We start from the raw sequence: 511,323 nt of genomic DNA on the forward strand, positions 1-511,323 counted from the left end.
GGCCTCATAGTTTAAACTACCCTCTGAAGAAGGCCATATAATTTATCAACATTTCAGACTGTAATTTATGAATTTAAACCTCTATTTAAAGCTGAATGGCCATTTATATGAAGCAAGCCTATGTTTTTATTTTCAGTACATTTCACAGTTCTTTATTACAGTAAAGCAACCCTCCTAATGGCTCAGAATAACAAAAAAGAAAATAAATTAAATCTATTTAAAGTTCCTTTGTTGTAATTAACATTATAATTAGCCTTTTAACAGAGGCCAGATCTATCGCCCCACGGTCCAGTCGTTCTGTGCCTCCAGTTTGTATATGCAATATTGGAACAATAAGACAGCATTCTGTCATAGATCAGTATGTGGCTATTAGGTGACTCATTTAATAAGCACTTTTGTTAATTATGGTAATAGCCTAATAATGCCCAGCAGGAATAATGGATAGATAAATGTTTAGTAGCACCAGTTAATGGCATAATAGAGGACCCAACCAATTATACACATCAGTGTGTGTTAAGCTGGCAGGTGTAAAGGCAGTCAAACACATGCAGATCTACATCCAAACCTTTGATTTGTGGGGTTTAATTAATCTAATAATCGTATCAAAGTCTCGAGGAACATGGATTTTGTTGTTCATGAAAACCAAAGGTCAATATCAGTCCACGCGCCTCAATGTGATGTTGATGTTTTTTTATTAGTAAGCTAAACAAATCGGACCGTGAACTTCATGAGGTATCCTTCTCGAATCTGGGGATTCGGTCACACGCTGTTCCGCCTAGTGCTCTGATGTCTATGTGCCGTCTGTTCTTTTGCCCTCACCAGTCTGATAATGACTCACAAATACGCCTACAACCTAAAACCAAGATGCAGTCATGTTTTTCAGTGGGAGAGCACTTGAAAAACAGGAAAATATGTTTCCTTGATTGATGTAGCAAGACAGAGAGGAGAAAGAAAGCCACAAAATGGACAAATATCTCAAAAATATGTCAAAAAAGTCATAAAAATTGTATCTGTTTGTAAGTAGACATAAATGACATATATCATTATTGAAGGAGTTGCATCTAATTTTGTGATTTCTTTAGAATTGAGAGTTTTCAGGTAAGAAATGGAGCATATGTATTTTGCATTTACCATATACAAGTTTGGGTCTTTTTTAAATTGTATTTTTTTATACATTTTACTACTTTCATTTAGCAATGACGAAGTTTCTACTCAACAAAGAATCCTGAAAAAAATATCACAAAATATTTTATAATTTACATATAAAATATCAAGTAGCACAGTTTCCTTGATGAGCATAACAGACGTCTTTCAAAAATATTGAAAAACCTAATTGACTCAAAACAGGAGAGAGTGTGTGTGTGTGTTTAAGGCCATCAGTATAAAAAATATATGTTTTTAAAAACAGATCCAGCCATGCAAAATATAATCAAAATCCTTTGTGTGTAAACTTGTGTATTTTCCATCATTAAAAAGTTTTAATAAATATATATCCTTTTTTTCTTTCATATTTTCACCACACACACAAGTTTTGAGAGAGAGAGAAAAAAAAAACATAACTAGTAATTAATTTTGAATAATTGTACCGCTTTATTTCCTGGTGTATAGTTTTGTTTTGTTTTTCTAATTAGACATGGCATATTTTTCTAAACAATTAATGAACACAGTCATTATGGTAGTTTACAAAATATATTAAATCAAAAACAATTTTCATTTAAAAACCTGTGTGCAGACATGATTTTCCAGTCAATTCGGTAGACTAAAAAAAGCTTTTTAATTTTACAGTCCCTTCGACTTGGATCACATGACCAGCTGAATAAAAAAACATATACATAAATAAACCCTCATATGTCATTATATACTTTAACTCCTGAAATATTTTGTATGGTGGGTTCTGTTTGGTTTCAATTTGGTCTCAGTCTTTTGGACCCGCCGTATACAGAAAGTGTGAATAAATGAATAACAGAAGAGTGGAATTTTTGGTGGAAGGGAAACGGCCCTGGCTGTTTTTACCTAACCAGGACAAAAAGAAGAAAAAGCTTCAGGGTAATGACATCACCAGTTTGGTAGTGCAGACGTTGAAGTGCCAGTGGGGAGGGGTTGAAACAGAGCTCGATTACTCCCAGACGCATAGCTGACCAAAGACCACCTGATTAGAAACAGCAACCCGCTGGCATGCACTATAGGAGCTAATCAGAGAAGTTTAAGGAACCTAAAAGGGAACACACGGCCGCATTTGTAGGTCAGGACCAGTGAGCCCCTCTGTGTGAGCTGTACAACATCAGTATAGCAGATATTATGAGTCCTGTGGGCCTGAACGTCAGAAAGAGACAGCGACCGTATGTTTTGCCATGATGAGAGACTTCTGAATATGAGTCACAATATAACCCTGTATAATAATAATATTTTAAGTATTTGTCATGATTTTAATTAGATTGGCCACATCCACAGGATCCTGGGGCTGTATACAGAAACAACCTCAGAATCCTATCCCATCTGTTTAGTAACCAACTTCACTGTTTATGTAAGTATCTGTAATATATCTCCGGGAATTGAAATCAGAAAGACATGGAAGAGGCATTTAAAAGAAATTTAACACAACAGTCACATAAAAGTTTTGTGACAAAACATGAATAGTCTCTCATTTTAAATAACTATGCCTCTTTATTCCCTTGTGTGTCGAATACATATATTTTTTGACTAATCAGATGTGATGGGAGGTCAAGTGTTCTTCCACAATGGTCCATCCATTTGATTTAGATTAAATCCACAAATTATATACAAATGTTTATCAAACAGATTACTAATTATGCATATAATCTCTGGAAATGCCCCATACATTTTGTGTATGATAACATGTTTATGAGTGACTCATACTTAAAAATAATATGAATCGTTTAAAACTTTTGTCTGTAATCGTACCGTAATTTTTGATGAAATCCAAGAGCTCTCTGACCCCTCCATAGACAGCAATTTAATTAACACTGTCAAGGCTCAGAAAGGCATTAAAGACATAGTTAAAGTAGTCCATGTGACTCTAACTTCAACCTTAATTTAAGGAAGCGATGAGAATACATTTTGTGCGCAAAAATATGAAATAAATAATTATTAAAAATAATACATTTAAATAACGACAATTTCTTCTGGTCTGTGTCAGTCTTCTTCTCAGTGTACATTGGTCAAATCCTTCATCAGCATTACATGCATGCGTTGTGGTGCTCATGTGAACCACATTGGCCAATGGTGAGCCGGCGTTCTGCTGTGGCTCTGGCGTAACTCAGAAGCGCTGCACTGTATTTACTACGTCAATAGCGTATAGTTAAATGACACAAACATGAAGAAATGGTTGAATAATTTCGTTATTTTTGTCAGTTTTTTGCGCACAAAAAGTTTTCTTGTTATTTCATTAAATTAAAATTAAAGCACTGGAGTCACATGGACTATTTTATTGATGTCTTTCCTACCTTGAAAGTGGTAATTAAATAAAGATCTCTCAGATTTCATAAAAAATATCTTAATTTGTATTCCAAAGTTGAAAGAAGGTCTTACAGGTTTGGAATGAAATGAGGAAGGGTAATTAATAACAAAATTGTTGAGTGAACTAGCCCTTTAAATTTTAAAGGTCCACTGAAATCAAAATGTAAGTTTTTTTAGCTTTTAGTATGACTGTGTTAGCGTTAAAGTTATGAATAAGCTGGTATGTTCCAAAATTATGACACAATTTGCATTTAGGAGATATAAGCATTCAAAATTTACAGTCTCCCACATCCGTTAAAACAAATCTCAGATGTTGGTGACATAATCGCAGACTTCACTTTCTCGTCAAATCTTCTGTCCAATCAAATGCTCTCTAGAATCTAAACCCCGCCCCCTACACTGCTGAAGCTGTGGCTGAAATCGGTCAGTTGTTAACACACATTGACTAATTTCTACATGGTGAAAGGCACATAGCACACTATATATGTGATAGGAAACGATTCAGTGTAAATATGCTTTCATTTGAGGCGAATAAAGTCTGTTTTCACTTTAGTTTCACGCACCGCAGCAGCGCACACACCACAACGGCTCTGGTCTAAATTTAGACTCCAGACACGAGAGCGCAGCTTGGATACAACAAACATATTGACCCATTTGAATTCTGAACAGAATGCTGCATTTCAAAGTGATATAGAGGAGATTATGATGGTAAACAGTGTTAGAGCAAACTGGCTTTACCAAACAGAGAAGGTCCACTCTTGCGCTCTAGTCAAACTGTATATTAACGAAACGCTATTGGCTGTTTCAAAATAGGGGAGGAGCTGCTAACAGCTGAAGCCATTTCAGGTAAAATTACGTCAAAACATTGAATAATGCGGCGCATTTCAATGGAATTCAGTGGGCCTTTACATCTACTTATCTAATTCAAATTCTGGAACTGAACTGAAATTTAAAAGGCATTCATATTTCAATTCTGAATGACACAAGGATGTCATAATAACAGTGCAACTGTTAATAAAGAAATAAAGTTAATAAAGAAATATGGTACAGTCTTTTTTGTCAACAGAATATTACAGATACTCCACAGCAGCATTCTTTCAACTGCTGAATCCTCCCATATGGTTTGCTTGCTGATCCGCCTATGTGTTTTAGTGTGTGTGATATATGTGTTTGAAAGCGTGCAGGTGATGTGCTGTGTCCCTGATTTGTGTTTCTGATGCATGTGTTTGTGATGTGGGAGTGTGTTGAATGTGTGTGTTAAAGGCTGGGTTATGACATTGACCAGCAGTGAGAACTGAGTGCAGGTATGTGCACTTCAACAGAAGCCAGAACGGACAACTACCAGAAAGATATATACTGAATATACACCTACAGGATTATTAGGAACACCATACTAACACTGTGTTTGACAAAGGTGCTGAAGCATTTATTAGAAATGTTGGCCCATATTGATAGGATAGCATCTTGCATTTGGAGATTTGTGGGATGCACATCCAGGGCACGAAGCTCCCGTTCCACCACATCCCAAAGATGCTCTATTGGGTTGAAATTTTAGTACAGTGAACTCATTGTCATGTTCAAGAAACCAGTTTGAAATGATCCGAGCTTTGTGCATTATCTTGCTGGAAGTAGCCATCAGAGGATGGTTATATGGTGGTCATAAAGGGATGGACATGGTCAGAAACAATGCTCAGGTATGCCGTGGCATTTAAACAATGCCCAGTTGGCACTAAAGAGCCTAACGTCTGCCAAGAAAACATCCCCCACACCATTACACCACCACCACCAGCCTGCACAGTGATAACAAGGCATGATGGATCAGTGTTCTCATTCTGTTTACGCCAAATTCTGACTCTTCCATCTGAATGTCTGAACAGAAATCGAGACTCATCAGAGCAGGCAACATTTTTCCAGTCTTCACCTGTCCAATTTTGGTGAGCTCGTGCAAATTGTAGCCTCTTTTTCCTATTTGTAGTGGAGATGAGTGGTACCCAGTGGGGTCTTCTGCTGTTGTACCCCATCCGCCTCAAGGTTGTGCATGTTGTGGTTCCACAAATGCTTTGCTGCATACCTAGGTTGTAACTAGTGGTTATTTCAGTCAAAGTTGCTCTTCTATCAGCTTGAATCAGTCGGCCCATTCTCCTCTGACCTCTAGCATCAACAAGGCATTTTTGCCCACACGACTGCCGCATACTAGTTTTTTTCTTCCCCCCCCTTTTCACACCAATCTTTGTAAACCCTAGAAATGGTTGTGCATGAAAATTCCAGTAACTGAGCAGATTGTGAAATACTCAGACCGGCCCATCTGGCACCAATAACTATGCCACACTCAGAATTGCTTAAATCACTTTTCTTCCCCATTCTGACATTCAGTTTGGAGTTCGGGAGATTGTCTTGACCAGGACCACACACCTAAATGCATTGAAGCAACTGCCATGTTATTGGTTGATTAGATAATTGCATTATTGAGAAATTGAACAGGTGTTCCTAATAATCCTTTAGGTGAGTGTATATATAAATGGGCCGACGAGTATTCCACAATTTGCTCAGTTACTGGGATTTTCACGCACAACCATTTCTAGGGTTTGCAAAGAATGGTGTGAAATGAAAAAAATCCAAATTGTGGCAGTCCTTTGGGACGAAAATGTCTTGTTTATGCTAGAGGTCAGAGGAGAATGGGCCGACTGATTCAAGCTGATAGAAGCGCAACTTTGACTGAAATAATGACTCGTTACAACTGAGGTATATATGAGGTATACTGTGGCAATAGTCAACAATAAATTATATGGGTCAAAATTATTTATTTTTTATTTTATGCCAAAAATCATTAGGATATTAAGTAATCATGTAAAGACCATGAAGACGTAGATGAAGACAAAGACAAAAAAAAATATTATTAGTAATAATTTTTGTTGCTGAGGAATTCCTTTACGCAGTTTTTCGCGTGCATATGATACGCACTTTATGCCGTGCATATGACACACTCTTGGGTAGGATTAGGGTGGGGGTGTGGGGGGTTCGTACATATAATACGCCATAAAGTGCGTCTCATATGCACGCAAAAAAACGCGTACCAAATGCACACCAAAACTCATTTTGGCGTATACATTCCATGAGATTGCACACTCGTACTATTTATACGCATTTTCGTGAAATCAGGCTCGCATTTTTATAACAATAACCTGCACAATTGCATAAAATGAAGTCTGCTGCATAAATTCTGACATTAACATATACATTTTTGCAACCGCAATTGATTTAGGAATGGGCTTAGTCAGCTGAATTTGAATAGAGTCTTGAATAGAGTAAAATAAGCCTGCAGTTGAGACAGCACATTCACTACAAAGACACAGTTTCACTGAATGAGAAGGTGGAGATTCACTTGAGATCCTTATTGGTTACATCACAGTGTGTCTCTCGGGGTACCCGGTAAAACACTCCATGTGACAGATATAGATATAGCTGGCTTTAGGAATCAGACACATTTATCAAGCCTAAGAAGACAGCAGCTCTGTAGCCGATGGGATCTGATGGGAGGGACGGCCTGCTCCGGCCTCAGCAGTAGCTGCTGTTGACAATTTTGTCACCTTCTGGAAGATGAATAGGTGAAAGGCTTTGAGGGATGAGGGGAGAAGAGACTGGGAACATGTGATCCCCAGTGGAGTTCTTGACAGTCCGTAATCTGCTCTTCACTAGGTCTGGCCGTCACCCTTCATCGTCTCAGATGGCGACTCCTGCCAAACTTTGTGTGAGAGCCCCGTCGTCTCTCTGTCTCTCTGTCTTCCCCTGGCTCTCTTTTTCTTCATCAACACATGACTTTCAGAATGAAATGTAACATGAGGAAGTTCAAGAAAGATGTAATGCTCCAACAAGAGGCTCATGCTGCGTTCAAGTCGTGCTGGGAAGTCATAATTTCAACCTTATGTGTGTAAGGGATTTTGGACTAAATAAAATGGGCTTGCTGGACAGTTTAATTATTATTATTTTTTTCAGACAATTGAAAAAAAATGTTTCTTTTATGGGCATAAGTTATTTTCAGCATTTACAGGGGTTAGCCGTCTACATACAAAATATAAAGTTTCCCAAAGAGTTATGACTTGATGGCACCAATCATGCGCACTTAACTTGTAAACGTGATCATTCTGACATGACTTTGAGCGCGGCATTAATGAAGATGACAGACAAGAAAACAGGTGCTCAAAGAAAGCCATCCATCACGGGCTGATTTTCAGAGTAACACAAAAGCTAGTTAGAGGTCACTTGAGGACTCATCAGGCATTAATTGGGCTGTACTTTATTGTGTTTTTGCAGGAAAAGACCCTTCTGTCCAATCAAAGTGTTGAAAAGGTCCTTCAGGATTTGAGTGTGATGGGAATGGCAGTGGCTCTCCAGAGGTCTGTAGGAAACTGGATGATGAGCGGAAAAATGCTGTCCTTTCTGCCCACTGTACACCTCACAAGTGCAACCAATTAGAGTAATTGAAAACAGGAGACATGTCCAATTAATAGTTTGTTCAGAGAAGGCAGAAATGGTGTAGAGTGGTTTGAGGCAGGTCGAAAGCAGGAAGAAAATTGGCAATTATTTACGTCTCACATGCCAACGCCATTATCTGCCCATTCACTCTCAACAGGGATTCCTGTAAATAAACAATGGAACAGGCAAAAAGCAAGGGGTGGCGGGTGAGTGGTGGAGGGCAGAGCAGGACCACTAGGAGAAAAAGGTACTCGTGATGGGAGGCACTGAACCAGAACTTTGCATAATACCCCTTTAGGCAAAAGCGGCAAACTGACAGGGGCATCTGAACTGCGGACATGCCTAACTAGCCAATGGAGCCATTAGGAAGGCCTGGTGCGGAGTTTTGCCTTCACATGTCAAATCATGCATGCTCGCTCATCTTTTCCTCACCAGACAACACATCAAAACCTTTCCCGTTCCATTCTCTCGACACCGCACACGGCAATTTATATTGATCACTCTGACATTCTGCTTGTGAGTGCGATCATTCGACGGTGTGGCAAGATTTGGGCAGCACTTACCGCTTCCAGAATATGGCAGGAGATGTGCCATAAGTAGTTTGCACGGTGGGGGGAGAGCATCTCCGCTACATTTGGCTCAGAACATTTTTTATCCGCGTGTCTTTATGTGTATTATGGGGTGGAGGGAATTAGCATATAAACTATTCGCTTGCTTGGTGATTTCTACTTTGGTGCAGTCAGCCAGAGCGTTCGACTGACCTTTAAAAACCTTACAAAAGTCAATCTACAAATGTCCAGAGTTAACTTTTTTGTTTGGGTGAATTCATTTTTTTAGGTCCAACACATATAAGCAGGGCAGCCATTAGCAAACATTGATCTCCTTCTATTATATACAAATTTTCAGACAACTGGGAATCTGGACCCTTTTTAGTAATTGTACAGCTACAAACTGCAGCGTATATGCACATGGTCCAGTTAATGAAGACCCTAGGCACCTCAGTAAAGGGCAGTTTGAGTCACAAACATTGATGAGTAATGGAGGGAAAAGCTTACAAAGTTCAAAATGCAGATATCTCATGAGACTTAGACATGCCACATGATTTAGATGTGCCCCATGAGATTTAGACAAAGAGTTTATATTTGTGATAAATATATAAGGACAGAATCAGATCGTAAATGCCATGTGACTAATATGAAGTCACTGTAAAATGACATCTTGACAGGCCTCAAGGTGATTGACTGATGGCATCATAACACTGTGAACCCTATCCCTTTATTTGTGATTATCCTGAGATGTGACTTGAAATGCAACAGTCAAACGTATGTCTAAAAAAAAACAGTCACTTGCTGTTTTCATCTACTATAATACTGTATAGGGAATAATGGACTATTGAAAATATTGAAATAACAAAATGTTCAGCAAAAATGTTAAAGACATATTATGCATTATTTTGGAGTCCTAATAAAAAAACAGGTGAAAATCCTGTCCTTTGACTTTTCAATTATTAATAAATTCCCAGTCAATAAATATATGTATATTATAAGGTTAAATATTTATAATATAACCATATAATATAATAATAATAGTTTTGAACATTTGGATAACTGGAATATTGTTTTGCACATTTAAAAAGTTTCTAGACAAAAACATTTCTACTTTATTTAGTATCTATAACTTTCACAGTTATTTATTTGCTAATTTATTTATGTTTTGTTTTTTTATTGAAAATTATAATAATTAATTCTAATAATTTAAAAATGTAAAAAAATATTGTTGTGAAGGTTTTTCATTAAAAAACACAATTTATACTTTTTTTTTTTTTTTTTTTTTTTACAAAATGAATGCAGTATTCACATTAAAATTACAGCAAAAGCATTTAAAATCCAACAAATGATGCCAGATTAGCACCGAGCCCTGCACATGGCATGCAGGAAAAGACTACTAAAAACGTGCGGAAGATTTAGCAAATCCAGGGAATTTCAAATAAAGATTCAATGAATCAGATTGATGAATTCAAACGTGGAAGAGAAGACAATGCTGAATAAAGTCGTAGTTTTTGTTATTTTTGGACCAAAATGTATTTTTGATGCTTCAAGAGATTCTAATTAACCAACTAATGTCACATATGGACATTTGATGATGTTTTTATTCCCTTTCTGGACATGGACAGTATAGTGTGCATACACTTAGATACGCTGTCGGACTAAATATAAAATATCTTAAACTCTGTTCAGAAGATGAACGGAGGTCTTACGGGTGTGGAACGACATTAGGGTGAGTCATTAATTACATAAATTTCATTTTTGGGTGAATTAATCCTTTAACTGTCTAACTGTTACAACTTAACTCAGGATGTGTTAGGACCTACCCCAGTAAGTGGAAAGAAATCAAAAGAATGTGGGTTTTAAAGTGTCTGAAATTAGTTTTATGAGTCTGTTTTGGTTGAGTGAATTCCATATTTGAAAGATTATCTTAATAGTTTTACTAACAATCTAGTTAGATTTCCTAAGCATAGGCAAACATATACTGTCAGACTATCGAGAGCTGAACTGCTACCCGGGATTGACCTTGGTTTGACCTCTGTGCTGTGGAGGTGGCAATTACTCAACACCTAATTTCGTGACAAATGTTTTAAAGATCTGGATTGAGATGAGATTTTGAGCGATCAGTTTGTTCTTATCTTCAGCAGCTAATGACATTCTGAAGATCATCATCATTTCCTCTGCAAAGCCTCAGTCTTCCCGAGAGGCAGCGTTAAATGAACCTCGCTCAGGCCAAATCAGCTTAACTTCCTCTCAGCATGATAACGATACCGTCTCTTGCCCCCGGGATGATTCTCTCGGTGGGTGAGTGATGACAAACACCCCCATCTCCATCACCCACCGCATCATCCCCAATCTTCCAGATAAACGAGGGTAACTAGAACGACGACTTGCATATCTCCATAAAAATAACAGAGGACGAGGAAGCCATTTCCCTTATTTGGCTTCAATGGTGGGGATACTTGACACTGTAGTTTGCCAAAGCTACAAGCTGCACATAATGTAAAGTATTTTGAAAAAGTAGTTAGCTCAAGGAGGTTTGATACCTCGAGGGAGTTATCCATTAGGGTAGCTTTCATAAAAGTTGTTGGCAACATTACAAGCTACTAAGAAAAAAAAATATATATATGCATAACTTTGGACTGGATTCATTGATTGATGAATCTAAATGAAGTGTTTACATGAATGCAAAATAAAGGGAGTGAGTTGATGTGCGCATTTATGTCACATACTTTAATCGGAATCGATTTTTTAGTAACTATGCAGAGTTTCCAGCTGTTTGCGCATAATAACAATTCTCCTACATCGGTTCTTTAATTGTTTTAAATACCAGACTTAATATTTATAAATTTCTGGTCATAATTTGGAGACGTTTTGCCGTGCTGCTTATATTTATCACGCAGTAAAAAATGACCCGCCACGTCCCAAAATTAGTCGTCTGTGGATGAGAATGTTGTCCTTTTCCACTTCACAGATTGAAAGGATAATTTAAGAATGACAGGACACTCATTTTTATGAAACTTTATTCAACAGGAATAACAGCTCGTTCCTCGTGCCATATGTCATTACTCTATTTTTACATCATTGCACATGCACAGTCCTTTCAGTTTTAGTTTTCAATCCGATCAAGTGTTTACATATCCTCATGATCGGATTAGAAAAGAAATAAACCATCCCATTCAATCTGATCAAAATTACATTTGGCTTGGCTCAATTGGCTTGTTTAAGGGGTTTACACGAGGGCTTTTCAGTCCGATTGAGCCGTCAATTCGATTACGAATGGATTATTTTGTTGCATGCAAATGTAACACAAAATAGATATCATTAGCTAATGATAAACTAAAGCTGCTTAACAAGAAAACATCTGTGATATAATCATAGGCAGAGAGTGAACTCCAGTGTAAGGCTAGGGAGATGCGCTTCCTAAAAATGTAAATAGACTTTCTTGAGAAGTTATATGTTACCACATGACCTACACATCCCAGCATAATCGCCCCTGCTAAATTATTTGTTATTAAATTTTCCACGTTCACTGTTAATGTGAACAGAAAAGCAAGTATAATGTATATGCGTGATTTAGCATGGCAGAAAAAGTGCTCTCTTTCTAATTTCTAAAAAGCTGTCACTTATCTTAGTTCAACGTTTTCTCACAAAGTTCCGTTATAATCAATGACACTGCATGCGCAATGAATCTTTTACATAATGTCTATACTTTGTTAAACTGAAAGGATTTGTGAACATGCAGAAATCTAAATCCACTCACCACTCAAAGCGCTGGAGAATTTGTTCAGTGTTAACATAAACACCTCTGATTGGCCATTGAATTCAAGAAATCAACATATATGTTTGTGATTGGCTACATTGCTCAAAGCTGCAAAACATGTTGTAAATAGAAACCTTCCAGGTTACACACTGGATCGTTTGACAAATGTGTACCATCCGTAATAAGCAGCTTTTTCCTAGTAATCAGAAGTAATCAGAAGCAGCAGCAGGCAGACTATATTGCACGCTAGTCTCAAATCTGAGGCCATGGGAAGGCTAAGCTTTGCACAGCATACTGTATATAATATAACAGATACACTCTATATTAAAACTAGAACCATATGTGTCTGGCACAAAACAATTAGGGTTCCAATTAATTAATCTTAAGTGGGGGGGCAGCATTATGCTTGAACAGATACATTTATACTCAATACAACTAGAAAACTAAATAACACTCACTCATTTTTTTATTTTTTGTAACTGGATTGAAAAAGTGGTAGCACTTAGCTTAATCTGTTAAAAAACAAAATAAGATGCCATGCAGAGAGAAGAATCAAAAGAATGAATATTTAGGATGACACTTAAAGGAACTTAACTTTCCAAACGTGCATACAAGGGGAAGAAATGAACAATTTGGACAAAAGGATTCATATAATGAATTAGAGGATATGGATTGACGTCACTTTCCCACCGGGAACACACTGCCTCAGCTGGACTGGCTGGCAAAAGAGCTGCTGCATGAATGGATTTAACAGGGGAAACGTGATTAAAACTAACAATTTAGGTTAAACTAAAGGTTAAACTTGATATAGTATTCCTTAAAACTTACCAAAGAGACAGAGCATGGATATTGACATGCAGCCAGAAATCGTGTTTCTATAATACATAAAGTAATACATAAAGTAAATTTGCCTGTTAATGGTTTAAATAAGGTAGGTCTAAATCCGAGTGATCACTTATATCCTTGATATATATGTCGTCCAGCAATAACACTTGTACGATTGGTGTCAGTGTTTATTTAAAAACATCCAATTAAGCAGAATATAAGATGGCAATAAATATTTAATTGATGAGCTGTCAATACAATATATAACATATGTATGTATAATATATGATTTGACCTCAAAATTCAACACATTGACATAAAATGATAACTGCAAATCCAGGAGTCCAGTTGCTTCTGTGAGTTGCAGCATTCTTCTGTAGCTTTCGGTAGTCTGCTGTGAAAATATACTTCATATTTGCTGCATCGACACAACAACCTCAATAAATCCATATCCGGCATGACGACTACGATCTTTCGAATAATCTTATGAATATCTATTTACTAATATGACTTAAGACCTGTAATGTTGCCAGATTTATAATCATACACTGTTTGTTTGTCGGCCAGAGGAGAACTGGCACCCCGACTGAGCCTGGTTTCTCCCAAGGTTTTTTTTTTTCTGGTCCTGAAGGATTTTTGGTTCTTTGCCACCATTGCCTTTGGCTTTTGGTTTGCTCAGTTGTGGACACATATCAACTATATATTACCTATCTACCCGCATTGACACTATATGATAACTGAAATTAGCTAGATAACATCACCAGTTTCACCAGATCGGTTATACAGCCAAATCAAATTCTGTTGCATTATCTTTCTGTTAACACTGTGAAGCTGCTTTGAAACTATTGGACTTGTAAAAAGTGCAATATAAATAAAGGTGATTTGATGTAATGTGATGTGATGTGATGTGATTTGATTAGATTTCGGTAACACTTTAGAATAATGGTCATTAGTTAACTTGTTAATTAAAATTGTCATTATTAAAATCTTGTTAACATTAGTTAAAGGAACACTCCACTTTTTTTGAAAATATGCTCATTTTCCAAGTCCCTTATAGAGTTACAGTTGAGTTTTACCTTTTTTGAATCCATTCAGCCGATCTCTGTATCTGGAGGTAGCACTTATAGCGTGGCATACATCATTGAATCGTATTAGTCCATTAGCATCTCTCAAAAATGACCAAAGACTTAATTTTTTCAAATATAATATTTTCCTATTTAAAACTTGCCTATTCTGTAGTTACATCATGTACAAAGACCAACAGAAAATTAAAAGTTTCAATTTTGATATCGATATAGATATAGGAACTGTTTTCAGATTCCAGCTTAAGAATCATGGATTCGATCGTACCATGGGTTCAGCAGCGCAGTGTTATTATGAAATATATACTGAAGACGAATATTATACACAAAGTTCCTACGCAGCAATGAAAAAATAGTTCCTAGCTATAACGGTAAAAAAATAGCAACTTTTCATTTTTCGTTATTATTACTTATTATTACTTATTATTATTATTTCATAGTTCGTCTTATTACTCTATGTAACTATATAAAAGTCTAGTTTTAAATAGGAAAAATATTGAAAGTCTTTGGTCATTTTTTTGAGCGCTGATTGTCTATTATGATTCAATGATGTATGCTAAGCTATGCTAAAAGTGCTACCGCCAGAAACAGAGATCGGCTGAATGATTTAAAGAATGGTAAAACTTAACTGATTAAACTCTAAGGGACTTGGAAATTAAACGTATTTTCAAAAAAAATGGAGTGTTCCTTTAATGCTCTGTGAACTAACATGAACAAATTATGAACAGCTTTATTTGTATTAACTAATGTTAACAAAGCTTAACTATTAGAGTTACACATGTACTTTTCATGGTTAGTTCATGTTAGTTAATACATTAACAAATGTTAATCATGAGCATTATTCTAAAGTGTTACCCAGCTTGTCAAATCTATTTGTAGTCAATCTCAAAGCTCTTTCCCAGTTTAAATGTGTTGTGTGTGTGTTTTCTGCTCCTTTCAGGCTGAAAACCAGTGCTGCCACTCAGTATTTTTGCTACTCAGCGGGCATAACACCAGCGATGACATCACGTGCATACCGTCTATTCAGACTTGAGGGATTAACTTCTTCACTAGAAGGAATTGAACTTCCCAATCAAAAAAGGACTTTTTTGAACAAACTGTCAGAATGAATCAGACTTTCCAACACTAAATATGAGAAACTGCTACAGGCACAAACAATGTGACATTAAAAACAGGAATGTAGCATGTGTTAGCTACACTGCTCCTCTTGGGGGAAAGAAGCTTGTTAAAAAGATACTCTATGAAAGCATCTAAGTTGAGCTACTGTCATGCTACTGAAAAATGTAGTTACTGGTGTCACTACTTTTAGTTAGCTACCCTCAATTCTATTGAGCACACTTCTGTTTTACTCTTTTTCTTTATTCCCATCTCTCACTTTCACCATCTCTCTCTTACTGATTGATGGGATGTGAGTTGTGGTATAACGCACTTGCTCAAAGTTCAGACAAGCTTAAAGATGTCAGTACCAGCAACCTTATGGATAAGCCATGGACACCTTCTCACTGTCTCTTCTGACAGCGTCAGTGAGAAGACGGACTGATGAGGAATGAGACCGGGAAGATGGATGCTGGGCAAGGAGAGCAGGAAGATGGATGAATGGGAAAGGTGCGAAAAAAAGATGGATAGATGTCTCAACTGTCAAACACGTTACCAGTCATGTGTGAGGGGCATCAGTCTTAACTGAGTCCAAGACTCCAAATTAAATCAATCGCAGCAGAGCATGATGCATCAATTCCTAATCATTCAAAACCACTTTGTTTTTCCAACTGCAAGTTCACGTTAAGAGAAAATGTGTGTGTGTGTTGGAGCTAGTAGTTAGCATGTGTACATTTTATTTATTTACTAATTTGGCAGAGACCTTGCATTGAAGGTGTAGCTACAATTTATTTCCTGCATTCGCTGGAATCATATCAATAGCCCCGTTTCCACCAAAATTACCCGGAACAATTTGTACCAGGAACTTTTTTTACAGAAACTTTTCTTCCCTCAGACCTGCTACTGTCTGCGTTTCCACCGCGATCTAAGGTACCGTGAAGATTAGGCAAATTAGTCCGGTGATGTAGGACTGCGCGACTGCTCCTCCAAGTCAGTGACGGACAGTAATCATTTTTGCGCGATACTATATCCACGTTTACAAGCACACTTTTTTTGTCATTCCGATTGAAAGATTTAGTGGACTGTTTACATGAGACATTATCTAAACCGATCTGGTGTTTACATGTGATTTCAATCGCAATCATTTTGTGACATGCAGTTTGTCTGCCGCATCAAAAATGTCAACGCTGTTTTCTCCAGCAGCTGGAATGTGTTAACTGTAGCCATAGCAACTCTTAATGGCCACCAGGACTAATACAGTATTATACAAGCTATTTATCTGTTGTAAAGTGTAATAATCATCTCAGAAAAAAATTTATTCTTCTGTCAGGCGCAGTTAAAGTAAAAACTGCCTGGGGCAATATACGCTGTGTGTATTGTATTATTCCAACATTATCTTCATAACTTACGAAATAAAAAGTTTACCCCTCAAAAAAATGAACTTTCCTCTCTTGTCAACATGAGCGCGGCGCGCGCTGTCACGTCATGTAAGGACACACTTAAAAGTAATCGGTCAGGTCGTTTACATGGTGAAAAATTAATAACGAGTATGGAAGAGATTCAAGCTGTGCTGCTTTTGCTGGTTTACTAAAGAGGTAATTAACAACGACAGAAAAGAGCACTAGCATATTCAGAAAGCTTGTAAAGCTAGATTTAAAATGGCAATGTAAATTATTATCAGCTATTACGGACATTGAACGTGAGATGGCTGAGATGAACGTGCGCCATCAGACAGAGAGCAAGACTGATATTTACTGAACGCAGAACGAACCTTGCAAAAAAAAAATGCCGGTTGAAATAAAATGCTGCGTGAACTAAACCAATCAGCATGTTCAGCATCCAAGTCCCGCCCTCGAAAGTTCCGGAACTTTGAAAAAGTACTACTTCGCGAGCAGGGCCGTTTGGAGGGGGAAATATTTACCCAGAATTTCATTTAGACCCTGGTTCCTGCGGTCTAAACACACCAAGTACCACCTCAAAGTTCCTGGTTCCTGGGTAAAGTTCCTGCAGTGGAAACGCGGCTATTGACTTTGGTGTTGCTACTAGTGCTATACTGTTTGAGCTGTCTGGGAGGTGTTTTTACACTTTGACCCTTGCTGCTAATGGGGGGATATAGCTTCTCATTTCTTGCGCTTACTTTTGTCTAGAGTGTTCATTAAAATGTCTAAAATAGAGTCATTGGGCCCTGTCACACACCTTGCGCACTGTGACACCATACGCAAACCAACTGTTTTTAGCTAGTTTCAGCCCAATGCAGTTATCATTTTCACATCCAGTGTCACATTGTTTAAATATGCTCAAAGGCACTCATGCCCACTCATGCTGGTCTGAAACTAAGGTGTGTTCAGGTGCATTGTTGGCACGTTGCTATTTTGAGGCAACTGAAATTGACTGCTCCATTGACCAACAAAAACCTGGTCAAAAGTCAATACGCAGTATTTTTGTGTTATTTAAAAGTGTAAATAGTTTAAAATTATTATTGTGTTTAAAATTAGTAACATTCAATTACTATTGAATGTGCGCCTATAGGCATTCTCCTTATTACAGACACAGGGACATGCAGCAGCACAGAAATGTTCAGTCTTTCCATTCGCAAATTCCGCCATGTAAATAACGATTCTGCCATGGTGCAAGCGCAACTGGCTATTAAAAGGTAATGAGAGATGAGACTCTGATTGGTTTATTGCACGTTACGCCCAAAACACACCCATGACTCATTAAGAGACTATGTACAACCCTTTTAGACAATGTGCCTGGCACTGACTGTTTTTTCCTGTCCTTAAACTAACAAAAGTAGATTTAGACACGTCATAAGTGCACCTGTGTCATGCACTTCTGACCACGCATTCCAATTGTTAAAATAGGGTCTTAAATGTGCAGCTGGTAAATTCTGGTACCTCTAGTGGCACCAAACTAAACTGCAACCAGTTACTTTCAGGAGCCTGACAAAGCAATATTGTGTAGGGCTGTAACGATACACCAAACCCACGATTCAGTTCGTATCACGATTTTTGACCCACGGTACAATACAAATCTCGATATGGGGGGGAAACAAAACAGTTCAAAAGATATTTTGAGGGAAAAAAATACTCAGTGTGTCTCCGGCATCTGCATGTTGGTTGTGTTGCCGGCCAGTTGGGGAAGCTTCTTGAAACACTTACGGCAAATTGTGTGGCTCTTGTCAACTACACGATTGCCATCCTTGTTCTCCACCGGGTAGCCGAAATGTTGCCATACTGCAGACTTAAAAATTGGACCTGGACAGGAAGGATCATTCTGGGAGTTGGAAGTGGTGTGTCGCGATTCTGCCTTCTCACATCGCGATATAGGTTCATGGACCTGCATATTGCGATTTCGATTTCATACCGCATATCGTTACAGCCCTAATATTGTGTCAATCAAAGGGGTATGATAGGCTCTGATCCAAATGGCACCATAAAGTGAATTGATTATTTTGTTTTTTGTAGTTCACACAGAATTCACTTTCATACCAAGCTGCTTTCTGTCAATCAACTCAACGAATCTGCATGACCAAAGCATGACTAAACCTGTTGCAAAATCTGCATGGGCATTTAAGCACCACTAATGCCAAACAATGTTAAAATGCCTTTAGAGTCTTCCTTTGAGGCCTATTTATTCCAATATTAAAAATGCAATTCATACAATTAAAGACTTGAAGACATCTCTCTACAGAGTAAATGTATGTAGCCTTTGTACATGCACATAAAGGATTATTTGGAACACATGTTCAATTTCTCATTAATGCAATTATATCAACCAATCACATGACAGTTGCTTCAATGCATTTAGGGGTGTGGTCCTGGTCAAGACAATTTCCTAACTCCAAACTGAATGTCAGGTGAATGTCAAAAAATGAATGTCAGAAATGGTGCCAGACAGGGCCGGTCTGAGTAAAATCAGTAAAAGTTACCAAAACAGCTGTCTGTTTTGCTAGTTAATTTTTCAATAGTGTCTGTAAATATTACTGACAAAAATATTCACATTGGTTTTTGTTTTCTTCATAAATTAATCTGACTTTTGAACGTATTGGATGAAAAAACGATTTAAGTGGCTCACTCATTTAAACAGTGAATTGCTGCCCCCTACTGGCGGTTTCAATACTTAATTTCTTTCTTTAAATAAGTTATCGTATCCACAACTTTCCTGCCAGTGTGACAAGTGTTCCTAATTCATCTAAGTTACAATCAGTTTACTATAGTCTGTTAAATTAATGATTATAATAGAATACGTTTTAAGGTTGTCACTGTTAAAAATATATATAGACGAGTAATATTGAGAAGTACATTGTAGATAATGCTGATCCTTTCTACTGGTTGATTATTCGTCGATCTATTGGTAATGCCTCAGGGCTTCTGTAGGGGGATTGCATGCGCGCGCTTCTCTTCCTCATTCAATACAGACGAGTGAAGGCGAGAGCTGCGTCATGTGTGTTTTCTAAACCTTCTCCCGTTACTTTTCCCCTTTTTAAGGTATTTACCAATCACAAAGCAATGTAGATAGTAACATATGTTTATAATACATTTCGTTATGGTATTATGGTTTTATATGGGTAAAATATACATTTTTGCATTGTTTAAAGAGTTTCGTGCTAACTGCAAAGATGTGTAACTATGCTAGCATTTGGAGACCTCGTGGCTCCATCTCGACATATATGAGTGTTTACTGTGTCATATGTGTTTAAGCTGGTTATTACTAAATACAAGTACACATATTTCTGCTGTAAAGTTATTTTGTATACGTTATCACTACAAGGGTGAATTCATGTGATGCTGAGATACTGAATACTGCTGGATGCTGTTAAAAGCACAGTAAATATTTTTGTCACTTGAGAAGTCATTTAAAAAAGGAGTATTAAAATGTATTTTGATAACTTTAAAACAATTAACATTGTATATGGTAATTAAGTTAAAAAGATAATTTAGAAAGCATTAAAAATGTGTTTGTGGTTGATGTTGAATGCTGAAATGTATGTTTTATTGTATACACTTTTCAAAAGTATTCAATACAGACGAGTGAAGGCGAGAGCTGCGTCATGTGTGTTTTCTAAACCTTCTCCCGTTACTTTTCCCCTTTTTAAGGGTACAACATTTGGAGGCACCGCTGGGATGTTTGGCTTGAGGATCACCCCTGAGCTGTAAGTGGAGCCCTTGCGTCAATCATCCCTTCAAACAACCCAGGTATCAGAGAAAAGAGTTCAGCAAGGGCAGTGGAAGTGGTCTTTAGACAAATCTGGCACCTTGTATCCTGAAGTGAGCAAAACTGACCACTAGGGTGTAGCAAAAAGCCATTAAGTCAGACTAACCATCATTTTACTGTCTGTGCCCTCTTATAAAATGGAGTCTGAGCTAGAGAAACTGCAACTGGAGATTAAAGGAGCGTTGTACAAACTGACTATCGAACAGCTGATTAAAGTATGCAATACACTGCAGATTTCAGGACCAGGGAAAGAACATGTAACTGGTAAAACTCGCAGTCAAGTGATTTCACATGTAATAAAGTATCTTGAACGGGAAGAATTAGCCAACCTAGAGGATGAGGGTATGTCAGACCTTCTCAGTGTACATGACATAATAGATCAAATCAATACGGCAACAGACGGAAGCGAATATGAAGTTTCCAGCCAAATTGAGTTACAGGAAAATCTACAGAAAGAGGTAAAGGCGCTAAGGCTTTCGTTGAAAGAAAAAGAGAACGCAATGTATGACCTAATGAAAACAAGCATGAACCCACCTGCCAGTTCCAGCAAGCCAGAGAAAAATATGGCCCCAGCATCCCCTAATGGCTCCATGTGGCGCAAAGATTTTAAGATATCTGGCCAGATAGGCGAGCCAGGGCAAAAAGATAAGCTAACGTTTTCTAGCCTGGCCAAACAAATTGAAACTGGGCTCAGCAAAGGCTATCCAGAGTCAGAGATCATTGATGCTGTAATCCGTGCTATCACACCAGGTCTGCAGTTACGAAGTTACCTTGAAGGGAAAGACAAATTAACACTACCTGCCCTCCGTAGAATCCTCAGGTGTCATTACCAGGAGAGAGGTGCCACAGAGCTATATAAACGACTCACTTCTGAGGTTCAAAACAGTAAAGAGACCCCTCAAAACTTCCTGCTCAGGGCAATGGATCTGAGACAAAAAATCCTGTTTGCTTCTCAGGAAGCTGATTCAAGTCTAAAATATGACCCAGTACTAGTCCAGAGTCTGTTTATGCATACAGTCCTAACTGGCCTCCAGAGCGATAATATTAAAGGTGACCTACAGCCCTACCTCCTCCAGACAGATACCTCAGATGAGCTGCTGTTGGAGAAATTGAACATTTCATGTGCCAATGAAAAAGAGAGGCAGGACAAAAAGAAACATGCTGCCCCATCACGTGTAACTAATGTGAATACTGTACAGTCAAGTGAAGTTCCGATGGAAAAGAAAACCGCCACCTCACAAAGTTCAGCTATACTTCCCCCCGATCTCCTCGCAGAAATCAAAGAAATGCGCTCTGACATGGTGCTATTAAAAGACTTGAAAGCTGAGATCTGTCAAATCAGGGAAACCATACAAAGACCCACCACTGCACCGCCACAGTGCCTCTCACCAAGCAGAGAACCAGCAATTGTGCCCTCCCCTTACCCAGTGTTTTCACCCTCACAATCCTTACCGTATAAAGCCGATTCAAATGACATGCCATTTTACCACCAGCAGTCACCAACAGCAGCGCAGGAATATCGACCAGCATTCAGCCCTGGGCGAATAAGAGAGACGGCCCAGTTCCAGCAGAGGTTTGCACCACAGAGGTTTTACCCAGCACGACGCCCTCAGCCAAGGTGTCTCTCATGTACTCAAGCAGGTGAGGAGTACTGTCAGCACTGCTTCAGGTGTGGAAGCAGTGAACACTTTAGAGCAGGTTGTAAAGCACAGAGACCAGTAGAGCCTGCTCGGAGAATCCCTTTAAACTAAGAGGGGTTGCTCCCATGGGACATGGAGCAACCAGTGATAGCGATAAGTCCCAGTTTTGTGCAGGCTGTAAGGAAGAGAAAGGATGGAGGGAATTAAAATGTTGTTCAGTTTGTAAAATCACCCTATACTGTTCAAAAGAATGTCAGGGAAACCATTGGCCCACACACAAAAGACTTTGTAAGCCATATACATGTTCAGGTATCAAGAAGCAGGGAACTCGGTCACAAGATAAAGTCAAGTGCAAGGAAAAGCGGGCTCCAGAGAAAATACCTACCGTAAGTGAGTTAGTGGGAAAGAAGTGTGTCATCTGGTGTTTCCTGCACAAAAAGAAGATCCAGGCACTTTGGGATACAGGTTCACAAGTTTGTGCTATCGATGAGGTATGGAAAAATAGCCATTTACCTGATGTTCCTCTCAGAGATGTATCAGAGCTAGTTGACCCTCTTGACCCTTTGCAAATCGAAGCAGCCAATGGAACAGAAATGCCGTATGTCGGATGGCTCGAAGTGTCCTTTAAACTTACTGCTGGTGACGATGAGCTGAGAATACCCATGCTAGTGTTAAAAGGCAAACAACAACAATGTCCTATTATTGGCTTCAATGTCATCGAACGTCTTGTCCTAGATAACCTACAAGATCAAAAAAAACGTGTGGATAATGACAACCTTGTGAAAGCAGTAAGGATGGCTTTTCCGTATCTCAAGAAAAACAAAGCCAAAGTCTTTATTAATGCAGTGAGTGTAGGACAGACATGTGACTATAATGTGAAGACAGCCAATGAGAGAATCAGTGTGCCTAAACGTACCTCCATCCAAATCGAGTGTCGAGTACAGGCCCCACTTTTCAAAGAGGATAAGACTCTTATCTTTGAGCCTGATGATAATCCACGTTGGCCTGAAGGACTAGAGTTTTGTGACACTCTTGTGTCAGTGAAGGCAGGGATGACCCCAAAATTTATTGTCACTGTGCAAAACCCTACAAGTCATGACATTATGCTGTCAGGAAGGACTGTTATTGGAACTGTACAGTCAGCCGGATCAGTGTATCCTGCCAACATATTTAAAAAAGACAATCTACCAACCGCCTCCATTCACCATGTCCAGGCTCAGGATTCTATTGGAAGTACCCCTGCCCAAGAACAATGGGAACCTCCTGTTGATTTGACTCACCTTAATGAACCCCAAAGGCAGACAGTCAGTCAGATGTTAAGAGAAGAGTCAGAATCATTCTCCAGGTCTGATAATGACATAGGCTGTGCAGAGAATCTTCAATTGGACATTTCACTAAAAGACAGTGAGCCAGTGTCAAGAACGTACCTCTCTGTTCCAAAACCTTTATATAGAGAGATGAAAGACTATTTACAGGACTTGATAGCACAAGGGTGGGTTGAAAAGTCGACCTCTTCTTACTCCTCTCCAGTTGTTTGTGTCAGAAAAAAAGATGGTACTATGCGCTTATGCATTGACTACAGGGAGCTCAACAAGAAAACCCATCCAGACCGCCACCCCATCCCCAGAGTGCAGGACATTATGGACACCCTGGGAGGAAACACCCTCTTTTCACTGTTGGACCAGGGTAAGGCATACTACCAGGGATTTATGGCAAAGGGAAGTAGACATTTAACAGCTTTTGTTACTCCATGGGGCCTATATGAGTGGGTTCGGATCCCATTTGGACTCATGAATGCACCTGCAGCATTCCAACGTTGCATGGAACAGTGCTTAGAAGGCTTAAGGGATGAAATTTGTGTGCCATATCTCGATGATGTTCTTGTGTTTAGCAGAACGTTTGAGGATCATGTCAGTGACGTCAGAAAAGTGCTGCAACGGCTGAGGGAGCATGGGATAAAACTGAAACCCAGAAAATGTGACCTGTTTAAGACAGAAGTGCGGTACCTTGGGAGAATTGTGTCTGCTGAGGGAAACAGAAAGGACCCTGCTGATACTGCTGCGGTAAGAGCCCTAAAAGATAAGCAACCAGGTACTGTTGGCGAGTTGAGAGCAATTTTAGGACTGTTGAGTTATTACCGGCAGTATATCAAGGATTTTTCACGTATTGCCAGCCCCTTGTATGACCTGCTCAAAGCACCTGTCGAGACTGAGACCCTGAAAAATAAAAAGGGAAAATGGCAAACAAAACGAAACAGTAGAGGAGTTCCATCCAACACGACAATTGAGTGGTCTGATGTGCATCAGGCCATTTTGGAACGGTTGATAGACTGTCTTATTCAGCCCCCTGTTCTAGGTTTCCCAGAATATTCCCAGCCATTCACCCTCCATACTGACGCTTCCAACCAGGGGCTAGGGGCGGTATTATATCAAAGACAGAATGGAAAACTACGTGTGATTGCTTATGGCTCCCGTACCCTGACTGCAGCAGAGAAGAATTATCATTTGCACTCAGGCAAGTTAGAGTTTCTAGCTCTAAAGTGGGCAATCACAGAGAAATTTCGCGACTACTTATACTATGCACCATTCTTCACTGTCTATAGTGACAATAATCCACTCACCTATGTGCTGTCCACTGCTAGACTGAATGCAACAGGCTGTCGCTGGGTAGCAGAGCTGGCCAAATTCCATTTCACAATAAAATACCGCCCTGGTAAAGAAAATATCGATGCAGATAGTTTGTCCAGGATGCCTTTGGATGAGGAGACGTTTATGAAAGAATGTTCAGAGGAAATGTCGTATGATGTGATTGGAACAGCGACACAAGCAGTGGAAAGTCAGGATGAGTCCAGCATATCTTGGTCCATGGGTATCTCAGCTGAATGTGAAACGCTAGCTACAGACAATTTACTCCGTCCCCTAACAGCAGGACAAGTTAAAAATGACCATAGGAATGACCCCACTGTGGGACCCGTGGTTCAGTTCAAATTGACAGGAGATAAACCATCAGGTCACGAACTAAGGCAGCTCAGCCGACAGATCACAAGCCTTCTTAGAGAGTGGGACAAACTGGACATGAACGAAGACGGGGTATTGTACAGGAAAACAGCAAGCAGGAAACAACTGGTGCTTCCAGAAAAATATAAAAGTACTGTGTTAAAGGAGCTTCACGATGAAATGGGCCACCAAGGTGTAGACAGGACTACGTCACTGATCAGAGATCGGTTTTACTGGCCCTATATGCAAAGAGAAATAGAAGATTATGTCACAAGGAAGTGTGCATGTCTTAAACACAAGAAGCCAAGCCGTGAGACCAGAGCCCCGATGACGAGCATTGTCACCACTCAACCATTCGAACTTGTCTCAGTAGATTTATTGCATCTTGACAAGTGTAAGGGTGGCTACGAATATATTCTTGTAATCATTGACCACTTTACACGTTTTGCCCAGGCATACGCCACAACTTCAAAATCAGGAAAAACGGCAGCAGACAAAATATTTAATGACTATACACTGAGATTTGGCTTCCCCACAAGAATACACCACGATCAAGGTGGTGAATTTGAAAATCAACTGTTCACACAACTGAAAAAGTACTGTGGAGTTGCTGGGTCAAGAACTACTCCCTACCACCCCCAGGGGAACGGACAAGTAGAGCGGTTTAACCGAACGCTACTGCAAATGTTAAAGACCCTCACAGAGAGACAAAAAAATAACTGGAAAGACTCCCTAAACAAACTGACCTTTGCATACAATTGTACTCGGAGTGAAGTGACAGGATGTTCCCCCTTTTACTTACTATACGGACGTTCCCCACGGTTGCCAGTCGACATGTTATTCAACTTAACCTCAGAACAAGGAAACTGTAATCACCATCACTACATGGAAAAGTGGAAGGCGGGCATGGAAGAAGCCTTTGAGATCACAAGAGAGAATGCTCACAAAGCTACGATTAGGAGTAAGAAACATTATGACAGTAAAACTAAAAGCTCAGTGTTACAACCTGGAGACCGTGTTTTAGTCAGGAACATGACACCTCGTGGGGGTACCGGAAAACTGAGGAACCATTGGGAGGATATTATCCACACAGTTGTGCGCCAAGTGAATCCAGATATTCCCGTTTATGAACTCAGACCTGAGAAAGGAAAAGGGAGATCAAGAGTTTTACATCGTAACCTTCTTCTCCCATGTGACCATCTGCCACTTGAAACGACACTGCAGCCACGAGCCAGGAAAAGGAATGTGGAGCAAATAGAGGAAGCAGAGCAGTCGGACGAAGAGGATGATGGAGATGAGTATTATCCAGTGTCACTTCAGCTGCAATCTGAGCTTTGCTCACCTGAGACAATGAACCCGGTGTGTAGTACACCTCCGAAGCTCGAATGCACACAGCCTGAGGAGAACATGCCACCTGAGCCAGATAGAGAACAAGGAACGACAAACCAAATGGGAACCTCACCGGAGAGAGAGGACAGTTTTGTTGAGGATATGTCTTTGGAGGAACCCGCCCCCTTGCTTGTTTCAAGTGGTGAGACGCTTCAGCGGCCCAGACGACAGCACAGACGGCCGAGAGTTTTCACGTATGATAAGCTTGGATCACCAACCTGCCAAAACATTAGGACATTACAAGGACAAAATTGGAGGGTTCCGTGGTCACACATCGTACAGCCACATCACTTCCAATACTTATGTTACTAAGCACATGAAAGATAGAAGCTAAAATGAGTAAATGCATACACATTACACATTCAAATGGACTGTTCAGTACAGAATACACATTCAAATGGACTGTTGAACATAAGGTGGACTGTGGTTACACCCTACACTCACATTCATATGACACTGTTGCAGTGAATCACACCACACTCGTGGACCCTTGTTAAAGGGGAGTGTAAGTTACTTGACCATGTTGCACAAACAGAACTGTTAACAAGGCAGTCATGTGCCTAAGTGGACATGAAATAAAGATCAAAACAGGGAACAAAGACATTCAACGATATTGGGTACTTACCTGTGCTTGAAGGAATGTATGAAAAGAGTTCCAGTCTGTAATATTGCACTATATAAGATACGATGTAGCATAAGTGTTGATCTGAAATAACTGTGCATTGTGTGTTGATTAATAGAGTATGGTTTAAACTTTTTCTATTTTTATTTTATTTGCACTAAAGGTCAAAAGGTTACATTCGGATGTTGGGGACAACATCTATTTTGAGGGGGAGTATGTGACAAGTGTTCCTAATTCATCGAAGTTACAATCAGTTTACTATAGTCTGTTAAATTAATGATTATAATAGAATACGTTTTAAGGTTGTCACTGTTAAAAATATATATAGACGAGTAATATTGAGAAGTACATTGTAGATAATGCTGATCCTTTCTACTGGTTGATTATTCGTCGATCTATTGGTAATGCCTCAGGGCTTCTGTAGGGGGATTGCATGCGCGCGCTTCTCTTCCTCATTCAATACAGACGAGTGAAGGCGAGAGCTGCGTCTTGTGTGTTTTCTAAACCTTCTCCCGTTACTTTTCCCCTTTTTAAGGTATTTACCAATCACAAAGCAATGTAGATAGTAACATATGTTTATAATACATTTCGTTATGGTATTATGGTTTTATATGGGTAAAATATACATTTTTGCATTGTTTAAAGAGTTTCGTGCTAACTGCAAAGATGTGTAACTATGCTAGCATTTGGAGACCTCGTGGCTCCATCTCGACATATATGAGTGTTTACTGTGTCATATGTGTTTAAGCTGGTTATTACTAAATACAAGTACACATATTTCTGCTGTAAAGTTATTTTGTATACGTTATCACTACAAGGGTGAATCCATGTGATGCTGAGATACTGAATACTGCTGGATGCTGTTAAAAGCACAGTTAATATTTTTGTCACTTGAGAAGTCATTTAAAAAAGGAGTATTAAAATGTATTTTGATAACTTTTAAACAATTAACATTGTATATGGTAATTAAGTTAAAAAGATAATTTAGAAAGCATTAAAAATGTGTTTGTGGTTGATGTTGAATGCTGAAATGTATGTTTTATTGTATACACTTTTCAAAAGTATTCAATACAGACGAGTGAAGGCGAGAGCTGCGTCATGTGTGTTTTCTAAACCTTCTCCCGTTACTTTTCCCCTTTTTAAGGGTACAACACCAGTCTTAGTGGGCGTCGCCATGACACTCGATATTTTCGGTTGACGGTATCTCAGTTCCGGTTTAGCACACATAACAGTTATGCTGCGTTCACACCAGACACGAGTGACACGAATAAATAGTGCTATTCGTGCGAAGTTAGACGCTTAAACATTTTGAATCCATTCGCTTCATTCACTACACAACAGACGCAAATTTGCGTTATAGGAGGGGCTTCTGCCAGGCAGCGGCAGTCGTCAGAAGGACTAGCCGAGTTAAGGCTGCTCTCGCCGGGGTTAATGAGCGCTGAGCGCCACTGAGCGCCTGGGTCTCACACCTCCGAAACCTTGCTTCCATAAACCATGCAACATAAACGGGCCCGTTTGACATGTTGCCTAGGACCCTACGCACTCCATTCAATGCCCAATGAGCTTCAAATAAACTCAAGAATTGTGATGTCGAAGTAATATTTGTATTTTAATATTTGTAATTGTTGAAATGTTCATGTCAGACATTGTCAGTAGACTTTTTTTTTAATCAACATGAAAATAGATGCATGAACTTCAATGAATTTAAGTGCATTGTAATAAAAATTAACATTTCATTGCTGTAAATGTAATTATTGAGTTTATATATTAGTTTAACCTATTTAAAATACTGCAGTAAAACTGTATAGTTCCCTATATCGAGGGAACTTCGCACTGCGTCGAAACGACGAATTGGGGATGCTCCCTAAGCATAACCGCATCTGAAGTATGAATGAAACCTGTCCAATCCTGATTGGTGCAACGTCATGACGTAGATGTGACGGCATCACCGGAAGCTATAAAGGGATGTCCGGCACATAGTAGCGTCAGTTATCGCTCTTCAGCATAACGCTCTGTGTATATTGTCCTGTCTATTTACTGTTGTACGTCTTTCTAGCAAAGTAAATTAAATATATATAGAGTACAAATGGCGACTAAGAGCACTGAGTTCAGGCGGTGTGTGCCTCCGTGTCCTCGATTTATGTCAGGCACGGACACACACTCGCTTTGTGTTCTATGTTTGGGTGTGCAGCATGCCACAGCGGCTCTCGAGGGAGCCGCTTGTGAGCATTGTGAGAAGCTCACACTCAAGGTGCTTCGCTCGCGGCTGGCCGTTTTTAATGACGGCGGTCAGCCCCGTGAACCCCGTGGTTCGGGACCCGCAGTCGCTGAGGCGGCTCGGCGTCTCAGATCATGGGGTTCACAACTGGATTTGTCAGCGGAGATTGAGACTGCCGAGGCACTTTCTCAATCATCCGCTGACAGTCCAGATGACCGTCCTCCCCGTGTGGAAGCCCGCGCTGCGGCTTCTTCCCCCGGGGTGGGCGGTCCGATGCTCGTGCTCTCTGGTTCTGAGGAGCCAGATGAGTTCGACATCGAGGCGGGGGATGAAGATATATTGTCGCCACTTCATCCACCCGTCAATGAGGAGTTAGTGGAGGTGTTGACCCGTGCTGTGGCCAAATTAAATATTGAATGGCCACAAGAGAGGCAGGAGATCCAGCCACCCAGCAGGCTGGATGACCGCTTTCTCTCTCGCCGGGCTCCAACACCTCGCCGGGGCTTACCATTTTTCCCGGACCTGCACAACGAGTTGAGCAGGTCCTGGAATAAGCCTTATTCAGCGCGTGTTTCCAACCCCCCGGTACTGGATTATTCTAACGTACTGGGGGCGCGCGAGGCTGGTTATGGGACGATGCCGCGGGTGGAAGATGCTCTCGCGAGCTATCTTTCGCCCGAATCGGCATCGTCCCTTAAAGCCCCGGGCATATATGGCGGCTGGGCGGGCTGGTAGTTCCCTGCATACATTATCTATTTTGCAGGCATACCAGGCCGACCTCCTCAAAGAGCTAGATGAGGGAGAGGGTCCCTCCCCTGAAGACATTTTAGAGCTCCGTAAAGCTGCTGACCTGTCTCTCCGCATCACCAAGGAGACGGCCCGTGCCATCGGCCGCTCCATGGCATCTATGGTGACTGTGGAGAGACACTTATGGTTGAATTTATCGGGGATGAAGGAGAGGGATAAAACCTTTCTCCTTGATGCCCCGATTTCGCCTTCTGGTCTGAGATTTCAGGAGGCGAAAAAACAGTCAGCAGCTTTTCGGCAGTTTCTCCCTCGTCGCTCTAAGGGGAAGGCTGCCCAAAGCGGGCAGCCTCAGCCGTCCACTAGCTCCTCGCACAGGCAGGTGCAGAAGGAGAGCGTCGCTTTTCGAGCCCCTCCTCCGGGAGCTTGGCAACAAAGGCGGCGCTCTCAACAACAGCAGCAGCAGCCTTCGAGGCCGAAGGGCGATCTGAGGAACGTCATTCTGGCTAAGAAGGCTGCTGCAAAAAGGTCCTAGCATCGGCTGGACCTTTAAGAGCGGTCCCCCCCGCGCGGACGCAACCGAGGTTGTTCTCCGCGCGGCGCTCGGGGGAAAACGATGTGGTAATCCCGCCGTCACTGACGCTTCGGGCCACATCGTTTTCCCTGGGACAGGTGCTGTCCCAGTCGCCTCAAAAAAGACCTGCGACGGAACAGCGCTTGTCCCCACACACCGAATATCGACTCCAGCTGCTCCCTGCCGGGGCTCCGCTTCAGGGGGCTGGGGACGAGATTCAAATAACACCCGAGGTCAGCCTCGAGAGGCTGATTCCCTTAGTAGATTATCTCGGCGCATGGAAATGCCTTCCGAATATATCAAAATGGGTCCTGCGTACTGTAGAGACAGGGTACAGACTGCAGTTCGATCACCCCCCTCCAAAGTTCAATGGGGTGACATGGACTGCAGTGGTGCCACAGCGGGTTCGGGTAATGGAACTAGAAGTAAAATCCTTGCTGGCGAGAGGAGCCATAGAAAAGGTTCCGATGTCGGAGAGGGATGCCGGGTTCTACAGCCGGTACTTTATAGTTCCAAAAAAGGATGGAGGGCTACGGCCGATTTTAGATCTGAGGTATCTGAACCGGTCTCTGAGGAGATTCAGGTTCAAAATGTTGACTATCTCTGCCATCGTGAGTCAGATCCAGCCCAAGGACTGGTTCGCCACGATAGATTTAAAAGACGCCTATTTCCATATATCCATCCTTCCATGCCACAGGAAGTTTCTGAGGTTCGCTTTTGGGGGCGAAGCATACCAATATCGTGTACTTCCGTTCGGTCTAGCTCTTTCCCCTCGCACGTTCACGAAGTGCATGGATGCAGCTCTGGCTCCATTGAGACTGCAGGGCATCCGTGTGCTGAATTATATCGACGACTGGCTAATCCTGGCGCAGTCGTACGAGATGGCAGTTCAACATCGAGATGTAGTTCTGTCACACATCCAGTGCTTGGGGTTGAGACTCAATTCGAAGAAGAGTGTGTTACAGCCGGCCCAGAAAACGAGTTTTCTGGGGGTAATATGGGACTCGGTTTCGATGCGGGCACATCTATCTCCCGCACGAATCGAGACCACTCTAGCGATAGTCTCAAAAATAAAGCTAGGCCAGAATATCACTGTAAAGCACTTTCAAAGAGTATTAGGGTACCTAGCGGCAGCATCCAATGTCATTCCCTTCGGCCTGTTACACATGAGGGCTTTACAGTGGTGGCTAAAGACCAGGGGGTTCTCCCCCAGGGGGAACCCTTTTCGTATGATCAGAGTTACGCGCAAATGCCTTCGGGCTCTAGTCATATGGAAGAAAGTCTGGTTTCTGTCCCAGGGACCAGTGCTGGGAGCATCGTGTTGCCGGAAGACCGTTTCAACAGATGCATCCCTCACTGGTTGGGGCGCGGTCATGGAAGGCCGCTTTGCGAGAGGTCCGTGGGAGGACCATCATTCCTCCTGGCACATAAACTGTCTGGAGATGATGGCGGTCTACAAAGCTCTGAGGAGTTTTTTCCCGGATCTCCGCGGACACCACGTTCTGGTCCGCTCAGACAATATGGCAGTCGTGGCGTATTTGAACCGCCAGGGGGGGTTGAGGTCGCGCCCTCTGTGCAGACTGGCGCATCTCATCCTCCTCTGGTCACAGGAGAAATTGTTATCACTCAGGGCTATGTACATCCCAGGGATACAAAATCAGGGGGCAGACATACTGTCGAGGCAGGGGCTGAGGCCCGGGGAGTGGCGGCTCCACCCAGAGGTGGTGGAGCAGATATGCGAAAGGTTCGGCCCAGTGGAAGTGGATCTCTTCGCGTCTCGAGAGACGTCCCACTGTCCGCTGTGGTTCTCCCTCACTCATCCAGCCCCATTGGGGCTGGACGCCATGGTACAGACGTGGCCGAGGCTGCGTCTGTATGCATTTCCCCCGATCGCTCTGCTCCCCGGGGTCCTGGAGAGAGTTCGGCAGCAGGGAGTCAGTCTTCTTTTGGTGGCTCCTCGTTGGCCGACTCGAGTATGGTTCTCAGACATCATAGCTCTGCTGGTGGGTCACCCGTGGCAGGTCCCTCTGAGGAGGGACCTTCTGTCACAGGCGGGGGGCACAATATTTCACCCCCGGCCAGAAATATGGAGCCTGTGGGTCTGGCCCCTGAGGGGGCCAGGTACCAGGAGGCGGGACTACCAGCAGACGTTATAGAGACCTTACTCAGCTCTAGGGCTCCATCAACTAGGAGATTGTACAGCCTCAAGTGGAATGTCTTCGTCACTTGGTGTAGAGAACGTGAGGTGGATCCAGTTAACTGCCCGGTGGCTTCAGTGCTGGAGTTCCTCCAAGATCGTTTCTCTGCAGGGCTTACCCCGTCTACACTCAAGGTGTACGTGGCTGCCATTGGGGCTTTCCACACTCCTCTGGGTGATGGGCAGTTGGGTAGGCACCAATTGGTTGTACGATTCCTCCGCGGGGCTAGGAGGATGAGGCCTGTAGTCAGGACCAGGGTTCCTTCCTGGGATCTGGCGGTGGTTCTCGAAGGACTGGCTGAGGCTCCCTTTGAGCCACTAGAAACAGTTGAACCTAAGTTTCTGACCCTTAAGGTAGCTTTCCTTTTGGCTATTACATCTCTGAGGAGAGTGGGGGATCTTCAGGCCTTGGCTATTACGCCGACTTGCCTGGAGTTTGCCCCCGGGGGAGTAAAAGCTATCCTGCACCCTAGACCGGGCTACGTGCCTAAGGTGCCTTCTAGTGTGGTCAGATCTTTAGTTCTACAGGCTTTCCATCCTCCGCCTCATGTGACGGCGGAAGAAGGGAGACTTTTTCTATTGTGCCCCGTCAGGGCTCTTAGAATATATATTGAGAGGTCAGCACAGTGGAGGAAATCTGAACAACTTTTAGTATGTTTTGGTCCGCCTAAGAAGGGGTTGCCTGCAGCTACTCCCACTATAAGTAACTGGATAGTGCAGGCGATTGCCTCGGCATATCAGGTGCGCGGTCTGCCTTCACCTATAGCCGTAAGGGCACATTCCACCAGGGGCATGGGCTCCTCGGTGGCTCTTCTTTCGGGCGTTCCAATGCAGGATATCTGTGAGGCGGCCGGTTGGGCCACTCAACATACTTTTATTCGATTTTACAGTCTTCACCTCCCTGCGACTCCCGGCGCCAGGGTGCTCCAGTCCTAATTGTGCCTGGGTTCCAGCTTCACATTAGGGCAGGCGTACCCTTGGTGTGGCATAGTGGGTACTCGTTCCCCAATTCGTCGTTTCGACGCAGTGCGAAGTTCCCTCGATATAGGGAACGTCTCGGGTTATGTATATAACCCTTGTTCCCTGAGAGGGAACGAGCACTGCGTCTCGTCGCCACACCGCGTATCGCCTGAGAGTGTTCTGCTTCATCGCGATAATTGACGCTACTATGCGCCGGACATCCCTTTATAGCTTCCGGTGATGCCGTCACATCTACGTCATGACGTTGCACCAATCAGGATTGGACAGGTTTCATTCATACTTCAGATGCGGTTATGCTTAGGGAGCATCCCCAATTCGTCGTTTCGACGCAGTGCTCGTTCCCTCTCAGGGAACAAGGGTTATATACATAACCCGAGACGTTTTTTGCAAGGGGTATGTTTATTGTTTTCAATAATTTACAGATTTAATGTGCAGCACGACCGCTCTAAAAGCCTAACGTTACTATCCAAATATAGACCTGCACTCCCGCGGGACCCAGCACAACCGAGCGCGGCGCGGGATAATATTTGAATGGTGAATGCGGGTGCGGGTGAACAAAATAAATAACTAGAAACAAATAAACCTTTATTTATAATAAAATAAAATTGATTTACAGGCGCACGGATGGTTGGTAACTCTTGCGTGGTTCATAGGAACAGCCAAGCCGGCCTACCACACTGTGGCAAAATGTCTGTGCCGCATAATTCAGGTTAATCGCTTAGTGCTACAGATATTAGTAAGTTCTTGTAAGATAGTCAGATCCATGCGACCATCTGGGACAGGTGATCATTTTGCCTGAAGCGTTTTTGTAAAAGTCTACTCCTGAGACCTGATAATACAACCAAGCGTTGAGCTGAGAACAGTATAGACTAACGTAAACCGGAAGTTCATTACCGGCTTGTTCTACGTTGCCATAGCGATCACGGGAAAGGTCAGAGTTCGGGAAAGTTGTGGATATAATCTCTTAACATGTTTTTATAACAGATTCGAGGTAAATATACCAGCAGGGTAGGAAAGTCAGCAGAGGGAGAGGAGCAGGTGATCAGGTAAAGAAAATCAGCAGATTTGTAAAAATCTACGCCCTTGCTCACACATTGGCCTTTATTGCCGATTAGTACAGAAACATAGCATAATGTACACATGTAACAACCATAATAGAAGAAAAAATATAACATTTAAAAGTAATTCAACCAGTTTGCTATCATTTTCCACCAGGTCATGAACTTCGGACTGGCCTCCTGTGTTTCACTCTGTCACAGAACGCTCAACTGCGCCTCCTCCTGGTTTCACCAGATCCCTCTCTTAACCTCATTATCTCTGTATCATTATCACCTGTGGACCCTCAGCTCACCTTTATATGGACTGTTATGTTCTTTGTTCAGTTGTGAAGTCTTGATTTACCTACACGCTGTCTCTAGCTTATTTCTTGTGTTTGCTCCTGTATTTTTGACTTGGACTTTGATATCCTTTTTGGACCTAAGCCGCCTGCCTCTGACCTATGCCTGTTTGACCTACGTTTCTTGGATTGCCCTTGTTTTCCTGTATTAATAAAATACTGCAGATGGATCCAAACGCCTCATTCTCTTCGTCACAGAAGACTTCACCACAACAGGGTCCAGCAGATTTCCTTCGCCTGGCCTCTGAGGTTTCCGCTCAAGCTAAGGTGATGACTACCCATCAACAACAGCTGGTGAAATTAACCTCTCTCACGGAGGAGCTTGTGAGATCTGTCCGAGCCCTCTCCTCTCCTGCGGCCGAGGATCAAGCTCCAAATCCCACCGCACCGGCTTCAGTTCCACCAGCCGTGAGTAACAGTTCCAACCACCCTAAATTATCCCTTCCCGAGAAATTTGATGGCTCACATTCTGCCTCTAAGGGATTTCTGTTGCAGTGCAGCTTGTATTTTGACCAGCAGACACAGTCCTACACCACGGATGCGAGCCGCGTTTCCTTCATATGTTCCCTACTCACCGGCCGGGCTCTGGAATGGACTACTGCACTCTGGTATGGAGGTCAGCTCTCCTTTCCCTCTTATAATGAGTTTCTAACCCAATTTAGAGAGGTGTTTGAACATTCTTCGGGAGGAAAGGATCCAGTAGAACTATTGCTCACGTTGCGTCAAGGAAACTCTACTGCAGCGGACTACACACTCTCGTTTCGGACCCTGGCAGCCCAGACTCGATGGGAGGAGGGACCTCTCAAACTTCTGTACCGCAAGGGATTGAACCCGGATCTCCAGGGAGAGCTGGCATGCCGCGACGACGGGAAATCCTTGAATCAACTAATGGAGTTCGCCATCCGCCTCGACAACTTGACTCGCTCCCGACGCACCCCTCTCAGACCCAGCTCGGTCGAGGGTGCTTTCCCCAATGCGGAGCCGGAGCCCATGCAGATTGGTTACACATGTCTCTCCATGGCGGAGCGAGAGAGGAGACGCCGTAATAATCTCTGTATGTATTGCGGAGAGGCGGGACATCTGAGAGCCACCTGCCCGGTCAACCCTGCGCTCAAGAATTCTCCTGCGGTGAGTTCCAAGTACACTTCTAGATTGTTTGAGGTGAATAGTTCTTTGAAGTTTAACGGACAAATTCTAAACGTAAAAGCTTTGATTGATTCTGGTGCTGCTGGAAACTTCATCGATCTTGCCTTCGCAAAAAATGTTTCTCTCCTCGCATGTGACTCTGGGGTAACTGTGGAAGCGCTCGATGGACGCCCCCTGGGGTCAGGAGAGGTGCAATACACAACGCAACCTCTCACGCTTAGTGTCGGGAGGCAGCATTCTGAAATCATCCAGTTATTCACGATTCACTCACCCATGCATCCTGTTATCTTGGGGCTCCCATGGCTGGAGAGACATAACCCCCAAATCTCCTGGTCTGAAGGGAGGATTTCCCGGTGGTCCACAGGCTGTCTGAGCCACTGCATGGTCGCTGTCCCAGGTACTGAACCCCACAGCGCTTCCCTCAAGGGAGTTGAGTTTTAGAAAATTCCCCCCTGAATATCATGACCTAGCTCTGGCTACCCTCTCCCGTTAGTTCCTGCAGCCCTGGAGATGCTCCGCACTGCCCGCTACTTCACCAAGCTGGACTTAAAGAACGCATACAACCTGATTCGCATACGGAGGGGTGATGAGTGGAAAACTGCGTTCTCTACTACATCTGGGCACTATGAATATCGGGTAATGCTGTTCGGCCTTTCCAATAGTCTGTCAGTTTTTCAAGCTTTTATAAATGAGGTTTTCCGGGACATGTTACAGCAGAAAGTGATTGTCTATATTGATGATATTCTGATTTTTTCTGATTCCCTCGAGGAGCATATCCAGGATGTCCGTGCGGTCCTCACGCGCCTGATTGAGAACCAGCTTTATGCCAAGCTCTCCAAGTGTGAGTTTCACCAGACACGTATCTCCTTCCTGGGCTACATCATCAGTGCGGAGGGCGTCCTGATGGATGACCGCAAAGTCAAAGCCGTGGTGAATTGGCCCCAACCGACCTCGGTGAAAGAGCTGCAACGTTTTTTGGGCTTCGCCAATTTTTACCGCAGATTTATCCGCAACTTCAGCAGCATTGTAGCGCCTCTCACCTCTCTGCTTCATGGAGGGGGAAAATATTTCAAGTGGACAGCGGATTGCACCGCGGCTTTTGCCCAGCTCAAGGAGAGATTCACTTCTGCTCCTATTCTCCGTCACCCGGACCCTGAGAGGGAGTTCATCGTGGAAGTGGATGCGTCTAACACAGGAGTGGGGGCTGTCCTGTCGCAGCGGTGTGGTAAACCTGCAAAAAGGTTCCCATGTGCCCTTTATTCTCGCAAGCTTACCTCTGCAGAACGCAACTATGATGTGGGGGATTGCGAATTGCTGGCCATGAAGACTGCCTTTGAGGAGTGGAGGCACTGGCTGGAGGGGGCTCATCAGCCTTTTACGGTACTCACTGATCACAGAAATCTAGAATATATTAGGTCAGCCAAGCGCCTTAACGCTCGTCAGGCTCGTTGGTCTCTATTTTTCTCCAGATTCGACTTTAAGATCATCTACAGGCCAGGCTCTCAGAACGGCAAAGCGGACGCTCTGTCCCGACAGTTTGACGGTCCTGGTGAGGAATCCGAGCCCGAACCTATTATTCCCACAACCCTTATCGTGGCCCCTGTGCAATGGGACATTATCACGGAGATTAACGCATCCCTTAATCGTCATCCCGCTCCGCCCGAATGTCCCGCTGGTCGGCTTTTTGTTCCGCCTGGGCTCCGCCACCGTGTGCTTCAATAGGTTCACTGCACTCCCAGCGCTGGTCATCCAGGTATTGCAGCCACCCTACAATTAGTTGCCAATCACTTTTGGTGGACTTCTATCCAGTCGGACATCATAAAGTTCATTCATCAATGCTCTGTCTGTAACACAGTGAAATCCTCTCATCTCAAACCAGCTGGACTATTACAACCTCTGCCAGTACCACAGCGTCCCTGGTCGCACATCGCAGTGGATTTTGTGACTGATCTCCCTCCGTCCCAGGGGTTTACCACCATCCTCTCCGTGGTGGATCGCTTCTCTAAGTCCTGCCGTTTTATACCCCTGACCGGTCTGCCCACGGCCTTACAGACAGCGGAGGCTCTTTTCAACCAGGTGTTCCGGCTCTTTGGTCTGCCCGAGGACATTGTCTCAGACCGTGGGTCTCAGTTTACCTCCCGTGTCTGGAGAGCATTGTGTGGCAAGCTCAATATCAATGTCAGTTTAACGTCTGTTTACCATCCCCAGGCCAACGGCCAGGTCAAACGTCTCAATCAGGATTTGATTCGTTTTCTGAGAACGTACTGCCATCAGAATCAGCAGGACTGGAGTCGCTTTCTGGCTCTGTCACAGAACGCTCAACTGCACCTCCTCCTGGTTTCACCAGATCCCTCTCTCCTGTGTATTAGGACTGCATGCTCCTATTAACCTCATTATCTCTGTATCCTTATCACCTGTGGACCCTCAGCTCACCTTTATATGGACTGCTATGTTCTTTGTTCAGTTGTGAAGTCTTGATTTACCTACACCTTGATTTACCTTGGATTGCCCTTGTTTTCGTGTATTAATAAAATACTGCAGATGGATCCGAACGCCTCAGTCTCTTCGTCACACACTCTTAGCCGAAAGATGCTGCAACGCCTGACTCCATAACCTGCCCATAAACAAACAGTGCAGAGTTCTGAGAACATTTTATCATCCAAATGAATAATATTCATTATCTTTAGAAATAAAGCATGGCACCAGGCGTTTCAATGACACACGCCACACTCGTTTGTGTGACTCACATTGCATTCCTGTGTTGTTTTGAATATGAATTAAAACAATTTAAAGCAATTAATGATTTTATGGATAATTTAAAACACAGAAAAATATTTACAGAGGATGCTGATAAATATGCGATAAATGCTCATATAAAGTAAAACATATGAAAAATGACAATGAACAATTCCATATATTGACATATCAATTTATCCCATATATTATATACTGTATGTTTATGTATAATAACATATTTTGACATATTTCTCATATATGAAATATCCTAATATGCTAGTATATAATAAAAACATAAATAAATGCACATATATTCACAGAATTTATAACAATTCCATATATTGTATACTATGTTCAAATTGTATGTGACAAATTACTGTCACTGACATGTCACTGATAAATGTCATAGAGTCTTAGTATAGATTTTATGTATAAAACAAAATAAATTTAAAATACAAAATATGTTTAATGTTACATATTGTCAGGTAAGGTAAGGGATGGAGGACTCAAGGAGGCATAGGTTAATGGGCTTTTTATTAGACTTCAAAAATAAACAAACAAAACAAACAGACATATCACAAAGCCCTTCGTGCTTGTAACTGGCTCACCTTAGTTTTTTTATACAACAAGAAAGCCTCATAAAAAGGGAAATTCACTTTTGAATTACAACTGTAAAAATATATATATAGGTGAACCATGTAAAAAAGCACAAAACCAAACTAGAATGAAATGCCAGGATCCAAACACACAACACAAATTCACACGGACAGAAGAGAATATTATCTCAGCAAACTCAAACCCACAAGACAATAGGAGTGTCAGAGCTGTCACCAAACCAAGAATAAAACCTTATCCAAGTAACAGATCTCTGACAAAATTTATATGAAAAATACATGTTCGTGTCTGTCTCATATTCTTTTGTATATATATATGAATTGCATAATTATACAATTATACGTTATTAGACATGCCTTCATATATTTCTTAGCCTACATATATTATAATACAAGTTATGAACATTTGCCACCAAAAATTAATAAGAGAATTCTATAAAAAAAATATTTATAATTCTAATAAACCTTTTTCAAATATAAATTATCACACTCTCACACACACACACACACACACACACACACACACACACACACACACACACACACACACACACACACACACACACACACACACACACACACACACAAACACACATATATATATATATATATATATATATATATATATATATATATATATATATATATATATATATATATATATATATAGTTTATATATATATGATCTTAACATACTGCATGGTACCATATATAAATTTATTTTATAAATATCTGTAATTTATGTAAGCATGCACAGGACGGAACAGGACGGAAGCAAATGCAATGCAAAAGGTAATGTTTATTGAACAGATACTCAAGAGTAATGAAAGATCGTGCACAATGCTTCTGCACAAAGGCAGTCGACCAGGAACACAGACAGCAGGAGAGCGTGACGCAGGGACTGAGACGGGAATCCTGAAGACAGCGTGATGGTGAAGGTGAGTCTGTGGTAAGATCGGCGAATAAAGAGTCCAGAGTCCAGTACACAGGAAACAGGGAACAGGGACACAACACGGGAGACTCAAACAATGATCTGACAACATGGAGAAGGAGAGAAGGCATTAGGCTTGTTTGAGATGCGCCTTGCGAGACTAGGCGGCTGCAGTGAGGGGAGGAGTGAAAAAAGTGCAGGCAAGCCGGACAGTTCTCTCTTCTCGTAGTGGATCAGACACCGAGATCAGTTGCGGATATCGCGGGATTCACACTCGTGCGCTTTGTTGCTGATAAACTGGATCCCAGCTAACAGGGATCGTTCTCAGAATGTTGGCTAACGTTCTCTCAAAGTTATCAAAAAACGTTCTTGCAGTAACGTTATTAGAACGTTGTGCCAACGTTATTTGCTATTGAGAAACGTTCTAAAAACATTAGCTATAAAACGTTAATCTTAGATTGTTAGTGGAACGTTTTAAAAACGTTACTACATTAAAAAAAGTATTAGTCATTACAAATTAGTCATACAGCTTTTTTTCTCAAACTTCAGATACATAATTTGTATATCCAGAGACAACTTAATGACACTTAAATGCTATTTTCGTGTATATATTTATTTTTTTTACAATCAGAAGAAAAATCTAGTAAACTAATTATGTATTAAATATAAATGTAATATAAATATAAAAGTCAATTGTAAAAGTGGTTTGAGCTTTTTTAGTACATTAAAGGAGAAAACGAGGAATATTTTATTTGATCATACTCCACACCCTTATAAGAACGTTATTTAACGTTTTTAGAACTTAATGGGAATGTTAGGGAAACGACGTTATAACCTAAAATTGTTAGCTGGGATGTAATTTAAGTTCTGTTGCTTTTATATGAAAATAAATATTATGAACAAGACACCAAAAGTTTTTGTTATTTATTTCCTTTCGAAAGGCCTGTTTATCAAGCATTTTTATTTTAATTACACACTTTTTTATATATTTTTATTAATATGACAACAATCACATAACCCACAGAGAGATCGCACTCTCCGAGAGTTTGAGAATATTCACACATAATTTATACACATTAAAACATGATATCAGAGTTTTAAAATCAAATATTTTAAAAAGCAACCTTGCATCACTGTTGTTTAAACCAATAAGCATTAAGCTGTGTCGTCAGTAAGCCGTTTCCCATCGTGCTTTTGCTCCGCGCAGTCGGTGGAGAGCAACTGCGCTCGACTGCAGAATCCGACACGTCCGCTTCGCCATCGCGAGAGATTTTTGACATACGTCAGCATGACATCAGAGCAAGGCGGACCGCCCTCGGACACATTTCTAACCGGCATGCATCTCGCACTGATCACCGGTGATCGGTTCTGCTTAGATTTTGCTCATCTCAAACAAGCCTATTAAGTAGGCTGATGATGATGAAGTGCAGCTGCCACTGATCAGGATAATGAGCAGCCACGCCCGCCAGAACAAACAACGTAACAAGACACACCCTCAACATACACCTAACCACACACATGAGACTAGAACCAAGGGGGTAATCTAGCACTCGGAAAGCGTTCAACCCATGGGGCGGCCATTGCTAACCAAGCCACCACCTGCTGTTAGCATCCCATTCACTCCCATTCATTTTTGAGTCATTTTGACAGTGAATAACTTTACATCTGAGGCGTTTAAAGACTCCATTTGTCCATTGTTTATTTATAAAGAAACACAACAATGCATAAAAGGCTCCATTACCTTGTATCTTACACTATCGCCCCGTAGAAGCTGTTTTTGCAAAAATAGGCTAACGATTAGCCTATTTCATAATCAACTTTCCAATAATGCATAGCCTATTTCATAACCAACTTTCATAACTATTTCATAACCTACTTCATAACCAACGCAACTCTGTCGCACAATTGAGAAATTACCATACAGACATGAGGAGACGCTCAGAAGCAATCTTTTACTGTCTATGAGGCAGTCGGGGGACGTGGAAACATAAAGTCCGATAAAATCAAGGGAGAAGAATGGGGAGAAGCCCATAGTGAGCCAAAAGCAACGAGACAAAACATTTAAACAACGTGATTCAGATTTCACTTTCCACAACTACTAGAAGACCTACAGCTGTCAGACAGGAGGCTCACGTCACATCTACGTCGTCAAGCTCAGTCTGAGCCTGCGCAGTTCGCTCAGCCATCAGGAAGTGAGTGCCTCTAAGTGACTTCATTTTCCGCCATTGAAGTCTATGGGAATGCTCTGTCTATTTCTTTTACTGTCTATGACTAGAACAAGACAGCGGATTTACCAACCGTGACAATGCATATATACAAATTTTACTATAGGTATTTTATATGTGGTATAGAACTAAATAAACCATATAAAATCCTATATAAGCATACTGAATGTTTGCATATATGTTATTTAAATAAATTATATATATATATATATATATATATATATATATATATATATATATATATACATATATATATATATATATATATATATATTTAGTATAAATATATACCCCCCCCTCCCCCCCCTTGTTGCACTTTGAGATTCTTCGGAATGAAAAGTGCATTATAAATAAAATCTATTATTATATATATATATATATATATATATATATATATATATATATATATATATATATATATATATATATATATATATATATATATATATATATATATATATATATATATATATACACCATGGTTGTTGGTGCCAGACGGGCCAGTCTGAGTATTTCACAATCTGCTCAGTTACTCAGTTTCACGCATAACCATTTAAAGGGTTTACAAAAAATGGTGTGAAAAGGGAAAAACATCCAGTAGGCGGCAGACCTGTGGGCGAAAATGCCTTGCTGATGCTAGAGGTCAGAGGAGAATGGGCCGACTGATTAAAGCTGATAGAAGAGCAACTTAAAAAATAACCACTCGTTGCAACCGAGGTAGGCTTGTGAAGCCACAACATGCAGAACTTTAAGGCGGATGGGCTACAACGGCAAAATTGGACAGTTGAAGACTGCCTGGTCTGATGAGTCTCGATTTCTGTGGAGACACTCAGATGGTAGAGTCAGAATTTGGCGTAAACAGAGTGAGAAAATGGATCCATCATGCCTTGTTACCACTGTGCGTGGTGTGTGGTGGTGGTGATGTAATGTTTGGCACACTTTATGCCCCTTAGTGCCAATTGGGCATTGTTTACATGCCACAACCTACCTGACCATTATTTCCTGACCATGCCCATCCCTTTATGACCACCATATACCCATCCTCTGATTGCTACTTCCAGCAGGATAATACACCATGTCACAAAGCTTGAATCATTTCAAATTGGTTATTTGAACATGACAATGAGTTCACTGTACTAAAATGGCCCTCACAGTCACCAGATCTCAACCCAATAGAGCATCTTTGGGATGTGGTGGAATGGGAGCTTCGTGCCCTGGATGTGCATCCCACAAATCTCAATTAACTGCAAGATGCCTATATCAAGATGGGCCAACATTTCTAAAGAAGGCTTTCAGCACCTTGTTGAATCAATGCCACATAAAATTAAGGCAGTTCTGAAGGCGAAAGGGGGTCAAACACAGTATTAGTATGGTGTTCCTAATAATCTTTTAGAGTGTAAATTAGACATATATTGTTTACATATATGGCATTAACATCCATTTAAATGATAAAGAGTCATCATGTAAATCGATATTTAATATGTGTATATAAAAGAATTCTTCAATGGGTATTTCATACATGTTATAAACCTGTATCTTCATATATCATAAGTGCATGTGTATTTCTTGCTTCTTGCTTGTTATCTGGGCAATCTACTTGATTTGATTCAGACTGCTTTTATAAATTCAATAAATCCAAGTAACTGTAAGCTTGAAATCTCCTACAAACATTTTCCATGCAAGTTTCCTGCATGACCGGCACACATGTTGAGTTTTCATCTGTCCCATGAGTCTCACAGTTCAACCTTTAGTCCTCATTTTCTGTAGGCCGGTCCTGCTTTGGTCTGGGTTGTGAGGCTAGCGTTCATGCAGTCCTCGAGCAAAGAGCACCAGAACAGCTAAAGGCAAATTCCAATATTTTTCCAGCAGGGGCTTCAATCCCCACTGAGAGTGTTGATGGCTCCGAAACACAACGAGGACAGGGGTGGGTATTGACGCAATCCCTCATTGAAAACATACGGCGAGCCAACAGGAGAACAGGGTCTGATAAACAGTCTGTCTGTGCACAAATCAATTAGAAGAGGCCATCTAAATGTCGGCACTGGGGTTCGTTCAAACACATGCACTCAAAGACACCCTCAAAAGGCATTACAAGAAAACATAGACACATCTCCATTGCTTTATTACATTTTCAAAACACAGGCGGCAACAGTAGGCATAGCGAAGGGCCTCCATGGGCTTATATGAATAACTTAGAGACCACCGACGGCTGCTCCTGATAGCTAGAAAACTCATGATGGCTTTTGAGTGAGAACTCCAGGGCGGGAAGTGATCGCCACATGCATCTTTGAACTGTTGTCTAACTGCTGGTGGCAGCACAGAGCTGTTGCAGTGCCGACGGCGAGAGGGGCAGAATTGCCTCAGTCTGGTGCCGCCATCAGATGCAGAGGAAGATGGAGATGTGCAGTTAAGAGCCTCGTTTAGCGAGGACACAGATGCTCCACCTGCCTCCCATTGTGAATATGTGTGTGTGATGTTTGAGAGAGATAGACTGGGAAGGGATTTTCACTTAGAGAAGCCTTAAGTGTTTTTTTAGGTTGTAAATAACTAAAAGTTGTGAAGCAACTAAATGCTAGCTTAATAAACTATTTTGTAGCTTTTCTAACAAATAACTAGCAACATGTTCTTACTGCCAACTCGTCACATATTGGTCAGGACCCATCTGCGTCATTTTTAACACACAGGGTGTGAAGCCTAGGGCTACACATTATATATATATATATATATATATATATATATATATATATATATATATATATATATATATATATATATATATATATATATATATATATATATATATATATATTAGGGCCGGGACTTTAACGCGTTAATTAAGATTAATTAATTATGGTACTTTAATGCATTAATTAAGATTAATTACGCAAAAAAAAAAAAAACATAATTTTAACCACACTTATTTTTGCACCGCGGAACGTTTTTCAAGTAATGAGTTTCGACGGACCGATTTTACTGGAACACCAACTACCATTCACGAGTCACGACAACAACAAACCATAGTGAACATGAACGAAGAAGCTGATGAGATCGCTTTGCTTGGCCCCATGGATGGGAAATTTTGTTTTTAAAAAAAAACGAAAGGATGGAAGCGTCGATAAGAGCATGGTTGTGTGCAAGCTATACAACAAGGAATTTGCGTATCACCGCAGCACATCGAGCCTCAAATATCACAAATATACTTTTGCTACACTTAATGGCAAACATTGCACTGGTCTGCTGGACTGAAATAAATAAACATTGATTAAGCTTATGTATTCAGTCATTATTCAATGGTATACTAAAAATCCATGTGAAAAATTACTTCTCATTGTTCTCAGGTCAAATATTTATATGCAATTAAAATGCGATTAATTTCGATTCATTAATTACAAAGCCTCTAATTAATTAGATTTTTTTTTTAATCGAGCACCGGCCCTAAATATATACAGGTCCTTCTCAAAAAAATAGCATATTGTGATAAAAGTTCATTATTTTCCATAATGTAATGATAAAAATTAAACTTTCATATATTTTAGATTCATTGCACACCAACTGAAATATTTCAGGTCTTTTATTGTTTTAATACTGATGATTTTGGCATACAGCTCATGAAAACCCAAAATTCCTATCTCAAAAAATTAGCATATCATGAAAAGGTTCTCTAAATGAGCTATTAACCTAATCATCTGAATCAACTAATTAACTCTAAACACCTGCAAAAGATTCCTGAGGCTTTTAAAAACTCCCAGCCTGGTTCATTCCTCAAAACCGCAATCATGGGTAAGACTGCCAACCTGACTGCTGTCCAGAAGGCCATCATTGACACCCTCAAGCGAGAGGGTAAGACACAGAAATACATTTCTGAACGAATAGGCTGTTCCCAGAGTGCTGCATCAAGACACCTCAGTGGGAAGTCTGTGGGAAGGAAAAAGTGAGGAAGATTGTGGAGAAGGACCGATTCCAGACCTTGGGGGACCTACGGAAGCAGTGGACTGAGTCTGGAGTAGAAACATCCAGAGCCACTGCGCACAGGCGTGTGCAGGAAATGGGCTACAGGTGCCGCATTCCCCAGGTCAAGCCACTTTTGAACCAGAAACAGTGGCAGAAGCGCCTGACCTGGGCTACAGAGAAGCAGCACTGGACTGTTGCTCGAATTTTGCGTTGTCATTCGGAAATCAAGGTGGTAGAGTCTGGAGGAAGACTGGGGAGAAGGAAATGCCAAAATGCCTGAAGATCAGTGTCAAGTACCCACAGTCAGTGATGGTCTGGGGTGCCATGCCAGCTGCTGGTGTTGGTCCACTGTGTTTTATCAAGGGCAGGGTCAATGCAGCTAGCTATCAGGAGATTTTGGAGTACTTCATGCTTCCATCTGCTGAAAAGCTTTATGGAGATGAAGATTTCGTTTTTCAGCATGACTTGGCACCTGCTCACAGTGCCAAAACCACTGGTAAATGGTTTACTGACCATGGTATTACTGTGCTCAATTGGCCTGCCAACTCTCCTGGCCTGAACCCCATAGAGAATCTGTGGGATATTGTGAAGAGAAAGTTGAGAGACGCAAGATCCAACACTCTGGATGAGCTTAAGGTCGCTATCGAAGCATCCTGGACCTCCATAACACCTCAGCAGTGCCACAGGCTGATCGCCTCCACGCCGCATTGAAGCAGTCATTTCTGCAAAAGGATTCCTGACTAAGTATTGAATACATAACTGAACATAATTATTTGAAGGTTGACTTTTTTTGTATTAAAAACACTTTTCTTTTATTGGTCGGATGAAATATGCTAATTTTTTTAGATGTATGCCAAAATCATCAGTATTAAAACAATAAAAGACCTGAAATATTTCAGCTGGTGTGCAATGAATATTGAAATATATCAAAGTTTAATATTTTTATCATTACATTATGGAAAATAATTAACTTTATCACAATCACAAACTTCCTGCAGTTCCAGTCTTGTGTGAGAAGTCTCTGACCCATGCGTGATCTTGTGTTGTTTACTTATCACATCTCACGTGTGTTTGGTTGTGAAACATAGTTTGCGCACCGGAGAGAGTTGTCAGTGATTCTTCCTATTGTAAAGTCATGCCGTGCGAAACCTCCTGTCGCCGATCCATCATGCAGTGTGAACACAGCAGTGACTGAATGATACCTCAGACAGTCATGAAGTGTGAAAAGAGCAGTGATCCGATGAGTTGTTTGAACATTGTGCAGTGTGAATGCATTGTCAATTTAATTATCTGCATTTGTAAAAATATTACAAACAACTTGTGAAGTCTTCTGAATCCATAAAACATTTTTATATGCGGAACAGAGTGTAACTTAAGGTTTTAAAAGCCTGCACTATGAACACATACACAAATATTTCTTTCAAAAGATTCACCTGAACTTTAGCATGACGCAATCCGTCAAAAGACACACGAGCGAGTGCCATTTCACAATCAAATGATCTGAGATTAATTACATATGGAAATGGTGATATTTGTGAATAAATAGTCTTGTCTTATCTGCCTTTTTGTGTTTTATATTATGTATTATAAAAAATAGTTAGATTTAGGGTTAGGGGTTGGGTTACGTGCTTAAACATTTCTAAATATTGTAAACAAAAACTAAAATAAATGTTAATAAAATTATGCTGGCTGATTAAAATTGAAAACCACGCACCACTAGATGTTCTAAATTGCCAAAAGTTTTGGGACGCCTGCCTTTACATTGTGAGTGAACTTTAATGCATCCCCTTCTTAATCTGTAGTGTTTTTAATATGTTTTTAAGATGGCCCACCCTTTCCATCTATAACAGCTTTGACTCTTCTGGGAAGGCTTTCCACCTATAAAACACATTTATTCGAAAGCTTGTGTAAAAAGATATGTTTTAAGGTTTCGTTTAAAAACATCAGTAGTCTGTGGGGCCCTCAGGTAGTCCGGGAGGGCATTCCACAGCCTCGGAGCAGCCGATGAACAGGCCCTACCACCCATGCTGCAAAGTTTTGTTCTCGGAACTTGGAGGGTGTTTGTGTTTGCCGAACGAAGGGTGCGTGAAGAAATCGGGCAGGTGAGAAGCTCCTGTAGGTAAAGGGGGGCATGTCCGTGAATACACTGATGGGTGAGGAGTGAAACTTTATATTCAATTCTCAACCGGACAGGTAGCCAGTGAAGAGATTTCAGGATGGGGGTGATATGTTCATGCTTGTGCACCCTCATCAGGATTCTGGCAGCGCTGTTTTGGATGAATTTTAGTCTCTGGATGCTTTTGCCAGAGATCCCGATGAGGAGTGCATTACAGTATTCCAGCCTGGAGGAGACAAAGGCATGGACGAGCTTCTCTGCATCAGCCAGGCTGAGAGTTGGACGGAGTTTGGCGATGTTCTTGAGGTGGAAGAACGAAATCTTGCTGAGGTGTTTGATGTGGGTGTCAAAGGTGAGGTGAGAATCCATTTTGACCCCTAAAATATTGACAGATGTGGAAAGGGTGATATTTTGGCCAGAGAAAGTAATGCTGGTGATGGTCGAAGAGCGAAGCTGATGTTGCGTACCAATTAAGATAGCATCAGTTTTGGAACAGTTTAACTGGAGGAAATTGAGGTTCATCCATGTCTCTATCTCCCCCAGGCAGGTGGTCAGTGTGGATGTTGGCAGGGGAGCAGAGGAATTAGAGGTTGTCCGTAGATAAAGCTGTGTGTCATCAGCATAACAATGGAATGATATACCATGTCTGCTAATGATTTTTCCAAGGGGAAGCATGTACATAGAGAACAGTGTGGGTCCCAGCACAGAGCCCTGACGAACACCGCATGTGACATTATGGGTGAGTGATTTGCCTTTTCCCAGGGCAACATACTCAGTTCTACCAGTCAGGTATGAAATAAACCAGTTGTGAACATTTTCTGAGAGTCCAATGTTGTATTTCAGGCGTTGTAAGAGAATGTTGTGGTCTACTGTATCAAAAGCAGCTGTTAGGTCTAGTAGGATGAGAGCTCCACACCAGATGGATGGATAGATCCATCCATCGATGGATCAGCACAGTATGCCTAAGAAGATTATACTAACCACTGGCACCAATGGTTAACATAAAAAACGTAATTGTTAGCACATAAAATAATGCTCATATTAAATTATGAGTTATGTCATCAGATAGCAGAAGCATTAACATTTTTTGTATCAGTACTTTGTAGAGTAACTAACTCAAAGAAAGTGATGGTTGGCATGGTTCAGTAAGCCTCGGTTACATTCGGCAATGCTTACACAGACAGTTAGCGCTCCCCTAAACTACTTTGTCAAAAGAGTAGTGGCCCCACTTTATATTAGGTGGCCTTAAGTACTATGTACTTAAATCAAAAAATAAGTACAGTGTACTTACTGTGTTCAAATTGCATTGCAAAACACCTTTGCTGATATTGAGGTGGGATACGGGTAGAGTTAGGGGCAGGTGTGGTGATATGGGTAAGTTTAAGGGTAGGGTTAGGTGTAAGGGTGGCAGTGGCTCAATGGTTCATGTAGGTTGTCTATAAACTGGTGGTTCGATCCCCAGTTCCACCTGACCAAGTGTCGAGGTGTCCATGAGCAGACATCGCCTTACATGGCAGACATCGCCGTCGGTGTATGAATGAGAGAGTGAATGGGTGAATATGAGGCAATATGTAATGCGCTTTAGATGGCCATAGGGTCTGTTAAAAGCGCTATATAAATGCAGTCCATTTACCATAAGGGAAGTGTCAACTGTGTAATAACAAATGTAATTACAGACATAATTACATGCAGGTATTTTTTTTAATGTAAGTACAATGTAAAAACATGTAGGTACATAATAAGTGCATTCATGGGCGTCGGAAGCAAATAAAAAGTGGGTGGGTCAGTAAGGCAAAATATGATAGGTGGGTAAATAGGTTTGCGGGGGTCTGGGGGTTGTCCCCCATAAAAAAAATGATTTTATAGATGTGATTTCCTGCATTATGGTGCGTTTTAGGCCATATCCCCCTATACCAAAAAAGACCTCAAACCAGTCAATACCATAGTCTAATAAAAAGGCTATATTCACTTAACTGCCATAGACATCAACAGTTTCACAGATAAATGATAATGAATAAGTTGCATGTTTTTTATGCTCCGTGTCCAGACAGAAAAAGTGCCGTTTACTAAACGATTGATTGGGCCAGACAAAATTACAGAAATCACTGAGTTATAAACCGGGGCTATAGAGTAGGGGTAAGACACATGGCATCAAGTTTTGACGCATATCGCGAGCATATGTTCGAATCCGCCTTTTGCCACACTCGCTTTCCCCATCCAATATCAGATCGGAAATGTATTTATTTTCAATAAAAAATAGATAATATTAGAAAAGGGTAAATAAACCGTTTAACATGTGTTTAATAATATGTTTCTTAATAAGTTTCTCGGTTAAGGGGTAGTCAATGTAAGCAGACGTGCTGAATTAGAGACGATAAAAGTGAGTGGGTCCAATATCATTGGTCTTAAAAAGTGGGTGGGTCTTGTCCCACCCACACACAATGGTTCCGACGCCCATGAGTGCATTGTATCAAATTATTAATTAAAATGTTAGTACATAGTACTTAAGGCCACCTAATATAAAGTGGGTCAGAGTAGTTTGATTGTAGTTTATCTTCTTTAACTTATGAGTAACCTGTAGTTTAGAATGCTTCATTACAAAGTAGTTTCACCAGCACTGATAACTTGTGAATTTATAGTATCGAACTGTTTATCTTATTTTTGTAAAATCTTCCTTAGTTGAACAGATTAGTTTGAGTTAAATCTAATGGTTCTGAACAGAATGAAGTTGATAGACAAAAGAAGACAACAAGTGCTTCAGACACAGCCGACTGATAATGAGCAACTGAGCATTACCTGAGTTACTGTCATTAAGAGCCTGCTGGGGGAGCTGCCTCTGGACGTCTAATTACACACACAGGATTGTGGTGTCACTCCTAAACTCCGCTGTCATCGGACACAGATGGGGTTTGATACCTTTAATTAGTGTGCGCAGCTCCCTACACAGCTCTCGGGTGCTAATCAGAGACAACAGCGTGCAGTACATCAACATATGACCCCACTGCGGTCACACTGCGCCCCTGCCGGGCCTCATATGGCAATGGAGACGCAGGGGAATAATCTATTAAATACTCGACAGGAAATCGAAAGAGATGAGAGGAGAGATGATGGCTTGAACTGTGACCAGAAGAGCATGAAGGGAAAATGAAGGCCCACAGCTCTCTCTCTCTAGAATGAAGAGATTAGAGATCTTAAAAAGCAGTAGGAGATGAGTGAGATGTTGGAATTGGCGAGAAGTGTGAGGCATCACTTACGAGTGTGTGAGCGTGAGTACATACTGTGCAAGTGTGTGCATGTTTGAGTGTGGGAGCCCTTATATAAAAGGCCACACTACAGGTGTGACTAGCAGAAATGCTAGAATTGACAATAATGTAAAATGTGGGCCTTGAATGCAATGTAAGTCGCTTTGGATAAAAGCGTCTGCCAAATGCATAAATGTAAATGTAAATGCGGCGTTGCATCTGACCAAAAGCAGTGCATGCCGTTTCGAAATTTTGTCCGACTTGAGACGCCATCAACACCACGTCACTGTGACGTATGCCGTCAAAGTACCACAAGAGCAATTTGAGGGGAGCCAGCTGGCTCATTCTACGCAGCTTCTCCAGAGCACCTACACGAGCTCCAATGACATCACAGCTGTTTCACAATATGCAGGATTCACCAAAGACAACGATCATGTGTGTATTGTGAAGGGATGTGGCTGAAGCATAAATCTGATTTGGAAAGGCATGGAAAATGAGTATCGCATTTTATAGAGCCCTTAACCTAAAGGGACATGGTTAGACTTGCTGCAGTAGTTAAATTGTTAAATTACTGTACATCAGATTTAAAGGTGTCATGAACTGGCCTTCTTAATTTTTTTATACTGTTAACTAAGATCAGCTAATGACATTTGTGCATTTTTACATTCAAATACATCCTGACTAATAAGTAATAAGCTATTTTCTACATTGGTTTTGAGGGCCTCTCCTGAACGCTCAGTTTTGATGGGCGTTCATCACTGGATACTTAGAAGTAAACGCCCATGACTAGGATTGGATAAGATTTGCATATTAAATGAGCTTCAGCTCTCCTGTCAGTTAGTTCACATGAGGGAGGGATTGTTTTGAAAGCGGCAACCAGAATGATTTTCTCGATCACAGGGCTCGTAAACGTCTTTATCAAATGAACACAATGATTTATTTCTCATCCACCCGCAATTGACTGGAATATTATTTTTGTGTAACTTGGCCCGCCTAATCTGTGGATATAAGCGCAAACTGCGCGCGCACACACACATGCACGCGTGTCTCCAGATCAAGAAAGGAATATTATTTCACTATTTGAGATTCACCGGCCTGCCGACAGGGTTACATTTTGGTAGCCCGTCTGAAAAAAACACATAGCCACATAAAAAAGTAGTAATGTTATGGTTTTCTTCACGGCAATAATGGGATTGGATTACAACTAGCAGCACTTTTTTTTTGTTTTTTAACATGGCTTAACTGACATTTATGACACATTTAGGAAGGAAACACGTTTAGACAAAGGTGACAGGACTCCTTAGCACTTTTGTTGTTTGAAAGTGAACTATAGATTATAATGATATTATCAACATCTTCAGCCAACTCCGATTTGTTTAGAACAGTCATCAGCTATAACAAGGTAAGCTAAGGGGAGGTTTTAAGTCTGCCGTGGCATGGCATTTGCATGTAATATTTGTGAGCAAGGGGTTTCCTTAAATGTACATTATATAGCCACATGTATTGTATTAGCAATGGCAGGACTCAGACATTGTGATTTCTCTTCGTGATATAGTTATCAGGACTCAGATTATTCTCTCCTACTTAGTTTCTTTTTGTTTAAAAAAAAATCACATTGTATCCGATCACGCAGAGCTAAGTGTTCGTTTCTGCGACACTATAGTAGCACCTAGCGGAATTTTTTTTAATGATGCGTGCCGCGCTCAAATATCACAGACACAGCTCGTACTATGGGGGCTTGAGAAGGCATCAACATGTAAAAGTGAACTATATTAAATGTTAATAGACAATAAAAGGTCCAACATATGAGGAATAACCTACTTTTTGCTCAGTTGTTATATGTTTCAATAGGGGTAATTTAAAGAGGTAATTAAGGGGTAATTCTAATTATTCCTGTGGCCTACCCTCACTATTAGAAGCCCACCCATCATGAACTTTGTGACCTTTTGCCACATTTCAAGCTTCAAACATAATGATATAAAACTGTAATTTTTTTGTGAATAATCAAAAACCAGTGGGACACAATCATGAAGGGGAATTCAATTTATTGGATTTTTAAAACTTTTTTAACAAATCAAAAACTGAAAAATTGGGCATGCAAAATTATTCGGCCCCTTTACTTTCAGTGCAGCAAACTCTCTCCAGAAGTTCAGTGAGGATCTCTGAATGATCCAATGTTGACCTAAATGACTAATGATGATAAATAGAATCCACCTGTGTGTAATCAAGTCTCCGTATAAATGCACCTGCACTCTGATAGTCTCAGAGGTCCGTTTAAAGTGCAGAGAGCATCATGAAGAACAAGGAACACACCAGGCAGGTCCGAGATACTGTTGTGAAGAAGTTTAAAACCGTATTTGGATACAAAAAGATTTCCCAAGCTTTAAACATCCCAAGGAGCACTGTGCAAGTGATAATATTGAAATGGAAGGAGTATCAGACCACTGCAAATCTACCAAGACCTGGCCGTCAATCTAAACTTTCAGCTCATACATGGAGAAGACTGATCAGAGATGCAGCCAAGAGGCCCATGATCACTCTGGATGAACTGCAGAGATCTACAGCTGAGGTGGGAGACTCTGTCTATAGGACAACAGTCAGTCGTATACTGTACAAATCTGGCCTTTATGGAAGAGTGGCAAGAAGGAAGCCATTTCTTAAAGATATCCATAAAAAGTGTTGTTTAAAGTTTTCCACAAGCCACCTGGGAGACACACCAAACATGTGGAAGAAGGTGCTCTGGTCAGATGAAACCAAAATTGCACTTTTTGGCAACAATGCAAAACGTTATGTTTGGCGTAAAAGCAAGACAGCTTATCACCCTGAACACACCATCCTCACTGTCAAACATGGTGGTGGCAGCATCATGGTTTGGGCCTGCTTTTCTTCAGCAGGGACAGGGAAGATGGTTAAAATTCTGGAAGAAAACCTGATGGAGTCTGCAAAAGACCTGAGACTGGGACAGAGATTTGTCTTCCAACAAGACAATGATCCAAAACATAAAGCAAAATCTACAACGGAATGGTTCAAAACTGCTGTTCACAAACGCTCTCCATCCAACCTCACTGAGCTCGAGCTGTTCTGCAAGGAGGAATGGGCAAAAATTTCAGTCTCTCGATGTGCAAAACTGATAGAGACTTACCCCAAGCGACTTACAGCTGTAATCGCAGCAAAAGGTTTCGCTACAAAGTATTAACTTAAGGGGGCCGAATAATTTTGCACGCCCAATTTTTCAGTTTTTGATTTGTTAAAAAAAGTTTGAAATATCCAATAAATTTCGTTCCACTTCATGATTGTGTCCCGCTTGATGTTGATTCTTCACAAAAATTACAGTTTTATATTTTTATGTTTGAAGCCTGAAATGTGGCTAAAGGTCGCAAAGTTCGGGGGGGGGGGGGGGGGGGGATACTTTCGCAAGGCACTGTAATTGTGAGAGAGCAAAAACGCACTGGAATATATATTTGTTCTCCCATTTACAGTGCTCGAGGTGGGCCTTTACACACTGGTATACAGTGCCATCACTTCTATATTTTAATCTTTAGAGTACCTTTACTTTTCTTGCATACCGCCAATTCTTGCATAATGTTGCCAGTAGAACTCATTTGAGAGTGAAATCTCAAGTGTGATATGATTTTCATATGCCAGCCAACAGTGGCAAATCCTGTCACAGGTAATTTAGGCAGCCGCATAGGAAGACAATATGCTGAGGGGCAGCATTGGGGCACCGGCCGCACACGCATCTGATGCACCAGATCAGCTCCTGCATCAGCTCACTCAGCTCACTCCTGCAGCTCCATGCAGACCAGCTCATCCAGTTGAACATGATGGTAGAGGACTGTCACAGAATCAAATCTTCACCTGAGATGTCCGATCCATTTATGCCAACTGGCACTTAAAGATGTGATCACTGAGCATAGCGCGGCCAATTTAATAATCAACAAAAAACTAGTCAAAACAGTTAGAAAAAGCACACTGAACACAGAGGAAATTGTCAAATTAGGTGTATGTCCCATAACTGCATGCGCAACCAGATCAGTCAGTTGCGGATGATCGAGTCGGCCCTGAAAATGTTTGAGAAGGACGTGCTGTGGCAAAACAGGCTGACATCGATCACAGATGATGGGACAAAATCACATGCAATGATGTTCTCATGCTTCAAGGCTTAGTGAGAGTACTCACACCATTTGCCAAACTAACAGATAGAACTGGGAAACCTGGGGATGATCGTGCCAGCTGTTGCAGAATGATGGCTAGCGTCTCCAGTCCACTGGAAAGAGCTGCATTTGCAGAAACTCTGAGAATTTTTCGAATCGTTATAAAAAAGGTTCTATGATGACACCCACGTTATTCTGGATGCATTGTTAGACCCACGCTTTAAGAACGAGAATGAGTGGCTTGCAAGATATGAAAAAGCAAGTAATTCACTAAACCACATTTGGAAATTAACCATGGTTTTATTATAGTAAAAGTGTAGTAACAATGGTAAACATCAATTACCATATTGGTAACACTTTATAATAACGTTCAGTTGTAAGTAATTTATAAGTGGTTAGTTAATGATGAACTAATCATTTACAAAACATTCATAAATGATTATCAAGTGATATGCTAACATTTTATGAATGTTTTGTAAAAGTTGATTAGTAAATGATTAACTAATGATTTATGAAACATGACTACGCATTCATACATGATTAATGAGTGATTTGTTAATTTTTTTTATTTATATTTAGTAGATTCAGTTTTATGTCATTTAGAATTGATTAGTTAATGATGAACTAATGATTTACAAAACATGACAATGCATTTCATAAATATTACTAAATTGTTACTTTTTTGTATATTTTGTAGATTCAGTTATAAATTATTTACAAGTTATTAGATAATGATAAACTAACCATTTACAAATCATGATTATACATTTATAAATGATTAAGTATAATATGCTAACAATTTGCAAATCTGTGGTGTTATCTTTTTTTTTTTAAACAGATCCTTAGTAAATGGTTATTAAGTTACTAGTTAATATATTATTAATAACACATTAATTGTATGTGTTAAGGAGGAAAATGAAAACATCCCCGCATAGCAAATGGTGTCATCCTCTTCTCCTCTCTAAGGTACGTGTGTCTCTAGGTTGGTGGCAGTGGGGCTCATTGGGTGCTCAGCACCCCTAAAGCTCTGACCCTAGAATCGCCCCTGGTAGACAACCTACATGAACCACTGAGCCACTGCCGCCCCAATGACGGACAGATGATCAACAGTAACGTAATCATGCACATCAAAGGGGCTTGGATTATATTTACTCGAATCCTAAACGGAGAGCTTGTTTGTATATGCATTCATAATTTCTCTCAAAGATGATGATCATGTTGGGTAAGTACTCTGTGTATCATTAAATTATTTTATTTTTTTACAACACCGGCTAAGATCGTTTATTCCAGCGCACGTGCAGACAGGGTTGCTAAGTTTTTACAACAAAATCCACCAACTACTAGCCCTAAACTTCTCGGGGGGTTCTGCGGGGGGAAAATGATGTTTGGGGGGTAAAATGTGTGTTATTTTGGCAAGATTGCCTGCTAAAATTCGCAGTCATGGGTCTATATATCACATAATAGTTGCTTCCTTCAACCCTTGGACATAGAAAACAACCGGAAAAAAACTCGGACATGGCAACACAATGCAGTTGCGCTCTGTCTGTTGACATTTGACAATGCGTTGCTTCGTTGCTCTGATTGGTTGTAGGTCTGTCCATTTGAGGTCTTTCCTGGTTCGGTGGAAACACGCCCCATAATAACAGCCCAATGGAGCAATATCAGACTCATATTCTGACTAGAATTGAGTATGACCATGTCAGGCTATCAATTTCCTTCAGAAAAAAGTAAATACATCCAGCAAAACCTGTGGGTGAGGAGGCTAAAGCGAGTGGACGTCACGTCGTCAAAAGTGGCGCTACAGAGAAGTATTCTCAAAACGGTCCATCTACAAAAGCTGTGTCTCATTTCAGAAGGCTGCGTCCTCCGGAGGTCGCATTCGAAGGGTGCATACGTCATAAGGCCGTCTCATTTCTAAAAATTGAGTAGGACACTCCAAATGCAACCTCCGAATGCGTCCTTCTTTCACGGGATTTCGGAGTGTGCATGAGGTGCAGCCTTCACGGCTGAGATAACCCACAATTCTTTGCGTCTCCGTTAACAACCGTCATATGTTTTTTTTATATTATATGAAAAAACGGCACCACCGCCAGATATGCATGCGAGCGTATGTGTGGTGTTTAAATTAAGTAGTTCAAGCTTTTTTTGTTGGTTTTTTTAAGCTCTATTACCTCAAACAGATAGTTGTGGTAAACAGGATTACAACTGTTAAGTGCATTTTAAACGTTTTGAACAGTACATTGCTGTCAAGACAAGAAACATTTCATAGTCATTTTCAAGTTATAAATAATTTTCATTCATATAACTGGCGTGAGAGCGCAACGAGGCTGATGTGTTGGCATAGCAACGTGATACTTCCTGCCTGTGTGTCCTACGAAGGACGTCTCGTTTAAGTCTGATTGAGGACACTCCGTATACTGCATCCTACACAGGACGTGTCCTCCGGAGAACGCAGCCTTCGAAATTTAACGGAATGAGACACAGCTAAAATCATAGAAGAACATCATTATCTTCAGCTGACCGATGATTAATGATTAACTTATTTCAAAATTTCCCTACAAGAAAGGTCAGGTCAGCTTTGACAGCATTGGCTGTCGTGTGTCTCGTGACCAATTGCGTCCTTACATCAGCTTTGATTGTAAAATGCCATTGGCTCTCATGTGTCATGTGACCGATTATGCTAAAGAGTCAGGAGTATTATTTGAATTATAAATATAAGAAATATGTGTTCATAAAGAGATCATCATTTCAATGATTAAAACATTAAGACGTATGACATCGTATGACTTCAGAAAACTTGGAATGCTACATGAGCTAATACTGTTCTACTGTTTTTGGTCAGTTTTTGCAATAAAAGCTTATTTATATATATAAAATCATGTCTAGTTTTACAAATGCAAAGAATTAAATGCGTCTTGAAGCGCTCAATCCGAGGGGCGGGATAAACTGTTGTCTTTCAAACTCCCTCTGCACGCAATAGGATAGAGCTCACACGATGTGATTGGCCCGACCAGAGTTTTGCGTTTACAGCTCAGAAGTGTACTGAGAGTTGCTAGACGACTCGTGGCAGATTACATTTGCTGCCGCTAGGGTGCGTCTAGATTTCTAGGCTAGTACACTTATCTACTCATGTTGTGTTTTTACTTGTGTAAACTATTCTAACTCCAACTTTCCAACTTGAATATTTTAAATAAAGATTGAATGAGTTACCAGAAGCTTATTGGTGGTGACACTGAAGTCATGTGTATGCTCATAGACTAACTTTTTTTGACACTGATATTATTTTCTGCAATTATCCAAAGGTTAATGGAGCAATCCTACTGGCCTTTTGTAGAGGGAGCCAGGTTGATGCCAACTTCTGTGTAATTCCCACAGCAGTCTGTTATTTTGCTGTAATTCAAATGTATTATTTTTCAAACTCAATCTGAGTAAAATATTTGGGGTAAAATATCCATATCAGTTACTCTTAACCTTTTCAGTTACAGATGCTTTAAATACAAATCCATAACCACCATAGACACTGATGTGATAACTACCACCCAATAATTAGATATGGCCACATGATCTTAACCTTTTTATGTAAAATAAAACACAATTTGTAAAGGCTAATTGACTTTAAAAAGATTTTTCAAAATGATATGTGTTAAATGATGGTAAAATAATAATAAAAACATTCATAAATCACAGGAGTCTTGTGACTCCCTGATAAATTCCCCAGCAACTTTTAAATTGGACTCTCAAAGTTGCCTTACCTCTATAAACATAAAAGTTTATGTTTTTATTGTAAACTCTGCATAAAAAGTGCAGCAAGCAATAATCTCTCAGCAAATAAGACTCAGTGGCCTATTTATACCTGTTATGACTCTAAAAAGATCTTCAAAAAAAAAAAAAAAAACAACAGCAGATTTTCATGCTGCCTTCTACAAGCCCAAATGACTTTTTCATGAGCCTAATAGGAAATTATGGGTTATTATATTCTGCCGCTTGACACCCTGATTATAAAATAGTGCAACACAAAGAACTGTAGGAGAGTGGGAGAGGAAAAAATGAGCCGGGAAGAATGTACCACTTTATTTTGAAAAGAATCACATTCTCTAATTCATTACTCTCCCAAGAAGCAATATACACCTCATTACACTAAAATGAACGGAAAAAATAATTTTCCCGCCTTACATTTGCTCATGACTGCGACCTAATCCTCAGGGCCTCGGGGTAACCTACACTACTCCCCCAACATCCACCCCCTGAAAAATCTCATCAGCCCTCATTTGCCTCTAATTCAGCTATCTGTTCAAGTTTAACCATCCATCTGCCCCTCTCAGCCGACAGTGGATAGGACTATAGTGAAATGTATACCATGTTTTACGAGATTTACAGCAACTACATTCATCACTAAGAAAGAAGTCTCAAGAGTTTCTTGAGTGTTCAAACATTAAGATAAAGACTGTTAACTAGAAAACAATTATGCGCCGAACAGCCCTTAAGAGCATCAATTCTCTACTTTTAAACATCACAAAAGTGCCTTTTCCCCATAAATTATGAAGTAACAACAGTCTCTGAAGTCCTGCAGGCCTTGCTGGAACAAATCATTATGTTAACACGTTAAAACAAAAGATATATGGCCATGCTGCTCCAAAAGAAGACTTTTTGGAACTGTTTTTTGGCACAGTTGTGAAATTCTCCACATTTACTAGCAGTCCAGCAAGAGATGACAGATTCATTGGCTTTCTGATGACTGATGGAGAACTTTTGTTATATATTAGTGTTTTGTTTTGTTTTTGTTCTTTATAGTTACCAAGGCTTTTGGATTTTAAAGTTGTGATTTTAAGGATTGTTCTGGCACTGTTTTCAAATGCAAATAATGAAAGAAAGAATGTGAGAGATAAGTTGATCACGTCAAAGCAATGGCAGTAGCAATGTCACAAGCAGAATTAATAATATTTGCCTTTTTATTTTACATATCTTTTTATTTTTTAGACAATTGAATTTGTTTTATTTAATTGCATACACTCGCAGAAAAAAGGTACATTGGTGTCAATGGGGCAGTACCCTAAGGTACAAAAGTAAAAAGGTACATCTTTGTACCTTACTAACCCCTAAATGGTACATATTAATACCTTAAAAGGTACATATCAGTACTTTAAAAGTGCATATTAGTACCTTAAAGCTACATAGTAGTACCTTTAAGGTACATATTAGTACCTTTTCAGTTTTGTACCTTAGGGTACCACCCCAGTGATAGCACTGTACCTTTTTTTCTGACAGTGTATGATAAGCATGGTGCTTGTTTTGTTAGCTTTATATTTTATTTTTAGTTTAATCCCTTAAGGCTTAAGCCCTGAAGGAATTTTTAGAGTTGTTGATATACAATATATTGCCAAAAGTATAACAGTACTTGCCTGACTGCATTGTGCCAAGTGTAAAGTTTGGTGAAGGGGGGGGGGTTATGGTGTGGGGTTGTTTTTCAGGGGTTGGGCTTGGCCCCTTAGTTCCAATGAAAGGAACTCTTGATGCTTCAGAATACCAAGACGTTTTGGACAATTTCATGCTCCAAACTATGTAGAAACTGTTTGGGGATGGCCCCTTCCTGTTCCAACAAGACTGCCTACCAGTGCACAAAGCAAGGTCCATAAAGACGTGGATTAGCGAGTATGGTGTGGAGGAACTTGACTGTCCTGCAGAGTCCTGAGCTCAACCCGATAGAACACCTTTTGGATGAATTAGAGTGGAGACTGCGAGCCAGGCCTTCTCGCCCAAAATCAGTGTCTGATCTCACAAATGCGCTTCAAGAAGAATGGTCAGACATTTCCATAAACACATTCCTAAACATGTTTAAAAAGTGTGGGGAGTTGTCCCGATTTTGAAAAAATTGTATAGGATGTTCCCTTTTGTCAAATCATACACAACCACATCACATCTATGAGTTTGATTATGCTGTAAGTGGCTGCAGCCATACAACATGTGCATAGTACACTGTCACACGCACACACACTTTCTCTCTCTCTCTCTCTTTGGTTGTTTCTGTTGAAAGGAATGGCTGCTATTCTCTGCTTTCCAACAAATAATTTGCACACAAATCATTTTTTCTTTTTTTTTTCCTATCCGAAGCTATAGCTGCAACAGTGAAAGCTCCAGCTCTGTTTATCACAAAAACCCACGCGATTGCATAGTCGCACACTGTACATGCTGTTCTGACGTGATTATCAAGTTAACTGACTCGTACCGTGTGCAATATATCAGAACCTCCCAAGTGTCCGAACTTGCACAGTGTATGCCTGCCTAAGAGACAGGATTTATTCTTATTCTCATACGGTACTCTGCAAAAGTCTTTTGACTCGGATCAATATAGTTCAGTAGAGTTCTCAATTTGTGCAGTTTCTATTGTCAAGAGTTGTGAATGGTCCCCTAATTCCGGACCGTATCATGTTTTTTTTCCTGAGCCGCTTTCTTTTTTGCGCAAAAATTACGTTGATCGCTACACCATGCCTAATATAAGTGTATTATTGCCAGTGGAATCGCAACCCAGATCAGGGTTTACAGTCCCAAATTGTCTGTAATGTACTGACCTGATCTATCCGCACTGTTCGAAGGAAACGAGCCATTGGGCATGCTATATTTTCAACCACCAACAATGATTTTAAGCCAGTTATTTAGATATTTTGCTGTAGTGTGATTTTATTTTAACTTCCAAAGATTCCTTTTGCTATTTATTGTAATAATAATAATAATAATAATAATAATAATAATAATAATAATAATAATAATAATAATAATAATTCATTACATTTATATAGCGCTTTTCTAGGCACTCAAAGCGCTTTACATAGAGGGGGGAATCTCCTCAACCTCCACCAATGTGCAGCACCCACCTGGATGATGCGACGGCAGCCATATTGCGCCAGAACGCTCACCACACACCAGCTGATTGGTGGAGAGGAGACCGAGTGATGAAGCCAATCAGGATATGGGGATTATTAGGAGACCATGATGGACAGAGGCCAGTGGGCAAATTTGGCCAGGATGCAGTTACACCCCTACTCTTTATCGAAGGACATCCTGGGATTTTTAATGACCACAGAGAGTCAGGACCTCGGTTTAACGTCTCATCCGAAGGACGGTGCTCATTGACAGTATAGTGTCCCCATCACTATACTGGGGCATTAGGACCCACACAGACCACAGGGTGAGCACCCCCTGCTGGCCTCACTAACACCTCTACCAGCAGCAACCTAGTTTTCCCAGTTGGTCTCCCATCCAGGTACTGACCAGGCTCAGCCCTGCTTAGCTTCAGTGGGAAACCAGTCTTGGGCTACAGGGTGATATGGCAATTTATTGTAATAATCCAGTGAGATTTGTGTATGCACTAGGCAGTATGCTCCAAAGAGAGATCTGCTCTCACCATTAGTGAGTATGTCTGGGATTACATTTAGAAAAAAACTGAAAAAACTAAGTCAAACTAATTCCAGAAGAACTGTGGCAACGTCTCAAAGATGTTTAAAGAAATCTGGAGTAGTGGAATACTCATAAGTACCTATAATAGTGGATTACTCAGTAAAAAAAAAAAAAAAAAAACATCCATGATATTTAATATTTTGGCTTACATCAACTATTTATGTAAAAAAATATCAAATAAATCAAAACTTTGAGCCGGCGAAGATTCAAAAAGTTTGTTGATTTGACAGGGAATGACCCCTCTTATTTCAGCAGATGGCAGAGCTCGACATTAAGAACTGCTGCATGGCCTGGGGCCAGTGTACACACAGTGTTAACACAACTGCCACTTGCCCGATTGTGCATTGCGAAAGTTTACAATTTGCACGTTTTTAAGCCGAGCCAATTTAAATATTCAAGCACAAGAAGAGAACTCATGTAAAGGAATTTACGCTGGTAACACTTTACAATACAGGTGCACTAATATGCATTAATTCATGCTTAACTAATGCACAGATAATCATGAGTTAATGTATTACTAATGGTGAACTAACCCATTTATTAATGATTACTGCATCAGCAACTAATGAAGATTCTACGTGATTAATAGATTAAGTAATCATTAAATTGTTATTAGTTAATGTGTCATAATGTGTTAATTCCTTAATAACATATTATATTTTCTAATAATGCAAATTGATGCGTTAATTACCACAAGGGGTCAAAGCCATGCATTTCAACTTCCAGTTGTCTGCTTTAATTAATCATTAGCTAATGATTTATAAAGGTGTCATTATGTTATGACTTTACTTCTTGGGGCAAATGACTATTATTCAAAATTAATCAATAAGCTGAATTACATCTTACTTAATCAATTGGTTAATAGTCCTGTGCTCCAACAAGTAAAGTCATAACATAATGACACCTTTATAAATCATTAGCTAAGGATTAATTAAAGCAGACAACTGGAAGTTGAAATGCATGGCTTTGACTTGTTGTGGTAATTAACATGTAATTACCACAACAAGTCAACACAGATCAAGTTACTGCCAGTTTTCACCACAGATTTACATCATAGACTCTAAAAAAAGATGGATGACACCTCTTCACTAGCTTCTATTGTAGAAAAGTGAAGCCACCAATGTCAGATCTAGCGCTGATTTGGGACCTGGGTCTGCGCAGTAGAGAACAAGAAGTAGATATCAAAACCCCGCCCACACTCCCCCAGTATACAGTTTACTGTAGAACAACTCATTATGTCAGTGTGAAATAAACAGTTATGGAAATGTAGAAATTAAATCTCAAACTCTAATCTCCTCCAGAAAATCCAGAATCCATCACAGCTGTCACACCCCTGTTTAATAACATCAAATAACTACCTAAAAATAAACTTATTTAAAAATAATAATAATGCTTGAACTTACATTAGCTTAAAAATACCTAAAATAAAATTATTTGAAGTGTAATTGAATTGTTCAGTTTGTTTCGCATCCCATTATACATGGAGGGGACGAGGTTTATGAGCTATACTGGGACCAGCCACCAGGGGGCAATCAAGACACTTTGGCTTCACTTTTCAGGATGTGTGCCGCATGCTTGATTTACAATGGCAGGCTTGACTTACATTTACAATTGTGAGACTCTGTAGAGCTGGAGAGGGCAGAGCTGGAGAGGGCAGGTGTCAGTGTTGCGTGCAGGCAGGAAGACGAAGACAGGTGAATACATTTCTGAATGTTTAATAACAGGTAATCCAAGAACACAATATATCATTGATATTAATATTGAGTTTATAGCGAGGTCTTGGGTGAATATTTTGGCTTTTGCTGACGGGCCGCAGCTGATATAATATATATAAGCTGTAAAATCACACTTGATTGTGAAAAAGAGAAGGGTCACAAACTTTACAGTCCACCATTTCCCACTGTCTAACCTGTGCGAATACATGATACTGCATAGCTTTTGTTCCGGAATCCATGAGAAACAGCAGCAGTCAATAGAGCCACAGAATAAAAGCAAATCTTCAATCACCTGCTTGAATTGTATTGTTGAATCTCTACTTCCTCTGAAGTGTCCGTCAACCTTATAGTGAACATGGTCCAATAGATGTGTGTGCAGAGGGAACGAGAGTGTGTGTGTGTGTGTGGGTGTTGGGGGGTGTTTAGTGAAGGATTATGCAAATGAAGTTTGAGAGAGAAAAAAATCCTGTCCAAAACTGACTCGGGCGGAACGCTTGCTCAGGCGGGGTGCTTGACTAGCATGTGTGACCGAGCCGCCAATGCCCACGCCTTCCCACAATCCAGCTTTGTTCACTGGGATGTCACCGTGAGGGCCTGTGGAGAGGAGGAAGAGCTAAAAAAGAAAAGAGAAGGAACAAAGCGTGGTAGATAACTAAGGAAAGATACTGGTCCATCTTTCCATCTCATTTCTATCATATTTACTGCAGCATAAAGTACACCCTCAACAGTTTGACTTACGATAGAGAACAGTGTCATGATTTCCTTTCCATTAACTTCTAAAGTTTACAATAAACTGGTGAAGCTACAATCCAACAATCAGAGGCAATTATTCAAAGGTCAATTGGTCAATTATCTAACCCCTCCGGGGGGAACATGTTTTATTTTTTTTCACAGCCTAAACCGTAGACTAGTGTTTAGAGTAGCATACTAATATACCGTTATTTTTATGAATAATAGTGGTCAGCTTAGAATGCATACTTCTAAATTGAAGATCATTATTATTGATGCAGTGTTTTTTTCTTCTTCTCCTTACTGCATTACGTTTAAAGTGCTCACATTATGCTATTTTAAATACTTTAAAAAAAAGGTCTTACTCTAAACCCTAAAAAAATTGGTTTCAGAAGGAGAAACATTAATTAAACAAATTAGTTCAGTTAAAGGTCCCGTTCTTCGCGTGTTTTCGAAGCTTTGATTATGTTTACAGTGTGCAATATAACATGAGTTCATGTTTCGCGTGTAAAAAAACACAGTATTTTTCACACAATTTACTTATCTGTACAGTGCTGTTTCCTCTGTCCTAAAAACGACCTGATGATTTCCTTCTTCTATGAAGTCCCTCCTTCAGAAACACATAACGAGTTCTGATTGGGCCAGCTCTTCCCGTGTTGTGATTGGACAGCAGCTTAGCACACTTTGCCCGGAAAGGCCCCGCCTCTTACCATAACGGGGAGATGCAAGTGCTGAATGCGTGCTCTTCTCCACGTGGGAGAGCAACAAGACCATGCCCTGTGTTCTTGTGGGCGGAGGGTTAGTCAACAAACGGTTCTAGTGACGTCATTACATCCCTGCACTTCCTGCTGTAGTCCAAACCAGCCGTTCGCTGAAGGCTTTGAAAGGGAACTTCTGTTAAATAAAATATCTCGCTTGGTATTGAACTTTGAGCTTTATAATTTTACAGGTATTATTTATGCTCTAACAGCAACATTTCAAACTAACTAAAGTTTGAAAGATGAAGAACGGGACCTTTAAATATCACTGTCACTCAGTAGGATTCAGATTACAAATGACTCGTATAGCTGGTTCAGAGTTGGTTCTTTCTTTTGGAAACTTTTAGATAACTTTTTTTTATTGTGCACTTTTTGTTTTGTATTTTTGAATGTCATTATTTAATTATTTTACCCAGAGAAATATTTTGGATTTTTAATGTCAACAGACATTACACAACTCAGTGCTTCACGTAGTTGATTAATCAAAACCAAATGTATCATTATCGTTTTAAATTGATCAAAAATTGTCAGATAACTATCGTGGCTGCTACATTATATCTATATACATATATTAGCAAAAGTTTTGGGATGCCTGCCTTTACATGCACATGAAATTTAATGAGATCTCATTCTTAATACGTGGGGTTTATATGGAGTTGGCCCACCCTTTCCAGCTATAACAGCTTTCCACAAGGTTGCTGGAAGGCTTTCCACAAGGTTGTGTTCATGTGGATTTTTGATCATTCTTCTAGAAGCGCATTTGTGAGGTCAGGCACTGAAGTTGGACGAGAAGGCCTGGCTAGTAGTCTCCGATCTAATTAATCTCAAAGGTGTTCTATCAGGTTGAGGTCAAGACTCAACAAAAAACTCACTCATCCATGTCTTTGTGGACTTTGCTTTGTACCAGGGTTGCCAACTTTTAAGTTCAGGTTGGAGTGAGATTTTTTGGGGGCCGGGGGCCGGGGGGGGGGGGGGGGGGATTGGGGGGGGATGCTTTTGATCTTCATTCAGTATCAGTTTATATCTAGTATATATACTGTACATAATAATATGTTTGTTTTGGCACTAGTTTAAAGATTTCTTGGGTCAAATTATATGTGCCATTCCTTAATATTCACTTGTGACTGCTTATATAAGTATCATTATTCATTAAAAAGATTAGGATGCAAGTTATTTAAGTTTTGAAATTTCACATTTAAAGAAATCTAGTGTTTGATCATCATATCTAAATATTTATTAGAATGCAAAGACTGCAATATATTTTTGAGCAACTAGATTAGATACATGTATATTTATTAAAGAGCCATAAGGCACCTAATGGCATTACAAATAAACATTAATATTTTTTAGCCGCAAAATTTGCCTCTTTGAATTGGAATTCTCTATTTTAATATTAATTACTACACTAATTGTAATATAAATTTTAGAAGAAATACAAATATTAGAAGAAAAATATTTTAAGTGGTCATTTATTGAAAATAATTGTTGCACAAATAGTATTTAGTACCAAAAGATCTCCTCAAAATATTCAATAAATATAATTTAATGAGTATGAGTGTGACCTATTAGTAAGGAATACCTGAGGGCTAAATACAAGAATAACATTAATGTTAACAATGTTGAATCTCTATCACTCTCCATAATAAAACGATCCTGTAAATATGGCTGACTTAATAATCAATAAACACTAACACTATGCTGTACTGTTTACCAAAACTTGCAGCAAACATCTATATGGTGAAACTGTTGTGTATCCGCTTAAGCCATTTAAATTCATTGGCAGAGCGCTAGAAGTATTGAGCGCTCATGGGCCACGTGACCAGCGCGCACCGCAGGGAGACGAGAGCCTGCAACTCCACTTTTCAACGCTGGCTTTAACATTATGCCACATTAGCGCCAAAACGCTATTTATTGTTTGAATTTCATTAAAACACATTAAAAAAATTAAAGCTTATAGCTTTGTTTAATATCAAAAGCAGGTTTGGCAATTTGGCGTGAGATTGAGTTGGGCGGAGTGAGAGCGTGAGACAGAGCCTGAAAGCGTGAGAATCACGCCAGATGCGTGAGAGTTGGCAACCCTGTTTGTACACTGGTGCGCAGTCATGTTGGAACAGAAAGGGACCATCCCCAAACTATTCCTACAAAGTTGGGAGCATGAAATTGTCCAAAATGTCTTGGTATGCTGAAGCATTAAGAGATCCTTTCACTGGAACTAAGGGCCCAATCCCTGAAAAACAACCCACACTATAATCCCCCTTCACTAAACTTTACACTTGGCACAATGCAATCAGGCCAGGACTGTTCTCAACCTAGACCTGTCCATTGGATTGCTGGAGAGAGAAGGGTGATTTGTCACTCTAGAGAACTCGTCTCCACTGCTCTAGAGTCCAGAGGCAGCATGTTATACACCACTGCATCCAATATGCTGACGCCGCTCTGTGTTTTTACATGGCCTACAACTTCATGGCTGAGTTGCTGCAGCTCCCATTTGCTTCCACTTTGTTATAATACCACCAACAGTTGACCGTAGAATATTTAGTAGTGAAGAAATTTCACGAATTGACTTTTTTCACAAATTGCACAGGTGGAAACCTATTACAGTATACCACACTTCAATTCAATGAGATCCTGAGAGCGAATCATTCTTTCACAAATGTTTATAGAAGCAGTCTGCCTAAGTGCTTGATGTTACAGCTTTGGCCATGGAAGTGATTGGAACAACTTTTAGCAACATAGAATATTTTTTGTTTTTGTTTGCGGTGACATGAAATAATAAAATAAAAAAATATATAAATATTTAATATATGTACTTTGAGTTTGTACTTACATGATACATATTACAATATTGCATAGGCTAGACTTTTTGTTTGTTTTTTGACAATAAAGAGGGATTGAAATTGCCCTATGTGGAATTGATGGTAGTTTTTATACATTTAAGTAGAAGCTGTCCCAAACTTGAGAACGGACAAGAGAAGAAGTTCCAATACGGACTTTTGAACTTTCTGGGTCAGGCCTCTTTGGTCAACAGGAGAGTGACCACAGACAGACTCACCATGAACACACCACAACCCTACCAGCAGAAACATTCTCAGCATCTCTCTGACCCACAGGTGAGAATGACAGATGCCGCTGGGCTCTTTAACTGATGTCAGTCAGCAGAAGAACACAATGCAAAAGCTACAGCTTCAGCTGAAAATTGTGTGAAACTTCCAGGGGGAATATTTTATGCTTGCTGTGCAGACAATGGACAAATGGCCGAGGAAAGCCAGAGTGACTCAGTGGGGAACCAGGAAAATCTCCACACCAGCCACCGGATTTCAGACAAAGAGGCACAAAAGGTAATTTTTTATCTGCCGAGCAGCATCTAAAAGGTATCAAGTGGGAGCTGCTTTTCACGGCTGAGAGCGCAGATGGAGTGCTGAATCAAGCTGGGATGATCATCAACAACACACCACTGCTCTTCTGCCTTTCAAACAGTCCAAGCATAGCTTTTCACTAAGTTGGATTTTCTCTTTTCTCTCTGTTTTTTTTTTACTGAATTAATCTCTCTTCTAGCATGCTTCTTAAAATTGGAATTCTATACAGAGCTTAGCTGCTATGTATCCAGTATTTCTTCCGTTTTTCCGTTGTTGCATTTTATCCAAATTCATGCTGTGGCGATCAATAGCATTTGTCATTTGTTCTCCTTGTTGGCTTGTCTCTCCACATTTTCAGGAGGTCAGTAAATTGGTCTCGTTTAGAGTCAACTGGAATCATCAAAAGCGAATCCCATCACAGGACAATGAACTGTTACAGCAGGAAAAATCTTTTGTTGTTCAAAGCTTGGAAAAAAACTTTTCACGACAGACCAAAAAAAATCATGAATGAAACACTTAAAGGAGTACTTTACCACTGGCAAAATTGGCTTTGTATAAAACATGTCTGCCTTTACAGTAGGTAGTTGGGACAGTTTTTGAAATCAGTGCTACCTGACCGGAGGAAACCAAGAAAAAGGCAATTCTCTTCCCTTTTGCCAAATAAGTCAGAAAACTTCAACACCCATAATGCACTGGGCATGTTGAAGGCCACTCTCACCAGTCTGCTATGGATATGCGTAACCAGAGACAAATACCTCCTTGCTTTAGTAGATTTAGTAAATACTTTAAATTAAAAATATATATATCATAGTTTAATTATAATAGTGTAGACTTGTATTGTTCCCAGTTGCAAGAATTCAAAGAGTAAATGTTACTTGGAGTGAGTTACTTTCGTTTTCCGGTGAATGATCCTGTTCTGTTAATAACCCTATGTCGATCCGTGGCCGTGGATAGAAATATAACAAGTATAATATTCTGCAGTTTTCACGTAAACCCTGAAATAAGTTAACATTGTTAATTTACATATATTCTGACATTGTAACAATAGATTGAAAATCGGTGAAGAATTTAATGAGATTTTTTTTTATTATGTTTTGACAATTTTACTGAAACAGGAAGTTTTGGAATATAGGTATAGTAGGTGTATGTATATATATATATATATATATATATATATATATATATATATATATATATATATATATATATATATATATATATATATATATATATATATATATATATATATATATATATATATATATATATATATATATATATATATATATATATATATATTTGAACAACCATAAAATGGTTAATCTCTTTAAAATAACCAGCAGGTTGCAGGAACAACCTTTGCTTGTGCCATTAGGGGGCGGGACATTTCTTATTCTAAAATCTCTGCAGTGAGGATGAGTCCTCACTATTTTTGCAGAAGAGACAGACTGTATTTTAAATTTTAAATGCATATCTGCTAAAAGTGAGTTTTATCAGCCTTTATTATTACACCATCAAATAGACGCTGCAAAACGTAAAGATTGTTTGGATTTTTATTTTATTTTTAATGTGATTGTTACAAAAAACATTTTTATTTATGCTGGATTTTTTCAATATTTTTTAAATATTAATGTTATTAAACATTATCAAAAAAAGTACTGTGCAGTACCAGTACAATTATTCATATTCTATTCATATACTATAGTATAAATGGTACTCCAAGGTAGGATGACTTCAAAAAATCCCATAGTGCTGACAGGTTAAATGTAAATTAAATTATGGTATTATGGAAATTATGGTATACCAATAAATTAGTGCTTTATGTTGTATTCAGAGTTTGATCAATCAAATCAAATGTTTTGTTTTTTTAGCTTTTAGACATGCTGAACCGAAGTTTCTATTCAAACTCAATACTTCATTGAGATTCTGAAATATGCAAGACTGTTGTTCACTAAACCGTGTTAATGTAAGCAGAAAATGACAACTCATCCACATGTTAATATAATATAATGATTATGTGTGTTTCGACCCCTTTTGACCTTGCTTGAAGAGCAATATTTCTGTGCTAATGGTTCATGGTCATATTCGGCTGAATTAGGGGAATATGAACCCTTTTCTGTTGTTTCAGCATAATTATCTTTATAATCTTAATCCTTTATGTCATTTAGCAGGTTAAATGGTTCATAAGGCAGGAATGAGGCAAAACTCAACTTGACAACAGCTGATCGTGTGTGTGTTTGTCCAGTATAAAAATCCTTATATATATGGAGAGTCCTGGTAAAATATGGAAACCCAACATATATGTATGACTCTCTCTCTCTCTCTCTCTCTCTCTCTCTCTCTCTCTCTCTCTCTCTCTCTCTCTCTCTCTCTCTCTCTCTCTGTGTGTATGTGTGTGTGGTGCTCTGTTATTAGATAGATAGATGGCGCCATCTGTTGACTGAAAATCAGATAAAGAAAGAAATGGAGTTGAGGAGAAAAGGATGTCTACCAAAACCACACAATTGGAATTAGAGTAATAAAAACTACAGAAATGACTATAAGTAGGCCTAATGGAAATGAAGCCCATCCATTGTTTTGGTCTTGGTTGAGCTGACGTGTAAAAGAAGTTCAAGCATTTTAAATTTCTGTTAACTATGTGCAACAAGAAATGTGTTATAGCCCACACAGACAGATGTTGTGCTAACTATGTTAAGAGTTTGGGAAATTTGATAAAGATATTGATAAAATTGTCCTAGCAATTGTAAAAGACTGTAATTTAGTACAGAGAGTGTTTAGTTACAAAGTACAATCTTTGGTGATAAAAAAAAAAATGAAATATACTTTTAATCCTAAAAGTATGAAAACTGTCATTTACAGACAACAAATTAACAAAGTTTACTTATGGTTTTCGCTGTCAGAATCAATACAGTTGGCTCGTTTGTCTTTCAACAAAAGTGTATTTACGATCTCTCCATTAGGCTACACGGTGCCTCCTTTACAAATGTATGCATTCTCCGCACGCAATGCATGACGCCATTAAAAATAAACCATCCAGTTGTTCCTGATGCTGGGACCTTACCTTCTGAAGTCTGTATAGATGCAAGAAAGCTTAAAAATTTAACTTTCACATATTTTAGATTCATTGCACACCAACTGAAATATTTCAGGTCTTTTATTGTTTTAATACTGATGATTTTGGCATACAGCTCATGAAAACCCAAAATTCCTATCTCAAAAAATTAGCATATTTCATCCGACCAATAAAAGAAAAGTGTTTTTAATACAAAAAAGTCAACCTTCAAATAATTATGTTCAGTTATGTACTCAATACTTGGTCGGGAATCCTTTTGTAGAAATTACTACTTCAATGCGGCGTGGCATGGAGGCTATCAGCCTGTGGCGCAGCTGAGGTGTTATGGAGGCCCAGCCCTTGATAAAACACAGTGGACCAACACCAGTAGCTGACGTGGCACTTCAGACCATCACTGACTGTGGGTACTTGACACTGGACTTCAGCTATTTTGGCATTTCCTTCTCCCCAGTCTTCGTACAGACCAAGCCTGCAGTCTCCCTCTCATTTACTGAAGCTTTCGCGCCTCGATCGCCCCCCGGTGACCGGTCCCAGTATAGCCGCCCCTCTGTGATTTCTAATGGACGCGAGGCAAACTAAATAATAAAATTACACTTCAAAAATATTCCCCCAAAGTTAGTTTATGTCACTGAAGGCAGTTATCATCACGATGATTTCATTTCAGGTGTTCGTTTTAAAATAAGTTTAGTTTGAGTTAGTTATTTGATGCTATAAAAACGGGGGGTGTGACGTCATGATTGACAGCTGAGACTGACGGCTTCTCTGAGTGAAGTTGTCACTGAGGCACTAACGGACTTTTTTCGAAATTTTTGGGAGCAGATTAGAGCTTTAGCTTTAATTTCTACATTTCCATAACTGTTTATTTCACACCAACATAATTAATTGTTCTGCATCTGCGAGAGAGTGGGCGGGCTTTTGATATCGCGGCTGTACTTCCTGCTCTACTTCCTGCGCTCTACTGCGCAACTCCCGTCCCGAAATCGCTACTGCGCAGACTCGGTCCCAAGATGTCCGCGCCGTGCAAGGCCGCCTGAAAGCTTCAAATATGGCAAGCAGAAACGGACGATGTCGAGTCGTCCATATTTTTTTACGGTCTATGGTACAGACTCTGGCACCTTGATTTCCGAATGACATGCAAAATTTAAGCAACAGTCCAGTGCTGCTTCTCTGTAGCCCAGGTCAGGCGCTTCTGCCGCTGTTTCTGGTTCAAAAGTGTCTTGACCTGGGGAATGCGGCACCTGTAGCCCATTTCCTGCACACGCCTGTGCACGGTGGCTCTGGATGTTTCAACTCCAGACTCAGTCCACTGTTTCCGCAGGTCCCCCAAGGTCTGGAATTGGTCCTTCTCCACAATCTTCCTCAGGGTCCGGTCACCTCTTCTCGTTGTGCAGCTTTTTTTGCCACACTTTTTCCTTCCCACAGATTTCCCACTGAGGTGCCTTGATACAACACTCTGGGAACAGCCTATTCGTTCAGAAATTTCTTTCTGTGTCTTACCCTCTCTCTTGAGGGTGTCAATGATGGCCTTCTGGACAGCAGTCGCGTCGGCAGTCTTACCCATGATTGCGGTTTTGAGGAATGAACCAGGCTGAGGGTTTTTAAAAGCCTCAGGAATCTTTTGCAGGTGTTTAGAGTTAGGCTAATTAGTTGATTCAGATGATTAGGTTAATAGCTCGTTTAGAGAACCTTTTCATGATATGCTAATTTTTTGAGATAGGAATTTTGGGTTTTCATGAGCTGTATGCCAAAATCATCAGTATTAAAACAATTAAAGACCTGAAATATTTCAGTTGGTGTGCAATGAATCTAAAATATATGAAAGTTTAATTTTTATCATTACATTATGGAAAATAATGAACTTTTATCACAATATGCTATTTTTTTATAGCATACGGGACCATAGCAAAAGGACCTGTAGTACGAGTGTGCAATCTCGTGGAATGTAGGCAATACGCCAAAACTCATTTTGGCGTGCATATGGTACGCGGTTTTTCGCGTGCATATGATACGCACTTTATGGCGTATTATACGTACGAACCCCTCACCCCACCACCCTAATCCTACCCAAGAGCGTGTCATACACTCTAAAAAAGGCTGGGTTAAAAACAACCCAAGTTAGGTTAAAAATGAACAAACCCAGAAACTGGGTTGTTTGAATGGGTCCATTCACTAGGTTCAAACAACCCAATATCTGGGTTTGTCCATATTCAACCCAACTTCGGTTGTTTTTAACCCGGCGTTTTTTAGAGTGTATGCATGCGAAAAACTGCGTACCATATGCACGCAAAAATGAGTTTTGGCGTATATATTCTATGAGATTTCACACTCTTTCACACGCATTACCATGAGATCATGTTGGAATTGCTGGTCAGAATTGCGTGATATAAAGTCAAATTGTGAGTTATAAAGTCAGAATTGTGAGTTATAGGGTGCTTTCACACCTGCCTCATTTAGTTCGGTTGAATTGCACTAGAGTTCGTTTTTCTCTTTGGTGCAGTTCGTTTGGTCAGGTGTGAAAGCAGCAATCACACTTGGGTGCGCACCAAAAGCGGACCAAACAAGGGTACCAAGACCTCCTTGAAAGAGGTGGTCTCGGTACGCTTTCAAACGAACTCTGGAGTGGTTCGTTTGTTGTGAGAAAGTGATCCGACCTCGAACAGAACCAACTGAAAAGTACTGATCATTTTTGGACTAAACCATCTGCCGTAGACAGCTGCGCTGACATTATGTGCATGACATTACGTGATAGATCGTTGGCAATATTAAGATTATAAACTCAACTCAAAGTGCGTGATTTAAAGTGTTATTGGGATCCAAATGAAGTGGTATAATTTCCACAAAGGGTTAAACAGAATAATCAAACGTGTAGTTAAACTATTATACAAATGGCCAAATAACCAATCGGCATTCTAATCTTAATTCGAGGTCCTGATAAAAGTAAATTGGAATTAAATTACTCTGCCCCACTGAAAAGACCAAACGGGAGTCAGAAGAACACTTGAAGAAACCTTCACCTGCTTATCGGAAGCCGTTGGGACAGTTGGTGGGCCTTACAAAATGTCAGAACTCTCAATTTTGACTTTAGGCCTATATCACACAATTCTGACTTGAATTCTGTAACTTGTAAATTGCATACTTTACATCACGTAATTCTGAGAATTGTAAGAAAAAAAGTCAGTTACCTGTTTTTTTTTTTTTTTTTTTTTGTGGTGGAAACAGCCTTCCATACTTTCGCACTATAAAAAAAAATTTAAAATAAAAACCTCAGACAACAGTATAAAAACAAAATAAAAAGCCAGTTCATGACACCTTTAATCAAAATCTGAAAAGTAATTTCCGGTATGGAAACAGTGTTCCTTCTAGGTTTGAAAATGCTTAAAGGGTTAGTTCACCCAAAAGTGAAAATTATGTCATTAATTACTTACCCTAATGTTGTTCTCACGCTCCTCTCTCACTACAGTGGTTCTACAATAATTTTATGAAGCGACTAGAGAAAATATGTAAAAAAAAAAATAAAAAAAAAAGACTTATATAGTGATGGGCCGATTTAAAAACAAAGTTTTGAACGGTTATAAATCAGCGTATTGATTCATGGTACGGATGATTCGGACCATTCGAATCTTTGTTTTGAAATCTTGTGATGATACATTAATGTCTTAAAACACAAATGATCAGTTTGTGTGAGAAACTGAATTGTATTTATGTAATTTTTTACTTCAAATACAACACTATGTGCATCATCCATCCCACGCCATCACTGCCTGCAAGTGAGGTCAAATTACACAATATGGCGTAGAGATATGCACAAGAGATCACTTCCGCCGTTTGTATCCCATTGAGATACGCCGTATCTTACATTTACATTTATGTTTTTGGCAGACGCTTTTATCCAAAGCGACATTGCATTCAAGGTACACATTTTACATTTTGACAATTCTTTACCTCACTTGTCGGAAGTTATGGTGCGGTCGCGGCTTTTGTATTCTTTTTGAGGTAAAAATTATATAAATACTGTTCGGTTTCTCACAAAAACCGATCGTTCCATGTCTTAAGACATCAATGTAACGCCACGAGCCTCAGGGTTTAATATGGATTCATATGTCTGTGTTTTTTACTCTCATAGTGGCTTTTATAGAAAACACCCCATTGGCATGCATTATATGAGTAACGGGAGTTAAAAATCTTCATTTGTGTTCTACTGAAGAAACAAAGACATCTTGGATGCACTAGGGGTAAGCAGATAAACATCACATTTTCATTTTTGAGTGAACTATCCCTTTAAGTCTGCTATGAGCGATAGATGGAGAGCAGGAAGCAGAAGTAAAACCCTGCCCTCTATTCCATATTCCGTTTCACTTGAAAATACACAGCACTGAAGACAACTCACTTGCTACTTCCGGTTCACTGGGACTTTTCACCCGACCTATTCTAAACCCTACCCACAGTGACATGGGCAAATCGGGTAACACCATTGAAAACGTCCTTCTGTAACGGTAATGTGGTACCACCCATTACTAACCTGCAGAGACCTTTACTTGGCCACAGTGTTGACATCATCCCTTCCTTAGTAAAAGTTGCTCTCTCCAGCTTTGTGAATCGGTTTTAAGAGAAAACTCATAACTAAGAACTTTACTACCATATAGGAGAACTCTTAGTGGTGAGATAAAATGTTTGGTGAATAGTTTGAAAAGTTTTAAAGGGGTTGTGCACAGATTATATTTAAAACTTCTATTTTAATCTTGCTACTTATGTTAGCAAGATTTTTACATCAAAAAAAAAAAAAAACATAGAAGTAATTTTCTCCTGTTTTTGACCCTCTCTCAAACACTATTTTGATAGATATGTCAAGCAAACAACCCACTGCTAGGTATTAGGAGTCATTTTGCATATTAAAATCCTTCTGAACATCTCCGCGCTTACATGCATACTTTTTTTTTAAATTTCAACAAGTTTTCTGAAGAAGAAAAATGAGAACCAGTGGAATTCAGCCATAAATGTTTGAGCCAGCTTCTGATTCGGAATCACAAATCGATACGCAAAGCACCTCAAATAGGCCTATCGCAGTCTGCAACAGTATGTTAATGAATCAGATCCACCAATGTCCAAAATGCACCATTTTTGGAGTTTATGATGAAGATTCAACCATATTATTGATTTGACTGAATTGAGCTGGACGATGAAATCGCTGTTTTCTGCAGAACTGCTTAATAGAATAACTATAAACATTAACTAATTTAATTGATGATATTTAACGGAAGAGAATCAACAGACTCTAATAAAAACATGTTTTTATATAAAAGCCAAAGTAAATCAAAAACTTGCAAATAGAGAAAATATAGAACAGATTTTAATTACAAAAAGGCCCAAAACACATCCAATCAAATGCAATTACAAAAAGGGGATGAATGAAAAGGCACCCTTCAGGAATCATTAGAATTATGTACATTAAATATTGATACAGTGATTCATGCATTTCAATTTGACAGTTTGGACAGCCTTGATAAGTCAGTACATTTATAACCATGCCATCAACGCCTGCATATACACCCTTAAAATGTCCAGTAGGTCATTTGAGAATGCTGTGGTTTGATCCATATACCTATAGACAAGCCGGTTTGCTGTTTCGATAGCACAGTCATTTGTCATCTTTACATATTTGCATAACTGTGTGGGTGTTATTTGGGGGAAAACACACTCCGGAATGCCTTTGGACGCAGAACTGGGCATAAAGCACATCTACGTTTGGAACCAAAACATTGTGGAAATGTTTAGTCCCTAAAAATATAACTCATTTTATTTATCAAACACACCTTGTAACGGTACAATGATAAAGTGGCGAGGGTGTTGTCATGGCATAAAATATCATGACTGGCTGTTTAGCTGTTTTAGTTTCTAAACCCTAAAAGTCAAAGTGCATCTCTTACATATGCTGGTATTTTGGCAAATCCATACACGTGAAATCTATGAATTGAAGACATTTCAGAATTTACATCTGAAATGAATACCCAGTATAGTCCCAGTGTAGAAAGGAAGGAAGAAAGGAAGGAAAGACATTTTTTTTTCTTTGAAAGAAAACATTAAAAAAAAACAGAATATCTAACATTATGATGGTACTCAAAAATTCAGTCCAAACAATATTCTCATAAATTAGCAAACAGTTAGACAGACTGTCAGTGTTTGTAAACGGAAAATGAGGGGAAGATTTTTTACAATATTAATTAACACGCATTGACTCAGTCAACAGATTCAAACCCCTACAAAATTATACACAAGTAACTTTGGCACAAAACAGTTCTGTAGAAGAAAGAAAGAAAAGCAGAAAAAAAGTATGACCTTCCAAGAAGATCTATTTGGTCATATCAGTCCAAAATGTAGCAATTTAGTTTAAAGCTACATCTTCCACTTAATTCTTGGAACAAAAGCATCCAAGCATCGTGACTAGGTCCTCTCATGGTTGTTGAAACTGACAACAAAATAATCCAGCAACCATTTTGGTGGAGATAATGGGATTGTCTTCATTACATTCTTTTTCTGGCAGTGTCAAACGTCCCCAGAGATTCATCTGTTAAAAGAAGCAGGACAGAAAAGCTGTTAAAAAGCAGGTCAGACAAGAAAATATCTGAAATATGGATTTCCAACATCACAGTCCAAAGTCTAAAGTTGAGCAGAGACTGAGTGATGCTTATGTCAATATTTGAGGGAGCTGGTAGAATAATTGAGTGTTTGACTACCTTCTCAAAGATTTGGCCTCATAAACAGTGTTATCGTCCTCATCGCTTTCCAGGTGGGCCATCTCCATTGTGTCGTCATAGTTTGAAATAAGCCCGTATTTCTTCCTCTGAACACCTTTTTTTTTCAGACTTGAACAAGAGCACAAAGAACCATTAAAGAACCATTAAATAACTCTCTCGATTATATATATATATATATATATATATATATATATATATATATATATATATATATATATATATATATATATATATATATATATATATATCCGTTCAAAAGTTTGGGATCGGTAAGCTTTTTTGATGTTTTTAAAAGAAAACTCTTCTGCTCAACAAGGCTACATTTATTTGATACAAAATACAATAAAAGCATAATATCGTGAAATATTATTACAATTTAAAAACTGTTATCTATTAGAATATATTTTAAAATGTTATTCCTGTGATTCAAAGCAGAATTTATCACCATCACTACTCCAGCCTTCAGTGTCACATGATCCTTCAGAAATCATTCTTATATGATGATTTGTACTCAAGAAGAATTTATGATTATGTTGATTTTTTTTTTTTTTTTTTTCAGGATTCTTTGATGAATGAAAAGTTCAAATGAACAGCACTGATTTGAAATATAATCTTTTCTAACCGCATAACTGTCTTTACTGTCAATTTTTTTACTTTATCAATTTAATGCATCCTTGCTGAATAAACAATATCTTTCCAAACTTTTGAACAGTAGTGCGTGTTCCAAAACATTTCAGAACAATTAATGTATTTTTTTTTTACTTTCTAATCATCTAAGAATACACATTTTTGTTTTCACCCTTAATAATAATGTTTCTTGAGTATCAAATCATCATATTAGAATGACTTCTGAAGGCTCTAGTGATGCTTAAAATTCAGCTTTGATCACAGGAATAAATTACATTTTTATAACATATTCAAATAGAAAATTATTTATATAACATTTTAATAATATTTCACAATATTACTGCCTTGTTTGTATTTTTAATCTAATGAATGCAGCCTTGGTAAGCATAAGAGACTTCTTTTAAAAACATTCCCAAAACTTTTCCCAAACTTTTGAACGGAAATGTATATTTGAGGTACGCTATATATTTTTTTTTGTTCAAAATTAAAATAATACATCATTATTACATCATCAATACTTCTTCCAAAACGCCTTTCTTCTCTTACTTTGATTCACTTTGGTAAGCCGATTATATTTTAGGCCAGGTGGGATGATTTACTCCTACATACATCACACTAGTTATATCAGTAAATAGAGAAAAGTACTTCAGGCTACTTTGACACGTATGGTGTGGTAGTGCCATAAGTTATTTGTTATAACAAGTGAGAAAGGTCAACATGGAGCACAGTAAATCAGACTAAATCACATATAAAATAAAATAAAAATAAAAAACAACAAATGCTAAACAGAGAAGAGAGTGCTGGCAAAATGAGAATGTAACAGACCTTGTAATAAAACGAGAATCAACATTGGCGTGGCTTTTTGGAGATGGTGAATATGGGGTAGATTTTAACAAGATTCGCTTGGAATCTTCTTGTAAGCGTACATCATTAACGATATTTCTCAAACATCCCTTTTATTTGTGTAAAACCATTTTAAATTAGGAATATCGTGTTAAAAAAGGAGTTCAGGTATTTGCGCTTATCTGTTTCCACTAAATCCAAACTTTAAAAAACAAAACAAAAAAACTATATTTAGCCAAGTTAATCTTGAGTCTCGAATTTAAATAAATAACAGAATGCAAATTTTATTACAATGAAAACATCTAAGTTAGTATATACAGTATGTCGACTGAACATACTGTCTTGATGGGGGTATTTTAATGCAATGCCTCATATGACATTTCCAGATTACTTACCGGACAGCTCTCACTAAGAAATACAGAACTCCGATGGCCGTGATCCCGATAAGAACATATAATGCCCGATTAATCATCGCGCCATTCAGATCGAATCCCATTTTGGTGTTAGTGGTTATGTTTTTCTCAGACCCTCCGGTACTGATGCTGGAAGTGTTCTTGGGTAACGTTACTGGTTGTTTAGTGGTACTGTGATCATGTCCATCGCTCGTGTCACCGGCGTAAGAAACAATCCAAAAAGTCAAAAGCAGAGGCAAATGTATTAAATATTTCATAGTAGCTCGAGTTCGTGGTTTTTAAAGGCAAGAGAAAATCCACAGACAAATATGAAGTTCGACTGAGTTCAGTTCCTCTTCCTGATTGAAGACGTGACGACAGCACATGTAGTGTTACGGTAAATCGCGTCCTAAGGGGAATCGACAACGAGACTGGGTTCCTTTCTTAGAAACCATTAAAACGTTTGTTTTACCACAGGGTTAAAACACTGATCTTTATAGTGAATTATATAGATCAGTGAGTTAAAATCATTTATAATGTTGTATTTTGCTGGAGACTGTGGTTATTGTGACAATGTTTGTTTCCTGAATCATCCGCAAATACGTCGATCCACGAGTCTGTGCATAACGCTACGCGAGGCGTTTTAGCAAGGGGCGTAGTATCATTTAAAGGAATAGTTCACCCAAAAATGAAAATTCTGTCATTATTTAGTCACTCTCAAGTTGTCTCAACCTGTATAAATGTCTTTGTTCTGTTTAACACACACACACACACACACACAAATTCATACAGGCTTGGAACAACTTGAGGGTGAGTAAATGGCAGAATTTTCTTTTTTGGGTGAACTATACTTTTTTTAATTACCCCATGGGCTTGCATGTGATTTAATAAAGTCACTTATAAAAGTATTTCAGCTTTCCATTATTTACTGAAACATGAATAGACGTCACACTGGGTTGAGTAAAGACATATTTATTGAAGGCAAAAAGTACAACTAGGAATGCCAATGAAGATGAATATAAAGACTGAAAACAGTGTAATCCTGATTTTAACCTTTTTATATTGAACTATACTTTTGCATGGTGATGATCCATAGCTGTAATCAAAATATACACGTTAAGAAATATAAAAACCCATAACTTTTAACATTGTGATACAAAAATAGTATTTACACCTCATCTGTCCACTTTAAGAAAAAGCACTTTATCTAAGGCAGATGTTGTAAATTGAGGGTTTTTAATGTTGTGCAAGGATGCATAATCAGGTTTAATCCAGCCTGTGAAGAATCAATGTTTTCACAAATGATAAAGTGATTCTTTTTTCAATATCCAAGGAGCATTTTCATTTTTTTTAAAGCGCCGCCTCCATTTCTTAAAAATTGGTCCCACACAAATTGTAAAACACATACCAAAGAAAAAAAGAAGAAAAAAAACGTAAACATACACAGAACCTAACGCTAAAATTAAAAATAGTAAGGTAAAATAACTTGATCCATTAAGAAACATTGCTGAGAATATAATATAAACAAAGAAGATAACATTTTCTGGTTTCAAGTGTCAAATTTAGGCCATCGTGAGAGCTTTCATAAAACATCTTTTGAAAGTTAATGCAGCTGAATGTCACCAGGATGGACTGCTGTGAGTCAACCAAGACATTTTCAAAAGGCACTTGTCAGATTTCAAAAGACCCAAACTCATTTTTTTTTGTCTGATATAAGCATTATGTGATGTGCACGATTCAGCAGATGTGCTGATTATCAGTAATGTCTGTCGCCCGTCCCAGTTCACTTGAACTGTTTCCATCAAACGGTACGGTTTCTAAAAAGAAGGGGGAAGTGTCAAGCTACTCTGAGAGGAGACGTTTGTACATGTCGTTTGTCGTGAGGCTAAAAGGTGTCAGGATGTCCCTTACGAAGGTACATGGAGAAAAGGCTTTGGTATAAAGCTGTAATGTACACACAGGTACATGAATACATAAAATACATGGGGCATTGAAGAACAGCTTAAATAATCTACTATAAATCACACAATAACATGAAGCCTGACACTGAACATCTACGCAAAACACAGGACAAACAGTAAACGGACAGCGGTTAATGATCCGCTGACCACAGCCAACATGCAATGGCCCACAGTATAAAAACAATACAAATCTTGACAACACTATGATTTAAACAAATGATTGCATTAACTTGGAGAAAAATGACTGTAAACATTCTATATGTCTAAAATACAGTATAAAAGCTAAAGCTAGAAGATATGATGAATACAAACCTACTGGGAGATACATAATGTAGAGGCGCAGAGTTTAAAGGGATACTTCACCGCTTTTTCATATTAAACTACGTTATTCCCTTAACTAAAACGAGTTGATACATACCTCTCGCGTCTCAGTGTGTGCACTTAATCGCTCTGACGCGCGGTGACGATCTGATAGCATTTAGCTTAGCCCACTATGCCCAGTTCATTCACTATGGTACCAAACAGAGATCAAGTTAGAAGCGACCAAACACCTCCCCGTTTTCCCTATTTAAATACGGTTACACGAATAGTTGAATGATCAAATATGATGACAAAAAATAAAACATGCCTCTTTTCTATGCAGATTAAAAAGGAGAACTATAATGTATGGCGGATTAGCACTTCTGAGAGTACTTCGACTCGGCGGAGTAAAAAGTCCCAGCTGAAACATCCTCCCTCACATCTCCCCCTCTCATTTCTGTCTATGGGGGGAGGGGGAGATATGACGCTACGTTTTATTTTATAACACCATACAAGGTCGTTCAACTATTCATCTAACTGTATTTAAATAGGGAAAATGTGGAGGTGTTTGGTCGCTTCTAACTTGATCTCTGTTTGGTACCATAGTGAATGAACTGGGCTTAGTGGGCTAAGCTAAATGTTATCAGATCGTCACCGCGCGTCAGAACGATTAAGTGCACGCACTCAGATGAGAGAGGTATGCATCAACTCATTTTAGTTAAGGGAATAACATAGTTTAATATGAAAAAGTGGGGAAGTATCCCTTTAAGGCCTACACCATCAGCCTGATGAAATTACCCACGTCTCATTGGAGAGTCAATGCCTGGCCCTGGGGGCACAAAATGGACTGTAAACCACAGATTTGCAAACATTAGTTGCAGATGTTTGACTGAGGTTCTAGAGATCTGAAGGCACAAATGGAATCAAAAGCCTGAAGTGGTTCATCTCTGCTTCTACAGAAATATTTTTTACAGACTAGACTGAAACTGATAGATGGAGTGATACATACAGTTAAAGAATTTTGGGCAAACTAATAATACACCGGTTCTAAAATCTGATTAAAATAAAAAGAACATTTGTAAACAACACAAAAAAATGCCTCAAATAAAATAATGGAATGATGGAAGTGAGCTTTGTGATTAAGACGCATTAAGGTTTAAAATGACTGGCCATTCCTGCCCATTCTAGTGAATATTTCTCTCAAATGGTGGACTTGGAGAAGGAAACCCTAAGATGGTGGTTTTCCCCGAGATCGTGGTTATGGAACTGGATAAGGGACTCGATTGCTTCCTCCACTGAACCCATCTGAATCAGAGCCATCTTGCGATCCTTCCTGAAAGTTGATGAATTTGTTAGTATTTCTTATGGACAGATTGTTGCTGCCAAATATAGCATTTAAACTCAAAATAATGAGGTTAACCAGTCACTAAATACAAAATTAAATTAAACTAATAATGCAAACTTTAATATTTTTTTATAGTGCATAAGGGTGATCAGTGTGTTTTAGGGATGCCACAAATCTCTATATAATATTGAACTGTTCGGTGCGGCATTCACAGTTCAATACGCACTTGTGAAATGCGTATTTTTCGGTTTTGCATTTAATTCATTAGTGTGCCTGTGAGTATGTGCGGTTATGAGCAAATATCCTATCATATGAACTAAAGTTAGGGGGTGTTTAGCCACGCTTGAAATGCTGCTGTCAGAGTTATACTCACGGAACATAGTTATTCACAATCACGAAAGTTAATTATTTGCATGCGTTTTAAAGCCTTGCCAGTTAAACGCCGAGAGTGCGCACTAAATGCCTGTCAAACACGCGATTACTGGACTAAGTAGTCTTACTGTGCTAATACATAAACATAGTCTGTTATGTCTAAAGTGAAAGTAAAATCTGTGTGTCTCTATATCGTACATGAGATGAAAGCAGGTCATGAACAATCGTCCTTAAAGGGACAGTTCACCTCTAAAAGTATGCTAATAAAACAAAAACAAAAGAGAAAACCACTCACTGCTCTTGAATAATAATTAAAAAACAGTAGCATTTAAACATTGTATATTTTATACTGAAGACAATGCAGTGTTTGGATTTTACATTTATTCATTCAATTTCATACGTAAATGCTGCTGTACAGCTTTGAGCTGCCACTGTAAATCTTTATATATATTTATTTTATATATTATACAATACACTAGGAATGTGTATGGGACATTCTGGGTAAAGGGACTTTTGGACTTTAAAGTAGAGTTCTAAGTTTAAGTATGTTTTTTCTTTTAAGTAAAATAAAGAAAGAGTATTGCAATAAAAAAATAAAAAACATTCTCCTTAACCTCTTTCTGTTCCTGTCGTCTAAGAATAGAATAGCAAAAAACAGAACTGAACCGAATACCGTGGTTAAAAACCGAGGTATGTATTAAACCGTGGACTAACTGTATTGTTGCATCCCTAGTGTGTTCATACGTTTTTTTTTTGTTTTTTTTTGCTTACTGTGTTCTATTTAAAAAACAAAAATATATGAAAATAATAAAAATGCAGAAATCACAATGGGAAATTAAACATATAGAAATAATATTACACAAAATAGAATGTTTGCCCAATAATAATATATTTGTAAAAGTTATGGCTGATGTCGGGCTTATATTTAATACAGAAGTAATAAAATAATAATTAGAAATAATAAAATAAATTCAAAGAGTACATTTTTTTTGTTCTAATCGAATTATGCACAAGCAAACATATTGTTAACACATTAGTTATTTATCAGTTGTAATTCTTTTTGCAGTATCAATCGATTTCCATTTATACAGCATGATAATGTCACAGCTGCAGACTTACTGAAAGAACTTGAAGTTCTTGACAAGAGAACCAGTGCTAGCAAAGAGCATCTTGAGGTCATCTTCAACAACAGCGGGTCTAAAACAAAGAAACAAAGTTACAGATGAGATCTGGGTTTTTAAATTCATATAAAAACAAGAAGCTGATGTGTATAAACTCACGGGATGTTAGACAGGTGTAGGGTAGATGATGGAGGAAAGATGTTGGAGTAGTTTTTTGAGCCTGGCTTTTTGAAGCGATGGAGAGGAGAGTTGCTGTAGTCTTTGGTGAGACCCTGGTCTTCATGTCCCTCCCGTGGCATCTGGACAGTTGTGTGTTTGGACAGTGTGATGCGCAGGGGCCTGCCATATAATTTCTGCCCGCTTAGATGGCTCATTGCTGAAATACAAAACAGCACATGAATGTCTACACTAAAATATATAAATATATATACAGAGGGTGTATCATTCTGCCCCCTAGTTCCCCATGACATATACTGTATACATATATCAGTACACTGTGAAAATGAATGTACAATTTCATCATGGAATACGCACAAATCTATTTCTGATTCAAAACTGAACTGTAAATTAAAAATGAATGTAATTTACTCACCCTCATGTTTTCGTTCAACTTTCGTTCATCTTCGGAACACAAATGAAGATATTTTTAATAAAATCTGAGAGATTTACCTCTCAACTGACATCCACGCATCTACCACTTTGACGTTTTAACACATTCATAAACTGATAGTAAGACTAATCCATAAGAATTGAGCGGTTTAGTCAATTCTCTGAAGAGACATGATCACTTTATCTGATGAATAAATTGAATTTAGGCTTTTATCCATGCATTTCATATGTTATATAAAACAATCATCGCACACATCAGTTATGGTAAATGGAAACTCAGGCATGTTTGCTTGACTAATGCAAGAACCAACGAGGACAGTGTTACGCAACACGTTTGAGCTTCCGCTAGAACTGATGAGATTTGTTCTCACACGACTCATGTTCGCTGATCATAGTTTAAATGTGTATAAAAGCCTAAATTCTATCTGTTTATTATACAAAGGGATCACGTCTTTTAAAAAAAAAATTTGGACAAAAAAAAAAATCAATTCATATGGATTAGTTTTAGAATCTCAGCTATTTGTAGCATCAAAGTAGTGGTCACATAGCTGTGTTCAGAAGATGAACAAAGTCTTTCGGGTTTGGAATAATATGAGGGTGAATAAATGATGACAAAATTCTCAATCTCACAACTTTTAAATGGCAGTGATGTATACACAAGGTTTGAAATCTGGCTACTAAGTTACTATCACCCAAAACAAAAAGATCACAGATAAACCAGATTATCATAGTTCCAGTTTGGATTTAAATGTATGTATTATAAAATCTGATTCTGAATCATTGTATCGCTTTCAGTTTTATGATGGTCAATCACTGTCTGCAGAAACAATTCAAATAAAATAGAACAAAAAACAAAATTCTCTGAGACTTCTCTAGAAATAAGGTTACCTGAATTTAAGAAATAACGATTCTAGGGTGCTTCTTTGCCCAAAAGTCTTGGACATGTGACATTTATGAGAACAGGATGGAAAAAGTGGCCTCTTAATTCTCTCCTATGGCTCCGGCAGAGCGATAACCGATCTCTCATATCAAGCAAATACCCATAAAATTTAAAAGAGTTTACCGAGCTGAGCCTGTGTCCCATCAGACATCTGTATGAGAGCGTTCTCCTTTTTGTTGAACATAATTTTTACTCTCAATACATCCCCATATACACCTACAAAGAGAGACAGGATGATGTTAGATACAAATATACAATTAGTTATGATCAGACACACCTCATCAAAACCAGCCTGAGCTATAAAACAACTTCAGTTTACAATCAAGATACTCCAATAAATCACACTATAACATGCTTTTTTTAAGGTACTAAAAAAATATTATAAAAATGTAGCAGGGCTTTGAGTGAAAAAGGACAATAGCTTTTTTTATAGAAGAAATCTTAATTAAGAAAAATATATGATTTAAGAGTAGAGTGGTGGATCTGCACATCTTAAGAAGACTGCAATGAGTGTTTAGGTTGTTTTACGATCTTCTGAGGAACAGATTAATCAGATCGATTGAGATAAGAATTGAAAGATAAAAAGTTGAGGGGGATGAAAATGCTTTCTAACCCAAAAAAAGAATGAACATATAAAACAACAGGAGTCTTGACTATTAAACCAAGTATTTTAAACAGTATTTCTCCAAAGACATGCAATAAAAAATAAAAAAGGTGGAACGAACAGTTTTCAAAAGCATGCAAAATTTATACAAGAAGCCAATTTGCTTTGTTACGTCATAAAAAGCGGCAGCCTCCCGTCCGCATTCAGAAGAAGTGCAGTTGTTTTGGGAAAGCTGCAGCTTTTCATGACGCGTCTCATCTCACCACACCAAATACTGCAGAAAACAAGCGAGGCACTCAAAGCATTGGGCCTCACAGATGTCTTGTGAGGAAATAAAGTCAAATTAAAAGAACAGAATAAACGAGTGACAAAAAAGATGCTAAAGGATGACATACCGAAGAGAATAAAGAGGCAGTGGGGCGTAACTCTCTTTAAAGGACAGCAGAGGGGGGCAGCGGAGGAGGAAGAGACAGGTAAAGATCGGAGGCAGAGTGGAGGTTCAACATATCCGAGGCAGCGAGGCAGTTCCACGGGAAATGGCAAAAAACGATGGTTGGATCATGAAGATGGTTAATGGATTGGGAGCGGAGAGAGGGGTGGGAGTGGGGGGATAGAAGAGAGAGAGAAATGTTTGTGTGTGTTTGAAGTCATGTTGGTGTGTGTGAATGTGGGATGATGTGGAATTGTTCGTACAGATCAGATAAGTAGAGAGACATATGGTGCGTGCAGCCAGATGGCAAATGAGAACGGGGTTTCAAAAACAACAAAAAAAGAGCAATGGGATGAGGGGAATGGGGAGGGAGAGAAATAGGAGAAAAAAAAGAGGTAAAAAAACAAGGTCAGTATACATAAAGAAATACAAATTATAGTGCTAAATTTAACAAAGAAACTTCACCAGCAAAACAAGCTCATTTGTAGCAATTACTGTAGAAATACTGTACTCTTTTTAATTGGATACATGTGTAAATGCACTTTCTAATGGTCTGTTTCACAAAACCGTACAAATTAATGAATAAAATGATACCAACTTCTGAACAGACCAACAGAAAATACAATTTCACAATTTTACTGTTGTATAATATTTGGAGGAGATGAGTGGAATATGAAGTAAAGCAGCAACATATTCAAATGGAAGCAACAAGGAGAATGAAGCTCAACTGAATGGCATTTTTTAAACACAAAACCTGAGGATGTTAGAAGAAGAAATGACAACGCATTGTAGAAGGCGTGAGAACACTTGAATGAATAAAGAGGCGGGGCTTCGGTTAATGGACACTAAAAAAGCAGGCTTTTGTGCACTGTACACTGTAATTACTGAGCAAAAACAGATCATAAACGCATTAAAAAATGAAAGAACATTTAGCAGTAGTAACAACACCAGTTTACAACATCCATTGTACAGCTAATATGAGCAAGGTTACGTACCATTGTTTTAACTGAAATAATTCAGATTTATGCCAATATTTGGGGTGTGACGGATACATATTGCGTTCACATGAGCGAGACAATTGTACTTTGTTTTTAAGAAATCATCAATAACAATATGACTGGAGAAAAAAATTTCTCAGTAAAAAGCAAAAATGCAGGTGCATTTTGAAATGTCTACTAACCCTCACTTCAGTTCTACTTTTGAAGAATGATTATCATATGTTGCACAATATAATGCAAGCACTGTAAAAGTTTGCCACAAACAACTCTGTTATGCTCATATCACAAGGCATTTCACTTCCTCGATAAATATTACCACCTTTTAATACAGCGAGATCTCGTCACACCCTTACAAAATAATATATATATATATATATATATATATATATATATATATATATATATATATATATATATTTTTAAATGCCTGTAATGCAATTGCTTTCATTTTATTTATACCAATATTTTCACATTAAAACAAACATTCAAAATCTGTTTTAAAAGAAAAGTTTCCAACTATATATGAATGAATGGATTGCTCATGAAATCATAAGTGAAGAGACTGCACCACCATATTAGTATTCCCCACTATTCCCTCACATCGGATTCAAAGTCATCTGATTTTAATGAGAAAACAATACCTAATCAGTCAGCGTTTTGAATCCTTAAGTCTCCCCGTACAGTCTTACAATGCAAACATCCTAAACATTTAAATTGCTATTTGTTTTAAGTCAGGAATTTCCCCTGCTTATTAAAAGTTACGTTCATTTTCATTGTGTATAGTAGTGAATGTCAGATCTAATGGATGAGACACCTCAACAGTTGTATTAAAAATACTTCTTTAGAAATTAAAACGGCACGATTCTGAATAAATTGAGAATCAAAATAATTTAGCTTTAAATAGCAAATCATGATTTTCCCATGATTCTGAACAGACTACTAAAACAAATAACATGTAATTTACATGAGGTTCTGCATGATGTTAATTGAAGCAGTCTATTTAAAATGTGTAATCAATCTAAAAAAAATTTTTTTAAAGGTTTAAATGAATGATTTAGTGACTCACTCATAAATGTTTCATAACTGGATGAATCAGTGTTTTTGAACGAAAAAAGGGTCTAAGGTCGTGTACGTGTTGCTATATTTATTATATATTTGAATAAATTTCTGACAATAATCCCAGATATGTTCATGCTTAATATTTCCTGTATAATTACATACATAAAGGTCAGGTACCTGTGCTGGCAATGAGTAGTAGACACCCATCTTAACGATTTCTATACATCACTTATCCTGCTCGAAAAGATCATAAACATTACAGATAACACCTAAAGTGACAAATAACTTGCATGCATATATCCAAAAAACGAATCCTATCATACTGCTGCATATCATGGGATTTTAGGCCTGTCGGTAGGGAATAGTAAGATGGCTGCTCGAACACTTCCAATGGCTTCACCGCCACACAATGAGCAATCTAGTCAAATATCAGATCAGTGGTTCCACCAGGTTTTTGCTGTAGTGCAAATTGTTTTGATTTAAATTAGTTATATGCATCTTATTATACATTACATCAAAATAACATTTGTTTTAAAAAAAAGACAGCAAACCAGGCCCTCTTCTTGTATCAATCATCATGTGCATAGCAGCTGCAAATAACTCATTATAAATATGGTGCCAACATGATTTGGCAACATTTTTTTTTTTTTGTGTGCAAACATTTACATTATGTTTTTAAATATATATATATATATATATATATATATATATATATATATATATATATATATATATATATATATATATATATATATATATATATATATATAATTTTTAAAGTGTGGTTTTGCAAGGGATACCCTTCTCATTCATATTGTATATATAATAATATATATATATATATATAATAATATATATATATATATATATATATATATATATATATATATATATATATATATATATATATATATATATATATATACACACACATATACATACATACATACATACATACACTTTCAACACTTTTTTTTTTACATTTATTTAAGGATCAAAAGTATGACAATACGAACATACAAAAAAAAACTAAAACCCCAGAGTTCTCGAAGACCTAACATTTAAATAGACATTTTGAGCACTTCCAGTTTCATGAGAAAGTAAGTAACTACTAACCTCTGGGTTCAGGTTGCTGACCAACATTACGCAGTGGCTGCCAGGGAGGGCGGGGAAGCCCAGTCTGCTTGCAGCTGCAGCGGCCGCTGCCGCTCCAGGAATGGCCAGTGAGGCAAGGGCTCCATGAACCCCAGGTATTGTCAAACCTGATCAAGACGGTCTCAGTTTACATTACACATCACAAGACATAAGAATTCAGAAAATATTAAAACAGAGACTCGTAAAAGATGCCCGTCGTACCTGCAGCCTGCTGGATAGCAAAAGCCGGAGGGAAGGCGTGTGCTCCTGCGTACGGTGAGGCAGAGATGATTCCGGGAGTAGCTGCAAAACCCAAAGACTTTTAGAATTTTTTACCAGAGGCAGAATGGGACTGTGGTTACGAAAAGAGTGTGCTGGGTGCAATTCGACACCCGTTTGTACCGAAAGCAGCCATAGGATGATGTTCAAGAGCAGGCTGGCTGTCCCCTGTGGGCAGGTCTGGACGAGTGTAGTCACGGCTCTTGTCGTTATTGTATTTGACATTTAAGCTGGTAAGCTTGGAGAAGCTAATGCGCAGGGTACAGCAGCCATTGTAGATGTTCTGGCCATCTAGAGCCTGAGGAAAGAGATATTTTAGCAAAAACTATGCAATATACATCATGCCAAAATCTAGACTTTCACATTCTTTCACAGTATGTGAGCTGGCATAAAGCTAAGTTTCAATAATGTAATTTCATAAGATGGCTGATAGATGGCACCCCTCACCAGCTTGGCATGTTGTGCTGTCAGCCCATCAGCGAACTGGAGTAGAGCTTGAAACTGGTTGTTTTTGGTGAATGTGATCACTTTCAGCACTGTGCCAAACTTGGAGAAGATCTGTCGAGGAACCAAATGCATTTAAGTATCTAACAATCACACCCGCCAACAGTTAAGTCAGAAAAGTAATAGAATTGCAGAGTACTAGACTACAAGAAATGTATACCTGGTGCAGGACATCTAAGGTCACGGTGTAGAATAGACTAGAGGAAGTGTATACCTGGTGCAGGACATCTAAGGTCACGGGGTAGAAAAGGTTTTCAACGATGACTCTCAGGACAGGGCTGGGGCCAGTCATACCGGATGGGTCAACAACACCTAGAGACATGCTACCTGTCTGGACAGCATTTACTGCCTGCAGTGCTGCCTGTGCCCTCTGTACATACCAAACAATAGCAAAGATTAAATTAGATTTCAATTAGGTTTGAAATAGATAAACGCAGTGTATCCATGTGGAGTTGTGCACCTTTTTATGTCTCAAAATGTATGAGTCAAATTTGAAAATGCTTATTCTGAACAAAATCAAGTATGGAGTAAATGCCATAAGCTACATTTCAGTTTACTTAAACAGAACAAAGCAAAAATTAAGCGATCCTCCAAATGAGCACTGATGGGCTACAGCTGTGGAATTCACTGCTAAAGGCCTTTAGCGGCATATAAACTGTTTAGAAAATGGGCAATGTGGAAAATGCAACACAAAAAACAAGATGCTTAAAAGACAGCAAACCAGGCCCTCTGCTTGTATCAATCATCATGTACATAGCAGCTGCAAATAACTCATTTGAAATGTATAAATGTTAAAATGATTAACTATGTAGAAAGGTGTAATTAAACTTCACAAACCACACATATGTTACACATGTGCTGGCAGGGGATGGATGCTGATAGAGAATTTGAAGCACATACCACTTGGTTTGGTGAGTTGTCTGTTTTCAGCTCTTTGTGGTTGGAGTACTGCATGAATATGGGATGATTTCTAATCACGGGTGTTACAGAGGAGTAGTAAGTAACCATCGTCTGGGCTGCTTCTTCGGTGTTCATTTCCAAAAAAGCCTGCACAAAAACACAGATCATGCTATTTCGTTTAAGCCCGAAAAAATGCTCAACGCAAGCACACAAATGGAAAACCTTTTAGCTAAACAAACTAATTTCACATACACTATGGTTACAACATTTTTATTTTATTTATGCGATATAAACCTTTAATGGAAAAGCTGTATTTTCAGCATCATTACTCCAGTCTTCCATCTCACATCATTCTAATATGCTGATTTGATGTTCAAGAAACATTTCTTATTATAAAACTTTCTAATATTTTTGTAGAAACTATGATATTTTATTTTTAGGGTTCTTTGATAAATAGAAAGTTCACAACAACAATTATTATTTGGAATACAAATCTTTATTAATATTATATATGGCTAAACTGTCACTTTTGATCAATAATGATGATTAATTTTTTTGGAAAAATCTGTCATAATGCAAGATTCTCAACAATATACTCAAACAATAATTTCTCAAACAATAAAAGAAAGACTTCAGTCTGACATTAGCATTGCTAAGATGAATGCTTAAGCAATACAAAAAGTCTTAAATACACAAATCTTGGGGAACCGAACTAATACGTAGAACTTATTTACTGCATGCGTTAAAAATTCAACATTTTTAGGAGAGGGAATGGTACCTGGTTCTTTCCCTTTAGCATAAGCAGATTGGTGACTTTGCCAAACGGAAGGCCAAGGGAGATGACTTCTGCTTCATTTATGTCATTGGGCAGCTTCCGGACATGTATAACTCTGGATGGGGCGGCGGGACTTCTGATTTCTCCTTTAAACTTCTTGCTGTCGTTGCCGTTGGCTACAGTAAGAGCAGATGATCAGGATGGATTACTGGGACAAAACTAACCACATTGGAGAAAGAAAGAAACATGAGCATATAGACTACCTGCAGAGCTCATGATATAGGGCCCACTGGTAACACAGGAGAACAGCTCGTCAGATCCTCTCTGAAAAAAAAAAGAAAAGCTCTAAATCAAACCGTGTAATTTTTAGAAGGTTTAGACAGTCAGTTCTGAGGTTTACAAACTTATAAACAGGAAACTTGAAGTATAGAGGAAAAACATAATGATAGATGAATCCAACCTTTAGCCTGAATGGCAACAAGAAGAAGTAAAGGAAAGAACGATAGTGGGATATCCAAATAAGGACAAGTTTACATCAGAAACTCAGAATGCAGGAAATGGGCAATGCTACATTCAGCCTTCTTGTGCAAACAGCACAGCCTTAAAGACGGGTGGGGTCAGAGATCAACCACAAGACATCCCCCACTAGAAATCTATGAAGGAAGAGCCCTGTAGGCCATGGGGAGAGGGGCGGTTTTACATCTCCAGGTCGTCAACCAAGAGGAATGAATGTCCAGTCTGAATTTTGCATATGCTCTTTCATACTTTCTTTTGTTAAGGAAGGACACGTGAACATTTCTAAAGACCATGACATTTATACAACGAAATACTGTGTATAGTATAAAACACCCCATTTTCAACATCAAATATCTGATTAACACAAGTAACAAATCACAGGTTTGCAAATAACTGCCTTTGGACAATTGAAAGCTAATGCTTGTTCTGACTATCCATTATATGAGTGCAGACATTTGAGCCAAAGATAGAAACAGTAGTTGGGTGAATTAAAGCAAACTATATTCTGATTGTCCAATCACAGCATATGATTAAAGAAATTGAAATTAATTCATATGATTAAAGAAATTGAAAAATACTAAACCCCATGCAACCACACAAGCCTGGCCGCCACATATTAAAATTCCACAGTCAAACGACTCAATGAGAACCACATGTAAACCAGAGGGGGGTGGCTACACAACATGCATCTGGTACGACACACCAAGCTAAAAAACAAATGTTTTAAGGGTTACTGAATATTTAAAAAAAAAAAAAAAACTAAGCTTTGCGCTTTTACAGAAACCTTGTTTAAAGATCCACTCAGTTGTCTGTTACCCCAAACTGTTGTTTTCTAGAAAAAACGATCAATGAACTGAAAGCATGGAACATTTTTGAGAATAAAGCACTAAATACTGTTAAAGTGACCTTTTGATTATTATTAGTGGAACTTCTAATCAACTCACTTCTGGTTTTGTATTAAGGAGTTTGTGTTGCTCGTGTAGCCGGTATGTTGTGAATATTGAAAGTGAATATTGTGAATTAATGCATTATTTCCCCATTTTTATATTTAGCTCACTTTTGTTGTCATCTAACACTCACATAAAATTGATCTTAAACACTAACACAGCTAAATGTAATCATTAGAAAATCTCAAAACACATTGCATATTGTTATTAAAAATATAAAATGTATGACATGCATGGGGTAAAAAAAAAAAAAAAAGACATCAAGGCCACAAAATAAGAATGTTCCCACAACTTCCCTTACATTTTTTTAAAGCATAGTGTGGGACAGTAGTATCTCTATGCATTTAAGCTAATTAAGCATGACAAACACAAACATTTGGTAGGTTTACTTTTTGCTGGGTGTGGCGTGATGAAATACTTGATTAAATAGATTAGGAGGTGTGAAGTACAGGGGGAGGGGCGAAGACTGCAACAATTCACAACAAAAAAAACGGGGCCGTTACCACGGCTCCGATTGTAATGCGCTCACCATGGAAACCTTGTGCCTGCGCTGCAGGTAACTGAAACCCATCCTAGAACTGAATACACAAGACCCATTATCTCCATACGCCCAGGTGTGTCTTCAAACTTGAGCTAACCATACAAGTTATGAGCACAGGTCCAGACCTAATTTTTCATGGATAGTGCAGTAATAGCAACCAGCGATCAGTAATTGTCCCTGTAAACAGTCAATACATGCATCACTGCACCTTTTGACAGATAAATACCTGGTTGTGCACCCTGACACTATAAATACAATGCCACAAATGCATTATTAGCAAGTAAAAACATGCTGAGAGTATCGTGGATTGTCAGATTGCTGTATTCAGCACCTGTGACCCACAAGCTTTCGGCTTGCATTCTTTACGAGATACCGAGAACAAGAAAGAGAGACTGATAGCATCAAGCGAACCCCCATGTGACCCATTAGCACCTCCCCCAACCATCTTCTCTCTGATCAGCACTGCTGAACAAACACAAGAGCTACATGTGTGTACTGAGTGATGAGGCAAACATATTTGCATTTGATGAATAGACTGCATTCATCTCGTCATATCAACAACCAATCTCTGAGGAATGTCTCTAAAGGTAGAAACCGCACTCAAACAATAAAATACTTGTCACCTGTGATCGCAAAGACATCTAAAGATCATCTAAACAACAAGAACATCCAATGACCAATTTAAAAAAATCAAATTACAACTGCTCATCTACTAATCTTAATGAATGTCTTTGACCTTATTGTGCATGCATTTTCAATGCATTTTAAATAATGAAACCATCTTGTGCTGATAAAAAAGGCAGTATGGGAATGATTTTTTTTTTTAATCAAATAATAATAATAATAATAATGTGTGACCCTGGACCACAAAACCAGTCATATGGGCCAGTCATAAATAAAATGTAGATTAATACATCACCTGAAAACTGAATAAATAAGCTTAAACTGTCAGAAAAAAAGGTACATTTCTGTCACTGGGGTGGTACCCTAAGGTACAAAACCGAAAAGGTATTAATATGTACCTTAAGGTTCTACTATGTACCTTTAAGGTACTAATTTGTACTCTTAAAGTACTGATATATACCTTTTAAGGTACTAATATGTACCATTTAGGGGTGAGTAAGGTACAAAGATGTACCTTTTCACTTTTGTACCTTAGGGTACCGCCCCAGTAACAGCACTGTACCTTTTTTTCTGAAAGTGTAGGATAGGACAATATTTGGCCGATACAGAACTATTTGAAAATCTGGAATCTAAATCTAAATATTTAATTGTATTTATTCTATAAATCCCCTTTTAAAGTTGTCCAAATAAAGTCCTTAGCAACGCATATTACTACTACTATTAAAAATAATGATAAATTTACAGTAGGAAATTTACAAAATATCTATATGGAACATGATATTTACTTAATATCCTAATGATTTTCGGCATAAAAGAAAAATCTATCATTTTGTCCCATACACTATATTGTTGTTGGCTATTGCCACAAATATACCTGTGCGACTTATGACTGGTTTAGTGGTCAAGGGTCACATATGGCCCTGTGTTCATGATGAATGTCATGTTTTTCCCTACATAATTTCCTACTGTTTATTTGATTTCACTCTGACATGCAGCACATGAATATGTTGTGACTGCAGTTTAATTTAGCCCAAATACAAGACGGAACGGCTTCCTGTCTTCCCAGTTGACATGAAATCAACATCGACCCTTTTTACCGCTTCTGTTTTTGCTTTTTTTAGTGAATTGTTAGTGCATGCTATTTTGCCTCTATTTTAATAGCTTTTATTAAAATGTAAATGTAACATGCTATTCCTCTAAAACAACTTTCCATGTTTTAGGCCACATTAATGCTAACCAACAGCAACCCCTATCCTATATTTTTTCTCATTAAATATCATGTTTAACTCAGAAATGTCACATTACAGAAGTAAAACATCTCCAAAATAGGCTCACATTGTATTTAACATGTAATTGAATCCATGACATAATGCAGAGGAATGTCCATTATAATTATTTTTAATCCTAAACTAGGAACCATCTCATATGAATTTCCCATCCCTTGTACCATAGTAATCCTCAGATAAACGCAGTGCCTGTAGGTTTCATGCTATAAGTTACTGCATGACCTCAAGCGTGTAAGTAACTAACCTAAATGAACCTCATGAATCAGCCTTTTGTTCCACATCCTGTAGGTCCCTCCTCACTAGCCACATACCACAGGAAATAATCTTTAATGAGAATGTGCGGGAGTGTTCTTGTTGCCTCATGAAGGCTGATAGAGGCAGCAAGTTTAAGATTTCTTAACTATGCATTTCACAACAGCCAAATAGTATGACATATGATCCAGAATTCATTTTTAAAGATAAATAATAACTCTAAGACTGAGTTCATAAAAAGTTGAGAAAGCGCAATGTGGAATGCCACAGTGCTTGTCCTAACACATTTTTGATTTGCTTTTAAATGATTCAACTTGTTGGCAGGACGATACATATCTAGACAGAATGATAGCACAAGGTGTGTAAGTAACAAAGGCCATGTGAATTCTCAATATAGAGAGTCATGGCACACAAAGAGTTAAAGGAAGTCAAGCCATTAAATAAAAAAAATATAGACTCCTATTGAATCAATCCAAGCTGTATAGCACATGTCATATACCGTAGTGACTATAGGACCAAAAGTAAGATTCTTACCTTTGTGCCAACTGCAATATCGTGAACAACGCTGTAAATTAAAACAGAAAAGGGGGGAAAGAAAATCAGAGCAGGAAACCAGAAACAAAATACATGAAATAAGAAAAGGAGAACAGAGGAACAATTCTGACCCCATGCATTTGACGAAAATAGTCCCAATGAAACAAAAGGTAAAGAACAGTACAGTAATGCCTAATATGTAATTTCATAATCGAGCCCATTTCTGGAAGACAAATTGAAATTGAAACCCTCAACCATAATATGAACTGTAATAATAATAATTCATATTTAATGGGGCTAATGATGAGTAATTAATTTGGTTCATGTTGGTCAGATGTTTTTCCCATTAAAGGAATAAGCAGATTGAGTATAGACTGCGTAATCTAGTTCTTTTCTTCCCACAGATCTCTCTTAGAGCAAGAAATATGAGTGGTATTTTGGGTCAGTCTATGGTTGAAGATTAACCCCCACATCCTGTTTCACACGAACTCATAGTAAATGCAATAACAGAATCTCTCCATTGGATCAGGTCTTCAAAAAAATTCCCCTATATCTACACAGCACAGCTTAAAAGCTTTTATGTTTGGAACAATGAATTGAAAAAGAAACTGACTGTGCCAAACAAATCCCGATACATTTTCCCCAAGAGGGAAAACCTTTATGCAAATGAGAGCTCAAACAAGGGGGCCCTGGGGACTGGGGTCATTTTTTCACAATACCTGGGGAGTGGTTTTAGTTTCTGTGTATCATCTTACATGTACAGTGTCTGTCTGGTTCACCCAGGTCTATAAAACAGACTCATTTGAGACCATTTACCATAGTAACCACAATTTCTACCACATAACAGTAATAGTTACCGCTATGTGGTATTAACAACCACTAAATGGAACTTAGTTTGATTTTTCACCAAAAAGTGTGAAATTAATTTTTATTTTATTTGTTTTTAATTTTGAACTAAGGAAGTTGAACTTTTCTATACACAGTTTTTTCTGTTTGTATTGGGTTTGTCCTTTTAACCCATGATTTGCATCACAACAGTCTAAATACATTTGAAGTGTCTTATTTTTGCACTGTTCTAGCAATAAACATTAAATTCAATTAGGGATACTCATTGAAAACAAGAATTTAAAATGGCAAAGAAACTACATTGTTTTGTGGAAACTATGTCAATCGTGGCTCATGTTGTAAGATAAACACAGTACACTGATAATTCTCTAATGAAACAACTAAATAAAATGCAATTTATAGGCGGTTAAAAAAAACACCAACTCAGAGCTATAAAATTTCAGATAGACTTACTCTAATTCTGCGTAACTTGATCCCATAGGGTACAATTCAGTCTCTAGGCGGCTGCACAAGGAAAAATATGTCAATGCCATCACACAATCGAATCAAAGCTCTTACTAATAGTTTTCATGTTAGAAAGACTTGTATAACTTGTAATGATTGCTTTCCTTAGTTATATCATACGTTTTAAAGAATGTTGTTCTTTATTTTATTGTTTTCCTTAAACTTTAATTACTAACAGTAGCCTATACGATGCAACAAGTCCTTTAGGTGGAAATCGTCCTAGTTTTGTAGAAAACAAAACTCTCGTTTATACAAATAAAACAGGCAAACCTGGGGGGTAAACTAAATGTGCCAAACAAAACAAAAAGCATCATACAGACGCCTGACGCACGAGAAAACTACGGGTTGTTGAATCGCAACTGGTGATGAAAGCGCTCGCGCTGTCCACTAAAACAAAAAAATATATATACACTAGAGTTGCTAAACGTAAGGTTTTACTAGCGCACTGCTTATCGCAAGGCAAGTAAAACTTATTTTTCATTCACAATAGCGTAGCATCACTTACCCGTCCATTGCACACCGAGGAACAGCAGCTCTGATCCGCAACTTTGTTGCTTGGCTGAGTTTTCTTAAAGCGCTACAAAATGGCGGAGTGCGTTGAGTGGAAGCCTCAGCGATGAGCTCGGTGATTGGCCGACCCTGGAAACCAGTGGGAGTATGAGACACGAGGAGGACTGTGATTGGATAAGACGAGTTGAAAGCAAAGGGCGGTTACAGTTGAGGAGGGAGAAATTGCGTGTCGTGCATCCTATTATTGTTCTGCGTTTTTGAAGGATGAACAAATCACTTATGAAACAAGTTTTATTGTGTCCAATAAACTGATTAACTTATTTTGTCAGTGTAATAGTAGCTTTACTAATTGAAATAGATGAATTGTGTATTTAATGATACCTACCAATTATATTAGCCTAACATAATAGAATAGGCTACACGTGTTCATTATTGTATACAGTTTTTTTTTTAAATATTTCTAAATAGCGGATGGTAGTCTAGACAATAAAAGAAGACTGAAAGCTAATATAACCGGTTGCATGAATATTTAAGTTTGCCATGGTAGCAGAGATCCATTATCTCTGATTAGGTATTTGATTACTGTTTCCACAAAAAGATGATGGTGAAATATATTTATTCTTATGCAAATGAAATCAATAAAGGTTTCAGCATCACCGATACTGGCCAAAGTAGACCTATGATAAAGGATCTAGTGCCTTTTAGATAAAATAACTGGTCTTTGGCCTTTTTTGTTGTTACATTCTTGTGATCAGAATCTTATTTAGTTGGATTGCTGTCAGTTAGATTTAAGCGCCTCAGATATCAAAGGCTCCATGATCTCCTTGATGTCCAAGAGCCTCTGCAGTGAGACTCTTGCGACCTACTGACTGAAAAGAGTCTTTACTGTCATTTAGTAACTCGGTTCACAGACCAACCTACATTACAACAAGCAAATACAAAAAAGCTTTTGTTTTGATCAAACCATTGAAGGAAATGTAAAAGTTCTACATCAAAGTCAAATTTATGCTATGTGATTTCATGTGGCATGTCTGATCTAAAACAACAGTTTCAATTTGAAATGGCAAATGGGTTTACAAGCTTTAAATGTCTTGGGACAAGAAGAGCTTTGGCATCAGGTATCATCATTAATAATTACCTGTTTGTCACACTCAGGAAATTACTTTTTCCCCTGCGCCGTAGGAGACACACCTGCTTAAAACTAAATAATAGATGGGGGGCCGCAACAGAAACTGAGACTCATTGTCTCCAAGGTAGCCAAATAAATTATCACATGATCTGGCCAGAGCAATCAGTTAGGACTTAAAACATGACAGTAATTTTACATTACAGTTGTGTGCACAAGAAAAACTTTATAAAGTTATTTATTTTTATAGAAACAGTTACGTGCTAACAGAAACATTGCACCACGTGGTTCACCCAAATTTTTTAATTCTATCATCATCAAGTTTTTCCAAACCTGTATGAATTTCTTTCTTGGGTGAATAAATTACATTTTCATTTTTGGGTGACCTATCCCTTTAAGTGTTACATATTTTAATTTCAGTGGTGTACAGGAAACACAAATTAAAGTTAGTTTATAGAAACACTATCAAAGTTATTTATATTTATATTGGTCCACATTGATGCAGTGTTTCTGTAAACATACGTTTACAACGTTTTCCTGTACACCACTGTAAACATGCAAATATAAATAAGTACAAAAGTTATTTAAATGTATATGTTTACATTTCAGGGGTGTAAAGGAAACATATAAAGTTATTTATAGGTTTACAGAAACATTGCATAAAAGTTATATTTTACATTTATATTTTTTCAGTAAAGATTAATAACTTTATACAGCTTTTCCTGTACACCACTACAAAAGTGTAAATAACTTTGACACTATGTTTCTGTTTTTTACATTTTTACATTAGTGATGTACAGGAAAAGCTTTACAAAAGTTTTTTTGTTTGTTTGTTTGTTTTGTCAGAAACATTAAATTATTTATATTTACATGCACATAGAAACATTGCATCAGAGTTTACATTTATCTACACAGATACATTAGTCCCTTGATATATCCCCCAACAGCATGTGTTCTGTCTAGTGTTTAATCCTATGCCCATGCTTGTAACAAAGGGCCGTTCTGATAGTTTATAAGGAGGCAAGCAACAGTGTATAACTGGTTGATGGTCCCAGTGATGGAGAGAGGGATGACTGTATCAAACAGCTTGTGTTGCTTCACCCTGCAGATGAGGCGTTCGATGTGAATCCTCAGCCGAGCAATGGACTGAGTCTCCCTTATCTCATTAGCTGGCAACTCTTCCTGATTTAACAGGCAAGCAGGTCTGTAAACTTTGCATGGTACACAGTCATCTACAAAAAGACCTTTGTTGACCATAACGGCCATTCCAGGTTTCAGGAGAGACACAATCCCAGACTTCTTCAGAAGTTCCTTGTCACTGACAGATCCTGCACACAAGGATGACACAAAAGTGACTGCCCCATGGGGTGCCATGCCAATTAACCCCTTGAAGGAGCAATGGGAGACGTCACCTTGATACAGGAGAGACGAGGGTGTTTGGCAACGCAGCTCTGTGCAGTCAATCACTACTCGTGTGTCTGGGTAGTCCTGGAATTCCGTTGGCATTTGAGCCTTGACCGCCTCCTCAGACATCCAGATGCGCACAGATCCAAGAATGGTGTACAGAAAATTGGCCCATATTGTAATTATTTGACTCACGGTGGACTGATGGATGTTGAATCTGTGGCCCAGATCCCTCTCTGCTAGCCCAACCGAGAGATGGACCATGAAGAGAAAAAACTCATCTATGGGCTGCAGGGACTGACACTGTTAAAATAGCAAAATTGGAGAAGTTTTTATAATGTGTTTACAGTATATAGAGAAAGTAACATTACTAACATTCCAATTTCTTTTTTTACCCCTTCCCGTCCCCCGCATAACACATGTATGTAATTTCATAATAAATTATAGACTATAAATTAGAATTATTTACAAATGCACTGTGTGATGCTCCGTCTTCGCTTTTTGTTGCAGCTGCCCTTGCTCTGGTCAAACGAACCATGTTGTGGGATGCAGGCTCTATCAGTCTCCAGAACGCCATCAAGTGGTTGTAAGTCGCAAACCTACATTTAGATGTGGGATATGTTTGTGATAATATACACCAACAAATGTAATGCACAACCTAGAGCTATAAATGAACTATAAATCCTTTTGAACTTATTAAAGAAAACTTGCATACACACTGAATGTAATGTTTTAAAATAATTGACTGTGGATGGATTTAATGGATTTAATATCAATTTAAACTATATTAACAAAATTGGAACTTAAGAGTGCTCTTTGACCCACTTAAATGGGACTTAAGTACATATTTCTGTCATATTTAAATTGAATTTACAGACAAGCCTTTATGGTAAACTAAATTTATATACATTAATGTAATTTCTATTGAAACCTGTGTCATGTATTTAAAAATATTTTAAATTGCACATTTATAATGAAGTAAAATATTATACTAACATATATTCAAGTGCTTTGGTGTTTTACTGTTTGTTAAGACATCGTAACAAAGTAAAGAAATTACAATTACAAAGTGCACTTTTTTTTTATTAGTGTACAAAAGTGTTTAAAGAAACATGTCCAGTGTTGGAAAAGCAATTAATTACTAGCCAGTGCACTTTTAATTCTTTCAAATAAATAATATAAAATTGCATACATTATTCTTGAATTGACTAGTAGTGAAGGAAAGAAGTTTACATTAAAAACATTTATTTTAACATTAGACTTTAAATTGTATTTAATGCAATTACATCAAAAGTAGCTGTAAATTATGGGGGGGGGGGGGGGGGTAAGATTAATCATTTACATTACTTTAAGTTATTACATTACAGTTATTAATTAATGCATTAAACCCAACCCAACACTGCAAGTGTACTGTTTTAACAGTGGCATATTTTTGTATTATTATTATTATTATATTATCTGCACAATTTTTTCCCTATTCCTTTATGATGTGAAGTACACAAATGCACATTACAACCAAACACTAATTTTTCACAAGGGAATAAAATCTACTTAAATGAACTTATCATGAAAATATGAAAGAAGAGTAGCCTATAGTTTTAGACAATGTTACAATGTGTAAATTCTATTGTTTGCGTTTTAGATCTTACCTAGTGTAAAACCTTATGTCATCATCAGATGCAGCAAATCGCCCCAAACAAAATCTGTGAAGGACAGACAACTCTGCCACCTGTCTCCTCAGGCACTCCACCTCCTTTCTGAGATCTTCGGTCTCTTCCTTAACCAGATCATCAAACTTTACTCGCGATGAGCAATAATCATGATCCGGGTGTGGGTAGTTCGTAGGGACCAGAACCAGATATTCTTTCAAATGAGAGGAAACTTTTCCTCTCTTCCATAATTTGGCGCGCTTTGGCTTTGGTGCTGAAGTGGAAGAGTCGTCCCTCGGGAACACCGTGGGTACAGCGCCCTTCTTCAGCAATCGGCGGGCCCCAGGAATCGATGGCTTGATCAAATCATCACTCTTGAAGTGAAGACTGCAGACTCTGGTATTAGGACTAACGTTTAAATCCTCACGCCCGACACCACGAATCCACTTTTGCCGTGTTTCGTCATCCAAAGGGAAACTATGGAAACTAATCACAGAATTAAACCTTGATGACATTTTACAGAACGGGACACAACAATATCGAGATGATACACCTTCACGCCGAAGGTATTTAAAGGTTTGTGAACTCATTACTAAAACGTTATATTTTAATATAATATACTAAACTTTTATGTTGATAATACGTATAATGTAATTGTATATAAATTTGTTTGTGATCGATAGCTAACTGAAATATGTCAGAAAGAGTTAACTACTGCCACAGTTTGCTCTTCTGAATACTATACCGGAAGCTCGTGTAGACCGTAGATGTAGACACTGAACATTTAGCGGAAACACGTAGTCAGTAGGAGTGTGGCAAGCTGTTTTAGCATTTAATGCCTATGGCTCTAGAAGTCGTAATTTAGTTTCGAGCATACAAAATTGTGAGTAGAAAAAATTATTTTATCTATCTATCTATCTATCTATCTATCTATCTATCTATCTATCTATCTATCTATCTATCTATCTATCTATCTATCTATCCATCCATCCATCCATCCATCCATCCATCCATCCATCCATCCATCCATCCATCCATCCATCCATCCATCCATCCATGTGAGATGATTGAGTGACTTTGATGACTGAACTAGTGAGATGATGATCGCCCAATGAGACGATCAAGTGGAAAAAAATGAAATTGTTTTATTTGGGAGTTTAAAGAGTGTGATTAAAGGCGCCCACAAAAACAAAATATGGACCCAAATTATGAGTACTGTTAATAGTGTGGGGGTTGAGAAGCGCACTCCAGCAGTTTAAATAGCTGTTTGGATGAGAAATTACCTATCACAATGCCTTATTTTACAACACATGTTTTGAAACAATTAGCATTTAATTTCTTATCATGGCACATGTATTTGGGTGTACGATAGTGATGATACCATTCATTCACATTAATAATTGCATGACAATTTGTAAGATTCTTTTTATTATTATTATTAATGGCGCTTATTGTTATTTAGAATAAGAATGGCGTTATTATTTATTTGATTAATTTTATTATTTAAAAGAAGAAGAATGTAATTTTTGTCTGAATTATTTTCAGTCCCAGTCCGTGCGCAGCTGCCGGGCCTGAAACGTCAGTTAAAGCGCACAGGCTCGCAACTGGAGGAATACATGCCTACAAATCAAATGCTTTGGTATAATCACACAAATTAAACATTGAAGTGGTGCACAAAAATAAACACTGAAGTTTATAATTACTATGATGTTGTTGTTGTTGTTTTTTTACATTGGGTCATAATATAGCATATCTTTGTCAGTGCATTTTGTGGTGTTAGAAATCGTTTTTCTGCACATTTTCGCACTAACTCAAACGTGCGTACACCACCTCCTGAGCTGGCGTAGGATTTGAGCGTGCCGTACGCCAACGTCCATATTGATAAATCTCAAAGTCACCGTGGGTTTGGATGTACGCAAGGTGTACGCTGGAAATTTAGTTTATGCACTTTTGATAAATGAGGGACATTGAGAGGGAGTTGGGAAGTTACAGTTTTTGATTCAATTTCAAGACCACATGAATAAAATAAAAAAAAATATAATGTGCACAGAATCTCAAATTAATTACAGATGTCTCTAATTATGTTTCTGACTTATCAAAATTAAAGGTGCCCTAGAATGAGTTGAAACAATATGTTAAATTCTTCTCTGACATCTACATATGAGAAAAGGTTATGTATGTGGCAGGGAATGTGGCTTATTTAAGGGCAAAATTTGTCCAGATACAGTTTTACAGGTCCATTTACAACCCTAGAAATTATCCCTAGGATGTAATGCTCTGTTTTTGCCTTATTTGGAAGAGTCATAAATATTAATGCTGAGCTCTGCTATGATTGGCTTATTTCGCTCACAGCACACATCAGTTCAGTTGTTCAGCGAAGCGGCTCGTGAGTCCTGATACAACACAGACCGACTGAATGACACTTTTTTTTTTTTAAATGCAGCTTACTTGTTTATTGGTGCTTTCAGATTATCCGCGCTGCTTGCCAGATTGTACATTTTTAGGTAAAACACAAATTACTAAAATCTGGCAACCTTTTTCCCCTCCGACCAAACCAAAACCAGTATACTATCCGGTGTTTTGGTTATACATGGTACTTGGAGTTTCCTATTGTTACTGTACTAGCATCTTGCATTATCTAGACAATGCTGTCTCTAAGAAACTTTCAATTTAATCAGAAATTGTTTAAACAATCAATAAGTGGACAAAATCACTACTTCCTGCTTGCAGGAAAATAGTTGTACTTTCAGTCCCGATGATTCAACTCCGTCAGTTCCGCCTGACAATGAACATGTTCGGACATATGTTGAGGGTGTATATATAAATGATCCCCATGCGATTGCGTCACATTTGCCGTTATGTTGAGAATCACTTATTTTTCCGTGGTGCTTTTCCTGCATGAGCTTTACATAAGAAGTTGGAGGCAATGGTGTTTGAGTCTCACAGTATGTGATGTCCATGTACTCAACTCTTATTATTTCACTATGGCAAAGTTAATTACATTTTTCATTCTAGGGCACCTTTAAATTGAGACTATTTCAAGGTCCCGTTCTTCACGTGTTTTCGAAGCTTTGATTATGTTTACAGTGTGCAATATAACATGAGTTCATGTTTCGCGTGTAAAAAAACACAGTATTTTTCACACAATTTACTTATCTGTACAGTGCTGTTTCCTCTGTCCTATAAACGGCCTGATGATTTCCTTGTTCTACGAAGTCCCTCCTTCAGAAACACGTAACGAGTTCTGATTGGGCCAGTGCTTCCCGTGTTGTGATTGGATAGCAGCTTAGCGCACTTTGCCCGGAAAGGTCCCGCCTCTTACCATAACGGGGAGATGTAGGCGCTGAATGCGCACTCTTCTCCACGTGGGAGAGCGACAAGACCATAGACAGTAAAAGAAATGGACACAGCGACCCCATTGACGTCAACGGCGAAAGAATGAAGTCAACCTAGGGGCACTCACTTCCTGATGGCTGAGCGAACTGCGCAGGCTCAGACTGAGCTTGACGACGTAGATGTGTACAGCTGTGAGCCTCCTGTCTGACAGCTGTAGGTCTTCTAGTAGTTGTGGAAAACGAAATCTGAATCACGTTGTTTAAATATTTTCTCCCGTTGCTTTTGGCTCACTATGGGCTTCTCCCCATTCTTCTCCTTTGACTTTATCAGACTAGTCTCCAGGACATGTCTCCACGTCCGCCCGACTGTCTCATAGACAGTAAAAGATTGCCTGCGAGCGTCTCCTCAGGTCTATACGGTAATTTCTCAACTGTGCGACAGGGTCGCGTTGGTTATGACGCAATCGTTAGCCTATTTTTACAAAAACAGCTTCTGCGGGGCGATAGTGTAAGATACAAGGTAATGGAGCCTTTTATACATTGGCGTGTTTCTTTAGAAATAAACAATGGACAAATGGAGTCTTTAAACGTCTCAGATGTAAAGTAATTCACTGTCAAAGTGACTCAAAAATGAATGGGAGTCAATGGGATGCTAACAGCAGGTGATGGCTTGGTTAGCAATGGCAGCCCCTAGGGGTGGAACGCTTTCCGAGCGCTAGATTACCCCCTTTGACAAGACCACGCCTCCTATTTTGTGTGTTCTTGTGGGCGGAGGGTTAGTCAACAAACGGTCCTAGTGACGTCATTCCTGACAGGAAGTGCAGAGGTGTTGTCCAAACCGGCCGTTCGCTGCTTTGAAAGGGAACTTCTGTTAAATAAAATATCTCGCTTGGCATTGAACTTTGAGCGTTATAATTTTACAGGTATTATTTATGCTCTAACAGCAACATTTCACACTAACTAATGTTTGAAAGATGGAATCACGAAGAAAGGGACCTTAAAATCCCTTTCAAATAAAATCAACGAACATGAATAAAATTAAGTCAAGTTTTATACTCTAATCCTGCTTGCCATAGTAGGTTGTGATTAGACGATTGGGTGACACCATGTGGCAGCTGTTAGACATTACAACTAAAACACATCTGAACTATTCATTCAGTTTATCCAGTTTAAAAAAAATCACTCTCACGCACACACACACACACACACTTTATTTTAGTATTAAAGTATTATTTTATAGTTTTCTAAATCGAGATAAATGCTATGTCAATTGGTATTGCATTACAAATATACTTTATTCACATGAAAATACCCAATATGTCTAGAAGAACGCAGATAAACCATATATTGTCACAATCTTATATTTATTGTTTTCATGTTTCACCAGCAGCGCTGAGTAGTTTAAATTGTAGTCGGTTACTTATTACAAATTTCATGAAAATAAATGTATTTAAAGCTAGTGGTTAGCAGTACCAATGAAGATCTGTTGCTGTCTGGATCTGAAACACATGAACTCTGTATTCATTCAGAGAAACTGAATAAAGTGAACTGCAGAAACACCTGCTCATGCTTTACAAAACTATATCCCTATAGCATGACTGAGCAGCCAACCAAGGAGAAATGAGATCTTTAAATTTATTGAGAATAACACGAAGCGAGACTACTTTTTGTATCAATATACACCATCTTTAATGCTGTTCTTTAACAATAAAATCATATTTCGTTAACAAGATAAATATCCAGTAGAAATATATGGTGCCCGTGCCCGTTAAATGGCTAGTTCACCCTAAAATCTAAATAAAGTTAATAATTTTCTTATCTTGGATATGTTCTAATGTCGAATGCCCTTATTTGTTTTCAGGACCACAAAAGGATAATTTTTTCAAAAATGTCGACTCTCATCTGACAACCGGAGATATGCAACTCAGTGAAGATACTTTTTTGGAAATTCTAGGCATTCAGGCGACAACAGAGTCTCATGAACGTGCATGTCACATAGCTTTGCAAAGAAAACTAAAGGCCAAGGTCAGGATTTTTGTAAAATAATACATCAAATTTTGTTTTTTGTTTTTTACCAAACACTATCGTATACCCTAGAACATGTAAGATATACAACGTGTTGCATGGTATCATTCTGCGATCCATATTTTTAAAAAAAAGGTTTGTGCTGGTCGCTATTCACTGCAATTATATGGATGCATGATTGGGATTTTTTTGTTTAAATTTCTCCTTTTGTGGTCAGAAAAATAAATAACTGCATAGTGCATTAGAACAACACCAGGGTGAGTAAATAATGACTTAATTTTAATTTTAGGGTAAACTATCCCTTTAAAGGGATAATTAACCCAAAAATTAAAATTAGCCCATGATTTACTTACCCTCAAGTCATTCTAGGTGTATATGACATTCTTCTTTCAGACTAATAAAATGGAAATTATATTTAAAAAGTCCTGGCTAATCCAAGCTTTTTAATAGCAGTTATTGTTGCTCTGTTTTTTAAAAATCAATAAAAAATGCATCTGTCCATGAAATGTGCTCCGCGTGGCTCTGGAGGGTTATCAAAGGCCTTCTGAAGCAAAACATTTTTGTGTAAGAAAAATATCCCCATTTGGAATATATCAGTATGTGTGTAAATGCATGAATATACACATTACATTTTTTGAATGGAATTAGTATAATAAATCAACTTTTTGATTGTATATTAATTATGACCAGCACCTGTAACTCCGATTTTATTTAATGGGAATGTAAAACTTTGGCAAGAGAACAAAAATGTTTTGTGAATTCCCAAGTCTCGGAAGGGAACACAAGAGTTTTGCAAGAGAATGCAAACGCAAAAGCATTGAAATATAATTTTATCATATATTTTCAATCACAATATCTTACACATTTTCATTTCCTTGGGCTCCATGTCGTCTGCCACTTAGATAACTGAAAAACAAAATAAGTAGCTGTTACTCTGAGGGTCTGAGAAGAAACCACCAAAAATATTTTGCTGTTGTTTTTTTTAATAGCAGATTTACCTACATGATTGGGATGGCACTAATGTAGCTAATGGCACAGGAGAGGAGGAAGCATAAGCCACTGAACCAGCTGAGAGTTAGTGGGTAAATGGAGGTGAAAAAGACATTAGACAAGAGGTCGCTCACTGCCAGAACCAGCTGGAGCAGCCCAAAGACTCGCCCTGCAAAGAGATACAGCAGAGGACTCTCATGAAAGATCAAATAATGGCAACATATGGTCAAATATATGGCTTGTACTTAAAGGAAGCAAATTCTAAGCAACTTCCACATACAGCCTGCTATAATTTGCTTCTCTGTCTTTAGTTTTTGTTTTCTGTGCAGTTGTGACTTTACCATATTGCTGAGGAGGCAGATTCTTAGACAGCATAGCTCGGAGAGTTGGCATGGGAACGCAGGCAAACATCATGATTCCTCTAGCTGTTTGAAACAACACATCTCAATGCAGAAACATACTAAAAACATAAAAGCTTTACAATGATGACTCTAAGCATTTTGTCTTAATACATGTATCAAAGAAGTATGTTTTGTATTTAAAATTGCGCCAAGTCTTTTTTATATATTGCACATTCATGTTGGACTTAGCCTATACCTAGTATCGTAGATGCAGCGTATCGCACAAGTTTCCAATGTTGTTTTGTGCATCAAATGCACTTTTTAATCAGTCATGGTTCATTTATTCCACAAGCAAACAGGTTTACAGGAATAAAGTCAGTTTTTTTTGGGGTTCAAAAAACTGCATGTTCACTCTTCTTTGTGTTTCACAGAGTCTATGTCAATGGTTGTCAACCTTATGTCACATAAGCAAATTTTCAGCAAAATTGTGTGGGCAAAAGGGGTCCAATGTCAAAAGTGTAATGATGCATGTAGGACAGCCCATACAGAAGTAACTATAAAAACCAATCAGCTTTCCAACTTGAACCTGTTGCTAAATCTGTGAGGAGGGTCCAGCTGCGGCTTGGGCGTTCCCGTCATGAAACAAGAAGGCCTCTTGGGCGTTTTTGGTAGCGTCTCATCAACCAATCACGATGAGTTTCGCAAGGCACACTGGGTGTGATGTAATTTCCCCTTCCATATGCATTTTTCCCCCCAAACCAGTTCAGTGGAATCCCACCCTGCAACCGATTCTAAACATTTCATTGGCCATGTCAATCACAATAACGATTGCCTACACCCTACCCTGATCCCTAAACCTGCTCAGCCAATGAAACCGGTTGCAGATTTTCCGCTGAACTGGTTTCGGGAAAAAATGATCTAGGGCAGAGCCATAGAGATTTGTCCTCAACTCATAGAAGATAATGGACATGTACTGCACAACCCCAACATACCATGGCACCTCCCTGAAATGATCGTGTTGTAATATCAGTAAATGAAACCTAGTCAAGCTGCTCGAAAGCTGGCTTAAGCATCTCGATGATAGCTGACGTCTGCCTATGCTTAAAGTTAGGACCGAGAAATAGACAACTCCTAGATGTAAATGTAAGCTTAAGATGCTTATTTTGAAACTTCTGTTTGAGAAAAACTAAATAGCGAATGTTGAACATATTAATCCGGATGTTGACAGAAGAGGTGAAGAAGAAGAAGGGAGCATTTCAGTCTGACGGTAACCAACAGAAACGGTAACCCCCACCAGCACGATAACGCCCATTTGTGGCCACAGTTGGATGATATTGAAATCTATGTGGGTAAATCTTTCATCTTGCAAAATTCACAATCACGTAGATTCCTACTGAAATGACTAGATTTCATCTGCAAAAATTTGCCAGGGCTTAGCCTAGAAATCTAGACGCACCCTAGCGGCAGCAAATTTAATCTGCCCGCAAGTGTCGTCTAGCAACTCTCAGTACCCATCTGAGCTGTATTTGCCTAACTCTTGCCGGGCCAATCATATCGTGTATAGAGTCGGTGGGCGGGGCCATAATGACGACGGCCGAGTTGCGTTTGCGTGCTTAGTTAACACAGAAACTGGCGAATGGCGGTCTTTCGAATCAGCTCTGACCGCGACTCTGTAAGACTTGGAGTTAAGCTTTTCTCTGAGAAAAGAACAAAGAACGGCACTGAAGTCATTTTTAAAAAGGGAAGATCTGTTCAGAGTTTTGCCGACTGGATATGGCGAATGTTTAATCTATCAACAAGCTCTGCTTCACCTTCGTTGCTCTGGTTGGTGTAGCGCTATCCTATCGCATGCAGAGGGAGTTTGAAAGACAACCGTTTATCCCGCCCCTCGGATTGAGCCCTGTCAATGGTGAGTTTCCAGACCAAACATCTTGATGTGGGTCTGGCTTGTCAGGCTAGCCAGGGCTCCCAATGTCCACAAAAACATTCAAATGTCACAATAAAAATTACAGCTATTACTGCACCTATTTCATTTATATCTGTACCTATCAATAGGGCCCATTGTCTGTTTGGTACAATTTTGAAAATATATACAGTATAGGTTGTGTTCAGCAAAAAAAGACATTATGCAGTTCTATACAGTAAATGATGAAAGACTTTTCTTTCTTTATTTTTGGTGAAATATCTCATTAAGATAAACTTACCCAGGAAGTAGATCCAGCTTTCTATTGCAAATGCCATGATTGCCATTCCTGTGCAGTTGGACACAATACCAAGAAGAGTGAGGGCTGTGTCCCCCAACACATTAAACAGAACCAGAACTCCTAAGAAGCTACTGAGGTACATGGCACTGGTGGCGGCCCTGCCATATCCTGCCCACACTGAGTTCCAGCTCAAAGGGGGCTTCAGTACATACAGCTGGAGCACATTTTCTGATCCGACCATGCCTAATATGAACAGCACCATGGCTGCCATCAGCATGCCTATGGAGACTCGATCCATCGTGTTCCCACTTTCGGATTCAGTCAGCAACGGTTCTCCTTCAGATAGGGAACATCTCAAATCAGAGAGGGCAAACACAGTGTACAGTAGTGCCACAACGCTGACCAGAATTGCTGTCAGGAGGAGAATTGATGGTGCCATCTGGTACAGATATCCAGACAGGAGACCTCCCACAACCCCTGCGACCCCAAAACAGAAGTCCACGATGTTGAGTTTAAGAGTGCGTTTGCCCTGCTCTGAACTCAGAGATGCCAGAGCAGCCACCCCGGCCCAGAACATTGGGCCGCCTCCACTCAAACCATGGAGCAAAGACCCCAAGTACAGAAACTCCAGAGGAACCTCACAGTACATGAAGATGACAAGCATAAACATGCCCAAAACTGAACCCATTTGAGAGGCCACCAGGAAGACTTTAGGCCCAAGACGGTCTGCCATGCGGCTCAGTGGTATAATGGACAACATGGCCGCCACAGAGGATAACACACTCTGGATAAGCAGAAAGCGTGAAGATAATGCCTGTGCTTGATCGCTGTCTCCATGTGTTGCCCTCAGCGAATGGTTGTACACAGTCTGTGTGAGGGCCATCTCGAAGAAGGATGTCCCCAGTTTATTGATGACCACCACTGGCTCCACTAAAGTCAGAATGGCCCCCATTTGATTGGTGGATTGTGAGCTTGAAGCTATGATGTTTAACCTTTAAGACAAAAGATAAGTCTGATACATATCAGTGATGTCAGTTTAAAAATGAACTATTTAATCACAATTTTTTTCTGTAATCATGATTCATCAAGATTTTTTGTCTCAAAATATTGCAGGTGAAATGAGCAATCATAGCAATTCAACAGTACAGTATAATTGAAAGCCATCATTGCATTATTATATTGCATAAATGCCAGGGTGTTCTGAATTATTATTAGGCAGTTGCTAGGGTGTTCTGAGCTGCGTTCTACACCACTTTTAGACACACACTCGCAAACTTCCCTAAGCTCTTCTTCCCCTCTGGGAGTTCCCGCCACCATTTTGAAGTGCGTTTCATTTTGGGAAGGGGACGAGGGAAGTTCATATGGACACACCCTAGGGATGTGGCGGACAGTTCGGTCTGGACTTGATCCATAGAGGAGTAATTATACCCGAACAGACACTGTTTGGGCCAATGAAATTATCAGGGCGGGCTTTAGACTATGATGGACAGATGATAAACAGTAATCATGCACGTCATCAAATGTCACGGAGAGCTTGTTTGTATATGCATTCACCTTCACTATTTCTCTCTGAAATTATGATCATGTTTGTAAGTACTCTGTGTATCCTTAAATTCTTTTTTTTACAACACCGGCAAAGATCATTTATTCCAGTGCGCGTGAAGACAGAGTTGCCATATTTTTCAACAAATCCCGCCAACTACTAGTCCCCAAAAAATGGCGTTTGGGGGTAAAATTTTGGCAAGATTGCCTGCTAAAATTTGCATTCTTGGGTCTATATATCACATAATTGAGGTCCCTTCAACCCGCGGACATGGAAAACTACCCTCAGGGAAAAAAACGCCGACTTGGCAACACAGTGCAGTTGAGTTCTGTTGACATTGGACAACAAACATTATGCATCGCTTCGTTGCTCTGATTGGTTATAGGTCTATCCAATTGAGGTCTTTCCTGGTTCGGTGGAAACACGCCCCATAATTACAGCCCAATGGAGCAGTTTCAGACTCATATTCTGACTAGAATGACCACATCAGGCTATATAAAGATCGCTAATGTGTCGTCATCATGACATATTCTCAGTGGTGAACGCAAAGCATTTTGGGAATTTGGGACTTCTATAAGAACGCAGCGTTCAAGATGCCGTCTACCTGCTGTGTTATAAACTTCAATAGTAATTCTCACGATAGAAATGGCATTAAGCTTAAGAGCGGGATATCCTTTTATCGTTTTCCAGTGTGGAAAAATAATAGTACAACTAAGCCATGTTTCAAAATGGTGACAAAAAGGCGCCGAATGGCATGGATAGCAGCAGTAGGCTAAGGAGGCCCAAGATTACCTTTGTAATAAAGTAATACAACCAATAAAACAATTGATTTTCTTTTTTTCATCTAAGTGTAACTTAAAAATAAAAAGATTAGAGCGTTTGAGGACAAGAAAACAAAACAATGCAATGATGAATGTCCAAAAGATGGCATTGACAACATTGTAGCCTACATTAAATGAGGTTGGACAAATGTTATTGATAGATCTCATGTTTAATTCTTGCATCTAAAAGCACAATATAGCGTTAGTGCCAAGATTTTTCACGTGAATAAATAATCTGCTGTCGTATTTTTTTCCTCATTAAAACCTAATATCATCACTTTGTACATTGAGCAGGGACTGTTTTTGTGCATTTTGTTTCCTGATTTCGCCAGAACAAATAGAAAATCTCCGCAACGGCGTTAAGCGATAGTTTAAAGTGCTCGTCTGTGTGAAGAATGCACAGTATGCAAGAGAAATCCGCGTCACTAGCTGATAACAGCGACAACGAGCACCAGATCGCCTCTTATTTAACAAACGAATAAATTATGCTCTTCTAGTTAACCAGATGCTTTGTTTGTATAAGTAGCTGCATTTTGTATGATTATAATCAGTTTTTCTCTCTAATTTTTTATTATTTTTATTCCAGAACACTAGCCTGCTATGCCAGACCCATAGACAGTAAAAGAAATGGACTGAGCGTCAACGGCGAAATAATGAAGTCAACCTAGGGGCACTCACTTCCTGATGGCTGAGCGAACTGCGCAGGCTCAGACTGAGCTTGACGACGTAGATGTGACGTGAGCCTCCTGTCTGACAGCTGTAGGTCTTCTAGTAGTTGTGGAAAGTGAAATCTGAATCACGTTGTTTAAATATTTTCTCCCGTTGCTTTTGGCTCACTATGGGCTTCTCCCCATTCTTCCCCCTTGACTTTATCAGACTTTATGTCTCCACGTCCCCCCGACTGCCTCATAGACAGTAAAAGATTGCTTCTGAGCGTCTCCTCAGGTCTATACGGTAATTTCTCAACTGTGCGACAAAGTCGCGTTGGTTATGACGTAATCGTTAGACTATTTTTACAAAAACAGCTTCTGCGGGGCGATAGTGTAAGATACAAGGTAATGGAGCCTTTTATGCATTGTCGTGTTTCTTTATAAATAAACAATGGACAAATCGAGTCTTTAAATGCCTCAGATGTAAAGTTATTCACTGTCAAAGTGACTCAAAAATGAATGGGAGTCAATGGGATGCTAACAGCAGGTGATGGCTTGGTTAGCAATGGCCGCCCCTAGGGGTGGAACGCTTTCCGAGCACTAGATTACCCCCTTGGCCAGACCACGTAAATGGGCCAAACATAACCATAATTCTTTGTTTTGATGACGTTGCCGCCCAATTGGTCACATGTCTTAGCGATATCTATACATAGCCTACCAAATATTCTCAAATCAATTTTTAGCTAGTAAAAGCCTCTTTTATGTAAATTTCCCTTCAGGTTGTAGTACAAATGCCTTTTTGCTGCACAATCTTTCCTGATTTTAGTAAACTTAAGGATAACTTTTATATGGTAAGTAATATTTTAAGATGAACAAGGTGTGTGTCTAATCTACAGAAACTAAAAAATAAATGCCTGTGACAAGAAAAATAAAGCCATCTGGAGAAATATTTACTTGTAAAAAAAAAAAAATCACTAACCCCTCTCCATAATATTAACGTTGCATGCAAATACATTTAAAGAGAACAGAACAATCTGAAGTAGGCCTATGATGTCTTCACATGGTCCAAGGTCCAAATCATTGTCTAGTTCAAAATTATAAATGTTGAAAAAAGAAAAAGTAATCTCACTGCTTATACACACAATAACACATTGTAGCCTACATATAAAGTAATGCAAAAATCTCATAAAACATATACTCACAGGATTTTATCCACTGGAAAAGGTTTTTAATTTACTTGAAAATGTGGAAAGCCCTGGTTTGCATTGAACTCACTTTAAAGCTGGATGGAAGCTGTGTGAAGTAAAAGTGATTTTAAAAGGAAACTTGTTGCTGCTTGTAAGTGCATCTATCATGAGATTCCCTCTATTTCGCCTCTGAGAGCATAAAAGCAAAGTGTGGTATCAATACACAAGGGTTTAGAGGTGGTTTTTATAAAGTCTTGTGGCTTTATTTAATCTGTTCTGCTGTTGTATAGACATATTTATGACAATGACTTACCAAACAATTAATCAGATTACATCTATAAAAATCTCGTGTTAATAGAGTTTATCCACCAGGGGGCACTGTAGTGCTATAGTCATACATGTGCTGACATTCAAAAAACAACAACAACAGAACACCAAATTTACCTTGAATTAATTTAACAGAAATATTGCACAGAGGTATTCATTAGAGGGACTGGAGCCTGAAACCATGTGAAGAAAAGGGCGTTTTTGCAGGTATGTCAGATCTTGAAAGTGCTTAATTTGTGGGATGAGAATATTAGTGAAACAAGTTTAGACACTCAGTTGCATTGCACTACTCTTTGCTTCTTATAAAGGTATACGTTGCTGGTTGTTAAACCTAACTTTCTTTTTTCACAATTACTAGGCTACTAGACAATTCCAACATTTTATTTGTCTTATGTATCCCGACAAATTAATAAGGCTCAAGTACACTTTCATAAACACCAAACATTCAGCTTAGCTCATATATATGTATAAAGTCAGTACAATTTTATGTAAAAAAAAGAAATGAAAAATACAGATTTCCCGAAAAGGTAATTGTAAAAATACCATACAATTCTTCTCTATTAGTTTAGTCTATTGTTTTTACTTTTGCTCTCTCTCAAAATTAAACTCTTTCACAGTACCACTGATTGGGAATCACTCTTCAGGCCCTTACATTCTACAAAACTGTAATAAATATTTTTGTCTAAATGAAATATCTCTACTAAAATCAAGCATTTTATTATATATATTTTATTATCATTATTGTTAACAGCACTAGAATACATCTAAGTTGATTTTGATATACCAGACTATTATTGAAACTGTCTAATATTAAAGTAGATTTTATATTATTTTCTCATATTACATTTACAATACTGCAAAAATCTTTTTGAATCTTTACAATTAAATAAAAAAAAGAATATTCTATTGTTATTTTACATCTTTTTCAGTAAAAAGCAACTAGCAACATTATTTCAAAACTGAGACCACTTTGTTAGATCAACAGGCTTGTGTGACTGTGCACTAATGAGTTCATGTCCAGGTCCAGATTTTTTGAGCCCTCCTCTTCATGTAGGAGCCCAACTCTGTGATTCTACTTCTCTTTGTTTTATTCCTCATATAAATAGCAAGCTGGCTTGTCGATTTAAGCACTGACGAAGGGCGTTGCATAATCTGCAGTACAGTTTGATCTTTTATTTAAATTTTGTATGTTTATTTTAATAAAAGTGAAGGATGATAGGTAAATGTTAGTGCTGGGCGGAGAAATAGAATGCTTTCATTCTTGAATTTGCTAGAGCTTCTCTGCAGAATTGCATGCATACAATTCACCCCAAGCAGGCAAGATGCTCTCCACACCTACGCTATTTCCACCACATGAGTCGATTCTAAACAGCCAGCAAAACTGTGAATGAGATGTCCATGTTTCTTCATGTTCACTGTCTTTATATGGAGAGGTGGAAGAAGTAGTGTCTGTAAGTGCAAATTGGTATTAAAACTTGTCCATTTAGTCATTCTTGTATGAAGATGATTTCAGGTGTGCATCCTGTTATGTCGGTGATGACACATTAGCTCTCCTGGTTGGCGTACATGCCCGCCTCCCACTGCAGGGCACGTTGATTTTTATGCCTTGTTACACGGGTGGCCTCTACGACCTGTGGAGAAACCACTGTTACACAACATGATCAAACTGGATTTGTTTCAGAATCTGACAGAGGGCAATAGAAAACCTTATCTCACCTCATTGTTTATGGCATCAACAGGTTGGATCCCAGCGTACTGAGAGACAATGAGGAAAGAAAAATGTATAAAGATAACTATTTAAATTGGTTCTTAGTTCACACTTGTAGTTGGGTTATTTTGGTTTGTTTGGTCCAGACCAAAAAACAAAGCATATAGTCCTGGTCCGCTTAGTGTTCACACTGGGCATTTTTAACAGTGACCCTAAAGTTACCAAACCAAAGGCAGAGGGAGACGGTCACAACCTGATTGGTCGGCTTTTATGACGTTTTTCACGATGGAGCTTACCGAACATTCAAAGCAATGCTGTATGCTGGAATTAAACATGAACATTTTATGCGTTTACATATGGTTACATTTTTACCAGCTGAGAACTCATGAGGAGCTCATAAAATGTTCAAAACAAAGCAGCAGCAGGATTTCCTCCATTGTATGCAGAAACGAAGATCTGCTGCAAAAGAGATGGCTGTTCCTCGTCTGTACCGACTAATGCAATATCATGATGAGAAGAACCAGGTATGCTCTTTGCTGTTTTTTTTTTTTAGCATTTTCAAAACATGCGTGTCGGACCAAATATTGATAAGGCACTTACCTCTTTGTTGCTCCAAGTTTGCCCTCTACTCATTTTGAATACACCGTTCTTTCGATCTCTCAGTGTCAAATCAGCTGACTTGTAGCGTCGCATCTTGTAACATTAAATTCTGTTTTTGGTTCGTTTACATGTCTTTGGTCCGTGTCGTGTTCATATATCAATCGAACCGCACCAGGGTTCGTTTGAAAGCAGACAGAGACCGATCTTTTTAACTGCACTAACCGAGCAATCCCACCAGGGTTCGCTTTAATCGAACCAAAAATGACAAGTGTGAACGCACCCTAAAGGTGTGTTCACACTTGTCATGTTTGGTTCGATTAAAACGAACCCTGGTGCGATTGCTCATTTCATTTGAACATATGTGAACACTGCCATCCGAACCCTGGTGCGCACCAAACAAGCGGATAGAGACCGCTAAAAAGATGGGTCTCGGTCCGCTTCCAAGCGATCTCTGGTGCGGTTCGATTGATATATGAACGCAACACAGACCAAAGACATGTAAACAAACCAAAAACCAGACGTAATGTCACAAGATGCGATGCATAGTCAGCTGATTTGACGACACGCCATATTGTGTATCCAGAATAAATGACGTTAACGTTAGAGGGCAAACGTAGAGCAATGAGGAAGAGCCTCATCAATATTTGGTCTGACGAGCATGTTTCGAAAATGCTAGAAAAAACGCACAAAAAGCATCCCTGGTTCTCATCAAAGGACCCGTGTTGCCCATTTGACGGTACAGACGACAGAACGGCCGTCTCTTTTGCATAAGAGACGCCCGTCTCTTTTCTGCATACAACGGAGGAAATCCTGGTGCTGTTTTGAATGTTTTGAATATTTTATGAGCTCTTCATGAGTTCTCAGCGGGTAAAAATAATGGCATATGTACACGCATAAAATGATCCAGCACACAGCATTGTCTTGAATGCCCAGTAAGCAAGCCTCTACAAGCCGACCAATCAGGTTGTGACCGTCTCCCTATGCCTTTGGTACTGTAACTTTATGTTCGCTGTTAAAAATGCCAGTGTGAATGCTAAGCGAACCAGGACTATATGTTTTGTTTTTTGGTCCGGACCAAACTAACCAAACTAACCGAACTACAAGTGTGAACTAAATGTACTATATTTTTCAAACGTGTATGACTTATTTTCATTTTTGGGTGAACTATCCCTTTAGGGGTGAATTATTTACGTAGGAGCTTTGTGATAACAAAATTTTTCCTGAAAGAAACATGTTAATGTGAAATTCAGCAGACTGAGTTAACTCACTGCACTTTCTTCCAGCTTCAGTTTGACTCGTCTATCCTCAAAGTCCTTTAGCAGTGTCTCAGTCAGACCTTTCTGAGAGAGAGGTGATGGCACATCGGCAAGTGTGGTCAAGGGCTTGATGGGGGTTACCCTGGACACAGTTGGGGACATAGGTTTTGGGCTTCCCCATGGCTGAGGTGTCATAATTGACATAGAGGGCAGCCTGGAACTGGGTCGTGATGTGGACAACTGTAGACTTTTATCTGGAGAGATAAAGAAAAACAAGCGATTATGATTATGATTCATTAATCTACTTAAACGAGTCATTCATTTCCCCATCCCCATTCATTTTCTCCAGATTTCTGTAAAAATGTTGAATACTGTTTCATGTTTTCCAGTGAGCAAATACATCTGAAAGTATGATATACATTTGTGTGTATATATATATATATATATATATATATATATATATATATATATATATATATATATATATATATATATATCATATAATCTGATACTCCTTCCATTTCAATATTATCGCTTGCACAATGGACCTCTGAGACTATCAGAGTGCAGGTGCATTTATACGGAGACTTGATTACACACAGGTGGATTCTATTTATCATCATTAGTCATTTAGGTCAACATTGGATCATTCAGAGATCCTCACTGAACTTCTGGAGAGAGTTTACTGCACTGAAAGTAAAGGGGCCGAATAATTTTGCACGCCCAATTTTTCAGTTTTTGATTTGTTAAAGGGATCCCATGGTGTTGAGACTTGTATGGCTTAATATAACATAAACAATGTCTCTTACTGAATTATGTAGTAGAAAACCCATGAAAGATCTACATTATTTAAAAAATCGATTTTATATTTGGACCATGAGCGGCGCCATTTTGTTTGCGTTCTAGGTTGATGACGTAGAGTGGTTGCACTCCTCAATCAGCTGGCGCTACCCGTAGCTATTTTTACCACAATGCAACTCGAAAATTGTTTCAGAGTTAAACAAAACCAATGAATTGCTTTGTAATTGTACTTAAAACACACTCAAACATACATGTGCACACAAACTCACCTACACAAGTCACAAACAGATCGGCGGGCGGGCACACACACCTGACAGACTGCGCTGTCTCAATCGAGATGTTGGGCTGCTCAGTCTCCACGACAGGGGCTGAATCTGAAATCGACCCCCTATACCCTGAAATAGGGCATTATTTGAAGGGACGGCCATTTGTAGTGTTGTCCGACATCATAGTGGATATGTTCGAGTGCAGTCATTCAGTCTCACGTTGCACCTCAATAACGAGTGTACAGCCGATTTACACACAACAGCTGTCCGACTTCACGCACCCAAACATACATGTGCACACAAACTCTCTCTCTCACAGACTCACACACACCCCAACAGATCGGGGCGAACACACACACACACACACACACCCCAACAGATCGGCGCGAACACACACACACCCCAACAGATCGGCGCGAACACACACACACACGCAGTGCGTGCACAAAACCCTCAATCCCTGTGTTGATATCATAGATAGACTGTTGATATGCAGTAGATTAACTGTAATGCCTAATGTATCCAGCAGAGGGAAATATCTAGGTAGGACGATGGGATAGGGTAACGTGAGGAGAGAGGCAGGATGTTTTGGTGATGATTCATGGGATTGGTTTGTGCATTAAAGTTTGAGCAAGCTCAGTGAATTAACCTCAATATTTAAACTTTCACTTTTAAGACACAAATAACATTCGCTACTTTTGTTCACTAATACAACTTGAAGGAGTGAATGAAGACGATCGAGTGCGTGAAGTTGGACAGCTGTTTGTAAATCGGCTGTACACATTGCGGCGAAACGTGAGACTGAATGACTGCACTGAAACATGTCCCTATGGTGTCGGACAACACTACAAATGGCCGTCCCTTCAAATAATGCTCTATTTCAAGGTATAGGGGGTCGATTTCAGATTCAGCCCCTGTCGTGGAGACTGAGCAGCCCAACATCTCGATTGAGACAGCGCAGTCTGTCAGGTGTGTGTGCCCGCTCGCCGATCTGTTTGTGACTTGTGTAGGTGAGTTTGTGTGCACATGTATGTTTGAGTGTGTTTTAAGTACAATTACAAAGCAATTCATTGGTTTTGTTTAACTCTGAAACAATTTTCGAGTTGCGTTGTGGTAAAAATAGCTACGGGTAACGCCAGCTGATTGAGGAGTGCAACCACGCAAACAAAATGGCGCTGCCCATGGTCCAAATATAAAATCGATTTTTTAAATAATGTAGATCTTTCATGGGTTTTCTACTACATATTTCAGTAAGAGACATTGTTTATGTTATATTAAGCCATACAAGTCTCAACACCAGGGGATCCCTTTAAAAAAGTTTGAAATATCCAATAAATTTTGTTCCACTTCATGATTGTGTCCCACTTGTTGTTGATTCTTCACAAAAAAATTACAGTTTTATATCTTTATGTTTGAATCCTAAAAGGTCGCAAATATATATATATATATATATATATATATATATATATATATATATATATATATATATATATATATATATATATATATATATATATATATATATATACATCTATATATATATAGATGTAATTTCATTATGGATACAGATTCTGTACTGATAAGTGTATCATAACCTCGGCCTGACATGGAAATGGAAAATTTACAAATGACTGGTGCAGTATTACTTGATTTTAGTGCAGCATTTGGTGTCATAGATCACAATCTACATATCGGTAAACTAAAATGCTGTGGATTTAGTCCAACTGCCATCCAGTTTATAGAGAGTTATCTCACAAGTGGGATGCTACAGGTTTATTTTAAGGGCAGCTGGGCTCACTCTAAGGTCTCTGCCTGGGGCCACTTTTATACGCCATCTTCACAAATGATTTACAATCAGTTTTGTATAAAGCAACTTTACAAATGTATGCTGATGTTACCACAGTGTATTATGCTGCAAAAACGTCTCGGGTTATAAATATAACCCATGTTCCCTGAGAGGGAACGAGACACTGCGTCATCGTAGATGACACATCGGGGAACGCCCTCGGCGTGACGCTGCTGAGTTCATATCAAAAAAGTCCAATCTTGATTGGTGTTGCGTAATGACGTAACGAGTGACGGCATACCCGGAGGTATAAAGGGACGCCGGCACAAGCAAACGCAGCTTACTGCTATGAAGCGGGCCGCTCTGTAGATAGGCGGGGCTACGAGACGCAGTGTCTCGTTCCCTCTCAGGGAACATGGGTTATATTTATAACCCGAGACGTTCCCTTTATCGAGGGAACTCGCACTGCGTCATCGTAGATGACACATCGGGGAACGAGTACCCACTAGTCCTCGCCTATCTTGCACCCCATGACATGAACCGGAGTGCATAATCAGGGGGCGAGCACCCTAGCGCCTGGCGTCGCAGGGAGGTGCAGACTATAATACCTAACGAAGGTATGCGGTGTGGCCCACCCAGCCGCCTCGCAAATCTCTTGCAAGGAAGCTCCGGAAAGGAGGGCTACCGAGGAGGCCATGCCCCTGGTAGAATGAGCCCTCACGGCTATAGGTGAAGGCAAGTTGCGCACCTGATAGGCCGTGGCTATTGCCTGGACAATCCAGTTACTAATTGTCTGTTTCGCTGCAGGCAGCCCTTTCCTAGGTGGACCAAAGCACACTAACAACTGGTCTGACTTCCTCCACTGGGCAGACCTCTCCAAATAAACCCTCAATGCCCGCACCGGGCAGAGGAGGTGAAGCCTGCCCTCATCTGCCGTCACATGAGGCGGGGGATGAAAAGCCTGGAGAACCACCGACCGTACCGCATTAGACGGTACCTTGGGGACGTATCCCGGGGTCGGCCGCAAGATAGCTTTCACGTTGCCTGGGGCAAACTCCAAGCAATTGGGAGTCACTGCCAATGCCTGAAGGTCCCCCACCCTCCTCAGAGAGGTGATGGCTAAGAGAAAAGCTACCTTCAGCGTGAGGTTCTTGGCCTCAGCCAACTCCAGCGGTTCGAAGGGGGCCTCAACCAACCCTTCGAGAACCACTGCCAGATCCCACGCAGGGATCCTAGAACGAGCCACAGGTCTCATCCTCCGCGCTCCTCGGAGGATCCGTACAACCAGATGGTGCCTCCCCAGAGGTCCTTCACCTAATGGTGCGTGGAAAGCTCCTATCGCTGCCACATACACCTTAAGTGTGGACGGGGTAAGCCCGGCGGAAAACCGATCTTGCAGAAACTCCAGTACTGAAGCCACAGCGCAGTTCACTGGGTCTACTTCACGGTCTCTACACCACATGGAGAACACTCTCCACTTCAAGTTGTACAGCTTCCTGGTGGAAGGAGCCCTGGAGCTGAGTATAGTCTCCACGACACCTGCTGACAGCCCTTCTTCTATGAGCTCTGCCCCCTCAGGGGCCAAGCCCATAGGTTCCATAACTCTGGCTGGGGGTGAAATATCGAGCCCCCCGCCTGCGTCAACAGATCCCTCCTCAGAGGAATCTGCCATGGAAGGTCGTCTAGCAGGTCCATAATGTCGGAGAACCATACCCTGGTCGGCCACCGGGGTGCTATCAGAAGCAGGCGAATGCCTTCCCGGCGAACCCGCTCCAGAACTCCCGGGAGCAGAGCAATCGGGGGAAATGCGTACAGACGCAGCCTCGGCCACGCCTGTGACATGGCATCCAGGCCCAACGGAGCCGGATGCCTGAGGGAGAACCAAAGTGGACAGTGGGTCGTCTCTCGAGACGCAAACAGATCCACTTCCATTCGGCCAAACCTCTCGCATATGGTCTCCACCACCTCTGGATGGAGACGCCATTCCCCGGGCCTCAGCCCCTGCCTTGACAGGATGTCTGCTCCCTGGTTCTGGTCCCCCGGGATATAAACTGCCCTGAGAGAAGACAGTTTCCCGTGGGACCACAGAAGGACCTAAAGCGCCAGTCTGTACAGAGGGCGCGATCTCAGACCTCCTTGATGATTTAGATACGATACCACGGCAGTGTTGTCGGATCGTATCAGGACATGGTGGCCGCGAAGGTCCTCGAGAAAACTCCTCAGAGCTTTCCAGACAGCCAGCATCTCTAGGCAGTTGATGTGCCATGAAGCATGCTGGGCTGTCCAAGGACCTCTCGCTCCTCGGCCTTCCATGACCGCGCCCCAACCAGTAAGGGATGCATCTGTTGAAACGGTTTTCCGGCAACACGATGCTCCCAATACTAGCCCCAGGGACAGAAACCAAGGTTTCTTCCATATAACCAGGGAACGAACGCATTTGCGCGTTACTCTGATCATACGGAAGGGATTCCCCTTCGGAGAAAACCCCTTGGTTCTCAGCCACCACTGTAGCGGTCTCATGTGGAGCAGGCCGAGCGGAATCACACTGGACGCTGCTGCCATGAGACCCACCAGTCTCTGGAACTGTTTGACAGTGATGCTGTGGCCCAACCTTATACTTGAGACCTCCGCCCGTATGGTCTCGATACGCGCGGGTGACATGTGTGCCCGCATCGTTACCGAGTCCCACACTATTCCCAGGAACGTAATTCTCTGGGAGGGCGTCAACGCGCTCTTTTTCGCGTTGAGTCTCAACCCCAGACACCTCATGTGTGCTAGAACAGCATCTCGATGCTGAACTGCCATATCGTACGACCTGGCCATGATCAACCAGTCGTCGATATAATTCAGTACCCGGATGCCCTGGAGTCTTAGCGGAGCCAGGGCTGCATCCATGCACTTTGTGAAGGTGCGAGGTGACAAGGCTAGGCCAAAGGGAAGGACCCGATATTGGAACGCTTCGCCCCCGAAAGCGAACCTCAGGAACTTCCTGTGACTGGGAAGGATGGAAATATGGAAGTAAGCGTCCTTTAGATCTATCGTGACGAACCAGTCCTCGAACTGGATCTGACTCACGATAACAGGAATGGTTAGCATCCTGAACCTGTATCTCCTCAGAGACCGATTCAGAAGCCTGAGATCTAATATTGGACGCAACCCCCCATCCTTCTTGGGGACTATGAAGTACCGGCTGTAGAACCCGACCTCCCTTTCTGGCGGGGGGACCCTTTCTATCGCCCCTTTTTCCAGCAGAGAGTGTACTTCCTGCCCCATTACCCCCACCTGCTCGGGACCGACCACTGTCCAGACTATCCCCCCAAATTTCGGGGGGGGAACTCTGAACTGCAGTCTGTATCCCCGTTCTACAGTGCGCAGGGCCCACACAGAGATATTCGGAAGACATGACCATGCGCCGAGATATTCTGATAAGGGGACCAGCCTCTCGCGGCTGGTCTGGGGTATCAACCGAACCTCTGCCTCGACCCCTTGAAGCGGATAACCGGCAGGGACTAATCGAGGCATATTTTCGGTGTGTGAACGCAGTCGCTGCTCTGCCGCAGATTTTATATGTGCTGGCCAGAGCCGCGCGCGAACATGGGGAAACGACGTGGTCCGGAGCCCTTTTGACTGCGAGAGCACAACATCGATTTCCCGAGAGCCTCGGGGGGAGAACGACCTCGGTCGCTCCGCCCCGTGGGGGACAGCTCTCAGCGGTCCTGCCGCAGCTAGGACCGCTTGGAAGCCTTCTTGGCCTGAATAACCTCCCTCAGGTCGGTCTTCGGCTTTGAAGACTTCCCGCGAGAGCGTCGCTTCTTCTGCCAAGCTCCCTCAGGAGGGGCACGAGAAGCGACGCTCTGCTTCTGCACCTCACGGTGCGAGGAGCCCTCTGCTGGCCGAGACTGCCCACTCGAGGCAGCCTTGCTGGAGGAGCCCCAGCGGCGAGGGATGAACTGGCTGAGAGCGGCAGCCTGCTTTTTCACCTCCTGAAACCTCTCGACGACGGTGCTCACAGCGCCGCCGAAAAGGCCAGAAGGCGAAACCGGGGAATCAAGGAGAAAGTGTCTGTCTCTCTCCCTGATCCCCGACAGGTTCAGCCAGAGATGCCTCTCCGCGCACACCAAACCCGCCATGGAGCGGCCGATGTCACGGGCCGCCTGTTTGGTGACACGAAGAGACAAATCCGCTGCCTTCCTCAGCTCAGTCACATCCTCCGGAGAGGGACCCTCGCCCTCATCGAGCTCCTTAAGCAAAGTCCGCTTGGTAGGCCTGCAGAACCGCAAGAGTGTGCAGGCACCCACCAGCGCAACCAGCCGCACTATATGCCCTCGCCACCAGCTTCGAAGTCTCTCGGCATGGTTTCGAGGGCAATGCCGGGGTCTTAAATGAAGCTGCTGTCTCGGGAGAGAGGTGGCCCGCGAGCGCCTCTTCTACCCTCGGCAGCGCAACATATCCCTTCTCAGACGCCCCCAGCACGTTAGCGAAGTCAAGTGCAGGGGGCGTAGTCAGGCGTGCTGAGAAGGGCTTCTCCCACGCCCTGCACAGCTCACTGTGCAGGTCGGGGAAAAACGGCAGACCCCGGCGTGGAGGCTGGGCTCGACGCTTGAAGAAGCGCTCGTCCAGCTTGCTTGGCGGCTGAACGTGCACTTCCTCTTGTGGCCAATCTAAGCTCAGCTTGGCCACAGCGCGAGTCAAGACTTCCACGAGCTCCTCCATAGCCTGCGAGTGGGGTGGCGACTGCCCCACTGCGCCTGCTTCGGTGCTCATCGTCAGCGATCCCTCGGAATCGGACAACATGAGCACCTGATCCTCCGCCTCGCGGGAAGAAGCCGCAGCGCGGGCTTCCACACGTGGCGGAAGATCCTCTGAATCGTCAGAGGAAGAGAGAGATGCCTCAACATTCCCTAATCCCGCTGACAGATCCAGCTGCGAGCCCCACGACCTGCGGCGCCGCTCTGCCTCGGCAACAGCGGGCCCAGAACCGCGAGGCTCGCGAGGCTGACCGGCCTCGTCAAAGACCGCCAGCCGCGAGCGCAGTACTCTCAGCGGCAGCTTATCACATTCGCCGCAAGCCGCTCCCTCGAGAGCGGCCTGGGCGTGCTGCACACCGAGACACTGCACACAGAGCTAGTGTGTGTCCGTGCCCGAAATAAAGCGCGGACAGGGAGGCACACACCGTCTGAACTGCTCGCTCGCCATTTCTAATGATATAATAAGCCCTACGGGACAAACAACACCAAATAGACAGACAGAACACAGAGCGCGACCGCTGAAAGCAGGAAGCTGCGTTTGCTTGTGCCGGCGTCCCTTTATACCTCCGGGTATGCCGTCACTCGTTACGTCATTACGCAACACCAATCAAGATTGGACTTTTTTGATATGAACTCAGCAGCGTCACGCCGAGGGCGTTCCCCGATGTGTCATCTACGATGACGCAGTGCGAGTTCCCTCGATAAAGGGAACTGTCAGTGAACTGGACAGCTGAGTTAAATAGGTTTTTTGATTGGATAAAACAAAATAAGTTGGTGTTGAACATCTCAAAAACCAAATCAGTTATCTTGGGATCGAGTCATAAACTGTCATCTACACTAAAGATGAGTCTGAACTTGTCTGGGGAACCTATAGATTAGGTAGATAAAGCAAAATTACTGGGCACAATAAAAGATGGGCAGAACATATTGATAGCATAGTGAAGGAGATGGGTTGTGGTATCTCTATGGTGAGGAAATGTCTGTCTTATGTCCCCTACACACATAGTGACTGGTGGCTAAATCTTCAATTTTATGTCACCTGGATTATTGTGCCCCTGTGTGGTCGTCTGCATCTAAAGGTCAAGAAAATATATTACAAACTGCCAAAAATAGAGCTGCTAGGTTAGTATTACATTGTCCCATCAGAACAAATACTATCAGTACGCACAGTCGACTCTCATGGTTAATGATGGAGAAAAGGCTGGTTTTCAATACAATTACATTTTACAGAAACACTGTCTTTTCTTTTCAACCCATTTTTATATATAACCAAATTGTTAGTTGTGATCAGGTTCATTCTCATTTGACTAGGTCGGCTGATGATAGCGAGATGATTTTAGCACGGCCAAAATCAAATGCTTTAAAGAGAACAGTTATTTATCGTGCCATCAATCATTGGAATAATTGCCCACTGAATATACGTAAAATGAATTGCAAAGGTACCATCTGACAATGCACTATTTTAAATTGTGAACAGGGAATAGACATACAGGTGCTGGTCATATAATTAGAATATCATCAAAAAGTTGATTTATTTTTACTAATTCCTTACAAAAAGTGAAACATGTACTTTATATTCATTCATTACACCCAGACTGATATATTTGCACTGCTACCCCTTTTCCACCAAGGCAGTGCTGGTGCTAGTTCGGAGCCAGAGCCTAGTTTAAAATAGGATCTTTGTCTTTCTACACCCAAAGCACCAGCTCCAAACCAGAAAAAGTGGTTCTTAAGTAGAAACAAAACATTGCTGGGCTAGAAGTAAGAACCACTTGCGTCAGCAGCTGGGAACGGGGTTACCGTGACCAACAAGACGAACACAAACTTGTGACCACCATTGTTTAAATAGCAACAAATCAAGCTAACAGCTTCTCGATTGTAATCTCCGTCTATACAAATCATGGTCAGCTGCACGAATGCGCTGGATTCGCGGTGTTTTAATGCCGATGTAGGATCATAAAGCCATGAGCCATTGTTGATGGAAGGCTTGTTCAAGATGCATCGCGCGTGCGCTGTGCAGCCCGATCACTGTATGACATCAAAGTACAGCGAGAGCAAACGACTCCTTATGCTTTTGAATCGCTCATGCAGTAATTTGATATCATACGCGGCTCGGTCTGCACAGTGTCGATGCATCTCAAACAAGTCTGTTGTGTTTGTTTTTCCCGTTACCGTGCTAACGTTGCTGAGAAAGATTAGACGTATACCGTGACGTGAGACCTTGCTCTGTAGTGGCTCTCTAGCCTGTGGAAAGCCAAAGTGATTCTTAAAGGCTCGTCAGTCGAACCAATTTAGAACTGACATAAGCAATGGCTCTGAACTAGCACCTGGTTAATTCTGTTGGAAAAAGGGTATCTGTACAGGTGCCAAGTCCTGTTGGAAAATTAAATCTGCATCTCCATAAAGTTGGGCGGCAGGAAGAAGCATGAAGTGCTCAAAAACTTCCTGGTATATGGCTGTGTTGACCTTGGACCTCAGAAAACACAGTGGAACAACACCAGCGGATTACATGGCACCCCAAACCATCACTGATTGTGGAAACTTTGCACTGGTCCTCAAGCAACATGGATTGTGTGCCTCTCCTCTCTTCCTCTAGCCTAGAAATCTAGACGCACCCTAGCGGCAGCAAATCTAATCTGCCCGCGAGTGTCGTCTACACTGTAAAAAATTATTTAGAAAAAAAGTTACCTGGTTACCTTAAAATTTTTAGTTTATTGAAATTAAAAATTTAATTAATACAATGTTAATACAATGAAATTTTTTTACGATTCGACAACCTTTATTAAAATATTATTAAAAAAATTTGTAAGCATATTGGGTATTTGTGTGTGTTTTATTTCTGATGACGCAGTGAAACATGCCAAATTATGTTTTTTTTCATGATTTATCAACATTTTTATGTGGTTCAGATGCAAAAATATTTTGAGTTTCTATTTATTAAACAAATGTCCTTCATTGTATCAACTCAAATTTTTAATTTCTATAAACTCAAAATTTTAAGGCAACCAGGTTACTTACTTTTTTAAGTTAAACCAACAAAAACCAACAACATTTTTTTACAGTCTAGCAACTCTCAATACCCATCTGAGCTGTAAACGCCAAGCTCTTGACGAGCCAATCACATCGTGTATAGAGCCGGTGGGCGGGGCTTAACATAATGACTCCAGAGTTGCGCTTGCTTGCTTCTAGTCAACACAGAAGCTGGCGAAAGGCGGTCATTCGAATCAGCTTTGACCGCGACTCTGGAAGACTTGGAGTTAAGCTTTTCTCTTATAAAAGAACAAAGAACGGCACTGAAGTCATTCTTAAGAAGGGAAGATGTGTTCGGAGTTTTGCCGACCGGATACGGCGAATGTTTAAAGGCCATCTTTCAATTTAATTTTATAACTAATTTTATACAGAATATTGTATGAAAATGTCAATTTAAAAAGACATACATAAGAATACATATGTTTTACAACACCCACGCGCAGAAATTAAGAAAAAAAGTGCCTGATCTAAGCTACGCTCCAAAAACCCGCCTTTTCCCAGAGAACGCGTCATATGACGCAACGACAGGCAAACATAGGCGCTGCAGCCCTGGCTCTCATTGTGGGTTTACGTAGTCTGAGAGGTGGAAAACAGAAAATAGAGATTTTCGTTATCGTAATTATAGTTATAGTAGGTTTGAGTCGTCACAATGGTGAATTCTGCTGCACAATGGTTAATCAATAAAAGATCGTTGTTACAATGACTGTATTTACATGAACAGCATATTCCCGTCCTAGCCGAAAGACTAACTGCTTTCATACACGTACTCCACAGTACATGTGAGCTCATTTACATTATGTCCATCGGAAATACTAAGAGGTGAGTAGTATAACAGCCGACTAAGCTCGGCATTCCAGCTGTCCGGTTATGTTGTTCAGATATACGGCCCAAACACTTGACATCTGCAGAAGCAGAACATGCGGAGCGGGCACCTAGGTCTAAAAGTAGTTAATGATTAAACATCAGCTAGCAATTTCTACAAAATTTCACAAAATAGATAGTCTATCCCTATCTGACCGTCACATATGTAAGCTATAGCCTACATCCTACAACATTCATTTAAAATCTGGGATCTAAATTGATTATTTTAAGACACATATTGCTGGCATAGATGGTGACAATCTACATGGATGCTTGAAAAACAACAAAGTCGACAACAATATTGCTAAATATGATTTATTAAAGATACTGCAATGTGATAAACATGGAGACAACGTTAGCCACAATTAGCTATAACCTTACCCTGTGGTCACTCACCAAAGCCCCTTTCACACTGCACATCGGACCCGCAATATTCCCGGAACATTGCCGGGTCGCCTTCTGTGTGAAAGCAACCACGTCGCAGAATTAATTACCGAATTGAACCCGGGTCGGGGACCTAGTAACATTGCGGGGTTCGACCCGGGACGAGCGCTGTGTGAACAAAAGCCAAAACTAATGCCGCAACGTGTACGTAGTTATCCCACAACTCTATCTCTCTCCTCTGTCCATTTACCCTTCCCCTTAACTCTCCCTGTCCCCCCTCTCGCCTAGGCGGCTCGTAATTATACGGCAATAGCCCATCGTAAGAGTTGACATTTACCCCAACTGCAACCTCTTCGCTGTCTGACTCCATTACAAAGAGACGATGTTTACCGGCCGTTGCGTCACTTCCGATCAGAGCGTTTTTCACAACGGAAGTAATTTTACTCACAATTTCTTTTAAAAAAGTTCAGTTTTAATGCACATTTATGATTAATTTCTTCACGCAAGTCGAGTTCCTATACTATTTATCTACACGTTCATTCACAGTGATCTTAAACTTGAAAGATGGGCTTTAAACTATCATCGAGCTCCGTTTCACCTTCGTTGCTCTGGTTGGTTGTAGCGCTATCCTATCGCGTGCAGAGGGAGTTTGAAAGACATCCGTTTATCCCGCCCTTCGGATTGAGTCCTGTCAATGGTGAGTTTCCAGACCAAACACCTTGATGTGGGTCTGGCTTGTCAGGCTACTCTTCCTCCAGACTGGGACCCTGATTTCCAAAGGAAATGCAAAATGTACTTTTATCAGAGAACATAACTTTGGACGACTCCTTTTTGTCTTTAGCCCAAGTGAGAGGCTTCTGATGCTGTCTGTTGTTCAAGAGTGGCTTGACACAAGGATTGCAACAGCTGAAACCCATGTCTTGCATGCAGCTCTGGAAAAATTAAGAGATCACTTAACATTGATTTCTCAATGTTAAGTGGTCTCTTAATTTTTTCCAGAGCTGTACGTCTGTGTGTAGTGGTTTTTGAAGCACTCACTCCAGCTGCAGTCCACTCTTTGTGAATCCCCCCCTACATTTTTGAATGGGTTTTGTTTCACAATCTTCTCCAGGGTGCAGTTATCCCTATTGCTTGTACACTTTTTTCTACCACATCTTTTCCTTCCCCTCGCCTCTCTATTAATGTGCTTGGAGAAAGAGCTCTGTGAACAGCCAGCCTCTTTTGCAATGACCTTTTGTGTCAATGGTTGTCTTTTGGACAACTGTCAAGTCAGCATTCTTCCCCATGATTGTGCAGCCTACAGAATTAGACAAAGAGACCATTTAAAATGCCTTTTTAGGTGTTTTGAGTTAATTAGCTGATTAGAGTGTGGCACCAGGTGTCTTCAATATTGAACCTTTTCACAATATTCTAATTTTCTGAGATACTGAATTTGGGATTCTCCTCAGTTGTCAGTTATAATCATTAAAATAAATAAATATTTGAAATATATCAGTATGTGTATAATGAATGAATATAATATACAAGTTTCACTTTTTGAATGGAATTAGTGTAATAAATCAACTTTTTGAGTATATTCTAATTATATGATCAGCATCTGTATACTGTATTTACTAAATGAATTTAATGTGATAATAATGTATTCTGAATAATTTATGATGTATATAATGATGTCTACAATGTTTTACTGCTTTTAGATTATCATTTTTGTGTGAATTTAAAAAAAAAATGTTGACCCCAGGAAGACTAGCTTGTCTCACTTTGGTGACAGCTAAAGGGGATCATTTAAACAATAAACATTAAATATTGTTTTATAAGTAGAGGACCAAGCACCAGCACAAATTATATTGGAAATCAAGACATAGTATGTATGCATTTGATTGTGTGCAAAACAGTCTTTAACTTGAAATGTGCATTTGCATCCATAAAGTAAATGATTAATCATTCTTCAGTGAAGCAGAATGCCATGTTATGTCCAAAGTTCAGAAACTAAGTTGGCAATTCTTTCTCATTCCTTAGTGCTGCTGACATCAATAAACATTTAACACATAAGTTAATCAGTTAGCGACAAACAAGAAAGGTATGAAATGCATTAGCCCAAAACATTGTACAGAATAATAAAACAATAGTGCCTATATGGAGTCACCCTTTGCCCATTTGCTATGTTTATGTTTGTCATGTATTGAGTGCAGTGAGACTGAACAGTTTTACCTGCCATGGATAATCCAGAGATAGAGGAAGTGTCCATACTCCAGGAATAAGGGTAACTATAATCAGTCTTCTTATCTGGAAGTACAGAATCCACTTTTGCCATCTCCCCATGTGGAGTTTGTGGTGAGAATACGCTTTCTTCACTATCATTTAATGGATACCTGGGTTCAGAGGAAGTAGACACTGGAGTCATGGGTGCTGAGGTAGGTACTGAGAAAGACTCTCTCAGCTCTTGGAGCTCTTGTTCTCGTCTGAGGTCCTTTTCAATTTCCTGGCGGATGCTATCTGGGGCATTCTGCATTTTGGGGCTCCAGTTGGTGCGCTCAAGGTGAGATCTTCTGGTAGGAGTGTACCAACTATTTTTTGGAGGATCAAGTGGGGACGGAATATTTGGAGAGTATGATCTGTTCTTTCCTAACATGCTGTGGTCATTTTCTGCAATCCAGGATGGCTCTTTTTGTTTGAGGTTATTGGTTTGTCTGTCAACACCATTTTCTTTATAAACACTTACTTTAGAATGGCTGTTTTCTTCAGAATATGGACTCATTTTATCTTGATTTCCAAAAGTGCTGCTGTCAGTGTTTCTCTGAAGCATAGATTCATCAGGATGTCGATGAGGACAGCATGGCGAAAGAACCTCCTCTGAGTCTGAGATGTCACCTTCATCTACTAGTACGGGTTGCTCTGTAGTCCACATGTCATTTCCAGAGACTGCTCTTTGTTCTACATCATTTGAGGGACTTTCTCTTAAACTTGTCCTCAAAGATGTGATAAGAATTTCATCAGCTTCTGACTCAAATGTCTTCTTGCCTTGTACTTGGTTCTCTCGAATATGGTGGCTTGAAACAGTCTGTGGGTTCTGTCGCTGTTTCTCAAGTTCAAGCTCTCTCTGAAAAAGGAAGCTCACTCTGTTTGTCTCTTTGGCTTTTGCAGCTTTGACCTGTGGAGTCGACAGGGTCAGAATAGGCTTTGTCCTAATCTCCACCATCTCCGAATTGTCTGTGCATAAGATACCCCTTGATCGCCGTAGACTCTCTTCACGTTGTTGGGCAATTCTGATTTCCCTTTGAATGGGAGTCTCATCTGCATTTGTCAAGCTACTTCCCATCTCTGAAATGGAAGGTTCATTCGAAATACTCCAATTACTGGTGTAGCCTTCACTTCGGTCACCCAGACCAGAGTCAATCTCACAGATGGCTCCACTCGGAACTCCATTTTCTGGATCCTCAGTTAGAGTTACAGTCTTTACTTCTGCCTCTTGTTGTGTTGCTAGTGGGATCAGATCCTCTATGCTGTTATCTATGCTTACTTGTTTTGGAGTGAAGATGTTGGCTGTTGAGGATAGAGATTGTCCTCGCAATTTGGGAGAGTAAGGAAGCTGGTGAAGACTTTGAAGAAATGGGTTCTGTTTTGATTTTTCCATCATTAGAAACTGCTTTCGTGCTGCATTGAAGTCAATTTGCTCATTGTCTATGGTGCCAGGCTCAACCCTGGCCTGTTCAGCCTTTGGACTTGCTGGTTTGTAGCGTAGACTAAACCCATCCAGGAGCCTTTGCGGTGTGTTAGTGAGATTCAGATTTTCTAAGGCACTCCACTGCTCTTTAAGAGCAGGGCTTTTCTTGGGTGCCTGATTCCGGATTATCTCAATTCGGTCTGGATTTTCCTCCTCTTCATTCACTGTGGAGGCATCCATGACAGTGTAAAGGTCATCTCCGTTAGTTTCTTCGAATAGCCTTCCAGGTCTCTTTTCCTCTGTGTATGTCTGCAGCTTAAAGGTGCTCTTCTCCTTCAAGGTATTCAGTTTGGCCTGTCTTTTTGAAGAAATCATGTAGACTTCATTCATCTCTGCTTCTGGGCTTGCTGGGTCATCTACGAAGGAATAGAACCCAACGTGCGAGCCTGTGCTGCTGGTGGTTTCAGGGCTGCTTGGGGTACTGGGTTTCCAGTCCTCACTGTCACTCCCATACTCGGACACAGACACTTGTCGAGCCTGGACCATCATGTCTGGGGTGCTTTTACCACTCCCAGATGACCCCATCACGGTGGGCTGCATGTCTGTCACTGTTATGTTTTCCAAACTGAACCTGAAAGAGTCGCCGTCCTGATTGCTACTCCACGTGTTCTCTAGAGACTGTGGTTGACTAGTAGGGCTCAATATGGAGCGTAAATCTGACTGTTCTAGCTTAGGGGTGAAAGGCTTTATTACCCAACGCTTTGGGTTGCTGGTCATGGGGACTGGTGGATGGTCTTGGACAGGCCTGGAAAGTAGAGGTCTCAGAGAAGGATGGGAATGTATCACAGACTGCTCCTCATTAAATGTGTTGACTGTCACAGTTGATGCCTGTCTCTGGGTAACAACAACAAAAAGAAAACAGATTTACTACTGGAGCGTATGCAGATATCAGATGTTTGACACATATCATGTGTAATGAAAAGTAAAAGTGAAAGTATCTCCAGATATGTAACATATAAGTTTCAAGATGTCTAAACTTAAAAAAAGTTTAACAAGTTGGGAATAATAAGTTAAAAACATTGACAATGTCAATTTAGAACTTTTTATCAATCATTACACATTCATAACAAACAGTCATTATAATTTTAAAAATATATGTAGAGGGAAACAGTACACTTTCATTACTGACTTATAAACCTATCCCTTTTGGAAATGTACCATAGTTCTTGCAGACTAGCCATGTTTTAACTGTGGTATTTTGTACAACTTAATTATAATTTATGTATATTGATGGCTAATTACAAGCTACCACCGTTTTCTTTGAAACTATGGTAACTATGGTAAACTTTAATAATTTTAGAAACTATAACTACAACTTACATAATTATAATACAATGCATTTCCACGAGTTACAACAAAATATTTTCTTAATATTGTAAAATTGGAAATTTTTAATAATTTAATCAGCTCACTATTCAGCTGAATACTTTTTTACAGTATACATGAACCCGTCTTCTGCTTTGAATTAAGACATCTGTCTGCATCTCTGTTGTAAGAATTAGAATTTTTGTCAGTGGGTTATTTAAAAGCTATTTGTTTCTAAATATTTTATGATTTTTAACCATTTAATAAAAAAAAATTAATAAACAAAGAAGAGAGAGAAAATATATTTTATAAAAAATAATTTCTGATGGTTTGGTCTAATTTAAGTTTAATTACTTTTCAGATTACAAAAGTATTTGAAAATGTAAAAAAAATCTTCAGATCATGATATAGGTTTAAAAAGCGGTCACTCACCTTGTGTTATTGAAGATTGTAATACTCTGTTTTTTAAAAAATAATGTATAATTTTGGGAAAAACATTCTCTGGTCTAAGAACTGCATCAAAACAATAGATAAGACTGTCTACTCCTTCGAACAAGCTTATGTAGTTGTAAGGGAGTTTTGCTTACTGCCAGTGGGTGCCCATGTGTGACATCGTGAACTGTGAACCGCTGATAAACTGATTTCTTGGAAACCGCTGCTCTGTCTATGCTGATTGGCTCAGACTGTTTGAGGGGTGTCCCAAAATGTACAGAAAATGAACTGTAGCTTTACAGAAGTATGTAGACCAAAACAAAGATCATGGGAGATAAAATATCACCTAATAAAACCTTATTTTTTAAAATGATTTATATATACCAGATCCAAATGCATTTTCATGATAGTGACACACATTGGAGCAACCACTGATAATAGAACAGCCGTGTTTTGATAGATGCTCAGTGGACTGTGGAATGGACTCAAAAAATTTTTTAAAGTAGGTGCAAAAACTGCTCTTTTAATTTCTTTCAGACAGACATGGTCAAAGTTCTCTATAAAAAAAATGACACATAACTATATTCAACCTGATCAACCTTTAGCATACAGTGAGAGTATAAAATGCATTTAAGATTTGTATTATTATGCAATACTGAGATAAATATTTTTGTCTTTCAAGAAAAACTGAATGCTTAGCTACAAAGTTCTAGCGCTCTATTATCCTCTGATTTGACATTTATATATCCCGTCTCTCTTATAAAGGATCTCACTCCTTTCAAATTTAAAAACATATTTAGCTATTAATTCTAACAAACAAGATATTTACAAAATGTTTTAGCCAAAGAATGACCAACACTTACCCTCCGACATCAGAAGTGGAGTCAGAGCCTGTAGTGTCACATGAAGAAGGCACTTCTGTCTTTACTGCGCTGACTTGACAAAGTTCAACTAATATCATATATGCATGCATAGACACACCCCATACCCAGACTGAAGGAGTGCAACAGACTGATAGATTGTGGAAGAAGGGGTTTTGAGGAAGAATAAGCACCTGGCAGATTAATATAAAAGTGTATGATACATCTGTACACATACATCAACCATCTGATGGTTAAAGTTAGAGATCTTTAATGGGCCTGAATAAATTCATAAACATCCTTGTTAACTACAATTACATGTATCCATATGGACTGTAGTAAGGATAACAACAACAGTGCAATTAAAATTAAGCTGAAGCTGTCATTAGAGCTGTGCAGTGAGCTGAGGTAAACTCCCTCGTGTCAGAGCAGATGGATGAGTGAAAAGTAAAGAGTATGACAGTCATATATTACATTCCAGAGTTTATGGCCAAGTAAAAGTATTTGTGTCATCCCCAGTAACTTTTTAACTAATCACATTTTAAAAAAGTATCTATGTTAGAGTGCTTTCACCTTCATGTACAAAAGTTTCTGCGGATTGAAATATACAAATCCTGACATCTAGTGGATGAGAACCATAGGAATTTTAACTGCAGCAGTATGGGACGGGTTGGCCAATTATCGTTTGATCTTAGAGGCCGTTTACATTACACCTTTTTCAACCAAAAACTTTTTTATGTTTTGTGGGGAAAATGCAAAGTTTTGAAAACAGGTGGCCATGCGTATATATGTTACATGTTCAGTCTATAGAGGGTATGCATGTGAAATCACCGTTGACTGGAGTGACTGCGGTTACGGTTATAATATTTAAACATAACTATGAAAGAAAATACATTTTTTAATGGCTAAAGTAGCTTAATAGTCTTCTCCTACTTTCCTGTCAACGCCGATAAAATGTTTGCACAACGAGGATGTTCATTTGGTGAATTTGAACTAGCCTCGAGTTGGTGCTACAGATAGTAATGCCACAATGTTAACAGTATTTGCAATGATATGCGTCTTCTGTTTATTCATTCTTGTCAAAGTTACCCCTTGAATTGACAACACCAACGCTAACAAACCAATCAATGTTAAGATGCAGCCCACATCAATGATGACGACAGGATGCAAGTGCTAACGCAGTGCCAAAACTAACCAAATGGATACAATGTATCAAAACACAAACTTTGGTTCGGACCTTGGTGCAGGTATGAAAACGCCCTTAAAATGCTAATGTGGGCTATTGCTAGCTAAAAGTTTGTAAACTAGCTAGTGCGGTATTATAATTCAGTTGTATAACATTAAAATATATGAAATTGAAGTAGGTTCCTGAATCATGCCTGAATCATGTCAGGTAGCCTCATAAAATTCTCTTTGAATCGACTTAATCAGGTCCCTTAAAATGTGTTCATGTTTAACTTAATTGATTCATGTGGGACCGATGTAAACTAGCCTGGATGCCAGCCAAACTTAGCCCCGCCCACAACATTTTTAGGTCGGGCAATTCGGTCTGGCATTGCTCCATAGAGGAGTAGTTATCTCCAAACAGAAACTGTTCGGACCAATGAAATCATCAGGGCAGGCTTTAGACGATGACGGACAGATGATAAACAGTAACGTAATCATGCACGTCATCAAAGGAGCTTGGATTATATTTGTTCGAATCCTAAACGGAGAGCTTGTTTGTATATGCATTCACCTTCATAATTTCTCTCAAAGATGATGATCATGTTGGGTAAGTACTCTGTGTATCAATAAATTATTTTATTTTTTTACAACACCGACAAAGATCATTTATTCCAGCACACGTGCAGACAGGGTTGGAAAGTTTTTACAACAAAATCCGCCAGCTACTAGCCCTAAACTTCTCAGGGGGTTCTGCGGGGGGAAAATGGTGTTTGGTGGGTAAAATGTGTGTTATTATGGCAAGGTTGCCAGCTAAAATTCACACTCATGGGTCTATATATCACATAATAGTCGCTTCAACCCTTGGACATAGAAAACCACCGCAGAAAAAAACGCTGACTTGGCAACATTTTCCAGTTGAGCTCTGTCTGTTGGCATTTGACAATGCGTCGCCTCGTTGCTCTGATTGGTTTGCCCCATTGGGCTGTAATTATGAGGCGTGTATCAACCGAACCAGGAAAGACATCAATTGGATAGACCTTTGTAGATGTAAACAATTAAATCATGTAAATCCTACACACTTTATTTTTTCAGTGTAGGATCCCCTCACTGCTCAAGTTTTTGTCCAGAGCTGAGTTCTGCGCACACACACAAATCCTAACAGTGTTGACATTATGTAAATAAGATATTCATTGTATAGTCAGCTTCAACAGAACTTTGTGAGATCATTGAATGAGTGACAGCTTTTAGTGATTATAAAGGGAGCACTCTTTGCACTACTGCTTCTAAGCAGTATAAAAAAATATTAATAGGCCTTTTATATAGGCTATTCAGAATTTGAATAAAACTTATGTTTTCCATTTTTGACAAGCAGCCACATACTTGTCACAGGCTTGTCCACGGACCCCATGGACATCGCTGTTCCGAGCTTGAGACGGACTTGATAATAGCATGGAATTTTTTTACTCAAACCACTGCCAGATGATGCTGCTTCTGCTTTTAGAGGGAAAAGCTGCCCATAACTGCTTGTCTAGGATATGTAATCCTCCGTAAGAATTCGTAGTAATAGCATATTGTTAGCGAAAAGGGGCTAGCAAAATATCCAGTATGTATCTGTATTTGCACTTGTCAAATGATTAAATCTAACCTGTTTTCGCTTCGGTGAGTAATGTAGCCAATCACAGACGTGTTTGTAGATATCTACAACGCAGTTGGCCAATCACAATCCTCTCACCATAGACAGTAAAAGAAATGGACAGAGCTATCCCATTGACTTCAACGGCCGAAAATGAGGCCAATTAGAGGCACTCACTTCCTGATGGCTGAGCGAACTGCACAGGCTCAGACTGAGCTTGACGACGTAGATGTGACATTAGCAAACTGTCTGACAGTTGTAGGTCTTCTAGTAGTTGTGGAAAGTGAAATCTGAATCACGTTGTTTAAATATTTTCTCCCGTTGCTTTTGGTTCACTTTCGGCTTCTCCCCATTCTTCTCCTTTGACTTTATCAGACTTTATGTTTCCACGTCCCCCCCGACTGCCTCATAGACAGTAAAAGATAGCTTCTGAGCGTCTCCTCCTGTCTATACGGTAATTTCTCAACTGTGCGACAGTGAGCGTTGGTTATGACACAATTGTTAGCCTATTTTTGCAAAAACAGCTTCTACGGGGCGATAGTGTCAGATACAAGGTAATGGAGCCTTTTAAGCCTTTTATTGTTGTTTCTTTATAAATAAACAATGGACAAATGCAGTCTTTAAATGCCTCAGATGTAAAGTTATTCACTGTCAAAGTGACTCAAAAATGAATGGGAGTCAATGGGATGCTAACAGCAGGTGATGGCTTGGTTAGCAATGGCCGCCCCTATGGGTGGAACGCTTTCCGAGCGCTAGATTACCCCCTTGCCTCTCACTGCTCGAGTGTTTGTCTAGGTGCTTAGTTAAGTTAACAAGCGCGTCTCTATAAGTGCATACATTGTGAAAATGAGAGATTAATTGTATACCAGCTTCACTGCGGAACTTTGTGAGATTGCGTTTATTGAATGAGTGACAGCTTTTAGTGATTATAAAGTATATTACTACCACATACACGCTTTAATACACTGACCCATCCGCATATACATGTGGGATTCACTCGAAAAATGTGATGACTAACAGTTATAAATATTATAAATGTCGAAATCAGGCTCATAAAAATGTCAGGAAAATTGGTTTATCGTTGATCTTTATTCAAAATCTGAAAATATGCTTTTGCTCTTGAATATCCTTAAAGGGTTAGTTCACCCAAAAATTAAAATTCTGTCATTAATTACTCACCCTCGTTTTGCTCTAACCCCCTATGGCCTTTGTTCATCTTCGGAATCCAAATTAAGATTGGTGAAATCCGAGAGAACGCTCAAGGTCCAGAAAGGTAGGAAAAACATGAGTTAAAACAGTCCATGTGACTACAATGGTTCAACCTTAATTTTCGAGAATACTTTTTGTGCGGAAAAATAAATAATCTAAATAAATAAAAATAATATCTTTACTCAACAATTTCTTCACCTCTTTGTCAGTCTCCTACGCTTTTAACGTAGTAAATATAGTGCAGCGTTTCCGAGTTGTGCCAGAGCTACGGCAAAACGCCGGCTTACCATTGGCCAATGCGGTTCACGTGAGCACCACGACGCATGCGTGTAATACTGATGCAGGAGCTGACCAACATAAACTGCGTAGGAGAATGACACAGCCATGAAGAAATTGTTGAATAAAGCCTTTATTTTTGTTTGTTTTTAAACACAAAACGTATTCTTGTCGCTTCATACTTCTCTAGACCTTGAAAGTGGTGATTAAATAGCTGCTTAAGTAGGGGAACTCACGGATTTCATCAAAAATATCTTCATTTGTGTTCTTAAGATGAACGAAGGTCTTACTAGCTTGTAACGACATGAGGGTGAGTGATTAATGCATTTTTGGGTGAACTAACCCTTTAACCACTCCCCTCCAACCGTCAGTTTGCTATGAGCGAGGAATGAGAGGAGGAAGTAAAACCCTGCCCTCTATTCAATATTCCTTTTCAGTCAGAAATGTGTCACAATAAGTAAAGTCTTTAAGCTAATTTAAAAAGTATAGTGTTACTTTTTAAACAGTAAGCTAATTTAAAAAGTATAGTGTTTATTTATATGCATTGAAAAATACAATATTTAAATCTAAAGAACAAGAATAAGACAAAGTTTAGGGAAATGTTTCTTTGCCTAACCACATTAAAAGGTATTCGATAAAATGTAAGTATACTGCACAAATATTTGTATTGACTTGTACATCAACAATGACAATTGTATTAGCTATTTAATAAAAGCATGTAAATACACTAGTATTGTACCACATTTATTTTATATACAGATGACTAAAATTCGATAAATGTATAAAACTTCATATATTTTGTAAAGCTGGTTAAGCGAGGCTCAAATTGTTGTAGAATAAATCTTTTTTTTTTAAAGCCCTTCTTGAAACATTATTTATTTGTACAACCTTACCTTAAAATCACGATCCAGGCTGTTACACAGCACCTGCCAGGGAGGCGTGTACCTGAACATGCTGCTCTGTGTGCGTCTGAGCTGGTGTTTGCTGCAGTGCTACTTGCTTATTAGAGTTTCACAGGAAAACTTTAGCATGCAGTTATCTCAACTCAGTCCTAATGAGTCCAGTCTGTGAAAGAAGTTGAGTTAATGAGAGAGGGGAAAGTGGAAGGAAGTGGAAAGTCCTATTCATATCCTACCAACAGTCACCATATCAAATGCTTACAAAATATTTTATGATATTTTTGTGCAAAATGAACAATTTGTTTGGTTTACTCTCAAAATAAGATATTCTTCCTCGCGCTCACCTCTGACTCACCTCATCTTTTGCAGTCCCATGTATACCGTAAGACCATTGTGTTTACTAGCGCTGAAAGATACAGTCAAAGCAGGGCCTGGCCTACGCCATCAGAACTTCTGCAGGTTTCAGTCTGGTTTGGATCGCATCAGTCACACTTGACACTGTCTAACACACTACCCATAAAACTTGTGTTTTGGCTCAATTGCTCTGGTAAAGCCCCTCCTCCAATATGGCTCTATGTGTTGTTTACCGTTCTCAGCCAGAACGAGAGGTATCATCTTAAGCGGAAATGCCCAAAATGTATGTGGGGTGACTTGGCCCATGGTCAAAGATTCAGTGCATGCATGCGTGTGTGTGTGTGTGTGCGTGTGTGAGTGTGCTGAGGGCAGGGATACCAGTCTGGAATGCTGCTATAATCAGCAACCTTAGAACAAAAGCTGAGAATACCCCTCTACTATCCAATAATGCGCCTCATAGTTGCTCTCTAGCCTAGTCATTTAGTCATTGACAAAGGCAGTGACAATGCCACAGTGGCTCTCAGATTAGTTCTGAAAGGCAGCAATGGCGTTCCTCAGGTCTCATTACTAGGCCTGCAAACAAGTTTGTATTTAATAAAACAAGACAATTCTTTCCTTGCTTATTTCCCTTACACCTTTGTTCTTCAAAAATCTATTTGTTTGTGTCAGATGTTGATTCAGTAACCTCACTCTGATGATTCGTCAGACTGATTCAAACTGGCAACTTATAAGAGGCATTCGTTCAGGAGTCAAATTACACTTGTCATACTGTACGTTTTCAATAAACCTGAAAGAATCGGCTCATAAGAGTCACATATTCTTGAGTTAGGCTACACTGAATGTTTTTGATTCACTAAAAAGAACCAGCTCATAAGAGTCACATGTTCTCGAATTAGACTACACTGGGCATGCTGAATGTTTTTGATTCACTAAAAAGAACCAGCTCATAAGAGCATTTTTTAAATCAGACTACACTGGGTATGCTCTATGTTTTTGTATTTACTAAAAAGAACCAACTCATGAGAGTCATTTGTTTGTGAATCAGACTACATTGGTCATTCTGTATGTTTTCGAATCAATAAGAAGAATCAATTCATATGAAACATGTGTTTGTGAATAATACTACACTGGTCATTCTGTATGTTTTCGATTCAATAAGAAGAATCAATTCATACGAATCATGTGTTTGTGATCAGACTACACTGGTCATTCTGTATGTTTTCGATTCAATAAGAAGAATCAATTCATACGAATCATGTGTGGTCATGCTGTTTGTTTTTAAATCACTAAAAAGAACTGACTCAGAGGAGTAATTTTAATTAGTTAAAATTTAATTAATTTTAATTTAATTAGACTATGCTGGTCATGCTGTATGTTGATTTTACATTTAATAACACCTTTCTTCAGCATGACATTTCTTGGCCATTATTTTGCTGTGAACTAGGGAAGAGCGGGGCACAACCTAACGCCTTTTGACTGTCTCAGTTTGTGTAAATCCACTTGGGGTTCAGCGTATTTTTTTCTCTCTCACATGTCTAGTACAATTATGTGGTTTTCTTTCATTAATACAGTGTATACTTTTTTTTCTTGATTTACCGTGAAATATTTGAAGTGAAATGTGACAACATGCCCCATAGGTAGGGTACATTGTAACATGTGAGGGGGTAATATCTTTTTAAAATGAAATAATGTCATTTTTTCATAATTAAAAATATACTAATTTTTAAGTTTGACAACAGACACATTGATAAATACAGCTATACAGCATAATTCAAAACATAATAATAATTAATAATTTCTGAACATTGATTCATTATTCACCCTTTTCTCATGGTTTCTCAAAAGAATTAATAAAAGTATAGAATATAATAACATTTATAATAGGGGCTCATTATAACGCAGTGTTACAACGCACCCCAAATGCAAAACTGGGATTTAATTCCGGCTCGTGTCTTCTGCTGTTAGATCAGCATTAAAGAACGATCTCAACTGTTAGATAACAGATATAAGATTACAATAATATCAGATTTGTCTTATTTAAAAAAATTAAAAAAAAACTGAGATGAAAAATAAACTTAAGAAATGTACATTTGCTATGGTTAAATAAATGTTCAGTGATATCTTCCAAATATTTTTTTTTAATTTTGGCGCAATTCTTTTTCTAAATTAGTACTAAACTAGTAAATACATTAAGTTTCGTCACCTTGGCATGCGTGGAAAGTGTTAAACCATGTGTTACAACTAACATGTGTTAGGTTGTGCCCGCGCTCCCCTATATTTGTATTGCATTGTATCCAGTACACACCGCAAACTCACATCGACAAGATTAATCTTTTTTTCTGTGATGTTGAAGATTCATCAAAACATGTACATAAAGATTTCTTAAAAGCATGTTGTACATTTGTTCCAGAGAAAACAAGACAGAGGCAGTGATTTCCGTAAAGCACGTCACATTTTAATGTCTCGTTCCAACTCTTTCTACAGTTCTTTCAGGTTGATTAGAAAGCAGACCTTCACAACACACAGACAACAGTGGCAGTAATAGCACACACACTCATTATCAGGAGAACCAATAAGAGAGGGCTGTTCAGACAGGTAAGAGAAATTCTCCGTCTGGGCCGCCCATTAGCTACTTCAGTACTCATTAGAAACAGGTTATATGTTTCTACATTGTCCTCTGTTCTATCATGCCTTTGAATTCAGCTTGACATCAAGGGTTAGGGGTTCAAGCACAGGGACATTATCTAACATGGAAATGGATATGCATATGTAGATATGAGTGATTTATGTACCTATAAAAGCATGCAACTATACAAAAGAGATACGCCAGGCCCGTGGCCAGACAACAAGGCATTCAGGGGTGAGGAACGCGTCGGAACTGGAATGTTAGTACTGACGGACAGTAAGGTGAGCGGTAAAAGTGTGAGGCAACCGTGAAACTCACAGTGACGGAAAGACTTTAAAGGAGGAGTCCCAGATGAGCATTGGGGGAAGAGCAGACTGGTTCTTGATCAGCTGAACCATGAATTATCATTAGATTCTGCTTTACGTCCAAAAACTGTGTACATGGAGAAGTGAAAATGTGCAAGTATGTAAACATGACGGAATTAGATAAACAGAAAGGGGTTTTTTTTTGCATTCACGCTGACCTCATTTGGCTCCTGGGCTTCTAAACACTCACATACACACAATTATTTCCACAAAGCTCATCCCAGCGATTCGGGCAGTTGAACCGATATTACAACTATGTCATTAAAATGGGAGATATGACACATTAACTGACGTAAATCATGAATACGACTGCAAAACGCACACAGACACACTTCATCTAGCACACATCTACCAGCTAGCAGGGCCATGTAATTTAATTCCTCTAAAATGAATTCATAATCTAATTAAATCGATGAAGCAAGTAATTTACAAAGTAAGGTACAAAACAGATTTAACATTCATGAACAAACCCTCCAACTATAATTTAAAGGTGCATTTAGTAGTTTGCCGCCAGTTTTTAAAAATGAGAAAATAAAGAGTCTAAATTGGTACACTCACATGAGATGAAGACTTCTTATAAAAGATGTTCATAAAAAGCATTTAAATAATGTATATATTGTATGCTAGTAATGTTGTTTGGTGATTTAGAGAGTGAAAGTCTGACACTAATTACAGTGCTTTAATGTTGAGAGAAACGAAATATGGTTCATAGTTCACATATCCCTCTAGCGATAATCCGTTGGAATTCAAAAAATATCCGTAGCCTAGGTTTGACTTGACAGGCCAGTTTCATACATGCTCCGAAATCACTGATTCTAAACAAAAGATTCGCAGAGGTTTTGAGGATTCATTTAGACTGGGTAAACCCAATCTGATCTGCCGGCGATTTGATTTCGCCCTACTGCTTCAGTGACACCTTTGCGGGAACCAATCACAGACTGGCTTATTCACCAGACACGCTATTTGTGGGTTTAACACGATGACAGATAGAGAAGTGATTGGCCGCTTCCCGTTGATCACAACTCTTGTGGTCTGATTGGTTGAAAAACTATAAAATTGTGTACAGAGTCATTTGAATTATGCTCATTTATCACCCCTCTTGTTGCGTAGAAAATACAGAGCAGAACCCCCAGACCAATGTCCAATCTTAAATTGAGCTTGGTCTGGTGATAGCCAGACAAGGCTTCATTAGCATTGTTTTTAAATTGCCCATCACTACTACATACATGGCAGAAGAAGCAGAAAAGAAGCCAGAAGACAAGACAAAAAAACGCAGCATACACAAGGTCAAATGTTTTTGGAAAGAGCAGTTATTTAGGAGTTGGTTCTTTTTTGTTGGGCAGGTAAGGAAATGCATTGCTTGCTAAAATGCACAATATTTGTTAAAACTTGACGATTGTGCAAAACCATGCCAAGATCTGAAGCAGTTGTGATAAAAGACTACTGAATGCACCTTTAATGTTACTAGCATTTTTTCTGATAGGGAAAACATGGAAATAAACCCCCTCAAAAAATAAATTAGCACCACATTAAACCATAATGCAGTCGATCAACATCTCTTTCACAAAAATGCAGGCTACTGAAGCATTTGGCATGATAGCTACTTTAAGGGCAATTCCAAAAATTTTTCCCCAACTTTGACCAGATCTTGTACTTTTTTTCTAAAAAAAATCCTCAACACTTGGTATGGTAGCCTATTAAACTTTTCCTGTCTCCTTGCCACACTTCCCGTAATTTCCTTGGAACAGCTAAGGAAGGGTGGATATTGTCCTTCCTGTCTTTCCCTTCTTGAACTGTTGTGATTATTGTATTAGTGAGAGAGCTTTGCTTATTCTGACACCAGTTTACACGCATGAGGGCTCTTGCATAGGATTGGCTGCAGCAGTTTGCTGATGTCACTTGTTGGAAATGAGCTGTCAATGGCCCTTCCTGAGGCCTAATGGCAGTGTAGACTGAAATACAATCAAAATACCATCCTGGACACAGCCGGATTGATACTTAAACACCTATTAATGTCAGAACAAGGGCGGGGCCTTTTTAATACTCAAAATATATATGAGCGATGCATGTCAAATGCAACAAATGATCCAACGCAAGTTTATAACACGCAGCAGTTTGAAAGTAACCAAGAAAACAGCTTACTCCCTACTCTTTATCTCTATTTCCAACAAATAGATAATATAATAATAATAGATAATATATCCCAAAGTGGGGATAATATATGACAACAAATGTTTTAGTTAGAACAAAGGAACGATTAAACATGCGTAAGCTCTTTGCTTGAAAAGTCTAAATGAGAACGACCACCAAACAAGCCTTACAGCAACACACCAGAGCTTACTGAGATATCCTCAGCTCACCTGTCCTACATTTCAATATGAAAGAGTGCAATCTACTGGACTCACAAGAGAACACGGAGACAACATAACAGGTTATCCGTTAAGGAGGGGAAAATGGTGCTGTATTTGTGTCCTCGTGAATGTGTGTGAGAGATAGCAAAGAAAAAAGAACAGGGATGCCCTGATAAAAGAAAACACTTTGAAATATTCAATCCTTTGAAGCAAACAGTAATTTGTAAAAATGTAGTCTCAGCGCAAAATACAATTACACATGCATTTACAGGAATGTTGGTTCAGTTGAGGTTAAGCTGCAACAACATTTGATTTACCACAAAATTGTTATAACTCGTCCCTATGTTTGTAAAAAATAATGTTTTGATATGCAAGTATTATGGAAGTCTATGGCAAAAGAGTGGAATAAATAATTAAGTCTAGCTACAAGACTACACACTACTGTTCAAACGTTTGGGGTCAGTTTGTTCTGCATTAAAGGTAGCCTGGATTCCAGCCGAACTCAGCCCCGCCCACAACTTTTGAGGACGGGCAGTTCGGTCTGGACTCGATCCATAGAGGAGTGATTATGCCCGAACAGAAACTGTTCAGACCAGTGAAATCATCAGGGCGGGCTTTAGACGATGATGGACAGATAAAAAAATAGTGTTTAGGGGGTAAACATTGTTATTTTGGCAAGGTTGCCTGCTAAAATTCGCATTCATGCGTCTATATATCACATAATAGTTATTTCAACAAGCGGACATGGAAAACAACCCGCGAAAAAAACGCGGACTTGGCAACACAGTGCAGTTGAGTTCTGTTGACATTTGACAACTAACATAATGCATCGCTTTGTTGCCCTGATTGGTTGTAGGTCTATCCAATTGAGGTCTTTCCTGGTTCGGTGGAAACACGCCCCATAATAACAGCCCAATGGAGCAGTTTCAGATTCTGACTAGAATTGAGTATGACCACATTAGGCTACATTAAAGGGATAGTTTCCCCAAAAATGAAAATGCTGTCATTAATTACACACCCTCATGTCATTTCGTATTAACCTGTAAGACCTTCGTTCATCTTCAGAACACAAATTAAGATATTTTGGATAAAATCCGAGAGCTCTCTGACACCCTCCATAGACAGCAATTTAATTAACACTTTCAAGGCCCAGAAAGGAATTAAAAACATCAGTTAAAATTGTCCACGTGACTCAAGGGGTTCAACCTTAATTTTATGAAGCGTCGAAAGAATACTTTTTGTGTGCAAAAACATAAAAAATGAACAACTTTATTCAACAATTTCTTCTCCTTCTCCAACTCAGTTTACGTTGACCAGCTTCTCTGTCAGAATCACACGCATGCGTCATGGTGCTCATGCGAACAGCATCGGCCAATGGTAAGCTGGCGTTCTGCCGTAGCTCTGGTGCAACTCGGAAACGCTGCACTGTATTTACTATGTTAAAAGCGTAGGAGAATGCACACAGAGCTGAAGAAATCCAAAGTCGTTATTTGTGTTTGTTTTTGCGCACAAAAAGTACCCTCGTTGCGTCATAAAACTTCAGTTGAACCACTGAAATCATATGGACCATTTTAACACGTGTTCAATAAATTGCTGTCTATGTAGGGGTCGGAGAGCTCTCGGATTTCATCAAAAATATCTTAATTTGTGTTCTGAAGATAAAAGTGAAATTTTATAATGTTGAAAATATTTCTAATAAATGCTGTTCTTTAGAACTTTCTATTCGTCAAAGAATAATGTGGGATACAAATGTATGGCCATTTCTACAACAACAACAAAAAATACACAACAGTTATTTAAAATGTAATATAACTGTTATACAATATCACTGTTTTTACTGTAATTTGGTGAACATAAGGGACTTTTAAAAAATCTTACCGACCCCAAACTTTTGAACGGTAGTGCATGTGCTCCTGTCATGACCATGTAAAGCCAGTAAGGATTTACAGAATGACTTAGACAACAGCTCAAGAAGCACATTTTTGTAGGGAAAATTTATGATTTTTTTTTTTAATACAAGCTTCCCATTTCTGTATCAATGTATATACTTCTTATCATAAACTAAGGGACGAGTCCAAACTTTTTTCCGTAGTAATCGAGAGCTTAACGTTTAACATTCCTTTAAAGCTCCTGTATAATGGTCAGTCCGTTGTTTTACAACAATCCTGTCATATCTAATAGCCTAATGTGCTCTGTCAATCCCCTGGTTTTGTTCCTAGTTCGAGAAAACCAGAACAAAATAATAATAATTGAAATACTTCCTTCTCACAGCTTCATCAGTAATAAATAAAGCGCAATGTACAATGTTGAAATCTTTGTCTTCAATGTTTTCTTTTGATGCGAAAGTGAAAATGCTTTGCAGTGTCACGCAACATATCATGCTTTGAAGAAAAGGGAACTCAAAATAAATATTTCTTCAACATAAATGATAACTTTATATATATTATGTGAGATATTTCATTCCTTCATATGGAAAGGTAGGACTAAATAGGATCTAAGGGGCTTGTTGGATACTGATTGGTTCAGTTCAGTAATCTGCAGACTTTTTTCATAGGAGCGCATACATGATTCATTTCAGCCATAATAAAACCAGTGGAAAAAAAACTATACGCATAAAATTTAAATGAGGTTAGAGAGTATCAAGGGGAAAGGATCAAGCAATATAGAAAATATAAATCAGGTAAAATCAATTAAAGAAACAACAGCTTCTATCAAAAGATAGTGAATGTTTATTCTTTGCCTTGCTATTGTTCTCTCTGTATGTTGTTGCATTTCGTCAGTAAAGTCCGTGTTTGGGAGGGTGTGTTTAGGCTCACATGATGGTGCAGCACTTGCAGGGTTGTTTCTCCTTGCCCTTGACCTCAGCAGCGCCCCCTTCTGGCTGTCCTGACTCTCCTGCCGCCTCTTCAGCCTTCGGTGGCTCTGCTGGGCTGCCATTAGAGGGTGCCTGCTCCTGCATGGTGTCACTGGTATTGGTCTTGGCATCTCCGTCCTCTATGACGACTACCTCAGCCTTCACAGTCGTGCTTTTTTCAAGCCCCAAAACCTTCTTTGTTTCATCCTCGTCCTCCACGCTCTGGTAACCCATGAAAACCATCGTAACTGGGTTCTCCGCACTGGCCCCGCCCACTTCTGTCAGAGGTGCTGTGGGTTTTGGTTCTACACCCGTGATCTCCATTATGGGGGTGGAGCCGGCTTCAGCTGGGACTACGTCTTTCTCAACCTTCTCCACTTTCTCTGCCTGCCCTCGCTCCAGACGCGGTGTAGTCTTGCCACTCTCACTCATGGTCACCTCATCAGCTTTGTGGAGGAGCTCCTCCACCTCTAAAGAGCTGAGCTGGTGAACGCCATTGGTTACTGAGCCGTCCACACTGCGCACTTCATGCACCACTAAAGAGAGAAAAATAAGACACTTTTCAGTGATACCCTGACTGACTGCCCTTCATCTCAAGATTGACATGACACCCCCTATAGAGCAATATCAACCTGAATGCTTGTGGGTCAATGGCAAATTTGAATGGCCTTTATCTTATTGGTTTCATACGGTTGCCTAATTGAATGTATTTTAATTTCAATAAAAAAAAATACATCTGGTGTAAATTTAAGTAAAAAGTACTAACAAGTTGCTTAGACCATGAATGTTTATAATTGTATGCAATCCTAAGTATTACTTTCCCCAAAAAATATTTTAAATTTTTTTTCTTTCACAAATATAATAAATTATTCATTCATAATTTATTATATTTGTGGAAAATAATATATATCTATATCTATATCATATATAATATATATATATATCATTTTTTATTTTTTTATTTTATGGGAGTACCATATAAAAATAGACAAAAATATGCTCAATATTGGATTCTAGAGTAAAGAAAGGCACAGCAAAGATCCAAAAAAAATAATAATAGTGGACTCACACACAGTTAAAAACATGTCAAAATATTATCTGTATTATTTAAAATGTATGTTTAAATAAATGGATCAATTCAAACAACAGGGAGTGTCATGTCACTTGCCATCTTTCAGATTATAATAAACAGCACTCATGCCTTACTTGACAATGCCTATATGAAGTTGTATAGCAAACGTGTAGCCAACATTGCAGCACATATGCCACATATTAACTAAGGTTTGCTGAAGTCAAGTTTTTACAAAGGAAGGATTTGTGTAATACTGTGAATTCAATTCAATTAAAAAATAAAATAAAAAATACTGCTAGAAAACCACTACTTATTATACCCATTGATAAACACATGGGAAGCATACTCTGCCCAGTTAGTGACTACAAACAGCATTGTCTTTAAAGAGACATTTTTTTAACCCAAAAATGAAAATGACCCTATGATTTACTCACCCTCAAGCCATCCTTGATGTATATGACATTCTTCTTTCAGACAAATACAATCTGAGTTATATAAAAAAATGTCCTGGCTCTTCCAAGCTTTATAATTCAAACTTTGAAGAGCAAAAAAGTGCATCCATCCATCCATTAAAAAAGTAATCCAGGTGGTTTAATTGAGGCCTTCTGAAGCAAATCGATGAGATTGTGTAAGACAAATATTCATATTTAACACATTATAAATAAGACTGAAAAAGCGTAACTGGTAAGACATCAGACGTAGCGTAAGCATTTTAAACTGCAAGCGGTGAAAACTTTCTTCGTAAGTTGAATACGGAAGGCGGTACGGCGGAAGCTAAATATTTTATTTTATAATGTGTTAAAGGTGCACTACGCAACTTTTCGATCCGCTAGAGGATAACACCAAGTTTGAGTGCCGCATCTTGGGACATTCACCTCACAGCCGGTGGAAAAGAATCGGGATAGGACTCTGGCAGAAATCATGTTGATGAATGCGGTTATTAACGTTTCTGTAGTATGAAGCAGAGCAGGAACGAGTGGTGAGGGAGCTGAGCAAAGCCACTGGAGCGATTGTTAATGAGATGAACAACACACGCCTCACGAGCAGCGGGACTTTTATTATGACGGGGGACAGTTGCCAGGCGCCGGCGCTATTTACGCTTTTCCAGTCAAGAGTATGAGGTAACATAACTCTGTGTATCATATTAGATACATTTTAGTGTGTTGAAAATTGTTATGACGTTACTCTGTGCGTTCGATCAGCGGCTGCTGTGACTGTCAAATAAAACCGGAAACCGAGGGTAACGCAGATATGAAGCAATTGACAGGCGACTGCCTTAGACGTCCAGGTTCCTTGGTTAAAATAGCAATTTTCTCATAATTTACAGATTGGGATATTGTAAGAACTCAACTGAAGAAAATATATAATACTGGCCTGGTGGTTTTTGGATATTTTACTGCAAAATTACTACACAGTGCACCTTAAAATAGACTTTTTTTTTTTCTTTAAACAAAAACCCATCGATTCGCTTCAGAAAGCATTTATTAACCCCGGAGCCATGTGAATTACTTTTATAATGAATGAATGCACTTTTTTTGGGCTGCCATTTACTGCCGTTATAAAGCTTGTAAGAGCCAGGGTATTTTTTTAATATAACCCTGATTGTATTTGTCTAAAAGAAAAATGTCATATACAACAATGATGGTTTGAGGGTGAGTCAATTATGGGATAATTAAAAGTTTTGGGTGAACTATGCCTTTAAAGATTGTGTGTCAGGTGCACTTCAATTGATAGAAGTGCATACTTGTCTGAGGGGATCAAACTGGGAAAGTGTGGCAAGCTGTAAAAAGAGCAGGAAGCAAGCAGTGCTACTGGTGTTAGCATTAGCAGCTAGCAGCATACAGTACAAACACATACAATATCAGAGAATGAAATGTTTTAATAATCCGTAAACCCTTATAGAATATATTTAATATGTGATTAATTTATAGTTTTATTATATAACACTACATTTTAAATAGGAAGTATATAAAGTCAGGCTGGAGGCTCATGGCTAAGCTTGGCAGCAACATGCCCAAAACTAGCAGTCAAGTTGCAGGGTTACCAAATCAGAGTGTAATGAATGACATGGTCTCTTGTTCTCTGCCAGGAAATAATGATAAGAGTCAACCAAAATCAGGCTTTTGTGGTAACCCTGCATCTAAAGCCATGCTCAGATTAAGTTACTCCTTTACGAGAAGTGACCAGCATTTGATGATAAATCCAGTGAGTTACTTTTAAAACTGAATTCATATGTTGACACTAACACCTCATGTTGTTTCAGACCCCTTTGACTCACTTTCTTTGGTGGAACCCAAAAGAAAAGTTTGGCAGAATGTCCAAGCTACTTGTTTCTATACAATGAAAGTATACAGAGGCCATCAAGTATGGAGGACCAACCCTGCATAAATTAAAAATAAATGAATGTATGAATACATAAATATATAAATAAATGAATAAATAAATAAATATACATATATGCAAATTAATAAACAGATAAATAAATGGGATATTAGGAACATAAATAACAGAATAACCGACTTGATAAAATAAATGTTTATTTTAATCAAATAAAATGTTGTTTTATCTTTCCCTTAATTTATTATTTTCTGCTTTTATAAAAATATATATTTTTAACTTCTATTTATTTGTTAATTAATTTTAACTTTTATTTTAACAAGTTGTTTATTCTGGTATTTATTTTTCTATTATCACATTTATTTATCTATTTATTAATTTTCATATGTGTATATTTATTTATTTATACATTTATTTACTTATTCATATATTTATTTTAAATTTCTGCAGGGTTGGTCCTCCATAAAAAAAATTGTTCATAAGACTCTTTATATTTTATCAGTTATATTTATCTTTTAAATGTTATCTTTTAAAACCACATGCTTTGTGTGAGGAGTAGATTTAAATTCACAACCCAGGCTTATTGTAAAAACATGCCTACGTTAGTTGTATTGTGGCATTCGGAATTGAAATGTGCGGTAAATGTCTCTAAAAGGTTAATGCTCCATATTTGAAAATGAACTCTACACCTAACCAATAGTCCTAATGAGATTAAAATGCATTTGCTTTAGCAACCACACTATTTAACCTTGCTGCTATGTCTTTGAGGTTTTTTCTCCTGACTCGTATCACAGGACTCATTCGCTTTGGACTGCAAATGCAGTGCTCTACTAGATGATACATCAGAAAAGCCATACATAAAGAGCTGGTTATGTGACTCACACGTCAAAATGTATTAGCTTACAGCATGCACTGGTTAGTGTTTGATGTCATAACATTATTGTGCAAGGAACTGTCTTTATTAATTATTATAATCTGCCCCTGTAGTCATAATTAGTTTGAAAAGGATTAAAAGTCTGTGTTTTATAGTCACTATTGTTGTATGTTTTATTCACTGATACTTGTTGCCATCCAAGCTCTTAAATGTCAAAAGTCTGGACATAAATGTGTGTTTATGGGAATATTTAACCATTCTTCGTGAAGCAAATTTGTGAGGTCAGGTGCTGATGTTGGACGAGAAGGCCTGGCTCGCAGTCTCCGCTCTAATTCATCCCAAATGTGTACTATCAGGTTGAGGTCAGGACTCTGTGCAGGCCAGCCAAGTTCCTCCACACCAGACTTGCTTTGTGCACTGGTGAGCAGTTATGTTGGAAAGGGAAGGTGCCATCCCCAAACTGTTTCCACAAAATTGGGAGCATGGAATTGTCCAGAATGTTTTGGTATACTGACGAATTAAGAGTAAATTATATTGGAACTAAGGAGTCAAGCCCAACACCTGAAAAACAACCCCACACCATAATCCCCCTCAACCAAACTTTACACTTGGCACAATGCAGTCCATTAAGTACCTTTCCCCTGGCAACAGCCAAACCCAGACTCATCCATCAGACTGCCAGAGAACACATCTCCGCTGCTCTAGAGTCCAGTAGTGCCGTGCGTTACAACACTGCATACAATGCTTTGCATTGCACTTGGATGCAGCTACTTGGCCATGGAAACCCATTCCATGAAGCTCTCTTTAGCTAATGAAAGTTGCAGACTACTGCAGATTGGATTTATTGCCCAGGTGCCAATCTATCATGGTATCACACTTGAATTCACTGAGCTCCTGAAAGCAACCCATTCTTTTACAAATGTTTAAAGTAGTCTGCATGCCTATTTGCTTGATTTTATACGTCTGTGCCAATGGACATGATTGGAACACCTGAATTCAATGATTTGGAGGGGTTTCCCAATACTTTTGGCAATATAGTGCATGTAAAAGTGAGAATAAAATATGAGAGCTACAGAATAAATAATGTAATATGGGTTTGGAACAACATGAGGGTGAGTAAATTATGATTTTTTTTGTGTTAACTGTTTGTGATTAAACGAAAACACCATAAACATCAGGTTTGGTCATATAAGATGAACTTCAGCTGATGTTCTAAATATATTTTCCATAATATGTTTTATGCAAACATGTACACTTCTCGTAAAGTAGGCATATCTAGCAAAGCCACGCACGCCCGCTCTATGGCCAGCCACCTTTCCGTTCATCCTCATAGACCTTGACCCCCTGCTGCGAGAGGTCTTTGGGGAGCAGTGTGTTAGTGGACAGGACTTTGGTCTCGCCCGTCACCAGGTCCTTCTCAACTGTGATCTCTACGGAGTACATCGCTGCAGTGCCAACGAAAGAACACATTACCATCCTGCAATGATGTGCTGTCAGACTCACATGAAGACATTTAACACACACACATACAGATACGCACACTTGCAAACAACCAGACAAACATGATGACTGTCTGTTGAGAACTATGAAAATGATGACAGACAGAGGTGTTGAAAGACAATATGTCTGATAGGCGCAACATGGTGCTGTTTGTCTTCTAATGTAATTTATGATAAGTTATCTTAATTAGATTACAAATGTGTGTGTGTGAATATATATATATATATATATATATATATATATATATATATATATATATATATATATATATATATATATATATATATATATATTATAGAGCCCATTCAATATATATATATATATATATATATATATATATATATATATATATATATATATATATATATATATATATGTATATATAAAATCAGATAATATAATTCCTGTTATAACCAATAATATTCAGATTGTTTTTAATACAATTTATGTATTTTGTATATATATATATATATATATATATATATATATATATATATATATATATTATAGAGCCCATTCAATATATATATATATATATATATATATATATATATGTATATATAAAATCAGATAATATAATTCCTGTTATAACCAATAATATTCAGATTGTTTTTAATACAATTTATGTATTTTGTATATATATATATATATATATATATATATATATATATATATGTGTATATATATATATATATATATATATATATATATATATATACATATATATAGCGTGTGTGTGTGTGTGTGTGTGTGTGAACTCCTTGCAGAATCTGTGAAAATGTGAATAATTTTAACAAAATAAGAGGGATCATACAAAATGCATGTTATTTTGTATTTTATACTGTCCTAAATAAGATGTTTTACATAAAAGATGTTTACATATAGTCCACAAGACAAAAAAACAAAAACAAAACTGAATTTATAAAAGTGCAAAGGTTATATACCCATGATTCTTAAAGGTGCCCTAGAATGAAAAATTTAATTAACCTTGCCATAGTGAAATAATAAGAGTTCAGTACATGGACACCACATACAGTGAGTCTCAAACGCCATTGCCTCCTACTTCTTATGTAAATCTTGTGCATGAAAAACACCACGGAAAAATAAGTGCTTCTCAACATAAACCCAACCGTGACGCAATCGTTGGTGATATGTACGCCACCAACATTTGCATCTGTCCGAACATGTTCATTGTCAGGCGGAACTGACGGGGCCGAATCATCGGGACTGCAGGTAAACAAGACACTCGAGGATAGCAAAAACGGCAGCTCTCATGACACACGTCATGTTCCAGGCTATGCAGGAGACGTGAGGACTTGATGTCAACAGTCAAGGTTCAGGTTTATTATAATCGGATACCACAATTTATTTCAAAATCATTCGTTTGTTCGGCCCATTTCAAGCAAGCTTCGCTCAGCGTCTTAAACTGAAGAAAAGGGCAACTGTATTCCTGCAAGCAGTAAGTAGTGATTTATTCACTTATTGACTGTTTAAACAATTTCTGATTAAATTGAAAGTTTCTTAGAGAGACCGCATTGTCTAGATGACGCAAGATGCTTACAGTAACAACAGGAAACATGAAGTACCCTACAGAACAAAATAGTGTGTCTAATAACAAAGGTTAAAATTATTTTGAATTACAAAATACAACCGTAGATACGTTGCTTAGATCGTTCACTTGATCCTTCTAGCAAACGTCACCTTTTCCACCATATAAGTTAAAACGACAGTCATTTGACAAGGCTATTAATTTTGTAAAAAATATAAGTTCAGGACAAACAAAGGATCTCAAGAACAACCATCACAAAACAGAAAAAACACCTTGGATCATCCAGGTATCTACAAAAATTAAGGGTACATAAACTTTTGAACAAGGCGTACATTTTTATTCACATTTTTTAAAATCATTTCTTTTTTTTCTTGTGGATGTTTTCTTGTAAACATCTTTTATGTAAAATATCTTAATCAGGACAGTACTATAATATACACTATGTAATCATTTGTTGTGTTTTTATTGTTTTTTTAGCTTAATTCTAAATATCTTAATGATAATTTACAGTTTTTGTACATAATCAAAACTTAACATTATATAATTAGAACTTGCACATTTCTTATTACCTTTTTTTTACAAGATCGTAACCTGTCTTATTTATGTATAATATATTTTATTATTTTATATAAACATATAACATTTAAAGATTAAAAAACAGATACATGTAGTTATTATTATATTATTATGTAATTTGTTGTATTTTTTTGTTTTGTTTTATTTTTTTTTGTAAGTCTGTCATGCAAAATTATAAAAGCCATGGCAACCTAATCCTTTATTATAGTAACTTCTGAAAATAACTTTCTATTAGATGTTATTCTTCTCACAGACAAACACACATGCAAACACACATCAACTGAGAGAAGAGAATCAGAAGACAAGATTAGATGAAATCAGCACAAGATTAGTATGTTTTTAAACAATGGCATAGGACAATATTTGTGAGTTTAAAAACCCACAAGAGCTTAATTTACTTTCTGTTTTGTGGTCTAGTCATATTTCAGTCCAAACTTTAAATGAAATGAACAAAGCTTTTTCTGGCAGGTCTTTCAAGAGTTAAAAAAAAAAACCTTTCAGCTTTTGCTCTGTAACTGACACTGAAAAGATGATTCAGCACAGAAGTTTTAACTATACTATTGGGGTGTGTATGTAAGTATTTAGGGCTTTTCCACAGTTCAGCAAAGGCACAGTTAAAGGTCTAAAAGCTTTGAGAACCACTGATCTACTGCAATGACCTTAAAAGGCTAATATGTCTAAAATTTTACTTTATGAGGTCTTTATCTCAGAATTAGAGAGGTAAAGAATAAAAACAGCAGGAAGAGTGTGTGATCTCTGCGTGAGCTATGGTTGGACCAACACTCACCTGCTCTCATCATGTCAGAGACACCTCCGGATTTCTCCAGACGAGGGCTGACGTGAACTTTGACCTCTAATTAGGGTCATGAATGAGGACAGAGAAGGACAGAGAATGATAAAAAGGTATAAGAAGCAAGAGTGTGGAACAGGAGGGAGATGGGAAGGAGTTTTAGACACAAGACTGACTGCAATGGCCTTTACCCCAGTGGATACATGACAAGATAACTCCAGAATGGTCTTTTGGCAGTGTAACTGTTAAATTGCTGTTTTTGAGATTTCAAAATGTGTGCAGAAAAAAAGGCTATCATTAAAGGTGTTTCTGGTGTCAGATGATGATGTTACCTTTTACAGAGTCTGTCACAACCTGAAAAAAGGAGAGAGAAGAAAGAAAAAGAGTTTGAAATGAAATATCCAAATACAGTCATCAGTCAAATTACTTTAATTTGAAGATAGGCTTTTCTGTTTACTACAATAGTATTTTATCATATTAGTGTTAAAAAAGTCTAAACCAGAAACATTCAGGTTAGTATCTATACTTGACTCTCCTCTTAAAAACAATTTCATGACTTCAGTATCATTAATTTGTGTCATTTCCATAATATTTTTCTAGTTCGTCTACCAAGGAGTCAATATCAATAAAGAGCAATCTATCGGGGAAATATGTAATGTGAAGAAAAAGAATCAAGCTAAATCCTGTATGATCTGTAAGCGGATTATTTTCAAGTCTTTTTAGGCATTTTCCAATCAAGCCGTAATTTACTCAAATAATATTTAATTGTGCATACACAATGCTAGCAGTCTGTCCCTATCTATTAATAATAATAATAATAATAGATATTATTAATAACGCACTTTTCATTCCGAAGAATCTCAATTAGGTGTAATAAGACAATAGTATGGAAGTTATGGAAGGTAATTGCAACTTTTTATCTCATAATTCAGACTTTTTTTCCTCAGAATTACGTGATATAAAGTCGCAAAAGTCAGAATAGGTAACGAGACGCTGCGTCACCGCTGTGGGAATGCTGCGTGATTGTGTCGTGAAGCACCTATGGAATCAGTCCAATGGACTAATGGAACGCCATAGGCAGGTGACGTCATCCACCAGGCAATAATAAACGCAAGCCGAAGCACTCTCCTCAAAGAGGAGCGTCTTCTCAGACACTCACAATGCTCACAACCAGCTTCCTCAAGAGCTACCTGAGCATGCTACACTCCCATTACATGCCACTTTTTGTATATGTTGTGAAAAACTCATGCCTAGTCTTAACTAAAGATCAAGTCTAAAAAAAAAACACCAAGTTTGACAGACAACGATTCACACAGAGCGCTTGCTGAAGACACAGAAGTTTGTGTTTGGTTCGGTGGAGGACGTCACCCGCCTCTGACATTTCGTCACTCCATTGGACTAGGGCTGGGATAAACGATTATTTTTTAAACGATTAATCTAGCGATTATTTTTCCGATGCATCGATTAATCTAACGATTAATTTTCCCTGTCCGATTCGGTTACGATTCGATTCGATTACCGATTATCTCCCCATTAATTGCCTAATAGCAATTTATACATGTTGATTTAATTATCTGAATGAAAAAACGAATTCCTTAACATTGCAATATATGTTTATTGCTCTTAAAATTCCAAAGTTAGACTATACAAGAGCAATGCATTCAATAAAACCTTGAAAACATAAAGTAGGCTACACACACACACACACACACACACACACACACACACACACACACACACACACACAAATAAATAAGTATTAACCTACAACAAAGAAACATATTATACGATTTTTCTATGTATGCAACTCAGCCTACAGGCTATGCCCATCGATTAAATATCAACAAGTTGGTTAATCAAATCCGGGGACACACTGCAAGCGTGAGCGTCTCGGCTGCGTGGCGTGTCCGTTTTTGTTTCGGCTCCCATGTAAACAGGTTGGAGTTTGCACACTGCCTGTGACGCGCGGAAAACGCGTGCATGCTGGAAATAGAAGAGCGCCTATTTTTCACGTGTGTTGGGAGCGTCTCCAGGCAAAATAGAATAGGAAAAGATGTTTATATATCATTTTGACACGAATACATATTATTAAATTACATTTTCATGTTTGAAAGTCTGTAGCTTTACATAAATGCAGATATAGGCCTAATTGTAATAATAAAAAACGTCAATTATCGATTTTGAAATATTGCAACTGTCAATACACAACGAAATATTCTGTAGCCTATTTTGCCGTCAAAACCATAGATATGTGGCTACTCCCGACGTTTTCTTTGCTGTATCAGTAGGCTATTTATGTTTAACATTAGGAATAGGGCTTCCCTCCGCATCAATAGCAGCAGCAGCGCCGCGTCAGACACGCTTCTAGTGTGCAAAGGCAGAGAAAACGTCACGCAGCCCCGTGGCTGAACCGCAACAGAAACGCCACGCGCATCCGCGGCATGACAGTGAAAAAAGTTACATGTAGAGTGCATTACGGGCGCCAATACTCCGTTTAAAACCGGAATAGTCCTGGGATGAAACTGCTCACTTAGAGGATGGATACCCTCGGTCACATCAGCGCGATTAGACATTGAACATTTTAAATTTAAAACAGCTTATTATGTAGGTAACGTAGCCAATGTGTCTGATGCTTTCACTTGATGCAAACGTTTGTTTTTGTGATTAAAATACATCAAATATTACCAAAACATCTGTCTTCCTGTTTGCAGAAATTTGTTTATGTAGCCGTGACAACAAAACGCGTGCGCGCATCCCTGTGATGCTCCGTGCGCAACGCGCGCCAACCCCATAGACTGTGGCCAACCCGCAAGCCTTGCACTTCTGAAAGTCTGAGGAGCCACTCGTGTTGCTACCATATATATACATAATAAATAATATACTTAATTACATAATATACTTTATTATGTACATCTATGGTTGCTACTACTCTCCGGCGCCGCCATCTTTATTTTGAGTCTGACGAATCGACGCGCATATTTTGCGTCGACGTATTTTTTGCGTCGACGTCATCGATGACGTCGACGCGTTGTCCCAGCCCTACATTGGACTGATTCCGTAGGTGCTTCAGGATGCAATCACGCAGAGGCGTTCCCACAGCGGTGACGCAGCACAAGTTTCCTTGAAAGGGAACAAGCTTCTATACAAAAGAGTCAATCATGTAATTCTATTTTTTTTTTTTACAATTCAAGCACAGAATTCGAGACGTGTAAATGATTCAGCTGTGAGAATTATTGGGCATTGTTAGGTAAATAAACTAGTCAATATGTTCTTCCCATAGTTTATTGTACACTCTAACTAGTAAAAACATTTCAGTTCAGTCAAAATGTTTTGAAAGCTCTGACTTCTTTCATTCTCTTTCATTTATAACAACCAAAATTGCAGCTGCCTCAACAGTTCAAGGGCCAGATTTACTAACAGTTTCCATCAGCGCAAACCATCTATAGGTGTTAAAGGACAACTCGAGCTTTGACAAGTCGAGCCACGAACGCTGTGCTAAGTGATGAACTGTGACTTGGAATCTCATTGTTTCCGGAAGAAAGCACTGAACCCAACAGAGAAAAATAAATAAATAAATAAAAAACAAAAAAACTTAACTCAACCAGCTTACTTAGCACAGCATTCGTGGTTCTACTCGTCAAACCTGTTTTCCAAGATGGCTCCTGTCTGTATACGTGTAATGCTCAGTACTGTCTATATAAAGTATCTTCTTATTAAACTGTTTGTACACTTACAAAGTTCTCAATGCTTCGGTTTGCATGTAAGGACCCTAATTATGCTACCGTGTTAGTGTGAGGATATTTTGAGCCTTAGAGGTATTAACTAGGGGTTTAATTTGACTTTTTCTGTGCCCCATATACTAGCGTTATAAGCTAATCTGTTTTAAGAGATAAAACTCTTTACATTCGATTTTCATGAAAACGCATCCCAGAGAACGATCTACTCGGTAACCATGTGTTAATTACCCCTAGGTTCATTTTTCACCGCAGTTGTCCTTTTAAAAAACTAATGTCAGAAATTACTAAAGACATTTAGTTAAAATTTTGCGCTGAAAAGGTGTGGACAGTGTATTTTTTTGAGGCTGACCTAATTGATATGATTTTGTAGGAGTTTTTTAGGAGTTTGCAAAATTTAATGCAAAATTTAATTGAGGAAAGTATAATCTAGCTGTGTCTGTGTTATTTTATTTGCATGTTGTCAGTAGATCATGCAAAGAACTTTCCAATCTCACTGGCGCTTTTGTGAAATTGCGCTCTCATGCTAATTTGCAATGTTTAGTACATAATTTGGCCTTGAACAACTCTAAGTTGTCGTTTCTTAATTACAGTAATTCCGGCAAACGTGAAGGCAGCAGTGTTCTGCTTTATCTGAACACTTCTTTGGAAATGTATTCAAATAAAAATTATTTGAATAACAACACACCGCAAACTGATGACACAACACATAAACTGTAAGCACTAGAGGTCAACATGCACTGCACAGTAACAAATGATGTTCTTTAGAGGATATTGACCACTACAGAAAAGTCCAATCAGAGAAAATAATTAATGTTGTAGCAGCATTGGTGCGGTTGCTATGGAATTGCCTCTGAATGCAGCAAATTAACGTTTCCAGTCAGTGCAAAAGTCAGTTGGTTCTAAATGTTTAGAGAATGCTGCTTGAGTGAGACAGATTACGCACTTTAAGCAGTGATGCCTTTAATCAAGATGGCCTTTGTGTAGCCAGACATGAGATGGTCCCCTATTGTGTGTCTTGCACTAAAGGCTTCAATAGAAGCATTGGTATCCCCTGCTGCTAACCCTGGGGGGAAGTTTATGGGTTAGAAAGAGCTGCTGGTCAGAACTCACCATTTTTTCTACTGTCATGGTGTTGACTTCCTGTACTGCGTCTGACAGGTTTTCTTTGGTGGATGTTGCAGACAAACCTGTCTCTAGCTCCTCCAGCTCTCTTTCCAGTCTGTGGTAGAGAGAGAGAGAGAGAGAGAGAGAGAGAGAGAGAGAGAGAGAGAGAGAGAGAGAGAGAGAGAGAGAGAGAGAGAGAGAGAGAGAGAGAGAGAGAGAGAGAGAGAGAGAGAGAGAATAGAGAAATAGAGACATAGAGAAAAAAGATGCTGGTTATTGTATATATTTTTTTTAAATTACACATCCACCTTAGTCCTTACATTCATCCTTCCCTTGGGTCATTTTGACCCGAAACTAAAAAAATGAATACAAATATATTTTTTAAATACTGCAACTAAAAAATATTGTATAATGTCTACATGTGTGAATCTGAATACATATTGAAGAGATAAACTCTATCTGACGGACCCCGCAGAAAAGCTAATTTTCTCTTTTAGAGCTATAAGGTCTAGTGGCAAGAGGCATGAAATATCATGTTTTATTTATTTTTTTCCCACAAGAGGTCGACAGAGACCCCCAAATTAACCCAATGTGAGATACACTATATTGCCAAAAGTATTGGGACACCCTTCCAAATCATTGAATTCAGGTGTTCCAATCACTTCCATGGCCAAGATGTATAAAATCAAGCAGTTAGGCATGCAGATGCTTCTACAAATATTAGTGAAAGAATGGGTTGCTCTCAGGAGCTCAGTGAATTCAAGTGTGATACCGTGATAGATTGTGGTGTGTGGGGTTGGCCCCTTAGTTATAGTGAAAGGAACTCTTAATGCTTCAGCATATTAAGACATTTTGGACAATTTCATGCTCCCAATTTTGTGGGAACAGTTTGGAGATGGCACCTTCCTGTTCCAACATTACACAAAGCAAGGTCAAAAATGACATGGATGTGCAAGTTTGGTGTGGAAGAACTTGACTGGCCTGCACAGAGTCCTGATCTCAACCCGATAGAACACCTTTGGGATGAATTAGAGCGGAGACTATGAGCCAGGTGTTCTCATCTAACATCAGTGCCTGACCTCACAAATGCGATTCGAGAAGAATGGTAAAAAATTCCCATAAACACACTCCTAAACCTTGTGGAAAGCCTTCCCAGAAGATTTGAAGCTGCAATAGCTGCAAAGGGTGGGCTAACTCCATAAACCCTACGGGATGTAATAAAAGTTTGTGTGCATGTGAAGGCAGGAGTCCAAAAACTTTTGTAAACATAGCATATTTTGAGCTGATGGTGGTTTTTGCTGGCCTGACAAGCCAGACCCACATCAAGATGTTTGGTCTGGAAACTCACCATAGACAGGGCTCAATCCGAGGGGCGGGATGAACGGTTGTCTTTCAAACTCCCTCTGCACGCGATAGGATAGCGCTACACCAACCAGAGCAACGAAGGTGAAGCAGAGCTCGTTGATAGATTAAACATTCGCCGTATCCGGTCGGCAAAACTCTGAACACATCTTCCCTTTTTAAGAATGACTTCAGTGCCGTTCTTTGTTCTTTTCTCAGAGAAAAGCTTAACTCCAAGTCTTCCAGAATCGCGGTCAAAGCTGATTTCTTTGTTTCTGTGTTTACTAGAAGCACGCAAACGCAACTCGGCCATCGTCATTATTGGCCCGCCCACCGACTCTATACACGATGTGATTGGCCCGGCAAGAGTTTGGCGATTACAGCTCAGAAGGGTATTGAGAGTTGCTAGACGACACTCGCCGGCAGATTAGATTTGCTGCCGCTAGGGTGTGTCTAGATTTCTAGGCTAGGTTTTTGCAAGTATAGGAGAGGTATTTTGAATTAAAGTTGAAGGAATGTGAAGAATGTATTTAAATTATATTATTTATTGATCAAATCTAGTAATCAAAAAATGGCATTAAAAATAGAACAAATATTGGGGGGGGGGGGGTTGACCCACGAGGGAAGGATTTGTTACACTATACAAGGGAGGGATGAAGGTTAACGTAAAAGCGGGCATGAGCATTTCTAACTTAAATGTGCAAGGCTTCCTCTGTCATGCAATTCCAGTTATTTTATCTGAACAAAAGTTTAGATAAAAACTGTTTATGCTGCTTGATATTGCAAACTGTGCTATTTGTTATCATTTCACACTGCTTGTTGTGCTTTTGTAATGCAAAAAAAATTTACTGTCTATTGTATCATTATTATTTTCTTTCTAGTTATTTACTTACAGCAGCTAAAGAATCAAAAGTCTTGCATATTCAGAGAAAATAGCTAACTTAAATACGCTTTCAGAATGGGAATGGGTTTATCTTTAGGAAAGGAAAAAACTTGTTTCTATAATTAATATTAAAATAATGAATTCATATAATATTATATATCTGCAGGAATTAAAATCTGTTCTCTTCATTATTTACACATTTTTAGGTTACCAGAATTTTTTTTTTTTTTTACAAAGTTAAAGGATTTGTAGCAATTAAAATCTGTTCCCACATATCTTGTTTTTTTAATGCAGCACCTATATGGGAGAGTCTTTCACACCAGGCCTTATTGGCTGTTAACTGGCATTATTCACTGGTTGGCATACCAGTTCTATGCCAGGAGCCCTTGCAGCCAAAGCAGATTTAATCAGGGAATGGAAATTCAGACTGACTGCTCTGCCAGCAGAAAGACCCATGCTACTTTTTCACTATTAGGAATTAAATTAAACAAATCAGGTGGTTTACCTAAGAATGGTCTCCTCAAGACCTCTGGTTTTGGCCTCGTCTTCCCTTAACTGTTTTGTGGTCTCGTCTTCCTCCGGTCCTGCCGAGGGCGCACCGTCCAGCAGCCATCTTTCCCTTAGTGCCTTTGACTACAAGAAAATACACATTTTCTGTAAGCAAGGAAGACTCAAATGGTCCTGCATTTGTCAAAATGTGCAATATACATTACAACAGAATATACTTGGAGAAACAGTGTATCCTATCCTATAATGCAATCCTTCAACCTTCTGTGAACCAATGTGACAAATGGCAGAAGCAATCATTGGTATTTTTTAAAATTATTATTATTATTATTCGATTAATCCAAATGTCATTTATACTTACAATTAGGTCAACAATAAACATGCCTAAGAATATAGCAAGATATTGCGCTTTTACTGGTTGTGGCAGAACACAGTCGCTGCATAAGCTTCCTTCGGATCATAATATTAAGAATGACCTGGGTGAACTTTATTTTAATGAAGTTCCAGCTCACGTGGGGAAGACATGTACATGTTCACTTCATTTCACTGCGGGATCATTCGTAAACAAATCTCAGGTGGCGCTGGATTTGTAGACATATTGAGATTAAAACACAACGCTGTTTCTTCTATATCGGATCCGATAGGAGGAATGGTGCAACACACTTATGTGAGTAAAACGGGTTTTATATGTAATAGTATTGCATTGTTATAGTTTGTTTTGCTTATGTGTACGTGTCTAACAGAAACATACCTCAGCTTTAGCATGCTGGACTCGTATGGTATGCATGTATGGGCCAGGGCTCGCAAAGCTAAACGTCCTGATTCTAAGGCTGATGAATCTCGTAATATTCCTTTCTTGTTCAAACGTCATAAGTTGACCTCAAACAACAGTATAAAAAATTAAAAATGCCAGTTTATGACACCTTTAAAAGACATGAACAAGTTCTTTGATAAACAACTATGACCTTTGATACATGTCCAGTCTTCATGCTGTATTATTGATTATTATTGAATAAGTAGGGTTTCACTAATAATAAATGCACATTTGCATAAAGCATGCATATTTGCCTATACCCCCATGTTGATTAGAGTATTAAAAACTTTATTTAAACTTAATTTAAGATACATTTACAACTGATAAAATGTGCAATTAAATTGCGATTAATCATGAGGTAAATCATGACAATCATGTAATTAATCACGATTAAATATTTTGGGCCCTATCTTGCACCCAGCACAATTAACTTTGTACACCGACGCATGTGTCATTCCTATTTTGCACCCGCACAAAGCGCGCTTTTCCCTCCACAGAAGCACGTTGCTAAACTAGTGAATGAACTTGCGCTCCCTGGGCGGTTCAGCGCAAAAAAGAAGGCGTGTTCCGGCGCAAACAATCCCAGGTGCTATTTTGCTGTTCCATTAAACAATTGCACCACTGACCAGAAAAAACCTAGTCTAAAGTCAGTGGCGCGTTGTGCGTTGTTCATTATGCTATTTTAAGGGCGCATGCTTGACCATAATGTATAGCGTGCACAATGCGCATACACTTTGCTCATGAAATCTACACAGATGCCCCATAACGAAACAAAAATATATTGCAGTATATTGGAAAATATCATGTAATATATTAGGCAATATATTCACATCTATGGGATTTAATATTTATATTCACCAATATATTGCAATATATGAAAGCGGCAATCATTTGTATATTTTGCAATATATTACAGGAATATATAATATGTATAATACCATCAATATATTATTCCATGTATTTACAATATATCATAATATATTTTGAAGTAATATATTGGTAAATATATTTTCCTTTCATAAGGGGCAACAGTTATTTTTGCAAACCATAAATTGTTACACTAAAAAAAATATTAACACATTGTGGTGTGCCACGAAGATGTGGAAAAAATAGGCATAAATCTATCTTACAAATTATTCAGGCTAATTGTAGTAGTAAGGATCAGACATGTATAAGGACATCTGACAAATTGGTTTGTCCGTCAAGAACCAGGAAAAAAAATCGACTGAAAAACTGAAAAAAAAAACTGTTTAACCGACGCCTGTTTAACCGACACTATTTTGGGTGGGTTTCTCCCATCCCCATACAACACAACTTCTCTGTCTTTCACTCCCTTACGAAAGGAAAATATATTTACCAATATATTACTTGAAATATATTTTAATATATTGTACATATATGGAATAATATATTGATGGTATTATAAACTACATTATATATTCATGTAATATATTGCAAAATATACAAATGATTGCCGCTTTCAATATATTGCAATATATTGAAAAATATAAAAATTAATTCCCATATATGTGAATATATTGCCTAATGTATTGCATGAAAGTTTCTAATATACTGCAATATATTTTTATTTCGTAAGGGCTGCTCTTACAAAAACGTGCGCCTGGTAAATACGCCATAATAATAGCAGTCCATAATGGAACTTGCGCACCTGCTTTTAAAGGGAATGTTGGATGCCACTCTGATTGGTTTATTCACGTTACGCCCAAACCACACCTATGAATAATGAAGCTACTTCAGACCAACCCATTTTAGATTTGCGCCGGACGCAAGAGCCATTTATCCCGCCGGGAAAATAGCAACAGCGCCGAGACCCGCCCACAAAGTTACTTGCGCTTCGCGCTTTGACACTTGCGTTTCAGATCACCAGTTAAAATAGGGCCCTTTGATCGATTGACAGCCCTAACAAAAAATATAAAGCAGCAAAAACAGTTTTCAAAATTGATAATAATAAGAAATGGAGTAATGGCCTCAAATTATTACTGTATAACAATGCAAACATAGATTTAGGGTAAAGATGGTTTTGCTATAATGGGGTTACAATGTTGCTACAATTGTTTCAACCAATACCGGTCTTGACTGGTTTACAGAAGAAATCAAAAACACACTTGGTAACAATAAAATGATAGTGACATATTTAGAAAATGATGAACATTATAGAGAATTTCCATGGAAAAGAAAAAGAAAAGAAAAGAAAAGAAAAGAAAAGAAAAGAAAAGAAAAGAAAAAAAAAGAAAAGAAAAGAAAAGAAAGAGAAAAGAAAAATATTGATGAAAGTGATTCATTGAACAATGATGATAGTGACACAAAAGAGTTTGAATTATCTTATTTCCACCCTTTGGAGATCTCCTATGAGCGAAGGGATCTTTACTAACCAAATAGTGCCGAGCGCTCGCGCTCAGAGCCTGAATTATTCAGATAATTGGCACTAAAATCTAAGTGTTGAGCTGGCACTAAGCTGCCCTGGCACCAAACAATGCAGACACTGCTCTGATTTACTCTCTGAAACTGATCTTACCCTGACTCTTAAAGCCTGATGGTTGCTTATTGGTAGCATTAAACTTTTGCCAATCACAAACTGCATATGATGTGCATGTGTAAAGGCCACCCATGTACCCATCCCATTTCCAGCAGCCATTAAAAGTCTGCAGCTGAGTACAGTTCTTTCAAAACTTCAGGATAGATTAATATATACTGGGTGGGGCAATAATGCAGTAATGCAAACATTTTACAGTAGCTCATGCAAAGACTCATCTGAGATTTTTGCTGATTTTAGTATACTGCAGTGCTAACATACTTTATGTTGATTAGTTATTTTATTGCAATATATGGATATTTGACAGGCAGTCAAAAAAGAAAAACAGAGAAAAGTTAAAGACTGAGCATTGTGGAAGTGTGTTGTATCATTTGGCAGCTGTCCAGCCCCTAAAGGGCTTTTGGCATTTACTGCAAAATGCACTGCAGGCCTCGGACATTCCTGCCTCAGCTGTTACTGATCAAACCTTTGAAGATGGCTGTCTTCCTTTTTGTCAAGTCACATAACATTCTTTATGTGCAATATATATTTTCATTTTCATAATAGTTTATGAATACCCGTTCTGTCTTGTCTAAACTACTTTCAGGACTAAATAATGTAGTTCAGATTTGTTGCCCTTTTTTTTACTGGATCTATAAAATTGCGCACTTTGATTTCCAGAATTTTTCATGAATTCATTAATTAAATGTTTTATAATGCATTTATTTGTTTTAAAAAATGTTTATATGAAATACATTTTTGTGAATATTATAACTATAACCATTTTATTTACACAAAGTTTTGTGATTTACAAAGAAAATATAAAATAAATATATATTTTTTGAACTTCACTTTTTTAATAAAAAAAAATCGTAAATATACTAGAAACAGCAAATGGAATAAAATACAAAAACTATTTCAATATCATTTTCATAAGTTGAAATGTATGGGTTAGGGTTCGATTTATATAAGTTTCTCAACGTCTTTTTAAAATTATCAACTCATTTAAAGTATTTTGAGTAACAGGTCATTAGTGAGCGTTATCTCTCTTTTATTCTGTACATGTTTAGTTTCTTTGTTTTCTTTCATCTCCTTTTTTCATTTTTGCTTCAACTGCCACCTCCCACTCCCCAGAGACCTACTGTGGGAGAGCGTACTGACCACACACACACACACACACACACACACACACGCACGCACACACACACACACACACACACACACACACACACACACACACACACACACACACACACACACACACACACACACACACACACACACACACGTCTTCACTGACACAATGCAATCAAAAATACAAAGGGCACCAGCTCCCATGTGCTTATAGTGGCTGAGCCATTGTTTTCATAGTAAAAGGGATCCAGATTTTTAGGCAACAGACTAAAACAAAGACTGTGTTAGCCTGTTAGAGTTCACAACGCTCGATCATGTGTCATGTGACCTGTGTTAACCCAACCTACTAATCAAATCACACCTAACTAATCCACATCCTGTTCTGATCGCCCCTGGGATGTCAGGCATCCTTTAATCAGTCTGGAGTAACCGATGAGCCAATCAAAACAGGGAAGCTTTGGAGCCAAAATACTGACAAAGAAGGAGTACGATACTTAATACACTTTAAACAGACACATAAGCTTTAGCATAAATTGGCCAGAGCCCTAAAACGGCATAGCTTCATACATCAATTGGTTCGAATTGTTCTGTATTCAGCCAGAACACTTTGGCCCCTATCTTAGATTGACAAATGCCTGCTCATATATCAGAGGCATGTGTTTTCAGGACTCTCAGAGGCCCCTCCATACTTTTGCGACCTGCGTCCCACTATTCACTGGCTATTCATCTCTCTCTCTTTCTCTCCCTTTGCATTTTGCTGACTCTGAATGGGAGCTCCATAGAAACTGCCAATGAGGAGAGTTTTTGGATCTTATCTCTGGCCAGCACAGCAAAGTCTCTCAGCCACAGCTGCTCTAAAGTTGTGAAGCCAGAAAAAAACAGCTAATTTCAACTTCCACAATATTTTCATTATAATTAAGGTGATTAAATACTCAAGTTAAATCTCAATTAATCATATATATTAGTATATGCAGCCTATAAATGAAGATAATGCAAAAACATGACATTAGTGTGGCAGAGGAAAGCATTAAAAGGATATTTCACCCAAACAATTTTGTTCCAAACCTGTATGAATTTCTACTATGGCAGTCTATGGAGTGGTGCAGGTATGACATCACTTTGTAGGCCAAAACACAGAAGCGAGTTAGCATTTTAGAACTTCCGGTTTCTTCGTTCCAAAGTCAATGGGTTTTTTGAATGGGTGTTTTGGTTAAATTGCTGAAATAATGTCTGTGGGGAACACAAGCTCAAAACATTACCCCACTCGTTATTTTTGTAGCTGTTATGTGTCTTGCAAATTGTGGTTGCTAACAAGTGGCTAAATGGGACTACAAAGGCAGTCGTCGACATTAAACGTAATCAGGATGAAAAGGTAAACTCAGACCACTTTTACGGCCTCATTATGCTTATAATTATGCTCTTATAAACTATTCTAACTCAAACTTTCTGTTTGTTTTGAGATAAAAAACTAAAAGAGTTGTCAGAAGCTTATGCCTGGCTCACACTACAGGAGTTTTAAAATCCTATCAGATTGTAAAATCTGGTTGCAGTACACACTTCAGGAGAATCTTTGCAGATTTTCTTAACTCAAATCTTTAACCTGCTCACACTACAAGATATGAAAATCGAGGAGCATCACACACTACAAAATATTATTAAGTTTACCGTGCCAGAGAAAGTGTGTCACGAGATCTACGCAGCAGATCGTAAGCGTGAAAACAAAATGGATCAGCCTACTACTGTAACATGACAACTTGCTGTATCAATAATGATCATTTGTTGTGGAAAAAAACAAAAGTGTAAGAATAAACCAGTGTGGATTAAAAAAAAATGGTTGGGGATCCATGGTTGGATTGTCAGTTCTTCAGCGAGAAATGGAGGTTCTTGTATTGACCTTATTCGATCAAGTCGTTCTGGCGCTCGTTGTGTGTGTGTGTTTGCAATGTATTTTCCCCTCGGGGCTTGCCGTATAGAGGTAGTGCATCCGCACTTATTGTACTGTAGTGTAGCGGGGTTTTCAGGCTAGTTATTACGCGTGTGCTTGAGAATAAAGTGAAGGAACGTTCAGATGACTGTGTCATTTATTGTTTTCTTATTTCTGAGTATTTTAGGCGAACCCAGCACAAATGCTAGGTCACACTAGTGTGCTAGAATGTTTACCGCTGCCTAGTTCAAAAGCAATCGTCACTGTTACAGTGTAGATTTGTGCTGTCAAATAAAAAACAAGAAATGCTGATATTCTCTCTCTCTCTCTCTCTCTCTCTCTCTCTCTCTCTCTCTCTCTCTCTCTCTCTCTCTCTCTCTCTCTCTCTCTCTCTCTCTCCTCTCTCTCTCTCTCTCTCTCTCTCTCTCTCTCTCTCGTCGCCATTTCGAAATGTCCGTCTCGTCGTAGACTTGTTTCCTATTGGCTATTGTGACAGTACTGACATTATTACAATCTTGCTCATCCCGATAAATATCAAACATGTGATATGATTTGCGTGAGAGCAGATCGGGAGGTGCAAGATTTGATCTGTGAACGCCTCACATTACCAGATAATCTGCGCCGAACATCGGAGCCGATCAAGTCCTGGAAAAAACAAATTTTCTCCGAGTCTCGAAAGGGGAACCATAGAAGTAGTATTAGTAGGATAGCATGCTATTCTCTCTCTATTCTAAACTACAGAATAAACTGAAATGGGGAAAAATAGACCTCCAACAGTTCACGATCTTGTACACCTGACCTGAAGGCCACAGAGACAATACACCATATATTTAGCAGAGTGAAGCATTTCCCTCTTCACACAAACAGGATGTCTCATCACCCCCTGTGGCAGATTCTCCTTCCTGTGTCTGACAGGGTGTTCTTGGCCCAGACTGCACCAAATCACAGTGGTCCAGTCAACACTGATATCATCAGACAATCTTACAATGCAACACTTTTGACCTTATAACCTGGTTCTTAGCCTGAAAAAGCATGAAGACACCTGGCATAGAAAATAATGGATACAAGGGGAATCAAAGACTATGGGAGTACATTTCTCTAGCGTATAAAAAACAACATCATTGTCAATGTTAAACCATAATTATGACATAAAAAATTTAGAAAAAAATTGATGAGATCAAAATTCCAAATTATTAGATTGTGGACTCAATGAGACGAAATGGTGTCAAAATCATAATTATGAAATTAATTCAGGTATGAAATTAAGTTGAGTGATTACAATATTACATTAAATTATGAGATTAAAATTCGAAATAAAAAGTAACTTTTGACAAAGTTATAATTCTCATAATCTAATCATTTTTTATGTCACTTTTTATATCATAGCTAACTAGGTCTTTTTTTTTTTTTTTTTTTTTTTTGGTATGTCCCCGGAAAGAGACATCAAACTTAAAATCTAAATCTGGGTTAGAATCATAAACTGTAGAAAAATATGGACATTGTGTCTGTGATGTCATCTGTAGGCAGGGGCGTAGCTAAGGAGAGAAAAGTTAGGATGATTCTAACTTTTTATAAAGTTCAAAAGTTTGAGAACAGTAAGAATTAAATGTTTTTGTAAGCATTGTTCTGCTCACCAAGGCTACATTTATTTGATCCAAAATACAGCAAACCAGTATTATTGTGTAATATTTTTTACAATGTTTTTTTTTTCTATTTGAATTCATTTAAAAAATATTTTATTGTGATCAAAGCTGAATTTATTCTCATTACTCCAGTCTCAAGAGTCACATTATTCTTCAGAAATCATTCTAATATTAGGATTTGATAAACAACAAACATTTATGCTTATTATCAGTGTTGAAAACTGTTTTCTCAGGATAATTTAATGAATAGAAAGTTCAAAAGAACAGCAAGAAAAGTAAGCTTTTTGCAACATTATAAATGTCTATACTGTCACTTGAACAATTTAATGCATCCTTGCTGAATAAATTATGTATTACTTTAAGTTCTTTATCAAAAAGAATAAATAAACAACAACTTTCTATTCATCAAATAATCCTAAAAAATGTTTTACACAACTGCTTTCAACATTCACAACAATCATTTCAATCAATTAATAATCAATAATCATCATAGTTCTAGTGCAGTGAATCCTCATATGAGAATGATTAGTTTAGGATCATGTGACACTGAAGACTGGAGTAATGATGATAAATTCAGCTTTGATCACAGGAATAAATCACACTTTACTATATATTCACATAAAAATAAGCTTTTTTTTGTATTTAAATGCAGCTTTGGTGAGCAGAAGAGACTTCTTTAAAAACATTCTAAAAAATCATACCGTTCACAAACTTCTTGTTTGTCTGACAACGATTTTGGATCACTATAAATTAAGGGTAGAACGACTTCCGATTGTTTACATTTATGTGATGAAAGTCGAGTCGGCGTCGACTAGTCGCTGATGAAGTCATTAATGAACAAATAAGCATTAACCTTGAGCTCGAACTCGGGTCTTCTTGTGCCCAGGACAGCTATGGCATGAGACACACCCCTGCCCATAAGGTTATTGGTCTTATATAACAGCTTCTGTATAATTTCTTTTGTCTTAAGGTCGTTCGATTTCTGCTCGTTCTAAATAAGATAGAGATAAAGCAGCACAATAAAGATTACATGTCTATGAATGCATTAGTGAGTGATTGCGTGTGAATTAATACCTGACAGTGTATCTACTAATAGGGAAGCTGTGAGTTTTAGTTATCAAGAAATATATGCTAGAACTTTTCAGTTTCTAAGCTATTTTATTGATAAATCACAGAACAGTGTTGATAATACATTCACCTGTCACTAAAGTGGCCATGCCCCTAATTATACAGGACTTATAGGCTTAATATAACTTAAACTAATGAGTTATTAAAAAAAACTACCCCACTCACAGTTGTCATGAAGGGCAAAATTAGCTCTATAGACTATAAACCAGGCTGCATACATATTTTTTTCTGCTGTAAAGTGGGGCATTTTAACATGGGGGGGGATACATATTTTATTCCCTTTTGGAGCCTGTCTCTAGTGGCCAGTCGATGAATTGCCATTTAAGTCACTTCCGTGTTGGCTCAAGAGAACGTGGGAGCTTGCCACTTGGTTAGAATGAGTGAAACAGTTTAGAAATATTAAATCCAACACGTTACCTTTCGAATGGAACTTCATGCTGCGTCATGACATTGACACTATGGGAAGGCTTCTGTGTGACCAGTATCTGAAGCATGTGTGAAAACATGACAAATCTTGATTGGCTGACGTGAGGTCAGGTGATGTAGCGTATCGTTCATCATATTGCTTTTCTCACTCTGTTTTAGACAGTATGGCCAGCAAAAATGCTATGTTAGGAAATGGCTTTGCCTCTAGGTGTCAGAGCTCATTCCACCTGGGGTGTAGCATCTTTCAAGGCACTATTCTAGGATGCGTCCTTGCAAGATGTTTGTGTTGCAGCCATTCCGCACACATTTATACGATTTTACAGACTGGACACGGATTCAAGTGGATCACAGGTCCTTCTGGGTTGATCCATTCTTTCTGCTTAACAAGTGTTGGGCAGGCATTTTCCATCAGTGTCAACGGCCGCATCGAGTTCTATTCAAAAGGAAGCATCTCAGGTTGCCATATGTGACCCTGTTCCTTGAGAAGGGAACTAGACGATGTGTTGTGCTGCCACACTTCAAGTATGCTTGAGTCATATTAAAGATTAGTTCAAAATGAACGACAAATCATTAAATCTGATAGACTGAAGGAAGCCGTCTTCCTTCAGTCTATTAGATTTAGTGATTTGTCGTTCATTTTGAACTAATCTTTAATATGACTAAGGAACGACAGGTTTTCTTAGAGAGTGATTTGTTCCTTTTGTGTTGACTGTGCATGCGCAACATCCCATATGTTCTGTACCAGAGGTGGACAGTAACTAAGTACATTTACTTGAGTACTGTACTTAAAGGGAGGGTGAAACAGTCAATCTCATGTCAATCTTTTGCGTGTTCTTGTGGGCGGAAGGTTCGTCAACAAACGGTTTTAGTTGCGTCATTACAGCAGGAAGTGCAGGGGTGTAGTCCAAACCGGCCGTTCGCTGTAGGCTTTGAAAGGGAACTTCTGTTAAATAAAATATCTCGCTTGGCATTGAACTTTGAGCTTTATAATTTTACAGGTATTATTTATGCTCTAACAGCAACATTACACACTAACTAAAGTTTGAAAGATGGAATCGCAAAGAATGGGACCTTTAAACAACAATGCAACAATAATAAAACAATGTGATTTAAATTGAAATAAAAAAGGAAATTTACTTTTGATACTTAAGTACTTTTAAAAACAAACACTTCTGTACTTTTACTTAAGTAAAAATCAGTTTTTAGAACTCTCACTTGAAACGGGGGAGTATTTGACCAGTAGTACTTTTACTTTTACTCAAGTAATACAGTTGTGTACTTTGTCCACCTCTGTTCTGTACAGGAAACAGAATTGATTAGTTCATCTTTCGAGTCCGGGTGACTGCATAGTCTTGCCTATATGGGTTGGGACTTGATGATCGAATGACTCGAAGACTCGGGAGAACTAATCTTTTCTGTTTCCGGAACGGACGCATGTATTATATGAGGCTGTCACGGCCCAGTTCAGATATGATGACAGAACTAACGGCTCGAACCAGAAGTCACGAGAGGTTTACTAATATTTCTAAAGAACAGTCGTGATTAAATGAGAAGTGACTAAAAAAAGAACGGGGATCGGGAAGCTAAGCAATTAATTAATAATTTCTCTCTCAAAGTTTGGACATGACTGCATTAGCTTATAGTTTATTTTTATTTTTCCAAAAGTACTAAATGCGTTTAAAAATGTAAAATGTAAAATTTCAATTAGAGTCTGCTTAAATGAACTAAATGAAAAATATTCATTCATTTTGCTGAACGAGATTCAAAGATCCGAGTCAGTAAAATGATCCGAACTTCCCACTACTAATTAGATTCTACATCGCCTGTCCTTTAGTCTCGTGTAGCCTAACCCTCAGACTGATGGCAGTCTGACTTACATTGGCTAAGGTCCGCCCACAGGCCGTCTGACATGTCCCAACCAATCACAGTTTTTTTTTGTTCCGCATCATGTTTAGGGGCGTGAAACTGTAAAGTCGATGACCCCACAACAGTGTGCATCTATGAATTATTCATCAAAGAATGTTGTGCAAGTTTCCTGTGAACAATGGAGCCACGAACTTCACATTAGGGCTGCTCCCAAATAGTCGACTAAACGTTAGTCGATATGAAGAGGGCTTGGTCGAATACATTTTCATTAGGTGGTTAGTCGGAAAAAAAATTATGCAATCAGGGGCTGTGCAGTCACGCCCGTTTCACACATACTCCGTCTGCAGTGCGTGTGCGTGTGCGGTGCGTATTTTTTTCCGTACCCGTTAACGGGTTACAGCTTTCAAACTGCACGCGGATGTGGTCCTGCAGCAGTGCGACGATCGTTTTCGTACCGAGTCTATTTTGTGATGCTGTTTTTGAATAGCCTATTGTAAGTTTCTAATTTAAAATGTTTGTGATTTTTGGCTATAACCTATGTTTAAATGTTTTGCCACTTGTGTGAGCTAAATCTAAAGTAGCCTACTAGGCTATATAAATATGAATTAATGAATTTAATAAAATGTTGTTTAAATGAAGGCTAGTATAGGCTACGTTATCCAGACTTCTATGAAAGAGTAAACAAGGAGAATTGCAATTCTGACGAGCCATGTTCAGTAACAACTTTTGGATTTTAAATAAAAAATAATGAATAAATGCTGTTTGTGGTATGCAACAGCGGATCAGTTGCGGACTACAAACGCAGCATATGTGAAAGCACAACAGGGCGTGCGGATCCTGTACCGCATACGCACCGCACGCACTGCAGACGGAGTATGACATGACATCAAAGCAACGAGAGATCAACGATACCTCGCGCCTCGCGCTATACCAAAGCGCACTTGTGGGAGAAATGTCTGGCTGATGCTAATAATTATGTCAGGAAAAAAGTCCAAAGTGTGGGATCATTTTGAAAAGTCGAAGGACGACCCTTCAAAGGCTGTTTGCAAACTCTGCAGGCAAACATTTGCCTATCACGCGTCAACATCGAATATGTCTTATCATTTAAAACATGTAAGTAGTAACGTTTCCTCTTTGTAGTGTTTCTGTTTGCTATCTGTTAGGCTATATACAAAAAACGAGTATTTTTATAACGGGTAGGGTAGGCTATACAAATAAATAAATACATATTATTTTTATTTATTCGTTTTTATAAAATGCAGAAGTTGTTTTTTATTCTGTAAGAAAAATTAGTCTGATGTTTGCAACTTGTTGTTTCAGTTCAAGACTCATTCGTCTTGATGGCAGTTTGCGGCTTTGCTCTGATATTTTTGATCTATATTAGTGTTCTTTAAATTATTTGTTCTGCATTTTGTCTTAAATATAGTTGTTCTAAACAATTTAATCAAAGACTTAGACTGTTGATTTGTTTGCCTCCTTCTTTTTTTTTTTATTCTAAGTTTTGCCGTTGTGCGATGTGCCATGTGCATTCATTAAATTATTCGTTTTTGTTAATTTTCCTTTTGAACAATATAAAAAGTATATAAATTTTCCACTGTATTTTTATACCAAACAGCGTTTTAGCTACAGTACTTGTTTTGTAGTAGGCCTAAGTTATAATACGTTTATTTAATTTATTTTAAAAAACAAATTTTAGTTTATTTTATTCAAAACTGTTTTTTGTTTTTGTTTTGTTTTTTGACATGTAACTGTTACAGTTTGCATTTTTAATAATAAATTATTAAAATGCACAGGCAGTCTGATTGCTGTTTTTATGTTATTTTTAGCCTATAACGTTCTGGCCACTGATTTTTGTGTCCCTAAGCGCTGTATACTTTAAACGCTTTACTATTCTGTTTTAAGCACTTCATTTTTATTTTGAATGCGCTAATATCATGCTTTAGCATTTTCTGTCATAAAGAAGTGTTAAACTTCAACTTGGACTATACCTTTCCTTGTATGTATACAAGTTTTTATAATAATATCATAAATGAATGATTATTCGACTAATCGCTAAAATGCAGGAGTGTTAGTCGACTAGGAATATCTTTAGTCGGGGGCAGCCCTACTTCACATACTTTTGAAAATCCAGCATTTAGTTGATCTGGTAAGCGCTCATTGTCACAGTTGTGAACACGACGGCGTTCTTCTTCCAAGAGGGAGTTTGGCATCACAACATTTGTTTTCAAGCGGAACGTTAAAGAACGCAACACATGCACGTCTCGCAGACATCCTGTAGAATTCAACCAATCAGATGATGACTTCAAAACTTCTGAAGTCCTTCCAGATAAGTGTGCCATATGCATCAGATGCTCAGCCTACTGGGTGTGACGTCTGAGGCTGAGACTACCTGTCCTCAGGTCAAGCCAATCAAGCCTTGTTTTCACTCCTACTTCAGACACAGGTCACGCAGAAGCGTTCTCATAGCATTACCAGCATGATTCTCTCATTCCATTCTTAGGAAACTGGTTTACATAACCTGACAATTTTTATAATTTTAAATTCAAGTTTTAGATAAATATAAACTTCAGTCATGACAAATATTTTGTTAGTGTCTTACCTTGAGGTGCTGAAGCTGCCGTCGGTCATCCTCTAGTTGTCTTTTCTTATTCTCAATTTCTGTCTGTCTTTTCCTCCTTTCCTGTGAATAACGAAATATCTGCTATTACGAGTAATACTGAGTTAACACACATCCAAGGCACTAACATGTTTTTGCACTGGTGTATTTTTGAAAAGCATTTTCTGTTCCACTCAGCGATTGCACTGTTCTTCAAAAGTTTTCTAACATTTGTTATGTGAAAATAGATTCCTTTTAGTGTGTAAGGTTGGCTAAAAAAGTAGGGGTGTCAACAATAATCGATTCGCATCGCGATGCGGGGCATGAACGATTCAGCATCGATGCTGCAAAGTGCCATAATCGATTATGTCACTGTTTATTTTCTGGCGGACGATAAAGTTGTGAAGTTTCAAATACTTCCGGTTCCAGGAGAATAACAACAACAACAAGGAAGATGGCTGAGGCGGAGGGAGATGACCGCGATAGACGGGTTATTAAAAACGCGCTAACGACCCGAGGTGTGTAGGATTGTTCGTGTATATATTTTGCACATTCATAAATTAATCTACAATGACGAAATACGGCGCAATTCCCCTTTATTCCACAAGGTGGCAATGTCCGATACCCAATAATGAAGTGACGTTTCACTCATAGTTACCTCTGACAGAAAACGAAACAATAATTATAATCTGCAAAACTTGAAATGACTCAGTGATTTACTTCAGAGAGCAAGTACTAAACACAATCATATGTTAGTGTCACTGTCTCTTGATGATGGATGTGGTCAAGAAGCTGTCAGTGAGCAAAATATTGATTTTGAAGACATTGAAAATGAGTTTGGAGAATATGCTGGAGATCGCGAATATGAGGCAGATGCTCAATATACTGGTAAACGAGCTCTGACGAGGTCATATGATGATGGTATTAAACATCTGCTCAAACTGATCCCTTACAAGCTCCAAAAGGTAACGAAATAGGTTTTATTTTATTCTTCTGTAGCTGTTACTCTAACAACAGGAGTTTTATATATTATCACGACAGGTAGAGGTCTATCCATGTTTAATATAGATCTGGGTCGCTAACGACCTGAATATGTAAGAATGTTTGGCTAAACAGTCATGCATTTAAGGGTTAATTGCATTTTATTTAATTTTATTTAATTACATTTTATTTTATTTAATAACTTTTATGTCAAAGATACAGGAGACACATAGCAGCCAATACAATCTGTTGTTTAATATCTGCTTGTATTGCCTCATGACTGATGAAAAATTAGCTTTGTGTGCAGTAGAATTTTGATGCATCACAATGCATCGTAGAATCGAATTGAATCGAATCGTTACCTAGTGAATCGTAATCGGATCGAATCGTGAAGGCAGTGCCAATGCACACCCCTATAAAAAAGTTTTTCTGAAGGATAACATTTTTTTGTTAAAACCTATAACATTGCTCTCAGACCAGAGCATGTGTTATAATGAGTGCTAACAATCTTCATATGTGAGAGAAAATGAGCTGAGAATGTGTTCATCAATCAGCGAGATCCCAGCCAGCAGGGAGGGCATATGTGTGATTGTGTGTGAAGTTTGCACATGTGTGTGAGGATTAAAAAAAGAGCAAGAAAAGATTACGAAACATTAAAAATGTAAAAAAGAAAAGAAAAAAGAATAAACAATAATTAAATAATTACGAATTTGATGTTATCATAATAAAATATACAGATTGAGTGGGATTCAAAACATGATTCCACCATAAAACAGACATAAATAAGACTGCTCTGATTCCAGTTTCAAGTACAGGGAAAGTCTAAATAGTTTTTTGCTTGTTTTTTTTCTTCATTTTTTTTTTATACAAGCAGTTGAATTATGCAGTTGTCAATTACTCAAATAATTGCTATCATAATTCTCAAAATAATCACCTTTAATTTTCATTTTTAAGACTTTTTTAAAATGCAAATAGTGCAACGCAATATGAGATCATTTCTATTGCTGGCTAAAAGCGCATTTGAGCTTATTTTTTCAACAACTTTAATAGATTAAATTAGTGCTTATATGGAATTACTGGAGTTGTTGTCTTCACCTCCACAGCCGATGTAAAGCAATTGATAGGGCTCATGTTCATTGGTAAGCTAATGTATTAATAACGTTATTATGCTATGAAGCAGGGGTGCGTTTCCCAAAAGCATCGTTAGCCAACTATGGTCGCAAGTTCCATCGTTATCAACATAGTTCAACCAGTCAGTGTTTCCCGAAAGCATCGCTCCAACGAACATTCGCAAACAGCATCGCAGTGTGGTTGCAACGACAGCTGTAGTTAGAAGCATCATTTCTTGTTTGCATGATATGTGGACTTAATAAGTCCTTATCTTGAGCAAAATAAGCAAGCTGACATTTAGTACAGTCTATATATTTTATTTTGAATACATACAAATTTAATTTATGTTTTTGAATCTCTTGACAAAGTCTCTTTGTCAAGAGATGCATATGTGCGAACGTACTCTAGTGCGTAAGAACGAGCCTATTTTAATCAGAAAGAATTAGTATAAAAATAAAAATTTGTCCTCAAGTGCTATGTCCATCATTTATAGCAAACAATCTAGCATGAATCTGATCTCAAAATAATTCATTAAAAGCAGTTATTACTCCACCAACAGTGTGACATCATTAACCAACGTGGTTGAACAACAGATTTTCGGCAATATGGTTTCCGGAAACAGTCGTGACTAGCTAGTTAATTTCTTCAACGATGCAACATACTATGGTAGTTCAGCAGTGAGTAACGTGGTTGTTCGGGAAATGCACCCCAGGGCGAGTCTAAATGCCTGCAACATTTTACGTTGCTGTTTTTATAATGCTTATATGCCGCAGTCAGCCGCTGCTGCTCCTCTTACTTTGTTGTTTAAGCATATTTTATGATAAAAGTCACAATTAACATCTTATATAATTCTATAAACTATAATACTGATATCCAACATTGTCGCTGTGTGATAAATTGAAATGAGCTGATAAAATCACTGTTTCTCCAGAACGACTGTACAGCCAAATCAAATTATGTTGCAATATTGTCCTGTTTAACATTGTAAAGCTGCTTTGAAACAATCGTCATTGTAAAAACGCAATATAAATAAAGTGGATTGATTGATTGATTGATTGATTGATTGATTGATTGATTGATATAGTTACTTTTACAGTTTTTCTCAGTCGCTTTGGTACATTTCTCAGATCAGAATTGAAATTCTCAAAACTACCTGTTCAATTCTCAATTCTCATTTGGTCACTTGTGCACATCAAAAAAGCAGTTTCTCATTTCTTTGAACAAGTTGCAAATGCTTTGGTACATCCATGCAAATGATTATGTACAATTCTCTGTTGTTTCCTACATTATCAGTTGCTTATGTGATGTTGATCAAAATGTATTATATTGGGTCTCTGTTGAATAGTCTCACCCCCCACAACATTTAGGCACAAGCTCATAGCATAAGTCTTTACATGCAAAATGGTTGAACAAATTATCATAATATGTCAAGCATATTTCTATACTTTGTATATTCCCATTAGACTTTTTTCTAAATCTGTCCTAAATTGGTAAATTACGCCCAGGTGAATCTTGACTTTCTCTAACGAAGGTGCTTCTCATGAAACATCAACTAGCAGATCTATATATATATTTCTAAAGCACTGCATGTACAGTTTTTCCTGTTCACATTTCTTCTTTAGGTTTTATGTGTGTGTGTGTGCTATTCAGTGCTGTCTTTTCATTTCTGTATCTCAATGACATGTTCTGTCAATAAAATACATTACAAACAGTAAGAGTGTAAATTTTAATCTTTTCCATTCTCTTGCAATTACACTCACACATACACTAAGATGTAACTTACAAAACATCCCTCCAGAGTAAACTGTTACATTGACAACATGACTAAACAATTTGAGTGTCCTATCCGTACACAATGACACTAGGACTTGTTATTCTGATGGCACTGACATGTTCATTGACACAGATATTTACTTTTGAGAGATGAACGAAGGATTTTGAGTAAGAGAGTGGCTTTTGCAGGTTATCCATAATGTTTTGCTATTTGTACAAATTGTTTTGAGAAATGCACTTACTGTTTTGCAAAATTGTGAGTTTGATTCGAGAAATAAACCAAAGCGACTGAGAAAAACTGTAACGTTCACCTCTGTTCATCTTCTCCAAACTGTAAGTAACATTTGTGCTAAAGTGCTAAATTACTACTCAAACGGGTCACAGGTCTGACAAATTAAAATTGTGGGGTAACACAGCACTGTTTTATAACAATCAAAACAATCATACAAAAAATATGTTTGAGTGTGTTTAAAGCTAACTTTTCTCTGTGAGTTCACTCGGTAGCTGCTATGAGACACTTGTTGCACAATACAGTAAGCCTAACATAGATCAATATTATAATATTAATAAAAGCTGTATGACTTGCGTTGCTAAATGTTATGCTGGAGAAAATGCTGTATTATTATTAATACAAATAAAGTTCTTTCTGATTATACCATGTTAGTCACTTGACAAAATAGTGTAGATGACTGTTACTCGCAGAAATTCAATGAAAAAAGAGATAAATAAAACTAACCGTGTTGATCTATAACAATGATTAGTTTTCTGTCAATAACAGTATCCAAATAATAACAGTATCCAAATGTCTTTAGTGTTTCCATGGTTTCTACAGTAAAACCAAAATTGAGGGGAACACGGATATGACATGGTTAAAATTAGGGATGCACCGAATCCAGATTTTTGAGGTTCGGCCGAATGCCGAATCCACTGGTTAATATTCTGCCGAATCCGAAACCGAATACCGAATCCAACTCCCATCCTCAGTCCATTACCACAGTAAACACATTAATGACATAAACAATGTCCACAGCAGTGTATTTTTACTTTCATTTTAATTTAAAAAAAGACATTATGCCAGGATGACTGTGCCGTATTGCTGTCTGTAGTCATTTATATCATCCCGGTGGATGAAAATACATTCAAACACATTCATATAAAGCATTTGTAATCAAAATTTAGTATAGTAATAATTATCATTGTCATCATCATCATCTTGGATACGTTTTTTAATTCATGTTTTGCAAAAGCACTCAATACAGCCACTGTCTTGCAAACACTGATGTTTTACACACATTAAATAAACTTACATAGACATAACATAAACTTACACAAATCCTTGGTTCACCCGTGCTCATATATTATCAGCATCAGTTTTCCGAGAGAAACAGCAGCCGTCCCACTCCGAGAGAAACAGTTCTGTTCAAGACGACGCTATCACGCATGCAGTATCTCAGCTCACCGGTTCAGTTCAGTGAACAGTTGGAGTTACAACATATACTTCACGATATTAGTTTATTTCTAGTCTGAGGGACTGTCACTCATGTCAGAAAGTGAGTAACTATAGTAACTTATGGGATCAGCGCTGATTTGAGACACGAGCCATTTGGAATGATTCAGTCCGATTTGGTAAACTGGTTCGACCGGATAACTAAAAAGATCCGGTTAAAAAGAACCGGAAGAATTAGACTTAGAAGAATTTGTTCGCAAACCGGACATCCAGCGGCTATTGTTTAGGGTTCTTGCCACCACGAGACAAATCGGCATTGCAAATTGAACATATAGCTCGACTTGAATTGCCTTCTTGTGACTGAAAGTACTGCCAAACAACACATTTTCTGTTCACAAGTTCCATTTTCACTTTCTCACAGCCTACTGCATTTGAACGGTCCACCTAGTAAACACGTTGCCATAATCAACCGCGGCGTCATGTTCGACCAGTATCGCGTAGTGCAAGCGGGTTCGGTGGAAAAAAATTCTAAGGTTCGGCAGAAACCGAACCCAGTCAAAAAGCCCAATATTTGGCTGAATCCGAACCCGAATCCTGGATTCGGTGCATCCCTAGTTAAAATAGCTGATTTCTCTGGATTAAAAAATTGTTGGAAACATTTGGGATAATGTAAGTACACAAGTCAACCAGATATATAACTTTGTTTTAGTGTTTTTTTAGATATTTTAATCCCAAACTCATACATATTGTGCCTTTAATGGCATTTTAGACACAGGCAGAACAACTGTTTTCAAGCCACATGTAAAAATCTCTGACCCAGTTTCAGATTTGTGAAATGGGATCAGTAGGTGGGTTTATTAGGACAGCCAGGGGAGCATGTTGTGTGAGAATCTGACTTACTGCAATAGCTTGGAGCCGCTCCTGCTGTGAGACTGATTCTGACATCCTGAAAGACAGAGAAAATATAGTAGGCTATTAGATACAACAATGGCTGCAAACAGAGGACAGATTTGCTTCCTGTTCTGGCATCTTGACAATCTTAGCTATTTTAGTGAATTCAGAAGAGTGTAAATTGACATAGTTGCTGCCTACACATATATTGTAGGCTATACATAAGATGATCATACCCACACAACAAGTAAAATGTTGTCATTAACATTGGGGAATTTTCCTAGAGCCCTCACTTAGAAGTGTTAATTAAGAATCATAATGGAAGCATACATTTTGTTATTGATAATTAAAAAAAATGACACATGAGCATTGCATAATAACCATTTGCAAAATTATAATAAATAACTCATATGTACTACCTGAGATATGCAGACAGACAGAGAGAGAGAGAGAGAGAGAGAGAGAGAGAGAGAGAGAGATAGATAGATAGATAGATAGATAGATAGATAGATAGATAGATAGATAGATAGATAGATAGATAGATAGATAGATAGATAGATAGATAGATAGATAGATAGATAGATAGATAGATAGATAGATAGATAGATAGATAGATAGATAGAAAAAAGTTTGAGAAACGATTCTGGAGCTTTCTGAGATTTGAGTCATGCTGAGTTTAATTGAGCAAGAGAAGAAAATATTCAGCTTTGGAGTGAAACTGCAAAAATTCCTTGTAAGGTTTGTGCAACTGATTCCAAGAAGAGCATGAAACGGCAGGGGAAAAAACAAAACGTGCTAACGTTGACCTCATGATCCTCATGAGGGAGCGATTGCTGTAGACAAATGGCAGTTTGAAGATCCACCTAACGTCAATGAAATCTGTTTTCCAATCAGGAACATTCTCATTCAACTCACTCCCTCATTTATTGTAAACACACACACACACATTTCCTTGTTCATTCACTAAGGGCCCAGCCCAAAAAGGTCTTCCAAACAGTAAGATGGACCCCTGCTGTCAGCCCCGTCTGCTGAAGGACACAGCTGTGGCTGCGGCTCCTGTGCCATCAGGGAAAAGAAGAATGCAAAGGTTGTTCTCCAATCCACCACATTCGCATTCCCATCCCCCCCGCACGAGTAAAACACAACACCTGTACAAACAGCCTGCCAGAGGACCTGAACGGATGACGGCAGCAAAGAGCGGAGTTACTGCATGATGCTGAACCTGCACGCCATACGCCAACACTAGGTGATTATTCAAACTTCCTTTTGGAAGGCAATATGTGTCACGTTACGTGTAGGATAGAAACTCTCAAAGACGTGGATGAACAGGAGACAGGAACTTTAATAATAAAACTCATAGACGAGAACTGAAAAACACTGAGGGCTAAATACACAGGGCAAATGATATAACTAACAAGACCCAGCAGATGATTGAAATAACTATTAGACAGACTACTAAGCGCAATGAAAACAACAGACAGAGCATACATGTAACAATATGACCATTAGGATGATAGTTTTTTTTAAACTGAATCTGTCATTTGCTTTTTCTCTCAACTATATTTGCTTTATAATATAGTGAATTTATATCTAAATCTTAGACTTCCTAACCATCATTATATGATCGGAAATAACATTTTCACGAAATAAGGACTAGTGGTGGGAAGTCCGATTCTTTTCTGCGAACCAGTGCATTCGCAGTTTATTTCAATGAACCGGTTAAAGAAATTATTCACCAATTAATTTACGCTATCACGCCATTTTATTCTGGAGAACCCCCTCGAGAAGCTATTGTTTTGGGCTAGTAGTTGGCGGGTTTTGTTGTAAACATACGCTGTTGTTGTTGTCTGCACACACACTGGAATAAACAATCTTTGCCAGTGTTTTTTTTATTTTATTTTTTACTTTCATTTCACTCCTTCATTCAAGTCGAGCATGCCGCTAGTTTTTGCATGCTCATATCAGCAGCTCATTGGTTTTTCGCAGAGATGTCAGAGTCTGAACTGTTTCCTCAGTTCAGTGTGCTGGTGATTCAAGAACTGTTGTAAGCATTAAGCGATTCTTGACTCGAGAGAGAACTGCTATCGGTGTACTGATGTTGACTCGAGAACTACTGCCATCCGATCACTGTTCTACTTCCAATGTTGTATTTGTTATACTTTATGTTGTACAGCAAAAGACATTGGAAACATACATTTTCCCCCTTTATGAAACCCTTGGCAGACAGTTCTCAGCATACGCCCAATAGACTGTTCTCAGTTCAGTGATGCTGGACTAATTGAAGCGCTGAATGATTTGGCAAAAATAGCATCATAGGATCATATATCCTGGTTATTGGCTTGTTTCGAGTCAGAGTGTCTGTTAGGCACATCCATAAGTGAGTTTTGATTGAATAACTTGTAGATCTGTGCTTACTCCATGAGCCATGAATTCTTTCAGATGGTTCAGTCAGATGGAGAAATATATGAAACAGTCAAATATATGCGCTGCATGTTTCAGAGTAAAGTATGGTGCTGTATTCTTACACGTGAGAAGCTCATTATCTGGTGTTTGCACTTTGCAGCATGTCAGAGCGGCTTGGTTTGCAGTAAATCCTGCTCCACACTATAACTATCTCTGCATGTGCTCTGAGTTTGGGTCGATTCAATGTGCATTTGGGAATGCAATAAGTCAACCATCTTGCCAAACTTGTAATGATAAGCATTTATCAACTAAATAAAAAATGTAGGGGATTTATATTTTATTATAATTATTATTTTTGTTGTTATTTTGTAGCCATATTAATATACTGTATGTTAACACAAATTTTGGCAAATTGTGCAGCCCTAAAATATTGGATGCCAGCCCCACCCACAACATTTGAGCTCGGGCAGTTCGGTCTGGACTTGATCCGTAGAGAAGTAATTATTGCCGAACAGAAACAGTTTGGACCAATGAAATTGTCAGGGCGGGCTTTTGACGATGATGGACAGATGATAAACAGCAACGTAATAATCCACGTCATCAAAGGCGCTTGGTTGAATTTGTTCAAATCCTAAACAGAGAACTACACAACTGTCTCAAAACTCTAGCCTAGCCTCTAGCCTAACTCTATGTTATGCGCTGTGCAAAGCAACTATTGAAACCTACTAATTCACTGGCTTGTCATGCTGCTGATATGATGTATTAGCAAACCTTATTTAGCATTACATATCGATAGAATAATTACTTGCATACTGCATGCAGTATTACTTGCATACTGTAGCGTTAGTTACCGTTATATTATCTTAAAGCTATTTAATACTTATGGAAATAGTCCAACGTCATATAGTTGCCAGATACGTAATGTTTTGAGGACCAAGTTTGTAGTCAAAGTGTGGGCAGGCCCCAGTCAATGTAAATCATATTGTTGATGTTTCGTCCGTACCGGTAAATGTGCCATAACTGTTTTTCCGCCGTCATCGGTCAACATTTTCTAAAAACTCCCTACTGCAGCTTTAAATCCCTCAACATACATAAGTCATATTCACGAAACTAACAAACACCCATATTTGATGAAGCCATGTGCACTGAAAGCAGACTAGTTGGTAATACTTTACTTTTCCATCATAAATAAACTCTAATTAACACATTAGTAAGTATTAGTAATAGTGATTAGTTGAAGGTGGTAGTACACTATTACTGCTATTTTTTTCACACACCTCCCAGAGGACTACTAAAAACTACTTTATACAGATTCATAATTAATATGATTAATGCATAATATATAATTAATTCTAAAAAGGGAAGGTCATAGTAACACACTATTAAAGGGGGGGTGAAATGCTGTTTCATGTATACTGATCTTTTTACACTGTTAAAGACTTGAAATCCCATACTAAACATGGACAAAGTTTCAAAAGTTAAGGTGGACGTTTGATGGGAGTATTTCTTTGTCAAAAATACTACTTCCGGTTAGTCATAAGTTTCGGCAAGTTTTTTGCGATCATGCGCCCCCTTTGACGTTAATGGGGGCGGAATTTCCTTGTATGGGCCTTACGGACAATTCTACCGGAAGAGCGTGAGAGAGAGAGGGAGAGAGCGAAAGCAACAGGCTACGCCCATCAAAGCGCTGGCTCGTAGGCTGCGCTGCACAGGTAATGTGCACAATTAACAATGACATCAAAAAGTGCGTTTTTGGTTGCCAGACCAAGACAGTCCTGCACAGATTCCCCAAAAACCCCGCGGTAAGGCAACAGTGGATGGAATTTGCTTTTCCGGATCAGCAACTGAGTTGCGCGAATGTTTATATCTGTTAGCTGCATTTCGGTGCCGACTGTTTCATAAACAAGGCCCAGCTTGACGCCGGATTTTCCAGATCGCCTAATGCTGAATGATGGAGCAGTCCCAACGATAAAGGTCCCAACGTTAGAACCGCGGGCGGTGAGTTAGACTGCTTCAAATGTCTGTGTTTTTGCCTATGCTCATCAAGTAGCCCAAACATGATCACGTATAGTTACTATATATATATATAGAAATTGATCAATGGAGCATGCGATGTGTAGTGCGTGTACATTTGTTTAGCTGGCCACTATATGTGTAACTTTATGTTTGTGTATTGTAAAAGCACTCCAAACAACAATACACAAAGAGTGGGGAAATATGTTGAACTAAATAAGCGCGCTTCTTCATTCAAATGCGCTACTATTCCGTGTCTTTCTATGTAAACACTAACTTAACCTGCCGTGCAAAACCAGTCCGCTTAATAACGTTACAATTGTCTACACAAACCACGCATAAACACACACACACACGTGCACAACTGCACTTCTCACATGTACACCTTCAAAGACAAAAATACGACGATATAATTCAAGTATAAATATGTAAATAACACAAGCCGCTAAGCATATTATATAGTTAGTGTATAACTTGTACCACATAGAGACGTCCTGCTCTAGTCATTTTTGCTGCTGCTCCTGTTCAACTGCAGCCTCTGGGTCTGATTCCGGATCATAGATGTATGGCTGTATCTGATTAAAAGCCATATTTTTTTTTTGAATAAAGTTTTTCCCGCTGTTAGGGATGACACAGCTTTACGACGCACTCAACACAATAGCAGCGCGCTGCTGCACACGTCATTATTTAGCTCCGCTCACACGACACGCCCCCACCCGCTCGGCTTTTTTCGGAAAGACTCGGAACAGCGCATCTTTCTTATATAATTATTAAAAAAATAAAGACTTTTCGGAGATATGCAGGATGCAATGCTACTCTATAGGTACTCAAGATTGACATGACACTGACTGAAACTGAGTGTTTCACCCCCCCTTTAATGACTCAAGTATTACCAAATTTATTACCAAAAAAATTGGATCAGTATTCTAAAGTGAGTGTTCTAAAACATGATATCTCTCTAGTAATGACTGGTGTCATTGTAGGCTTTTGAGTTTTTTGTAAGTTTTTGGATAGTAATGGCTTCTGACGGATTGTGTAACCCCTGAGTAATTAGTAATGGGTTACCATGATATTCTTTAGAATACTGATGCAAATTAGTAATTACTTTAGAAGGATGTAGAAACACTTCAGTCATTAGTCAAGTCAAATCACCTTATTTATATAGCGCTTTTACAATGACAATTGTTTCAAAGCACCTTCACAGTGTTAAACAAGGCAATATTGTAACACAATTTGATTTGGCTGTACATTCATTCTGGAGAAACAGTGATTTTATCAGCTTATTTTAATTGATCACATAGCAACAATGTGGGAAGATCAGTAATATAGTTGATTGATACAGTTAATTTAGTAATTAATTTTATTTGGATATTTAGTTCAAAAAGTAGATCGAAATTGTAGTGTCCCTGACTGAGCAAGCCAAGCCAAAGGCGACAGTGGCAAGGAACCAGAACTCCATCAGGGCAAAATGGAGACAAAAAAACCTTGGGAGAAACCAGGCTCAGTCGGGGGGCCAGTTCTCCTCTGGCGTATTACTATCCAAAACTATACAAAAAACTCAAAAGCTTACAATAACACCAGTCATTACTAGATAGTTATCATGTTTTTCACTTTATAATACTGATCCAAATAATTAGTCATTCCTTTTGAAGGATTTGGTACTACTTGAGTCATTACTAGTGGGTTACTATTCACTTTAGAAATAATTATATATTATGCATTACTCACATTAATTTTATTATGAATCTGTATATAGTAGTTCTTAGTAGTCCTCTGGGAGGTGTGAAAATAGAATAGTAGTTATTGGTTAGCTAATACACTGTAAAAAATGATTGTTGGTTTTTGTTGGTTTAACTTAAAAAAGTAAGTAACCTGGTTGCCTTAAAATTGAGTTTATTGAAATTAAAAATTTGAGTTGATACAATGAAGGACATTTGTTTAATAAATAGAGACTCAAAATATTAATGTATCTAAACCACATAAAAAATGTGATAAATCATGAAAATAGCACTATTTGGGATGTTTCACTGCGTAATCAGAAATAAAACACAAAATTACCCAATATGCTTACAAAATCTTGTAATAATATTTTAATAAAGTTTGTCGAATCTCAAAAAATGTTCATTGTATTAACACAAAAATTTAATTTCAATGAACTCAAAATTTTAAGGCAACCAGGTAACTTTTTTTCTAAATAATTTTTTACAGTGTAGTGAACTACCACATTCAACTGAGCACTATTACTTACTCATTTGTAAACTGGGGGTTCCTTGTTAGTTAACAGTAGTTATTAGAATGTTAATAGTGCATTATTAATTTGTTCCTGTATAGTTACAGCACAAAATAAATGCAAAAACAATGGCTGAATTCTGAATAGCATAATAACATTAATCTTCCTATATATGGCAAAAATAGTGAGAGTAGCATGCTAGTATGCTATTCCAATGACTGTTTTCAAGCAGGTTTTGCAAACTCCAAATCCAACTGACTAGCATAAGTTTTGTTTGAAAACGCATCTTTTCCCTCTCCAATTTGGCCTTCTGTCCACATGGAGATGGCGTTTTTATTAATGAAAACTGAGCTTTTTGAAAATGCTCCCCAAGTCTCAAATTCTAATTTAACCTAAAGTTGTACTATTGGGTTGAGGTCAGGACTCTTTGTAGGTCAGTCAATGCAGTCATGTTGGAGCAGGAAGGGGCCATCCCCAAACCGTTCCCATAAAGTTGGGAGCATGAAATTGACAAAAATGTCTAGAGCTCCTTTCACTGGAACTAAGGGGTCAAGCTCAACCCCTGAAAAAGAACGCCACGCCACAATCCCCCCTCAACCAAACCTTACACTTGGCACAATGCAGTAAGGCAAGCGCTCCTGGAAACCACCAAACCCAGACTCGTCCATCAGATTGCCAGACAGAGAAGTATGATTGATCACTCCAGAGAACACGTCTCCACTGTTCTAGATTCCTGTGTTGGCGTGCTTTACACCACTGTATCCAACGCATTGCATTGCACTTGGATGCACTGCTCAGTCATGGAAGCCCATTCCATGAAGCTCTCTACACACTGTTCTTGAACTAATCTGAAGGCCACAGATTAGTCAAGTTTAGTCAAACTCAAGTTTGAGTTGCAGCTACTGCGGAAAGTTGGCGACTTCTGCGCATTGTGCGACTCAGCACGTGTTTACCCCGCTCTGTGATTTCACTGTGATGCTCAAAGAAACAACGGCTGAATAAGGAATATCATATATACCAACAGAAGACAATAGTTGCTATGCTAATATGCTACTCTGAATTTAGCTAATGTTTACATATTTGAGTGGAATCAGTTTATAAATTATTTACAAATACAGATGTAGTCACCCATATTTGGGTAAGAAGCAGGATAGTAGCTTCACAAACAGAAAAAAATGTTTCATAAAAAGAAACCAATCCTTACTAATTAAGCTGAGTGCAAGTCTGCCACAATGCTGGGTTCAGGGTTAGTAGGTCAGTGTTGTCAGGCATAAAATTACATAATGTAGAACAGTAAGGACCTCACACTGAATTTGTTTCCTCTTTTTTTATCTGCATATTCTGTGTAGCAGAGACTCAGTCATCTGTAAAATGAGGGTCATGTGTCTGGCTAATTTTCCTCCCGTCACATGCTTATCTGCCACAGCTAGCACAAACAACAGCAGGATCTCAGAGCGGGTCCGGTCAGCACGCCCCATTCACCAGCTGATTAGATTTCGTTTACTAGCTTAACGCTTTAATAGCTGTCAACAGCACATCCAAGTTGTCTTGAAATGTTATGTAAGAGCCAGTGATGGGAAAACTACTAAAACTGCTACTTAGTTAGTCACACATTTCAAGTTACTAACAATAGATTATACAATTGACAGTACTTATCCATTTTAAATATATAATTTCACTTAAATTTAATTTAATTTAATTCAAGCATATGTTTTTGTAATTACTTTTAAATAACTAATGTGATTTTTAGTGGCTGTCAGTTCCCCTCAATAAGTATAGACTAAAGGTTTGGTGTTGGAGAAGTTTTTTTAGACACCAAGTTGTTTAGTTTATTATGGTATGGTTTATTATGGTTATTATTAGTTTATTATGGTATGAAAAATATAGTAAAAACAGTAATATTTAGTAATATTGTGACATAAAATGTATTTTATTCCTGTGATGGCAAAGCACCTTTTCAGCAGCCATTACTCGAGTCCTTCAGAAATCATTCTAATATGCTGATTTGGTGCTCAATAAACATTTCTTATTTTAAGCCATGTAAAAAAAAAAATAATGTGGGAACCGTCATACATTCTAATTAATGAGAGAACGTTTGATCAAGTTAATGTATCCTTGCTGAATAAAAATAATTTCTTTCAGAAATAATAAATCTCAAACTTTTGAACAATAGAGTAGGTCATCACTATGAACATGTTCCACTAAAGTTTGACAAGAAAGAAAGAAATATAAATAGGTACTCCAAATACTACAATTGTTGTATCATTTGATTAAAACAAACTTTTCGTAAAATGATTTGCTTGAAATGCTTAAATTTCTCGTAAAACATGCCACTTGGTTTAATAATTCAGGAATTAATGCAATGACATTTGTAAGTTTTTAAGTGTGGCTTATGATATACTTTTTTTAGGGCACTGCGTTTCAAAGGCTTTATCTCCGTGACCCTGGACAAACATTCAGCTGTCCTCGTTTCATGTGTAGATACATCCAAACATAGAGCATGACTCAATATGAACGATCAAGAATAACTTCAGTACCAGCTCTGTCTTAAATACACAGAGAATACAAACAACAGAACAAGGAACATGTGCGAGAGTACTTAAACACTATGGTAACAAACAATGAACTATAGAATTCAGGCAGAACAGTAACTGTGTTTACATGAACCCTTAGGCCCCATTTACACTGCATGGTTCAAGTGACCCAATTCCCGACAGAACGGATATGACATGAACATGTAAGCAGGGAAAAAACACATGAATTCCGATATCCTCAGATCGGATTCAGGCCTCACTCCTATGTGGCAATAAATCCGATATGATTTGGATACGTGCATTTGCATCAGCCATGTAAGTGGTCAAGTCGGATATTCCCCAGTAAATGTGAGTCGTACGTCACTGAAAAAGGAACGGAGGAGAATGACGTCAACCCAGGTGGACACGAACTGCGATCACATGACACTAATGGCGCGATGGAAGACGAGAGCAATGTTTTGGTGACCTGTGAAAAGCAAAACATTGAATTATCATTTCGTCTGCATTCATTGCATATTTGGATTGCATTGCATATTGCCGTTTTACTTCCTTTTTTTGTTTTGCCAGTGTATAGTGTAAATGCAAATATCGGATACGGATCGCTTTTAAAAGATGATGTAAGCTGGTCATCAAAAAAATCTGATATAGTCACCAAATCAGAATTGTGTATCAAGACCTGCAGTGTAAATGTGGCCTTATAATCCGATCGTAACCAGCCTAGTAGCACAATCGGAAAAAAAAAAGTCACATGTAACCATGCCGGTCAGAATGACTTGGGCAGATCTGATTAAAATTCAGCTCGGATTGGATGGGGTGGTTTATTCCTTTTGTAATCCGTACAAAAGGAATAAACCGAGAAAGCATGTTACCATCAGATCACAACCCGAAACTGAAAAAGAAATAGTGGAATGACATATGGCATGTGGAACGAGCTGTTCCAAAGCCACTACATGACAAGCCTGCAACCTTTAGCAAAAAACCACAGTGGCTAACACTGCGACTGCCAGCACGCAGGAAAGGATGGAAGTCAACGGAGAAGAGGCTTTCACCACACTAAATAAACCGCTTTCGTAAGGAAACAGCCTGTCATTAAAAGGGTTACTTCAGCGATTAGCATATGGCTTTGTATCAGTAGAAACCCTAGAGTATATTCAAATGATTGTGCTTCCCCCTGAGACAAGAGATTTATGCATTTTATTTCTGGAAAAAATTCCTCCCATGACGCAAATATCGTCAATTTGCGGCATCTGATGAATTGTTGGCCAGAGGCTAAAGACAACAGACAAGCGGAGGGAGCCATTTCCACATGTTTTCAACTCACGCGTGGGGGATGGGAGCTCACACTCACAGCTCAGCTCGCAGCTGCAGCCTCAGGCATTCATGTTTAAACAGTGCGGCCAGCAGAGCAAAGTAAGACTTCTCAAACTAATTCCTATGAAAGTTAAGCTTCCAAAGGCATGAACTGAAAACACGCCAGACTGAACATGCGCTGTGAATCTATGCCGCGGACACGTTTACCTCAGCTCTAATCACGAGCTCATTCATGACTGTCAATATATCTGACTCCTGCAGCGTTTTGGGCTGTGAGACTCTCTCAGCGGCTAAATCACATATTGAACAGACACGTTCAGTTTTTAATTGTAGTGCTCTTACGTTAAAATGAGTTTTGGCGTGCATATGGTAGGCAGTTTTTCACGTGCATATGATATGCACTATATGGCGTATTAAGGGAGGTAGCATTGCTGATACAATGTTATATCAGATGTAAAATATGTACAATAACAATTGCAGAAAAATTTGTATTAAGATGTCCGGAAATCAATTAAATAGTTAATTTATTAATATAGATCTTGTTTAATTATTGCATCTAAACATAGTGTTGTGCCAAGATTTTTCACGTGAATAAAGGCATATAGATTTGCACACTTTGCTTATAATCCCTGGTCTAGTCTGTTAAACTTGTTAGAAGTTCTCGTTTCTAATATGCCCTCGTAGCCTTTTTTTTTTTTTTTCTCATCAAAACCGAATATCATCAGTACATCAAGAGCAGGGACAGTTTTCGTACATTTTGTTTCGTGATCTGACCGGAACAAATAGAAAGTCTCTGCAACGGCGTTAAGCGTTATTAAAGCGCTCGTCTGTGTGGAGACTGTATGAGCCGCGGCAACGAGCGCCAGATTGCCTCTTATTTAACAAACGAACAAAATGATAGCCTACTCTTCTAGTTAACCAGAGATGTTTTGTTTGTATTAGGTTCATCCGTGAAGCAAGATGTTTTAAAAAAAGTGGTGGGGACATGTCCCACCCGTCCCACCCGTAAATTATGGTTGTCTTTCATCCCTATGAGACAAAAATACGTTTTCTGTCTTTTTTCAGTCTAGAAAGCAATAAATTAAAAAAAGATTTTACATTTCTACTACATTAATGACCCATACAGATTCATCTTCCCAGCGCTGAAGTACTCCTTTAATGAATCGACTGCTCATCTGCTAATCTTTAAAGGGATAGTTCACTTTAAAATGAAAATTCTGTCATCCTTTACTCACCCTCAAGTTGTTTCAAACCTGTATGAATTTCTTTCTTCAGCTGAACACAAGGGAAGATTTTTTGAAGAATGTCAGTAACCAAACAGTTAACTGGAGCCATTGACTTCCATAATAGGAAAAAAAATATTATGGAAGTCAATGGCTCCAGTTAACTGTTTGGTTACTGACATTCTTCAAAAAATCTTCCCTTGTTTTCAGCTGAAGAAAGAAATTAATTCTTAGGGTGAGTAAAGAATTTTCATTTTAAAGTGAACTTGTCATGTCTGCGACCTGATCTGTCTCATGTTGTCATGTCTCGTTGTTTTGTGTTGACAGTTCACCATGTGCGCTGCCGTCAGTGTGGTGTTTTCCCCACCCCCTTGTTATTCCATCAGCACTATCACGCACCGCTCTCACCTGTGATCAATCTGACTTCCTCTATTTAATCCTCTCGTGTTTGCTGTCTTGTGCCAGATTGTCTGTGTTTGTTTACCTTGCGATTCGGCCAGCCTTTCTCCTGTCCTGTCTTGGAATTTCTCGTGTTGTGTCCCGTTTTGAGGCTCCAGTGCCTGTTTGAGTTGCTTTTAGTTTTCTCTCTCCTCTCCTGCCGCCCCAGACTGCTCGCGCGCTGTTCCTGCCCGTTTGTCTGCCGCCCTCGGCTCTGGGCCGCCTCGCGTCAGGCCCGCGCTCCTCGCCCACCAGCTGTCTCTCTCGCTGCCGGACGCTTCGCCCCGCCCTCCCGGGCGCTCCGATCTACGCCGCGGGTTGCTTCTTCGGCCTTCCTGAAGACCGCACGGGACCGACCTGCCAGCGCCCCCTGCTGTTCTCCTTGATAATTTTTGTTCTACTGATCTGCCCAGTTGTGTGCAAGTACTGTTGTTAATAAATTAAGTTTTGTGTCTGCAACTGAATCTCGTCCTGATTCGTGACAGGACAATCTGGCCACAATGGATTCAGCAGACACCGACCCGGTTCGCACAGCGCTCGTCCAGCAAGGTGTCCTGTTAGGCCAGCAAGTTACCCAGCTTACCACCACTTCACGGGAGGTAGAGGTTCTGACTGCTGAGGTGGCCGATCTCAGTGCACGTGTTCTAGAGCTCCAGCAGGGAGTCGCGGGGGCTCAACCGCCCAACCTCCCTGTGCAACCCGCTCCTCACCATGAGCCCGAACCCCATGCCAACAGCCCACCACCTTACGACGGGGATCCTAACTCTTGTCGGGCTTTTTTGTCCCAATGCTCCCTAGTGTTCGCACTGCAGCCCCGCCGCTACGCCACTGAAGACTCCCGGGTGGCGTATGTCCTAACTTTGCTCACCAGTAAGGCTCGTGAGTGGGGTACAGCCGTCTGGGATGCTCAAGCACCCTTTTGCCGTTGTTTTAAAGACTTCCGTGAAGAAATGATCAAATTGTTCGATCGATCAGCAAGGGGTGATGAGGCAGCTTCCAAGCTGGTCCGGCTCTCGCAGGAGGGTCGTTCCGTCACTGACTACGCCATCCAGTTCCAAACCTTGGCGGCCTCCTGCGACTGGAATGAGGGTGCCCTGTGCTCCAGGTTTCTTGACGGACTGGATGAGAGCATCCAGGACGAGATCGCCACCCACGAGCTGCCCCGTGACATGGACTCTATGGTCGACCTGGCCCTTCGTATTGAGTCTCGACTCCTTCGTCGCCGCCAACGTCGGTCTGGTAACGCATTCTGGAGGTTGGGGGAGGGCTCCTTTTCTCAAGTCACCCCTGTCCAGTCTTCACCTCTCCTCGCAGACCCTGAACCCATGCAATTGGGCCGTCTCCGTCTAACACCTCAGGAGAAGCAGGATCGTCTGGCTAGAGGTTTATGCCTTTACTGTGGGAAGCCTGGGCATTTTGCTCTAAAGTGCCCTTTAAAAGCCAAAGCCCACCAGTGAATCGGGGACTCCTGGTGGGCGCATCTCCTTGTGTTAATACCCCTGGTTCTCGCACGCTGTTACCCGTCTCCATCCAGCATGAAGGCTTCTCCAGCTCCTGCCAGGCCCTCGTGGACTCTGGGGCTGAGGGCAATTTTCTGGACAGCACGGTTGCTAAGCAGTGGGGCATTCCAGCTATCCCCCTCTCCTTGCCCATTCCGGTGTGGTCGTTGGCGGGCCAGCTTATCTCCACCATTACCCACATCACTCCTCGTGTAAGTCTTATTGTCTCAGGCAATCACCGTGAGGGTATTGAGCTGTACCTACTGAATTCACCGGGTGCTCCTATCATTCTGGGGCATCCGTGGCTGGTGCAGCACAACCCTCACGTGGATTGGTCTGGGAATTCTGTGTTAGCCTGGAGTCAGTTTTGTCTAGCGTCTTGTCTGGGTCCTGCTTCTTGTCCTGGTTCTGTGTGTCCTGTTTCTCAGGTGGAGGCAGCAGATCTGACCGGAGTCCCGGCGGAGTACCGTGATCTTCATCGGGTCTTCAGCAGGTCCCGAGCCATGTCCCTACCGCCCCACCGGCCGTATGATTGTGCTATTGATCTCCTCCCAGGCACTTCTCCGCCCAAGGGTCGGTTATATTCCCTTTCTGGTCCTGAACGAGAGGCCATGGACAGGTATATTCAAGAATCTCTTAGTGCCGGCCTCATCCGCCCCTCTTCCTCGCCCGCCGGGGCAGGGTTCTTCTTCGTTGAGAAGAAAGATGGTTCTTTGCGGCCCTGCATTGACTACCGAGGGTTAAACGACATTACTGTCAAGAACAGGTACCCCCTACCGCTCATGTCGTCTGCTTTTGAGTTATTGCAGGGAGCTCGGGTCTTCACCAAGTTAGACCTCCGCAACGCATACCATCTGGTACGGATTCGTGAGGGGGATGAGTGGAAGACAGCGTTTAATACCCCTACGGGACATTTTGAATATTTAGTCCTACCTTTTGGTCTGACTAATGCTCCAGCTGTCTTCCAGGCCTTGGTCAATGATGTGCTGAGGGACATGGTAAATAAGTTTGTCTTTGCGTATCTGGATGACATCCTCATCTTTTCCCCTTCTCTACAGGTACACACTCAGCACGTTCGCAAGGTCCTTCAACGGCTGTTAGAGAACCAGCTCTTTGTAAAGGCGGAGAAGTGCGAGTTCCACTCCGAGTCAGTTACATTCCTGGGGTATGTCATCTCAGCGGATGGGATCAGGGCTGATCCCGCCAAGGTAAGGGCCGTAGCCGAGTGGCCAGTCCCCAACACCCGCAAGGCGCTGCAGCGGTTCCTGGGGTTCGCCAATTTTTATAGGCGCTTCATCAGGAACTTCAGTCAGGTAGCTGCACCCTTAACGGCTCTCACCTCCACCAAGGTACCGTTCAGATGGAATAGTCAGGCTCAGGAGTCCTTTGATGTCCTTAAGTCCCGTTTCATCTCTGCTCCTGTTCTCTCTATTCCAGATCCTGATTGACAATTCATTGTCGAGGTGGATGCCTCCGATGTTGGGGTAGGCGCGGTCCTGTCTCAGCGGTGCCCTAAGGATGGGAAGGTGCATCCCTGTGCCTTCTTCTCCCATCGGCTGAGCCCGGCTGAATGTAACTATGACATTGGAAACAGGGAACTGTTGGCAGTCAGGTTGGCCTTGGGTGAGTGGCGTCACTGGCTGGAGGGGTCGGCGCAGCCCTTCCTGGTCTGGACGGACCACAAGAACCTTGAGTACGTCCGTTCGGCCAGGAGGGTGAGTTCACGACAGGCTCGATGGGCACTCTTCTTTGGCCGTTTCAACTTTACCCTCTCGTACCGGCCGGGCTCCAAGAATGTCAAGCCTGATGCCCTCTCTCGTCTGTTCGAGGTTCCTGGGGAGGGGGCGCCGGCCGAGGCCATCCTTTCCAAGGGGGTGGTGGTCGGGTCTCTCTGCTGGGACATCGAGAGGCGAGTGGGGGAGGCCGGTAGAGGGGTAGAAGTGCCGGAGGAGTGTCCGGAGGGTCGGCTTTTTGTGCCGGTTGCGTTGCGCCCTGAAGTCCTCCGGTGGGGCCACGAATCCAGGTTAGTCTGTCATCCAGGAATTCGGAGATCACTGGCTGCCATCCGCCAGCGGTTTTGGTGGCCGTCCATGGCCCCGGATGTCAGGCAGTTTGTGTTGGCTTGCTCGACTTGTGCTCAGAACAAGAATTCTAACCGCCCGTCCGTTGGTCTGCTCCAACCCTTGCCCATTCCCTCTCGTCCCTGGTCACACCTGGCCCTTGACTTCGTCACTGGGCTGCCACCCTCGAGAGGCAACACCGTCATCTTGACGGTAGTGGATCGTTTTTCCAAAGCGGCCCACTTCATCCCCATGCCCAAGCTCCCCTCTGCCAAGGAAACTGCTCAGACTGTGATAGACCACGTGTTCCGGATTCATGGCCTTCCGGTTGATGTGGTTTCTGATAGGGGGCCACAGTTTGTTTTTCGGTTTTGGAAGGAATTCTGTCGACAGATCGGGGCCTCTACGAGTCTGTCCTCAGGCTTTCACCCCCAGACCAACGGGCAGTGCGAGCGAGCTAATCAGGATCTCGAGAGAGCTCTCCGCTGCCTGACCTCCCAGAATCCTAGTTCCTGGAGCCAACAGTTGTCGTGGGTGGAATATGCCCACAACTCCCTGCCTGTAGCGTCGACAGGTATGTCCCCATTTCTGTGTTCTATTGGTTACCAACCTCCTTTGTTTCCCTCACAGGAACCCGATGCTGCGGTCCCGTCCGCCTTGGCCTTCATCCAGCGTTGCCGCCGCACATGGAAGAGGGCTGAGGGGGTCCTGGCCCGGACTTCCAGACGGACCAAGGCAGCAGCCGATCGTCATCGGATTCCCTCACCTCGTTATGTGTGTGGTCAAAGAGTATGGCTATCTACCAAGGACCTGCCTCTCAGGGTTGCCTCTCGTAAATTGGCTCCCAGGTTCATTGGGCCATACCGCATCACCAAGGTTCTGAATCCGGTGGCGATTAGGCTCAAGCTTCCTCCTTCTCTTGGTCGGGTTCACCCTGTTTTCCATGTATCCAGGGTCAAGCCTGTGTTGAGGTCCCATCTTAATCCTGTTATTTCTTCCCCTGCCCCCCCTCCCCCTCGCTTAGTGGATGGCGCTCCTGTTTACACTGTCAGGAGACTGTTGGATGTCAGACGCCGGGGCAGGGGCTTCCAGTATCTTGTGGACTGGGAGGGCTACGGTCCGGAGGAGAGGAGCTGGGTTCCGGCTCGGGACATCTTGGACCAGACGTTGGTCAGGGACTTCCGTCGGCGACGAGGTGAGCCCCTCCCTGGGGCGCCTAGGGGCGCTCCTGGGGGGGGGGGGGTACTGTCATGTCTGCGACCTGATCTGTCTCATGTTGTCATGTCTCGTTGTTTTGTGTTGACAGTTCACCATGTGCGCTGCCGTCAGTGTGGTGTTTTCCCCACCCCCTTGTTATTCCATCAGCACTATCACGCACCGCTCTCACCTGTGATCAATCTGACTTCCCCTATTTAATCCTCTCGTGTTTGCTGTCTTGTGCCAGATTGTCTGTGTTTGTTTACCTTGCGATTCGGCCAGCCTTTCTCCTGTCCTGTCTTGGAATTTCTCGTGTTGTGTCCCGTTTTGAGGCTCCAGTGCCTGTTTGAGTTGCTTTTAGTTTTCTCTCTCCTCTCCTGCCGCCCCAGACTGCTCGCGCGCTGTTCCTGCCCGTTTGTCTGCCGCCCTCGGCTCTGGGCCGCCTCGCGTCAGGCCCGCGCTCCTCGCCCACCAGCTGTCTCTCTCGCTGCCGGACGCTTCGCCCCGCCCTCCCGGGCGCTCCGATCTACGCCGCGGGTTGCTTCTTCGGCCTTCCTGAAGACCGCACGGGACCGAGCTGCCAGCGCCCCCTGCTGTTCTCCTTGATAATTTTTGTTCTACTGATCTGCCCAGTTGTGTGCAAGTACTGTTGTTAATAAATTAAGTTTTGTGTCTGCAACTGAATCTCGTCCTGATTCGTGACAGAACTATACCTTTAACATGTTTTATGCTAAACAATACGTTTGTTGGAACGATATGTATATTTTAAAAAGGTTATTTTATAAGAGAAGGCAAAGAAGGGAATGTTGCGACAACTATGACTCATTTACGGCATTACCATAGTATTTTATATAATATTGAGCATATATTGCCTAAATAAAGTTGAAAATAACTACGTTTTCTTTCTTTGGCTTTCAGGTTTTACCAATTATGATAAGACTTGAGTGGTAATGACTATTATAACTGCTTGTATGCACATGACGTTGATATTATGCATTTTAATAAATAAAGAGAAAATGTATATATTGTATGTTGTTTAATGAAAATAAAAAAATATATTCTTAGTATTCTTTCAACTGGTGCCAGGTTAGTCTTGTTTTGTAATGATTTATGACTCTGCTGTGTGCCTAATAATGCTATAACACTTTTTAATACATGAAGGTAAAACAATACATACTATAATTAATGGATTAAATATGTATTAAAGGGTTATTTCACCAAAAAATTTAAATTCTGTCAATAATTACTTACCCTAATGTCGTTCGATACCCGTAAGACCTCCGTTCATCTTTGGAACACAAATTAAGATATTTTTGTTGAAGTCTGATGGCTCAGAAAGCTATGAATGTTATGAATCAGCGTATCGATTCATGATCATGAATCAATACGCTGATTCATAACTGTTCGAAACTTTGTTTTGAAATTCACCCATCACTATATAAGTCGTTATTTCGTTTTTTGCGCACAAAAACTATTTTTTTATGAACGCCACTTCATAAAATCATTGTAGAGACACTGTAGTGAGATGGGCTTTGTAATAACGTCTTTAGTGCCTATATGGGTATTGAGAGAGGAAATGACATTGGTGTCAATGAAGGCCTTTCTGAGCAATCAGATTTCAACAAAAATATCTTCATTTGTGTTCCGAAGATGAACGGAGGTCTTACGGGTCTCGAACGACATTAGGGTAAGAAATTAATGAGAGAATTTTCCTTTTTGGGTCCACTAAGCCTTTAAATTACAATTAAGTTTTTAGTGTTTTAGTGAAAGTTAGCCACACTTTCTCCAATGGTAAGAGATAAAGACCCTCTAATCTCCCTAAGACAATTTCTGGCTGTTCTTCCTGTTGAATAAAGTATCATAAATGATTGTCCTGTCATTCTACAATTATCTTTCCACTTGTCATCTGTGAACTAGAGCAGGAAAATGTCTCACTAGACCTTGTTTTAGTATTTGTATCCTCAGACACCTTGTTTTGAGCGCAGGAATGGCAGTTTTTACTGTTTGATCAATATAAGCAGCAAGGCATAATGGTTCATATGCTCGTCGTCGCCTAATTAGAATAGAATTCAAACAGAAAAATATAAAGTCTGCATTTTAAAATAAAGAATAGGTCAATGGTTAGTATGCAACAACAGCAGGAAACTCTCTATTCGTAATATACACTGTGCATGTCAAAAGATTAAATACGATCAGAAGCTTGTGAAATACAAATGAAATACAAATCACCCTGGTAACTTTATTTAGCGTTCAAGTTCAGGACATGGTTGTGACATCAGCTTTGGGAAAAAATGGAGGTTTCCAAATTGTTTGGACTGTCACTGATATAGTTTACTCATTATGAAAAGTAAATAAAAATACTAGCTTATAAATTCACAAATTATTTATGTTTTTGTAATGTTAAAGGAACTGTATGTAAGAAATGTATTTCAATTAATTATAAAATGGCCCTGATATGTCCTGATAGACATAAGGAAATCATGTTAATTTTAAATACTTCTTTCACTACTACTTCTTATCATCTAAAAGTTGTTGTTGAAGCCCTCGACTGATGTTGACATGTTGTGTTTTGGCCTGAAGCTCCACCCTCCGCCCTCCACCTATCTACCAATCACGAAGTCAGAAGTGTTTCGGCATCCGGGTTGCCAGATCTGCTCTAGTTACCACAGCTGCAGCTACAAACGTTCCTGCTGGATCCTGCAGCCTATCTGGCAACTTCGAGCCAGGGGGAGGGGGAGAGGGGATACACCGCTCTAATTTGAAAGTGATTGCAGTACCAGTTTTGGCCACAATCTTACATAAACTTCCTTTAAAAACCATGTACATTCACATGAAACTTCAGGCCAATAGTAACCTATAACCATGGTTGCCTCACATCTTCAAGATCACAAGACTAGCCACACACTAGTTTTTTTTTTCTGTAACCCCGCTATCCAGGACAGAATAAATTAATCTTGGTTGACGGTGAATAGCAAATTTTTTACATTTTTTATTTGCATTGGCAAGTTGATAGTGTGTTGCAGTTGCTGCATATGCATTGCTAAAACAGTGAAACAAAACACTTTCTGTAACAGGTTCTGATTGTCCACATCTGTATTTTATTCTTTTGGCCACAATAATATGATGATTCTGACAGTTATGCCATAAAAGGATATTTCTTCAGGTATTGTCTTAGATTAATCACATATTTCACAAATTAAGCTGCTTTTGACATGCACCACTTGTTCAAAAACAGTCAAAAGAGATGAAGGAATTCAAGGCATCTCTTTTACCCTAAAGAAATCACATCAGACATGCTAGAGAACTAAAACAGATGTTTTTCCACTCAATAAAGCAGCACCTCATCTCAACACAGTCTGAATACATTCTTCTAACAGTTTCAGAGGTCAGATCATTTCACGTCTCTCAACTGAGCTCAGGGATGTTTTGAGGTCGTGTGGATGAGCAAACGTCTTCCTGCAGTGAAAAAAGCACAAAGAGCAGCTTTGAGACCCCATGACTGTGGGGAGTGTCCCGCAAACAAACATTAAGAACTGTTCATGCCAGATTTTGATCAAAGCTCTAATTTGAGTTCTACTTGGAAAATAGATGAATGATCCTGATTTAATGTCTGTTCTCACCTCTAAATATAAATACCTCTATAAAACTGTGACTTTTAAACAAAATACTTATTATTAATATTTTGTATTATTCTTTACCATTTCATTTAATAGATTACAGATTAAGAAACTATATTGCTTTGTGTTATAATGTGCTTTTGTCATTTTCTATTTAGCTTTAATTTATTTGTATTTTATGTTTTTTATTAATTGTATTACTTCAACTTATTAGTTAGTTAGTTGCATTTATAATATTCATAATGTACATTTACATTTTTTAAATATTAAAAATAAAAGGATTCCTCTCTGGAGAAACATTCAATCTTTCTGCTTGCAAATTCTGTGATGGTGCAAACGCTTTTAAATGGAATAGGAGATGAGACGTTATGAGATGTTACGTTACTAGGTACAACCCTTCTGGACAGTTTTTTCCATCATTAAACTAGCAAAAGGGGATTCGGACATGCTCTAAGTGCACCTGTGTCATGTGCTTCAGACCATGCTCTCTGATCGCTAAAATAGGGCCCAAAACTTTTATAACTCATGGCATTTTGCTTTAATTTTTTTTATTTCTGTCACTTTTGGCTTTTTTTTAGGCAAAATATTACAGGGTTAAAAATGTAAGTACTCTCTCTCTCTCTCTCTCTCTCTCTCTCTCTCTCTCTCTCTCTCTCTCTCTCTCTCTCTCTATATATATATATATATATATATATATATATATATATATATATATATATATATATATTATATGATAATGATATTTGCTAGTTTATTCCATTATTAGTTAATTTTGTACTTAAATTTTTAACCCTGATATGTGGAACGAAATGTATTGAATATTTCAAACTTTTTTAACAAATCAAAAACTGAAAAATTGGGCGTGCAAAATGATTCGGCCCCCTTAAGTTATATTATACTTTATACTTTATTATACTTATACTTTGTAGTGAAACCTTTTGCTGCGATTACAGCTGTAAGTCGCTTGGGGTATGTCTCTATCAGTTTTGCACATCGAGAGACTGAAATTTTTGCCCATTCCTCCTTGCAGAACAGCTCGAGCTCAGTGAGGTTGGATGGAGAGCGTTTGTGAACAGCAGTTTTCAGTTCTTTCCACAGATTCTCGATTGGATTCAGGTCTGGACTTTGACTTGGCCATTCTAACACCTGGATATGTTTATTTTTGAACCATTCCATTGTAGATTTTGCTTTATGTTTTGGATCATTGTCTTGTTGGAAGACAAATCTCCGTCCCAGTCTCAGGTCTTTTGCAGACTCCATCAGGTTTTCTTCCATAATGGTCCTGTATTTGGCTCCATCCATCTTCCCGTCAATTTTAACCATCTTCCCTGTCCCTGCTGAAGAAAAGCAGGCCCAAACCATGATGCTGCCAGCACCATGTTTGACAGTGAGGATGGTGTGTTCAGGGTGATGAGCTGTGTTGCTTTTACACTAAACATAACGTTTTGCACTGTTGCCAAAAGTTCAATTTTGGTTTTATCTGACCAGAGCACCTTCTTCCACATGTTTGGTGTGTCTCCCAGGTGGCTTGTGGCAAACTTTAAATGACACTTTTTATGGATATCTTTAAGAAATGGCTTTCTTCTTACCACTCTTCCATAAAGGCCAGATTTGTACAGTGTACGACTGATTGTTGTCCTATGGACAGAGTCTCCCACCTCAGCTGTAGATCTCTGCAGTTCATCCAGAGTGATCATGGGCCTCTTGCCTGCATCTCTGATCAGTCTTCTCCATGTATGAGCTGAAAGTTTAGATTGACGGCCAGGTCTTGGTAGATTTGCAGTGGTCTGATACTTCTTCCATTTCGATATTATCGCTTGCACAGTGCTCCTTGGGATCTTTAAAGCTTGGGAAATCTTTTTGTATCCAAATCCAGCTTTAAACTTCTCCACAACAGTATCTCGGACCTGCCTGGTGTGTTCCTTGTTCTTCATGATGCTCTCTGTGCTTAAATTGACCTCTGAGACTATCAGAGTGCAGGTGCATTTATACGGAGACTTGATTACACACAGGTGGATTCTATTTATCATCATTAGCCATTTAGGTCAACATTGGATCATTCAGAGATCCTCACTGAACTTCTGGAGAGAGTTTGCTGCACTGAAAGTAAAGGGGCCAAATAATTTTGCACGCAAAATTTTTCAGTTTTTGATTTGTTAAAAAAGGTTGAAATATCCAATACATTTAATTCCACTTCATGATTGTGTCCCACTTGTTGTTGATTCTTCACAAAAAATTAGAGTTTTATATCTTTATGTTTGAAGGCTGAATTGTGGCAAAAGGTCGCAAAGTTTAAGGGGGCTGAATGCTTTCGAGAGATGCTGGATTGGACTGAGATCTGGGGAACTTGGGAGTCTTTGGAGCTTTCGGCGGTGGATAAGGGTCAGCATTGGCACTCAGCACAGTCACCCTATCAGAACCAGCATTAACTTCTTGAGCAATTTGAGCTACAGTAGCTTGTCTGTTTGATCAGACCACACGGGCCAGCCTTTACTCCCCACATCCATCAATGAGCCTTGGCCAACCATAACCCTGTTGCTGGTTCACCACTGTTCCTTCATTGGAGTACTTCTGATAGATACTGACAACTGTGGACCAGGAACATCCCACAGGAGCTGCAGTTTTGGAGATGCTCTGACCCAGTCATCTAGCCATCACAATTTGGCTCTTGTCAAACTTGCTCAAATCCTTATGGGCCTCTTGCCCATTTTTCCTGCTTTTAACGCATCAACTTTGAGGACAAAATGTTCACTTGCTGCTTAATATATCTCACCCACTAAATTGTGCCGTGATGAAGAGATAATCTATGTTATTCACTAGGGGTGTCAACAATAATCGATTCGGCGATGCATCGCGATGCGGGGCATGAACGATTCAGCATCGATGCGGCAAAGTGCCATAATCGATTATGTGCAATTCCCCTTTATTCCACAATGTGGCAATGTCTGATACCCAATGATGAAGTGACGGTTCACTCATAGTTACCTCTGACAGAAAACGAAACAATAATTATAATCTGCAAAACTTGAAATGGGTTAGTGATTTACTTTAGAGAGCAAGTACTAAACACAATCATATGTTAGTGTCACTGTCTCTTGATGATGGATGTGGTCAAGAAGCTGTCAGTGATCAAAATATTGATTTTGAAGACGTTGAAAATGAGTTTGGAGAATATGCTCGAGATCGCGAATATGACGCAGATGCTGAATCTACTGGTAAACTCTGACGAGGTCATATGATGATGGTATTAAACATCTGCTCAAACTGAATCCTTCCAAGCTCCAAAAGGTAACGAAATAGGTTTTATTTTATTCTTCTGTAGCTGTTACTCTAAAATCAGGAGTTTTATATTGTGGCAAGGGGGGCGTGGTTCAGCGAGGTCTGCAGCGGGAGAGAGGACCAGGGCTGGATTTTATGTTTAGTTTTGTTTATGTGTTTGTGGGCAGTCGTCCGTGAGGGGCTGACCACGTTTTATTGTGGGTGTGTTTGCGGGCAGTCGTCCGTGAGGGGCTGTCCGCGGTTTTACTTTCGTTTTGTTTATTTATTTTGAGTTAATAAATGTTTGAAACGTTCGCCGGTTCCCGCCTCCTTCCTTCCCATCTACGAAGTGTATTACATATATATTATCACGACAGGTAGAGGTCTATCCATGTTAAATATAGATCCGGGTCGCTAACTACCTGAATATGTAAGAATGTTTGGTGAAACAGTCATGCATTTAAGGGTTAATTGCATTTTATTTAATTTTATTTAATTACATTTTATTTTATTTAATAACTTTTATGTCAAAGATACAGGAGACACATAGCAGCCAATACAATCTGTTGTTTAATATCTGCTTGTATTGCCTCATGACTGATGAAAAATTTGCTTTGTGTGCAGTAGAATTTTGATGCATCACAATGCATCGTAGAATTGAATTGAATCGAATCATTACCTGGTGAATCGTAATCGAATCGAATCGTGAAGGCAGTGCCAATGCACACCCCTATTATTCACTCATACCTGTCTTTTATGCCTGATCAATGAATTCACGCACAAATGTTAAATCAACTGAAAAACAGTTCATGTCTTTAAAGGAACTGAATTGAAATTATTTTTGAATTTGGTGACTTCTAGACTGAGGAAAGACAGAAAATATATTTTTGTCTCATGGGGATGAAAGTCAACAATTCCCAGAATTCATTGCTTCGCTGCCCTGTGAGGCCACTCCCAAATCCATCGCTACTGAATTACTGGATCACTTTCCCACCGTATTCATTTTCATAAAATCAGTTCAGTTAAAGAACAAACACTACAATTAAAAACTGAACGCATCTGTTCAATGATTGAGCTGCTAAACGAGTGTCACAGCACAAACGCTGCAGGAGTCGTGATGAGAGCCGAGGTAATCGCGACCGCGGCATACATTTCACACCGCGTGTTCAGTCAGTTCATGCTTTTGGAAGCTTAAAGGGGGTACTTCAGCGCTGGGAAGAAGAATCTGTATTTAAACTGGGTCATTAATGTAGTAGAAATGTGAAATTATTTTTGAATTTGGTGCTTTCTAGACTGAGAAAAGACAGAAAATGTATATTTGTCTCATGGGGATGAAAGACTACAATTCCCAGAATGCTTCACTGCCCTGTGAGGCCATTCCCAAAGCCACCAACTTGATTACTGTGACTGAGTTGGAGAAGACACTACAGTTAAAAACTGAACGTGTCTGTTCAATATAATGAGTGAGTCACCGCGCGAGTATCACAGCACTGAGCACTAACTGCAGGAGTGAGATAAATGAGCTGAGCTCTTATGATGAGAGCTGAGGTAATCGCGACTACACTCGCGGCATACGTTCACAACACGAGTTTAGTCTGGCGTGTTTCAGTTCATGCCTTTGCAAGCTTAACTTTCATAGAATTTAATTTGAGAAGTTAAAAGACTTACATTGCTCACCATAGCTCCGTTTAAATGAGTGCCTGTAGTTGCGAGCTGAGCTCTGAGTGTGATCTCCCATCCCCCATGCGTGGGTTCAAAACATGCAGAAATGGCTCCCTCTGCTGGCTGTAGTCTTTAGCCTTTGGCCAAACATTCCTCCTATGATGCAAATATTGTCAATTTGCATCAAAGGAGGAATTTTTCCAGAAATAAAATGCATAAATCTCTTGTCTCAGGGGGATATGAGTGGGGAAAGCACAATAATTTGAATATACTCTAGGGTTTCTACTGATACAAAGCCATATGCTAATCGCTGAAGTAACACTTTAACTTTTATAGGAGTTAATTTGAAAAGTTGAAACACTCAATTTGCTCCGCATAGTGCGGGTAGAAAACATGCGGAAATAGCTCCCTCTGATGGCTGTAGTCTTTAGCCTCTGGCCAAAAAATGACGATATTTGCGTCATCGGACGTTTTTTTTTTTTTTGAAATAAAATGCATAAATCACGATCATTCAAATATACTCCAGGGTTTCCAATGATACAAAGCCATATGCTTATCGCTGAAGTAACCCTTTAAGTCAATCTGAATCCCAGTAGTAGAACTGTCTAAAGAATCCACCTAATGGGCCATGCTCCTATAATGACCCTACAAAACTAATAACCATAACTCAGTAAAACACTTAAATGTCAAGGCTAAGTACTTCAATGCCTAGAGATTATTGGTTTAACCTTTACTACTGCTGCTTGTGGAGGAGAGGATATGACTTTCCAGGCTTTCACGTGACATCATCTTTAAAATGCTAGGATCCTATAGTAACCCCACTAAACCGTTTTTTTGTGTACCGTGTACAAATGGTTTGAGATCATTCAATCTATTTGCATACTGTCTAAAGACTTTCAAAGAGAATTCAGCCAAGTATTGTACTACTCCAAGATAACTCTATGGGTGAGTATATTAGGTCGTGTTCACACTTGGCAAATTTGGTTTGATCAAAACGAACCCTGGTGTGATTTCTTTTTTTAGTGTGGATCATTTGAAAAAGTGTGAATGCTGCCCTCCAAACCCTGGTGCAGCTGAAAAGATAGGCCTCGGTCCACTTACAAAACAAACTCTGGTGTGGTTCGAATTAAATATCAACGTAACATGGACCAAACACACGTAAACAAACCAAAAATGGGACATGATGTCACAAGATGCGTCCCTAAAAAGGACAGAATGCTCACGCATGCTTAATTTTTTCTCGCCATAGTTGCAATGTTGCCCCTCACAGTTCAGTACAGACATCCGAGCATGTCTCCTCGCAGTAGACATTCGTTTGTGTGTGATTCCTTCTGCTCTTTTGAATCCTTCACACATTTTATATGTCAAAATACTATCATATCTAGGCCACACATACAACGAGCGCATTTAGCCCAGCACACAGCATTGTTTTGGATGTTTGGCAAGTTCCGTCATGCTTTAGGTTCTGTGTTAAAATGCCAATGTGAACGCTAAGCAGATCAGGACAAAAGGTTTTTGTTTTTTTGGACCAATTGAACAAACTACAACTGTGAACCCTTTTTCATTCAGCTAAGGCGTAATGGCACATCCTACAGATGTTCGATTAGATTGAGATCTGCGACATTTGGAGGCCAAGTCAACATCTCAAACTGATTATTGTGCTCCTTAAACCATTCCTGAACCATATTTGGTTTTGTAGCAGGGCGTATTATCCCCATCATCCACATAGAGGCCACAGCCACCAGGGAATACCGTTTCCATGAAAGGGTGTACATGGTCTGCAACAATGCTTAGGTATGGTATGTGTCAAAGTAACATCCACATGGATGGCAGGACCCAAGATTGTTCCCCTGGTAAGCGACACACACGCACCCGGCCATCTACTTAATGTAAAAGAGCCAGCCTTCGCTCTCCCCGTGCAACAATGACCATGACCCTGTCGTCGGTTAACCACTGTTCCTTCCTTGGACCACTTTTTAAAGATAGCGACCACTGCAGACCAGGAACACCCAAGATCTGCAGTTTTGGAGATGCTCTGACCCAGTCGTAAAGCCATCACAATTTGTCCCTTGTCAAACTCACTCAAATCTTTATGCTTGCCCATTTTCCCTGCTTCCAACACAAACTTTGATGGCAAAATGTTCACTTACTGCCTAATATATCTTAACCACTAACAGGTGCCGTGATGACAAGATAATCAATGATGGTCAAAATGTTATGCCTGATCGGTGTATATAGGAAAGGAAATATAATAGAAACCAACCTAGAAACCCTCCAGAACACATAAGCAACAACCTATCTGTAGCAACCAGAGATGCTCACAAGTTTCTGAGCTGGAGTCCAAGTCAAGTCTCAAGTCTCTGAGCTAGAGTCCAAGTCAAGTCTAAAGTCTCTGGGCCCGAGCCCAAGTCAAGTCTCAATAAAAATATTAAGTCGTTAATAGGGGTGTCCATGGTTAACCGATTAACAGATTAACCACTAGAGACCGCCAGAGCACTCCCAGACATTTGTAATATCCACAAGAAGTCATGACCAGTTTTCTAATATGAAGCGGTCAAAGAAAAGTTCAGCGTGGGAGCACTTTAAAATTGAGAGTGACGGGGCAATATGCAAGTATTGCAATGCAGTGCTTACCGTATTTTTCAGGCTATAAGTCGCTCCGGAGTATAAGTCGCATCAGTCCAAAAATGCGTCATGAAGAGGAAAATAACATATAGGCCTAAAAGTCACACTGGACTATAAATAATTAGCATTAATAATCGCATTAGGGCAGAAGCAGAGCGGGGGCCGCGCGTGCAGGCGTGCATCCGCTCATGCCCTCGCTGTGCATAACGGAGCAGAATAAAAAAGAAAGTTTGAAGTAAGAAACTTGTGAGGGACTAGAGAAAAGCAGAGGTTACTTTAACTGTAATGAAGAAAGAAAAAAAAGCTAATTGCGAACTGAAAGCAAGATGGCCAGAGCTGAAGGAACGAGTCCACAGATGCTTGAACTCTGGCGGGAGAGGCTCAGCCGCGCGAATCAAACGCTGTGTGAATCGTTCTCGGCTGCATATTTTACTACATGCAGTTTGTAATTTGCAGAATTTGATTTTCTATTTTCTTTATGGGGGCATTTTGTTTGTGTTCAGTCTTTCTAAGTTGTTGTCTTTAAGTTAATATTTCAGTTAAGAGTGTAACAGACTTTATTTGATCTCGCATAATGTATTCATTTGGTACGCACTGGCACTCGTTATGTATGTGTGCAATGTATTTTTCCCCTCGGGGCTTGCCGTAGATTGGAGCATGCGCACTTGTTTGGTACTGGAGTGTCGCAGGTTTTGGGGTTTTTCAGGTTGGTGATTTACATGTGTGACGGAGAATAAAGGAACAAATTCAGACAGCTGTCGTTTATTGTTTTTCTTATGACAAAGTATTTTAGGCGAACACTGCACGAACGCTCGGTCACAAGAGCTTTTTTTCTGTTTTCAGTTATTTTCTTTTTCAAGGGTAGGCTACAGGAGCAGTATAGAGCCCTCTCTCGCGGCTATATGTTTATTCTTGTATGAATTAAATTTGATATATAGGTCGCACCTCACTATAAGTCGCAGGACCAGCCAAACTATGAAAAAAGTGCGACTTAAAGTCCCATCTCAACAGCCAACACACGGGCATCATTAGAGAGGCGTTGCACTTGCTTTGCTCGTGAACTGGAGCGCATCTCATCCTTATTTAACGAAACTCAGCGTAGGCCTCACAAACATGAAATATATCTTAAGAAAGCTTGAAATGTCTTTTAACAATTTAAAACTAAAAGAAATAGGCTACTCTCTGATTATGTAATCCATGATGTGCATTTCTCACTACGGAGATGGCGGTCGTCAACTTAATAAACTAAAAATAATAACCCTGACGCACACTATGGTTAACCGAGTATTAACCGCTAAGGGCCTCGGTTAACGGTTGATGAAAAACTTGAAAACGTGCAGCCCTAGTCGTTAATAAAATTAGTGCTTTTAAAATGAATTTGCGTTAACGCATTCTTAGCGCGTTAATTTTGACTGCCCTACTAAAAATAAACATTGTCCACGAGTTCTGCAGCTCGAGTCCGAGTCGAGTCTTAAGTCTTTCGAGGACGAGTCTCAAGTCGAGTCTGTGGTAGTCACTGTGTGTGCGACTTAAGTCGCACTCGAGTCCGAGTCTCAAACTCGAGTCCCCATCTCTGGTAGCAACTGCATGGCAACATAGTTAAATGGTTTTGCCTCATTTTAACCATGACCATTCAATCATTTATTCGGTGGCAGAAACAAGCTTCCATAAGGCCTAATTTATATTGTGACCACAAATTGAGATTTTGTTAAGAACAAGATATTGTGGCCATGAACTAAAAATGTGTTCCCATCAATTATGCAATTATTATATATTAATTATTATGTTGGACAAATTTTTCATCTGTTTCAGTTAAATTGTGGACACTTTGCACATATCTGTTTCCTTGTTTTAATTTAGTCAAATCAAACATTGTACAAAATAAATAATAATAATAATTAATAGAACAGGGGAACAAATTAGTACAGTTTTAAGTTTCCCTGAAAACTGTATCACTTTGTCTACTATGTATCTTGTTCTACTATTTAAACAGGATTATGTTAAAAATGGAACACTATGGCAACTGCTTTCTAACCAGTATGTGATGGTATATTGCTGGAGTGAGGGGTTGAAACTGACGGAGATGCAGTTTCTTTCAGTTTTTGCTTCTGTTTGGTTAGATGTTGACTAAAAACATATTGGTTTTTCAGATTTTCTAATGCGGTGTTCTCTCCATATTATTCTTTGAAACTTTAGCCACTTCCTTCAATGCCCTGGATCCTTTACTAGAAACTCACTTACTCCCGCAAAATGTTTTAAACTAACGATTGAACTAAATAAAGGGAAAAAATTAGTACAAACTGGCCACAAATGAATTAGTCATGGGAACCCATGGTGTAGTGGAAATTTGTACCCAAATCGAGATCCCCCCTAGACTGGGTAAACCCAGCCTGATCTGCCGGCGACTTGATTTCGCCCTGCAATTCAGTCTGGAAATCTGTACATTAATTTCTACCGCTTCTGTTACACTTTTGCGGGAACCAATCACAGACTGGCTTATCCACTTGGCGTGCTAACACGATGACAGATAGAGAAATGATGGGTCATTGCCCGTTGATTACACCTTGTGTGGTCTGATTGGTTGAAGGACTATCCAATTGCATACAGAGTTATTTGAATAATGCCAGTTGATCACACCTCAGTAGAAAATACAGAGCAGACTCCCCAGACCGATGTTTTAAAATGTTTACATTTTAAATTGAGCTTGGTGAAAGCCAGACAAGTTCCCCCCCAATAATATATTTTTTTCCTTCATCTTCTCTTTTTTAAAATATCTTTAGGAAGTGTTAAAAAAAAACTGTACACTCTAAAAACTCAAATATATGTTGAACTAATTTTCTTACTTGTGCTTAGTTAAGAAGACATATTATATTAAGTCTGCAGAAATATATTTGCAAAACATTAAATTAATTGATATTTTCAAATCCAGTTAACATTTAGAATTGCAAATGTTGACTGGACTAAAAAACGCAAATCCAGTCAATATTTTATAAAAGTAGGCTATATGGCCAACACAATATTTTACACACAATATTTTACTATGGTAAATAGATTTTTGTTTGTGCTGTTGAAATGGGCTGTTAGAAACATTTGATAATAGCCTATATCAAATATCTATAATATTTGTGAAATTAGATGTATTTTCGATGTTTTGTTTATGATGGTATCTGCATTATGATGAGAAGATGGATCCTACAACACTTACATATTACATATTTAATATACATATATAATTAATGAACATATGTATTTAATTGTGGCATTTAACCTGCCTAATTTTAATGAATACGTAGCCTACATGTATTCGAATACGTAATGCTCGTTTGACCATGCGGAAGGATACACATCAAAGGACTTCGCGAGGTTCACCGAGAGGCAGCAGCAGCAATTTTGAGGGTGCAGTTCACGCATCAGGTAAGTGTTAATGATTAAATTACAGACAAATATGTTGAACATATTAGGCTTGTGTGGATATTTAACGTTAGAAGTGAAGTAAGAAGTAAGTTTGAAGTAAATCTATCTGAGGAAAATAGGAATTATTTAGGCCTAAGTGATGTCTACGTCAAGTTCACTCGTCACCGAATAAATTATTTGCGTCACATTAATGTGGCCTTTAACCATGTTTAAGTAATAATACATCATTTTCAACTATAATACTATATAATGTATTTTAGATTTAATCTCAGCGTGTTGTGTGCTATTTTTGTGTCAGACAAACTTTCTCTCATTAGCTAGAGGCCTAGGTGGTGATTTTTATCAATCAATCAACTTTATTTATACAGCGCTTTTACAATCACGATTGTGTCAAAGCAGCTTCACAGTGTCAAACAGGACAATATTGCAACAAAATTAGATTTGGCTGTACAGTCGTACTGGAGAAAACAGTGATGTTATCAGCTTATTTTAATTTATCATATAGCGACAATGTTGGCAGATCAGTATTATAGTTTATACAATTAAATAAAACCTAATTCATACATTTTTTGTATAATTAGTTGAATAACTTTAATCATAATTTTAGTGTCCCCAACTGAGCAAGCCAAGCCAAAGGCGACAGTGGCAAGGAACCAAAACTCCACCAGGGCATGATGGAGAAAAATAAACCTTGAGAGAAACCAGACTCAGTCGGGGTGCCAGTTCTCTTCTGGCCTATTAACACACCGTGTAAGATTATTATTCAGGCAACCTTACAGGTCAGAAATCATATTAGATCGGATTATTCAAAATTTCAGGGTATCACGCAAGAGACGGATTTATTTAGGATGGGGCGTCGATTACACAAGAGTATGAATACATGAAAGATCGGAATTTATAAGAGCAAATGTACTGAAACATGTCAAACGTGTAATGTAGGCCAAATAATGTACGCTATTTAGGCTTAAGTGGTTGTGTTGAACGTGATTTTTCGTGTTCCAGCTTTTGAAACTGTCCCGTAAAGTTAAGGGAACGACATAACCACGAATATGATAAAATGGCGCTCATTTCATCGTCCTCAAGTGGGACAAATTCTAAACAGCATAAGAGAAAGAAAGCCATGTATCTGCTCCAAGATTCAGCACCCAAGGATGATTTTCTGGAAAATGGACAGGGAAGCCAGGACAACATATTTCAACTTCCGATAACACCAGAGAAACAGCCCCTCTCACCGGACATGTCATTCCTCTCTCCAGCATCCCCGCATCTGAGCTTCTCAGAGAAAATGGAGGACTTGGTTCATGCTGGAATCAGACTATCACACTCGATCGCTATGAGCCCCCAAATATCGACCAAAAATCGTGGAGCCCCACAAACACCAAAGCCTGTGGGCCCAGCTCGTCCTCGCCCTCCTCCTGTGAGATTTCTTCGGTCACAACGTCAGGGCCCACACCCGCCTCCATCTGTTGTAGGTGAACCAAAAACAACTGATTCCAGCTCTCAGTGATGTGTTTTGGGTCCCCGCTATGATAACAGTAACTTTATCAAATGTTTACAAAACAAGGGGGAACCCAGTGTGCCTGCCTCTTTCTCTATCTCTGTTCTGTTACGTGAAAGAAAGTCTAAGGCCTTGTCAGGCCGTTTTACAAACCAATATAATCTGCTGCCTGTTACCTGTCAAACTAAGACTAATGTGGAGAAAAAAATTATTACTGTTAAGTTAGCGCTTTTAAACATCCGTTCACTTAAGAACAAATCATTTCTAGTCAATGACTTAATAACCACTAACAACCTAGATTTTCTGCTTCTAAATGAAACGTGGCTAGAAGAAAACTGTAGTGCAACAGTCCTCAATGAAGCAGCCCCTCCTAACTTTACTTTTATGAGTGTTTGCAGAGCAGTTAGGAGAGGTGGGGGTGTTGCTGCTCTTTTTAAAGATTTCTATCAATGTAAGCAAGTATCATTTGGTGACTATTTGTCTCTAGAATATCTGGGTATTGTGTTAAAAGGTTCTCCACGCATCCTGCTTATCATTATTTATAGGCCTCCGAAATACTCTGCAGGCTTCACTGAGGACTTTACAGAACTGTTATCAATAATTTCCTCAGAGTTTGACTGTTTTGCTATTGCTGGGGATTTTAACATTCACATAGACAATATTGAATCCAGTAAAACAAAAGAGCTCATGACTGTTCTTAACACTTTTGATTTGACACAGCATGTAAATGGACCCACACACAATCGTGGACACACCCTAGATTTACTTATCAGTAAGGGTCTAAACATTTCATCAATTGTTATTAAGGATGTGGCACTGTCTGATCATTTCTGTATTTTCTTTGATATATCAATCTCTCCTGCCATTGAAGCTAGATCTGTCTCTGTCAAAAAGAGATGCTTAAATGAGAACACTAATGTGCTGTTTATGAAGGCTTTATCTCTAACACCAAGCATATCTGCAGACTCTGTTGATTTTCTCCTTGACTCCTTTAACTCAAAAGTTAAGAGTGTAATTGATGATATTGCTCCTCTAAAAGTCAGGAAAAAGAGTACCAAACAAAAAGCACCTTGGACAAACTCAACAGCAGTTCAAATAATGAAAAGACAATGCAGAAAATCTGAACGCATGTGGCGGAAGACAAAACTTGTAGTCCATTATAACATCTATAAAGACACCCTTCATGCTTTCAATGTTGAACTAGGCAAAGCTAGACAGACCTTCTTCTCAAATATTATAAACAGAAACATAAACAACACGCGCACTCTTTTTGCTACTGTCGAGAGACTAACAAACCCCCCGAGTCAGACTCCTAGTGAAATGCTCTCAGACAGTAAGTGCACTGAGTTTGCTTCCTACTTCTCAGAGAAAATCAATAATATCAGAAAGGCGATCAGCACATCCTCTAGTTGCTCTGGGGTCAGTCAGATCATACCAAACCCTCGGAAAATTACCATGTCAGATTTCGACGCTATTGACTGCAAAATTTTAGAAGACACAGTACAGCATCTTAAAACATCAACCTGTGCCCTAGACACACTCCCCACTTCTTTCTTCAAAAGTGTGTTAAACTGTTTAGAAGCAGATCTCCTAGAAGTGGTAAACTCCTCACTTCTCTATGGGACTTTTCCAACCGCCCTTAAAACTGCAATAGTTAAGCCTCTTCTGAAAAAGAGAAATCTGGATAACTCCATACTGAGCAACTACAGACCAATCTCAAATCTCCCCTTCATAGGCAAAATCATTGAAAAAGTTGTTTTCAATCAGTTGAACAAATTCTTACGCTCAAATGGATACTTTGACAATTTTCAATCTGGTTTCCGTCCACATCACAGTACAGAGACAGCGCTCATAAAGATTATAAATGATATTCGCTTAAACACTGATACAGGCAAAACATCAATTCTGGTACAACTGGACCTCAGTGCTGCATTCGACACTGTTGACCACAACATACTTCTAGACAGGCTGGAAAACTGGGTTGGGCTTTCTGGAATGGTCCTCAAATGGTTCAGATCATACTTAGAAGGGAGAGGTTATTATGTGAGTATAGGAGACCATAAGTCTGAGTGGACATCCATGACATGCGGAGTCCCACAAGGGTCCATTCTTGCACCACTCCTGTTTAACCTGTATATGCTGCCACTGAGCCAAATAATGAAAAAGAACAATATTGCTTACCACAGCTATGCTGATGACACCCAGCTCTACTTAGCACTATCACCTAATGACTACAGCCCCATTGACTCCCTGTGCAAATGCATTGATGAAGTTAACAACTGGATGTGCCAAAACTATCTTCAGTTAAACAAAGACAAAACTGAAATCACTACATTTGGAAACAAAGATGAAATTCTCAAGGTGAACGCATATCTTGAGGCTAAAGGCCTGATAACAAAAAATCAAGTCAGGAATCTTGGAGTGATTTTACAGTCCGACCTGAGTTTCAGTAGTCATGTCAAAGCAATAACTAAATCAGCATACTATCATCTGAAAAATATTGCAAGGATTAGATGTTTTGTCTCCAGGCAAGACTTAGAGAAACTGGTTCATGCTTTCATCACCAGTAGGGTGGACTATTGTAATGGCCTTCTCACTGGCCTTCCTAAAAAGACCATTAGACAGCTGCAGCTCATACAGAACGCTGCTGCCAGGATTGTGAGCAGAACCAGAAAATATGACCATATCACACCAGTCCTCAGGTCTTTACACTGGCTTCCAGTTACATTTAGGATCGACTTTAAAGTACTATTACTTGTTTATAAATCACTCAATGAGCTAGGACCCCAATACATCGCAGATATGCTGATTAAATATAAACCCAACAGATCACTCAGATCAGCAGGATCAAGTCAGTTAGAAATACCAAGAGTTCACTCAAAGCAAGGAGAGTCTGCTTTTAGCTATTATGCTAGCCGCAGTTGGAACCAGCTTCCTGAACAGATCAGATTTGCTCCAACAGTAGCCACATTCAAATCCAGACTCAAAACACATCTGTTTAGCTGTGCATTTACTGAATGAGCTCTGAGCACTGTATGTCCGACTCATTGCACCCTATCTTATCTCTTTATTCTTTTTATAATTGTTTTAGTTTACCTTTGTTCTTATCTCTGGTTATTGTTTATTTTATATGTTCTTTTGAGTTGAATATGACGAGTGAAAACTGGGTTTGATGGAAAAAGTAAGTTTGACAATAAGGTTTGAGTATGTGTAAATCTGTGGAGGGTATGATGAGTGAGTAAGGGTTTTAACAAGAAGGTTTCTGAGTAAAAATCAGGGAATAGTGATTAAAATGGATGTTATGAACGTGTTTGAGAAAGAAATGAATGAGAGGTGTTCTAATTAAGATGGTACATGTATGTAGGCAGTAAACTGAAGAATGTTTATTTTTATATCAGACCATTATTGTGGATCTGACCATTTTATTTTATTTTATCTTATTTTTCTTATTTTTATTTTTATTTATTTATTTTTTTGTATTTTTTTTTTAATTACTATATCTTTACGACTGTTTTAACTATGCTTGTTTTTAATTCTTTATTCGTCCATATGGTATTCTTTTTTTTCTCATGCATTTGTTACCACTGTTTTAATTAATTTCTATGTAAAGCACTTTGAATTGCCATTGGGTATGAAATGTGCTATACAAATAAACTTGCCTTGCCATGTAGGCCTACGTTGCAATAGGCTATAGGGTAAAAAAAAAAACTTTAGTTTGCAACTTAAGTTTAGTAACACATAATAAATGCATCATATTGATAAAGTGTATAAAGAATATAATTTGATTTTTTGAAATTCATTTTTCCCTTTCTTTCTCCAACAGGGTGTGACCAAGATATCCATTGATGCTTTGTTGTTGCAAAGTTTCTCATCCAAGCCAGTCAGTTCTTCTTAAAGGGAGAGTTCACTCAAAATGAAAATTCCGTCAACTTACCCTCATGCTGATCACAAAAGAAGATATTTGTAAGAATGTTTGTAACCAAGCAGATAGAGCAACCATTCACTACCATAGTAGGGGAAAACATATTATGGTAGTGAACGGTTGCTCTATCTGCTTGGTTACAAACATTCTTACAAATATCTTATTTTGTGTTCAGGAGAACAAAGACAATTATACAGGATTTGAACAACATGAGGGCGAGTAAATGATGACAGAATTTTCATTTTTGGTGAACTATCCCTTTACCAGCTGAAACACTGACAAGAATGCTCCACTACTTTGTACTTTGACTGTGTGTGTAGTTTCAAAACTAAAGGTGCATTAAAGGCATTAAAGAAAAGTGACAAAGGCTTTGGTCCTTTTTTTATTATTTAAAGAAATTTGAAATTAATTCTTATGAAAATGTATTGTTTGTATGACAAATATTATAAATGCAGATGATACAATGTGTTTTCATTTGGTTTTTATCCTCGCTATAACATGTTGTAACTAACAATTAAAACCATTTAAAAATAAAACCCTTAATTAAAAAGTTTTAGTTCAATTAATTATAAAATCGGGTTGAGTAAACGTAAAGTTGAAGTCAAGTTTGAGCCAACTAAAAATTGTTAAATCAATTAACTTTAAAAAATAATTGAGCAAATGTACCTTTTAATGTTGAAGTCACATTTGAGCCAATTAAAAAATATTAATTCAGGTAACAATTTCTTGAACGAAAATGAGTGAACGTAAAAAAAATCTGTGGAACTAGTTACTAAATAATAATCAGTTGAAAGCACTTGAAATTTTTTACAAAATAATCTTGGAAGGGAAATTATGCAATGATTCTGTAGACACATGAACGTTCAGGCTGATATCCATATCTAGAGTTTCTGTACTGAAATCCACACTATTCTGTTCAGGGAAACAGACTCATCCCTATGGATTTACTCATGAACTGCTCAATGGATTAAATTATCTAATTTATATGACCTCGCCCAATATTATCAGTAAAGGGTGTTGGCCATGACAGATAAATGAGATAACAACAAGCTTCTCTCACATTGATAGTGAATAACAGAGCGAAGAGAATAACAAAATGGACAGGAAGTGAAGGACAGAGGACACATTGGTTTTAAATTATGGTGGGAAGGGTTTCCCACTTGCTTTAGTTCTTAGTACTCAGTTTTCACCCTTCTTTGAGGAAACCTGACCAAGCAGTTTCAGGCCCGTTCATTAGGGCTCAGCTCAGACACGGAGTCTGATGAATCCTTTGAAGCTTCCCAGCATTCCTCAGCACATGTGGCAGAAATCAGCACTTCATAAGCAAGAGGAAAGGATGACAGTGGTGAAATGGTGCACATGCTGAGTTTCAAAGCAACATCAACAGGAACTGAAGTGCCCATCAACCTTTTCATTGAAGCCTGAGATTAAAAATGCTCCATTTTGACTTTACACTTAAATGAACGGGAAATCGAGCAGCTTTATCATACATTTGAGATATTTATCTCAAATTTTGAGATGTTTATCTCAAATATCACCACAGCGGCACTGGTCCAAAAAAGGCAACATATAGTAGCCAACTTCCCAGGCTCAAATATTTGATTTCTTTTTTTTTTTTCTTTTTGTGGAAGAAAGATAAATATCAATAGCAATGAAAGCCAAATTATTAAATGTAATGGCTGTATATTATAAGTATAAGTAAGCCACTATTTTGTAGAGGGTGAATCAAATTGACAATTTCACACAAGATTTGCAATCAAATTACAGGGGGTTAAACATGACATTAAAAAGATGGCATCATCATTATTTTATTTTCACACAGAGATGGTAGGACTATTAGTAAAATTATGTTTACTCAACTCAAGCAATCTTTGTTGCATTATATGCCAACGGTGGCAATTAAAAAGTGGGAAAAAGCTCTTGTGTTTTTTGCCCCAAGTTTGTATGACTGTAACTCAAGAACTATTAAAGATATCTTAATATCCTTTAAGATTTATTTTGGTATCTTCATTTTAAAAAAAACTATATGGTTCAATCCCAGAGATATGAAGATATTATTGCTGCTTCAATAGTGAATTGGTAATTTTGTACACATTTTCACTGGCCAAGTTTTTTTTTTTTTTCCTTTATAGAGAAATATCCACAACAAATAAAGTTGAATCTAAAACAACACAACACAACTGCATAGAATATACCCATGCACCACAAATATACTTTTTTTTCCAAAGTTTGCATGCCTGTTAACTATAAAAGTGTTACATATATCTCATTAGGGTTAGATTTTTGTTCCTTAACAAACTTTTCTTTTGAAATCTTAATTTTCAAGGTTCATGGTTTAATCCCATAGACATAGGGATCTTAATGCAGTTCCATGTTCAATTTGTTGAATTGTGTCCATTTTCAAATGGTCAAAAAACAAATAAGGGTCCCTTTGCAGACAGCTGATACATATTGTGTTTAAAGAAAAATATCTGAAGAATAAATAATGTTAAAATGTATCTTGTTTCCCTCTATCAAAACAATTGCATACAACATGCCTCTCTGAGTGCCAAAAATCCACTGAAATGGTCAAGTTGAGCCACATTAACTTACTCTCAAAAGTATTTTATAAGAATCTTTATATAATTTAGTTTAAGGGATATTTGAACAAAGGAATTTTGTTTACATAAAGCTTCTGAAGCGCCCAAACTTTCAAATACACAGTTTTGTAACTACATGTACAATATTGACATCCCATGAACCAAATAGGGCCTAAAAAATCCAAAAGAAAAGTTTATAGGAACAAGAATCTAAAATTATATTATATCATATAAGATTATATTTAACGCTTCTTCAGTTACACACACACACAGACACACACACCAACACACACACACTCTCCAGAGCTCATTTACCTACCTCCGTCCCCAGCTCCTCCCCCCGTCAGTCAGGATTTTGTATTCTAATTCCCCTTGAATCAGACTAAGTTCCTGAACTATGTTGTACATTTTATAATAATTGAATTCAAAATTAATGATATCTGCAGTACATCATGTTGGTTCTGTTCTGTTTACCCTAAGGGGGTTATTGCTGCTCTCCCTGTTCTCATCCATGCTATTCTGCATGGATGTACAGCAAGTTTTTGCCCAGAACAGAACCATACCAGCAATCCAAACTATATGCTAATAGTCAATGAATCCTCTTTGACAATAGTGGTCCTGACAGAATTCTAGTGTCAGTGTTATTTGTTCTTTAGACATTCCTCTTTAAACAATACGTATCAGCTGCTTGAAAAGTTACCCATATTTGGTATTTAACCTCTAAAAATGTGTACAATGGACCAATTTACTCATGAAGCCATATTAAGAACTCCATATCTCTGGGATTTAACTAAAAAACAGTTTGTTAAAGGATTAGTTCACATCAAAATTTTACATATATTTAACTCACCCCCATCTAATCCAAGATGTCTTTTTTTCTTCAGTCAAAAAAAAAAAAAAAAGAAATTTGGAGGAAAACATTCCAGGATTTTTCTTTCCACCATTGACATCCATTGCAACAAAAATGTTGAAGGTCCAAATCAATGCAGTTTCAAAGCGCTTTGAATGGCTTCAGAGGCTCTGCACGATCCCAGACGAGGAATAGGGTCACAAAAATCACATTTTTGAGCTGTCACCTTTGGCATATAACACAGCAGCTAAAGTAAACAAATTTAACTAATAGACCTGCTCATCTCTGTGTAAAAAATTAAATTATGTTGCTGCCATCCCACTAAAGTAATTTTTAACTTAAACTCCATGTCCTAAACAGACACGATGCAACACGATTTTCAACCGCAAATCAGACTCGACCCGACATCAGTTAATCAAAAAATCACAACCAATCAGAAGAGCGTGTAGGCTGGCTCTATGCAAGCGCATTGAGTGCATTCACAAGAAAATTGATTAGTACAATATTGAATTCTTATACCGTACACAATTTTAGCATGATTAAAAATACACCATTTTTTTATCATAGAATACACTTGTTTGTTCACCTTGACAGTTTGAACAGTTGTTTTCTTTAATTTATTTTCAAGATCTGATGTGAATTATCCATTTTTGTTCTCAGTAAGGCTATGTCTACAAAAGTCATGAAAAATTATATTCAAACTCGCATAAAAATATTTGTTACATTAAACAAAGCAGGCTGCACTTGTCATACTTTGTATTTTGTTCCAGCCACAATGCCAAATAAATAAAAACAGTCAAATATTTATTTATTTTTTCTCACGTGTCGCATTTGGTTAGGGCACAGTGAAGGCTTATATACACTCACCTAAAGGATTATTAGGAACACTTGTTCAATTTCTCATTAATGCAATTATCTAATCAACCAATCACATGGCAGCTGCTTCAATGTATTTAGGGGTGTGGTCTTGGTCAAGACAATCTCCTGAACTCCAAACTGAATGTCAGAATGGGAAAGAAAGGTGATTTAAACAATTTTGAGCATTGCGTTGGTGCCAGACGGGCTGGTCTTAGTATTTCACAATCTGCTCAGTTACTGGGATTTTTACGCACAACCATTTCTAGGGTTTACAAAGAATGGTGTGAAAAGTGCAAAGCATCCAGCATGCGGCAGTCATGTGGGCAAAAATGCCGTGTTGATGCTAGAGGTCAGAGGAGAATGGGCCGACTGTTTTAAGCTGATAGAAGAGCAACTTTGACTGAAATAACCACTCGTTACAACCGAGGTATGCAGCAAAGCATTTGTGAAGCCACAACACGCACAACCTTGAGGCAGATGGGCTACAATAGCAGAAGACCCCACCGGGTACCACTCATCTCCACTACAAATAGGAAAAAGAGGCTACAATTTGCACAAGCGCACCAAAATTGTACAGTTGAAGACAGTTGAAAAATGTTGCCTGGTCTGATGAGTCTCGATTTCTGTTGAGACAGATGGTAGTCAGAATTTGGAGTAAACAGAATGACAACATGGATCCATCATGCCTTGTTACCACTGTGCAGGCTGGTGGTGGTGGTGTAATGGTGTGGGGGATGTTTTCTTGGCACACTTTTGGCCCCTTAGTGCCAGTTTGGCATCGTTTAAATCCCACGGCCTACCTGAGCATTCTTAGCCTGACAAGCCAGACCCACATCAAGATGTTTGGTCTGGAAACTCACCATTGACAGTGTTCAATCCGAGGGGCGGGATAAACGGTTGTCTTTCAAACTCCCTCTGCACGCGATAGGATAGCGCTACCACCAACCAGAGCAACGAAGGTGAAACAGAGCTTGTTGATAGATTAAACATTCGCCGTATCCGGTCAGCAAAACTCCGAACACATCTTCCCTTTTTAAAAATGACTTCAGTGCCGTTCTTTGTTCTTTTCTCAGAGAAAAGCTTAACTCAGAGTCTTCCAGAGTCGCGGTCAAAGCTGATTCGAAAGACCGCCGTTCGCTACATTCTTCTGTTTACTAGAAGCACGCAAACGCAACTCGGCCATCGTCATTATGGCCCCGCCCACCGACTCTATACACGATGTGATTGGCCCGGCAAGAGTTAGGCGAATACAGCTCAGAAGGGTATTGAGAGTTGCTAGACAACACTCGCGGGCAAATTAAATTTGCTGCCGCTAGGGTGCGTCTAGATTTCTAGGCTAGAGCATTCTTTATGGCCATGTTCATCCCTTTATGACCACCATATACCCAATCCTCTGATGGCTACTTTCAGCAGGATAATGCACCATGTCACAAAGCTTGAATCATTTCAAATTGGTTTCTTGAACATGACAATGACTTCACTGTACTAAAATGGCCCCCACAGTCACCAGATCTCAACCCAATAGAGCATCTTTGGGATGTGGTGGAACGGGAGCTTCGTGTCCTGGATGTGCATCCCACAAATCTCCATCAACTGCAAGATGCTATCCTATCAATATGGGCCAACATTTCTAAAGAAGGCTTTCAGCACCTTGTTGAATCAATGCCACATAGAATTAAGGCAGTTCTAAAGGCGAAAGGGGGTCAAACACAGTATTAGTATGGTGTTCCTAATAATCCTTTAGGTGAGTGTATATATTTATAATATATATATTTTTTGTCTTTCAGTATTTGCTCTGTTATTAAGTCTGTTGTTAAGTTCTTTTAGTTGATTTTGTCCAAATTTTGTTAAGATAATGTTATCATTTGGGAATGTCGTTGTTGTACAGCCAGAAGGGCTCATGCCAGGCCTAAGGTTTTTGTAAAACACTGCCACTGAAATATACAATCATGAAATGTAATATTTTGGCTTTCTTTTCATTTATGTATTCTTTCATCAGAAAAAAAAGATCAAAATCAACATTTTTAGCTGGGATCTCTGACTGAGTTGACACAGAATGACCCAATATTATTACCACCACATTTTTTCAGCTAAAAGCAGCTCATATCATATTTCAGGAAAGATATTTTCATTGTGCCAATAAAACAGCGCCTAATTTCATCCTCTCCTGAACGGAGTGGTCATTTATGGGGTTTCAGACAGACCCATGCGAGTCACTAATGGAGAGGCATGTGTCATCCGATATGGGTAGGGCCTTTCATTCAGATTCCTGGAGCAACTGTCAGCCCACCCCTCATTTCTCTCCCTCTCCCTCTGGTGTAGTACATTAGAGTAATTAAGTCTGCCGGCAGTTGTCTCTGCTCTTATAGCTAAAACCCCGGTCATGATGTATGTATCCTCTCAGTTTCACAGAGGGAAACAGGATTCTCAGTGCATGGATTATTAGGTTGTTTCACATATCAATACAGCTCACTGCATTCTTACAAAAATCAGTCAGTCAGAAATCGTTTGTGTACTGGTTATGTACCAATAAATCTCATCGTTTGACACGCTTGAAGTCAGCATGAAATGGAAATTACCCCTATCTATTTTCTGAAGGCATCTCATTGATCTCATTAAGGATCATTTATCCATGCATGTTTCATTTATAAAACATTTTAACTTTGCAATGTTTAAATCAAAATATCACAAGTCTTCCAGTGAAACGACAGAATACTTAATTCTCTAGTGAAATATGCCAGACTTTTGCAAGCTTGCTTTTAGATCTGCCTCTATTCAATCAACAACCGATGGATAAATATTTATTGTTTTAATTATCCGTTTTACTCAGATCACAATATGGAAGAAATTCTCTTTTCCCATTACATCATCACAACTATCATTAGTCTTTCTCAATGCGATGCATCCCACAAGCACTAACTTGCAAAGTTCAACCTAATATACAATGTACCGAAATGATGAAACAAACTACATTTGTATTGCTCAAAGAAAATATAAGCTCAGCAAAAGAAGTTAAAGTTCAGAGTAAGCAACAGAGAAATGCAGCAGCAGAAAAAAGACTCATCACAATTCAGTATGCAAATGAATGCAAAAAGAAGAACCAATCACAGTTTAGAATGCAAATTAGCAATAACCTAATCACTTTTTTGTTTTAATTGATCATTGCAAGCACTCTGAGACAGTCTACATTCTGAATGAAAGTGGAGTTGTGTGACTGATTATGTATGAGACTTTTAAAAAGTCTCTTCTGTGTTTTTCTCTTATAATATATCAACCTTATTTTGCCACGCAGAAGAAAGCTGTTTTCTATTAATGTGCAATACTTCTAATTCATTAGCTGGTATATGTTAATAACTAGAAGAAAAAGTGCAGTAAATGGTAAAACTGTTTGTATAAAAAGGGGTGTTTATGATTATTAGAATAAATTAAAATAACAGGAAAACAAATACCAGTTTGCACAATATCTAGCATCATGTACAAAAAACAACTGAAAAACCTCAAAGTGGGCTTTCTCTCACTAATCAAATATAAAATCTGGAGTGAAGTGATGCATTGAGTAGAGAGGAGATCTCTGTCAATCCATTCTATTCTTTGTTCCACACATTTTTCTGTGCCTTGCTTCTTTAAACGCAAGGCATACTGTTTTGGCTTCTTTTCAAACTATTTTCGTTGGCGGAGATGATATATTAAAAGAAACAAGCCGATTTCTGGGTTCTGGTGCATTCAAGTCCTTCAGGGAAGTTCGTATTTATGAGGTGGGAAGCCGTGTTTACGGTGTCAGGTGTGGTCAATGCTGCCTTTATGTGCTATCGGAATGATCATAAATACTGGTTTTCTTAGTTGGACATGAATGAGAAACAAGAACGATAAAACTTCTCAAGTCAAAATTTGAATGCAAATGTGATGAATCATAATCAAGACTTCATAAGTGGGAAGTAGGATTTCAGACAGCACTTGAAGGCAGCAAAAGATGGCAGATTCTATTAATTAACTACACAAAATCAAGATCTACATCAAGATTTTTTTAACTCTACTTCCAGAAAATAAAGAACAAAATGTGTATCAGGTCTTTTGCCTTTTTATGTTTTTAATTAATTTATAAAGCCATTGTTAATAAGCCACGAGTGTCGTCTAGCAACTCTCAATACACTTCTGAGCTGGAAAAAACAAACTCTGGTCAGGCCAGTGTTGAGTCCTGCAACGGGTCGGGTACCCGCATAAAAGTGGCTAAAACGGGTGGATTGTGACATTTATAAAATTAACGCGTGGAGATGCGGGCAGAAAATTAACTCAGTGCGGGCGGGTATTAGCGCGGATGAAAATTATGTGCAATTAGTTCTGTGGCGAGGTGGACCGGGAAATGATGGTGAATGAGCGTCACCTGCGAGCCACACCGGTCTCGAGTCCTCTGAGGGAGCTCGGAGGCATATAAGGACGAGCGACACCAATAAAGGACGAGAGATCACCAGACCAGGATTTGACGTTGAGTTGTGTTTACGTTTTATTATGTGTGTGTGTGGTAGTTGTCCGTGAGGGGCTGCGCACGTCACCTTCGTTTTGTTTGGTTAAAGTCTTTTAAATGTTCGCCGGTTCCCGCCTCCTTCTTCCCCCCTCGAACATACTGTATTACGATTTATATGTCCAAATTACCATTACACATACACACAACGACGATATGCCATTTGACCCATCACGTCACCACAGCTGCGACGGGGCAACTTTTGTTGATGCCTCTCGTAGCCCAGTTGGAGCGAGTGTTGCAGGAGTAGCAATGGATGAAGTAAAATTAAAGTTGGTGAGTGAAGTATATCTGTGCGTTCACACCGCCGGCGGCGAGAGCGTCAAGCTGGCCGGAAGTCATTCATTTTCAATGGGAGCCGGGCGGCGAGCTCCGGCGAGAGCGGCGCGGCTTGGACGATTTGGGCGTCGAGGAGAGTTGAAATCAGCTCAACTTTATGGTAATGAGCTATGACGCGGTTCGGCGGCAACAGGCGGCAACCAGTCAGAATGTAGAAGTGCTCCGCTTGAGAGAAATCCAGAGAACGCAGGCCTGTAAACTTTGGTTCCGACCACATTAGTTCCCAAGCAATTTGTAGGAGAGGTTGATCATTGCTGTGCGGGTTTCCCTATCATTTATGACAAGATCATTCATAGTGATGTGTAATTTGTTAAGAAGTCGCGCAACACTATTTTATAGGCGCTAGAACGCTCGTTGTTCAGCGGGTGTGCAATTAATTCTTACTTTTACATTTAAACGATTTCATGAAGTTAATTTATACCCTACTTGTGGTCAGTATATCCATCAACATGCTTGTTTGATTTGCGGCCTCTTTAAATACAGTTTAAAAAAAGAAAAAACATTCGATCTACGTCAGAGCGGCAGCACGTCCACGGAGCTTTCTACAGCGTCGTTGTCAGGGCAGCAAGAGCGAATTTTGACGCTCTCGCCGGCGGCGGTGTGAACGCACGGTATGAAATTGTTGACAACGAGTCTTTAAAGGCACTTTAGACTGTTTCATTAGCCCATTCATGATGCTGTTGATGTTGAGAGAGGTGCAAGATAAAAAATAAAGCATTTAAATTGAAATGATTTTAGCGTGTGTGATTTATCGCGGGCACGGGTCGGGTAACAGGCCAAATATTAACCGGTCTGGGCGGGTGCGGATTTAATTTTGATATTTTCACAGGTCGCGGATCGGATCTGGTGCAAAACCTTGCAGGTATATGGGCGGGGGCGGGTCTCCAAAAATGAACCCGTGCAGGACTCTGGTGGGTGGGGCCAGAGGGGGTAATCTAGCACTCAGAAAAAAATGTTAGGGGCGGACATTGCTAACCAAGCCATCACCTGCTGTTAGCATCCCATTGACTCCCATTCATTTTTGAGTCACTTTGACAGTGAATAACTTTACATCTGAGGCATTTAAAGACTCAGTTTGTCCATTGTTTATTTATAAAGAAACACGACAATGCATAAAAGGCTCCATTACCTTGTATCTGACACTATCGCCCCGTAGAAGCTGTTTTTGTAAAAATAGGCTAACGATTGCGTCATAACCAACGCGAATCTGTCGCACAATTGAGAAATTACCATATAGACATGAGGAGACGCTCGCAGGCAATCTTTTACTGTCTATGAGACAGTCGGGGGGACGTGGAGACATAAAGTCTGATAAAGTCTAAAGGGAGAAGAATGGGGAGAAGCCCATAGTGAGCCAAAAGCAACGAGACAAAACAACAACGTGATTCAGATTTCACTTTCCACAACTACTTGAAGACCTACAGCTGTCAGACAGGAGGCTCACGTCACATCTACGGCGTCAAGCTCAGTCTGAGCCTGCGGAGTTCGCTCAGCTATCAGGGAGTGAGTGCTTCTAATTGACTTCATTTTCTGCCATTGAAGTCTATGGGAACACTGTTTCCATTTCTTTTACTGTCTATGGTAAACACAGAAGCTGGCGAACGGCGGTCTTTTGAATCGGCTTTGGCCACAACTCTAGAAGACTTGGAGTTAAGCTTTTCTCAGAGAAAAGAACAAAGAACGGCACTGAAGGCATTCTTAAAAAAGGAAGATGTGTTCGGAGTTTTGCCGACCAGATTCGTTGCTCTAGTTGGTTGTAGCTCTATCCTATCACATGCAGAGGGAGTTTGAAAGACAACCGTTTATTCCGCCCCTCGGATTGAGCCCTCTCAATGGTGAGTTTCCAGACCAAACATCTTGATGTGGGTCTGGCTTGTTAAGCTATTATTAAGCCTAAATAAAAAGGCCTAATGTCACTAATAAATACATAAATATTGTTGTATTCATTTCTCACTGACACACCCACAACTCGAGGGATAGGTCACCCAAAAATAAACATGACCCCATATAATGTACTCACCCTCAAGCCATCAAGCTGTGCCCTCAAGCTAGGTGTGTTATATTAAAAAATATGCCTTGGCTCTTCCAAGCAGTAGGCTATAATGGCAGTGTCCAAAAAAGTGCATCCATCCGTTATAAAAGTAATTCACATGGCTCTGGAGGGTTAATAAAGGCCTTCTGAAGAGAATCGTTGGGCTTTCGTAAGAAAAACATCCATATAACACGTTATGAAGTAAAATATCTAGCTTCCGGTAAACCACCTTCCGTATTCAACTTACAAATCAAGTGTAGCGCATCTCGCAGTTCAAAAAGGTTATGCTAGGTCCGACGTCATCATTTTTGCAGTTATGCTTTCTTCGATTCAGAAGGCGGTCCGCCAAAAGCTAGATATTTTACCATATAACGTTGTTATATGTAATGTTAAATTGTATATTATTTTCTTAGAAAAACCCATCGCTTCACTTTAGAAGGCCTTTATCAACTACCATTAATGCTTGAAAGAGCCAGGACATATTTTAATAGAGCTCTAACTGTATTCGTCTAAAAGAAGAATATCATATAACGTTACATGGCTTGAGGGTGAGTAAATCATGGGGTAATTTTCATTTTTGGGTGCACTATCCTTTAACTCGTATTTAATGTTACGACTTTATGTGCGTTCAACTCGTAAATACGATATATTCTACGTGAACTGAACGAAATGATAAGTTACTCATATTGCTTGTGAACATGACTTATGTTGTCACAATCGTTAGCCAGATTAGTATAGCCTCGTGCCTTGCCGAATCACAGTAGTGGTTAAAATACAGTAGCCTACATGATACTCCACACAAACCCACATGTAAGATGAAAAACTAAAAACCTCAAAGATTAAAAAAGAGACATGCTGCTTCTAAATTAGCCATGTAAACAACTGCACTGAGTGTCAATGCGATGAAGGAGAAACCTATTTCTGTCAGCACGGGGGTTATAGAGCGCATGTGTGCTGGATGCTGCTCACCGCTGGATGTCATACCGTTATCCGCTCGCTGTACCGTACCTAGGCTATATTAACCACAGACAGCAAAATATACAACATAGCTCTTAAAATCAGCGTTTATAAAATAAAAAATACAGCCTTATTCAAAATATACCGTTTAATTGTGTCTTAGGTTGGCAACGCATGAAAGCAAATCTCTCCTATAGATTGCAGCAGAAGAAAAGAGCTTGGGATGTTTTGCAGGTGTGGCTCCGTTCACTCATTATAAGGGCCAGCGATACACTGGTCTGCCCACTAAATGAACAATAGTTGCTATACTCACTGCATAGTGTCCCAATGCGGTTTCCCTCAAATTTCAGGTTTATTCTCCCGTGTGTTTGTTTTTATCAGAGGCGCAGCACCATCAGTGTGTCAGTCCTGTGTCTTCTCCCTGTGTGTGAGCAGTGAGACCGGGAGCTGCTGCTGCTGGCGTCCCTCCCCTGATTCTGCCCCTCTCTGCCTTATGATCTGTCCACCGCTATCCAAAAAAAAAAAAAAAAAAAAAAAAAGACTCCACGTCCGTGTCAACGAGCTCTAAAGCTGAGAACTCGCTTTATGAACTCTATGAGTGTCTCCGGTTTCTCAGAGATCTGAATTTTGTATATGTGATCGTCTATAGATGTTTTATTTTAAAGGATATTTGGCCCAGTGTGATCATTTATTGAGGGATTTGTCGTCCCCTCATGGACTTAGAAGGTATTACAAGTCTATGTACATGTGCGTTGACATGTTGCAAATCATTTATTTATTTTAGTCATGAGATTCTGTAATTTATATAAAAACTTTCAACTTGGCATTCACTATTAAATATCTGTTCTGAATGATGAACAGATTTAAAAAATAAAAAAACTGTTTTTATTTATTTAATTTCTGCTATTTCTAGCTGCTAGATTTTTTGTAACCTACAGACACAATATAATTCCTGTTCCTGTAACCTCTTCATTGTCCATTAAAAAGTAAATTACAGTAACATAATCTAATGTGCACTTCTGTTACAAAATGATGGAAATGAAGATAATAATTTCCCATGCAATATTAACCTTTCAACCCCTTAATTAAACAAGGGTTGAACAGTTGTGTAAGTTCATATCCATAACTTTTCATAATTATTATTTGATGTATCCTTGAACCATTTGAAATGCACATAATTGATATGCAATAAATACAGGGAATATCTAAATGTGTATATGTAATACTATACATGCTATTATATTTAAGCTACATTTAATGCAGCTCAAAAACATGATCTTTTTTATAGATGTTATATCTTCTATTTATAAAATAAGTAAACATCTTTTTTAAATAATCAAATAATTTGTATGGTTATGTTTTATTTTATAAATTTGCAGTCGTTTTTATTATTTTTTTATTGCATCTTATTGCAGCTTTTTTTAATGTTATTTACAGATTATATTATACCAATAAATATTGACAGTCTGTGGTTTTCCTTCAGCTGGTTGTGTGTTTGGCACTAGCCTGTAGATGGAGTCCATGACCAGCTCTTTATGTACATATACTGCCATAGAAATGTTCCCATGGCCATGATACTCTATTATAGGAATTAATTCATTTGGAAATTGGTGATAAATCATTGAAGACATCAATGAAATATATAACTTCAAACCTCCAAAAAAGAGCAAACACTGTCAGAAATATTCATATAGTCGAATGCATAGGTGGCCACACTGAATCTCTTATGTTAAAAGCATTTAAATAACGTAGCTGTGACTTATTGAGCTTGTTTAACAAGTGGACATTTTTCTCGTGCAGCCAAAGCTAGCATTTTTGAAGAATCTCAGCCCACACAGCTCCACCCTGATGCTCCTGCAGCCAGTCCTCTTGCAGACTCCTCGGCAGCCTGCACACGGAGCCGCCTCACTGGCCTACCAGTTGCCGTGGTAACTTGACATGTCTCCATTTGCTCTGATCAATGGAAATGTTGCCGTCGCAGGGGATTGGAGCACTGCCAGCTCTCTCGGAGTGCAACGTAAATCCCTCTCTCCCTCTCAGAGACAGGGAAGACACAAAGGAAGAAATGGTGGAAGGGGAAGCGGTGGGGTGGTGGGGGAGGTGGGTGTGAAATGACATCTGGGTGGTGTCTTGTCCTCTGTGGTCAGGGTTAAATGATCACTCTTGAGGCTAATCATTTTTATTTGAGTGCACTGATTCTGTAATAACAAAACAATCATTTTGAGTGGCACTCCTGCGAGATAGAACAAGGTATTTTGCTCAAATGATCAGCCTTCCAGATTTTGCTGAGTCTAAATTTCTGTCAGGAGGGGAGGGGGTAGACATTGCCATCCGCGTGTTAGGAGGAGGATTTGATTTCAGCATGATGCTGTATGTCATGCCAAAACTTGAAGATTCGTGAGCAGTGTAGAGAAAACCCCCTTTTTAAAGTCAGATTAAAGGTATTTGTTTGTTCTCTAACATCTCTGTGAAACATGCCCATGGCGAAATTGAACGTGTCATGCTTAAAGGCACAATATGTAAGATTTTTGGATATAAAATATCCAAAAACCACTAGAACAATGTTATATATTTTGTGTACTTAATAGGAGTGTCCCCGACTAAGGATTTACACATAAATTGCTGAATCTTTCTATAGTCGACTGATAGTCAAATCATCTATGTGTGTGTGAATGGGTTGGGAGGGGAGTAGGAGGGTTAAACTATTTTTATTATCCTTTACACACTGCACATAGCAACAACTTTTAATAAAGCAACCAAAACTGCCTGCCAACTGACAGACGAACTGACAATGGCTTTCTTATTTAGGTTTAAATAAAAGGTATGTGGTGGATAAACATTCGCAAAATGTTTTCTCATAACATTTTAGAGCCGCAATCGAAATACAGAACATCACACAAATATATAAAAGAACATTTTGATAAATAAACCTAAAAAGAATACCTGCCTAGAGAGGAAAAGAACACTTTGAGTGCGTTTACATGCACGTTCTTAAATGTGTCATGAACTGGCTTTTTTTTTTTTTTTTGTTATACTGTTGTCTGAGGTCAACTAATGATGTTTGTGTGGTTTTTACATTCAAAAACACAATAACTAATGACTAATAGGCTATTTTCTACACTGGTTTTGAGGCTCTCTCCTGAACACGATGGGCGTGCCGCACTGGAGACTTGGAAGTAAACGCCCACGTCTAGGATTGGATAAGATTTGCATATTTAATGAGCTTCAGCTGCCCTGTCAGCTCACATGACGGAGTGGAGAGATTGTTGTAAAAGCAGCAACCAGAATTTTCTCCATCACAGGGCTCGTAAACGTCTTTATTAAACAAACACAATGATTTATTTCTCATACACCCGCGATTGATTGGACTATTATTTTTATATTACACATAGCCCGCACGATCGGTCGATATACTTTTTTTACGGTCTATGGTCGATGTAAGTGCGAACCACGCGCACACACACACGTGCGCGCCGCCCTTCAAATGTCAAGTCGAGAGAGACAACAGCACAGATCAAGAACGGAATATCATGAGATTGATCGGCCTGCCGGGCTTTGAGTCGAGCGTGCTAAAGTTATGTTTCTGTTAGACACGTACACATAAGCAAAACGATCTATAACAATTCCATACTCTTACATATAAAAACACGTTTTACTCAAATAAGTGTGCTGCACCATTTTTATCGGATCCAGTTTTTAAGTATAAAAAAAAAATAGTTAAAGAGACAAAGGCTATTAAAACAAAAACTCTTCTTAAGTGTAATTAAAGGTTTAGTTCACCCAAAAATGAAATTGATGTCGTTAATGACTCACCCTAATGTCATAATCAGTCAATGCCCACTTCACTGTCCATGTCCAGAAAGCTAATAAAAACATCATCAAAGTAGTCCATATGTGACATCAGTTGGTTGATTAGAGTCTCTTGAAGCATCGGAAATACATTTTGGTCCAAAAATATCAAAAACTACGATTTTATTCAGCATTGTCTTCTCCTCCATGTGCCTCCAAAAAGAATCAAACGGTTAATGAATCAGTGAATCGATCAAAGATTTGGGTCGCCAATGTCATAGATATCCATAATAAAGGCTAGATGTCTTATGGCGGAGTCACCATCGGCATCACCGGCGGCCATCTTGTCACAGGCAGGCTTTCTGTCGGGCTCTGTGGAACCTGATGTAAGATGAATGATCTGTACGAACATAAATACTCGTATCTCGCTGAAATCTTGAGGGATTTACAAATGGTTTGGTTTCTTACAAACGTTATTAACATGGCTACAAATCTGGATGCTTTAACACGTTGAAAATGCAGCTTTTCGTTTCGGTTAACGACTTAATCGTGCAGCTTGTGTATCACGGCTAACTTACGTGCACTTTATCGAGGCTGAGACCACAATCGAGCTGTTCTATTATATAGGTTTAATGACACCAATAACGATATTATGACAACCAATCTTTTGTCTAAAATAAACTTAGTTTGCATTTTTTTTTTTTTTTATTATAATAGTGATATTCTTATTATAAAAGTATATATATATATATATATATATATATATATATATATATATATATATATATATATATATATATATATATATATATATATATATTAGCTATAGCTAGCTCTGGAAAAAAATTCAGAGCTATATGTGTGTGTGCGTGTGCGTGTGCGTGTACGTGTGTTTGTGTGCGTGTGTGTGTGTGATATATAATTAATAAACTTCTCATGTTGCCATTTGGTACACAGTTTTAGTAGCCTATATATTGATTTAACATAAATACCTTTTTTTTATTGCACCTATCTGTTCTGTTCAATGTTACTTTCATATTGAAGTTCATGGTTATAATTATTCATAAGTATGTAGTGTCATAACTGCATCTCTGAAGTTTATAACAAACAAAACAGTTTGAAAATCGGTTGAAAATTGAGCAAGTTATGGCTATTTAAAAGTACACGCACCATTAAAGCACACTGTTACGAGTGAGCGAGCTGCCTGTGACAAGATGGCCGCCAGTTGCGGACGGCGACCTCCATTGGCCAACAGCGTGCACGAGACATCTAGCCTTTATTATGGATATCTATGGCCAATGTCACGTGATTTCAGCAGTTTGGCGCTTCAGAACTGCTAAAATCACTTGACATTGGTGACCCGAATCATTGATTCATTAACCGTTTAATTCTTTTTGGAGAAAAGCTTTTTTTAAGCCTTTTTCCTCACATGTAACCAATATATAGAAAGCGCGGAGACACTAGTTGGGTTAGAAAAATAACGAAATTATAGTTTGCTTGTTTTTTTAAGTAGAAAAACATATTCATGTAAAGAAATATATTAAAATAAAAAGTGTTTAAAAGTACACAACTCTTCTTAAGTGGAAGGAAACGTTTTCCCTCACATGCAACCTATATAAAAAGCACTGAGTAATTAGTTGGCTTAATAAAATAACTAAATAGTTTAAGTATACAAATATTTATGTAAATATATTAAAATAAAAAGTGCTTAAAAGTACACAACTCTTCTTAAGTGGGAGGAAGCTTTTTTTCCCCTCACGCGCAACCGATATATAGAAAGCACTGAGTCATTAGTTGGGTAAAATAACCTTGTGTGCAATATAGAATTTAAGTGCAGAAAAAACATTTTATTAAAACATATTATAAACATATTACTCATTCATTATGAGGTTTTTTAATGTAAAAACCACACAGACGTCATAAGTTGACCTCAGACAACAGTATAAAAAAAGCTCATCCATGAACATGTGGAGATGAACATGACCATGATTCCATGCTCATTCATGCCCTCATCAAGCTCTTTGTTATTGTTTAGAATAAGCAGCCTCTAGTGGCTAAACTTACATACTGTGCCTTTAACACACTGTTAAGTGAATGATTTCACCTTGGTGGCAAGTGCTATTTACACTAGCTCCACCCAACAATGCCTGGTTGGGCCACACAAGATTAAAAAAGGCACGCACATTTTAATGATTTCAGTGGTATAGTCAGTAAGCGCAATGCTTACGAAACTAGATTTTGACAGGATCGACCCGGGTTTGAATCTGCCTTTTGCCGAGCTTGCTTTTCTCCCTTTTCCTATCACAAATCACATCAGAAAGGCATTTACTTTAAATAAAAATGGAGAAAATGTTATAAAAGTGGAAATAAAGTGTATTAATAAATATATAATTTATTACACTATGTTATTATTGCAGTCTGTTAATGTACAATAATACTGAGGTGCAAATAGTATTTATCTGCCAAAATAAAGTATAAATGTAATAAATTATTAGCTCCAGGGACGTGCACAGGGGGGGGGGGGGGGGGGTTGCTCGGGTTGCCCGGGCAACTGCCCATATGCCCTTCTCGACTCAGAGGTGGAAAAAAACAAATTAAAAAATCGTACAATGGATGCAGAATTTCAAGCAGGCCTAGATACAAAAAAAACGCAAAGCCTCATTCAATTCCATATTCGGGTACCCGTCCGAAAGTGAAAGTCAAGCAATTGCTTGGGGCCCCGAGCTGGCCTGGGGCCTCAAGACATCGACAGGTTAAGAAAAAAAAGCAACGACAAACTGCTTGAGCGCCCCTTTGATAGTCAATGCAGTTAAGTGCAATGACACTGTTATCGGAATCCCCCTCAAGGGGGCCCTCTCAGTCGTCGCTGTCTGCAGCCACCCAACCACGCGATCTCTTCTGCCGGCAAAATACAAAACCTCCTCGGTGATCATGTAGCGGAATTATGCTTTAGGAAGCCAGAAAAGAAAAAAGAGAAAAAAACAAGATAGTGGTAAGTGATAAATTACACTATATAAAATAGCTCTATTTGTAAGAAAATTGTGTAATTTTGCAGCAGGTAGGCTAGCAAAAATATGTTTATGTTAGCTACCTGCATGACGGCAAATGCTGCTTGTAACGAACAGTTAGTGCAACTTTTTTTCGAACGGACGGAATATTAGCCTGACGAGCCAGACCCACATCAAGATGTTTGCCAGACACTTGTGGGCTGATTAAATTTGCTGCCGCTAGGGTGTGTCTAGATTTCTAACGGAATATGGTTACATACTGCAGTGGTTTTCAAACCTGTCCTGGAGGACCCCCAGCCCTGCACATTTTATATGTCTCCCATATTTGGCACACCCACTTCAGGTCTTGCAGTCTCTACTAATGAGCTCATGAGTTGAATCAGGTGTGTTAGATGAAGGTGACATACAAAATGTGCAGGGCTGGGGCCTGGGGGTCCTCCAGGACAGGTTTGAAAACCACTGACATACTGTGATAGACCTGACCTGGCCTGACCTGACCTGACAGACCTGACCTGGACTGCACATATCCAGTCTCAGGTGAAAAAGGCCAGGCAAAGACTGTACCACCTGCGCCAGCTGAGGAAATTCCGGGTCTCACCAGCTATCCTGAAAACTTTCTATTCAGGGGCGATAGAAAGTTTACTAACTCAGTGCATCACAGCGTGGTATGGTAACAGCACCAGTCACGACTGCAAAGCCCTGCAAAGAGTGGTGCGCTTGTCCGAGCGCATCTCAGGGTCAGCTCTCCCGTCTCTGCAGGACATCTACATCAAACGATGCAGAGGCAGAGCTACAAAAATCATCATGGACATTAATCACCCGGCCAACCCCCACTTCACCCGGCTGCCTTCTGGTAAGCGCTTCCGTAGCCTGATGGCCAAAACTGAGAGACTCAGGAGGAGTTTCTTCCCACAGGCCATCAGACTCCTGAACGCTGTCACTTAACTACATGTGACTTCACCTCACTTCAGTATTAACAAACTCACATACTGATATTGCACTGCACTTTATTCTTGTGTTCATGTCACTACTCATTATAATGCTGTTTGCACATTACACTCCTGCACTTCTGTTATCCACAGATTTATTTTTATAGTCTCCAGTTTACTTTATCTCACTTATTTTATTCCACATCTCTTATTTCTTTTACTTGATTTATTCATAATTCTACATATGTATATATATATAGCACCTTATCCTATTCCTATTTTATCCTATCCCTATTTTATAATTTATTGTGCTTTTTTTGTTAATTGTTATTTGCTGTCCATGGAGCGGACCTGTTTACATTTCACTGCCGGTTGTATTCTGTATAACTGTGTATGTGACAAATAAAACTCTTGAACTTGAACTTGAACTTGATATGTTTTCTAACGGGATAAGGAAGACGCAGATCTGTTCCAGAATAACTGTTTATCGTAGTTAATTACATAAAATTGCTATAGCTTTGTAATAGGTTTTGATGAAAGTGGCATAGCATGCTATACTAACTATTTTTTATGCTATGCATAAATATGGTAGTAACAGTTTATGCAAATATGATATTATTTTTATAAGTTACCAATGGATCTTGAACAGTTACTTTATTCTGTGTGGCAATTTTTACACTGTTGCATTTTGAAGTACAGTATCAGGACAACCCACATGTTTTACTGGTACTGTTTATTAACTATTTAACAAGGTATTATAGTCATCTGTTGCAACTTTATAATAACCATCCAGATAATGTTTATAGACAGTTTACAAACCAACTAGTAACCCTTAACAAAGTGTTAGGAATATTTGGTCTGTCTATCTATGTAATGTTTATAGATGTTTTAAAAATGGTTTCTTAAAGTTTTACAAAAAAAATTTTAATCATTACCCGTTTATCTGTAGAAAGTTAGCCATGTCCATTTTGCTTGGGGCCCCCAAATTCCTTCTAACCGCCCTGGCTGAGCCTGCATGAGCGGCACTAGAAGGAGATTGTCGCGGTTGTCGGGTGAGACTTAACGTTGTCGGAAAGGTATAACAAGCGGACGATCATAAACTGTTGATGGCACTCACCAAACCTATTTTGAGGGCTCACCAGTCAAGAACCTACAGTTCATAATGACCCGTTTTGCCAAGTTGAGTCATAAGCATGGAGAAGGTGTCCACTCCTCAAGGCTCTTCAAAAAGTGTGATAATTGGCCACATGAGTTGGTGCAATATCCCAGTAAAAGTGCTTTGCAAAATAAAAGCTTTATCATCATGAGCAGCCGAAGCACCTGGAGATCAAAGGACGGCTGTCTTCATTAAAGCTCTTGAAAATTTAATCAGCGTGAATTTAATCAGGGTGAGTAAACTAAATACCAGGAGGGGACGAGCGAATGCCATCACCCACTATTTCTTTGAGTTTACAGCAGATGATGCATTGCAATCTTCTTTTTTTTTTGTTTTTTGTTTTTTTTTACATATAAACGCACCAATAAGGCATAACATTATTACCTAATATTGTGTTAGTGTTGGTCCCCCTTTCTCTGCCAAAACTACCCTGAATCGTCAAGGCATGGAATCCACTAGACTCCTGAAGGTGTGCTGTGGTATCTGGCACCAAGATGTTAGCAGCAGATCCTTTAACTCATGTAAGTTGCAGACTTTTTTGTTTGTTCAGCACAGCCCCACAGATGATTGATTGAATTGAGATCTGGGGGATTTGGAGGCCAAGTCAACACCTCAAACTCGTTGTTGTGCTCCTCAAATCCTTCCTGAACCATGTTTGCTTTAACAGGGTGTATTTTCCTGCTGAAAGAGGCCCCAGCCACCAGAAAATACTGTTTCCATGAAAGGGTGTACATGGTCTGCAACAATTCTTAGGTAGGTGGTACATGTCAAATAAAGTCACCGAAGGTTCCCCTTCAGAACATTGCCCAAAGCATCACTCTATCGCCTAAATCCTGGTGTCATGCGTATTCTCCAGGTAAGTGATGCACCCGGCCATCCATGTGATTAAAAAGTGATTCATCAGACCAGGCCACCTTCTTTCATTGCTCCGTGGTACAGTTCTGATGCTCACATGCCTTAAAGCTACACTGTGTAACTTTTTTAGTTTATTCTTAGCTAAAATCACTTAGTTCTTTCAAAAATATATGTGCTCATTAATGTATATTTACTTCTTTCAAGTAATAATGCATTCTCGTAATTTTATAATATACCATTGAAAATACATACGTGTTGAGGGTTCGGATGGCGGTCACCATGTTGCTCCTCCATCTTGAAAGTACATTTGCCAAAGAAGGACATACCCGTAAATTCAAGCTTCGCTTTTCGCGTTTTTACACTCGATGGCACTGTGTCGAATGTGAAGAGGGGGATTGCTTGAGGCTGCTATATGATGACGGAGGATCACTCTTTAGCCCCTTTCACACTGCACGTCGGACCCGCAATATTCCCGGAACATTGCCGGGTCGCCTTCTGTGTGAAAGCAACCACGTCCCGGAATTGGTTACCGAATTCGACCCGGGTCGGGGACCTAGTAACATTGCGGGATATGTTTTAGAGTCGCCAAGGAAGAGGAAAAGAGAATTAAGACGGCAACGCAACGGGCAAATCAACAAGACAAAAGTAAATATTGGAGTGGCCTTTCCAAGATGGAAAGAGCTCATGAGGAGCAACGATTTTAAAAAGAACGCCGACGTTGCCTGCTTTCTTCTCGACAGGTAATATTAATTCAGCCTATTTGTGTATATTGGAAGTTTTATTGTTGCTTGGCTAATTATATAATGGTGTGCTGTGCATAACACTAGAACGACGTCTAGGATAGTTTTCCTCGCGTCAATGATGAAAAAGTATTGTTTACCTTATAACATAAATCCGTGTTCTATGACGGATAACATGAGATTAATATTTGAATTGCATTATAATTTGTTTGCCTTACGCTAGTGATGTCGTACAATATACAGAATAACGATAGCACTGATAAAAGTTACTTTACTAAGATTAGCTTGCATTCGTCTGGGAACCTGATAGCGGATGTTAGCAATGAACTGGTTAAAAATAACGAAAACGTAAAACTATTATTCATTTTACATAGATTAATTTGATCATAGATCATTTGGTAAATTAAATAACTGCAAATTATAATAGTTTTCAAAAATTACCTCATCACTTGAGTTGAAGCAACACTCACCGAAGAGGTCGAACTGGAAGCCGTGACTAAATCAGCCACCGTAGGAGTTGAAACGAAATCGAAATTGAGAGGAGCAGAAACTATTATTCACTGGATGGTCATATACCTTTTCACCACTAGATGGGGGAAAATATCACACAGTGTAGCTTTAATGAGCAGGGGTCAGCATGGACTGGTCTGCAGCTCTGCAGCCCCATACCCAACAAACTGCGATGCACTGTGTATTCTGACACCTTTCTGTCAGAACCAGAATTAACTTCTTGAGCAATTTGAGCTACAGTAGCTCGTCTGTTTGATCGGACAACACGGGCCAGCCCTCACTCCCTATGTGCATCATGACCCTGTCCTCGGTTCACCACTGTTCCTTCATTGGAACACTTTTGATCGATACTGACCACTACAGACCGGAAACTCCCCACAAAAGCTGCAGTTTTGGAGATGCTCTGACCCAGTTGTCTAGCCAACACAATTTGGCCCTTGTCATTCTCACTCAAATCTCTTCACTTGCCTATTTTTCCTGCTTCTAACACATCAACTTTGAGGACAAAATGTTCACTTGCTGCCTAATATATCTCACCCACTATCATGTGCCGTGACGAAGAGATAATCGGTGTTATTCACTTTACTTGTCATAATGTTATGCTCGATTTGTGTAAAAATTAAGAAATTGTATGTTGGTATGTATTTGTGTGGTTGAATTTATGAGTACTATTTATTTTTATTTGCTTTATTTGTTGGACTCCTGCATAATAATCCATGAGGTCAAGTTAGCTCCTGCCAACAGATGAAGAACAGGCTGATGAAATGATAACTATTTTGTGTACTAAATATTCAAAATCCACTAGTAAATCATTAAATAAGATTTTAGTAGAATAAAAAAAATTCCAACCCATCTCTAATCCATCAAATTTGAAAATTGAAAATGAATAAAGCAAAGTGACAACTTTCAACTGAATGACATTAACATTATTCCAGAAAGTCTTCTGCCTCGTTTTACTTTAGTCTTTTAAAAAATGATTACATCACATATCACATAATAAACCCAGCTGTTCAACTCGCAGCTGCAAATAAAGGAAACTTTGTCAGTGCTCAAAATCCATTTCAACCTTTCATCTTCCAAAACCATTCGGTGTAATCAAATGAATTGAATGTCTATGTGATTGTTAGCCCAGATACTCCCCTTGAAACAAACATAGTTCTTATTAAAATGATAAATTGCTCCGCACTGGAGGCCCCCACTGCTCAATCCGGTCACCATAGCAACAGCCAGAGCTCTGTTAGTGCTTTTGCAGACTTCACGATAGTTGCAGTGGATAGCGTGGGCATTGCTCGTGTTTGTAGAGCGTATATGTAGGCGTCAGAGTTGACTAGGAGGAAGAAACATACTTATTGATGCCAGGTGAAGCATCAGCTTTTTGAGAGGTTGCAGCATGAAACATTACATAAGCCTGTAATAATCATGTAAGTCTGTATGTCTGTGCCTAATGAACATTTTGGAATCAACTAAGAAACGATTTTCTAATCTAAGGCATCCACTTTACTTACAATTCAATTATTAATTGTTATACTTAACATTTATTCATTTTTGCAGACCACTTCTGCTGTCATTTTGAAATGTAGCAGTGAAATACTGACAAAAAAATGTTTTAGGTGGCTTGACGTTCATTTGGACTGAACGAATTCTAACTGTCGATGCGTCTATAAGAGAACATCCTTTCTCTGCAGTACTCACTCAGAGCACTGCATGGCAACAGTATAATTAAACCCCAGGTGTCTATGATGATGTCTAGGCATCACCGATGTTTTAAATGTTTCATCACTTTTATTTCTTGGTAAAATCACTATAATCATTACTCACAAACCCCTATTTTATTTTAAATGATGTTTTATTAAACAAGGTTTGGGAGGAGCATGATCAGAAAATTGACACGGAAGGTGAGTACGCAGCTAATCAACAAAGAGGTGTATATATGCAGCCATCTTACCTCCATTTTGTTAATAGTTTATCAGCATCCCTCCACCACCCCTTCTGTATATTTATTCATTTATTTATTTATTGGGGGGGGGGGGGGTGCTCTGGGTTCGGGACAAATTCCGAGCTCAAATTTCCCCCCCCAGGACAGCACACCAAATACACATTTAAATTTACTCTTTATAATTATATGTAAGTGTGAACTAGTAAAAAAAATCTGTTACAAAAAATGCACTTTGGACTGAATCTTATTTATTTAGTCATATTAGTCATTTTTAGGACTGGAGACTTGTGACATCCTGCATCTGAAAGTTTCATATTCAAACTCATTTTATATTTAGGAATGCTTGCACTGCTAGTGCTTTGGTCTAATATGCATTTAATAAGAACTTTAAAGTATGACCTCAGCAAGTCTTGCAAATGTTATAAATTGCTCTGGGCTATAAATGATCTCTGGTGGAGAGATTAAAAAATCCAGTTTTAATGAGAAAATCAAGCAGTTTAAAAATCATGTCCCAAATGCAAGCATGCCAAATTTGAAGCAAACTTAAAAGCACAGAATTTTGCAGATCTGGAGAGTATTTTATTGCTTCTCTTCTTTGCTTCAATCATTCTGCTTGGTAAAGGCTTATTAAGGATGAGATGACTCCATACTGTAAAAAAACAAAAACAAAACAACAACTTTATATTAGGTGGCCTTAAGTATGTACTTACATCAAAAAATAAGTGCAATGTACTTACTGTGTTCAAATTGTATTGCAAAACACCTTTGCTGATATTGAGGTGGGATACGGGTAGAGTTAGGGACAGGTGTGGTGGTGTGGGTCAGTTTAAGGGTAGGGTTAGGTGTAAGGGAAGTGCCATCTGTGTAATTACAAATGTAACTACAGAAATTAATTACAGACGTAATTACATGCAGGTATTTTTTTTAAATGTAAGTACAATGTAAAAACATGTATGTACACAATAAGTTCAATGTTTCAAATGATTAATTAAAATGTTATAGTACATAGTTAAGGCCACCTAATAAAAAGTGGGTCCGCTGCCGCTAGGGTGCGTCTAGATTTCTAGGCTATCCAGGATCAGTTTCAAGCAACTCGGCATAAATAAGATTAACAATATTTTCTTAAAAAATCTGTATTTTTGATCAAATAAATGCAGGCTTGATGAGCAGAAGAAACTTATTTCAAAAACATTACAGATAGTAATGTGTCCAAACTTTTGGTCTGTACTGGTATATACTGTATGTATATATATATATATATATATATATATATATATATATATACACACACACACACACACGCAGTCCACTCGTCTACATTCCTCAAGAGTTTTCAGCATCCGTCCACCACCCGACTCCTAGCTTCTTGGCTTGTTTCTACCACAGCCAGGAATACGGGGGGAGTACTCAGGGTTTGGGCCAAATGAGCCCTCTCCTCGGACAGCACGTCAAATACGAATACCATTTATACTATCTGACTTATTTGTAAGTGTGAACATGTGAAACTGCTTTATATATATATATATATATATATATATATATATATATATATATATATATATATATATATATATATATATATATAATTAACTATTATTAATTGAGGACATATGAGGACACAAATGTGTATAATGACATGGGTATGACATAGATATTACAAGGAGAGGGTGAAATATGAGGACATTGGCCATGTCCTCACTTTCCAAAAAGCTTATAAATCATACAAGATGAGTTTTTTTTTTTTTTTTAAGTAAAAATGCAGAATGTTTCCTGTGATGGGTAGGTTTAGGGGTAGGCAGTGTAAGGGGATAGAAAATACGGTTTGTATACAGTATAAAAACCATTGGGCCTATGGAATGTCCTCATTTGTCACAAAAACAAACATGTGCACTCTAAAAATGCTGGGTTAAAAACAACCCAAGTTGGGTTAAAAATGGACAAACCCAGAAATTGGGTTGTTTGAATGGGTCAATTCACTGGGTTCAAGCAACCCAATTTCTGGGTTTGTCCATTTTCAACCCAATTCGGGTTGTTTTTAGTTTTGAGTGTGTGTGTGTGTGTGCGTCTTGCTCTTGGCTGACATGTGGCATTGCTATGGCCTACTTGTGGCCCAGATCTTGCAAACAGAAGTGGTCCATGTGCCATCATTCCACGCCGCATGTGGGCCAGATCTGGGCCAACACAATGCTTCTATGGTATATACCAATCGGCATAGAATTGCTTACCAATCATGCAGATCATGGTCAAATGTCTACTGATTGGTTCAAAATCTAAATCTCCAGCACTAACCTGCTGTAGACCACCAGATTTACACTTTATAAATGAAAAAAGATATTTGCATTGCATTACAAATTACAATTTGCATACATTGTAATTTACTGCAGCTTGTTTATTGTTGTCATTTATGTTGTCTTTTTTTTCAGAAACTGCATAAACAGCATGAAGCATCCATCAAGGACAACCATCTACAGAGATCCAGGAGTAGCTCAGAGCACCGGAAAAAGAGAGCTGACACACACAGAATTCGACCTGCAGTGACAGCTGCACAATGTACATTATAACAGACTGGAATTCTTTACTGACAAGGCTTCACTTTCACCTTGACGACACTCACATAACATGCATCAAGTTCATCTAGAGGAGAACCTCTGGGAAATAGCATGACAAGGAGATCGCTAACTATTACAGATAAATCCCAGAGAGTTTGTAGAAATTATTTTTGTGATTTACACCAAAAAAAAAAAAAGTTTATTTTGGGGGAATATTTTTCATAATGATACATAAAATGTGGGACTTGCAGTAAATTCTTCATGTGGATGTGAATTTGTTGTCCAATTGCTTTTTCATTATAAGGTAAATTATGTATTTAAAAAAACAAAAAAAAAAGATAATACTTTCCTTATTGAGTCCAGGTCAGTCTAATACTCCTTTGGAATACCTCACAGACATACCAGTTCACTTGTCGTCACACAAAGAGATGACGTAATTCATAAGTGCTTATTCAAAGTGCTTCCATATTTCAGTGTTTTCCGTAGATTTGCACAAAGTCCAGAGCACAGTATCTGCAATTATAGTCAGATGTGGAATGAAGGACGTTACCCCTTTGCAAAGCAATTATCATTCATAAAAAGCCAACAAAACACTTTAACTCAGATTTCACCATGAGGGCTACAAGGCAATATTTTTTCATATCATTGTATCTCTACAACATACACTAAACAATCGTGCGTAAACACACATACAGATAAATTCAACTTGACATCTCAGTCACACGTTTATGTAAGTCAAGTATGAACAAAAAGAGCAGCAATTTAAATAAACCCGAACCTTATTTTACAATCTGCCTTGTAGGAATTTGAGAATAAAAAGATTATGTAAATACAATACAGCTGAGAGGAATTTTGATAATGTAGTTTGGTTTACCCTCAGAGGGCAAAACCGTTGTGCTCTTAAGTCGTCAGAAGCAGCATCTCCTGAAAGCTCTACTGACTCGAAGTGTAGTGATCCTGGTCATTCAGGTATTCCTCATAGAATCAAATCAATTATTTAAAACCAAAAGACCCAGAAAGTGTTAGCACATTGTCATTCTTTGAAATGCCTGCTGCTTTGCAGCTTTTTGTAGTAGTTTTCCTGTTCAGTGTGGTTCTGATTGCCCTCCCTGTCCAGCAAAACTAGAGGGGTCTTGCGGCGCAGGCTGCGACCTTCTGAGGTTTGACCCACAGGTGGGAGTTGAGGGGGAAGTGGTGGCTGGGGAGGCTGAGGGGGCTGGGGAGGCCCGTGGTCAGCCTCACTGGCAGAAGAACAAGGAGAGTTGCTCCTGACATGACGGTAATTGCGGGAACTCTCACGGTTGAGGTTTTTGAGCTCGTATGCCTCGGCCATGTTTCCATCACAAGATCCTCTCCACTCCCATGGGTTATTGGGATTGGAGGTCATACGAACTACAGGGTGGTGGGGGGCGTGAGCATCAACGGTGATGATGCCTGAACCGCTGTCACGTTCCGAGCGATTGGGTGATGATTCTGTGCCTGTGATGGATGAGGTACCAGAGGAGGAAGAAGTCTCAGAGGATTTTGCTGATCCAGACAAGAGTCCCTGTTGCTTTGACATAGCAATGACCTGCATGATCCGAGGCTGATTTCCTGCCTTGAGAACTGGAATATTAGCACCACTTTTCTCAGTGATGGACAGCCATTTGGCCCGAGTGCTGGCACTTTTAGGGGATACAGGTGGGGGGACTGAGGGCTGTCCAGGGGGACGAGGGGGCATCACTACTCTTGCACCTGCAGGTGGGTTAGCTGGTTTAGTAGTGTGTGGAACAGATGCATAATTTGAAGAATGGACGCTGTCCTCCTCTGTGGTTGTGTCGTCACCACCATCAGAGCCCAGCTCGCTGGTGTCCTCATCAGGCAAGCTGCCGCCTCGCATCTCCATTGACTTTTGCTTCCATTCAGATACTAATTGATGTGACCGCATGGGGTCCATCGGTACAGGAACAGGTACTGTCACCAGACGTCTCATTGGCTCCTCTGGAGCTGTAGCTCGGGGTAATGTGTTACTGAAAGTTACCATGGTCTCCTTACCCATTGGGCTGCGAGGCGCTAGTAGCTCAACGTCCACACTGGCCCTCTTTAAACTTCCCAGTGAGGTTTTCTCTCGCTGTACAGGCCGGTTAAGCCCATCTAGAGATGCTGGTGATGTGATTTCCTCATTGCTCTCAGAGGCGTGGCCTTTGTTATAGACAGAGTCATGACCTCGCTGGGCCAGAGCCCTCAAAGCATCCTTCTGCAGAGGAGGGGGTTGTGGGATGACAGTGTCCTCTGGAGATTTGAAGTTGGCAACAGCATGGAAAGCCTGCAATGAATCAGATTTTCAAGCTAAAAGTGGCTTAGTTATACAACAATGTACAATGAATGAATGAATGAATGAATGAATGACTGTCCACTCAAAGCACTTTACACTCATGTCATGGGTCTCTTCTCAACCACCACTAGTGTGCAGCATCCACTTGGATGACACGACAGCAGCCACAGTACAACGGTACCAGTGCACTCACCACACACCAGCGATAAGTGGAGAGGAGAGAGGGTGATAGAGCCAATTTAGTGGATGGGGATTATTAGGAGACCATGATTGATAAGGGCCAATGGTTGGAATTTTGGCCACAGAGAGTCATGACCTCGGTTTAACGTCTCATCCAAAGGACAGTGCTTGTTACAGTACAGTGTCCACATCACTAAACTGAGGTGTTAGGACCCACACAGACCACAGGGTGAGCACCTGCTGGCCTCAATAACACCCTGCTGGCCTCAATAACATCTCTACCTGGTTTTCCCAGATGATCTTCCATCCAGGTATAAACTAGGCTCAGCCCTGCTTAGCTTCAGCAGGAAACCTGAAGTCTTGGGCTACAGAGTGATATGGCTGCTGATGATATGGATAGAAAACTAATTAGCTACCTTCCTGAGAACTTCAGTTTCAATCTTGCCTCTACACTCCTGCCTGTTATTTTTAAGTAATCATGAACATCTTGATTATTTGATTCAGGTGTATTTGATTAGGTTTGGAGCTGAACTGAAGCTGAGCTGAATGGTAACTATCCACAAACCTTACCCCTGATACTGTTGAAGCTAGTGCTACAGCAGGGATTTTCAAACCATTACTCAAGACTACCCAGCACTGCACATTTTGGGTGTCAGCCTCATGTAAACTGGCTGAATTAACTCATCAGATGATTATTAAAGTAATCTATGATTTGATCTGTGTGTGTACAATAAGGGAAATATCCAAAATATGCAGTGTTGGGGAGACTTCAGGATCGAATCTAAATATATCTAAATAAAAAAATATCTAAAGCCCTATTCACACGGGACTAGTATTATCTGGGGACCTCTGGTGATTTGTAATAATTGCAGAGAATGTCTGCAGTCTTAATCCTGCAATCTTAATCTCAATCTTAATGTGCGAATCAGCCATGTCTGTAATTTGTAAAGTAAAAATTCCCCCGCAAATTACCTACCATATTTTGCTGTGAGGTCCAGTGATAATATTAGTCCCGTGTGTATCGGCATCTCTGTGATTTGGCCAGGATTAGGTGAATCGCATATAAAAATTTTGCAAGGTTTTTGTTTCCTGTGCGCATTTATCTTTCACAAAGAATGGAGGCTGCATTTATAATGCACACCATTATTCCCTTATGGATTATACTTTAACTTTAGAAGGACTACCAATTTGGGAGCAAATTGCTTGAATGGTATTTAATTAGCCTCGATGCCAGCCGAACTTAGCCCCGCCCACACATTTTTTAGGTCGGGCGGTTCGGTCTGGCCTCGATCCATAGAGGAGTAGTTATCTCCGAACGGAAACTGTTTGGACCAATGAAATCATCAGGGCGGGCTTTAGACGATGACGGACAGATGATAAACAGTAATGTAATCATGCACGTCATCAAAGGGGCTTGGATTATATTTGTTCGAATCCTAAACAGAGAGCTTGTTTGTATATGCATTCACCTTCACAATTTCTCTCAAAAATGATGATCATGTTGGGTAAGTACTCTGTGTATCATTAAATTATTTTATTTTTTTACAACACCGGCTAAGATCGTTTATTCCAGCAAGCGTGCAGACAGGGTTGCCAAGTTTTTACAACAAAACCCGCCAACTACAAGCCCTAACAATAGCTTCTCAATAGAGTACACCGGGAAAAAATGGTGTTTGGGGGGTAAAATGTGAGTCATTTTGGCAAGGTTGCCTGCTAAAATTCGCACTCATGGGTCTTTATATGTCACGCCCTCACAACCATCAGACACTGCCACACCCACTCGTTCCCCATCACCAGCATTCTGATCAGACCAGACCAAATGCGGAGCTCTTCGGACACAGGCGGGGACCGCACTGCAGACCACTTCACCACGCTGGTTCATGCTGTACGGTCCTCGCTGGTTCACGACACGCCCTCCTCCGCTACACAAGCTAGCGTATCCCAAAGGCCGCCTCTACCCTCTGTCCATCTCGGAACAGGATGCCATGGAGGAGTACGTGCACAAAGCGCTACAACAAGTGTTCATCCGTCCATCGACCTCCCCTGCCACTTCAAGCTTTTTCTTCATGGCCAAGAAGGACGGAGGCTTGCGGCCGTGTATCGACTACCGTCACCTTAATTCTCAGACTGTCAAGTTTAGTTATCCTCTTCCTCTGGTCCCATTCGCCCTAGAACAGCTCCATGGGGCCACCATCTTCTCCAAACTTGATCTCAGAAGTGCCTACAACCTCATTTGCATTCGCAAGGGAGACAAGTGGAAGACAGCCTTCATCACTCCTTCAGGTCACTATGAATATCGGGTGATGCCGTATGGGCTGTCCAACTCACCCTCCATCTTCCAAAATTACATGAGGTATTTCGTGAATTCTTAAACAAGTTCATCATCGTCTATATCGACGATATCCTCATCTATTCTAGTGACCTGAGGGAGCATGAAGAGCATGTCTGTCAAATCCTGCAGAAGCTCCGAGACCATCACCTTTATCTCAAGCTCGAGATGTGCGAGTTCCACGTCTCCACTGTCCAGTTTCTTGGGTACATCATAGACAACCATGAAGTCAAGATGGACCAGAGGAAGATGGACACCATTACCCATTGGCCTCAGCCCGCCACCATCAAAGAGCTGCAGCGCTTGCTGGGATTTGCCAACTTCTACCGCCACTTCATAAAGAATTACAGCCTGCTCAGCTCATCGCTGACCTCCCTGCTCCAGAACCGGCCCAAGTCTCTGTCCTGGACTCCATTGGCCACGGAGTCCTTCCACCAGTTGACCCTGAGCCAGAGCACCTTGAAACCATCCTCCCTCCAGCCATGGTTTTCAGCCCGATCCAGTGGGCGCTCCACGAGCAGATCCAACAGGAGAACGCCCAACAGCCTGCTCTGCCGGGAGGTCCAGAAGGGCGCCTCTATGTCCCGCCTCGTCATCGCCTGCCCCTTCTGGACTTGGCTATTTCGCCACTGTTAATGGTGGCCCACCATGCCTCGGGACGTCTCCCGATTCATCAAGGGCTGTTCAGTCTGCGCCATTGCCAACACCCCTAGAAGACTCCCGAGGGCAAGCTGGTCCCTCTTCCGATCCCTGAACGTCCCTGGAGTCATCTGGGAATCGACTTCATGACTGACTTGCCATCATTACAAGGATTCACCTGTATCCTAGTCGTTGTCGACCGATTTTCAAAATCCTGCAAACCTCCCCTTCAAAGGTTTGCCTACCGCGTTGGAAACCGCGGAGGCACTCTTCACCCAAGTCTTCCGACATTTTGGACTTCCGGAAGACATTGTTTCCGACCGAGGACCCCAATTCATCTCTAGAGTGTGGATCGCCTTCTTCCGTCTCCTAGAGGTATCCGCCAGCCTCTCATCAGGTTACCATCCTCAGACCACTGACCAGACTGAACTGAAGATCCAGGAGATCGGGAGATTGCTGAGGGTATGCTGCCATCAGAATCAGGAGAGCTGGAGCCAGTATCTGCCCTTGGCTGAATATGCCCAGAATTCACTCCAGCAGTCCACCACAGGGTCACCCCGTTCTAATGTGTCCTCGGCTACCAACCACCGCTCTTCCCCTGGACGGGTGAGCCCTCGGAGGTCCCAGCGGTGGATTACTGGTTCCGCCAGACCGAGAGGGTCTAGGACTCAGTGAACGTGCAACTCCAGCAGGCAGTCCGGAGACACAAGCATCACGCTGACTCCAAACGGGAACCCACGCCGCGGTACCAGCCAGGCCAGAAGCTCTGGCTTTTTACGAGGGACGTCCGTCTCCGGCTGCCTTGCCGTTAGCTGAGTACCCGATACATCGGACTGTTCACGGTAGACAGGCAGCTGAACGAAGTCACCTACTGCCTTCACCTTCCACCCACCTACAGAATATCACCATCATTTCATGGGTCTTTACTCAAGCCCTTCATTGAACCTGTCCCTTCTTCACCCACAGATCCTGGTGATGGTGCCATCCTCCTCCGCCTACCATCGACGAGGACCCATCAGTCTACCGGGTGAGAGCCATCCTCGACTCGCGGCGACGTGGTTCCCGGATAGAACACCTGGTAGATTGGGAAGACTATGGTCCTGAGGAGCGGAGCTGGAACGATGTGCTGGACCCTAATCTTCTCACTCAGTTTCACCAAGACCACCCTGACTGACCCGCTCCTCGGGGCCATGGTAGACCCCGTCGCCGCCCATCCCAGCCGTCAGGAGCCGCCCGTGGGGGAGGGGGTACTGTCACACCCTCACAACCATCAGACACTGCCACACCCACTCGTTCCCCATCACCGGCATTCTGATCACCTGTGCACCATCACCAGCAACACTACATAAGCACTCCTCACTTTCACACTCACTGTTTTGTTTGCACCGATCCCTTCATCAACTACCTGTCCTTCCTAGAAGCCCTCACCTGTACCATCTTCATCTTCATCATCGGCGTCATCTTCGTCTTCACCTTCATCATCGTCTTCACTTTCATCGTCCTTCGTCTGAGTGTCACCATCTATCTAAGTAACACCTGTGTCCGTTACCTCTGATAATAAACTTTTCACTTGCACTAATCCATCTGTGTCCTCGTCTGTGTCTGACAATATATCACATAATAGTCGCTTCAACCCGCGGACATAGAAAAGACTTGGCAACACAGTGCAGTTGAGCTCTGTTGACATTTGACAATGCATCGCTTCGTTGCTCTAATTGGTTGTAGGTCTTTCTAATTGAGGTCTTTCCTGGTTCGCTTGAAACACGCCACATAATCACAGCCCAATGGAGCAGTTTCTGACTATAATTGAGTATGACCACGTCAGGCTAGTGTTTAATATTAATATCAATACTATTCTTAATAAAAAACTTAACAACAGAACAGTACAATGACAAGCTCACCAAAATGCTCACATTTAGCTTTGAAACCGCTGTATATTGTCAGCTTCTCACTCGTGATAAATTAAATCTGACTCCTGCCGCTGGTCTGTGCTCAGTTCAGTTTTTAATTGTAGTATCTGTTCTCTAACTGAACAAAATTATTTGTAATACTATAAAACTATCAAAACGATATCGATACATATGACTGTTTATGATTTCATACAGCTATATCTATAATGAAAAAACAAGTCTTGACATCATATCCGGGTGATAAGTCAGTAAATTAGAGTAAAATCACAGGCTTTGCTTATCCTGTGCGAATGTGCCATGCAAAACTCAGATGTGGGGGAGTAATTTCTAAATCAAAGAGGTCCCTAGATAATACTAATTCCGTGCGAATAGGGCTTTAGGCGAATAGGGCGTATCAATACGTTCCTGGATCAATGTCTCCAAAAAAAGGTGTGCCTGTGTGGCTCAAACTTTAGAGTATTGCCGTCTTCACGTGCTATCGGAATTATTGTAAATACGAGGTAAAAATTGCACATGAACGCCCTCTGATGTCGTGTTTACCACTGGGAAGTTCATAAATAATTTTGATAACCAAGTTCCCGAGATGGGCGTGGCATAACCATTAAAAATGGTGGATGGGCGACGAATTACTGCTGTGACAGGTGTTTTATTAGTTTTTTTTCCACAACAGTTTCTTTGTCGTTTAAGTAGTTCATATTTACATAAATTAATAATTATTTGAAGCATATTGTATATTTTAAACACATCGAAAATCACATGTAGTTGACCATCATTCCAGAAAAGTGAGCAAGCTAACAATCTAGATAGTGTGGTAAAAGTAGCTATACAATAGGATGTAGGGCTGAAAACCATTAACATTTTAGTGTTTAAGCAGCCTTACCTTGTCTACATTATGCCTTTATTGTGAATGTGATTATAAACATTATGCTTTCGTGTTGTGCTGCTAGTGTTTGCCAGTGATTCTAGGATTTTCTGGGACCGAGAAATGACTGAAATGCTTATAGTGTTAAAATAAAATTTTCCCAAGACGCACAAAAGTATGAACCTGGCATCCTCCATTCTTTCCGACAACAAAGCACTTGAACACAACAAGCTCGTAATCACGACTTCTGAAGTGGAAAGTGGGAAACTTCCAATAGCAGGTGAAGGCAGCATATGGCACTAGCAACTCCTGAGTCAATTCTCCTTGTAGAATGCATAGCTTGAATCTAATGTAATGCAATGTAAGCTGCTTCCTTTTTTAGGATTAATACATGTCAAATGTAAACTGTCATAGCCCCAATCCTGAGGGAACAGGTAGTTTTCTGAATGCTTTTGAAGTCCTCAGGCTTTTATCCACAGGCTTTGCCCAACCCAAAACACTCAAATCTGATTAGTTGGTTGTAATGTTGCTCAGGAACCAACAAGGATTAGATGCAGGAACATATTCTATGTGGGTGAAACACATTAAGCTCATTAGCAACATGACATGACATAATATGGGGGATGGCTGTCCAAATACACTGCAAATATCAGTCATTGGAAAAACAATCACTCACCAGGTATGCAGCAATACCAGCGCCAATACAGAACCCAACATACACATCGATGGGGTGACTGCGGTACTGGGTAATCTGAGTGAGGCCCGTCAATGCAGCCGCAATGGCAAAGGCAAACACCAGAACAGGTTTGAGCAGCTTGGTGCTATCTGAGATTGTTGAGTTGAAGTACATCTAGAAGAGTAGAGAGCAGCAGAGGTCTCCAGCTGTCATGTGCAAATTAATAACAAGCTGCCTCACAGCTACTGACAGTCTGACAAGCGCAAGGTGGGAAGCAGTAACAACTTATCTCCACGTCTGTCGCTTGAAGTGGATCCTGCCAAGTACCTAGACATATGAAGTGCTTACTTATAATTAGACTTCCACTAGTCTAGTGAACATAATGCAACTGAGCATATTAAATCACACCTTGAATTTCTTACAAATTTGATCAGTGTTGAAATATATTACTTGTGTCAGTGCATGTGACATATCTTTTCCATGCACATCTAAATTATAATGCAATATTATGTTGGTTGTTTATTTCTATCTGCTGTACAATATCTTTAAACTGTACTAAATACTGTTTATTAATTTACAGCACTATCCTATTGTGTATATATATATATATATATATATATATATATATATATATATATATATATATATATATATATATATATATATATATATATATATATATATATTGTATTTACTGTAAACATTCAGTAAACACGGATTGACACTGTGTCGAAGAGACTTACTGAAATATAAACAGCAGCAAAGGAAGAGAGGGTTGCATGCTGGGAAGGGAAGGTTTTCCTGTCACAAAGGAAAGCAAACATCTAGAGTAAGTCTACACCAGATATGCAGCAGAAGTCAATGTCAAACATTTACATTTAAAAAAGGGAGTGAGTAGGAGTGCTCTACAGGAAGATAATCACAAAAGGGAGAAAGAAAAGGGTGATTGTACAAGGCTGAAGTTAATAAGTTAATCACATAATCAGATGTTATTCAGTAGCTAAACATTCAATTACCTGGCCGATAGAATAGCATGCTGATCCTGGCCAGAGCAAATGTCTTTGGTGATGTAAGGGTTCTTGTCACAGGATACACCTGGGACAGTATAATTGGGTTTGCACACTGTGAGAAAGAATGGTGTGTGGTAGCCAGTGGCTAGCTGGATGACATCAGTAACCAGTGCTGTTGCGCAAAGCCCAAACACATGAACACCTACAAGGAGAGACAGATCATGAGGAATGAAACATTGATGACTCATTTCATCAGTTTCATGTAACACTCTGTGCCTGACTCATGTTACATAATGTTCATCTGCATCATTTCTATTCATATTTCATACATTGCATTTGAAGAAAAAGCCAGAATTCTTATATTTCTAGTCATTTCTTTCATTAAAAATACTATCAATATAATTTTACAACAACTTTTTTCAATTTCCTGTGAAGCCACAAAATCCAGTTAAAAAGAATACATTTAATAAAATAAACATACAGTTTAAAGGGTCCTGCACACTGTGCGATTTTTCTAAATCCTTTTGCGAATGTTGCTTGTCAAACTGTATGAACATGATCCCCGATGTAAGCCATGTCACACTGTAAGATCTCGGTTGTCATTAATGTCCGACTGTACGATAGTCAAGGAGCGCTAAAAACGGACGCACGCAAGAAAACTCATCCGCTGTTTTATTTCATCAATGAATGATGCGTTCCGTGACAGTGAGCTGCATAAAACGCGGGACTGAAATGGTGGCTACAAAGAGATCTCTAGCTCTCGTTTTGGTCATAGTTTGTCTTTAAAAAACAAGATATTTGACGATCGTCGTAGGGGAATTCACACTGCAGGATTGTGCGCCAAATCTTTTGACACTGCCAGAAGTTCATCTGAGGTAAAATTTGATCGCAGTGGTCATTAATCGGCTGCCGGTGAACATGTCAAACTAATGATCAAATACTTCATATTTTAGCCTAGACTCAGAAGAATACTTTAGGATTTGCAAAAATTGTCTAAGATGTCCAAATCGTAGGCAAAATTGCACAGTGTGTACCCAGCTTGAGGCAACTAGAGGCCAGAATTATAAATCACAGTTCTCAGATTCAGCATAGTTTAGCATTAAACACCAATTTCCTTATGAAAAGATGGTAACATACCAACAAAACGAACGGTTCTCCGCAGGAAAGAGTTAAAATTACATCCACCAGCATTGATGCTTCCCTCAATCCCTGGACGGACCTTAAGTTTGGACTGCATACAATACAGCAGACCTTCACCCATCATGATCTGAACACAAAAAGAATGATATGATTGTCAATTTAAAATTTTTACTTTGGCTTATGTCAATTTTAGGATAATTAAATATGATACACTTATTTCAGAGAGAAATATAGATTAGACCTAAGGTTGTGTCGTTTCTCTGAGAAGCAAAATAATACATTTGATAGAAGGTAATGACAACTTTTTTTCTGTGGAACTATGTGCACCAGTTAGGGCACAAATGTTAGAAATATTTAAATACAATAAAATCTCACAGAGGCAGCAGGGCCAGCAAATGCCAGACTCAGGAGCATGAGCAGAGGGATGAGCTCATCGCCGCTGTCCACATAGGGCATGCTGAGTGAACGGTCATGGCAGCGGAATCCCACCTGCGCTGGCTGGAGCACATCCGTCAGTTCCAGGAAGTACAGCGAAACCATGGAGGACGCCACAATGGGGAGCTATTTTCTCAGGGGAGTGAGAATGTGTGTAATTACATGGTAATAACTAATTTATTACAATGTAATAAACCCAAGAGTCTTTTTCAATTTTAAAATGTACTAAATTGCTCTTTCACAAGTACAAACAGATATTAATAAAACACAAACATATCAGCATCAGAGCACAGTTTAATTACCGTGGCAGATGGCTGTTGAATGTCAACACAGAGTACTGTACTCCAGGGCTGACAGTGTGGTGAAGGGTATACACACTAACTCACTTAAACTGACTGCTATCATGCATTTTCAATTATGGCTTCAATAATAAATGAGGAAGTTCAGTTGTTTAGAGTGGGTAATGTAATTACCTGAGACATGAATTGCTCTATTGAAGTATTAAATAATACTTGTAATAAATTATGGCATATACCTCTACGAAATAGAAGCAGGGTAGCAGCGTCAAACTGTCTTTGGGTGGCTTCTTCTTGATTTTTTCACGTGCAGTCATCATGTTGGTGGTCTTCTGAAGTTTTTCTGTCAACACATTAGTTCCCAACCATGAAAAGACTTGACAAGTGCAGTTTATTTACTGCACATCACAGCCGCGAATCATGATTTGCTAATTGCTAATGCTAATCAGAAGGCGGTAGGAAATAACACATATTTATTCTAGAGAGCATTTGATTGGACAAAAATGTGGATACGCCCATGATTGTGACATGAGAAAGAAATTATTGAATAGCTGCTTAAATACATATAGCTGCTTAGATTTGAATATAAAGATAACATATAAAGCATATAAAGAAAACAGATATGGACTAACATAGACTAATATACCTTATGCACCAGAGAAACAAGCATGCAGCCATCTTTAGAATGTTATCTTTGAATTCACAGGTGTATAACATCAAGCACCTAGGCATGCAGCCTGCTTCTACAAACATTTGTGAAAGAATGGGTCAATAGCTACAGACCTCCAAACTTTGTGTGGCCTTCAGATTAGCTCAAGAACAGTGCATAGAGAGCTTCATGGAATGGGATTCCATTGCTGAGCAGCTGCATCCAAGCCTTACATCAAGTGCAATGCACTGTGGCAGTCCCATGGATGAATCTAGCTTTGGCAGCTGCCAGGAGAACGGTACTTGTCTGACTGCATTGTGCCAAGTGTATAGTTTGATGGAGGGGGGATTATGGTGTGTTTTTTTTTTCAGAGATTGGGCTTGATCCCTTAGTTCCAGTGAAGGGAACTCTTAATGCTTCAGCATATCAAGACATTTTGGATAATGTCATGCTCCTAACATTGTTGGAACAGTTTGAGAATGGCCCCTTCCTGTTACAACATGACTGCGCACCAGTGGACAAAAAAAGTTCATAACGACAACACGGATGAGCGAGTTTGGTATGGATTGAAGGAACTTGACTGGACTTGACAGGAACTTGACAGTCCTGACCTCAACTCGATAGAACACCTTTAGAGCCAGGCCTTCTCGTCCAACATCAGTGTCTGACCTCATGCTCTTGGTCAGAATTTCCCATAAACACTCCTAAACCTTGTGGAAAGCCATCCCAGAAAAGCTGATGCTGATATATCTGCAACATATGATAATATGATAATATGGGCCAACTCCATATCATCATATGGATTAAGAATGGAATGTCATTTAAGTTAATGTGCATGTAAAGGCAGGCGCCCCAAAACTTTTGGCTATATGGTGTAAGTCAGTAGACTGAAAAGATTTTAAAACCGGCAGACATAACACAACGAGCACAGTGCTGCAAAGGGGTGGGGCTAAATAAAGTCTATATAAACAGAAAAAAATATTTAAAATACATGTATACATTTAACTATATCTTAAAATACAGGTATAAATGTGTGAACCTTGGTTATATCCAGAGGAAAACACCCAATTTTTTTTTTTTTTTCTCATCTGACACAGAATGAAGCCCTCCTGAATAAATGGATAACAGACTGTGTGCCTGAGGGAAAAAAATTAAATAAACATCTTCTCTCAGAATATTCTCAAAAGAGCATAGTGAGCAAATGTTGATGTGGGCTATTGTTTGAGCAGCCATTGAGAGAATAGTGTTTTGCGCTCTTCGCCAACTCAACAGTGACTAAACAAGGCACTTGTCCTAAAGACACTCTCCCAACTCTCGAGTGGGAGTGAGCGAAGCTCTGCTGAAATTAGCAGGGAGCCTGTTTTCAAGAGCAGGAGCTCTGCTTATCTCGAAAAGCTGCATGTCTCACAGGCAAAAGATTTCTGAGTGTGTGTGGGACTTTAAGGAAGAATGCATAGGCTTTAAATTCTCTCCAAAAAGACTGTGTTTGTGCTCACACATACTCACAGTGAGAGGCTTTGACTGCGGAGAAAGTTAATTAAACTTGACTGGGTTTCTCACACAAATCTGTTCACTGTGAAAGTGGGGTTAAAGAGTGAGCTGTGCAACACTGCTACTTTTTGACCCTGGTTTGTCTGCAAGAATCTAAGCAAAATATATCCATGACACTGCAGAAAAATATATGGGTCGATGAAGATTTGGAGCAACGATAACCAGTCAAGGCGAAATCATTAACTATACACTTGAAGTGAAGAGACCCAGGCAAAATCAATAATGTAATCAGATAAGAATGAGGTAGATCAGTCTCACTAATGTCCACACATCATGAGAAAAGTCACTGATGATGATTTCAGTTAAACTGGAAATTTAGACTGACAGTTACCCTGTATCACCATGATTATTGTTCACAGAATAGGCATTCTATCTATCTATCTATCTATCTATCTATCTATCTATCTATCTATCTATCTATCTATCTATCTATCTATCTATCTATCTATCTATCTATCTATCTATCTATCTATCTGTCTGTCTGTCTGTCTGTCTGTCTGTCTGTCTGTCTGTCTGTCTATCTATCTATCTATCTATCTATCTATCTATCTATCTATCTAACACAGTCATTCATGTATATATTTAAGAAATATTTGCATACTGTATATTTACATAAATTATAATATATATTTAAATATATTTTTTTTAATGACTGTGATTAATCAATTTGACAGCATATATATATATATATGTGTGTGTGTGTGTGTGTGTGTGTGTGTGTGTGTGTGTGTGTGTGTGTGTGTGTGTGTGTGTGTGTGTGTGTGTGTGTAATCCTTACGTTATGGGGACAAAATGTCCCCACAAAGATGGCAATATCCAAAATCCTTGTCCTTGTGGGGACATTTTTAGGTCCCCATGAGGAAAACTACTTATAAATCACACAGAAGGAGTTTTTTTGAGAAAGTAAAAATGCAGAATGTTTCCTGTGATGTGTAGGTTTAGGGGCAGGGGCTGTGTAAGGGGATAGAAAATACGGTTTGTACAGTATGAAATCCATTACGCCTATGGAAAGTCCCCATTAACCATGGAAACACTACGTGTGTGTGTGTGTGTGTGTGTGTGTGTGTGTGTGTGTGTGTGTGTGTGTGTGTGTGTGTGTGTGTGTGTGTGTGTGTGTGTGTAGCCTACACTAAATACAGTGACATATTCACATTAAACAAGTATGCAAAATGACAGGAATATAATTGCTTACTATTAAATGATTGTCACGACTGCAGTATTGCAGTGAATTAAATTGCAAGAGTTTTTTGTTTTAATCAATCACTCAGGAATTTATCAGGTAGGTTCATTGATCAGGTGTCAGTGGAACTGAAACCTTGAGAGAATCGTTGCACATCAGTGTAATGAATGACCTGCAGTCGATATCAACATGCATACACGTTTACAAAATCATTTTGATTCATACTATAAAGTGAGACTGAGATTGTGGTTGTTATGTAAAACTAAAAATTCTGCCGAAGCCTACAGCAGCGTCACTGCGACAACAGTGATAATTTATCGAAATAATAGACTACTGCATCTCCCCTGGATGCGACGCGACCGTTCCCGGAACGCGTTTCCCCCCACATAGGCTAATTGTAAAGGCAGAGTTCTTGTCGCGTCGTGTCAGGAGTACATGTTGTTTATTCTGGCAGATCTGCTGCTGTTCGTCATGCAGGTAAAAATGTGAGGAAAAATCTCACCTTGACAGACGATTGCCTGAAGGAACGGGAATATCCTGAATGAAAAATTCCCAGCTTATTCCTTCTTCATGGGGTTCTACTGCGGCTTTCAGTTCATATTCCTCTTTCTGCTCACGTTTTCCACGGAGCGATCACGCAGCCGTGGACTCCTGTTAGGCTATATGCCTGCCTGCTGGAGCCAACCACAATATTCCTCAACTCACTGGAGCTGCTGTTAAGCAGACATGCAATTGGTCAGATATCCATTATCTGAGGGGCTTCAGTTGCAGAAGGACCCCAATATTATATAGACCTAACAATGATTTGTCATTTCTACATAAAGCTGCTTCAATTGATCTTAATATAAAATAGTTCCATCATCTGCAGTCATCAGGTGTGGAAGCATTCCTGAGCATCTTCTGAGTGTGAGATCTGTGGCGATGTCCTCCAGCAGTGTAACATGGTAGCTACTGCACAGGTGTTTAGATAACAGGGTGGGGGTGGTGTGGGTACCGGTTTATTGGACAACTTCAATAGTTTTTGATGAAAACACACATGAACACCCCTATATCATAATGTTTGCTGTAGTCTTACAAACAGTTTCCCTTCACGCCATGTTAGGTATCATCACTGAACAAACCAAATACAATTATCCATGCGGATGTGTTTTATAATTTTATAATTGAACAAATACGGAATGAAAAAATGTAGGACACAAATCTGTTGTATTGCATTTATTTATTTGCATCATAGTTTTCATGCTCATGCATTATAGAGGTCATTCAGTAAAACCCATGTGATTCAGTATTTATTATAGCAATATAATAATGTGATTATATTGAAACCCTTTCATGCATGAATTATGAAAAAAACATTATAGCCTATAGATTTTTTAAAGATTATTCTTATTACTTTAATATGATGCTAAAATTGAAATCCATGTTCATTTTTACAAAATTTGGCTTTATTTAAAAGTTATTTAAATGCCCACGTATGTGGACACCATGCAACCAAGCTGTAAAATGGGACATAAAGCGACAGATGACAGTATGGAAAATTGTGTTTTTATATATGTCGATATATATATATGTGTGTGTGTGTGTGTGTGTGTGTGTGTGTGTGTGTGTGTGTGTGTGTGTGTGTGTTGCACTGTTGCTTTTTTTGGTGCATAAAAACTACATGTTACTCAAAATCTTACTCATTTAAAATTTTAAATACTTTGATGATGTTTTTATTACCTTCTGGACATGGACAGCAAGTGATCATACACTTACATTCAAAGGACAGAAAGCCCTCGGACTTTAAAATATCTTAAACTGTGTTCCGAGGATGAACAGAGGTCTTACGGGTGTGGAACGACATTGGGGTGAGTCATTAATGAAAGAAATTTCATTTTTGGGTGAACTAACCCTTCAAGTAAAAGTACAGAAGTATTTGTATTTAAAAGTACTTAAGTATCAAAACTAAATTTGTTGCACTGTTGTTTAAATGCACATTATGCCATAATGGTTTAAGCCAGTCAGTGATGTTCCATAGTATACAACCACCCTTAACTAATTTCAATACTTGTATAAAAGTTACAAAGCTCTTTATAAAGCTGCTGTCCCTTTAACCCTGACTGCACAGATCCAATCGACTGATGCACATCCGATATTCTCCCAACTTTACTCTTCTCTTTCTCCCAGACGTTTACATTTTTAACATTTTATAAGACATGCATCAAGTGTTAGCTTAGAAATCTAGACGCACCCTAGCGGCAGCAAATTAAATTTGCCCGCAAGTGTCGTCTAGGAACTCTCAATACCCTTCTGAGCTGTATTCCTCAAAATCTGGACGGCCCAATAACATCGTGTATAGAGTCGGCGGGCGGGGCCATAATGACGACGGCCGAGTTGCGTTTGCGTGCTTCTAGTAAACACAGAAACTGGCGAACGGCGGCGGTCTTTCGAATCAGCTCTGACCGCGACTCTGGAAGCCTTGGAGTTAAGCTTTTCTCTGAGAAAAGAACGGCACTGAAGTCATTCTTAAAAAGGGAAAATGTGTTCGGAGTTTAGCCGACCGGATACGGCGAATGTTTAATCTGTCAGCGAGCTCTGTTTAACCTTTGTTGCTCTGGTTGGTTGTAGCGCTATCCTATCGCGTGCAGAGGGAGTTTGAAAGACAACCGTTTATCGGCCCCTCAGATTGAGCCCTGTCTATGGTGAGTTTCCAGACCAAACATCTTGATGTGGGTCTGACTTGTCAGGCTAATCAAGTGTACTAATCTTGAATTTTTTTAAAACTGAAACATACTTTCAAAGTATGGCTATGGGTGCACACACTGTGCCGAGGAACCATCTTCTTCCATTTTGCTATGAACTGATCAGTGTTCAAAAAAAGTTGGGGAACTTTACATTGACCCTATAAGAGTGATTGCTGTGGACAGGGCCGTGTTACCCTAATGGGCAACATGGGCTGCAGCCCAGGGCCCCGAACACCAGGGGGCCCCCGAGACGATTCTCTTTTGTGTTACCCTTTTTTTCTTTTTGGATCAAGGTAATTATGCGTACGCTGAGCACGCCCGTTGTCACACACCCGAATCGAGTCACAGCGGACACCAAGTACATCGTCACCTCAATATGTCCAACGAAAATGTAAGAAAATATGACAGTGGCAGGGGCGGATCTACCGGGGTTTCAACTGCCACCTTAAAACAAAGACCATTGCCACCCCAGCAGGCAGCTAGTGTATCCCAAACTCCCAATGCATTTATGCTGTTATATGTCCCAATGTTAACGGATTTCAGCTTTCTCACTGCACACGGTTGCGGTCCGGTCGTTTCTACACGAGTCTATTTTGTGCTGCACGTGCTGAATTAAAGTGATAGAACATTGTTCGCATTAAAATAAACATGCGTTGAAGTGAAAATCTGGTTATTTCGGCACAGATTCATGTAATTTAAAGTCTAATCTGTTTCAATGACTTTTTGCCTCGGGTAAAGCACGGAAAGAGACACATTTAGGTAAATAGGGAGACATAATGGAGAGCTCACGACCTTTCTTGAAGGTGGAGAAATAAAGTTCTTTATGACCTGCGGGATTTCTTAAAAGATTAAATTTTTTTTTTTTTTTTTTTTTTTTTTGTCTATTGTAAGTTTTAATGTAGCTAAAACGTTTTCGATTTTAACATAGGCCTAGTTAAAATATTTTGCAACTTACATGAGCAACTTAATATATAATAAATATAAAGTAAATATAAAGTGATTAATTGAATAAAACGTTTAAACGTGACATTTAAAGGGTGTATTGTAATGCTGACAATAATCTGTATTGTTTGTCATGCTTTGTAAATTAATATTGATATGAGCTTGTAATCACTTTAAGTTTCCAGTCAAGCTATCAGGGTCAAGGGGAAGAGTCAAGGGCCCCGCAAAGGCTCAACATGGCCCTGACTGTGGATTGTCTGTAACAACAACAACAAAACCTTTTAAAGAAGGATAAAATCTTCCACTGACTTTCAAAGCTGCAACAGAAACAACTTTCAATAGAAACGTAGTGGAGTAAAAAGTACAATATTTGTCTTTCAAATGTAGTGAAGTTAAAGTTTCACAAAACAAATACTACTCAAATAAAGTACAGATACTCAAAAAGTGTACTTATTTACTGTCCACCTCTGAGCACTATTGTAACTTTACTGTTATTTTTGATCAATTGAATGTCTTCTTGCTGCAGTCTTACTGACTGCAAATGTTATATCAAGAAATCCATACTTTTTTTTTTATGACCTTTGGGGCACCACTGTTTTTGAGATTTTTCTCTTGGCCTGCTTCCAGATGGTCTGAATATGAGGACAAATTCTGGTTGCACTGAGGAAAAAGTGTGAAGCCCCCATCAAGCTGCTCCACTGAAAGCCTGGAGAGATGCCCAATGGCCCGCTGGCCATGTCTCTGCTGAGCATCCCGTGCTGTGATGACCTCTTGAATCAGAGCCCAGAGCACAGTGCCTGGCTGAAACACTTTTCCTCTTGATTTCCCATTTATTCCTGTGGACAAATCCTCATACTGTCCCTACAGTTAAATGATCATTCTTATGGTCTGTTGTGGGCAGAATCAGTAGGGCATCTTTTGGATTTACTGATGTAACACATGCTAGTTTGTCAGTGAATAAGCATGACGGATATTAAACATGGCTGTGTTTATCAGGTTTAGCACCTCCCTATGGTTGTCTAACGACAGACAATTTTGTAATGGCATTTCTGAATTTTTTTTATATATTCATTAATACAAATAAGGCTTTTTATTTATTACAAAAATGTTTATTGCAAACTACATAAAACAGATGACATGATTCATATTTACAAAAGCAACAACAAAAGAAGACATTATTTACTCTCTCCAGCGGACATTGTTGCTGGGAGAAAGTCCTTTAGGACATGTTTTCAAGAAAATAAACACTGCTTTATTGTACAGATCTATACGTTGGTTTACAATTAGATCCATGCAGCTTTAACATTTCCAGACGGTATGGTCTTTATGTTAGTGTGGAGGGAATTCTTCTCCAGAGACCTCCACATAGACAATTCTTGATCCAGCGTTGCTCCCACTGTCTCATGGCATTGGTTTTATTTGGAGATTTCAGCATGGTGACACAGCCACACCTAAACAGACCAAGACAAGAGCTCATTGAGGAGTGGTGCTAAATATAGAGTTTGAGAAGGCAGAGTCAGCATCATGTGTAGATAAAGACTTGCATGATGACCCACAAAATACATATTTTTTGCTTCAATAGTAATTCAATTTAATGTCTTTATTAATCTATGACATAATACTTTTTAAAAGTCAGAAGTTCATATAAGTAATTGTAAGGTACACTAGTAACAATTGGCACTAGCGGTTAATAAACAGAACTTCATGCATCTTGTGGAAGAAAATTGTGGCTGAAGCGACTTCTCTTTGTTTATGTATAAAACATGTCACACAGACACCAAGCTAATTGGCAGTGGTTGAATATAAACAATAAACACATTATGCGTATCGTAGTGATTTAAGAAAAGACAAAACATGGTTTGGAAGATGGATTTATGATATACTCGTTCATTACATAATTTTTTTTAAAGTTACACAGTGTACCTTTAAAGTAAGATACATAGTATAAATATACTAAAGTTTAAAAATTTGGGGTCAGTAATATTTTGCTTTTTGAAACATACATAAAGTCAAATTGATTAATCAAATTACATAACGTGTGTATATATAGGTTTAGGAGTGTGCTTAGGGGAATTTTTGACCATTCTTCTAGAAGCGAATTTGTGAGGTCAGGCACTGATGTTGGACGAGAAGGCCTGGCTAGTAGTCTCCACTCTAATTCACCACAAAGATGTTCTATTGGGTTGAGGTCAGGACAGTCAAGTTTCTCCACAAACTCACTCATCCATGTCTTTATGGACTTTGCTTTGTACACTGGTGTGCAGTCATGTTGGAACATAAAGAGGCCATCCCCAAACTGTTCCCACAAAGTTGGTAGCATGAAATTGTCCAAAATGTCTTGGTATGCTGAAGCATTAAAAGTTCCTTTTACTGGAACTAAGGGGCCAAGCCCAACCCCTGAAAAACAACCCCACATTATAATCCCACCTTCACTAAACTTTACACTTAGCACAATGCAGCCAGGCAAGTACCTTTTCCTGGCAACCCCCAAACCTAGACTTGAAACCCATCCCATGAAGCTCTCTACACACTGTTCTTGAGCTAATCCCACAAAGTTTGGAGGTCTGTAACAATTGACTCTACATAAAGTTGCCGACTTCTGCGCACTGTGCGCCTCAGCATGCGCTGACCCTGCTCTGTGATATTACGTGGCCTGCCACTTTGTGGTGGAGTTGCTGTCATTCCCAGTTGCTTCCACTTTTTTATAATACCACTAACCGTTGACCACGGATACTATACTAAATATAGTAGTGTGGAAATTTCACAAAAGGTTTTATTACACAGGTGGCAATCACGGTCCCACACTTGAATCCCACACTGAGCTCCTGAGAGCGAATCATTCTTTCACAAATGTTTGTAGAAGCAGTCTGTATGCCTATGTGATTGGATTTATAAACCCGTGGTCATGGAAGTGATTGGAACAAATTTGGTCAGATGAATGCAATTATACGAATACAATAAATTAAATAATGTCCTGGGCTCTTTCAAGATTTATTATGGCAAAACATAACACTGGTCACGAATAAGAAGTCTAAAACAAGAATTTTTAGAGAGAAATGTCAGGGAATTCGATACAAGAGAAGCTTGAGTTTGTTGCCCAGTTTTTTTTACAACCGTGAGAGGGATAAAAGATTATACTACTCCTATATCGCGTCAGGGCGGGGTTACTGTTTTGGCATAAGTCAACATGTGTAGGCAGTCTGCAGGAAGCTAGTTATTTTAGTTTTTCAAGTTTTACAGTCTATTTTTCACCATGTAAACGACCTGTAGGGCTGTCAAAGTTGGTCAAAAATGACGTTCGAATATTCCCTCTAAAACAAACACGAATATTCGAACTATTCGAACATCTGGGCGCGCATTACGTCAATAACAAATTAATACAAAGAGCCATTAACTACTTGTATAGTTTGTCTATTTAAGTTTATTCATATTTGACAACGTATTACTACTTACACAAAAAACAAGTAGATTGTTATTATAAATTATATAATTATCATTATATATAAATTAACTAATGGCCAAGACCGCAGAGCGCAGACTGTTTTACCTCCTACCGACCAAAATCCAACGTACTTCCAGACATGGCTTTTTAGATTATGGAGTTAAAATCGCTTTCTCTGCCGCGGTCGAGTTGGGCTCTGCACTTTCTACCATCTTCCCTGCAAGACGCGTACACTTTCAGCAGTGACAGTGTGACTCCTGTCCTGTGACCTGTTCCTGAACCCCCATGTGCGCGCTCACTTGCAAAGCAGACAGCCACACCTCCACTACCGCAGCGGGGATTTTTTTTTTTTTTTAATTCGAATATTAATTTTCACCTTCGAAATTAGTTTTTTAAAAACTATTCGAATATATATTCGAATTTAGAATATTCGTTGACAGCCCTAACGACCTGACCGATTACTTTTAAGTGTGCGTCCTTACATGACGTGACAGCGTCATGTTGACAAGAGAGGAAAGTTCATTTTTCTGAGGGGTAAACTTTTAATTTCGTAAGTTATGAAGATAATGTTGGAATAATGACACAGCGTATATTGCCCCAGGCAGTTTTTACTTTAACTGCGCCTGACAGAAAAAAATTGAGATGATTATTACACTTTACAATAAGTACAAATAAATAGCTTATATAATACTGTATTAGTCTTGGTGGCCGTTAAGAGTTGCTATGGCTACAGTTAACACATTCCAGCTGCTGGAGAAAACAGCGTTCACATTTTTGATGTGCAGCAGACAAACTGCATGTCACAAAATGATTGCGATTGAAAGTCATCACATGTAAATGCCAGATCGGTTTAGATAACGTGCCATGTAAACAGTCCACTAAATCTTTCAATCGGTAAATGATTACTGTCCGTCACTGACTTGGAGGAGCAGTCGCATACAGTCCTACATCACCGGACTAATTTGCCTAATCTTCACGGAACTTTAGATCGCGGTGGAAACGCAGACAGTTGCAGGTCTGGGGGGAGAAAAGTTCCTGTAAAAAAAGTTCCTGGTACAAATTGTTCGGGGTTCGGTTGGTGGAAACGGGGCTTAACATTGTACTACCGTTCAAAAGTTTGGGGTCTATAAGAATGGGGGGGCTTAATAAAAATAATACATTTATTCAGCAAGGATGGATTAAATTGATCAAGTGACTGTATAGATATTTATAATGTTGCAAAAGCTTTATTTTTCAGATAAATGTTGTACTTTTGATCTTTCGATTCATTAAATAATCCTGAAAAAAAGTGTACAACTGTTTTCAACATTGATAATAATAATAAATGTTTCTTGAGCAGCAAATCGGAATATAAGAATGATTTCTGAAGGATCAAGTGACTCACTCTAAAGACTGGAGTAGTGATGATGAAAATTCAACTTTCAATCACAGGAATAAATTGCATTTCAAAATATATTCAAATAGAAAAAAGGTATTTTAAATGGTAAAAATATTTCACAGTAATACTGTTTTTGCTGCATTTTCAAATTTTTAATCCAGCCTTGGTGAGAAGAAACTTAATTAAAAACATTTTAAAGATCTTACCGTTCTCAAACTTTTGACTAGTAGTGTACATACTGTATACGTGTGTGTGTGTGTGTGTGTGTGTATGCGTATATTCCCTTTTTCCCCAAAAAATATATATTTTAAAGGCTTTATGAACTAATAGGTTGTAAAATTTTTACTTTAGGAATACTTTTAAAGTGATACCTAGTGCAAGCTTTACTGTCCTCAGTTGGAAAGATGCCCAAATGTAAACATCGCAGATGGTCCATCCTCTGAGATGCTGGAATTCTGAAACAACACCACCAAAACAGAAACCTCACAATTAAACCTTTTTATTAGACAATTATCCGTAAAACCAGTTCCTTAGAAATCAGACTTGGACTATAGCGCACAAGTAATTTGAACTACTTTTATGCTGCTGTTTATGGAGCTTGGCTGTCCAGTCTTTTATTAACTTTCATTATATTGAAAAAGAGGACAGGATATTCTTTACAAAAAAAAAAAGTGCATCGTTTGTGTTTCACAGAAGAAATAAAGTTATACAGATTTCGAACAACATGAGGCTGCGTAAGAAGCAATGAGATCTGTTTTGGTGAACTGTCCTTTTAAGAATCCCATAATCACTCACCTGAACACCTCCACCTGTGCGTTGACCCCAGGCAGGGTGTATGGTTTGCCAAACTGAAGTCTGAGCGGGTGTTTGCTCTGGATCTTAGTGATGACACCATCATTGATGGGGAGCCAGTCCATGCTGGGTACTAAGAGCTGACTGGGCAGCAGACAGCACTCATCAATCAACGTCTCATCAGGGTCCTGTGGGTGACTCTCATCTCGAGCTGCCAACCAAAAGAAAGCAGTTTATTTATTTTTTAAGATTTAACAGCTTTTTCACTGAACTGAGATGTTTGCCTAAAGAGCGACAGAGGGTCTAACTCACAGCAGAGCCAGAGTTTGGTGAGCAGGCGGAAGAGCAGAAACATGCTGTCCTGGTTGTCAGATGTGGCCGTGTAGATGGGCAAACAGCCTGGTTTCAGCAGGCCCCAAATACGTATCATCACCAGCATCTCTCTGAGCATGCCCAGCGATGCACCGTCCCGCAGGAACCCAAACCCTGGACGCACAAAAGAGCCCTAAAAAGATATTCAGGCATAAAGCATCATGTATAACTCACAATTGGCAAGAAAATTAGTCTTGGTAAAGGTCGTCCAGTTGTCACCTGGTTGGGTAGGTTGGCCAGCAGGTAAAGAACAAAATCTCCAACCCACTGAATGAGCTGCTGGAGAGACTGGAGGGGTGGTCCATCCAAAACAAATTCCTCTGTCTTAAGGTTGATCATCACCTTATCAATGTCTGAACACATTAACCGAACAGAAATCACCATTAGCGTCAAAACAACAACACAAGATGGAAATCTGGATGCTCTGAAGACCTGTCATGATTATGAATTTTGAATATGAATTATGGCAATGAAATGTCATAAAATAATTGCGATTAACAATTTTCTTCAATTTTGCTCATGTCACTTACAGTGTTCAAGTACTGTTGAAAAGATTATATTTGCACATGAATACCACCACAGTCCTAATTTTGAACTGGAAACCCAGAACTTTTTTAAATCTTGCTTCAAACAAAGTCACTTGACTGCACCTCATAATTACGCCTTCCCAACTCGTAAAATACAAACTTCCCTGATGGCCTGGAGCTCACTAGCCTGATGTGGTCATACTCAATTCTAGTCAGAATATGAGTCTGAAACTGCTCCATTGGGCTGTGATTATGGGGCATGTTTCAACCGAACCAGGAAAGATATCAATAGACCTACAACCAATCAGAGCAACGAAGCGACGCATTACGTCAGTTGTCAAATGTCTACAGAACTCAACTGCACTGTGTTGCCAAGTCCGTGTTTATTTTTCCGCGGGTTGAAGCGGCTATTATGTGATATATAGACCCATGAATGTGAATTTTAGCAGGCAACCTTGCCAAAATAACACACATTTTACCCCACAAACACAATTTTTTTGTCCGGAGAACCCCCATGAGAAGCTATTATTTAGGGCTAGTAGTTGCCGGGTTTTATTGTAAAAATTTGGCAACCCTGTCTGTGTGCTGGAATAAACGATCTTTGCCGGTTGAAAAAAAAAAAAAATTTAAGGATACACAGAGTACTTACCAACATGATCATCATTTCAGAAAGAAATAGTGAAGGGTAATGCATATACAAACATGCTCTCCGTTTATGATTTGAACAAATATAATTTAAGCCCCTTTGATGACGTGCATGATTACGTTACGTTACTGTCCATTATTGTCTAAAACCCGCCCTGATGATTTCATTGGTCCGAACAGTTCCTGTTCGGGCAAAATCATTCCTCTATGGATCAAGTCCAGACCGAACTTCCCAAACTAAAAATGTTGTGGGCGGGGTTAAGTTCAGCTGGCATCCAGGCTAGGAGCTCACACCACCAAAAACAAATTTTCAAATAGGTGCTATGTTTATTTATTAATCACAAAATTGAGGTCTAAACAACTACATTCTCACCTAAAAAACTCTTAAAACTAAATTCTGACACAATAACTGTGTTTTTTGTAATATTATAGTAGTTTTGCTCCTCCACCATTGACGTTCGCAGTAAAAAGGGCTGCCAGTATAGATCTATACTGGCAGAATAAACTGTAATATAATATAATATAATATAATATAATATAATATAATATAATATAATATAATATAATATAATATAATATAATATAATATAATATAATATATAATTAATATAATATAATATATAAATATGATTATATCATAATATAATATCATGAAATGTAAGATAATATAATATTAGACAGAAAAATCCATCATTTTGATAGATTATACAGAGGGCTGAACTGTTGAACTTGTAACTATAATGGTGACCCCTGTCCATTTAGTGACGAGTGTGCTCCGGTGTGGCAGCAGAGTCTTCAGAATAAAATAAAAACTGACACGAGAAGTCTATCCAAGCTGACGTGTTTGATTACACACAGGAGAATACCCAGTTAAAGTCCATTTTATAATAATAAAGTTAATACTAATACTTACATAATTAAGTTTCTAATCCAGTTTGTTTTGTTTTAATTGGTGATTATAATAAAAATGTGACTGATCCATTCAAACATACATTAAATACTAAAGAACAGTAAAAAAAATGACGTAATAGGTTGCATATATTTAGCAAAATGCTCCTCTCTAGAGTTATTATTATTATTAAGGGTATAATGTAACATGACATTATTTGCAACGCTGATTGAGCGATTACATGAGATATGGATTTTGGTTAGTTGTACTGTATCTTTCAACATATATTCTGATGTTCATTCATGTTTATTTAGTTCTGTAACGTAGTAAAGAGAAAGAGATCGCATTGACTCAGCAACAGCTGTTCAAGATGTAAACTGAAAAGTGATGCAGTCTTTGTTCAACTTTATTTTCATAATATAAATAAATGCATAGCCTATATGCTTGTCCTGTAAGTGTGAATAAAAACAAAAGCTATTAAATGTCTTATTGTCATTAAAATATGAAAATGATGGGTAATAATAGATTATGGTGGAATTTTTAAGATCCTGTCCATCCAAAATGACGAACAGTGCTAAGTCTAACACGGTCTCTGTATAAAATAATATAATATAATATAATATAATATAATATAATATAATATAATATAATATAATATAATATAACATAACATAATATATAATATAATATAATATAATATAATATAATATAATATAATACTTTCAGACGAATACAGTCTGAGTTATATTAAAAAAATCTTCTAAGCTTTATAATGGCATTGAATGGTTGTTTCAGTTAAGTCCATAAAAGTGCATCTATCCATTATAAAAGTGCTCCAAACGGCTCCGTTTAGTTCACCCAAAAATGAAATTGATGTCATTAATGACTCACCCTAATGTTGTTCCACACCCGTAAGTTCATCTTCAGAACACAGTTTAAGATATTGTATATTTTAGTCCCAGAGCATATGCAGTCTATGCACACTTTACTTTCCATGTCCAAAAAGGGAATAAAAACATCATCAAAGTAGTCCATATGAGACATCAGTTGGTAAAAGCTACACTTTTTTAGTTTATTCTTAGCTAAAAACTCTTAGTTCTTTCAAAAATATATGTGCTCATTAATGTATATTTACTTCTTTCAAGTAATAAAGTATTCTCGTAAGTTTATAATATGCCATTGAAAATACATACAGGTGAGGGGTTCGAATGCCTGTCGCCATGTTGCCCCTCCATCTTGAAAGTACAGTAGCCAAAGAGGGACATACCCGTAAATTCAAGCTTCGCCTTTCGCGTTTTAACACTCGATGGCACCGTGTCGAATATGAAGAGAGGGATTGCCATGTTAATCTTGGACTAAATTGGCCACCGTAGGAGTTAAAATGAAATCACAATTGAGAGGAACAGAAACAAATATTCACTGGATGGTGATATACCTTTACACCGCTAGATGGGGGAAAATATCACACAGTGTAGCTTTAATTAGAATTTCTTGAAGCATTGAAAACACATTTTGGTCCAAAAATAACAAAAACTACGAATTTATTCAGCATTGTCGTCTCTTTCATGTTTCTCAAATAAAGATTCAAACGATCATGAATCAGTGAATCGACCAATGATTCGGATCGCCAATGTCACGTGATTTCAGCAGTTTGTGTCATATGTCAAACTGCTGAAATCACATGACATTGGCGATTTTGGGTGAACTAACCTTTTACTAAAGGCCTTCTGAAGTGAATCGATGCGTTTGTTGAAAAATATCCATATTTAAAACTTTACAAACTGTAATATCATACAGTGGAACGCCAGTCTCTTGTGAACACACGACAGCCATTCACTGCCATTATAAAGCTTGGAAGAGCCAGGACATTTTTTTATATAACTCTTTTGTATTAATCTTTCTGAGAAGACTGTCATACACCTAGGATGGCTTGAGGGTGAGTAAATCATGGGCTCATTTTCATTTTTGGGTGAACTATCTCTTTAAGCACTTAAATTTTAACATTTCTGATGGCAAAATGTGATTGAAACTGAACAGATATCCCACTAATCGCAAATAAGATCAAATGACCACATTCAGACGATTAATCAATAATCACGACAGGCCTACAGTGAAGGATTTTTTTTGGTGCTGGGTTATTACCAGTGTCAGTGTTTTTGGCACAGATCTCAGAGAGTCTGTCTCCGGGACTCTTGTCGGGGGTGTTGAGCACATGAGGTCTCAGTAAAGACTTCAGCGTAGAGCTGATGGCGATAAGGAGCAGTTTAGCATGGAAGTCACAGGCTCTTGCTGCAGTGGCAGAGGACAGCTTACACAGAGATGCCTTCACTGCCACTATACGGGTGGACAAAACCTTCAATGCCAGAAATCAAAGACAGAAATCACAAGAAATTCAATTGATAAGTCATAAAGTGGAAGTTTCTATAATAACAGGCTAATCTACCTGCTGCAGTGCTTGGTTTTGTCTCATGTACTCCTCGTGCAGCTTCTCCAAAAGGTTATGCACCATGGTTGGCTGTGCATGCAGCAGTACGTCCCACCAGTCATATCCCGTCACCATGCAGTACTCCAAGAGGAACAGCAGGTGGCGCAGAAGTGTGTTCATGTCCAACATTTGGCCCATAGATGGGGACACTCGAAGCATGTGCAACTGAAATCATAGGAGGGAAAATATAAGATCTGAGAAATATAAGATCTGAGGGTGCTTCTGTCATTGCTAGGTGTCATGTCGTCATACCTTGCCGTGATTGTCCACGCCCACCAGAGCCAGAGAAGTCCAGGAGAACTGAAGGGCTTTGAAGTGCAGCGTCGGGCCGCCAGCCCTCTGGCGTTTAATGGCGGGTTCTTCTCCAACACGCTGGGAGGAACCAGAAGAACCGTAGAAGACTCCCATGGTGTGCAGGGAAAGACGATGGAGAATCTGGATACTTCCGTCATGGAAAGCCAGGGCAAGACCTGAAGGACAACAAAATAATAATCAACCCGAGCCATCAATGCTATGTTTTTTGAATTAGTATAAAGGATAGAAAGGCTGTACCAAGGCCTGGGAAGAACTTGGTGTCTGAGGCGACTTTGAGATCAGTGTTCGAGATGGAGATGGGAAGTTTAGGCAGAGCGACAGCAGATACACGGTCCAGATCGTTGGTTGCTGAGAGGATACGCCACTTCAAAATCATTGGCTGCTTTTCTCCTACTAAAAAGGCGAGAAATGGATGCAAAAATCTTATATATTGTGCCTTTGTTTAAATGATGTAAAATGTAAAAAAATTATATAAAATAAATAAATAAATAAATAATATTAATATACATATTAGGGCCGGGACTTTAACGCGTTAATTAAGATTAATTAATTACGGGACTTCAACACATTAATTAAGATTAATTATTTACGGGACTTTAACGCGTTAATTAAGATTAATAACGCAAAAAATAAATAATTTTAGCCACACTTATTTTTACACCGCGGTACGTTTTTCAAAGAATGAGTTTCAAAAGACCGATTATACTGGAACACCAACTAGCGTTCACGAATCATGACAACAACAAACCATAGTGAACATGAACGAAGAAGCTGATGAGATCGCTTTGCTTGGCCCCGTGGATGGGATATTTTGTTTTAAAAAATGAAAATGAAATGGAAGCGTCGATAAGAGCATGGTTGTGTGCAAGCTATACAACAAGGAATTTGTGTATCACCGCAGCACATCGAGCCTCAAATATCAAAAATATACTTTTGCTACACTTAATGGCAAACATTGCACTGGTCTGCTGGACTGAAATAAATAAACATTGATTAAGCTTATGTATTCAGTCATTATTCAATGGTATACTAAAAATCCATGTGAAAAATTACTTCTCATTGTTCTCAGGTCAAATATTTATATGCAATTAAAATGCGATTAATTTCAATTAATTAATTACAAAGCCTCTTATTAATTAGATTCATTTTTTTTAATCGAGTCGAGAATGATCTGATTCATCTATATGAGGAGCCGGATTCGACCACCGATCTCACAGTCAAATCTTCATGGGTCTTATGATCGCTTCTGGTCTGCGACCTATGGAAGCCTGTTTCCGCCACTAAATAAAACAACAACAAAAAGTAATTGCGACTTTTTATCTCAGAATTCTGACTTTTTTTCTCACAATTGCGAGTTATAAAGTCAGAATTCTGAGATATAAAGACGCAATTGCGAGTTATAAAGTCATTGATCTGCTGCGTCCCGACATGTGTCGTGAACACATTATGATAAGTAATTTAACTGTAGTTTTAGCTGCTAATGATGGAACGATTGTCTTATTACCTGACTGGCATTAATATTATCAAAACCGAGCACATATGGAGGTCATTAAAGTTCATTCTCAAAGAAATCCTACATTACAGCATATCTGATGCGTTATTAATGAAATGTTATTAATGATTCGTTATTTATGAAAAATGATCCCAGCAGCGTCACGCTCAGGTGAATGTATGTATAGCGACATGTCATAAGCCCAACTGGACGTGTCAATACACTCGTTCTCTAAGGAAATCGTGAATTACAGCACATTCTGAGGGTGATGATGTTCTGGGGATTATATTTCCATGATAACACATCAGAATATGAACGTTATCACTTCACATCCGTTCTGTTTCAGTGCCAACGCTTGCATTTAAAATCCCCTCAAGAGTGCGTTTGCTCAGGTAATAAGACAATCATTCCATCATTACCAGCTAAAACTACAGTTAAAATACTTATTATTAATGTGTTCAGGACATGTCGGGACGCAGCAGATCAATGACTTTACAACTCGCAATTCTGAGACAAAAAGTCGCAATTACTTTTTTTTTATTATTATTTAGTGGCGGAAACGGGCTTCCATAGCGACCCCTTTAAGGGCGCCAAGCCGCGCCTTTAAAATTCGAACAGGTTTTGAATGAGTGTATTTTTTTACAGTCTATGGTGTACACCAAGCCTGCAGTCTCCCTCCCAGATACTGAAGCTTTCGCGCCTCGATCGCCCCCCCGGTGACCGGTCCCAGTATAGCCTCTGTGTTTTCTAATGGACGCGAGGCAAACGAAATAATAAAATTACACTTCAAATATTTTTTCCCCAAAGTTAGTTTATGTCACTGAAGGCAGTTATCATCACGATGATTTCATTTCAAGTGCTCGTTTTTAAAATAAGTTTAGTTTTAGTTAGTTATTTGATGCTATAAAAACGGGGGCTGTGACGTCATGATTGACAGCTGAGACTGACGGCTTCTCTGAGTGAAGTTGTCACTGAGGCACTAACAGACTTTTTTTTGGAATTTTTGGGAGCAGATTGGAGCTTTAGCTTTAATTTCTACATGTCCATAACTGTTTATTTCACACCAACATAATTAATTGTTCTGCATCTGCGAGAGTGTGGGCGGTCTTTTAATATCGCAGCTGTACTTCCTGCTCTACTTCCTGCGCTCTACTGCGCAACTGCGCAGACTCGGTCCCAAGATGTCCGCGCCGTGCAGGCCACCTAAAAGCTTCAAATCTGCCAAGTGGAAACGGACGATGTCAAGTCGTCCATATTTTTTTACGGTCTATGGTGTACACACACCACCAGTGGCATTTGGCGCCTGTCCGTGGCGACTCAGGAAGTTGTTTAATATCCTGCCGTGCCACAGAGCTCCATTTCAAGGTTATATATTAAACGTATATTATATTTCACTCAAATCGTCAATACTGATTTCACCCTGTTTCTACAAGATACACCCATCGTGTAGCTCTTCTATCAGAAGTCGATTCAAAATTGAGCTTGCGCATATATAATGTGTGTGGATTTGAGATACCTGAGAAGGCACTGAGGTTTGTGTCCAGTGTGTACCCCCTTTAGGCATAACAGGCTTAAGAACGTGCATGTAAACGCGCACAAAATGTTCTTTTCCTCTCTAGGCAGGTATTCTTTTTAGGTTTATTTATCAAAATTATCTTTTATATATTTGTGTTTCTGTATTTCAATCGCGGATTTAAAATGTAATGAGAAAACTTTTTACGAATGTTTATCCACCACATTACCTTTTATTTAAACCTAAATAAGAAAGCCATTGTTATTTCGTCTGTCAGTTAGCAGGCAGTTTTGGTCGTTTTTTTAAAAGTTGTTGCTGTGTGCAGGGGTCGGGAACCTATGGCTCGCGAGCCAGATCTGGCTTTTTGACAAAAATCATATGGCTTGCAAGGTCTCTCTCACCCTTTACCAAAAATGATTGATAAAAAAAAAGAAACACACAACGGAGATCCGCTCTCTACAGAAAGACATCCAATTACAATTTCCTTGTTGTACATCCTACCGAAGTAAATGAAACGTTTATGATAATAATATTCAAATTATACCATCCAAGCGTGTCCATGCGCTGTTCGCGAGTGAATGTCATGAGACGCGACAGCAACCACTCACGTTTCTGTGGTGGTAACATTTCCTGCACTGGGATTCAAGCAGCTGTTTATGGCAATGGCAAAAACATTTTTAGAACAGCAGTGAAAATGTAAAAGTAGGCTATCTAAACTGTAATATCCTTGCTTTTATTGAAACTGGTGCTTTGCTGTGCAAAAATACATTTCCAAACATTTCACCCACTGGTAGGTAACTTTCGCTTTTGCCAGCCGTCCCTATGATAATCTGTGCAGATAAAGTTATTAATAACGAACCATGAATGAGAAAGAAAAGAGCGGTATGTGCTTTATATTGAATTATATTAAATATTTATATTAAAAGTGCGATAAGTCGCAAAAGAGAACTGAATTCTATCGTCAGGATGTGCGTGCAACTATCGAATTCTATCGATAGATAGCTGAATTCTATCGTCAGGATCCAACGCAACACAGACAAGCAGTAGCCTGTCTTCGGCTGCACGTCTAAACGGCCAAATAAACACAGAAATATATCAAAATGCCAAGTCGAGTATTCACATAAACTCTCTCTCTCTCTCTCTCTCTCAACTTATTTATTGTTTGCTGCATATTTGTTTGCTACTAGCCTACTGTCGAACATTTTATTGGGGAAAAAACAAATTTTTTAAATAAATTATATTATATATTTTTTTACTTTGGCTCTTTTGAAAAACTGCATTAACCAAAAATAAAAAATAAATGGCTCTTTAGTCAAAAAAGATTCCCGACCCCTGGTGTAAAGGAAAATAAAAATAGTTTTCCCCTCCTGCTGACCAGTGTCGTGCCCCTCCCAACCCATTCACACACACAGATAGATTATTCGACTATCAGTCGACCATAGAAAGATTTGACTATTCTGATTTGAATGTGTAATTATATATATATATATATATATATATATATATATATATATATATATATATATATATATATATATATATATATATATATATATATATATATATATATTGCAAGTTCTCCCACTTATAAATCATGGAGGGGTCTGAAATTGTCATCGTGGGTGCTTGTCCACTGTGAGAGACATATTTTTTTTTTAAATACAGAAATCACAATGTATGTTTTTTTTAAACTATTTATTTGTATGACACAGCTGCAAATAAGTACTTGAACACCTGAGAAAAATCAATGTTTATATTTGGTACAGTAGCACTTGTTTGCAATTTTACAGAGGTCAAAGGTTTCCTGTAGTTTTTCACCAGGTTTGCACACACTGCAGGAGGGATTTTGGCCCACTCCTCCACACAGATCTTCTCTAGATCAGTCAGGTTTCTGGCCTGTCACTGAGAAACACGGAGTTTGAGCTCCCTCCAAAGATTTTTTTATTGGTTTAGGTCTGGAGACTGGCTAGGCCATGCCAGAACCTTGATATGTGTCTTACAGAGCCACTCCTTGGTTATCCTGGCTGTGCGCTTTGGGTCATTGTCATGTTGGAAGACCCAGCCTCGACCCATCATCAATGCTCTAACTGAGGGAAGGAGGTTGTTCCCCAAAATCTAGCAATACATGGCCCCGGTCATCCTCTCCTTAATACAGTGGAGTCGCCCTGTCCCATGTGCAGAAAAACACCCCCAAAGCATGATGCTACTATCCCCATGCTTCACGGTAGGGATGGTGTTCTTGAGATGGTACTCATCATTCTTCTTCCTCCAAACACGTTTAGTGGAATTATGACCAAAAAAGTTTTATTTTGGTCTCATCTGACCACATGACTTTCTCCCATGACTCCTCTTGATCATCCAAATGGTCATTGGCAAACTTAAGACGGGCATGGACATGTGCTGGTTTAAGCAGGGGAACCTTCCGTGCCATGCATGATTTCAAGCCATGACGTCTTAGAGTATTACCAACCGTAACCTAGGAAACGGTGGTCCCAGTACTTTTCAGGTCATTGACCAGCTCCTCCTGTGTAGGCTGATTTCTCACCTTTCTTAGGATCATTGAGACCCCAAGAGGTGAGATATTGCATGGAGCCCCAGTCTGAGGCAGATTGACAGTCATGTTTAGCTTCCATTTTCCAATGATTGCTCTGACAGTGGACCTTTTTTCACCCATCTGCTTGGCAATTTCCCCCAAGCACTTTCCAGCCTTGTGGAGGTATACAATTTAGTCTCTAGTGTCTTTGGACAGCTCTTTGGTCTTGGCCATGTTAGTAGTTGGATTCTTACTGATTGTATGGGGTGGACAGGTGTCTTTATGCAGCTAACGACCTCAAACAGGTGCATCTAATTTAGGATAAAAAAATGGAGTGGAGGTGGACATTTTAATAGCAGACTAACAGCTCTTTGAGGGTCAGAATTCTAGCTGATAGATAGGTGTTCAAATACATATTTGCAGCTGTATCATACAAATAAATAGTTAAAAAAGTATATATTGTGATTTCTGGATTTTGTTTTTTTTAGATGATGTCTCACACAGTGGACATGCACCTACGATGGCAATTTCAGACCCCTCCATGAACTTGCAAAATAGCGGGGTGTTTAAATACTCATTTTCCTCACTGTATATATAAGTGAAATGTTTATATAGCATAGCAGTATTTATTGTTTTGCCTTAAAAGGTTTGTTTACCCAAAAATGAAAATGTGATGTTGATCTGCTTAACCCCAGGGCATCCAAGATTTAGATGTGTTTGTTTCTTCAGTAGAACACAAATTAAGACTTAACTCCAAACCGTTGCTCGTATAATGCATGCCACTGGGGAGTTTTCTATGAGAGTAAAAAACACATAGACATACATATTTATCCATATTAAACACAGCGGCTCGTGACAATACATTGATGTCTTAAGACAAAATGATCGGTTTGTATGAGAAACTGAACAGTATACTATTTATGTAAATTTTAACCTGAAATACAACACTGTACAATGTACAAACGCCGCGAGCGCACCATTACTTCCTGCAAGTGAGATCAAATGTACAAGATACAACGTATCTCAATGGGATACAGTGGCGGAAGTGATCTCTTGCGTGTATCTCTACGCCAAATAGTGTAATTTGACCTTAACTGCAGCCAGGGATGCCGCAGGGATGTCTAGTTCACATAGTGTTGTATTTGAGGTAAAAAAATTACATAAATACTCTCACACAAACAGATCGTTATGTGTCTTAAGACATCAATGTATCGCCACGAGCCGCTGTGTTTAATATGGATTCGTATGTCTGTGTTTTTTACTCTCATAGAAAAACACCCCATTGACATGCATTATAAGTGCAACGTTTGGAGTTAAAAATCTTAATGTCTGTTCTACTGAAGAAGCAAACACACCTAAAACTTGGATGCCTCAGGGGTAAGCAGATAAACATCACATTTAAAATTTTGGGTAAACTATCACTTTAAAAACATTGCATTATAGTAATGTAAAATAATTTAAAAAGTAAAAAAAAAAAGTGTATTACTAAAACAAAACTCCTTTCTAAATTTGGATTTATGTAACTTACCCACAGGTGATCGATGTTGGAAAATATTATTAACTGGGAGACCTTCCTTCCGCAAGGACCAGCACTCTACAATGCTGCCCATCTGACTGGACGCACAGAGCAGCACCTTCAGGAACAAAGCAATCGCAAAAAACATGTTAAGATTTAAGTTTATCAGTTTATAGCGTGGAAATTAACTGACAATTTCTGCCCGATATTATCAGCCAAGAATTATACTAAATCTATACTATATTATATAAACTACGATTCAAAAGTTTTGGGTAAGTATGAGATTTTTTGAAAGAAATGAATACTGAAATGGAAATATTTTATATTCATTTTAATATTTACATCTTAAACATGTGAATAACTACTTAATGTTACAAGTGATTTTTAGCTATGAAAGATGAATTTCTGATGTACCTGTTCTGAGTTTTCACGTGTGAGGAATTTAAGGTGTGTGACGGCGGGGTACTTGTCCCTCCGGACCGGGTCTGTGGTGCAGCGCATGAACAGCGAGGGCAGTAGCTCAGTGTCGATGCGGCACTTCTCATTCACGACACTCACACACACTTTATAGAACTGAACTGGAGAAGAACTGCTGCCATCGGTGGCCGCCACTACTATGTTGCCACCGCCCGTGAAGGCGATGTCAGCCAGGGCCACGCGGCCCCTCAGCCTGCAGAGGCTCTCGCTGGCCGTCAGCAGAGTTCCGCTTGGTTTTAACAATGACACAGTCACCAGACCGCTCACTGTCACTGCTAACCAACCCTCCATGGGTTTCCCACCAAACAACGTGAGAGAGGGGGAGAACTTAACCCGGGAAAACTTCTCTCCAAAGTTTGTAGAGCCAGACTGAAGATCAAACAAAGACACCAGGGTGTTGGTTATGTTTTCAATCATTAGTTAGAAGGCTGTAAGGAATTGTCATACCTTTTCAACATGCAGGGCGAGTTTAACTCCATTGTGTAACCATGAGAGGGATACGATCGGGTCTCCATCCACCGAGCTGCTCTGCGTGCACTCCCAGCTGTTCACCAGGTGCTCCTTCATGCCCCAACACTTAATATGACCATCACCATCAGCAGACAACAGCCTCGAACCTGGCGTACCAGACCACACACAGACAAATGGTGATAATGGTGAGAACATTTACAAATCTATGGGTGAATCTCAAGAAACATTTTTAAAACATGTCTGGCTTACATTTAATTTATGATCATAATTATTTTGCATAAAAAATTATAATTTCTTGCACAGTGACATTCATGACAATACAGCATATTATGTATTAATTTAATTATTTTAATAAAAATAGGTACATTTAAAACATTTAGCACCCTGAAGGTGTGCTGTGGTATCCGGCAGCAAGATGTTAGCAGCAGATCCTTTAAGCCCTGTAAGTTACAAGGTAGGGCCTTCATGGATCGGACTTGTTTGTTCAGCACATCCCACAGATGCTCGATTGGATTGAGATCTGGGGAATTTAGATGCCAAATCAACACCTCAAACTTGTTGCTGTGCTCCTCAAACATTCCTAGACCATTTTGTTTTGTGGCAGGGCGCATTATCCTGCTGGAAGAGGCCACAGCCACCAGTGAATACTGTTTCCATGAAAAGGCGTACATGGTCTGCAACAATGCTTCGGTAGGTGGTACGTGTCAAAGTAACATCCACATGGCTGGCCGGACTAAAGTTTCCTAGCAGAACTTTGCCCAAAGCTTCATGCTGCCTCCACCGACTTGCCTTCTTCTCATAGTGCATCCTGGTGCCATTTGTTCCCCAGGTAACCTTTTTCCCCTGGTAACCTTCTGGTCCAGTTCTGATGCTCACGTGCCCACTGCTGATGCTTTTGGCGGTAGACAGGGGTCAGCATGGAATGGTCTGTGGCTATGCAGCCCCATACACAAAAAACTGTGATACACTGTGTATTCAGACACTATCAGAACCAGCATTAACTTGAGCAATTTGAGCTTGTTAGTAGCTTGTCTGTTTAATCAGAGCACATGAGCCAGCCTTCACTCCCCCACGTGCATCAATGAGCATTGGCTGCTCATGACCCAGTTGATGGTTCACCACTGTTCCTTCCTTGAACCACTTTTGATAGATACTGACCACTGCAGACCAGAAACACCCCATAAGAGCTGCAGTTTTGGAGATGCTCTGATCTTTGTCTAGCCACCGCAATTTGGCCCTTGTCAAACTCGCATGCCCATTTTTCCTGCTTCCAACACATCAACTTGGAGGACAAAATGTTCACTATAATATATCCCTAATATATCCCACCTAGATGTTATTCACTTCACCTCATAATGTTATACCTGATTGGTACATATATATATATATATATATATATATATATATATATATATATATATATATATATATATATATATATATATATATATATATATAAATATAAATGAGAGAGAGAGAGATAGAGAGAGAGATAGATAGATAGATAGATAGATAGATAGATAGATAGATAGATAGATAGATAGATAGATAGATAGATAGATAGATAGATAGATAGATAGATAGATAGATATATAATGGTAATGGAAATGTCCTATCTATCAGTCAATGAACTTTATTTATATAGCGCTTTTACAATGATGATTATTTCAAAGCAGTGTTAAACAGGACAATATTGCAACAACATTTAATTTGGCTAGTTTGATTTGGATAGTTTATAGAATTAAATATGACTTAATTAATACATTTAATTTGTATATTTAGTTGAATAACTTGGATCATAATTTTTGTGTCCCCTATCATAAGACTTAGTTCATCATAGAACAATCGCCACAAATGGTCTCTACAATGATTTTAGGAAACTGTTTCACAAGGGAAAAAACACAGAGGTTTCACAAATTGCATGATTCATATATCCATGATGATGACTGACCTGACTGATCCCATTCCAGGCAGGAAATGACCTCATTGTGACCAGAGTTGATTGAGTACACATCCCAGGGGTGATCAGTGTCAATGATGTGTATCATATGACTCAGATCTGCAGCACAAAAAGCCATTCGTTCATAAATGAATTATATCTTCATTATTGTTTGTAGTAGCCTACAAGCATCTCATCATAACAAACACTGATGCTTTATGCAACTCTAATTCAGAACCAATTAAACGTGTATGTTTTTCCTCATCATTCGTTTATAACTCACCAACGGGTCTGATAATATTGGTAATAAAGGCATTGTCCAGACCTTTGTCATCCTCCTCATTCTTTAGATCAGTGGTGAAGGCGATGAGGTTTCTACATGACCAGGCGCACACCAGAGGGATTGAGGGACAGTGGTTGCTCTTGGGTCTCTTCTCCCACTCACAAACATACGCGATCTCCATTATATTATCAATTAAACTGCAGGTTAACGGCAAAGATACCTTTACTGAATACCTTTAAGCATGCAAACAGCCACTGCATAAGTTAATAAAAGCAAACAGGTAGCATCCCTGCTAACTTACTGCACAGAAACAGAACAAAATGACGGGAAAACAGTTATGAAACTACATGCTACCTGCATTTAAGATAGAAAGGAAATTAATGTTTTATAGTAACACTGCCCGTGCATTCCGAAATCAATATTTGTTTTTAAATGATCGATTTTTAATAATATTATTTGCACTTTAAAGCGGCACATCACTACGCGTCCATGTTCGGCTACTGTTTCCGCGTTTGGAGAAACAATGCCGACTTACTGCCCCCTATTGGACTGGAGAACGACTACACACACACACACACACACACACACACACACACACACACACACACACACACACACACACACACACACACACACACACACACACACACACACACACACACACACACACATATATATATATATATATATATATATATATATATATATATATATATATATATATATATATATATATATATATATATATATATATATATATATATATATATATATATATAAATGTGTGTGTGTGTGTGTGTGTGTCATTTTTATATTCTTTTAATATTTAAATTATTTATTTAATTTTTAATAAAATAGAATAAAATAATTTAAATTGGACTTTTACGTGCATGTATTTTCTTCTTTATTCTGCCATTGTAAAATATGCACTTTTTTTAAAAAATGTTTTATTATTATTATTTTTTTTACCTGTGGTCATCCCACCACAACCAGGCGCTGTATTCTGTACAGGTTTAATGTTACAAGTTGTAGGCTACCGAATGAAATGCTGCTTAGCTGCTGTGCTGACTAGCCCTTCCACTCTCCAAAAACATGATTTAGTTATACCCTTCTTTGAGTAACTTATTTATTGAGTTAAACAAGTAAATTATTATTCTTTTTTGTCATTTTGCAGTATTTATTACAAATGATTTATATGTCCATAATCATAAGCAAAACAGGCTGTAAAATTTACTTGCCATTTACCTGTTGGGTGTGATGACATTCATCTCCCCGACTGCCTCTGTAGTCCCATTTAGCTACTTTAAAATCCTATTTCAAAACACATAACAGCTTAAAAAAAAATCACAAGTTAGATAAAACAGGTGTATTTCAATGAAACAGTTAATATGTTAAAGTAGACTCTTGTTAAAGTAGTATGTTATTTAAGATATTTAACATAATATGTTAAAGTATATCTTATTTTCTGCCAAACTAGAGTAAACATTCAGTAGCTAGGCTACTTGATTCATGCAATAGCCTTGAAACAAACTGAAATATATTATTTATTACAAATTATATATATATATAATTTATCTACAATATATATTATAATTTGCAATAAATAATATATTTCAGTTTGTAATATATATATGATAAGTAAATTGTACATATTAAATGATTCCAATAAGTTAGGTTGCCAACCGCCAATAAACACCAAAAAGAAGAAGAAGAAGAAGAAGATATTAAATGATTATGCTTCGTCAAAATCACATGACTCGATGTCGCGTGACTAAACGCGGAAGCAAGATCAGAGTGTCAACGATCCCTGAAGTTCCCTCATTTTAAAGCTTCTTGGCTGCTACTCCCAAGTCCGCTCCGCTCCAGAAAATGGTTGTGTAAACAGATGGTCTGTAAGACAGGTTGCCGTTGCTACCATCGGATAGTTCTGGCGGGATATCATCAAGTATCTGAGGCCTTATTTAACCGAAGAGTGTCAGCGTTATATGAGAAGGTGTTTGTTAAAAAGTAAACCGAACATACGGGCTCTTCAGAGGAAGCTCGGCTAATTTGTTAGCTTACCTCTATTAGCAGACGTGCTGTGTGATATTCCACTTTTCTTTGCTTCTACACTCAGCTACACAATCTGGTACAAACTTCACGCCCGAACCCGAGTAAATATGATTAATTTAGCTGGTGTGAGTGAGCAAGTTTAGCTATTTTGGTTGGGGTGGCAGTGGATGCAGGAGGCCTGACACAATTTCAGGACAAATTGATCCTGAAACACAATTGAACAGCCTGACATGTTCTTCTGACTTCATGGTATATAAGCTACATGATCCGCATGTGTGTAAAAGGCTCTGAAGCTTTAGTGGTTTGTTAGATCGCTAAGTTATGGTGACATGGTAGGAGTGGAAGCAGCTTCGGCCACCAAGATCATTTACAAAATCTGAATCTTTTGGGGAGTTTTGTGGTGATATCTGAGTGTCAGTCCAGTTTTGGTGATCCAAGACCATCATCAGTGTGTGCTGATGTTGTATGGCTGGCCTGCTCAACTGGATCTGCGCATATTGCTGTCTGCCTGACCTCAGTTGGTCTTTCTCCTTATCAAGTTCCTGAACAACGAACACCATGTCCGACAACCAGGGCAATCTGAACAACAACAACGTTCCACTGAACAACAACAATAACGGTGGGCCGAACCGGATCCGAAACCCCGCGATGAATCAGAACCCATTGATCAACGTGAGAGACAGACTTTTCCACGCCTTATTCTTTAAGATGGCAGTTACATATGCCAGACTCTTCCCACCATCCTTCAGACGAATATTCGAGTTCTTGGTCTTGTTAAAGGTGAGATTTGATATTTTTAATGTGTATTGGATAATTTCCAGAAGGTGATGTTCCTAAGTTGATGTTTTTCTGAATTCTTATCTGTTCTCAGAACTTCTCACCTGTTAGGATGCAGTTCTAAGCTCACTAAACAGGGTGGATGCTGGTCATCAGCATCATATTTGGCAACTAACCCATGCCTTTAGGTCTTACCTGGCAACTACATATATCATTCCTATATGCAATGTACTGTGAAGTTGGCATTAAATCAAAATGGACACTTAACTTTCCAAATGCATGTTTTTGTAATGAATCAAAAGTGGACATTATGACCTTTCTGTATGCAATCATTTTCTCTTTCCACAAATTGCGAAAAACCTCCAGTATTGTTTTCTTTCATCTGCGCTCCATTTTTCTGGCTGCTGTTCTAAAGGGCCCAAGTGTGCTTGTTGCACCAAGGCATTGGACTATTTTCTTTAATCTTAACATTGTGCCAAACTTAGTCATTTTTCATCAAATGTTGTTATTATTATTATTATTATTATTATTATTATTATTATTATTATAAACACACATTTTTTGGGGTACACTTTCCCTTTAATGCTGTTCTATATGTATATTTTATGCATAGCAAAATAAATGTACACTAATGTTCAAAAGTTTAGGATCTGTAAAATTCTGTTAATTTGTTTATTTAATACATCTCGTATGCTCGTCCAGGCAGCATTTATTTATTCAAACATGCAGTAAAGCAGCAATATTGATAAATACTTTTACAAAACAAGTATATTGTGAGATATATTACTGAAATTTAAAATAACTGAATATATTTTAAAATGTAATGTAATTCCTGCGATGGCAAAGCTGAATTTTCAGCATCCATTACTTAAGTCTTTGTGATCCTTCAGAAATCATTCTAAAAAGCCGATAGGGTGCTTAAGAAACATTTCTTCTTATCAATGTTGAAGCCATTGTGCTGATTAATATTTATAATTAAATTAAAAAATTAAAAGTTAAAAGGAAATGCTTAACACAATTATACCATAAATTTAATGAATCCTTGATTAATAATTTCTTTAAAAAAAGGACGGACCCCAAACTTTTCAAATAGTGTAAATGCATATAAAATATAGGCCTAAATAAAATGTAAGGATTGTTTTAGCTTGACAAAATGTTTAATATCCATTGACAAGACTGTCATCAGACTTTGGAACTGACACAAGGTGCCACAACGAGGTTAGTTGGCCAAACGTCATGTTTGCATGATGTCAGCAAATGCCGTTAATCTTAAAACAGACAGATATTGGATGATTAATAAGCTTTAAACGGTAGAGCAGCGTATTTAAAATTCAAGCGTCTACCTGATAATCTACCATATGAAACTGCAGTCGCCTGTCATTACTCAAGCATAATCAAATAATGTAACAGGTGCACACAGGAATGATGAGGGTATTGAAATGTTGTTGACATGTAGATCTGGTTCAAGTTACCTGTTTAAGTTAGTGACAACTACAAAAATATAGATGCAGGTCATAATCTTGTTAAATTATAAAGCTGTGAAACAATTACTGTACATAAGTTGTGGGAGGTTTTTTTTTTGGCTTACAAATAGGGAAAGTTGTGAGGTATCAAGTGTGACATTATCCAACAAAAATGTTGCATTTATTAATTATTTATCTCAGTGTTTGACAAATATGTAAATATTACAGTAGCATATTAAATTGTTATTAAAACAATAAATGTACACTGCGGTTCAGAAATTTTTGATCAGTAAAGTTTTTAGACTTAAGTCTCTTATGCTCACCAAGGCTGCATCTATTTTATTAAAAAGAACTTAAATGAAAAGCACATGTCCCAGGTCCGTCTGAAGTTTGCCAATGACCATTTGGATGATCCAGAGGAGTCATGGGAGAAAGTCATGTGGTCAGATGAGACCAAAATAATAACTTTTTGGTCATAATTCCATTAAACGTGTTTGGAGGAAGAAGAATGATGAGTACTATCCCAAGAACACCATCCCTACTGTGAAGCATTGGGATAGTAGCATCATGCTTTAGGTTTTTTTTTTCTGCGCATGGGACAGGGCGACTGGACTGTATTAGGGAGAGGATGACCGGGGCCATGTATTGCGAGATTTTGGGGAACAACCTCCTTCCCTCAGTTAGAGCATTGAAGATGGGTCGAGGCTGGGTCTTCCAACATGACAATGACCCGAAGCACAGAACCAGGATAACCAAGGAAGGGGTCTATCAGAAGCATATCAAGGTTCTGGTGTGGCCATTCTCCAGGCCTAAACCCAATAGAGAATCTTTGGAGGGAGCTCAAACTCTGTGTTTCTCAGGCCCCGTCCACACGGAGACGCGTTTAGCTGTTTACGTATACATTTTTTACCGTATCAGCGTTTCGTCCACACGGATTCGGCATTTTAGAAGCATGCAAAACGATCATCTTCCGTCTTCGTGTGTACAGCGAATCCGTATATTTTCTGAAACGGTGATGTCATCACACTACGTCCAGCACGGTGAAAGAGGTAAGGGATACAACTACGGGCTCTGGGCATGCGGACATCAATATCGCGTGATTTGATTAACTTATCTGCATACCTGTAAGGGTATGTTTTGGGTTGGGGTAGGTGTAGGCATTAATAAAACACATCTGTTAAGTAGGAAATGTATTTATTGTTATTTTATTGTGAGATTTTGCCTCACCTCCGACCACTGCTATACCCCTGCCTAGCCACAACTCTTCTTCTCCGTTTTTAGTGTATTTCTCTGGCAGAATTACAGCGCCACACACTGGCCTGGCATGCAAACTACATCGTTTTTAGTCCGTTTTTGTAATCTCGTGTGGATGCAGATATTTCTTGAAACGAGGAAAAAAAAAGATCGGATTGGGAAAGCGCTGGCTTCCTGTGGACAGGGCCTCAGTGACAGGCCAGAAACCTGACTGATCTAGAGAAGATCTGTGTGGAGGAGTGGGCCAAAGTCCCTCCTGCAGTGTGTGCAAACCTGGCGAAAAACTACAGGAAACGTTTGACCTCTGTAATTGCAAACAAAGGCTACTGTACCAAATATTAACATCGATTTTCTCAGGAGTTCAAATAAAACATCAGAACTTTGACATGTGAATTTAAAAGAAGTGGTTTATTTTTTATTTTTTTATCCATGTTATGGAAGTTATGTTTAATGCTTTGTTGCCCAAACTGGTTAGTGCGCACATTTGTGTTTTTATTGATTTTAATTTTATGTAATTTGATTGGCAGGCTTTGTTTATGCTCTTCATCCTGGCCTATATCCACATTGCCTTCTCGCGCTCTCCAATCAACTGCCTGGAGCATGTGCGGGAGAAATGGCCCCGCGATGGCATCCTGCGCGTGGAGATCCAGCGCAACTCCAGCCGTGCACCCATCTTTCTTCAGTTCTACGAAGCGGAGGGAATCCAGGGCCTCGTGAAGGAATCGGAGGAGGACGGAAGTGAAACCAGACAGCCAATGGTGCCAGCAGACCCTGAAGAAGAGGAAGAGTTGACCATGGAGATGTTTGACAACAGCACAGTACGGGTGAGCTTACCATACAGTAGTATTATGAATACAAGGATTGAGAGCCAAGCGCACTAATTGTTCCAAACTAAATTGTTTTCTGTAAAGCAGAGATGAAGAGCCCTTCTTGCTGCTCTTTTCTATACAATGAAATATAATTAATTAATGTGAAAATAATAGAATATAGCATGCAGTATACACTTAAAGGATTATTAGAAACTAGGGATGTCCTGATCAGGTATTTTTGCTCTCGAGTCCGAGTCATTTGATTTTGAGTATCTGCCGATACCGAGTTGAAAATAAAGGCATTTGTCTAGCGTTAGAAGCTCATTTGTAACATTGCCGCGGCTCATTTAAGAAAATGACAGCTCAGAAGAGAAGCTGCTTTAGTTCGAGGTAGTGCTAACAATAATAAAGAAATTTAGTTCAGTGATGTCAGTTCAGTTCTTGTCATGTTCAAGAAACCAATTTCTTGAATTCATGGTGCATTATCCTGCTGGAAGTGGCCATCAGAGGATTGGGTATATAGTGGTCGTAAAGGGATGGACATGGTCAGAAATAATGCTCAGGTAGGCTCTGGTATTTAAACGATGACCAATTCTGAATCAGTCAGCTTGAATCAATTCTCCTCTAAGCTCTAGCATCAAAAAGGCATTTTCGCCCACAGGACTGCCGCATACTGAATGTTTTTCCCTTTTCATACCATTCTTTGTAAACCTTAGAAATGGTTTTGCGTGCAAATCCCAGTAACTGAGCAGATTGTGAAATACTCAGATTGGCCCGTCTTGCACCAACAACCATGCCACGCATGCCGCGTGTTATTTCGTGGGAGTTCTTGTCTCGACCAGGACCACACCCCTAAATGCATTGAAGCAACTGCCATGTGATTGGTTCATTAGATAATTGCATTAATGACAAATTAAACAGAAATTTAATCCTTTAGGTGAGTGTATTCATTGTTCAATAATGAAATAAAATTCCATCAGTAGTGATAGAATGGTATTTTTTTTGTGAATCATTCCTTTGCCAGCTTTCTGACAGTTTTCTCTCTCTCTCTCTCTCTCTCTCTCTCTCTCTCTCTCTCTCTCTCTCTCTCTCTCTCTCTCTCTCACACCACTCACTTCACTCACTCACTACACACACACACACACAGTTTGAGCTGGACATCGAGCCGCGGTTGAATCCGACGATGAGCGGCGGTGTTCCTGGCTCCAGCCTGAATGAATCCCAGGATCTGTCCTTCAGCCAGGCCCCCTCTAAAGGTATGCAGCCGCTGAGGGAGACTGTCTCCGAGATTGAGATGCTAACTCGAGCAGGTAAACATATCAGATACGCCCCACCTCGTAGCCATCTGGTCCTTCTCTTCCTCCTGTGTGATTTCATTCCCTCTCTACCCTTCATCCAGTGCAGCCCTCCTCGCTCTCCCTGGTCAGACTTTCTTTCTGTTCCCACATTCCTTTATTACCTTACCCTTTTCTAAGGCCACATGTGCTGCGCCACACACCATGGACTGTAGTAAGATATAATATGTGTCCCTAATAATGTAATTTGTTACAGTTCAGATCCAGATTCACACTGTTTCCATTTGAATATCTGGATTTAAATTAGTTATTTTAAATGTGTAAGACGAGCAAGGTGTAATTTGCAAGTAGGGCTGGGCGATATTGCTAAAAAATATCAGTCAATGTCAATAATTATCACGATAAATGTGAACAATCAAGTAATATGATAAAAATTTATTTCAAGTTAAGGTAGATTTTTTCCTCCTGAGTGAAAGTCCTAGAACCCAGACCTAGTAGACTCAAACAGTCAAAATATTTCAATGTTACCCTATAAAAATTAGGTTGTTACAATTTTTACAGGTGTTACTATTTTTAGTAATGAACATTAGGGGTGTGCCATATCATACCATCCAAGATAATACCGGTATACATTTTTACATGATAAAAGTGACATATCGCAATTTCAATGATCTAGTGACTAAAGGTGGACAGTAGTGGAGTATTTTTACTTTCTACTTAAGTAATTTATTATTTAAAAACATTTTTATTAGTGTTTTTCTTTGGAAAACTTCTACTTCACTACATTCCAAAGCATTGTACATAATGTCATAATATTTACTGCACTACATTTCATAAATAAAAGTGGATGTACCGTTAACTTTTAAAGGGGTGATGAATTAAGAAATCAACTTTTCCTTGAGCTTTTGATATATAAAAGGTCATGTAATATAAGAATATCCTGTAAGTTTCAGAGCTGAAAACTTCATTGTCAGTCAAAGAAAAGCTTTTATAGACACCAGGCCCAAAAAACGATCTTGTGCACATCTTTACGTCATCACGTGACAAAAACACGCACATCTAGTTCAGTAGCCCCACCCACCGACTCATGGAGCTGTTTGGCTCGCGCTAGCCAAGAGCAATTAATATGCCAAATAATATAGCAAGATATTGCGCTGTTCCTTGTTGTGGCAGAACACAGTCACTGCATATTTTCAATATTTCTCAGCCAATGTCACATGATTTCATGATTGTCATGCGATCCGAATCATGAATCGATACGCAGATTTACAACCATTTGAATCTTTATTTGAGGATTGAACACAAACAAGGAAGAGAAGACAATGCTGAATAAAGTCGTAGTTTTTGTTATTTTTGGACCAAAATTTATTTTCGATGCTTCAAGAGATTCTAATACGCAATACGAGGAACCTCTCTCGAAAGGGGACCTAATTTATCCAAAAAGAACAAATTAGATGTTATTTTAAGATACCCGTCTTATTTTCTCTTATATATTTAGCATTGCTCTTTAATAAAGGAAAAAAAATTACTATCCGATTAATCGATTAATCAATCGATCATTAAGTGCTAGATTAATCGATTAAAAAAAGAATCGATAGCTGCAGCCCTACTTGCATGCATTGAACAAAGTTTACAACGAGAGACCGTTTTGCCCACGTTTTTCTTTTATTATCGCTGTTGTAATGTATCACTGAGGAGCCAGCACGTGTATCCAATAACAGAAACATGCATACATAAAGCATTTTTTTAAATTTACAACCCATATTATAGATGTCATCAGATGTGAGATGAACCACGGTGCAAGTGCGTGCCAATCTGTGGGTGGAGAACCATATGATTGGAATTTTTTATTTTTTAATTTTTTAATTTTTTAACAGAGAACCGTTCCACCCCTAATACAGATGTTGACGTCAGACATTAGATCTGCTATTTCAGACATTAGATATTCATCATGTATAATAAATCTTTTATTCACCTTTTCTCATTTAAAAAAAAAAAAATTTACACGGCACGCCTGCTACTGTCAGATGGCACCCTGGTTGGGAAACCCTAGCCTAAATACATTTAATATAAATACAAATGCTATAGCCAAAAAAAACAAAAACAAGTTATTATATTCTGTTACTCATTTAATGCATTTAAAGGTGCACTATGGAACTTTCCGTCCACTGGAGGGCGCCTATTCAAAACAAATGCGTAGTTTAATGACGCAAAGTGGGAGCGCAGCATCTTGAGAGATGTGGTCTTCTCATCACAGCCGGTGGAAAATAGGACTCGGGCAGAAATCACGTTCATGCATGCGGTTATTAACGTTACTGTAGTCTAAAGCAGAGCAGGACCGAGTGTTATGGACCTGATCACAGCTGCTGGAGCGATTGTTAAACAAATACCCGCCTCGCGAATACCAGGACTTTTATTATGACAGGATGGGACACAGTCGCCGGGCGCCTGCACAGATCCGCTCTTCCGGTTATGATTTTGAGGTAATGCTGCTCTGTTTATCATATTAGATACATTTAAGTGTGTTTAAAACGATGTTATGACGTTACTCGGTGCGTTCACTTGTTCACACTGCTAAGAGTAAAGCGCTCCTGCCAAATAAAAGCTGAAACCCAGGGTAGCGCAGATATGACGCAATTGACAGGCGACTCCCTCAAATGCAATGCTGAAATGTCCCTGTCCTTAGTTAAAATAGCAATTTTCTCACAATTTACAAATAGCTGGAAACATCTGGGATATTGTAGGTACTCAACTGAACAAAATATATAACACTGGCCTAGTGGTTTTTGGATTTTTTACTGCAAAAATACTACATAGTGCACCTTTAATACATTTCTAATAATATTGTAAAATACTCCATAAGTCTGAAACAATACTGTAGTGCAGTTAGGCCCAATCCCATTTCTACCGCTTAGCCCTTCCCTTTCCCCCACCCCCTCGTTTTGCACTGTCACGTGGGGTAGGAGTGTCTCAATTCTCTTATGACTGGGAGGTAAGAGGAAGGGCCAGGTAGCCCTTTAAATGAAGTTTTTTCAGGACCGCGCTTCGAACGAGGGGTATGAGGAGTTCCCCTCCATTCACAGACTACCGTGCTGCTATAATGTGTGTAGTGATGTTACCACTCGGGATTCCCTGTGTGTCGTCTGGCTGCAGGTTTCTCCGTAGCTATTTGAGTGATTTGAACACAAATTAATAATAGTTAAAAATGTATATATATATCTGGTCTTATTACACGGCTCTGTGAAATACTTGATTCTGATTGGTCAATCGCGCATTCCAGCGGTATGTTATTTCCAGATAACAACCGCTCATACGGGTACTGCGAGTTATCTTGACCGGTACTACTTCTATGCTTAACGCTGGCGCCATCTTGTGGCTTAAACCGCCGTGGGTTACAATGGAAGACTTCAAGGCGGGTTTCCTTTGTAACGTTTTTAATTTAGATATTTTTCTTACACAAACGCATCGATTCGAATCAGAAGGCTCTATTAACCCATCGGAGCCGTGTGGAGCACGTTATTTGACGGACAGCTGCATTTTTTATGGACTTCAAAAACAACCACAACTACTGCTTGGATTAACGTTAGCCTGGACTTTTTAAATATAACTCTGATTGTATTTGTCTGAAAGAAGAATGTCATATACACTAGGGCTGTAACGATATGCGATATGAAATCGAAATCGCAATACGCAGGTCCACGAACCTGTATCGCGATGCGAGAAGGCAGAATCGCGACACACCCCTTCCAACTCCCAGAATTATCCTTCCTGTCCAGGTCCAACTTTTAAGTCAGCAGTATGGCAACATTTCAGCTACCCGGTGGAGAACAAGGATGGCAATCGTGTAGTTGACAAGACCCACACAATTTGCCGTAAGTGTTTCAAGAAGCTTCCCCAACCGGCTGGCAACGTGGTGAGCGTGGCGTTTCTGTTGCGTGTCATCCGCGGGGCGGCTGCGTGGCGTTTTCTCTTTCTTTGCACACCAGAAGCGTGTCTGACGCGGCGCTTCTGTTGGTATTGATGTACAGGAGGCCCTATACTTCATGTTAAATATATATTGCCTATTGGTACCGCAAAGAAAACGTCGGCAGTAGCCTATTGACCATACAGATATATGGTATTGACGGCAAAATAGGCTACAGAATATTTCGTTCTGTATTGACAGGTTTAATATTTAAAAATCGATAATTATATTGTTTCTTATTATTAAAATTAGGCCTATATCTGCATTTATGTTAACCTACAGACTTTCAAACATGAAAATGTCATTTATTAATATGTATCCATGTCAAAATGACATATAAACATCGTTTCCTATTCTATTTTGTCTGGAAACGCTTCCAACATGCTCGCATGTCGCGTGAAAAATAGGCATTTCTTCTATTTGAAGCATGCACGCGTGAGCAAGCATGCAAGCTCTAACCGGTCAACATGGGAGCCGAAATAAAAACGGACACGCCACGCAACCGAGACGCTCACGGCACGCTTGCAGTGTGGCCCCACAACCCGACAGCTGCAGCCTACACTGCCTAGTTTATTCCAAGCAAAGTTTCCAGCCAATTCAGATCGAGCACAAAAAATTACAGATGCATTTGGTATTATGTCACTGGAGATGCGCCCTTTTTCGGTTGTTGAAAACGAGGGATTCAAGTATTTACTTAGTGTGCTCGAGCCCCGTTATGCATTACAGAGCCGGGCGCATTTCTCTTCAAATGTGCTACCAAAACTTCTGGAGAAAACAAAGGCTAAGGTGGAGGAAGGGTTGAGTACTGCTGAATCCATCGCAATCACCACCAATGGATGGACGTCCCGTGCCACAGACAGCTATATGACCATAATCGCACACTAGCCTATATCACAGCCGATTGGCAAATAGCAAACCCCGTCCTCCAAACACGCCTCAGAGCCACAGACAGTAAGCCTCAGTTACCTCAGTGTGAAAAAACATTAACCAGTTTTCTTTGTAAATGTAAGATTGATTGAAGAAAATTTTCAAAATGCTCGAATCATCTCCACTATGGACTTAAGTTCTGTTCGTTTTTTAACAGTATTTTATTACAAAGAAAACAGAAGTGTTATAGCTTTGGCTATATAGTTTAATTTACTTAGGTATTTTGTTATTAATTTGCAGAGTTAATATTGTTATTTGGTGTTCAGTTTATTCAGGTTTTTCAAATGTTATTTAATTCATTTATTTTTTTTCCCCTCAAAATATCTTTTGAACTGTTTTGTCCCCCCCATATCGAGGTTTGTATCGTACCGTGGGTCAAAAATCGTGATACGAACCGAATCGTGGGTTTGGTGTATCGTTACAGCCCTAATATACACCTATGATAACTTGAGGGTGAGTAAATCATAGGCTTGGTTTCATTTTTGGGTGAACTAACCCTTTCAGCATTAATTTTCAACATTTAGCAAGGGCATATGGCAAATCTTCAGCAATAGATAAAGGCTTAAAGCAGATTGGAACTGTTTTTCTTCACGGAAGCTTTGCGTAAGAGCTAATAAAATATTTAATCTCAAGACAATATTTTGTACATAATAATAAAATAATTATTAGACATATTATCCCTTACATATACCTTCATAACTCAGTCGATATTCACATCACGTATCATCTGTAAACTCTTGCGTTACCTAGGCAACGACTGACTTGACTTCGTTATACAACATATGACCAGTATCGCTAGGGCTGTTCAATTCCGAAATGTTTCTGGTTCCGGAATGGATGGAGTCAATTCCAAAAATCGATTCCGCACTGTCGTTTTCGGTTCTTTTTTGGATTCTTTTTTTTTTTTTAAATGGATGGAAATGGATGGAGGAACCTAGTACCGGCCGGAGTGACCGCAGGATACACGGATGTAGAAAGTATCATTCTCTGAAACTTTATTTGTAAAATGAAGATGCATTTTAATAAAACTGATTGATTTTAAATTATGGATGCTCCTGAAATGGCCCACATAGCCAAGACTAACTTTCCGAGAGAACCATTTACAGAAATTAAATGGACTTCTATTCATTATTGGTGAGCGAGAGACAGACGAATGCTAAACTCTGTAGAACTAGAAAAGGACTCTGAGGAGTCAATTCCCCTCGATGAAATCGATTCCAAACGTTGGAATCAAGGAATCGATTCTTTTTTAAATCTAGGAATCGATTATTTTTGGAATTGATTCCTCTCGATTCTTTTTGGAATCGATTCCCAGCCCTAGTTATTGCAGCACCACAGTAGAGAAAGAAACCATATCTGTACCAGCCGGCTCGGATTAGCACAGAATGGAACGGTTTAAAAAATGTACAGGTTGGCCCGATGGAAAAGCGGCTTCACCAGTCTTGTATGTTCTGTTTCATTCTGTTATCTTAGGAAACTCTGAACACGTGCCGTTTTATTAAGTCTAAATACAGTGCAAAACTATGTTTTGGAGTGAGTTATTTGTTAAACGTGCTTGCACATGATTTCTCTTAGATGTTGCCTATGCACTTCATTGCTGTTCATACAGGTTAAATGTTACAAGACACTAATAAAAGAAACTGGTATAGATAATAGTATAGTAGTGGTGTCCCATTTCTTAGGCAAATATTTTTTCACAATTATGCCTTGCCATTATTTTAAGGTGCAAGGGGTATGGGTAGGCGAAGGGGTATAAAATAGAATTGGGGTTGGGCCTTAGTGTTACTACAGTAAATCCATGGTAAATGACTGCTTTTTAGATTGAAACGTCTTGAACTGTATCCTTCATGACACAGTGTTTCTTGTGTTTGTCAGTGCTGTTGAGAATGTCAACCCCATTTCATCTAGCTTTAAACTGTTTAACCTGTTTAACCAAGACGTTTTTTGTTCTGCGCTAATATTCATGTGCTTCTCACTGGATCCCAGTGCTGTTTAGTAGTTGCATGACCAAGATCGATCAGCGAGTAAACGCATTTGCTTTAGAAAGCTCACGCTTCACTGCCATTTGAGCTGAGCTGAACTTTTGTTTATAATTATATCAATTTAATTATGTTCATTTTATCGCCCGGCCCTATTTGCAAGGTTGTTAGACCATCAAACTAAAGCTCAAAACCCCCAAATGAAGATAAAATGAAAGGACATTTAAACAAAAGATGTTTTAAAAAAGATCTTTTAAATGTTTGTTAAAACATTTAACAAACGTCTTATGACCTATTAAATAATTTTCTATAACCACAAAGGATTGATGACAATATAGAATTTCTGAATTCAGTGTAACGTTGTCAGCATTTATCAGTGTTTGTTTTTGTGCAGTGTGGCCCCAAGAAGAGTACATTGTCGAGTATTCTCTGGAATATGGTTTCCTTCGGCTGTCCCAGGCCACACGTCAGCGGCTCAACATCCCTGTTATGGTGGTTACCCTGGGTGAGTACATTAACCCCTCCAGGATAGAAAACCCACAATGCTCTTTTCCCACAAAATATTCTTAGGAATGTTCACCACCAAATTAAAATTGTAATTGTTTACGCTGTTTCATTCACTTATGACTTTGCTTTGCTTAATGAACAGATCAAAACAGAAGTTGTATGGCCTTTTTTCTGTCACTTTCAAGGGATAGTCCATCCAAAAATGAAATGTCTGTCATCAGTTACTCACCCTCATGTTTACCAACCTATATGACTTTCTTTTGCAGAACCTAAAATAAGATATTTTGAAGAATGTTGGTAACCAAACTGTTTCCATTTCAATTGACTTCCATTGTGTGGACAAAAAATACAGTGGAAGTCAATGGGAATTGAGCATTCTTCTGAAGCGGCATTGGATATTCTGAAATCCGATGCCTCTTGCACTTCCTTCATGTTCTGCGTTAGAAAGTAAGCTATACAGGTTTGGAAAAAAACATGAGGCTAAGGAATTTATGAACACATTTAAAAAAAAAAAATCAGTTGACTCCCTTTAATGCCCCCAGTGCTCATTCCATTTTATAATATTGAAAAGGGTTGCAGGTTACATTCTTCAGAATGTCACTTTTATATTTCATGAAAGGTCATGCAAGGTTTTTTTTATGATATGAGAAGGAGTACAAAAAAAACATGACTATTTTATTTTTTGATGAACTATTCCAATAAAACAAACATAAATGTTGGAAAAGAGGTTGGGCAATGAGACTGAAACACCTGGTTTTAGACCACAATAATTTATTAGTATGCGTGTGTAGGTCCTCCTTTTGCGGCCAATACAGCATCAATTCGTCTTGGGAATGACTTATACAAGCACTTCACAGGGGCCACCGGCATTTTGAGCCATTCCTCTTTCAGAACGGTCACTGATGCTGGTGGAGGAAAACATTTGTTCTTGACTCTGGGCAGCAGTCCGGGTGTTAAAGGATTCCTCAAAAAAAGAAAATTCTGTCATTTAATTATTTACCCTCATGTCGTTCTGAACCCGTAAGACCTTCGTTCATCTTTGGATAACAAATTAAGATATTTTTAATGAAATCCGAAAGCTCTCTGAAACCCTCCATAGACAGCTATTTAATAAGCTATTTTAACACTTTCAAGGCCCAGAAAGGTAGAAAAAATGACATTAAATTCACCCATGTCACTTCAACCTTAATTTGAAAAAGTGATGAGAATAATTATGCACACACAAAAAAAACACTATTCAAGAATTTCTTCTAGCCTGTGTCAGACTCTTAGGCCGGAGACACACTGCAAGCGTGGTGTGAGCGTGGGCGTTTCTGTTGCGTGTCAGCCGCGGGGCGGCTGCGTGTCGTTTTCTCTGCCTTTGCACACTAGAAGCATGTGCGACGCGGCGCTGCTGCTGCTATTAATGTACAGGGAAGACCTATACTTCATGTTAAATATAAATATATTGCCTATTGATACAGCAAAGACAACGTCGGCAGTAGTCTATTGACCATACAGATCTATGGTATTGACGGCAAAATAGGCTACAGAATATTTTGTTCTGTATTGACAGGTTTAATATTTCAAAATCGATAATTATGTTGTTTTTTTTATTATTACAATTAGGCTGATATCTGCATTTATGTTAACCTACAGACTTTCAAACATGAAAATGTCATTTATTAATATATATTCGTGTCAAAATGGCATAAACATCTTTTCCTATTCTATTTTGCCTGGAAACGCTTCCAACACGCGACACGGGCGTGAAAAATAGGCGTCTCTTATATTTGAAGCATGTACGTGTTTTCCGCGCGGCACGGACCGCGCGTGAGCTGTGCGTGTCACGCTAGCAGTATGCAAGCTCTAACCGGTTAACATGGGAGCCGAAATAAAAACGGACACGCCACGCAGCCGAGAAGCTCACGGCACGCTTGCAGTGTCTCTCCGGCCTTACGCTGTTGACGTAGTGTTAACAGTGAAGTGGTTCCTAGTTCTACGCCAGGTTGACATGGTACTGACGTGAAAAGTGTCAGCCAGTGGTAAGCTGGGATTCTTGAACTGCCGCACTGTTTACAATGTGTCAACTGTGTAAGAGTCTGACACATGCTAGAAGAAATGTTATGTTTTTCCTAGCTATCTTGGACATTGAAAGTGTTTATTAAATTGCTGTCTATGCAGGGGTCAGAGAGCTCTTCGATTGCATCAAAAATATCTTAATTTGTGTTCCAAAAATGAATGAACTTTGATGAAACTTTTTGGGTGAACTAACCCTTTCAAGCTACACCGTGTAACTTTTTTAGTTTATTCTTAGCTAAAACACTTAGTTCTTTCAAAAATATATGTGCTCATTAATGTATATTTACTTCTTTCAAGTAGTAAAGTATTCTCATAAGTTTAAAATATGCCATTAAAAATACATACGGGTGAGGGGTTCGAATGCCGCTTGCCATGTTGCCCCTCCATTCTGGAAGTACATTAGCCAAAGAGGGACATATCGTTAAATTCAAGCTTCGCCTTTCGCGTTTTAACACTCGATGACACCGTGTCGAATGTGAAGAGGGGGATTGCCAATGTTAATCTTGGACTAAATCAGCCACCGTAGGAGTTAAAACGAAATCAGAATTGAGGGGAACAGAAACTAATATTCACTGGATGGTCATATACCTTTTCACCGCTAGATGGGGAAAAAAAATTACACAGTATAGCTTAAAAGCTCTTTTGGGCTTCTCCACACAGTAACACCTAAAGGCAGTTAAGGTGGACTCGTCAGAGAACAATACATGTTTCACATTGTCCACAGCCCAATAACTGCACTGTTGGCATCAATGACATTTGGCATTAGCAAGAATGACCAAAGGTTTGACTATAGCAGCCGGACCATAAATATAGTCTCTGTGGAGCTCTCGAAAAACAGTTTTGTTGGAGACAGAAGAGTCAAGGTGCGCATGTAGTTCTGCAGTAAGTTGGGCAGCTGTGTTTTTATGTTTTTGGGGTACAATACGGGTTAGTACCTGGACTTCCCTTTCAGACAGCTTTCTGTTGCATCGACATTTACTCCTGTTGGATGTGGTTCGTCCTATGTGGTGGTAATGTGCCAAAATTACCCCTGGACTCCCATTATGTTGCAATATTTTCACCTTTGGCTTTTGGCTTGCTCATTTGGGGACACTTAAATTTCATCTATATTACTGATCTGCCCGCATTGACACTATTATAATTGAAATTAGCTGGATAACATCACTGTTCTCTCCAGAGGGGCAGTACAGCCGAATCAAATTCTGTTGCATTATTTTCCTGTTAACTCTGTGAAGCTGCTTTGAAACAATTAACATTGTAAAAAGCGCTATATAAATAAAGGTGACTTGACTTTGTCTTCAGTATTGCTTTTGCTTCTTCCAATCGACCTTCACACTTACTGCACTTACTTTTTGAATGTAAATCAGTAGGGGTGTGCATTGGCAATGCCTTCACGATTCGATTCGATTACGATTCACCAGGTAACGATTCGATTCGATTCTACGATGCATTGTGATGCATCAAAATTCTACTGCACACAATGCAAATTTTTCATCAGTCATGAGGCAATACAAGCAGATATTAAACAACAGATTGTATTGGCTGCTATGTGTCTCCTGTATCTTTGACATAAAAGTTATTAAATAAAATAAAATGTAATTAAATAAAATGCAATTAACCCCTAAATGCATGACTGTTTCACCAAACATTCTTACATATTCAGGTCGTTAGCGACCCAGATCTATATTTAACATGGATAGACCTCTACCTGTCGTGATAATATATAAAACTCCTGATTTTAGAGTAGCAGCTACAGAAGAATAAAATAAAACCTATTTCGTTACCTTTTGGAGCTTGGAAGGATTCAGTTTGAGCAGATGTTTAATGCCATCATCATATGACCTCGTCAGAGCTCGTTTACCAGTATATTCAGCATCTGCCTCATATTCGCGATCTCCAGCATATTCTCAAAACTCATTTTCAACGTCTTCAAAATCAATATTTTGATCACTGACAGCTTCTTGACCACATTCATCATCAAGAGACAGTGACACTAATATCTGAATGTGTTTAGTACTTGCTCTCTGCTGTAAATCACTGAGCCATTTCAAGTTTTGCAGATTATAATTATTGTTTCGTTTTCTGTCAGAGGTAACTATGAGTGAAACGTCACTTCATCATTGGGTATCAGACATTGCCACCTTGTGGAATAAAGGTGAATTGCGGCGTTTTTCGTCATTATAGATTCATTGATTATTGTGCAAAAAAAATATACGTACAATCCTACACACCTCGGGTCGTTAGCGCGTTTTTAATAACCCGTCTATCGCGGTCATCTCCCTCCGCCTCAGCCATCTTCCTTGTTGTTGTTGTTATTCTCCCGGAACCGGAAGTATTTGAAACTTCACAACTTTATCGTCCGCCAGAAAATAAACAGTGACATAATCGATTATGGCACTTTGCCGCATCGATGCTGAATCGTTCATGCCCCGCATCGCGATGCATCGCCAAATCGATTATTGTTGACACCCCTATAAATCAGTGAAGATTAGTCACCAGGCCACTGGCTCCAACACTATATTGCCCAGTGTTTCAGTTTAATTGTCCAACCCCTGTATTTTATACCTTAAAAAAAAATGCATAAAGTGTCAGTTAGTACTGCTGTGTGTTAACCAGAATCTCTCGCTGTCTGTCTGCAGACCCCATGAAGGATCAGTGCTTTGGAGATGGTTTCAGTCGCTTCCTCCTGGACGAATGCCTGGGTTATGATGATATCCTGATGTCCAGTGTGAAGGCTTTAGCAGAGAATGAGGAAAACAAAGGTACATTAGAAGTTCTCTCTCAAAAACAGTTTAATTTTGATGATGGCATAACTATGACATGAGAATGTGATGTGCTTGTTTGTTAGGGTTCTTGAGAAACGTGGTCTCTGGAGAACACTACCGTTTTGTCAGTATGTGGATGGCTCGTACCTCCTACCTGGCAGCCTTCGTAATCATGGTTATCTTTGTGAGTACTTTTACTCTGCTGCTTCTGCCCTACAGAGTGCTTGTTAGTGATTGGATTGTAGGTGTGATGTCATCACGTTAGTTCAGTTTGACCATTTAGGTAATTGTTCAACAATTTAATCATTCCCATGACTTTTTATGTAGAAAATTTTATGAAATTTTAACAGTTCTAGTTGTGCCCGTCTGCTATATTGTGAATCTTTTGTTATTTAATTGCTTGAAGTTAGAAACTACGGAGCCCCTTACATGACATGCAAGGGAAAAAAAAGGTAAATAGTGCACACGATTTATAAATTGTGCGCACGTTATACTAATTTGTTCCCTCGATTTATAAATTGTGCACAATTTAGCAAATCAAGGGAACGAATTAGTAAAACGTGCGCACAATTTATAAATCGAGGAAACGAAATGGTAAATCGTGCGCACGATTTAACCTACTAGTTTTTTATTGCATGTCATGTGCGGGGCTCCGTACGAAACTGAATGAATGAATTAGAAATCATTATTTACTAATAATCTTCCCCACCAGTAAGGTGTTAAAGGGTAAATTCACTGGAAAAAAAGGGAAATTATCCCACAAAAGCCCTTAAGCCATCCTATGTGTATATGACTTTCTTCTTTCAGACAAAAAACGTTTTGAGTCATTTTAAAAATAGATATAATGGAATCATTTTAAAGGGATCCCTTGGTGTTGAGACTTGTATGCCTTTATATAACATAAATTATGTCTCTTACTAAAATATGTAGTAGAAAACCCATGAAAGATCAATGTTATTTAAAAAATCCATGGGCAGCGCCATTTTGTTTGCGTTCTAGGTTGATGACGTAGAATGGTTGCACTCCTCAATCAGCTGGCGTTACCCGTAGCTACTTTTACCACAACGCAACTCGAAAATTGTTTCAGAGTTAAACAAAACCAATGAATTGCTTTGTAATTGTACTTAAAACACACTCAAACATACATGTGCACAAACTCACCTACACAAAGTCACAAACAGATTGGCGGGCGGGCACACACACCTGACAGACTGCGCTGTCTCAGTTGAAATGTTGGGCTGCTTAGTCTCCACGTCAGGGGCTGAATCTGAAATCGACCCCCTATACCCTGAAATAGGGCATTATTTGAAGGAACGGCCATTTGTAGTGTTGTCCGACACCATAGTGGACATGTTCATTCAGTCTCACGTTGTGCCGCGATAACGAGTGTACAGCCGATTTAGACGCAACAGCTGTCCGACTTTACACACTCCTTCAAGTTGTATTAGTGAACAAAAGTAGGGAATGTTATTCATGTCTTGAAGATGAAAGTTTAAAGATTGAGGTTTTAATTCACTGAGCTTGTGCTTAAACTTTAATGCATGAACCAACATCATCACCAAAATCCCATGGTGATATACCTAGATAGTTCCCTGTGCTGGTCACATTAGGCATTACAGGTAATCTGCTGCATATATACAGTCTATCTATGATATCAACACAGGAAATAGTGAATGAGGGGGATGTATGCGCGCACGTCACGTGTGTGTGTGTGTGTGTGTGTGTGTGTGTGTGTGTGTGTGTGTGTGTGTGTTTGCACCGATCTGTTGAGGTGTGTGTGAGTCTGTGAGAGAGAGACTTTGTGTGCACATGTATGTTTGAGTGTGTTTTAAGTACAATTACAAAGCAATTATTTGGTTTTGTTTAACTCTGAAACAATTGTCGAGTTGCGTTGTGGTAAAAATAACTACTGGTAACGCCAACTGATTGCGGAGTGCAACCATTCTACGTCATCAACCCAGAACGCAAACAAAATGGCGCCGACAATGGTCCAAATATAAAATGGATTTTTTAAAATAACGCAGCTCTTTCATGGGTTTTCTACTACACATTTCAGTAAGATACATAATTTATGTTATATTAAGCCATACATGTCTCTCAACACCAAGGGATCCCTTTAATATAACCCTTTTTGTGTTTGGCTGAAAAAAGAAAGAAACCTAGGATGGCTTGAGGGTGAGTAAACTATGGGATCATTTTTAATTTTCAACTAACCCTTTAACAGTTGTGAAAGAACAATTCATTCACAAACTTGCAGTAAATGACACATTATTCATTTGACTCACATGATCATATGACTTCAGAAAACTCAGCGCGTGTTGCACAAGTCACATGGACAATATTCAACATGAAATGTTTTTAGTGAATTTTGTTTTTTGGATCTTGATAGCGCTTGGGTATGATTCACTTTCATAATATAAAAAAAAGTGATCAAAAATAGACCCTTTGGGATTCATTAAATAAAGAGTCATATGGGTGAGTGTTATTCAGGAAAGGCCTGTCAATTTTGGGTGAACTATTCTTTTGATTCACTTGGACCATGGAGAAATGAGTCTTAAAAATGTTAATACGACACTGAATCAAATGGAAAATTCCATCATCCTCAAGTCTTTTTTTTCTCTTTCAGACTCTGTCAGTTTCCATGCTGCTGCGGTACTCGCACCACCAGATTTTTGTCTTTATAGGTAGGTTCCTATAAGCCTTTCAGATCTTCAACACTGCATCAGCATCTGTGATCATGTTCCAAGATCAAGTTCATAACTTTCAAAAAAAATCTATCTCTGATTTCCTCCATCTCAGTGGACCTTCTCCAGATGCTGGAGATGAATATGACCATTGCCTTCCCTGCTGCCCCTCTTCTCACTGTCATCCTAGCTCTTGTGGGTAGGTAGAGATCCCTGCCGGGGTTTCAGAAATATGTTCTCATATCTGTTTGTGTCTTTTATCAACCTGATCTGTTGTTTTATTGACTCCATATCACGCAACAATTTCTTATTACATTTTTTTATGAAGGTTGTTTGAATGCAAATGCCTCTTTTTGATCCTGTCTGCAGGGATGGAGGCCATCATGTCTGAGTTTTTTAATGACACAACCACTGCCTTCTACATCATCCTCATTGTTTGGTTGGCGGACCAATATGATGCCATCTGCTGTCACACCAATACAAGCAAGCGCCACTGGCTTAGGTATGTTACTTCATCAGCACAAGTAAATGCAAATGGCTCAGACTCGTTTGCTGTTTTACATTCATTTTGATGCATTTACATGCATTTGGCAGCGACTTGTATTGCATTAACAATATAAATTTGATCAGTTCATGCATTCCCTGGGAATCGAACTTTGGCAATGCTAGCACCATTCTCTACTGTTAGAGCTAAGGAAGGCTGCATACGTTTTACAGCTTAATTAGTTTCACGCAGACTTGAATTACTAGTACTTAGTAGGGAATTTTTTCTCAAATTTTTGTGTTTTCCAGTTTTAATTAGATTTAATTCAATTTTAATAATGAAAAAACACGTCTAATCAATTGAATTAAACTTTATTTGAACACCCTGCTTTTTTGCAAGTTCTCCCACTTGGAAATCATGGAGGGGTCTGAAAGACTAGCCAGTCTCCAGAACCCAATAGAGAATCTTTGGGGAGCTCAAACTCCGTGTTTCTCAGCGACAGGCTTATGTGCAAACATGATGAAAAAACTACAGGAAACGTTTGACCTCAATTACAAACAAAGGCTACTGTACCAAAGATTAACATTGATTTTCTCAGGTGTTCAAATACTTATTTGCTGCTGTATCATACAAATAAATAGTTTAAAAAATCATACATTGTGATTTCTGGATTTTTAAAAAATAGTATATCTCACAGTGGACATGCACCTACGATGACAATTTCAGACCTCTCCATGATTTCCAAGTGGGAGAACTTGCAAAATAGCATGTGTGTGTTTGTGTGTTTATTCCGGAGTGTTGTAGTAGTTTCTTTCGCTAGTCCAACTATTGTTCGCTGTATTACAACTATACAACATGTAACTTATATGGCAGCCAATCAGCTTTCGTGTTATTGGCACGAGCCTCTTTGATTGTACCCCACAGACGCATAAAAAGGAGTTTATTCTTCAGCTGACAATTCTCCAGTTCTTCCAGTTCCGCGATCGTGAAAGCAAAGGCAAATCTTTCTCACCATCTGGCATAATGACCAAATTAAAATTTGATATATACCCAATAGCACTAAAGAGTTAATAAAAGTGACATAAACCACAAACTCTGATGTCAGACTGCGTGTTTGCCGCCTGTCAGCACTCGCGTGACTGTACCGAATGTGTTATTTATAGGTTCAAATTTAGCCTACTCTTGAATCAAATGCACACATTATGTCCATATCCTGACTTGAGTAAAAAAAAAAGGTTTGGGAAGTGTCAGTAAGTACTGGATTCTAAGCATTATAAGTTCTCAAAGTGAAAGCAAACTAATAGCTATAGCTTATAGGCTACTCGCTCCTGTCTGTGTGTTAATGTTAAACAAACAGGGATAACAGCACTTACACTTAAAGCACTGTTTGCATATGTATGTTTGTTGTATTTTTTGTCCTATTGTCATTTGTTTATAAGTATATATTTTATTACTTACCATTTACTTGATTAGGCTGCTTAATTACTTGAAAACTTTTTTTTTTACCTAGGCTATATTAAGCAATTGCTTATTCTTATTGCTGTGGTTTACTTTTAAGATTTTGGTCATATTTCCCACCCTAAGCGATGGAGTTATTAAAGATAGATAGCACACCACTGGACCAGCACTTTTTTAGTAATACCAAATAAGATTCATGCATTTTGGTTGTTTTATAGCCATGTGTGCATCTAACATAATTATATGGTTAATGTGGCATCCTAATTATGAAAAAAAAAAAAAATTGTTTATGCACATTATGGAAGTGTGTGTGTGTGTGTGTGTGGGCCTAGTGAAATCCTGGTGGGATTGAGCTATGAATAAGTGCAAGTTTACTAATACATTGTTTAATTTAAATAAATTAATTTGCTTTGCAAGTAATTTAGTGATTCTGCGTGTCCTTTGTATGCTTTTTTTATTGAGCGATATAGGTCTTAAATTTAATTCATAATAGTCTTAAAAGGGTCTTAAAAAGTCTTACATTTGACTTAGTGAAACCTGCAGATTTCCTGTTTATACACGGCTGTCAAATCATGACAGATTTATTTAAACATACATTAAAAGTTCCCTAGAAGGATTTGAAACAATATGTTAAATTGTTCTCTGATATCTACATAGAGGGTATGTGGCTTATTTAAGGGCAAACATTTTCCAGATACAGTTTTACAGGTCCATTTACAACCTAAGTTTTTGCCTTATTTGGAAGAGTCATAAATATTAATGTTGAGCTCTGCTCTTATTGGCTTATTTTAGCAGCTCACAGCAGTTCAGTTGTTCAGTGAAGCGGCTCGTGAGTCCTGACACAACACAGACTGACTGAATGACACTTTAAGCAAAACATCTCAAATGGAGATTGATAAAATGCAGTTTAAATATGTAGTGGCACGCGCGCGCGAGAGAGAGAGAGCTCGCGTGCACATGGTTGCTAGATTGTACATGTTTAGGTAAAACACTGGATAGTATACATGTTCTTTTCACAGCAAAGCTCTGTTTGGGGGATTTAAATTACTGAAATCTGGCAACTGCAACCACAAACGCTCTTCCCTAATATAAGACAAAACAAAAACCAGTGATTTTAAACTCTTTTTTTTTTCATCAACGATATTGTATGTTTATATAACGTTAGTCACAATGTAGGCTACGCAGTGACTGTGATGTTCTCTGAAATACAAGCATGCAAAAAATATACTTAAGTTCTCAAAAATATGAATATATATATTTAGGGGTGACCCCGAATAGTCGAAGATTCGATGCATCGTAATGCGGAGCCTGATTCAAGGTCGAATCTTCGCGGGTGTTATGAAACGAGGATCATACCATTTTGGCAATATGGGGGTGCTCAATATTTTAAAGACGTGTCGCTGCGCTGAGCTGAGCTGAGCATCGGTGTGCGACCCCTTTAAGGGCGCTGTATATAATGTGCGCTTCAGGTGGCGGTGTGAGATCCTGAGGTGCGGGGCTGAGCTTCGCGTATGTCCTTCACTCGCTTTAGGCACAATCAGCTTAAGAACGTGCATGTAATCGCACTCAAAGTGTTCTTTTCCTCTCTAGGCAGGTATTTTTTTTGGTTTATTTATCAAAATGTTCTTTTATATATTTGTGTGATGTTCTGTATTTCGATCGCGGCTTTAACATGTTATGAGAAAACGGTTTATTAATGTTTATCCACCACATTACCTTTTAGGCTATTTAAACCTAAATAAGAAAGCCATTGTCAGTTCGTCTGTCAGTTGGCAGGCAGTTTTGGTCGCTTTATTAAAAGTTGTTGCTGTGTGCAGTGTGTAAAGGATAATAAAAATTGTTTTACTCTTCTGCTGACAAGTGTTGTGCCCCTCCCAACCCATTCACACGCACATAGATGATTCGACTATCAGTTGACCATAGGGAGATTCGACAATTCTGATTCGATTGTCTAAATTGTCTTATTTTTCCGTGGTGTTTTTCATGCACGAGAATTACATAAGTAGGAGGCAATGGCGTTTGAGACTCACTGTATGTGATGTTCATTTACTGAACTCTTATTATTTCACTATGGCAAGATTAATTCAGTTTTTCATTCAAGGGCACCTTTAAATAAACAAGACATCAGTAACAAATGAAATAGAATATATTATATAAAATGTTTGGGGGGTATTTATGATTTAATACAATTGTTGTTTTTTGTTAAATGAAGGCATAACACATTTTTAAAAAGATTAAATACATTTGTTATGTAATTAAATTATACCTTTTTGGCAGACAAAATGCTGCACAACAGTGGTTTACTATTAAAATTACATGAAAGGAACATGGTGTGATTTTATTCCTTAGTTTTAAGAGTATTATTACTGTTATTATAAAAAAAGAGGTACATTCTACTGTATAATAGCAATATACATTCCATATTATTATGCAAGTGATGTATCGTTAGGATTTCAGTACAATACATTCAGATTTTAGTTTTTAAAAGTAAGTGTTGGTTTTATTTCTCATATCTTTTTAAATAACTGATATCAATTCCAGACAGGTTTGTTAAATAGTTTGCCAGGTTTTCTTGGGTAAATGGAAACCCTACTTAAAAAGGATGTTCCGCATTTTCACAGTCACAGTTCTCATGGGGAGGAAGAAAGATCTTTCTGATGATGAAAAGCATGAAATAGTGCAATGTCTTGCAAAAGGCATGACAACAACTAATATTGGGTGAAAACTGAAGGAGGATGATTATCAAACTATCATAAGATTTGTGATTGATTTAGAGAACAGAAGAACTCGGTCAGATAAAGGCTTATTAAGGAAAGTTTGGTAGTCAAATCAAGTCATCTTTATTTATAAAGCACTTTACAATGCCAATTGTTTCAAAGCAGCTTCACAGCGTTAACAGGAAAATAGTGCAACAGAATTTGATTCGGATGTACAGCCACTCTGGAGAAAACAGTGATATCATCAGCTCATTTCAATTATCATAAAGAGTGTCAGCTATAAAATAACTCTATAAAATATCATATAGTGTCAGCTATAAAAAACAAAAAACAAAAATAAAACACAACCTGGTTTTTGACGCTTCCAGTGCCTCTGGAGTGCCAAGAACCTGTCCATGCAGGCTGGCAGTTGTGCATAAAATTGCATTGCGTTTAGAAATACATTAGAACTTAAAAGGGCAGTGCATAGTATTTATGAGGATCTATCGAAAGAAACGCAATATTATATGCATGAATATGTATAAAGATCTTACATAATGAGCCTTTATGGTATATACACCATGGGTCCCCTTACATTGAAGTCACCATTTTACACAGTCATATTTTTACAGTTGCCCTGTATAATATGCACAGAAGAACAGACAAACGTCTCTACACTCTCTGCTGTCTCCAGGCGACATCTTTGTCCTGTGTCGGCCACCGTAGCTTCTCTATGTACTTAGAAAGGGAGGGGTGAGCGGTGGGAGGTTGCAGTTCATTTACCGCTAAAATGTGCACCGTGCACCCTTAATAAATAAGACTAAGAATATTTTTTTAAATAGTTTTATTCACTGACAAATACCGTATTACAATGGATGGTGTAAACATTTATTTCTACACCCTCTGTAAACGTTTCTCTTTGTGATCTTTGGTTAAGGGTTGTAGAAATGCAACTTAATGCACAACTTCCAGAAGCACTAGCAGCTTAAAATACCTGTTTGCTGCTCAACAGTAGCTTTTTTATTGCTGTCCTTTTAATATAATTATTTTGTTTGACTGAAACTATAGAAGTCATTATCTGACCGAGTTCTTCTGTGCTCTAGGTCCCCGAAATCTTTTGATGGTTTTATTTTAATCTTTCTTTTTTTTCAGTTTTCACAAATTATTAGTTGTTATTTTCATGCCTTTTGCAAGATATTGCACTATTTCATGCATTTCACCTTTCGAAAGGACCTGATTACACCTGGAATTGAGATGCATTTTTGTCGAAAAGATCACAAGTGGATGATGCTAAATACAGGTGCAGGACCTTTTGAGCTTGTCCACGACCACTTCCAGAGGTAGTCTCCAAATCCATTCAAACAAATTGCTTTCCTAGCGCTCGTGCGTTCGAACAGTCGCAAATGCCCACCTACTCTCCACCTGCTTGACCGCATGCGTAAACATTGTGCGAAGGGCGCCTGCCAGACAGATAGAGGCCTGAAGAAGTTTGGTTTGAAGACAAACTTGCCAAGCACAGTGAGTCTTATTCACAAAGCATGCGTACAAACAAATTTGTGCGTGAAATGTGTACAAACATTTTGAAGAACACCATTCACCAATCACTATTCACCAAAAATTTCATCCATAGACCCTCCCATTGAAAAATATGGACAGAAGTGGTTGAAAGTGGACCAAAGAAACAGATTATAGGACCAGGTGTAAACTGATATGTGTGATCCTTGTGATCCAATCGACCAAAATCTTAATACCTGGTGTAAACGGCCAAAGATCTTTCTTCCTCCCCATGTTGCATGAGAACTGTGATTTGCTTAATAATGTGGAACAACCTCTTTGCGGGATCAATCAATCAATCAACTTTATTTATAGATTTTTTTTTTACAATGACGATGGTTTCAAAGCAGCTTCACAGTGTTAAACAGGACAATATTGCAACAAAATTAGATTTGGCTGTACAGTCGTTCTGGAGAAAACAGTTATGTTATCAGCTAATATTAATTTATCATATAGCGACAATGTTGGCAGATCATTATTATAGTTTATAGTAGTGTTGTAGTCAAGACCACCTAAACCGAGACCAAGACAAGACCAAGACTTTGAAGGGCCGAGACCAAGACAAGACCAAGACTTTGAAGGGCCGAGACCGAGTCAAGACCAAGAACGAGTCAAGACCGAGACCAATGCATGACCCCACACTTATGATAAAATGTGGAATATGCATATGATTGGCACTTCTCTTGTATGTGTGGGTGTGTAAGTGTACCATGAGAGAAGTTTTGATCAAATAATCAGGCGTTGCAGCTTTGTGGGAATTAATCTTTTTCCTATATAAGCAAATAACACTTAACACTTGGGAGGCACTGAAGACGACGTGTCCATATTGTTTACAGTCTATGGTGGACACAAACACCAAACTGACACTAACAGAGTTTTGTGTTTTGTTTTGTGAAAAGCGCTCAATCCCATTTTAAAACTCAAAGTTCCCTAAGAATGCTAATCTGGATGAGGTATTAATCTCAGACACAGTCCATTATGTCTTAAATGAATGTGAATAACAGGAGGTGGAATATGTATCATACAGATATTAGTATGCTGCTTAAGCAAATTATTTTATATATGTACATATTTTTCATTTACAAATTGAAAATGTTATTGTGCAGCTTTATTGTGCAACAACAAGGAAAGGAAACCCTGCACTTGCATTTTTTAATTAACTACAGTTTGATTTAAGAAATATCTCACATGTGCAGGGTTTTTCCTGGGTCAAAAATGGTCTTTGGTGGTGGCTGACAGACCCACACACACACACACACACCATTTTGTTTTTGTTTTTAAATGCAACGAAACAATCATTTTTTATTATCTTATGTTTATATCTCCTATTATGTATGATCTCTTATCTTGATGTTTCTTTTGTTCCAACAGGTTGAATTGTTTTGGTATATAATCATATCAATATTAGAAATAGCATTAACAGTTAACAAATAGCCACATTTTCTGCCATATACAATTTAATAAAAATGATCAGCTAGCTAACAAACAATTTTGTTCTTTTTTCACCTCACTCTAGTCTAAACTAAATGATTTTAGAGTATTTATTTTACTACACATTCAACATACATAAGCTGAAATACGGTGGATAGTTAAAACTAATAAATCTTACTCTCCACTCTTGCTAAATTGGGTAAGCACACTTGTGTTCTCATTTCTGAGGTGTTCTGAGTAAATGATTAAACTGATTCGTTCAGTTCATTGTTGAACAGATCAGTTCTTATTACCGTCGTTAAAATGATTCGGTTCAAATGAGTCATTTGGTCGTGAATCGGACATTAGCAGACCCGTTGTGTGTGAATCACGGCTGTCAGAACATCGCGGAAGGTTTGTCACACAGAAAACACTTCATAACTGGATAGAAATTGTTTCCTGTTTATTTAATGTATGATTTATGTCAGCTGTTTAGCTTGTCAAACGTTTTTTGAGCGCAATTCACACAGAGCGGTACTTCAAAACAGTTGTCCGAACGCGCAACGTTCAACATGGATTCGGTTTTCTGAACTTTTGATTTAGCTTAATATGTGAAGTATCAGAGAGAGCATATGTGCTTATTTTGAAGATAGAGAGAGTGCGTGCAGGGTGGAGTTCTCTGCTCTTTATATGCCTTCAGCTGTGGTCTTGACCGGTCTTGAGACAAAATCCCGAGTCATCTTCGCCGGAGACCGAGACGAGACCGAGTAAAAATGCGGTCGATACCGAGACGAGACCAAGACCTTTAAAAAGTGGTCTCGAGACCGGTCTCGAGACCAAGACCGATCTCGAGTACTACAACACTAGTTTATAGAATTAAATAAGACCGAATTAATTTATTTTATTTGTATATTTTAGTTCAGTGGTTCCCAAAGATTTTGTAGCACGCACCCCTTTCTAATGTTTGATACCTGTCAAGCACCCCCACCACCTTATTTTGGTTAAACATCACATTTTTAATAGCAATAGCTAAATACAAATATCCTCTGTATATAAGAAAAAATCAACATTTCAGTTGTAATATATATACAGCATAAAGTTAGGGGGGTTCGGGGACATGCTTCCACCAAATTTTATTTAAATTTTCTGATCTACATATGAGCATTCTAAGACATTTGAAAGTCAGTGGGCAGTAAATTATTTGTCAATTTCTGCTCTCTCCTCATCTCCATCACTCCTTATTTTGCCCTGTCTATTCCCCCTTCTAATGCATTCAACAAAACATAAATTAAAGTTAGAATATTTTTTTATCTGAAGAAAACATATTAATGTTTCTTGTCCTCTCACATTGACAGTATAGTTAATTATCACATTAAATCACATTATAAATTAAACAAAGGTTTATTAGTTTGCCTGATTATTTTTTATCGGTAGTTTAGCATTTTAATCCTAAAACAGCTGCCAAATATGAAATGCTTAGTTCAGCTACCACACCATACCTGGAGGAGGTCCATATTCCACGAGTAGGAATATAGTGTGGCCCCTTTAAGATATGCTTCCCCATTGAACTGCCTGAATTTTGTGTGTGTGCGCCGAACTGTGCCACGATTCACGTAAACAGTGAGAGAAACACGGACTCGAGAGCGCTGTTGTTCAGAAAAGTAACCTGCGTATTAGTTTTAGCCGATTGTAATGCATTACGGTCAATAAAACACATGTACTGTAAGCGGTGATGGTGTTAATTATTTACCTGAGTAAGAGTGAGCTTGTAGTGAATCGCGCTCGGACTGCAGAGAATGTGCTCAGTGAAAAAAAACGTACTTTTCTTTTGACCTAAAATAAAAAGGGCAGGGCTTTGACGCAGACGCACTTGTAAAATTAAATGAAAATATGATTTAGGCTACTATAATTTACTACAGCTTGTAATGTGAAATTTGTATTTATCAATAATACTCTGACATGTGAATTTTATCCAAGTTAGATACGTACAATAAAAAATAAAATTGAGACCATTTTCTGCCATTACAAACATTCTCTCGCGCACCCCCGGTGGTCAGTCTGCGCACCCCAGTTTGGGAACCGCTGTTTTAGTTGAATAATTTGGATCATAATTTTAGTGTCCCCAACTGAGCAAGCTAAGACAAAGGCGACAGTGGCAAGGAACCAAAACTCCATCAGGGCATGATGGAGAAAAATAAACCTTGGGAGAAACCAGACTCAGTCTGTGTGCCAGTTCTCCTCTGGCCTATTATCAAACAGTGTATGATTATTATTCTGGCAACCTTACAGGTCAGAAATCATATTAGATTGGAATATTCAAAATTCCTGGGTGTCATGCAAGAGACGGGTTCATTTAGGATTGTTCGTCGATCACACAAGAGCATGAATACTTGAAAGATTGTAGTTATTGCACTGGAGACTGATCCAGCAGGAACGTTTGTAGCTGCAGCTGTGGTAACTAGAGCAAATCTGGCAACCCGGATGCCGAAACACTACTGACTTCGTGATTGGTAGAAAGGTGGAGGGTGGTAGCCTAGAAATCTAGACGCACTCTAGCAGCAAATCGAATCTGCCGCGAGTATTGTCTAGCAACTCTCAATACACTTCTGAGCTGTAAAAACCGAACTCTGGTCAGGCCAATCACATCATGTATAGAGTTGGTGGGCGGGGCCTAACATAATGACGGTAGAGTTGCGTTTGCGTACTACTAGTAAATGCAGAAGTAGGCTAAGTTAGCTTTTTTGTGTTTCACAAAATGATTTGAAAGGTTCTTTGGGAAATCAGTCTAAATCAGAATTATTTTAAAAAAAAATCCTTATCCAGTAATCATAGAAGATCACTGGTAAAAAATAGGGGTGTAACGATACACTCATGTCACGATTCGATATAAATCGTGATACTGACCTCACAATACGATATGTATCCAGATATTTTAAGCAAAAAAAAATCAAGTATAATTATATATTTTTACATATTTATTATTAAAATATTACTATTATATTATTATCATCAGGAGCCAAGCATGTTCCCCCATTGCATTATTATACATTGTATTCAACATTATATATAGTTGTTTAATGTAACATTGTCACTGAAACTCTTTAAACTTTACTGTTTTTTTTTTTTTTTATCATCACGCATTACTCACTCTTTCAATGCAGGCAGCATTTCTCCCGGTGCTCATAGTGTCCTGCCTCTCCTGCTATTAATGCACTATATAAATATATATATATATATATATATATATATATATATATATATATATATATATATATATATATATATATATATATATATATATATATATATATATATATATATATATATATATATATATATAGTGCATTAATTGCAGGAGAGGATGGATAGAGGATAGAGCAGAAGAATAAACCTTTTAAAATGCTTTGAATAATCATACTAGTAAAACTTATTGTGATCGGGTGATTTAAATTGCGCTTTCACTAAGGTGTGTCGTTTTGTGAGTCGCTGTAAATCCTTTCAGCCATCGCTCGTGTCTCTTCAGAAGACTTGGATTTGGATTAGACACTCGATTTCTTCTTTTATCGATGCCTTTATGACATTGTTTTGGATCTTTTAAGTTTGAGTGGAATAATGGACTTTAAATAGAGGGACAGAAATCCCTCAGGTTTCATAAAGATTATCTTCATTTGTGTTTGGAAGTTAAATGAAAACGACATGATGGTGAGTTCATGATGACAGAGTTCACATTTGTGGTACATTTGTGTTTGGGTGAATTATGTCTTATAAATAGGCCGACTACAGCAAGCTGAGTCATGGATAAAACAACTCCATATTGCGAATCGCATCGTTTCCATCAACGATACATATTGTCGTGTTTTTATACCGCGATATATCGTTTAACGGTATATCGTTTACACCCCTAGTCAAGTAAGTCAAGTAGAAGTATCATGCTGTTAACTTAACAAGCAGATAGAGGTTGATGTTAGAGTCAAGCACTATTATTCATATCACCCATTTAAGCTAAACATTAAAACATCATCTAAAGTGTATCTCTTGTGTTGTTTTTCAGATTTTTTTATCTGTATCACTTTGCCTTCTATGCGTATCATTACCGCTTCAACGGCCAGTACAGCAGCTTGGCTCTGGTCACTTCCTGGCTCTTCATTCAGGTATCTTAGAATTGTGTGTTCTTGGAAAATCTGTGTATTTGCTTTAAAGTGTTTCTAGCTCATGGGCTTTTTCGTTTTTGTCTTCCACAGCACTCGATGATCTACTTTTTCCACCACTACGAGCTGCCGGCCATCCTGCAACAGATCCGGATCCAGGAGATGCTGCTTCAGAACCAGCAGGTGGGCCAAGGAAACCAGACTGCATTGCAGGACAATCTTAACAACAACACTAGCAATGCTGCGCCCACCGGGCAGGCTAACGCAGCCGCTAATGTTAACGGCCAGGAGCGACAAGCCGCTCAGGACCAACCTCAGCTTGAAACCCACAACGGATTGGTGGTAAATCCCGGTCTGCCTGTCGACCCATCCAGTTCCGACCTCGACTGGATGGCTGAGATCGCCATTGGCCCGGACGTTCTGTCCGTTACACACCTGAGCGACTCGCTTTTGGAGCCGGGAGGAATCCAGCAGCCAATGTCTTCCGCCGCAGGTGTAACGGAGCAGCACAGTCTTAGCACAGCAGGAGAGAACCAAGATGGAAACATTAGCGCGGCCAACGCTCTTGCGGTTGACATGAAGGGCCGGGGTTGCGCTCAGGGTCTGGGGCCCCCTGGGGGTGGAGGTGGGCAGATGGAATCTGAAACGAATCCCACTTCCTCCCCAATGACCTCACACACAGACTGCAGAGTAGCAGAAATGTGCAAGGGTGCCACAGACTGGGACGACAAGGCAAAGAACAAAAGCGAGAGCTCGGACTCCCACTCCGCCCCGGCCTGAGTTGCGCACTCGGTTGCACCCATTCGGAACAAATGAATCCACGCTCTACAGTCGCCACCCCACTCTGTAAATTAATCCAGAAGGCATCAAGAGGAGAAGCTGTGATGGCGCTTTATTTAATTACATCCTGGAAACCTCTGAAGTGAACATTTAAGGAGGGCAGAAGCAGACTTCACGCCATCTAGTTATATTCTTAAGAGTAAATATGCATTGAATTGTCAAAATGATGCCATGTGTGAGGGTGTGATCATTTGGAGACTTGTTTTCCACCCCTTTTTTTTTTAGATGATCAGAGCTTTTAATACAGGGAGTATTCAATTTGAAATGTGATGTATCGCTCAATTATGGTACTTATTGTGGCTCCTGATTATGGAGCTACTGGTATCAGCTGGCCGCATGAGCGGCAATCTTACTTTAAATCCAAATACGCATCACACTTTGCACATCTTGTGTGCGAGGATTGTTTCTGGCTCTCTTTCCATTCCTCTAATGATAACATTAACTCTGCCTACATACAGCAGTGAAAATCCATTTAGAATGATGTTTTGGTCCCTACTACTTTCGTTCACTACAGCAAGCCACCAAAATGTTCCGTACGTGATTTAAAAATCTAGCTCATGACTTTCAGGTATGGGTATTATCATATGTATGGAGCCTGCCAGTCAAAGAAGCGGACAGGTGACGACAGAGAATCCTTTTCTCAGAATAAGTCCTCCTTCCACATGATCCTCTTTGAAAACTGTCATGGGGTCATTTCTGTGTTTTCTAATCCTCATCAAGAGACATTTGTTCTTGTGGTTAGTTTAGGCGGACGTGTTTGTCTTTTGCACGAGTCTTTTGGAGGGTTTTTTTAAGGTCAAGTCTGGCTTTGAGAGAGGCGGTGTATAGATTGTTGCCTTATGCTTCTAAAACCGAAACATTAACCATGTATTTCCTTCTTTGGGAAGTACATTGGGGTCAAGAGCCTTACCAGAGGCTTCAAAGCCAGCAGAGAAAAAAAGTCATGGGCCATGACAACTCAAGCAAGAGTGAACGTGTCGTTACTTTTAACAGATATTACTTAGAATCATACGCAAGCAGTGAATGTCAGACTGTTAAAATTCACGGCATTGCGTCCCTTCAGCTAAAATCACTGATCCAGAACTCCATTGTCTTTTCATATTCTGCTTTTATAGAGGTTTCTCCATGTGTTTGACTTAAGATCGGTGACTTGTTTGACTTAAGATCGGTGACTTGTTTGACTGAAGATCGGTGGCTGTCCAATGACAGTGAGACAAGTTACATGACCATGTGTAAAATCTTAACTTAAAGTAAGAGAACAAATAAAGGAATCTCTTGTGACAGGACTGTGGATGGGGAAAGGTCATTTAAAGGCTATGCAACAATATGGCAGGCTTCCAGGCTTTGGATTTTTTGTTTAGTTTTTTTTTTTTCCTTTAAATCGTGCAATATTTTGTAAGGCTCAGATCCATAAAGGATTCTAGGTCTGAAAGAGTGATTTATGGTTTTACGATCAGTTCCTCGTTATTATATATTTTTTTTTCCTGTGCCTATTTGCCACTGTCAGAGGAAGCGGATGATTGTAGTGTTTAGATTGTGTAGGATGTCTAGACAGAAACTGGAAGACAAAAAAACTCAGTTCTGTGAAACTCGATTCCATGTCATTCAAATGTATTTAACTGTAATGTTAAAAAAACTGCATAAAGAGATGAAATTAATTTCCATTTTGAATCTTTTGTTTGTGGTTATTTTTTTATATCTTTCAGGCTTGTTCCATGAATATGGTACAGAATAGATTACTTGCTTTAAACTAATACTTCTGGCAGGTACAGATAATTGAATTAAAGGTCCCGTTCTTCGCGTGTTTTCGAAGCTTTGATTATGTTTACAGTGTGCAATAAAACATGAATTCATGTTTCGCGTGTAAAAAAAAACACAGTATTTTTCACACAATTTACTTATCTGTACAGCGCTGTTTTCTGTCCTAAAAACGGCCTGATGATTTCCTTCTTCTATGAAGCCCCTCCTTCAGAAACACATAACGAGTTTTGATTGGGCCAGCGCTTCCCGTGTTGTGATTGGACAGCAGCTTAGCGCACTTTGCCCGGAAAGGCCCCGCCTCTTACCATAACGGGGAGATGCAAGCGCTGAATGCGCGCTCTTCTCCACGTGGGAGAGCAACAAGACCACGCCCTGTGTTCTTGTGGGCGGAGGGTTAGTCAACAAACGGTTCTAGTGACGTCATTACATCCCTGCACTTCTTGCTGTAGTCCAAACCAGCCGTTCGCTGTAGGCTTTGAAAGGGAACTTCTGTTAAATAAAATATCTCGCTTGGCATTGAACTTTGAGCTTTATAATTTTACAGGTATTATTTATGCTCTAACAGCAACATTTCACACTAACTAAAGTTTGAAAGATGGAATCGCGAAGAACGGGAGCTTTAACTAATTGTTAACTATTACAATGTATTGGATTAAAAACAATCTGGATAAAATCTAACTATTTAACATATTAACAATACATATTTAAAATATTAAATATACACATTTTACCTTTGCCAAATTACAGGGGGGTAAATATGACTTTAAAAAGATGGCAGCATCATTTTTGTTCCACAAGATTGGTAGTTCTTTGGTAAAAATCTATTGGCTTTAGCAATCTTTGTTTTACTATACCAACTGTGAGTTGCACTTCTTCTTCTTTTTTGCCCAAGGTTTGCATACCTGTGACTCAAGCATTATTAAATGTCACTTACTATAATTTTAGATGATAATTCTTAGCAAACTTTTCTTTTGGTATGTTAATTTTTAAAAGGGCCAATATGGTTCATTTTTAGAGATGCTGGGATGTCAATGCAGTAGCAATTCATCAATAATACAAAATGGTAGCGTCAAGCTGTTAAAATGAATCCCTTCTTCCAAAAATCCCTAGAACCGATTAAAATATAGATTCTTATAAGTACACATTTGAGAGCAAGTTAATATGCCTCAATTTGACCATTTCAGTGTAGTTTTGGCGCTCGGAGAAGTGTTCTATGCGATTGATATACATTTCTAGTTTCCACATTATTCTTTAATTATTCTTTAAACAATGAAAGTATTCTTTAAACAATGCCTATCAGCTGACTGAAAACCAAATTTGGTTTTTGACTGTTGAAAATGGGTCAAATTCAATGATTTGAACATGGTTACATTGGGATCCTCATATCTATGAGATTTACCATTTAGGGCCTTAAAAATGAAAATTACAAAATAAAAGTTTTAAGAAAGAATCTAAGGATATTGCAATATTTGATGTTTTTAGAGTCTCCGGCAAACAAACTTTGGTGAAACAATATTTATTGCATTAAAGGAATTGTTAATAGAAAAGAAATTAGGTAAATGTTTAGTTTCAAGATTGTTTCTTCAGATATTCCTCTAAAAAAAAAAAAAAAAAAAAAAAAAAAAAGCTATCAGCTCTATGCAGTGACCCACATTTGGTTTTTGACCACTGAAATTGTGTACAATTTACTCTGAGCCACTTGAGATCTCCGTATCTCTGGAAATTAACCATGTGCCTTAAAAATGAAGATGCCGCATGAAAAGTTTGTAAAAAATTAGAATCTAAAAGATATGAAGAGATCTTTATTAGTTCTTGAGTTAGGTAACAGGCATGCAAACCTCAGCTAAAAAAAACTAAACAATAAGTGCTTTTCCCCATTTTGGAAGCATTACTGTTGGCATATATACGTAAAGCAACAAAGATTGCAGTAATAAGATTTTACTAATAGATCTACCAATCTCTGTGTAAAAGTAAAATAATGATGCTGTCATCTTTCTAAAATCATTTTTACTCCCTTGTAAATTGGCACAGGTATATTTATAGAATCCTATAGTGGATTACTCAATAAATATGCAAGCCGTTATGTAATATTTTGCCTTTCTTCTTCACTTATGTTTATCTTCAGAAAAAAATATTGCCAATATGAAAAATTTTAGTCAGGAAAGTTGAAATTTGGTTGATTTGACACAGGATTTGTTTATTTGTAACCCATTGATGGACAGTACCATCTTTTTTTGGTTAAGAAACTGCAACATGATGCTAAAACTTACAATGTGTTTCTTTTGATAAATTGATAAATATATGCTCAGTAGCATATACTATGGTATTATAAGCACAAATAAAACTAAATAATCAATTTATGAGAAATTAATACAAACCAAAATTTGACTTTAGTCTAAGTTTTAAATTTAGGCTTTTAAATTTGCAAAACTGTAACCTTTTGATATCTACAGTCTTGTTCAAAATAATAGCAGTACAATGTGACTAACCAGAATAATCAAGGTTTTTAGTATATTTTTTATTGCTACGTGGCAAACAAGTTACCAGTAGGTTCAGTAGATTGTCAGAAAACAAACAAGACCCAGCATTCATGATATGCACGCTCTTAAGGCTGTGCAATTGGGCAATTAGTTGAATTAGTTGAAAGGGGTGTGTTCAAAAAAATAGCAGTGTCTACCTTTGACTGTACAAACTCAAAACTATTTTGTACAAACATTTTTTTTTCCTGGGATTTAGCAATCCTGTGAATCACTAAACTAATATTTAGTTGTATGACCACAGTTTTTTAAAACTGCTTGACATCTGTGTGGCATGGAGTCAACCAACTTGTGGCACCTCTCAGCTGTTATTCCACTCCATGATTCTTTAACAACATTCCACAATTCATTCACATTTCTTGGTTTTGCTTCAGAAACAGCATTTTTGATATCACCCCACAAGTTCTCAATTGGATTAAGGTCTGGAGATTGGGCTGGCCACTCCATAACATTAATTTTGTTGGTTTGGAACCAAGACTTTGCCCGTTTACTAGTGTGTTTTGGGTCATTGTCTTGTTGAAACAACCGTTTCAAGGGCATGTCCTCTTCAGCATTGGGCAACATGACCTCTTCAAGTATTTTAACATATGCAAACTGATCCATGATCCCTGGTATGCGATAAATAGGCCCAACACCATAGTAGGAGAAACATGCCCATATCATGATGCTTGCACCTCCATGCTTCACTGTCTTCACTGTGTACTGTGGCTTGAATTCAGAGTTTGGGGGTCGTCTCACAAACTGCCTGTGGCCCTTGGACCCAAAAAGAACAATTTTACTCTCATCAGTCCACAAAATGTTCCTCCATTTCTCTTTAGGCCAGTAGATGTGTTCTTTGGCAAATTGTAACCTCTTCTGCACATGCCTTTTTTTTAACAGAGGGACTTTGCGGGGGATTCTTGAAAATAGATTAGCTTCACACAGACGTCTTCTAACTGTCACAGTACTTACAGGTAACTCCAGACTGTCTTTGATCATCCTGGAGGTGATCATTGGCTGAGCCTTTGCCATTCTGGTTATTCTTCTATCCATTTTGATGGTTGTCTTCCGTTTTCTTCCACGTCTCTCTGGTTTTGCTCTCCATTTTAAGGCATTGGAGATCATTTTAGCTGAACAGCCTATCATTTTTTGCACCTCTTTATAGGTTTTCCCCTCTCTAATCAACTTTTTAATCAAAGTACGCTGTTCTTCTGAACAATGTCTTGAACGACCCATTTTCCTCAGCTTTCAAATGCATGTTCAACAAGTGTTGGCTTCATCCTTAAATAGGGGCCACCTGATTCACACCTGTTTCTTCACAAAATTTATGACCTCAGTGATTGAATGCCACACTGCTATTTTTTTTAACACACCCCTTTCAACTAATTCAACTAATTGCCCAATTGCACAGCCTTAAGAGCGTGCATATCATGAATGCTGGGTCTCATTTGTTTTCTGACAATCTACTGAACCTACTGGTAACTTGTTTGCCACGTAGCAATAAAAAAATATACGAAAAACCTTGATTATTCTGGTTAGTCACATTGTACTGCTATTATTTTGAACACACAATACACAATATGTACAAAAGTATCGTGACACACCTCTTATCTTATAATAAAAAATATATAATTGATTTGACTACTGATGCTGTCTATGAGAACAGAACTAAGCTGAACGATGCATTTTTTTAAAAAAATTTTTTGCAGAACTGCTTTATAATTTTTGATATTGATATTTACAACAGGACTGAATCAACACTGAACTGACTTCAGCTGAACAAAACCTGAAATGCATAATCACTGTAAATCTGCTTTGAAACAATCTATTGTATAAGGTGCTATATAAATAAAGGTGACTTGACTGAGGTGCATGGCTCATAAAAGTCATCAACGCTCTGCTAATTCCATTGCTAAAGAGTTCCAAACTTCCACTGATATTAATACCGGAATAAAAACTGGCAGAAGCTTCATGGAATGTGTTTCCATGGCTGAGCAGCTCCATGCATGCATCACATCAAGTACAATGCCAAGTGTCAAAAATGGAGTGGTGTAAAGTATGCTGGCACTGGAGCAGTGGAACGTGTTCTGTTGAGTGACGAATCCCGCTTCTCTGTTTGGCAGTCTGATGGGCTAGTCTCGGTTTGGCAGATGCCAGGAGAACATTACTTGCCTGACTACACTGTGCCATGTGTAAAGTTTTGTGGAGGAATAATGGTATGGTAATGGTTTTCAATGGTCGCACTTACAGTGAGGGAAATATTAATGCTTCAGCATACCAAGACATTTTGGACAATGCTGCTTCCAACTTTGGGGAAAGAGTTTGGGGAAGACCTTTTTCTATTCCAGCATGATTGTGCACAATACAAGGTCCATAAAGACATGGCTGGATGAGTTTGATGGGGAATAATGTGGTTTGACTGAGAGCCCTGACCTCAATCTCTTTGCGCACCTTTATCCAACATCAATTTCTGACCTCCCAAATACTGGATGAAAGGGCAAACATTTCCACAGAAACACTCCAAAAGTAGAAAGCCTTCCCAGAAGAGTAGAAGCTGTTATTGCTATAGGGGGGACACTAAATGGACTGCATTTATATAGGGCGGCAGTGGCTCAGTGGTTCATGTTGGTTGTCTTCAAACCAGAAGGTTGGTGGTTCAATCCCCGGTTCCACTTGACCAAGTGTCGAAGTGTCCATGAGCAATACCCCTAACCCCAGCTGCTCCTGACGAGCTGGATGGCGCCTTACATGGCTGACATCGCCGTCGGTGTATGAATGGGTGAATGTGAGGCAAAAATGTAAAGCGCTTTGGATAAAAGCGCTATATAAATGCAGTCCATCTATAGGGGGGACACTAACTGTTTACAGGTGTGTAGAAAATTACATAAAGTGACGTAAAGGCCATGTATGCTAACTTATACTCTGAATTTGTCATCTGCATTTAATGCAGTCAAGGGTAACACTTTATAATAATGGTCCGTTATTAATAGATAACTATGCAGGAAGTAATGCAGGACTAATAAGTAGCACTACATTAACACTTCAGCTACTATTAACTAATATAGAAACAAGATGAACTAATCAGTGAGTAATATTGAATTTAGGAGATAGTTCTTTATTAAGTAATCAATAATTACTGACTGAGATTAGCCTCATTAAATATCAACTATCTGACGTATTAGTTAACGTAGATAGTTAACTAACTGAAATATTAATTAACAATTATAACATTATTGATTCTTTACTCTGAATAAAGTCATAAATGCATTACTAATTACTTAAGTGTTACCTAGTCATTATGCAGGAGCTACTAGTGATCTGGACCATTATTTTGGAAAATATGTTTTTCACTTTAAAATAATGGTCCAGATCACCAGTAGTCCTTGAAGAGTGATTGGGTATTTGAGTAATTATGCATTTTATGACTTTATTCAGAGTAACAAAGGACAATTTTTAAGAACTACTAGTGATCTAACAATGTTTTCCACTTTAAAATAATGGTCCAGATCACTAGAAGTTCCTGCATAATGACTAGGTAACACTTAAGTAATTAGGAGTAAAAAAAAAGACAATTTCTCACATCTCAGACATGTTAATGTTGTGATTAGTAATTAATTAGTAATTCTTTATAATTTTTCCTTGTTACCTATTAGATATTAGTGACCAGTCTCATTGAGTAACTATTATTTACCTAATAAGGAACTATCTTAGTCCTGAATTCAGTACTGACTGATTAGTTCATCTTGTTTCTATATTAGTTAATAGTAGTAGCTGAAGTGTTAATGTAGTGCTACTTATTAGTCCTTCATTACTTCCTGCATAGTTATCTATTAATAACGGACCGTTATTCTAAAGTGTTACCCATCCAAGTTAGTGCACACACATTAGGAGCAGTGAGTACTGAATTTGCTTAGGCACCCGGAGAGCCCGATTCACAGTTAGGTGCCTTGCTCAGAGGCTCCTCAGTCATGGCCTCACCTTTGATATTGCACCTTGAATGCGGTTGTCTGCGGTTATGCAGCTCCATATGCAACAAATTGTGATGCACTTCTGACACCTTTCTATCAGAATCAGCCTGAACTGCTATCTAGAGCAATTTGAGCTACAGTAGCTCGTCTGTTTGATCAGACCACACGGGCCAGCCTTTACTCCCCACGTGCATCAATGAGCCTTGGCCACCCATGATGCTGTCGCCGGTTCACCACTGTTCCATCATTGGACCACTTTTGATAGATACTGACCACTGCAGACCGGGAATACCCCACAATTTGGCTCTTGCTCAAATCCTTACGCTTGCCTAATTTTTCCTGCTTCTAACACATCAACTTTGAGGACAAAATCTTCTCTTACTGCCTAATATATCCCACCCATTAAAAGTTAAAAGGAGCTGTGATGAAGAGATAATCAGTGTTTTTCTCTTCACCTGTCAGTGGTCATAGTGTTATGACTGACACACACACACACACACACACACACACACACACACACACACACACACACACACACACACACACACACACACACACACACACACACACACACACACACACACACACACACACACACACACACACACACACACACACACACACACACACACACACACACACACACACACACACACACACACACACACAGAAAAAGAAATCAGATGTGTTTTATCAAATTTGTTAAATATACTGGGAATTTACTTTTACTTTAGGGAATTTTGATTTATTTTTTTGAAGGAAATCCATTATCATCTAAAACATCAATATAGGTTAAAGGTGGATGTCCTTGTCTGGCAACCTAAATGACAAAGCAGAAACATCATGCTGACCATGCATCAAACAGATGTGTTTCTGAAATATAATAAATATTGTATAATTATGTGCTTTATGTATTCTTCCCCCTACTGTGCATCATATCTGAGTATCCAGTATCCACCAAAAGTTAGTTCATCACGAGGACTATAACAACAAAAATCAGCCTTCCTTTTTAAATGAAAAATTCCAGCTCAGAGAGTTAATTGGATCAAGTAAGATTTCAAATGTATGACAAGATCACATTTATTTCTTTAACATCAAACTTAATTCAAACAGGCAACCTGGCCATTCATATGTCAATATGACTTTATGGAGTGAAAAAATGTCAATAACAATAGCGGTTTTAAGATCAGACACAACCAAGCTATAAAATAATTGGCAAAGCAGCCAAGTCAGTGTTCTGTTCTACCTCAGACTCCATGATGAGGCCTCGGGTGCAACAGGGGTTTATTCTGATTCTTATTCACAGATGGGCAGAGGGGAATGTCTTTCTGGGATATGACTAAATAAAGCTCTGAGTGAAAAGCATGGACTTGCTTGGTGCTTTCAACTTTATAACGCTTGTTCTTTTGGTTTCACCTGTAAACGTCTGAATGATTCGGAAAAAAATCCCCAAATCTGCCAGCGCCTGCTTTAACAGCAGTTGGGGAGCGATGCTTTAGAAAATAAGCCACATGAGGCCCTATAGCGTTATCATTAGCAAAACGGTACCAAGGATCAATGTTCCCTTAGCATGATGATTTTAAAAGAGTCCTGGTGTATATGAAAGGTTTTTTTTGGAGGAGAAAGATAGAAAAAAATGTCCACTGTCACTGTTCATTTCAGACATTGTGAGCATCACCTTTTCAAATCTGCTGGCTCTTTGGTGAGGGCGGGGCAAATGGTGGCTGTGACCGTGGGCGGAGCTGCGGTGGTCGGCGGGGCGACAGTGACAGCCGCTCGTTCTTTAGCCAGTGTAGTCTGAAGCTCCGCCCTACGAGCCAGAGCAGCTTTCAAATGCCCACGGATTTCCTCGATCTTCACCTGAAGTTCTTCCAACTCGCCTTCTCTGGAGGGGCTCGAGGATCTCACCGAGGAGGTGGACTGCTGAACGGGCCCTCCGTTTTCACACACTCTCGCCAATAAACTCCCAGCCCCGGAGCTCAACGTGGAGGCGGAGCTAGCCTGACCCCCCTCTGAAATGACACGGGTGAGAAGTCGGCGCGTGTTGAGAGTTTCCAGGTTGAAATGGACCCTCTTGTTGTCTTTGGGCTCCTGTGCTGCCTTGGTGCTTTCATTGTTCCATCTGGCAAAAGATCCGAGCGGAGCAGCTGGAGGTGGCTGATGCGGTTGGGCTTTCTGGATGTTACAACTGGGAAGACAGAGGCAAGATATGTGATTTTGTTAAACAGTGAGAGGTCATCATTTCTTGAATTTTTGCAGAATAACCCTGCAAGGTAACTCTTTTACTAATAATGAAAGTGAAAACTCCAAAATGAAAAGAAAAAACCCCATAAAAGTATCATACAAGTAATCAATATGACTTGTGTGCTATATTCCGACTTTTCCGATTCTGTTTAAATCACATGGACTACTTTTATGGTACTTTAACGGTGCATTTGGAACTTTACAGCTCCAGTCCCCATCTACATTCATTATATGGAAAAGAGCAGCCAAAATATTTATCAAAAAGTTACCATGTGTGAATTTGGAAAAGAGAAAGTCATGGAATTATGGAAGAGTGTGGAATAACATGAGAAAAAGTAAATGACAGAATTTTCATTCTTGGGTGAACTATCTCTTTAAAAAAAATGCTCCAGCGCTGTCCATTATTATTTGATCTTTACCCCGAGAGCAACATAGTGTCGGCCCAGATCTGGCCCACATCTCGCACACGTGGATTCCGAGCGTAGCAGATGTGGGCCGGATCTGGGCCGACACCATGTTGCTGTCCTGACAGGTTGTTGTAAAAAGAATAACAACACTTTATTGTGGATGTTAAGTAAAACTATTACAAATCATTTTCTTGAATTGAAATGAAGCAGAAATATATACATATTAGGTTTTAAAAAAAACATAAAAGTTAGCCTTTAGAAATGTTTCCTTGGAAACTACCTGAAATAAGTACTAAACGTACTAAAACTGAAACAGAAATAAAAATAAATTAAAGATAAATAGACATTTGAAAAATTTACATTACATTGTATAGGTCAAAATTATAGATTTTCATGAGAAAATCATTAGGATATTAAATAAAAATCATGATCCATGGAGATATTTTGTAGATTTCCTAACATAAATATATCAAAGATTTATTAGTAGCAGCAATGTGTGTTGCTAAGGACTTCATTTGGACAACTTAATGGCGATTTTCTCAATATTTAGATTTATTTGCACCCTCAGATTTCAGATTTTTAAATAGTTGTATCTCTGCCAAATATTGTCCATATATCAATGGAAAGCTATTTTATTCATCTTTCAGATGATGTATACATCTCAGATTTTAAAACATGTACTTATGACTGATTTGTGGTCCAGCTTGCTGAAATAAAACCAGAAACATTCTGGGTAAAAAAACAACTATGAAACAAACATTTAGACCCAAGGGTGTGGTTTTTTTTCTACATTTAAAGTGGAAAACCATGAAATAAGCAGTGATAAGCACAAGTCTGTTGTTATTAAAATGGAAAATAGATTAATAAAACAAAGTCAAAACCTTTTCTCTGTGTTTGCCCGCTGCCGTTTCACATCCTCATAAGTCATGTTCAGTGCTCTGTGGATTTTCTGCAAAAAAGAAAAAAGGATTTGTCTCAGCTTGAGATGAATGAGAGAGATCAACATCATGCTTTTGATTTTAAAAATCAATATTCCAGAGATGGCAATTACTGACTCGACTTGGCAGTAATCCCTCCCCACCCCTCAGAGAAAGTAGCTTATAAGACCCTGAGAGATCAAGCACATCTCATTTACAGAGTCAAAGCTTTGCCCCATGAATAAGTTAAAGCTGTAGCATTCTTAATCTTAGTTATCAGCTGAGGGAAGAAAGGAAACATTTTGATGGAATAATAAACTGCGTGACAGTTACAGTTTTGCAGGAAAACCAGTCCAGTTGAAAGAAAACATCACGAGCATTAAAGGGACAGCTCAAAATGTGGCCATTTACTCAACATCAAACTCCAAACATGACAAAAGTGCCATAAACATACCCCAACATTAGTCTAAATCTGTCAGACGTGGTCACCAATCATTTCTTTTATTTCTATGAAAAGAGCAGCTTGGAAAGCATCTCTTTTTGCGTTCCACAAGAGAAACACGTCAGACTGGTTTGGAAGAGATGAGTGAAGCATGACAGAGTGTTTATTTTTTGGGTGAACTGTCCCTTTAACCCGTTTAGGCTCACGGCTCACCTGACTGGTGTGAAGCCAATATTTGAACTTCTGTCTGCGGCGGATATGTGGCAGAACCAGGCGATAGAATGCGTGTTCTCCTGCCAGAGTGAGTAAGGCCCCGGTCACACCCACACAAAGCAACAAAAACAACCCTGAGAAGTGACGAATGCCCATCTGCAGCGTCTAGAAAGAGAAAGAACAAACATTGAAAAAAAATGATACACGGCAGCTTTAATGACCAAAAGGGTGTGATGCAGTACTTGTACACAGGAGGGCAGTATAATCCTGCTGACTGATATTTCATTAGTCTGAGAGAAGCCCATAGCCTTCCCGCAGTGCCTTTGATGGAGAAGGATACCTACCAACTTGAACTAATTGACATTAAAAATCATCTTATTAATAGCAAAGCAGGAGCCCCATCAATATTAGATGGGGAGAGATGATTTGTATAGACACAAAAATCAATCAAATCAAACAGCTCTACATAATAATTGTGTTTTTTAATCATAAGCCTATTGGTTTTTATAACTGCAGAAAGAGTTGTGAACACAAACAAAATCAAAAATAAAAAAATAATAAAAAAATACAAAATCAAGTTGACTAAAATGCTCAAACTTTAAGGTACAGTAAAGTGTGATGGTTTCCTTTTAGGTTAAAAAACATTTTCTGACCTGTGTTGACATATTTCCTTTTGGACCTGAATGTTTAGTCACACATATTAAAGGGTTCGTGCCTCTTTTATTCCTGTGAAACTTGTTAGTTGGTTGCAGACACTGTTAGGGATGGGACATCTTATTCTAGAGAGGATTCGATTGGAGAAAAATAGACATGTCATCAAATGAGATAAGTCATTTATTCCTGAGGGGGAAAAAAGACTAGGTCTACATTTAAATTTGGATAATATAAATTTTTATCAGTTAAATAAAATATATACTTTAAAAGTTGGGTGTTGGAAATATTTTGTAATGTTTATGAAATAAATATGCTCATCAAGGCTGTATGTATTTGCTCATCAAAAGAAACATTCATTATTTTTATCAATGTTGAAGACATTTGTGCTGGTTAATTTTGTTTTGGAAGCGTGATCAGTCTAGCCTAGAAATCTAGACGCACCCTAGCGGCAGGAAATTTAATCTGCCCGCGAGTGTCTAGCAACTCTCAATACCCTTCTGAGCTGAATTCGCCTAACTCTTGCCGGGCCAATCACATCGTATATAGAGCAGGTGGGTGGGCCATAATGATGACAGCCAAATTGCGTTTGCGTGCTTCCAGTAAACACAGAAACTGCCGAACGGCGGTCTCTCGAATCAGCTTTGACCGCGACTCTGAAAGACTTGGAGTTAAGCTTTTCTCAGAGAAAAGAACAAAGAACGGTTTGCTCATTCTTAAAAAGGGAAGATGTATTCAGAGTTTTGCCGACCGGATATGGCGAATGTTTAATCTATTAACAAGCTCTGTTTCACCTTCGTTGCTCTGATTGGTTGTAGCGCTATCCTATCGCGTGCAGAGGGAGTTTGAAAGACAACCGTTTATCCCGCCCCTCAGATTGAGCCCTGTCAATGGTGAGTTTCCAGACCAAACATCTTGATGTGGGTCTGGCTTGTCAGGCTATGGTCAGTCATCTTTTTAGTGAACTATCTAAAGGTTTATTTCCCTGAATGATTTCCCTTAGCTAAAACACTTAGTTCTTTCAAAAATATGTGCTCATTAATGTATATTTATTTCTTTCAAGTAAAAGTATCCTCGTATGTTTATAATATGCTATTGAAAATACATACGGATGAGGGGTTCGAATGCTGGTCGCCATGTTGCCCCTCCATATTGAAAGTACATTAGCCAAAGAGGAACATACCCGTAAATTCAAGCTTCACCTTTCGCGTTTTAACACTCGATGGCACCGTGTCGAATGTGAAGAGAGGGATTGCCATGTTAATCTTGGACTAAATCGGCCACCATAGGAGTTAAAACGAAATCAGAATTGAGAGGAACAGAAACTATTATTCACTGGATGGTCATAAACCTTTTCATCGCTAGATGGGGGAAAATATCACACAGTGTAGTTTTAAGGGCCCTATCATACACCCGGTGCAATGCGACGCTAAGCAGGACGTAAGTGTTTTTGTTAGTGCCAGCCTGAAGCAGTTATCATTTTCACGTCCAGCGCCACATTATTTTAAATAGCAAATGCACTCACGCCCATCTGGAGGCCCATGGTCGTGCTGGTCTGAAAAAGAGATGTGTTCAGGTGCATTGCTGGCACATTACTATTTTGAGGCAACTGAAATTGCAGTTTTTTGTGTTATTTAAAGCATGTTAGTAACCTAATATCCCTATAGATTTAACACTCTGCTTATTACACACACAGGGATGTGCAGCAGCACACAAACATTTTTAAATATTAAAATAAAAGGATTCCTCTCTGGAGAAGTGTTCAAGAGTCAGCTCACAAAATGTGTCCGACAGGTAAGATAATATACTCCTGTTTGTTTCCTCTTTTCATCTATATAACCCATCCGGTCATAATTTTAATATGTCGTTACTATCGAGCTTGTATACTAACATTATCGAGTTGTTTGCGTTTTGTCATTGCTATAACTCTAATCTTGTCATATAACTCTAATCTGGTCATAATTGTAATATGTTCGTTAGTTGGATTGTCGGCTCGTCTTCTATCAAGTTGTTCATGAGAACGGTTTGTGTTTTTGTGATCGCTATAAATAACTCTTATCTGGTCATAATTATAATATGTCGTTAGTTGGACTGTCATGACTGTGTACTATCGAGTTGTTCATGAGAACGGTTTGTCTTTTTGTGATGGAAGGATGACTTTTTCATTGAATTTTCGACCTGGATTAGTTACACACAGATTTTGCCATAGTAGTTGCCTGGGTTACGTATGTGTGGGGCGGAGCTATCAAAATAGGGGCGAGACCCTTTTTGGGGGTAGGGGCGTGTTTGTTGTGGTGATTTGAAATATCAACAACGGTTACCAGATAGCACTTACCCCACCTATAAAAGACTACAGATACAACCCTTTTGGACTGTTTTTTTTTTTTTTTCAGTCGTCAAACTAGCGAAAGTGAATTCAGACACTCCCTAACTGCATCTGCCCCTATGCGCTTCAGACCATGTACTCAGAACGTTAAAATAGGGCCCTATATAACTTAAAACATCATCTGTTTGTTTGAGCTTCCTAAGCAGCCCGACATAGCAACAGTGGCTCAGCCAATGGGGTGAGTTTGAGGCGGAGCTATATGTTCGTCAAAGCTAGGGAAGACGGGAGGAAAAAAGTCACTAGTTTTGGACTTTTATTTGGTGCAGATGTTACAGACTTCACCTTCAGTAAACTGAATATTTCTCACAGAGCATACCTTTTACCATACAGTCAACCAAAACAGAGACTACAGAAAAGACAAGAAAAGAAAAATACATGAATGAACTTATAAGTCTTTCATCTGTGTGTTATGACTGCAGGGCATGCATGAGGCCTGTATCTTGGCAGATAAACTTTTCAGTTGCATAGCTCTTGCATAGCTCTTTTTTCGGGTACTTTGTGTTCTCAAAACCAATGAAAAAAGTAGGTGAAGTCAGGTTCACTGTATATTGCTGATCCATAAGTACGAATCCAATCCTGTAAATCTTTGTAAGGCCACTGCGTACTGCCAAGCAACATTCTGGGAAATAGCACATCCTATTAGCTCCTTCTCAAACACGTTCACTTGTCGGATCGATGCAAAACCGAGTGTTTCTTGCGTAGGTTTTAACCAGCACACAATGCTTTGTCCTCATGTTTTCATCCTCCAGTGAGCCTCTGATGCCACAAGAGCAAGAGATTTGAAATGGAAATGAGGAATAATCTTTTCTGCTCAGGCAATGGTAATTTTCCTTCCTGAAATTAAGAGATGGAAAAAGAAACATGCCCTACTGCAAGCTTATAGTATTCGGCAGCACTGAGAAATCTGTGTTGTAGGAGAGAGGCGTAGTTCGGCCTTTATTTCTTCCTGTGGATGTCAGTTGTCAGCCGATCAGCACGCTCCAAAAGTGTCATTTACTCTGAAATCTTCTGAGGTTTCGAGCAGATCTAACGCACGCCTCTGTCAGCACCGGAGATAATGACACGAGATAAGTTAGTGAAGGTACTGAGCCGAATCAATATGTAAGAACTGAAGCCCCTCCGCCACTGATCGCTAAAGCAAACATCACTTACTCACATCAGCCTGTCAGACTTAAAGAGGCTCTGAGGAAATGATAAACATTTGAGCTCTCTATTGGCTCTTTCATATAAAGAAATGACAGGGTGGTGTCATCGCCATGATCTCAGGAGCTTTGTTTGATTTGAGAAAGCATCAAGTAATTAATTCAAGAAAAATGCAATTCGGTAGTACACGACAGTCAGATTTGGAGGTTTGATTGATTGGCACAAAAGATTTTATGACTGAGCTTTAAGAAAGACCCCATGAAATGGCATTAAAAGCAGTCGTATCATCTATTTATTTAAAGAGGAGACATTTCGAAGTCAGTGAACCATGATTTTCCACTTGCTAGTGGCAGAGGCAGGTGGAATTAGTGGGAAGGACATCATCATTATTCTAGACCAGTGTTACTCATTGCACGGTTTGCCCAGCTTAAGTAAATACGGTGAAATGATCATGCAGTGAATGCATATATTATTTTTATAAAAACAAGCAGGGCTATAACCTGTTAAAAACTACAAAGTGATCATTTACAAATAATTTTAATTTGCAAGATAAAAATATAGACTAGAAAGGATATTTAAACTTGTTCTGACGTTACGTCCAAGGGGGTAATCTAGCGCTCGGAAAGCGTTCCACCCCTAGGGGCTGCCATTGCTAACCAAGCCATCACCTGCTGTTAGCATCCCATTGACTCCCATTCATTTTTGAGTCACTTTGACAGTGAATAACTTTACATCTGAGGCGTTTAAAGACTCAATTTGTCCATTGTTTATTTCTAAAGAAACACGACAATGCATAATAGGCTCCATTACCTTGTAACTTACACTATCGCCCCGCAGAAGCTGTTTTTGTAAAAATAGGCTAACGATTGCGTCATAACCAACGCGACTCTGTCGCACAGTTGAGAAATTACCGTATAGACAGGAGGAGACGCTCACAGGCAATCTTTTACTGTCTATGAGACAGTCGGGGGGACGTGGAGACATAAAGTCTGATAAAGTCAAGGGGGAAGAATGGGGAGAAGCCCATAGTGAGCCAAAAGCAACGGGAGAAAATATTTAAACAACGTGATTCCAATTTCACTTTCCACAACTACTAGAAGACCTACAGCTGTCAGACAGGAGGCTCACGTCACATCTACGTCGTCAAGCTCAGTCTGAGCCTGCGCAGTTCGCTCAGGCATCAGGAAGTGAGTGCCCCTAGGTTGACTTCATTATTTCGCCGTTGACGTCAATGGGGTCGCTGTGTCCATTTCTTTTACTGTCTATGGTTACGTCCATGACTCACTGCGGGCCGGGGTATAATTTTAACTGTCTTTCCAGCTTTTAACGCAGAATGTGCTCTTATACGTAGACCAATAGGTTCTCATGAAATGAAATACGTTCTCATGAAACTACTAGTGGTGTGGGTTGCGCGCCAGAGCACAGACAGCGAGCCAGAATCGAGTTCTCTTTCGCTCTTGAACAAACTAGACTATAACACACAGAATTATGTGTCTGTTTTGTCGAGTATCCTCATAAGAACAGTTGTAAAAGAGTTAAATAACGTCTAATGATGAACTTATAGAGTTGTGTCACTTTTTAATCACTCACTGCCCTTGACTAAAGAACTTTTGTAGTTTTAATAAGGATTAATCTAAATTTAATTCATAAGTTTAAAGCCTATGTTAAAAATCTTTTCATTACACTAAAGTTGAATTGCTATAATTTTTTTCTTTAAAATATATATTTTAATTAAATACAAATATTTTATACAGAAAAATTTGTGAATAATCTAGTTATTTAAAACAAATCTATTGGCAGCACTTAAGAAAGTTTACATTAAAAATATATATTGTAAACTATCTTCCTTTTGTATTTATTGCACTGCATATTGTTGAGCAGATGACAGACTATTTATGACTGGATGTAACTTTTTATACTTTTTTTTGCTTCAACTTTGTAATAATATCAACAGTTGACTTTTGAATGTTTAGTAATGAGTACATTTCATGAATGGACCTATGGTGGCGACCTATCACGTGACAACGCTTGAATTCACTGAGCTTCTGAAAGAGACCCATTTTTTCATAAATGTTTATTAAAGCAGTCTGCATAAAGGTGCTTGGTTGTATACACCTGTGGCCATGGAAGTCACTGGAACACCTGAATTCAGTGATTTGGAGTGGTGTCCCAATACTTTTGGCAATATACATTTTAGGAATAAAACGGTAAAGTTTGGAGTATGTAAATGCCTGAAGTGTAGATTTCTGCCTCAGTGCAGGAGAAAATTCAAATTTTGAGAAATGGCCTTTGAAGATATGTACCATAATTGAAATCTACAGATGCAAATAGAAAAAGGTGTTATAAAAGATACACTTGAAAGTGTATTTTGGATGTTTTCTTTCCACCAATATGAAAAAAGCCAAAAAGCCCAAAATGCACAAATGCATGCAAAACAGTCATTTTGCTTGTAGTGTTTATTTTTTATTTATTAGTATGTCAGCTTAACATTATTCATTATTTTACATTTTTAATTAATCTGAGATTTATTTAGCCGCATGTGTGGGATAATGTGCAGTTTCATTACAGGAAAATACATATTTTATTCTTTATATATTATGCTTTATTTATTTGTTGTATCACTTAATAATCTCTATTTGCAAACAATATAACTGTATCTGAAAAAAAAAACATCTAGGTGAAATCTAAGTGTAACGTACAACCCCCAAATCAAATCAACACACAAGTGCACAGCATTTACATTTATATGGCTTGGATAACACCATCAAACAGCTCAAATGTATGAGATCGGAAAGTGACACAGCCAACCATGAATTCATTACATGGTAAAAAGGATTTAACTTATATAGGAATTAAGCAAATACATATTTATTAATTTGTTAATAATAAAACCAAATGTTTCAGTTCTGTTTTGGGTCACCTCTGAAGATTTCTTGCACTATGTACCATTTTTCTTTTTTCTTTTCACTTTTAATTAGACAGAATTCTGCTCACCTCTGTAACAGCAAAGACTCTCTTTCCGCATGGCACAACTTTATACCACTTGTCATGCAGCATGTCCATGTAGCCATCTGACTTGTAACGGCTGATGAATTCAGATATGTTTGAGGTGAGAGGTGAGTTCTGGGGCAGTCCGATACCGTAACCTGAAGGAAAAACAAATTCAGTTAGCCCACCCAATTAATCAAAACACCACCAGAATAAAAAATAATATGCTACAAAAAGTCAGTAAATAACCCTTGTGAAAAAGAAGTATAGCCTATAAGTAATGTTCAAGTATACTTTTAAGTATACTTTATATAGTAAGTATACTAATATCAATGTTCTAGAAGTAAACTTGTTCTCAATACTGCTTGGGACTAAACTGGCCCACTTTTTTGTATGTAAATGTATATATTTAAAGGTGCTGTATGTAAGAGTGATAGCTAGTGGTTGAAATGGGTACTGCAGTCCAAATTCAAAATATTGTTTTCCCTACCCCCTCCTCCTAAGAGGAGACGCTTATGTGGGTTGCCAGTTTGAGGACACTTTAAGTAAGTGCAATTTAAGTGTACAACTAGTTCACAACTACGTTTCTCATTTGTACTGCATCTGTACTACAAGTGAACTTAAGTGAACTGTGTCATTTCATTAAAAAATGCAACATTTGAAGCAAAAAGCTGAGATTTTTTTTTTTTTTTTTCAAAAATTATGTCCGGATTCAGAATGATGATCAAAATACAGATGGAGTAGGTTGCGTCCATCAACACCCCCGAAGTGTCACAGTTGTTTCCTCTTCATATTTAATTTGGTAAGTTTAGGCAGTTTTAGATTTATATGCTGTTTCAAGAGTTCACACTTACAAATAATCAGATCAAATAGTATGTGTAATATTATGCGTAGTAGTTTGTGTATTTGGCGTGCTGTCGGAGGAGAGGGCTCAGAGCTCGGTATTTGGCCCGAACCCAGTGTACTCCCCCCGTATCTCTGGTAAGTAACCAGGTGAGTGTGAGGAAGACGGGGTGGTGGGGGGAAGTCAATGAACATTGGTGAGATGACTGGGTATTTATATAGTCCTTCACTTGTGCTGATTGGGTAGACATGTTGATTTCTGACTGTTGACAGCTGGTTTAGAATGACATGATGATTGGGATAGATCCTTTGAACGTGTTCCTCTCAAACTTTTTTAATAAAACATAATTTATGCATCATTACATAATGATACATACATGATGATTGCATGATGATTAATGATGATTGCAATGATGATAGATTTACTTTTTAAAGCAATTTTCTATCACTTGTTTCTGCTTCTTCTTCATCTGTGTTTTGATCCAGAGATTCTGTAATAGAAGATGTGTAATAGTGCCCCCCTATACACTAAAATCAGATACTCAGAATTAGGAACGTATCTGTTTGCTTTATAAATCAATATTTTCAAACAAGTTTATAAGACAGCAGGGACGGAATAGCAATCTGAGTTTTCCTTAAAAAGTCCCGAACGGTTGTCCAACCAAAGGGCTGTCAAAATTTACGCGCTAATAATGCGTTAATGCAAATTAATTTTAACGGCACTGATTTGATTAATGCAGCACGCATTTTCTGTTTGATCCACGGCCCGTAGTTGGAGAAATTGAAATCAGCCATAGACGTAAATGCAGCAGCAAACATTCATAGGGAAAGAAAAGGGATAACAATAACATTACTCTGAAACAAGTGCAGCTATAGCCTACATAAACTACAATATTTTCTTCTTAACTTTTATTAGACTCCAGTTAAAAAGAAAAGTGTGTTTTTGCACTGAGCACATTCTCTGCAGTCTGAGCGATGCACTGCAAGCTCACTCTCGCTCATGTCCGAGATAAATCATTTACACCATCACCCCTTACAATACATGTGTTTTATTGAACTAAATATATTACAATTGGCTAAAACAAATACAGGTTAGAGCATTCCCGAGTCCATGTTTCTCACACTGTTCGTGTGAATCGCAGCACAGTTTGGCGCACACACACACAAAATACCGGCATCTCTTAAAGGGGCCGCACTATATTCCAGCTCTTAAAGGGGCCGCACTATATTCCTATTCCTGGTGAATATGGACCTCCTGCTCCTGGTATGGTGTGGTACTGGTGCGCTCTCAGGTCCGCATCACAGCTTTCACATTACCAATTTTTCATACGAACTGTGCCCTGTTCTGAATTCAACTGCTAGAGTAAAACTCCCTTTAATTATATTCTTAAAATGGAGAAATCTAGCCTGGATGCCAGCCGAACTTAGCCCCGCCCACAAAATGTTTAGGTCGGGCTGTTCGGTCTGGCCTCGATCCATAAAGGAGTAATTATCTCTGAACAGAAACTGTTCGGACCAATGAAATCATCAGGGCGGGGTTTAGATGATGACGGACAGATGATAAACAGTAACGTAATCATGCACGTCATCAAAGGGGCTTGGATTACATTTGTTCCAATCCTAAATGGAGAGCTTGTTTGTATATGCATTCACTTTCAAAATCTCTCAATAATGATGATCATGTTGGGTAAGTACTCTGTGTATCATTAAATTCTTTTATTTTTTTACAACACCGGCTAAGATTGTTTATTCCAGCGCGCATGCAGACAGGGTTGCCAAGTTTTTACAACAATATCCGCTACCTACTAGCCCTAAACGATGGTGTTTGGGGGGTAAAATGTGTGTTATTTTGGCAAGGTTGCCTGTTAAAATTCGCACTCATGGGTCTATATATCACATAATAGTCGCTTCAAACCGCGGACATAGAAACAGGACTCTGTTGAGCTCTGTTGACACTTGACAATGCGTCGCTTCATTGCTCTGATTGGTTGTAGGTCTATCCAATTGAGGTCTTTCCTGGTTCGGTTGAAACACGCCCAATAATCACAGCCCAATGGAGCAGTTTCAGACTCATATTCTGACTAGAATTGAGGTAGGTAGAATTGAGTATGACCACGTCAGGCTAAGAGAATTATTCTGAATTTTTAAGCTTAGGCTTAAGAGACATGAACAAGTTATTTGAAAACATTTATGACCTTTGCAACATATATTCTTCATGCTCTGAGTATGGTTTCACTAATAATAAAAGTACATTTGCATAAAGTATGCATATTTGTCCATACCCATGTTGATTAGAGTATTAAAAACTTGAAACATATTAATTTAAGGTACATAAGAACTGATAAAAATGTGTGATTAAATGAATATTTAAAATATAAATATTTTAATCGATTGACAGCCCTACTAATAACACAATATGAACAGCACCAATACGATCACTAATATACTGCTACCTGCAAAAAAAAAAAAAAAATAAAAAAAAAAAAATAAACTGAGGAAGACGAGTCGGCCAAGCAGTTTGTGATTGGTCCCCGGATTTCCGGAATTAAATCGCAGCAGAATGGCTAGCAGAAAACATAAGGAGAAAGGTGGATGGGAAAAAAGTTAAAGAAAAGAGGGCCAAGTAGGCTACAGTGTAGTACATAGTACACCATAGTACAGTGTCTGTTGTGCACGGCTAGGGGCGAATGGCCGGATGGTGGGCCTATTTGGGAGAAAGTCCAGGGCTGTTTTTTAGCCCCAGTCCGTCCCTATAAGACAGTATCTGAATCTAAATGTGCAAAAAGCATTTAGGCATAATAGGCTACACAACTACAAGCTAAGTATACTTAGAATGCTAAGTACAAATGAGTACAAATATAGGCCAACTATACCTTTCTGTCAGTAAGTCAAGTATACTTAAGTGCATTTTTAAGAATATTTCTAAAAAGTAGCCTACATAAAATGTAGACTGAAAATATACTTTTTTTTCCCTTTTTTTTAAAAGATGCATACTAATATCACAATTAAATATACTTCTTTTTCATAAGGTAATCTTAGAGGAATTAGCACATTAAGCACAACACACTAGTGTTGTGCAGGTTGAGACGTCGTTTTTGAAGGTCTTGGCCTTGTCTCGGTCTCAGGCTTGGAGGACGCTGGAGTTTGTTTCAAGACTTGTCAAGACCACAACAGCATAGTCTTATTTATTTATTAACATCATTAATGTGATTGGATGTATAAGTTATTGATTTCATCTGAAGCAGTAAGTTTTACATCCAATCACATTAATGATGTTCATAAATAAATAAGACTATGAGATTTGAGAGCCAGACAAGACCAAGACAGGACGAGACTGAGTCAAGACCAGACCAGCAGTCCTTAAATTCATAAGATCCACATAACCACGGCTTCTTTTTAAATCAATAAATATAATTAGTAATCAAATGAAGTCATTAACAGAAAAATTCATATTTGCATTACAGAGGTGGTACAGAAGATGCATCTGCAATGGTAAATTACAAATGAATACTGTAAATAATGTTGAGAATATCATGCTCAAATTTATGAAATGTGCGATATTTGTTGTGATATTGCTTAATTATAACACATATATAAAATCCAAATCTCATACAAGTACTGTTTTTGCAACAATATCTTGAACTTGTGAGCATTAATGTCTAAATTTGATAACTAAATAAATGAGGGATTGTGTCAAAAATGTCACCAAAATCAATACAACGCTCACAAATTCAATATATTGTTGCAAAAAAGTACTTGGATTTTTATATTATAACGTAATATAATTTTGCAACATCACAACAAATATCACACATTTATGTTTTCATAAATTTGAGCATGACATTATTCTCAACATTATTTACAGTATTAATTTGTAACATACCAATGCAGATGCATCTTCTGTACCACCTCTGTAATGCAAATATCAATTTTTCTGTTAATGTTTTCATTTGATTACTAATTATATTCATTGATTTAAAAAGAAGCCATTTCTCAGGTAATAATGTGGATCTTATGAATTTAAGGAGTGCGGGTCAGTATTGGTCAGTCTCATTGGTCATGGTCTTAGTTTGGTCTCGGATTAAGTGGTCTTAAAGAATACTGCAACATGCTACACTAAGCCGCAGATATTCACTTAAAGCCTCTTAATATATGTATGGTATTATTTTACTTTTCTCTGAATTTTATTAATTCTTTGAATTAGCTATAAAACATGCAAATTAGACCACAAACAAAATGACATTTTGGAAACTAAGTAAAAATCACAGCAGAAAGGTTTGTATTGACATACTGTAAGGGTAAGTAAACAATTATAATTTGTATTATTCTTTTAAGCTGTGTCAGAATTCAGACACGTGACATCAGAAGTGTGGACATGTATGATGTAGACATCATGAGGGGTGAGGGGTGTGTCATCCTGGGCCGTCTCACAGGTGAGTTATTATGTGGTCGGGGCTTAAGAGTCTTATCATTCATATATCATCGACAGACCTGGGTTCCTAGTGGAAGACATGCATGAATCTCATTCAATCAGCACACACATGGGAGATGAATTGACATAAGAAATTGGATGAGGGGCATATGGTAATTAGCACAGTCAGGAGTCCTGCACAGCCCAGAAGGGTTTGATTACACTGAACCTCAATTACTATTTTAGCCCAGAGCGGGAGGGTCAGGCCTGGAAATTGAGAAATTAGATAGGACAAAATATAGGGGAAATATAAACAAAAGGAGCAAACATACTGGGACCAGTCGGTGGGCTGTTTTCCCTCAAGCTCTCTGCAGTAAATATGTCACTCACCAGCCCCCACTGGCCCCTAAGTGGCTGACAGATCACAGATATTCAAATGCTGACAGCTACGCAATTTATCACTGCCAAGCTGCAAGATGTACACACACAAACACACAGGGGTGAATTGACTATATAGTTGCACTACTGTAGCTGCATTTCAGTTTTTAACCACCCATTAACAAACCAGGTGATGAAAAAGCACTGTGTCATGTGCAATGAAGCATTACCTAATAAGCAGCATAAGCACATAGGACACAATCTTATTTTTTTTACATTTAAAGTTTATGAAATTATATTATATAAGTTATACTTAAGTGGGTCAAAAGCACTCTAAGGTTTAGCTAACTGTATTTAATATAAATTTAAACTATAATACAGTCATGTAATGTATGTAACCCTCATTCTCTAACGAGATCCCAATACATCGGTGACGGCAATGTAAGTTTGAACGTGACCAACTGAAAGGGAATGTCTCGGTTATGTATGTAACCCTCGTTCCCTGAAGGAACGTTACGTCAACGTTAGTCTCGCATCGCTAGACCTTCACACTGACAGCAGAAGTCAGGTCTGGACTTTATCACAGATTTCATTGGTCGAGGACCACCCAAGAGGACGTTTGACTGACATGTAACGCAACCAATCACTTTTAGTTTTGCTTCCGCATCATGTTTAGGAATGTGAAAATGTAAAGTCCCTGCAATTCATTATTGTAATTGTCCCTGCAATTACAGACAAATGTGCATGAATAAATTATTAATTCAAGAGCGTTGTGTAAATTTACTGCAACAATGGATTAAACCGCACTTATTTTTTGAAAATGCAGCATTTAGCTGATCCTGGTATAACTGCTCATTGTCACAGTTAAACACAACAGCGTTCTTCTTCCAAGAGAAAGTTTGGTGTCACGGCATTTGTTTCCAGGCGGACCGTTAAAAAACACAACACATGCGCGTTTCCCGGACAGCCTGTAGAATTCAACCAATCAGATGACGACTTAGAAACTCCTGAAGTGTTTCCAGAAAAGTGTCCCATATGCATCAGATGTTCAACCAACAGTCCATGTGCGTGAATTCTGAGGCTGAGACTACATCGACATCACCAACGTATTGGGCTCTCTGGTGAGATCCCAATACGTTTTTGACCTCGCCGCAACGTCTAATGTGCCCGACTGAAAGGGAACCTCAAAACTAAGTATACTCATTTTAATATATTTCATTTATTAAACTATTATTTAAGTATGTGACTATGAAACAAATGTATGTTTTTAGTATTTTTATATTTTTATATATTTTTTACTATAGAAAACAAGACAAAAATACTGATTAAAAAATATTTTTAAGATATAGGCCAAGTTTCACAGACAGAGCTTAGACTAAGCCAGGGTTAGGCCTTAGCTCAAATAGAGCATTGATGTAGTTTTGCTAAACATGCTTACTGGTGGTGCACATCTTGAGTCAAAACAATGGCACTGACATATTTTATGTTTTGACAGTGTAAGTTGCTGAAACATGCAATTTGCTAGTCTGAGACTAGCTAAAGCCTTGTCTGTGAAACAAGGGGAAAATTTTCATATATATATATATATGCATATATGCAAGCAGTCAATCCTGGAATAGTTTCCCTCTTTATATTAGGCAGGCTCATACACTTGCCATTTTTAAATCTAGTCTAAAAACTTATTTTTATGGTTTGGATTTTGACACTATTTGAGTACTGCTTTCTAATTGTTTACTTGTGTTTTTTTCTGTTTTGGCTCTTTTCCCCTATTATTTAGCCTGACAAGCCAGACCCACATCAAGATGTCTGGTCTGGAAACTCACCATAGACAGGGCTCAATCCGAGGGGTGGGATAAACGGTTGTCTTTCAAACTCCCTCTGCACGCGATAGGATAGCGCTACACCAACCAGAGCAACGAAGGTGAAACAGAGCTTGTTGATAGATTAAACATTCAACGTATCCGGTCGGCTAAACTCCGAACACATCTTCCCTTTTTAAGAATGACTTCAGTGCCGTTCCTTGTTCTTTTTTTAGAGAAAAGCTTAACTCCAAGTCTTCCAGAGTCGCGGTCAAAGCTGATTCGAAAGACCGCCGCCGTTCCCCAGTTTCTGTGTTTACTAGAAGCACGCAAACGCAACTCGGCCGTCGTCATTATGGCCCTGCCCGCCGACTCTATACACGACGTGATTGGCCCGTCCAGATTGTGAGGAATACAGCTCAGAAGGGTATTGAGAGTTCCTAGATGACACTTGCGGGCAAATTAAATTTGCTGCCGCTAGGGTGCGTCTAGATTTCTAGGCTACCTATTATTGATTGTTTTGTTTTCTTTGTATTCTAGTCTATATGTGTGTACAGCACTTTGATAAGCACTATTTGTTTTTAAAAAGTGCTCTATAAATTTTTTTTGATTTGATTTGGTTAGTCTCTCTGTTTATCCCTAGGTTTACTGCAGTCGGCCGGATCCAGGCCGTGTCCGGATCGGGTGGTGGACTTGTGTCTGGACATGACCAGCTCATCCTGGAGTGTCTGCTGAGACCGTGTCAATTGGTGTCTCTTCTGAATTTGCCTCACCGGCACATCATCCTCAATAAACCCGTCTCCAGCGCAATAACTCTGATCCTTCAAATATTCATATTCTTGTGTAATTGACGCGTCATCCTCTATAAACTCGTCTCTTGCATGATACCCAGAAATTTTGAATATTCCGATCTAATATGATTTATGACCTGTAAGGTGTCCAGAATAATAATAATACACTGTTTGATAATAGGCCAGAGGAGAACTGGCACCCCGACTGAGCCTGGCTTCTCCCAAGGTTTATTTTTCTCCATCATGCCCTGGTGGAGTTTTGGTTCCTTGCCACTGTCGCCTTTGGCTTGGCTTGCTCAGTTGGGGACACTAAAATTTCGATGTAAGTTTTTCAACTAAATATCCAAATAAAATTAATTTATTAGGTCTAAATTAGTTGTATAAACTATAATTTAGGTGTGTGGTCCTGGTCAAGACAATCTCCTGAACTCCAAACTGAATGTCAGAATGGGAAAGAAAGGTGATTTAGCAATTTTGAGCATGGCATGGTTGTTGGTGCCAGACGGGTATTTCACAATCTGCTCAGTTACTGGGATTTTCACGCACAACCATTTCTAGGGTTTACAAAAAATGGTGTGAAAAGGGAAAAACATCCAGTATGCGGCAGTCCTGTGAGTGAAAAATGCCTTGTTGATGCTAGAGGTCAGAGGAGAATGGGCCGACTGATTCAAACTGATAGAAGAGCAACTTTGACTGAAATAACCACTTGTTACAACCGAGGTATGCAGCAACGCATCTGTGAAGCCACAACACGCACAACCTTGAGGCGGACGAGCTACAACAGCAGAAGACCCCACTGGGTACAACTCATATCCACTACAAATAGGAAAAAGAGGCTACAATTTGCACAAGCTCACCAAAATTGGAAAGTCGAAGACTGTTATGTTTCCTGGTCTGATGAGTCTCGATTTCTGTTGAGACATTCAGTTGGTAGATTCAGAATTTGGCGTTTAATAAAAGGAAAACATGGATCCATCATGCCTTGTTACCACTGTGCAGGCTGGTGGTGGTGGTGTAATGGTGTGGGGGATGTTTTCATGCCAATTGGGCATCGTTTAAATTCCACGGCCTACCTGAGCATTGTTTCTGACCATGTCCATCCCATTATGACCACCATGTACCCATCCTCTGATGGCTACTTCCAGCAGGATAATTCACCATGTCACAAAGCTTGAATCATTTCAAATTGGTTTTTTGAACATGACAATGAGTTCACTGTACTAAAATGGCCCCCACAGTCACCAGATTGTAATACAGTGTGTAGAAATGAGAAGGAAGGAGGCGGGAACCAGTGAACATTCAACAACTTTTATTAAACAAACAAAATAAATGTAAACCTCACAGACGACTGCCCGCACACACATAACAAAACATAAAAAAAAAAAACTCAACGTAAAGTCTAGGCCTGGTCCTCTCTCATCCTTGACTGGTGTCGCTCGTCCTTAAATGCCTCCAAGCTCCCTCTGGAGAGGACTCGAGACCGGTGTGGCTCGCAGGTGACACTCCTCCCATGACTCTCGCTCGTTCACCTCGCCACAAAGATCTTAACCCAATATAGCATCTTTGGAATGTGGTGGATCTTTTGGGATGTTCCTAATAAGCCTTTAGGTATATATATATATATATATATATATATATATATATATATATATATATATATATATATATATATATATATATATATATATATATATATATATATATATATATATATATATATATATATATATATATATATATATATATATATATATATATATATAAATTCAATTTCATGACTGTGACAAATAATGTTGCACAATTTATGGGTAGAACTGAAGGACAAGACCTGTTAAATTACGGCTGATGCATGAGACCATGCTTATTAATCCATAAAAAACATGCATAACATTGTCCGGCACGTATTAAACGTGTTGAGGGAGAATGAACAGACACGAGACCTGAGACAACAGGCCTATGCTAATTAACACAACTTGAGCGGGGCATGAGCTCAATTAGCCCAGACACCCACCTGAGGGTTAGGCCTTGGAAATGAAAAATATATAATCTGGACCACAATTATTTTACCGAACATTCTCTCTTTCCTCCAGCACACCTTTCAGTGCCGCCTTCTGGAAAGATCTGTGCTTCCTGTAGGCAGCTAAGGAAAACAGCCCAGGTTTGCATTTAAATTGGCATTTCCACCAAAATGCATGACAGCAGGAGAGATCTGTGCCAAGTTGACTTCTTACTTTTTCTTCCCATGGCAGTTGTGGATTTGTTAAAATATGCAAATGTAAAGTTTGAATACTTCTACTCAATTTGTCTCTCTTTTCTTCTCTTGATTCCCCCCAAGCACAATATCTACCCCCTGATGGCAGTCCAGATTTATAATGACAGCCATTTTGGTCAGTGAATAACATAACATAGACATTTTCTATGTCAGGGTTAACTTCGTTCTGTTTATTCTTGGTTTAGTGTGCAAGCTCTGATACTCATATTGTCTTGTCTTGGCATGCTGATTGTGCGGTTCAGAGTTCGTTCACACCATGCACTCTTCTGTCCACATGAGTTGTTTCGTGTGTGGAGCATGGTCCAAATCCTTGCCTCATCCTTAAACCCCTAACCATGACAGTCTACTGAAAAATCTAACAATCATCTAATAGATGTTTTGGCTTTTATGCGTTAGGGATAATGTACACCCAGCCGTTTTTTTATTGCAGAATAAACCCATGAAGGGGTTAATTCTACGATAACAACCGGCTGGGTGTACATTATCCCGCTTATTACACGGCTACTAGTCTCAAATAAATAATTATTAGACACAAAATATTGTCTTGAGATTAAATATTTTATTAGCTCTTACGCAAAGCTTCCACGAAGAAAAACAGTTCCAACCCGCTTTAAGCCTTTATCTATTGTTGAAAATTTGCCACATGCCCTTGCAAAATGTTGAAAATGAATGCTGAAAGGGTTAGTTCACCCAAAAATGAAACCAAGCCTATGATTTACTCACCCTCAAGTTATCATAGGTGTATATGACATTCTTCTTTCAGACAAATACAATCGGAGTTGTTTAAAAAGTCCAGGCTAACGTTAATCCAAGCAGTAGTTGTGGTTGTTTTTGAAGTCCATAAAAAATGCTGCTGTCCGTCAAATAACGTGCTCCACACGGGTCCGATGGGTTAATAGAGCCTTCTGATTCGAATCGATGCGTTTGTGTAAGAAAAATATCTATATTAAAAACGTTATAAAGGAAACCCGCCTTGAAGTCTTCCATTGTAATCCACGGCGGTTTAAGCCACAAGATGGCGCCTGCGTTAAGCATAGAAGTAGTACCGGTCAAGATAACTCGCAGTACCCGTATGAGCGGTTGTTATCTGGAAATAACATACCGCTGGAATGCGCGATTGACCAATCAGAATCAAATATTTCACAGAGCCGTGTAATAAATATTGATCAAATATATAATAAGCCCCATTTCCTACGAAATTACCCAGAAATATTTGTACCAGGAACTTTGTTTAGAGGAACTTTTTTTTACCGCAGACTATACCGCGGCTTTTACATATAAATATATTTTTAATTTATTTTCTTGGTATTACTTATCTAAGAGAGGTAAAGAGTATTAAAAGAGGTCAAGTTTTTGAATCAAATACTTGATTCTGATTGGCCAATCAGACCAATCGGATTGGTTGTAGATTCCAGCGGTATTTTATTCCCAGATAACAACCATCAAAATGAATAACACACCGCTCATCCGGGTACTACGAGTTATCTTGATCGGTACTACTTATATGCTTAACGCTGTCGTTGTTGACTGCCTGGCACCATCTCGTGGCTGTAAAACACTTAACCACCATGGTTACAATGGAAGACTTCAAGGGTTTACTTTATAAAGTTTTAAATATGGATATGTTTCATACACAAACGCATCAGTTCGAATCAGAAGGCCTCTATTAACCCATCAGAGCCGTGTGGAGCATGTTATTTGACGGACAGCTGCATTTTTTATGGACTCCAAAAATAGCTACAACTACTCCTTGGTTAAACGTTAGCCAGGACTTTTTATTTATTTAGATTGTATTTATCTGAAAGAAGAATGTCATATACACCTATGATGACTTAAGGGTGAGTAAATCATATGCTAATTTTTATTTTGGGGTAAACTAACCCTTTCAGCATTCATTTCAACATGTATGGTAAAAACAAATCTTCAGCAATAGATAAAGGATTAAAGCAGTTTGTAACAGTTTTTCTTTGTGAAAGAATCAATCTTCGCTAATAAAAATGCTCTGAAATCCATAAAAATGCATCTGTCTGTCAAATTACTTGCTCCACAAGGCTCTGGGGGCTTCTGAAGCAAATTGATGCGTTTATGTAAGAAAGAAACGCATCAACATGCATTTTTGATCATTCTTCTAGAAGCGCATTTATAAGGTCAGGCACTGAGGTTGGATGAAAAGGTCTGGCTCGCAGTCTCTGCTCTCATCCCAAAGGCGTTCGATCGGGTTGAGGTCAGGACTTTGTCCAAAATGTCTTGGTATGCTGAAGCATTAAGTGTTATTTTCACTGGAACAAAGAGGCCAAGCCCAACCCCTGAAAAAACAACCCCACACCATATTACCCCCTCCACCAATTACACTTGGCACAATGCAGTCAGGCAAGTACAGTTCTCCTGTTAACCGCTAAACCCAGTCTCGCTGTCGGATTGCCAGAAAGACAAGAGTGATTCGTCACTCCAGAGAACATGTCTAGAATAGAATACAGTGGCTTTACACCACTGCAGCCGATGCTTTGCTTTGCACTTGCTGATGTAAGGCTTGGATGCAGCTACTCAGCCATGGAAACTCATTCCAAGAAGCTCTCTACGCACTGTTCTTGAGCTAATCGGCCGTGGAATATTTAGTAGTGAGGAAATTTCACAAATGGACTTATTGCAGAGGTGTCAACTTATTACAGTACCACGCTTTAATTCACTGAGCTCATGAGAGTGACCAGTTCTTTCACGTTAAAGCAGTCTGCATGCCTAGGTGCTTGATTTTATACTCCTTTGACCAATATTTTCAGATATTGTGTTTATCATGAATAAATGGCATTTTGTGTGAAACAGACAGTTAGGCTAATAATTAGATGACTAACTGTGATTTGTAAGCGAGTTGTTTACCTGTATTCAGTCAAGCTCACTAATAAACAATAATTACGTGTCATCATTAAAACGTGATTACAATGCCTATAGAAATCTGTCGACTTACAGACAGCAGTCAATAAGGCATTAGCAACAATAAGCGAACAGCGCAGACATGTGACAAAAAAAGATGGACGATGAACCTTCACTGTCTTCCATTAAAGAAAGGTAAGGTCCTGCCTAATCAATCACACACCTCTGAACTTTTTGTAAAATAAACAGTTGAAATTGAATGTAGAAATTTAGAAATTAAAGTTTGTATCCATTGTGTCCTCAGTGACTACTTTAGGCATTGTGCACGGACCCACTTTATATTAGGTGGCCTTAACTAGTATGTACTGACATTGTAATTAATAATTTGATACAATGCACTTATTGAGTGCATTCATGATTTACATTGTACTTACATTTTAATAATACCTGCATGTAATTATGTCTGTAATTAATTTCTGTAGTTACATCTGTAATTACACAGTTGGCACTTCCCTTACACCTAACCCTACCCTTAAACTGACCCACACCACCACACCTGTCCCTAACTCTACCCGTATCCACCTCAATATCAGCAAAAGTGATTTGCAATACAATATGAACACAATAAGTACATTGTACTTATTTTTTGATGTAAGTACATAGTAGTTAAGGCCACCTAATATAAAGTGGGACCTTGTGCACTAGTGCCAATTGAACACTTGAACTAACATCAGCGTGATAAAAAAAAATGCCTAAAATGACAGAAACCATCTTTGGAAAAAATATATTTGAAGTATAATTTGATTGTTTAGTTTGTCTATGTCCTATTACATTACATTACATGGAGAAGATAGGGTTTATGACCTATGCTGCTTCCAGCCACCTGGGGGTGATCAAAACGCTTATGTGGCTCGCTTGGTACCAATATATCAACTTTCGAATCTTATGGAACAGCAGAAATACAATGGTTACCCTGGTAACCCCTGAATATAAGTAATATTAGAATGACCACAGGTTTGCAGCAGTGATGCGCGGGTTGATCCAAAATGAGCGGGTGCCTGCTTTTACCTGCGGTTTTCGAGTCATCCAAAAATATTTTTAATGATATTCGGGTCGCAGTCGGTCCTGTCGTTTGAAATAAAGATGACGCAGGACAAAATTCCCGATTTCCCAACACGTTGAACTGAAGAAAATGTTATTGTACCATTTTAATAGGCTATCCTTTATTAAACGCATATAGCCTAGATCAGTAATGTCCAACACGATCACATAGTAATGCGTATCAATAGAGTGTGCAACCTCATGGAATGTATACGCCAAAATGAGTTTTGCCGTGCTTATGCTATGCAGTTTTTCGCGTGCATATGATACGCACTTTATGGCGTGTCTATTGCATGCTCTTGGGTGGGGGGAGGGGCGGGGTGTGGTGTGGTTAATGTGTATAATACGCCATATAGTGCGTATCATATGCACGTGGAAAAACCGTGCATAAAACTAATTTTGCCGTATACATTCCAAGGCGGGATTTTATGTTGGGAAAGGCGGGGGTGGGACACACACTTCGATTAGACTGGAACATAGAAAACATGCAGCACTAAAAACATGCAGCACATTAACTGTTAAGAAAACTAAGCGAAATAAATGAATAAATCAAGCCTTTATTACACAACACTAGGCTATATCATACAGCATTCAGAAAAAGAACAGTTTGCGACTTTGTGCTCCTATAGGGCTTTCACACTTTTCCAAAAGTGGGCTCTCTCTCAGTTGACCTGCTGATGAATTCTCCAAGCAGGTTCGAAATATAAACATGCGTTTATCAATAATATGCATCTTGAGTTGAAATGGAAAATGATGGGCCGCCTCAAGAACTGCCTGCTCTCGTTGCCGTACGTCAGGGCCTGAAACATTTTTCCTCAACAGGCTGGATTAATGGATATTACGCCAGGGACCATTTACTACTTTTAAAAAATGCGGGCCATGAAGCGGGTCGGGTAATGTTACAATATTTTTTTGCGGTCCGAGTTGCGGACGGGTTAGCTGAAAACATTGGTCTGAACTGCACTGTACAATGTGCAACAGCGTCATATATTTCCTTTAAAACGTGCACTGTTACTTAATATTCTAATTAATTTTGGCTTAAAAGAAAAACAATAATTTTGACCTCAATGTACAGTGCATCCGGAAAGTATTCACAGCGCTTCACTTTTTTCACATTTTTCTGTTTTACAGCCTTATTCCAAAATGGATTAAATTCATTATTTATTATTCTTCAAAATTCTACAAAAAAAACACCCCATAATGACAATGTGAAAGAAGTTTGTTTGAAATCTTTGCAAATGTTTTAAAAAATGAAAAAATTACACTCAAAATTGAGCTCAGGTGCATCTTGTTTCCGCTGATCATCCTTGAGATGTTTCTACAATTTGATTGGAGTCCACCTGTGGTAAATTCAGTTGATTGGACATGATTTGGAGAGGCACACACCTGTCTATATAAGATCCCACAGTTATCAGGGCATGTCAGAGCACAAACCAAACCATGGAGTCCAAGGAATTGTCTGTAGACCTCCCAGACAGGATTGTATCAAGGCACAGATCTGGGGAAGGGTACAGAAACATTCTGCAGCATTGAAGGTTCCAATGAGCACAGTGGCCTCCATTATTCGTAAATGGAAGAAGTTTGGAACTACAAGGACTCTGCCTAGAGCTGTCCCCATAGTAAAACTGAGTGATCGTGTAAAAGGGCCTTAGTCAGGGAGGTGACCAAGAACCTGATGGTCACTCTGACAGAGCTCCACCATTTCTCTGTGGAGAGAGGAGAACCTTCCAGAAGAACAACCATCTCTGCAGCACTCCACCAATCAAGCCTGTATGGTAGAGTGGCCAGACGGAAGTCACTCCTAAAAGCCACATGACAACTCATCTAAAATTTAGCCAGTAGTACCTGAAGGACTTTCAGACCATGATAAACTAAATTCTCTGGTCTGATGAAACAAAGATTGAACTCTTTGGCCTGAATGGCAAGCATCATGTCTGGAGGAAGCCAGGCATCGCTCATCACCTAGACAATACCATCCCTACAGTGAAGCATGGTGGTGGCAGCATCATGCTGTGGGGATGTTTTTCAGCAGCAGGAACTGGGAGACCAGTCAGGACCGAAGGAAAGATGAATGCAGCAGTGTACAGAGACATGCTTGAAAAAACCTGCTCCAGAGTTCTCTTCTGCACCTCAGAATAAGGTGATGGTTCATCTTCCAAAAGGACAACGACCCTAAGCACACAGCCAAGATAACAAAGGAGTGGCTATGGGACAACTCTGTGAATGCCCTTGAGTGGCCCAGCCAGAGCCATCTCTGGAGAGATCTAATAATGTGCACCAACGCTACCCATCCAACCTGGTGGAGCTTGAGAGGTCCATGAAGAATGGGAGAAACTGCCTAAAAATAGGTGTGCCAAGCTTGTATCATCATACTAAAAAAAGAGTAGTTGTAAAGCTGTAATTGTTGCAAAAGGTGCTGCATTTCTATTTTCCTCTTTTCTGTCCTCAAATTTAAGACCTCTTAAAATTTCAATAAATGTATTAACTTTTCTTTTGCAATTTAAGATATTTAAGACTTTTTATGGCCTTAAATTAGATAAAACTTAGCAACCTGGCAACCCTGCTTAATATCTGCCTTTAATCAACAACAACAAAAATACTTTGAAGGATGTTGCAACTATTGCTTTCTATACAGTTGTAAGCCAATAGCATCGAAAGAAACACTGAGAAAGAAATGTTTGGAACAACATAAAGGTGAGTAAATGAAGACTAAATATGTACATTATGCTTACCTTCAATAGCAAAGGGTTTGCCAACTGTCAGCAGCTTGCAGTCTGCATCAATAGACACCTCATAGTCCAGCAGGGCTTTGTCCATGATAAAAGCATCAAGTTGAGGCGGATCTGTCCTTCACAACATAAAAAGAGGGGGGCTACAAAACTACACACACAGGCAAGCACACACTCTCATTAAACATGCACAGTATGATTCCAGTGCAAATGGAACATAGACATCATTTGTCTGAGCTAAATGTTCATAAACTGCAGCGGCCGCCATAAATCAGCAGCTACGCTAAACTAGATGCAAGCTGAATAGAGCCCGAAAAGGACTTTTAATGGATTGTGACACCTTAAGGGCAGCGGCCCACCCTTACTTAATTTAATGATTAAGAAAAAGATGTAATTTATCAAAAATTTCAGCCTGAAGCAAATTATTTGAAGTTAAACCTATTTAGTAGCACTTTTGGATGATAAGAACATCCAGCATTTGTTTTACCACAAATTTCTGTCAGTGTAATCCCAAACAGGCAAAACAAAATGATTATTGACAAATTAAAACTATTTTAGCACCAGTAGTTTTTTTTTAATATGACATTTCTGAAATGTACAAACAAAACTGCATATAAACAGCATCAAAAGGCAATAACAGACATACTGCGGCATACATTTGAAAATCAAATATTTTAGAAATAAATTGCTTTGCTGCTTCATTGCGATGCATATGGTCACTGATACCTCTGATCCTCTTCTCAAAATTAAAAAAAGGATTAAAGTGTTTTCAGCCAATTTAAATACATCATGGATCTTTGACTCTTTTGAAGACGTTTGTCTCTTTTAAGTTTTTCTTCCAATTACATTTTGAATGATACATTCAAATATTAAATGAAGCAACTTCTATGCCATGATTTCAGGCTTAATTCTCTCATCTGTCATACCGACCCAAACCTTTACTAAGGAATTAATGAAGGAAGTGAGATGCGCTGACTCTCAAAATGTTAATATTTCTGCTGTTCCTTCTAAATTTATCCCTGCTGTGAGTGCAAACTAAGCTAGAAAAAAGAAAAGAAGTAAAAAAAAAAAAAATCCAGATATATAGTTAACTTGTTATTTGGGCTTTAGATAATCATAGTTTTTATCTATCATATTTCTCCTCTGTTTTTTTATATAGCCCAAAATATAAATATTTAATTAAATAAACAAACAAAAACACACACTTCAGAATTTGGTATGTCTGTGACAGACTGTGGCACTACATCTGGCAGGAAACAACAAGCGCTCGCCTAGCGAGTAGTGAGAGGGAATTTCAGAACATAGGCTCAAATATGCTGAGAGAAAAAATGCTTCAGGCAAACACCTCATTTTAATGACAGCGTTATTCAAAAATGTAATTCATTTGGTCAAGATATTGACACCTGTAGTACTGTCAACCAGCGAGTCACTAGGGAGGATTGTTATAGAAAACATTGTTTTTGAGATTCAGCATTTGCATTGTAATGAACAGGGTGCAACTGCTGTTTGAATTATTGATCACTATGCACAATGTTTTTTTTTTGTCTCCATGTGTTGTAAATTTCACTTTGTGCTAATAGTGTTTGGCAGTATAACAACACCAGGAGCACTTGCTGCCATCTGCTAGCTGAGTGACTTTTGTTGGGTGAATTTGTCTCTTACTTGAGAGTGGCGACACCATCAGGTGTGGTAGGCTCGTTAAATTTCCGCATATACTCGTGCATCTCAGGAAAACTCTTTTTCATGTAATCCTCTGCACTGCTTTCCCGAACAGTGCCGAATCGGAATCCCTGAGATGGGTGATGAAGCTGAGGCCAAGGGCAAGGAAAAACATTCTTAGATTATAGTGCAACACATGAATATTTGTTTTAACTGGCTCTACAAGGGGTCACATCATGATGAATGCAATTTTCCTTGATAATTTACCTTAAATGAATGTGTTTGGTGGACATTTGTATCCACATATTGTTTTCAAATGATCCATTTTATCAGTTCATGCATTCCCAGAAAATGTCACCCATGACATTAGCATTGTTAACGCTATGCTCTACTGTTTGAGTTATATGAATGCTCTTGGAAGTTTGATATTTATATAACAGTTTTATGCGTGATGTAAGCATAGAGTATGTTTAAGAACCAATAAATATCTTGGTAGTCCTTTTTTTATTTAAACTGAGACTACACATACATATGTCAACATCGGTCAATTGGGTCACCCATTTGTTTTTCAGCAACTTGACAAGCCAGGCACTTTAAAGTAATAAGACAGTACTGTAGGACTTAAGGTCCTTGCACACCGAGTCCAAAATGTTCATATGCGTCTTTTCGTATTCATCATCCTAAAGATTTGTCACACACACACACAAATCCATGGACTTTGCGTGACAAATGCGATGCGTATTTATTAATCGTTGTGGAAAAAAGCACGAAACAATACAAGATGGAGTCTTTGGTGATTTTGTCAAAGGTATGGTGAAACCAGCATACATAGACTAAAGCATACAGTACAACACCATCATTTTGTGTGAGCTATAATAATATTGCTATAATTTTAGAAGCACTCATTCACAATCTGTCTTTATAGTCCATCTCTTTGTATTCTGCACTTTGTTTGATGTCATACAGTGCTTTGTGCTGCATGACGAAGTGAAGCAAGTTGTCAGAAGGCATTTTTTATTATGGATGAAATTCAAGTTTCAGGGGCATGTTAACATCATATTTATTATGTATACTGTATACAGTACTGTGCAAAAGTCTTAGGCACGTTAGTATTTTCACCCCCCCCCCCCCCCCCCAAAAAAAAATGTTTTTAAGCAGTTTATTTATATATTTTGCAATGGTGTGTCCGTAGGTATCAGTTTACATTTTCAAACATTTATTTTGCCATTAATTGTAATAATCCATTCCAGTGAGATTTTTGTATGCAGTAGGAATCTGACAACCGCTGTTTGATCCACACAGAGATCTGATCTCACCATCATCAAGTCCGTCTGTGATTACATGAAGAAAAGGAAAAAACTGAGACAAAATCCATAAGAACTGCAACAACATCTCCGAGACGCTAGAAGAAACCTTCCTGCAAAGCTACAGTACTGTGAACAGTTTTAGACACTTGAGGAAAAATGCTGTAAAGTAAGAATGCTTTAAAAAAAAAAGTATTTTGTTTGTTGATTTTGTTTATCAATTAACTCCTAATAACTACATCAAATCAGTGTTTGGTGTGACCACCCTTTGCATTTTAAACAGCTTTTGTCCTGGTACACTTGCTCATAGTTTTTCAGGGAGCTCCAAGTGTCTTGGAGATGTTGTCGCAGTTCTTGTGTATTTTGCCTAAATTTTTTCTGTTTCTTATATATTATTATATATTTAAATACTCTACAGCAATTAACATTTTGTAAGAACTTCTAGAAAAATACATGTTATTTTCAGTGTTGGGCAAGCTACTTGGAAAATGTAGTGAGCTAAGCTCAGTTACTCTACATTAAATTAAGCTTCACTACACTGAAGCTACCCCCCTGGGAAATGTAGCAAGCTAAGCTACAGCAAACTTGACAAAAGTAGTTTACTACATCTAAGCTACTTTTATTTATTTAATTTTATATTTAACCAACTTCATTCATATTAATGCTATCTCAGTGATCAATAAAAGTCAAGCATATAGACATGCATACTTTTTCAGTTATTCAAAAACTGTCCGAAATCAATTTGGCAACAAAAACATGTGATCCATTATATTAACAAAACCAGGTGTTGAGAGTGTGTGTGTCTATGTTCATCTGTATGTGTATGATATGCATATGCATCTGTGTGTGTGCATTTATGCTCAATTTAGACTTTTGCAGGACAAACTGAAAGTTAATTTACAACTCAACTTGTACAAAAAAAAAAGTCAGAAAGTACAGTAGCAAAATAATTAAGACATGATCCAAACAGTAACAACATGTCAAAAAACAAAAAAACATGTAGCCTGTGTGTGTGCGTGTGTGTGTGTGTGTGTGTGTGTGTGTGTGTGTGTGTGTGTGTGTGTGTGTGTGTGTGTGTGTGTGTGTGTGTGTGTGTGTGTGTGTGTGTGTGTGCGCATGTTTTTGTGAGATATGAGGACACAAATGTGTATAATGCCATGGGTATGACACAGGTATTACAGGAGAGGGTGAAATATGAGGACATTACCCATGTCCCCACTTTCATAATGCTTATAAATCATACAGGATGGGTTTTTTTAGAAAGTAAAAATGCAGAATGTTTCCTGTGATGGGTAGGTTTAGGGGTAGGGGCAGTGTAAGGAGATAGAAAATACGGTTTTTACAGTATAAAAAACATTACGCCTATGGAATGTCCCCATATTTCACAAAAACGTGTGCGTGTGTGATCTATCTCCCACACAAACAAGTTTCATTATTTCATTCATATCAAGAGGTGGCCAGGCTGGACCCGATACTTTTAAGAGGTGTTTATTCAAGAGACACAATAAATTATTTTCAAACTTTGCACTTTCTCTTTTGTCACCGCGCGGAGCGAATTGAGCGCTTGGAAAAAAAAAATCAACTACATAGTGCGAATGTGCACACGCCTATCCCGTCTTTACGCGCTTAATGCCAAAGGAGTACTTTGAAAGGCTCGCGCGCGCATCTGTGCGCGTCTGCGCGAGGCAGAAAGGAACGTGGTTGAGTAGTATATCCGCGAGTTGTGTTTCCAATATGAGCTTGCTCTTCAGAAATGCTTGGGGAAATGTAACGTTAGCTTGTGTGGACGCTACCGCACTACTTGATCAACAAACGAGTTTCGCTACTGAAAAGCTATTTGATTGAGAAAACAGCGACGCTACCACCACGCTACTGAAAAATGTAGTTAAGCTAGTAGCGTCACTACTTGTAGCGACGCTACTGCCCAACACTGGTTATTTTGTTTAGTAGTCTATTGAGAATTGGACAATCATGCATCTCTAGTATGTACATAAGTGTTTTAAAAGAACTCACCTTTGCATCATGTATTCCAGAGACTTCTTCAAAGGTCTTTTCCCCAACCATGACTGCAGCTAGGTTTGCTGTGTAACTGGACAAAACCAGCAAACAAAATATGGCCCACAGGTTCATCAGGAAACGTCCAGTCCAACACTTGGGTGTCTTACTAGAGACTGTTCGGCCAAAGAGGATGGCATAGCAGAGGTTGAGGGCTGAAGAATAGGAAAAGACCTTCACACGGTTACGTCCATGAGGTGTCATGCCAAAGGGACTCTTCCATTCGTAGAGGGTGAGGAAGAGTGCCGTAATATGCAGCGCCACAAAAATGCCCATCCACATGGACCAGTGCAATGGCCACATGAATGCTCCAATAGGTGCAGCCGTGTCTTTACTGCGCACCAGTATTCCCAAACTTGTGGAAAAGAACGGACTTGTGAAGTCAATCATTTTACTACGGGCTGAGTTGATGCTGAAGCTGGTAACAGCCATATCGGCCACCCCGCTCAGCAGGTCGCCCACCAACCCTGTCCACTGCCCACCCTTGACTGCCCCATATTTCCCGTCCCCCACTATGTACAGGTCAAACTCGAAGTTCATGTCTTCTGCCAGCTTCTCCAGTAGATCAATACAGTATCCATAGCAACACTTGCTGTAATCCGGTGGCAAGAAGCTGCTGTTGCCTTGAGCTCGCTCAGAATACAAGTGGTCCAGGGTTTCTGAGCTGTTTGTCCCTGCATCCAGACAGAATTGCCCAGCGGGACAGTTCCCATCCTCATCTACCTCACGAGTGAACACAAATGGGTGCTCCACCAGCGTGACCACACGCACCCGACTGCCCGACACGGGAAAGCCAGCCCGCCATCTACGACCTTCCCTGCCCATCCGGCCCTCTGTGCGTTGCCGAGGGGAAGAGCCCTGCCATAATCCCTGCTCCTCTACATCCAACCTACCACCTTCCCAGCTGCCTACAGTCACCCACGTGGGCTGACCGACGGCATCCCGCCGCAGACTCCAAATGTGAACCCTCTGGGAGGTGTGTACAAGTGAAAGGTTGCGTTGAACGCTGACAGGGCCAGTCAGCCCTATAAAGGACGTATTAGAGAGGAACCTGAGGGTGAAAGAACACAAGTGTCAAATAATGATTGGAAGAGGCCTATATGGTCTATAATTACTTGGAGAACTATTTGTTAGCATTCTTATTTATGCCGAGTTGCTTGGAACTGATCCTTCTGGATAGCCTAGAAATCTAGACGCACCCTAGCGGCAGCGACCACTTTATATTAGGTGGCCTTAACTACTATGTACTAACATTTTAATTAATCATTTGATACAATGCACTTATTGTGTATATACATGTTTTTAAATTGTACTTACATTTTAATAATACCTGCATGTAATTACGTCTGTAATTAATTTCTGTAGTTACATTTGTAATTACACAGATGGCACTTCCCTTACACCTAAACTGACCCACACCACCACACCTGTCCCTAACTCTACCCGTATCCCACCTCAATATCAGCAAAGGTGTTTTGCAATACAATTTGAACGCAGTAAGTACATTGTACTTATTTTTTGATGTAAGTACATAGTACTTAAGGCCACCTAATATAAAGTGGGGCCGCGGCGGCAAATCTAATCTGCCGCAAGTGTCATCTAGCAACTCTCAATACATTTCTGAGATGTAAACGCCAAACTCTGGTCGGGCCAATCACATCGTGTATAGAGTCGGTGGGCGGAGCTTAACATAATGACTGCCGAGTTGAGCTTGCGTGCTTCTAGTAAACACAGAAACTGGAGAACGGCGGTCTCTCGAGCTTTGACCGCGACTCTGGAAGACTTGGAGTTAAGCTTTTCTCAGAGAAAAGAACAAAGAACGGCACTGAAGTCATTCTTAAGAAGGGAAGATGTGCTCAGAGTTTTGCCGTCCGGATTTGGCGAAAGTTTAATCTTTCAACTAGCTCTGCTTCACCGTCGTTGCTCTGGTTGGTTGTAGCGCTATCCAATTGTGGCACGCCGTGCAGAGAGAGTTTGAAAGACAACCACCCCTCGGATTGAGCCCTGTCAATGGTGAGATTCCAGACCAAACATCTTGATGTGGGTCTGGCTTGTCAGGCTACCTTCTGGAAGTATGTAACCTGAAATCTACCATCTTTGCTCATGGAAACCTTTCGGGCCTGAATTGTAATTTTGAATGGCCATCAGTGAACAAAAATGCTTATGATGTAGCTACAACATATAACTGTATGAGTTAATGGGCCATGCTAATCAGGCCTAAAAAACACTTCTCAGGGGGAACCCAGACAAAGACTCTGGTTCACAAGTAGACACGTGGGAGTAAGTAACAGGATCGGACACAGGTTAAGCTTGCTTTATCCTCTCCAGGAGCAAAGCAGACAGTAAATACGACTGCGGCAGAGGGGGAAGGCCTGGGAGAGGGATTGCCTAGCTGGACGACTTACATGGTCTGGCATCCGTCACACCATAAACTACAGATGTTGGTTTCACAGAGCAATATATTTGATTGTGAAACCCCCTCCCACTTTTCAGAATTACAGCCGCTCAATCGCCAGGGCTGATGCTATTGTGCACAGCTTGGGTCACTTAAGGAAATGCTTTGACATTGAGCTTGAAGATTAATGTCTGAAGTCATAAATTATAGATATAACGTTTGACTAATGCAGAGTTGTTTCATGAAAAACTGAGGAGAAAAACTTAATGTGTAATTTAGCTCCATACATTTATGCAAAGTTCTACCTGCAACAGGAAGCAAAATGGCCCACATTAGCCAAGCAACAGATAGCGTGTATCTAAGTGACATCTAATTTACAATGCATGTGTTTCAGCTCAATTAAGAAAACATGTTGCTATATACTGCTCTCTTTGACTATGGACTATGACTACTCTCTTTAATTCTGTATATTGAGAAGAGAGTGGGAAGGGGTGGTGGTGGTGGTGTGGGGGGGGGGGCGACTATTATAAGGGAAGAAATATTTTGCAACTGACAAATGAATATTACACCAAGTATGCATTGTAGGTGAAGCTACTTAAAAAAATAGTTGCTACATTTTGCTTTATTAAAGACCCCCTGTGGTAAAAATCTATTTTTTATGTCTATGTGGTGTTGATATGCTTTAAGCCATGTGCAAATTCATAAGTCAACATCATTTCTGAGTATGTTCTCCCTAAGAGTCCAGTGAACCAATGGTTTATTTAAAGAAATTAAATTAATAAAGGATTAAAAGGGATTTAAGGGAATAAAGAAAATGAAATAAGAACTGGTAAAAGTTCCAGTTCTATTGTAGTTATTGAAGTAAAATATCTTTTAAATATGCACACATTCGCTCTTTATTTTATTTGCCTAATATGTAAAAATGCAAAACAGTCCTTATGTCACAAATTCAGTTATGATTTACATAAATAATGTAATCTTTTCAGTTCAGAATGATTCAAAGAATTTTCATTCTTTTTGCATTATCTAATATTTATGTTGGTCGCTCAGTTGTTAAATATTTAATGCTTAGCTCCTTGCATCTAACAGTGCATTTTGGAATTCACACCTTCACACCTTTGATTTGATTGGCCATCTCACTCATTCTGACTATCCTAGCAACAAACAGCGGTGTGTAATGAGTACAGCAGAGAAGCATCAAGAATATCAAATATTGGGGATTGTGTGTGTGTGTGTGTGGTGGGGATTTCTAATTTTTGGAGGGGACTTGTCCCCCTCAATGTCTATGATGATTACGGCCCTGCGACAGGGAAACAAATTTAGGGAGGATTGACAAGCCCAATCTATCCAATTAGCCAGAGGAGGAGGCCTATATAAACAGCAGCCATATCACCCTGTAGCCCAAGACTGGTTTCCCACTGAAGCTAAGCAGGGCTGAGCCTGGTCAGTACCTGGATGGGAGACCAAATGGTAAAACCAGGTAGCTGCTGGTAGAGGTGTTAGTGAGGCCAGCAGGGGGTGCTCACCCTGTGGTCTATGTGGGTCCTAATGCCCCAGTATAGTGATGGGGACACTATACTGTCAATGAGCCCCGTCCTTCGGATGAGACGTTAAACCGAGGTCCCGACTCTCTGTGGTCGTTAAAATCCCTTCGATAAAGAGTAGGGGTGTAACCCCGGCATCCTGGCCAAATTTGCCCATTGGCCCCTGCCCATCATGGCCTCCTAATAATCCCCATATCCTGATTGGCTTCATCACTCGGTCTCCTCTCCACCAATCAGCTGGTGTGTGGTGAGCGCTCTGGCGCAATATGGCTGCCGTCGCGTCATCCAAGTGGATGCTTCACATTGGTGGTGGCTGAGGAGATTCCCCCCTTCTATATGAAAAGCGCTTTGGGTGTCTAGAAAAGCGCTATATAAATGTAATGAATCTAAAGTCAAGCTGCTTTTTTGGAAAAATAACTACACTACAAGCTACTAACAAAAGGGACAGTAGCTCACTAACCTACCTCTATTATTTGACCATATTAATATTTTAACTAAATATTTAACAACAACAAAAAGACCTAAAATGCAGCACAGAATTGCGAAGCAACATGTGAAATATTTCTGGAATTAGTTTATTTACATCCGGGGTGTCCAAACTCGGTCCTAAAGTGCCGCTGTCCTGCAGAGTTTACTTCCAGCTTGCCTCAACACAACTGCTGGAAGTTTCTAGCCTAGAAAGACATTGATTAGCTGGTTCAGCTGTATTTCAGTTGGGTTGAAGCTAAACTCTGCAGGACAGTGGTCCTCCAGGAGCGGGATTGGACACCCCTGATTTACATGAACAATCTAAACTGACATTTCAACACTACACATGAATTTTATCTTTAATTTTAATCTTACTCCTCAGTGCATCCAACATGTAGGTGTCTTTGTTTCTTCAGTAGAACACAATGAAACATTGATGTCTTAGAACACAAAATGATCGGTTTCTGCGAGAAACTCAAAACTCGGGTCAAAACTCGGCGAGATCATATATATATATATAGATGCCTCATTAGTGCATGCGCGGATCGGTCGAATGAGGAATCTATGTTCATATTTCTATGATCACGCCGGGTTTTGACCTTCTCCGACGGAAGTACTGACAGATGAGAACACTAGATAAAATTTGTCTGTTATGAAAAAAATAAATACTGTTCGGTTTCTCACAGAAACTGATTGTTTTGTGTTTTAAGACATCAATGTATCATCATGAGCCGCAGGGTTTAATATGGATTCATATGTATGTGTTTTTTAGTGGGTCTCATATTAAAAAAAACACTGACATGCATTATACGGCATCGGTTGAAATTAAAATTCTTCATTTGTGTTCTACTGAAGAAAAAAAGACACCTACATGTTGGATGCACTGGGGGTAAGCAGATAAACATACATTTTCATTTTTGGGTGAACTAACCCTAATCAGTATTTCACAATTCAGACTCCTTGAAAAGAACATAATTTTGCATTACAATAGTCATCCACAGGACACGGGTACTATCATATGCAGGCTAATAACCATCTTCTCACTCACTTAACTCCTCAAGGTAAGACAAATGCATGCATATGCAAAATTATTGATAAGGAAAGTTATTCACTTGTATAGTATTACAATGTGGCCAAGTCTTGCACGAGCTGCTGAGCTATGTATCACGCTCCTGCAGCAATGCCCTCGCAATCGCCCGCCATTATGCGGCATGTTTGGGTCCGGTTGGCAGATTTTCAGCCTTATCCGGTTGTGATGAGAGACCCAGGCTTCCCACACAGCCACATTTCACTTCTGTTTGCTGTGAGAGATATAGTGGTGTGTGGCAGAGTGCTGGCATGATCCATACAAAATGACGGGCCTGCATGGTAGGCGTGTGCCAGAGCTTTTGATAAGAGTGATCCCTCCTCAGGGAAAGGCAACTGAGGGGAAGTCATAAATAAAGCTTAAAGCTCTAAAGCATGTCTGCATTCCAGCTGAGTGTCTGGGCAAACACCAGTAATTTGCCGCAGCAAGAGAAAGTGGCCGCGCGCCTGTCCTTAAGCATGACACTAGCTGTCTGGGACATCTCATCCAGATGGTTGGATGTTCTACTGATGAGTGTTTCGAATAAAACATCAAAGTCATTTAGTCTCTAAAAATATGTGACCTATAATAAAGCCAATGTGGCAGTTTTATTCCTGTTTATCAATTGTTAATGACTTTTAAGAATCCAGTTTGTCAATACAATTATTTATGTATGAAATTCCAATACATTTTTAAAGACGCAGTTAATTTAGTTGATTTTAGCTTGAAGTATATCAGGGCCTTAATTGTTTCTGTAATTATTTAGTTTCAGCTCAATGCTGCATTAAAAGCTGTTTTTATGTGGAAGAGTCTTTCAGTTGAGATAAATTTATACAATCTATGGCATGGTTCGTAGTGTGCTTGAGAGGTATTCATTGGTCCAAAGAGACCTGTAAATGTACTACCCGGAACCGACGCAGACCCATCTATTATTTGAAAGCTGGACCCGAACCTGGCTGGAAAGACACTGAACCGACACGACCCGAGTGGCACACATTCCACAACGAATAGCTAAACAATTTGCAAAAAGAAAACTTGTCTTAACTAATGTTAGTAGCCTTCTCCATTGAACCTGACTTTGATGCATACAATCATCCATGCCAAGAAAGTTCAATCCATGTTATTGGTCTCTTGCCAATTCACTTAATCCACTTATTATTCCAGCTTAAAAAGTCCACTTGCTGTCATGTGTGACAAAAACAACTTTGCAGTTTTGCTTTTTTTTCTATCTTGAGTCAACTCACATATGTTTAACTGTGCCACGGCCGCTGATGTTAGCACTACTTATTTGCTAACATCTCTGTGCTCTCTGAGCCGAGTCTGACATAAATCTTTTATACACAGTATAATAAGATGGTTCATTCATAATATTATTATAAAAAGGGGAGAAAGAAAGTGCAACATGTGATATGATGCAATAAGTCCCGCCTTCTAAATAAAAGAGCAATCGTCAATTGGTAAAGTCATTGTGTCAAAACCATACTTTTAAAAAATATGGACGTAGTGTCCGTGATGTCACCCATAGAATAGAATTCCGAGGAGCCATTTTGAAGCTTAAAGTAGAGATGAGCTGGCTGTTGCCATCTTGGCAACAACAGAAAAAGGGCAAAGAGGCGGGATGTGGGCGGAGCTTAAGTGACGCAATTACTAACAGACAGCGGATAAATGGCTATCCACCTGTCACTCAGAGTAACCACGCTCTTAATTATGCAGAACTTAAAGGCTTTATATAACGTAAACGAATGAGTTATAAAAAAAAATCACCCCCCCTCACAGTGTCATGAAGGGCAAAATTAGCCGTATAGACCAAAAAAAACAAAACAATTTTTACCAGGCTGTAAACATTTTTTTTTTTTTTTTTTTTTCTGCTGCAAAGTTGGGAATTTTAACATGGGGCTCAATGAGATTCTGCTCCCTTCTGGAGCCTGAACCTAGTGGCCAGTCGATGAATTGCAGTTTAAGTCACTTCCATATTGGCTTCAACAGAAACTGGAGGAGGTTGCCGCTTGGTCAAAACACACGCACAACGCTGACTGACTGACTCACCTCATGGCTGGGTATTCTCTGATTGACTCGGGTATTACATACAATGACAAGTAATAGATTGGGACCTGACCTGGCTGACCATTTACAATATAGACCTTAACCGTTTTTGGAAAAATGTTTAGAACACAACAGTGATGAAACTTAAGGAGTTTTTGGGGACCTGCACCCAAAACAGAAAACACGTTTTTATCAGGTAACATACTGAACTTACTAATAAAATGAAAGAATGTGGATTTACCTGGCAATGTACTGTCCTGATGAGGGCAGCTCATGTTTGTTGGGTTTGTCAAAACAGTTTACCATATTTTGGATGAGGGCTAGATCGGGCCGTACGACCGTTGCTGCAGTAACAGCTCGGTTGACCAATTGCAGGGCATCGTGAATGTAGAATTCCAATGGTTTGTGGTCGACTTCTCCATATGCCAGTAGTCCTAAAGGCAGGCCAATAGAATGAAGGGCGTCTGGGCTTAGAGGATGTCCCATAATCCAATGTACAGTGGGCAACGTCAACCCCAGGTCATGCGCACTGCGCAGAACAGAAGAGGCACACTCCGGGTCAGCCCCAAAAAGCAGGACCGAGGCAGGTGGAGGATGGTCCTGATTAAAGTGCTCAGAGAGGAAGTCAGAAATGTTAGCAATGTGAGGTATGCTGTGGGAGAGGTTCAGAGCGGATCGAAGGTGCCATTGTGAGGGTCCCCAGCCAGAGCGGCTTTGGAGTTCCAGGAGATCCAGAAGACCAGCATCCTCCCAGCCTTGACAAAGCACTGCCATACTCTCTTCCCAGCCACTGCGCTGCAGCACATCTAGAAGCAGCTCCACCAGTACCGATGAGGGAATACGAGTTGTCATCTGCAAGTGGAAGCGATTCTGAAAACAGAACAAGCAATAGAAATACAATATGGTATTAATGTGACTTTATGTCTCACTACTTTATTTCTTATTATTGTGACTTTAGACTTCACAGTTCTTTTTATCTTTATCACATGGCCTGGACATGAGCTGGTTTAAGCAGGGGAACCTTTCGTGCCATGCATGATTTCAAACCATGACGTCTTAGAGTATTACCAAGAGTAACCTAGGAAACGGTGGTCCCAAAACTTTTCAGGTCATTGACCAGCTCCTCCCGTGTAGTTCTGGGCTGATTTCTCACCTTTCTTAGGATCACTGAGAACCCACAAGGTGAAATCTTGCATGGAGCCCCAGTCCGAGGGAGATTGACAGTCATGTTTAGCTTCTTCCATTTCCAATGATTGCTCCAACAGTGCACCTTTTTCAACCAAGCTGCTTGGCAATTTCCCCATCGCCCTTTCCAGCCTTGTGGAGGTATATAATTTTGTCTCTAGTGTCTTTGGACAGCTCTTTGCTCTTGGCCATGTTAGTAGTTGGATTCTTACTGATTGTATGGGGTTGACAGGTGTCTTTATGCAGCTAACGACCTCAAACAGGCAGATCACAATCCACGGTTTGGAACGGACTGGACCCCCAGATTTATTGTGATTTTTTTTTTTCTCGCGGATTCATCTTAATTGTTTAGCAATCGCAGAGTAAAAGACCATTTCATTTGCCGATATTGCTTTTTAAGTAATTTTGTTCCTTTAAACGCGTGAAGGTATAATCAGTCAACAATGGCTAGCGGAGGCGCAGAAGAAATCCCTGTGAAATATAGGCTAAAGATGAAGGAAGAAGGGTGGTGGACAAAACTGTAGGCTAACAGTAGGTAAGGTTACTGTGGCAGCATGAGAAAGCTCTATGAAAGGGGCATTTCATCGAGCATGGCTATCTGAAGCAACACCTGCTGATGCCCATTTTCACACATAGCATAGTTTGTTTGCGGTGCGTATTTTTTCCATACCATGTTAACAGATTACAGTTTTCACACTGCGCGCACTTTCGGTCCGTCAGTGCGAAGTGCGGCGATCGTTTCTGCACCGAGTTTACGTGCAGAACGCGCTGAATTAAAGGGACAGCGCGCTGACTGTATTAAAACAAACATGTATTGATGCGAAAATCTAGTAATTTCCCCACATATGCATATCATTTTAAGTGTACTCTGTTTCAAAGTCAACACATGACTTTTTGCCTTGGGTAGAGCAAGGAAAATGGCTTTTAGCTTTAGGTAAACAAGTGAAATAATAAAGAGCACTCTTTTCTGGAGGAGGAAAAAAAAGTTCTTTATGACCTGCATGATTTCTTTTAAAAGATTTTAAAAAATGAAATAAAAAAAGAGTTGGCTGTTTTTGTCTATTGTAAATGTTTGTTATTTTAACATAGTCTAGCCTGTTTCTAAGGTAGTCTATATAAATATAAAGTAATGCATTGAATAAAACATTGTTTAAATGTAGTGTGTTTAAACATGATATCTATAAAATAGTGTAGACCTACAAAGAGAATTGCAATGATGACAAGCCATGTTCAGCACCAACTTTTGGATGTAAAAATAATGATTATGTGTTAAACAGGCATGAGAGGTCTTCTCTCTCCCCTGAGAATGTTGACATCCTAATCCTTTTTTTTTTTTTTTTTTCATTATATGCTCAGGCCTATTTTCACATCACAGGTTGTATTTCACATGTTACACTTTAACAACTGAGTAAAATGTGGTTTATTCAGCTGGTTATTTATTTTATATTTGTTTAAAACCATAACCATATAGGTTATGCTAACACCAACATTTTTCATACAATAAATGGAAAGCAAATAAAAATAGTCTCCTCCTCCCTTTTTTCTGACTTGAAAAATGATCCGATCCGTGACTAGTGATCCATGATGTGATCCGAACCGTGAGTTTTGTGATCCATTACACCACTAGTGGACATGCACATACGATGATAATTTCAGACCCCTCCATGATTTCCAAATGGGAGAACTTGCAAAATAGTCCATCACTATTGTACACCCCAATGCATGTGACGTAATACGAAATTAAATGCTTATTGTTTCAAAACACGCGCTGTTCAATAAGGCATTGTGATAGGTAATTTATCATCCAAACAGCTATTTAAACTGCTGGAGTGCGCTTCTCAACCCCCACACTATTAACAGTACTCGTAATTTGGGTCCATATTTTGTTTTTGTGGGTGCCTTTAATCACACTCTTTAAAGCAGCACTCGGTAACTGCTCTCGGGGTCCCCCTACAGTTGGGGAAAAAAAATAATGTCCTCAACTACTGTCGTAAGCTCTGTCATCCTACAACAGGGTATGCCATCGCGCGTGCATTTGTTGACATGACAACCCCGATAGCCCTGAACTAATGATGCGCGGGTCGTCTCATAACCCGCGGACCCCGTATGTCTATTTAATGGTCGCGGGTGCGGGGCGGGTTGTAAAAATATATACAGTGGTGCGGGGCGGGCCAAATAACTTCATAAAAGCGTCCCCGCGGGTTGGTGCAGCACTAACAGTTACCCTGAACACTGCAGGAGGAGTTCACATGCAGGTGTTCTTCTGGCGTCGTGTGTGAAATGTCTTCATCCCAGGTACAGTCAGTGGCATATGTTTCAGCATGTCATGTGAATATAATTTCATGGGTTTTATTTTTTTCAAACACCAAATAATCACGATGCTCACGTTTACAAGCCAGCGTCATTATAGTAGTCTATTGGTTACCGTTTTACAGAATCTATATGATACTTCACTTCAATGTTTGCGTGGTAGGTAACGTTAATCACCATAGCAAGCATGACAGCATCCTTCAGCTCACGCCGACGAGCAAACGCTGGTCACATGTTGATCCTCGTCCTGCCTTTAATCCGATCACTTTTTCGTTTTCCTCTTATTGCTTTCCTCCAATAAAACCTTTTCTTATTTGTCTGTGCTGCTTCGGACATGACTATAACATCCAACAAACAAACGATAGTTGGGCTCGCACATCCGAATTTAAGGAAGTGTGGGTGTTGGTGGAAGTGACGTATATGCCGTAAAGCAGACAAATTTTGTAGTTCTTTTTGTTCTCAGGTTACAACCCGAAACTCGAAGTTTAAAAGTACGATTAAAAACGATACAGACCTCGTCAAGCTATGGCAGACGTGTCATTCAACCTATTGTAAGTCGATTTATCATCACAAGAGCCTTGAAAATATACTATGAAGTTTGAAAAGTTACCTAGTGCTGTTTTAAACTCCCAAATAAAACAATTTTGTTTTTTCCCACCTGGTGATGGTCTCGATCTCCACGTTGGAGAAGTTTCACTTCTTTGCCATCTTCCGTGTGTCCATGGCGTAAAATGAGGCCGTGGGGGAGGCAGAGACTTTAATATATCCCTATATATTCGTGTTATTGTTATTCTAATGACGATCGTTTTCAGCCGCAGTATTTATCAAGGGCAAGTATTGCGTACACCTGGATTGCAGAGGTGCACACAGCTTCATAAATCAGGCAGTGAGAGGAGTGTAAGCATAATCTTACGCCAACATATACACCCGTTTCTACGCAAGATTGATAAATGAGGGCCAGCCATTGTGTTTGCTGCTACGACCTACATCTACTGACCAGCCACCAAATATGTGACATGAAATCGATGTGACATGGCCTTAAGAACCGTTTGTGCAATGGAAAGTTTCTTTGGATATTAAAGGTTCTTCATAGAACCATACACCCTGCCAAAGAACCATTTAAGAACCTTTATTTTTAAGAGTGTGATAGCTTGCTCAGAATCCTCCAAGCAATAACATTTTCTTCTGGGTTACCAAGGTCCAAAGTTATTTTTTAAATGGCAATTTACTCTGAAAAAAAAAACACTTTTTTAAGGTTAAAAAGAGAATCAGTGCGTTGCTTTCTTTATCCCAGTATACATCCTTTCAGCTTCACTCTTCTTTAACTTCCCTCTTTCCTCGTCAGTATGCCACTCACATGAAATAATGCTACATTTCCTGCAATCTTGTATTCCTGGCCACGGTTCTGCGTGTCCTTCCGTAATATTGCTAGTTGCGCTATTGATTTTGTACTGTAAAACCAACGGCCATGATAAATTTCCTCTCTCTAGCACGGTCTTGACAGACAGTGCTACACCAGCAGTTTTAATGCCATAAAGAAAAAACTGCTCATATTCACCAACTTATATACCGTTAAACACAGATCATTGCACATTCAGAATGTGCATCTCAGGATTGACTCATCTTGGGATCGACAATCTGATTCAAAAGGCCAGCGTTTATTCCTTGACCTGTCTGACGAGTTAATGTGGCGGCCCTATCCAGACATCAGAGAGAGACTGCTATTCATGGAGAACCTCTTTCCAAGTTTCTCAATACAACTGGAGAAAAACAAGGTTCTGAAATCATTGCAATAGATGATGCAATGCATTTCAACAAGGTTTATTGAACCAAAGACCAGATCCAAGGCCAGGAGGACATCCATGAAGAGTTTAAACTTAAGGGTATACAAGGAATACTCTGAGATGTATGATGAAAACAGACCAAGAGAATGAATACATATAGAGCAATACAAGTCTTTGGAAAATAAGTTAATCTGTTATTTTGTCAATATAAAACCATGACAATTATTTGCCTGAAAACATGATTTGTAACTACTACTTAACTACTATGTACTAACATTTGAATTAATCATTTGATAAAATGCACTTACATACATGTTTTTACATTGTACTTACATTTTAATAATACCTGCATGTAATTACGTCTGTAATTAATTTCTGTAGTTACATTTGTAATTACACAGTTGGCACTTCCCTTACACCTAACCCTACCCTTAAACTGACCCACACCACCACACCTGTCCCTAACTCTACCCGTATCCCACCTCAATATCAGCAAAGGTGTTTTACAATACAATTTGAACGCAGTAAGTACATTGCACTTATTTTTTTAATGTAAGTACATAGTACTTAAGGCCACCTAATATAAAGTGGGGCCGGGTAAGTTGTATCAATGACTAAACTAATAATAGCAAGTTTTGCTTCCAGAAATACTATTACAAATACTATTACAGTAATTGCAGAAAGAGTTATCATAAAATAAAATGTTACAAAATAGCCCTCAAATTATTTTACCCTGATCAAAGCTTCTGCAAAGTGTTTTATTATGCCAGTTACACAAAGGAATTATATAATCACAGTGCACTGATACAATGAAATTTCCCACAACTCTCACATGTACCAATTTAATGCACATAACGTACACATACAATTATGTTATGATTGAAGCACAGAAACCAAAGCACCTGTCTCTGGATGATGAGGATAAATCACTGAAGTGTCTAATGCGGTCTCTGCACATGCAGCTGAATTGATGGGACCCAAATCAACTCACTCCAAGTCGCTGCAGCTGTTGCGTTTAGTCACCAGGGGCTTGAGACTCATCAGCATTATCATCATCAGAAACACACGCACACGCGCACACTCACACACACACACACACACACACACGCGCGCGCGCACACACACACACACACACACACACACACACACACACACACACACACACACACACACACACACACACACACACACACACACACACACACACACACACACACACACACACACACACACACACACACACACACACACACACATCTCTTATGACATCTGGTACAGTGTGTGCACATATGCATGCAGAAGAAACCCCACAATTGTTTAATATCTTTCTGGTCATGATGAGAATCTGTTTGCTCAAATGAATTTGCATCTCTAGTAATTCCCTAATAAAAAAGAAAACAGCTGCTTAAACAAGCTTAAAATGGTTTGTTGGTGTTAACTGGTTTCTTATGGTCTCCCAGCCAGGCTGAACTGGCCAGTGGATTTGCTAAAACTGAAAGAATCTCTGCATTCTGAATGCAGCATTTTCATGTTTTGTCACGAAATATGCTAAAGATTTATGCAGGTATTGTCCAAAACCCCACTTTGCCTAGGGCGTTTCTAAACTTTTGGAGAGCACTGTATATATTATAAATATTACAGCATATTATTGTTTCAAAGAATTTAGGTTTCAGGATGCTCTCTTGGGAGGAACTGCACAGCTAGCTGTCTTATTCTGTCAGAATACATTTCACTGCTGCCATGTCACGTACCTCTGAAAAGCATGTTTCAAGAACATTCTGCCATGTACTGTATGAATAAAGCATGTAACACTAGCCTCACACACAGCATGTATGGAACAGGAGGCAGCTTTTCTCAATGAAAGATTCACTACTGTTTTGAAACTGATTGATCCCTTCTAAAAAATACAAGCATTGATCTTCACCAGTATATCTTATGTTTTTAATGCTAGTGTGCTGGTGTCCTTTATGAATCTTAACTAGCATAACCAACAACATTTCCTTTGGCTTTGGTAGAAATACTGGGTTGGTGCATGAATTGATCTAAGTGTTGTATTTTGGTTGCCATACTTTATTACTCTCCACTATCACAAGTTTTTGTTTTTTCACGGGTCATTCATCATGTCAGTCTTTTGGCACTCCTTTACAAACCAATCCTGACTCACCATTTCTGTATACAAATCTATAAGTGATGTGAAGAAAAAATGAATGTTTTTCTCTTGCTTGTCTTATGGGTCGTCTCATGGTTGTTAGCCTCTCTGATTGTTTTGTTCTTTAGTGAAACAACCATTTCACTGTCATTTTCTTTTCTTTACTTTATTAGTTTGTTATATGACATTACATAATTATAACCATTTATCTGTACTGGCTCTCATCAGAAGCTTATCAGTCCCATGTGAGAAAGGACATGTTAACGTGTCACATGACATACACTATACTGGCAAAAGTTTTGGGACGCCTGCCTTTTACATGCACACGAACTTTAATGACATCCCAATCTTAATCCGTAGGTTTTAATATGGACTTGGGCCGCCCTTTGCAGCTATAACAGCTTCAAATCTTCTGGGAAGGCATTCCACAAGGTTTAGGAGTGTTTATGGGAATTTTTTGACAATTCTCCTAGAAGCGCATTTGTGAGGTCAGGCACTGATGTTGGATGAGAAGGCCTGACTTGCAGACTCCGCTATAATTCATCCCAAAAGTGTTCTATCGGGTTGAGGTCAAGACTCTGTGCAGGCCAGTCATATTTCTCAATCCATGTCTTTAATTTCACTTAAATTTAAACTATATTACATATCTGCCTGCATTGATGATCATTGAAATGAGCTGGATGACATCACTATATTTTCTCCAGAGCGGCTGTACAGCCGAAACAAATTCCGTTGCATTATTTTCCTGTTAACACTGTAAAGCTGCTGTAAAACAACTGGCATTGTAAAAAGCTCTATGTAAATAAAGGTGACTTTATGGACCTTGGTTTGTGCACTGATGTGCAGTCAGGAAGGGTCCATTCCAAAACTGTTCCCACAAATTATCCAAAATGTCTTGCCATGCTTAAGCATTAAGTGTTACTTTCACTGGAACTAAGGTGCCAACCCCTGAAAAATAATTCCACACCATAATCCACCCTCCAAAAAACTTTACACTTGGCACAATGCAGTCAGGCAAGTACTGTTCTCCTGGCAACCACCAAACCCAGACTCGTCAATCGAATTGCCAGACAGAAAAATGTGATTAGTCACTCCAGAGAACACATCTCCCTGCTATAGAGTCCAGTGGTGCCTTGCTTTGCTGTACCTCAGCATGCGCTGACCCTGCTCTGTGATTTTACGTGGCCTACCACCTGTGACTGAGTTGCTGTTGTTTCCAATTGCTTCCACTTTGTTAAAATACCACTAAAAGTTGACTGTGGAATATTTAGTTGTAAGGAAATTTCACGAATGGGCGTATTGTACAGTTGGCAACCTATCACATTACCACGATTGATCTCACTGAGACCCATTTTCACAAATGTTTGTAGAAGCAGTCTGATCATAGGTGCTTGATTTTATACACCTGTGGCCATGGAAGTGATGGAACACCTGACTTCAGTGATTTGGAGGGGTGTCCCAATACTTTTGCCAATAGAGTGTATCTATATAATCATACAGAGTTTGAATTTGAGTTTTTTTTTTTTTTAAACACATCAGGTAAAGAGCGAGTGCTAGTTGTATATAGTTCTGTACAACAGGTACAACAGGGCTAAAGGCTCCACATGGTAAAAGGCTCCTTTGGTTTAATTTTCCTCTACACCATTAGATGGCACAAAAACTTTCCTCAGCACTTTCCAAAACATCCGCTTTTCAAGATGTACATGGAAATTTGTCTGATCATGGGCAGCAGCGCAAAGTTGATCCTGAGCTCATTTGATCTACTATTTGATGTTTGTTTGTTTTTTAAATAATAATAAAAAGATTTAAGTAGCAAATAAGAATCACTAAAATTGTTGAATATATTTTGAAACAAAGGTATTGTTAATGTTTATAGGTTTTGTTCAAGGTAATTAAAGCAACAGTTTTTCAACAAATGGAAGAATATGTAAAAAAAAAAAAAAATAATAAAAAATAATAATAATAATAATAATAATAATAATAATAATAATAATAATGATAATACAATGGTATTTGAGGTAAAAGGCACCCCTTCTGTTGTGGCAAAAGGCACCATATTTTACATGAATGCTGGCTGACTTTTCCATTTGTTGATATGACATGGTTAGATTCAGATTGTAAGTTTCATATATTAAGTTGGGAGTCCACCTTAGAGATAATCACCATATTTATAATGAAACCATCATATTTAAAAATGTGATATTAATCATATCATATAATAAAATATGATTTATTGTTACTACTGTAAATGTATATTAAATTAGTATGGGATCTCCTTCAGTGCTTTTGGAATCTTTACTTTTTTTTAATGATTTTGCTTTATATTTTTTCAGATATATTTCTATTTTAACAAATTTTAATGACACCATATTTATTGATCATAAATTAATTATTTAATTCATCAAAATAAACAGAGAATAGTTTAAACTTTTCTAAAGTGATTATTTAGAACAAGTATTAACTTAGACATTAACTTAGACTGTGCCCCAATACTACTGTCACGATCACCAGTGAGAGTGCTCGTGTTTACCACCAGAGGGCACTCCACCCCAGACTACTGCCATACAATCAAAGACTACATTACCCATAGTGCTTGGCCCGGGCTCATCAGCCACCATTTACACCTGTGTGTCATTAGCCTCATCACCTCAGCCTATATACCGATGCTGCGTCCCAATTCGCCTACTTATACTACGTCCTAAAAGTATGTACTCTTTTTGTGAAGAAAAAGTATATACTTTTGAGGGTGTAGCAGAAAAGTATGCAAGCTTCGGGACATACTACTTCGCCATCTTTAACGGACTCTGTCGCTTAGTTACGTGCATCCCGTCACCGTTTATCTGCCCTGTCAATCATCGTCAGATTCGTCACAGTTCAAATCCTTCACATTCAGTTTAATCTCCTGCCGTATCGGAGAGAAATGTAGCCGCTCGTTGATCTGCCACGTGTGGGTCTTTAATGCAGAGACTCTCCTCATGTGTTTCCAGTTTAAATATAATGATGCATTTAAAAGTTAATGGCCAAACGTGTCATTACAAAAGTTCACAATGCTGCTGCGGGTGAAATATAATGTGACAACACTGAACAAATATATTTTTGTCAGGTTAAATATTGATAGATGGTCACTCAAACCCCTTTATCTAAACTTCTCTACTTAACCATCGAACTCGCACATCCGTCATGTTTGTAGTTTTTAACGCTTTTTATCCGCGTTTGTAGTTCTAATCGAATCCTCGTCCAACTCGCAATGGGTTGTGGGCAATATCAGCCGTTAGAGTGCCCATCGATCCATACTGTGAATTCGGACCGGAAATAGTAAACCATCCGGGAATCTTTGGAATACTCTTTTCAGCATACTATGATTTGGGACATACTAATTCTATTTTCGAATATTATTTAGGATGGATAGTATGCGAATTGGGACGCAGGGCGAGGCTACTTCCGAAAACCTAGGCTGCTGACTCGTTGCCTCATCAGACAATGACTTATAAGGCAGCGTTTTGTGCACGAAGGCATCTCATGAAACTAATTTCGGACAGACTTATAAGGCAGTGTAACAGTTTAATGAGCTACAGCAAAAGAGAGCGAGCTTTGGTGAGAACTAAACACATATTAAAATATACAGTAGTGATTTCTCGCTAGAAATGACATCAGAAGTGTAATATGTTGGTAAAAATCGTACATTTACACACAAACTGACCCGCAAACGCAACTTCTGGACGCCATCTTTTTTCCCCAGCTAAACTGTCACTGAATGGAAAGCACAGGATTGTGGGATATCAAAAGCAGCGAAGGACACATGTACGTTACCTTCAAAAATCGATCATGAAGGTATCTCAGGAGACAGGAAGTGAAGCAAACATTAGATTCGGATGCAGCTTGATGCCTTCCTGCCTTCAAATGTGTCCTCCGAAGGCAGCATTTTCCAGGTTTCGGCCACAGCCACTGTGTTTAGTGTTGCTAAGTGTAACACTGCAATGTGGTCTCCCTGGTTTCTTGTCTCTTGGTTTTGGATTAGTTGCCTGTGTTCCATTTTCAAATGTATCCAAGGCAGCTGTTAATTTTAAGTTCCACTTTAAACTCATGACCATGCAAAGTGCAAAAAATAATCCTTCATGCTTTGAAGCACTTATTTTAAAAGAATGATTCACCAGTGAATAGTTTTGAGATGGATGTTTCAGTTTTAACTGGAAGTGAGTCATTAGTCTTAAAGGAGACAGGTATCCAAAATGCATACAACATCACCAACCACCAATTTCAGTTTCTCCTGTGTCAGACACCTGCATTATCCTGAAGGTTTCTATTGTTATATTTTTTTGTGGCTAGCTAAATGCAGCAATAATATATAGTAAGAGGACGTTTTTGATCTCATTGACAACAATCACAATAGACTGCTACAGGAACATATTCAGAGCATTAGAGTTTTGATGGATAAATATAAACATACGAGATGACAGGATATTTACTTTCAATTCATAGCTGCTCGGGTAGACGTATTTGCCTTCTATAAGATGAATATGGTGCTGGTTTCAATAATGATCATTGATATATTATACAATAAAAACACATCTGAGGCTATCAAAACTCATTCTGCTTTCTGCTCATTTGCTCTCTCTCTCTCTCTCCCCTTTCTCACATAAAAAGTGATATATTCAGCCAGAGCCGGAGCAGTTCCCTGAGGTTCTGCATTATAAATGTTTGAAGTCGCTAATGTCCACATAGATACTTTCAAGAGCCAAATTACACAACTATTTCACATGCAATCCAGCTCAAGAAGGGCAGCAAAAACAACTAAATGACTTATATTTACCTGGATTGTGTCTGCGTCAGTCAAACCTACTTGCAATGCTGTGAACATAAGCAAAAAACGTCCTCTTTTTGTAATGTGAGATTACTACAGTAATGGAGAGAGAAGGAGGAATATTTTAATACTGCAGGCTGCCATCACAATGCACAGTACTGGCATCATAACCGCAGCTAATCAACATTTATGAAGCATTACGGGTAATGCCGATTCTGTGTAAGAGGAACATTTCTTGTCCTGTATCCTTAGGAAGTGAAGGCATAAATTGTCTCTGTAAACTTCCATAAAACCCTGATTTAAAATTCATAACATCGTGAAAGCAGCCACAAGATTGAACAAGATGTTTTAGTATAATGATTATCACAAGGATGATACATTGCAGATGTTTAAGTCAATACATATTCACAAAATCAACTGTGGTTTGTCTCTTTAAATCTCATCTAGTTTGACTCTTCATGTCTAAGTGTGTTCTTGGCCAGAATATGCTGCAGTGTTAAACAAACATTTTGCCACTCAGTCAAAGCATGCAAGACTAAGTTGTTGTTTTTTTGTAAGTGTATAAGAAGTGTTTGCCAGTATTATAAACGTAAATGTAAATGAATGTCTCTCTGCCAATTCAGACTTCTAAATGCATCATCGTGATTATAAGAATGCAGCCTCCAGAGCTGGAAAAGTTTAATCAGCAAATACACCTGGACCAAATATATTCAATCTTGAGCTAATTGAGTTTGTTGTGAAAATACATTATTTGGAACACAATATCTGGAACACAAGATTCTTGAGTGAAGTACAAGCACAAAACAATTGAAAGGCTCAAGCTTAAGTTCTTAAGTAGATGCTAGTGCGTTGTTACCTTTAATTACTGCAGAAAACACAAAAGCCTCTTGTCTTCCCAACCAACTGAACAATTCAGAAACAAATCACCATTCAGTTAGCCCCACAAACAAATCATACTTTCCAGGACAGCCTGGAAGTATGAGTTATCTTTGACAGCCAACTTATTTGTGAAAATCAAAAGACCTGCAGCGAAAGTCCCTGTTTAGGCTTTTGTAGCATCTAGATCATCGCTACATAGACTAAACTCTTCAAGGTGCAGACCATGATCCAGATCAAGACCTTAAACCAGGATTCCTCAAATCTGGACCTGGAGGGCAACTGACCTGTAGAGTTTAGTTCCAATGCTAATGAAACACACCTGAACAAGGTCTTCAGAGTTACTAGAAAATGGCTAGTGATGGGTCAATCTAGCCTAGAAATCTAGACGCACCCTAGCGGCAGCAAATTTAATTTGCCCGCAAGTGTCGTCTAGCAACTCTCAATTCCTATCTGAGCTGTATTCCTCAGAATCTGGACGACCCAATCACATCGTGTAGGCTATAGAGTGGGCGGGCGGGGCCATAATGACGACGGCCGAGTTGCGTTTGCGTGCTTCTAGTAACACAGTCTTCTAGTAAACACAGAAACTGGTGAACGGCGGTCTTTCGAATCAGCTCTGCCCGCGCCTCCGGTAGACTTGGAGTTAAGCTTTCCTCTGAGAAAAGAACAAAGAACGGCACTGAAGTCATTCTTAAAAAGGGAAGATGTGTTCGGAGTTTAGCCGACCGGATACGGCGAATGTTTAATCAGTCAGTGAGCCACCGTCGTTGCTCCGGTTGGTGTAGCGCTATCTTATCGCGTGCAGAGGGAGTTTGAAAGACAACCGTTTATCCCGCCCCTCGGATTGAGCCCTGTCAATGGTGAGTTTCCAGACCAAACATCTTGATGTGGGTCTGGCTTGTCAGGCTAGGGTCAATCATGAATGATTAGTTTATTTTGAACAAATCTTTAAAGGAAGTGGATGTAAGATTGTGGCCAAAACTGGTACTGCAATCACTTTCAAATGACTGTAGAGCGGTGTATCCCCCCTCCCCCTCCCCCTGACTCGAGGTTGCCAGATAGGCTGCCGGATACAGCAGGAATGTGTGTAGCTACAGCTGTGGTAACTAGAGCAGATCTGGCAACCCGGATGCCGAAACACTACTAACTTCGTGATTGGTCGATATGTGGAGGGCGGAGCTTCAGGCCAAAACACAACATGTCAACATCAACATCATTGGAGGGCTGCAACAACAACTTTTACATGACAATATCCTGGCCAGACTACTGTTGTCAGTGATATAAGTATTTGAAATTAACATGATTTCTTAATGTCTAATGACATATCAGGGCCATTTTATGATTAATTGAAATACATTTCTTACAAACAGTTCCTTTAATATGACTCAAACAACAAGTTGTCTCAGAGAGTGATTCATTAATTTTGTGTTGATTGCACATGCGCAACATCCTATTGATTCTGTACAGGAAACAGAAATGATAGGTTCACCTCTCAAGTTTTTCTGTCTGAGTCATTCGTCCATCCCGTGACAGCCCCATAGGCTAAAGTCCCAAATATACTTGCAGCGATGCTCTTTTCTGTTTTTCATTTAGAGAATAAAACTAAGTTTTAAATACGGGAGCAGCAATATACTGTAATTGAACATCCGACGGCACCCACTCTGCTGAGAGTGAAGTTTAGATGAATATGTAAATATGTACTGTGCACTTTCCTCTCAATAACAAAATAAACACACAACAAAATTGAGAAAATAGCAAGCATTTTAATAAAGAATAAGAAAACGTGGCTGTTTGCACAAGCTGAGTGCAGTGACAAACAGTGTCTTGTTTAATCAGATCTAACCTCAACCGACTGAACAGGTCAAATGAACCAGAAAAGATTTTCACGCTCATCTACCCATTACATAATCACCATGAACCAATAATGGTAATATGAATATGTTTAGCTTAACAGTTTGGGTGCTTTCACGCCTGAGCGTTTGTTTCGAAACCTGGTGCGTTTTCTCCCTTGGTTGGGTTCATTTAGGCACATGTTAACACAGCAATCACACCCGAATCTGCACCAAAACAATGGCCTGACTGCAAACAAACTCTGGGGCGGTTCACTTGAGGTGTGAAGCAATCGAACCCAATGGACTAAATGGTATTATACCAGTAATTCATAATGAGAAATGTGCTATATAAAAATCAGTACTGTCTGATTCTTATCACAGTTGAAAACCAAAAGAGCACTTCTTCATCTTAAAACGTTGTAATTGCGCTTCTCTGTGCATGAATGCTGTTTCGATGAAGCCTTGATTCCTTCCCTGACTGTATTATAATATTCATATAGTGTTTGCGTGTGTCTTGACACAGTTAACATCTAGACAGCGCTGGGGGATCCAGAGAGAGCGTGTTTGAATTGGCTGTGGTGGGGAATGACAGCTATATACATTCGTATAGTGTTTGTGTGTGTCTCGACAGTTACAAATAAAGCCACAATAAGCTCATGCGAACTTGTCAAACATGTAAAAGGCACTAAAGATGTCGTCAGAAAGTCCATCCCACAGTGGCTCTACAATAATTTTATGAAGCGACGAAAATAGTTTTTGATTCACATTTAATTCACATGATTTAAGCAGTTTGGTGGTTTGACCCACAATAAAACGATGAATCGATGAAATGATACCCTGATTCATTAAGCTCCAAAGCTTCAGGAAGCAGTGTTTTGAAATCGACTATATAAGTCGTTATTTAGCTTTTTTGCACACAAAAACTATTCTCGTGGCTTTATAAAATTATTGTAGAATCACTGTAGGGAGATGGGCTTTGTAACGTCTTTAGTGCCTTTTATGGGTCCTAAGAGAGGAAATGACATTGCTGCCAATGGAGGCCTGTCTGAGCCATCGGATTTCAACAAAAATATCTTAATTTGTGTTCTGAAGATGAAAAAAGGTGACCTTGACTACTATGCACTAACATTTTGGCCCCACTTTATATTAGGTGGCCTTAAATACTATGTACTTACATCAAAAAATAAGTACAATGTACACGAGTACATGAGTACACTGTGTTCAAATTGTATTTCAAAGCACTTTTGCTAATATTGAGGTGGGATACGGGTAAAGTTAGGGACAGGTGTGGTGGTGTGGGTCAGTTTAAGGGTAGGGTTAGGTGTAAGAGAAGTGCCAACTGTGTAATTACAAATGTAATAATTACAGACGTAATTACATGCAGTATTTTTTTAAATGTAAGTACAATGTAAAAACATGTATGTACACAACTACATGTAGGCCAACTAATATAAAGTGGGTCCAAATTGTACTTTGTTACTCTGAATAAAGTCATAAAATGCATAATTACTCAAGTATGTAAATAATGGTCCAGATCACTAGTAGCTCCTGCATAATGACAAGGTAACACTTAAGTAATTAGTGATGGATTTTATGACTTTATCTCAGACACACAATAATGTTGTGATAATTGGTCAGTTAGTTTATGTTTATTAATGAGGCAAATCTCAGTCAGTAAGTATAGATTAGCTAATAATGAACTATCTCCTAAATTCAATATTACTTACTGATTAGTTCAGCTTGTTTCTACAGGTCCTTCTCAAAAAAATAGCATATTGTGATAAAAGTTCATTATTTTCCATAATGTAATGATAAAAATTAAACTTTGATATATTTTAGATTCATTGCATACCAACTGAAATATTTCAGGTCTTTTATTGTTTTAATACTGATGATTTTGGCATACAGCTCATGAAAACCCCAAAATCTCAAAAAATTGGCATATTTCATCCGACCAATAAAATAAAAGTGTTTTTAATACAAAAAAGTCAACATACTAATAATTATGTTCACCAACTTGAAATTGACGAAATCTGAGTGGGGAATGTTTTCACCCTTACGCAAAATGGCCAAACATGGATTCGTTTTTCAATTACTGGATTTTGCTAGTTAGCCAGGATGCCAGCCGAACTTAGTCCCGCCCACAACATTTGAGCACGGGCGGTTCGGTCTGGACTTGATCCACAGAGGAGTAATTATACCTGAACAGAAACTGTTCGGACCAATGAAATCATCAGGGCGGGCTTTAGACGATGATGGACAGATGATAAACATTAACGTAATCACGTTACAAATGCAAATGAACGTCATCAAAGGTGCTTGGGTTATATTTGTTCAAATCCTAAAAGGAGAGTTTGTTCGTATATGCATTCACCTTCACTCTCTGAAATGATGATCATGTTGGTAAGTACTCTGTGTATCCTTAAATTCTTTTTTTTTTTTTTTTTACAACAAATATCGTTTATTCCAGCGAGCGTGCAGACAGGGTTGCCATGTTTTTACAACAAAACCTGTCAACTACTAGCCCTAAACAATAGCTTCTCGGGGGTGGGTTTTCTGGAAAAAAACGGCGTTATGGAGGTAAAATGTGTGTTATTTTAGGAAGATTGCCTGCTAAAATTCGCATTCATGCGTCTATATATCACATAATAATTGTTTCAACAAGCGGACATGGAAAACAACCCGCACAAAAAAATGCAGACTTGGCAACACAGTGCAGTTGAGTTCTGTTGACATTTAACAACTAACGTAATGTGTTGCTTCCTTGCTCTGATGGGTTGTAGGTCTGTCCAATTGAGGTCTTTCCTGGTTAGGTTGAAACACACCTCATAATCACAGTCCAATGGAGCAGTATCAGACTCTCTGACTAATTGAGTATGACCACGTCAGGCTAGGATTTTGCATGTGAAATTACACATAGAAGCTTATACTCTTACTATGTACATATAGTTTGTGCACTTGTGTATTAAAAAGTATGTCTACAAGCATTTTTCATGTTATAAATGCCCAGATTCCAAAAGCAACATTTGCCAAGGCATAAAATTGATGCTAAATAATAAGTAATAAGTACATTTTAGTTAAATAAAAAAACATTTGGAAGCTAGTCTGTATACCTTCCTCCCTCTAGCCCATATTTTGCCCCCGCAAGGCTCACAAGTCTCATGCTTAGCGGATAGTGGAGATGTTCCGTCCTGAGGATTTCATTCGTAGGTCATGATGCTTAAAGTGTGCAGTGAGGATTCAGGGTGACAGGAGGCAGAGGGCACCTGATCTCCAGAGACTTCTAATGATTGCTACGATGACTCTGTAGCTGGCGCGTCCCGCGGGCCTGACCGGCACTGATTGAATTCCTTTGATCTCTGCTCAGTCCAGGCTCAGCTGAGTGCATCCATGAGACAGTGTTACTGGAGTCAGAAATGAAGTATTGATCAAGGCATGTGCTTCTCTTTCTGTTCTCTAGTGACTGAGATGCTTGTGTTCCTGTTTGTGCAAGTCATTACTTTCATTTTGAGATAGAAAAATGACTAAATGGTCATGGCTGACAACTTGACTTGCTGTGCAATGCTGCAAAAACACACAAAAAATGAATAATTCACACATTTATGGTATGTGGCAAGCTTTTACATCAAAGTGCAAGAAAGATGGACCTTCTGATGATTCAGAAAGGTAAAATATCACCTCCTGTCTTCTGTGTCTGAACTCTATCTTTGTATATTTTCTATCTTGGCAAACTTCTCTGAAGGCTGTATACTGAATATATTCTAGTTATGTTATATTCTTTATGATCTTATTTTCTATTATACTCTTATATAAATATATAAATTAAATAAAAACAATTTAGGAGGTTTGTTTTTCAATAAATTATTTTATATTTGTATATATATATATATATATATATATATATATATATATATATATATATATATATATATATATATATATACGTTATAATTAATTAAATCAAAAACATAATCATGTGTCAAAATAACAAAAATATATTTTGCCATCAGGAGGGGACTAAAGTAATGTGAAAGACATATTGGGCTAGAGCTCAAGTATCTACCTTTCCACAAATCAGGTAGGATTAGGTCAGTGTTACATCACATAATTAATATTCATGAGCCATGTTGATAACATTTATAATGTGCCTATAGCCCATGCAGATGCCCCGCCACCGCCCAAGGGTGCCAGCACTTTTAGCACACACTGCCAATGTTAGTTCCCGGATATTAAAATATCAACCTCTTCTGGCTACAGGCTATAATTTGCAATTTTTTTAGCACCTGATATTATTCAAAACAATTGTACCTTTTGCTTTGAAGATCCAAGCCTACTAGACAAGACTACTAAATTCCCAATCAATTAGCAACATCGGCTAATTAATATTCACAACCACTGCCTTCTCCATGCAGTGACACCATAATCCACCTATCTTTGTACCCTGTCCACTCTGAAACTTCCTCCAGCACTCCGGCCCACACACACTTTCAGATCATTTGTATGTCCCTGTCGCATATGCTTCTGCCACACTGAGCCGGTTTGAGAGGCCTACAACATTTCCTCATTCGTCCTTTTTCTCCCCAATAATTACCTGCCATTCTTTACTAGACATGTTAAGTGAAAAGAAGCAAAATAAAGTTACCCCACCACCTGAGCTCATCTAAACTCGCTAGTAACTGAGAAAAGAATGAGGCAGCCCGCCATAGAGATTCAGCTACATCTCTTATGCAGACACTGTTGATCTGTCCCCCACAACTCCCTCGGTATCTCCAGCATCACTGCATTATTTGGTCCCTGACAGATTGTGTATGACCAACCACCTGCCATAGGCGCAGGTGTCCTATTGAAAATGTTAGAAATACAAAGAGTATAATAAAGAACACCTCTCCATCATGACTAAATAGGACATCAATTTAAGAAGTATTAGATTTACTCTGAGCTCTGCAGTATTGGAGTAACTCTGTTTTGCTCACTTTAATTTTCTTATTTACTTGTATTTAGAAACTTGAGAACATAATAATAATTTGTTACATTTATATAGCAATTTTTTTTACATAGAAGGGGGAATCTCCTCAACCACCACCAAAGTGCAACATCCCCCTGGTTGATGTGACGGCAGCCATATTGCACCAGATGGACCAGGGACCAGCACACACCAGCTTATGGTGGAGAGGAGACAGAGTAATTAAGGCAATATGTGGATTATTAGGAGGCCATGATGGACAGAGGCCAATGGGCAAATTTGGCCGGGGTTACACCCCTACTCTTTATCGAAGGATATCCTGGGATTTTTAACGACCAGAGAGAGTCGGGACCTCGGTTTAACGTCTCATCCAAAAGACGGTGCTCTTTGACAGTGTCCCTATCACTATGCTAGGGTGTTAGGACTCACACAGATCACAGGGTGAGCACTCCCTGCCTCACTAACACCTCCACCAGCAGCTACCTGGTTTTCCCAGTTGGTCTCTCATTCAGATACTGACCAGGCTCAGCTCTGCTTAGCTTCAGTGGGAAACCAGTCTTGGGCTACAGGGTGATATGGCTGCTGGTTCAGCCATATCATGAGACTCAGTCATTGATGCCCAATCTTGAGGGAGAATTGAAGTAAAGTTAAAGGTAGATCTGTTGTTTTAAACATGGCCATGTAGCGACTCAGGCGAATCAAACACACAATCGCCAGTTACTTTTAACAAATATGTTTTGAAAGTTGTGCTCACTAGCATACCTTCCCCCCAACACAACAGAGGGAGATTCTTCAGTCACCCTGGAAACCATCTGATAAGATCTTTTTATGGCCGGAAAGAATGTGGCCACAGAGCTTTTGACACAGAGACACAGAGCTTTTGCCTCAAATTATAGACAAACCATCTATAGATGAACATGCACCCCAGGACATTATATGTAAACACATAATTGTTTTGTAAAATGTTTCTTCTGTATGGTATTTTGCATCTTTTTGTCTGTGTCTTAACAAAGTACTAGTTCAGATAACCTCATATATGTCATGTCTCCTATCAAATTAATGCTCACTTCACGACTTACACTTCCATGTATATCACTTATTCAGAAAATGCAGTGTGTGTTTGTTGCATTAATTATAGTATGAAGACTCAGAGACCCACTGAGTCGAACTTTCAAACAAAGGGCAATAAATTCTGCTGAGGAATTTCCCGCCGGGAAATCCCAACACTCTCATTGGTTAAGTCTAACCCTGGAGGGTGGGACTATTTCCAGACCTTAAAAGACCAGTGAAGACAGTCCCTCGCTCTCTTCTCTTCTCCGAAACTCTCTGGCTTTTACTTCTCCTCTCTCTCCTGTGGGAGCCAACACCCACGGGGGGGGGGGGGGGCTGGCACTCAAGCCAGGCCACCAATGCAGGCCCTCCAAGCAGGCCTCATCTCTTCCAAAAATCTTCTCTTCTACAATCCGATCTTCAAGAACACGAAGCATCGCTAAAGCAAACAGCCGCTTCCCTCCCAACCTCGGAAAGGACCGCCGGACCGCCGGACACGCAGACACACATGCACACAAGCGAGAAGCCAAAACGAAACCAAAAAGAATGCAAGTATTCTATTTCTTACTGCTGTAAAGAGGGTGTGTTATTCTCCCGTTGGGATAAATTAACTCCGTGAAGGTCGTATCTGGTGAATTGAAGGAAAGTTGGTTCTAAATGGACTGCATTTAAATGCAGTGGTTCTCACCCTCCCCCACTCTCTTTGTCTCTCTCTCTCTCTCTCTCACTCTCTTTGTCTCTCTCTCTCTCTTTTATCTCTCTCTAACTTCAGTCTATTCAGTATTCTCTTTTATGTATTCTTTCGTTAATATCTATATTTCTACTCTCTTGATGCATATTTAGTATGTACTTTCTGTGTGAATTGTAGTGTTATTTTTAGTCTGTGTTTATTAAACCTTCAAAAGACATTTAATGAGTTGAATCTGTTATTCTGCCACATACACGAAGTCAATGAAACTTGCGATCTAAACGTTACCTAACTGCTTATGCTACTATGTTAGTAAAGTAAACTGTATGACCATTTGAAATATTGAACTTGTCCTGATCAGTAAAGTTAATGTTTCTCATGCGCTCGTAAAGCAGTAATCCATTATTGAGAATTGATTTGAAAAGTCTATAACTAATTTGCAGGACAAACTTAGTAGGATAATTTCAAGCAATTTCATAAAGGGTTACTTGTATTTAATTAAACAATTTTCCCTATCGGAAAATTTTAATACGTAATGAACAACTGGCAAATCATATTCATAAATTCATGAATATTGAATATTAAATCCCTTTTGAGTTAATTATTCCCCGAGACATTAAACTCATTAGTCGTTGTTGTTACATGTATTTGGTGGAGAATGCGGGCAAGTTTCAAACGTTTGTGTATGTGTGAATGATATTCATATTCTATTCATTGTGTATTTTTGGAGTATTAATAACCTGCACGCGCGTTTTTGTTTCGTTTTCTTTTGGTGTTGTTTTGTGAATTGAACGGTACGCGCAAGGCGAACCCAAGCATAAACAGATGCTGAGAAATGTTGAAGTAGCCGGATTATATTAATAAAAATATGAACGGTACGAAAATCCGCGTGATCTCCGAAACCCCCTGCAGCCGTAGGCGCAATAGGTTTTATCCGCGTGATTTCCAAACAAATGTATTGTAGGAAACCCATACATTTGACTCGAGCAATATATTATGTGTTCCATCAAAATAATGAGATTTTGATGATGTCTGTAGACACGTACGTTGCGTTATCCCGCTTGATCTGAACTACGGAAAGTTTCTATCATTGCGGAAGATTGGGACAGGGCGAGACTCTCCTGTACAATATAAGGGGCCTCAGAATAATTATTATATCGTTAAGATAAACGATAACTCCTGGTTTAAGTCTGGCTTAGCTAACCAAAGACTTGAGACCTAAAACATTTGAATCAGAGATGCTGAAAACCGTCAGCCATATTGATAAATGTCTATTGGAGTCCATGTAAAATGCGTGAATAGGCAGAAGATAAATTCCTGTTTGTCACCCGTTTCGTTGCTCGTGCACATAAAGTGCAGTCATTTTTAAATGAGTGCAAAAGCCAGTAGAGTGTAGGGAACGCCGCTTGCAGAACGCGAGGGCGACTCAAGAATTGGAACGCCGCTTGCAAACCGACAGAGGGCGACTCAAGAATTGCAACACCGCTTGCAAACCGCAAGAGGGCGACTCAAGAATTGCAACGCCGCTTGCAAACCGCCAGAGGGCGACTCAAGAATTGCAACGCCGCTTGCAACCCGCCAGAGGGCGACTCTAGAACCAGACAAAGCCATCTGGTGAGCATTTCCGCCTAACTAACTCTAGTCTAGGGCGGGCGCAATAGCGCCATCGTGTGGATAAATTCGGATAGTTTCACTCTCCGTCATTTGATTCTGCCTTAACAAAATAAGTTTGAGCCTATAAATTGTTTATTGCTTACTGTTGTACACAGTTTCATTTATACAATTTTTCTAACAACTACCAAGTCTCCTTTCTCGCTGATTAAACACCCTTATTCGAATTTGAAGTTTAAAAAGAAACATAACTTCCTCTAACTCAAAGTGAAATTAGGTTTAAGTCACACAGTCCAATTGGAAGGAAGGACGCCACCGTGTGGTTATACCCTGTTAAGTCAGCGCAACACTAAATCACTACTCCCTTTCTGATTAATTCTTTTATTTGGATAACTCCCACTTAGAGATTAATCGTTATAGGATAAGATTTTTGATTGGCTTTCTTTTATTTGATTTTCCTTACAGGCTTATTTAAATTTCATTTAAACTTGCTTTGAATTTAATTTGAATTAAGTTGAGCTTCTAATTCTTTTATTTTATTTTATTTATAATTTTATTTAAATTTTTAATTTTAATTTTTAATTTTAATTAATTTTTTATTTATTTATTAAATTTTCATTTTTATTTTTATTTTTATTTTTCTCTGCAAAAGTTTTTCTGTTCCCCTCCCATTGGGAATAAAGCTCAGTCTGGTAATTACAAACGGTATCAAAAGTGCTTTTTGTTTTATCATTACTTGACAGAAACTTTTGCCTTTTTCTAAATTGCTCTTGATATTTAATCTTCCACGTAAGCGACCTCAATTCACCCCAGGATGAGCTAAATGGGATAACCCATAGTACAAGCCGAATTTTAGTATATCTTGAGCATTTAGCCAATTAATTTCCCTAACACTCCCGGCGCGCACGCTGACATTCCTTTCATTACAGACCAATTCATCTTGTGTTTGTTTCCACTGTGCTCTTTCCTATCCTCACTGTTGGACTATCACGATTGTGTTTCTTTCAGTTCACCAAGAGACCCCAAGGAGAATTAAATAGTCCCGGGACGACCGAGCAGCAGTTCACCAAGTGACCCCCCAGGGCTACCGCCCACCTAATTGTCTGAATTGTCTAATTATCTAACTGTCTAGATCAGTTAGCCAAAATTCCCAGCTATCCGTACGATAGCTCGTTAGCTTAGAACAAGCTTGCATTGGCTCTCTCTCTGTGTGTGTGTGTGTGCTGTGTTTCTTTCGTCCGCAGTAATGTTCCGTGCACCCAGTTCCGCCGTCCCGTGGGATCGCCTAACGACATGGCTGGAAGCGCTAACGGCCACCAGTCAAGGAAGTCTGGGGCAGCCGAGCGAGGAGCAACTGGACACCGAGCTAGACCAGCTGATGACACACGACCCCACGCAGAGCTACTCCAACAAGGAAGTGGCCAAGATCCTCGGAAGCCTCGCCCACGTCCTCATCGCACAGGCACGGCTAAGCGAAGGGAGCTACGACAACCTGGAACAGGAGGCAGCAACGCTAAAGCTTCAAGCCAAGGAGGCCCAGAGAGACCAAGCCCTCACCCAGCTTCGTCTAGATCAGCTTCTAGACACAGAGAAAGACGACGAAACAGACAAAGAACAAAGACAAGAAATAGAAAGGCTTCAAAAGACCCTGAAGGAGCTCCGTCGTGACACCGACCGACGAGTACAGTCAGAGAAAGACGCCAGGAAACACCTCGACGAAAAGCTTCGGCGTGGCGAATTCCTCCTGGAGAGAGCCACTGATGAACTTAAAGACAGAGACATTAAAGCTAAAGTCTATGCAAAACATTTGCAGTCGGCACAAGCCGAGATCGACGAGCTCGTCCAGCAAAGACACGAGCTCAAAAATGAACTTGACATGGTGCAAAGAGAACTGAGACAATCATATATAGTGCAACGTTACCGGAAGGGGGAAACACACAACACACAGTTTCCCCTGACCAGTTACTCCGCACATTTTAGCCACGAAGCAAGAGCTACGAAGGGGAATGACAGCCCCCTGTTTAAAAGAGCACCCGCCAGTCTCCACGAATCCCCGTCAGCAGCAAAGGAAAGGACGCCCTTCCAGGAAGTCAAGGTCAACAGCCACGAAGCTTCAAAGAACCTTGACAAGCTGGCCAGAAATATTCCTACCTTCAGCCCAGACCCGGCAGGAGGACACGACGTCCACGCATACTTAAAAGACATAGACTTTTACTTGCAAACTGTCGCTCACGCGAACAACTGGGACAGACTGTACCTGCTCAGGGCCACGTCTACTCGTGACGTACGCAGCTTTCTGGATCGACAACCAGAGGCCATCAAAGCGGACTACTGGCATCTACGACAAGCTCTAATTCGTGAGTACTCCGACCCCGAGTCAGACCAGGGGTTCATCACTGCCATGGAACTCAAGCAAGCCCGACTCGAGACCTCACAGAACTTTTATAACAGACTGCGACGTGCTTACTTCGGGGCACGTAACGACCCAGGCATGGAGGAGGACATCAACTTCAAAACTCTTTTCCTCCAAAACCTGCACCCTACCATCAGTTACCACCTGGGGGTGCTGGCGTGCCCGCGCAGCATGGGCACGCAACAGTTAAGAGACTTGGCTCACAAAGCTTACGTCAAACAGAAAACCATTTCTGAAAAGACTGTAAAACAGCCCACCATCTGCCCTGTCTCTGAGCACCACCCAGAGCTAACCCTAGAGGGCGCCAAACAGAACCACAGTTACCGACCCGTCAACAGAGAGTCCACACCACTCCAAGCCAGCAGAGGGCAGCGTGGTCATAATGGCGACCATCCACGGTACCAGAGCGATCGCTCTGAAGGATCCTGGGACCCGCCTCGCCCAAAAAGCCAGCGAAGAGGCCACTCTCGACGGGACAATGGTAGGCCCAGACCTGAACCCACGTCTGGCAAAGAAAGTGTAGCTGCTTCTGAAGTTACAGAGCTCATAAAGATCCTAAAAGAGCTCCTCCGACAGAAACCTCACAAGGAAGACAAGAAGGATGGACCAGGTACAGCACGACTAGACATGATACCTGAAATCAACCTTCCCGCCCTTCCTGCAACTGAATCATCCACCCTGAACACTGTTCCCCAACCACGGACTAGTGTACTAACTGTTGCACCCCCACACGTCAGCAGCACACACTCACTACAGCTGACAGCAACAGCCTCTAATCAAGACAGCATCATGGGACGGCCCAGCGTACCAGAAAGCGCTGCTTTGATTGTTTGCACGCATAATGAGACACTTGACACATATCCAGACGGCTTATCAAGCAACATACAGGTCCCCACACCAAGACTCCTGGGAAACCTAATCGAGAAGGGGATGGCTCGAAAACTCTATCTGACTATCACTATGGAAAGGGAATTTAAGCTCGAAGCCCTAGTTGACACTGGCTCCGACCTCACGCTTATATCCGCCCAACTGTTTGAAAGACTCAGATTTGAAGCACAGAGGAAAAATCGCACCCTTAACCTTCACACTTGTAAGCTAAATGTGCAGTCGTATAGCCAAAACGACATCCAGCTCAAGCACGTAGCTTCCATCCACCTGACAATTGGACCTATGAGGCTGATACACCCAGTCTATATCTCCCCTATGAACACTTATCCGTTTCTCATCGGAAAAGACCTGCTGGACCGCTTCGAACCCGTACTGGACTTCAAACAGCTGAAAGTCTGGGCTCAAGTGCGTGACCCTCTGCCCCTTCAGACACACACATCGTCTGAGCAAGACTGTCAAGTCACAGAGGTCACGGGAACTCCCACAGAGCCAGACTGCCAGGTCACAAAGGCCACAGGACCCCCTGCAGCACACTGTGACAACACAGCTTCAGCCCCAAAGGCAAGTTCAAATTCGCTAATTTGCACATTTCAGCTATCCAAAGACTCTGATGCCTTCTGCCCCCAGGTCATGAATGACCTACAGCTGAATGACATTGTCACAACGAACAGTATCCCTGCACTGTGGGCAGACAACTCAACAAAAAGTCTACCACTGTGCAATACAATCAGTAAAAACACACCACACGGCGACATGTGGGCACCCCCGCACCCCACATCCAGCCCCATTGTTGCAGTGCTAACCTACAGCAAGCGATCGACACCGGCTACAATGCCGGCCTTGCAGCTGCTATCGCTAACTCCGCAAATTTCCAACAACGATATTGCGGATATGCAAACCTCTGACACTGCAATAAAGACAATTCTTGACCACCTCTCAGACCCCTCCAACCACCCTATCACTGACTCTGAGCTCATTGATGACTCTAGCCACAAGCATCTACATAACTCCAGACACATGATGCGTATTATGGACAACATTCTCTGGTGTGCACCCGATGGCAACACAGCGCCACAGCTTGTAGTGCCACGGTCGCAAAGGGGGGTGATGCTAATGTACGCCCACAACACACCATGTGCTGGACACCACGGCACCAGAGCCACGTATGACACACTGAAACAGGTGGCATATTGGCCTGGGATGCATCAAGAGACGGCAGAGTATGTTAGAGAATGGCTAGTTCGCTGCCAGTTCCAACCAGCAAACCCGAACCACAGAGCCCCACTGCAACACAGAGGGACCACGTTCCCATGGTCAAACCTACAAATCGACCGGGTAGAACCCCTGCCCAGGTCCACAAAAGGCAAAAAGTACTTTCTCACAGTGGTGTGCCAGTTTACCAAGTGGGTGGAGTATCAACCAGCACCCAACGACACCGCCCAGACCACGGCATACCACCTGATGAATCACATCTTTTTCCTGTCAAGATTGCCACTGAGAATCAACTCAGACAGAGGCATCCACTTCACTACTGAGGCCATGCAACAGATCTGGAAATGCCTAAGAAACGCGGCCGTGATCATGCTCCTGTGCCTCCAGACAATCAGAGGCCAGCCATCACCAGACATCATCACACCGGGTCCAGCCTCGGGCATCGTACTGAGAGAGCAACCTGGACTGCTGATCACCAACTGCAAATGAATCCTTAAAAGAAAGACGTACTCTCCTGAACTTCACATCAGCAGCGCAAGCTCCTCCAGCCCTGCACACAAACGCAAAAGGGGGGAGGAGCCCAAGCCCTCTGCCTAACCTTATACCAGCTTCAAGAACCTTCTCCTCCAACACCAGGTAGTCACCTTGTAGGCAATACTGCCAAGCCCCACACTATGTCATGCATGTGATTTGAGAAAGAAGGCCTTTAACGAACACAAGGCCGCCTCTGAAGGGATTCTCAAAACCCCAATGACTTTGAACTTTGAAACAGAGAAACCAAAGTGGATCACCAGAAGGCACCCAGCCTGGCCACAATGCGAGGCACCCTCTGAAAAGTTCCTAGTCAGCATAGGACATAAAAGTGTCAAGATGCACAGTCCATCTTCCTAGGCAGGAGACCTAAAGGACTGACTTGCCATTGCGAGGAACATGGTTCCACCCAGGGCTGCAGAAAGCCCACAGCACACCTGCACCACACAAACAGACTTCTGGATGACAGGTGACGCACCGTCAGGGCACCTGCTGCCTCGACACCTGCTGCACAAGCACAGAGACCTGAACTGGGCTACTGTCTGCCTTATCTGCCGTGGAACGACCATAACTTCCGGAGACACAAACAACTGGAGCCTAACATGGCTATGGTGTGTCTGATCTTCCTGAATCTTTGATATCGCTCGTTGTTGTCCATAGGAGGGACAACAACTAGCGAAAGGGGGGATTATGTAGCGACTCAGGCGAATCAAACACACAATCGCCAGTTACTTTTAACAAATATGTTTTGAAAGTTGTGCTCACTAGCATACCTTCCCCCCAACACAACAGAGGGAGATTCTTCAGTCACCCTGGAAACCATCTGATAAGATCTTTTTATGGCCGGAAAGAATGTGGCCACAGAGCTTTTGACACAGAGACACAGAGCTTTTGCCTCAAATTATAGACAAACCATCTATAGATGAACATGCACCCCAGGACATTATATGTAAACACATAATTGTTTTGTAAAATGTTTCTTCTGTATGGTATTTTGCATCTTTTTGTCTGTGTCTTAACAAAGTACTAGTTCAGATAACCTCATATATGTCATGTCTCCTATCAAATTAATGCTCACTTCACGACTTACACTTCCATGTATATCACTTATTCAGAAAATGCAGTGTGTGTTTGTTGCATTAATTATAGTATGAAGACTCAGAGACCCACTGAGTCGAACTTTCAAACAAAGGGCAATAAATTCTGCTGAGGAATTTCCCGCCGGGAAATCCCAACACTCTCATTGGTTAAGTCTAACCCTGGAGGGTGGGACTATTTCCAGACCTTAAAAGACCAGTGAAGACAGTCCCTCGCTCTCTTCTCTTCTCCGAAACTCTCTGGCTTTTACTTCTCCTCTCTCTCCTGTGGGAGCCAACACCCACGGGGGGGGGGGGGGCTGGCACTCAAGCCAGGCCACCAATGCAGGCCCTCCAAGCAGGCCTCATCTCTTCCAAAAATCTTCTCTTCTACAATCCGATCTTCAAGAACACGAAGCATCGCTAAAGCAAACAGCCGCTTCCCTCCCAACCTCGGAAAGGACCGCCGGACCGCCGGACACGCAGACACACATGCACACAAGCGAGAAGCCAAAACGAAACCAAAAAGAATGCAAGTATTCTATTTCTTACTGCTGTAAAGAGGGTGTGTTATTCTCCCGTTGGGATAAATTAACTCCGTGAAGGTCGTATCTGGTGAATTGAAGGAAAGTTGGTTCTAAATGGACTGCATTTAAATGCAGTGGTTCTCACCCTCCCCCACTCTCTTTGTCTCTCTCTCTCTCTCTCTCACTCTCTTTGTCTCTCTCTCTCTCTTTTATCTCTCTCTAACTTCAGTCTATTCAGTATTCTCTTTTATGTATTCTTTCGTTAATATCTATATTTCTACTCTCTTGATGCATATTTAGTATGTACTTTCTGTGTGAATTGTAGTGTTATTTTTAGTCTGTGTTTATTAAACCTTCAAAAGACATTTAATGAGTTGAATCTGTTATTCTGCCACATACACGAAGTCAATGAAACTTGCGATCTAAACGTTACCTAACTGCTTATGCTACTATGTTAGTAAAGTAAACTGTATGACCATTTGAAATATTGAACTTGTCCTGATCAGTAAAGTTAATGTTTCTCATGCGCTCGTAAAGCAGTAATCCATTATTGAGAATTGATTTGAAAAGTCTATAACTAATTTGCAGGACAAACTTAGTAGGATAATTTCAAGCAATTTCATAAAGGGTTACTTGTATTTAATTAAACAATTTTCCCTATCGGAAAATTTTAATACGTAATGAACAACTGGCAAATCATATTCATAAATTCATGAATATTGAATATTAAATCCCTTTTGAGTTAATTATTCCCCGAGACATTAAACTCATTAGTCGTTGTTGTTACAGCCACATACAGAAACAGACACAAGAACAAAAGGTTATTAGATTGCACATTGATTGTCACGCAAGGTGGCTATAATGAACACACAAGGATGAGGAATACTACATCAACAGACTTTATAATAAGACAGAACATGCCGGAGAACAAAGTAACATAACTATTATACTAAATAGGGGTGACCCCTAATAGTCGAAGATTCGATGCATCGATATGCAGGACAGGATTCGTCCACTGATCTCATGGTCGAATCTTCGCGTGTGTTATGAAACGAGGATCATACGATTTTGGCAATATGGGGGTGCTCAATATTAGTGTTATAAAGACGTGTCGTGGGACTCGCGGCGCTGAGTGATCGCCCCTTTATGAGCACTGAGCTTCGCACCGAATGCGGCGCGCCTTTAAAATTCGAAAACATATACACCGACGGTGGCATTCGACGCCTTAAATCGTGAATGTACATAGTGATTTCACCCTGTGCTACAAGATACACTCATCGTGCGGCTCTTCTGTCAGAAGTCGATTCAAAATTGAGCTCGCGCGTATATAACGTTCACGTCTGCCTGGTGTGAGATCCCTGAGACTCAGGGCTGAGCTTCAGTCTGGTGTGAGACCCCATTTAGGCACAATCGGCTTAAGAACGTGCATATAAACGCACCCAAAGTGTTCTTTTCCTCTCTAGGCAGGTATTTTTTTAGGTTTATTTATCAAAATGTTCTTATATTTGTGTGATGTTCTATGTTTCGATCGCGGCTTTTAAATGTTATGAGAGAACAGTTAATTTACGAATGTGTAGTGTAAGGTAGTTTTGATCTCTTTATTAATAGTGGTGGCTGTGTGCCGAGTGTAAAGTAAAATAAAAATAGTCTTAGCCTCCTGCTGACAAGTGTCCTGCCCTTCGTTTATACCGTTTATTTTTTTACGGTCTATGGTTTACACACACATAGATGATTTAACTATCGGTCTACCATAGAGAGATTCGCAAATTTTGATTCGAATGTGCAAATCCTTAGTCGGGGACACCCCTAATACTAAAGGGTCCTGGCCTGACAAGCCAGACCCACATCAAGATGTTTGTTCTGGAAACTCACCATTGACAGGGCTCAATCCGAGGGGCGGGATAAACGGTTGTCTTTCAAACTCCCTCTGCACGCGATAGGATAGCGCTACACCAACTGGAGCAACGAAGGTGAAGCAGAGCTTGTTGATAGCATAGACGGTTGATAGATTAAACATTCACCGTATCCGGTCGGCAAATCTCGAACACATCTTCCCTTTTTAAGAATGACTTCAGTGCCGTTCTTTGTTCTTTTCTCAGAGAAAAGCTTAACTCCAAGTCTTCCAGAGTCACGGTCAAAGCTGATTTGAAAGACCGCTATTCACAAGTTTCTATGTTTACTAGAAGCACTAGCGCAACTCGGCCGTCGTCATTATGTTAAGCCCAACGACTCTATACATGATGTGATTGGCCCAACCAGAGTTTGGCGTTTACAGCTAAGAAGTGTATTGAGAGTTGCTAGACGACACTCGCGGGCAGATTAGATTTGCTGCCTCTAGGGTGCATCTAGATTTCTAAGCTAAAAGGGTCCTGCACACTGTGTGATTTTTCAAAAACTGTAAGATCTCAGATGTCAGACTGTACAATAGTCAAGGCGTGTGCTAACAACGGACGCAAATCATGGGCAAAATCACACAGTGTGCACCCGGCTTTACCCCTTGTCCACACTAATGTTCCCTTTCAGTCGGTCACTTCGACGTACGTCGGAAGGACCGACGAATTGGGATCACTTCCGGGAGGCGTGCGTGCTTTGCATATCGCACCCCGCCACGAGGCGCGGGTATTAAGCGGAAGTGATTGCCACACACTGTTGTCATTCACTTCGGAGACAAATGGCGTTGATAAAGCATCTGACTGCTTTCTTACAGCGAGAGAGAGAGAAAGCGTGTGCCGGGGGAAATCGCTCTTGTGTTGGCCAGACGGCACAAAACAGTGCGACCGCGATCTCACTGCTGCTGAGAGAGCTGCTGTTTTAACAGCAAAACTGAGAAACTGAGCAAATTGCACCACACACACACACACACACACACACACACACACACACACACACACACACACACACACACACACACACAAGACTCACAGTTGGTTCGGTGGGCGTGTTCCTTCTTGGTGAGCGCAGATACAGGCTGCACTACAAACCTGTATTTCTGCCGCAGTCGATCCCTGGGTGCTTCAGCCCTAAAAGAGCAGATTTCCTCACAAAAAGTGCTACACGGGTGACATGCCATCTTTTTCAAGATGTCTTTTCACCCGTGCGTTTTTGGATGCGGTTGTTCCCTGTCGCCCGCTGACGGTCACAAACGCTGTATCACGTGCCTGGGCTTAGAGAACGCTGAGGCGGCATTTGTGGAAAGTTCCTGTTCCCACGAACACCAAGTGCGTGTCTAATAGTGGAGTGGAACGCAGCGCTGGAAGGATTACTTATTCTATAAATTATGTTAGTTTGAACTACTTGTACAGATTACATTAACAGGAAATGTTTTCCACCTGCAATAAATGTTAAAACCTCTAGTCACAGAACAAATAATTAAGTTTGATTTATTGCAATTATCAGGCGTATAGCGTCAGTTCTGGCAGGTCACGTTATTCAAACTCGCATCATCTGGCTGTCAGCTGATCATACCTATAGGAAAATGGCATCTGTCACAACACACACACACACACACACACACACACACACACACACACACACACACACACACACACACACACACACACACACACACACACACACACACACACACACACACACACACACACACTATATAAGCTCCTTAGTACTTTCAGCAGCTATCGTGTTTCTCCAGAGCTCATTTACCCTCCTCCACCCCCAGCTCCTCCTCTCATCAGTCAGGATTTCGTATTCTAATTCACCTTGAATCAGACTAAATTCCTGAATTATTTTGTGCATTTAATCACCATTAATGATATCTGCAGTACATCATGTTGGTTCTGTTCTGTTTACCCTAAGAGGGTATTGCTGATCTCCCTGCTCTTATCCATGCTTGGCTGCATGAATGCAGGGGGTTCTTGCCCAGAACAGAACCATACTGGCAATCTAAACTATATGCTAATAAATGGTAAATGGTAAATGGACTGCATTTATATAGCGCTTTTAACAGACCCTATGGCCATCCAAAGCGCTTTACATTTTGCCTCACATTCACCCATTCATACAACGACGTCGATGTCATGAATTGAATGTAGGATTCTGATTTCGGATTTTTTTTTCTGCACAAGCCTGAACCACTCGTGACAACAGGTTGAGTAAAAGTATAATTAATATGTAATATATTTAGCAACATACTCCTCTTGCTCTTCTTGACGTGCCATGGAGTAGCGCTAATTAAACATCGCCATTTTGGTCGATGATTGCAGCACTTGAAAAATTATGCAGCCAAAACATTTTATAGTCAGTTGCAGTGTTTTCGGTGCATGGCTATTTTTTTTTTCCATAATTATTTGAGCTCAAGACTTTAAATACGTTCTCTTATCTCTGTTCCACACTTAGTCCACACATCAACTAAATGAGAGTAATCGTTTGATGAAAACAAAATTATGGCTTATGTGATACCAGTAATGACAGAACAGTAATTACGCCACGATTACTGAAAAATAAGTACCCCCCTATATATTATCTCATTACAGATACAGTAATATGATTGTTGTAATTTATTACACCCAACAGCATGACTTAGCATCAGCTTTAAGCTCTTATCCAATACATTGTTACACATACAATTTACTAAAAATAAATAATCATATGATTTAAAGTAGAAATGTAAAAAGTATAATACAAATGTTGTTTGTTATTTAATATAATTTAATTAAAATAATCTAGAACTGGCTTAATAAATTATCATTGCATTTCTAATTCAAATTATACTTTACATCTGACTTCTATGACAACTGGAATAAACACTGACAGGCGTATAAATAATGAGAACTGAAGCCAAATAGGTTAAAGATGATTCATTTTATCTAATGATTTCTTATCTGGCAAAACAATGCATAAGAATCCCGTCAGTGTGATCTAGGAGGAGAGTTTAAAATTTGAAGGGCAAAAAGAATAATGCATTTCCCTCAACTGATGGATATTTGCCTCATGCATTAGTGGGAGAAAATCTCTTTAGTCAGGGACACAATCTGACTTTTCTTCCAAGAATCTAACTAGACACATAAACCAGTGACTATTAATGCAAGAGATAAACATAAAGGACAAGCTCTTAAGGTTGGAGAAGAGGGACTACTTTGTTATGGATTCTACTGTAAGTCTCAGAGAACTCTTCACACTTAATAAGATCATTAGCTTAGCTTTGTGGTTCTCAACGTTATTATTGATAAATGACTATTTTATTATGCATTAAATTATTAGATGTTAGTTAGTCAATAAAATGTTTATTGCAATACCAGTGATTTCAGTCAAAGAAAAGTCAAGAAAAATAGAAACAAAGGTATCAGTTGGTCTGTTTTTTTATTTTTATTTAAATGGTTATATTTTATTTTATAAGTTGCTCTTTGTCATGGATCACAAGATGTAACAGGCCATACAAATTTAATATTCCATAAAAAGTGTTTATTTTTTACATCATGTATAATTGTGTAATTAAAATATTTTGTTTGACTTTTTTTGTAGTTAATATTTAATTTTGTTTATTTATAAAAGTCCTACATGGTAATTCTCCTAATTGTATAACATTAAATTGTTTAAAAACTTGTTTTTAATAAAAATGTATGTACAATATTGCATCAATTATGTTACTGTACAATACTTTGCCTTTAAATTTGTGGAATTATTTCCCACACCTATGTAAAATACAGAAAATTATGTCACTTTTCTTCACTGATAAGATCTACAGCACTAAAAGGTGTGTGCTCTCTCTGAGAAAATATTTCTTTTGAAAAAGTTTATACACCAATACAGAAAAAAATATATAAATAATCATCACCAATACAAACAATAATCATACAGTTATTTTGTAAAACATTAAAATTGTTACCACAATATCAAAAGGAAAAAATAATGTATTACTGATCACACAGTGGGTTGTTTAAAAGTCTTTTAATAATGATTTCATTTGTGTCATGCATTCTTTTTTATATAGAATAAGCATTTATTCTGCGAGTGGAGTTTCTGGCTAAAAAGTTTAAAACTGTCAATCCTGTTGGACAGGGCTTGAATGAAGTGTGTTTGGCTCTCGAAAAAAACATCTGATGGTATAGCGTTGAAAGATCATTACCTTAGACAACCTGAGCACTTGCGGTGTGTACTGCTCTGCTGTTTAAATGTGCTGCTCACTTTAAACTGTAGAAATAGTCAAATGGAGATACTGTTGTCATTATGCCCCTTTCCCATAAAACACAAAGACATTCAGTTCTTATCATTTGATCCTCATTTGATAAATTACTGTCCTACCATGATCAATAAATTAGACCTCCCTTTCAAATAACTCTGTTTAGCACCTGTTTCTTTTGCCAGCAATAGGCAAACATTCATTACAGGAGGCAAATACAGCTGTGAATGGATTTAACTGGCTTGAGCTGCATACAATATACTTTATAGAATGTATGTACCATATACTTACAATATAGACTTTGGACACAGTAGAGCAACTTTTGTCTGATTATCAGGGAAAGAAATCTAGATGTAATAAAATGTATGTGCAAATTTTGTCCAAACTTGAAAGACATTTATTTGTATGACAATCTACCTGGTGGAAAGTTGCGTTGAGGTAGAGGTCATTACTCTTGCCTTGGGCTCTAATCGTACTAGTTCAGTTTCCTTTCAGTCAGTACTCTACGAGTTACGTCAGTACTGACGAAATTGGGGTTTCGCTTAGAAAGCCAGCTAGCTTCAATCTCAATCAAAATGATCTAATGTCATGACAATATGCAGAATATGCCTAATGCAACCTCGACCCCGCCCACAACTCTGGGCGCTCCAATGCTGGGTACGCCTGTGGCTCTCATGATCCCCTTGGTTCAGTTTTTTGGGGCATGGCTCCCCAAACTGTTCAACTGGCTCGCCCAAACCATCAGGCTCGGCTATATGCGATTCAGTGCGCACAATCTCCTCTCGCTTTTGGGGAGTCCGCTATATGATGGTGTGTGGCAATGCCCCTGCCCTGCGTGCGGAGATTGACACCCTACTGGCGAAGGGTGCCATCGAGATCATCCCTCCAGCCGAGATGAAGTCCGGCTTTTACAGCCCTTCCTTCATTTTACCCTAAGAAAGGCGGTGGGTTACGGCCAATCCTGGACCTGCGCATATTTAACCGATCCCTTCACAGGCTTCCCTTCAAGATGTTGACAGCCAAACGAATTTTCGAATGCGTTCGTCCACACAATTGGTTTGCAGCGGTTGACATGAAGAACGCATACTTTCATGTCTCCATACTTCATCTCGACATAAACCGTTTCTTCGGTTTGCCTTCCAAGGGAGAGCATACCAGCATGCCGGTCTCCCATTCAGGCTGGCCCTGTCTCGTCGTGTCTTCACGAAGGTCGTCGAGGCAGCCCTAGGGCCACTAAGGCAGCTCGGGGTTTCGCATCCTGAACTATCTCGACGACAGGCTGATCCTCAGCCAGGTTTGTGAACACAGGGACTTGGTTCTCCACCATCTTACCCGTCTGGGCCTTCGGGTCAACTGGGAAAAGAGCAAGCTCTGCCCAGTGCACAGGATCTCTTTTCTCAGTATGGAGATTGACTCGGTTGCGAGGAACTTGGTCCCACTGAAACTGTTTCAGAGGCTCCTGAGTCATATGGCATCCGCAGCCGCTGTAACACCGCTCGGGTTGCTTCATATGAGATCGCTTCAGCATTGGCTTCGCGACCGAGATCAGGGAGGACAGGGAGCAGGTCCTAATGGTCGCCCCGTCTATGCCTGGCTGGACCTGGTTCTACGAACTCATAGTCCTTGCGACAGCACCTCCCTGGGCCTCTTCCTCTGAGGAAGGACGGTGCGTATGGCACCCGCGTCCCGACCTCTGGAACCTCCACGTGTGGCTCCTGGACAGGACGCAGAAGGTTTGAGTAGCTTACCCCCACCAAGAAAGAAAAAAAAGCGAGACAGGCCTACGCTTTGAAGTTGAACCTCTTCGTCACCTGGTGTGCTTCTCCAGGAGAAGATCCCACCAAATTCCTGATCGGAATTTGGTCTGTGCACTCCTTCCTCCAGGAACGGTTGGAGAGAAGGCTGTCTCCCTCCACCCCCAAGGTCTACATGGTGGCAATAGCTGCTCACCATGACCTGCTGGACTCTGCTGAAAACGGTAGGACAGCACGACCTGATCCGCAGGTTCCTCCTTGCCCTTTACAAGTACCCTCTTGGGCCCGCGCCGTGGTCCTAACTTCCTAACTTCCCCTAAGCTCCCTTCGAGACACTGCAGAACAGCTTAATGTTCCTGTCAAAGAAGACAGTGCTCCTCGTTGCTCTGGCCTCAATCAAGAGGGTGGAGGACCTGCAGGCATTCTCGGTTGACAAAGCGTCCCAGCCCTCGTGTCAGGCTAGGTGCCCTGTGTGCACGGTTCCCCTGCAGGCCAACCGTCACATATGTATTCTCCACTGTAAGTCTCCTTGAGCTCGTGTCTTCCCTTGTTCCTTCCACTGGGGTTGAAAAACTCTGTATGTAGACCATATGCGAGTCATACGTGTATTCCTAAGTCCTTCCTATGGGTAGGCACTGTCATTGCATTCTTCCAAGTGAGATATGCCTCCCAGTGTACCTTGGTAGCTGAGCCGCCCCTCGTCATGTTAACTCCGAAGCAGGGGGCACAGGTCAGCCCAGGATGCTGAAAGACAGCCGCTGTGGCGTGATTAGACTGGGACCCCCATTTCATCAGTACTGACATAATTTGTGGTGTACTGACTGAAAGGGAACATCTCGGTTATGTATGTAACCCTCGTTCCCTGAAGGAAGGGAATGGAGACGTTACATCCCCATGCCACATCCGCTGTACCGCTGGTATGGCTGGGGCGGTCGGCCTCGGCTCCTTAGCAGGTAACATAAATGCGTGACTGCCATACTTCATCGTTTATACCTACGTGGTTGCGTGGGGTAGCATTAGGCAAATTCCGCAGACCATGACATTTTCATGTCATTGGATCGTTTTGATTGAGATTGAAGGCAGCTGCCTTTCTAAGCGAAACCCCCATTTCGTCAGTACTGACGTACTTCTCCACTCCCTTCCTTCAGGGAATGAGGGTTACATACGTAACTGAGACGTTCTTCTTACTTCCACATCCCATGCTGAATCCTAAATCTATGGTCCCCACATTCAGTCTGCTATCATCTGGGAAATCATGCTTTCTATCGCCACAGGCGGCACCCTGCATACTCTTGCTCTACTTTTCAAGAGGAATGAATATACTGCATATGTAATAGCTGGATGGTTGCATCACATCTCTTCCTGTTACATCACTTATTTGTATTCATTATTTGAGTTCAAACACATAAAATATCAGAGAGCTTTTACTGATCCATGTTCTATGATGCTATTTATAGAAGACACTTTGTTAATGCAAAAGTAAAGCAGACATTTAAAGAGGTTAATGTGTTTGACAGTGATTTGCATCTTAAAATATATGACTCCTGTTCAGTCATTTGTTCTGTCATGTGTTGCATGATTAATTTTAAAAGTAGTAAACTATCAAAGTGAATATATATATATATATGTTCTAACTGTTTGAGCTTTTTATTCTAATTTAATTATTTGTTGTGATGAATACACAGGGCAGGGATCCAGTAAGCAATTATTTTCTAACTGAAATCACTTGAGATTAAAAGAGAGAATGTAAATATAGGACATGTAAGCTGATAAGATCACTGTTTCTCCAGATTGACTGTACAGCCAAATCAAATTTTGTTGCAATATTGTCCTGTTTAACACTGTGAAGCTGCATTGAAACAATCGTAATTGTAAAAGCGCTATATCGATTGATTGATTGATTGATTGATTGATTGATTGATTGATTGATTGATTGATTGATTGATTGATTGACAGAGCATATTGTGCAGTGCAATAGCACCACTTTTCTCTTATTGGATAAGAGATATCACTGGCTCTGGAACAATGGCTATGCATTCCATAGTGTAGATGGTGAGACTTCACATGGAACATAGCTGAGTGGGATTCTAGAGGAACTTAAATCCCAGAGGATGTGGATTACTGGAACTGGCAAACTCAAATCACAGTTAGGAAATGCACAAGAAGAGAGTTTGAGAGACCAGCAGATACAAAGACAGAGAGAAAACAGTTAGAAAACTGTTGCAGACCGGCGAGGGATTGCAGGTTGTTCTCTGTATTCAGCTAGTCAGATTTTACCTGAGATATGCATTAGCTAGACCTATTTTTCTCAAAATATGGGCTCAAACATCCAATAGCCGCACACACTCTGAAATATATCTTATAGCAAGGAATGCCAAGACGGCCTAACTTTTACCTCAATGTATCAATTCATATTATATAAACAATTAAAAATACTCTTCATTGTAATAGTAGTACAATAATAATACTTATTTAATAGTGCCTTTCCTTTACAAAGTTAGGTTAGAGGAATACAGACAAAACAACAACAACAACAAAAACATCTAAAACAATGTACAATCCACAGACCAAGAGCTGAAGAGTAATATTCAGTGAAATGTGTTTTCAAGAGGTTTTTAAACCCTCTTTTTAAAAAACTAAAAAATGTAAATCTTGAGTTAGAGTATTCCACAACCTGGGAGCCACAACACTAAAAGACCTCGCACTCAAAGTGCCCAAACTAAATTTAGGAGTCATAAACAGTTCCATGCTAGAAGAACTTAAATACGCAATATGAACGATTTTTAGATTCAAATATCCAAAAACCACTAGAACAGTTATATATTTTGTTGACTTACGTACTTACATTATCCCAAATGTTTCCAGCAATGTTTAAACCCAGAGATATTTGCATTTTAAGCAGTGTAATGGCTTGTGGCATTGCATACCCTTGATTTCTGATCCATATAAACACAACAGACACTTTTACAGCCAAATTTACTAAACAGGGTAAATTTAGCCTGACAAGCCAGACCCAAATCAAGATGTTGGGTCTGGGAACACACCCATTGGCAGGGCTCAATCCGAGTTGTCTTTCAAATTCCCTCTGCACGCAATAGGATACAACCAAACACAGCAAAGAAGAAGGTAAAGCGGAGCTAGTTGATAGATTAAACTTTTGGCATATCCGGTCGGCAAAACTACGAACACATCTTCCTTTTTTAAGAATGACTTCAGTGGCTTTCTTTTCTCAAATAAAAGCTTAACTCCAAGTCTTCCAGAGTCGAAGCCAAAGCCGATTTGAATGACCGCCGTTCGCCAGCTTCTTTGTTTCCAAGTAGCACAAGGAACCTCCACAACCTTGCCATTATTATGTTAAGGCCGCCCACTGACTCTATACACAATGTGATTGGCCTGACTAGGGTTTATTTTTTAAGCTCGCAAGCCCATGGAGAGTTGCTAGACGACCCTGGCTGCAAATTACATTTGCTGCCACTAGGGTGCATCTAGGTTTCTAGGCTAGGGTAAATTTGCATGAGATCACAATTTTAAAAAAGCACCAAGTGGAAAGTTCTGCACATGATATACTGACAACATGCAAAATTAAAGATTAAGAACATAGATGGATCTTTTCCATAATGAACAACATGATCTACCAAGACTAATTAGCATCTGGTTTAAGGGTGGTTAAAAATGGGAAACTCCATCCGCAAGAAAAAACGGTGTCCACGCCTTTTCAATGCAAAGTTTTCACTGCATGTCATTTCACCTGACAGTAGTTTTTTTTAATGCCAAAAGAGGGTTTGCACTGACGCAATATGTTAGTTATCTGACCTTTTATTAGAGAGGTAAGCAAATGTTTGGATACCTTCATTGACAGAAAACTAATCATTGCTATATATTATATATTATGTAACGTAATAACATAGCATTGAACAGCGCTGCGTTAGTGCACAATTTTAATCTCTCAAATAAAGTGACCTGCATGAGCAATTTAGCACTTGCGATTATTTCATTAGAATGAAATAAAATAATCGGAATTTAAATGATCAAACAAACATATGTTCACAGAATTTTAAACATGACTTTAATCGTAATTAACATAAACAACAAAACTAAAAGAGCGGCAGAGGCCGACTATTGCATATAAGCATAATGAAAACAGCAACGTAAAATGTCCCTGGTCCTCTGTATTCCTTCACTGTCATCATTCCATCTTATATCCTCCCAGAGCTCCTCCGTGGCACTGAAGACCGGTGTGTTGCGCAGATGTCACTCATTAGCATTCGCTCCACCGCCTTCTCTGCTCTCATGGCTCTCGGCCTCACCCAGTTTCATACCAAAGTAATGCTAATAAAACTTTATTACATTAACTCATCCATGAAAATGATTTCTGAGTCCTGTCAGATTTCTTTCCATTGGCTCTGGAGGTAAAGATGACAACTCACATGATTCCACACTCATTCACGACGTCATCAAGCTATGCCTTCGTTATTGTAAAAGTGACCTCTAGCAGTGAACTGTGATAGAGGGCATAATCAGGTTACATTCCAAATCTATCAGTTAGGTTAGACGCCACAGATTTAGAACCGATCAGTATTACCTGTTTTGTTTCGGTTAAATTTAAGGTGTTTTGCCTGAGTTTTAAATTGATGTCCAATGTAAAATTTGGTAAGCAAACCTAGTTGAGAACTGCTATAAATGTCCAAAACTCAAATCTAAAACCTGTCGGTGAAGTCGGCCGTTTCTAGACCCTGTTTCAGCAAACAAAGGCAAGTTCATTAGCGGCTGCCTTTTCCAGTTAGAAAAGCGGATCAGTGGTGAATGCTATCTGCCCTCTGACTGCTGCAGCTGCAGAATCAAAACACGCTGAGATTAGTGGGTCTGTTCCACGGCTCTGAGAGACCATCATTCAGAGAACATTCGTCACAGGCCCACAGAGTCACCATAATGATAATGAAAATTACATCTTTTTTTCTGGCTTAAACAGTTCATGGCAGACTACGCCACACTTTAAACTATTTATAATTATAAAATGTTACTGAAAACCTGCAGTATAGCCAATGTATCAAAATCAATGAGGCTCAGGTGATATTACGGTCATGAATAAAGCAGATTAAGATTTTCATAAATCTCACAGGTAACCCCAAACTTGAATCCTTCCTGCATGTTGAAGAAAAAAAAACCTCAAAACAAATGTCACATATAGGCCTACTCATCCTAAAGGTACAGTAGCAAAACTAATGAAAATGAGACTAATGAAAAATATAGTTTTAAAAAAGACCTGAAAGATGTGTGAAATTTTTTTTTTCTCTTATACCAGTAAAGATATATGATTGATATGACTTTAATTTAAAAAAAATACACGCACCTGAGTCCATTTTCTGAAAAACATAATAAATGGAAAACGCTCTATATACATGAACCAAGACTTAAATTTCATTACATAATGGTGGTAATTTGTCACAGAATTTGCTGTCATGCTGTGGAAAATGACCAATTAATAATTTAAAAGATTAAATGACATTCAGAAAATAACCTGTGGTGATGTACTGCACTAGCAATCATGGTAAAAAGCTAAAAGACAAATAGAACGGACAACACCTGCTCTATAGAGTTCAAGCTAAATGACAGGTTTCTGTTTAGTGAGTGCAAAGAAGGAGAAATCAACCCTATCTGATTTTGAAAAGGAAAATATGTTTTAGTGGCAAACTGCAAAGGCCTGTATCTATTTTGTAATTATTATTTTTTATTATTTGTTTTATATTTTCAAAATGTATACCCTGAATTCCACCCGAACTTAGCCCCGCACACAACATTTGAGGTTGGGAAGTTTGGTCTGGACTTGAACTGTTGTGGAGAAACTATGCTCGGACCAGAGCTGTTCGGACCAATCAAATTGTCAGGACGGGCTTTATATGATAATGGACAGATGATCAACAGTAATGTAATCATCCATGTCATCAAAGAGTGCTTGGGTTGAATTCGTTCTAGTACTAAATGGAGAACTTGTTCGTATATGCATTCATCTTTACATTTTATTTTCAAAAATGATGATCGTGTTGGTAAGTAGTCTGTGTATCCTTTTATTATTTTCACAACACCGGCAAAGATCGTTTACACTCTTCTTCTTTCAGCGTGCATGCAGTTGAGTTCTGATGACAACTATGCGTCTCTCAACATACGTCACTTACTCCGTTGCTCTGATTTGTTGAAGGTTTATTCAATAAGGTGCAGAGGCATTTTCCTTCCTGGTTCGGTTGAAACAAGCCCCATAATCACAGCCCAATGGAGCAGTATCCGACTCATATTCTGACTAGAATCTGAGTATGATGACGTTAGGCTACACAATATAAGCATAATAGTTGAAAAGTTGAAAAGGAATCAAATTTCTGGCAATCTTTTGATTTAAAAGATCTTTGATTTCTATGAAACTTCCATCTAGTCATGGTGAAGTTATAGTGAAAAGGCATTAAAGATCCTTAAATGGTAGAAGCAGAAATATTGATAATATGAGGGAAGTTCATAGAACTTGAGCTGTTTGCAGATCCTTTCTAATGTTATAAACGAGCAGTTGAAGTTAAATTTAAACATGAACTTTGATCACTTATATTGATCACAACAGTTTGCAGTTCTTTTCATTACGGATTGCTTTGTGAAGTAAGTGAAGGAGGCGTCATTTACTCACCCTCAAGTTGTTCCAAACCGGTATGAATTTATTTCTTATGTTAAACCAAGAAGATTTTGAAGAATTGTAAACAAACAGTTGATAGGTCCCATTTACTATCCATACTAACTCAATTAGTCCCATCAACTGTTTGGTTACTCATAATCTTCTAAAATATTTTTTTTTATATTTTATAAATATTTAGTTTGTTAAGCAGAAGAAAGAAATGCATACAGGTAAGTAAATTATGACTGAATTTTCCTTTTTTTGAGTGAACTATCCCTTTAAAGGTAGAAGTAAACAGATCAATCTACCGCCCAATTCCAAAAAAATTGGGACACTGTACAAATTGTGAATAAAAACAGAATGCAATGACGTAGAAGTTTCAAATTTCAATATTTTATTCAAAAATACAACATATACGACATGTTTAAACGGAGAAAATGTATAATTTTAAGAGGAAAATAAGTTGATTTTAAATTTCATGGCATCAACACATCTAAAAAAGTTGGGATAAGGCCATGTTTACCACTGTGTGTGTCATCCCCTCTTCTTATATAACAGTCTGCAAATGTCTGTGGACTGAGGAGACAAGTTGCTCAAGTTTAGGAATAGGAATGTTGTCCAATTCTTGTCTAATACAGGCTTCTAGTTGCTCAGCTGTCTTAGGTCTTCTTTTTTGCATCTTCCTCTTTATGATGTGCCAAATGTTTTCTATGGGTGAAAGATCTGGAATGCAGGTTGGCCATTTCAGTACCCGGATCCTTCTTCTATGTAGCCATGATGTTGTAATTGATGCAGTATGTGGTCTGGCATTGTCATGTTGGAAAATGCAAGCTCTTCCCTGAAAGAGGTGACATCTGGATGAGAGCATATGTTGTTCTAGAACTTGGATATACCTTTCAGCATTGATGATGCCTTTCCAGATGTGTAAGCTGCCCATGCCACACTCACTCATGCAACCTCATACCATCAGAGATGCAGGCTTCTGAACTGAGCGCTGATGACAACTTGGGTTGTCCTTGTCCTCTTTAGTCCGAATGACATGGCATCTCATTTTTCCAAAAAGAACTTCAAATTTTGATTAATCTGACCACAGAACAGGTTTCCACTTTTCCGAATGGCACGGTGGAGTGTTCACCAACAAAGTTTTTACAAAGTTTACAAAAAGTATTCCTGAGCCCATGTTACACAGTAGCATGTGATGCAGTGCCGTCTAAGGGCCCGAAGATCATGGGCATCCAGAATGGTTTTCCTGCCTTGACCCTTATGCCTGAATCTTTGGATGATATTATGAACTGTAAATGATGATAACTTCGAACTCTTTGCATTTTTTCTCGAGAAACTCCTTTCTGATATTGCTCCAATATTTTTCACCACAGTATTGGGGGAATTGGTGATCCTCTGCCAATCTTGACTTCTGCGAGACACTGCCACTCTGAGAGGCTCTTTTTATACCCAATCATGTTGCCAATTGACCTAATAAGTTGCAAATTGGTCCTCCAGCTGTTCCTTAAATGCACATTTAAATTTTCCGGCCTCTTATTGCTACCTCTCCCAACTTTTTTGGAATGTGTAGCTCTCATGAAATCCAAAATGAGAAAATATTTGGCATGACATTTCAAAATGTGTCACTTTGAACATTTGATATGTTATCTATATGTTATCTATTGTGAATAAAATATAAGCTTACGATTTGTAAATTATTGCATTCCTTTTTTATTCACAATTTGTACAGTGTACCAACTTTTTTGAAATCGGGCTTGTCAGTGAGAGGATGGAAAAAAATGCTAACACTTTACAATAAGATCTCATTTGTTAACATTAGTTAATGCATTGACGAACACGAACTAACAACAACCAATATATGTATGTGATATAAATACAAATATTCATTTGTATTTTATTGACTTTATAAAAAATAAATTAAACAGGAAAAATCTCAATCAAAACTACAAAACAACAACTATACTATGTCAAAACAAATGTAAATTAATAGCATGATGTGGTGCATGCCAAAACAAGTTACACAGAAAATAAACGATTTAGTTCAGCTTCCTTCAAAAATCCTATAAAGGGATTCCAAACATTAAAAAACTTTTCCAGTTTTCCTTTAACAATATGTGAGTTTTTCCTAAGCCAATCAATAAGACAATGCCTAACCATTGTTTAAAATTAGGGCTTTCTTTGTTTTTCCAATGACGAGGGTTAGGGTTAGAGACTCAAAGTTTTGCTTGTAATAAACATTAAGATCAACATTTTCTTACCAGAGCTAGTTAAAGTGCAAGTTACAAAGAAAATATGTAATATACAAAGTTCAGTACATTTGGGGACATTCTGTTTCACCACCAGTAATAAAAAGTCTTTTTCCAAAAAAAAAAGTTGAACTTGGTTACACTTCCATAAGCAATGATATAAACTTTATATCTCTAGATTGCATTTTATACATTGGTTGAGAATGTTGCGAATACATTTATGTAGTAATTCTGGAGTAATCCACTTGAACTGCAGTTTAAACCTGGTATTAAGTGTCTGTGTTTGGGCCAAAGATTGTTTATTTCAGTGTGTGTGCAGACAGGGTTGCCAAGTTTTTAAAACAAAACCCGCCAACAACTAGCCTTAAACAATAGCTTCTCGGGGGGGTTCTCCGGAAAAAATGGTGTTTGGGGGGTAAAATGTGTTATTTTGGCAAGGTTGCCTGCTAAAATTCGCACACATGGGTCTATATATCACATAATAGTCGCTTCAACCCGTGGATATAGAAAACGCAGACTTGGCAACACAGTGCAGTTGAGCTCTGTTGACGTCGCTTCGTTGCTCTGATTGGTTATAGGTCTATCCAATTGATGTCTTTCCTGGTTCAGTTGAAACATGCCCCATAATCACAGCCCAATGGAGCAGTTTCAGACTCATATTCTGACTAGAATTGAGTATGACCACGTCAGGCTATGTTAATTGTGATAATTGTGGAATCTGTACAAGATGTTTCAAAACGTCAAACAACATCACAATCGTATTATTAACAAAGGGGTTGGATAGAATTGTGGTTGTTGTATTGGTTGGATGAAGTGACTTTTTTCAAATTGGGCAGGGGTGCTGAGTACAGATATAGGTTTAAGGGCAATTGTCCAGTTACTTGCGTCAATCCATAGCCAAGGGATATACTTTGCATTTGTAAACCAAAATATTGCTGCTCTTAGCTGAGCTGCTCAGCAGTACCACTTAAGATTAGGCAACTGCAACCCTCTCCTTTCATATGGTAATACAAAAGAGAGAGTCTCAGTCTGCAACGCCGATTTGCCCAAATACAATTGGTGAAAAGCTTCTTCATATTACAGAAAAAAAATTATGTGGTGGGGTAGAGGAATTGATTGAAATACAGTGGGTAGGAAAGTATTCAGACTCCCTTAACATTTTCACTCTTTATTATATTGTAGCCATTTGCTAAAATGATTTAAGTTAAAAAAAAAATGTCTCATTAATGTACACACAGCACCCCATAATGACAGAAAAACACAGAATTGTTGACATTTTTGCAGAAAAACTGAAATATCACATGCTCAATATGGTTTAAGTCTGGGTTTAAGTATGGTTTAAATCTGGCTGAGCCATTCAAGAACAGTCATAGATTTGTTGTGAAGCCACTCCTTAGCCACATTTTAGCTGTGTGCTTAGGGTCATTGTCTTGGAAGGTGAACCTTCGACCCAGTCTAAAGACTTGAGCATTCTGGAGAAGGTTTTCATCCAGGATATCCCTGTAGTTGGCTGCATTCATTTTTCCCTCGATTGCAACCAGTCGTCCTGTCCCTGCAGCTGAATAACACCCCCACAGCATGATGCTGCCACCACCATGCTTCACTGTTGAGACTGTATTGGACAGGTGATGAGCAGTGCCTGGTTTTCTCCACACATACCGCTTAGAATTAAGGCCAAATAGTTCTGTCTTGGTCTCATCAGACCAGAGAATCCTATTTCTCACCATCTTGGAGTCATTCAGTTTTTTTTTTTTTAAACTCCATGCAGGCTTTCACGTGACTTGCACTGAGGAGAGTCTTCCATCGGGCCACTCTGCATTAAAGCCCCGACTGGTGGAGAACTGCAGTGATGGTTGACTTTCTAAAACTTTCTACAACGACTGCATCTTTGGAGCTCAGCCACAGTGATCTTTGGGTTCTTCTTTACCTCTCTCACCAAGGCTCTTCTCCCGATAGCTCAGTTTGGCCAGACGGCCAGCTCTAGGAAGGGTTCTGGTCGTCCCAAACATCTTCCATTTAAGGATTCTAGAGGCCACTGTGCTCTTAGGAACCTTAAGTGCAGCTGAAAAAAAAATTGTAACCGTGGCCAGATCTGTGCCTTGCCACAATTCTGTCTCTAAGCTCTTCAGGTAGTTCCTTTGACCTCATGATTCTCATTTACTCTGACATGCACTGTGAGCTGTAAGGTCTTATATAGACAGGTGTGTGGCTTTCCTAATCAAGTCTATTCGGTATAATCAAACACAGCTGGGCTCAAATGAAGTTGTAGAACCATCTTAAGGATGATCAGAATAAATGGACAGCACCTAAGATAAATATGTGTCACAGCAAAGGGTCTGAATACTTAGGGCAATGTGATATATCAGTTTTTCTTTTTTAACAATTCTGTGTTTTTCTGTCAATATGGGGTGCTGTGTGTACATTAATGAGAAAAAAAATACTTAAATGATTTTAGCAAATGGGTGCAATATAACAAAGAGTGAAACATTTAAGGGGATCTGAATACTTCCCATACCCACTGTAAATATAAGAATTTGGGGATAACATTTATTTTTAATATAACGATATGTCTACCCTGTTGACAAAAACAGCATATGCTGTTTGATATGTTTTGAAGCATGACAGCTGGTCATGAGCTAGTTTAAGCTGGTCCTAAGGTAGAGCTAGTTTCTTAGGACCAGCTTAAATCAATTCAAACCAGCTGCCGTGCTTCAAAACATCCCTAACCAACCATTTTTTTTTTTTTTTTTCAACAGTGCAATCTCAAAAATTGGTAGGGATTGGTATTTATTAATTGAGCCAGTGATTAATTTAGTCATATAATTATAATTGCTGGTAGCCAAATTGTTTAGGTCTGTGGTAATATTAATACCCAGATATTTAAAACACATTTAAAGCATGTTAAAGGGGGTCTGGAAGGGGGCTATGAGACTTTTAGAAATTTGATCATAGATTTTGACTCATTCACTTTATAACCTTATAAAAAGATCCAAATGTTTTAATTAGGCACAATAAAGATGGCACAGATGTATATTGGATAGAAATAATATAATGTCATCAGCGTATAAAGTTAATTTATTTACAAGACAGATTCATTTTTTGTAATCCCTGATATACATACTGCAATAGCCAAAGGTTCAATAGTCAATGTACAAATGAGAGGTAAAAGATGGCATCCCTGACATGTGCCTTGAGAAAGCGGAAATGATTTAGAGATTACATTATTAGCCTATATCTCTGCTGTAATATTTGAATATATATTTTTTTTAAATCCATTTTCTAAAGTAAGGGCTGATACCAAAACTGAAAAGGGTGACATTTAACACACAACATATATTTTGAAAAGTCTATCTTTTACAAAGCCATCTTGATCAGGATAAATCAATAAAGGTAAATACTTAAGTCTACTGCCTAAACTTTAGCATTTGTCTTGGTGTATGAATTTAAAAGACTAATGGGTCTGTAAGTGAAGAGCCACATTTCGTAGGATTTTTCCCTGGCTTAAAGGTGCTGACTGTACAAAGGCAAACAAATACCCTGCACATGTTTAGGAAACATGCTAAGTTCACATAGCCTACTTGTTTAAAAAAAAAAAAAAAAGCAAAAAAAACAAAAAAAAAAACAATGCTACACCCAGTTGTTCTACTTTTAAATGTGTATTCCTTGGAATGTCTGTTTTTACCCAATTTACCCAACACAGTGTATTTTAGCCATGGAAGCCACCAAACAAACTGGGTCAGAGATCGTAGATTGTACCCGATCCAAAAAAGCCATGGCATCCATCTAAAAATCTCTATGAGCAGGAGCATATTAAAATGCAGATAAATCAACTCATCAACTTAGTCTCCCCACCTTCCGATAGCGCTCGCTCTTATGTGTCCTCAATCTGGCGGCCTGAGTGAGCGTTGGAGCGAAACAACCCGCTCCAATATTTAGAATTTGGACTGTAGTACCCATTTCAACCGCTAAATTATTTACAGTCCAATATATTTTTACAGCATTTATTAACCTTTGTTAATATTCATGTTCAGAGTGCATTAACGATTTTTAACAGATCCAAATTGCATTTGTTAAGATTAACCAATGTAAAAGGTATTTTTACATTACTAAATACCATAGATAAATATTGTTAACAAATGAAACTTATTTGTAAAGAGTCACTAAAAATACAGGACGAAAACCTTTCTTTTGTAAATTAAGCAAAAAAATAAATTAAGGAAAAAATAAATAATAATAAAAAATTATCATGAGCCACTTCAACCTTATTTAAATGTATGCTTTCAGCAGACATTTTCCTACCAAAGTGAATTAGTATACAGTGCGTAATAAAGTTCATAATTGCTAGGGCAGATTTGAAAAACACTACTGCAATGACAGTATTTCATTTGTTGCATTGTCCTTCTGTACTTTTAAATTAATTTGTGTCACAGAGTAACCAAACATGTGGCTCTATATAGTCCAAGCTATGCGGCTGTGACCTAAGATGCATTAAGGCACTCGTGACCAAACACAACTATTTGAAATCTCATTGAGATCTTATACACGTCTGTCCACATCACACATTTAAAGTCTGCAGTGCGTCACAAATTAAGATGAGTCATTTGAGGCTCTTTCTTTCTTTCTTTCTTTCTTTCTTTCTTTCTTTCTTTCTTTCTTTCTTTCTTTCTTTCTTTCTTTCTTTCTTTCTTTCTTTCTTTCTTTCTTTCTTTCTTTCTTTCTTTCTTAAGAGCAACTCAGCTGAGACTGACTTTAAAAACCCTCCCATCATGCAGAGTGTACGGGACACATGGACAGATTGTGAAGATGACTTTTTTCTTTCACGCTTTTCTTAAATTTATCTTTCTCGGATTGAGCGCGCTCATCCCTCAATGCCAGCACTGACATTCTGGGAGATAAAAGAGATTTAATGGAAGATTCCACACCTTTTTCTCCCTCTTCTTTTTTTTTAATCGGAATGACTATGCTGAAGTGTAAATCCTTTGATATTCCCACAGAAACTGAACACAGGGGTTCAAGGACAGAACGGCGAGAAAAAGAAATAGAGACTTAAAGCCCTGAACGCAAATGCTGGATCCACAAAAAGACGCAAACACAGCAGAGAAGAATAAAGAGTTTTGCTGGATTATAGATGAGGTGTGTGTGTGTGTGTGTGTGTGTGTGTGTGTGTGTGTGTGTGTGTGTGTGTGTGTGTGTGTGTGTGTGTGTGTGTGTGTATGTGTGTGTGTGTGTGTGTGTGTGTGTGTGTGTGTGTGTGTGTGTGTGTGTGTGTGTGTGTGTGTGTGTGTGTGTGTGTGTGTGTGTGTGTGTGTGTGTGTAATTGTTTGTCTGTTTGTTTGTTGTTATGGATTATGATAAGTGTTCTGGATATCTCAGTCAGGACGAAATGAAGTCAAGAGGAAACATTTTTTAATCATTTTAGTCCATACATCAAATAAAGCACCAAGACTAAAAGAGCACAATTGGGGGAAAAAAGAGCTAAAAATCATTCCATATACATTTTGAAACTTTCAATATATGTTTGTATGTATTTTAATGATAATTGCAACATGTTGTTAACTCCCAAGAATGTTTTTTCACTGCCTTAACCCCTCCCTCCCCACCAATTAAATATTTTGATATATCTAATATGTTAATAAAGTTCATTAATACACGTTTGAGTGATTCTGAGAAAGTAAAGTTGATGATAAATTTTAAAGGGGTGATGAATTGAGAAATCAACTTTCCCTTGAGCTTTTGATATATAAAAGGTCATGTAATATAAGAATATCCTGTAAGTTTCAGAGCTGAAAACTGCCTTGTTAGTCAAAGAAGAGCTTTTATAGACACCAGGCCCAGCAAACGGTCCTGTGCTTTATACTGATGTCAGTGCATGACGAAACACTGCCTCTACAGAATCTACAGCGCCTCTTATCCAGTAGCCCCTTCCACCGACTCATGGGATCACGCAAACCACCAGCAATAAACAAGCTGAACATTATAGCAAGACACTGCGCTATTCCTGGTTGTGGAAAAACACAGTCACTGCATAAGTTTCCTTCGGATCCTAATATTAGGAATTGAGCGGGTGAACTTTATTTTTAATGAAGTTCCAGCTCACGTGTGGAAGACATGTTCACTTCATTTCACTGCGGGATCGTTTGTAAACAAATCTCACAGTCACAATGCTATTCTTCTATATTGGATCCGACAGGAGGAATGGTGCAACACACTTACGTGAGTTTTACGTGGTTTTTATATGTAATAGTATTGCATTGTTATAGATCGTTTTACTTATGTGTACATGTCTAACAGAGCATAAGTTACCTTTAACACGCTGGACTCAGACAAGTATGGGCCAGGGCTCGCAAAGCCCAACATCCCAGCTAGGGCTGTGGGCTTTTCTAAAGGGGTACCAAAACAGAAGCCCGTCTATCAGGCCGATGAATCTCATAATATTCCTTTTGTTCTGCTGTTCTCTCTCTCTTGACGTGACATTTGAAGGGCGCACTCGCGCACGTGTGTGTGCGTGCGTGCGTGCGTGCGTGGTTCGTGCTTATATCGACCAATCGTGCTGGCCATGTAATACAAAAATAATAGTCCAATCAATCGCAGGTGGATGAGAAATAAATCATTGTGTTTGTTTGATAAAGACGTACTTGAATCACTTCGGTTGCCGCTTTCAAATAACCCTCCCTCATGTGAACTGAATTGACAGGAGCTACACAAGACAGCGGAGCTGAGCTCATTAAATATGCAAATCTTATCCAATCCTAGCTGTGGGTGTTTAATTCCAAGTCTCCAGTGCGTCACGCCCATCAAAACCCAGCGTTTTGAAGAGAGCCTCAAAACCAGTGTAGAAAATAGCCTATTACGTTTTAGTTATGATGTTTTTGAATGAAAAACCACACGGATGTCTTTAGTTGACCTCAGACAACAGTGACATTTAAAAAAAAAAAAAAAGCCAGTTCATGACAACTTTAAAAAAACATTATATATAAAAAAAACTTCTAATTGGCTGTAGACATTCATGTTCAAAATTATTCACCTCCTCAACTTTTGTGCAGAATAATTTATTCTTTATAACCCCCAATAAACACTGCCTGTAAGTGCTAGGAAGCTTCTGTTACCTTTCTACTGCAATCTTGGCCCATTCCATGAAAAAAAGCTTTCACTGCTTTCTTTAAATTCTACCAAATATTTCAAGTAGAGGTAACTGCACACTGGAGCAATGGGCGTGCCATGAGGTCGGAAAGAAATGGGGCGTGCCGCGAGGTATGGGGCGTGCCGCGAGGTCTTCTCGTCTTTTTACAGTCTATGACCAGGACGCGAAATTCCTGATCCGCATAAAAGCGAGCCATAAACTGAATCACTATAACTACACAAATAATTATACAAGACAAAATACATTTCTTTCACTCTAGTGAACTAGGGAGCTGATTGAGACCCAGGGTATGTTACCTTTGAAACCTTCTGTATGGCGCGGGTTACGTGACGTCATCACCACCGCGACTTTTTTAGTCAATCATTAAAAAAACATTCATACTGTTTGTGATAAATGCACTTTTTTAACACATCACTTGAATATATTAAACATTTATTTTTGTATTGCCCTTTTTCTATTTCATTTTGGACTGACTTTAAAATAGATATTCCTAAAATTGAAATTCCAAGTATTAGATTTTAGAACTTCATGGCATTTTACTTTGTTTCCAAAACCTGTATTTTTCTGATTTTTTTTAAAATATAATTAAATTATTTTGCTGGAGTTTTATAAGCATGACACAAATGAAAGAACCCTTCCTATATTACCTTTTAGAAGACTGATCTCACAGTATACTTTGAAACGCTTTCAAACATGAGATCACAAGACAATAATTTTTCTACCTTGATTCATAAACTTATATTTGTGTATTTATTTGTATTGTTCATTTTATACTTGTTATTGTTATTCTCTGATCTACACACTTTGAGCTGTATTTACAATGCTTTGTATTCATCGTTTTTATTGCATTAAACTTGAAATGTCTGTACTTGAACTAAATAATAAATTAAAAAAATAATTAAAAAAATAATTATTATTTTAAAGATAAAAATGTCTCCTGACACTATTAAAGTCATACTAATTTTGTACTTTCATTTAAAGTAGGCTACATACAAACTAAAAGTAATATTATTTTTTATAATAATGGTAAAGCAAATGTTTTTGCTGTATAAAGGTATACACATACATACATACATACATACATACATACATACATACATACATACATATATATATATGTGTGTGTGTGTGTGTGTGTATACGTGTTTGATCAAACACTCATCATATAATATAAAATGAAGTAAAACCGGTTTAATAAACTACTTTTAAGTGACATTAATCAAGTAAGCAAAACAAACAACATTTTATCCAAAAAAACATTTATTCAATAGTCATTTTTACAATTAAGTTTTTTAAAACGTCAGTTGAATTCGTCATCAAAGGCTTGTGTTCAAGTCAAAACTCATTCCTCCACTGATTCATACGATAGTAAAACTAAGGTTACTGCTGATTGGCCAACGCAGTCGCCAGGAGGAAGCTCCTTTGACCAATGAGAAACCTCTCACCACGCCCCTACCTCCTGCCACGCCCCTACCTCTTGCCACGCCCATTACTCCAAGCTGCAGCTACCCCTGTCTCAAATATTTTAAATGAGATTTATATCTGAAGACTGTACAGGCCACTCAAGAACATTCTTAGCCTAGAAATCTAGACGCACCCTAGCGGCAGCAAATTTAATTTGCCTGCAAGTGTCGTCTAGGCACTCTCAATACCTATCTGAGCTGTATTCCTCAGAATCTGGACGGCCCAATCACATCGTGTAGGCTATAGAGTCGGCGGGCGGGGCCATAATGACGACGGTCGAGTTGCGTTTGCGTGCTTCTAGTAACACAGAAACTGGCGAACGGCGGCGGTCTTTCAAATCAGCTCTGACCGCACTTCCGGAAGACTTGGAGTTAAGCTTTTCTCGGATATAGAGTCGGCGGGCGGGGCCATAATGACGACGGCCGAGTTGCGTTTGCGTGCTTCTAGTAACACAGAAAATGGGGAATGGCGGCGGTCTTTCGAATCAGCTCTGACCGCGCCTCCGGAAGACTTGGAGTTAAGCTTTTCTCTGAGAAAAGAACAAAGAGCGGCACTGAAGTTATTCTTAAAAAGGGAAGATGTGTTCAGAGTTTAGCCGACCGGATACGGCGAATGTTTAATCAGTCAGCGAGCTCCCCTTCACCGTCGTTGCTCCGGTTGGTGTAGCGCTATCCTATCGCGTGCAGAGGGAGTTTGAAAGACAACCGTTTATCCCGCCCCTCGGATTGAGCCCTGTCTATGGTGAGTTTTTTCAGACCAAACATCTTGATGTGGGTCTGGCTTGTCAGGCTAGAACATTCTATGACTGATACCTGAACCAAGCTTAAGTACATTTAGATATATACTTTGGGATGGCTGTTCATCAGGAAAATCCATTGCACATCAAGCTTTATTTCTATACTGAAAGCATCACCATCTTTGCCAAAATGCCATATAGTAAGAATGTTTACTTTTTGCAACAGCAAAGCACCTAATAACAAGACCAGACCGCCTTCGTATTTGACCATGGAGAATGGAGTTCTTCTGCTCATAAGCTTTGCCTTTTTTTGCACTGGATATACCGCTGATACATGGGTCCAAAAGTTCATGTTTGGTCACATCACTCCATTAAAAATTCTTCCAGAATTCCACTGGTCTATCCAAATGAATTTTATCATATTCAAGTCAGCCTTGTTCTTCTTGGTCAAGAGTTGCATTTGGTTAGATGTCCCAACATGAAGTCCATGCATGTTGAAGTCCAAATTTTAAACTTAATATTAAGGCTGAAAGCCGAGTCTCTAGGAACTTTTAGTGTTTTGGAAATCTTCCTGTAACCATAGCAGATGTCATTTTCAGATATCTACAGAGCCCAGCACATGACATGCGGAAGAAGCAATATATGTTGTAGCTACAAATTAAGATTTTGTTCCCTCAATTTAGTTAAATCGTAACTATTTGGTAATTATTTCCTTTAGTTAAACAGTGACCACAATATAAAGTCCCCCTGCAGTCAATTGTATCCAATTACATTGTTTTCCCCAGTAAAAATGATTTCTTTATTTAATATGAATATTCAAATTGCACACTACCTGATCCACTCAGTCAACTGTAGTAAATGCTATATGGCAAGTGGAAATATTGGTTTAAACATAACGGTAATTGATATGATTAGCCTTGGCTTGACTATGCTATCAAACAGCGAATAATGTTGATAATGTAACATTAATCAGACAGCTGCCTTCTAAAAATCAACATCCTTATAAACTCTTTGAACACTATAAAAAGTCAGAAGAGAAAAGCTCAGCCCGCACATTGACAGGATTGGTTATGTTCATGAATGCAAAAAAACAGGGGGCAGTTTCAAACTGCGTTTTTGAGACAGCCTTTGGTACAAGGAGAAATTACTCAGCAATGGTGTTGATTGATTAATTTGTACATGGTTTGTCTAAAAACACCACATAGACATAGAACTTTAAAAACTTGATTTTCACCACACCGGGTCTTTAACTAAAACAAGAGATCAAACTGGTTAATGTTTGCTTCCCAAATGTAAGGAATGAAAATACAGTTCCCCTCAACACTACTTGATCAAGTATTTTCCCTCTCACGAACGGAAAAGTTTAATCCAAATTAATCCACTTTCTAGACATTAATGATTAAACAGTTGAAAACAGCAGCCACGGTTTACAGGCCAATCGGAGCCAGTTAACAACAAACTAATATATGACCCAAGGACCTGGAAAGATAAAGAGCATGCCAGAGCCAGCTTCCCATATAACAATCTTACGCTACAATGGCATCTGTCAGTGATGCTGCTAATTCAAAGTGAAGGTTAATGACCACAGACGTTTAGTTAAACTTCATCATTGAAGTGTGTTAATGTGTTCCAGCAGAGGAGCAGTTTTACACTGCAGGAGGTAACACAGTTTGGACAGAAAAGCATACACTTTCCAGGTCCTTGGGTCAAATATTAAGTTGTTGCTAATTGGTTTGATTGGCCTGTAAACCGTGGCTGCTGTTTTCACCTGTTTAATCATTAATGTTTGGGAAGTAGAATCAGTAGTTATGATTGAACTTCTGAGATTGAGTAGTGTTGAGGTGAACTGTATTTTCATTCCAATTTGACACTTAATATACAGTAATATTACGGATCTTACTGTACTGATGCTGCTGTATGAGAACTGAATAGAGCTCAACGATGATCTCTTTTTTGCAGGACTGCTTTATAGATAAAATGAACTTGTTTAATAATTGATGATTTTTACAAAGGAACTTAATCAGCACTGAACTGACTTGCATAATAATAAAAATGCATAATTTTTCCTGTTATCAATGTAAAGCTGCTTTGAAACAATCTGTATTGTATAAAGCACTATATAAATAAAGGTGACTTGACTTGACACATTAAATATCCCAGCATGCCAAAGTCACCTCTTTCGGGAGGCTTATTTTATCTTTAATGTTTCGATTTTTGTAACATTTCATTTTGTTTTGTTTTTTGTTTTAGTAAAATCATTATAAGCCATTTTAACACACACTATCAAATTACCTTCTATTTTAAGGGATGTCTGATTTAAAGATTCACGTAAGTCAAAGATATACTAAGACACATCTCCAGATGATTTGGGTCTTTCAACATCATACACCCTCACATAGGTGACCCAGCCAAGGTTGATCAGACCCTGGATTGTGTCCCAGCAGCACCGGTCCAGGGATCACTCCTATTAAACCACAGCCATCTGGAGGCCCTTTCTGGACTTTCTGGATTGCTTTTTTCTTTGCAACCCCAGTAATGCTAAGCATTGTAAACCTTATACAGTGACCAGCCAGCGAAGCCTCTACACTCCACTTAGATTGGCTCACAGCATACCTTCCAGCCTGCCCTTCTGCACTCCTCCAAGAGTTCCTGACACTTGGACTGCTTCTGTTCATTTGTCTCTGTGATGTGGTCCTCCCCAGGAACTGTGAGTTCTATCAGGAGCACCTGCTTCGAAGTGGCTGACGTTAGCACCACATCACACATTCGCCACGATGTGGAGCCTGAAACTTTAGCTTCCTCCACAGATTGCCTTGAAACTCCAAGTCTTGAAGCTTGAAGCTTCAAGTGAACAGCCGGTTGCCGGCTTTGGGCGGTGAATGTGGCTGCTCCCCTGCCCTGATAAGGCCATGGCTTTGGACATGGTCTCTGCAATGGACTTTAGCACCTGATTGTGCCAGCAGCGGTAGCAGCCCTCCCCCTGGTCTGTTGGGCAGCAGCTTAAAATGTGCTTTACCCTTTCCCCAGGCAATAGAGGACATGCTGGCTAGGGTTACAGTCATTCCTACCCCACTACCGCAGATGTGGAGATTTTCTGGAGGAACAGGAACTTGATCTGCTGGGGATCTGCCTGGCAGATCTCTGTTCAGGACATCTTCTCCAGGTTACCCTCCCCACCTCTTACATGCTCCCTGCTGCCACATGCCCACCAACATGCAGCTCCTTTCCTCTTCAGCACCAGCCTGCACCTCCCCCAGGACTAGCTGGCAGCGGTCCCCAATATGGGCCTTCATAGCAGGGTTATGGTTTGACTGCTAACCCGGTCTGGGCTATAGCTACCATGTTCACCAAAAAGCCAGGAACTTGATCTGCAAGTGCCCACCAAAAAGCCCATTGTCTCAGCCAGGACTCAGTAATCTCCAGGCCTTTCTGTGCTCTCCACTTCCTACATGTGATGCCTTCTAACGCCACTCTCAAGTCTTTATTGTTCAGAGCGAGAGACCTTGAATTACTCGTCAAGGCTGCTTGAATGGGAGCTGAAGATTGTTTCTCTTTCCATAGAGTGATGCACTGCTCAAGCTGTGTGCCTAGGCAGGTAGCCACTGACCCAGCCTCTTTTCCATGGTCTCCACTGCTGGCAAGGTTACCTCATACACCCGCAGAGGCCCGAGGACTCGAGATAAGATGCCACATTTGTATATCCAGGCCTTCTCGACTGTGGTGAGCCAAGCTTCAAGCTCAATGATAGTGGCTTGGATGGCCGTTGCATCCCTGAGGCTGCAATACCTGGGCAGATAGCCACTGAACTTCTTCTCCATGGCCTCCACTGTTGACAAGGTTACCTCATACACCAGCAGAGGCCAGAGGACTCAAGATAAGATGCCATATTTGTATATCCAGGCCTTCTTGACTGTGGTGAGCCAAGCTTCAAGCTCGAAGATAGTGGCTTGGATGGCCGTTGTATCCCTGAGGCTGCAATCAAAGGCCAGGCTTCTCTGTGAAGGATGGGAGTATAATGCGACGCAAAAAATAAACTCAAGGATTGCTGTGCTTGTTTCTAAGTCTGTGCATTGTTTGTAAAAAAAAAAAGATTATATACTGGTATCAATGTATTATATATCAACAGACAGACAGACAGACAGACAGACAGACAGATAGACAGATAGATAGATAGATAGATAGATAGATAGATAGATAGATAGATAGATAGATAGATAGATAGATAGATAGATAGATAGATAGATAGATAGATAGACACATTATATTGCTAAAAGTATTTTACTTACCCCCCACCCCCCCACCCCCCCAAAAAATGAATTCAGGTATTGCAAAATTTATTTTTTATTAAATTAAAGGGAAAGTTCCACCCCAAAATGAAAATTTTGTCATTATTTACTCAACCTCAAGTTGTTCCAAACCTCTCTGCATGTCTTTTTTTCTGTTGAACACAAAAGAAGACATTTTCAAAAATGTTGGTAACCAGACAGTTGACTGCACCTATTGATTTTTTTTTTTTTCAAAATTCTTCAAAATGTCTTTTTTTTTTTTTTGTTCAACAACATGAGGTTGAGTAAATAAATAATTTTTATTTAGTTTCTGCCCTTTAAATAAATTATTGACTTTGATGAGGGCCAGCAGGGGCCCTTTATGGTGTCATTTTCAGTTTTGTTTTGAACTAACAAGGCCTTTTTATCTTTATTATGATATCAAGACAGTTGTATCACCCTAACATTTCTGCGATGCTGGTGTCATTCTTTGCAGTGATTCTGTTTTCTAGTCTCCACAAAGAGTGTGCGCAGACCATGTCACTGTACTGACACTGTGATTGATGAGACCAAAGATCAACCCTTGCAGCCCAACGCTTCATTAGACAAAAGGGGAATCAATCATGACAGACGCAAGCCCTGTACCACAGTGGAATGAGAAAGAACCATGTCAAAATCTGATGTAAAGTTTGTCTTAATCAAAGTTCAGTTCAAAGAGGTGAAAGATGATTCTGACTTGTGGAGAATAAAAAATTCATTGATTAGTGAAGGAATCTGCCAGAATTCATGAGGCTCAGATATATTACATTTGCTGTCATCACTGGTATGGCCTTGACTTGCGTCACAACGTAGAAATAACACATTCAATGGACAAGCAAAATTGCTTTAGTGTTGACAACAATAGTAAGATGTTTGTTATCAACTAGAACAAAAAAAAAATAGTAATAATAATTTATGAAGCTGACAGAGCAGAGATCATGACTGCTGAATGAGATTTAATGTCTGCACTGCTCATGAGGGTACAAACTGGTGGTTTTTTGTTGTTGTTGTTGTTGTTGGTTTAACTTTAGAAATTAAGTAACCTGGTTGCCTTAAACTGTTTTAATATATATATATATATATATATATATATATATATATATATATATATATATGTCAGAGGATTCAGTCTGTTGACATAAGAAGGGATTCTGCTACAGAATACATGACTTAATGAAAAAAGTTAATTAATTTATTCCAGGTGTAAAACAAAATTGAATGCTTTCTAAATATAGCTCAAGCTAATTCAAAAAGGATTTGACGTCATTCACATTTATTCTACTTAGCTGAACGCTTTCTTCCCGCGGCAGAACTAACTGCTTGAGAGGTCATTTTATCATCTGTGCTAAAGGTTTCAGCATCGAGGAGCTCTGGAGAAAGATATCCATTAGTTTTCAGATTGATCTCATGGCAGTTGTTCGACTGGCACAGACCGCCTTTATATGAGTAGAAGAAAGTCTATAACAGTCAGGCAGGGGTGCGTGACTGTTTCAGGGGTTGTAAGCAGCAGGAGGGTCAGTGAGAAGTCAGTCGCACTATTCTAATAAAGAGAACTAAAGAGTAAATTAGGAGCTATTTGTTGGAAGATCTGGATTTTGGCCTCCGCTTTCATGTCTCGCTGTGTGTTAATAATAAACCCTGTTTAAATGAGACGTGTCTGTGTTCGCCATCATTATGTGGGCTCTAAGGATATAGATGTGGTACCAGAGGACTGTTGGCTCTGATGTGCTTTCATTATCATTGCTGTTGGGCCTTTGAGTAATCCCTGGCTGCTCCAAAGCTGCTGCAACATGGCAGTTTCTGTGTTTCTCCCAACCTCTCGCATTTGGCCGAGGTACAGTGGTCTTTCCAAAGAGCTTAAAGAGGGCTTGTAGAATAGGAGCGCTAGAATAGACCCTTATTAGGCTCTTAAACAGATCTTTAGCATTGTGGTTGGCTTTTCAATGGAAAATGATGGTAAGTCTGTTCATAAAAGTGAAATAAAAACAAGTTTAAGAAAAAACATTTTAAAATGTTGCTGTCAAATCGATTAATCATGATATTTACATACAGTAATATAGGTGTGCACTGTGTATAATTATGATGTATATATAAATACACAAGAATTTGTAATTTAAGAATTATCTATCTATCTATCTATCTATCTATCTATCTATCTATCTATCTATCTATCTATCTATCTATCTATCTATCTATCTATCTATCTATCTATTCATACATGCAAATATTTCTTATATATATATATATATATATATATATATATATATATATATATATATATATATATATATATATATATATATATATATATATATATATATGAATGAGTGTGTGTTTATATATACATAATTATACTCCGTACACACACATATTATGTAAACAAAAATTGTTATTTTGGATGCGATTAATCGATTTGACAGCACTAGAATTATATTAAATAAAATTATATTCAAGCTAAATCTTACTTGTATTATAAAAAACCAAACCTACATAGCCTAGAAATTTAGATGCACCCTAGCAGCAGCAAATCCAATTTGTAGTCAGGATTGTCTAGCAACTCTCCCTTGGCTTGCTGGAAAAACCAAACTCTGGTCAGGCCAATCACGTATAGAGTTGGTGGGCGGCCTTTACATAATAACAGCAGAGTTGAAAGCAAAGAAGCTGGTGAACGGCGGTCTTTCAAATCGACTTTGTCATGACTCTGGAAGACTTGGAGTTAAGCTTTTCTCTGAGACTGAAGTCATTCTTAAGGAAGGAAGATGTGTTCTGCCGACTGGATACGGCGAATGTTTAATCTATCACCTAGCTCTTCTTCACCTTCTTTGATGCTCTGGTTGGTTGTAGTGCTATCCTATTGCATGCAGAGAGAATTTAAAAGACAACCACTTATCTCACCCACGCACTGAGCCCTGTCAATGGTGTTTCCAGACCAAACATCTTGATGTGGGTCTGGTTTGTCAGACTAAAACTTACATTTATTACAAAAAATATATTTTACATATAACTGCTGTTCTTTTGAACATTGTAGTCATTAAAGAATTTAGGGGGTGAAAAATGTATCATTGTTTTCAAAAATATGTTTCAACATTGATAATAATGAGAAATGTTTCTGAAGCACTAATTAAGAATGTAGATATCTGATGAAGCTTTTGACACTGAAGACTGAGAATGAACATGAAATGAAATGAATGAAATGAGAATGAAATGAATTGAGCGTAGCATCAGTTCTGGCAGTCTAGGTAGTCAAGACGCTGCTAACGCTATTTGGTCTCATCAGCTGTTTCTGCTCAGCTGAGATGCATTAGCTGTTCAAACTCCCCTGGCTGCTAATGGCCAGGAAATAAACAGCGCGCATCTTCAAACAGATTCAGTTCGCTCCTGAACTGCTGTTGCTGCTGCTGCTTCTCCTGCACGCTGCTTTGCATTCAGGATAAGTATCATATTGTTTTTTTCCTTGCTATAATCACCATATTTGTGCGGTCGCTGTATCAATTCATCATGAAGGTACTACTCTAAAAGGAAATCATTCGATTTGCCTTCGTATTCGCATATCAAACGGAGCTACGTAGCTATTTCTTTGTTTGCTCTCTAAGAGTCCTGTGTTGACTAATTCGCGTTATGTGAGCATTATCATGATTTTGCAAACAAATGTTCTCATCACGAACGCAAGGGGAGCTGCATTTTCAGCATAATTCTTAAAGGTCCCGTTCTTCGCGTGTTTTCGAAGCTTTGATTATGTTTACAGTGTGCAATATAACATGTTCATGTTTCGCGTGTAAAAAAACACAGTATTTTTCACACAATTTACTTATCTGTACAGCGCTGTTTCCTCTGTCCTAAAAACGGCCTGATGATTTCCTTGTTCTATGAAGTCCCTCCTTCAGAAACACATTACGAGTTCTGATTGGGCCAGCGCTTCCCGTGTTGTGATTGGACAGCAGCTTAGCGCACTTTGCCCGGAAAGGTCCCGCCTCTTACCATAACGGGGAGATGCAAGCGATGAATGCGCGCTCTTCTCCACGTGAGAGACCAACAAGACCACGCCCCCTATTTTGCGTGTACTTGTGGGCGGAGGGTTAGTCAACAAACGGTTTTAGTGACGTCATTCCTGAAGGAAGTGCAGGGGTGTAGTCCAAACCGGCCGTTCGCTGTAGGCTTTGAAAGGGAACTTCTGTTAAATAAAATATCTCGCTTGGCATTGAACTTTGAGCTTTATAATTTTACAGGTATTATTTATGCTCTAACAGCAACATTTCACACAAACTAAAGTTTGAAAGATGGAATCGCGAAGAACGGGACCTTTGAAGTCTGCGTTTGTGTTATGTCCTTATTTCATGTAAAAGCTAGCTCGCTCCGTCTGGGTGCATTTAAATCGGCTTTAAGTATGTGTTTGTCACGTATCTCACAAGTCGACAGAAATAGGTAATGCGTTACATGCAGCGCGAGATCGGGGTAAAGAGAAAACTACCTGTCCCGACCGGGTAATGCTTATGCCGTCTATGACCTTACTCCGATAAAAGGAAACCGGTAGCATGTTTACATGACCATGTTCAATGTCGGCTAAGAACGTGCATGTAAGCACACCCATTGATCACAAGCCGCCCGATTTGAAGTTAACATCACTGCGTTTTGTCATGGACTCGCAAGTTAGCCTAATAAGGTGACTGACTCAAAAACAATTCAGATGAGATCTGCACTTGTCTCAAGAAGGACATCAATCACGAGTAACAGCTGGCAACTCCCTCTTCATTCATATCTAATTGTCTTCACTAAGTCTTTTTAACATTTTCTAAAGCATCAGGTCATTGGCAATGTAATGACATCGCATCCTCGTTGATTCAGCATCTAGTCATTTCAGTTAAATTATAGGCTTATGGATATTATTTGTTCTTAAAGCTATAGGTAAGGTACCCGTTTTAAAACTATAGGCGCTGACTTGAAACGTGCATTTGCTCTCAAACATTTGAGTCTGGGAATGCTTGTCTTAGAGCTATAGTAGGCTACTATAACCTCATACATATATGCCTCATCTGCTAACCTTACTTGTGCTTCTTGCTTTAGTGACACTTGCCTATGGATGTGCTAACAGCTGCTTAAATTTCATTCTCTTTCATTTTCACAGGAGGTTGCTGTTTGTTTGGGGGGAATGGTTCAGCTCTTTAATCCAAATCATGTGAGCATCCCCTAATGCTGTTGCTGTACCCTGACTCTCTGCTAAATTCATGGTGCTCATGAATGCAGGAGACTCATCTATTAGAACCTTACTAATTTAAGTATTTAATTGTCTTATCTGTCCTCTTGTTTTATCTCAAGAGGGTTGCCAGGTGTGGTTTGTTTGGGCGGGAATAGTTCAGCTCTCACAGCCCTAAACTGTGCGAGCGTTCCCCAATGCTGCTGCTGTCCTCTGACTCTCTGCTATTTCAAGGTGCTCATGAAAGGTCAGAGGACTCCCTGAACAGAGCCATACTGCCAAAACATTCAATTCAGAATTATCAACTTGAATTGCAATTTATTCAAAAATTCCTAAATATTTTTTATTTGTTCTTGACTTAATAGACCTGACAGAACTGTTGTATGATGCTTTGAAAATCAACATGTAATTGTCAGTGCATCTGACATAGACAAATCCATATTTGTTGACCACTGATCTGTATATTGCAAGACGGACATGTCCCCCATTGTGGTCTCCCAATGTCTATGGAAAACATGATCTGTTTAATCAAGTTTAATCATTCTTTTGAAAATCCTCCAAGCTTGCATGTTTATCAGAGAGTGCCAATAATCGTCAAATATGTTCTGATTACTCAGTCTAACCAATGTATTTCTGTTCTGTGTAATATCTAATGGCTTTGTTGGTGAATCTGCTGGCTTATTGTGTTTACCTAATTAGCTTGGCACTGAGAAGGAGGAGACCCCAGATAAATAACTGTGGTCTGGTGGTGAGGAGAGCTAAAAACCACTCGCTGCCATTAACCTTTCATTAAAAACTATAACAAACTGTTATAAAGCAATAAAAAACTGTTGTAGCGCCACAGAGCGTACTCTCCATAAACATCTCATCCCTGAACGGCTCCACCTTCTATATTAGAAGTTTTATATTGCATTTAACAGTACACACCACACTAAATTGAACCACTGCAATGACTGTGCAAGAAAATAATCAGGGTTTTCCCAGACCCTTTTCTTCCCAGCGTGCATCATGGTATTATTATTATTGTTTTATTTTATTTTTGTTGTCAAATTAGTTTGAGACTCTTTTAGGTGACAATAAGGTTTAGGCTAAACTGATCGCCTATTGTGATTTTACACTGAAAGTTCATTTGAGGACTTCCAATTAAGGTTGATACACTTTGCCTGAAAGCCATGGTCTGGCTATCACTAGACCAAGCTCAATTTAAAATTGAACATTGGTCTGGGGAGTCTGCTCTGTATTTTCTACTGTACAAGAGGCGTGATCAACAAGCATTATTTGAATGACTCTGTATGCAATTGGACAGTCTTTCAACCAAACAGATCACAAGAGGTGTGATCAACAGTCAATGACCCATTGATTTTCAATCTGCCATTGTGTTAAACCAGCCATTAGCGCACCAGGTGGATAATCCAGTTTGTGTTTGGTTCCCGTAAAAGTGTAACAGCAGCAGTAGAAATGAATGTGCAGGTTTCCAGACTGAGTTGTCGGGCGAAATCAAATCGCTAGCAGATCAGGCTAGGTTTACCCAGTCTATCAAATGCAGAGACTCAAATGTAAAAAAAAAAAAAATATATATATATATATATATATATATATATATATATATATATATATATATATATAAACAGTGGGCCAAAAAAAGTATTTAGGCAGCCAACAATTGTGCAATTTAAAAAATAAATCTTAAAAAGATGAGAGAGGCCTGTAATTTTCATCATAGGTACACCTTAACTATGAAAGACAGAGCTAGTGAGAAAAAAAATCCAGAAATCACAATAAACTCAAAATTTGGTCACCTACAAAAAAAGCGCGATTTCTAGCTCTCACAGACCTGTAACTTCTTCTTTAAGAGGCTCCTCTGTCCTCCACTTGTAACCTGTATTATTGACACCTGTTTGAACTCGTTATCAGTATAAAAGACACCTGTCCACAACCTCAAACAGTCAGACTCCAAACTCCACTATGGCCAAGACCAAAGAGCTGTCAAAGGACACCAGACACTAAATTGTAGACTTGCACCAGACTGGGAAGACTCAATCTGCAATAGGTAAGCAGTTTGGTGTGAAGAAATCAATTCTGAGAGCAATTATTAGAGAATGAAAGACATACAAGACCACTGATAATTTCCCTTGATCTGGGGAGATTAAAAGTTTATTAATAAGACAACATTAACGATAATATCCCCTGTGTTGTCTAGATTCAACGCAAGATGCTAGTACAGTAAAAATTGGAAAGTAGCTCACATAACCGTTTGTCAAATGACAAAGGTTACAGTTTTTTTTGGATTGCTTACACACTAAAATTAAAAGTAGTACACTATTAGCAAAACCTTACACTCAAGAAGCAAAACATCAGCCCTATAACTAGCAACTATAAGCACATTGCCAACCTCACACTTGTTGCAAAACTCTACACACAGTGATTTGCAAAACTCTATACACACTTAACATACATCACACACAAAAAAAATCTATCATTAAGTCACTTCCTTGCAATACCAAAGCACTGACTGTCAAATTACCGCACTGTCTAACCAATTGGTTCAACACAGTCATCAGGTGTGCAAACACTTGTTTGCTTAATTCTAGATACACCAATCAGGTGTATAAGCACTATCAAAAGCAGCAGGTGAGTTCATCGGTCTTCAAGCACAATGGAAAGAGTCAGAGAAAGTGTAAGACAAGGAGGAGGACAAGGAGGAGGTCTGTGAGCAGATGGAGGTGGTAATGCAAGGATGGATTCGCCATTCAAGACGTTTCTGTCTAAGGTGTCTTGCTACAGTAATAACAACATTGCCTGTGATGTTGATGAAAATCTCTGGCCAGATCCAGCAAGGCGAAGAGATAATGTATTTTAGTTTTTTTTTATACAATAAACTTACAGTACAATACGTAAAGTGACATTTTGTTATGCCCGTGTCAACATTTTTGGCGTGTTGAGAAATAAATGAGTTTCTTCAGTCTGCAACATTGGTCTTGTGTAGTGTTTGGTGGATTTACATTATATTTGTACTTTGTTGATGGTAGCCTACTCTAATAATAGGGAAGTAGAAGCGCTAAAAGTGTTTTAGGTTAATCACAGCAGACTGTAACTCGTGCAAACATATAGTAATGTAAAACGTGTGTGTTTCATATGTTAACAAAGTATAGTTTTTAAACTGAAGTGTATAGTTTTACAAGAGTGTTTAATTGTGCAAAGGATCTGTAGTGTTTTGCTAATTGGTTGTGTGGTTGTGCTAATTGTGTGTAGTGTTTTGAAAATTGTGCTTAAGCAATCCAAAAAAAAACTGTATTTCCTGCCAGTTTTTTCATAAAATACAACAGTAGATACATATGTCGACCCCTTTCCACAGACTGAAATCTAAATTAGCCTAAATTTCATCATCAACACATAACTTAGAAGCTAACCACGTTTACTAATACTGTTTAGTTGCTTACAGATCACTCATCCTTGTAGCTAACGTCACATTCTCCACCATCTAAGTTGAAACGATAGTCATTTGACAAGGCTTCTGGTCAACTTTTTAAAATAAATATACATTTTTGAGAACTGAAGTATGATTATTTTGCAGCGGGTGAGTAGTAAACATGACACTGACTATTTTGAGTGGCTTCTACATTACTTTGTTTGGCTAATTAAATCGACTTTTAAATCAGTACTCTACTGTCAAACTGTAACGTTACTGTACAAACAACATATTTAAGTGCTACCCAGTTCAGTTTGTGATTCAAAGTTAAGAAGCTATCATTGTAAAATCATTGCCATGACGGATGGTATAGATGTGTTTGCTGTCCTTAAGCCGTGCAGTGACACAGCCAATCAGAGCAGAACTCTGCATTAATATTCACGACTCAGGAACATCCTAGGGACAATTTCTAGGGTTGTAAATGGACCTGTAAAACCGCATCTGGACAATTTTCGACCTTACATAAGCAACATACCCTCTATTTAGATATCAGAGAACAATTTAAAATATTGTTTCAAATCATTCTAGGGCACCTTTAATCACAGTTTAAATAACAGATTATTTTTATCCAACTAAGAGAAGCAATGTGAAGTTAAAATTTGATTTACTGAATGTCAAGCCTATGCCAAACTTGCAACCAAAGAATCCACAGTAAAATGGTACCAAATACACATAAATAATGCTCAACTGAGCCATTCACATTGTTGAAACTAAATCAACACATTCATTGCATTAGGATCCTTTGGAAGGTAATGTTACTTGTAGTCCATTCTGTGTTGCTTTTCTCTCCTCGCCATCTTACTAACACACCAGTGGGCGGGGCCAAAGTTGCAATGTATCTATAGATACAAGGAAGTTTTCAGTTCTAAAACTTGCAGGATATGCTTATAGTATGAGGACCTATGCCAAAAGCTCAAGGAAAATTCAATTTCTCAGTTCATGACCCCTTTAAAACCAAATAGCTTTCAGTTGGTCAATGTGGCGAATTTGTGTAACCAACTTGAACATATATGGAATTTGCATGTTTAACTTGTTCGCATAAACTCGAAACCTCTGACTATGCGGATTCCTGTTGAAATTATTTGATTTGGTCTAGGAAAAATGTGCAAAACCGCAAAAAAGTGTGGGGTCTTTTTTAGAAAATGAGGGATGACTATATTGTATTGAACTCACAATGTTCCTTGAACCATCACTGCTATTTTTGTGGTTGATACACTAACAGCATTTCTAGTTCAAATTTCTAAGCGGGGTCCTTAGCAGATGCATACCTCTGCCTGGTGTTAAGTCCACCCCTGCTGTTACATCGGTCAGAGAGAAGGGGCTTGTTGAAATGCTCGTCACAAGCCTCTGTCATCAGCCCCTTTATCCTGACAGTCTATTACAGCAACTGGGTCAGAGCTGCTCCAGTTTAGCACAGCCTCTGTCAAGACCCCTGGCAGACAACAGCCGAAGACAAGCAGGCGACCTAGACTTTGACGCATCAGAACAGAAAATGGCGGTCACGACCCAAACAGTAGGAGCACAACATGGCAAAGAATTGGATAATATCAGAGCGCTGTGTTGGGAGACAAGGCATTGGCAGGCTCCTCTGCCCTACTGGAATCCAACGAGGCCATCGCCTGCCAAAAGATAGTTTGCAGTCGGAGTGAAAAACAAAGGATTAGTTTTAAAGGAGGGCAAAAAATGCAGAGCCCATCTCACGCTTCAACCTGCCAAAGCCTACTCAGCTGAACTCATTCATAGAGAGAGCAGAAGAGTAGATGAATAAGAAAGGGAATCAATGAGTAATAGAGCTGATGAACAGAGAAGAATGGGGGAATAAGAAAAGGCACGGAACAGAGGAACTGAAAATGATAAAATAGAAAATTTAAAAAACGCAGGTTTTGCTTGTGCAGATAAAGGATTATGCAGGTTTGTTCCAAAAAAAAGGGCAGTCTTATTAATTGGAGTTTCTGCAAGACCCAGCTCACACAAATAAAGATAATCAAATAATTCAATACATCATAACTGATAACACTTTACAATAAGGTCTCATTTGTAAACTTGAGTTAATCTATCAACTAACATTAAATAATAATGAGCAATGCATTTGTTAGAGTATGTATTAATCTTTGCTAAAATGATAAAAATACAACTGTTCATTGTTTGTTCATGTTACTGCTAAAATTAAAACTTTAGATTTTAATAATGCATTAGTAAATGTTTAATTTAACATTTAATTAAGATTATTAAATGCTGTACAATAATTGTTCCTACTTGGTTCATCTTAACTAATGTCAACAAACGAAACCTTATTGTAAAGTGTCACCAAATAGTTATTAGTATGTGCAATGAATGCCACCTGGATTCAGTATTGTTTTGGAATTGGTTTTGTATGGACAGAAATATTCTTAGAAATATCTTCCGTTTAATATTATATGTGTGAAAGAAAGTCATTCAGTATCATTTTGGAATGGCATGAGGGTGGGAAATCCAGTGTTGTAAATCACTGCTTCGATTAAAGACTAAACAGCTGTAATTGATCAACATTTACTCTTTCATGGCAAGACACTTCAAACTAATTCTAGTGCTTAATCTGAGCAAAAAGAAGCATTGTGGTGGATAAATGCTTCTCTTGCTCTTGAGTCTTTTAAGGATATTATCAAGACTAAGTATCAAGCTTGTAGACAGCAGTGGGTAAGCAGCCAAATGACTATTTCTCTCATTTAGAACATAGGTAATATATCCTGGCCATTACAAACCACTTTGATGCCAGAAGTGGAACCAATTTAAACCCCAAGAAATGTCAAGTCAGCAGTGAGCAGGTAACAAAGCGACACATTTCTGAAGACAAAAAAAAAAAAAAAATGGAGGAGGATTTTAAAGCAATATTCCAAAATTAGAACAAATTTAGATGAATCAACATCATTTCCTCTTTTTCCCCAACACATTTGCCTGGATCTTTTGACATATAAGATACCATTATAATATCCTGGAAGTTTATATCTTAAAACTATTGTTATAAACAAAGCATCTATGTAATCAAGCTCTAAGTTCGGCTCGTTTTGATATTGCAGGATCTGTGACGTCACATGGGCAAATACATTTGCATACGACTGCTTCCAGAGCAAGACATCGGCGAATCATCACACCATAGGCCATGCCCACTGGCATTCACTCGTTTAACAATTGACATTTAATAATAATAATAATAATAATAATAATTTTAAAAAATACTAAAGAATGTGGCCAGGACACCGGGGTTACACCCCTACTCATTTTTTACGAAGGACATCCTGGGATTTAACGACCACAGAGAGTCAGGACCTCGGTTTAACATCTTATCCGAAGGACGGTGCTTGTTACAGTACAGTGTCCCCATCACTATACTGGGGTGTTAGGACCCACACAGACCACAGGGTGAGCACCCCCTGCTGGCCTCACTAACACCTCTACCAGCAGCTACCTGGTTTTCCCAGTTGGTCTCCCATCCAGGTACTGACCAGGCTCAGCCCTGCTTAGCTTCAGTGGGAAACCAGTCTTGGGCTACAGGGGGATATTGCTGCTGGTCACATTTTCTATCCTATTGCAGCAAAAGCAAACAGTAATCATCGTAATCATTAAAGCCGTCTAGATACATTATACAGATGCATGCTCAGTTTCTGACATTCTTCACACCGTTGAGTCCATCAACAATAGGACAAATGGAAGAGTGAAAGATAGATTTAGAAAGATTTACTTTTGCTAGTTGGAAAAAACGTTCGGCAGGCCAGGTGCATGGTCTAAAAGGGTTGTACCTTGTCTGTAGTAATGGGTGTGTTTTGGACGTAATGTTCAATAAACCATCAGTCTCATGTCTCATTTTCTTTTAAAGCCAGTTGTGCGGATGGCGGATTAGCTATTTACATGGCAGAATTTGCGAGCGGAAAGACTGAACCCATTTTCCGAGAGGAATCATATTATTTTTAATATTTGGCATGTTCGTGTGCTGCTGCACGTCCCTGTGTGTGTAACAAGTATCAATCAATCAATCAACTTTATTTATATAGCGCTTTTACAATGACGATTGCTTCAAAGCAGCTTCACAATGTCTGTGAAGTAGAGTGTACACGCGTTTTGCACCTGCCTATAGGCGCATATTACTAATGCCATAACACAAAAAATACTGCCTGTTGACTTTAGACCAGGTTTTTGTTGGTCAATGACGCAGTCGTTTTCAGTTGCCTCTAAACTGCAACAAGCCAACAATGCACCTCCAAATTGTGTAGACTTTGTGTTTTTATTGTACTTACCCTGTAACTATAACTTTAATTTACAGCCCGCAGATGTCACGCTTACCTTGTAACTGCACGGATAATTAGACCTTAATTCAAAAATACCTGCAGTATAAATAATTTGTAAAATGTTCTGGTAGTTACCTCTTTATTCCCCAAATATATTGTTCCCTTATACCTACACATACGTCCTTTATAGAACAATTACCGAAAGTTACACAAGGTACCCAGCAGCCCCTTTTACTCTGGTTAGTTAGTTATGGGATACATAACATGCATTTACAAAATAGATTAGATTAATTGGTAACACTTTACAATGTGGGTGCACTAAAATGCATTAATTCATGCTTAACTAATGCAGATATAATCATGAGTTAATGTATCACTAATGGTGAACTAACCCATTTATTAAGGATTACTGCATCCGCAACTAATGAAGATTCATCATGATTAATAGATTAAGTAATCATTAAATTGTTATTAGTTTAATATGTCATAATGTATTAATTCCTTAATAACATATTAACTAATAATGTAAATGAATATGTTAATTACCACAACGGGTCAAAGCCATGCATTTAACTAATTAACTAATTAATTTGATTAATTAAAGCAGACAACTGGAAGTTGAAATGCATGACTTTAACCCATTGTGTTAATTAAAACATTAATTTACATTATTAGTTAATATAATATGTTATTAAGGAATTATTACATGGCTCTGTGAAATACTGGATTCTGATTGGTCAATCGTGCATTCCAGCGGTATGTTATTTCCAGATAACAACCGCTCATACGGGTACTGCGAGTTATCTTGACCGGTACTACTTCTGTGCTTAACGCTGGCGCCATCTTGTGGCTTAAACCGCCGTGGGTTACAATGGAAGACTTCAAGGCGGGTTTCCTTTATAAAGTTTTTAATTTAGATATTTTTCTTACACAAACGCATCGATTCGAATCAGAAGGCTCTATTAACCCATCGGACCCGCGTGGAGCACGTTATTTGACAGACAGCTGCATTTTTTATGGACTTTTAAAAACAGCTACAACTACTGCTGGGATTAACATTAGCCTGGACTTTTTAAATATAACTCTGATTGTATTTAACCCTTTAACCCTAGATATGAACTAACCCTTTCAGCATTCATTTTCAACATTTAGCAGCAATAGATAAAGGCTTAAAGCAGGTTGGAACTGTTTTTCTTCGCAGAAGCTTTGCATAAGAGCTAATAAAATATTTAATCTCAAGACAATATTTGTGTCTAATTTATTTGAGACTAGTAGCCGTGTAATAAGCGGTATAATGTACACCCAGCCGGTTGTTATGCAGAATAAACCCCTTCAGAGTGATACAAGTCCTGATCACTCTGCATTATCCCTTACTTAATACATTATGACACATTTAACCAATAACAATGTAATGATTACTTAATCTATTAATCATGTAGAATGTTCATTAGTTGCTGATGCAGTAATCATTAATACATGGGTTAGTTAACCATTAGTAATACATTAACTCATGATTATCTGTGCATTAGTTAAGAATGAATTAATGCATATTAGTGCACCCGTATTGTAAAGTGTTACCGATTCATTTTTATTTCAAGGCCGATGTTAACTTGAATTTAATTCAAAATATTCCATTAAGAGAAGTCCTTTCCTTAAGTAGTCTGCTTTTGTTTAGCAAAGAAAGAATCCTTTTTTTGACAGTTAAGCCAAACATTTAACAAGCATATGTTCTGACAAAGATTTATGCTAATTTGCACGTGTTAGCGGAGTTAAAGGAAACCACTGTTAAACTGGCCCTTTGGGTTCTCTCATAGTGCCAGTATAACATTAGTACAGGCCAGAACATTCCCACAGAGGCCACACTGTCACTTCCAAACGTCAGGGGTGAAAATCTCCCGGAGAAGTCTTGTACCCAGGAGGCAATGCTGCCTATCACTGTCTCACACCTGTGCACTGTTATAACTTATCTCTCTACGCCTCTACAGCCTCCTTTTCTGGGACTCCTTCAATTTCTTACTTATCAAGTCAGTGCTCATCAAGTCTGCCTCGCTCCGACACAGCACGCAGTCGCCACAGATCCAGACAGTAGACAGAGCATCAGGTAGAGGGGAATTACACAACCGGTGTGGGAATGTCAAGGGCGCAGGCTGTAATTCGAAGGCCAGTCTTATAAGTCTACCGTTACAGAAGGCTGTCTCAGTCTGCGGATGGATGTAATGTGTGTTTAATGTGTACTGTGTACATGTGAATGTTTGTTAATGAAAGTCTATCCCCATACATATCATTCCAAACAACAGGTATTTTTTCCTGTGTGGAACACAAAAGCTGAATTTTTTTTTTTTTTTTTTTTAAATAAGACAAAATACCATGCAAGCATCTCTTTTGGTTGATCCAGATTTGATCCAGATCTATGATTTTACTAAATTAATTTTATGTATTATATAAGTATGTATTTTATAGCTGTCAAAGTTAACATTAAAATACATTAATTTGTCATTATCACTGTTCCAGATTTCTTTCAGAGGACTGCAATTATTTTATTCAATTCATTATATCTACAGCACTAGTTTTTAACAGCCTAGACCCACATATGGACCCACATATCTATAAAAACCTAGACCCACAATGATTCTTTGTGAGCACCTTCCGCCAAAGACAGACCCACGCTTCGGCGCTTCCAACTTGAGAGATGGGATGAAGAGATGAACGATTGAGCACGAGAGCGGGCAAGGAGAGATGGGCAAACCTGCCCGAGAGACACGTCCAGCAATCACGCCCGGAAAACTCCTCCAAGAACGCCATCCAAGCTTCATTGCCTTGAGGAGAACCTTAAGAAAATGCAACAGACCTACACACCTAAAACTTAAATGCAGTAAAAAAATAAAGTATCCTATTTCGCAATCAAACTGCACTTAAAGGTTGTCTTGACCATTCCTGTTTACGGGAATAGTATGAATTTAACTGGGGCCTCTTGGAAAGAACTGCGTGATAAAAGTTGTCTCCATCTCTCTCTCTCTCTCATTTCTCTCTCATCTCTCTCTCTCTCTCATTTTTCTTGTATGTTGTTTGTTTTGTTACCCACATATATGCATGTTTTACCCTGTGTGAAATCGTAGTTTTGTATACTCTAGTGTCTATTAAAATTCAATAATTACATTGAAGTGAATGCCTTGCTCATGGATTTGAAGTCACTGATGACGTAAGATCTTAGCTACAAATTAAGCTTGATTTTTGTGTTACTATTTCAGTAATACAAATTGTACAAATTCATGAAGTATTATTTGTCCTGATCAAACAAATTAATATTTCTTCGAGTTTGTAAGATTGATACTCGATGTAGAAATCCCATTTTCCACTCGCGAGACGAGAGGAAAATCTGGATGACTGAAATCGACTTTGATAATAACAGGATTAAAAGTACCGTTATAAAGTTAATAACTAATGTACAACCAGCGAGTCACATTATAGACTTATGAATATGAGTCCCATTTAAATAAACGATTCCCAGAGACTCGTTATTGTTACAACTCATCTTTCCGCAAGTAGTTTCTTGAGTCGGCTTGACTGCATGCGCGACTGATATCATATCATGGGAAAGGGCATACGCTTTTGGGAGTGTTCTGTCCACAAAGGGGAGCCAAGTTTGAATGCAAAGTTCTGCATAGTGCATCTGTAAAATGTCTGAAAACCTCTATGACTCATGCAATTCATCCCAAGTTGTCTGTCTTCTGCTGTTCTTGTTTCTCCATGGCCATTTGTCAGAAGCCAGGTATTGTGATGACATAAAACCACATAAATCAAAAATTCATTACATTACATGTTCCACCAGTGTCCAATTTTCGACGGTTTTAAAAGCATGGCTTTGTTTTTCCCAGTCTGCTTCCTTTCATGTCACAGCTCACACATTAGCCTGAAGCAAGAGTCCTATACACACTAGTGAAGAACTAGTGTTCTCTTACGGTGTCACACACTAAAAAGAAATTTGGTTGTTTGAATGGGTCCATTCTGGATCAGCCAGCCATCACGCCATGTTCCTACAGCTCCATTGTGATCATTCCCATGTAGGTCAGGCTTCTCCCATGCCTGAATAAGAATGCTAACGGAAAGCTCTCTCCAGGTATTTTAGACCTCCTTGATCATATTTCTTGTCAAGGTTTAAGTAAAGCGGTGGATGAGGGAGGCTGGACGTATACATATTTGAAAGTGTAGGAACATCTTTGACAGTAGATGATCTCTGAAGGATTAATGTAAGTGGATCAGTTCCTGCCGGTTCTCTGACTGCTGTGCTGAGAGACAGGTATGGTTTGTTCAACTAAAAACTGAAAACTTAGGTTGTGGAGTGTACATCCTTCCTATTAACAGCAAGTAAAGGAGCACTCTCTCTTCAATACACCGTATCATCCCACCCAATAACTGGCTCCTGAAATTTTGATTACATTCATATTGATTGTTGTGATACGCTGATCTCTGTCTCAAATGACTCCTGACTCTATTACAAAATATTTGAAATTGTAAATTAAAAATATATAATTCAGTTACAACTGAGAAGTGTTTAAAGTTGCTTTCACAAACAATTTTAACATTATGAAGAAAACTGGTTCAAAATACTTAAAAGCCAAAACGTTTCATGAAAAGCGGAATGCTTGATAAATAACACAAATAACAACGTAAAACGATTTGACTTCAAATCATTGACTTCGATAATGTGTGGACATGACATAATGTGTGGCCTTTTTCATGTCCACACATTATCATTATGTATTACACTGTCCGGTCAATTTAAAAGTTGCTTTTGGATTTAAATAGGCAAATTTTAGGAGTCAATTGACTACACTAACTAGGGTACTAACTAAGACACTCCCATAGACTTCCATAGGAACTGAGGAATGCGGAAGTAACCAGTAATTCCAGCACTGAACCCCTTCATTTCAGTTTCTCAAGCACACACACATGTAAATGGATGAAATTACTGCAACACATTAGCTGACCTTTCGGTAATCTAGCCAGTATTTTATATAGACTATTATAGCTAATGTTTATCCTTAGAGATATATGTAGATAGTTATAAGTACAGTTAGATAATGTGACCAATATCTCAATAGGTACCATAACCAGATGCTAGTTGCCATATTTCAACAGTTGTTATAGTCTTTCTGAACTCTTTCTCTACATGTGGGGGGTTGAATGAGTTTCTATGAAGACTGCCCATTCAAGGAATAACTTATCTAAAGTCTAAACTGGACATGTATTATATAATGAAGAGTTTTGTTTAATGCAATTGGTGGCCTTGTTTTATGAAACACTATTTTAAACTTCTGTCTTGGGTTAAATTCAATATTTGCTTGCATCCACCGACTGTCAGGCGAGGGGATGGTGGATAAAGAAAAAATACCTTCTAGGTCTAATTGTAGTTATTACAGTTTTTTTTGGATTGCTTACACACTAAAATTAAAAGTAGAACATTATTAGCAAAACCTTACACTCAAGAAGCAAAACATCAGCCCATATTTGAACAACTATAAGCACATTGTCAACCTCACACTTATTGCAAAACTCTACACACAGTGATTTGCAAAACACTAAACACACTTAACATACATCACACAAAAAAATCTATCATTAAGTCACTCCCTTGCAATACCAAAGCACTGACTGTCAAATTACCGCACCATCCAACCAATTGGTTCAACACAGTCATCAGGTGTGCAAACACTTGTTTGCTTAATTCTAGACACACCAATCAGGTGTATAAGCACTATAAAAAGCAGCAGGTGAGTTCATCAGTCTTCAAGCACAATGGAAAGAGTCAGAGAAAGTGTAAGACAAGGAGGAGAACGAGGAGGACAAGGAGGAGGTCTGTGAGCAGAAGGAGGTAGCAATGCAAAGATGGATTCGTCATTCAAGACATTTCTGTCTAAGGTGTCTTGCTACAATAATAACATTGCCTGTTGATGAAAATCTCTGGCCAGATCCAGCGAGGCGAAGAGATTGGTACTCTAATAATCGGGAATTAGAAGTGCTAAAAGTGTTTTAGGTTAATCACAGCAGACTGTAACTCGTGCAAACATATAGTAATGTAAAACGTGTCTTTCATATGGTAACAAAGTGTGGTTTTTAAACAGAAGTGTATAGTTTTACAAGAGTGTTTAATTATGCAAAGGCTTAAAGGTTTGCAAAGGTTTTGCTAATTGTGTGTAGTGTTTTGAAAACACGGGCCCTGTTTTGAAAATCGCGCTTAAAGGTGCACTGTGCAACTTTCCTTCCACTGGAGGGCGCCTATTCAAAACAAATGTGCAGTTTGATGAAGCAAAGTACCCCGCTCCCGAACACCGGGACTTTTATTATGATGGGATGGGACACAGTCGTCGGGCGCACGCACTATTTCCTCTCTTCCCGCCATGATTATGAGGTAAAGCAGTTCTGTTTATCATATTAGATACATTTAAGTGTGTTGAAAATGATGTTATGATGCTACTCCGTGCGTTCACTTGTTCACACTGCTAAGAGTAAAGCAAATAATAAAACCCGAAACCGAGAGTAGCGCAGATATGATGCAATTGACAGGCGACTCCCTCAGACGCTATGCTGAAACGTCCCAGGTCCTTAGTTAAAATAGCAATTCTCAAAACTTACAAATAGTTGGAAACATTTGGGATATTGTAGATACTCAACTGAACAAAATATATAACACTGGCCTAGTGGTTTTTGGATATTTTACTGGAAAAATACTACATAGTGCACCTTTAAGCAATCCAAAAAAACTGTAAGTAATCAATGTAAACTATTTGCAAATAATATTTTTATTTTATTTTAAAATATGCACACATTCACTCTTATTTGTATGTCTAACGTAACAAACATAAAAAGGTTCTTTTCTCGTCACATTCAGACAGTTATGAATTTCATGAATCATATGGATATGCACATAGGATATGTTCAATTCAAAATGGCGACATTTCATAAAAAGCTGAGTGGTTTGCATCATTTGATATTACTCTTGGTTATTCAATATGGTTGAATATTAATCAAGTTAAATAAATGTCTAGCTTACCGTACACAAGACCTGCCTTCTTTGACTTGATTGGTCATCTAGTTAATGTGACATTGACAAGCGCCATTAGATTGCTGAGGCAGAGCAGCCTAATAATTTAACTTCTCAAGCATTTTTCATCCTAACAACAAACAGCTTTACTCATTCTACCCACTAAATAAGATAATTATGTTTATGTGAATTTTGAAAATATAGAATTGTGATTTTAGCACAGAATCAAAACGGGGGGGGGGGGGGGGTTGGGGCAGGTACCAGGAATTGCTAAAATATAGCGAAACTTCTGTCTATCCTTAGACCGGATGGAAGCCGAACTTAGCCCCGCCCACAACATTTCAACTTGGACATGATCCTGTCACATGCCTGTCCTGTCTTGTGTGCACTTGTGGGTTTTGTTATGTTGAGCATGTGCTCGTGTCCCTGTCAGTTCCCTTCCCCTTGTTATCTGATTATTGGTTAATTTGCCCCACCTGTTCTCCCTCATTATCTGCCTTGTTTGTTCCCTTTATAATCTCCTTGTGTTTGTCAGTCTGTGTTGGATCCTTGTGTAATGTCTGCGTCTTCCGTCCTCCGTCCTACCCGTGATTCTGTTGGTTTGTTTAAGTTTATATGTTATTATTCTATTATGTGTTTTTCCCCCTCGTGGGTTGTTGTTTTGAGTTTATGTTTTATTTTATAATAAATAATCATTTGCTGCACTTGAGTCCTCGCACCCTTTTCCATTGTATGTGACGTGACAGAAGGATCCAACCTAGAATGAGGACTCAGCAGAGAAGTTCTCCCTCGGTGCCAGTTCCGGGGGTCCCGAGTCCGGGAATCCCGAGTCGGGACATGGCCTGGAGGGCCGTAATGGGAGGGTTTGTGGTGGCAGTCCTGCATGCTTGGGAAAAGCACAGGGTGTCATCCACCACTCCGGTGGTCCTAGTTCCGGTGGATCGTGCTCCGGTGGTCCCTGTGCCGGTGGATCGTGCTCCGGTGGTCCCTGTGCCGGTGGATCGTGCTCCGGTGGTCCCTGTGCCGGTGGATCGTGTTCCGGTGGTCCCTGTGCCGGTGGATCGTGTTCCGGTGGTCCCTGTGCCGGTGGATCGTGTTCCGGTGGTCCCTGTGCCGGTGGACTCCGTTCCGGTGGTCCCGAGTCCGGAAACGGCCTGGAGGGCTGTGATGGGATGCTTTGTGGTGGCAGTCCTGCATGCGTGGAAGGAGCACAGGGCTTTATCCGAAGCCCCGGAGGCAGTTCCGGTGGTCCCAGTTCCGGTGGATCGTGTGCCGGTGGTCTCAGTTCCGGCGGATCGTGTTCCGGTGGTCCCTGTGCCGGTGGATCGTGTTCCGGTGGTCCCTGTGCCGGTGGATCGTGTTCCGGTGGTCCCTGTGCCGGTGGATCGTGTTCCGGTGGTCCCTGTGCCGGTGGATCGTGTTCCGGTGGTCCCAGTTCGGGCAGATCATGTTCCGGTGGTCCCAATGCCAGCAGATCGTATTCCGGTGGTCCCAGTGCCGGTGGATACTGCTGGACTGGAGAAGTTTCCCCAACGCCCTGCCTGCGCCGCTGAGGCGTCCTGCTCTCCGTGCGCCGCTGAGGCGTCCTGCTCTCCGTGCGCCCCTGAGGCGCCCAGCTCTCCCTGCGCCCCTGAGCAGTCCCGCTCTCCCTGCGCCCCTGAGCAGTCCCGCTCTCCGTGCGCCGCTGAGGCGTCCCGCTCTCCGTGCGCCGCTGAGGCGTCCCGCTCTCCGTGCGCCGCTGAGGCGTCCCGCTCTCCGTGCGCCGCTGAGGCGTCCCGCTCTCCGTGCGCCGCTGAGGCGTCCCGCTCTCCGTGCGCCGCTGAGGCGTCCCGCTCTCCGTGCGCCGCTGAGGCGTCCCGCTCTCCGTGCGCCGCTGAGGCGTCCCGCTCTCCGTGCGCCGCTGAGGCGTCCCGCTCTCCGTGCGCCGCTGAGGCGTCCCGCTCTCCGTGCGCCGCTGAGGCGTCCCGCTCTCCGTGCGCCGCTGAGGCGTCCCGCTCTCCGTGCGCCGCTGAGGCGTCCCGCTCTCCGTGCGCCGCTGAGGCGTCCTGCTCTCCGTGCGCCGCTGAGGCGTCCTGCTCTCCGTGCGCCGCTGAGGCGTCCTGCTCTCCGTGCGCCGCTGAGGCGTCCTGCTCTCCGTGCGCCGCTGAGGCGTCCTGCTCTCCGTGCGCCGCTGAGGCGTCCTGCTCTCCGTGCGCCGCTGAGGCGTCCTGCTCTCCGTGCGCCGCTGAGGCGTCCTGCTCTCCGTGCGCCGCTGAGGCGTCCTGCTCTCCGTGCGCCGCTGAGGCGTCCTGCTCTCCGTGCGCCGCTGAGGCGTCCTGCTCTCCGTGCGCCGCTGAGGCGTCCTGCTCTCCGTGCGCCGCTGAGGCGTCCTGCTCTCCGTGCGCCGCTGGGGCGTCCTGCTCTCTGTGCGCCGCTGAGGCGTCCTGCTCTCCGTGCGACTCTGAGGCGTCCTGCTCTCACCGCGCCGCTGAGGCGTCCTGCTCTCACCGCACCTCCCTGGCGCTCCCTGCACTGACCGCACCACCCAGGAGTCCTGCTCTCACCGCGCCTCCCTGGCGTCCTGCTCTACCCATGCCGCCCTGGCCGCCTGAACTCTGCGGGCCGCCCCGGCCACCTGAACTCGGTGGGCCTCCCGACTTCGGCGGGCCGCCCTGGTCATTCGAACTTTGTGTGCCACCATGGCCTCCTGAACTTTTTGTTTTCCTCGTTCCTCCCTTGTTTACCCCTCCCTTGTCTGTACCTTCTTTGTCTGTCCCTCCCGTGCCCCCCTGGTCTGTCCCTCCCGTGCCCCCCTGGTCTGTCCCTCCCGTGCCCCCCTGGTCTGTCCCTCCCGTGCCCCCCTGGTCTGTCCCTCCCGTGCCCCCCTGGTCTGTCCCTCCCGTCCCTCCTTGGTCTGTCCCTCCCGTCCCTCCCTGGTCTGTCCCTCCCGTCCCTCCCTGGTCTGTCCCTCCCGTCCCGCCCGGGTCTGTCCCTCCTGTCCCTAGTGGAGCGTCTGGTAGCCGCTCCTTAAGGAGGGGGTAATGTCACATGCCTGTCCTGTCTTGTGTGCACTTGTGGGTTTTGTTATGTTGAGCATGTGCTCGTGTCCCTGTCAGTTCCCTCCCCCTTGTTATCTGATTATTGGTTAATTTGCCCCACCTGTTCTCCCTCATTATCTGCCTTGTTTGTTCCCTTTATAATCTCCTTGTGTTTGTCAGTCTGTGTTGGATCCTTGTGTAATGTCTGCGTCTTCCGTCCTCCGTCCTACCCGTGATTCTGTTGGTTTGTTTAAGTTTATATGTTATTATTCTATTATGTGTTTTTCCCCCTCGTGGGTTGTTGTTTTGAGTTTATGTTTTATTTTATAATAAATAATCATTTGCTGCACTTGAGTCCTCGCACCCTTTTCCATTGTATGTGACGTGACAGATCCGTTGTGGAGCAACTTGATCAAGAGCTGTTCGGACCAATCAAATTGTCAAGACGGCCTTAATACTATGGTGGACAGATGATCAACAGTAACGAATTCATCCACGTCACCAAAAAGCGAATTTATTTACTAAATACCAAATTATTTACTTCCGCTTCCTCCAGCGTGCATGCAGTTAAGTTCGGTTGACAAATATGCATCACTCAACTTACGTCACTTACTCCGTTGCTCTGATAGGTTATAGGTCTATCCAAATGGGTGCGTTTACATGCACGTTCTTAAGCCGATTATGCTTAATAAACCGACAATGAACATAGTAATGTAAACGCGAGAACCCGTTTTCTTTTATCGGAGTAAGGTCATAAACGGTATAAGCATACACCGGTCTGGACAGGTAGTTTTTTCCCTCTTACCCTAATTTCGTGCTGCATGTGAACGCATTAACCTGCTTTCTGTTGGCTTATTGAAGTGTGCATGTGTGATAGATGACAAAAAGCACAAACTTAACAGATTTAAATGCATCCACACAGAGCGAACTAGTGTTTTGCGTTAAATAAGGACATATATAACAAAGCAGACTCTTTTGAGACCCAGAAAATTATAAAGATGTTCAGGTTGCTCATGCAGCAGAAGTAGAAGAGGTTCAGTCCAAACGCTGCATCTGGAACTGCATGAGAGAATAATATAAGCTGTAAATGTCCCGCTGACATGGTGCACGCTTTATTTAACATCACAACTGACGTAACATTTGGAAATACTCAGATACAGTACATTATTATTTTGACATCACTACAAGGAAAAAACCTGGTTTATTAATAACGTCATGTAAACGCACTTTACTTGTGTTGTCAGTTTACTGGTTTGCATGTAAACAGGGAAAACTGGTTATTTCAATAAGCTGATATTTGTGAGTTATAAGCTTATGGTGTGCATGTAAACGCACTCATTGAGTGCAGAGGCATTTTTTTTCCTGGTTCGGTTGAAACACAACCCAATGGAGCAGTATCAGACTCATATTCTGACTAGAATCTGAGTATGAGGATGACAGGCTAGTCTATCATGCAAAAACATATACCAAGAAACTGGCATGACAGCATGGAGATGTTTGGGACGAGTGCTCCATGAACCATGCGGCGGCGAGATCAAAGCATGTCGCAACTGTCTTTCAACAGCTCTGCACTCAATAAATAAGAATGGTGGGGAGGGAGCATGAAGAATCATTTTCACACATGAATTGGCACATCTGAATTAACTGAAAGTCTTTGGGATGTGCTGGAGGAGACTTTGTAGAGCACTTGAGTCTTGCATTGTCAGTACAAGATCTTGATTAAAAGTTGATCAAACTCTTGATGGAAATAACATCACAACATTTATTTTTTCATCAAGATGTTGCATCAGTTTTTTTGTTACAATTTTGTATTTAAAATAAAATAGTGAAGAACTATGTAAAGTCTCCTCCAGCACGTCCCAAAGGCTTTCAATGAATTTAAGGTCTGGACTCAGATGTGCCAATTCATGTTTGAAAATTAATTTTCATTCTCTCTCCTAACCATTATTTCACAATTTGAGCCTGATGAATCCTGACATTGTCATCCTGGAATAGGGCCCTGATGTGTCTTCCTACATGGCTTTTTAATGAAAAGCTACACACTCATCAGTCATGATTAGAAGAACTGTGTAACGGATTCACAGAGGCAGGATTCAATTGCAAGTAACTCTGTTTAATGACAGAAGTGTCACAGAAGCCAAAACTCAGAACACAGAAGAAGTCCGGATAAGACGGAGCAGTGAGAGAGACTCTGTTGGCGACACAGGCAGGCTGTGAGCAGCAGTGACTCGGGAGCGCGGTTGAGGTAATCCGGGAAGGGATCCAGCGTTTCACGGAAGGGGGAAACGACAACCAACACGGAGACACAAGGGGAACATCCAACAACGCTCTGACAAAGACAAGAGAGAAACAGAGAGACTAAATAGGGTGAAGGTGATGAGTTGCAGCTGGTGCAGGTGATCAGCCACAGGTGCGTGATGAGCCAATCCCAGGCTCCGCCCTCACCTACATTCAACACGCACCCAAGAGTGAGACAGGGAATCCATGAACCGTGACAGTACCCCTCCCCCTAGGAGCGTCCCCTGACGCTCCCAGCCGACCTTACCTGTTGATTGTAATCATCAATAAGGGAGTGATCCAGAATGTCCCTAGCAGGAACCCAACTTCTCTCCTCCGGACCGTAACCTTCCCAGTCCACCAAGTACTGGAAACCGCGTCCCCTCCGTCTAGAATCCAGAATGCGATTAACCGAATAAGTTGGTTCCCCATCTACGAGTCGCGGCGGTGGGGGAACCGGGACTGGCGGATTAAGGTGGGAGTGAAAAACAGGTTTGATTTTGGATACATGGAAGGCGGGATGAATCCTCCTGTACGCCGGAGGGAGTTTGAGGCGGACTGTCACCGGACTAATGATCTTGGTGACAGTGAACGGGCCGATAAATTTGGGAGCAAGTTTATTAGATACGGAGCGGAGAGGAATGTTCTTGGTAGAAAGCCACACTTTTTGACCGACGACGTAAACGGGAGGCTTAGACCGGTGGCGATCGGCTTTAGCCTTGGTGCGCGCTCCCACCTGGAGCAGAGTCTCACGGGCTCTGGTCCATGTGCGATGACACCTCTGGATAAAGGCGTGAACAGAGGGGACCGCGACCTCGGAATCCAGACTAGGAAAAATAGGTGGCTGGTAACCTACACTACACTCAAATGGCGAAAGGCCCGTAGATGACACTGGTAACGAGTTATGAGCGTACTCAACCATAGAGAGTTGCTGGCTCCAGGATGAAGGATTCTTGGATACCAAACATCGCAACACTCTCTCCAGATCCTGATTGGCTCTCTCGGTCTGACCGTTGCTTTGGGGGTGATAACCCGAAGACAGACTAACCGTGGCTCCTAGTAATTTACAAAACTCCTGCCAAAATTTGGACACAAATTGGGAACCTCTGTCGGAGACCACGTCCATCGGGAGGCCATGTAACCGAAAGACGTGATCTACTACAGATACCGCTGTCTCCTTGGCTGAGGGTAATTTGGGCAAGGGAATGAAATGTGCTGCCTTCGAGAATCGGTCCACGACGGTCAAAACGACCGTCTTGCCCTGGGAGGGCGGGAGGGCGGTAACAAAATCTAGAGCGATGTGGGACCAGGGTCTCGAAGGAACAGACAGCGGCTGAAGTAACCCCTGGGGAGGTTGGTTAGATGTCTTACCAACCGCACAGACCGAGCAAGCCAAAATGAAACTGCGAATGTCGCGAGCCATAAGTGGCCACCAAAATCGTTGCTTTATTAAACTGCAAGTGCGGTTTACCCCTGGATGACAGGCAATGTTGGAGCAGTGACCCCATTTGAGGACCTCGGATCTTAACCCCTCCGGAACGAACAAACAACTCGGTGGGCCGCCGGGCGGGGGCGTTACCCCTTCTAAGGCCACTTTGACCTTCGATTCGATCTCCCATGTGAGTGTAGAGATAACTATCTTCTCTGGCAAAATACACTCGGGAGTAACCGGGCGTTCGGAAGCATCAAAAATACGAGATAAAGAGTCGGGTTTGATGTTTTTAGACCCGGGGCGGTACGAGAGAACAAAGTCAAAACGTCCGAAAAAAAGTGCCCACCGAGCCTGCCTGGAGTTGAGTCTTTTAGCAGATCTAATATATTCAAGGTTCTTATGATCCGTCCATACAATAAAAGGTACCCCCGACCCTTCAAGCCAATGACGCCACTCCTCCAACGCTAACTTGACGGCCAACAACTCTCTGTTACCAATGTCATAATTGCGTTCGGCAGGAGAAAGACGATGGGAGAAAAACGCGCACGGGTGCATCTTGTCATCTGAGGGAGAGCGCTGTGAAAGAACCGCTCCTACCCCCACCTCTGACGCGTCGACCTCTACCACGAACTGACGTGTGGGATCAGGGGCGACTAAGATGGGAGCCGAAACAAAGCGGCTTTTCAGTTTGGCGAATACAGCCTCGGCTGTATCGGACCACCTGAACGTCATTCGGGGAGAGGTCAAGGCAGTCAGAGGTGCGGCTAGTTGGCTGAAATTGCGAATAAAACGCCGATAGAAATTGGCGAACCCCAGAAACCTCTGTAGGGCCTTACGGGAATCTGGACTTGGCCAATCCATCACAGCCTTAACCTTGTCGGGATCCATGCGCATTCCCTCCGATGACACGATGTACCCTAAAAAAGGAACAGACTGTGCATGAAAAGCGCATTTCTCCGCCTTGACAAAAAGCCCATTCTCTAGCAACCTCTGAAGCACTCGTCTGACGTGTCGAACATGTTCCTGGAGAGACGAAGAAAAAATCAAAATGTCATCCAGGTAGACATATATGAATTGGTCGACCATGTCTCTCAACACATCATTGACGAGTGCCTGGAAAACCGCTGGGGAGTTGGAAAGGCCGAAAGGCATGACCAAGTATTCAAAATGCCCCCTGGGGGTGTTAAATGCGGTTTTCCATTCATCCCCCTCCCTGATGCGAACCAAATGATAAGCGTTACGTAAGTCCAACTTCGTGAAGACGGATGCTCCCTGTAACCTCTCGAAAGCTGAAGACATCAACGGCAAAGGATAGGTATTCTTTACCGTGATGTTATTCAGCCCTCGGTAATCAATGCAAGGTCGCAGAGAACCATCCTTCTTCCCCACGAAGAAGAACCCCGCCCCCGCTGGAGAAGAGGAAGGGCGGATGAATTTGGAGGCTAGAGAATCAGAAATATATTTCTCCATGGCCTCCCTCTCTGGAATAGAAAGAGAGTATAGTTTGCCCTTAGGCGGAGACTTACCTGGGAGTAACTCTATAGCACAGTCATAGGGACGATGCGGAGGGAGAGAAGCAGCTCGGGACTTACTGAACACTTCCTTCAGGTCGAGGTACTCCGGAGGCACGTTAGACAGATTCACCGTCTCACTCTGAAAAACAGAACGAGACGCAGACGAACAAGCAGACACCAAACAAGACTCATAACATTTATCACTCCACGCAGACACAGAGTTTTGTCCCCAGTCAACCCTTGGATTGTGTAACTCCAGCCAAGGGTGACCGAGGACAACGGGAGCCAAAGGGGAGTCCAGGATGAAAAATGAAATGCGTTCGGTGTGGTTGCCGGAAGTGATCAGTGTAAGTGGTTCAGTGGTGAATGAAATGTCAGGGAGAACTTGTCCGTTGAGTGCGTTGACAGAAATGGTGTTCTTGAGTGCAATGGTGGGTATGTTAAGTTTGTGAGCAAGGGCAGAGTCAATGAAGTTACCTTCCGCTCCCGAGTCGAGGAGGGCGAGGCTGGAATAATCCTGAGCTGCCCACAGCAATCTCACCGGGAGGAGAGTGGAGGATGAGGTCTTTTCCACGGAGATCCCGCCCGACAGTAGCCTTCCTTTTACCGCCGGGCGTGGTCTTTTACCGGGCAGGAGTCTAGCAGGTGTCCGTTCCCGCCGCAGTACAGGCAAAGACCACGGGATCTCCGTCTCGCCTTCTCCTCCCGGGAGAGCCGAGCTCGACCCACCTGCATGGGCTCCGGGTCGAAGGTGTAGCTGACCGCATCCGTAGCGCTGGCCTGAGGGCATTCGACACTCCCATGCTGAGGCTCCATCCTGGACCTCAGCCGACTCAGACGAGCGTCCACCCTCAAAGCAAGGTCAATGAGACCGTCAATCTTCTCCGGAAGGTCGATGGCGAATATCTCCTTCTGGATGCGGTCAGCCAGCCCATGCAGGAACATGTCCCACTGTGCCTCCTCGTTCCACTTGCACTCGGCGGCCAGGGTGCGGAACTCGATGGAATAATCCGAGACCGAGCGGTTACCTTGGCGGAGCTCTGCGAGTTGACGTGCCGCTTCTCTTCCGGTCACCGCTCGGTCAAACACCCTTCTCATCTCTGCCGCCAGTGTCTGGAACGAGGAGCAGCAAGGATGTTGGTTCTCCCACACCGCCGTTCCCCAAAGTGCGGCTCGTCCGGAGAGCAGGGTGAGGACGAATGCCACCTTGGATCTTTCCGTGTTGAAAGTCTGCGGTTGAAGAGCGAAAAACAAGGAACACTTGGTAAGGAAGGCTCTGCAATAATTGCTCTCACCGGCATAACTCTCGGGGGTAGGCAGACGTGGTTCCGGTTGCCGCGATGTAGATGGTGTGTGGGGAATCGGCGGTGGGTCGGGCACAGTGGGACCGACGAGTTGTTGCATCTGTTGGGTCAGCTCGGCCACCCGTGCCACCAAGGTGTGTACTGCCTGTCCTGTGGCAGTTAAGTTCGCCTCCTGCTGGTCCAGTCTCTCGTTGCTGCTGGTCAGTAGGGCGTTGATACTCGCTGAATCCATGGTTGGTCAGAGCGTTCTGTAACGGATTCACAGAGGCAGGATTCAATTGCAAGTAACTCTGTTTAATGACAGAAGTGTCACAGAAGCCAAAACTCAGAACACAGAAGAAGTCCGGATAAGACGGAGCAGTGAGAGAGACTCTGTTGGCGACACAGGCAGGCTGTGAGCAGCAGTGACTCGGGAGCGCGGTTGAGGTAATCCGGGAAGGGATCCAGCGTTTCACGGAAGGGGGAAACGACAACCAACACGGAGACACAAGGGGAACATCCAACAACGCTCTGACAAAGACAAGAGAGAAACAGAGAGACTAAATAGGGTGAAGGTGATGAGTTGCAGCTGGTGCAGGTGATCAGCCACAGGTGCGTGATGAGCCAATCCCAGGCTCCGCCCTCACCTACATTCAACACGCACCCAAGAGTGAGACAGGGAATCCATGAACCGTGACAAACTGTTGCCAAACATATACCATGCTAGAAACATACAGTAGGCTATAATAATAAATGATCAAATCAATCAATCAATCAATCAACTTTATTTATATAGCGCTTTTACAATGACGATTGTTTCAAAGCAGCTTCACAGTGTTAAACAGGACAATATTGCAACAAAATTTGATTTGGCTAGTTTATAGAATTAAATAAGACCTAATTCATTAATTGTATTTGTATATTTAGTTGAATAACTTGGATCATAATTTTAGTGTCCCCAACTGAGCAAGCCAAGCCAAAGGCGACAGTGGCAAGGAACCAAAACTCCATCAGGGCATGATGGAGAAAAATAAACCTTGGGAGAAACCAGGCTCAGTCGGGGTGACAGTTCTCCTCTGGCCTATTATCAAACAGTGTATGATTATTATTCTGCCAACCCTGCAAGTCATAAATCATATTAGATAGGAATATTCAAAATTTTATGTATCACGCAAGAGACAGGTTCATTTAGGATGGCGCGTCAATTACAGAAGAATATGAATACTTGAAATATCGGAGTTATTGCGCTGGAGACGGGTTTATTGAGGATGACGTGCCGGTGAGGCAAATTCAGAAGAGACACCAATTGACACGGTCTCAGCAGACACTCCAGGATGAGCTGGTCTTGTCCAGACACACTCTTAAGCATTTGCCTATTTAAATCCAAACAGCAACCTTTTTTGGCCAGGCAGTGTAAAACACACATAAGTAATAACTTATTTTTGAGATTTGAGAGGACAAAAACACAAAGGAATTTGAGGAGTGTTTAAAATAATGTGTAGTTGTGTACTGTTATATTAAATAATACATATTTGCAAATCTAGCATTCAACAATAATCAAGAATAAATTGAGACCACAGGATGTTGATCAAATGTAAAAAAAATAAACTAAATAATACATTTTTACATTTGTGTGAAATATTATGGTAAAAAAATAAGCTTTAAAAAAAAAAAAAATATATATATATATATATATATATATATATATATATATATATATATATATATATATATATATATATATATATATAATTACATTTTGTAAAATATTTAATTATGCATAAAAATTATTTTAATATACATAAAGTGATTTACAATCTGAGGAGAGATATTTGGGAGTGGGTTTAAAATAATATGAAATATGAAATATGTGCATGAATAACATTCTACTGATCATCTCTGGTTAATATCTAAGTGGAATTGTTGCTGATTTTAAAACTAATGGCTGATACAGTGGGCCACGTTTTTCTCTCTAGAATTAGAGAACAACATTACCCATTATCATCTTCATATATTGATAAGCAACATTACTTTTATCTAAAAGGCTCCACAGTACAGCGATCACGGGGTCAGTCCCTCTGGACCAGCACGAGGTTAAGCGTTTTGTTCAAGGTCACAATAATGGAAAGATTGTGATCTCAGTAATTACAGTAGTTACTGTAGGTAGCTCATGGGATTCACCTCTGCCTGGGATTGATTTGTTTTAACAGCCCTGATTTTTATCCACAAGTTACCATGGCTGTCCATGGAGGTTATTATATGGAATGGGGAAGTTTAGGAAATGCAGTGATGAAGAAAAAAAAAAACACAACATATTCATTGTTTGAAACACTTTGAATATCAAGTTCAAATATAGTGATTTTTATGGGTCTTTCACATCAAACAATTGTAAATCGTTTCAAGAAGCTATGAGAACAGCAGGAGCCAGCATCTTTAATCTCCCGGGACAGGACACCATTGTATCCACCACTAGTATGTACCTACTTAATGTTCACCTTGCAATTCTGGTGCTAACATAAAACCTATTTTCTGAATAAATGACCACTAGATTGTATAAATTGCTGAACTTTGAATGTTTAACGAACGATCAGCAAAACACAAAGCACAACGCATGTGCTTACTGGCCATTTGTGTCTTCAAAAGAAGCTGATTCTGTCAAGTTAAGTTTCTTTAACTGTACAGAAACCAAAACTCCTTGAACTGCATACTTTTTCTTATTAAATGACGTAAAAGTCCTTTGCAGTTTCTGGTTAAATTGTATGCTGTTCTAGAAGGAACCTGGATTTTATGATCTTTAAATTCATGGAGCACGCAATAGTCTTGAGTTTTGCCCAAGGGTGACCTTTAAAATCTCACATTTTGTGCTAGGCAAACTATCCATGGGACCTTTAAGGATTGGGAATATTTGCTGATGTGCAGAGACCGTTTCTAATCAAACACAAGTGAATACTGTCCATTTAGCAACTGCCAGTTTAACAATTCTCTTAAAGGATTGTGATAAATTTAATGGTGTTGTGATAAAATAAAGCGACACTTTTATGAGCTCTGCAACAGTCAATGGAAGCTCTTATGTAAGGCTTTATAGAACACTTCCACAGAATGACAGTGCTACAGCTGTAAAGATATAGACTACATAATAAAGTGCTTTGGGGTTTTGGTCTTCCCTTTCATTTTATAGCATCCCCTCTGGTCATTATTTTTATTTAATTTTTTTACATTTCTACTGCAAATTAGAGACAAGAAAGAGCATTTGCTTTAATCGCAACCGAAGCTGGGTTGTTAGTCCAGATGGAACGGAGAACAAATATATCTGTAAAATGAATAATAAAAAATGTCCTTGGACTGTTGAAGCTGTTAATTATACATTATATATTTGTTTGTGTTTGTGTCCGTGCGTGCGTGCGTCCGTGCGTGTGTGTGTGTGTGTGTGTGTGTGTGCATGTATGTGTGTTTCAGGTATTCCCTACATTATGGGGACATAAGGACAGCAAATGCAATACCAGAAATCCCCATGAGGAAAACAACGATTAGGGTTACTGGATGGAATTTACAGTTTGTACAGAATAAAAATAATTGTCTATCAAAAGATTTTTGAGATGGCAAATGCGAAACAAACAAGCAGCTGTACAACACACACTGTTATTTTTCTCGCCCCGAAGAATAAGTATTGATGTACAAAAAGTTGCTGTTTATATCCACTTCCCCGTGAGATCATGTGAGGTGTTAAATCTGCCATGATCATCTTAAGAATATCTTGTAGTGTGTGATGCGCCACAATTTTAAAAATAGTGTATTGTATACAGGTTTGAGATTTGAAAGAAGAAAATCAGTGAAGTTTCTCCTTAAGTGTGTGATGCAACCAGATTTCACAATAGGCTAGGATTTAAAAACACCTGTAGTCAGAGCCCGGCTTAAGGCCCCTACACACTACAAGATAACCAGGCCGATTTTGGGCCAAATTCTCCCCTTCCGACAATCCTAGGTAAAGCCTCAATTATCTTGATGGTTCAACAGATTATCTTTTCAGATTTCCCTGTGTGTTAAAGGAGTAGTTCACTTTCAAATGAAAATTAGCCCATGATTTACTCACTCTCAAGCCATCATAGGTGTATAAGTCTTTCTTCTTTCTAGTGAACACAATCAGAGTTAAATTAATAAATATCCTGGCTCTTCTAAGCTTTATAATGGCAGTGACAGGGTCTATTGGGTTTGAAGCTCACAAAAGTACATCCATCCATAAAATGTATTTCACAGCTTCAGGGCGTTAATAAAAAGGCCATCTGAAGCGAATCAATGGGGTTTTGTAAGGAAAATATTCATATTTAATAGCCTGACAAGCCAGACCCACATCAAGATGTTGAACTCTGGGAACTCACCATTGACAGGGCTCAATCCGAGGGGCGGGATAAACGGTTGTCTTTCAAACTCCCTCTGCACGCGATAGGATAGCGCTACACCAACCAGAGCAACGTGAAGCGGAGCTAGTTGATGATTAAACATTCGCCGTATCCGGTCAGCAAAACTCTGAACACATCTTCCCTTCTTAAGAATGACTTCAGTGCCGTTCTTTGTTCCTTTCTCAGAGAAAATCTTAACTCCAAGTCTTCCAGAGTCACGTTCAAAGTCGATTCGAAAGACCGCCGTTCGCCAGCTTCTTTGTTTTCAAGTAGCACACGGAACCTCAGCAACTCTGCCGTCATCATGTTAAGCCCCACCCACCGACTCTATACACGATGTGATTGGCCTGACCAGAGTTTGGTTTTTACAGCTCACAAGTCTATGGAGAGTTGCTAGACGACAGTCGCTGCATATTAGATTTGCTGCCGCTAGGGTGCGTCTAGATTTCTAGGCTGGATATTTAAAGGGGTGGTTCCGTGTTTTTTTCTAGGCTTAGTTGTGTTTATGGGGCGCAGTATAACATGTCTTAATACTTCTTCTTTTCTTTTTTTTACGGCGTATTTTTCTTACATTTACCTTTATTCCACACTGCTGTCTCCACTGTCCTTTGAATGGCTAATTTGTTTCCTTCTTCTAAGCCCATCTAAAAATGCAATGGTCTTAGATTGGTTAGATGGCCAAAAGAAGTTTCATGTATTTTTATTGTCTGAAGTGCCAAGCACAGGCTGTCCGGAAATGCCACGCCCCATACCATTACGGGCAGAAGTCACATCTGCGCTTTATGATGTCACCAACCCAGGAAGAAGCTCGTTGTAGTCCAAACTGGCAATTTTTGTAGGCAATAAACTGCCATAACTTTAAAAGACAATATCTCCGCAGATACTCGTTATGCTCAAGCAGCAAAATTACTAATAAAGTAATAAAGTTAAAAAAGTGAAATTGCATGCAACCACCCCTTTAAAGCTTTATAAAGTAAAATATAGCTTCAGCCAGAATGGCTTCCTTATTCGACTTAAACAGAAAGCGTAATGCCTCTCACAATTAAAAATGCTTACGCTATGTTCTAGTGATAGGTTGCACCAGTTGCACTTTTTTCAAAAAAAATGCCTCCAATTGAAACTTTTCTAATGACTGATCACATCTCAATTTGTCAGTTGGCCAAATTGAAATTCTGTGAATTGATGCAATTCAGCCAACTGAAAAACTTAGATGTGATCAGTCACTTGAAAATGTTCAACTGTTTTTTTACAGTGAATATGGAAGGCTATCTGTAAATAAAATTGCAATTGCGTCTTCATATCACACAATTATGACTTTATAAATCGCAATTATCTTTTAATAAAGCTATATCCACTTTAGTAACATTGTTTCTGTTTGGAGTCAATTAAAAAGGTGATGGGGTCTTTTGGACACCTAACACGAAAACACAAGGGTACAAGCTTTAAAGTTGATGTACTAGAACTGCAACATCCTTCACAAAACAAACCGAGGAATAAAACATTGAGAGGAAAAAAAAACACTTGCACTGCATCACTGCCCTGTGCACATGGAGCTCCAACAATTGATGAACAAAACACAAGGCAAAAGCCAGCCTGCTGAAGAACACACATTTCCCTCAACCAGCAAGATTAGCAGATCAAGTGAAGCAGGATCCAAGCGGCTCGGAGCTCTAGAGCGTCCCACAAGCATTACAGCAGCAGCCAGTTCACAAGCCCTATTATCACTCTGCCTTTATTTTTGCCTGAGCGACGTCGCACACTAGAGCAGAGCGTTGTGAGCTTTTACACTGATTGGCAGATCCCAGAAGGACATAGACGGAGGTTTACAGCCTACACAGTGAGATCTGTCATTGTCTGATGTATCTGTGACGGTTGTCCGGTGTCAGCCTCATGACTCAAGCGTGTAATAATCACTCAACTGGACCACACCGTCATCTGGAGGTCCTGCTTTCATCTCAGACAATGGCCTTGGTAAGATCAAATTCTTTCAAATTAAAGAGGATAGACTTGATGTGCAAGACTTGAATATTTGTAGGGTTAAAGCCCCCGAAGTGATTTTAATGGAAGGATATTAAACAAGACAAATGTATGCGTTTCCCAAGCTGCCTGTAAGATTTACAGTATTTTTCCCCTCTTTTAATTTCTTAAAGTACCTTGTGATGTAAGCACTTTTCAGCCAGTGGCGCATGCCAAATACACCAGCACATGAAGCTTCCCTCTGCAGACAGGTGCGAAATATTCAATATACTCAAACGAACTTCATAATATATCATTACGTATGCCAAGAATTCAGAATCAAACATGACAAGGAACAAAGGAGACAAACGCAATTATATGCAAACAGTTATTCATACAGTGCAGCTGCTTCATGCAAATGTCATTATACCCACCTAATGCATTCTACGCCATATCATTAACTCCAGCATTTTACCAGAACACCTCATTTGACAGTGATGTTTCTGAAACTGTCTCGGCACATGACATACCTGACTGAGTGTAATGCAATGTGGCATATATTTCTGCTTGAGAGAACACACCTGTCAGAGAAACATTTTCTCTTATAGAGCAGGTGCATCATAACAGTCCAAACACAAACCTAACACACAAGCTGAAGAGATCTGTGTGTGACCTGAGGGAAAGATCAGCTAGTCTACATCATGCTGCCATCTCAGAGTGAAGCCAACATCTAGACAAAACAGATCTCTGTTTACATCAAAGAGAGTGGGGATTTTTTTTTTTTTTTTTTTAATCGAATAAGCCATTTCGGGTAGCACATAAATTGAGGGCATGGTGGTTAATTGGTTGGTCTTATATAAACTGTTTTACAAGCACCTTGATTTGGAGATTATAATAAAACTGGAATATTTTACACATTTGTCCAGTGTGTTGTCTATATAATTACTATGAATACCATCTACAGTTTTCTAGTTGATGTTTAAACTATTATTTTGTTAAGTAGACAGATAATCCAGAAGGTGACATTTGCATTGTCAAGGACATTGTCAATAATCTGCATTGTGTCATCTTGTGCTAAATGTAAACATTGTAATATATGTTGAGAGATTAAGCTATGCCTTTATAAACATAACAGGGGTTACACTCACAGGGTTATGAATTATACAAGTCATTTAGCCATTATACTAGCATTTTCTTCAAGGTCATGACACTAGAAAGTGTTTGTTAGAAAGATTTAAGGCTGGTTTCTTTTTTTTTGGATAATTTACTGCAGAAAATCAGGGCAACAGGGTTGAAAATTTAAGACTGTTCCCTTCTGATAAACTTATGCAAATGTACAATAAAGTGATGAAAAAGAATAAACTTGAGGAATAAACTTTTTTCACTTTTTTATTGTTTTATGTTGTTAACAGATAACAACTATAACAACTACTTTAAAAACGTTAGAAATAAAACCCTAAGGGTTTTTGTAATATTCTAATTTTGTATCTTCCGGTTATAATGCCAGTACTTGTGTTTTGCCGCTGTCCAATAATAATCTTAATGGAAAGTTCTCGAGTAGCGAACTGTTGCTATGGCTACCTCTATTCAGGCAAACGATTTTTCTTTTCTTTCTTTTTTTCTGAGCGTACACGCATTCTGAAAACTTTTTTGTTTACTGAAACGTTGTTTGAAATGTGTTAAAATGTATATGTTAAGCTTTTTTTTTTAAAGAAAAGAAAAAGAAAACAAACCCCACAGGGTGTTTTGAGGGATATTTTTGTTAGGTCAAGAATTAATTAGGGGGCATTTAAGCATTAATTAGCCCACGCATTCAAACGTCCCGTAATTCACACCGATTCATGTGTTTTTGAATCCAGTCGACAGATGCAGGAAGGGTTTGCGCATAAAACGCATCCATATAAGTTTCAAGTACAGCCCTGCGCGTTATGAAGTCAACAAATCATCACAAGATTAAATAGAAGAGCAGCTTTGCTGCTTAAATTAAACGTGTTACCTGAGTTTTGAGGGGTTCTCCGTGCTCAATGATGCTTACAAAAGGAATTTCCAAAAAAGAGGACATAAATTCCATTTGTACTATTTCCTCCTGCGTCTGAGGGAAGGCGAGCACAGCCGAGACCCCCTGGACCACTATATCCTGGCACACACACCTGAAGAGCGACTCGGGGTCTCCGCTCGGGGCTTCGCGAGCCACCACGTCCAGGCTCAAGTTGTACGGAAGAAAGTTGTTGCCGCTTTCGGCGAGACTGCTGAGGGCGCGGTGGAGAGCCGCCCGCACCCGGACCGACTGACGGGGAGGCAGGAGGGCACCCAGGCGCACGGTGTGTCCTATCCGCGCTAGGATGTGGCAGGGCTGCGGGTGAGAATGACCGGGCTGGACGAGCAGGGTATGGAGAAGGAATATTTGCGATCCCAAATAAAAGTATGCCAAGAATGTGTAGAAGATGAAATTCATCCTGCTTCACTCTCAAAGGTGGTGATGAGGCATTGTCAGAAGATAGCATTGCTCGCCTTGTTGTCTGGTCTTTTCTTTAACGTCCTTTATTGTTTTGTTTTTTGTTTTTTTGTGCAGGATGGTGTATGAGGAGTGATCTATGGAGTTACTGTGTGAATGTGATACTCTGCTCAGGAGAGGAGGGGGTTTCGCGAAAGGCGGGGATGTCATTGCGTTCACACCCAAAGAAGCGCTGGAGAGGCGTAATGGTATCATTAGGAGAACGGCGCGTGAGAGAACGACTCGGTTATTAAAACCTATTTTTGCCCGATATCACGTTTTTACACTTCATATTGTTTTCGGTTTTAGAGAGGCAGCTACGTGACTTTTCCTAATATGAAATTGATCATCAACAATAGCCTTTTTTCAACTTAATAAACTAAACTCCCTTTTCCATCAAAAATGTATACGATAGGATACTGCACACATACACACACACCTACACTGCCCCTGCCCCTAAACCTATACCATCACAGAAAACATTCTGCATTTTTACTTTCTCAAAAAACTTATCCTGTATATGATGTATAAGTATTTCGAAAAGTGGGGACATGAGTAATATCCTCATAGTTCACCCTCTCCTTGTACCCATGTCATACCCATGTCATTATACACATTTGTGTCCTGATATTTCACAAAAACATGCCAACAGACACACACACACACACACACACAATATTATATATATATATATATATATATATATATATATATATATATATATATATATATATATATATATATATATGAATAGTTCAGAAATAAAGAAAAATAAATGATATATTGAAAGTCTCCCCCTCCACTGCAGCTCTCAAATATCAGCCTTTCCAAACTAACAGCTTATCATGTGAGAGCCAAAGGTATAAGTTGTGATTTTACAGTTGTTGTTTTTTTGTCCTTTTTGGAGCTTGCCAGATTGTGGCACTATTTGGTCACTGTTTACTGTTGAAGGCATATAAGTTAACATTTCTTGGAAATTACTTGAAACAAAAAGAGATTGGGTAAAAATAATGAATTATCAAAGCATTGGGTAAACTTTGTCTCCTTCCACTTTTTAAATTATTCTTATACCCTAGGTACAAAAGCATCAATCCTTTTTCACATGCTAAGATACATTTGACTCATTCATGTAATTTTGCGCAAACATTACAACATTTAGGGGAAACTTTTAAAGTGCCCCTATTACGGCATTTGAAAGGTTCCTATTTTTGTTTTGGGAGTCCCCGACAACAGGTTTACATGCATGCAAGGTCAAGAAAAACTTTCATTGTTTTATAACATTCATTTATTTTTTACTTATTTGCTTAACGACTCCCAAAGGATTCGCTAATGTGCGGTGGCTGGTCAGATGACCCAGTCAGTTGTGATTGGTATACTGTGTGTAGGAAACGGAATGCCTCTCACCAATACAGGAATGCAACTTGTCAAGTGTTAAACATTTTATACAGTGTAAGAACAGATATGGCATACATTTTGCTTTACCAGTTCGATCCAGAGTCCAACAAGGAAATGTCCAGAACGAACCAGAAAGTCAATCGCAAACACTAATGGAGCAGGACCTTTCTCAATGGTAAGTGTCAGTGTAGTTTATTGTACTTAAGACCGATTGAACATGCAGAATCGGGGTAGAAATGTCTGAGAAGTAACGTGCTGTAATCTGATTACTCTTGCTTTCTGTCTCCATTTGTTAGTTCACTTTAACGTGTCACGAATTAATAGCTAATTTATTTAGGTGCACGTGTGGGAACTATCAAAATGTCAAGTGAGGCTAAAAAACCGTCCAACTTTTGCTAACTTTTCGTCTTGACATCACAACGAAACAGGATTTGTTAAAAAAAATTTATTTGTTTAATTGACTCAAAGTCAACTTTTACTTTTGAGAGACAATAACTTTGTATACGGTGCACTTTCAGATTTAAAACTTTGCAGGATGTTTTCATTCACTTGGAGCTTACACACTACATGAAAGGTCATTTTCAAAGATCCACATTAGGGGCACTTTAAATAATCAAGTCTGCAGTTATAGAAAAAAAACAGATGGATAGAGGGAAGCGCTTCAATTAACATGAAGAAAAAATAATAGAAGAGAGATCACAGAAGGCAGGTGATGGTAAGTGGGTCACTGTTGTGGACCCATGTATCAGAGATTCGATACGGGCCAGTCATGCGGTAAAATGGAATCTGATGAAAGTGGACTGAAGCCTCTGCCAATCATACACCCTGTTATACGCTATTTAGAACTAGAGTAGCATGGGATGTGAGACTAATGTCGGATTCCCCTTAATTATAATATTAAGCTAAAAGCTGAATTGAACATAAAATAAATCATTGCTCATATTTATATGCAGGTTATTATTTAGGTGTGGTGAATGAAATGTCAGCAAATATGCTACTTTTATCCATATTTCTGAGTTTGTTGCACTAAAATGAACAATAATATTTTTTCTCCAAAAAATCTACTATTAAGACTACACGTTCCCACAGAGAGAAACAAATATGAAATATGGATTGCATCAGTCATAGGAGAGGAAGGTGCAAATTTACTGTCACTCCCCTCATCAGCTGTATTTGAAACTGTATGTAAAGGCCGTGTAGGCTAGTTGAAGGCATATATGTAATCACTATGCAATACAGTTAATACTTGTCAGCGTTATGGAATGCCACAATTAGCATATAGCATTTCTCACAGAACATTAAATAAGACTGCTGATTCATTCATTCATTCAGCAAACAAAATATAGCAATATATCATATTCACCCATGACTGAAGAGATTAATTAACAATAGGCTTTTGATTTAAATACTTCAGAAAACATAAAATATTAGGTCTACAAGCTTACTAATAGAAAAGGAAAGCTTAGCTTTAAAGGTGCCCTAGAATGAAAAATTTAATTAAGCTTGCCATAGTGAAATAATAAGAGTTCAGTACATGGACACCACATACTGTGAGTCTCAAACGCCATTGCCTCCTACTTCTTATGTAAATCTTGTGCATGAAAAACACCACGGAAAAATAAGTGCTTCTCAACATAAACCCAACCGTGACGCAATCATTGGGGATCATTTATATGCATGCCCTCAACATTCGCATCTGTCCGAACATGTTCGTTGTCAGGCGGAACTGACGGAGCCGAATCATCAGGACTGCTGATAAACAAGACTCTCGAGGATAACAAAAACGGCAGCTCTCATGACACACGTCATGTTCCAGGCTGTGCAGGAGACGTGAGGACTTTTCTACCCTTCCCACAGATCAAAAATGTCAACAGTCATGGTTGATGTTTATAATCGGATACCACAACAATTTAATTCAAAATCGTTCGTTTGCTCAGCCCATTTCAAGCAAGCTTCGCTCCGCATCTTAAACTGAAGAAAGTGGCAATTACAACTGTATTCCTGCAAGCAGTAAGAACCGATTTTATCCACTTATTGACTGTTTAAACAATTTCTGATTAAATTGAAAGTTTCTTAGGGAGACCGCATTGTGTAGATGACACAAGATGCTATTACAGTAACAATAGGAAACTCCAAGTACCATACAAAACTAAATAGTGTGTCTAAAGACAAAGGGTAATATTATTTTGTAATACAAAATACAAACGTAGATACGCTGCTTACAGATTGTTAACTCGATCCTTCTAGCAAACGTCACCTTTTCCACCATACAAGTTAAAACAATAGTCATTTGACAAGGCTATTCATTTTGTAAAACTATATATATTTATATTTTTGAGAACTGAAGTAGTATAATGATGTTTTTGCATGCTTGTATTTCAGAGTACAGCACAGTCACTGCGTAGCCTACATTGTGACTAACGTTATATAAACATACAATATCGTTGACTAAAAAAGACGAGACTAAATCACTGGTTTTCGTTTTATCTGAGGGAAAGTAGAGTGTTCGTACTTGCGGTTGCCAGATTTCAGCAATTTAAATCCCCCAGACAGCTTTTCTATGAAAAAAGAACATGTATACTATCTGGTGTTTTACCTAAACATGTACAATCGGGCAACCATACGCTATCACATAGCACACAGCATTATGCGTATGATCTGAAAACACCAATAAACAAGGCTGCATTTTATCAATCTCTATTTGAGATGTTTTGCTTAAAGTGTCCTTCAGTTAGTCTGTGTTGTGTCAGGACTCACGAGCCGCTTCGCTGAACAACTGAACTGTTGTGAGCTGCTGAAATAAGCCAATCAGAGCAGAGCCAACATTAATATTCATGACTCTTCCAAAGAAGTCTAAATATTACATCCTAGAGACAATTTAAAGGGTTGTAAATGGACCTGTAAAACTGTATCTGGGCTATTATTGCACTTAAATAAGCCACATACCCTCTATGTAGTTATCAGAGAACAATTTAACATATTGTTTCAACTCATTCTAGGGCACCTTTACATTTCCACAATCAATATATTGCCAAACATACATGGACACTCTTCCAAATCACTGAATTCAGGTGTTCCAATCACTTCTATCGCCACAGGTGTATAAAATCAAGCAATGCAGACTTGCTTCTACAAACATGTGTGAAAGAATGGGTCTCTCTCAGAATCTCAGGGAAATCAAGTGTGGCGTGGTTCATAAAATTGTCCTCACTAAATATTCTGCTGTGAACTGTTAGTGGTATTATAACAAAGTGGAAGCAAACTGGGAGTAACAGCAACTCAGCGTGGTAGGCCACATAAAATCACAGAGTGGGGTCAGCGCATGCTGAGGTGCAAAGTGCGCAGAAGTCCCAAACTTTCTGCAGAGTCAATAGCTACAGAACTCCAAACTTTGTTTGGCCTTGAGATTAGTTTAAACAAAATCATGGAATGGGCTTCCATGGCTGAGCAGTTGCACCCAAGCCTTACATCACCAAGTGCAATGCAAAGCATCAGATGCAGTGGTGTAAAGCATGCCACCACTGGACTCCAGAACAGTCGAGGCGTGTTCTCTGAAGTGACCAATCACACTTCTCTGGCAATCCGATGGACAAGTCTGGGTTTGGTGGTTGCCAGGAGAGCGGTACTTGCCTTACTGCATTGTGCCAAGTTTGGTGGTGGGAGGGGGTTGTGGTGTGGAGTTGTTTAACAGGGTTTGGGCTTGGCCCCTTAGTTCCAGTGAAAGGAACTCTTAATGCTTCAGCATACCAAGACATTTTGGACAATTTCAGGCTCCCAACTTTGTGGGTACAATTTGGGGATGATCCCTTCCTGTTCCAACATGACTGCGCACCAGTGCACAAACCTAGGTCCATAAAGACATGGATGAGCGAGTTTGGTGTGGAGGAACTTGACTGGCCTGCACAGAGTCCTTACCTCAACCTGATAGAAAACCTTTGAGATGAATTAGAGTGAAGACTGCGAGCCAGGCCTTCTCGTCCAACTTCACTGCCTGACCTCACAAACGTGCTTCTAGAAAAATGGTTAAAAAAAAAAAAAAATATATATATATATATATATATATATATATATATATATATATATATATATATATATATATATATATATATATATATATATATATATATATATATAAGCTTGTGGAAAGCTTTCCCAGAAAAATATAAGCTGAAAAGGGTGGGCCAACTCCATATTAAACTCTACGGATTAAGAATAGGATGTCATAGGTAGGCTTCCCAAAACTTTGTATAATCACCACAGCATCTTTAAGAATTTATGTACATCTACAGGCAAAATAAAAAGCATTGGTTGAACACAACTTGATGTGAGCTACAAGAACATGACAAACTCCTGGAAGGTGATAATGCACAAACTCAGCTATTACAGCGTGTTGATTCTTTTTTCAATAAGGCCTCTCGAAGTATATAATTGGGTTGGTTTGCAACATCACACAGCTTGCACAAACACTCAGCCTCATTAGGAACCCCTCAGTCACAGCTGTCAGCTGAACCTTTTTCTGTAGCACAACTACCCCAGCCAATTTCCTCGAGACCGTATATTGATCAGTGTGCGTGATCAACTGATCTGAGCATCCCTCTGGAGCTCTGTTTATGGCTAATACACAGCAGGGAGGTATCCTTGTCTCTAAAGGTGTTCTGATAATAGGTGAACATCCACTGTCCTTTCAACTGTGCTGTGTGTTTTAGCAGCAGAGGAAATGAGGTGAGATTAACAGGGAGGCTGTGCTGTGATACAAAAGCCAACGCAGGACAACACCAATTAAATGAAAGACTTTATCTCTCCAAGAAGTGGAAAAAAAGCCAGATCAAATATGCAGAGTTTGTCATTGTTTAAATCATGCCTGAGCCTAGCAGATAACTTCCCTGGCTGTGGAGTACCCTTGTTTGTTGTCAATTTCACAAACATTTGATACTCAGCAGACAACACAAACAGTCTCAAGAGGCCCGGGAGGGTGGGTTAATGCCTAAATGAAATGAGTGTTATAAATTACTTTGAGAATGTAACTTTCAGATGGTGACACAAGAGTGTGGATGGAATCTGTAAATCGGATCGATTAGAAATAAGTGTCCAAAATAAAAAAAGTCAAGTTCTTTGAAGTGTACTCTTTGAATTTGTTTTTGTTTCAAATTGTTTTGAAAAACTTTTACTCTAAGAGAAGTTTAAACTGAATAACCAACCAAGTAAAAAGTAATAATATAATATTCTTTCACATTGAATACAGGTTTAAAGTGCAAATAGCAAAGGTGGGAGTAAGTCACACATGTGCAATTCACAAGCAAGTCTCAAGTCTTAACCTTCAAGTCGCAAGCAAGTCCAAGTAATTTGTTGTGAAAATCAAGTCAAGTCAAGTCACTGCTTTATTCAAGTCAAGTCAAGTCACTGCTTTATGCAAGTCAAGTCAAGTCAAGTCACTGCTTTATGCAAGTCAAGTCAAGTCAAGTCACTGCTTTATGCAAGCCAAGTCAAGTCAAGTCAAGTCACTGCTTTATGCAAGTCAAGTCAAGTCAAGTCACTGCTTTATGCAAGTCAAGTCAAGTCAAGTCACGTCACTGCTTTATGCAAGTCAAGTCGAGTCAAGCCACTGCTTTATGCAAGTCAAGTCAAGTCACTGCTTTATGCAAGTCAAGTCAAGTCACTGCTTTATGCAAGTCAAGTCAAGTCACTGCTTTATGCAAGTCAAGTCAAGACAAGTCAAGTCACTGCTTTATGCAAGTCAAGTCAAGTCAAGTCACTGCTTTATGCAAGTCAAGTCAAGTCAAGTCACTGCTTTATGCAAGTCAAGTCAAGTCAAGTCACTGCTTTATGCAAGTCAAGTCAAGTCAAGTCACTGCTTTATGCAAGTCAAGTCAAGTCAAGTCAAGTCACTGCTTTATGCAAGTCAAGTCAAGTCAAGTCAAGTCACTGCTTTATGCAAGTCAAGTCAAGTCACTGCTTTATGCAAGTCAAGTCAAGTCAAGCCACTGCTTTATGCAAGTCAAGTCAAGTCAAGTCAAGTCACTGCTTTATGCAAGTCAAGTTAAGTCAAGTCAAGTCACTGCTTTATGCAAGTCAAGTCAAGTCAAGTCACTGCTTTATGCAAGTCAAGTCACTACTTTATGCAAGTCAAGTCAAGTCAAGTCACTGCTTTATGCAAGTCAAGTCAAGTCACTGCTTTATGCAAGTCAAGTCAAGTCAAGTCAAGTCACTGCTTTATGCAAGTCAAGTCAAGTCACTGCTTTATGCAAGTCAAGTCAAGTCAAGTCAAGTCACTGCTTTATGCAAGTCAAGTCAAGTCAAGTCAAGTCACTGCTTTATGCAAGTCAAGTCAAGTCACTTCAAGTCAAGTCAAGTCAACTCAAGTCAAGTCACTGCTTTATGCAAGTCAAGTCAAGTCAAGTCACTGCTTTATGCAAGTCAAGTAAAGTCACTGCTTAATGCAAGTCAAGTCAAGTCAAGTCAAGTCACTGCTTTATGCAAGTCAAGTCAAGTCAAGTCAAGTCACTGTGTAGCGACTCAGGCGAATCAAACACACAATCGCCAGTTACATTTAACAAATATGCTTTGAAAGTTGTGCTGATGGCAGACCTTCCCCCAACACAACAGAGGGAGATTCTTCAGTCACCCTGGAAACCATCTGATAAGGTGTTTTTATGGCCCCGAAAGGAATTTGGCCACATGAAGTTTCAGACACAAAGAGCTTAAGACACAGAGCTTTTGCCTCAAATTATAGACAAACCATCTATAGATGAACATGCACCCCAGGACATTATATGTAAACACATAACTGTTTTGTAAAATGTTTCTTCTGTATGGTATTTTGCATCTTTTTGTCTGTGTCTTAACAAAGTACTAGTTCAGATAACCTCATATATGTCATGTCTCCTATCAAATTAATGCTCACTTCACGACTTACACTTCCATGTATATCACTTATTCAGATAATGCAATGTGTGTTTGTTGCATTAATTATAGTATGAAGACTCAGAGACCCACTGAGTCGAACTTTCAAACAAAGAGCCATAAATCTGCTGAGGAATTTCCCGCCGGGAAATCCCAACAATCTCATTGGTTAAGTCTAACCCTGGAGGGTGGGACTACGGCCAGACCATAAAAGGAGGACCTCGGATGCCCTCCTCCTCATCTCCCTCTCTCTTCTCTCTCTGGCTGAACCAACACGTCATCTTGGCTGGCACTTAAGCCATGCCACCAATGCAGGCCCTCCAAGCAGGCCTCATCTCTTCCAAAAATCTTCTCTTCTACAATCCGATCTTCAAGAACACGAAGCATCGCTAAAGCAAACAGCCGCTTCCCTCCCAACCTCGGAAAGGACCGCCGGACACGCAGAGACACATACGCACACAAGCGAGAAGCCAAAACGAAACCAAAAAGAATGCAAGTATTCTTATTCTTACTGCTGTAAAGAGGGTGTGTTATTCTCCCGTTGGGATAAATTAACTCCGTGAAGGTCGTATTTGTTGAACTGAAGGAAAAGCTGTTTCTTACCCTCCCCCACTCTCTTTGTCTCTCTCTCTCTCCCTCTCTTTGTCTCTCTCTCTCTCTCTTTTATCTCTCTCTAACTTCAGTCTATTCATTATTCTCTTTTATGTATTCTTTCGTTAATATCTATACTTCTACTCTCTTGATGCATATTTAGTATGTACTTTCTGTGTGAATTGTAGTGTTATTTTTAGTCTGTGTTTATTAAACCTTCAAAAGACATTTAATGAGTTGAATCTGTTATTCTGCCACATACACGAAGTCAATGAAACTTGCGATCTAAACGTTACCTAACTGCTTATGCTACTATGTTAGTAAAGTAAACTGTATGACCATTTGAAATATTGAACTTGTCCTGATCAGTAAAGTTAATGTTTCTCATGCGCTCGTAAAGCAGTAATCCATTAGTGAGAATTGATTTGAAAAGTCTATAACTAATTTGCAGGACAAACTTAGTAGGATAATTTCAAGCAATTTCATAAAGGGTTACTTGTATTTAATTAAACAATTTTCCCTATCGGAAAATTTTAATACGTAATGAACAACTGGCAAATCATATTCATAAATTCATGAATATTGAATATTAAATCCCTTTTGAGTTAATTATTCCCCGAGACATTAAACTCATCAGTATTCTCGCACTATTTTATGGTGGAGAAAAATGCGAGCAAGTTTCAAACGTTTGTGTATGTGTGAATGATATTCATATTCTATTCATTGTGTATTTTTGGAGTATTAATAACCTGCACGCGCGTTTTTGTTTCGTTTTGTTTTGTGAATTATGAACGGTACGCGCAAAGCGAACCCAGGCATAAACAGATGCGGAGAAATGTTGAAGTAGCCGGATTATGTTAATGAAAATATGAACGGTACAAAAATCCAATTTTGAAACGAAAAACTCTACAGCCGTAGGCACAATAGGGTTATCCGCGTGATTTCCAAACGAATGTATTGTAGGAAATCCATACATTTGACTCGAGCAATATATTATGTGTTCCATCAAAATAATGAGATTTTGATGATGTCTGTAGACACGTACGTTGCGTTATCCCGCTTGATCTGAACTACAAAAGTTTCTATCTGTGCGGAAGATTGGGACAGGACGAGACTCTCCTGTACAATATAAGGGGCCTCAGAATAATTATTATATCGTTAAGATAAACGATAACTCCTGGTTTAAGTCTGGCTTAGCTAACCAAAGACCTGAGACCTAAAACATTTGAATCAAAAATGCTGAAAACCGTCAGCCATATTGATAAATGTCTATTGGAGTCCATGTAAAATGCGTGAATAGGCAGAGATAAATTCCTGTTTGTCACCCGTTTCGTTGCTCGTGCACATAAAGTGCAGTCATTTTTAAATGAGTGCAAAAGCCAGTAGAGTGTAGGGAACGCCGCTTGCAAACCGACAGAGGGCGACTCAAGAATTGCAACACCGCTTGCAAACCGCCAGAGGGCGACTCAAGAATTGCAACGCCGCTTGCAAACCGCCAGAGGGCGACTCAAGAATTGCAACGCCGCTTGCAACCCGCCAGAGGGCGACTCTAGAACCAGACAAAGCCATCTGGTGAGCATTTCCGCCTAACTAACTCTAGTCTAGGGCGGGCGCAATAGCGCCATCGTGTGGATAAATTCGGATAGTTTGACTCTCCGTCATTTGATTCTGCCTTAACAAAACAAGTTTGAGCCTATAAATTGTTTATTGCTTACTGTTGTACACAGTTTCATTTATACAATTTTTCTAACAACAACCAAGTCTCCTTTCTCGCTGATTAAACACCCTTATTCGAATTTGAAGTTTAAAAAGAAACATAACTTCCTCTAACCCAAAGTGAAATTAGGTTTAAGTCACAGACAGTCCAATTGGAAGGAAGGACGCCACCGTGTGGCTATACCCTGTTAAGTCAGCGCAACACTAAATCCCTACGCCCTTCCTGATTAATTCTTTTATTTGGATAACTCCCACTTAGAGATTAATCGTTATAGGGTAGGATTTTTGATTGGCTTTCTTTTATTTGATTTTTCCTTACAGGCTTATTTAAATTTCATTTAAACTTGCTTTGAATTTAATTTGAATTAAGTTGAGCTTCTAATTTTTTTATTTTATTTTATTTTTATTTATAATTTTATTTTTATTTTTAATTTTCAATTTTCAATTTTAATTTTTAATTTTAATTAATTTTTTTAATTAAAAATTATTATTATTATTTATTTATTTATTTTTAATTATTATTATTTTTTATTTTTTTTTCCTCTCTGCAAAAGTTTTTCTTTTCCCCTACCAGTGGGAATAAAGCTCAGTCTGGTAATTACAAACAGTATCAAAAGTGCTTTTGTTTATCATTACTTGACAGAAACTTTTGCCTTTTTCTAAATTGCTCTTGATATTTAATCTTCCACTTAAGCGACCTCAATCCACCCCGGATGAGCTAAATGGGATAACCCATAGTACAAGCCGAATTTTAGTATATCTTGAGCATTTAGCCAATTAATTTCCCTAACACTCCCGGCGCGCACGCTGACATTCCTTTCATTACAGACCAATTCATCTTGTGTTTGTTTCCACTGTGCTCTTTCCTATCCTCACTGTTGGACTATCACGATTGTGTTTCTTTCAGTTCACCAAGAGACCCCAAGGAGAATTAGATAGTCCCGGGACAACCGAGCAGCAGTTCACCAAGTGACCCCCCAGGGCTACTGCCCACCTAATTGTCTGAATTGTCTAATTATCTAACTGTCTACATCAGTTAGCCAAAATTCCCAGCTATCCGTACGATAGCTCGTTAGCTTAGAACAAGCTTGCATTGGCTCTCTCTCTGTGTGTGTGTGTGTGTGCTGTGTTTCTCTCGTCCGCAGTAATGTTCCGTGCCCCCAGCCCTGCCGTCCCGTGGGACCGCCTAACGACATGGCTGGAAGCGCTAACGGCCACCAGTCAAGGAAGTCTGGTGCAACTGAGCCAGGAGCAACTGGACACCGAGCTAGACCAGCTGATGACACACGACCCCACGCACAGCTACTCCAACAAGGAAGTGGCCAAGATCCTCGGAAGCCTCGCCCACGTCCTCATCGCACAGGCACGTCTAAGCGAAGGGAGCTACGACAACCTGGAACAGGAGGCAGCAACGCTAAAGCTTCAAGCCAGGGAGGCCCGGAGAGACCAAGCCCTCACCCAGCTTCGTCTAGATCAGCTTCTAGACACAGAGAAAGACGACGAAACAGACAAAGAACAAAGAAAAGAAATAGAAAGACTTCAAAAGACCCTGAAGGAGCTCCGTCGTGACACCGACCGACGAATACAGTCAGAGAAAGACGCCAGGAAACACCTCGACGAAAAGCTTCGGCGTGGCGAATCCCTCCTGGAGAGAGCCACTGATGAACTTAAAGACAGAGACATTAAAGCTAAAGTCTATGCAAAACATTTGCAGTCGGCACAAGCCGAGATCGACGAGCTCGTCCAGCAAAGACACGAGCTCAAAGATGAACTTGACATGGTGCAAAGAGAACTGAGACAATCATATATAGTGCAACGTTACCGGAAGGGGGAAACACACAACACACAGTTTCCCCTGACCAGTTACTCCGCACATTTTAGCCACGAAGCAAGAGCTACGAAGGGGAATGACAGCCCCCTGTTTAAAAGAGCACCCGCCAGTCTCCACGAATCCCCGTCAGCAGCAAAGGAAAGGACGCCCTTCCAGGAAGTCAAGGTCAACAGCCACGAAGCTTCAAAGAACCTCGACAAGCTGGCCAGAAATATTCCTACCTTCAGCCCAGACCCGGCAGGAGGACACGACGTCCACGCATACTTAAAAGACATAGACTTTTACTTGCAAACTGTCGCTCACGCGAACAACTGGGACAGACTGTACCTGCTCAGGGCCACGTCTAATCGTGACGTACGCAGCTTTCTGGATCGACAACCAGAGGCCATCAAAGCGGACTACTGGCATCTACGACAAGCTCTAATTCGTGAGTACTCCGATCCCGAGTCAGACCAGGGGTTCATCACTGCCATGGACCTCAAGCAAGTTCGACGTGAGACCTCACAGAACTTTTATAACAGACTGCGACGTGCCTACTTCGGGGCACGTAAAGACCCAGGCATGGAGGAGGACATCAACTTCAAAACTCTTTTCCTCCGAAACCTGCACCCTACCATCAGTTACCACCTGGGGGTGCTGGCGTGCCCGCGCAGCATGGGCACGCAACAGTTAAGAGACTTGGCTCACAAAGCTTACGTCAAACAGAAAACCCTTTCTGAAAAGACTGTAAAACAGCCCACCATCTGCCCTGTCTCTGAGCACCACCCAGAGCTAACCCTAGAGGGCGCCAAACAAAACCACAGTTACCGACCCGTCAACAGAGAGTCCAAACCACTCCAAGCCAGCAGAGGGCAGCGTGGTCATAATGGCGACCGTCCACGGTACCAGAGTGATCGCTCTGAAGGATCCTGGGACCCGCCTCGCCCAGAAAGCCAGCGAAGAGGCCACTCTCGACGGGACAATGGTAGGCCCAGACCTGAACCCACGTCTGGCAAAGAAAGTGTAGCTGCTTCTGAAGTTACAGAGCTCATAAAGATCCTGAAAGAGCTCCTCCGACAGAAACCTCACAAGGAAGACAAGAAGGACGGACCAGGTACAGCACGACTAGACATGATACCTGAAATCAACCTTCCCGCCCTTCCTGCAACTGAATCATCCACCCTGAACACTGTTCCCCAACCACGGACCAGTGTAATAACTGTTGCACCCCCACACGTCAGCAGCACACACTCACTACAGCTGACAGCAGCAGCCTCTAATCAAGACAGCATCATGGGACAGCCCAGCGTACCAAAAAGCGCTGTTTTGATTGTTTGCACGCATAATGAGACACTTGACACATATCCAGACGGCTTATCAAGCAACACACAGGTCCCCACACCAAGACTCCTGGGAAACCTAATCGAGAAGGGGATGGCTCGAAAACTCTATCTGACTATCACTATGGAAAGGGAATTTAAGCTCGAAGCCCTAGTTGACACTGGCTCTGACCTCACGCTTATATCCGCCCAACTGTTTGAAAGACTCAGATTTGAAGCACAGAGGAAAAATCGCACCCTTAACCTTCACACTTGTAAGCTAAATGTGCAGTCGTATAGCCAAAACGACATCCAGCTCAAGCACGTAGCTTCCATCCACCTGACAATTGGACCTATGAGGCTGATACACCCAGTCTATATCTCCCCTATGAACACTTATCCGTTTCTCATCGGAAAAGACCTGCTGGACCGCTTCGAACCCGTACTGGACTTCAAACAGCTGAAAGTCTGGGCTCAAGTGCGTGACCCTCTGCCCCTTCAGACACACACATCGTCTGAGCAAGACTGTCAAGTCACAGAGGTCACGGGAACTCCCACAGAGCCAGACTGCCATGTCACAAAGGCCACGGGACCCCCTGCAGCACACTGTGACAACACAGCCTCAGCCCCAAAGCCAAGTTCAAGTTCGCTACTTTGCACATTTCAGCTATCCAAAGACTCTGATACCTTCTGCCCCCAGGTCATGAATGATCTACAGCTGAATGACATTGTCACAACGAACAGTATCCCTGCACTGTGGGCAGACAACTCAACCAAAAGTCTACCACTGTGCAATACAATCAGTAAAAACACACCACACGGCGACATATGGGCACCCCCGCACCCCACATCCAGCCCCATTGTTGCAGTGCTAAGCCACAGCAAGCGATCGACACCGGCTACAATGCCGGCCTTGCAGCTGCTATCGCTAACTCCGCAAATTTCCAACAACGATATTGCGGATATGCAAACCTCTGACACTGCAATAAAGACAATTCTTGACCACCTCTCAGACCCCTCCAACCACCCTATCACTGACTCTGAGCTCATTGATGACTCTAGCCACAAGCATCTACATAACTCCAGACACATGATGCGTATTATGGACAACATTCTCTGGTGTGCACCCGATGGCAACACAGCGCCACAGCTTGTAGTGCCACGGTCGCAAAGGGGGGTGATGCTAATGTACGCCCACAACACACCATGTGCTGGACACCACGGCACCAGAGCCACGTATGACACACTGAAACAGGTGGCATATGGGCCTGGGATGCATCAAGATGCAGCAGAGTATGTTAGAGAAGGGCTAGTTCGCTGCCAGTTCCAACCAGCAAACCCGAGCCACAGAGCCCCACTGCAACACAGAGGGACCACGTTCCCATGGTCAAACCTACAAATCGACCGGGTAGAACCCCTGCCCAGGTCCACAAAAGGCAAAAAGTACTTTCTCACAGTGGTGTGCCAGTTTACCAAGTGGGTGGAGTGTCAACCAGCACCCAACGACACCGCCCAGACCACGGCATACCACCTGATGAATCACATCTTTTTCCTGTCAAGATTGCCACTGAGAATCAACTCAGACAGAGGCATCCACTTCACTACTGAGGCCATGCAACAGATCTGGAAATGCCTAAGAAACGCGGCCGTGATCATGCTCCTGTGCCTCCAGACAATCAGAGGCCAGCCACCACCAGACATCATCACACCGGGTCCAGCCTCGGGCATCGTACTGAGAGAGCAACCTGGACTGCTGATCACCAACTGCAAATGAATCCTCAAAAGAAAGACGTACTCTCCTGAACTTCACATCAGCAGCGCAAACTCCTCCAGCCCTGCACACAAACGCAAAAGGGGGGAGGAGCCCAAGCCCTCTGCCTAACCTTACACCAGCTTCAAGAACCTTCTCCTCCAACACCAGTTAGTCATCTTGTAGGCAATACTGCCAAGCCCCACACTATGTCATGCATGTGATTTGAGAAAGAAGGCCTTAAACGAACACAAGGCCGCCTCTGAAGGGATTCTCAAAACCCCAATGACTTTGAACTTTGAAACAGAGAAACCAAAGTGGATCACCAGAAGGCACCCAGCCTGGCCACAATGCGAGGCACCCTCTGAAAAGTTCCTAGTCAGCATAGGACATAAAAGTGTCAAGATGCACAGTCCATCTTCCTAGGCAGGAGACCTAAAGGACTGACTTGCCATTGCGAGGAACATGGTTCCACCCAGGGCTGCAGAAAGCCCACAGCACACCTGCACCACACAAACGGACTTCTGGATGACAGATGACGCACCGTCAGGGCACCTGCTGCCTCGACACCTGCTGCACAAGCACAGAGACCTGAACTGGCTACTGTCTGCCTTATCTGCCGTGGAACGACCATCACTTCAGGAGACACAAACAACTGGAGCCTAGCATGGCTATGGTGTGTCTGATCTTCCTGAATCTTTGATATCGCTCGTTGTTGTCCATAGGAGGGACAACAACTAGCGAAAGGGGGGATTATGTAGCGACTCAGGCGAATCAAACACACAATCGCCAGTTACATTTAACAAATATGCTTTGAAAGTTGTGCTGATGGCAGACCTTCCCCCAACACAACAGAGGGAGATTCTTCAGTCACCCTGGAAACCATCTGATAAGGTGTTTTTATGGCCCCGAAAGGAATTTGGCCACATGAAGTTTCAGACACAAAGAGCTTAAGACACAGAGCTTTTGCCTCAAATTATAGACAAACCATCTATAGATGAACATGCACCCCAGGACATTATATGTAAACACATAACTGTTTTGTAAAATGTTTCTTCTGTATGGTATTTTGCATCTTTTTGTCTGTGTCTTAACAAAGTACTAGTTCAGATAACCTCATATATGTCATGTCTCCTATCAAATTAATGCTCACTTCACGACTTACACTTCCATGTATATCACTTATTCAGATAATGCAATGTGTGTTTGTTGCATTAATTATAGTATGAAGACTCAGAGACCCACTGAGTCGAACTTTCAAACAAAGAGCCATAAATCTGCTGAGGAATTTCCCGCCGGGAAATCCCAACAATCTCATTGGTTAAGTCTAACCCTGGAGGGTGGGACTACGGCCAGACCATAAAAGGAGGACCTCGGATGCCCTCCTCCTCATCTCCCTCTCTCTTCTCTCTCTGGCTGAACCAACACGTCATCGTGGCTGGCACTTAAGCCATGCCACCAATGCAGGCCCTCCAAGCAGGCCTCATCTCTTCCAAAAATCTTCTCTTCTACAATCCGATCTTCAAGAACACGAAGCATCGCTAAAGCAAACAGCCGCTTCCCTCCCAACCTCGGAAAGGACCGCCGGACACGCAGAGACACATACGCACACAAGCGAGAAGCCAAAACGAAACCAAAAAGAATGCAAGTATTCTTATTCTTACTGCTGTAAAGAGGGTGTGTTATTCTCCCGTTGGGATAAATTAACTCCGTGAAGGTCGTATTTGTTGAACTGAAGGAAAAGCTGTTTCTTACCCTCCCCCACTCTCTTTGTCTCTCTCTCTCTCCCTCTCTTTGTCTCTCTCTCTCTCTCTTTTATCTCTCTCTAACTTCAGTCTATTCATTATTCTCTTTTATGTATTCTTTCGTTAATATCTATACTTCTACTCTCTTGATGCATATTTAGTATGTACTTTCTGTGTGAATTGTAGTGTTATTTTTAGTCTGTGTTTATTAAACCTTCAAAAGACATTTAATGAGTTGAATCTGTTATTCTGCCACATACACGAAGTCAATGAAACTTGCGATCTAAACGTTACCTAACTGCTTATGCTACTATGTTAGTAAAGTAAACTGTATGACCATTTGAAATATTGAACTTGTCCTGATCAGTAAAGTTAATGTTTCTCATGCGCTCGTAAAGCAGTAATCCATTAGTGAGAATTGATTTGAAAAGTCTATAACTAATTTGCAGGACAAACTTAGTAGGATAATTTCAAGCAATTTCATAAAGGGTTACTTGTATTTAATTAAACAATTTTCCCTATCGGAAAATTTCCAGAAAGGGAATAAAACATCATCAAAGTAGTCCATATGTGACATCAGTTGGTTAATTAGAATCTCTTGAAGCATCGAAAATACATTTTGGTCCAAAAATAACAAAAACTACGGCTTTATTCAGCATTGTCTTCTCTTCCGCATTTGTTTTCAAACCTCAAATAAAGATGTAAACGGTTATGATTCAGTGTATTGATTCATGATTTGGATCGCGTGTCAAACTGCTGAAATCACGTGACATTGGCGATCCGAATTATGAATCAATACGATGATTCATGACCATTTGAATCTTTATTTGAGGTTTGAAAACAAACCCAGAAGAGGTTTTGCTGTATTTGTATTTTTTGATAGTTCTCCTCCTAGTCCTGTACAGCGTGACCAGATGATGATTAATATTATAATTAATAAACTTAATGAACTCAGATTGTGTTTGTGGCTCACACCCTGATGAAGGCTCATTTGCCACAACACGTATAGGTGTCCAGTACTTGTCACCTGTTTTTTAAAATATTAAAGCCATGTTGAAATAAAGGCTTTTTACACTTCTTCAATAATATTGGAGTTCTTCGGATTATTGATTTTTATCAACATGTCCAGACAGGGGCAGAGCCATCATTTCAAAAGTGAGGGGGACAAAATGTCAAGTGTTAGGCCTATACCAAACTTAAAATGCTATTTATGTAAGCTATCTGGGTCTTTTTGACCCCAAATGAAATTGCTGAAAAAATAAAATAAAATAGTTAAAATGTAGCTAATATTATTCCCTTAAACCATGTTTTACTAAAATGTTTTACATGTGTGCAGTTGGCTGGATTTCAGCATTTTTATTTATATAATTTAAAACAATGAGAGAGTATAAAAATGACTTTTTGTTACATAATTTGTCAAAAATCAGTTCCAATGCAGAACACAGGAACACATGGTGGAGTGACTTTAAGCATCTAATCACAAACACACTGACCATTTTGCTTGTACAATGCCAACAGTTTACAACAAGAAGCATAAAAACTGAGCAAAATTGTTTAAAATAAGAGCCAGAGAAAACACTTAAACATTGTGTCGACATTTTTATAGAAACAATATAGAAACAAACAATCTGTGAACTAAATACTAACACTTCCGCGGATATGCCTCTTTATCACACACACACACACACACACACACACACACACACACACACACACACACACACACACACACACACACACACACACACACACACAACGCTACGCTGTCGAAACGCTCACAGTAAGGCATCTTCAGCAAAACTGGTTAATTATTCAACAAGAGAAATACAGTTATCCATCATTGTGCAACCCAAGTTGGATACCACATTTCAACTTACGGTGCTTGACAGTGTCGTAGTGAAAAGGTTTTTTTCACCATTGCTAAAAATGATTGATGGATACAGCACGACCCGGAACGCGCCCAATCTGGCAACACTGTGAGCGCGAGTACAAGGCGAGCGTGCACACTGTGTGATCCGTTGAGTGACTGATTACTATAGAAACTTTGCGTAGGCAGCGTCTCCATGTTCATTCACGACTGTCTCCGTTAGCGCTCTCTGCTTGCCTGCTGGGTGAAGCAGGTTAGGTCGCGGTGCGATATTTATTTGCAAAAAGTAGTCATTTAACTCAAGTCAAGTCTCAAGTCATGAAGTCAAAGTCAAGTCGAGTCTTTTATTAATATGTGTCAAGCAAGTCTCAAGTCCTAAAATGTGTGACTTAAGTCTGACTCAAGTCAATGAGACTCGAGTCCCCCACCTCTGGCAAAAAAAAAGAGTGGTGCAGGTATGGCATCAGAACCCAGAAAAGTAATTCCCCACTACTAGCCTAGAAATCTAGACGCACCCTAGCGGCAGCAAATCTAATCTGGTCTAGCAACTCTCAATACACTTCTGAGCTGTAAAAAACAAACTCTGGTCGGGCCAATCACATCGTGTATAGAGTCGGTGGCCGGGGTTTAACATAATGACGGCCGAGGTGCGCTTGCGTGCTTCTAGTAAACACAGAAGCTGGCGAACGGCGGTCTCTCGAATCAGCTTTGACCGCGACTCTGGAAGACTTGGAGTTAGCTTTTCTCTGAGAAAATAACAAAGAATGGCACTAAAGTCATTCTTAAAAAGGGAAGATGTGTTCGGAGTTTTGCTTACCGGATACGGCGAAAAGTTTAATCATCAGCTAGCTCTGCTTCACCTTCGTTGCTCTGGTTGTAGCGCTATCCTATCGCGTGCAGAGGGATTTTGAAAGACAACCGTTTATCCCGCCCCTCGGATTGAGCCCTGTCTATGGTGAGTTTCCAGACCAAACATCTTGATGTGGGCAGGGATGGGCAGTATTTCAAATACATGTATTTAAAATACGTATTTGAAATACAAAATACTATTTTGTATTTTGTATTTTAAAGCCTTTATAAAAAATCGAATGTAATTTGTATTTAAATACATTTAAGATGAGTATTTTTGTATTTTCAAAATACTCAAAATACTTTGAGCCAGTCAACCTCTTTATCAGGAGCTGTTTTCATACATCTACTAGTTCAGACCAGACACGCCCCTCCCCTCAACATTCATTCAGGTGAGCCGCAGCTGTACAACCCTAGCCTGACAAGCCAGATCCACATCAAGATGTTTGGTCTGTAAACTCACCATAGACAGCTCAATCCGAGGGGCGGATAAACGGCTGTCTGTCAAACTCCCTCTGCACGCGATAGGATAGCGCTACACCAACCAGAGAAACGAAGGTGAAGCAGAGCTCACTGACTGATTAAACATTCGCAGTATCCGGTCGGCTAAACTACGAACACATCTTCCCTTTTTAAGAATGACTTCAGTGCCATTCTTTGTTCTTTTCTCAGAGAAAAGCTTAACTCAAGTCTTCCAGAGTCGCGGTCAAAGCTGATTCGAAAGACCGCCTTTCGCCAGCGTCTGTGTTTACTAGAAGCACGCAAACCAGTGTTGCCAACTATTTTCCAAGGAAAGTAGCTAAAGCCTGCCCAAAAAATCGCTAAATGTCGCTAGATGACGTCATGCGTTAATTAGCATATTAGTGACGTCATCACGCAGTCCTTGCGTTCAGTCTGCCTGACGTTTTTTCTCTCCTAAGTCGTGCTCATTTACTATATTTTACAATAATATAATACAGCCGACTGTCCAATAAATGTTTTCATTTCCTATACCTTTTTGTCATACAATATATGATATAGTGAATTACAAAAAAAATTATATGTGTAAAATCTGAATTGAGAAACTGGATGAACTAAAGCTCTGTACAGTGAGTAATATAAGTGATAAGCACAAGAGATGGAACTCATCATAACTAATTTATTCAAATATAAAACAAAAGAAGCAGATAACATTAAGTGAGAAATCGATGGCAACCTTGTGTGCTCATGTGTAGCTCGCTCATTCACGTCTGTCAGCTGCTGTCTGTAGGCGCGAGCAGCTCCCCTCAGCCATTCACTGAACAGGGCAGACGCAGAGAAAAGTGTGTGTAACGGCAGAGGGGAAAAAAGACCTCCCGCTCGCAGGACAGTACTGGCGACATTTGTAAACTAAAGTAGCTGAAGTTTGTCCAAAAAGTCACTAGATTTGTCGCTAGTCGCTTTTTTGAAAATAAGTCGCTAGAGGGGTCTGAAAAGCCGCTAAAGATAGCAACAAAGTCGCCAAGTTGGCAACACTGACGCAAACGCAAATCTGCCGTCATTATGTTAAGCCCCGCCCACCGACTCTATACACGATGTGATTGGCCCAACCAGAGTTTGGTTTTTACAGCTCAGAAGTTTATTGAGAGTTGCTAGACGGCACTCGTGGCAGATTAGATTTGCTGCCGCTAGGGTGCGTCTAGATTTCTAGGCTAGTACAACCCAGCCTTGGATCGGCAACTTTACAAAATTGTTGGAATAAGGTGAGGATGTCATGGTCAATTCTACTTGTTGATTTAAGTAGCTTGTCAAATGTGTTTGAAGTATTAAGGTTACTGCATGTTAGGGATGAGTGATATCATATGACAATACATATCGTAGATTCGTAGCAATAATATAAAATGTGAATCGATGGAACTTTTTCTAAATCATTTACATAGATAGGCCTATCGGGGAAAGCACATATATCTGTGCAGCTTTTAGTGGGCAAGAATAATTGGAATGTTGGAGTGGAAAAAGAAGTGAGGGCGAATGAGTTATTGCCGTAATTTGTGTTATTATAACTGCCGCTAAAGGAAATTCAAATTCAAATTGAAAACGAAAGTTTCTAAGCAGTTGCACACATCTAAATGCTTTTTGGCATTCAGAATAGGCCCAGATAGATTACAGCCTAATATGGATACCTTCACTGAATTGCCAATTTCACATGTATTTGGTGTATTTTCAAAATACAAAATACTGTATTTGTATTTAAATACATTTTTCCACACAGTATTTTGTATTTGTATTTAAATACATTTTTCCACACAGTATTTTGTATTTGTATTTTAAATACATTTCCATGTATTTATGCCCATCTATGGATGTGGGTCTGGCTTGTCAGGCTCTTCAGAAACAATCGCAGAATAGACTATGACAGAGCTTGTGTTTTAAAGCAAAGCACACACTGTAATGAACAAATCACTAAAAAGGCGAGTCTCTGTTCTCGCTGATGTGTCTGATGTAGCCTAACCAGCCTGGCCTTCTTTACATTAGCACATTGTGGACTGTTTAATGAATCAGATTACTGGATCACTGAACACTTTCCCAGAGTTTAATGGCTTAAACTCACAAAACAGATAATTAAAGGTTTGATTGTAAAATCACAAACGCAGAAACGGGTTAAATAGTTACAGGTGCAGATGCTCAGTGTGATTATGATAAACTCCCGACTTCTATGATCGACTGAGTGATGCAAATTACATTAATGTCGCTGCTTCACGTACTTAAATTATTTTATATATATATATATATATATATATATATATATATATATATATATATATATATATATATATATAAAGTATTTCTTAAAAATCTTATGAATTATCAATAAATCGCCACTGTGGATTTATAAGGTTCTGACTTCAATTTGAGCGATTTTGAGATATTGAGCTTCAAAGTTTTTGAATTCCATTGGACTTTGTAGAAATAACCTTTTTGTTTTCTAAATGAAAAGTCCCAAGATGCAACTAATAAATAAAAACAAACATGCACGCACGCACGCACGCACGCACGCACACACACACACACACACACACACACACACACACACGTAGTGTTTCCATGTTTTATGAGGACTTTCCATAGGCTAAATGGATTTTATACTGTACAAACTGTATTTTCTATCCCCCTAAACAGCCCCTGCCCCTAAACTTACCCATCACAGGAAACATTCTGCATTTTTACTTTCTCAAAAAACTCCTTCTGTATGATCTATAAGATGTTTTCCTCATGGGGACTAAAAAATGTCCCCATAAGGACAAGGATTTCGGATATATATTTTTTTTTACCCAATAGTGTAATTTGAGTCAATAAAACTGCAGAATATCAAGTGTCCCTAACTAAGTAAGCCATTTTACAACCCAAACTAGTATTGCCTTGTCATAAAAATCTCAAATTTAAGATAATTATGGGTTTTGTCATAAGGGTAGTCGAGGGTCCTCTCTATAACATCTCGAAGATTTTTGTTGATTGCACCACATCAATTTGAATTGGCGGGCATTTTTTTGTGTTGTTGTTTTTTATATACAAATAAGCTGTTTTATATTACTTTCTCTAAGAAGAAATAACAATACAAAGGTCATGCTAAGCTGATAAGCAGATGATGTAATTAAGTATTAAAATATATCTACAGTATGTTGCTTGCAAAAACAAAATGTATTTCATCAGATGGAGAAAAATGCTTTTGCAGTCTTTACAGTACTAGCAGGGGCTAATAGAGCCTTGCTAAGCAGCAAAACCTTGACCGCTTGGCTGCTATGAGTAACATGATCTTTTTAAGAACGGTTAAATGAAAAGTTCTTTGGGGGAACCAAAAATGATTATTCCATGGCATTGCTGTTAAAACATTTTATTTGAATTTCAGTATCACAGTAAAATCCTCAACTGTAGCTGACAGAAACGCATTACCAGAATCTATAGGTTGGATGTTCTTTGTAAAAAAGACCCTATTTCATGAGTTCCCTTTTGTGAGGAAGAAGAACCTTGTCTTACCCTTCTGTTTTCTGTCAGAGAATCGTGACAATGCAATAAGGTGGTCAGCTTTTAAATGTCATGGTGCTGTTTCAACATTCCTGAGACGTCCGTGGTTCCACATGAGCGTGAAATGTAACAGGGTATGAAGGAGGGTGTTTTGTACACTCTTCAAGCCAGGTGACTGAAGCAAGGAAAATCACACATCTTCAAAGCTTATGAAAAGAAAGGGGATTTTCCACAAATGCCACAGTTTAAATTACCAGCGCTGTTTCTTGGGACGACAGATATGATGGTTTTTAAATAGGTTGACATCACTGGTAGGCCTATCTGTGAAATGTCAAGGCCAATATATCATTCAAATGTACAGTATTAATGACTCAAAATACAGTTAGGGATGTCACTATTGTCACATAACTCTGCGAGAGGAAAACACACATTGCTTTTGCTGAATTGCCTATGCCAGATGAGCGCTGCTCCCAGCCTATTCATTATCCTCTCCGATAACAGTGAATGTTTCTATTCTCTCTTTCGCTCTCTGTTTGAAAACTCTCGTTCACTGTGCATCTGCCAGATTCATCCATGCTTAATAAACAACCTGTCAGATGGTTGAACCACCTCAGGTATTTAAGAGCCTTGAGAATTTGGCAAACAATCATGAATATGCTATAACATAAGCAGAGTTATTCAGTATCAACATATGGTTTGCTCCTAGAAATACCCTGAAATGTATTAAGAGAACTAAAAATACATGGATGTTATTGTATTCGAAAAATATAAAAACAAATGAGATTATTTGAAATAAAGACATTGTCGATTCAGCCAACACACCATCAGCTCCAGCCATTGTTCCCAGTCACCTCAATACTAACCTGCCAAAACTGTCAGACCCTCACTGAGCACCACATTGCCAAGTTTTGGGACATCTGTCTTTACATGCACATGAACTTTAATGACATCCCATTTTTAATCCGTAGGGTTTAATATGGAGTTGGGCCACCCTTTGCAGCTATAACAGATTTAACTCTTCTGGGAAGGCTTTCCACAAGGTTTAAGAGTGCGTTTATGGGAATTTTGAACCGTTCTTCTAGAAGCACATTTGTGAGGTCAGGTCAGGCTCGCAGTCTCCGCTCTAATTCATCCCAAAGGTGTTCTATCAGGTTGAGGTCAGGACTCTGTGCAGGCCACTCAAGCTCTTCCACACCAAACTCGCTCATCCATGTCTTTATGGACTTTGTTTTGTGCACTGGTGCGCAGTCATGTTGGAACAGGAAGAGGCCATCCCCAAACTGTTCTCTCAAAGTTGGGAGCATGAAAATCTCCAAAATGTCTTGGTATGCTAAAGCATTAAAGGTGTCATAAACTGGCTTTTTAAAAAAAAATTATAGTGTTGTCTGAGGTCATCTAATGATGTTTGTGTGTTTTTTACATTCAAAAACATCATAACTAATAAGTAATAGGCTATTTTCTACACTGGTTTTGAGGCTCTCTCCAAAATGCTGGGTTCTGATGGACGTGCCGCATTGGAGACTTGGAAGTAAACGCCCACGGCTAGGATTGGATAAGATTTGCATATTTAATGAGCTCAGCTCCGCTGTCATGTGTAGCCCCTGTCAGTTCAGTTCACATGAGGGAGGGTTATTTGAAAGCGGCCACCGGACTGATTCAAGTACGTCTTAATCAAACAAACACAATGATTTATTTCTCATCCACCTGCGATTGATTGGACTATTATTTTTGTATTACATGGCCAGCATGATCGGTCGATATAAGTGCGAACCGCGAGCTCAATCTTCAAATGTCACGTCAAGAGAGAGAGAACAGCAGAACAAAAAGAATATTATGAGATTCATCGGCCTGATAGACAGGGTTCCATTTTGGTAGCCCATCAGAAAAACACACAGCCCTAGCTGGGATGTTGGGCTTTGCGAGCCCTGGCCCATACTTGTCTGAGTCCAGCGTGTTAAAGGTAACTTATGCTCTGTTAGACATGTACACATAAGTAAAACAATTCTATAACAATGCAATACTATTACATATAAAAACCACGTAAAACTCAGAATGTTGCACCATTCCTCCTGTCGGATCCAATATAGAAGAATAGCATTGTGACTGTGAGATTTGTTTACAAACGATCCCGCAGTGAAATGAAGTGAACATGTCTTCCACACGTGAGCTGGAACTTCATTAAAAATAAAGTTTAACCACACATTCCTAATATTAGGATCTGAAGGAAGATTATGCAGCGACTGTGTTCTTCCACAACCAGGAATAGCGCAGTGTCTTGCTATAATCTTCAGCTTGTTTAATGCTGCTGCTTGCGTGATCCCATGAGTCGGTGGAAGGGGCTACTGAACTTCACGCGCTTATTATTCTATAGAGGCGGTGTTTCGTCGCGCACTGACGTCAGTAAAAGCAAACACTCGTTTTCTGGGTTTTCTCGTTTGCTGCTGGCTATAGCGCAATCCGAACGGCTCCATGAGTCGGTGGGCGGGGCTACTGAATTACACGCGCTTATTATTCTGTAGAGGCGGTGTTTCGCCACATGATGATGTCAGGATGAGGCACATTCTGAAATCGATTGTTTTCTGGGCCTGGTGTCTATAAAAGCTCTTCTTTGACTAACAAGGCAGTTTTCAGCTCTGAAACTTACAGGATATTCTTATATTACCATGACCTTTTATATATCAAAAGTGGATTTCTCAATTCATCACCCTTTAAGCTCAGACAACATAAACTAACATGTTTATCACTTTTAGCAGTGTTTTATGTACACTAAAAAAAACAACAGGAAACCACTGTCCAATTTACTTCATTATATTATTTGTTATTTATGCAACATAATTGTGTTACTCTTCTAAACACAATTTCTTTGCGTTTGAATAATGTTATTCTCTAAAATGTGCAATCTACTAGATTTCATTATTGGGGGTGAATGTGAACCAATCAAGTACTTGAAAATAATTTTTGCTGAAACTGTAGTTCCCAGCATGCTTTGCTTGGGACTTGATGAAAAGAGTAAAATTATTGAACTTAAGTGTTATTTTATGTGGGGGTTTTTCGGGGGGAGAATTAGATAAGGGGGAGACGTTATATTGTTTAATAGTGTTTAATTATGTTGGAATAATTTGAACCATTTAAAGGGATAGTTCACTTTGAAATTAAATTTTGATATGTTTTAGCTTACCTCATGGGCATCCGAGATGTAGGAGTATTTGTTTCCCCAGTAGTTTCAATTTTGATCATTTTAGTTCAAACCGTTCTTGTCTGTGCCTCACATAATGAGTCTATGGTCAACACCTCAAAGAGCATAGAGAAGTCCAAATTAAACAATCCCCCATCGTAAGTACACACTGATGGCCTAAGACACGAAACAAGCGGTTTGTGTGAGAAAACGAACAGTATTTATATCATTTTTTACCTCTTGTACACCACTACGTCCGACTGATCCGAGGGTGCGTGTTTCCTGTGGTGTACAAGAGGTAAAAACGATATAAATACTGTTCGCCCCCCCCCCCCCTTTAACTTTCATAGAAATTAATTTGAGAAGTTAAAAGACGTACATTGCTCACCATGCACTCTTAAAACAAATGTGTTAAAAACAACACAACTTGTGTTGTGAAAATATGCACACAAATGTGTTACTTTTTAGTAAACACATTAATGTGTACTTTTTGTATACATCCAACACAACTGTGTGTTATAGATTTACTATTTATTTTTTACTCTAAAAGATAATTGAAAAAGCTAGATCAGAATACAATATGTACACTTATCATGAAATCACACTGAAGCATTGAATACTGATCATATAGTGTTTATTTAGCTTTTATAAAAAAGTCAATACAAAAATAAGCATTTTAAAAACATGATTCATACAAAACATTAATCAAACACTTCTTTAAATAACAACATACATCAAATATGATTAAAAAACTTAAAAATTGTAGTCAACGAAATCATCACACCACACACACATAATTCATATTTACCTAAAGAGTGCATGTTCTTTCCTTAAAGGGCTACTTCACCGCTTTTTCATATTAAACTATGTTATTCCCTTAACTAAAACGAGTTGATACATACCTCTCTCGTCTCAGTGTGTGCACTTAATCTCTCTGACACGCGGTGACGATCTGATAGCATTTAGCTTACCCCACTAAGCCCAGTTCATTCACTATGGAACCAAACAGAGATCAAGTTAGAAGCGACCAAACACCTCCACGTTTCGCCTATTAAAATACAGTTACACAAATAGCTGAACGACCTAGTATGGTGACACAAAATAAAACGTGGCGCTTTTGTAAGCGGATTAAAAAGGAGAACTATAATGTATGGTGGAATAGCACTTCTGAGAGAACTTCGACTCTGTGCAGTAAAAAAGTCCCGGCTGAAAAATCTTCCCTCACATCTCCCTATTGACAGAAATGAGAGTGAGTTTTTCAGCCGGGACTTTTTACTGCGCCGAGTCGAAGTGCTTTTGCTTTGTGAAAATGCTTTTCATTGTTTCATTGTTGTAGGCTGGTACCAGTGTGACGTCTCTGCTTACAGAAGGCATAAAAGGATCGCCAATGTCAACTCAGCCGCAGCTGGCTTCCATCGGCTCTACAGGACATTAAAGGGTTCGTTCACCCAAAAATAAAAATTGTCATTAATGACTCACTCTAATGTCGTTTCAGACCCGTAAGACCTGCGTTCATCTTCGGAGCACGGTTTAAGATATTTTATATTTAGTCTGAGCGCTTTCTGTATCTCCATTGAACACGTATGGTATACTGTTCCTTTCCAGAAGGACCAGAAAGGTAATAAAAACATCATCAAAGTAGTCCATGTGTGACATCTGTGGGTTCGTTAGAATCTCTTGAAGCATCCAAAATAAATTTTGGTCCAAAAATAACAAACACTAAGAAAACTACTTATCAGCATTGTCTTCTTTTCCGTGTTTGTTTTAAATCAACCGACTATATCCTTTCGCAGTAACGCTGCTGATGTGTTATCGGGTGCGCACAAGCTTCGTTTATAGTCTGAGGGAGTCTGCTCAGTCGTGAACGCGGATTAAAAACAAACACGGAAGAGATGACAATGCTGAATAAAGTCATAGCTTTTGTTATTTTGGGACCAAAATCTATTTCCGATGCTTCAAAATTTCTAACTAACCCACAGATGTCACACATGGACTACTTTGATGATGTTTTTTTTCCCTTTCTGGAAAGGAACAGTATACTGTGCATATGTTTTCAATGGAGAGACAGAATCTCTCGGATTAAATATAAAATATCTTAAACTGTGTGTGAAGATGAACGAAGGTCTTACGGGTGTGGAACGACATTAGGGTGAGGAGTTAATGACAGTTTTCATTTTTGGGTGAACTAACCCTTTAAGACGGTATGTAATTGTGGCAAATAATTATTATTTTCCACTTGATGTCAAAAGCCTCACTTGTGCTCTAGACAAACTTTTCAAATTCTATTGGCTGTGTAATCTTCAATATCCATGCCAACTGTCTTCAGGTTATAATGTATATGACCTGCCTTTGTCCCAGTCCACTTGCAAACGATCAAATGCTATAGAATTAATTGCCAAATTGTAGCGTTGTGCCTAATTTAAACAGACGATGTATAACTGTCAAAAGTGCTTGGAAAATACTTTTGTCAATACAAAATTTGATTTGGCATTTAAAGGGTTACTTCACCGCTTTTTCATATTAAACTGTTATTTCCTTAATTAAGACGAGTTGACACACACCTCTCTCGTCTCAGTGCGTGCTCTTAATCGCTCTGACGCGCGGTGACGATCTGATAGCATTTAGCTTACCCCACTAAGCCCAGTTCATTCACTATGGAACCAAACAGAGATCAAGTTAGAAGCGACCAAACACCTCCACGTTTCCCCTATTTAAATACAGTTACACCAATAGTTGAACGATCAAGTATGGAGACACAAAATAAAACGTGGCGCTTTTGTAAGCGGATAAAAAAGGAGAACTATAATGTATGGTGGAAATAACAGTTTAATATGAAAAAGCGGTGAAGTAACCCTTTAAATGCCAAATCAAATTTTGTATTGACAAAAGTATTTTCCAAGCACTTTTGACAGTTATACATCGTCTGTTTAAATTAGGCACAACGCTACAATTTGGCAATTAATTCTATAGCATTTGATCGTTTGCAAGTGGACTGGGACAAAGGCAGGTCATATACATTATAACCTGAAGACAGTTGGCATGGATATTGAAGATTACACAGCCAATAGAATTTGAAAAGTTTGTCTAGAGCACAAGTGAGGCTTTTGACATCAAGTGGAAAATAATAATTATTTGCCACAATTACATACCGTCTTAAAGGGTTAGTTCACCCAAAAATGAAAACTGTCATTAACTCCTCACCCTAATGTCGTTCCACACCCGTAAGACCTTCGTTCATCTTCACACACAGTTTAAGATATTTTATATTTAATCTGAGAGATTCTGTCTCTCCATTGAAAACATATGCACAGTATACTGTTCCTTTCCAGAAAGGGAAAAAAAACATCATCAAAGTAGTCCATGTGTGACATCTGTGGGTTAGTTAGAAATTTTGAAGCATCGGAAATAGATTTTGGTCCCAAAATAACAAAAGCTATGACTTTATTCAGCATTGTCATCTCTTCCGTGTTTGTTTTTAATCCGCGTTCACGACTGAGCAGACTCCCTCAGACTATAAACGAAGCTTGTGCGCACCCGATAACACATCAGCAGCGTTACTGCGAAAGGATATAGTCGGTTGATTTAAAACAAACACGGAAAAGAAGACAATGCTGATAAGTAGTTTTCTTAGTGTTTGTTATTTTTGGACCAAAATTTATTTTGGATGCTTCAAGAGATTCTAACGAACCCACAGATGTCACACATGGACTACTTTGATGATGTTTTTATTACCTTTCTGGTCCTTCTGGAAAGGAACAGTATACCATACGTGTTCAATGGAGATACAGAAAGCGCTCAGACTAAATATAAAATATCTTAAACCGTGCTCCGAAGATAAACGCAGGTCTTACGGGTCTGAAACGACATTAGAGTGAGTCATTAATGACAATTTTTATTTTTGGGTGAACAAACCCTTTAATGTCCTGTAGAGCCGATGGAAGCCAGCTGCGGCTGAGTTGACATTGGCGATCCTTTTATGCCTTCTGTAAGCAGAGACGTCACACTGGTACCAGCCTACAACAATGAAACAATGAAAAGCATCAGAAAATGTTGTTTCATGCGATATTGAAACTTTATTAAAAGCTAACATAATGCATACTGGCACCAGTTCCAATAGAGTATGACAGCAAAATTAACAGCTTTTACTGACAGTGCGGCTACTCCAAGATGCCGTGGGTAGATGATGATGATGAATGAGGATTAACAGTGTCTATTTGAAATTATTACTTTTAATTTATGAATTGAGTGTGACAATGTACATGTCATTGTCGCATTACCAGATTTAGAAATGTGTGCACATGGCACAGAAATAAAATAAATCCTTACCATCCTGCTGATTATCAGCTTTCTCCAGTCTGTCTCTTTTTTCCCACCGGTCATCTTGGAAATTCAATGTCCACATGCAGTGAATAAAACAGAAAAACAGAAACAATGAAATATTAATATTAACAAATTATAAAACAACCTTTGTGTAAAGTGCTCAGCAGCTTTGTTAAACATGTAACGTTATTAACTTACCAAGTGTAACGTAATATGATGTGACTGGATCCTGGTCTTTCATTACCTAGTTAAAATATATAATAATAAAAACAACACCATATTATAATGCTGTAATCATATGAGTCACAATTTAAACCAATGAAAAAACGTAAATGTTAAATGTTTTCATCCCGTAATCCATACAACTTTAAATAACTTAGTCAGTGACAGGCCGCTGACACACAGTGGCGCATTTTTTAAACTAACGTTACACAACCATAGACTTTAAAAAATATAACATTACACAACACACGTCGTCACAACGTTGTTTAAACTAACGCATAGTATTTGGTAAAAGCCAAAAGGGACTATTACAAGTTTAAACTTAAAGAACCATGCATTAACCTTTAAGTCTTTTTAAAAACAATACCTATAAACACCTTTGCAAAACGTGAGAGCCCGCTGGCCTAACACACAAACATTTGGTGCGTGGGAACATGGAAACGGCATAATAACGGTTAAAACAAACAAATTATATTTCCTAGACAATTAACACAAATCTTTCTCATGTTATGTGGAGAAATATGTACTATTTCACGCATT

At 39.5% G+C, this 511,323-nt stretch overlaps 10 protein-coding genes across 20 annotated transcripts; 1 reads left to right on the forward strand and 9 right to left on the reverse strand.

The window, feature by feature from the left end:
- Positions 1-80,159: 80,159 nt before the first annotated feature.
- On the reverse strand, positions 80,160-82,471 carry fam174c (family with sequence similarity 174 member C). The gene is made up of 2 exons (XM_067430997.1): positions 82,050-82,471; positions 80,160-80,292 (listed from the first exon to the last, which is right to left on the reverse strand). The coding sequence occupies exons 1-2, from the start codon at positions 82,322-82,324 to the stop codon at positions 80,160-80,162; spliced, it is 408 nt and encodes a 135-aa protein (XP_067287098.1). The 5' UTR covers positions 82,325-82,471.
- A 2,545-nt stretch (positions 82,472-85,016) lies between these two features.
- On the reverse strand, positions 85,017-102,011 carry ptbp1b (polypyrimidine tract binding protein 1b). Of its 2 annotated transcripts, none has more exons than XM_067430967.1 (16): positions 101,933-102,011; positions 101,377-101,427; positions 100,078-100,108; positions 95,641-95,701; positions 95,381-95,553; positions 94,603-94,749; positions 93,863-94,072; positions 93,646-93,756; positions 93,322-93,496; positions 93,142-93,222; positions 92,902-93,047; positions 89,694-89,727; positions 88,818-88,910; positions 87,305-87,521; positions 87,144-87,221; positions 85,017-85,640 (listed from the first exon to the last, which is right to left on the reverse strand). In XM_067430967.1, exons 1-16 carry the CDS (start codon positions 101,938-101,940, stop codon positions 85,508-85,510), a joined length of 1,749 nt encoding a protein of 582 aa, XP_067287068.1. In that variant the 5' UTR covers positions 101,941-102,011; the 3' UTR covers positions 85,017-85,507. The 2 variants fall into 2 exon arrangements, with proteins under 2 accessions (XP_067287068.1, XP_067287069.1); XM_067430968.1 differs by having other exon boundaries at positions 85,019-85,640; positions 93,917-94,072.
- A 1,108-nt stretch (positions 102,012-103,119) lies between these two features.
- On the reverse strand, positions 103,120-106,892 carry LOC137058371 (uncharacterized). The gene is made up of 4 exons (XM_067431618.1): positions 106,862-106,892; positions 106,117-106,602; positions 104,937-105,066; positions 103,120-104,770 (listed from the first exon to the last, which is right to left on the reverse strand). The coding sequence occupies exons 3-4, from the start codon at positions 105,042-105,044 to the stop codon at positions 104,036-104,038; spliced, it is 843 nt and encodes a 280-aa protein (XP_067287719.1). The 5' UTR covers positions 105,045-105,066; positions 106,117-106,602; positions 106,862-106,892; the 3' UTR covers positions 103,120-104,035.
- A 5,582-nt stretch (positions 106,893-112,474) lies between these two features.
- On the reverse strand, positions 112,475-115,963 carry si:ch211-262i1.4 (solute carrier family 46 member 2). Its single transcript, XM_067431505.1, has 3 exons — positions 115,012-115,963; positions 112,808-112,891; positions 112,475-112,635 (listed from the first exon to the last, which is right to left on the reverse strand). The coding sequence occupies exons 1-3, from the start codon at positions 115,961-115,963 to the stop codon at positions 112,475-112,477; spliced, it is 1,197 nt and encodes a 398-aa protein (XP_067287606.1).
- A 3,941-nt stretch (positions 115,964-119,904) lies between these two features.
- On the reverse strand, positions 119,905-141,379 carry misp (mitotic spindle positioning). 2 transcript variants are annotated; one of them, XM_067431575.1, is made up of 5 exons: positions 141,304-141,379; positions 137,191-139,537; positions 123,116-123,357; positions 121,256-121,294; positions 119,905-121,170 (listed from the first exon to the last, which is right to left on the reverse strand). In XM_067431575.1, exons 2-5 carry the CDS (start codon positions 139,418-139,420, stop codon positions 121,084-121,086), a joined length of 2,598 nt encoding a protein of 865 aa, XP_067287676.1. In that variant the 5' UTR covers positions 139,421-139,537; positions 141,304-141,379; the 3' UTR covers positions 119,905-121,083. The 2 variants fall into 2 exon arrangements, with proteins under 2 accessions (XP_067287676.1, XP_067287675.1); XM_067431574.1 differs by lacking the exon at positions 141,304-141,379 and adding an exon at positions 140,441-140,609.
- Positions 141,380-152,843: 11,464 nt separating this feature from the next.
- On the reverse strand, positions 152,844-241,117 carry palm1a (paralemmin 1a). 4 transcript variants are annotated; one of them, XM_067432176.1, is made up of 9 exons: positions 240,922-241,117; positions 191,580-191,625; positions 185,372-185,452; positions 171,303-171,430; positions 168,580-168,688; positions 164,065-164,086; positions 163,730-163,795; positions 160,631-160,762; positions 152,844-155,570 (listed from the first exon to the last, which is right to left on the reverse strand). In XM_067432176.1, the coding sequence occupies exons 1-9, from the start codon at positions 240,924-240,926 to the stop codon at positions 154,993-154,995; spliced, it is 1,167 nt and encodes a 388-aa protein (XP_067288277.1). In that variant the 5' UTR covers positions 240,927-241,117; the 3' UTR covers positions 152,844-154,992. The 4 variants fall into 4 exon arrangements, with proteins under 4 accessions (XP_067288277.1, XP_067288278.1, XP_067288279.1 ...); XM_067432177.1 differs by lacking the exon at positions 163,730-163,795 and having other exon boundaries at positions 240,922-241,116; XM_067432178.1 differs by lacking the exon at positions 160,631-160,762 and having other exon boundaries at positions 240,922-241,116.
- A 15,285-nt stretch (positions 241,118-256,402) lies between these two features.
- Positions 256,403-272,193, reverse strand: plppr3b (phospholipid phosphatase related 3b). Of its 2 annotated transcripts, XM_067432288.1 has the most exons (8): positions 271,754-272,193; positions 268,111-268,214; positions 267,516-267,701; positions 267,138-267,267; positions 266,007-266,202; positions 265,734-265,791; positions 264,991-265,164; positions 256,403-258,385 (listed from the first exon to the last, which is right to left on the reverse strand). In XM_067432288.1, exons 2-8 carry the CDS (start codon positions 268,189-268,191, stop codon positions 257,114-257,116), a joined length of 2,097 nt encoding a protein of 698 aa, XP_067288389.1. In that variant the 5' UTR covers positions 268,192-268,214; positions 271,754-272,193; the 3' UTR covers positions 256,403-257,113. The 2 variants fall into 2 exon arrangements, with proteins under 2 accessions (XP_067288389.1, XP_067288390.1); XM_067432289.1 differs by lacking the exon at positions 271,754-272,193 and having other exon boundaries at positions 267,516-267,708; positions 268,111-268,126.
- A 3,810-nt stretch (positions 272,194-276,003) lies between these two features.
- Positions 276,004-297,272, reverse strand: med16 (mediator complex subunit 16). 4 transcript variants are annotated; one of them, XM_067431752.1, is made up of 15 exons: positions 297,220-297,272; positions 295,986-296,182; positions 295,715-295,822; positions 293,740-293,909; positions 293,230-293,661; positions 292,828-292,933; positions 285,999-286,154; positions 285,699-285,916; positions 285,405-285,611; positions 285,104-285,314; positions 281,120-281,253; positions 280,841-281,033; positions 280,532-280,739; positions 280,108-280,191; positions 276,004-276,367 (listed from the first exon to the last, which is right to left on the reverse strand). In XM_067431752.1, the coding sequence occupies exons 2-15, from the start codon at positions 296,164-296,166 to the stop codon at positions 276,241-276,243; spliced, it is 2,535 nt and encodes an 844-aa protein (XP_067287853.1). In that variant the 5' UTR covers positions 296,167-296,182; positions 297,220-297,272; the 3' UTR covers positions 276,004-276,240. The 4 variants fall into 4 exon arrangements, with proteins under 4 accessions (XP_067287853.1, XP_067287854.1, XP_067287851.1 ...); XM_067431753.1 differs by having other exon boundaries at positions 296,028-296,182; positions 297,231-297,270; XM_067431750.1 differs by having other exon boundaries at positions 297,231-297,270.
- A 509-nt stretch (positions 297,273-297,781) lies between these two features.
- On the forward strand, positions 297,782-332,776 carry tmem259 (transmembrane protein 259). Of its 2 annotated transcripts, none has more exons than XM_067430925.1 (11): positions 297,782-298,817; positions 302,059-302,355; positions 303,488-303,650; positions 310,900-311,010; positions 315,713-315,835; positions 315,922-316,022; positions 318,465-318,522; positions 318,638-318,721; positions 318,892-319,024; positions 330,176-330,275; positions 330,366-332,776. In XM_067430925.1, the coding sequence occupies exons 1-11, from the start codon at positions 298,596-298,598 to the stop codon at positions 331,050-331,052; spliced, it is 2,079 nt and encodes a 692-aa protein (XP_067287026.1). In that variant the 5' UTR covers positions 297,782-298,595; the 3' UTR covers positions 331,053-332,776. The 2 variants fall into 2 exon arrangements, with proteins under 2 accessions (XP_067287026.1, XP_067287027.1); XM_067430926.1 differs by having other exon boundaries at positions 303,488-303,596.
- A 7,510-nt stretch (positions 332,777-340,286) lies between these two features.
- Positions 340,287-479,261, reverse strand: grin3bb (glutamate receptor, ionotropic, N-methyl-D-aspartate 3Bb). Its single transcript, XM_067431246.1, has 9 exons — positions 478,646-479,261; positions 380,716-381,344; positions 372,917-374,009; positions 369,603-369,748; positions 367,944-368,059; positions 350,755-350,906; positions 343,581-343,745; positions 342,890-342,957; positions 340,287-341,545 (listed from the first exon to the last, which is right to left on the reverse strand). The coding sequence occupies exons 1-9, from the start codon at positions 479,102-479,104 to the stop codon at positions 341,032-341,034; spliced, it is 3,342 nt and encodes a 1,113-aa protein (XP_067287347.1). The 5' UTR covers positions 479,105-479,261; the 3' UTR covers positions 340,287-341,031.
- Positions 479,262-511,323: the final 32,062 nt, after the last annotated feature.

The sequence above is a fragment of the Pseudorasbora parva genome, chromosome 22 (genome assembly GCF_024679245.1).
Source record: "Pseudorasbora parva isolate DD20220531a chromosome 22, ASM2467924v1, whole genome shotgun sequence".
In the NCBI taxonomy this organism is placed as follows: domain Eukaryota; kingdom Metazoa; phylum Chordata; class Actinopteri; order Cypriniformes; family Gobionidae; genus Pseudorasbora; species Pseudorasbora parva.

Coding starts and splice junctions, on each gene's coding strand:
- fam174c (XM_067430997.1), bottom strand. CDS start 82,324: ATGAAATATTTAATACATTTGCCTCTGCTTTTGACTTTTTGGATTGTT. Junction 80,293..82,049: donor TTCTTAGTGAGAGCTGTCCG/GTAAGTAATCTG, acceptor CTCTTGTTCAAG/TCTGAAAAAAAAAGGTGTTC.
- ptbp1b (XM_067430967.1), bottom strand. Junction 94,073..94,602: donor ACAACTCACCAAACCAAGTG/GTATGTGCTTCA, acceptor TGGTATGTACAG/AGGGCACAGGCAGCACTGCA. Junction 85,641..87,143: donor AAGAACTTCAAGTTCTTTCA/GTAAGTCTGCAG, acceptor ATCAACTTTCAG/GAAGGATCGCAAGATGGCTC.
- LOC137058371 (XM_067431618.1), bottom strand. CDS start 105,044: ATGGCGTTCTGGAGACTGATAGAGCCTGCATCCCACAACATGGTTCGT. Junction 104,771..104,936: donor GAGCATCACACAGTGCATTT/GTAAATAATTCT, acceptor CTATTTTAACAG/TGTCAGTCCCTGCAGCCCAT.
- si:ch211-262i1.4 (XM_067431505.1), bottom strand. CDS start 115,963: ATGGGGGCCATTCTGACTTTAGTGGAGCCAGTGGTGGTCATCAATAAA. Junction 112,892..115,011: donor AAGCTGGATCTACTTCCTGG/GTAAGTTTATCT, acceptor TGTTTCAAACAG/CTAGAGGAATCATGATGTTT. Junction 112,636..112,807: donor TCTGCCTCCTCAGCAATATG/GTAAAGTCACAA, acceptor ATCTCTTTGCAG/GGCGAGTCTTTGGGCTGCTC.
- misp (XM_067431575.1), bottom strand. CDS start 139,420: ATGACCAGCAACCCAAAGCGTTGGGTAATAAAGCCTTTCACCCCTAAG. Junction 121,295..123,115: donor TGAAGCTGGAAGAAAGTGCA/GTGAGTTAACTC, acceptor ATTGTCTCTCAG/TACGCTGGGATCCAACCTGT. Junction 121,171..121,255: donor TTGATGCCATAAACAATGAG/GTGAGATAAGGT, acceptor GTTTCTCCACAG/GTCGTAGAGGCCACCCGTGT.
- palm1a (XM_067432176.1), bottom strand. Junction 185,453..191,579: donor AGCGGCTCCAAGCTATTGCA/GTAAGTCAGATT, acceptor CGTTATTCACAG/GAAAGGAGGAAAAGACAGAC. Junction 171,431..185,371: donor GGCAGCTTCAGCACCTCAAG/GTAAGACACTAA, acceptor ATTTTCTTGTAG/TCAAAGGCACTAAGGGAAAG.
- plppr3b (XM_067432288.1), bottom strand. CDS start 268,191: ATGATGACTGCACGTGAAAAAATCAAGAAGAAGCCACCCAAAGACAGT. Junction 267,268..267,515: donor TTGCTGGCCCTGCTGCCTCT/GTGAGATTTTAT, acceptor TTTTGTGTTCAG/ATCATGATGGGTGAAGGTCT. Junction 258,386..264,990: donor CTGGTATTGCTGCATACCTG/GTGAGTGATTGT, acceptor GATTCATTGCAG/GCTTTCCATGCTGTTGCCAA.
- med16 (XM_067431750.1), bottom strand. CDS start 297,253: ATGAATGTCATCACACCCAACAG. Junction 295,823..295,985: donor CAATATTATCAGACCCGTTG/GTGAGTTATAAA, acceptor TTTGTGCTGCAG/ATCTGAGTCATATGATACAC. Junction 286,155..292,827: donor CCAACATCGATCACCTGTGG/GTAAGTTACATA, acceptor TCGCCTTTTTAG/TAGGAGAAAAGCAGCCAATG.
- tmem259 (XM_067430925.1), top strand. CDS start 298,596: ATGTCCGACAACCAGGGCAATCTGAACAACAACAACGTTCCACTGAAC. Junction 318,722..318,891: donor TGTCATCCTAGCTCTTGTGG/GTAGGTAGAGAT, acceptor TCCTGTCTGCAG/GGATGGAGGCCATCATGTCT. Junction 319,025..330,175: donor AGCAAGCGCCACTGGCTTAG/GTATGTTACTTC, acceptor GTTGTTTTTCAG/ATTTTTTTATCTGTATCACT.
- grin3bb (XM_067431246.1), bottom strand. CDS start 479,104: ATGAATTTCATCTTCTACACATTCTTGGCATACTTTTATTTGGGATCG. Junction 368,060..369,602: donor GATGGTGTCGCCACTCTCAA/GTAAGAGACAAA, acceptor TATGTTGTGAAG/GACAGATCCGCCTCAACTTG. Junction 350,907..367,943: donor CAAACCCTTTGCTATTGAAG/GTAAGCATAATG, acceptor TTTTTCCTTCAG/GTTACGGTATCGGACTGCCC.